Here is a 477,594-nt window from a genome sequence, read left to right on the forward strand (position 1 = left end):
TCCTTCGGCTACCCGTAAGAGAAAACTCTGTTTTTACAGTGTAGAGGAGAACGTAGGAGGTTCTGAGACCCTGGCAGGTCTCAGAAAGCTGGGTGGGGTCCTGCCCCTCTGCTTCTCAGGCAGAGTCCTTGGGAAGAGAGCTGCTGGTGGTGTAGCAGGTCAGGGCTGGGGCTCTGTCATGCTCTTAGAGTTGTCTCAGTCCCACATTGAAGCAGAAGTAGCAACACTGTACCTGTGTCCTTGGGTGTTGTGGAAGAAACGCAACCACTAGGACTCAGGGGGCATGTTGCGGGGGGGGGAGGGGGACAAAGGATCTCACTGTGGCTACCTGCATGGTTCAAGGACAAAGGCCCAGATGAGATGCTGCACGTTTTAGGAGGTACCTATATGAGCAGATTACAGTTTAGGCCACCCACTGGCTCCCCTGGTGTAATGTTAAGCCCCTTGGAACCTGATATGGTACAAGCCACAACCTCAGGGAAAAGCAAGGGTGAGCTGAGTTTCTATCATCCAGGCTATAATCTGGAACTAGAAACCTAGTTGAGATGTAGGCAAACGGTATGTGCCGTGCTTCCTGGACACTTCAATTTTTGCAAGGAGGTCTAAAGAGGTGCCGTTATTGGGAGTGCTAGCTTGTCCTCCTTGGAGGCAGCGAGCTCCCAAAGGCATCCCAAATGCTCGGTACACTACTTCCAACAATGTAGGCCTTCTTCTTTGAGCCCAGACAGAAAAGGGGCTTTGGCTGAAAGGGACACATTTATTCAACAACCACTTATGCATCTACTTGGTACTATTCCAGGCACGGCAGATGCTGCAAGGCACCAGTCAGGTGTGGAGTTTGTATCATAACAGGGGGAGAGATGCCCAATAAGTAAAATATGTAGATGTCAGACTGTGTGAAGCACTACAGAGGAAAATCAAGCAGGGCGAGGAGATTGGGAATAGAGAAGTGGGTGTGCAATTTCAGACAGGTGGCTGGGGAGTCCTCACCTGGGAGGGGACATGTCAGTGTGACCTGAGGAAGTGTGGGAAGGAGCCTTGCAGATATCTGGGAGAGGGGCCTTCCTAGGAGAGGGTACAAGAGCAAAGGCCCTGAGCCGGGGACAGCAAGGAGGCCCTGACATTCGGGGACAGCAAGGAGACTGAGGTTCTAGAGCAGAAGGGCCACAGGGATGACTATACAGATGTGGTCAGAGAGGCGCCAGGGACCCAGATCTGTGCACCCATTATGAAGATTTTGGCATTTACTCTAAGTGATAGGGGGAGATCCATTAGGATTGGATCTTTGGAAATTAAAGAGGTAGAAACTGGGAGAAAACAAGGACGAGGGAACACAACCATCTGGAGCATCCTGAGACCCTTAGAAAACGAAGGTGGTCTTTACCACTTTGTTTCTAAGACAGTCATCTCAATGGTTTGCAATTTTTTCCTCTCGAAAAGGTCACGCGATGGCCAGAAAACTCACTGCCCGTCAGCGCTTACACAAACTGAAGCAGCCCCCTGCTGGCCTTCAGCAGTTGCAGAGGGCGGCCATCTTTCTTAGGCCCAATGGGAGCCTTGTGGGATGCCTCACTCCACAGGTGGGAGGTAGGGCAGGGTTCTATTTCTTTCCATTTGATTCCTTCCCCAAAGGACAGCAACCCTGCAGGGTGAGTCCTGTTGGATGTTTGTGACAACCCATTCTGGAAATTGCCTCATGGTCCCTCTCACTGGCTTTTCCTGGGGTTTCCCAGGAGCGACCCTGATACACAGCTGCCCCAATTGCACAGGAAGGATAGATACTAGGAAGAGTGTAGTGACTTCCCCTCCTCAAAGCCTTCCCAGAGCACTTTCTAGTCACCCCCATGAAGCTGTGTGCCTTCAGGGAGGGGGGGAGGGCACTCACTTTGACTTGTTGATGGCACCCAGTCCTGAGGCTGGTCAGGTGGCATCTCTCCCCTCAGGGTTTTTGGTCATCTGTTTAAGACAAATCACATCCTCAGGAGGAGGAGGGGAGAGGTCAAAGGTTGGAATGGCTTGGCTCTCATCCTTCTGCTCTGCTTAGCCCAGGAATATCTCTTCATTAGTGTTCCTCCTCTATCCCACTGCCACCCAGGGTTCTGGGCAAAGAGGGCAAAGATGCTGTTTCTGGCTCCTACCCAGTGCTGGAGCCACTGGAACTCCTACCTCTCGTCCCCGCTCATCCAGCAAGTCAGCTCTGTGTCACTGTGTGGGCCGTGCCCATAGTCTTGCAAAGCTGTGTCTGGGCTTGCTGTGGCCGCCTTGCGAACACACCCACATTAGCGGTGGGTGTCATCTGTGGCTTGTACAGTGTCCCTGTCAGGAATACCTGCGTACCTATTCAAGTGTACCTTCTGGAGGTTGCTGTTCGATACCTGTTATGGGATGGGTTGTATTCCCCCCAGTTCATATGTTGAAGCCCTAACCCCACCCCCCATGTGACTATATAGGGACTTAGGGGACCTTTAAGGGCGTAATTAAGGCTAAATGAGGTCATAAAAATGGGACCTTGATCCAATATGACTGGTGCCATCATAAGAAGAGGAAAAGATACCAGGGAGGCAACAGCACAGAGAAGAAGCCATGTGAGGACACAGGGAGAAGGTGGCTATCTGTGAGCCAAGGACAGAGGCCTCAGGAGAAGCCAAACCCGTCAACACTTTGATCTTGAACGTTTAGCCTGAAAAAGCTGAGAAAATTAATTTCGGTTGTTCTGCATCTCATCTGTGGTATTTCATTATGCACGCCCTAGAAAATGGATACAATACAGCTATGTTGTTATAATTGGGGATACTGAGAAATCGAGATGGGAGGGTGGCTTGGGGGGAGGGAAGAGGGTGGGAGAGGGAAGCAAGGGGAGGCATTCTATTCTAAGACATCCATGCTTTTTAGAAAGACAGAGCTGGTATGGAATCGAAAAGCGGAAACGGGACAAGGTAAAGGCTGTTCGGTTTTGTCCGGATCCCACAGGATCTCCAACCTATGGGCTGCACCCTGCCGCTTTCCCCTAATTATCATTAGGAGCCTAATCCGGGGCCAAATGTTCTCCCATGGACTCCCGTTTGCCAAAAGCAGACATCTCCAGCTGGGAGCCTAATGATGCAAGCCCCGCCGCAGCTAGGGACCCCCCCCCCCCACGCCCACCCCTGTCCCGGCTGCAGACAAGTCCTTATGGTTGAACCCCTAGTTTTCGCACTGAAGTTGGAAACGCTGGCATCCCAGGCAGGCGTGTGTTAAGCCGGGACTAGGCACAAATAGCTCTCGCATTGTTCGACTACAGCAGGGCGACACGTGCCTTTTCAAAATAGCAGCGCTGTGTTTGAAATTTCCAAGCGAAGTCCTGGAGGGCGGGTATCTGTCCGTCTGCCGCGCCCTCCACTGTGTTCATTCTAAGGAGGTACAAAATTAGAACATTTCCGAAGGGGAAGGGAAGGCAAGACCATTAACACACAGCCACGCCCCCACACCCCTCTGCCACCCCCCTTCCTGGCGAGGTCCTCATCAGGCACACGGCCTACAGACAGGGCTCTGCTAAGAACTTGCCTTCTCCAAGCCACTGGGGTGGGCCCGTAGTGGCAACTGTGCGAACATAAAGGGGGAGACTTGAAACTCCGTCTTACTGGTTGAAATCAGATGAAAAGAGCTAGGCTGTGCGAAAGAGGAAGAGAGTGGAGCGATTTTACACGTGGGCCAGACTTCACAAAGGCAAGATCTCTCCGGTCTCGAAGCCACCTTGGGGTGCGGGAGCAGGCTCCAGTCCTGACCCACGGTCCTGGACTCAGCTGGGCACCGCTCTGTAACCCGCACGGGGTGGGACTCCGAGAGACAGGACCCCAGGCGTTCGGACCCCGGTGAGCGAGAACAGCGGTGCTTGGAAGTGACAGCTGGGATGATCGGAATTGTTAGGAGAGATTCCAAGAGGGCCAGACACTTCTAGGGGAGTCTGTGGGTGGAGGTGGGAACGAACCTTCCAGCTGGGGAAAGAAAGACGTTTAAGCAACCCTGTCATGCCCCCCCATCAGCTCTGAGCGCCAAACAGAGCAAAATGCTGCTTGCCTTGGAGAAGGAAAAGAACTCAGCCCCGAAGCTGGTTGGCATCACTCCTACCAGGGCTTCCAGACCTTCTTACAAATCAGGCCACCTGATTCCTACAGCTACCAGCGTCCCCGAGGCAGCTTTCGGAAGCAGCCCTGCCCCCCGCCTCGGCTGCTCCGAACGACAGGTGTCTTCTGCTGCGGATCCCTCATGCCACAGACATTCCACCAGAGGCCAGTGGTCAACTCCCGTATCCATTCTGCTGATGTTCCGGCCAGTTTTCTTCCCCTTCCTACTTCCTGCTGCTTTCCCCCTTCGTTTTCTACACAAAGTGTCGATTATTGAGCGCTTACGGCAACTGCACACTAGCCACTGGGTTGGGAGCTGTGTGGACTCTCGGTCATCACAACCACCCTCAGGAAAGAGGAGATTGTCCTCAATTTACAGAGGAAGCAACGTGGGCAAGGAGAGGTGCCTATTTGGACCAAGGCTGTGCAGGTAATTAGCATCGAGAGAGGAGCCCCGCACTTCTCCAAGCCTGCACCTCTCCCCACAACCTTTTAGGCCTGCCTGTGGCATCAGGACCATGCAAGATTTCAAGATTGCTGCCAGACTGTAACCCCTCACCTTGTGGATTTCCAAGCCAGGGCCAGCTGCCCCCTGCCCCAGGGCTGGGGCTCCCCCGGAGGCCCAGGGCCCCGCTTTCCTGGGGCACTTCCCAGTCCATGCCTCCACAAACTGCAAGGTGTTTGTGGAAGTGTAAGTAACCCCTCTTATGGGGATATTAGGGACCCAAGCCCACTTAGTCACAAAGGTGTAAGTGGCCACAGAGGGAAGGGGATGGCGTCTTCTAACAAGATCAGACAGAGAGCAGGCTCTTTAAGTGCACTGTTTAAAAATCTCAGCAGACGGGGCGCCTGGGTGGTGCAGTCGGTTAAGCGTCGGACTTCAGCCAGGTCACGATCTCGCGGTCCGTGAGTTCGAGCCCCGCGTCAGGCTCTGGGCTGATGGCTCAGAGCCTGGAAGCCTGTTTCCGATTCTGTGTCTCCCTCTCTCTCTGCCCCTCCCCCATTCATGCTCTGTCTCTCTCTGTCCCAAAAATAAATAAACGTTGAAAAAAAAAATCTCAGCAGAGACTTTGAGCTTCCACGTGGGAAGAAAACCACCTGGGGCCAGGCTAAGTCTTGGACATGCTGCTCTCGGCCACACTGAGCCCCTTCATTGGCACCTGTCCCTCCAGCCACAGAGGACACGGCTGGCCCTGGCTAGGGAGGTCTCTGCACCAGCCAGCGGCCCCAGCAGGGCTCCGGTGAGAACGGACCAGAGCCCAGGGTCCAATATGAGGAGGAATCCAGGTCAAGGCTGAGCCCTGAACAGGGCTGATGTGTTAACTAACCTCTGTAGTGCTGAGTTTCACACGCACCTGAACTCCTTACCGTCAGGGTCCCCCAAAGCACAGTGCCTCCCTGCAAACAAATGTCGATTTGTACACTTCCTTTACCCTCAGCTCATTCCCTAATCTTGCCCACCATCTTCTTAAAATAAGCAAAAAATGGTTTGGGTGCCTTCCCCAAGTAGAGAGGAGTTAATAAGCCCAGTGAGGGAACTGCAATTAACTATGGGATCGGTGTTACAATCAGATCCTGTCGGAAACAACACAGGGATTTTCCACGCTTGCTCGGGTTGCAAACTCCCTCTCAGGTTGCAGGTTAGCGCTCGGTGCAGCCTCGGTTCAGAGCAGAGGAAACGCACCGAAGGCGACAGGCTACTTGGTTCCTGGGGGGCAAGTCCGCAGAAGATAATGACAGCGCGAAGCCCTGGAGGAGAAAACCGGAAAGACAGACGTGTGTATGGAGTGAGAGGAAGAGAAAAGGGGCAGGAAGCGGGAAGGGTTAAAGCTTGACAAGGCAGGACCAGCACCTGGCTGTATTTGCTCAGCTGGCCGGCCACCTCCCCCAAGCTAGGCCCAGGTCACACTCGATCAGCAGCAGGCTGGAGGATTTGCTCCCTGAAAGTGGCAGCTGCTCCCGGTTGGACTTTGCTCGAGCTCCCTGGGCAGAGAAGCGAGATGGCGAGATGTCCAATTTCATGAGCATCTCACTGGCTCCCCAGGTGTGTCAGAAAATGGAACACTTCCTACCTAGGCACTGCCAGCATGCTTGCGGGTAAGGAGGAAGCGGATCAAAGCAAATCAACACTTGCTTTAGGAAAAGCATCGGCTCGCTGTAAGGATGGTCCGCTGTCTGGGTGAAGGGCAAGCCCGCTTCCGGAATCTGTGTGCTAAGCTGTGACCCAGGGGACCGGACAGCATGTCCACGGCTGTGGGTGATTCAGAAGTTCTGCCATGACACGGTCCGCCCGATTTGCTGAAGTGTAGTGATGTGGTTCAAGTACGAAGACTTGTGTTTCGAGGGCCTCCCACCGTGCTTCTGACATTTCACGTTCCCTACTGGGAATACACGCATAGAAATTTAAAATTTTCTGAGTAATAAAAGGGAGTCCTTGCTTAAGAAATGTCACTGTAACGCTGTGACGTGAAGATTGATATCACAGTAGTATTAAGAAAAAACAGGATCGCCTTATCTAAAGCTGTGCCGCTTCCTTTCCAAGCCATTACTAAGACCAGAAATGAAACGGACTCCATGTGACTTTAACCTTCATAAAGTGTAAACTTGGCCAATCTGTCAAGCAAATAGCACGTAGTTATTGTCTGCCTCCGGCTGGGTGTCACTGGGCAAGTGTCACGGAAGTGTGACACTTGCTCCCGGGACTCAAGACCTACCGTGCTACAACCAGGACAGTCCCAGGCAAACCGGGATGGCTCATCACCCTTGGTGTAACACACAAGTGGGCCCAACACGGGGATTCCTCTACTTTCTGCCGAATTAACTCCTGCCCTCTTTTCAGGGCTCAGTTAGGTCTTTGCACGCTCAGTGCCTGAATCTCAGGGTTTCCCCTCCGAAAATCTCCACGGTGCTACGACCCACCTAAATGCTCTCCTCCTTGGCACAAATGACATGCTGTGCTCCTGATACCCCAGCAGCAGCAGCACCTGGGAGCTTGTTCGAAATGCAGCATCCCAGCCCCCAACCCCAATCTGCACTTCTAACAAGATCCCCCCGAGGATGGCATCCAAATTTGAGGCACAGTCCTCTGCCTTTCTCCAACTGATTTGAGCGACGGACTCGTGTCTTCCAACCAGGGTGTAAATGTCCGCACAAAATGAAGCTCTATCTCCTGCCGTGCTAGGCACGCAGCGGACACTCGAGTACCTTAAATACTTGGATTGCGCAAGAGTGCTGGAAAGTAAACTGGCCGTGTGCTGCGTGGAAATCACATCGTGCTCTCTTTGCTTCCTCAGCCTCCGACACCATGCTGTCTTCCTGTTTCCAGCTGCCTCTAGCCTCCTCTCCCTGGGCACACCTTATTGCTTCCTGCGGGAGTTAACAGACCAAAAAAGAACATAGGCACAAAAAGACGGTGCGGTGGCATCTTGGTTAGGGAGTGTGGACGTTTGTGATTCGTCTTGGCAGTTTGCGTCTGAGCCCCTCCTGTGTGAGGAGAATCCCCCAGCCTTGAGTCTTAGGGGAAGGCAGACAAAGCCTGGTTTATGTCTTCCTTTGTGGACCATACTTTGAGTATGGACAACTGGACAACAGAATGTCCTCAAGTGTTCACTAGGAGTGTTGGCATGTGACCTTGGCTTCTCCCTTCAGACACTCTCCACGCTGGTCCTTGCAGACAGAACTGGTTCTGCAAAGACTCGGAGCCCAGGCAACTACTCTCAGTGGGGGTGGGGGTAGTTGTGCAAGATTCCCGGGGCAGACAAGGAGTGAGGCCGGGAGGGCAGAGCAAGGCAGAGGCTCCAGACCAGCAGGAGAGATTGTGGTTCTCTCCCCAGGCTAGTCTACAACAAAGTGATTTTGTGGCAATCAAGTTTCTGAGCCTGGTTCTCAGACTTTCCAGTTCTTCAGCTACTCGGTATACTTTCAATAAATTTCACTTCCGCTTAGATGGTTTCTTTTAAGAGCACTGACTTATAGGAGATAGATGTTCACTTGTGAGGGTAAGGACCTCCCTTCTGGATAAGGAGGGTTCCAGGTTCTCAGGAGGCAGGAGAAGCCAGGGGATTCAGGAAGAGTAATTAGTGCTTGAGAATCCAATCCAAGAAGTTACATTGTTTTGCTTTCCTACCACCTTCTCTGAGCACGAACCAATCAACGGTTTGATTACATTGGAAGATATTCAGCCAAGTCCCGGGGACCTGTGGAATATCGCACACATTGTACTCTTTAACACAGGAAAAGAAAGTCACAACTATTTTCTTCACTTTGGAAACTGCTTGATCTGGCGCAAGAGAACTCAGTCAATCCATCAAAAAACTATGTATTGAACACCAGCCATGTGGAGACTTGGCTAAAAGTCTGCCCAGTCTGCCTGGTGGAGAACATCCAAGCCTCAACTCACAACACCCCACAACTGGGATCAGTTAGGCCCGTGCAGAGTCTGCTTTAGATACTTTTGAAAAAGTAAATGTCTTCCTAAACCTTCCGTTCACCCTGCAGTTCTTTTTCCTTCTTGTTGGGTGATGGGAGAAAGAGGACAGATACAGCATCCCCTGAAAAGTTTATTCACTGTGGCCAGAGCTTCGTTATTGAGGAAACAAAAAATCAAAAATCACAGAGGAAAAAAAAGTATCCTCTATTGTCCAGGAATTAAATACACGTGGTTGTTTTTTTGTTTGTTTTTGTTTTGTTTTGTTTGTTTTCCCAGCGGAAGCCTGCCTTTCACTGGCTGAAGTCTTTACATCTGTATAGCCTAGAACAGGAGGAATTGCCTCTGGGAGCAGTGAATGATGTGGTTCCTGAGTGTGGCCCACTCCGGCCTGGCCTGGAGCCCCCGTGGAACACCTCAGAAGACTGGAAACCACTAGTCCCCTGAATAGATGGAAACTTGCAGGGGGTCAGTAGGACAGTACCCATTCCCCAGTGGGGACCAAAGGGCATCCGACACACTGACAGCAACATGGACCTGCTTCATCCTTCAGGACATAAGCCAGGTGGTCCTTCCCATACAGCGATGTCAGCTCAACTCAACGGACACCCTGAGAACACACTCCCTCGTGCTGCTGTGAGCAAGGGATTGGCTATCCGTGGAGTTTACAACTTGGTGACCCTCAGAGGCAAACTAGTTACGACGGAGCGGTCAACTTTCGTCTTTCCCAAGGATTCTTTTTTTGGGAACTCATCGGAAAGACAGAACTAACGAGTCATTTGAAAAACCTGGCTCACCCTTGCGTTTGGCTATTGGTGCATAACACCCGATCTTTTTTACTAACCTTGGAAACGCAGTCGACTTGGGACTCCTGCTTCCTGCTTGGAAATTCTGCTGTAATGTCTCGCGCTCCAGCAGCTCTTATAGCCTTGGGGATGAAAGCTTTACCTGGACGGTGGTAGAGCAGAAAGGTGGAAGAAGACTGTCCCTAATGACTTCTCAGCGCTGGGTTCCTCTACAAACAAGAATAAAGCCTGGATGGTGAAGCTACTGTGACCGGGTTTTTAGCTGAGTACAGTCCTTAACTGATAAAGGCTTGTCATGGCGGCGCTATTCAAAGGAGAAAAAAGAATACTTACATCCAACAATAAAGGACTAAGTTGCAGTAATATATAGTTGGCCAAATGGCTCTTTGTTAAACACTCCTTCATCCATTTACAAAGTATTTATTAATTGCCTACTATATGCTGGGAATAGTGCCAGACGTTGTCGAGCCAGTGATAAATAAGCAGATACGGACCCTGTCCTCCAGTACTTGTGGGAGACTGCGAAACGGAACAGAAACACGTTCCTGTACGGTCTATGGTCCCATTACACTGTGCTTCCAATGTCTGCCCTTTGGGTGGGACAACCTGAGTGGCCCTCCTGGACCCCTCCATTGTGAGGACACCTGGGGATATCTCTCAGTCCTCTTTTCAGAACCTCAGTAAAATTCAAGTTTGAATATCGCACAGAACCCAAGAAAGATGCTTCCAATGCAGCGTCTTCTTCCGTGCAGGTATGACCGTCTCGGGCAGGCTTCTTAACACAGGGTGTAGGATGGGCCGGGTTTGGAGGAGATGGGGGCACAGCGGCTGTCTCGAAGGCTACTGCAGTCACTGGGGTGAAAAAGAATTCCCTGATGCAGCGAAAGCAGGCAAGAAGAGAAGGGGAAAAATGTCCAAAATGTTACAGGGAAGGAGTTTACAGGCCACGGAGGCCCTGGATGCGGGAGGGTGAGGTGAAGGGGAGATTGGAAGGCGGCTCCAGATGTCCAGCTTGAAGACTCAGGATGGCAGCGTCCAGAGTTGGGGCAGGGAATGGGGGAGGAGGAGCGGTTCTCTGAGATGAAGCTAAGTTACCAACAGAGGAAGAGCAGTGGTTTTACACATTTCGTTGCGCAAAAGCAAAGCCCAGCAAACCCAATTCAACTGGCGGGCGACTTGTGGGCACCTGCAGTGTGTTTAGCACAGCATATTCTATAACCTCATTATCACCCACTGCTGGCAAATAAGCTGTCCACACTTCTCCTCCACAAACGACGCTTTTTTCAGACGTCTAAAATGTTTTGCTCCCCTTAACTATTTTGGAGGGAAAATTTCCAAGCTGTTGCTACAGACTTCCTAACTTGTGAGCTCCGTTAACACAAGCATCGTATTCTCTCATTCATCTGTACCATCCCTGCATCACTCATAATCCTTTGAATACGGGAGGTGCTCAGATCGAACGAGGGCGTTTAGCTTTTCACACCAACTCAGAGACAGTGTGACGTACGTCAACTATGTCCTTGTGATGCTTTAACACATAGCCAAGTGTGTGTGTACACAATACATCCCAGAGACTCGTGTCTGCGTTGCTGGTTCTATCCTCCTCCCTTGATGGGTCTCTCGGCAAATCATTTATGATTTCTGCAGACTCTTCCTGTGACGATCTCCGCACCCCTGCCTTAGTATGCCAAAACCAAACAAGCAAGGGGAGTAGAAATCTCATCTTAGTAGAGCCAGGAGGCTCTGAGTGACAAAATGAGAACACGTCTTTTGAGAAAAGCCGTGAACTTCCATGCCAGGTGACAGCACCAGCACCCAGCAGCTTTGCTAAGCAGGTAGCACACACTGGCCGGTCACCGTGCGAGGCCACCACAAAGAGTGCTTGGAGAGTATCTTCATCCAGTGTCCCTCTAGGGCAGGCACTGCTGTGATGCCCAGTTTGAATAGGAGGGAATCAGGCTGATGAGGTCCCATCATTAATAAGTCACAGAATCAGGATTCAAACTTACATCGTCGGACTCCTAAGCCCATGCTTTATAACAGGGTTTTACGCATTCCTGGAGGCCTTTGGGCTCTTCCTTTTTTCTCTCTTCCTCGTCCTCCTCCTCTTCTTACTTCTCCTCCTCCTCCCTCTTCTCTTCCTTCCCTTCTTTTTCATTTTCATTTGTTTTGACATTCAAAGTTTTATTCCCAAGACACAAGTCTGCTAGGGTCCAACCTTCAGATAAGCCTTTTCTGTGTGATTTTGTATTTGCCCTCGAGTAGTTTAAAACGTGGCTGGAGACTCTGGGCATGGAATACGGCAGAAGTGCAGACAGCGTGTCTGGCTCAGCGACCCACTGCACGTAATGAAATTTGTAAGTCTTTAATCCCCACCACGACCTGTTTTCATTCTTCTCGCCCACCACCGTAGACTTTGGCGCCCTATACCCAGTCTTGATGGGTTTCCAGGTTTGTACTGTTTCTTTCCTGCCCTCCTTCCCTCATGTCCCCTCCATCAGAAATTACATGTAGTCTTGAAGACACAGTTCAGGGCACACCTTCGGGGTGCCTTCCAAGCTTCAGCTGCAATTAGCAGCATGTTCCGTGTTGCTTTTCTGCTTGACCAAATCTCTCCTGTTCGTCTTCTCTGGAGTTTAGGATGGTGTGTTTCTCTCCCACTAGATTATGCCCAAGAGGCAAAAACGATGTCTCAACCCCTCTCCCGAGTCCAGAAGGGTGCTGTGCTCCTGTTTCTGTGTGTTGGCTGCAATCTTCATATGGGAAGACACTATGTCTTTCAGCATGATCACAGGTACGTAATCTCCAACACAAACAATGCGGCACTGGAGAACTTCAATGAGTCTTGCTCTCCAACACCAATCTCGGTAGGAAATTGCTTCCAGCAACATCGGCCTTGGCATGTGCTAAATTAAGTCGCATGTCTTTGTCCCGTTCATGCTACAATGGGCACAAATGTATGACGCTTTGAGTCTTCTCAACAAGGGTCAAGATGTCTTATAATCTAAATTGATAAACCTTCAAAAATCATCTTACTGGGACTTTATGAAGCTTGCTTCAATCTAATACAATATTCAATGTAAGTGACTTTTTAGCGTATTTGCTTGAGACTATGACCTATGCCAAAAATTACCAGAAAGGTCAGCAAAAATAAACTGGCGGCTGTACTTAAAGGTTTGTGGTACGCTGCCCAAGATATCTGCAGCCAATATTTTTTATGGCTGCCCAATCAGTGTAGGAAAGGTCAGCTAGTAAATCTTTCATAGTCGGCACTGAAAGTAGTCTTCACTTATTCCTTCTTACAAATGACTAGGACCTATCCAAAAATATGGACTGGAAGTATACCTCAATAAAAGTTTCAGGGAATTTTTGTGTGTTATTTACTTAGTTAACTCAAACACTTATCGGGGTGCCTGGGTGGCTCAGTCCGTTGAACATCGGACTCTTGATTTCAGCTCAGGTCATGATCTCATGGTTCATGGGATCGAGCCCCACACTGGGCTCTGTGTTGGCAGTGTGGAGCCTGCTTGAGCTTCTCTCTCTCTCTCTCTCTCTCTCTCTCTCTCTCAAAATTAAAAAAAAAAGAAAAAAGCTCAACACTGGAAAGGGGAGGGGCAGAGGTAGGATCACACAGGGAGAAGGTGAGCTGCAATGAAGTCTTAGGGCAGCCTCAACCGACAATGTAAGGATTCTGAAGATGAGACAGCTCTGCAAAGCTGTCCTGAGTTGGGGGCAAGACAAACCAGGCCTTTATATCTCCATGCCAATCAATTTGTGGACATGGTCCGTTCCCAGAAGGGAGCATGACCTTGAACAAGGTAGCTTTATTCACCTGAGCAAATCTCCAAAGGGGACCAACAGCTGAGGTGGAAGGGGGCACGGCCAGCAGGTGGGGTAAGGAATCTCTCATTCCTGTAAAGGTCCATCACAGTGTCCCCCAGCTTGTGGTAACTGCAAACATGAGATTAAACGAAGCAGGAGTCTTTACGGTTGTCTGCTTAGAATCTTTCGTGGGCAAATATGTGCTATGAACTTCAAGAGGGGAATTTACTGTACAGACCTTCCCAAATTTACGTGAGCTCATAGTACTCCTGGGGGTCCGTATTAAGTAACATTCTTTGATGTTAGGATACTTAGGGTACACGTGCACCAACAATCACAGTGCCACTGGACAAGTGGGAAATAAAGGAGATACAAAACGCACTAGGGTACAAAAATGGACTCCAAATGGATCACAAACCCTAAAACCATGAGACTCTTAGAAAAAAAGCATAACTGTAAATCTCTCTGATCTTGCATTAAGCAATGGTTTCTCAGCTAGAACATCAAAAGCACAAGTGACACAAGAAAAAGAAAGACACCGGCCTTCACCAAAATGTAAAGCTTCTGGCCTTCATGGACTGCTTCAAGTAAAGAAGCAACCTAAAGAATAGGAGAACATACCTGCAAATCCTATCTCTGATAAGAGATTTGCACCCAGCATGTAAGAAGAGGTATTACAGCCCACCAAGAAAAAGACAAATAACCTAGTTTAAAAAGTGGCAAAGAATTAAAATAGACATTTGCCCCCAAACAGAGGTATGAATGGCCAATCAGCACATGAAAAGATGCTCCACGTCATGAGATATCAAGGAAATGCAAACCCAAACTACCATTGAGACGCCAGTTCCCACCCATTCGGATGACACGGTCAAAAAACAATAACAAGTGTTGCTGAGGATGCGGACCGATCGGAGCCCTCCTGCATTGCTGGTGGGAATGCAAAATGATGCAGCTGCTCTGGAAAACACTTTGGCAGCCCCTGAAAATGCCAAAAATAGAGTTAGCGCGTGACTCGGTGGTTCCACTCCTGGATATATACCTAAGAGTGGAGACCTATGCCCACGCAAAAATTTGTATACAAATATTCATGGCAGCATTGTTAATAATAGCCAAAAAGTGGAAGCAACCCAAATGTTCGTGAACCGATAGATGACCCACATGTGGAATATCACTTGGCTCTTAAAAGGAATGATGTAGTGATGCATGCTACCAGACGGATGAACTTGGGAAACATCTCGTTAAATGAAAGAAGCCAGACCCAGAGGTCAAATACTGTGCGATTCCATCGGTAGGAAGTGTCCAGAATGGGCACATCCAGAGAGACACATACAACAGATTAATTATCAGGGGAGGTAATGGGGAGTGACCGCTGATACATATGGTATTGCCTTTTGGGGTTAACGGAAATATTCTAAAATTAGACCGTGATGAAAACTGCACAACTCTGTACACATACTGAAAACCACTGAACGGTACTTAAAATGGTAAAGCATATGGTATGTGATGCTATCTCAATAAAACAGTAGGGGCAGAGATGAGAGGTCCACAAGTTTTGTCAAAGGGCACCAGGGAAGTCTGTCAGAGTTCTCTTGCTTGCAAGTGATAAAACTCAAACTATATTAAGAAACTTTTAAAAGGAAGTGAGAAAGGAATTTGTCGCCTAGCATAGCTGGGAAATCGAGAGGCGCAGCTTGCTTCAAGGCCTCACCAGAGGCACCCAGCAACCACAGACTGTTCCCCTCAGTGCCTAGCAAGTCCAGCAGAAAGAAAGCTGTTCTCCTCCAAAATCCCTAGAGCAATCAAAGGGAAGAATCTGACTGGTGCTGCTTGGAATGCAGAGCTATTTCTGAACCAATTACTGGCAATAAGAGGCTAGGATATTCTAATTGGCTGTCCTAGGTCATGTGACTACCCCTGTGGGTGGGCACGCATGGCGGGGGGCGGGGGGACGGTGGTGATTTATAGTCTTCCAAGGGAATGGAGAATGCAAGCTGGATGTAAAAGGAGAAATGAGTTTGCAGGTGAAATAGAATATAGGAAAAAAAAAATGCAAAGGAAGAGAATTCCAGAAGGATTCGTATGATGCCCTTTTGGTTACCTGTGATTTTCATGTCACTTCCCCCCAACCATCAGAGTCCTTCCTGGAGGATTAATAGTAATGATATTAATCTAATAGTTTTACAGTAGTTTTATGCTCTACAATGAAGACTAGTCAACTGTATTCTAAAAGGCAATGATTGGTATGAGGGATTAATATAGACTCCAGGTTAGGACTTAAGCCTTACGCAGAACTTCTTGCCTTCGGGATAATTTGGCTCAGCTGGCCTAGTGTAACCCACCCCAAGATCTTTCTTCTGCCTTTCTTCTCATAGCTCCCCTCCTTGGCCATCAAAGAAATCGGCACCGCTTCCCCACAGATCTAGTCTGTGCAGCTCAGTGAGTAGAATTAAAACTTTCTCAGTTGCCCAAGGCAGAAACTTGAAATCACCTTTAACTCTTCCCTCGACATGCAACCTATTATCAATTAGTAGAAATGATGCCTTTTAACCGTCTTGAGCATTGCCTTGGCCAATGCTATTCCCAAGGCCAATGCAGTGATTTACCTCTTCATGAATTCTTGCTTGGGTGGCCATAATGGCTTCTCCTGGTGTTCCTTCTCCATCTCCTTAATCCATCCTTCATACTCCGGCCACAGGGAACTTTCAAAAATGCAAATGGCTACACTTGGGCTTAAAATTCTGCTCTCAAGATGTAGTCCACCGTCAGTTCCCTTGGATATATATTCCCAAATCCCAGACGAAGTCACCCAAACTTTGGTGTGTAAATAAAAACACCTCCGGGCCCCCAGCTCACAGTGATGGAAACATGGAGCTCTCATTTATCTTCTTCATCTCAGAAACCTGAACCAGCCCTGGATCCAACCTTCATTTATTTGTTTCTGACTTGGTCCCAGATGCCTTCAGTATAAATGTGAGGTATATCAAATTGGAAGCATTGACTGAGTCACCGAGAGACAATAAATGTGTTTTCAAGTGAAATAGGCCACTCTGTAGGGCTTGCAAGAATAAGCCAAACCCTGTTAAACTCTCAAGTCCCTCTTTCTCTTTGAGGCTATGAAATAAGTCAACACTGGACCTGAAGAGGAAGGATTTATGAGAACAAGTTCCTTGGAGAGCTGCGCTAGCAGGCCCTTCCCTCAAAGCAGGAAAGGGCGGGATGCGCCCCTGTCACTTCTAGTTGCACGCAGGTGGCTCCAGGCAACTATTCAGAGACTTTAATATGTATCCCTGGTTTGGGGGAATAAGTGACAGAGTAGACTCGATTGGTGTCTTTCTACTGGAAAGTTTAAAATGGGAGAGACAGGCTGGCTAGCTGCTGATGAGCAGATCAAAACAGAGGTGGGCACCCGGCCTCAGCCTGCATAGCTAGACTTCGTTGGGACAGACCAAGTAGGATGCTTCCATGGCCCTGATGCGGGCCATGAGCAAGAGGAAGCCAATGATGACAGCTTAGGATCAGTTATTAAAGCCTCCCGGGGTGGGAGGGGAGGCTTCATTTTAGGTGCTACAGAGAGTAAATGACCAGCTAAACTAGAGAAACATCTACCCAGGTAAGAGGTCTCTGGAGTCAGGAGGGGGAGTAGGGTTGAGAGAAATGGGATCTCCAAAGAACGTGAAAAAGTGTCCCTTCCGATAGGGAGCTTTCAACAACTGTCAACATTCGGAAAGCACAGAGCCATCTTAGGACGGCGTCCGTGAAGAAAAAACTTTCTTATTCCTGTGACCTGTCCTCCACCCCTGAACCAGCACCAGCCTGAGCAATAAAAGGTGGGGGAGAAGATGGAAAAAAACAGTCAGGAGATTTTCTGTGGAAGGCCAGACAATTACCATGTTAGGCTTTGGGGGGCGGGGGGGGCATCCAGTCTCTGATGTAGCTACTGAATTCCGCTGTTGTAGTGTGAAAATAGCCAGAGATGATCTTTCAATGAATGGGTGTGGCTGACTTCTAGTGAAACTTCATTTACAAAAGCAGGAAGATCGAGCTCATGGCCCATACTTTCCGGATCCCTGCCCTCCCTACACTGTAGGTTTCAGGAGGGGAGGGGCTTTGTTTGGTTATTATTGTATCTGAAATGCACATTGTAGATAGCAGCAGCTTCTCCATTACCTATAATGCAGATCTGGTTAAATACAATGAATCCTTTTGTTATCTTTCCATTAGGACCCAAGAGAAAACAGCCAGTATCCTTGGAGAGAGGAAACTAAACTAAAAGATACTTGACTGTAGTCAAAGGGCTTCTTTCTGTGAGGGTAAGCCACATAGTATGGGAGCACAGCAGAGCAGGTAAGCTTGTATAGGTTACAAAGAAGGCATATTCTAGCACATTAAATGCTATGCATAGGCTTATAACTACATCACAAAAATGTAAGCTTCCCATTGGACGTGGTTTATCTTCTTTATCTTTTCAAGACTGACTTAGCACCATATCCTGTACATAGGGGACAAAGCTAAAGGGAAGATTAAATAAAAGAAGGTCAATGCCATTTATAAACAGCCAAAGGGATGTTCAAAAATGCATGTATGATTGAAGACAGATCTTTCCTGAGAAAATTCTGTTAATTAAAGGTGCAGTAGAAGAAGGAAAGAAGCACCATCTGATGCCAAAGAAGCAGTTTTATCATTTGGAAGCTTATTATAATTTTAATTTAGTCCAGGTATGACAGCAAGACATTGTGTTAATGACACACACTTTTATCGGGATCCTTTTCGTTGACCGTGTTGGTAGCACAGGTTCTATCAGCATTGAGCTGCTGAGATCTCTGGGCTACATAGAAATGCTAGGTGTGTACTTGAATTGTTCAGATCCAATTAAAATTGACTGCATACCTACTTTTCTCTGGGCAGGGGGATATAGCATACTGCCTGGGGGCACCAGCTCTGAAGCCAGACTGCCCAGATGTGACCACGGGCTCCACCACTCACTAGCTATGAGGCCTGGAGAAACTTAACCTCTCTATATCTTAACCTCAGTTTCCCCATCTGTATGATGGAGAAGAAAAATAATTGCTTCACCAGAGGTTGTTATGAGGATTAAATAGAGAGTATGTGTTCAGTCTTTAACACAGTGCCCAGCCCATAGTAAGCGCTCAAAAAATATTAGGTATGATTATCATCCTATTTAATTTATCCTCACAATATTGCACTGACTTTGGTGTGATTACCACATCGTACCAAAGAGGAAGCTGAGGCTCAAATGGTAACATCCCAGAAGTCATCAGTGGCCCATAGTTAAGGATAACTAGGTCAAGTTCATCACACCAGGAAGCCTCCCGGAGGAGGGCTGGGTCAAGTGCCATTATATGTGTGTGTCTAGCTTTGGTTCCAAATTTGCTTTAAAAAAGAATCTAATCCCTGTACTACACCATTTCCATCTCCTCTAAAAGTTAAAATTATTTATGAGAACTTCCAGGTAGACTTTCCATTAAAAGTACTAGATTTTCCTCTATAACAAAAGAAAAACTTATTATTCGAAAATAGCATGGCTTTGTTAGGAAGTGTAATAATAGTCATCGTTTTGTGTAGTGTCCCTGGCTGCTGTTCAAAGCCAAGCCCACTATCCTTTCATTGTTTTTTCTTTAAATCAGGAAAGACCTGAAATTTGGCTCTGAAGATTTCCTTAATTTGTAAGAAGAAATATTCCCCTGGAAGTCCAGTTGTTATGACCAAAGAGGAAAAACAAAGCTCTAACAAGAAATGACCAGCACTGAAACCACGGGGTTTTCAGAATTAAATTGTTGAATTCGTGTCACATCCTTTCTTGGCCATTCTCTAGACATCTCTGCCAAAACTAACAAAAATCACTGCTTCAAGCAAAAATCTTCATAGGTAGTGACACTGATAATACCTCCCCATGCAGAGCCTCAGGGAAGCATCTGGATGGAGCTCAAAGACAGGGATGTGCTGAATCATTCCCCCAGGGAGGGGATTTCTTTAAAGCAGTTTCAGACAGAAGAATAGTCACCCTCTGACCTCTGAACAGCTTTCTCTGGCAATTTCCAGAATGTCTGCTTCCAGAAACATTTCTTCCTTTGTTTCGCCCCCATCAAAAAGCACTTACACAACACTCATTCACCTCTGGGGAAGCATCAAAGATGCAGGGGGAGAAATCATACATATGGTCCCTGTAGCCTTGGAATTTATAATCTGAGATGCAGACACGTGTAAAAAGGGTACACAGACAAGAAGAAGTATTATGCCAATACGTGGCCAGACAGTAAATTACAGAACTTACCTTCTACCTACCTAATCCACTTATTCTCCTTCTGCCTCAGTTTCCTCTTTTTCTTTTAATTGAGAGAGAGAGAGAGAGAGAGAGAGAGAGAGAATGAGAATGAGTGAAGGAGGATGCAGAGGGAGAGAGAGAGAGAATCTCAAGCAGGGTCTTTGCTCAGCATGGAGCCCTACTCGGGGCTCAATCCCACACAACCCTAGGATCATGACCTGAGCCGAAATCGGGTCAGATGCTTGACCTACTGAGCCTCCCAGGCGCCCCTAAGTTTCTTCCTTATAACTGAGGGAGGTAGGGATTCCATCGGGCACTAACACTGTATGAGCTTAGGATGCGTAAACCTTGAAACTGAAGCAAGTCACCCACACTCAAGTAATTCTCTGTCCAGGCAGATAAAGGGAATCCACAAGCTGCATAGACTGTAGACGAGACGAGCCTGCCTAAACTGTCAGAATGACAGAAGAGATCGCTCTGGGCCCCGAAGTAAGAGACAGGGAAATATAATTTTCAAAAGTTTAGAATGAACTTGTATCAAAGTGTTAACTCGTTAGTGAGAACCAGGAGGCCAGTCAAAGCTGGTTCGAAGAATATTTGAGAAACCGAGTTTTTACAGCACTGAAGAAAGATTTGGACTAAGATTTCTAGGGTAGGTTCAAAAGTGGTTCATGTCCAGAGGTCAAAAAAATCACCATGTGGAGTTATATTTTCTACTACATTGAAATAATTTATATTTTTATCAGGCAAAATTTTAAGAGTTAACACATTGCTTTAGAGAGTCTGGGCCCCAGTCAAGGGGCCAAACAACAGGGAAACCCATCAATAATTAAATATTCCCTGGGTGGGCCTGTTGGGTGCGCTCCAGTGGAAAGACTTCATTTTCCTTGCTCCCAAATTTTGGATAGAACTGGGGGGTCACAAATGATCTCCAAGAATAACTTTTGGTTACATACACACACACACACACACACACACACACAAAAGAGGCTGCTCCCCCTGCATTTCTGTCTTAATTAATTTATCTAAATATAGAAAGAAGTGTTAATAAAAGATATAAGTAAGCTTCAGTGAGGATGGTCAGCAAACACAGAACCGTAGAATGACACTCACAAGATGTTCGCGACTTCATAAGTGCTCTGGGTTGCATTTTCAATGGTCTCTATCACCTCTCTTATTCCGTAGTGTTTTCTCTCTTTCGTTTTAGGATTTTCTTTTTTCATTGACTCTTCTTCTGCAAGCTAGGAAACCATACCTAAGAAATTCGTCTCCACTGGTTTCACCTGGAGGAGCTACACATTTGAGTGAATTCTTCTCTCTTTTTCTCTAGGTCCCCCAAATCTGCAAAGGTCCCTGGCTGCCAGGAAGTGACCTTCTTTACTGGTAGGAGGACTCTGCAAGTTATAGAACAGATATCAGATGAGTTTCCTAGAAAGGTGTTATGAGTGTTAGTCCCACATAGAAAGCACAGCTATTATCCCTTGGTGGTGAGTTTAGCATACCTGATAATTTTTTTTTTTTAAGAGAGCGTGTGCACGTGCAGGGGAGAGTGGCAGTAAAAGAGAGAGAGAGAGAGAGGGAGTGAGAGAGGGAGAATCTTGAGGCTCCATGTTCAGTGCAGAGCCTGACACAGGGCTTGATCCCATGACCTTGTGATCATGACCTGGGCTGAAATCAAGGGTCAGATGCTCAATCGTCTGAGCCACCCAGACACCCCTGATTAAATAAAATTTATTTGTAAAGATGACCTTCCAGGTATAACCTTTGCTATATAATTATTTTTTCTAATTAGATCCAGGTTAAAAAAAAAAAAGATTCTTAATGAGACTCTACAAATAACTGTATTATCATGAAAAGGAAAGAAACTCAATAAAAGAATTTTTCCTGAATTCTGAGGGGTCAAGGAAAACAACCGACATGTTTCGTTTTAATTGTAAAAGCACCGCCTACCCTACGAAGTGTTAAAGAAAGCTATAAGGGAAGAGAAAGAAACAACAACAAAACAGCCTGATTACAAAGGGGGCAAAGGATTTCAGTAGACTTTCCTCCAAAGAAGAGAAACAAGTGGCCAGTACGCACCTGAGAAGATGCTCAAGTTCACCAGTCATTTGGGAAACACAGAGCAAAACCGCAATCAGATACCGCTTCGCCCCCCCATGATGGATTTAAAAAACAGAAACTAAGGTGTGCTGGTAAGCGAACTGGAGCGCTCGCATTACTGGTGGAAACGTAACAGGGCGCCTCTGCTGTGGACACAGCCGGGCATTCCTCAAAAAAATTAAACACAGAATTACCATATCATCCAGCAATTCTACTTCTGGGTTTATACACAAAAGAAGGGAAAGCAGGGACTCAAACACATACGTGCACGCCCAGGTTCACAGCAGCATTATTCACAGTAAGAGCCAAAAGGTGGAAACCCGAGTGTCCCGTCGACAGTTGAACGGGCACACGGAATGTGATACAGACATACAACGAATGATTATCTGGCCCTACAAAGGGAGTACACCGTGACGCAGGCTACAACGTGGCTAACCCTTGAGACGTCGTGCTAAGTAAAATAAGCCAGTCACAAAGGACAAATACTGCGCGATCCCACTTACATGAGGCCCCTAGAGTAGTGAAGCTCCCGGAGACAGAAAGTAGAATGGCGGATGCCAGGGGCGGGGGGGGGGGGGGGGGGGAATGAGGAAGGAGAGGGTAGTGTATAAAATGGGGAGGGAGTTTTCGTTTGGGGTGATGAGAACGTTCCAAAGAGGCACAGTGGTAATGGTTGCAAACAAATGTGAATGGACTTAACGCCACTGGATCGTACACTTAAACGTGGGTAAAATGCTAGCATATTTGACCACAATAAAATGACATTGTATTTTCCCTAAAGGGAAAGCACAAATTGACACAAAATGCAGGCAGGTGTGGGCATCCAGGACCCGTGGCGTATTTAATGTGAATGCGCATACGGCCGCTGAATTATCTGATAATAAAACCCAAAGGAACAGCTTCTCTGTAGTGCATAAAAATAATAGGCACAAATATCTACACACATACATACAGAACTGATTACACAGCTTGCAGGGCTTAGGGCAAAATGAAAATGAGGGCCTCTTATTAAAAATATGTATATGCGTATACACACATACATATATATCTGATTCAGTAAAAGGCATTTTTATTTATTTATTTATTTATTTATTTATTTATTTATTTTTATTTTTTTTTAATGTTTATTTATTTTTGAGACAGAGAGAGACAGAGCATGAACGGAGGAGGGTCAGAGAGAGAGGGAGACACAGAATCTGAAACAGGCTCCAGGCTCTGAGCTGTCAGCACAGAGCCCGACGCGGGGCTCGAACTCACGGACCACGAGATCACGACCTGAGCCGAAGTCTGCTGCTCAACCGACTGAGCCACCCAGGCGCCCCAATAAAAGGCATTTTTAAAGATGACATGCCAGGCATGACCTTGGTTGCCGAATTATTTGGTCTAATTATATCCCGGTAAAAAGAAGGTCACATTTCCAAAATGAAGTTGGCTCCATGTTTCAATGGGCTAGCTTATTTAAAAACTCTTCAGGTATCCAAACACCGTCCGTTCATGACTTTGATTTAATATTAAGCTAAGGTTTTACTTTTAACTGAGGACGTTGAGAATTATATTTAAGCTGATGCACTATAGAAAGGATACGGTAATAGTTGACGTAAAACTTGTCAGAACTCTCATTCAGATTAGTGAACGCTAAATTTTACGCTTGTCTTAATTTTAACCGTGACACAGAACTGATGTTGGTTCATGGGATCAGTAATCCACTGGAGCCTCAGGAGAGGCGGTTCCTGAGACTACGCAGCACGCGAGGCCCTTCTTGGGCAAGTGAGCCCTTTTGGGTCTTTACGTGGAACAATCTCTAAAGCTGCCAAATGTTCAAAATGTTCAAAACACGAATGCATAATAACAGCGTAAACGCGTCAAAGATTCCTTTTATTCATTCACGAAGGAACAGGCAGGGAGACAAGCTGACTGAGGGAGCATCTGAAGTATGGAGTTAAAGCCACTGAAGAAGAATGTGGGATAAGACAGCTACTGGGTTAGATTTTCAAAATTGGTGTATGTCCCTCCATAACCATACCCTTTGGGGTCATCTTTTCTACCAGGCAGAAATCATTCGTGTCTCCATCTGGCGGCATGAATCTCCAAGCAACCAGAGGATCCAGGTCCCGATCAATAGCAAACGGTGAGCCAAGCGAGGGTACGCATCGTTGAAGAATCCTTGGAAGAGCCTTCGTATCAAACTCCAGCACGGCAGTGAAAGGACACGCATTCCTCCTTTGCCTTATTTTCACATCGTGGGTAACTGTTCTTAGCAAGGCAGGCGGCTGGTGCAGTTCGAAGAAGGAAGGGTGAGCAGGTGAGCCCAGCACGAGAAGGCAGATGGCTGAGGAGGCACGGGCGTAACAGGAGTGTCCTCGTAAGATGGCCCTTGGATCTGCAAGGCCCAGGGCGGCACGGTTTCCTGGAAGAGAGCTGCGCTGTCTGCACCGACAAGGGGAAAGTTGTGGCACGACCTGGGAGCTGACTGGCCCAGAGCTCCTCAGGCAGGACCCTCGGAACCGCTTCGAGAGCTTTCTTACTCCGATCCCTCTCTGACCTGAACAGTCAGTGCAGGTCTGTGTCAAATGGACTTCTAACGTGTGGTCTAGAAAAGGCATTCCCACCACTTTGCTCCGGTGCGCAGGGTGAAGGGATGCCAAACCACTGCCCCCTTGGAAGGGACCCCCGTGAGCCTTCCTTTGCTTGAGGAGGGCTGTCCCCGAGGCTCTCCCACTGCACCCGGAGCTTGCTTCCCGATTCTGTCCACACCTCTACCCTCACCGCAATACCTCGTGCCAAACAATACTCCGCAGCTCAAATTCATCAGCCTCGTGCCAAAGACAACCCCCGGTGGCCCCCACCGCATCGCAGCCCACACCCCTCAGGCTCTCTGCCTGCCCGTCTAATGCTTTCTGTCTCATCTGCAGCCCACAGGTCCTTGTCCTTGTCAGTCTCTCCCTGACACTGCTCGGTGTGTCTTCTTCTGAGCATGCTCAGCTGCTTTTCTCCACCACCAGGCATCTCTTGGCTCTAGGTACCTCCCCCGTCTGACTAGCTCCCCGCTCGGCGTAATCCCACACCTCCAGCGGCTACATCCCACCGTCCCAAAGTACTCGGCTTTCAGCTTCTCTGTGTTCTACATCTTTCTTGGCTAAGGCCTGAGGCTTCCCCCTCCACTCTGCTTCAGGAACACATCCCATTCTCCCCAGGATTTCAAACGCACACCAGGTGGCCTGTGGATTAGACCTATGGCTCCCTGGGGTTGTTCAGGACTTTGGGCCATTTCCAGATTGTCTTTGCAGCTGTTGCTTTCCCAGGCTGGCTGCAAGTTCCACACATGACCCAAGGCTGGGGTGGGATTAAGTGTGGAACCCCTCCCTCTGCCCAGGTGTCTACCTGCACCTCAGGGCCCTGGGGCTGGATCCTTGGAATCACCTCATCACCTTAGGTTCCCAGAATCCCAGAACAACCCTCTGTGACTCTCAGGACAGCTCTAAGAGGGATCCAGGCTTCTTTCTTTTCAATCGACCTTTCCAATTTTTGGAAAAGGCAGAGATATAATTAGGGGAAGTATCTGTGCCTGTCATCCAAAGCTTTTAGAAAAACCCACACAGGCAAGAGCTCTGTTCACCACTTCTCCTGGCCTGTCAGGGACCAAAGAGGTAAACGGAGGGAAAAGGAGATGCCTTTCTGGCTTCCCTCCCTCGCCCCCAGCCAGCCCCAACTCTTCAGGCTACCAGGGGAACCCTCACGGGGCACAAGCTCCCACGATCCCTTTAGCATCAGCTCTCGGCTACACACAGGCCGCGACGAGTATTTGGGGAGCCTTTCCTCTGACGCTTCCAAAGGAATCCAGAGGCCCTGTCCGTCCTGCTGGTCTTCCCCCAGGAAGGGTAGTTGTAGGGCTCGGAGCTGCTGGCCAAAAACTTACAGCTCAGGTTTGAGTCCCAGCTGTAGCATCTAACGGTCATGTGAATTTGAACGACTGACTCGTAACTTACCTCATCCACAGAGGGAATATTATCAAGGCCCGTCATACAGCAGAGGTGTTCTGAGAACCAAAGGAGGTTTCAATCACTTGGCAGACAATAAGCATTAGAGACATCTTAGTATTACCATTCATGGTAACAACGCAATCAAGAATCATAGTAACATTTTAGGTATATCCTTGATACGCTAATTGTAATAACCTCTATTCTCTGAACGCCTATCGTGATAACAGATCTTAACAGGTTCTCAGTCCCCCATAGACTCCCTTTTCTTAACCTCACACAGTGAGCCTCTATTTCCCCATTTCTCTTGCCCAGGCAAGACATGCATTATTTCCTGAGGATTTTTGTTTTTCACACCTTCTTTCCCACTTCCTCCCTAAATTCTCTCCAAAGACCCACACCTTGGACAGGGGGGCAGAGTTCCATACCATCGAGGCACGCTTCAACCCACTCTGTCCCTCCGTCCAGTGCGGTAGTTCCTTCCTCAGCTCCAGTGTCACCATGGCACCTCCCAAGGCGCCCAGGCGTCACACGGAGCAAAGGTTCTGTGACCAGGCACATTCTCGGAAATTAAAGTTCTTTTGCTTCGCTTGGAGAGACTTTTCAGACTTGAATGCCCTGACATACATCACAAATTTCCAAGCGAAGGATGTAGAATGCTACTTCCCAAACCTATCTGGCCCTGGAACCCTTTTTTTTCCGGCACAGTATCTCACGGGGTCTGTGTCCCAGTGTGGACACTCGTCTTCCCACATCCATGGGGATCACTCTTCTGATCCTCTGCCAGACAAAATCTCACCCTGCAGAGAGGTTTCCTTCCACACTGAGCACCCAACGCTGCCCGGCTCGCAGTCCTGTCATCCCCCGCCAACCTTAGCAAAAAAAGCCAAGGATATACTGTGGTGGGGGGTGGAGGAATGCAAGCAGGATTAAGTGCGCAGGTCCCTCTGGCACCAGCCTCTCTAGAGAGAAAAATCCCAATCTGCCAGCGGGTCTAGACCTATGGGCTCCTGGGCCCTGGAGACCACCCAGAGAAACTCCCATCCTTGACAGATGAGGAGAGATTTGTCATCCCATCCCAAGCAAGCAAGAAGACACTGATCTCCTGGGTAGAGAGGGGAAATTCCACCTTTCCTCTGAAACCAGTTTGGGAATTTCAATCCTACTTGGGGATCTGGGTTTCTCCTTCAATTTAAGGTTTCACTTCAGCTTGCATGCAACCATGTGTTGGCTGTGTGCCCGGTGCTCTGCTAGCCCCTGAGGGAGCCAAGGCTGCAAGAAAATTGTCACCAGGGGAGCACGATTTGCCCTTGAAGGGCCTGGGACACATGTCTTCTTTGTCTTGCCTTCTAACAGAGATTCTCAGAGCAGCCTTAGTTGTTGGGGGAACCAGAGCCTTGTCAGGCCACCGGGGGCCATCGTCCCTTTCTGCTGTGATGCTATGCCCGAGGGATAAGTCTGCAACAAATAGCCTAATTGCTCTCTGCTGACAACCCATGGCCGGGGGCAGAGATAACTTACCGTGAAGTTGCAAGAGCCTCTGCCCTGCCCAAGCCCCTTCCAAGACCATGCCCCTGACATTGCATTTATAATTTAGTTTCTTTCCCTTATTCCTCAACAGAATAAGTACTGACTTCACAAATCCCATCTCCACCTTTGGTGGGTGAGAGGCCCACACCTTTCTAAATTTGGTCCCATTTCATGGAAAGTTACTGGACCAGAAGATGGTTCTGGAGTTGATGGAACATGACAGAGGTTCCGGTGATCAGCTCTCGGTTGGGTACATTTGCGGAGAAGACTGTTTCCTGGCCAGGCACTGGAGTTGCTGGGACTGAGTCACTGGGACGGCCCCAGCACAGCCATGTGCGCCGTGGGACAACCGAAAGCCAGCCGCTGACCTTGAGCAAGCCAGTGTGCTCAGAATCCAGCTGGCCAGTGGGCCGAGCCATAGAATGAATGACTCTTTTCCTACCCAACCTCACTTTCAGGAAAGCTCTAGTGAATATTAGGAGTCGTCCAGCCCTTCTCACCCTGTTACTGTATGTGTATATTTCCCCCCAGACCTTATTTTTTTTTCTTGACGTCGTGCAACTCATCATGGAGCTTCCACAGAGAGCAAGTAGCCAGCAGAGACATAAATAATGACCAGTGTTCCCCATGACAGGACTTCCTAGTCGAGTAACGGTTGTGTGTGACCAGCTTGGGACTCATGCCCTTTGCCTCAAGCATTCTGACCAGGGTCAGCTTCCTGGGGCTCAGCCCCCCTTTGTGTCCTGAAACTTCAAAGCAAAATGCTTCGTTGTCTCAGGCATGTCAGAACTCACTGGATTCTCTTTAAAGTTCTCTATAATCCATTTTCCCCACTTGTCGCTTCTAAGATAAAACAAGGTTCTCCAACCTTTTGCTGTAAAGCACATTGGACAAGAAAATCCAACCAACGGTTTCAGGGCAGTCATTTATTTGCGCTCTTCCCCATCCCTTTGGGGATTAAAATAGAAAACAAAATCCATTCTACTGCCCAACAGAGCAGCCTCTCTGGAAGCATGAGATGGTTCTGTGGGTGGAGAGCCAGTGCCGGGGAGACAGGCGGCTCGCAGCTAAGCAGAGCCGCCGCCCTATAAAATAGGAGAGAGCCCCAATAAAAAGGCGGGCTTTGAAAAAGAACCCCCAGGGCCGGGCCCACTTGGTGGGAAACAGATGTGCTTGTGACGGAAGGGGGTCTGTGGGCCCCGTCTCTCACTCCCCTAACAGTACAGCTGCGCCTCATGCCTCGCTGGCAGGCCCCGCGTGGAGCCAGGGCCTGAGAGAATTGTCCCTTGCAGCCGTCAGTTACTGGCTGGGTGACTGGACATTCCCTGAGCTATGACCCTAATAAAAGTGTTCCCAATTAACAGGGAGCAGGGAAGGGACTTCAGATCCAGTACTTGGAAGGGACAGTTAGGAAAACATGTCTTAAAAGTGCATCCTCCTCTGCTTTGAGGGAAAAAGAATTGATAGCTTTCTGTCTTCACTGTTGAAGTCCTCTCTCTACAGAAAAGTAAGAAGCCTTCACGGACAAATTCTTCCCACATCAGTCTGCCTCCTGTCTGCTCCTTAACTAAACAAGGGTCACATTCTGCACTCGGCCACCCTCCGGCTGCTGAGACATGTGGGCTTCTTCCCAAGTTGGTCATCGGGTCCGGGGCCCGGGCACTGTCCTTGTCCTCTACATAGTGGGCGGGAGGTCACTGCTCATGCCAGCAGCTGTATCCACATTCAGAAGACCTACTTCCGGTTCATGCTGTCTTTATGATACATTATATTTTTACACGAATGTTGACAGTCTCCCGGTTTTCTCCTCGGTTTACACTGCTGAGACGGAACCCGGGTCCCCATCCCGTCCCAAGTCCGTGACACAATGTTTACTCTGATTCTATTCAAGCCTGTCTCCGTATGGAGGTTCGGTTGATAGAGGTACCGTCTTCTTCGTCCCCCTTTTGACTTTGACCTTGTTTTTCTCCATGCTACCTACCATACAGTGAGCACCTGCTCTGAGGCAGGCACCACGCTAACCGAGCATTACACACTCACTTGGTCTAATGCTCGGTCTCAACCAACCTCCATCAGAGAGGGAGGCGGTCTGAGCCCAGACAGGGCCTACAGCTAAGCCTGGTCTGTCCAGCTCCGGAGGCAGAGCTCCAGCCAATGACAGCTTTACTCTCCTGCTGCCCCACTTACGAGCACAGCAGAAGGAACAGAGTTATCGGGAGAGGATCATGAAAGGTCCACACTCTAAGGGACCCCTGTGCCCCCAGACTAGTGCCATCTTCATTATACAACCGGAAGGAGTGACTGCCAAACCGGCTTGCTCAGGGCCAGCCAACTTATTAACTGAAGATGGAGAGATAAGGTGGAGATCTAACAATGTTGCCAGCTCGTGATGCCTCTGGGAGAAACTTTATGGGGAAGATGCTGGAAACCATGACTGAAATTTGGGACTGAGGTTTGTATACGGATTGGTTTTTCCATGCTTCTCCTCTTCCCACATGGTGGAAACACTGACAGCTGTACAAGCACCCCATAAAAATACAGGATTTCTGCATGGAAGGTAAGTAACATTGGAAGCTACTCTCTAACAGCCTTGTGGCTTTTCACATAATGTCTCCTGTAACTGTCCTTTACCTGCCCTACCTGTGACAACTGAGGTGACAGTAGCCTCATCTTTTTTTTTTAAATCTTTTTTATGTTAATTTTAATTTTTTAAAATTTACATCCAAATTAGTTAGCATATGGTGCAACAATGATTTCAGGAGTAGATTGCTTAATGCCCCTTACCCGTTTAGCCCATCCCCCCTCCCACAACCCTTCCAGCAACCCTGTTTGTTCTCCATATTTATGAGTCTCTTATGGTTTGTCCCCCTCCCTGTTTTTATATTATTTTTGTTTCCCTTCCCTTATGTTCATCTGTTTTGTCTCTTACAGTCCTCATATGAGTGAAGTCATAGGATTTTTGTCTTTCTCTGATTAATTTCACTTAGCATAATACCCTCCAGTTCCATCCACGTAGCTGCAAATGGCAAGATTTCATTCTTTTTGATTGCCGAATAATACTCCATTGTATGTATGTGTGTGTGTGTGTGTGTGTGTGTGTGTGTGTGTGTGTGTATATATATATATATATATATACCACATCTTCTTTATCCATTGATCCATCAATGGACATTTGGGCTCTTTCCATACTTTGGCTATTGTTGATAGTGCTACTATAAACATGGGGGTACATGTGTCCCTTCGAAACAGCACACATGTATCCCTTGGATAAATGCCTAGTAGTGCAGTTGCTGGGTCGTAGGGTAGTTCTATTTTTAGTTTTTTGAGGAACCTCTATACTGTTTTCCAGAGTGGCTGCACCAGCTTGCATTGCCACCAACAATGCAAAAGAGATCCTCTTTTGGCATCCTCGCCAACATCTTGTTGCCCGTTGGCCATTACGACAGGTGTCAGGTTGTATCTCATTGTGGTTTTGATTTGTGTCTCCCTGATGATGAGTGATGTGGAGCATTTTTTCATGTGTCGGTTGGCCATCTGGATGTCTTCCTTGGAGAAGTGTCTATTCATGTCTTTTGCCCATTTCTTCACTGGATTATTTGTTTTTTGGGTGTTGAGTTTGAGAAGTTCTTTCTAGATTTTGGATACTAACCCTTTATCTGATATGTCATTTGCAAATATCTTCTCCCATTTTATCGGTTGCCTTTTAGTTTTGCTGATTGTTTCCTTTACTGTGCAGAAGCTTTTCATTTTTATGAGGTCCCAGTAGTTCATTTTTGCTTTTGTTTCCTGTTTGCTTCCAGAGACGTGTTGAGTAAGAAGTTGCTGCGACCAAGATCAAAGAGGTTTTTGCCTGCTTCCTCAGTAGCCTCATCTTTTTATTTAAATTTTTTTTTATTTTTAGAGAGAGCGAGTGTGAGTGAGGGAGGGAGGGAGAGGGAGAGAGAGAGAGAGAGAGAGAGAGAGAGAGAGAGAGAGAGAGAGAATCTTAAGCAGGCTCCATGATCAGCATGGAGCCCAACGTGGGGCTTGATGCCACAACCTGGGCATCAAGACCTGAGTTGAAATCAAGAGTCGGATGCTCAACCGACTGAGGCTCCCTGGTGCCCCAACAATAATCTCATCTTAACTCGAGATACAGACACTTCACAACACCTGGCCTCAATGCTGACGTCTGGGTTACCCCACAGCACAGGAAAAGCATGGCTGGAAATCAAAGGTATGTGGTGTGACCAGAATAAGCCAGAACTTTTCTGTGTCTCCTCTCTGTCATCCCCTGATGGGGGCACCTGGGTCCCCTCTTCCGTAATGTTGGCACCCTACAACAGAAGCTGCTTGCAGTGAATGAAGTTCTCTCTATGTTTAGAGGGGAAACATATCACGTTCAAAAGTAAGTTGAGTCCCCTTCCCAATCTTGGACCCAAGATTGAATCCAACCTCTTCACCCCCTTCAGCTGATCTCAGGCTAATTCCTCAAGCTCAAGTCCTAACTATCTTTGCTCCTGGACCCTTTGCTGATAACCCAGTCCACAGCGATGTGCCCCCCACCTCCAAATCTCTCTGAACTGCTCTGGTATTGAGCCTGAGCTAACTGGAAAGTTTTTTGTTTGTATTTTTGTTTTGTCTTTTTTTCTTTTCTTTTTCCTTCCCTTCCCTTTTCTTTTCTCTTCTTTCTTTTCTTGCCTTCCCTTCCCTTTTCTTTTTCTTTTTTCTTTTCTTGCCTTCCCTTTTCTTTTTTCTTTTCTTTTCTTTTCCTTTCTTTTCAGTAGCTCCCATCACCACACCTGAATTTGGAGGCCCTTGAGGACCAAAGCCTGGTTCATCTAATACCCAGTATGCCTTATATCTAGCGCAGCTGAGAAAGGTCCTTGGGGATGATCCATCCATGACAACATTGCCATCTGTGCCGTGGTTCCTGTTTCCTGAAAGAGGGAGCCAGTGGCACAGGTTTATAAAGAGTCTGTCTCTCACTAGAACATTGGCACTTGTGGGGCAAAGAAAGCTTTTTATAGATTAAGTGGTGCTGCTTGGGACTTGCGAATGGGGGGCTGGGCCCAGTGAGGGGAAGGAGATGCTTTTTCTCTGCTTCACCTCTGTGTCATGAAGTTGTTCTGGCCACTCTTGCCCATGGGGAGGGGGAGGGCATCGACTGCCCGGACAGAAGCTTCTCCAATGGCCTCTGATAGGAAATGCAGGCTAAGGGGGTCCCGCAGCAAAGGACGCAGCCTTCCTTGGCCGACTGCCCCCAGGGCAAGTCCAGCCTGTTGCTCAGGCTTGTCCGGTGGGGCTTTGGCTTCTTTAATAAACTGTGTGGTAAATCTCACCCCCGCTGACATTTGTTGAGAAGATATTTCACGAAAAGTCCCAGTTGAGAAGGAACGCTGGCTGGGCTCAAGCCACTTCTGAAAACAGGCAGCTGCACAAAACCCCTGGGCGCTTCTGTCCTGTGAACTAAAAGGATGTCACAGGCTGGGCTGGGGACATGAGGTGCTGGGAGAACCACGGGGGACAGTTCACAAGGTGGCCTCTGACACCGAAGCGTGTTTAAGATGGGGATCCTGTTTGGGAGTAAAGGAATCTGGAATGTTCCCCTTAACAGCTAGATTAAACTATGTTGGCTTGTTGGTGTGCAACGAGCCCAGCATGATGTTAGGTGACACTTGAAACCAAAAAAAATACCGATCACTGCCAGAATAAGTATTTAAGAGGCAGGGTTCCTCCGGGCATGCTTAGGGGAGAGACAGATATGACCGAACATGGTCAAAAAGGCCGGTGGAATTTGTGTGACGTCTACAAGGATTGCGTCCTAAGTACAGGTGTGTGTGTGTGTGGGTCTGTGGTGTGTGTCTGGGGGTGCATCCTAGGACCAGGGCATGGCCTGAGATACACAAGAGGAAATATGCACCATGTTTGGGGGTCTTACACTGTAAGAAGGTATAGCCAGCCAGAGACAAAGGGTGACTAGTAGCAGATAGGCAGAGTTTGTTACGTTGTGGGGCCTTGAATGACAAGCGAGGTAGTTTGGTTTTTCTCCCATGACCAAGGAAGAACTGTGGGGGGCTGGGGCACATGGAACGGAACAGCAGGATAAGGGTTTTGGAGAGAGTCTGAAGGCAGAGTGCAGAGGGCCGCCGTCATGATTCGGGCAGGATGCTAGCCAGCAATGCGGTCCGTGAGACTGCTCAGCAGAGGACAGAGACAGCAGGCATCTGGGAGGAAGATTCAGTCTCCTACTGGCCCTTCCTGGAGAATGTGCTTGTTTCCCTTTCCAGCCGACTCCACACACACTGAAGAATTTGAGAAGAGTTTGGAAAAAGCATTGCTTTAGTCTTATTGTTCTTCTGTCCACATCCTCATAGCTTCCCTACTGTTCACCACATGGAGCTCAAACTCCTCAGCTTGCCTTCAAGGCATTTACCAGTGATTTTCATACTTTTTAAAAGCAGCATGACTTTTCTTCAAAGGTGACCTTAAAAACCAAGAGGTAAATGTCAAAAGCAGAGCATCTCTGCCCAAACCTGCCCACAGGCCTAGCACATTCTCCCTCTCCAGGCAGTCGACCCCCATATGTTCTAGTCTCCAGTCCTTCAGCCACCACCCTGTCCCTATTCCCCCAACCATGGAGTCTCTGAGACCCCTCCCGAAAAAAACCCCAGGGCTTTGAACCCAGGTGGAACCCGTTTTCCTACCAGGTCAGTTTCAATCTGCCTTTTCTCCCACTGCTCTTCGTGCCCATCAGAGAGCTCCATCTTCTGCCCTAAACACACATTGGACCTTGGTATTCCACTGCTGCTGCTTGCCCTTACCCTGAAATGATGACCCCCACAGCATCTCGCATGCTTCCAAACCTCAACGTGTCCCACTCGTGCCTATCTTCTGCCATCGTTGTCATCATCACCATCGTCATTACCACCATGAGCATCACCACCATCATCACCACCATCATCATTGAGCAAAAGCTTTATTGAACACTTACAACACCCATTTAATGCAGATTTTTCTCATTTCACGTTCAGGTACATCCAGCTAGGAATTATTATTTCCCTCCCTTTACAGACAGACAGGAACTAAAGTATAGAGTGGTTAAGTCACATTCTCAAGATTATCCAGCTAGGGAGCAGCTGAGCCAAGAATCAGACCCAGGCAATCCAACACAAGAGCTCTCAATCCCAATAAACGCTCTACAGAGCCTCCACAAACACATATATGTAGGCTGGCTGATGGATGAATCAGGTTGATGAGTGAGAGAATACAAGTAACAAAAGAAAAAATTCATTAAAACATTCAGCAAATATGCATTATTCCTACCGTGTGCCAAGCACCGTGCCAGACTCCAGGCAGATGGTGGAGAAGGTGGACGCTATCTCTGCTCCCCTTGGAACTCAAAGTCTGGGGACAGAAGTCACAGGTGACCATGGGTTTTCCAGTGTGAGTGATTCAGAGATGAAATGACAGTGCCACGGGGAGAGAATTCAGGAGGAGGAGTGAACTTAGAGGCAAGAAGATGATTTTGGCAAGCGGTCTGCTGAGCTTTAGGTACCAAGGTAAAACAAATTAACAAATGAAATTGTTCAGCAGGTGATGGAGATACTGGCTGGGAGCTCAGAGAGAGACAGTGGTGGGAGATGTGGACCTGGGAATGACATAAATAATGTTGACGCCTAAAGATAGGAGCCTATACCAAGATTAATTTGGAAAAAAATTAAGTCGAGAGCCAGAAGCCAAGCCTTGGAGAAAGTTCCAGAGAGGATGGACATCTCCTGAGAGAAGAAATGATCACAAGGTATCAAAGAGGCTAAGAACTGAGGTGTGAAGGAGAGGACAAGGTGGTCAGCAGTGTCAAAGATCTCAGGTCAAGCAACCAAAAAGAACACGAGTTCTTTCCGTTTCACCTTGAAGAAATTTTTGCTAAACTCTAAGAGCACGGTTTTAACAGAGGTGTGAGGGTTAATGATAGGTTATAGGGGACTCGTGTGTGTGTGGGGGGGGCGATGCATGATGAGAGAAAGGCAATAGCCGTTTTCTAAAATCACATCACATTGAGGCACTGGCATGAAAAGAGTAGTAATGGCCAGCTACAGGAAGAAAATAGCGGACAAAATCAGTTTTACTAATGATGTGACCTGACCCATATATAAATACGTTTAAATAGGACAGTCACTAGATTTAAAATAGAACTCTTTAAAGCCATGCCAACTAAAATGGAACCCCCAGAGTTGACCTACACAAATCCCAGGAGTTCCTACTTCAATGAATGGTGGTCTCCGCTCTCTGTTTTCTGTTTGGGATCATAACTTAGCTTGGTCGCTTTCTTCCTTTTATAACTAAAATTTTTAAAATAAAAGAAACAATCTGGTTAATCCCCCAAATGTATTTTTCCTTAGGGAAACATTTACATTCTTATGACCCCAAATGCTAAGCCAATAAAAGCAGGAGCAGAAACCATTATTCATTGTTATCGGCAAAAAAAGCAGAAGGGAATGAAAGGCTCAAAGAATTTTGGTGTTTTGGGGGGAGAAAAATGACTTTTTTGTCTTTGTATTTTTATCTCGTCTGCCACCATAATTTAGATAGACAGAAAACAGGCCTGGCAATTGGCCGCACACATAAGGCCAAATAGCGCATTTCCCAGAAGATTTAGAAAAAGACCACTGGGGCTTCTTTATAAAAATGTGACAGACTTAGACGTGGGACCATGGGAGATCATGAGAGAGAACTCTCTCTTGTTGAAAGAAATTGCTAAATTCAACACCAGAGTGCACTGACTTGGGAACCATGAAGATACAATCTTTCTAGACTACTCATTACACGCTGACCTCTGTTCCAACTCAGGCCCAGACAGTAAAGCAGTGGACAAATCAGAAATAATGAAATAGCAACAGCCTTGAGGAGAGGCTGGGGCAACCGAGGTCATCTGGGCTGGAAAAAGAGGAAATGGAGAAAAAGATATGGATCACATGAGTAGCTGTTAGCTCCTTCTGTTAAGAACCAAACAAGAAGAAATGGTTTTAAACTCCCACAAGAAGTCTTTAGCTTGAGATTAGGAAAGACTTTCTGACCATCTGGTTTGTAAACACTGTATTGCTAAGGGTCATTGACATTACTCAGGTTCAAATCCCATATCTTCCTACGTGATCTTGAGCAAGTTATTTAACCTCTCTGTGCCTGGATTTCCTCCAAAGTGGGAATTCAGTAGTAACTGCGTTGGAAGGATTTCACGAGTTGATCCACATACAGCGCTTAGCAGAGGAGCACACATGACATCACCAATACTTGATGAGTCACCGTTGTCATCATCTGCTTTACCCAAGCAAGCATCGCCTCGGCCCACAATATCAGATACGAAGGAAATGTATTACAATTTTTCTAAAACTAACTCAGTGTCTATTTTAAGCCCCCATTTGGAGGAACCATCTCTGGCAATTCGGGGCCACCTCCTTTCCTTGTGCACGGGGAGGGATGACTTCTGTGTGGTCAAGGTGTTGGGGGTGGGGGGACTGGTGCAAGTCTTGTCCTGGGGTTGTCGTTAGTCCACACCAGCATCCTCACAGATCCACACAGGCACCTAGCATCCTTGAGGCCTCCTTAGGCCCAACTCTCTTTCAGCTATTTCCGTGGTCTGCTTGGGAACAGATGGCCATGGGATCCGGAAAGCTCCTCATAGAACTCCAGACCTGAGCCTGGATCTCCTATTTGGAGATCTAGTCACTTCCCCAGAGCTGGGTGTAGGAGCGGTGAAACCCATGATCCCTCTGCCAACTTATTTCTCCAGGACCTTTTATTCCCTTCTTTAGGTCTTGACCAGAGAGGGCAGGGCATGGGACCTACTTGGTTTGAGACCCCAAACTCTACATACACAGCTTACTTGTGCTCTGAATCACTCTTCCCTGTGAATTAAAAGGATAAGTGATGGACTGAAGCTTTGGTTAGCTCGCGGCATTATCCCACTGTAGTCTGAAGATATTAATCTTTCTTTTTTTTTTAATTTTTTTTAATGTTATTATTTATTTTTGAGAGACAGAGAGTGAGCCATGGAGGCACACACATTTCTAGACTGCATTTTAACCTACCATTTTCTACAGACTATTTTATTATTGTTTTCTTTTATTTATTTATTATGGTTTCTAACCAAACAGTAATAATACTCAAACCAGAAAATTTGGAAAATCCAAGAGAACATTTAAAGAGCCAGTCATGTTGGGGTGCCTGGGTGGCTCAGTCGGTTGAGCATCTGACTTCAGCTCAGGTCATGATCTCACAGTCTGTGAGTTCAAACCCCGCATCAGGCTCTGTGCTGACAGCTCAGAGCCTGGAGCCTGCTTCTGATTCTGTGTCTCCCTCTCTCTCTGCCCCTCCCCCTCGTGTGTGTGTGTGTGTGTGTGTGTGTGTGTGTGCACGTGTGTGTTCTCTCCCTTTCTCTCTCTCTCTCTCTCTCTCTGTATAAATAAATAAACATGGGGTGCCTGGGTGGCTCAGTCTGTTGAGCGTCCAACTTTGGCTCAGGTCACAATCTCATGGTTCATGAGTTTGAGCCCTGCATTGGGCTCTGTGCTGACAGCTCAGAGCCTGGAGCCTGCTTCAGATTCTGTGTCTCCCTCTCTCTCTCTGCCCCTCCCCCACTGTGTGCGCTCTCTCTCTCTCTCTCTCTCTCTCTCTCTCTCTGTCTCTCTCTCTCAAAAATAAATAAACATGGGTGCCTGGGTGGCTCCATCAGTTGAGTGTCAGATTCTGGCTCTGGTCATATCATGATTTGTGAGTTCAAGCCCTGCATTGGGCTCTGTGCTGACAGATCAGAGCCTGGAGCCGGCTTCGAATTCTGTGTCTCTCTCTCTCTACCCCCGCCCCCCTGCTCGTGTTCTGTCCCTCTCTCTCAAAAATAAATAAATAAATATTAAAAATTTTTTAAAAAGTAAACACTAAAAATTATATATCAAAAAGTAATATGAATAATAACACAATAACAACTATTTGAACAGTGCTAGTGATGTGCCAGGCACTGCTCTAAACATTTTGTCCATATTCACTCACTTAACTTCATAGTAATATCATGAGATACACGCTCTCATGATTTTCATTCTGCAGATGAGAAAACCAGGGCATAGAGAATCAATAACTTGCCTAAGACCACCCAGCTGGTAAGTGAGAGGGTTGGGATTCGAACCAGACTGACTTCAGAATGCATGCACTAACCATTATACAACACTGATGAATGGATAGGAGATGGATGGATGGAGGACAGTGGATGGATAGACAGTGGACAGTAGATGAATGATGGTGGATGGATGGACAGATGATAAAGTATGGAGAGATAGTGGGTAGTAGGTGGAGGGAGGGAGGGAGGTAAGGATAGATGACGGATGGACGAATGGGTGGTAGCCGGAAGAAGGCACTAGGCCAACAACGGCTCAGATACCTCTCTTAGGTACATGTGACATCAATATTTAAAATTCATGCTCTGAACACAAATTGTGGTTTTTAACATTCTTCTGTTTCAAAATGAAGTGGAGGAGGGTCCATTAGGAGGATTACAGGCTCTGAGCTGTGTAAGAACTCAGCCTCTAGTGTATTACACCTTCCTTGGAAAAGAAACACCCCGCCACTTCTCGTGTAAGCCTCCGTGGAATGGAAGCAAGAAGTTACACTTTTCCAAGAGGAATTAATCCCAGAAGAGTTCCTTCAGAATCTTGGATACGAAATGTTCCTTTAGAGCCAAGACTAACACATATCTTACATAAAAGTGAAAAGAATATTGCCAGTTATCCCCCAAACCATAGATTTCTGTCTCTAGTCAACAAGTGCTTATCTTAAACCTCCAAAGAATTAGATGAGCTCTCCTTAAATTTTATTCTCTAATGAAGAGACCAGTTTGAGGTTCGCCAGCTCTGTGGCTTTGGCATAGCAGTCACCAAACCTCAGTGACAGGCCTGCTTTCCATCCTCATGATAATAATCTTCTCACTACCAAAATTTTTCTCTAATAAAAGCGGTTTGTGTGCCTTACTCTTAGCAGACTCCTAGAGCCTGATTAGATAAGAAAAGAAGGAAAACACTGTGGCTCTAGGGAACTGAGTGGGACTGAGTGCTTACTCTGCCCCAGAATAGCTCACACGCCCAAGAAACCATGAGCTTTGAAAAACTTAACCTTGGTAGATTTTCAAAGGTGTATACATTTGTCCTTTTCTGATTTGTGTTTCAGAGATAATAATTGAGTTTTATTTCCTTTTTTAACTGTTCGATGGATAGGTCTAATTAATGTCATTAGCGTTTTCCATTGGTCTGGAATTTGACTGTGCCTCAGTGAATTTAATTCTCCATTTCGGTTAGGTCATGTTCTACAGAATTCTGCAAGGTGAACAGCAGTGGGCGGTAGGCTGGTACATGATGTGGGCTCAGTTACTTAGAGCCACAAAATGCTAAACAAGTCACTGGACATTTCTCAGCTCCAGCTGTCTGACTGGCAACATGGAGATAATGTTGTTCACTTCACCATGTAGGTATTATAAAGGAAGTATCATCATCAAAGCTGGTGGCAAAGTGTAGCAATTAATACAGTTAAGTAACAAATAAGAGGAGGCATTCTGTTAAGCAGAAGAAATCATGATAAAGTAACATTTCATCATTATATTAACATGGCTTTGAATCTACCAAGCTTCATATACCAAAGACAAATCCCTCTGAAAATATCAGTGAGGCAAACAACAAAATAATTTACCATCATATGCAAGTAATACTAAAAATGAGTTTCTATTACTGGTAATGGCCTACATGACCTACATTTAGGTACAACATCATGCCAAAAAACCTTTCCTTTACTCTTAGAGTGGGTAGGAGGGAGTAGGTTGGGCATCCTGGTCTTATCACGTAGAGGGGGCATAGATAGTCAGGGGGCCATCAGTGGCCTTTTCTCAATTTTAGTTCTTTAAAAAAGATGGGGGGGTATTTATGAGGGTGAACTAGTTGGAATTTATGGTAGTTGTGGTTTCCAAGAGAGTTTAGAGTATCAAAGAATCCATAAGCTTTAATTCCACCCATCCCCTTCCTCCCTGCAAATAACATTCTCCCCAGAGATGGCCGCATAAACTGCCAGGAACAAGTATGTTCTAGAACCATCAGATTTTCTTCCCTGGTACTGTGTCAGAGTCTGCAGCCTGGTCCTCTAAAGGCTATTCCCAGTGTCCTAAGCACTATTTAGGGCCTCAAATACCAGCCAGATGAGCCCTGACCTCAGAAACCTCTGGGACTCTAAAGATGCTTTGTCCACGTCCAAATGACCAAAGGAGACACCCCACCCCTCCTTCACAGCCTCTTGTCACTTAAGTAGTATCTATTAATAGCTCTTCCCAGTGAGCTTTGAATGGGCCCAGTGCATGAATTTCCAGCGTCCCTTGCTCCAGCTAAGACAGCAAAGGATTTAGGAATCATAACACGTGAGGGAAGGCTGAAGGAGCAAGAAATAAAGTCTTAATGTGCTGATTTTAGACACTTAAGGGCCTTTTTATAAAAAAGGAATTATCTTTATTTGGCATGACATCAGCGAACAGAATGGGGACCAATGAGTAGAAGTCCTGTGGAGGCACATTGTTGGCTCAGTATTAAGAAAAACAACCTTTAGCATCAGAATGGACTGCCTGATGAGGTAGAGTTCCTTAGCACTAAACGTGTGCACGCAGAGGTACTCTGACCACCTATTAAGAGGAGTATCTCGTACTGAAGAGAAATTTGGTCTAAAAGCTGGACTCCAAGAGTATGAGGCCCTTTCCAATGCAGATACCAGGATTCCAAGTTCATTAGTGAGTTTTCTCGGACCTGGAAGTTCCCCCATCGTTTCTTAGGCCAGACCTCCCCTTTCGATCTTTGCAGAAAGCCTGAAATAAGAACAGTTCACATTCTCTGGATGTCATTCTCCCCACCCAGCTGAAAAGGTGACTATGACAGATACCCACCTGCGAGATGGGGTTCTTATTACTGTCCCTCAGGGCAGATGCAGGAGGCCGGTCAATGAGGTTAGCATTTCCTCATTTTCTCAGAAGCCCACTGCTCTTGTATAACCTTCTTTCTTCCTGTAGAACGAAGGAATTTGTCGAGTTCATCACATCTTTCTCAGGAGTATACAGAGACTAAAACAGGGCCTGGGCCGCAGTAGGTACTCCATAAACCTTTGTTCAAAGAATGGATAAACACATTTTAAAAGCAGGAGAAAGCAGTGTACCATGCTTGACCTAACAATTAAATATCTTAGCCATTCCCGACCCACCTGTAAGATAGGGACAGATATACTAATGGTGCCTTGCTTTTGGGTTGCCTTTAGGATTAGAGGGTATGCCATGAAGGTAATGTGCTTAGCAGGGTGTCTGACACATAATCAAGGTTTAAGCAATGCTGGCTCCCCTCAGCACTGTTATTCTGTTATTATTACTTTTATTTTCAATAATAACCATCTGGGACGGGGTAGAGAAGACAGATATTTAACATTAGAACAGAATTTCTTTCCCGTTACCTCTTACGTCACATCATATCACTCCATCTGGAGCTAGCAAACTATTTCATGACTTTGAGGAGGAAAATCCAGGACTTCAGCTAGCAAAAGGAAGCCTTTCCTTGCTTCAGAGTCAGATTCCTCAGAGCACCTGGGACCAATGCTCACTGGTAATTCTAGAGCCGGCTGTGACATTGTCCATGTGGATTTACACATGGAAATGAGCCTTGGGCTTCAAAGGGGGCCAGGGGACGTCTAAGAAGACTGTATATGGCGAGTACTTGCTGGAAAGCATCATAAAAGAAGGGGTCTGTGACTTAAATTTCCAAAAGTACTTATCGACAGTTGAGACAATCTGGGAAAACCAAAACATGTATTTTTAAAATCTTGCCAATTCTAGCTATGGGCTTTGCCAGTCCCTCTGGATGGGGCGGGACCACTGTGTCTCCCTTTTATGGGTGATATGCCTGTTGGACCCGAATGAGGAGGAAAATGGAAAAACGAGGAAGGCACGACATCTTCCCCAGTGAGAAGTCTGCACACACATTTAGAATCGGCAGTAACATCTTTCCTTTGTGCTAACATTCCAGCAAATGACCTTTTCTTTATAAGCCGTGAAACTCCTGAAGTGTTCTGCTGATTAAAGACTTAGTATAGAGGCAAATGATTTATTATCATTTTTTTTAAAAATTACAAAGGCCCAAAGAGATTCTATTATTTGTCAGTAGCCACAAATTATTCATTTGCTAAGTGGCGTGAGAGGCCTATAATCCAGGCCCCTAATTAACCATGAAACCATATGCCCTGGCAATAAAACTTCAAAAATTATCTAGTTACACCAATGACTATAAGCACTATACAAGTTCTTGATAAAAGCTCCAGGACAGCCTGGATGTGACTTATTAGCAAATTATAAACCAAGCCCTTTCTAAACAGGCGGGTAACAACAGGCCTTTCAAACACCTTTTCAACATAACTTATTCTACCGGGTCCTGCTATCGCATAACCACAAGCACAAATGCAGTCCGCACTCCCTTCTTTACGGATGCAAGATGGCGTGTAGATAGCAATTCTCAAAAAAGGGTTCTAGGAAGGTCAGCTGTGCTCTTCTCATTCATCAAAAGAAACTGACCCGTGAATACAAGTAATGCACTTAGTTTTAGACTACTTACGTGATTAAAACCATATCCCAGAAGAGAACTTGTAGATTTATCTTTTATTAAGTATAGGTGGTCATGACATTATTGTCCTAAAAACAGAAGTTGTCTTTTTTTTTTTAGCTGATCTTCCCAAGTGCTTCTCAAAAATAACTGCTTCAATGTTCCCCAACTGATGTGAATTCAATCTAAATTCTATGATGAAGAGGTTCATTGTCATTTGCAATAAACCTTTGCCTCTTTATTTGCCCAACATGATGGCCATCTGACATCCTGGTTTCCTTCTTCTAGACCTTGGCCAGGACCCCAGCCATTGTTAAAACAGCACAGCGTGCGTATTCATACCTAATTTCAGTGGCTGGTTGTCATCAGATAGTCATGTAGTCCATTATCCCACAAAAAAAAATTCTGGTGGCTATACTATTAAGCAATTATTAATTAAATGGAGTGTGATGGGATGCTTAAAGTGACCCCAAGATTAAACTCTCATTTGGACCTTGTTTGATGACTAACAACCACTATCACCAATTTGGAGATACTACAACAAAACTCTGCTGCTGACAAAAATATTAACCATGAATGATGAAAATTTTCAGCTGGGACCAGAACATCTGGAGTCCATTAAAACTGGAAGATTTTCCCTCTAAGTCCTGATTGCCAAAGTTAGAACCAACCACCCAGAAACCGTGGCCCTCATGCAAACTCAATGTTTATGTTTCATTAAAAATGATTTCAAGGATTTACATCTTGCTCTACATGGCCCAGTTCCCACAATTACAGCCTCTAATCTCACTGGACATATCCTTGTGCATAGCAACGTTCCTCCTCTCTCGGGCTTGGAAAGAGGAGCTTCCTGGGGAATAATTCCAGATTCCTTTTTTTTATATCTAGAGGCCAGTCAAGAGTCTGAGGAGCACAGCATCCTGAGATAAAGGAGGAGAAGAAAACTAGGATTCAAGACCCCACAAATCAATACTAAAATGTAAAAGACACTATGCTAGGATTTGCTCCCAAATATATAATAAATCTATAAGAAGCAAGAAAAATGGCTAATGGAAGTTATATAATTTCAGCTATGTATTAGTGTTCTATTGTTCTCGTAACAAATCTCCACAGATTTGGTGGCTTTAAAACAACACAAGTTCATTATCTTGCAGTCTGAAAGTTAGATGCCCGACACAGGTCTCACCAGGCTAAAATCAAGGTGTGTGCAGGGCTTCCTTCCTTTGTGAAGATTCTGGGAGAAAAATCTACGTCTTTGTCTTTCCCAGTTTCTAGAGGCTGCTTACACTGCTTGGCTTGTGGCCCCTTCTTTTATCTTAGAAGTCAGCAAGGTCACACCTTTCTGACTGCTCCACAGATACATCTCCTTGATTAATTTGGGCCTAGCCAAATAATCTAGAAAAATCTCCCCAAATCAAGATCCTCAACTCAATCACTTATGCAAAATCCCTTTTGCCATAGAAGGTAACATATTCTGGGCTCCGGGGATCAGGATGTGGACATCTTTGGGGTGGGGCATTATTCTACCTATCATAAGCTACTTCTAGACTCCAGATAGTAAAGAAGTTTGAAATCCAAATTTCACCCATCTTCTCCCTCCTCATCATTCCTTTTAGAATTGAATTTTAGCCTGTTGCTTTTACCCTAGGAAACAGGAAAGAAGTTTTCACTGCAAAATGCCTTAAACATAGAGCAAACCCAAGTTTGAATAGTCCACAATTAACTTCTTAGCTGAAAGTTGTCCAAAATTTTCAGAGAGACAATTTATTTATTTTCATTTTTTTAAAGTTTATTTATTTGGAGGTGGGGGGGGAGGGGAGGGGCAGAGAGGGGGAGAGAGAACCCCAAGCAGGCTCCACAGCTGTCAGCACAGAGCCTGACATGGGGCTCCCCATCTCATGAACTGTGAGATCATGACCTGAGCTGGCACCAAGTGTGGGAAGCTTACCGACTGAGCCGCCCAGGCGCCCCTGGACACCTTAGTTGTTAAAGGGACAGTGCAGCTATTAAAAAAGCAACAAAGCAAAGCAAAGCAAAACAAAACAAAGCCACAAATATGATTTTCCCTATGTTTTCTGCTGCGAAGAGTGTTACCAAATATAATCTTCACTTACTCGTTCAACAAATACTTGCTGTTTACCAAGGCCTAGGTTCAATGCTATTTTGTGGATTTTCCTTACAGCAGCTTCCTATCTCTGAGAGTCTAGCTGATATTCTCCCACTCTTATGACCTTAAATATTGACTTTAGTCAAGGGATATCTGGGTAGTTAAAAAAAAAAGAAAGACAGAAAAAGAATGTTCTAGTCTGTCCTAAAGACAGCCAAGTTGAACAACAAAATAGGACGATGTTCTCTTCTGAAGACAGCCGAACAGCTGTTCCAGCAAATATTAGGTATTCTTGCCATGAAAAATAATGCATGAAGGGTAAGTGAGCTATGGAGGCACACACATTTCTAGACTGCATCTTAACCTACCATTTCCTACAGACTATTTTATTATTGTTTTATTTATTTATTTATTTATTTATTTATTTATTTATTTATTGTGGTTTCTAACCAAACAGTAATAATACTCAAACCAGGAAATTTGGAAAACCCAAAAGAACATTTAAAAAAGCCAGTCATGTTGGGGCACCTGGGTGGCTCAGTTTGTTGAGCGTCCGACTTCAGCTCAGGTCATGATCTCACGGTCCATGAGTTCAAGCCCTGCATCGGGCTCTGTGCTGACAGCTCGGAGCCTGGAACCTGCTTCGGATTCTCTGTCTCCCTCTCTCTCTGCCCCTCCCCTGCTCGTGCTCTGTCTCTCTCTGTCTCAAAAATAAATAAAAACATTCAAAAAATTAAAAAAAAAAAAAGCCAGCCATGTTATACATCAGTTATATCTCAATAAAGCTGGGGGGCGGGGGGCAGTCGTAAGGCAACCATAAGGTAACAACTGACAACATAATATGTTTGAAACTAAACTCTCAATATTTTTCCCTATGCATACAAAAAGTACATGTATTATAACCCAAAACTGATGTATATTCGCCCTTCTACGGTATTTCCTGTGCTGGTTAACAGGCACCGAAACAGAAATGGAATGGTTGCGTCCTTTCATATAGCTTTCTCCAAAGGTCACCTTCGGTATTGGATACCTAGTCTGTCTCCAAAAGTCATTGTCACACATAACGCTTTAATGAACTTCCACATGAAATTCTTTGCAGACATCTCTTAATTCCTCTGGGTAAAGTCCTAGAAATTGAAATGCTGTATGAAGGAATATACAGTTTTTAAAGTTTTTGATAATATAGCAACAAATGGCCTTAAAAAAAACAAAGCTATGCTGATCAACACCTCTGCACTGTGTAAAATTGCCAGGGAAACTTACCTGTCACCCTGGTTGAGAATGAGGCTTTTTTTTTTTTTTTTTTTTTTCTGAGAGTGTCAGAAATTTAGCATTGGAAAGGATTATTGAGGAAGGTCATCCAGTCTTTAACCTTAGTGGTATATAATACACTAGCCTCATCTGGTGAGATTCTAAAAACTGCCAGTCTCAGGCCCGACTCTTGGAGACTCTCATTTTATTAGTCTTGGGTGGAGCCTGGGCATGGAATCATCTTAAAGCTCGTCAAGTGGCTCTAATGTCAGGCAAGGCTGAGAGCCACTGAACTCAAGGGTCTTTTAAATGAAAGAACTTTGCAGACGTTTGGGTTCAGATGTAGGTCAAACAAATTCTTGGCTTTTTCCTTTAATTCTTTGACTTTACAGGACTATTTTTGAGAACACTGGGATACTTTATAAACCTCTGTAAGGGAATCACATATTCTTTTAATGATGTCCAGGTGAACTAGAAATGGCGGCCCTGGTGCCATCACCAAGACTTCAGTCCGAGGGGAGAAAGTAGTTCCAGTGAGTGGTTTGGCATTGCAATCTGGTCAGAGATGGAGAGAGCCCACTGTGGACACCCACCGAGTCTTAGAGGACAGTGTGAACTAGGGGGATAGGCGTGCCTTTGGAATTCAACATACTATTGAATTCTAGCCTTATCATTTGTTACTGGGTGACCCTGAGCAAACGCTTCACTGTTCTGGGTCACCGTTTTTCCATCTGAAAAATGAGGCTCTATTCCAACCACCTCATAGGGCAGGGGCGAGGTTTACGCTGGGACAATAACATATGGTTCCCAGGCACTGATCAAAGACAACCACCTTTACCAGCCAGGAGTGCTTCATGCATAGCTTTCTGTGCAGTGCACTTATTTCTTGATTTATTTTCAATATAAGGGGACCCACTTGTTCTGACTATACTCCCAGTTAGGTCACATGGGTTCTAAGACCAGCTTTGCCACTCCCTAGAGTGCAAGTCACAATTTCCTTGTTTAAACATCTCAAGGCCCCTCCCAACCTCAACAGTCTCTAGAAGAGATCTTTTCCCCTGCTTGGAATTTTTGATATTCACATTAACCGTACTGTAAGAGAACATTCCATGGTACTAGTTAAAAAAAAACCTGTAACTTATGGAGCGCCTGTTATGCACATATACATGTTATGGCATTTAAAGGTCACAACAAACATGGGAGGTAGATATTTGCATCCCCATCAATGGGGGAGGGAACAGATCCAATGAAAAATATTTTTTTCCATAATTACGAAGTCAGCATTTGGCACAAATGAGATTTGAACACAACTTTATCACAGTACCCTTGTCCCCAGCACGCTGAATTCCTAAATACTGCTGGTTATTACAACAGGACTGATTATTCAGAGATAAACTCTTCCTTCAGGGTTTTTCATTTTCCTCTCCCCTATTCTCTGACTTCTTACCAATTGTTATATTAACCCCTCCACAAGAGGTTTTGCAGAAATGGGAAAAACTCTAAATTCTTAGAGGAATCTTCTAGATTCCTTGGAGTGACCCATATCAATATTTCCTGCCAAATTCTGGGGCACCTGGTTGGCTCAGTCGGTTAAGCGTCTGATTCTTGATTTCAGCTCAGGTCATGATCTCACGGTTCATGGGTTCTAGCCCCACGTCAGGCTTTGTGCTGACAGCATGCAAAGCCTGCTTGGAATTCTCTATCTCCTCTCTCTCCTACCCCTGCTCGCATGTGCACTTTTTCTCTCTCTCTCTCTCTCAAAATAAATAAGCTTTAAAAAATTTAAAAATACATATCCTACTAAATTCAAAGCAAGTATACCCCCAGCTCATCTTTTCTTAGCTGGATCCCCCAAATGTCCCAGACTACCCCAACCCTGACCCAAGAGCTGAGGAAGCAGGAATGGAAACCAATGGCAGTCTGAACAGATTCCAGCTAAAATAACTATGCTTTTCTAGGTTTATAAAATATACGAACATGTAATCATATTGCTCAGGCCCCTTCCAGGACCTCAGAGACGGTTCACTGAAATGAGGGGCCCCTAAGTATTTGCTCCCTCAGCGGCAGGAGACCCACCTCCAGCATTTCCTTGCTCAATGGCATTTTGCAATGAGACTTGCTCTCGTTCACACATGGCTACAGACACATTCATAGTCAAGTGGAAATAATGACTGCTATCAAATATGGTCTAATTCCTCTGTTACTACTCTCATAACTGATGGATTTCCTTTCTTAAAATTCAGAATTATTTGATTTTAATTATTTGCAGCCATCACATGATCAAAGAACTTCAGGGCTAGAAATAAACAGCGGCACTACTAATCCACAAACCGTTGGGATTTCCAGGGATGAGAAAATTGAAGCCTAGAGAGCCTGTGTGACCCAGGCAAGCTCCAGAGACAGGCTCTTGTCCATAGCAGGGCACTGCTGAGCGCTTATTCTGCCCAGGAGAGGGAGAAGCACAGACGTGCTCACCGCCCTAGGGATTTTCCTCTGCTTGGGGAATCTGGATATATTTCAAGCAAGACAGTAGTTGATAAAAGTGAAATTATTGCCAGAGGCAAGAAGTGTGACCTCTACCCCATTCAATACTTTTAACATTCAAAATATAGAAAGCTTATTAGCTTTACCTATCAAATGTGAGCCTCCTACCACTGATTCATCCAGCTTCTCCTGAACCAACTGGGCTATCAGTGCTGCAGAGAAGTCCCTTAGGGGTTGAAGATTATACGATTTGAAGAAACTTCCAAAGGCTCTCCCTTTTTATCCAAACTTTATTGTTTTTTTGCCAGAAGCACTATAAAACGTTACTGCAACGGACAGGTCCAGTGTGTTTTATAAAGTACAGGTGTGTGTGTGTGTGTGTGTGTGTGTGTGTGTGTGTGTGTTTAAATAAGACAGAATATAATGTTTCTGAGAATAGAAATACAAAATAGTTGAGCTAATCCCAGGAGGAAAATGACCAACCCAATAAACTATTTTCCAAATTAACTGCATCCTCTAAAATAATTTTGTGGATCCATTTTTAAAGAAATCTTCACAAATATAGAAACTCCACATAATCAATCCATGTCAATATTCAAGAGCAAATGACTTGTTGCGTCTGGTCATGGTCTTAAGTGAGAAGGAAAATCTTGGCCAAACGACTTGCAGGAGATTATGGGAGGGGACAAAGAAGAAGTGGGGTGGGGACCCTCCCTCCAGCCTTAAGGTTTTAAAATCTTTCTTCTTTTTAAAACCGTGGACTCTTTCTTCACATGGACTGGCATGAGCTCAGCAGTGAAACACAATGGAGGAAGTTGTTCCAGTGAAGGCAGGGGTGAAGGTCTTGCTCCCCCATCTTCCCTTACATACATGGACACACAGACACACTTCCCCCAGTTCTATTTCCTAAGGCGCCTGTGAATCCCTAGAAGCCCCTTGAGGCGCAAGTTCTTTAAAGTCTAGTTAATGAGCACTACCAACAAATACAAGTTTAAGGAGCTAAAGGAGTCTGATAGTACCCATTTGCAATCATGCTGATGGATATGATGTGGAATTAAGATTTAAAAAAAAAACAACTTACTTGAAATTGAAAAAGTTCAAAACTCTAGAATAGTGTGGTCTAACAGAACTATCTGCAATGATGGAAATGTTCTGTGTCTGTGCTACCCAATACATTAGTCACGAGCCATGTTTGGACATGGAGCCCTTGAAATGGGGCTAATGGGATTGGGAACTGAACTTTTAATTTTATGTAATTTCAATTAATGTAAATGTTAATGTAGATGGCCTCACATGGTTACTGGCTACTGAATGGCGCAGTTCTAGACCATTTCTCTTATGTAGGTAGAAATACAAGGAGAGACTTTGCAATGAAATACATGTCTACTCTCCTTGTGGAAGCATCTGACGAAGCCGATCATTCCCTGCCCCCACCACCTCATCCTTCTTAATCTCCTCTCTGTTCCACCAAAAGGAAAGCTCAGACAAGAGCCCTTCTGTATGAGCTTCTTGTTGCTGCTATAACAACTTGCTACGAGCTAATTCTTTTTCAGTTCCCGAGGTCAGAAGTCCACCCTGAGCCTCTGTGGGCTAACATCAAAGTGGTGGCGAAACGGCATTCCTCCTGGAGGCTCTGGGAGAGAATTTGTCTTCTTCACTTCCCTAACTCTCGAGGTTGCAAGCACTCCTTGGTGGAAACCCCTTTCTCTATCTTCGCAGCCAGCAGTATGGCATCTTCCAGTCTCCCTCTGCTTCCATCATCACCTTTTCTCCTCGGATTCTGACTCGGAACCTCCTGCCTCACCCTTATAAGGACCCTGTAACTACCTTGGGCCCATCTGGATAAGCAGAGATAACCTCCTGAAGCTCAAGATAAACTCAAGAACCTTACTTTAATCATAGCCACAGAGCCCCAGTTGCCATGTTATTGGGCAACATATGCACAGCTTTCGAGGCTGTAGGCATCTTTGGTGGGGGGCGGGCATTATTCTGCCTACCACACCTTTTGTTGTGGATTAACTTGAAGTAAGGCTAGTGCCTTTCATTAAATTCATTAATGGCCAGCTTCGAAAAGGTAGCCTTGGTTGGTAACGCTTCACCGCAGTTACCCACAAGTGAGGTGCGGTTTTCTCACTCTTTACTTTAACCTGGAGGTTCCCCAAGTTTAGCCAGCATCAGATCACCCATGGGCTTGTGAAACAGATTGCTGGACTCAAACCCCGGAGTTTCTGATCCAGCAGGTCTGGAGTGGGCCCAAGAAATTTACATTTCTCAGCCAGGTGCAATCATTTTAACATATGTCCATAAATTCTTTGACATCCCTCCTTTCAAAAGATGGAGTCTTACTTTCATCCTTTGGAGTATGGGCTAGATTTCGTGACCCAATTCTAACTATATTTGATGGATGTGAGGGCATGTGATTTAAAGACAAGGCTCTCTCATTCTCTAAGCATCAACTTCCAGCCACAGTTGAGCCTTCAGATTACTGCAGCTTGCAGTAACAACTTGACTGCAACCTCCTAAGAAGCCCTGGGTCAAATTCACCCAGATAAGTCACTTCTAAATTCCTGACCCACAGAAACTGTGTGAAATAAGACAAGTTTGTTGATACTTAAAGCCACTAAACTTTGGGGTAACTTATCACACAGCAACAGATAACTAATACGTCAGGTGGTGCTGATACCACTGGTTTGGGGACCGCATTTTGAGAACCACTGGTCCAACCCACACACTGTGGAAGGCACCGACATTTCCCCTGCCTGCCTGGATATGCTTCAGAGAACCAGAGGAGGGTAATGTTCTTTGGTTTATATGTACTGCATATTCATTTTCTGTTTTCTGCAGATGTATTCTGTTACCAGCAGCCACCCTCTTGCTGAAGAGTTTTCACTGGGAAGAATAACAACAGTATGGCAACTGATAGCTCCACTCCAGAAGCCCATTTCTGTCTACTCAGGCATCAAAAATGTCCTACACATGGGTGAAGAGCCAGGCAGGTTTAAGGAGAAGAGGAAATGATTGAAAGACTAGACCATCACTCTCTCTCACCCTCTGTTCAGCCCGGAGGTGACGATGAAGAAAGAAAACAAAACTCTTGACAAGAGAGGGACGGATAGTACTAGGAGCCAGGAGAGCAAGGGGGTGTCCAACTGTTAAATAATGGGAAACCGAAGCTTCTCCCATTGTGTCGGAGAGGCCAGTTCCTGAGCCAGCTGTAGAGGAAATGGGGAGTTTACATTATCTGGGATGTCAGTAAGAACTGAGTGGACACACTTCCTGTCTGGTTCTCCCCAGGGATCAGCAGCCTCTTCGGCAAAGATGCTCTTCCAGAGGTTTCATTTGTTGTTTACTTTCTCAATCGGCAAACGTGGTCCAAGAGGGGAAATATGGCTCCAAGAGGGAGGGAAGGGAATGGTCGTGGATACAGAGCGCCACACAGAAGGGAGCGGAGGGGGGCTGGGAGGCGGGGAAGGGTGGCAGTTCAGCAGGATGGCTGTCTCTGATTCAGGCAGCATCAGGCAAGCTGGCCAAGCTGGTGCATTTCAGCGATACCCGTTCTCTTTAATGGGGTGTCTCTGGCTTTTCCATTTATTTTATAGAAACTTAAAATATGACATATGATTCCATTTATGTGAAATTCTTGGAAAGGCAAACCTAATCTAGAGTGACAGAAAGCAGAAAAGCGGTTGCCCCAGGCCAGTATTGAGGGAGGAGTGGGAATTTGGGGTGTGATGGAAACGTTCCATATTTTTGCTGTGCTCGTGGTTACCCGGGTGCACACATCTGCCACACTTGATTGAACTGTACGCTCAGAATGGGTACATTTTATTGTACGTAAATTATATCTTAATAGTATGGATCTTAAAAAAGTATGACTCATGAGGAGCCCTCTGGTGGGGCATCAAAGACTGGTTTGGCAAAAACAAGAGTTATCTGGTAGAAAAGGGATTCAACTAGTTGTGTGTGGTCTGAGAAATGGAACCAGAATAAATGTGTGCATGCTATAGGAAGCAGATTTCTATTCAATGTATTTATGTCAGTCATTTAACAAAGGTTCATTGAAAGCCCTATCTGTAAAGGTCTTTAACTCTCAGATGTAAAAAAAAAATAATAATAATAATAATAAATAATTTGGCTTCTCTATTACCCATTTTCCATTTAAAAAAACAATCTTTCAAAGAATGGAATATCCTTTGATTTGAGGTTTTCCCATCTTCCCGGAGGTCGTGTCTGACTTCTAGCAGGTTCTCTTAGTGCCGAGGCATTGAGGGGATGTCTAGCCCTCAGGGCCTACTCCATACATCCATGCAGGGATCTTCCCATTCTCAGCCTTGGCCATGAGCCACGTGGTTGAAGAGCTGGCGCTGGCTGCAGTCCACGTAACCTTGACCTTCTGTGCCATCGCTGAGCCATGTTAAGGGAGGGCGTCGTGGTCACTCTGCTGCTTTTGTGCCATAGTGGATATGGGGTATCCCACACCCAGCTCTCTGCGAGTCTGTCTCTCACCCCATGTGCCTAGAACTGTGACAAAGACACAATATGTGTGTGGTGTTGCTGCTTCCCAGGACGCCACCTTGCAAAGTGGACCCCAGGTTCTCCAGTCTTGGGTCCCCCGAAACATCCTGGAATCGTGGAGACGCGGCCTTAGCCTAGTGGTTAAGAGCAACAACTCTAGACCCAGACCCCTCGTATCCTTGCTCTGCCAGCTTCTGGCCATATCACTGGGGGAAGCATTCATTTCTTCTGTCTGAGTCTCTGCCATCTGGGGGAAGTCCTAGTTCTTGGTCCACAAGACGCGGTGGGGGGTCTGATGAGGTAACACCCGAAGCTCTTAGAAGAATGTGTGGCACGAGGCTCTTGCTTACGGACTTTCCACACCTCTGCACACCCTGCCATCACAGTTTTTACCTTTATGGCTGCTTCTCTCTCTCCTTGAGCCACTCCCTCGCAGAGAGAGGGTTTTGCCTCTTGGGCACCTGGTATAATCTCTTTAATGGTCCCGGTTTGAGAAAACACTTAGTCCAAAGGCTTTTCTTTATTTTTTCCTGCTTTCCCCTCTTTGCAGGCCTCTCCCTTGAAGCAATAAGGAAAGAATAACTGCTTGAAAGAGCATAGGGAAAAGCGGGAAATATGGACAGAAAAAAGTTCATTTGTATCGATGTCATCAAATCCAACACGACATCAAATGCATTCCATTTTCATTAAAATGCAGGAAAGGGTGCATCTTACAATAAGTGAAATTCTGCATTTCCTTCTACACAATACAATATCTGTTCTACGCAATACCCTGATGAAGGAAACCAGTAGGAACCCTGATCAGGGTTCAGAGGAAGAGATGTGGCTTGAGTTATTCCGGTCAGAGGAAAGCTCAGAACCCTGAGCTCAGAACTCTTTATGAGGGCTGGGAGGAAGAAAAGGTTTCTCTTCTGTGCACTGTGGTAGGAATATTGGTACAAAGCCTAGCATAACCGTAGCCATTCGCTCTATGAGTTTCCCAGGATTGTCATAACAAATTGCCACCAACTGGATGGCTTAAAACAACAGAAATTTATTCCCGTACGGTTCTGGAGGCCAGGTGTCAGCGGGTTCGATTCCTCCTGGAGGCTCTGAGGGAGCATCCATCCTGGGCCTCTCTCCTACATCCTGGCAGCCACTCCAATCTCTGCCTACATCACCATGTGGCCTCCCCTGTTTTTTTTCCCTTCTCCGTGTCTTCTCCTCTTCCTCTAAGGACACCTGTCATTGGATTTAGGGCCCATGAAGATACTCCAGGATGATCTAATTTTAAGATCTTTAATTACATCTGCAAAGATCCTTTTTCCAAATAAGGTCCCATTCAAAATTCCAGGTGGACATATATTTTGTGGAGCCATCATTCAAGCTGCCGCAGAGTAGTTAAAATGTAAGGGTTTTCTGACTGAGCTTCTGGGAACCTACATGATACTCAAGAGTATGTGGCTGATGTTCAGTACTTTCCAAACGGCAGATTTTGAAAGGCAGCGGACATCTACTACCTGGTTGAAAGCCGGGGAACAAAATTAAAGGAGAAAAGAAGGGCCAGGTACTCGGAAGAAAAACACAACTTTAGAGCTTTCCTAAATCTCTCCTGGTGCCCAACTTATATCATTTCTAAATATTTAACCACATGTCATAATTACTGTGGTCTGAGTCTTTCCACCCACACAGAAAGGGCTAGAAACTTGACCATGGCCAGACAGCCATTCCTTCCATGAAGCTCAGGAAGCAGACAGGACATTATAGCCCTATAGGTTCCCGGATACTTGTTTAAATAGGCTTCCCCTGCCCTGCCCCAAATCTGTTTTGTAACTGTGATCTCTCATTCCTGCTTCCTAGGAAACTTCTCAAAGGGGTAGCCCTCAGCTCTGGCTCCATTTGAGCCCCCTGGTGACGTCTCAGACCTCAAAATATTTAGAGAGGACAGCGGCCTTATTCTAAGAGTGCCTTTGCCAGTCAATTTAATTGTCAAGTGACAATTTAACTCTTCTTGAAAGGCATATGGGGCATATTATGTACAGATCAGGATGCTTTAGTTTGGAAGGAATAGAAATTCGAACTTAAAATGGCCAAGACATTAAAAAGAATTTAGTAGGGCTCACAAATAGAAGTCCAGATGTATGATGGGTTTTAGACTTGCATTGATCGGGACTCTGGCCCCATTTTTCTGCAGTTCTCTTCTTTTCTACACGTTTCGGCGGGCTTTCTTCTTGGTAGCAAATGGCTACAGTTATTCTAGGCTTTGTACCAATATTCCTACCACAGCGCACAGAAGAGAAACCTTTTCTTCCTCCCAGCCCTCGTAAAGTGTTCTGAGCTCAGGGTTCTGAGCTTTCCTCTGAATGGAATAATTCAAGCCACATGTCTTCCCCTGAACCAAACAGGTAGGATTATTCTGATAGGTAGGATTGATTAGATTAATGAAGGCCCACCCCGAGCAGGAATGGGGACAAGCCCCCAAACCAAATGTGGCTCCACCAGCAGGGAGAGACGAACTGGTTGTCAAAGAGGCAGCACCCAGTGTTCCTCTACCCCCCCTCGCAGCCAAGCAGCTGACATTCTTTCTAGAAGCATTCCTTCCTCCAGGGGTTCACAAATGTGCTTTACACTTTGCAAAGGATGTTCATTTGAAAATCACTGTGATGTAGCAAATCACACAAATATTTGGCGTGGAGATAAGAAAACTCATCTAATGACCTGTGGTCCTTTCAGAATTAATTTTCTCTGATCCGAGGCATGGTGCGATGAAGCTCCAGGTCTCCGGTGTGTTTAAGAAGGTGTTTGTTTGTTTAATTAATTTATTTATTTAGAGAGAGCGTGCACACACGCAAGTGCAAGCCGGGGAGGGGCAGAGAACGAGGGAAAGAGAGAATCCCAAAGAGGCTCTGTGCTGTCACCAGAGAGCCGATGCTGAGCTCGAGCCCATGACTCTGGGATCATGACCTGAGCTGAAATCGAGTCAGACACTCAACTGGCTGAGCCTCCCACATGCCCCAAGAATATGTTTTTGATTACTGTGAGGTTTGCCCATAACAACAAACATCTTTTAAACTTGCCTCTAAGAGTGACCTCTTAGAGGGTTAGGGTTAGGGTTAGGGTTAGGGTTAGGGTAAGATGAAGGAAGAAAAATAGATAACAAAATTAACCCAGGAAAGAAAGAAAGAAAACTAGTTTTTTGCCAATGGATGATGTAATGGCTATTTTGATGTGTCAATATAGCTGGGCCACAGTGCTCATGTACTACATATAGATATAGATATACATATATAGATATAAATATAGATATACCAAACATTATTCTGGATGTTTCTGTGAGGGTGTTTTTGGATGAGATTTACACTTAAATTGGTGGACTCTGCCCAGACTGCCCTCTAAGCGTGGGTGAGCCACATCCAATCAGTTGAAGGCCCAAATAGAGCAAAAGGCTAACTTAACATCCCCCAAGCGAGAGGGAACTTTCCAGAACAGCTTTCACTCTTGCTGGCTTTCAGCAGATGCCTTCGGACTCAACTACCACTTGCTGAGTCTCCAGCTTGCTGGCCTCATCCATCAGATTGAGACTCACCAAGTCTCCACAATCGTGTGAGCCAATCCCTTAAACTAAACCTCTTCCTGTAGGCAGCCCCATCCTATCGGTTCTGCTTCTCTGGAGAGCCCTGACCGGTACAGATGGTGATAGACACGAGCGTCCCCATGGGAGGGGAGGTTACAATATTTGTCCTGAGAAGTGGGCGGTTCCGGTAATTATTGCTGCGTGACAAACTATACCAAAACTTGGTGACTTAAAACAACTACCTTACTTTTTCTCAGAATTCTTGACAGCTGAGTGGTTCTTCTGTCGGTGTCACCAGGGGTCACTCGTATGGGCACACTCAGCTGGTTTGCTAGTGGCTGGGCTCAGGCGGCACGTGGAGACGGTCGGACTTCTCTCTACATACCTAGTGTCAGGGCCCCTCTCTCCCTGTGACTTTTCCACGTGTCCCTGCAGTGGTCTATGTCAAGGCAGCCTGACCTCTTACACAGAAGCCGGGGACATCGAAAAGGGTAAAGCAGGAGCTGCGAGGTCTTCTTGAGGCTAAAGCCCGGAACTAGTGCAAGGTTAAATTCCATCGCAGTTTATCGGCTAAAGCCAATTACAAGGACGAGCCCCGATTCAAGGGGAGGGCACCTCCCAAGGGCCTCCATACTGCAAGTATGGTTTATGGAGCCCCATGATCTTATCTGATTGACACCACAGGCTAAGTGTCCCATTCTGCAAATGCATCCTTCAGCTCTATCACCACAGAAGAGAGGTTGAGATCTCCTGACCTCAAACAACATACGGCAGCCAGTGAGAAACCCCTGTGATGGCCTATAGGTTTCCTCTCCGGCCCAAATACTCAGTCTCCCTAAAGCCTAGTGGCACCTATGAGCGCTCTCTTGTCCCATTAGCCTTCTTCAGTACCTACTGTCCCTACATGTATCGTTTCACTTTCCCCGCCCACACTAATCTGGTGACTCGAATTACATGACTGATTATGACCAGATTCTCTCTAAAAATGGGGAATGGAAGATTAAAGTAATTAACCGGCTCCTTCAGGCAGGCTATTTCCTATATTAGGTCTTAATGCCTTCATTTTATCATTCAAATAATCAGGTGAAAGCTGGAGCTTTGGAAACATTGTCCTTAGAGGACCTGATTTTGCCCTTGGCTTCTGGACCCCGGCTCGCCCGGCAGGCGTTGTCAGCGGAACCCCATGTAGCATCCAATTCGCAGATACACAAAGCCCATCTGAGCCACCGTGAATGTCACGAGTCGTCCGTGAGAAGAGCATCTAGGAATCCCTGACGGCCAGGACGGGAGGGTCTGGGGAGCACACACTGGTGGGAGTGGGTGGATTCCAGGCCAGCATGTGGGATCACTGGGGGTTCTGGACCTTCTGGGCACAAGAAATCCGTGCTCAACCAGGACCTTCTCCAAGACTCTGACTGACGATGCCCAGGACGTGGCTACTTGGCTGAGCCTCTGGGAGCCCAAGAAAGAAAGTGAAGCCTTGAAGAACACATTTCAAACCCACTCCATGGCTCCTGGCAGAAAGAAAGTCTAAATTTAGATTTCTGACCAGACGGTTTCAGACACAATGTCTTACACGACAGGAAATGAACAGGTTTTCAGGAGAGAGGGGCCAGCTCCTCACCCACGGATGTATCTACCACACGGGAGGGGACACGTGTCAAGCACTTCTTACAGATGAGGCTCCGTGGAAGAGGAAGGGGACGTCACAAAGAGCAATAAAGCCGATCCTGCTTTAAGAAGCCTTTGGTCCAACAGACGTGGGTCCTACCTCTGCAGCCCGGGTCCTGCCCGGCTTTGGGATCACAGAGGGGGCCAAATGTGCCGGGAGATCATTCTGACAAGAAGGTTAGTCCTGAAAGAAGTGAGAGTCAGCAAGATCTTAGTGGGCAAAGCCGTGGGCAGAACAGAGCCACGCAGGGTGGCTGGGTGACGGGGACTGGCACCTTGCCTACGTTCTATAGTCTTTCACCTTCTTGTCTCACCTGAGCATCACTGCCTCTTCTGCCGAGGAGGACGCTGAGACCAGAGAGGTGAAGCGGCTGCCTTCAGGTCACACAGCCAGTTCAAGGCAGGACTGTGCCTCAGTCACGGCACTCAGGCCGCAGAGATCCTGACACAGGGGAGACAGGGAGGAGGAATGTCAGTCTTCTCCCCCAGAACAGGCATCCTGCCAAGTCCAAAAAGCAAAGTGCCTTGAGTGAAAGACAGCCCGCAGGTGAAGGCAGCCCCCTGGCCATCTGCCCAAGGGAGGCTGGCACAGTCGCCTGTGACCTGGGGACAGCGGCCTCTCCTGTCCCAGACAACAGCACCTGCTCGCCTGATCACCAGGCAGAGGAAAAACAAACCTCTGACAGCCCCACATCCTTCTGAAGCTCTCCCCAGACGTAGCGCCCACGGCAACCAAACAGAGGGCCAACAGCACCATCCCGACCGTCCTGAAGAACCCCACAGAATGCAGGTGGAGACATGACCGCAGTGGGACCGCCCACCTAACTGAGCACTTACTATGTGCCAGGCGTCACACCAAGTGCTTGCAGTGGGTTACCCATTTAGCCTTTCCACAGCCCTGGGCGGGAGTACCGTTACTACCCCACGCACCAGCTATAACCTCCACCCTGGAACTTCCCCTTCAGACGCTCCAGTCACACCTCCCCTCGGGAGAGCCTAGCAAGTGACAGGTGAATGACACAATAGAATGTAAGCGCCGGGAAACCAACGTTTGTGTCTGTTTTGCTCACCGATGTCACCCAAGCTTCTAGGACATTGCCAGGCACGTGGCAGATTTTCAATACATATTTGTCGAGTGAAGCAAAGAACCATAAAACCACCCTAAGATGCACATGCTGAGTTGGCCAAGCAATTTGCTCCCACACGTTGGTCCTGAGGGTTGAAATTCAGATTTTTCCTTACTAAAGCCTAAGAGTAAAGTCCCTCGATGCTGTAATTCTATATACAATGTGATTGGTGAATGAGCCACATGCTCAGCCCCAGCCCTCGTTCACAGGGAGAAGGTTACAGAGGGAAGGGGCCATACTTATTTGCCCCCAGGCTTATTTGCCTAAGGTGCACTTGGTCTGGCTGGACCCCCACCGCTCTGTCCACCGCCCCCAGGGTCTGGATTCACCTGCTCAGATACACCCCAGCCACAGGGAGTGTAGAATTGGCTTGAAATAATATGTGCCCCTGAGCAGTAAGAGGGTTCCTCCCACACTGGCGTTTCGCTAGGTCTACACAATCTGCCAAGTGAGTGTGTTTGGCTCTCCAGATAAATGAGGAGCCAAAGGGTGTCTTTCTGACTGTGAATTCTTGGCATTTTTTTCGCGCTTCTAAATAAGCAAAGTTAACACTGCCAGTGTTCTCTGGCACCGCTGAGGGCTGTTTAATGAATAAGAGAATCACAGATCGTGGTGGTAAAAGGGCCTCAGAAGTCAACCTGATGCGGGGGTTTTCAAACCTTTTAGTCAATGGAATCCTTCTTTCAAACATAACCTTACCCTGAAATTTATCATTGTATACTATCGATCATATCATATACCCTACAGAACACACATGAGATTATATTACAGGAGAGAAGCTGGCAGTGCTGTGGATAAAGTCAGGGGGCAGCCGAGTCCCCTCCCCCCGGCCCTCTCTTACCTTTCTTCCTTCTGGCAGCCAGTATGGGTTCCAGAAACACCAGTCTAACTTCACCCCCTCCCTAATGCAATGGGAAACAAAGGATCGGGGAGGTGAAGGGACTCGTCCAAGGTCACACCGCTAGGTAACGACCATGCTAGGGCTTGGGGTTAGTACTCACTGTAGGCCGGCGCCCGCGCACACCCACTTTCTGCAGCCCGGCGCTTGCGCAAACCCAATTTCTACGGCCCGGCGCCTGCGCAGCACACCCACTTTCTACAGCCGGGCGCCCACGCACACCCACTTTCTACAGCCCGGCGCCTGCGCAAACCCACTTTCTAACCCTTGCACCGGAAGAAACACCTGCCGGCGCCAGGCAAGTGTGCCAAGAAGATGCTCCGCCTGCGTTGGTTGAGGGTGTTGCTTATGAAAGACAGTAAGGGCTACTTTAATATAAAATCTCAACTCTAAGGCAGAGTGCCCCAGCTCCTACTTTGGACATCCGAAAGGTGACAGGGCACTCACTGGCCTTAACTTCTTGTGTCCCGAGGAAACCTTAGTCCTCAAAATGGGCTCTTCAATGGCAGAGGATGCACAAACAAAACAGTCTTTTATTTATCAAAAATGAGGCGCTGGGAGTCATGTTAGGGAACCCAGCCCGCGCTCACCCTTGTGCAACCATCAAGACACAGTGTCCTCCCTGTGAAAGGCAGCACGTGACTCCGTAGACTCTCGAAACTTCCTCTAGCTCAGAGATGCTAAGAGCCTAACAGATACAGAAAACAAATAGCTTCTCCCCCAGGTGGAGGAGTCTCTTCTCATACTGTCTCCTACCCAGGCAGGGGAAGAAGTGTAACCAGATGAGCCCGGGGCCACAGTCAGGACCACGTGCCCTCCAGTGAGCAGAAATGCTGTGACTCACACAAATATACTACATAAATGCCTCCAACCCCCCAATACCCCTGCTTCAATAGGTCTTTCTTTTGCTCGGTTTCTCAGTTACCTTTCTCCTTAGCTTAACCTACTTTAAAAAAATTTTTTTTGAATGTTTATTTATGTTTTAAGAGGCAGAGAGACAGAGTGTGAGCGGGGAAGGGGCAGCGAGAAAGAGAGGGAGACACAGAATCCAAAGCAGGCTCCAGGCTCTGAGCTGTCTGCACAGAGCCCGACGCAGCGCTCGAACCCATCAGCCATGAGATCATGACCTGAGCCAAAGTCGGACACTTAACCGACTGAGCCACCCAGGTGCCCCGTTAGCTTAAACTTCTTTAGAAAAGCTGTCCACAGACAACTGGAGCCCCTAATTTTTCCTTAGGCCTCTCTCCTGTTGGCCTTGTCTCAGCTGATAGCCTAGTGCCAGAGACTGAAAGGGGAAGCTCCTCTCCTGCACCCTTCCCCTCCCTCCTGCACCCTGCTCCTCCCCCCTTATGCCCTTCTTCATCCTCCCTGTACCCTCCTCCTTCCTCCCTGCACCTCCCCTCTCTCGCTGCACCCTCTCCTCCATTTCTGCCCCCTCCTCCTTCCTCCCTGCACCTCCCCGGACTCCTGCACCCTTCCCCTCCCTTCCTGCACCCACCCTCTTCCTTCTTCTACCCCTTGCACCCTTCTCCTTCCTCCCTGCACCTCCCCTGCCTCCTGCACCCTCCCTTCACCTCCCTGTACCCCCCCCCCATTTCCTGTAGCCTCCTCCTCCTTCCTCTACTGTCCTCCTCCCTCCTGGCACCCTCCCCTCTTCCTGTACCCTCCCTCTCCCTCTCTGCACCCTTCCACTCCCTCTCACACCCTCCTCCACCCCTGCACCCTCCCCTTCCCCCTGGCACCCCTGTGGAAAGTCACATGGGGAGTCTTTGGCTGGAACACTCAGTGGTGCTCAGAAATCCTAAACACTGTGGCCTTTGCAGTGCCTGCCAGGGAGAACAGGGAGTCCTCTCTCAGGCCAGACTCAAGCAGGCAAGATGGAAGCAGCCTTATTAGGTCATCCAGCTCAGGAACGGGGTGAGCCTCTTTCTTCTACTGGCCAGCCCACAAGAATGAAACTCCTGACCCGGACATCTGTATCCTTCTGCCACTAACTCCCCTGTCCCCGCCTATGAGGAAGTTGCTCTCCTCCAAAGACCAACCAGTCCTTCTGTGGCTGTGCCCCATTCCCCTCCAAACCTGGAAGGAAGGTGCCGGGAGCCATCTTCTCCCCCAGAGACTCCGGGAGTCATCTTGTCCCCCAGAGACTCCATGGTATTTGTTTCAGTTCTGCCATGTCCTCGCCCCATGCGTGTCCCACACATATAGCACCTTGTAACATCCCGTATCAGGCCCCTATCTGTTATGTTTGTTGTCTGTCGCCTGTCTCCCTGCACTAAAATGTAATTCCCTGGGGAAGGGATTGGCTGCTTTCAATAAATATTTACTGAATGGATTTCTTGTGCACGGATAACGCCCAGCACACAGTCACTTGCCGTGTGTCCCGTGCTTCCTTTCCTCAGCTATTTCTGCAGGTAGAGCCACTTTGTGTTCACATGCAGAGAGAGCACAAGAAGTTCCTCCTGGTCATTTCCCTGACCTGTACCATCTGGAAGTCAGCAGTCTCCCTCTATCTTCTTGGGGAAAGTGGGTTGATCTGAGTCAACCCTCACATACTTGCCATGAGCAGGTGCATTTCCAAAGCCGGGAAAGCATTCTCACGACTCACAGAGGATGAGAAAACATCGGCAACCCAGCAGCCCCGAGAGGCCCTATTCAGGCCCGGCCCTAACCTCTGACCTCTTGCCCCGGCACCCACATTCTTCATACTATCACCTCCCAGCGACCAAAACTGCTCCCGAGGCAGAATCTTACGAAGTGCCACATTGAATGCTGAATGAGGCTTGACATCTTTCCTCTCTGAGAGCAGCTGTACTTCCAACAGGCCAGTTCAAGTCAAAGGAATGGGGACATGCTTGTAACATGTCAGCGTCTGCTCGAGGTCTGGGGTCTGGCCAACCAGACTGGCTGGATCTCTGCTCTTTAAACCCATAAACCTCTAGTGCCGGGCCTACTCTTTAAAAACATTAATTTGTGTTTCTAATTATGAAAATAATGCATGCCTGTAGGAAATTTCAAATTATAACATTATATTAAAAAACATTTCTTTTTAATGCGCTTCTAAGTGTGAAGCAATCCTACCTCCCCATGGGGGAGGAGAACCGTTATCTTGCCAAGCCTGCTTGCAATTTGTAACCATTTTCTGTTTGCGCAAAGTCTGTAAATTCGTTTTTTAAATGTAATATTTTGTATAAGATACAGTGAAGAACAAAGGGAACTCAGTATTTTTCCACATCTGTGAGCAGAAGCTACTTCTGTAGATACAGTGGCCTGTGCCAGCCCCTCCTGTGGCTTCCTGCATAGGGGACAGGGTGACAGGACAGGGCAACTGTATGGTATAGGTTGTTATCCAGGGAATTTTTTTCTTTTCCTTTTATTTTTCTTTTTTTAATTTTTTAATGCTTATTTATTTTTTGGGGAGAGACAGAGACAGAGCATGAGCACGGGAGGGGCAGAGAGCGAGGGAGACACAGAATCCAAAGCAGGCTCCAGGCTCTGAGCTATCAGCACAGAGCCCGATGTGGGGCTCGAACTCATAAGTGCCCAAAACAAACAGTATTTGATTTTTAAGTTACTTCAGTATATTTAGTGTAATTACTTCCACTCCTGGGGCGCCTGGGTGGCTCAGTCAGTTACATGTCTGACTTTGGCTCAGGTCACGATCTCATGGCTTGTGAGTTCGAGCCCCACGTCGGGCTCTGTGCTCACAGCTGGAGCCTGGAACCTGCTTCAGATTTTGTGTCTCCCTCCCTCTCTGCCCCTCCCCTGTGCTCGCTCTCTCCCTCGCCCTCTCTCAAAAAATAAAACATTTTTTACAAATTAAAAAAATAATTTTTAATTAAAAAAAATAAAACAACATTGGAGCACCTGGACGGCTCAGTCGGTTAAACATTCAACTCTTGGTTTTGGCTCAGGTCGTGACCTCATAGTTCATGAGTTCAAGCCCCACATTGAGCTCTGCACCGACAGCGTGGAACCTGGTCCAGATTCTCTCTCACCCTCGCTCTCTGCTGCTCCCCCACTCGCTTGCTCTCTCCTTTTCTCAAAATAAACAAACCTCATTAAAAAAAAAAAAACCACTTAAAGCGTCTGCCAGCTCACCATTCATCGTTAGCCCTATGCAGTTTAGAAATTTTCTTTCTCTTCCTTTAATCCAACCATTACCATTTTTCTTACTTTTCTTCCTTAGGAAAAAAGAAACAGAGCCAACCTTTTCCTAACTCCCAGATTTCCTGAAGAAGCATGGAAGAGCTTGTGTTGGTGAAATAGTGTGAGGGCTTGTACGTAGCTTCCTCAATGGTATGGAAGACGTGCCAAACCAATGCTGTGGACTGACACCTGTCAGGGCTGGTCCACGTTAAAGTGTGGAGGGTGGGTCACATGTGAGTGCAAGGATTACAAAAGGTCTCCTCCTCAAATTAGATTTCTCTTCTGTCCGTTGGCAAATAACCTGCAATCCCATGGTGAGAACCGCATTCTTGAACCCCAACCTCTGTTAACAGGTGACCAAAGTGAAATCCCCGAAGGGTAAATTGACTTTAAAAGGCTTTGCATGTGTTCAAATGCACACAGCCGGGCAAGAGAAATACCCGGGAGATACTGGTGGTAACCGTATCCCAATCACAACGACTCGGAATGGATCTTTCCCAAGCACTGAAAGGTGCCAGGAAGGGGAGGAACTTGAGGGCACTGAAACCCAGGAGAATTGGGTGGGAGTGAGAACATGACCAAAGAAGTAAATCCGGAAGAACAGAAAGGCTGAAGACACCAAAATCTGACCGAATGTTTTCCCTTTTCTGGCTTATTTATATTTAAAAAGAATATACCCGACGAGTCTTCCTCTAGTTCTGGCCCTAGTTAACTATGTGACCATGATATGTGAAAGGATTGGACTAGGATCGGTGGTTCTTCCGGTAACTGAGAAAATACAGATGCCTGGGCCCTACCCCCAGAAATTCTTATCCAGATGGCTTGATTCACAGGCCCGGCATTTGGCTTTGTTTGTGTTGGCCTTTCCCCCCCCCCCCACCCCCCAAGAGCTTCCCGGACAGATTCCAAGATTCAGGAAGGTCATTTCTAAAGTCCCTTTTTAATTCTGAATTCAGATTCTGTAAAATATAGGAGGCAAGAAGCCTTGCATTTGCTCACTTTTCACTGCCGGCAGAGCGGCCCGGCCCACCTACACACACCCCTGGCCTTCGCAGGTGCACGCACAGAGGGTCTGCACTCAGAGGCTTGATGTTTTCACAACGCCACATCACAAGACGACCTCTAATGGCAATGCACGCTGTAAATTGTCCTCTCCTCCTTCCTCAGAGGGTTTAAGAAAGAAAGTGGGGCAAGGGTGTCCCTCACGCCAGGGGGTAAATTCTTGATTGACCTTTTGAAAAGATTATATTTCCCAATTAGCACTTACCCAAAGTTCATTGATAAGGTAAAACTCTGTGTGTGGCATCTCTGAGGTTGTTTCTTTTCTGACTCTTAGAAGTTCTTAAAACATGGAGAATCTTTTAAAAAAAAATTGTTAACGTTTATTTATTTTTGAGAGACAGAGCGCGAGCAGGGGAGAGGCAGAGAGAGAGAAGACACAGAATCTGAAGCGGGCTCCAGGCTCTGAGCTGTCAGCACAGAGCCTGACGCGGGGCTCGAACCCACAAACCATCAGATCATGACCTGAGCCAAAGTCGGACACTTAACCGACTGAGCCACCCAGGCACCCCAACGGAGAATCCATTTTAAATGAAAAAAAAAAAAAAAGAAAAGTTTGGAGGTGGAAGTGAATGCAATCGTAATTTGTCATGTTTCCAAGCATTATAAACCTCCCTTTGATGTGCTGCTATCAGTTAATGAAGACTGTGGGCTTCTGTCTTCACCTCAGAAGCAACAGCATGAGCATAATCGACTGATTTTCCTGATAACCTCCGCGAATTTGCTGTAGCACATGTTACCGGAGCCATAGTGACACATACACACACACACACACACACACACACACACACACACAACGGGGGGACATGAGCTGTGCTCTCAGGCAAGTCAGCCTCATAAGTATTAGAGAATTTTTTGATCCAACTCTGCAGGCCCAGAAACACCCAAGAGCTTTCTCAAGTTCATGCAAATGTATGTAGTCTCCTATTGCCTCAGAAAGTGTCCATTTCACAATAATTAGTGTCTTAGCCGGAGGACATGTGCGTCTATTGTTGTTATTTTCCCATCCCTGAAGTACAACTCCTTTGGCCAACGACCACTTATGACCTCAAACTCCATCTGATTTTCATCAGATGTGCTCTTTGCAGGGAAAAGGAAAGCCAAGTCACCCGTTTACAAGGTCAGCACAGATATATCTTTGCAGGTGCCACATTGTGTATATGAAAAATAATCGAGGTACAATTTCTAGAAAATAGCCAGTTTTTATAGCTGCTGTGAGTTTTATAGAGGAATGACTATAAGACGTCAGCCCCTGGGCCATCTCAACATCTCATCAGCTATAAATAGGAGACCTTGAGCAGTGCAGATGTTTGAAACATACAAAGCATCACAATCCAGGAAAAATGAATAAGAACGTGGATTTTCTGCACACCTGACCATATGGAAAGTGAGTTAATTTTATTCCAATGCATTACACTCAAATGAGAGATTGTTGTTGCCAATGTGAAAAGCCAGGACCTCAGTCTGGGTGCAACAAAGCCATTGATTTATTACAGACCTTCAAAACTAAGGGGGAAAAGTAATCTAATTCTGGGACCAGTGCCATTCTTTCATTACTGTAGGGGCAGGAGACGACGGCCTTCATGGTCTAATTTGATGAGCATTGCAGCCTGCCACGATGCTTGGAATTTCTACCATTAGACAGTCCTCCATTTTGTTCAGATGTTGTACCTCCTGGATTCCAGGAGCCTTTTGGTGCAGTATCCCTCAGTGGATACTTCCAGGGATAGAAAGCTAACTACAATACGACATTAATTTTGGAAAGTTCTTTCTTGTGTTGAGCGCAAGCCTTTCCTGTAACTTCCATTCATTCATCCTAATCTTGTCCCCTCCCCCCCCCCCGCCTCCTTGAGCACCATGGAATAAATCTATTGCCATTTCCCCATGGTGACACTTCGAATGTTAGGGGACAGCAAGCAAGCCTCTGCTAAGCCTTCTTGCTTCAGGCTCAAAACGCTGCACTTACTCAACCAACTCGGAATGATGTCACTTCTGGTAATCCTCACTTGAGTCACCTCTCTATGCACCTGATCATTGACATATGAGGGCACCATACTAGGTGCGGTCCTCCAGAATTGGTCTGACCAGAGCAGCCTATGGCAAAATGCCACTACGTTTGCTGAAGTGCATTGTAAGGTCATGTTAATACTTGGGGGGTAATTATATCGTGGTTCATACAGAGCTCACAAGAACTAAAACCCCCTCTGGATTCTTCTTGTGAATTCCTGTTAAGTCAGGTCTGCCCCAACCTGAACATGCAGATGTGTAACCTATATAAATAATATGTAAAATCAATCCTAATTAAGCTTCCTTTGTTGTTATGGTCAAGATCCTTTTGAATCCTGATCATTCTCTCCAGGCTATCAGTCAGTGAGCTGCCCCTCACCCCTACACCCCCTCCCCCCCCAGGTGTCATTTATAAAGTGATTTAAAAAAAGCTTTGGTTTTCTGGTCCAGGTTGTCAAGAAAGACGAGGAACCCAAACACAGCCATCAGAGGTGACGTCCCAGTGGACAGCCATCCACTTTTGAGCACACGATGTACAGCCAGATATAAGCCTACCTGCTGACTCCATCACCTAGTCTACGTTTCTCTATCTCACTCACAAGAGACGCCATGGGGGAAGTTTTTCAGATTCCTCACCAAATCCGAGTATGGGATACGAAGGTTTGGTGTTGCCTTATCGGTCTTCTGCTCTCTGGGAAGCACACGCACTGTTCCTGCTGACAGAGGTATATCAGTCTGCCTGGTTAAAGTTAATGTTAGTACAAAATAATAAACTGGGTGGTTTATCATGAGAAAAAAATAAATAAATGGCTCTTAGCTCTCTTACTTTTCTCATTGGACAAGTGAACAGATTTCCCTACTCCACGGAGCTTTCCGGAACTGGGGAGCAGATGGACAGTACCACACACCATCACCCAGAGCAGGTCATTCTGGGCATTTCTCACTGGAATGTGGCTGAAAAGACTATTTTGGCTGGTGATTTTCCTGAGCCTCAGATCGTCCCAGGCTCTCCTGATATTATTGTTACCATGCTCTGCCATTTTGAGTCTCTCTTCTTGCACTGGGAACCTCCCTCCATCCTGTCACCTTTTAAAATGTGGGCTTCTGGGGCGCCTCGCTGGTTCAGTCAGTTGAGCGTCCAGCTTCAGCTCAGGTCATAATCTCCCGAGTCGTGGGTTCAAGCCCCGTGTTGGGCTCTGTGCTAACAGCTCGGAGCCTGCTGTGGATTCTGTGTCTCCCTCTCTCTCTCTGCCTCTCCCCCGTTCACACTCTTGTCTCTGTCTCTGTCTCTGTCTCTCTCTCAAAGATAAACATTAAAAAAATAAAATTAAATTAAAATAAGATAATAAAATGTGGGCTTCTCGGATAATTCACTACGCAACCACAACACTTCTGTTGCTGCATCACTCCCACTGAGATTATGTCACTCATGGGGAGTATCTCTGATCACTACTGCCGCAGATCTAGGGAGGGGGGGAAACATCTCTGGACCCCCATGTAGCAAAGAATTAGCCTTACCTGAAGAGAGGTCTGGCCTTTGCCGTTAGCTATTGGGAGGTGATCTCTAGCCCTCTGGAATGTTCTGCCTAATGAGAGGGCTTTTGTTTGTGTGGAGGATTTGGCCACTGTACGTCACATGATTTATGATGGGACATACCATATCGGTTCCAACCTGCAAAGGTATTAGCCCAAGCCTCCAAGAGGGGCTGCAGACAAAAGGTCAGCCACACGGGCAGCATGTGACCGAGTGCCATCAAAACAGTGTTCATCAAAGACTCCTGTGGGCTTCTGTGGTTGGCAATGCTCCGTGTGTATTGTCATATCCAGGAGGAGGTAATGCCACCCATGACTCCACAGGAAGACACAGGCTATAGAACAAAGGCCAGGCCCCAGCGCCAGCTCTCTTAACACCACCCGAGTCTGATGGGAGCCAAGAACTGTAAACTTGAACTTGGCCTTTGAGATTATCATCAAGGTATTTTTTTTTTCAAAGCGGCAAGATAGAACATATTTTATTTAACTGAATAGGTTGTTAGCCTGATTTATTGTCTTTAGGTATCTAGACGTATGGTATGTGGGTCTCCATTTGTACTCTTCCCCCAGGCTCTGAAATGTTAAGAGCCAGCCAATGCTGATTGTCAGAATTTTTGTTTTTAGAGGCTCCTTCCTGATGATAGTATCTTTTAAGAAAGGCTGCTAAAGGTTGACAAAGCATCGCATCTAAATCTTCTCAGGATATCTTGAAATGTATGGGACAGGCTGTGAAAACAGGATTCCACTTGCCTCATTGTCTGCAGTTCCAAAAGAATGCGAATAAAACAGTAAACGCTCAGTGTCCCCACATTCCCAGGTGGAGGGCTAGGCCCCCCACCCCCGCTTCCGGTGCCTAATGCTGCATACCTGAAACAGTGAACAGTGCACTAAAACAACAATTTTATTGTCCCCAAGTTCTTTGGGTCGGATATTTGTACAAGGCATGGGAAGAACGGCTTGCCCTCCCGCTGACAGACGGGCTTCAGCCGGCATGCCCAAAATGGCGGCATGAGGCTGGCTGAGACGGCTCAGCGGGCGTCGTGTGACTGGGGCCTTGCTTCCTCTGTTAGCGTGGACCCTCAGTGCTTTTGTGTGCCCTCTCCACATGGCTAGCTCGGGTTTCCTCATGGCGGACCTGGTAGTTAGCCTTCTGACAGGGTTCCTGAATTCCAACGATAGAGCAGAAGATGCCAGGTCTTTTAAAGGCTCCGCCCAAAACCGGCACAGAATCCTTTCAGCCACGCTCAAGGCCCATCAGGACCAGGCCAGGTTGGAAGGCACGGGGGGCGGATAAATTCCCCTTTCTTGGTGAGTGGAGCAGGATGCATGTCTGGAGAGAGAAGGAAATGATGGTGGCCACCTTTGGAGATGATACACGACAGTTACCTGTGTGCAGGTGACTATGGATTCTGTGCAGTCCTTAGCTCTGTAGCCCCCAAGGGTTTAACATGTTTGAGGTCAGAAATCAGAGAGTTTCTTCTGAAAAACTTGCTGGATTGTTGAGGCGCTTTTCTTTCCCTGGAGCCCAGTGAGAGAGGCTTCGAGGGAACGTCGTAGTTGGATTCATTTCCCAGCCTTGACTTCGGCACTTCCCCCAGATACAACTTCTAGTGTTTGCCCGCCATCTGCCTCACCAGGGGGAAGGAGCACCAGCCTTTGGTACATCACGTTCATGTTCATAGCAGCATGAATACACAACAGCCGAAAGGTAGAGGCAACCCAAATATGCGTTGACAGATTGAATGGAAAAACAAGATGTCGTGTATACACACAACGGATTATCACTCAGCCTCAAAAAGGAAGGAAATTCTGACACGTGCTACAATATGGATGAACCTAGAAGACATTACACTAAATGAAATGAGCCAGACACAGAAGGACACATATGATCTTACTGATACGAGGTAGCTAAAATAGTCAAATTCATAGGGATGGAAAAAGAATGGCAGTTGGCTGTGCCCAGGGGTGCAGGGAATGGGGAGTTACTGTGTAATGGGTACAGAGCTTCAACTGGGGAAGATGAAAAGTTCTGGAAATGGGTCACAGCGATGACCACTCAGCAATGTGAATGTTCTTAATGCCGCCCACAGAACTGTGCACCCCAAAATGGCTACAACGATGAACTTTATGTTATATATTTTCTACGGTGAATTTTTTTAAGTTTATTTTTGAGAGAGAGAGAGAGAGAGAGAGCATTTAGCTCTGGATCTGTTGTGTGACCTGCATTGCAAACCCCCCAGCCTCATCTATCAAAAGCTGTGTGAGCAGGTTACAGGGTAGGCTGGGCTCCACAGCCAACCCACGGGATGGGAGAGCTTTGGAGAAGGAAGGCTAAGGTGGGTGCTGAGCTGGCTGGTGTAAGTGACCTCTCATGGGAGACCGTCAGTTACAATCATAAACTCAGAAAGATAACGAAATTGGCTACGGTGCAGTCTATTTCTCCCCATGAGGTCTGCATTAATCAGTTTTTCCTTCAAGCATGCTCTGTAACAAATAATCCCTAAACTTTACAGCTTACAAACGTCGACTTCTCTTGTTTATGGGTCTGCAGGCTGGCTGGGACATTTCTGTTCCAGCCTGAAGGTTGGGCTGTTCCTCCTGTATTTCAATCTGGAACCAGAGCACAAAAGAGCAAAACAGATCACACCTGCACATTTAAAGAACCTGCTCGTATTATGTTCTCTCACATCCCATCAGCCAAAGCGAGTCAGTTGCCCCAACCCAGCACTGACAGGGGAGGGACATATACTGTGCTGACTCTGGTTGTGCACACATTACATTCCCATGGTAGGGAATAGAGATAAAATTCGATTCAAGGAAATGAAGCATTGGGATGGCACCCCCATTCGCCCCAGGGTGCAAACTGTAGGGTGAGCAAGACTTAAAGGACAGCAACATTCAGGTCAATCCCATCAAAGACATTGGAGAGAGAGTCCACTTGACTGGGGCGGGGGTGGGCAGTGAAGGCTGACAGGGGCTCAGAGCTTGAGTGGACCGGGCTAGGATTTCAAGTTGAGCCCTGCCAGACCGCAAAGCTAAGCCAGGTTCAAAGGTTGCAGTGGATGAAAACTCAGACAATATACCTTGTTTTGCTACGTGGAAGACCCCGGCCATGTGCTGGGGCCCTCAGCAGCCGGTGTGCACAGAGCGACCCAGTGGAGGAGGAAGAGCCTAGAGCCTTCGAAGGTTGAGCCTTCGATGTTATTGAGGCTGGGACCTGGGGAACACCCCTAGCCCTCCAGGTCTTATTTATGTAACATAAATTTCCTGTTGGGCCTAGTTCTATACTCGCGTGTTTATTTCTTGGTGCACAATTGGGCCTCTGGGAAATGTCAGTGGAAAGGGCCAGGCCGTGGCCTTTCACTAAGGCTCATTTTATGAGGGGAGTTGCAAAGAGCCAGATGCTGGTTGTGGGGACAGACACACCCGTAGTCCGTAGGACTGACTGCACACTGCACTCTCTGGAGGGAGAGAGCCCTGAGAGATGGCCAGGCCCCCCTGGCATCAAGGGGCTCAGGGTCCGCTGACACATGCCCCTCAGTGTCCTATGCGGGTTCTGGGTAACACATATAACCCCCCACCTTTTATCTCCACCAACCCTCTAGAATGTCATCCCTTGCTCAGTGCTAGGATTTTATTATTTTTGAAAGCTCTGATTGTAACTCTTTTTCCCCCTGCTTTCCGTTCCCAATATCCCTTCTTTCCTTTTTCTATTTAAAGTGTCACGTGGGGACGCCTGGGTGATTCAGTCAGTTAAGCATCTGACTTCGGCTCAGGTCATGATCTTGCCGCCCGTGAGTTCGAGCGCCGCGTCGGGCTCTGTGCTGACAGCTCGGAGCCTGGAGCCTGCTTCGGATTCTGTGCCTCCCTCTCTGACCCTCCCCCCCTTCATGCTCTGTCTCTCTCTGTCTCAAAAATAAATAAACAGGGGCGCCTGGGTGGCGCAGTCGGTTAAGCGCCCGACTTCAGCCAGGTCACGATCTCGCGCTCTGTGAGTTCGAGCCCCGCGTCGGGCTCTAGGCTGATGGCTCAGAGCCTGGAGCCTGTTTCCGATTCTGTGTCTCCCTCTCTCTCTGCCCCTTCCCCGTTCATGCTCTGTCTCTCTCTGTCCCAAAAATAAATTTGAAAAAAAAAATTAAAAAATAAATAAATAAATAAATAAATAAATAAACATTGAAAAAAAAATTTTTTTAAGCGTCATGTGAACTTGCCGGTCCCATCAGAGGGGCCAGGCGAATGGAAGCGCGGTCCTCGTGCCTACCGGGTGCTCAGCGCTAAGGCCCCTGCACGCAGACAGGCAGCAGCTGTCCAGGTCTGCATGAGGCTCGCCCTTCCAGGGAGCATCACCTGTGCACCCCCAGCCCATCACACAAGCTCGTTAATTCTGGGGCTGACCAGAGAGAACACGTTTGGGTAGTACAGACTCGGTTAAGGGCTTGCAGGCTACAGGGGCTGACGACGCGGCAGGCGGAGCCCACGGGAGTCCCAGATTTGGAGCTGCTTCTGTGAGCCCGTGCATGTTAAGGCCAGACATGGGTGGAGTTTGGGGGCGGAGAAAGCCAAGGGCAGCAGGGGGCCGGTCAGGGACGAAGGAGAGACAGGACTGGTCTTTCCCACGTCACTCTCTGCCTGGGCTCAGCCCTGACTGCATTCCCCCACACCCGGCTTCCCCGACTTTGGAAAGTAAGGCTTCTTATCGGGGCGCTGCGAGGCTTAGTATGCAGGCCAGCTGAAGCTAACCTTGAACCGTGGTCCTCAGACCACTGCACTTGGCCCCGGCAGGCTGCAGGAGAGCAGAGGGGTCTCTTGAGAGTCGTACTGGGAGGGATGAGGCAGCTGTGTGTGAACACCAACTGCCTGAACCCAGGCTTCTCCCGACTCCCTCCTGCCTTCACCAGCAACTCTCCTGGAGTCCTCCTCCGGCCCCTGGTGGCTTTGAACATGCCTCCCAATTTCTTGACCCCTGTCCTTGAACCTAGGCCAGGCAGTGTCATGGCGAGAGGGAGGCCAGATAGCGGCTGGGGTATAAAAGGCAGGCAGTGTGGCACACATCCCCGGATCTCCTGCTGGGCCCCCGCAGCTGAAATCCCTCTGAGTCTGGCTCTCCAGCTGTCCCCATCCCGGTGCCAGACTTACACGACCGTGACCAAGCCATCTTGGAGCGCATCCATCGGCCGCCCCTGGCTCAGCCCCCCGCCCGCTGAGTTACTGTGTCTTCAGTCAGCCCAGCCGAGGCCCCGGGGAACCAAGGCCAGCAAAGAGCCAGCCGTGCCGGGGCCTGTCTGGGTTCCCCTCCCCCAATCGGCAAAAGGCAGAAAATGGCTGTTTCACGCCGATTAGTAACTGGAACGCTGCCTTGGCATCTGTGCCCAACGATGAACACGGCGTGCTTCGCTGATGAAATGAGTGTTCGGAAAGGACTTGCCCTCGTGACCCTGGGGGGCGGGACTCCGGGGCGGGCAAAGCCCAGTTCACGGCCCAGTTCGCTTGTTTGGCTTCAGGTTTCGTCTTCATGAGACCGTTCATTCCCCTGGTCCTCGGGCGGCTCCCACGAAGACAGCGGGGCCCGGGAGCGTTTCCCCAGCCAGGTTTGGAAGGGGCCACTGGTGACCCATCCCCCTTGGGCGGTGGTTGTTTCCTAGATCTGTCAGGGGACGAAGCAGTGGGCCAAGCCTCCTGCTACTAGTGAATGAGTCACTACCCATCATTTTTTCAAAGGTGGGGAGAAGGAGGAAGAAAAGAAACAATATGAGGGAACTTACAGGGCAAGCCCCGATTCACCTCGGAATTCCTTTACAGGAAGGAGGGAACACTATTGCTACTGATTGCTTTTGCCAGTGGGAGGGAGACTATACATACACAACACAGGGGCCGATGGTGCCGTAAGGCGTCATTTTGCACCTTGAAGGGACTCCACATACAGCTTTGCGGTGGCTCAGAAGTGCATGCGAAGGAATGTGAACCCAATCACATCTCTCTCCAGACTGGGGATTTCACATTGCCGGTTTATGTGATGGACTCCTTAGGACAGGTTGTGTAACACTTGCTTTAGAGTTGAGTTGTGCAAGACCCCGCAGCTACGTAGGGGGTAGCAGCCCCAGCGTGTGGACTCCGGGGTCTTTGCAAGCTCGAGGCTGAAACTCCAGCTTGGTTCACAACAGAGAGAAATCACCGGAAGGATTCAGACCGAGAACTTGGTGACAGTGCGACCTGTTAAAAAAAATGATTAAAGAAGACAATTCAGGTGATATGAGGAAAGCTGATTTAACACTTCCTGACGTGAGCAGCCTCCATTCCCGAGAGTCCAGAGAACCGCAAAACGAGGCAGAAGGCAGGAAACTTTTAGAGGATAAAGAATAAGGAAGAAGGAAGAGAGAGAAAGTGAATAAGAAACAGGAAATGAGCATTGAGCCCAGAGTTGGCGTTTGTGCATTAGCTGGCTGGATCGACTGAGTTTCTGGTCAGGTAGAACTTTTCCAGGGACATGAAAGCTCTGTGGGTTTTCTGTTTGGCTGCGAGGGCACCAGCCATGGTGGGGTGTTTTCCGGGGGAGCCCGGCCGCCAGCAACAGAGACACCCCACGCAGGGGCAGTTCCATCCGGGTCTAGAAATTTGTTTCGGCAAACCCAAGTATGCCACTTAAATACACGACCTTCAGTGGCTTCCCGCCATCTCCTCTCTGTCCCTTGGTCCCCCCACCTGCATCCAAGGAGCGATTGCGATTCAAATTTCAGAGATGCTCCCGGATTGTGAAGAACTCACCAGGTCTAGCTTCTGTGTGATGACTGTCCCTTCACCAGAGAAAGGCATGGCCCTTCGAATAACAAGGTCCCTCGAGGCCGTCTCCTGAGAGAGGGTAATTCCATCTCCTACAAGGCGGTGTCCTGGTAGATACTGAAAGATACTACGCAGCCCCTCCGTGTGAAATGCTCCCACCAAGACGGAAGAAGGCCGAAGGGAGCAGATAGAAGGCCTTCTCCTCAGGCCAAGAGTGGCCCCGCCGGAATAAACTGTCCAGCTCAGAAAAGATTAGAAACGCGTGTTACTTATTACTCCGTGAGCTTCTCTTTGTAAGAGGACTGAGTAGTGGGCCTGAGTTACGGGCCTGATGACGAACGCACGAATAGCTGGGCAAATGTTGATGTAATGTAACAGTGTGGAATGATGACGTAATCTCTGTAGTAGACAAGAGCGGCTCTTGAGTTAGAAATAGTCTCTTTATGGCAATCTTGACGAGGTCTGATACCAGATGGTGGTAAAGACACTCACTTTATGGAAATACCTTGTTCCTTTGAAAAGAAGACGGAAATGATCTATCATGTCAGGCGACATGTGGGCAGCTCACACAGGCTTTATGTTGCGCTGTTTGGCTGATTTCACTCTTCTTCAGTCGCCTCAAATAGAGCAGGCACAGGTCGGCATTCCCTTGTGTTTTTGCACCAAAACTACGTGACGGAAAACGTGGGTCACCTGACAACATCCAGTCCTGCCTTTGCCTTGTGGGTCTGAATTCATCGTCGCTCAATGAATGGTGTCGTCTCAACAAGCATACTGTCCTTTCTTAGACCTGTGATCTTGAAGAAATCAAGAATGTCCTCTCACTGAGCATCTTCAGCTTGAAGTCTTGGGGGGAAAACTGCACCGAATTTTGAAGAATTTTTCATAGGCTCTGGCTCGTGACACCCTCTGAGAAGGCTGAGACCTGGACAATATCCTCTTCCCTCACCTTCCCCACACAAAGTAACCAGCATCCTGAAGTCCATGTTCCTTATACCCTTGCTTTTTAAAAAAAAAAAAAAATTAATGTTTATTTATTTTTGAGAGACAGAGAAAGATAGAGCATGAGTGGGGAAGGGGCAGGGAGAGAGGGAGACACAGAATCCGAAGCAGGCTCGAGGCTCTGAGCTGTCAGCACAGAGCCCGACGCTGGGCTCGAACTCACAGACCGGGAGATCATAACCTGAGCCGAAGTCAGATGCTTAACTGACTGAGCCACCCAGGCACCCCTACCCTTGCTTTTTTATATTCTGTTAATCTCATCATTACTTATTCTAAAAAACTATTTTATATTTGTTTCTAGCTCTACAATTAAACTGGTTGATGCATATACGGCTATATTCATAATAGAATTCTCTATTCCCTTGAGAAGATCTTAAGTTTTTAACAGATGTTTAAGACAGAAAGCAAAGATTTGCAGATTTTTTTTTAAAAAAAAACTGCTTCTAAATTTTGTTCCTAAATATTTATATGATATGAAAGAAAGGGTGGCTTTGAAAGCTGCTATCCAGGAATACCTATGGACAGATGTTTTTGAAGATAGCATCCCGTGGTGAAAACCTGGCTCACTCTAACATTGGGATTTCTGCTGAGATCATTTAGAAAAGCAAAGGGCCATTGTAGGAAGAGTTTCCACTGTAAAAGCATCAGGTGAATCAAGCACAAAATAAACGATTCGGTCCCAGAGAGAAGGAACCCACACCAATGCTCTGATGCTATGCCTCCCTTTTGTGGTCTCTTCCCCTTGCACTGACCCGCCTTCACCCCTCACTACTCAGTCCTCTCCCGAAGCCAAAGCACTTCTTTCTGGGCATCGGGGCGGGGGGGAGGGGGCACATCCAGGACATGCACTCCTACCGTGCAGGGTGCCGCCAATCAGTACGGTTCACCTTCAGGGAGAACTTGTGCGTCAAAGACCTACTCCCACAAGGGGGCTGGTGCACCCGGCCATGACTTTCCAGGACCTGGATGTGGAGGTGGGAGGGAAGCCCATCCTAATACCTGACTTGAGGCAGTTAGGGAGTTGGGGGGATAGGGGTATCCTATCCTTTAAAAAAAAAAAGCCATTGTGCTATGGGATTCCTTTCTCTCACCTCTCCACGGAGAATCTCAGATGCTAATAGAACGGAGTTTGCGGGCAGCAAAGGCACCGGGTACAGATGAGGTGTTTTGTGGATGTTCCCTCATCCATCAACCAACTTGTAAAGGATATTGCTATTCTCATTTCACCACTGAAGAAGAGGCTAGGACTCAAAAAGGAGAACTTTGTCGGCAGGTCTCACAGGTTATCAGTAAGGGGTGGAGTTTAGATGCTCTCGGAGCCGTATCTGCCCCGAGCCCTTGCGCCTCCCAGGGCACCTGCCCCCACACCTGCAGGCACTCTCCCCCCTGCCAGAGGGCCCCCCCTTGCTTCCTCCTTTCAAGAGCTAACAGAGTACATTGCTTCCCATCAGAATTGCCTTCTCGACAGCTGAGGATTGTGAGTGGCAGACTCATCTTTGCTTTCAGAGAATTATTGAATTCTTGCCAATTACGGGAGATTCTCCCAGCAGATGAGTGAGCGAGTGACAAGCAACAAGCTGAGTTTTGTCAATAGTTGCCAGGCCCCTGAATCTATCTTGGTCGGGACCGAAACAATGTAACAGCACTTCCGAGAACACTCCGTTCGCCAGTGGGGAGCTCTTGGAAATCGTACATCTACGATGTGCTCCTGAGCCTCTCCAAACTTTTCCCATGCTGCAAGGGTATTTTACCTCCTTATCAAATTCCAACCTTATCCAACGACCCTGGATACAATTAAAACGGGATTATGCTTATCTCTGCTATTCCAGACAGACTGGCAGAAATTCATTCAATAAATTCAAGATGGCCGAGAGGCCGTCTCTTCAGACTCTTTATCCTGACAGCACTATCGCTGTAACAAAGTCAAGTTTCTGCAGCTGGAGACAGAATAATCCCAGCCCAGCTCAGCTTGCTTCTGTCTGCCCTTGACGAAAGGGAATGAGAAAGGCAGGAGGTGGTGGGGGTTGGCGGGGGGGGGGGGGGGGGGGGGGGGGGGGGGGGAGGCTAGACAAAGGAGAGCACAGCTACCTCCTGGGCTCTTCAATAGACAAAGCCACGTGTCCCCGAGATTCACTGCGGGCCTGCCCTACAGCCAGAGCAACCTTCCTCCCCTGGAAGGTGCCACCCCGGCAGAGACCGGCTGGGGCCTTGCTCGGGAGGGTGGTGAGGCCCGGCGCAGAACCCTGGCTGAGAGCAGCGTGCGTTAGCCCTGGGCTGGAAAGCAGCAAGGGACTTGCAACCACAACTCGGGCTTCGAATCAGGACCTGGTTTTCCACTCCTCGCTGCCAGGGCCCCTCAATCATCATCCTGGACACCCCTGCGGAGCCCGCCCCGCTGTCTGGCTGTGGCCGATTTCACGGGGCTTTAGGAGTGTGGCCAGCACATGGAGGCCGAGAGCTGCAGCCCTCTCTGTCGCTGGCAGCCGCGCTCCCACGGAAAACACTCCATGGCCGGCGGCCTCGCGGGGCCACCAGGCTTTGCTTCAGGTGCGGGCTGTGGAGGCAAACAGCTAGCTTGCTCAACTCGCCTAGAGACGGGCCGTCTTGCCTTCATCTTGACCACCCTGGGGGGTGGCTGGAACTCGGCAAAGCTAAAGCAGCAGCAGAGGACCGGCCACATCGTGGGAACCCGGATATTCTATCCTTGATGAGAAAGAAAATCTCTCTGAAAAATCTCTCTTTGCCGGCAGAGGTTTGCAGTTATCCGGGGCCTTTTCTTCTAGGCCTTTCTCCAGTAGAACTTCTAGCATCCTACAATTTAGTACCAAAGAGGTAGGGAGAACATGAAGCCCAGAAATTTAAAAAACAACGACAACAAAAACAGCAGCCAGATACTTTTGCTCTAAAGCAGAGTTTCGCACACTTTACCATGCACGTGAATTAGTGAGGCCCGCGTGCCATGCGGACCTGATTCAGCAGGTTGGGGAAGTGGTTCCCCGGGATCCTGCATTGCTAACCAGCCCCCATGCGACTACGACACAAGCACCCTTTGAGTAGCAAGGGTCTCCTGTATGACGGTTTTGAACGTAGAACATTTCAGCAGCCGCAAACGTTCTATGAAATACGCTGCTGTCCATTCATGTGTTCATCCATTCATTCTTCCGTTTATGGACCACGCACGACGTGACTTCTGTGCCAAGCACTGGGCCGATAGCTGACGCAAACGTGGATCTCAATCGACCCCGAGCTCTCTGCGAACCCTTCAACAAATTCACCGTGAGCATTCGGTGTGACAAGTTCTCCGCAAGTGGGTCGGGCAAGTGTTAGCTGCTCCCACAGAGGGATCGAAAGCAGATGTGTTCGCAAACGTTATTGAGTCTGCTGATCAACAGGAAGCAGTAACTGAGGCTGCCTCTGTACTTGGGCTGTGCCGGGAAGGGTGCCGGGTACAGAACACCTGTCAGATAGGGCCCCTGTGCAGATGACACCACTGGGGTCTTTACAGGGTGACACAGCCGCTCAGCTGTGCGGTAGAGGAATCATTAGAAAGAGAGCAGAAAAGGAAGGACGGAAGGGAGGAAGGACGGAAGGAGCGGCAGGGGTGAGAGAGGAGGGAAGGAGAGAAGAAAGAAAGGAAAGAGAGAAGGAAGGAAGGAGAGAGAGAGGAAGGAGATTGGGAAAGACTGACCGAGACACAAAGGTCCTCCTATCCAGGGGGAGTTGTCTTAATTGTACCGATATGACATTTTCTTCCATTTTTGTGTCTAGCAAAATACCATCTGTTCGTTGTAAAATAACTCCAGGAGTGAAATGCAGAAAGCAAAACTGAAAGCCTCCCCAGATTCCACACCCCAAAGAACAGGAAGGGTGTTGTATATACTATACTTTTTTCCGTATGCAAACAAGTACCTCGGAGGCTAAAGAGGATCAGTCTGCAGGCTGACCTCCCTTTCTTCACTCAACAGTATATCGCACACTTTCTCGCGGGTCACTTCTTTTGCGTCTATCTGAATACTGTCAAGCTTCCCATTGTATTTCATAGTTTCCCTCAATTTGTGGCATCAGTTCCTCATTAAGGGGCCACTAGGCCCCTCTTCTTTTTTTTTTTTTTTTTCTCTAGCAGACGATGAAATCACAGAATCTTTGAACATGTATCTTGGCATGTTTGATTTCCAGTAAATAAATTCTCAGGATGTATTATAGAGAGGGGCACCGGGCGGGGGGGGGCTGGGTCGGTTCAGCATCTCTGCCTGATTTTGGCTCATGTCATGATCTCACGGTTCGTGAGTTCGAGCCCCACATCGGGCTCTGTGCCGACGGTGTGGAGCCTGCTTGGGGATTCTCTGTCTCCCTCTCTCTGCCCCTCCCCTGTTCCCATCTCCCTGTGTCAAAATAGATAAGTAAACGTGAAAAAAAAAAAAAGAAGAAGAGGTATTCTAGAGACAGAAGAGACGGTCTCCGGTATTACCAAGTCTCAGGTTACGAAGGCGCACCCATTTAAACTCTGACCAAACAGGTGACAGCACCCACTGCCCGGAATTTCATCTTTGGTAAACCGCTAGGGTCTCACGATTATTGCACTTTGCATTCTCGTAGCTTGGCGATGCCGAGAGCGTGTTATCAGTGGTTCGTATTTCCTTCTTAATTGTCTGTTGGCAGCTCCCCACTTCTTTCCGTGAGATTACTCTTTTGCTCATGGATTCAGAGAAGCTGTTCGTATTCAGGGGGATCCTCAGTCTTTTAAAATTGCCATGTGCGTAAATATGTAAAAATGCCACCTATGTGCGTCTCCTTTCCAAGTTTGAGGAAGCGTTAGAAAAGTTAAACACGTTGGCTTTCAAGTTCAAGCCCTGTGCCTCCACAGAGTGGCGTACTCAGGACTAAGGAACGATAACGCGTGGAACGTTCTTCCTATTGCGTTTGGACTCAGTGAGGGCTTCAAAAAGTCACTTTTTTTTTTTTTTAAAGGACTTGCTTGTTATTTCCTTTACAGGGTCTTCCGTACGTTTATTGTTTGGGTAGAAAGTCCTCTTTTAATACTTTCTGCTTTTGTGACTGAGCTAAGAAAGGTCTTGTTTGCCCAAAGATTGTAGTTCTATTCTCCTCTGTTGACTTCAGGCCTTTGCTTTTTTCTCCCTTAAGAGGCTGTGTCCTTTGCTCTAACCCCGCTCCTGCACTCAGCCTCCGGGCCCGCCCGCCCTCCTCGGCCCCACGCTCCCAGCTGCGGGGGCCGCTGAGCCCGCACCCAACCCCACAGTCCTGTCACTTCCCGTGCCTGAGACCCCCTACTTCGTACTCCCTTTTCTAGCTCTGCCATCACTGAGAAAATAGAAGCAGAGGGGAGCCACGCCACGCCCCGCGACCTGTGCCCCAGCTGCTGTCCATGACTACGTCCGGTCCTCTCGGCATGAGGCACCTTCCCTTATCTGCATCCCGCGGCGCGACCCTGAGCCTCTCCGGAATCTTCAGTTTCACCCTCACTACTGGACCGTCCCCATGCATAAAAAGCTTCCTTGTAAAAGATCACTCATCTTTATTTCATTTGTTGTGAGTTTTTACAAAATTAATTTATTTATGTGGAGAGAGAGCAGGAGCAGGGGAGGGCCAGAGAGAAAGGGGCAGAGAGAATCCCAAGCAGATACGGGGCTCGATCTCATGACCTGTGAGATCATGACCTGAGCTGAAATCAAGAGTAGGACTCTTAACCGACCGAGCCACCCAGGCGCCCCATAGATCACCCATCTTTATTTTATTTTTTTAATTTTTTTTTAACGTTTATTTATTTTTGAGACAGAGAGAGAGACAGACCGTGAATGGGGGGAGGGTCAGAGAGAGAGGGAGACACAGAATCTGAAACAGGCTCCAGGCTCTGAGCAGTCAGCACAGAACCCGACGTGGGGCTCGAACTCACGGACCACGAGATGGTGACCTGAGCCGAAGTTGGACGCTTAACCGACTGAGCCACCCAGGTGCCCCAAGATCACCCATCTTTAAAAAGCTCGCCCAGACCCCAACTCCTCCTTCTCTCTCCCTTTCCAATGAGAGCTTCTCCAACGTTCTCTCTCCCAGCCCACTCGGGTGGGGCTTCTCTCTCCACACCCACCCTGCATCCCAGAGCCTCTACCCAACTACATACTCCTCTCATCCCTCATCGGCTCAGACCTCAGCAATATCCTGAGTAGCCTATCTCTACTTCCTAAAACACCCTCTTCATTGGCCATTGGGTCATGACTTCCCAGATGGTTCTCCTTCTCACCCACAGCTCCTTCTGGGTCTCTGCAGGTTCCTCCTCTTTCTAACCGCCACATAGCGGAGTGGCCCAGGTTTAACTTCATAGCCCACTTTGCTTCTTCATGCATGTGCAGAACCCAGGGCACGGCTTCTAGTCCCTTAACTTTATACACTATGCGATTGCACCCCCTACATTCACATCTGTAGCCCCAATTGCTCCTTGAAATCCAGACCCACACATTCAGCACTCCACCGTCTCCATCCCAATGCCTAACAGCTATCTGGGAGGTAATATGGCCCAGACCGGGGTCACCAGGTACTGTTGTCCAGGTTATGCACTGCCTAAAGCAGCCAGCCAGCCGAGGAGGAGCTGAAATCCTGTCCGTGTCAAGTCTGCTAAGCCCCGGGCTCTGGTGTGGGCTCTGTCCATCTGCGTTGTGCAAGAGTGTCTTGCACTTCTTCTACAAGGAGTGCCCTTTCCAACACTCACCTCACCAGGTTGCCTTACAGGTTGGCTGCGGCTGTGGCCAAGATCCCTCTTTGGATTTCTCCCCACCTCAGGCCTGCTACGCTCAGTATATGGCACCAGCCAATTGCAAAGGGGGAAGGGGGGGGCGGGGAGGAACAGAAAGGAAGCCTTGCCCTGTTCATCTCTTGGCCTTATCCAATCCAGTTCCCAAGTGCAGCCTGAATCTGACCTCTCGCAAGCCCCTCTTCTGCCACACTGATGGTGTAAGCCCCCTTTAGCTCTGGGCTACCCCTGGCCACCAGTCCTGCCTCCTGGCACAGACAGAAGCTTTCCAAGACACAAATATTATCTCGCCACTCACCTGTTCGGAAATTGCCAGTATCTGACTCGACCAGAATCAGCCCCAAACCCTTGCCTACAGATTACAACTTTTAAAAGGTAGTTTTCCACTTCTGTACCCTAGGCTCACTAAGCTCCAACCACATTAGCCTCCTTCCTGTCTCAGATACACCGTGTGCCCTACTGCCTCAGGACCTTTGCAATTGCCTACCTTCTCCCAGATTTTCACACAATATTCTCCTTTTCAGTATTTGAGTCTGAAGTGTAAGTTATACCTTCTCAAAAACAAAACAAAACAAAACAAAACAAAAACAATCCTTCCATGACCAAACTGGCTGCAGTGATGTTCCTTTCCCCACTGTCCCTTTTTTTTTAAGTGTATTTAATTATTTTGAGAGAGACAGAGAGTACACGCAGGGGAGAGGCAGAGAGAGAGGGAGAGAGAGAATCCCCAGCAGGCTCTGCACTGTCAGCACAGAGCCTGGTGCGGGGCTTGACCTCACAAACCATGAGATCATGACCTGAGCCAAAATCAAACGGACACTTAACCGACTAAGCCACCCGGGCACCCCTCCCCCCTGTCACTTTCTGTCGCATCTCTCTAATTTATCTCTTTTACTGAAACGTTCACTTCCCCCACATCACCAGGAGCACCTCTCTGCGTCCTTGTGGAGAGCCTGTGCCATCATCTTCCCCACCCTGTCCGTTTTGGGGGTCCCAGATCACTCTGTCTTGTGCCCAAGGCAGCGTCGGGACCAGTCCTGGCATACAGTAGGTGCTCAGCGAGTTGACTGAGTGAGTGGCCTAGGAGGGAAAGATGATGCAGGTTGACAAGCTCCGGGGTAGAGAGAGGGAAGGAGAAGAGAGCAGGAACCAAGAGAGGGAGAAGGGAGGGAGGCAGCAACGTGGAGGAAGGGGAACAGGTGGGGAGGACAAACAGCCCGTGTGGCTCAGGCCAGGGGAGAGAAGGGTGGAGGAAATGAGGTCGAACCTGGACACCAGAGGCTGCGGTCCTGCTGAACATGTACCCGGGCCCCCTGCATCCCGCCCCCGTGTGTACCGGCCTGGGGCTCCCAAGCACACTGCTGGGGGCCGTGCGGTCTCGGACCCTGGGAAGCAAGTGGTTGGACAGGCCTGTGGCCACTAGCACTTAATTCTGCCTCCAGCCCAGGTAGGGAGCCGAACACAAGCTCAGTGACAAAAAGGCAAGGCTGTTCGGAGCTGGCTTTGTTCTGGGCCTCACATTCTTCCCTCCTTGACCTTCCATAGAGGAGTTTGAGGCAAGCCTTGACATTCCTTCCACATTCCTCGGGGCCCCTGAATCCTGCTGGAAGCTTCTGGAATAGAATGCAGGGCAATTGGGGCATGTACATGGCAGGCGAGCGCACCAGCTGCCGCAGCTGTGATTTGCCTCTTGCGTGAGGACAGAGCAAGGTCAAGGAGTCTGGCTGGGAAGTCATCCTTACAGCTGTTTTCTCAACATGCTTATAATTTCTCAGGGATGGAGGAGTGGGGGCCCCACCAGCTCAACGTGCATCTTATGCTTGTAAAATGAAAACCTTTTCCTGGTTGTCGTCAAACGTATATTCCTAAAAGGACCACATGGAGATGGGGCCCCGTCCCTAGAGAGACCCCTGGGTGAGATCTCTTCGCCACCAGCTCCGGCTCTATAGTCCCCTTCACTTTGACATTTGACCAGTAGGTTGACACTGTTCACACTTGGGGGTTATCGTCATGGGAAAGGGGAAGGAGGAGAGAGGTGGACACAGGTGGGAGAAACTCAAATGCTCAGTCAAGTGTTCAGCCCCCAGCCCCTCACCCCCCGCGCCCCCCCTCCGACCCCCGAGAGGCTCCTGCCTGCTGCCTTCTCCCTGGATTTCCATACCCGCCAGCATCCTGATCACTGCCTGTGAATCAGCACACCTTGAACACACTTATCTCAAAGGCATCTCAGACTTGTTTCTGTGCCCTCGGAAAACAGATTGTCATAGCAGGCATAAAATGACATCAATGGGCCTGTCATTCAGAGGGGGAAGGGAGGCTCTCTGCCAACTTTCTGTCTGTTTAAAGTATCTGGGCTTTGCCTGAACAGGGAATTTTGGAGCAAAGTATGTTGCAAAACCCACCCGGACACAGTCGCCGGGAGAGTTCAGAGATTCTCCCTGTCAGTTTCTCCCGGTATGTCAACCACGGATTTTATTTCCTCGCATATCTTCTCCCTGGAACGCCAGAACTCTGGGTTCCTTTGAATTGTATGTGAAATCCTGCAGGACCTAGCTAGCTGATCGTTGAAACAAAGTAGACACAAACCCTAACCTTGTATGGTCCTAAGCGAAAGAAAAGGCTTACAGAACACTGAGCAGGGACTGCCCGTATAAAAATTATTTTGATGGCAGAGACTCAAACAAACTGTGCCGTAGGCCACATGGTTTACAAAGGAGAGATCTTCTAATTGAGCAACACTGCTCGGCAGATGGACCACAGCCCAGAGCATAAATGTGGCTCGATTCTCAATCTTCAGTCTATACTAGTATGCAGCCATTTAGTAAAGGATTCTTTCCCTCCCAGTGCAGAGTCCAAGAGAAGAAGAGATCAGTGTTGCAATTCTCTGAAAGATAATCCGCTGTGCCAAGTGAGGGCCCGAATGGTTAAATCAAATCTGTGTCTTGCCTGACCCATCTAGAAAGTCAATGACGCATTTCAGAAGGGCTCTCCTCTGGATTCCAAACTGCCAGTGATTCGAGAACTTAATCGGCAATTGGTTGATTGATATTTACGTCTTGTACAAATTTTCTCTTACGCAGGTTGAAGGGGGCTCGGCATGAACTTTCCCGTGTTCTTTCATTGGACCAGCTCCCCTGTCTTTCTGAAGTACAGTGGATCTCTTAAGTCACCTGTTCCTGTCACCTGTTCCGACAGGATCTGTCTCTGGTGTCTGTCCCCCCATTGATGGTTTGGCTGTATTCAGCTGATGTCAGTCGGGGTTCCCTTTCTCCTTCTCTGCTCTTTGGGAATCCTTCTAGAATCTGTGCTCTCTCTTTCCAAGAGGGTGACATTCTTAGAGAAAGGGGGCAATCCCTCACGGCTGGCACATGTGTTCAGAACCAGAACTGCTACCCCTTACATTTGGTCCCCTCACCTGAGGCTCATGCTCCCTTGATTTCTGTGTCCCATGAGCATGTACCCCACATCTCTCTCTCTCTCTCTCTCTGACTAGTTTATGCCTTAGTTTATACACCGCAGTATCTGTTAACTCTCACTCCCAGCTGCATCAAGGAAATACCAAGAATAAAATTATTTACACATTTGGAATGCAATGGGACTTTTTGAGGGGACCACAAAACATCATCTATTCCAGTCCTTTGGGACCAAGTACAGCCACTGTGTGGGAGGCTTTGGGGAGGGGGGTAGTGTAGGAACAGATGCTGTCTTTCACGTCCAGGCTGATGAACAGAAAGAGACATGCATTTTGTGATTTCTTTCTTTCTTTCTTTCCTTATTTTCTTTTTCTCTCTCTTTTTAAATTTAAATTTTAGTTAACATGCAGTGCAATAGTGGGTTTCAGGAGTAAGATTCATGGATTTTGTGTTTTAAAATGTAATCAACAGACACACTAGAAGGAAGCAGGGCTCTTTGGAGGAATGACTGCTTCCAAGTCCAGGCAGGAAATCTACAGGAGGTGGTGAAACGTCTTCTGTTGTGACATTAGAAAGCAGAGACTAATGGGTTGTACGAAAAGGACACAGGAGCCAACACAAAAGGACTCACATTGACCAAAGCAGGAGTGACAGAAGAATAAAAATGATTAGTGAATGCAATTTATTGAAACGCATCAAATACATTAAACACCATGAGTGTATCATAATCAAGAGACAGTCCCTCATTCCCCACCAAAAAAAAAAAAAGCAAAAAATAAATAAAACAAACAACCCCCCAAACTCTTTGGACACCACAGGAGTTAGGTATGGCACCAAATCCTCTTTGAAAATAAGCATTTAAAGGCAAAGAATTAGGGACCTATCCAGCCTTTTCTTGTATGAACTATATTTGAGGATAATGAAATAGCCCTCAATGATGAGGGAAAATCACATTATGGAAGGAATCTAGCTAATAAATGTGAAAAAGTCATGAATTTTTAAAAACAGCCTTTTGCAACCTCTCATGGGGTTGATCCAGCTAGCATCGCCAGAGATAAAGGATTGGTGAAGAACTTGACAATGGAAGGCTCAGGCCATTACTACCTGTCCCCGCTGCTTGAAGGAACACCACGCTGATGGACAGCATGACGTCAGACACCTGCTGGTGGGATGCCATGTGAACCCCTAGCGCCACCTGTGAGAGCTCCCTGCGGGGACAGGTGCATCTAGACCAAATCAAGCTTTCAGGGTCAACTTCCCCAGGCAGGAAAGACAAGCCTGGGAGAAGGAAGCAAATGACACCAAAGGAAGAAAACAGACAAATCCCAAAAGTGGGACCTTCCACAGGACAAATGACCCAGTTTCTGCAATCAGTCCATGCACAAGGGAGCAATAGGGACTTCTCTACTTTAAAAGCACCACCCAGGGGCGCCTGGGTGGCTCAGTCGGTTAAGCATCCGACTTCGGCTCAGGTCATGATCTCACAGTCTGTGAGTTCGAGCCCTGCGTCAGGCTCGGGGCTGACAGCTCAGAGCCTGGAACCTGCTTCGGATTCTGTGTCTCCCTCTCTCTCTGCCCCTCCCCTGTTCATGCTCCGTCTCTCTCTGTCTCAAAAATAAATAAAAACATTTAAAAAATAAAAAAATAAAGGCACCACCCAGGTGCCTCAGTCGGTTAAGCATTCGACTCTTGGTTCCGGCTCAACTCATGATCTCACAGTTTCGGGAGCGTGAGCCCTGCATTCGTCTCCGTGCTGACAGAGCTGAGCCTGCTTGAAGTTCTCTCTCTCCTTCTTTCTCTGCCCCTCCCCTACTTGTGCTCGCTCTTTCTCTCTCAAAATAAATAAATAAACTTAAAAAAAATAAGTCAATAAAGGAGAATTAAGAGACAAAACCAAAAGCAATTTGGATCCCAGTTAGAATAAACCAACTTCAGAAAGAAATTTTAGACAGTTGAGCAAATTTAATCAGAGACTGGGTATAAGATGACCCTAAGAATTGGCAGTGGGGAGATATATATATATATATATATATATATATATATTCCAAAACACAAGTTTAAAAATTCCATTTTTTATAAGAGATACGTACAGAAGTACACACTGGTGAAATGATACCGAGTCTTCATATAAAGGTGTTCATTGTACTATTATCTCTACTTTTCAGTGGGTTTGATATTTTCATAATGCAAAAGCTAAAAATTCAGAGGCTCTAAGATGAGTCTTTCAAAAAGCACATGTGATACAGCCGATTATTAGAGTATCGGATTTTACAGTTTGCTTTCGATATTAAATTAGAAGCTGTTGGCACCAAGTTCCCAGCATTTCTTTTATAGTTTCTAATAACGAAGATCATCTAGCATTCCAAATTATGGTAAACGGAATTCTAGAACATGACTAGGCACAGTGCCTGATGAACAGGTTTATAAAGCCATTTGTATTATTCTATAGGCATAAATAACTGTTAAAAAGTTCTTACAAGACCCTGCAGATGCTTGCTGGGGCAGAACAGTGATTGGGAGAGCCTATGAGGATCACTTTCTAGAGCCTGGTGTCCTCTGCCTCAGGGGGACTCACGTCTCACTTCTGCTGGGCTACAGAAATTACCTGAGTGTTCTAAGGGGAGCTGGGTGCATGGGTGCCTGGGACTTAGTGCATGCTATAACTCCCCTCAGGTTTCATTGGGGTACAGGGCTTATTCTTGCTGGTAAAATATGAGAAGTGGAATGTGTTGCTTCTGGGTGGAAGCATCTAGAACATGGTTCTCTACCTCCCCTTCCCTCTGCTGCACCTGCAGACACTGGAGGTAAGTCTGTCTGCAACCAACGTGTGCTCGACATGATGTATGCCAAAGAAACTTGTCTCTCTCTCTCTCCCTCTTTATCTCTCTGTTCCTCTCTCTGCCCCCCCCCCAGCCCCTAAATTTCTTTCAGTTTCTGTCTCATAAGCCACTGAGATTGGGAGGGTTTTGTTACCGCAGCATCCCCTATGATACTTCCTTATATAGAATGCAAATGGAGCGAGCACTGTGTTTTTTTTTAAGTTCTTACGTTTGTTTGCTTTTCATTGTATGTATTACAGCTACAATAACACTCCTAATTAACGAAGGTTTACTATGATAAGTACTTTACACACACAACCCTCTTCAAGTCTTACCGCAAGCTATGTGTGAGATTCTCTTCTTCCCGTCTCATTTCATATCTGAGACAAACAGAGGCTCAGAGCGGTTAGGTAGCTTGCCCAAGATCACACAGCTGGTATAAGGCAGGGCTGGGACCAGAGCACAGGCAGCTGAATTCAAGAGAACAGCTCTTAACTGTTAAATCATGCTCTCTTTTTACTGTACAAAAATCCCATCTCTTAGGTTTGCAAGGGTTCTGTTCCTGCTCAAGGTGGTTTATTAACTATTATTTAAAAAATAATCTTTGTTTAAGAAAGTAATTCAATAAAAAAGGAATTTTGAGGGGCGCCTGGGTGGCTCAGTCGGTTAAGCATCCGACTTCGGCTTGGGTCATGATCCCGCGTCGGGCTCTGTGCTGACAGCTCAGAGCCTGGAGCCTGTTTCGGATTCTGTGTCTCCCTCTCACTGACCCTCCCCTGTTCATGCTCTGTCTCTCTCTGTCTCAAAAATAAATAAACGTTAGGAAAAAATAAAAAAATAAAAAAGGAATTTTGAGGCTGGTCTTTCAAGTGTACCAAGTAGCATCCTTGATTCAGGGTGGGTACCATCGGCTGCTTCCCTGTCGCATATATCACACTTTTTTCCAAGAATAAAAACCAAAAGTCCTCACAAATTGCTCTGTTTATTAGAGCAAAACGTGCCTTACGGATCATTTCTAACTGGATAAACAATCACACTGAAGCATCTGAAAGTTTCCCAGAAGTTTCTGTTTGAGGCTCAATCCACGGGCAGCCCTCTTCCAATAAAGACTGCTCTGTGTAGGAGGAACTGGCCTTGACTTGACCCCTAAGTCGGCGGGATCCTTCCTGCTTTCTATCTCCTTGGAGCCACGTCCCCTGAGCGCACTCTGTGTTGGGCGCTTTCCTAAGTGATTCACATGTGTTAACCCCAGCAGGCACCTTACGAGGTAGGGGCTGTTACCCCTCCTTATGTCACAGCTGGGGAGACTGAGGCGTGGAGCAGTTAAGCAACGTTTCTAAGACCGGAGGGCTCACGCACAGCAGGGCCACAGGCTGACCAGGTAGTCTGGCCCGAGTTCCAGAGCTCCTCACTTGAAAACACCCTGCCTGGCCCCTCACCTGTATTTCCAGCCATCCCAGTCCAGCCACCTAGAATAAAGCACTGTGTACCACCCCCCTTCCAGAGCCCCCCCCCCCCCCCCCGCCCCACCAATTTCCTTCTTGTGTCTCTCACTGGGCTTTCTGGGCTTTCTCCCCGAGGCCAAATATGGGAGTTTTGCCACATGACTATCTCAGAGCAGATGTGGGCAAAAAAAGACAGTGGTTGATAGACTGGATGTGCCCACAGAGACCCCACAGGGAGGGCATTCTCTCATGAGAGCCAGCACGAGTGCACCCACTGAATCCCTACCCTTTCTGAGAACGCCAAAACTTTTCTTTTAGCATTATCCTTAATTTGGGGTCACAATTGAGAGGTCCAAAAGGACTGGAATAAAAAACGGCCTTCTCTGAATATCATGGTAAGGCAAAGCTTTTCCATGGGGGCCCAAGACCTAAGACAATTTGCAGGAAAGTGATTTTTTTATCCTGCCCCTCGTGTGTTGGTATACTGCTGACCCCTGGGTAAACTTAATATCAAAGAGAGTCTTGAAGAAAGAAATGGGATATTAAAGAACAGCCTTGAGCGGAGAGGGGTGATGGGTACTGTGATGGGTCTTCTAGATCCTTCTTCTATGAATGACCTGTTACCCCACTGCTGGGGGTGCTAGGGGCTGAGCACTTCAGGGATCACCTCAGCTGCAGAGAGTAGCCTCACCCAAGGTCACCCCCTCTCCAGGGCCACCCACATACAGTGGCTGACCCATGTGGGCAGACGCAGGCCTGGCAACGTTGGTCCAGTTCAAAAGAAACCATTGTAGCTCCCTGTGGGTTTGGCCAAAGCTGACATTGGACTTCACTGCAGCTTGACTTCTTCTGTCCGCACCTGACCTCCTCCCCTCCCGTCCACAGCAGTTGATCTCAGGCACAGTTTCCATGAACATTCTACAGGCCAATCTATCTCCGAGTCTGCCACTCCGCAGGCCTGATGCATTGGGATAGCCCCACCCTGTGACAGGTAAGATATGTGAAGTGGGTAGAGGCCAAGGTTGCCGTTGCTACAAGGACGCCGGGGGCCACTCCTGCCAGGGGAACGTATGCCTTTTGACAATTGCACAGCAGTGCTGTTTGGACCCACTCGCACCTGGTGGTGGCCCTTCCATCTTTGCCTTGGAGAAAGCGAGAGACTTAAAAAGGGCTGATTTCCCCAATTCTCAGTATCCTTTCTGGTTCCAGCTCCAGCAGCCCACTACTGCAGTTACAGCCTGGTCATTCCTGTTTTGGTGGTTTCCCTGGGCCCTGGTGTAATTGGGGCAACGCATTCTGCCCTCAAAGTCCCGGAATCCGAGCAGGACCCTTCTTTTGCAGAATTTAGTAACGGTGGTGCTGAGGATATTTGAGGAGGGCACCGTGGGTATCAAACGAAGCTCTGTGCTTCCTACATCTTTCTTTGAATTCTGAGGATGTGTTAACTTCTCATACACATACGGAGTTATTCCAGGCACCAGCCAGAGACCTTGGACCCTCGGTTGCAGCCGCCATCAGTGAGAATAGAGAAGTTCTGGAACACAGACCACTGTCCGAGCCAGAATCACAAGGTTCTTTATATAATGACCTATGTGGTACTCGCATCTGTTTTCATTATTAAGAGGTTCTTCTGTGAGGGGCACCTGGGTGGCTCATTTGGTTGAACATCCGACTCGATTTCAGCTCAGGTCAAGATCTCACAGCTTCGTGGGCTCGAGCCCCACATCAGGCTCTGCCCTGGCAGTGTGGAGCCTGCTTGGGATTCTCTCTTTCCCTCTCTCTCTGCCCCTCTCCCACTTGCACTATCTCTGTCTCTCTCAAAATAAATAAATAAATAAGAGGAAGACAGGCTGAAGATTTATTCATTTGCCCACAGTCTTGTTCTACAAAGGCTTCTTAAAAGAGTGTATAAAGGACAACAAAGTTGCGCAAGTATAAAGTGGGTCAACAGGAGAAGGGAAAATGAGGGGTATTAATGACACAAGGCCCAGGAATAAGACACAGAAAGATCTATTCAAGCCAAGCCAAGCCCCTGTGACTCATGTTTCCATATTCAGGAGGCATTTTACAGTTGTTTATGGTACCTCCCGTAACTGGCCCTCCCCTCTCTGACCATGTCATTATCCAACACCACGGCCATAAATACCATTTATACACTGATGATTCTATAGCGGAGACTGTACCCATTATCTGGAAGCCTGGTGACAGATGTTATTAAGGGAGGCAATGCACCTATGAAAAGGTTATGTCTCCCACATTCCCCTGCAGCCATGCAATTAAGCTCTGGATAATAAGATGCGAGGGAGGATGTAAGGAAGGCTCCTTAAAGGACACTGACTCAACTGAAGGCGTAGCCTGGTGCCTTCCCCCACTCTTCCTGCTACCTGAAGGGTGGAATTAATGGGGAGAGGTCCACGGTTCATCCTAGACCACGGGATGGCCTTGAAGGGAGCAGCCACGTGCTGAGGATGACAAAGCAGGAAGACAGGGTCCTTGATGACACTGTGGGGTCCCACAGCAGCCCTGATACGCTCCCTCCAGAAGACTACTAAGTGGATGAGAAATAAGCCTTGTTGTTTGGGCTTCTGACATTTGGGATGGTCCGTTGTACATAGCTGAGCCTAATTCTAATCTTTCTCTCTCAAATCTTGTCTCTGGCTCTAGCCTTCTCAGCTACACGTTTGACATTTCTTCTTGAATGTCAAATAGGCATCTTAAACTGAATAAGACCCAAACAGAAAAGAGTTTTTCCTCCTAAACTTGGCCCTTCCCAAGTCTTCCTGGTCTTAAGTAAGTGGTACCTCCATATGCCCAGCCGCATTCCTTATTTCCTTTTCGCTTCCTTCTCCCCCATCAGCAAATCCTATCAGCTCCACTCCAGAACTGACCCCTCTCCCATACCCTTCTCACCACCCCAGCCCCCAAGCCAGCTCTTGTAGCCACCGGTGTCTTTCACGTGGAATATCACACAGCCTCCCAACCGCTCTGATGCCACTCTTTCCCCAACTGTCTCTCTTCCACGGCCACCAGAGTGACCTTTTAGGAAACGTAAACCAGGTCCTATCACTGACCTGCTAACATCCTCCTGCAGCTTCCACTGTGATGAGAAGGAAATCCTAACTCCGTGCTCTAATCCCACAGAGTTTCAAGTGAGCGGATCTCACCCACTTTCCGTGAGCTCAAGACTTTGCCCTCCCTACCGTTCCCACCCTGACATCCTTAACCCCACCAACAAACACACTGGGAACATTTCTCAGAAATTTCCACCAGTGTGCCCTTACCTGAAAGTCAATGAAGTTATCTCCGATGCTCAGGGTCATACAAGGAAGTCACGTCCAGCTTTATAATATATTGAACCAGCGAGAAAAACAGATGAATAGAAGAAGCCATGTGCCTTGTCTGGCTCAGTGCACCTGGACCATGGCAGTGTGCGTGGTCATGTCACACAGCACCAGGACGCCTTTTCCTGCTTTTACTCTGACCTCGGGGTCAGTTTACCAAGTTCACTACCTTCCCTGCCCCTGAAATAAACGGCAGTCTCTCGCGGAGTCAACGCCTTCAGAATCGTTGCTTGGGATGGGGAGGTCAAATTCTCCCACCGCTCTGTAGGAAAGAAAATGCTTGACCGTTGAAAACATGATAGAAGAGGCAAAAGTCAAAGAAATTGGCTAAGTAAAGCAAAGTTTTACATGTTCTGCAGCAGGATAAAGGCAGCAAACCTTTCCTCGAGGTAGAGAGTTGTAATCAAAGAAATGGACTGCAGCCTGCGGGAGGTGAGGTGCTCCCCACCAAAGTGCACGCCCTCCCTGCCTCCCCAGTGCCAGGCAGACGACCTGCCCCTCGGCCCCCTCCTGCAGCGGGGACCCTTCCCGGCACTGCTGCCCCCCCACCCAAAGACCATTCTGAGTATTTCTACCCAAAGACCATTCTGAGTTTCTTTTAAAGTTCATTTATTTCTTTTTAGAGAGATAGACAGAGGGGTTAGAGAGACAATCCCAAGCAGGCTCCGTGCTGTCAGCGCAGAGCCCGACATGGGGCTTGAGCCCACGAACCATGAGGCCGTGAACCTGAGCTGATCAAGAGTTGGCCGCTTAACTGACCGAGCCATCCAGGCCCCTCCCGTTCTGGGTTCATATAACGACAGGAAGGGATGAGGAGCCAACCAGTCTCTTTTTTAATTCTTTTTTTTTTTTAAACAGAGAAGGAATCATAAATATGGTAACCAAAACAATTCACATAATTAAATATGATATACAAGGAAAAGTCAATTGTATAGTGTAATGATTCAGAGTACAGACTTCAGGCAAACTGTCTGGGTTTGAGGCCAGCCCCTCCCCTGCAGCCTGGGTGACTGGAGGTGAGTTACTGAAACTCTCTGTACCTCAGTTTCCTTGTCTGAAAAATGGAGACCATGATACCTCCCTTGGAGAATTGCTTGCGAGGATTCAATTTGTTAATTCAGGTAGAGGGCACACGTGAGCTCTACAGAAAGAGAGATGATATTAGTACTGTCACTGTTGTTGCTTCCTTAGACTTGGAGGTAACCAGAGATGACAGATGTTTCCGAATCCTTCTGGAAATTATTGACTTGTACATAAGTGCATGCCATGTTTTTTACATGGGGGTAACAGGTTATACACACTCTGCTACATCCAGCTCATATGGATCTCTGCCTCCTTCCTTTCATACAAGCAGTCCCTGTGGATGGACATTTAGGTCATTTTCCCTGTTTGTAATTACAAATGGTGCCAGAATACATCCTTATACAGGTCCTCGGTGTGTATTTGTGAGTGTATCTGTGGATTGAGTCCCTTGGTATTGAATTGCTGGACTGAGGCTGTACGCATTTTACGTTGTGCTAGGTATTATCGAATTGTCCTCTAGTCTATTTTCCATGGGGACACCGCCAAGACAGATGAGACGGGTCATCTACTGACACAGGAAAGTACTTTCCACGCAGAAAGTTTTTTGCCCCCATCTGGCTGGCGCCTTCTGAATGGTCCCTAACACCACACTTCCCACATCTGGTGTCTGGGGCATCTCGTCTCTGTCTTATCTTACCTGAAGCAGGTACCCTAACTTTTCTGCCCATTTGTACATTGTCCATTTCTAACTCTCGCAACCCTTTCATTGTAATGAGATATCTCAACTCACACTATTCAGGTTTAAAATGAAAATTCTTTATCTGCCTTGCATCTGTTTCCAAATATTCCCTTCTGACTTTATGACTTATTTACTTGGTCCATTTTCTAGATTTCTAAGACTTGGGGAGTCCAATATGTTTTTTGCTGATGGGAGATTGGTCCTTTAGGGGAGGGAGGGGCATCACTTGAGTTAGGGTTCCAAAAATCCCCTATAAAGTCATTTTTTTAACCCAGGTGCTCTCCCATGACTGGCCTCAATGCTGTGCTACTCACTCTCCACTTCCTGCCGTTGAACAGCACATATGCTTGTAAAGTAGATTTATTATCCAGCATCTTCTTCCACAGAAAATGCTCCCTGGGGTTGGAATTTTCCTAAACCAACAATCTTCAGAGTCGCAGTCAACAAGCAGACTTTTTGCATACCATGGGGCTGGGAACAGTTGCACCGGGTGGGCATTGGAGACCTGAACTGTGGGCCCCACTCAGCCAGTACCTGAGAACTCCCCAAGAGGCTTAAATGGCTTCAGTTTCCTCATCTGTAAAAGTTTGGCCAGATCATCAACCCCTTCTAGGACTAAAACTATGTGATTTTTATACACTTTTCCAGATGGACTCTATCTACCAGTAATGTTCATGACGATTCTTTCTCAGAAAAATGTTCTTCTTTCCAGAAATACATACAGAAACAATTAAGAACATGTTTTAAACACACTTTAGGTTTGCTCATTTATTCCCCTCAAGGGCTGTGTCTTTTGAAGTAAGGAAAAAGTAAATAAAGGGGGCATAGAGGTAGTAGCTACCTAAAAACAAAGGCAACAACTAACTCCTACCCAAATTTTGAGGCTGCCTTTGAGGGTGAGGTGTTTCTAGGGAGTGATGAAATTAAGTTGCGGTCTACAAGAAAATTTCTACCATGGAGCCTCCTTTTAAATTACATTAAATGTGAAATAAGGATTACTGAAAAGAAATTTAATTCCTTAAAAAAAAGGGGGGGTGGGGAATCTGTCATTGTTTAAACATTTCCTCCGTGGTTAAGCATAACTTTCCAAGATTTATATCTGTAGATTGTGAAACTCCTTTCTCATGACCAGAAATCTCATCACCTGGCATTCTGCAGACCCGTGAACCTATTTTCAAGTAACTGGACAAGGAGAAAACAAAGAAGGTGGGTTTGTCTTTGTGGACTTCCAGGGGTATTTCCTTTCTTGGCATTTAGTGGGAAGATTAGTCAATGGAACTGATTCATCAAAGTAGTTTTGGTTTAATGTAACCAGTATAACCTCATGAGGAAATAAAAATTAGAGACAGATATCTCATTGAACAAAATAACCAATGAGATTATAATAACCATGTTATGTTATCAAGTCTCTTCTTAATCTAAAAAGCAATATTCCCGGCTCACCCTTTTAGCTGCTCTGTTTCTGAAATAATTTGTTTCTCATCATCCACCATTTTTGGCCTCACTGGCTACCTCTGTGGATAATATTCTGTGAATAATATCCAGAAACTCCAGTGTTTCTCCTGATAGCTGGATCAAGATCTCCCTTTGACTCATTTCATGTCAGAGCTTTTCCACAAAGCATCTGTTCTGTATTCAACTGCCCAACAAATACTGAACATTAGCAGAGCTCCCAGCTCTATTTCAAGTGCCCTGGGGTGCAGAACAGGGGACAGGGTGGAGGAAAGCGCTTTTTGCTTTTCAAGGATTTATGACCGAAATTTTGCCTTGGGAAGATGTGCATACCCAAAGCTACCTAGTAAGATGATTCAATCCAGCAAATATTTATTGAAAGCCCACTACGTGCTAGGCCCTGGGAACACAAAAGTAAATAAGATGCAGTGGGAATCCCAGTGCGTTGGGGGAAACGGACGGGGATAAGCAGGCAGTTCTGGTACCATGGGCTCAGACCTGTGATAGAGGAATGTACAAGTGTCAGAGAGAATACGGAGGAACATAGGAGGGAGTGATTCATTCTGCCCGGAAGAGGCAGAAATGTCTAACTAGAAATCAGGATGTCTAACAAGGCTTGAAGTCTGGTCAGGAATTCGCTAGATGGATATGGCAGTGAGCTGGTTATGAGGCGAAAGAAACAGAGCAGGGAGGAAATATAGTCCACTCAGAGAAGCCCAATAACTCCTTGTATCTGCAGCATCCATTGTAGGTGGATGATGGAGTAAGGGGACATTGGGATAGTGCCCAGGGACAGATCATGGAGGGCTGATGCTCTTTACCAAGGGGTTTTATTTTATTGTAGTCCAGGTAACGTGGAGCCGTTGAGGAATTGAGTGAAAGAGTGATAATAAGACAATAAAAAGAAGATGTCATGAAGTAGTGGGAGGTGGGACGGGCGCAGCTTGGACAGCAGCTGCCTGTTAGATTTCGGATCATAGCCCCCGGCTTGCCATCTGCATGACCTAGCACGAGGTGCCCAAGCCTTTTATGCCTTGGTCTCCTCATCTGTAAAACTGAAGATCAAAGTTACAGAGAGGAGACGTAGGTTAATACCGAAAGTTCTTAGTAAGGGTTTAGCAGGTCGTACTCATTAGTAGTAGAAGCATCTTTATCGTGGTTTTAGTAGTTAGGTCACTTCAGGGTTTTGTCGCAAAGCAAGCGGGATCTGAGCTGCAGTTCCCACCAGCAAAGAAGAGCCTGTCTTTTCCATCTGGGCTTCGGAGGCAAGAGTTAAAGCCAGGGCTGGTGTTGAGTTTGGCCTCCTTCAGCATCAACCAGGTTCTGTGAACCTCATGTCTCCCCATCTCAGGGCCACGGAAGGTGGTTCTCCAGCACGCTCCTCGAGGAATGGCATTTTCCTTTTGCTGTGCTGAGTCTTCACGATGACCAGACTCATGAAACACGGATCCAGGAAACATCCTAGCTAGACACGTCACTCATTTTACAGGTGGGGAAACTGAGTCACAGTCTCCAAAGACTTCTTCTGTGGTTACAGATCCAGCTGATCTCAAGGGGATCTGGTCAGGGGCCGGATGCCCAGGTCAGTTTTCTTTGCAGAATTCCATGCCGGCTGGACCACCGAGGCTTCCCAGTCTTGGTTAGTGTTTTGTTTTGTTTTCTTCTGAGACATCTTCCACCTGACCTTGTGAATGAATGCTCTCTGCATGACTCAGACTTAGAAAAAGAATTTTTTTCTCAAGCCAAAGTCCTCCTAAGACACCTGTCTCTTTTAAGGAAAGGAAAAACAAACTCATTCTTTACTCAGAATCTTTGGATCCAAAGAATCTCTCTCAAATCCTTCCAGTGACCCTGTAGAAGACTTTCCCTACTGCCTTCCCTAGCATCGATTGCTTTGATTTTTATCTCTTTCCATCCCTACCACTTCTTACCTCCCATTGCTCCCTGTATTCCCCCCAGGGCTGTCCCTTGAGAGTATATTAAACACCATCCTAAACCACGGCCCTCCGCTAGGAGGGTATAGGTACAGGACATCTTCTTCCACAATGTTCCCCGTGTGTGGCAGGACGAAAGGACGCCGGGAGCAGGAGGGATGCATTGGTGACCTCGTACAACCCCTAGTTGTCACACATATCAACAATGGCATTGACTTTTTCCTTCTCTTCCAGAAAGATTGTTGACGATAACACTCCAATAGATGACCAGCAGGCCTAGCCCTGGTTTTATTGTCAAGAGGGGTTCTGTTTGCACTGGAGCGCATTCCATTCTTAATTTAGTTTGGGACAAACCAGAAAGGGAATGCACCTCAAACATAATAAAATGTGACTCTCGGGAGAAAAGAGACTTCGTTCCAGGCCTCTGGCCAAATTAAACTCCTTCTTTGCTACAACCACCTTTAGATTATGCCTGATTCATTAACTATGTGTTCTATTCGGCTTGAAAATGGTAAAAACAGGCAAAGCTGGAAACCAAGCTGTAACTTTGGGCAGCGTGTTGGTAACTCACCAGTTCCCCATGTTTGGCTGGGAATGATGCAAGCCAAGATCATTACCAAGAACGTAGCCTTTTTTGTAAAACGTAAGAGAAATTATTAAATAACAGATAAGCATCATTATCACTAAACATATAAATAGATGTTTGTCTTGCTGTCTGACATTCCGTGCACAGAGAACTTGAACTGCATATGTGGCTAATTCTGTCTGAGAGTGTGGACAGCCTTATTAGGAAGCAGTCGTGCTTTGTTGTGAAGGGTGATGTCAAGGGAACACGGTTTCTCTCTCTCTCTCTCTCTCTCTCTCTCTCTCTCTCTGTCTCTCACTCCCTTCCTCTCTCCCTCGAACTATGGTAAAGTAAAAAGGACATTATTTAGTGAGCAGCTTCTAACAGTCCAGCATGGGGGGGGGGTGGCCACATATTTTGTGGTTCCTGAACCGAGCCCTGGTTTGAAATGACTAATAAAATCTCCATGGTTTTTTTTTTTTTTTTTTAGCCAAGGTCAATTCCAACAGTTGTGAATTCTTTTCACAGTTGTCTGCTCAATTTCAATGCTGAGCCCATCTTTGAAGACAGTGCATTAAGCTTAGAAAGGCATCATACTACCTCTGAGAAAGATGTGTTAGCAGAGAAGACTCTTTTCCAGGCTGGTTGGGCAACACACACCCACACACACACAATTTAAAAAACAGCCCACAAAAATTCTTTGCTAGCCTTCTAATATGTAAGACATACTTTTTAAAATACTTCTTTTAGATTTCGAAACAATCACAGACTTACAGAAAAGCTACTAGTACAACACAAATAACTTTTCCCCCCAGATCACTTGAGAGTAACTTCTTAATCGGATGCCTTATGCCCCTGAATAAGGATAAGAACATTCTCCATAAACACTAAACAACCATCCCAAATCAGGAAATTAAGGGACGTGTTATCACCACCTAATCCTCAGACCCCATTAAAATTTCACCAATTGTTCTAATGGCCATTGATAGCAAAGGGAGTTGGTTCAGAATCATGCATCACTTTTTGTCATCATGTCTCCTTAGTCTCTTTAGTCTGCAACGTTTCTCCGTCTGGTTTTGACTTTCACGGCCTGGACACCTTTGAAGATGACAGGCCACGTACTTCATAAAATATCACCCAGTCTGGGTTTATCTGATGTTCTCTCATAATTAAATTCAGGTTATGTCTATTTGGCAAGAATATCACTGCATCCCATCAGTGATCCGTGATTTCAGTTTGTCCCATCACTGGGGATGTACACTTTGATCACTCGACGAAGGCAATGTCTGCCAGGCTTTTCCCCCTTTGTAATCAGTAAGTATTTTAAGGGGAGTGACTTTCAAACTAAAGACGTATTGTTTTTATGTTTAACAAAGAATCGGCATTTTAACTCAGCCAAGTCTTTGGAGACCTAAGTTCCAGATCCTATAGAAAAAGAGGCGATGTAGCTCTCCTCAAAAGCAGAGTCCCGTTGGAAAGGACACTAGAATAGTTTTACCAAGAAACTCCTAAATGTGGTGACAGGTAAAATCCTTTGAAGTTAATAAGGCAAAGATTTTTGTAGGGGATGGGATCACTGGAACACCTCTTTGTCACTGTCATTTTTAGTTTCTACCTGGACTTGTGGCATGAGGCGAGAAACGTTTTTTGATAGTCCAGATGTGTCCTGTTCTTAACTCACAACGGCTTTCCAGGAGTCAGAAACTGGACCTGAAGAATTTCAGGAGTATGTCTAAAATCACAGGGCCAAGAAAATGGTGAATCTCCTGGCCAAGAATGATGTAAGGAGCTCTGTGTGAGCTTTCTACTAGGAAGCCACTAGATGCTGGATATAGTGGAGGGTCCTAGACACGGGAGCTAGTGGTAGATAGGCTCTAACGTCCTACCTACATAGTATCCTAGATAAAGGTAATGTTACCATTGGGGCTCCTGGGTGGCTCAGTCAGTTAAGCATCCGACTCAGGTCAGATCATGATCTCACTGTTCGTGGGTTCGAGCCCCATGTTGGGCTCTGTGCTGACAGCTCAGAGCCTGGAGCCTGCTTCGGATTCTGTGTCTCCCCCTCTCTCTCTGCCCCTCCCCGACTTGCACTCTGCCTCTCTCTATCAAAAATGAATAAACACTAAAAAAATTTTTAAAAAGGTAATGTTAATATTATTTTCATTTCAGAAATAAGGTCAATAGATGTCGAGTGACTAGAGCCTAGACTAGCCCTAGAGCCAAAGCCTGAAGCCAGCGCTTGGGACAGATCATGGCAGTGGCTGTCAGAGGGCTAGGGGACCTACACTCACAACATCACTCCTTCCTCTTGAGGGAAGATTCCCTTGGCTCCCTCTGAAATTGTTCCCATGTCCAAAATTGCTATAATTCCCTGGGATCGTAACTTCCCACCTTGCTACTTAGCATGCCATGTAGAACAGAACCAAGACCCAAGCTTAGTCATGACTGTAAGACTGACCCTCATCGAAATCTATCAAATATGACGGATAACATTTATTAAATATATTTCATCTTATTAAATAAAACACCTTTAGAACCTAGAACCATATTCTCCGGAGTTTATCTTGCTTGGTTAGATATGTTTACATACAAAGACATTATACAGACCCATAATTTCTAAAATTTTCAGGGATTCCTTTCCCTGTCATCTGACAATAAAAGGTACAACATTGAACTCTTTCTTGTTTTACCCGCCTCATTACTCTTTAGGAACACTCAGTATCTAACTTTAGGGGTTCTGTCTTGGTTTGGATCATTTCCTAAAGATGTTAAATAAAACAAGAGACCTTTGCATGTGTTCGGACTTAATTACTTCTCCAATCTGTAGACCACTTTCAGGATTCAACTCTATAATGTATCTAAATATATGTGTCCATATATACACATTGGTATGCATGTAGGGATTTATTTACAATATTCCAGGAGATCTAGAAGAGTACCAATAACATTTCCTAGAAGGGATGATGGCCGTACAACCAAAATTGGGGCAGTGGGGGGCACCAAATTTCAAACATCCTGTTCCCTCATCAAATCGGACTGAAGTTTTCCCCCCAGAAAACGCAATTTGAAACATGACATCAGAAGGATGAAAATCCTATGACGCCACACTTTGTCTTTGAAACTGTAGAGATAGGAAGAGAACCAGGACGAGTAAGGGCCAATGGGGGTTGGGGTGAGTAGTCAGGAAGAAAGGAAGACACGTGGGCTGACAAGTTGAAACGAATGAGACTAGACATGGCGAGGAAGGGGTAGCCAGGGAGGGGTTTTACAGGAACAGAAATGAGTGCCAGGAAATCCAACTCCTGGCTGATCTTCTGGCTGACTTTTATTTATTCTCCCATAATTTTTGTCCTCTTACACACGCAAACACACACTCACATTCACACACTCACTTGCCCATTCATCTTAAAGGTACACCTTCAAAAATAAAATATTCTGAGCTTAGGGGAAGAAGAGAAAAAGTAAGTTCTTTTGGACTAAGCCATAAGACCAACTACACAACAACCTCCAGGGAAACACAAGCCAAGAGCCCCTTCGGAGTTGTGCATAATTACCTTGCATAACTGCCTTCCCTCGGAAAGGCACTGCACCGCTGGAGTCACACAACTAATGCAAATGGAAGAAACAGGTCACGTGCAGCGATTTGCAGCCAAAGGGCGAACATGAGTTTCATCAGCTTGGGTGCAGTTACTATCAAAGGTGATCAATGTCAGACAGTCGAGGAGCTTTTAAAATGTCGCTGCTGAGGAACAAGTTAAACGTCCACATGGAAGCAATAAGCAATAATAAACAATAAGGCATAAGATGGAAAATTCTACAGATGACCTGATTTCTTCTACAAATGAATGGGGGAAATAATAGGAGGAATTGTTACAAATTAAGAGTCCTAAGAAAGCTCTCACCCAAATATGATATGCAACTTTTGTTTGGATCCTGAGCCTAATCAATCAATCAATCAACCAACCAATCAATCCAATTATAGAAAGACAACCTTGAACCAATCAGGGACATTTGAACATGAGGTTGGTTATTAGATAAAATTAATAAGGAATTATTGTTAATTTTGTTAGGTGTAATAACACCATTATTCATGTGTATTTGCACACACACACACACACACACACACACACATCATCATCATCATCCTTATCTGTTAGAGACACATACTGAAGCTTCATGGTCAAAATGATACTATACCTGCGATTTGCTTTAAAATATTCTAACAGCTGGGGTGCCTGGGTAGCTCAGTCAGCTCAGGTCACGATCTCACGGCTTGTGAGTTCGAGCCCCGCATCAGGCTCTGTGCTGACAGCTCAGAGCCTGGAGCCTGCTTCAGATTCTGTATCTCCTCCTCTCTCTGCCCCTCCCCTGCTTGCACTCTGTCTCTCTGTCTCTCTGTCTCTCTCTTTCTCTCAAAAATCGATAAACATTAAAAAATAGTTTTTAAAAATACTCTAACAGCAGGGGTGCCTGGTTGTCTCAGTCAGTTGAGTGTCCAACTTCAGCTCAAGTCATGATCTCACGGTTCGTGAATTCAAGCCCCACATCAGGCTCTGTGCTGACAGCTCAGAGCCTGGAGCCTGCTTCAGATCCTGTGTCTTGCTCTCTCTCTCCCTCTCCTACTTGTGCTCTGCCTCTCTCTCTCTCTCTCTCTCTCTCTCTCTCTTTCTCAAAAATAAACATTAAAAAAATGTTTAAATACTTTAACAGCAACCAAAGAAGATGGAGAGGACAATAGATATAATAGGATTAGGGGAAATAATGATTATTGAACCTGAATGATAGGTACAAAAAGATTCATTACATGTTTCTCTTTACCTCTACGTATTTTTGAAATTAGACTTTAAAACTATTTAACAAAGGCACCTGGGTGGCTCAGTTGGTTAAGCATCCAACTTCATCTTACCTCATGATCTCACAGTTTGTGAGTTCGAGCCCCACATCCGACTTTCTGCTGTCAGCACAGAGCCAACTTCAGATCCCCTGTCTCCCTCTCTTTCTGCCCTTCCCCTGCTCGTGCTCTCCCTCTCTCTCAAAAGTAAATAAACATTTACAAAATTATTTAACAGATACTGATACCTGGGATCCACAGCAGACTAAGTAACTTAGTACTCTGGTTGAAGAAGGAGGAACAAGCCCTTGGAGTCAGTATTTTTTTTATCTACTCTCCCCGCACCAGGTGATTCTAATATTGCAGTCAAGATTGAAAGCCACTCGATTATTAGGTAATATTTTTAATTCTACTAGAAGGTTTAATCAATGATACATATGGTGTCCATATATCTTATTTTGGGCTTTTATAAAATCTGCCTGAATAAAGGGACAGACCTATTGAACCCTTGACATCCTATAGGATTACCTTTCTTGATCATGTATATATTTTTAAATAATCTTGTTATTTTGAGATGATTTTAGACTCACACACAATCATAAGAAATGATACAGAGAACTCCCCTATACTCTTTACCCAGTTTTCTCCAGTGGTAACAGCCTGCAAAACAATATCATACATTATCATGATTTGGATATCGACACAGATACCATCCAGACGTAAAACATTTCCATCACCACATGGAAACTTCATGTTGTTCCTTTTATAGCCCCACCCACATCCCTCACATTCCCACCTCCTCATTAACCTCAGGCAACCACTAGTCAGTTCCTCATCTCTACAATTTGTTCATTTCAGGAACACTACATACCTGGAATCATTAGCCATGTAACCTTTTTTGATTGGCTTTTTTTCACACAGTGTAATTCTCTGGAAATTCATCCAGTTGTTGCATGTATCAAGAATTCCTTTCTTTTTAGTGCTGAATAGTATTCCATGGTGTGGGTGTACCAGTTTATGTAACTTTCACCTGTTGAAGGACATCTGGGTTGTTTCTGGCTTTTGGCTATGAGATATAAAGCTGTAATAATCAGGCTTTTGTGGGTGAACATTAGCTTGATTTCTCCAGAATAAATTTGCAGGAGTATAATTTCTAAATAAGTGGTGGTTGCATGTTTCATGTTTGCTTTTTTTTTTTTTTAAATCGTGAAACTGTTTTCCAGAGTAGCTATACCATTTTACATTCCCATCAGGAATATATTTGTGTTCCAGTTCTTCACATCCTCACCAACCTTTGATGTTGTCACTATTTTTTTTTTTATTTTTACCGTTTTGATAAATGTATGGTGAAATCTCATTGCGGTTTCCATTTGCATGTCCCTGATGGCTCATGATGTAGAACATCTTTTTACATGCTCATTTTCCATCGGTACATACACTTTGGTGACTTGTCTTTTCATATATTTTGCTTATTTTCTAATTGGGTTGCTTGTTTTATGCCGTTAAGTATACTAGACCTTTCTTGCATGTTTGGTTTGCAAATATTTTCTCTAAGCCTGTAGCTGTCTCAAAGAGCAAAAGGTTTTGGTTTCGAGGAAACCCAAAATATTGATTTTTCCTTTTGTGGATCGTGCTTTGGTTGTTAAGTCCAAGAACTGTTTGCCCACTCTAACTCCCAAAGATTTCTCCCATGTTTCTTTTTTTTTTTAATTTTTTTTTTAATGTTTATTTATTTTTGACAGACAGAGAGACAGAGCATGAGCAGGGGAGGGGCAGAGAGAGGGAGACACAGAATCTGAAGCAGGCTCCAGGCTCTGAGCTGTCAGCACAGAGCCCGATGCGGGGCTCGAACTCACAGACCGCGAGATCATGACCTGAGCCGAAGTCGGTCGCTTAACCGACTGAGCCACCCAGGCGCCCCTCTTCCATGTTTTTAAGAAGGTTTAGAAGCTTATTTTAAGCCCTATGGTTTGAAAAAATTATAAATTGTATGTTTTACATTTAAGCCCATCATCCTTTTGGAGTTGGTTTTTTGGTAAGGTGTAGGACTTAAGTTGAGGTTTATCCTTTTGCTTTTGGATGCCCAACTGCTCCAGCACCCTTTGTTGAAAAGGCTAGGTTTCCCCCCACCCCACCCCTACTGAATTGCTTCTGCACCTGTGTAAAAACATCATACGTGTGTGAGCCTATTTTGGGTGCTCCAACATTGATCCATGTGTATTTCTCTCTGCCAAAACCACATAATCTTCCCTTCTGTTCCTTATGGTAAGTCTTGAAACCAGGTAGATTAATCCACCTGCTGTATTTGTTTTCAAAATTATTTTAGCTAGTCTACTTTCTTTGTTTTTCCCTAAGAATTTTATAATCATATTTTCTATATCTACAAAAAAAAATCTTGCTGGGAATCTGATAGGAATTTCATGAAACCTGTATATCAGTTTGGGGAGAATGAACATTTTTGCTGTGTTGAGTCCCCTGACTCATCAATACAGGATGCACCTCCATTTACTTAAATCTTTCATTTATTTCATCAGCATGTGGTTCTCAGCATGCATATCCCATACCTATTTTATTTTATTTTTTTTAAATGTTTACCTTTATTTTTGAGACAGAGCATGAGCACGAGCAAGGGGAGAGGCAGAGAGAGAGGGAGACACAGAGTCGGAAACAGGCTCCAGGCTCTGAGCTGTCAGCACTGAGCCCGACACGGGGCTCAAACTCATCAACTGCGAGATCATGCACCTGAGCCGAAGTTGGACACTCAACCGACTGAGCCACCCAGGCGCCCCCCACCATACATATTTTAAATGTGTGTCAAATATATACCCTCATATTTCACTTTTTTCAGCATTTATAAGTGATACTGTATTTTTAATGCCAGTATTCATGTCTTCATTGCTAGTATATTGAAACATAATTGATTTTTTAAATGTTTATCTTGTATCCTTCAGTTTTGCTGAACTCACTTAATAGTTCTAAGTATTTTCATACAGATTCTTCAGCCTCTTCTGAGTAGACAGTCATGTCATCTGAAACAGGGACAGGGTTTTATTTTTGTTTTTGATCTGTATAATTCATACTTTCTTTTCTTGTCTTATTGCACTGGCTAGAACATCCAGCAATAAACTGAATAAAATTGACGAGAGTGGACATCCTTGCCTTGTTTCAAAGTTAGAGGGAAAATATTCAGTCTTTCCTCATTAATCTAATTTTGTCTGCAAAGGTTTTTTTTTTTTTTTTAACAGATGTTCTATCAAGTTTAGGAAGTTCCCTATTTGTATTTTTCTGAGCATTTTATCAGGAATGGGTGTTGAATTTGGCCATGTTTTCTGCATCAGTTAATGTGATCATGTGATTTTTATTCTTTACCCTGTTAATATGGTACATTACCTTGATTTATTTTTGAACATTGAAACAGCTTTACATCACTGGAATAAACCCCACTTGGTCATGTTGAATAATTCTTTGTATATATTGCAGAATTCTATTGCTAATATTTGTTAAGGATTTTCCATCTACATTCAGGAGGAATATTTGTCTTTGGTTTTTTGTGATGTCTTTTGATTAGTATCAGGGTAATAGCAGCTTCATAAAATAAATTAGGAAGGGTTATTTTCTATTTTTGAAAGAGATTTCATAGAATTGGTGTTAATTCCTCTTTAAACATTTGGTATAATTCTTCAGCAAACCCTGGGGGTATTTTTTAAAGGAGTTTTTAATTAAAAATTAAATTTCCTTAATAGTATAGGGCTTTTCAAAACATCAGTTTAATATTGGGTAAATTGTTACAGTTTGTATTTTTAAAGAAATTGATCCATATAACCTAAGTTGTCAATTTTATGTATGTAGACTTGTTCATAGTTTTTACTTTTTTGATTTCTGCAGGGTCTGTATTGATAATCTCTTTAATTCTTGAAGGATATTTCTGCTAGATATGGGATTCTAAGTTGACAATTTCTTTCCCTTCAGCGTTTGAAAACCTGTGCCATTTACTTCTGGCCCCAATAGTTTCTTGTGAGAAATATGCAGTATTAAAATCGTTTTCCCTTAGAGATAAAGGATATGAGATAAAACTCTCATGCTTTCAAGAGTTTCCCATTGTCTTTAATTTTCAAAGTTTCAATGTGTCTTGTGGATTTCCTTGGGTTTATCCTGTTTGGATTTCCTCATCTTCTTAAATCTGTAGGTCTGTATCTCCTGCCTAATTCAGGACATTTCGACTATTACTTCTTCAAATACATTTTCAGCCTTTTCCTCTTTCTCCTCTCCTTCCAGGCTTCCAATGACATGAATGCTCTATCTTTTATTATCCTCTCGTAAGTCCTTCAAGACCGATACATTTTTCCTATCTATTTTCTCTCTGTTGTTCAGATTGCATAGTTTCTACTCTCTCTTCAAGTTCATTGAAACTCTTCTTGTTCCCTTCCATTCTGCTCTTGAGCCCATCCATCGACTTTTTGAATTCTAGCTATTGTATTTTCTCCTTCTAAATTTTCGGGTTGTTTTTTCTTTATCTCTTCTATTTCTTGGCTGAGATTTTCTATTTCTTTGCTAGACTTTCTATTTTTTTTCATTGGCCCCAAGTGCATTTGCAATCACTTACTGAAGCATTTTTATGATGGCTTCTTTAAAATCTTTGTGAGATAATTCAGACATCTGTTTTCTTGGTGCTGCTGACTGCTGATTGCCTTTCCTCATTCAGACTGCGATCTTCCTAGTTCTGGATATGAGAAGTATCCAGGTTCTATTGAAACCTGGATTTTGGTTGCATTTTGTTATGAGTCTCTGAACCTTATTTAATCTTTCTATGCTAGCTGACCTTCTCTGATATGCCCCTGGCAGGCGAAGGGGCAGATGCTGCCTTGTTGTAGCCAGTTGGGAGCAGAAGTCCGGGTTCCCCGCTTGGCCTCTGTTGATACTGGAAGGCAGGTACTTCTCACGACTGCTGAGTGGGTGTAGGGGTTCTGCTCCCCCCGAGGGCTCCACTGATACCTTCCTGACTGGCAGGTGTTAGGAATCTCTCATTACTTCTCCCCATGGGGCTTCCACTGACGTCGTGGCTTCGTTACCTCTGAGGGGTAGTAACAGTGCCCACTCTCTCAAGCCTCCTCTGACACCTCCTCAGTGGGGGAGGGGAGAGGTACCACATTACTGCCGGGTGGGGGACGAGGAGGAAAAATCCAGGCTCCTCACTCAGACTTTGCCGACGCGGGTAGAAGTGTGGTCACAATCTTTTCTGTGGGTTTGGCCGTATTCAAGTGATTATTGGCTAAAAGCTTTCTGCCTTACAAGGCGGTCCATTTCTTGGTCCTTGGGCTGGAGACAGCAAGCGAGGTTGTGGCTTTAGTTTCGTTTGCACCTATTGCTATTTTCAGATTGCCAGGTTCTTCAGCCCCGGGTCTTGGAAATGTGAAGCGGCAGACGATCCAGAGAACTTACTGCTGTATTATCTCAGGTCCCCAGCCTGGATGCCTTCTTTCCACCTTCCAGGTGCTTCTTTTATTGGTTTTATATGTTATGCCCATATAACATTAACATTAAGTACAATTTTTAATTGTACTTAATGGAAAGAAGAAGGAAACATAAGGAATAAGGAAACTTCCCAGCAGCTTATCATGGTTTTTTGTAAAGCACATCTATTTCTCTCTCTTTTTTTTTTAAGTTTATTTATTTTGAGAGAGAGAGCGTGAGCAGGAAGGGGCAGAGAGAGGGGGAGAGAGAGAGAGAGACAGAGAGAGAGAGAGAGAGAGAATCCCAAGCAGGTTCCATGCTGTCAGCGCAGACCCCACCCCAGGGCTCAATTTTACGAGCCGTGAGATCGTAACCTGAACCAAGATCAAGAGTTGGTCGCTTAACTGACTGAGCCACCCAGGTGCCCCAGCTTACAATATATCTAACATAATATTTGATACATACAAACAAATATGTGCAAGTATATGTATATATGTTATCGAGCATAATAGCATGAACACTACATCTTTTATATGTTAAATATATAAACATGAGTTGGACTTTTTCCTAGAGAAAAATGAAAACCACACTGCCTCTTCCCAAACGAACTCCCTGGCTGACAATCTGCTAGACTTTCGTGTACTCTGAAATGTCCTTTGGTTCTTAGCACCTGCCGAGGATAGAATCTTGGCCCCGGGACCTAGTCAGCATATCTCTGCTGTTGTTGTGATGTAAAGCCCACCTTTCCTCTGTGCTGAAGTTTCCTGTCTCTCAGCCACATGTCAACACGCGGAGTGACACAGCCTTGCAGCTGGGAAGCTTGTGAAGCTGATGAGTCAGGATGACTAAAATAAACACCCTTCCTAGCTGAGGACTCCCCCAGTCACAGGCTACTTGGACCCACTCTCCACCCCACCCTGTGCCTTCTTCCTTAGTGTCCTTCTCCCGGATCCTTTCTCGTTCTCTGGGATAGCATGATGTAGCTGTCCGTTCATTTGTTGTCTGTATTAAGGCACATCAGCTATCTAGGAGAAACATCCCAACAGCTGTCTCATGCAAAAGGAATCAGAGCAGGCACACAAGGAAGGGAATAAACAAACAAGGCCGGGGACCCTGACCAGGAGACAGGATCTGAGAAGCAGCTGAAGATTACCTGGGAGGGCCCCAGGTCGGCCACCACACTCTCCGTCTTCGCCAGGGAGAGGTTTGATGGCACGTGGATTTTCCCTTCGCTCTCCTAGATTCTTTTCTCCTGGCAGCACTTGCCAAGCTTCAGGAAGTGACGGGGGACAGGAAGTGGACCTCACACTAGTATGGAGCGGATGAGAGGCCCCGAGATCCAGAGAACACCACATGGAGCCATTCCTTCCCTGGCAAGCAGTGTGAGCTTCCAGGCGCCCCAGCATGCCGGAAGGCTGCAGAGGCTGAGCAGCAGGGGCTGTGTGTTCTGTCTACAGGACACTGTTTGGGCTGATTCTGGGAGAAGATCTAAACAAGGCTCACAAAGAACAAAGGGCTGCAGCTGTAATATCTTACCTCCTGAGAAACACACCAGCTGGGTCGTGCCTCTGAGGCTCTGTGCTGCTCCCTGCTTCTTCCGTTTCTCTGGCGTGGGAACTAGGGGGAAAACACATGGGGCTTGCGGTCGGAGGAGCCCAGTTCTGGTGCAATGCCTTAGCCATGTGATGTTGACCTGATCACTTTTGTCTCTGAGCCTCAGTTTTCTCATGGATGAAAAAGAACAATGGGTAAGGACACTTACTCTACAGACGACTGTTCAGTGCCTGATATAAAGGAATTAACTATAATGTTGCTGGGTGTGACCATGGCATCGTGAAAATCATATTGTCATCTTGGATTTGCTCTAGAATGCTCCCACGACAAATGAAAGGAAGGGAGGTGGAAGACAGACCGATGGGACAGGAATCGCAGAATGTTGCGATTGCTGAAGGAGCGTGCGGGGTTTGGGGTCGATTACAGTCTGCTCTCCACCTATGTGCTTGAACTTCTGCACAGTTAAAAATTGAAAGAGTCATATGCAGCTGACATTCTAATCGGGCCAACGAGGTAGCGGATAGATGCATCCTTGGGAAACAGTGTCTCACTATGGAAGAAGGTGTTTCCACCTGGAACTCTAACTGTGTGAATAACCGCGTGAGGGTGCACCTCTCTTACCGATTGGGTTTGGCTGTAAGAGCTGCAACACGTCAGGGCAGCAAACCCATGGAGGGGCCATACTCACCTCCCCTGTCGCTAGCTGTCCAAGTGAAGGAAAGATCAAGAGCCTCTTGTGGGGCAGAAGGTGGAGTGGCGTGCCCATTCCAAACTGCTGTTAACTGCCTCTCACTCTTTTCCTGCTACAAGTTCATTGTCACCTGTCATTTCCTCTTGGATCTTTGCCTCCTCCGCTTGGGGGAGGTTTTTCCCGTTTCCTCCTCTTCTGGATTCTCCTTGCTCTTGTCCTCAGATTTAAAAAGAGGCAGTGCAAGGGGACAAATAAGATATTCAGACACAGAACGCTGAATCAGCCCAACGGTGGGGGTCCAGGCCAGACAGCCCATATGAGGCAGAGACTCCTGGGCTGCTGTCAGGCCGTCGACAGGTTGGATGCCGTCCCTGTTTCTAAGCTCTGGGACAGCACCATGTTGGGCGCAAAGATGATAAAGCCTGATTCCAATGTCCCAAGGAACTCACGTCTAGTGGTGGGAAAAGGCAGATATGCAGATGGTTATGAAATGAATTAACTTTCAGATGTATGTATAGAGAATTGATGGGATCTCAGAGAAGAAGTGTTAACTTGACCTCTGGTCATTTAGATGGTGGGCAGGGTGGGGAGCTGTGTAGTGATGAGGGCAGCTTCCCAGAAGGGTGACCCCTGAGCTCAATGTTGAAGGACGAGGAGGTGTCAGGAAGAAGGAATCACAAGCCCTCCTCTTGGGAGAATTCTAGATCAAATCATAAATCCCGGCATCAGATGCAAGAGAACTAATGCGTTTGCTTCATCTAGCTAACACTTTTAGCGAGAGCTTGTTAACAAGTGACAAATGATTATGTATTTTTAGAATTTTTTTTAAAGTTAATTAATTTATATCGAGAAAGAAAGCGTAAGCGGGGGAGAGGGGAGAGAGAGGGAGAGACAGAGACAGAGAGAGAGAGAGAGAGAGAGAGAGAATCCCAAGCAGGCTCTACACTGTCAGCATGGAGCCCAATGCAGGGCTCGAACTCATGAACCACGAGATCATGACCTGAGCCAACACCAAAAGTCAGAAGCTCAACCAACTGAGCCACCCAGGTGCCCCAGAACAAGTGACAAATGATTGTAAACCACAAAGGGGCCCAGGTAAGTTTGCACAAAAAGGAAAGAATGAATATTTTGCATACCGATCAGGAAGGAATTGGCTAGCCCTCAGACCATACCCTGGCTGGGTTGCTGACCCATACCAGTCCTCCAGGACAAAGGCTATTTTCAAACATATTTGGTTCTTTTTGTTACTCTCTTCCACTAACAGGAAACCATTTGTTTTCTACATCCAATTTAGTGCCCAGCACTCCTATTTCCTGTGTTTATTTTGGGCGGTTGAGTCTGATGTTTCTCTTCGTTATAATTATCTTCGACAGTGGAGTCTATTATCTTCTCCACATTATCAATGCTACTATATTCTTCATAAGTTTTCTAAACGACAAGCAGAACAGAGTCATTAAAACTATTAACACTTAAAAGCAAAATACAGTCTTACAGAGTCATTAAAACTATTAACACTTAAAAGCAAAATACGGTCTTATTTTGGTATTACATCCCTTGGGGCATGGTGTGCTCACGCAGTAGATGCCTTTGCTTCCTGTTCCCGAGAAGCCTGTCCTTAGACTTCCTCTCTGTCTATGCCGGCCCAGGGTGGTCTCCTCTACTCTCCTGACTTCCATCTTTGTCAATGTCTCCCAGTGATGGGCCCTCAGCTTCCACCTCTCTCCTGAGCTCCAGGCGTACCCGTCCAGCTGATATTGGATATCTCCATTCAGATATTCCAGGGGCTGCCCAAACTTATATTTGCCACCTCAAACTTTCTCCATTTCCTGTATTTTCCAGGACCAGCTGGTCAGCCCCCCTGCAAGACACATGGAAGCCATGCCGTGACACTCCCCCTGCAGCTGCCCCCCTTGCCCCCTTCCAGTCCCTCACCCAGCGTTGCCCATATGCTTCAGAATGGAGTGACTGTCCCCCAGGGAAAGACGTCTCTTACTTCTACTTCCTGCCACTCATCCCTCGCGTCTTGAATTAATCGCTGCCGCTGCTTCCAAAACAATTCCTTAAAACTTTTATATTACTCTCATGCTTTAAATAAACCCGTTGGATGGGCGCCTGGGTGGCGCAGTCGGTTAAGCGTCCGACTTCAGCCAGGTCACGATCTCGCGGTCCGGGAGTTCGAGCCCCGCGTCGGGCTCTGGGCTGATGGCTCGGAGCCTGGAGCCTGTTTCCGATTCTGTGTCTCCCTCTCTCTCTGCCCCTCCCCCGTTCATGCTCTGTCTCTCTCTGTCCCAAAAATAAATAAATAAATAAATAAATAAATAAACGTTGAAAAAAATAAATAAACCCGTTGGCTTTCCACCGCTTCAAGGTGAATCCAAATTCTTTACCACTAGGTAAGGCTTTTCACACACAGGCACCAATCCATCTCTCTGGGTTCGTGTCCCACCTTCCCCCCTGAAAAGTAAATACCACCCTCCTTTTCAACTCTCAAACGTTCTCTGAGCAGCTCTGTTCTTTCTGACCCTCAGCCATGACACATGTGTCTCACGCTTCCTTCCTGGAATGCGCTATTCTTCTCAGTTGTGTCCCTTGTAAGAGGAAACAAAATACATCAGGTAACCCCCAGGACTCCTGCCTGTTTAACTCTTTCATTATTCGTAAATACAAGTATTTCCTGAACATCTACGGTGTCAGCCATAGTTCCAGGCAGCAGCTGTTACCAGGACAGAAAATCCCTGCCCTCGTGGAGCTTAGGTTCTAGCTGGGGGCGAGGCAAAAAATGAGCAAAAAGAAAAGTAACGGGTTGGACTGTGATGCGGGCTGTGCCGCAGGAGAGGCAGAGGTGAGCAGTTCTATCATTTCTCCCCTTGTCGCAGAGTGGGGACAGGTTGTATTTTCCTATTTGTACTAGTTTCCTAGGGCCACCATAGCAAAGTGCCCCAAATTTGGGCGGCTTTAAAAAACAAAATTCGATTCTCTCACAGTTCTGGAGGCTGGAAGTCCAAAATCAAGGTGCCAATCAATCCTATGGAGGATTCTTCCTTACCTCTTTCAGTTTTTGGTGGCCCCAGGCACCCGTTGGCTTGTGGAGGGTGACATCACTTCAATCTCGACCTTTGCCTTCATATGGCTTTTTCCCTCTTCGTCCCTCTGTGCCCTCCCCTCTTCTTATAAGGACATCAATCATCGGATTTAGGAATCCATTTCATCTTGGCATCTTTAGCCAAGTACATCTGCAAAGACACGACTCCAAATAACGTCCCAGTCTGAGGCTCCAGGTGGCCACAAATTTGGGGGACACCGTTCAACCCACTGTTCTGTCTAAACAGTGAGTGAGGAGTGGCTTATTCTTACCTCTACAAAGGCAGTATGGAACATAAAAGGAACTTAAGCATAACCATGACTTTGAAATGAAATTCTTCGCTGCCTGTTTAGACTTTTTTCTCTGGGTTCCAAAGTAAAGCAGTCAGCTGTCATTGCAAAGGCTAGGGGCTGTCCAAGACCCGCGGTGATGCTGGTGTCAGTCCAAAGACTCCCTCATCAGGCAGGAGCTGTTTTGTCTTCTCCCAACAACATTTTTGACCAGGGAGGTAAAAGGGAAGGTAGAAACAGCTCAATAGTTCTGAGTGGCCGGTCGAACACCGGCGCATGATTTTGGAAAGGCTGAGTTGTTCCTCTTCCTTCAGCATTGCTGGGACATCTGTCACAACATCAGCCCTTTTCAGAAGCCATTACACAAGAGGGTTTGTGGTGATCACAAGCGGATTTTTTACATTTTATCTCTCCCATTTTCACTCCAAACATGAGTTAGAACATACCTTAGCTAGAAACTGCTAACTGAGCACAGTAATTGAGCACAGCGTTGTATTTATATGCCTTATCTTCTTTAATCCTCACAACAAACGTATCAAGTAGGTATTATTAATATTCCCATTTAATAGGTGGGAAAAAATACTGCGGCTCAGAGAGGAGTTCATGTGATCATTCCCACCAATGGCTGTGCAAGCATTGAAGGGTCACCGCGGTTGTTGATTTACAAATTGATGACATATGGGTAGTGGTTCTTTAGAGGAAGTACTTCTATTTCAAAGCATTTGTTTACTTCATATTCTTCAAATTTAGAGTTTCTGCCACACCTCTTTTCAACTTAGCAGAGCTCATGACAGTGTTTATCACTGTTGCGCTGGTTTCTGAGCACGTATTTACTTAATTGGTGACTTTTACACATTTTTTGAGTATTTGTTTGCTTAAAGGTTTAAAAGTTTTGTTTTGTTTTGTTTTGTTTTAAATGTAAACAGGCTTGAACAATGTGCAAGACTATGAAGAACTGTAGAGGAAATGCCCATGAAATAGCAGAGGAGAGATAAGATAGAGACCCAAACCAGCAGAGAACAAGGAAGCATGAAAAGAAAAATCAAAAAAGAGGCAAGGGGAACAGAAGGATACGAAATGACCACACCCAAGTTCCCGGTGAGAACAGCCAATCAGCAATCGCCAGCCGGGAAGAGCCCCTGCTTAGGGAACGTGGACTCTAAATGTGAGATCACAGTGTGAGACACTAAGAACAGAGATGAGCAAGTTGCAGACACTCATTAGGGGCCATCGTGACGGAAAGGTCTTACCCACCCCGGGTTTGAGAACATCTGAGAGCTGTTTAATGCATCGAGCAACCAAAACTACTATGGCAATCACGCTCTGAAGTCTCCTTAGTACTGACTTTCCCGTTGGAGACACAACTCTGGTCCTTGAATTCTTTCAATGTTTTATCTGAGAAAAACGTGAGTGTTTATTGTACTTGCGACAAAACACACGAACATAAATTAGGTGCATTGGTGCTTTGTTAATACCTGCTGGACCATCCTATGCTCATGTATCGTACTCAGGGGTTTTATACCTGCCCTTGACCAGGATGCCTTGAACTTTGGGGTGATGCCTACTGGCACTCAGGTTGAGAGTCCTCTGCCAACGTGTCTGCTGTAAGTCTGCTTCCCTCCTTAGTTAAATTTAGTTACCCTGATTGAATAATCTCCCACCTTGACAATTCAAATAACGGGCAAGATTAACTTGGTAAGGTATTTTTTTGTGTGTGAGAATCTTCCTGATACAGAAAAAATAGCATAAATTTTCTGAAACCAAAGCTTTCTGATTTTAGCTACCTACCTAGTAATCTATTTTTTTTTTTCAAGTTTCATCCTGCAAAGAAGAAAGCATTCTACTCGATAGGCTGCACGACAATGCATCTAAGGTGGTTTAAAAATAAAGCGTCCCCTTCACAAAGAAAGGGACGTTTTGTTAGCAGTATTATGCATTTTAAAACATGTGAAACCACCGTAATATCTGAAGGCGTGTGCTGAGTCATCTCATCCTGAGAGGTGACAAGGTAGCTTGTCACCTGTAGCAGATCACCCGTAGTGCCTTTGCAGGTGCCCTGCCCATACCTCCCTGGAGTGCAAAGGCCTGACCTGTAGCTGCCAGCATCTGCTGTTTGCTTGAGCGATTTTTCCTCTTCTCCCACAAAGCCAGGCTGCAAGTTCTGGAGACTTAACACCCCTGGGAACCCTCAACCAACCACCGATAGGAGTTGGTACCTAAACACCCCAGCTCCCTCACCCCTGGGTCCAATTACTCTGAGGACTGTGTCTTGCACGGACTCCGAGAGTCCCCAGCGGCATTATGTCCAGCTACTAACGGTGATGACCCTCCTGATAACACATGCTTCCCCTCTTCTCTCACTTCCCTCTATTTCATTGGTCTCTCCTTCACCTCCTAAACACACTACTGGTCCTCACATCCTTATATTTCGGGTCAGCTTCTGGAGGAACCCAAACTGAGATGGTGCAATATTTCAGGTAGTTCATATTTAAGCTGAAATCTAAAAACTTCCAGTTCTTATAAACCTGTAGACCTAAGTGATTTTCAATAGCCTCAATTTTGGGCAGAATTCTCAACTCAAACGGTCACGCACGGCTCTTAACTCAAATTTAACTGTGTCTGTTGAAACATTTCGATGTTTTCTTACTGATCGATTCCTTCATTAAGTATCTCAGGGCACGGAAAACTATCATCATACTTGACATCTTAACTGGTACTGTACCAACCAATAGGTCAGAAAAAATTCTGCATATAATTAAGTGGCTTGGAGTTAGTAGGAAATTATAATGACTGCATGGGACACAGCTCTTTGGAGTTTGGTTCACCTCTTTCTCTTTCTCTCCCCCTTCTCCCTGCTCGTCCCTTTCCCCTCCCTCCCCTCCCCCTCTCTCTGTTAGAACCAAGTCCTTCTTCCTTCAGACTTGTACAAAATACCACATCACAGGGCCTGGGATCTGCCTTCTAGAATGGCCACTGACACATGGGAAAGTGTAGGGCATCAGCTTCTAGTGGATGAGAAGAGGAGATAGGAGGGAGCTGGGCAGACAATCCCCTTCCCTGCCTCTCTTCTGTGGCCCACTCTAGGGTGTGGTTCCTTTGCAGACCCTTCTAGAGAAGTCCAGAGTGCTGGTGAGCAGGCCCTGGGGTGCCCACTCTCTCTGGCTTGCCGTGCAATGCCCCACATGACTGCTCTGCGTGCTTAACTGCGTTACGTCCCTTCTGTCTCACCTCCCAAAGCTTTGAGTTTGCACCTCACACATGCGTGTCAACAACTTAATAATTCTGCCGTAGACTCTGCCTTCTAGAAGACCCAAAGGCTGTGGTGATGATCCAACCCCTTTGCGTGTTTTTTTTCCCACGTCTGCTTTAGGCATGTTTTGTGTCCAGAATTAACTCCTATCATGCCCACTACTAGCTTCTGCACTTTTTCATTTGAATTCTATGTTTATTGGGTTTGAAGTGTGGTTGGAAGGTACTTTAAACACTTCAAGAAGGTTTACAGTGATTCTGATTTTTAAAAGCCTGGATTCCTTCGGCCAAGGGTTGTCTAGGAAGTTCAAATCCAGACCACTTTACCAGCTGACTATTGACAAACGCTTGGATGTTTGTGGATTCAACCGGAATCTGTTTGGGGGCTTCAGTTTCTAATGTAAAGTGAGAAGAGAAATGATCGAATTGACTGTGAGAACCTCATATTACTGTTGTGAGGCTTACGTGACTTCAATAGCACTTAAAATATATAAAAACTGATTTACACACACACACACACACACACACACACACACACACACACACGGGGGGTTGTTACCGGCATCGTGAAAAATGTGGCATAACTGTTTGCAAATGCAGAGTAAATCTTTAACATCTCATTATCAAGTCTCAGCAGCATAACAAGATGTCAGAAAGGTAGGTCAAGGAACATATTTGAAAACAATCTTCTTTGATCCTGTAGATGATTTTTGCCCTGCTTTTTTGACAGCATTCTAATTGAGGGTGGTAACACCGTAATCGCCCCTACCCATCTGGTCATCCGGCTGATCTAGCCCCTCTCTCCTCTTGCCCAGGCACCTTTATTCTCCACTCATGCCCTTACTACTTGTTTGGAATTAAATTATACCTCGTTTCGTGAAATGATGGTCGATAGCAGGCGATAGGTTTTACTCGTTTCTTTAATAAAAAATTCAGCTGTTGCCAATCCTGTGCTGTCTTTCCTTGTTTTAATGAATATTTGATTAGGCGTTAATGTCTGGGCATCACAGTTCTGGCTTTCTTCTTCAAACGGTGCCTCGGGTACTGGTTTCTCCTGCTGTCAACCTGTTTGGCTGCCCACACAGTTCAGGTTTGTTAGCTTTGTGATAAGCAAGCTTCCCGCAGCTGGTTAAAGATTCATCTCGTGGTGAGAGGCACCGTGTGAATTCCTGCCTCTCAGAATGAGTCTCTCGCCAAGGAACGTGTCTGCCTTCAAACTCCAATGATTTGAACCATTCTAATACAAGGCCTTCTTACCCCAAAGCTCGCTCTAGAGCTTGTCTGTGCCTGAAAGACCTGCGATTGGAGTTCTTCCCTTGGATTAAATTGTTCTGGCTCATGGAGTCCAAGTATAAGACACAGGAACAACGCAATGTTTAACCTACTTCTTAAAGCTTTGAGATGACCTTGCGTTCTGAGCAATGAGAAGTTAGGGTGATTGAGCACTGATGAAGAGGTTCCACCCTGAAAGTGAATAAAATTTGACATTTGACCCTCACACAATCCTGTTTTCTGCACGGTGATGTGGAAGGGAGGAGAGAAGCTAGTCTTGTATTCTGCACCAAAGGCGGATGGAAGGAAGAGAAAGTTCTATAAAGGGAAACAGGCCTGGATGGTGATCTCTAGAATTTCAGGGGCCTGGAGATGCTCTTGACTCAGGAAGGTGTCCTCTCGGTTCAGCCTCAGGGGCTGGGCTGCCCTCAACAAGATTGTTCTCAACTCCCAAAGGGGCACAAGAGGCCTCCTCCCTTCCCAAGGAAAGAGTCTTGCCCTGCCTACTGTGTGCTATCACACAAAAGCCACCAAAGGTGTGCCAGTCTCTGCATCCATAAGCCCTTCTTCCCTCCCCAACTTGTTACTTAGTAAATAGTCAAGCTTACGGAAAAGTTGTAAAAAAAAAAAAAAAAAAAAAGTAGTATAAAAACACACAGACACCCAGATCGCCTCCCGGCACATTCAACCCGGCACAACCCTCCCCCTAGATTCAATAGTTAACACGTCTGCCACATTACTCTCTCTCACTCGTGTTCTCTCTCATGACCGGAAAATTGCCTGCACATGTCATAGTGCCTTCCTCCTAATTACTCGGGCAGATACTCCCTGGGAACAAGAACGTGATCCTGGTAACCACAGTGGCTTCATGGTGCCCAGAAAAATCAACAGGAGTTCCATAGTGTCACCTAAGAATCTGTCACTGCTTCCGTGTCTCCAGTTGTCCCCAAAAGTCCTTTATGGTTGTTCTCCTTTCCTTTTTTGAATGAGGATCTAATGGAGGTTGGCACCTTGCTTTGGCGTTTTATGTCTCGAGCCCCTTTCCACCTAGGACGGTCTCCCATTTCTCCCTAGAATGTTGACGTTTTAAAAAATCCAGGCCATTTCTCCTGCAAAGTGTTTCACCTTCGAGAAATACCCACTGTGTGATGTTCTTGACCTTCCCTGTCCTCTATATTTTCTACAGACTGTAAGTTGGGTCTGAGGCATAAGGTAACCTTCAACGGTATTAAACCTTCAATGGTACTGAACCTTTTCCCTCTGTGAAACAGTTTGCCTCAGTCACATTCCCAGATTACATAACTCCTTTGAATTTATGATTTGTTATTTAACCAGGACGTGCATGGAAGTTATCTCTGTCTTTTACTGCCTCTGGGAGCAGATCAGCTCTGCACCAGATGGAAGGCACCCCATTAGAAATAAATGATCTTGTGACTGGAGTACCCGGTACAAATCACTGAAAAGCATCGTTGATTTCTGCCTCTTGTCCCTCATCACATGAACGCAATTAACTGGGGCTTGGAAGCGAAGGGGAATATTAGATCCTGGAGGAAAGTCTCAGTCTTCACCTCAACCTGATCCCACCCAATGAGCAGGGCATTCCCTGCACCCGCTCCCACTCAGTTTCCACATCTGGACACCATTTATTCCGAGCTGCTTGGCGAGTGTAGCTGTCCTGAGTCCCCAACCACATTCGGTGGGCAATGTAGGAGAAATAGCAGTCGTGCGCGGTGCTGGAACTCTGCGATACTACTCGACTGAGTCTCGGCACTTTTCCTTGTCAGTCCTGCTGCTAAAAAATTGAATATTCGCATGAAAAGTGAGTGGGGCAGTAAACCAGACAAAGTAGGTCAAGAAAGGCAAAGGGGAGGGGAGAAAAATGATTTCTGATGAATTCTGGAGTTACCAATTCAGTATCACTCAGATCTGAAAATGGAATGTGGGTTTTCTGTGTCAGGACAGTCAGAGTCTCACCAGCCAGGTGTAATAACAGCAGCCAAAGTTTATTGAACGGGTACTTTAGGCCAAGCACTTAAGAATATGAGTGTGTGATTATCCCACTTGAATAGCCTATGAGTTAGGTATGATACGGTATCATCTATTAGGTATTGTCATTGGTTAGGTATCATCTGTACATTTGAGGCACAGAGAGGTTAAAAAGTTTCTCTAAACCACACAGCAATGAATTAGCTGAGCTGAGATCCAGACCCCAGCACATGAGTTTCATGAGCCTGACCATTAACCACTACGCTATGATTTTTTCTTTTCTTTTTTTATGCTTATTTCTTTTTGAGGGAGTGTGCATGGGAGTGGAGAAGGGGCAGAGGGGGTGGGTGGAGAGAGGATCTGAAGCAGGCTCTGAGCTGACAGCACAGAGCCCGATGTGGGGCTCAAAGTCACGAACTGTGAGATCATGACCTGAGCTGGAGTCAGATGCTTAACTGACTGAGCCACACAGACGCCCTTGCTGTGATTTTTCTATGTGGCCTGAGAAAAGCATCTGGGAAGGAAGAGGCTTGCTGAGCCACTATGTACACAAGACACACAAAGGACCTCAAACGTGCCTGTTGTTTGGTGCCCTGACATGAGGGACCCCCTGTAAACGGCCCAGGTACAGCTGGAGGCATGTGGGCGAGCCAGTCCACTGTGGACCAATCGTGTCACATCAAAGGCAGCAAGTGTGGCCTCCAGCGATGACCCAGGGACGTGTCAAGCCGTTGGAAATCGGTGCTCAGACTGACAGGTTCATCCTCCTCCCCACTTACTCCTTCCCCTAGATCTGCTCCCTCTACAACCTGCTCCGGTACCCAGTAGGATCACTCCAGGGGCAGGTACAGTGAGATACGGCAAATGAGCTGAATGTTAATCCACGCCTTATTTATGAAACTCCAAACTGCTCGGACCCCTGCCAGCCCCCAAAAAGGGAAAACAAAGGGCTGTTTTAGGCGCACACGCAGCAGACGACACTGGCTTTGTCCAGGCGCCGAGGCCAGGTCAGTCCTGGAAGCAGAGTGGCCCAGCTGTCCATGACATCCATGCGATCAGCCCCAGGGCGGACTGATTGAGAGGGCAGCAGGTCGGAGCTGCGTCTGGACACTGGCGTCAGCGCTTCCTCAGCAACACATTCGTTTATAAATAACCCATCTCTTACCCCCTGCCTTTGTGGGATCCTCCCAAAAGCTACCTCTTCCGCGAAAATCTCTGGACAGTGGAAATAATCAGGTGAAAGGACACAAAATATTGCTGAAAACCAACAAATCACTCCTTGTGCCCTTGTCATTATCTCTGCATGACATCCTTTGCATTCTTTTTGATCGAGGACTGAAATGGGGACACTTATGGAGGAAATGCAAATTGAAACAAAAAGACACTTTGTGTTTGCGTGTGTGTGTTTGTTTTTTGTCTTGTTGTTTTTTTTTTTACATATCAGATTGGCAATGACTTAAGAGTTTTAGAAAACCCCGAATAGGTGAGGATGTAGGGAAATAATCCCTTTCACACATTGTTAGTCAAAAATAAAGACCTCTATGGAGGACACGGTAATATCACAAGTTATAAAACTTGTAAAACAAGTTTTATGCACATATCCCTTGACCTGGCAACTCCACTTCTAGGAATTTATCCTACAGATATCTTGCCCAAGTGTGCAAAAGTGTACAAATAAAAAATGTTCACCGCAACATTGTAATTAAAAACAAATCTGGATATAACTTAAATGTCCATCGACTGACATATAATCTATATCTGTAAAATAATACTATGTAACTATTAAAAGAATAAAGCAAGGCTGTATGTGTTAAAATATGTCAAGTCATATTATTAAATATGTAAAAAAATAATCATTTAAAAAGCAAATTTCATAAGAGTATATACAAATGGTAAAATATGTATTTTCAATGTTTGTGCATGCATGGAAAACTCTGGAAGGATATGTAAGAAATTGTTAACAGTGGTTATCTTTAGGTAGTGGGGCTGGGTGAAGGAAAAATTCTAATTTTTCGTCTTTTATATCCTTCTGCACTGTTGAAGTTTTTTATTTTTTCATTTTTATTTATTTATTTTAGAATTTTTTTAATGTTTATTTTTATTTTGAGAGAGAGAGAACATGAGCAGGGGAGGGGCAGAGAGAGAGGGAGGGAGAGTGAGAAAGAATCCAAAGCAGGCTCCATGCTGCCAACGCAGAGCCTGACGTAGGACTTGAACCCACAAACCATGAGATCATGACCTGAGCTGAAATCAAGTCAGACGCTTAACCAACTGAGCCACCCAGGTGCCCTTACTGTTGAAGTTTTTAAATTTTTTTTTTCAACGTTTATTTATTTTGGGGACAGAGAGACAGAGCATGAACGGGGGAGGGGCAGAGAGAGAGGGAGACACAGAATCGGAAACAGGCTCCAGGCTCTGAGCCATCAGCCCAGAGCCCGACGCGGGGCTCGAACTCACGGAGCGCGAGATCGTGACCTGGCTGAAGTCGGACGCTTAACCAACTGCGCCACCCAGGTGCCCCACTGTTGAAGTTTTTAAATGGGCATGTACAGGGACACCTAGGTGGCTCAGTTGGTTAAGCGTCTGACTTTGGCTCAGGTCACGATATCACGGTTCGTGAGTTCAAGTCTCACACCGGGCTCTGTGCTGACAGACAGCTCGGAGCCTGGAGCCTGCTTTGGATTCTGTGTTTCCCTCTCTCTCTGCCCCTCCCTCACTCATGCTCTATCTGTCTCTCTCTCTCTCTCTCTCTCTCTCTCTCTCTCAAAAATAAATCATAAACATTAAACAATTTTTCAAAAAACAAATGGACATGTACTACATGTATAATTTTTTTAATTGGCTTCCATTTTTTAGAAATAGTGACACTGAAAATTCCTGGATCATACTCAGAATTTCCACACTCCTCTTTCCGATAGAACATACAAACCACAAACTCCCTCCACCCAAGGCTGAAAGAAAGCAGTCACAAAAAAGGGAAAGGAACATAAGCCACGTTATCCACGAGGGTCTGTTTTCCTACTGTCCACAAAAATCCTTCCGGTTTTTCTATTCATTGCAGAGAGTTCTGCCATCCATTTAGGGTCACCACCCCACCGCCCCACTACCACTGCCCCATCCCCATCCCACCATCCCATTTCACCACCCCCCCACCACCAACATACAACCCCCACCACCACCATCACCACCACCCTACCACACAACCACCACCACCACCATCACCACCATCACCACCCCCACCACCCCACCCCCACCACCCCCCGGACCACCCCCCACCACACCCACCCACCACCACTACCACCACCATCACCACCATCACCACCATCACCACCACCATCACCATCATCACCCCCATCACCCCCATCACCCCCACCACCACCCCCCACCACTACTACCACCACCATCACCACCATCACCATCACCACCCCCCACCACCCCCTACCACCACTACCACCACCATCACCACCATCACCACCATCACCACACCCCCCACCTCCCCCACCCCCCCACCTCCCCCACCCCCACCACCCCCCCACCACACCCACCCACCACCACTACCACCACCATCACCACAATCACCACCGTCACCATCATCACCCCCCCACCACCCCCCAACACCACTACCACCACCATCACCACCATCACCACCATCACCACCCCCCACCCCCCCATCCCCCCACCCCCACCCCCCACCCCCACCACCCCCCCACCACCACCATCACCCCACCCCCCCACCACCATCACCCCACCCCCCCATCACTACCACCATCACCATCACCATCACCACCCCTCCACCTCCCCCATCCCCACCCCCCACCACCACCACCCCACCACACCCACCCACCACCACTACCACCACCATCACCACCATCACCACCATCACCACCACCATCACCACCACCACCCCATCAGCACAAAAACCTGTCTTCCTTACCATAATAAATAGCATTGCCATCGATTTAATTATTCAAGCCAAAAATCCAGATTCATTTCCATAGCCGAGATAATATTGAAAGTTTCAGCATATCCCATTTCATTTTTGAACTCAAAATAACACAGAAAGATTATTTTTCTCGCTTCCCTTGCAGCCAAGTAGGGACCATGGAATATGGGTGGAAACTACTTACTGTTCTTGCTTCTCCTGTGCTGCCCCAGAGGCCACACAAACGTTGTGTTCTAAGTGGTAAAGCCACAGGATGAAGGAGGCTCTGTCTACCTGGGTCCCTGAAAGAGTGTGTGAAACAGAGTGCCCCTCCCTGTACTACCTACCAACCAATGTTTGGAGACATAATGTGAGCTAGAAATGAACTTTTGTTGTATTAAGCCAATGAGATCTGGGGCATGATTACTACATGCTAGCCCAGCATTAAGTATCTTAATATATTGTCTTTTCCTCACCCCAGGCATTTGACTAATTCACAGTCCTACAGACTAAAACATATCGTGAATGTGCCCAGCCTCCAACAGCCCCATTACACCACCATGGCATGCCACAGGCTCTTTATGACCCGCCTATGAACAGCAATGGAATCTTCATTGTCATATAGTCCCAGCTTGGGGGATATCAATGTCTAAAATTCCATTTTACAGCATGCCTTCTTGGACTATTTTAGGTGCCAACCCTCAGAGGCTGGGCTCCCTGGGAAGCTGATTCAGGGTTGGAAGTTGGCATGCAGAAAGTGTATCAGGGAGTGATCACAGACTCATATCTGTGGGTCAAGGGAATACAGCAGGATTGTGTGTCTAAGGGACCAGTAGTGTTTTACTTCTTAAACTGAGTGATAGATAGGTGAGTATTCATTTTGTTACTATTTTTTAATCTGCACATTTTTTACATACACTATTATAAATAAATTATGTATTTCACAATTTTAAAAGTTTGTGTTTTGTTTGTTTTTAATTTTTTTAAAGTTTACTTATTTTTGAGAGAGAGAGACAGAGAGACAGAGAGCAAGCAGGGGAGGGACAGAGAGAGAGAGAGTCATAGAATCCAAAGTAGTCTCCAGGCTCTGAGTTGTCAGCACAGAGCCTGATGAAGGGCTCGAACTCACGAACCGTGAGATCATGACCTGATCTGAAGTCGGACGCTTAATGGACTGAACCACCCAGGTGCCCCTACTTTTGTTTTCAAGTTTTAAGAGAGGTGTATCACAGTGGGTAGATAAAATGCTCTAACATCAGAATTCCTGGCATTCCTGGTATGTTACCTTGGGCAACCATTTAAGTTCTCTATACTTCAATTTCTTCATGTATAAAATGTGTATTGTAATAACGTTGACTTGATAGAGTTGTGGTGAAAAGTAAATGAGATTTTTAATGTACAGTGGGTTCAATAATGTCCCTCCAAAATTCACATCCACCTGGAACCTCAGAGTGTTGCCTTATTTGGAACTATAGCCTTGGCAGATGTAATCAATTAAGAAGAGGTCATACTAGATGGGGGGGGGGGGGAGGGCTAAAGCCAATGACTGCTGTCCTTATAAGAAAATGAGAGGACACACAGAGATATATGCATGCACACAGGGAAGAGAGTCATGTGATAGAGGCAGAGATGGGAGTAAAGCAGCCACAAGCCAAGAAACGTGAAAAATTGCCAGCAACCACTGGAGGCTGGAAGGGGCACGGAAGGATTCTTCCCTAAAGCCTTCACAGGATGGGAGCTATCTATCAGCTGAAAAGACGAGAGGTTCTAGCAGAGTCCAATAGAAGTAGGATGTGATTTGGGGGCCTTGACACACAAAGTAGAGAGAGGAAGAGGAAGAAAAAGAAAGGGCCAATGACGGCAAAAGCAGTTACGTCGCCTCTCTCTGTAAATTGAAAAGACTTCAGCCTCAGGTGGGAGTTGGCTGGGCAGCACGAGCTTCTCCACACCCTGGGAGTTCTGGGAAGAGAGAGAACGAGAGGTGGAAGCTTACAAAATCAGGCAGCAGACCAGAGCGGGGAAGAGAGGGCAAAGTCCTTCAACCGAGGGCTAAAACAGAATTCCCAGGTCATCCCATAACTCAGCACAAACAATGGTGCCTCGAGATGGCTAAGACGCCGAACCCTAGGGCAGGCCCCACAGCAAGCCCATAAGGCGGCTTCCAGAAGAACCTGGGGTCGTCATGAAGGTGAGTACCTTTTACAGACTGAGGTGCCCCAGGGATGATTTCTCTCTCTGTGTCTGTATGCAGGCTTCTTCACAGTTGGATATTTGAGTAGCACAGTATGTTCTACTCATTAAATGTTTTATCCTGTTGAATCAACTTTATTGAGGTATGACTGTCATCCAGCAAAGCGCACCTATTTCAAATGTACATTTTGATGAGCCCCGACAAGTTTATATAACCAAGTAACCACTGCCACAATCAAGATGCAGAACATTTGCTTCACCTCAGAACATTCCCTTGTGTTGCTTCCCAGTCAATCCTTCCAGCCCCAGCTCCAGGCAACCACTGGTCTGCTTTCTGTCACTGTAGATTAGATTTGTCCTTTCTGGAATTTCACATAAATGGGATCATACAGTATGTACTTTTTGGTGTGTCAGGCTTCTTTTACTCAGCATAACGTTTTTGGGATCCATCCACGTCATGGTATATAGCAGCATTTCATTCTGTCTTTATGGCTGACTAGCCTTTCACCGCTTGACCACACCTCGGTATGTTTATCTATCCACCTGTGGATGAAATTAGGGTTGTTTCCACTTTTTAGCTGTTATGAATTAAGCTCCTATGAACATTTGTCTACATGTCTTTCTGTGGACATATGTTTTCATTTCTCTTGGGTAAATATTAGGAATAGGATTTCTGGGTGTTATCCTTTAAAGTGTGTTTTTGTAAGAAACTGCCAAACTCTTTTCCATAGTGGTTGCACAATTTTGCTTTCCCACCAGCAATGTATGAGAGTTCCCTGGCTCTACATCCTTGCCAGCGCTGGCTTCTGACTTGGTATGTCTTTTTAATCTTAGCTATTCTAACGGGTGGGGAGTTGCTTCTCTTGCATTTTTAATTTTCATTTCCCTGACAATTCAGGATACTGAGCATCATTTCATGTGCTAGTTAGACATTCTTGTATGAAATGCCTCTTCCAATTTTTTTAAATCATTTTTTTTAGTGGACTGTTTGCTGTTAAGTCTGAAGTATTCTGGTGTAAGCACATTGTCATACGGATTGCAAATACATATATATGACTAGCACTCCGAAAAGACTATCGCTTCCCCCATTAAATTACTTCGGCATCTTTGTCAAAAATCACTTGCCTGTACATGTGTGGATCTATTTCTGGACTCGATACTAATTCTTCAAATAGGTGTCTATTCAGACACCGTGCCAAACTGTCGTGTGTTTTTTTAGTTTTTAATGTGTATTTATTTTTGAGGGGGAGGGGCAGAGAGAGAGGGAAACACAGAATTGGAAGCAGGCTCCAAGCTTTGTGCTGTCAGCACAGAGCCTGATGAGGAGCTCAAACTCACGAAGAGTGAGATCATGACCTGACCTGAAGTCGGATGCTCAACTGCCTGAGCCACCCAGGCGCCCAATAATACCAAACTGTCTCGATTCTTATTGCTTTAAGGTAAGTCTTGAAATTAGTTGGTATAAGTCCTCCAACTTTGCTCCTTCTATGTCAGAATTGTTTTCGGTATCTTTTACATTTCTCTCTAAATGTTAGAATCAGCTTGTCCGTGTATACATTTTTAAAATCTGCTAGAATTTTTATTGGGATTGCATTGATTCTATCGATCAAATTGGGAAGAACTAAAATGAAAACAACATCTTCCAACCCAGGGACCTAATATTTCTCTTCATTTATTTAGGTCTCCTTTATTCAGCAACATTTTGTAGTTATAATTGTTCTGACGTTGCATATATTTTACTAAATTTGTCCCTAAGTATTTCATGGTCTTTGACGCCACTGTAAATGGCATTGTTGATTTTAATTTCAATTACCAACTGCTCATTGCTAGTTTAATGAATGTTTTAATGGGACTTTCGGCTAAAATTATCCCATTTTGCAGTCATTAACAAACGCACTGAGCAAAGGGTATATGCTATCTGGAAGTATTCTTGACACTATCGGAAGAAATTCACGAAGGGTGTGTGGATGGAAATTCTGACTTGACAATGGCTTGCCCTAAGAGCTGGTCCTCAAACAGGAGTTAGCCAAGATCACAGGGGATCCTGCATGGTAATTGAGTCATTCTGGAGAGCCAAATTTGGTTATTCTGACTCTGTGGGAAGAAGAATTAAGGGTTCTTGAGCAGTGGCTCACAAACTTTGGAGGAGAAGGAAGAAAGAAGTTCTTCCCCTAATCTTTTCAGAATCCCCTTGGCAATTTCTCAGAATCACTGGATGATTCTGATCCCCCATCCTCAGGCATGTGTTTTCTTTCCTATTCCCACTGTGATCTCTGGCCACGTTATTGATGGGAAGACAGTGTATCTCTCGGTGGGTGGGAGTGGAAAACAGCTCTAAAGGACATGGGGTCATTTGCAATACGGGTTCTTAGTGTGGGGCCCTGAAGAAAAGTCATTCTGAACCTGTAATTCCTGCTACAATGCTGACTTCCCCAATTTGCAACTGGTTCTGGTGGGACTGATTCAGTCCCTTGTTACAATGGAAATGTCCCCGAGGTGGTAACGTAAGTAAGTCATTATCAGTTAACACCTGAACCTACAAATAATCATCTTGGAAACCATCTATTGTGCCCTGTAGATAGTGCTGGGGGACTTTTGATGGGAGGAGCATTGCAGAAGAGAAAGAAGAAGAAAAACTCTGGAACATTCATGCATTACAGATCAAGTTCAAAATATACCCAACAAGGGAAAAGGGCAAGGACAATGCACTGCTTTCTTCCTACTTGTAGGGACCACACAGTTGACTAATAGTCACTTCCTGTTAGCAGGACCTGTGGGGTTGACCTGCTTATCAGTTAAAGAAATAGAGGAATCTTCGTGCAGACTGTCCAAAAATTCCCCTGCATTAGCTTAACCAACTCCCATCCATCTTTCTAAGCTCGTCTCCACAGTACTTCCACTATGAGACCCATTCGCACATTACCCACATTAGTAGCTGCCCCCTCCTTCCTGCTCACACACAACTTTATTCATAACTCAACTTTTGTACTTTCTAGGATAAATCACAACTATTTTGTCTGCATGTCTCTCCCCTGCACTGCTCTGGGGGCAAGTCGCTTCAATGATCATTTTTTATTTCCATCTCAGACTTATCCTCTGATCTTCATTCCCCTAAAATCCAACTACCTCTTCTAACATCGGCCCTTGGGTCCATCCAAGGGACCTCAAACTCAAAGTATCCAAGGCCGAACTTACAACATCTCTTCCTTCTTCAGTGTTCGCTCTGTCTGGTGACTCGCCTCTCTATTTCTCTGGTTGGACAAGCCAGAAATGTACAGTCATCCTTGACACCTACGTCCCGATCGTTCTCCACACCCACATCATTCCATGATTTTACTTCCTAAATACCTCTAGACTCTCCTCATATTCGTCCATTCTTGCTGTCATCACCCTAGATCAAGCTGACATCAACGTCTCTCCTGCACGCTTGCAATATCCTGATCTCCCCACATATTCTAGCCTGCCTCTCACCCATTTACCCCACTGCAGCCAATGTGATCTCTGCCCTGCCTATAACCCTTCGAAATCTTCCTTTACTCTGAGGAGTAAAGACTCAATCTCTAATGTCACCTACAAATAAATCCCTGTGTAGTCTCCAGCTGCTCACCTCACCAGCCACTTCTCACTTTCTATGCTCCAGCTGGCCTACCCCTTTTCCTTTAGCTCCTACTTTTTTTAACTTGTTATTTTTAAATAATTTCAGACATACAAAAAATGGCGCAAAAATAGTACAAGGGTTTCCTATATACCTTTCACCCAGCTTCCCTAAATGTGATCTTTCATAACCAGAGTGTAATGATCAAAAACAGGAAATTAACATTCATATGCAATACTGGCAACCAATCTACACATCTTACTTGGATTTCCAGTGGCTTCAGGGTCCAATCCATGACTCTGCCTGGCGTGTGAGTGTCATGTCTCCTTAGTCTGAATCTGGAGCAGTTCCCCACTCTTCCTTTGTTGTTTCTGACCTTGACAACCTTGAAGAACACAAGACAGTTATCTAGTACAGTACCATAATTCTCAGTTTGGTTTTGTCTGATGTTTTCTCATGTTAAATTCAGGTTGTGCATAATTTGGCAAGAATATCGCAGGTTATAATTCTTTCAGTGTATTATATCAGGAGAGATGTGATATTAATGTCTCATTACTGGTGATGTTAACTTTGAGCTCTTGTTTAAATGGTATCAGCCAAGTATCTTCATTGTTAGTTACTCTTTGTGGGGGGCGGGTGGGAGAAGAGAAATTTTGAATCTATGTGAATATTCTGTTTCTCTTTATGCTTTTACTCACCAATTTTATCATCAGTTGATGATTCTTGCATGCAATAATTATTATTGTGGTGTTTTTCTTATAATTTTACTTTAAAAAATTTTTTTTTCAACGTTTATTTATTTTTGGGACAGAGAGAGACAGAGCATGAACGGGGGAGGGGCAGAGAGAGAGGGAGACACAGAATCGGAAACAGGCTCCAGGCTCTGAGCCATCAGCCCAGAGCCCGACGCGGGGCTCGAACTCACAGACCGTGAGATCGTGACCTGGCTGAAGTCGGACGCTTAACCGACTGCGCCACCCAGGCGCCCCTATTGTGGTGTTTTTCGAATGGTGATTTTTCTATTTTCCTCATCCCTTTCACATTTATTAATTGGGATTCTACAATAAGGAGGAGCTTTCCTCCCCCTATTTATTTATTTATTTATTTATTCATTTATTCGGTTGTTGATTATCACTGTGGACTGGTGGATATTTATTTTATTCTATAAGCTTTAATCTATTGCTTTCATTATTTATTTTGTAGCTTGAATTATCCCAAATTTTGGACTTGACCCTCTTTATTGCCCTAAAAGTAGCAAGTATGCATTTGCCACATGCTGTTCTGTTAGTATGGAATAATCTTTTAACCTCCCACTGTCATCACTGTTCCACCCCCAACTTCTTTGAGCAATAAATCCCTATAAAGCCTTCAGATTTCACCTCTGACACCCATCTTTGGCAAAGCCTTCCTTGAGCCTCCAAGTTTCCAAAGCACTATTTACTTTTACTTCATAGCACTTAGAATATTTCAAAATTAAATGCTTCTCGTGTGAACATTTCTAAGAGCAGGGATTGTATCTGTTTTAGCCTGGCACATTAATAAGCATTCAGTAAATTATTAATATTGAGTTCATGAATAAATGAACTTAATACCTGAAAGTGAATGGATTGAGATCTTTCTAGAAATGCCATATTGATGATTCATTTATACTCCAAGAGAAGATTTTCCCCTGAATCTCATAGATTCAGATAAGATATGGCTGACAGACAGTTTGATACAATGGAGATTCATTAAAAAAAAAAAAAAACAATCATTCAAGTCTGACTCAGTGACTTGGATGGGTGTAAACATTATTGCTGGGATGGCCTCAATTCCATGCACATTGTCTTATAATTGTCTTTGTTTCTTACAAAGGTAAGAATATACTTACGTCCCTATCCCATGTATGACTCGTGTTATGAATTGTGGGGGGAAATGTGTGACTGGGTGCAAAGAGCTCTGTACAACCCATTGTTCTCTGACTCCTGATTAACTGTCATAAATTTATTTCATTCGGGACACAGCAGGTAACATATGATAAGTTAGATGTTGAAGCTTATACACTTAGAGTCAATTCTACTCTCTGTTCAAATAGGATTCTCACCGAACATATTTCATTTCTAATTTGGAAACTTGGCATACCAAGATTTCCTGATATTAGGAGACAGAAAGCAGAGGCTACCAGAGCAGGCCTTTATTCAGGCCATCTGAGAATGATGCTCTGGGATAGTGTTCTGGTTTATTTTCAAAGCTGGTTGCTTAGATTCTCAGGTGGATGTAAAGATTCCAGAGAAAATTTTTCTAACAGGTTGATGGCAGGTGAGAGTAGCTAAGCGCATCTGTAACCTAACCCAAAGGACATCCCTGACCTCGGGGTTTTCAATCACCTGAGTCTGCCAGGTTTAAGGAAGGAATATAAAAAATATGACTTGGAAAATGATGAATTTCTCTGGGCAAAGTCTTGATAAAACAAGGTTTCTCTCTAACTTTCCCCTATATACTTAATTTGGGATGTTACCTGTCCATAAACAACCACATATAAGATTTACCCTATTTGCAAGCTAACGAGTTAGGCTACTACAGTTTCGTGAGTGCTGCCAGGGGACACGAGACTCCTGGGTCAGAGATAAAGGACCCTCTGTTATCCATAGCAAGAGCAGTAACTAGTATATCAGAATTTTTGCATCAAAAGGGTCAATTCCCATAAGGCGATGGCAGCTACACACATAGTGGGTTGCATTACAGGAGAGGAACCATGTGCTTAAGGAACCCGACTCTTTTATAATGGGCACTAAGCATACCTACTTTGCTGTGGAGGGAGACTTTATTATACTGGATTGTAAGTATACCTGTCTTTGTTTCAGGGAAAGATATGATCTCTATTTCCCAGGGTGGTTGGAAATCTGCTGTTTGCTCCAGGGAAGACATTATCTCTATCCTCCAAACTGTTTGCTATAAAAACATCGTTGAAAAGATGGTGGAAACAAAAGGCAATCAGTGCATTGCTCATAAGATGTGCAGAAACAACAGGTAATTTTATTCCAACAGCATATTTTCTCCTCTCTCCTCTTACTGAAGCTCCACCCTGTGTATATACCTGAATGTTCCTGATCTCTTTCTGACGACCTCTATACACATATACACACACTCACTAGAACTCATTTGTTCTCTGTCCCCGAATCCTTAGGACATTTTTCTGTGGTGTTCTGGAGCAATCTGTACGTGGGTACATTTCAAGCAAGGGCCAGTTGGTACAAACGCCTAGGAATAAAGTCATTTTGGTAGTGTTGGTGAATGGAAGGAGTCTCTACCACCCTTGATTTCTCGTATCCAGAGGAACTGGTGATAATACATTATCACAGGCCTGGAACACTCAACAGATGTTACCTATTATATTGGTAACATACACAAAGGTTTTGCTGCAGCCACAAATTATCTCAAATGTCAAAGTGTGTTTCTTTCTTTATCGTGCCACTTGTCCATTGCAAGTGGCCTGGAGGCTCTCTGCTCTGCCCTGTCCTTACTTCAGGACACGGGCTGGAGGGTCATCCTTTAGCTGAACTGTTGCTGGCACCTGGGGCAGAGGAAAAGAACTATCTGGAGAAACTAGCACAGATCATTAAATGCTCTGGCTCAGAAGTCGAACATACTGCTCTAGTTCACAGGTCACGGGTCAGATCCGGTGACATGGCCCCACAAGGGACCCAACAAGTACCATACTACCGCGTGCTCAGAAGGCAGAGAGGCAGAATATTTGGGGACAGCATGATGATTAGCATAGCTTTTATTACTGTCATTAAAAATTACAACAACATATCCTGCGGCGGGGACATTGTAACTGCCTATTCATCATTCTTTTGATATTTTCGGGGGGTCACAGAAAGCCTAATTGTATGTGTCTCCCCTTCCCCCCGTAGTTATGGGGCTCCCAGCGGAACATGATAGACACCCTCAAGGCCAGAGGCAGGCCTGACTGGTCAAGGGGCACTGCCATCCTGCTTGCCGGTGACTGCCTTAGGAATGAACACATGTAATTCAGGCCATTGGCACGCCAACAGAGGTTTTAAGTTCCTGGGGGCTCAGGGGAAACTCATTTCTCAGTCTTCTTAAAAAGCTTCTAGAGGGGCGCCTGGGTGGCGCAGTCGGTTAAGCGTCCGACTTCAGCCAGGTCACGATCTCGCGGTCCGTGAGTTCGAGCCCCGCGTCAGGCTCTGGGCTGATGGCTCAGAGCCTGGAGCCTGTTTCTGATTCTGTGTCTCCCTCTCTCTCTGCCGCTCCCCTGTTCATGCTCTGTCTCTCTCTGTCCCCAAAATAAATAAACGTTGAAAAAAAAAATTAAAAAAAAAAAAAGCTGCTAGAAATGACTTTTCTTTCTCCTTGTGGGCATCGTCAAGCACAGATACGAGGCCTGGAACCAGCCGCAGCGTCTTCTTGCCGCCAACCTGAAGATGAAGCTGTGTTGCAAAAAGAACCCACAGGGAAGCAGCCTAGAGCCATCGGACAGAGTGAATCCTAAACCCCTCTGGACTTCCCACAAAGAAGCCTCCCTCTTGAAGCAAACAGGAAAAGAATTTTGTTACTTTTAGCTGAAAGCAACCTAGCAATACTGCTGTCTATCTTCCTGTTAACTCTGGGAAAGAAGGGCAGTGTGGAGTGGGGTAGGAGCAGAGTTGGATGCGGCACGGATGGCAGGAAACCTGCAGTGGTGACAATCAGATGCACCCGATGTCTAAGCCCTGCCACCAAGCCCATCCGCCACCACCCAAAAACCTAGCTGTGAGCCCTGGCGACATGGGCATTGCGCTGGCCTGTTCTGTCTGCAACTGTAGCCTTAATCTCTTCGGAAAGATCCATTACACTGTCTGGAGGAAGGCACTCTTCTCGAGACCTGTGATTAACCCCAGATTTTGATCTTCAGTGCAGATTTCCTGTGAGTTCTCTCTGAGCCCTCTCGAAGGCTGCGCCTCTGGGTTTAGCTACAACTTCCAAGACCAGGTCTTAAGACAGCCCTGTTAACTTGGCTGCAAACCTCCCGATGCGTCAGCAGCGCTGCTGCATACAGATGGCATCCGAGCATCCCAGGAGAAGCCTTTCGATTTCCATAGGATCAGGTCGGGTGTTTGCAATGCGCTTTGCATCATGGCTACGCAAGCCTGTTAGCTTTAATTTACTGGAGTTAAGTTTCTTTAAGACTTTTCTCCAGTCATCTTCTCTAAGGCATATCAGGTTAGGGGCAGAAGGCACGTCTTAGATCAATATTCCCAGCAGGAAAAGTCTCTGCAGGCTTCTGACTGCATGGCTAGTCTTTTATTTCCTGTGTTGTTCCAGTTCGTACCGAAGGGGAGAGTTACTTGTTTCTTTATCCTGCCATATTAAATAAAATCCTGGTTTAGAGTTAGGCGAGGCTTTATAAGGAAGATAAAAGAGCTGTTTTTAATAAACAGGGTGGAATGATAAGGCACGTCTTCTCTCGGCAGCATTCAGTAATACAATCCGAGCACCAGGATCTCCAGCTACGTGGAGAATCGTTGTCCACGGGACTGATCAACCAGCTGTTTGCTGTCCCACCCAGAAAGAGAACGGGAGGGAGCGCTCGAATTGTGGCATTTAGGCGTGGGGTTCGACCGGGCTTTGAAGAAGTTCAAACCAGCACAGGCGGTTGTTGGGCTGGGGCATGTCCAGTAGGGGTGCAGCAAGCACCTGCTGTGGGGGGCGGACCATCCCGGGGCTCTCATCTGTCGTGTGAAAGCAGAAACGATCGCCGGACCAACGCTGCAGTGGGGAGAGATCGTATTTTTCGAGGTCACTCAGGTGGTTTTGTGCTGGCAGAACAATGAGTGTTTACTTTCTGAAGCCAACAGTTCGTGTAACAAGCCCCTTAGCATGCCAGCAGAACATCTCTCCGAGGTTTTCCTTGTGTCTGTCTTCACTGGCTAATTTCGATGCAACTGTCACGACTTAGCCTCTTATAGGTATCCCCTGGCACCTCTGTTTTCACTCCTCTGCTGACACAAGACACCATGAGAGACGCCTGAACCCAGGCCCTGACGTGTGGTGGAATATTAGCTAAGCAACTCTGGGGATCCTGGTCATTACTTAGAAGGGAAACCCAGGGCCAAGTGAAGTTCCTTTTAGTCAAGGCAGAGGAGGGCAGCCTGCAAGGGGCTTACGGTCTGTTGGGAAAGGCAACATGTAAGGTAGAACTCCGACGTCCTCAGGTTTCACCTGTTGGTGACTACAAAATATGACTATTTCCTTCGTTATCTCAAACACAAAGATGCCAGGCTACGACTCTTTACCTACTGTCTGGCACAGGGACGGAGAAGCCCAGCAAAAAACTGTTGCGAAATACACGTGCAACGATGGTGAGGACGCCCAGCATCGACAGACTGCCGACGACACTGGCAGAGTCTCATGGGAGTCTCATTCCGTAAGTGATCAGCCCAGAGAATGCTGGCTGAGGTCTTCACTTCTAATAACTAAGAACAGTACTCAGATTTATTAACCACTTACCATGTTTGAGGTATTGTCCAAAGTTCTTTACAACAGTCCTTACAAAGGGTTCCCTTATTACCTCAGTTTATAGGTGAGGAAACTGAGGAACAGAGAGGTTCCATAACTGGCTCAGTGTAACACAGCTTTGAACCCGATTGGGTTGGCGTTGCAACCCCCGGAGAGTGGAGAGGCTGGTAAACAAGAGTGCTCAACTGAGAAATCGGCTGCGGCCGACAGGAGGCCGGAAGGAGGGAGTGACAGGCGAGGCAGAGACTAGGCAACAATCGAGTAGGCAAAGGATGAAGAGTCACTACCAATTTTAGTCTTTGGAAAAGAGCTGGCAGTGCCCAGAGACACCCCAACATGAAGGGAATGACTGCGTGGCCTCCAAGGGAAGCGACTTTGAAGGAGATGGGCAACTTCTGCTAAGCGAGCTCTGCCCCACCTAGGTTTCACTTTTTTTGGAATCTCCCATCACACATTCCTCTACTAGTAACTACCCAAACCACAGCTAATTTTCAAGGTATTAAAAATGGGTTTGTTGACCCATTTTTGGGTTCTGTGTAAAATTACACAGAATAAGGAGTGGAGGGGGGTGAAATATAGCTAAAGAATCATCTCTATATTTCGGGGAGAAAACTCAACTGACACCCATCTAGTTGTTTGGGTAGTTGAGACATGGCCAGTGTTAAAATGATATCAAAGACTATTTCAGCCTCCAGGAATTTTTCAAAACCACATTTTTTTTTTTTTTTTTTGCCGACCCATCCTGTGGTGTGTGTGTGTTTTGCTTGTTTGTTTGCTTGTTTTATCCTTTGTTTTCCCAAAAGCTGAAGAAGAAGAATTTCGAAGCCATCTTAAAGTTTTGTTTAAGTTCATGCTTGTCATAGTCTGATTTATTTCAGATTTTGTCCACAATTCAAACTCAAAATATAATTCCATAATAATATTCATGGCCAAGTGTCTTTCTACTTAGAAGCCAAAGAGTAGAGAAGTTGTCTTCTAGAATTTCTTTTTTATTGTAATTTTGGCTACCTCCAGTCTACCCTGTCTGTCTCTCTTTTGAAAAATCTTGTCTACCTTTCCCTGGCCCAAATTTTTATTCTTCTATTCTGTTCAGGCCAGAATGACTTAAGCAATAGTAAAAAAAAATAGTAGGAATATGTATTCTTTATTTACATGGCAACCCTCTTTTACAGATTCTAAACTTTAGACCAGGGAGTGAGAACATTTGCCTTCTAAATATTTGTGGGCTGGATCTAGGTTCCTTGGTTTAAGGCATTCAATACGGATGGGAATACTTGGCATAACACTCAAGGTTATAGTTTTCTAAGTGTCACTTGTTATTTTCCTTTGTTACATAATCCTATCTCATTTCTGCCCCTCTCAAAATAGGCTTTCCAGACTAGTGGACTATCAAGATTAGAAAATTTGACTCTTCAACTGAACACACTGCTTTGGGCACTGCAGATCGCTCTGGGCTTCTTATATTTCCAACTCAGAAAAGTGGTACTTTCATTTCGGTGAAGGCTAAGTTAATAACATACTTGTGATTCTGGAATATTCACGATGGAAACCGGGTTAGGAAATCCCATGTCACAGTTCCTCTTGCTCATGTTTGGAAACCTCAGGGAACACCAGCAATGTCTGGCGACAAACCAGGCCTCCCCCTCTTCTCTGTGTCACTGATCCCATTTCTTACTCGCTGTCAGATTCCAGCCAAGAGAACCTCCCACACACATCTTGCACATGTGGGCCCAATCCCCACACATGCAGCAGTCAATAAAAGCATTTACGAGGCACCTACTGTGTGCTGAAGGGGGACTGTGTGTCACTGTCCACTCAGCCAGTTCCTTGAGTAAAAAAGTGGCTCAGAATATCTTTCCAGAAAATGTTCTCTGCTTAACACCACCCTCTCTAACATCTCCATGAGAACACTCTGGAGAGCACAGCTCCAGCACTGCCTAAGATAGTGTTGTGCTAGCTTTCTGATCATGACCCACAGGAAGGAATAAATTTGATGACACAACAACCCTGCACGCGCACGCGCGCGCGCGCGCGCACACACACACACACACACACACACACACACCTACACACCCCTTATAAATACAGTTAACCAAAACAAAAGTTTTGGGGTGCCTGGGTAGCTCAGTTGGTTAAGGATCAAACTCTTGGTTTTGGCTCAGGTCACGATCTCACGGTTTGTGGGTTTGAGCCCCTCATCGGGCTCTGCACTGGCAGTGTGGAACCTGCTTGGGATTCTCTCTCTCAAAAATAAACATTTAAACAAAACAAAAGACCCAGAAAAGTTTCATGAAAACAATACTTACTATGTAGTATGCACTTGACTATTTTAATTCTAATTCTATTGCATAAAACAAAAATACTCATCTTTACCCACAAAATTTATCTCATGACCGACAATTTGAAAAACTGTAGGGAACCCTGGGTATTTAGGAAGCATAGAAGCTAATTAGAGATTCTAAAGGCTGAATATCTAATTCAAACAGGAGGTGATTTAAGAGTGTTCACCCAGTATTGTCAGAAAAGTGAACATTGCTCCAAGTAAGGTATTTGCAAGCAAATGTTAAGTTTGACCAGATCCTCTGAATGCCTAATAATTAATTCATTCCTTAAAGCAAACTTTTTCCCCCCAAGCATCCAGTCTGATCTAGACTTCAAGCATAGAAAAAAAAAATGGCTGAGGTTTTGTCTTCTAGGATCTCCTGGTTTTAAGGAGGACACGGAAAAGTGACTCAGTAATTATGCCCCAGTGTTCTAAGGGCTATGTCTGAGACCCACATGGGGTGCTCTGAGAGGATCGAGGGGGCCCCTGATTCAGAAAGAGGTGGCCAGGCTTCCTGGGGCTGATGACTTCCTGGAGGAGGTCGGAGGAGGTGTGACACCTCTCTAGACCAAGAAAATCCTAAGTATTTGTGTTCTTAGAGAGCATGGAACCTCTTGAATCTGCAGGGCATTGTAAGGGGTCCCAGACCACAGTGAAGGGCACAGATGCGAAAATGATCAAACACGAGCCTCTGGAGAGAGGCGAACAAAGAAACTTGAAGTTTTCTCCTGAAGCACCAAGGGGATCGATTGAGTGGTTTTAAGAAGGGCAGAGAATAACCAGCGTTCTGTTTTTGAAAGATGCCTGAAGACGCAGTTGAAGAGGACACTGGCCTAGAAGCCATGCTGGAGCAGAGGGTCTAGTTTGGGGTCCAGGGTCAAACGTCAGAGGAGAACAGTACCAAGGGGCTTGGCTGAGGTAACGGTGGTGGGAATGAAGAGGGCAGGCCTCTGAGAAACATCAAGGACGCAGTGGCAAGTGGACTAAAGCAGGTCACATCTTGGATGGCTCCCAGGTTTCCGGCTAGCACGACGGGAGTGGATTTGAGTCATCCACTCAGATGGGGAAGGCACGCACGTAGAGGACAAAGCTGGGGGGCAGAGTTCAATGAGGGACATACTGAGTTTGGAGCGCTATGGTGATCCAATAGCCATTTGGATCTGGGGCTTGGGGGGAAGTCTGGCCTGGTGTTAGATGAAGCCAGAGGGCAAAGATAGGCAGGAGGACCAGCAGAGGACCGGGGACCCAAATTCAGGGCAATTACTGATTTGCCGGAGGTCAGTCATTCCCATGACTCTGGTTAGTGTGGGGTCGGTGCAACCAGCCCTTGTCCTCGCTTCCTTCCTGTCTTCTCTAGCTGTGAGTACTTCAGAGCCTTCACAGACAGCAGGGGGGGGATGACGAGAATTTAACATATTTATCTAACACAGTCCTTCCTCTAGAGCCTTCTGGAGATGACATGGGGGCCAGGAGGAGGGCCCAGCTCTGACAAGGCAGAACAAAGGTAAGGGTGACTAGTATCTAGCCATTAACAAAAGGTAGAGGGCTAGTTCTGTGCCATGTTTGCTGGGTAGGGCTCCCAGACTCCCAATGGATTCCCAATGGTCATTTCACACCCTAAGGTGCGGTCTTCCACGGGACCATATGCTCAGTTGAGAGGGTTGTTTCCTAGATTTTCAGCCCTTCCAGCTGTGATGCACAGCACCCAGCTATTGGTATGTGAGTCCCAAGGCCCAGCCTACATGGAGGGCATAGGGATGGGAAGGCAGAAACCCAATTTCTGTTCTAGGCTCTTAAGGGTAGTGAAGCTCACTGTTAGGGGCTGAGTTGTATCCCCTCAAAACTCATCTGTTGAAGTCTTAACTCCCAGCATCTCAGAATGCTCAGAATGTGGCCGTATTTAGAGACAGGGTCTTTAAGGAAGAAATTAAATTAGAATGAGGTTATATGGGGGAGCTCTAATCCAGCATGACTGGTGTCTTTATAAGAGAAGATGGCCATCTGCAAGCCAAGGAGAGAGGGCTCAGAAGAAATCAACCATGCCAACACCTTGATCTGGGACATCTAGCCTCCAGAACTGTGAGAATATAAATTTCTGTTGCGTCGGCCACCCAGTCTGTGGTGCTTTGTTATGGCAGCCTTAGGAAACTAATATACTCACCTTTTGCTGCTACACACATAGGCTTGGCGCATACTCAAGAGGAAAAGTAAGAGTCTAACATTCCGAGGAAAAGAGGCCGGGGTTGGAACGAAATGAAACGTGAACGCTAGCTCCTGAAACAGATAAATAGCACAAGTAACAAGTATAAATTTATCTACTGCCTTGCAGATTACCAAGTACTTGACAAACCTTAACTCACTTGATCTTCACGACTGCCTCGGCATCACCTGGGAACTTGTTAGAAACGCAAAATCTCCGGCCCTTGGAAGACTTAAAGAGTCAGAAAGGGGAGGTTGGACGGATGAGGTGGGGAAGGCAGGAGCCAACTGTGCTTTAACGAATCTCTGGGGATTGTGATTGGCTGAAGTGTAAAGTGTGCGAACCGCTGAGATAGGTTACGATCCCCCCTCCCCCACCCCCAGTCCAGAGGCGCCGTTCGGTGGGGTGACGTGATTTTGCCACCCTTGTGAGTGGCTCGGCAGGTACAGTCTCCTTGACAACTGGCCCAGAGTTCCATGGACAGCAACGTTCGCACGCGTTGGTGGCTTTTATCTCGCGAATGACTGGAAAGTCAGAGCGGCCGCTCGGGTCTCTAAGGGTAAGCTGCGTCCCTCTGGCCCGCGGGCCGAGCGGCTGGGGCCGGGCGAGAGTCCCGGGAGCCCCGGGAGCCCCGGGAACCCCGGAGCCGCCAGGCGCGTGCGCGTGAGCGCGTCCCCGGGCCCGGCCCGCACGGGTGCGCGCCGAGGGGGTGGGTCGCGCCGCCCCGCCGGCCTGGCGCGTCGTCCGAGCCACTCAGCGCCCGGCAGCCGACACCCGGGGGCCCTACAAGTAATACCCGGCGCCCGCCCGCCTCGCCGGGACTCGCGCGCCCGCACTCGGGGACGGAGGCGCCCGGTCCGCCCTGACCAGCCTGGCAACTTGCTGTGCTGCAGCTGCTGCGGCGACTCCGCCGGGCTCTCGCCCAGAGCCAGCCAGCGCGGGGACTGTGCCGCCGTCGCCCAAGTGCCGAGCCAGTGCGCGCCCCCCGGCCCGGCGCCCCTGCGGAGCGGCCGCCACCTTCGTCGCCGCGGGGAATTCTGTGCTGGGGGCCGGCGCGGCAGGTGGGCGACCGCGGACGGCGAGCCGAGCGGGTGAGTGGGGTCGGGAAGTTGGGGGGCGAGTGTGCACGCGCCCCGCGGTAGGACGCGGGCCCTCGCGTGTAGGTTTCCTCTGCCCCTCCTCTCACGCCCCTGCAAAGTTTCACTCAGGACCGGGGAGGAGGGGGATAGGCTAACCTGCTGCTCCAGTGTTTACTCTGGCGAAAGCGCCAGTCATTCGGACAGCCACTCCTCCCGGCCGGGTGAGTGACACCGCGGCCCCCGGCCTCCGACCCCAAGCCGGACCCTGGGCTCGACCTGCACCCAAGGGCCTTCGTAGCCCCGGGGCTGCGGATGCGCCTGGAGCTCGCCCTGAGCCACTTGCTAGTCCTAGGACCCGGGGGGTGTGACGGGCCACCGCCTCTTTAATTCGGGCAGGAGACACAAACTTTGTTTTCATTCAGTGTAAGTACCTTTGCAGTGTTTTAAAACTAGACGTGCAGACGCGATTCACGGTGGTTTCTTCGGGACATCCCCGGGGGCCGGGCTGGCCCGGCTAGCCCGCAAGTGGGGGACTCCGGGCGTGCCCAGTGGCCCGGGAGCGTGAGGACAGCTCTGGTCCTCTTCGCCTGGGTTCTGGCCGCCGCCCGGGCACGGCGGCCAGGATGGAGTGACCTCGCGGGAGTGAGCTCGCGAAGGAGTGACCAGCGGGGTGTCCTGCGCTCGGGTGGGCTCCTTCCTGGGTTCCGACCCGCTGCCCTGCTCCTCGCTCTGTCGCCAGGGCGCTCCCGCTGGTGGCCCGGCAGAGGGCGCCAGCTCCCGATCGCTGCGCGGGCCGGCGGAGGGGAGGGGACTTGTTCGAGCCTCCAGGTAAGGAGCGTAGTGAATCATCCCGAGAGGGGGGACCCGATCCTCGCTCGCTGAAAAGAGGCAGGGAGTGGCCGTGCCGCTGTTAGGAAGCCGGGGCTGCCGCGCTGCTGTTCGGCGGGAAGCGGCGATTCTGCCACCCGGAGGTCTGGGGAAAGCTCCGGAAGGTGAGGAACGTCCCTCCGCGCGGTGGCCCCAGGGCAGGGAACGGCAGCGTAGGTTAAGGCCGGCAGACACTAGGACACGCCGCCGCGCGCCCTTCTCGGGGCCGGGAGGTGGGGCCAGTTTCACTGTGGCTCTGGGCGGTCCTGCTGGGGGCGGCGACGGGAACCTGGGAGCCGGCGGCCGATTCCCGGGCGGCTGCGATGGGGTGCTCCCGGCGGCCCGCGGGGTCCCGGAGCAGTAACAAAGGCGCGGCGCGGCCACCGCTCCCACCCACTTCCGTCCCCGGCGCGCCCTGGCTTGCGCCGCCCCGAGGTGCTGGCCGGGTCAGGATTTCCCTCTGCGGAGTTTCGGGAAGTTAGCTCCGCGGCCCGTTACGACGGGAGCAGGGGCGGGGAAGGGGGCGACCCGAGGAGGTGCACGCGTGTGTTCCGAGCTGCGACACAGCCTGTTTCCTCTCCCCACTGCACGAGTGGCGAGAGCTGCTGTGGCTCCCGCGCCCCTCCTCCGGTCCCATGGTCGCGCCTCCGCTGGGCCCGCGCGGGTTTGAAGTCCCCGCGCGACGCGCGGGGCCAGCCGCCAGTCCACGCCCCTCCCTGCGGATTCGGGTGGCTTGCGGGCTCCCGGAAGGGAGTGGTTTAGGCCCCCGGGGCCCGCCAGCCGCCGCCGCCGGCACCCTGAGTGGAGCTCCAGAAGGCGGTAATTGCATTACTGTGAGTTAGCGGCCGGGAGGCTCCAGTCCAGGCCGCAATCTGGGTCAGGTGCGGGGTTAAGCGCTTCTGGCGACGGCATTACGGCTCTGGTGAAGTCTGACAGTTTAGTGCACTAGGAAGTTCCTCGTGCACCATGGGAGCAGGACGGCAGGGCAAGTTAAGAGAGCCCCTTGTTTTCCCGGAGGTTGCGGGAACTTCTGCAAACCGAGCCGGTGCACAAGTACTGTCACGGAAAGGGCCTGGGCGGCATCTCCACCACGCCCCCGAAGTTCGGGGCGCCTGAGGGACAGGAGGAGGTGCTGCTGAAGAGAAGCCCAGAGCACTCTGGCCGAGGTGAAACCCTACCCCCCCAAGTAATCAATGGATAGAATTCACATGCTTTCTTATCTTATCGGCCTCCACCCCCTTGTGTTGTAAGGAAAGGGCAGGAACTGGTTTTTACACAGTGCCTAACTGATGAGAGAATCTTTACACACACTTTGGAAGGATCTTCACCATTCTCTTTGCAGCCTCACAGCCTCCTCCTCCGAGGCGTTAGAATTGGATAGACTTTCTACCTATTGCTGGCTTTGTTAGGGCCAGCACCTCAACTAAACCAGCTCTTGGGAGTTTAAGGTATATGACCACAAACAACTAAGGCTTCTTCCAAAACCTTTAGGATTGTCTGACAACTGCAGAGTCAGAAATAGCTGTCCTGTGCATTAGATGGTGTCTCAGGAGGCAGGTGGTCCTGAGGCGGGAGCTCCGCTTGGCATGAATCTCTGTTTCCAGGAGCTCTATCTACCTACCCTGTTTAAGAGGTGTGACTTCACCACTGGGCTGGATATTGTGTGTAAAATTAAGTCTGCCTTGGAAATATGGCCAACCTTAATTAACTGCCTAATGAGTTAAAACTCAGATGGCTTTTAGGCGTCTAACAGCATGGTTTGATATGCACACGTTTATGCATCACTGAGCTCAAGTTTGTAATATGGGATGTTGGTATTGCCTTGAATGCACTTAAAACGTATTGCCTTAAAGAAAGATGTTGTTTTAAGCGCCTGTGACTCAGAACATCCTAGGGCAATGGCAGTTGTGGAGTCGGCAAGGCATGATGATTAAGGGCAAGCGTCTGAAGTCACAATGGCAGGCTTCAAATGCCACCTCCACCATTTATAGCTTTGTAATATTTGGCAAGTTGCTCAGCCTTTCTGAACTTCATTTTCCTCTTCTAAGACGGGGATAATAAAAACACCTCCTGGTTCGAAGCTATGAGGGTTAATTTGATAATCCATATACCGTACTTAGCACAGAGTCTAGCACATGGTAGCTGCTCAACAGATACTAAGTAATAACCACGATGTTTAAGAGCAGAATCTTTCTTTCTTCCCCTGTCTCCTCCAAAGAGGTAAAATGGTCATTTGCCTTGAACTCACTATTCGTCTTAGTCAATACTGCAGTTCAGTGCAGTTAGTGATTCCTCTTTTGGAATCAGCAGCTGGGGGTGGGGTTGGTAGCAATGGAAAATTTTGTCTAGTTGCCCAAGGAATTTACAAGGGGCTCCGGAACTACAGGGCTTTCTTCCTAATTTTACCACTGTATAATTTTGTGGTCAGCCCTCTGGCCATTTATCTTTCCTTTCAATTTGAAGCCAGTATCCTAATGGCCAGGATAACAGGACTTAAGGAAAAGAAACACACTCAAAACCAAACACACTGGAGCAAAGGAGGCAACCATTCTCATTGCTCATCCATGAGCCTTTTATAACACTAAAGAAAAATATCCGCTTCTGTGAAACTTGTGCTGGGCCAGTCTTGGCAAGAGGGAACATTTCCTTGGAAAACAGAGTATTTTTTTGGAGTCTGTTTAGAGGTGAGGCACCAGATTGGTAGAGAAGGGAGGAGAGTTTGAGATAACTTCTCAAACATATTTGCTCAAATATGGCAAATGAAGCATGATCTGAAAATGGTCAAACTAACTTGGAAACTGACACAGAGGTGAGGAAGGCCATGCTCAGGCCCAACAACCAGTGAACGATCAGTATTACTATTTCCTATGTTAACCACCCCCCCCCCGCCCCGCAAGCTTTACACTTAGCAGATACAAGTGGAAAAATAGTTTTTGATGTCAAGTTGGTTTTGAAAGACCTCTTTACTGTTGCTATTTCATGGTTGTTGATTTTGCTTGTGCATGTGTCTGGTAAACAGTTAATCATGGGCAAAAGCACCAGAAACCTTATAATGTCATCAAACACCACCCTCCTGTGAAAGTGGTTGCCAAGAAGCGCATAGGTCTGGGGTCCAGGGAGGGTTTGCCATTTAAAGCATTAGAGAGGCTTTACCTTTGGGTTTGAAGCGCAGCTTTCTCCCACACTGGAAACCGAGGAGCTGCGTGTGTGTAACCAAGAGACAGCACGCAAAGGGTTAGGAGCAAGGTTTCCGCTTTTGTGCATCTTACTCCATTTGTAGCCACTTGTTGTGGCCCCGGCTGCAAAGAAAGACGCAGCTGCGGGGCATGCGCCAGACCTGCCCTGGGCTGTCGCTTCCATTGTACGGAGATGAACAGGCAGCGTGTTATTTTGGATCACATAGCAGCTTGCTCAAAAGCATCTTGCATTCCCCAGCTGTTTCACAACTTCTACGCATATGGGAGAGAACTTACCAGCTGCTGGGGCAACTGTACTTACATTTGCTGCTTTTGTGCAGTAACCAAGGAAGGTAAAAATCCAGACGCCTTTGTTAAACTGTAGCCATTGTCAATAGTCTTACTTGTTTCTGTTAGGTCAATGTTATTCTAGATACAGTCTTTCAGGGGAGAAGGTTTACAAGGAAATGTCAGAATTAACATTCTTTTTCTTTTCTGAATACATTTTTTCCAGGGATCCCCAGCCTGTACAGTTTTTTTTCATACTTAAAACCACACTGCTTTTGTATTTCACGGACTGACAAAGGAATGGGTCTGATATTAAAATTGTTTTTTTTTTTAACTGACATCTGAATCGGGCTTTAATTGTATACGTTTTCCTTTGCAGGAAGTACATGAGAAAGGCAAGGTGTATTCAGACAGGGCTTTTGTGTTTTCAGAAGATTAGGTTATTTTGCATTTGCTAGAGCTGGAAGGTGCTTTGCCCACATCCCTCATCTTATCCATGAGAAAACTCGAGTTTCCGAGAAGTTATTACTTATCCAAGATGATTTGGCTCTTTGGTTCAATTCAGCAAATCTTGTGTTGCGTGTTTACAACGTGGCAGGCCTAGAGAACCTATCAAGATGACTAAGGGCTTGAGCCCAGCCCGGGATGGATTCACAGGTCAGAAACAACAGGTGGAAACCCATGCTTGTAGTGGAGGCAGCATCATTTTTTGTGAAGGTACCTCTTCGGGCACCGTTTTGTGTAATCACGTCGGTGTTGTAATCCTGGCAGCTCAGATAAAGCCAGAGTAGCCAGCTGACCATCTAAAATCGAGAAGGAGAGTCTGTGTGCAGGTAGATGGAGTTGGCATTCTATGGTTTATGCATTTGGAGTACGTGTACTAGAGGGGGAAAGCCTTGGGCCCGTGGAGAGAGTCCCCTGACTGCTGCTCACTACTCCGAAGGCTTCTGCCCTCCTAATTACTGTGCATGGAAGTGAATAAATGCTCTGTAGGAGCAGCGGCATAAATCACAACGCTTTATTAGGATCAGTCAGCTGCAATCCCTTTGTTCTATAAAAAGGTTATAAAATAAACCATAATCACTTGGACATGTATAAAACCCAGACTGAAGCTCATCTAACTCTTAGGGGCTCTTGCACTGGAAACCGCTGCTGCTTCAGATCCCTGAGCGACTCATAGTTGCTGAGTTAGACCCATAGTTCTAAGCCCTTAATCCCCCTGGTGCTCCATTTACACGGCCACGCATCTTTCACTTGGTCCCTTTTCACAGCAGTATTCCATTTGTGCAGTGTTTCTATTTTCAGTTGGTGTTACTGCCATTTGCATTTGTGATTTTCAAGAGCTTTGTTTGGTTCCCAGGGCTGATGGCCAGGGGGCTTTGTATTGCAGAAGAGGAAACTGAGGCTCAGCCACTGAGGGCCTTACCTGGGCTGGAATTAGAACGAACATCTCCTGACTCACAACTCGGTGCTCTCACTGGCTGAGTCCTGGAAGGATCAATTGGTGCCAAGCTAGAGGTTGACTCACCCCCTTCCTGAGGCTTCCTTGTACGACTCCCAACTACCATGGTCCTCGCTGGGGTGTTCACTGGATTCTTTCCCTGGGGTGACTCTCTTCCTCATTACATTTCGTTGCGCGTTGCAATTGTTCTTATCATACTGTGTTTTTAAGTCTTGGGTCTCAAGTGCAGTTGGGAGCTTTCTAACACACACATTCCTCTTTCCTGTCACTCATATTCACACACACACACACACACACACACACACACACACACACAGGCACAGGCACAGCATGGCTTTTGGACCCATTACCCCTTCTTCAACCAGCTCAGCGCCTTTCAGAAGATGACTTCGTATTTGCTGTATCCAGATGTTTATTCCTGTTCGATGGTGTGGAGCGCTACACCGTTCTCGCCGGCTGTCCAATACTAATGGATGCTCATAGTTAACCTGTCTGGTCTTTTCTACAAGGGGCCTGTTGGAAAATGAGCCATCGCCCCTTGGGAATGGTGACCATGCTGTCCCTTCAGCGTTGGGCTCCTTAGAGGTTACAAACAACAGCTCTCTCCCTGTAGGAGGAAGAAGGTGATGAAGCCTTAGAAGGGCTTCTCCTATGAAGGAACTTCTCTAGTTTTTCTTGTGTGGCCACAGGCCTGCTCCCCACGCCCATCCCAACAGCTCAGCCCCCAAACTTGGGCAGCTTTGTCCTCCTCTTGGACCCTTTGTTTTCTCTCGGATACACTGCCCCCCTGCTCCCGCTCGGTGGCTGCCGCCCAGCCACCTCCTGGCAGTCCTCGGTTTCAAGTGTCTCAGGGACACTTCGCCTTGGATGCCCTTATCTCCATCTGTCATTGGTGTTTAATTGCTTCCCCCCACCATCCAGCCTGCTCCTTGACACGGGGGAAGCTATCCTTTCTGATGGCTCCTGTCAGCTTTTCCTCTGGCTGATCAGGCTGCCCCATTTCGGCTCCTCTGTGCGCTGCCCCTTTGTGTCTGCATTTCCCCGGGGTTTCCAGGACGTGTCTTTGTCTCTCTCTTGGGGCTGGCCTGCTCTTTCTTTCTCTCTTCTCCCTGTTTTTTCTTTTACCCTCTCAATTTTTTATAGAGGTAGGATTGACACACAACCTTACCTTAGTGTCAGGTGTATGACGCAATGATTCGGTATCTGTATATATTACGTGATGACCACGGTGCGTCTAGTTAATATCCACCCCCCGCACATAATTACAGAATTTTTTTTCTTAAACATTTTTAATGTTTTATTTATTATTTTTGAGAGAGAGAAGAGAGAGCGTGACCTGGGGAGGGATAGAGAGTGGGGGTAAGAGGACAGAGGATCCAAAGCAGGCTCTGCGTTGAGAGCACAGAGCCCGATGTGGGGCTCAAACTAAAGAACCGCGAGGTCATGACCTTAGCCCAAGTCAGACTACTGAGCTACCCAGGCGCCCCCAGAATTATTTTTTACTTGTGATGAGAACTTTCAGGATTTACTCTCTAGGCAACTTTCTTCCCCTTTTTTGGCAGTGCTTCCTGAGAAGTATATTCCTTCTTCGTGTTTGTTTCTCTTGGTCTGCCGGTTCTTTCTCTTGCCCCTGTCACGAGCCAGTCCTGCTTGGCTGTCAACTGCATCAGGTAGAATAATCGCATCAAATATACTTTTTTTTTTTTTAAATTTTCTTAATGTTTATTTATTTTTGAGAGAAACCGACAGAGCGTGAGCAGGGGAGGGGTAGAGAGAGAGGGAGACACAGAATCCAAAGCGGGCTCCAGGCTCTGAGCTGTCAGCACAGAGCCCGACGCCGGGCTCGAACCCACGGACCGCGAGATCATGACCGGAGCCGAAGTCGGAAGCCTAACCAACTGAGCCCCACAGGTGCCCCGATCATCAAATACACTCTTATCACAGTTTTTACTTAGAGGCAACTTTGCCTTTAAAAAAATGAGTCTTTGGAATTGAAACTTGGAAACACCAGTTTTGAAACTGGTCAGGTCAGGGCATTTCAAAGGCCGGAACTTTGGAGAAAACAGCTTGAAATTTATTTTGGCTTTTATTTCCCATGGCAGGACCTTGAAAGTAACTGAAACATGGGCTTGTTTTTGGATATACTTTCCCTTGCAAATGGAAATTGCTCCTACACAGAGCAGAATTAGTGTTTGCTTTTTTTTTTTTTTTCCAAATTACATTTCTGAAAGATCTTGGAAGGTATTTTGTGCTTTGTGGCCAGTGTGGCTTGTGTGTCAGTCATGGGCGTATCAAGACTGTGCTGGGCCTTTTATTCCAGAGGCTCCTCAGGGGTATTTTCTAGTAGTGATTCCATGTCCATGAAAATATGCTAGAGAGTACGTCTGAGGAGATCCTTGATTGAGGAACCTAGCTTTCTCCCTAAAGCTATGAACAAGGAGGGCTGTCCTCAGAGTGAGGAATGGAGCAGATTGGCTGCTGGGAAGCAGTGGGAGAGGATGTTCTTGCCCTGCCTTGAGCCAGAGCTGAGGGGATGACATGGCTGGTGTTTGGCCTCAGCAGGCTGGCTTCTGCTTGGCCGAGCTGGCCGTGAGCTCTGGAGTTCTCCAGCCTGATACTTGCTCCCTGCAGGGAAATTGCTCTTTCTCTGAATGTGTGTGTGTGCGCGTGTGTATGTGCTAACGACTTACTTTTTATTTCCTCTTGTCCTCCTTCTTGAACATTCTGAAAACAGTGAAAGGATGCTTACCCGGGCCAAAGTGGAGTTTGGTTCTAGAACTTCCCAATTAAAAAGGAGCACCGTTGTCTTGCCCCAGTAGATATGGGAGCCTGTTTAAAGACCTGGGATGGGAGCTTGTGTTAGTACAGACCATAACTCACCCAGACTGGGGGATCTTTGTCTCAGCAGCGTTGTGTAGTTGGTGTTACAGCAGAATCCCGACGTGCTCAGCAGGTTCGGTTCACCTGGACAAGTTAGCCATCTAGGACAACGTCAGGACAAAGGCATTTAATACTGGAATCCCATGGAAATAAACACTGAGAGTAACCTAACAGTCTGTCCATTCCTTCGCTTGTTTGTTCAGCAGACATTGGTTAACCTCATAGTGGTGTGCGTGTGTGTGCACACGCACACACACACACACACACACACACACACACGTGCATATGTACGTGCTCAGTATTGAGAATATAGGGTGAGTCAATCCTGCCCTCCCAGGACTTACAATCTGGGGATGCATTTGTAAGCACAAAAGCACAGGGAAGTGTCATAGGCGTTGCGATGGGCCAGCAGTCCGGGTGCAAGGGACACACAAAAGACGCGGGGGGCAGGGTGGGGACGCTACTGCAGCTGAGTCATGGACTGGCTGCACCACATACCAGGCCCTGCACTGAGGACTTGACCTGCTTTACCTCTCTTCATCAGCGCAGTCTTAGAAGTGGAAGCCCTGGGGACTAGGTCTCTCGAAGGGGGTAAGACAGCACGTAGGCAGGAAGTAGTAGAGTCTGGGTTTGAACTCAGATCCAAGGTTCTAAGCCTCATGCAGTAGATGAGAGGACGTATCAGTATCTTCCCGGGTTTACTTTTTTCCCTCTCCGTCCATCTCCAACGCTTTTTGTCATGAAGGGAGAAGGAAGCCTGCAGAACCGTTTTGTAAAAGGATGTGCAGTGGGGGTCTAGACTCCCCACAAGCATACAAAGGATATACTATGGGGATCCAGTTTAGAGAGTTACTCTGAGTCTGTAATTATGCAGTCGCTCAGAGTATCCTTTTTATATTCAGTGTTTTGCCAACTGTATTTCTAAAGAGGCTTTCTTTTCCCTTGGCCAAGCTTTGCAGAAACTGGCTGCCAGGCTTATTGTCACCCAGGAGGGACCGTACCCCACAGCTCCCCACCTCTTCTTGGTGCTGGGCGTCATGGCCAACAGCCTCTGCTTTCTGCCTTGCTGTTCTCGGCTGTGTTTGGGTGAGGAAAGTGGTTCTATTTCAGGCCTGCTGAAGGAAAGAGTACTTTCCTCACGACGAAGCAGAAACCTATCCGTGCACGGCGTGCAGGCTCTCAGAAGTCCTGTCTACAAGTCAGCGTGGGGTAGGCTGCCTGGCTCTTATCTCCGCTCTTCTGCCTTTGAAGGACTACAAGTCTGTGTTTCTGATAAAGCCTCGTTGTGATCGTGAGGATACTCGTTGGGCAGGTGGAGGAAACCTACCACTCTTGAAAGAAAGGAGAAGCTCAAAAGGGAAGGTGGTTCCTGCCCTCTCGAGAGCCTGTGAGGACAACGGGCAGTCTCCTTTAGAGTGAATCACTCTGGGGCTCAAGAAGAAATTTTGGCAAGCACAGACTACTTTAGGGCTACGTCTATACGTCCGATTTGAGATGTAGCTCTTGATGGCAGTGCAAGTGGAAAGACAGAACTCTGTCCTTGAGCCGTGTGTCAGAATGAGGAAATTGCGTGCTTGAATATTTGGAAGTAAACATGCTTTAAAAAAAACAAAAGCTGCAATTTTTTAGTCTACTAGATTTCAAAAGCTCTAAGAATAAGGCAAAGAACCCATATTCCTAGAAAAATTGATAGACCCTGAGCTCAAGCATAGAGACAACTCACTTCAAGCATTGTTAGACTCGTTCTTCCTACAAATGAATTTGATATAAGACTTTTAAATTCTGACCTCCAAATTATCCAGTTGTCTGTTGAAAAAGTCTCAATCATCATATACTTCTGACATTGAGTTTCTGGGAAAAAGAAAAATACCATATGCTTGACAAGAAAATGATATGGTAGAAACATATTTTGGTTGATTATTTATGTAAACCCAGCATATGTGTGTGTGTGTTTAAAAACACAAACTTCCTCATCACTTTTTTTTTTATGTTTATTTATTTTTTGACAGAGAGAGAGAGAAAGAGAGAGACAGAGAGAGCATGAGTGGGGAGGGACAGAGAGAGAGGGAGACCCAGAATCCGAAGCAGGCTCCAGACTCCGAGCTGTCAGCACAGAGCCCAGCGTGGGGCTCGAACTCACAGACCGCGAGGTCATGACCTGAGCCGAAGTCAGACACTCAACCTACTGAGCCACCCAGGTGCCCCCCTAGTCACTTTTTAAAAAAACTAAAAGCTTTCTTTCACTGTGTGGCATTCTTTTGCTATACTTGGTTCTCCTAGTGCTGGAAGAAAACACAAATTGGTTATAGCAGGCAGTGAAAGCACTTTACTATTCTTTTTCCCATGGACAAATTAGTTCCATCTCTAGTGTCTAGGCTTCTTAAAAACAAACAAACAACAAAAACAACAGCAACAACAACCAAAAAAACTACCTTCGAGGAAACTGCAAACTTACTGTGGAGCGAACACTCACTTCCATTCTGAGCACAGATCCTGGTTCGAGGTTCAAATAGTATCTCATTGTGAAACTACCAGCATTGATAAGCCCACTCCTACTTCACACGCTCCGTGGCCATGGTCCCCGACACACATGGTCTTCTCCGTCACTTCCCATTTCAGCTAGATGTTGGCTTTCAAAAGTTAAGTGCTATTTTTAAATAACCACCACCCACCCCGTTTTCTCCTCCCAAGTTTTTTATCCTCTTTGGTTGGCAAATGCACATGGGTTGCTGATGGCTACCTAAGAATGGCTTTTCTGTTTCATCTCGTATTTTCCAGTTGGTTTTCCCATGGTTATCAATTCTTGGGACAGTGGGGAAGAGTTAATGAGCTGGGGGAGAGCTGCCTCCATTGTAGTTGGTCATTATCCGTACCAAGTATAGTAAGTTTCCATTCAGAGTCTGGTAGGACATACAGCTCTTGCTAAGAGTCAAGCCTTCTTAACAGCGAATCTGGAAGTTTCAGTTAAAGTACTATGAAAATGAGTGATCGTGAATAATCGTCACTTAAGTGTAAGAGATGCTTATTCAAGTTTATAAATATTTCTGACCACTATTATGAGCAGGAGACTGCGCTCGGCACTTTCACATGACTCGTGTCATAATCACAACCACCATGCGAAGTAGGTAGTGTTACTTGCATTTTATAGATGAGCAGTTTTGAGGCTCATGGAGGTACAATGACTGGGCGAAATCATTTGTCTAGTGGGTAACCGGATTGAGATTTAAATATGGATCTCCCAACTCTAAGGTCGCATTTACTTTCCAGTACACAGAACCAGTACATACACGGTAGTTAAATCACAGTAAAGGTCACACATATAACTGGGGATTCCAGAAGTGCAAACTTGATGCTATCGTAGTAAAATATTAAGAATAAAGCTATCACATTAGGGCTGGAGTTTTTAGTCCCTTAGTCCACGTTGGGTTTGGACTGCTTTTTGGTAAAGATACCGATTATTCCGGTTTTGTGTCCAACTCATTGTGAAAACACTGATTGCTGTTGTGGTTTTAATGTATGCCTCTTCCAAAGGCCACCGCCACTCTGTGTTTGTTTCTGTCTAGCTCTATTGAATAGAATGTTGCCACTCTTTTCTTAACTTTCTGGTAAGGTTTTTTGGGGGAGAGTTTGGGCCAGTATTAAGCCAGAATTTCTTAACTCCTGGGGCTTCGTGATATAGTTTTGGATAAGTTCCTCAAGCTTTTTCTTTTGCCACATTTCTTTATTACTCACAGAGAAAACTTTTAAGTAGTAGTTTGGGAAATTTTTGAGTTAAAAAAAACCAAAACAACAACTCATAGTTGCTGTCATCATATTGGAGTGCATAAACCTAAAAAGGAGAAAAAACTAGTAGCTTGATGTTTAACAGTTTTCCCCCCTCCATTTACCTCTTAATTTTCTATATTAATAGGAGGAATCATGACCACGATCATTGGAAATACTACTTTGCACTTATGTATGCTTTATGATTTCACACACATCTCCTTTTAATTCTTTTTGCACTCTATAAGATGAACAGAGCTTGCTTCTTATCTTTCTTTTATAGATGAGAAAATAAAGGCTCACAAAGAAATCTGTTCTATTCAAGATGATAAAGGGAGCAGATAACAGGGCCTGGCCTAGAAACCAGGTCTTCTGATTCCTATCCCTGTTTTTATCACTCTTAATTTCAGCCAATAACAAGTGATAGAGTTTTCTAATGGGATTGAAAAAAAATTAAATGGGTCATGTTTACTTCTGATACATTTGTCACTGTTTGAAACTTTGTTATAAAGGTGTCCAACTCAGCCTTTCTCTGTTAATCCGTTATGAGATGTAAGGCCAAGGGATGTTGCAAGAAGGAAAATTATCACCATAAATAAAGTAAAACTCTTCACTGAGGGTTAGAAGGGAAAGTATTGGCTTGTCGAATGGTGTCTCAGAATTTTCAGCGATCACAACAGAGATGCTGGCATACTTTGCTGTTGAGTATCTTCACCTTCCCTATCCTTACTTGGATTATTCAAGCAGAAGTGCTGGAAAGCCCAGCTCGCCCCAGGACTGGTGACTAGTCAGTACTGACCGACTAGTCAGTATGGTAGAAAAGGTAGGAAAGGCATGTGTCATTGAGTGTGTATTCTGTGTTAGGCTAACTTTTGGCTAAGCGTTGTCTACACAGTGTCTCACAAGCTCTTAGTGTAATCCTGTAGATGCGTGCCTTAAATGTCAAGGAGTTTAAATCTAAGTGGAGGAGCTCATGTTATTTCTGGGTCTATAAGATGAAAAAGTTCAGAGTCTTTCAACTCTACCATTTCAAATTCTATGGTTTATTTTTCAAGATTAGCTTTCCTGGAAATACCTTCTCTAACTCCTGCTTAGCCTAGAAGTCAGACGAAAGAGCACTGGTTATGATGATACTAGTAGGAAGCCAAAAGAAAAATTTACCAGAAATTGACTTGAACATGAACTGCCTACCTGTGAAGAGTAGTGTAGAACAGTATTTCTCAGGCTTTAGTGTGCCTTCCGATCACTGGGGGGATCTCGTTCAAATATTTATGTATTAACTGATTTTTCTGTCTACTTCTCTTATTAAATATTAACACACCAGTATTGGAATATATGACTGTTCTTATGAATTTGTCTTTCTCCTTGCTGTTCTATCCTTTTTTGCTTCCTGTATTTGGAAGCATAGCTGTTAAGGTAAATAGATGTTTAGGATTGTTATATCATCTTGATGAGCTGGTCACTTTATCATTATGAAATGACCTTTTTAAAAAACAGGTGATAATCTTTGCTCCAGAATCTCCCATTTGATATTAATGAAGCCATTTCAGTTCTCTTTAGATGGATGTTATCATTGTATGTCATTTTCCATCCTTTTACTTTTAACCTGTTTTTCTTCATATTTCACTTCTTGTAATTCTGTGTAATTGACTCTTACTTTTGTTTCCAATATGACAATGTCTGTTCTCTATTTGTCCCATCCTTGATTCTCTTTTTCTGTTTCCTGCCTTCTTTTGGATTATTTGAGCATTTCTTATGATTCCATTTCCTCTTCTTGGGTGGGTTGCTAGCTATATATCTGTTTAGTTATTTTAGTGGTTGCTTTAGGGTTTATAGTCTACATCTTTAACTTACCACAGTCTATGCTTAAGGGATGTTAAACTCCTTCACATATAAGAACTTGACAATAGTATACTTCCATCTTGGCCTTATATTACCATTGTCATGTATTTTACTTCTGCATATTATTATTGACTACACATAAATTTTTATTTTTGTTTTAGAAGTCACTTCTGTTTGAATGATATATAGATAATAAAAAAAAATTATATATTTACTTAATTGCTACGTCCTGTGTTCTTCATTACTTTGTTATCCATATTTTTACAAGATGTCTTATTTTTTTCCCTGCTCAAAAGGGCTTCCTTTAACATTTCATGTTATTCAGGATTGCTGTTGATAAGCTCTTTTCACTTTTATATGTCCAGTAAAGTTCATACTTATCCATATTTTTGAAAGATATTTTTGCTGGGTATGGAATTCTAGATTGTCAGGGTTCTTTTTTCCTTTTCTTGTCTTTAAAAAATATTGTTTAATGTTTTATTTATGTTTTAGAGAGAGAGTGCAAGTGGAGGAGGGACAGAGAGGCAGGAGGGCAGAAGGTCTGAAGTGGGCTACGCTCTGAGAGCGGCAAGCCTAATGTGGGGCATGAACTCACAAACTGCAAGATCATGACCTGAGCCGAAGTCAGATCCTCACCCGACTGAGCCACCCAGGTGCCCTGGGGTTCTTTTTTTCAGTTCTTTAAAGATGTTGCTTCACTGTCTTGTCATTTGCATCTTTTTTGGCATAAAATCAGCTGTCGTCCTCATCTTTGTTCCTCATTGAAGCATTCTTTTTCTGCAGTTGCTTTGAAGGTTTCTTTTGAATGGCTGGTTTTGAGCAATTTGATTTATGTTGTGCCTTAGTGTTTTTTTCTTCACGTTTCCTGTGTTTGGGGTTAGTCAGGCTCCTTGTTTCTTTGGTTTATATTTTTATTAAGTTTGGAATATTTTCAGTCATTTTTCTTCAAATATTATTTTCTACCCCTCCCCTCGCCTATGAAGATTCCAATTACATACATATTAAGTTGCTGGAGCTATCTCTACAACTTATTCATGCTCTATTTTTTAAATTATTTTTTGTTTGTTTTTTATTTTGGATGTTTCTATGGCTATGTCTTCAGGTTCAGTTCTTTTGTATGTGATGTGTATCTGCCATTAATTTCGTCTAGTGATTTTCATGTCACACATTATAGGTTTCATCTCTAGTAATTGGATTTGTGTTTTTGTATATTCATGTCTCTACTTAAAATCAGGAATACCTGTCCTTGTCTGCTAATTCTAATACCTATCTTAATTCTGAGTCAGTTTCAATTGATTGATATTTCTCCTCACTATGGGTTGGATTTTCTTCCTTCTTTGCATGCTTAGAAATTTTTGATTGAAAGCTAGACATTGTGAGTTTATCTTCTTGGGTGCTAGATATTTTTGTATTAATCAAAATATTCTTGTGTTTTGTCTCGGGACATAGCTAAGTTAGATGAAGACGATTCTTTTGTGTGTTGCTTTCTAAGGCTTGTTAGGTGGGACTGGAGCAATGTTCAGTCTAGGGCTAATTATTTGCCACTACAGAGGCAAGGTCTTCCCAAGTACTGAATGTCCCCGAACAAAATGACTGTTTGGTGGAAACAGGTGCTGTTCTTGGCCCTGTGTGAGCACCAGACAGTGTTACCTCTAATCCTTTCTGGTATTTTTTTCCCCTAGCCACAGATAATTTGCTCACACACACATGCATTGATCAGCTGAATACTCAAAGGTGACTCTTTGAGGATTCTGAAATTCTCTCTGTGTTAAACTCCCTCTGTCCTTGAAATTCTTTGTCCCCCAGGCTCTCAGCTCCGTATCCTCAACTTAAAGAGTCACTGGGCTCTTCCTATGTTTTCCCCTCCCATGTCTTGCCCAGAAAATCCCTTAAGACAATAAGCTGAGACAATCATAGGCTCACTTTATTTACTTTCTGATGTCTTGTCTCCAGAAAAGCATTGTTTCACATCTTTTCTTTTCTTTCTTTCCCTTTTTTAAATGTTTATTTATTTTTGAGAAGGGGGGCAGGAACAGAGATAGAGGGAGAGGGAAAATCTTAGGCAAACTCCATGCTAACCACAGAGCTCCATGCAGGGCTCAGTCTCATGACCATGAGATCATGACCTGAGCCAAAAATCAAGAGTCAGACACTTAACTGACTGAGCCATCCAGGTGCCCCATTCTATCTTTCTTTTGTTGCTTGGGCAAAAGCATAAATCTGTTTCCTATTACTTCATCTTAGCCAAACCTGGGATTTTAAATAAAATTCCAATTCTATTCAGTAGGTTTTGGCTAGGGCCTGAGAGTGTGTATTTCTAAGAAACTTTCCAATGATATTGATGCTTCTGGGAAAAGACTACTTGAGTAGCCAGAGTCTGTAACTATTCATCAGAAATATATGTGAGCTGGGGTGCCTGGGTGGTTCAATAGGTGACTTTGGCTCAGGTCATGATCTCACAGCTCATGGGTTTAAGGCCTGCGTCGGGCTCTGAGCAGCTCAGAACCTGGAGCCTGTTTTGGATTCTGTGATTCCGTCTCTCTCTGTCCCTCCCCCACTTTTACTCTGTCTCTCTGTCTCTCAAAAATAAATAAATGTTAAAAAAATTTTTTTAAAAAGAAATATAACATGAGCCACATTATAATTTTAAATTTTCTAGTAGTCACGTTAAAAGAATTAAAAGAAACCAGGGGAAATTAATTTTAATAATATATTTTCCTTAACCTATTCACCCCAGATGTTATCATTTCAACATGTAATCAATATAAAAATATTTATGAGAATTTTTATTGCACTAAGTCTTAAAATTTGGTGTGTATGTTAGTGTTATGGCAGATATAAATTCAGACACTACATTTTCATCTGAAATTCTTGGTTCCTATTTAGATTTCATAAAGTTCATAGTTGAAAAAGTGGATTTGTGTAACTAAGTCCCAAACATACTTAAGTTTTCCAAATAACTGAATCAAATGGCAAAAATCATTTTCCTTAAATAGTTGCGATTTTAATTGACAAAATTAGCCCATGTTTTTTAGGAGAATTGATTTTATTTTTTGAAACAAAAGCTGATCAGTTTTAAAGCTATGTTTATTCAAATTATATAAATCATTAACTCATGCCAGCTCAGAATTGTTAACATTAAATTCAAAGGGATATTATAAAAATTAAAAATGAACTCTAAATTTATTAATCTCTTTAAAGTGTTCTTCAAATTTTTCTTATAGATTTTCAAGACTATGTAATTCTTTTGCTTAAATCTCTTCTGTATATTGGTACAAGTTAGAAAAATGTATAAAACCATTATTTTTTACTTGATTTATAAAAAGTATAAATTTTGATTTACATTTTCCTACTTGTTTGTCAAGATCGTAAGTAAGCTTTTCCTTTTATTGGAACTTCTAATTTGGCTTTTTTTAAAATTATTATTAACGTTTTGTTTATTTTTGAGACAGAGCATGAACGGGGGAGGGGCAGAGAGAGAGGGAGACACAAAATCAGAAGCAGGCTCCAGGTTCTGAGCCATCAGCCCAGAGCCCGATGCGGGGCTCGAACTCACGGACCGCGAGATCGTGACCTGAGCTGAAAGTCGGACGCTTAACCGACTGAGCCACCCAGGTGGCCCTAATTTGGCTTGTTTATATGCAGTGTGATATTTGTGAGAAAACGTAAATCACACTGCAATTTTTTTTTGTATTAATTATCTGGCAAGATTTCTTTTGCTTAAAGAAAATCTTGAATTGGAGTTAACTGTAGGGTGAATCTTAGTAAGACTTTTCCATGATCCAACCAAAGATTTGCTTGAAAAGAACACATGATTGTTGACTTAATTATTTTCTATTTCTATCAGCCATTCTGTAAACTGGTGATAATTCATAGCATTTATGTGTAAATACTAAACAATTTTACCAACAATATCCAGGACAGTTTGCATAGGCTGTGTTTCAGAAAGCCAGCTACAAATTAATATCAAACAGTAGAATGAAGCATTAAGAGAAAAATACCAGTCTCTTATTTTAAAAGTTTAGTAAAACTAGATTTTTGACCCAACATAGAGCACTGTTACAATAGAAGCTTTACATTTTCATATCTAGCTAAAATTCTTCTTTGACAGGTGTAAAAATTCAGAAGTATCTATGCCATGAGTTCAGCTTTTTTTTAGCTAGGAGTCAATAACATTGCTTTATAAATTGGAAGTCATTTTAGACAGAAATGTACCCAAAGTATTAATTTGTCAATGTCTCTTACATGGTATGACTCATCTAAAGCTACAGAAAACTTGTTGTGATTTTTCAATTTTGAATTTATCTTTGATATTATCAGAAAGATCTTGGATTCTATGGGCATTATTTTGTTACTTAATTTAAAATCTTTCACTTTTTGTACAATATCTTTTTTTATATTTTCCTCATAATTTTCTAACAGAATTTCCGTAACGAAAACATTTTTTTAACCATCTCTCCATCTAAAAATATTTTTGTTTTTCTTTTATTTTGTTCCAGAATATGAGATGTTTGATAGCTGGCCAAAGTTACAAGCTCAAATTCTGTTAAAAATCATTACAATGTTTTTTTTGTTAGTCATTTAATTCTGACTTTAGGTGACTAATCTCACCTAATTTGACTCCTTTTTGTCTGTTGAAAAGAAATTCAGCATCGTATTTGCTACGCCTTTGCTGAAATTGTCCTCTAATTGTCTGCTCAATTTCTGCTAAATTGTCTGTTTTATCATCTTCGATTTTTTGATGCAATAAACAGATATTTCATTTTTCTCTACCACAGCAAATTGCAGTTGGTACTGATCATAACAGTTTTTATTTCTTCCAGTCTCTTTTTCCCCTTACTGTTTTTGTGGTAGTACTAACTTTTGTATCTCCACTTGACTTTATATCAATAATAAGACATTGTCTTTAATTTGAAAATTTGACCTTATTTATTTTATAAACCTGAAAAATAAATTAATTATATATTTAATTAAAACCCCTGTTTTGATTTACTTACCAATTCCGAATTACATAATTATCACTGTAACGTGTGCCGTCTGCATAAAATATTCATATAAACGCATCACAGTGTATAGCCGCGTGTAGGAAAAAAAATCATTTAAACCAAATCATCTTGTTAACACAATATGTCAAAACGTATCAGTGACCCGTTTCTGTGTAGATTCATACACTTATACAGCAATATTGTTTTGAGCAATACAGCATTTATTTATTTATTTTTAATTTTTTTTTCCAACGTTTTATATTTATTTTTGGGACAGAGAGAGACAGAGCATGAACGGGGGAGGGGCAGAGAGAGAGGGAGACACAGAATCGGAAACAGGCTCCAGGCTCCGAGCCATCAGCCCAGAGCCTGACGCGGGGCTCGAACTCACGGACCGCGAGATCGTGACCTGGCTGAAGTCGGACGCTTAACCGACTGCGCCACCCAGGCGCCCCGAGCAATACAGCATTTAATGTGAAATGTGATCCTATTAAAGCAATACATTTGTGCTTAATGGACAGACATTTTACACTACTTCAGTTTTGTTTTGTTTTGTTTTCTGTAGACATATTAATTAAAAGTTAAATGTAGTGGTGCCTGGGTGGCTCAGTCGGTTGGGCGACTGACTTTGGCTCAGGTCATGATCTCACAGCTCGTGAGTTCGAGCCCTGCATCGGGCTCTGTGCTGACAGCTCGGAGCCCGGAGCCTGCTTCTCAACACCTGGGTGGATTCTCTCCTTTCTGCCTCTCCTCATCAGCCCACAGCACCAGGAATTTTAGGAGGGTAGCAAAGGAAGTCTTGTATAATTAGTGGTCTCCAAAGGATTTGATGGCTGTGCCTCAAGGGTTGGACAACCTCCCACTGTGTGAGGCCATGAGGACAAGACCCCAGGGACAGTTTGTGGGTTGTAATACTGGGACAGGGCAAGGGTGGTTGTAGGTCAGCTGCCGTTGGCCTTCCTCTTCCCAAGGGCCGCTAACCGACGATCTCTGGAGCGATCTGACCTGGTCTTAGTTGGATGGGAACTCTGTCAGCAAAAGTGGCATTCCCGTGCTTCTGGAAGAAGCAGGTTTCGTTTTCCCACCATCGGTGAGAGTGTGAGGGGAAGCTTCCCCTTAGCTAAGTGGGCCAGGGATTGTTCTCACAACTCCAGCTCTGTTAGTAATCCCCGGCTATGGAAGCACACCTGAAAAACATGAACAAGAGGGAACGATTGGTTCGTGAATTAAAAGAAAATGATGTAAGACCTTCTAAAATTCAGAAACCATAGAGCCCCATGTGGGGCTGGAACCCACGAACCGTGAGATCATGACCTGAGCCCAAGTCGGATGCTTAACCAACTGAGCCACCAAGGCGCCCCTTTGAGGTGGTTTCCTTCTTTCTTTTTCTCTTTCTTTCTTTCTTTCTTTCTTTCTTTCTTTCTTTCTTTCTCTCTTTCTTTCTTTCTCTCTCTCTCTCTCTCTCTCCCTCTCTCTCTCTCTCTCTCTCTCTCTCTCTCTCTCTCTCTTTCTTTTTCCAGTTTATATCCTGAACATCTCTGGTTCAGAATATGTTGCTTTGTTTCCTTTTTCAGTACTCTCTTCACAGAAATTAGGTTTCCCAAGGCATTTTCTTTCATCCCTACCCCTCCTCAGCTTGCTTTTATCTCCCACACACATGCCGTGTGCTTTGTATGGTGCTGAATGTTCAGATAGGGCTTAATCAGGGGCGCCTGGGTGGCTCAGTTGGTTGAGCATCCGACTTCAGCTCAGGTCATGATCTCACACTCCGTGAGTTCGAGCCCCGCATCGGGCTCTGTGCTGACAGCTCAGAGCCTGGAGCCTGCTTTGGATTCTGTGTCTCCCTCTCTCTCTCTGCCCTTCCCCTGCTCATGCTCTGTCTCAAAAATAAATTAAAACCTTAAAAAGGAAACTTAAAAAAAAAAAGATAGGGCTTAATCAACAAGGCCTAGTTACTTACATGCCATAAAACATAAAGTATGCCTTGCACCACTGAATAATATGCTATGCGCTGGAATCATAAAAAAGTCGAGAAAAAAGGTTATTTTGTTCCTCTTGATTTTCGATCATTTCTATTCCCCTCCCCCAGTGTTAGAGATGAAACAGAATCACAGGTAATGAGACTCATGTGCTTCAGCTCACATCACGATGTTTCTAAGGGAAATAAAATCTAGCCCCAGGGTGTTCAGCTTTTTGCGGTTTAAGGTATTGTTCATCCATGTAGTTACATTGTCTGGAAGTGTGTCCCCTGAAGTCGCTCAGGATAGAGAGATAATTCGCTTGGCACTGGTTTGTTCCGCAGGTGCAGGAATGGACAGCCCTGTGGAGAGGCAGCAAGCACCCTGGGCTGGCTGGCCCCTAGTCCCATTCTGACACCATCTGGTCAAGTAGCCCTGGGCAAGTCATGTGCCACTCGCCCAGTCATATTTATTCGTCTTTACCGGCTAGGAATTTGATTATGACACCGCTTTCTGAACCATTCTACTAAACACCAGTGGCCATTGATGCTTCTCCGACGTATTCAGAGACAGGTTGGAGAAACGTTGTGCACTCTAGATAACTTCCATATTGGGTGTTCAAAGCTCATCAGCACGTTGGAGGTTGTGATCCTGGAGTAAAGGAGACTGCTTAGGCTTATTTAACCTAGCATTTTCTAAACTCTTTGAACATGAGACCTCTCTCTCTCTCTCTTTTTTTTTTTTTTGGAGGAATTACTCTTAATTTTTTTTAATGTTTTATTTATTTTTGAGACAGAGACAGACAGAGCACGAGCAGGGGAGGGGCAGAGAGAGAGGGAATCCGAATCCGAATCCGAAGCAGGCTCCAGGCTCTGAGCTGTCTGCCCAGAGCCCGACTCGGGGCTCAAACTCACGAACTGCGAGATCATGACCTGAGCCAAAGTCGGACGCTCAACTGACTGAGCCACCCAGGTGCCCCGGAGGAATTACTCTTAAATATTACTTGAGTATCCCTACGGTACATAGTTTGGGAAACACTGGGCTAGCTCAGGGTTTAGCAGACTATAGCCTGAAGGCCAAATCTGATTGTCACCTGTTTGTATAAATAAAGTTTTATCGGAATGGTGACACCCATCTGCTTCGGATTGTCTGTTCACACTGCCGTAGCAGAGTTATGCAGCTGCCGGAGACCTGGATGGCTCACACAATGCCTAAAACACGTTTGCCATAGGTTGTTTATGGAAAAAAGTCGGCCAACTCTGGCACTAGATTAAACATCGGAGTGATTGATGAACGTGGCTGAAAAAATCAGGTGGTAGAGAAACCCTGATAATGAAAAACAAGAGCCTTGTTCTCCAGAGGCAACACGTCTTTAATGGTTCCTGTTAATTCTTTTAGCGGTTATTACCTCTGGGGCTCTAATAACATATTTGCTCAGCTGTTTTGATGTATCTGCTTTGTATCTGTTGAATCTCTGTCTGCTCTGATAAATGAAGCCCCCCTCCCCCGACACACGCGGGCACGCTCCACTTAGTCGTATCAGTGTATAAACTCTCTTCATGACTATTGCGGTTGTCACAGTCATAAATCTCTACATCTGGTTCCACCTACTTTTATCTCAAGTGCCGAATTTTGCGAGATTTGGATACTAAGTACCACTACCCTTCGGTCTGCCTCTTTGTTTCCCACTTGTCCGTCTTTCAACTTGTCTCAGCTGTGTCTTTCCTTCTACATGTTGAGGTTGGTGACATTTGCCTTCTCCAACTGGCACTGTTTGCTTTGCTTTGTCCATAGGTCGAGTCTCAAAATTACAAGCCGATGAGCATGTTAACGTGAACACTGTCTGTGGTAGGGCCAAGTAGTGTGCTATAATTATGCTTCCCTACCTGTGATCCCACAATCACGATTGTATCACCGCTCAACGGAGGAAATTTCTAATGTTATTTTCAAATGGGTTCCTTCTGTGAAATGTCACCTGGTGCTCAAAATCATGGCACATTTGGATCATGTCTTATATTTCTATCTCATGTTGGCAGTTGTTTTTCTCGAGTCTCATTGACCTGTTTTTTCTTCCCTGTCGAGGGCAGACCCATGTTTCTTTACCGTATCCCTAATAATCTCTAGGTTTTAACTCATTTGTCTGTTGCTTGAAACGAATGCGTTCCTCTTGAAGATGTCCTTTGTGGAGGCCACTCGTTGATTTTCTCATTGCTTCCTAGATCTGCTCCTGCTAATTTTCCTGGAATTCTAGGCTTTGTTCTGTCATTCCCGTATGCTACCTTTCCCATTTCTTGTTTTCCACTCTCATTTTGTTGGAGTATTACCTCACATGACTTCCTCTGATTGAAGTGAATTTTCTGAGCCTTACATGTTGGAAAATGTTCTTTACTATGATTGGTATGGATTTATAGGTTTGAGATAATTTTTTTTCCCCCTAAATGCCAAAAAATTTGCCCTACGGTTGTTGATGTGAAAAGCTACATGCTGGTCTTTTTTTAATCTTTATTTTGAGAGAGAGAGACAGAGTGTGAGCAGGAGAGGAACAGAGAGAGAGGGAGACACAGAACCCAAAGCGGGCTCCAGGCTGCGAGCTGTCAGTACAGAGCCCGACATGGGGCTCCAACTCACGAACCGTGAGATCATAACCTGAGCTGAAGTGAGACGCTTAACAGGCTGAGCCACCCAGGCAACCCATGCCGGTCTGATTCTTAAAAAAATCTTTTTGACTGACTCTGGTTTCCTTTTTGGAAGCTCCTAGAGTTTTCCCCTATTTCTTTCTTCCTTAATATTTGGCAATTTCATAGTCAAGTGTCCGGGTGTGACTCTTTTCTCATTTATTGTATTTGGTAGTCAGTGGGTGTATCAGGTTCTAGTCGGGAGACAGAAATCTAACAGAAATTTGGACAGGGAACTGTAAAGAATTACTAATGAGTAGCGGGGGATTAACTACTAGGGGGTTAGCCTGGGATTAGCTCCTGCAGGGAAAGGAGAGCCAGCGTAGAATACAGGATACAGGGGATACAGGGAGCAGATCTCCCTCCCGGACTGCTGCAGGATCCCATGCGGAAGTGACTGCCCCTCGCCCATCCCCAAAGCTGAGTCATCCCCCGGGGCGAGGGCATGGCCTTGTGGCGCACTGTGCCAGAGCACTGGGTGAAGTGTGCATGCAGGCCCAGGTGGGATACTACCTGCTGAGGTGAAGGATACTCCCTCCCCGGGAAGCCCCCCTGGCTGCCCGCCAGACTTTCTGGGTGCCTGCTGCAAGTTGTCACCGGGGAACCCTCACGGGCACACTGCCGCTAAGCCTGGTGGGAAGTCACCTGCTGGGTGCCTGCCAGACTCCCTGGAACCCACCTGCAAGTTGCGGTTGAGACTCGCTGGCGTGCCTGTTCCTTGGCCTCTGCCCGCTGCTGGCCGGTGGGTGCAGCCGAGCAAGCTGGCAAAAGCCTAGCCGACAGAGAAGCCCCTTCCTCCTGCCCAGTGTCAGCTGGCAAGGGAGAAACCTTTCCCACATCCAGCTCCAGTACCATAAAGTGAGGAAACGGGTGGACAGGAGGCCAAGAGGCAGTGCGGTGATAACTGGCCCAGTCTTGAAGTCTAAGCGCACGTCTCTCTTTTGCCCTGGGAAATTTTATTATATTATTTCTTTGATCATTGTTTCTCTCCCTTTTGTCCCCTTCCCTTTTCTGTGGTCTTTAGAGCTTCTGTTAGTCAAATGTGAGGCTGCTTGGATTAATCCTCTGCCTTTGGATCTTTAATTTTTCATCTCTTTGTCCTTTTGCTCTGTGTTCCGAGAAATTTCCATAACTTTGTCTTCTAACTCCCCTATTGAAGCTTTTTACTTGGCGTTCGTAGTTTTAAATCCCGGTAGCTCTTTTTTGTTTTCAGTCCGAGTATTTTCCGAGGCGTTCTGCATTCTTACTTTCCTGGTTGCCTGTACCTATGTTATATTCATCTTCTCAGCATGTGTGCACATCTTCTGTTTCCTGATGACTGATTTCCTCTTTTCACTAACACCAGTTTACACAATTAAAAAAGTTATTTGCCCCATCACTTCAGTGGGTCAGACTACCTGAATTGAAACCACAGCCCTGATAATCTATTAGCTATGTGACCTTTTTAAGCCTGAATTTCCTCATCTATAAGGTGGGAATGATGATAGCACCTATCTGAGAAGCATTAGGAGAGTGAGATAATACATGAAAAAAGCTTGGTGGCTTTGGCGTCTGTTTTTATAAATATGCCACGTTATTTTAAACTGGCCATAACCCATTTAGTGATTATTTTAAAATCACTTACAATCTCTAAAGTACTATTTCTTTGGTTCTTTCTACTACCGTGGCTATCTTCGAGCAGACATAGTCATTAGCAGAAATTAACTTGGGGCAAAATAATGACATGAGATTTGAAGACCTTTAAAGATTTTTTAAATGTTTATTAATTTTACGAGAGAGAGAGAGAGAGAGAGAGGATGCATGAGCAGGGGAGGGGCAGACAGAGAGGGAGAGAGAATCCCGATGTGGGGCTTGAACCCAGGAGATCCTGACCTGAGCCAAAATCGAGAGTCAGAAGCTTAACTGACTGAGCCATTCCGGGGCCCCTAAAGACATTTAAATTCCCTTTCCTTGGAATTTTTCCAACTTTTTAAATCTTGAAAATGTTTAAGCCTGCAGAAAAACTGGGAAGAAGTTTAATGGATCTCTCGTCCTTTTCACTCACCTAGACCGATCATCCATTATTCACATACCGTTTTACCCCATGTGGAACGATTTGAACATAAGTTTCAGACATCATGAAATTTATCCCCAAGTAAGTACTTCAGGCATTTTCTAAGAATAAAGATGGTCTCCTCTTAAACAAAATGCCATTATCACATGCAGGAAATTGACATTTATTCAACACTATTATCTAATAAACAGTTCCTTTTCACATTTTTCCAGTTGTCCAAAAATGTCTTTTTATGCCCTCCCCACCCTATTTGTGTTCATACATTCCTTTTGGTTATGCTTCTTCAGTCTCTGCTATTCTGGAACAGAGCTCTAGCCACTTTCTGTTTTTCTTTTTTTTCTGCTTTTTATTTATTTTGATAGAGATAGAGAGCAAGCAGAGGAGGGGCAGAGAGAGAAGGAGAGAGAATACCAAGCAGGCTCTGTGCTGTCAGCTCAGACCCCGATGGTGGGGCTCGAACTCACAAACCATAAGAGGATGACCTGAGCCGAAATAAAGAGTCAGATGCTTAACTGACTGTGAGCCACCCAGGAGCCCCACCATTTTCTGTTTTTCGAGAAACTGTCTCTTTTTTCCAAACTCTGGACTGGGAGTCATGACATGTGTCCCACAGTTTAGATTTGCCTCGTTGTTTCCTAATCATTAGATTCAGGTTGAACACCGTTGTCTGGAAGTGCTGTTGTGCCTGGCATTTAATTGCATCAGGAGGCAGGTATGATTCAGTTATCTCTCTTGGATGACTCCAAGTTTGGTCACTTAGGTAAAAATCAAAAGACCTGTCCATTTTTTTTTAAATTTTTTTTAACGTTTATTTATTTTTGAGACAGAGAGAGACAGAGCATGAACGGGGGAGGGGCAGAGAGAGAGGGAGACACAGAATCGGAAGCAGGCTCCAGGCTCCGAGCCATCAGCCCAGAGCCCGACGCGGGGCTCGAACTCACGGACCGCGAGATCGTGACCTGGCTGAAGTCGGATGCTCAACCGACTAAGCCACCCAGGCGCCCCAAGACCTGACCATTTTTAAAGGGACAATACAATTTCTAGATTCATGTTGTGCGTTTATTGCCACAAATTGGGAATCCGACATTTCTTCCGGAGCCTGGTTCCTTTTTGTGGGAATGGTACTTAGAAATCAAGATCTGGGTACCATGTGTGCTCTTTGCTGATGTCCTGTCCTCGTTTCTAGGCCTTTTCTGTAGACAGATCGAGGATGTAAATTTAAGAAAAAAGTTGTTAAATCATACTGATCCTGTCCCATTCAAATCCACCTTTACCCGGCCTTCCTCACATTTCCCTAATTCTGCCTTTATCTCCCTTTTCCCATTTTGAAAACCGGGCTTGCTAAGAGGAGGTGTGTATACTTAGCCATTTGCTTTGTGCTGCCCAAAAACACACAAAAGAGCCTCTGAATTCCAACATCAGAGGTACCACCACTAGGTAAGGGTTGCTGTTTCCTGCAGTTCTTTTTAATCGCTGGAAGGTACACAACTCAGGGTATCTAATCAAAACACTCTGGTACAGAGTTACTTGAATTTATTTTCTCTGTTCTTAGAATTTCAAGCTGTTACATATTATTCTTATTAAGCAAATATGGGGCCATTCTCTTCGGTTTCTTTATTATTCTGTTTATAAATGCTTCAGATGTTTCCAGGATAAATCATAGTTTAAGGTCTTGGTAAGTTTTGGCAGCTAACGCGTTTACCCATTCTCTCAAGCCGAGGCATCTCTATATCGATCAAATATTGGTTCGTTATTACTGAAAAGTTTCTAGCAGTGGAGAGAAAGCAACGGGTATACAATTAATAAAGTTAGTTAATTTTGAGTTCTCATTCAAACTTTGATGTATATTATTCAGCCACCAAATACAGCCCAAGACACAATCAGAGAGGATCATAGATAAATTGTATTCTTCCAAGTTTGGTGTGATGAATTGTTGTCTCTTTTATTCCTATTTGAAAATTAGATTGGAGTCAATTCCAAAAGGTACTTGAATCCTAATATGTAATAAGAATTAGATCTAAGAACTAAACACACTACAAGATTCAAGACAACATACTTTTATAATAGAATAAAAGTAGAATACAGATTTCTACTTCTATCCTGAATATGATAATGATGGGAGGGTCTTGGTCTGCAAGGGAACCAGACCTCTAGCTTTTGCAAAGCGAAAAGGCACACTGCACTTACCAGGTCAAACTTACAAGTTTATATGTTCGAGCATGAGAATTTATAATTACTCTTTTTCTTTCTTTTTAAAAAACTATTTATTTATATTTAAGAGATAGAGTGCGAACAGGGGAGGGGCAGAGAGTGGGGAGACACAGAATACGAAGCAGGTTCCAGGCTCTGAGCTGTCAGCACAGAGCCAGACGCGGGGCTCAAACCCACGAGCATGAGACCATGCTCTGAGCCGAAGTCGGACGCTTTACCAACTACACCACCTGGGCGCCCCCATATAATTATTCTTTTTCAATCAGCTTTTTGATCAAACAGTTTAGAATCAAATAATCATACTACAGTTTCCCGTTCGCCACTGTCACAAATTGCTAGACTTAAACACCACAGATACCTTTTTTTACCGTCCTGGAAGTCGAAAGTCCAAAAGGAATCCTATGGGGCTGAAATCCAGGTGCCAACAGGGGCCCATTCCTCCTGGAGACTTCTGGGAAGAATCTATTTCCTTGTCTTTTCAGCTTCTAGGGTCTGCCTGCTTCCATTGGCTTTTGATCCATTTTTAATTTTTTTTTTTAATATTTGTTTATTTTTGAGAGAGAGAGAGAGAAAGAGAGAGAGAGCACGAGCGGGGAAGGGGCAGAGAGAGAGGGAGACACAGAATCCGAAGCAGGCTTCAGGCCCCGAGCTGTTGGCACAGAGCCCAATGCAGGGCTCGAACCCATCAACCGCCAAGATCCTAACGTGAGCTGAAGTCGGATGCTTAACCGACTGAGCCACCCAGGTGCCCTTGTGCTCCACGTATAAAACCTATCACTCCAGTCTCTATTTCCTCCTCCCCCTCACCTTTTCCTCAGGAGTCTGTCTCCCTCTGTGTCCCTTTAAGGACACCAGGGATTATGTTGGGTCCGTCCAGAAAATGGAGGATAATTTCCTATCTCAAGATCCTAAAGGTTATCACATCAGCAAAGTCCTTGCCATATTAGATAACATTCACAGGGTCTAGGGATTAGGACATGTATATCTTTGGGGGGGGGGTTGTTATGCAGCCCACCATACAGCCCTTTCCCCTTTTGACCTTGACTATTTATGCAGCCTACATTATCTTTGGCTGTACTGCCAGATCTTTTGGGGAGAGTTGCAAATTGAAGGAGAAAATACTCCCCTTCCCCCCAAGTTCCCTTTAACTACCAATAACCAGGGATAAAGAATTTCCAGGATTTAGTGGTTTATGTTACGTGTATTCAAAAAGATAATTGTGGCATTCTCATTTCTACACTCCTTGCATTTCAAAAGATAATAATACATTAAAAATTGCCACCACACTGGGGCGCCTGGGTGGCTCAGTTGGTTAAGCGACTGACTTTGGCTCAGGTTCGTGAGTTTGAGTCCCGCATCGGGCTCTCTGCTGTCAGTGCAGAGCCTGCTTCGGATCCTCTGTGCCCTCTCTCTGCCCCTCCCCTGCTCTCTCTCTCTCTCTCTCTCAAAACTAAAATAAACATTAAAAAAATTGGCACCACATTTACACAATTTAAACAGATCTACAAGCTATGCACAGTTTAAATGTAAACCGTGTGCATAAGTGAGTGGTAATACTTTTAAAAAACGTATTAAAAGTTAGAGCAGCGCACCCCGCTCCTGCCCCGGAGCTCCCGAGAGGTACCTGTGCATGTGTTTTGTCTTTGGACGTTAGGTCTTGAACCTCTGTGGGTCATCCTCCCTGATGGGGGAAATGATGATGGACGGAGCAGTTTAATGGAACAATGACTTGAATACTTGAATGGCTGGCACAGCGTTAAGCGTGGAACGCACCAAGGCTCCCAGTTCAACCCCAGTTCAGCGGGAGCTGGAGCTTATATTCCATTCCTGGGATTGGCCCTCCTGGCATTTGTGTCCTCACAGCATTTATTTGTTTACACACATACTTCCTCTGTGCAGGGCACTATTCAAAGAATAGGCCTGCTTCATGGAGCTTTCCTTCTAGAAAGACAGACATGAGCAGTGAACCAAGAAACCCAGGATTACAAATGTGTTGGGTGCTCATAATGTGCTGTGAGGAAAATGAGGGTGGGAGAGAGGCCTACTTTAAAGTAGCTGGTCAGGGAGGGCTTCTTAGAGGAGGTGCCACTGAAGCTGAAATCTGATGTTCAAAGAGCAGCCGGGCCCATGAAGAGCATTGCCAGCCGCACCTGCTGTGCGTGCAAGAGCCCACGTGTATTTTTGTTCACAGCACACATGGAACTTGACTGGTACCTTTTTGTCCATGCATCCTCTCTCCTCTGTTTACTGCAAGTCCTTGGGACAGAGGTGACGCATTTGTCGCTGTCCCCCCAAAGCTCAGTCTGTTTTTTGAAAGAATGATTAAATCCCCAGAATAATGTTAATTTCCTGCATCTTTTACCCTTTCTTCTTCTTATTTTTTAATGTATATTTTTAGTTTTGAGAGAGACCGTGCACAAGCAGGGGAGGGGCAGAGAGAGGGCGACAGAGGATCCGAAGTGGATTCCGCGCTGCAGTAGGCAGCCCGACGCGGGGCTCGAACTCACGAACCGCGAGATCATGACCTGAGCCGAAGTCGGACGCTCAACCGACTGAGCCACCCAGGCGCCCCTATCCTGGCTTTCTTATTTGGAGAGTTTGTGTTCCGGGATCATCCTTCCCACAGCCCCTCAAATAAAAGTACACACTAGTTAATTCTTCACCTTGGCCGGTAAATGATTGTCTTACTTGCAGATGAAGGGAACAATTGGGGGAAATGAGCAACAACCTGAGAAATTAAACTTTAAAAGGACTTTGGTGGACAACTAATTGAGAGCCTACTCCACACGAGGACCTATGCTAGATGCTTGTGGAGATTAAAAACACAAAAAAGAATGTGAGATAATATAATCCCTGCTAGTGAGAGAGACACGGTAAGGGCGTTTCAGAAGTATTGCGGAACACCGTATTTTCTGTCACAATTCAGTGCGTGCTCGGTTACGAAGCGAACACACACACATGTAAAATGCTATGGGTATCGGGGCTGGTGTGAGCTCCGTGGACTTAGAAACCTTAATGGGAAGTCACAGATTTGGCTGCGGAAGAGTGGTTGCAATTTTGGGGGCGGCAGGCTTGGGGAGCCTAGCCCACAGCAGCAGGGAATTATTAAGTGCCTTATTATTACGAAGAGTCTTAGTCTGTCTGGGCGACCATAACACGATCCCAGAGACTATTTAAGCCTTCACGTAGGTTTACATAACAAACACTGATTTCTCACAGTTCTAGAAGCTGGGAAGTCTGAGATCAAGGGGCTGGCACATTTGGTGTCTGGTAAGGCCCCCTTCCTATTCCTAGATGGCCGTCTTTTTCTGTGCCCTCACCTGGCAACAGTGGGGAGGGCCTTCTCTGGGTACTAATCCCATTCATGAAAGTTCTATCCTTAGGCACTGATTCCCTCTGAAGGCCCCACCTCCAAATACCATGGCACTGGGGATTAGGCTTCAACATAGGACTGTGGGGGGACGCAAGCTTTCAGCCTACACCTGACAGGTTGCGGCGGGGGCTTTCCTGTTCCCACTGACTGGATCCTTTCTTAGGGCTTCTGAGGAATTCCAGATGGGATGGAAAACACCCCGTGTTTCAGGGCACCTTTCCCTGTGGGCAGATCTAGGGATTCCCCGCGGATGCTTTTCCACCCTTTAGAGGCCACTGACGGCGGAAGTTGGCCATCTGGGTCCACGTGTCTGCCCCCGCTGGCCCCGCGCTGGGGTCTTTGTTCTGAGCCCGGAGCCCCCGGGGCTGCTGGAGTGCATTTGGAGGACTGGCTGACAGAGGGGCCTGTGTTCTGTCCGCCTGCCCTTTCCCGCTTCACTTGTCATGAATGAACAGCACATGAGTGGAGGAAAGGAATGCATTTGGGGTAGAAGATGTGATTTTCAAGAGGCGGGTTTCTGATGGCAGGTGGCAGAGATGGCTGGGGGCCGACAGGTCTCCCTCAGCGCAGCCAGCCTGTGGGGAGGAAGGACAGACATGTTCAGTTTCTGCTGTTTGACCCCGAACCGACCGGAGTGACCTTCGACCCCAGTGTTAGGAGGGAACCTCAAATAACTGAACCCGGAGAAATTTAAGAATACTGATGGCAAACTGAAAATGGGGGAAGAATCAGGATCTGTTGAAGTGAGAATTTTTTTTTTCTTTTATCAAAAACTAAGCTTTCTCTTTTTCTTGGTATTAAGAATAAATGTCTAGGGGCGCCTGCATGGTTCAGTCTGTTAAACATATGACTCTGAATTTCGGCTCAGGTGATGATCTCACAGTTTGTGAGTTTGAGTCCTGCGTGGGGCTCTGTGCTGATGGTGTGGAGCCTGCTTGGGATTCTCTTTCTCTCTCTCTGTCTCTCTCTCTCTCCCTCTCTCTCAAAACAATTAAAAAAAAAAAAAAGAATAAATGCCTAGATTATTTCACATTACCCCTAAGCCAACATTGGGCTCCCTCATTTTATTCAGTTCCTAATATCCAAGTTTTGTGGGTTTTTTTTGTCATTTTCTTTGTTTTGTTTTTTTGTTTTTTTGTTTTTTTGTTTTTTTCTCTTACAGTAAAGTGAAAGGAAATATGATTTATCCTTTTAATGAATATTTATTTGTTAGGCACCCTGTCAAGTCTCATTAGCATCCGGGCCTGGAATCAAGGTCGGTAAGACTCCATGCCTGTTCTCCTAGAGTTTGAGGCCCATCACAGGAGGCAAATGTGCAAAAAAGAAGGGGTCAGTAGTGAGATATAAGTTGGGGTTTGTACCAGGAATAGGAGGAGCCCAGAGGCGGCTCTGGGAGGAAGTGACATGTCTGGTGAGCAGATTGGCCTCAGTATGTTCCAAAGTCATGAAAGATCAAAGGTCCATAAGCTTTGTTGGTATAGGGATTTATTTTCTGTGCTGCCGTAATGAATTTGGAACTGATCCCCATCAGGGTTGCCATATTTATGAAATGGAATAACCTCACTGATCATTCTCACCATATCTGATAAACCTCATCAGCGTGTGGCCTGAGCTAACTTGCCGACTCTAGCTACAGTGGCACTGATTGCCTAGGGAGGGAGTGCAGGAGGTCCGAGCCTTCTGGGGACAGCCGCGGGGTGCACTCGTGCAGAGCTCGTCCTATGCAGAGTCCATTGGGGAAGTCGGCATCTCGGCCGCTGCTTTCCAAGGACTGTTTTGGCTTAGATCCCGCGGGACATGTAAATGCTGCTGTTATACCTGTGGTCATATTGTTGAGTGTGGACTTTTTTCTTTAAGTAGCTTTTCTTATTCTAATGGAACATTTATTCAGAGTAACACCTACGCTATCCTTTATACAAGTCTTTGTGAGGCTTTAGCCTGGAACAGTTCACTGTGAAACATCTTTGGTGGTTATGTTTTTAAAGGCTGCCATGGCCTGTCTGACATAATTCCTTAGCAAGTATTTGATGTGATCCTTCAAATGTATCAGAATGTCACAATATATTACAAGATAACTTGGAACCTTATAATTAAACCATTTACTTATAAGATTTCAAGTATCAAGTCAGAACAGTTTTCTGCAGAACATAAGTGGCTGTTTTTATGAATGAATGTATTTGTGACAAATTATTTCCTGTCCGAATCAGGACTCTTTTTTTTTTTTTTTTTTTTTACCGGAAATGGTAACTGAGTATATTATTAGATACAAAATTTTTTTTCCTATTCAAAAAAAAAAAAAAAAAAGCAACTATCTTAAGTTTCTTGAGAAAAGTTGGGGCTGAGGCTTGCACATCTCCCCTCCTCAACTCAAAGTAGCTGAAGCCATACGTGGAATTTGTTGACTTGTATACTAGGGAAATCTTAGGGTGAAGCTGGCTTTTGTGGGAACTCAATATAAGTATAAATCTGTACATTGGCCTCATTTTCCCCTGGGTCTGAAAGGTGGCCACAGCAGCCCTTACAGCTTCGACTCAGAAAGAAAGGAGACCCTCTTTTTTCTACTGTTGCTAACACAGATCTTATGAAAGGCATCTCTTTGACCAGGGTCACGTACCCACTGCTGTGGACGGGGGGGCTGGGGCACCGCGCTGGGCCTATCCTTGCAGTGAGGGGGAACATGATGACGGGGAGAGAGGAAGGAGTCCCAGGTGAAAAGAAGGCTGTAGGGTAGACAAAACCCTCATATGTGTGAGCAGTGCCTCCTATCCTTAGGGGTGTTTGGGCTGGTGCAGGCCTGGAGTACATACAACAGGAAGTGGCAGGGCCGGCAGTATCTTGTCTCCTTCCTCCTGGCGGTGGTCAGGTGAGCCTTGCGGTTATGGGCTGAGCTCAGTGCTTCTCAGACTTGGTTTCGTTCAAGTACCCGAGGGGCTGAGGAGAATGAACTCGTGCTGGGGTTCTGGGGGTGGGGGGAGCGGCCAGATAATCGTTCCTCATCAATAATGTATTATTGACTGTCTTCACTGCTTTATAAGCCACAGGAGGGGACTCACCAAGGGGGGGATGCCCAGAATTCTTCCTGTGACATTTTCAGGCTTCCGGTTGGTAGAAAGTGTGTAAGTGTGTGTTCCTGGTGAGAGGGTGTCCCTGGGGTGGCGTGGTAGGTCAGGGTGTTTCTGGGGAAATCCTCACCAAAGGGCTTTCTCAGTGAACAACTGACTGATGACGTTCTCTGTTTTACCACACATTTCCATCGCCCGTGACCAAAGTTCGAGTCTCAGCGTCTCATGAGTGCCTTCTTTGACTCTCAAGTTTCCTTTTTAGACTTCAACAGTTTTGTCTTACACAGTGAACAAATCTGCCTTGGCAAAATATCTGCTGAAGAAGCCTGCATTTCAAAACGGATTTTAATGACCCTTTTTATTTCAGGTGAATTAATTTACTTCATCTGTAGATTTTTTTTAAGTTTATTTATTTATTTTGAGGGGGGAGCAGGCATGGGGGAGGGACAGAGAGAGAGAGAGAGAGAGAGAGAGAGAGAGAATCCCAAGCAGGCTCCATGCTGTCAGCCCAGAGCTTGACGCTGAGATCATGACCTGGGCTGAAACCCAGAGTCGGTCGCTTAACCGACTGAGCCACCCGGGTGCCCCTGTATTTTTCCTTTTCGTTGTGTCAGTTTTTCCCTTTTTGAAGAAGAATAGCTAATTCCACCCTGAGTTTGGAAACCTACTTTCCTTCATCTTTCCTTGGAAGCCAGACCCCAGTAGTGTTGAGTAGGTCTTGAAAATCACTTTCCAATTCCTCGCAACTTTGTCTAAAGGGAGGGTTTAGAATCCAACCCATTGTTCAATTTGTCGAGGTTGTCTTCTCAGACCCTACCATTTTCACCCACCCATAATGCCCTGATGATGTGGCCTGTGGGGGCCCTCGGGTGAGCTGGGGCCTGGACCTGAGCCATCCCCCACCCTCTTGCCTGGAGATGTGGCCCCCCATCTGGCTTCATATCCAGTGTCCCCCCTGCAACAGCAGTACCACTTGCTAAAAAATTTAGCAAATCTTGCTGAAAAAAATCTCTGTCCGTTTGGCCTCAACATGTCCTGAGCTATTGTTGAAAAGATAGTGACTGAACGGCAGTTGTTCAATTATTAAAATCCATTCTTTCATTCAGCTTTCAGACAATGAAAAGGGCCGGGTTAAATCCAGCCTGTCCACCAGTTGTTCAGATTTGTCTGTTGAGCACATTAAAATATATAGTTTTATGGTGTCATTTGATGAGGGTGCTTTTTCAGCCGGGCTGTCTCTCATTTGCTTAAACAGGTGCGGCCACATCAGGCATAGAGCTTTACCACCTTGTCACCCGTTAGGGCACTTTTCTCGTCCACGTTGATGCTGAAACAGAGCTTGAAGAAAACTTGAAGCAATTTTTATTTTGTTGGTATGAATGAGTTTCCCATTGTCTACACCTAGTCGCCCAGGCTTGTTTTTCTAATACAAAATCTGAAATTTATTTTCATTCACAATTTGCCCCCTTTTTTGGAGTAAGGTGATTGAGGCAGCAGGGTTTCCTTATGGGGGAGACATCAAGGTTATTCACCCTCCCAATTTACCAATTGGTTACCGTGTCAAAGTCTCACATCCAGGTTTCTCACAAATCCCAAATTCTTCTCTAGTTTTCCTTTTCCCCTGGGGTTATAGAAAGTGAGCATTAAATTGTATTTTTTTTAATTTTTTTTGATGTTTTATTTATTTTTGAGACAGGGAGAGACAGAGCATGAACAGGGGAGGGTCAGAGAGAGAGGGAGACACAGAATCTGAAGCAGGCTCCAGGCTCTGAGCTGTCAGCACAGAGCCCGACGCGGGGCTCGAACTCACGGACCGCGAGATCGTGACCTGAGCCGAAGTCGGACGCTTAACGACTGAGCCACCCAGGTGCCCCAGCATTAAATTGTATTTTGGGAACCACTTGCAATGCAGCTGTAGCTCTATTAGCTGTAACTGCAACAGTCAATACATTTTTGTTCTTCCTATCCTCGTGTGCACAGGTATGCATCTTCTGGCCGGGTGATGTGGTCACCTATTGCAATTCTCAGGCGTCTCGCTATGGGACAGGGGAGATGGTCGTCTTTCAGGGACCTCACTGGACTCTTTAGCTCACCATAGTATCTAGATGCAGGAATTTCAATTGCGTGATAAATTCAATTCTAGAATTCAGTGGCTTGGGGAAAAACACTCCATCTCTTAGGCTTGCCTCTAAAATGGGAATAATCTTTAGTGATGAATGAAGATTTGATTGATGTTGGTAATGAACTTGTACAGGCCAAGTGCATCTATTTCCATATGTGTTTCAGTAGCAGCTACTGCCGGTCCGGCTTTCCTCACGTGTGAAGAATACTTTGGGGACTGTTCCTACAGAGGGAGATAAGTCTGGAATTCACAGGTGTCTTGTGTTTGTGCAGTTGGTTCTAGGTTGCAGTAAGGTCTAGACCAGCCTTCTGTCCCACGACAGCTCTGCCCGGTCCCCTCTTTCTTTTTTTTTTTTTTTATTTTTTTTATTTTTTTAAACGGTTTATTTATTTTTGAGACAGAAAGAGTCAGAGTATGAATGGGGGAGGGGCAGAGAGAGAGGGAGACACAGAATCGGAAGCAGGCTCCAGGCTCTGAGCCATCAGCCCAGAGCCTGACGCCGGGCTCGAACTCACGGACCGCGAGATCGTGACCTGAGCTGAAGTCGGACGCTTAACTGACTGAGCCACCCAGGTGCCCCCCACCCCGGTCCCCTCTTTCTACGTCTCTGCATGACACCAGTCTTGTTGGGTGCCTGGGCTTCTCTTTTCCCTTCCTTCTCCAAATAGCTCTAGAAAAATACTGCCCTTTTACTAAGAAATTGAACATTTTTATTTGAAGACCCAGCCAGGGAGAATGGGCTTGGTGACGTGTTCACAATTGAAATTTTCTTTGCAGTGTGTGTGTATGTGTGTGCGTGTGTGCGCGCACACGCTAGGAAGGAAGAAGAGTCTCCAAGGCACTTTTATTTTTTCCCTCTTCTTCCCTCTCTGCATTTCCTCCCCTGGTCCCTCAAATAAATACACAAAACAGAGGTCCCATGTGGACACCCTGCCTGGTGTGAATCCTGGCTTGGCTCTGACGCCTGGACAAATTGCTTAACAGCTCTGCGTCTCAGTTTCCTGATCTGTAAAGTGAGGATGAGGACAAATATACCTCAGAAGAATATTGCAAATTTTAAATGAGTTAACATATGGAAAACACTTCGAGTGCCTGGCACTGTGTCAGTGTTAGTAATCATTAAACCCAAACCATATGGGTCCTATCTATTCTGGAGTAACTGTTAGGAAAAAGGATTTTGGCATGCTGCATTCTGAAGTGTTACATTTTCTATATTTTCACAGTAAAAAAAAGAGAGAGAGAGAGAAAGAGAGAGAGAGAGAGAGAGAGAGAGAGAGAGAGAGAGAGAGAGAGAAAAGAAGAATTCCTTGTCACGGTTCTGGGTGGAAAGGATCAGCTCTCATTAGAGAAAACATCTAAGGTAGCTTCTTCCCCCAAGTTTCAGCGAAAGTAGAAAGGTATTCTGCTTTGTCTGTAGCGGAAAAAAATCATGATAACTGACCACCTGGACATTTTGGTTATGACAAGGACTGTGCTGCGTGCTTGACACTTAATGCTGTAAGAATCTTACGAGTTTGTCCCTATACCCATTTCATAGAAGAGTAAAGAGGTTTGGAGAGGTGAGGAGACTCGGGCTAGCTGAGAAGTGGCTGAGCACCATCTGGAAGATTCCTGAACCCACCTGCCTACAAGGCAGGGAGGTTCTGCCACCCCTGTGGCTGGAAGGATGCCAAGCAGAGCGGGGAGAGGAGCTGGTTTCTTATCTTTCTTGTTTTAATTCTTTTTAATGTTTATTTATTTTTGAGAGACAGAGAGAGAGCGTGAGCAGGGAAGGGGCAGAGAGAGAGAGGGAGACACAGAATCGGAAGCAGGCTTCAGGTTCTGAGCTGTCAGCACAGAGCCCGACGCGGGGCTCGAACCCATGAACCAAGAGATCATGACCTGAGCTGAAGTCGGAAGTTTAACCGACTGAGCCACCCAGGTGCCCCGCGGTTTCTTACCATCTTGATCATGTCATTTCTTAGTTAGGGCTGATAGTTAGGTCCAGTAACGTTCTTCCTTTTAAAGGCAGCCTTCATGTTGATAAACGTCTGCCTCAAAGTCACTTGGCCAAAATGAAGGAGGCAAATTCATGATTTCTTGTTTCCTACGATTTGATCAAGCTTCCCTGCACAATAACCTCCCTGTAGAGCAAGTGAAGTTCTTCACAAAGGCAAAGGTAACTTACCCGAGTGAACTAGAGCAAGGGCTCCCTCTGGCCCTCGAATGTCCAGTTATTTATTGGCCAACACACCTCCGCTGCTCCCTCGCTCCATTCCTGGAAGGGGGCCGAAACAGAGGGCTCATCTGATTTACGAAGGGTGAGTCTCAAATATTTGAGATGTGATTTCAAGCTCATTCTTCTTTATGTGCTTACACCACAGTGGTGAAATAATTCAAGTGTCTACAGTAGAACATGGCAGGTGTTCCTCATCTTCGTTCTTCAGCCTCTGGTGGCCGAGGGAGCTGGGGCTTTGTTGTCCTTCCTGGAGAGAACTATTAGTCACATCTTAATCCCAAGCCATGCATTTACACTCATGTGAGAGAGAAGCAAATTTGACAGCAAGATTCAGTAATCTTGGTCTTGACCTTTGAGACGGGATTAGTAAACAAACCGAATCATAAGTTGTTTATGATTTTGGTCACAGCTGGAACGTCCCTAACAAGTGATTTTTTTAGAACTTGTTTATTTACTGACAAGTAAAAGAAAAAATATCAAAGAAGGTTGCAATTTCATTCAATGGAACAAGTATTCTCTTAGTCTTCTTATTCTTCTGGAAGAAAATGTTCCACTGAATAATTGATGCTTTTAAAATAAAGCCTTGTATTTTTATGATACTAGAATAGCTTTCATTATCTAAGTGAATGTCAGATAGCCCTGAATATTAACTATTTTTAGGTAATAAATATTTTGAACATAGGAACACTCGACCAACTTGATTGTTCTCAGGTGAAGTTCGGACCATGAATTATACAGAGGCACAGATAATTGCAGATGATAGAACTAATCACAATATGCAAATCAGCCACTATTAAAAAAACGTATGAAGATCTTTTTCATGGTTTTGTTCAAGTAAAATAAGATATAGAACTAGAAATTTAATTATTAATCCAGGAGGGATTACACATACATTGTTATATTTGCACACTTTTTAGAAGAACTGAGAAAAATATAGTCATTGGTCATTGGTGATTTTGTAACCTTTGTTTTTATTTTGTAAAAAGGTAGAATACGAAATGCATTGTTTTTGATGACAGAGGGGCAAGGTAGAAACACAGTGTCCCCTATTACTTCATATTCTGGATCTGAACTTCCTGCTTCTAAAATGTATGCTTGGCTTGAAATGATATAAATATCCTTCACATTACAGATTTATACTTAAGAAATTCTTTCTGAACGTTCTACAGCAGGTCCTTGTTATCCAAGGATAATTAGAACCAGAAAAAGTCCATTTAAAGTGAATCCACTTAAGTGGGGATCAAAATTTCATAATAAAACTAAAAAAAATGCTTTGGGACTGTAGTTTACCAAAAACAAAGAAACCAAACAAAACAACCCTGAAAAATATGAAAATAGATTTATTTTAGTTTATAGTTAACCAAATTTAGATTATCATTTTGACCATGGCTATCTTTTAGAGTAAGCAATGCAAAAATCAAACGCTGATTGTTTTCAGAGGAGTAATTTTTTTGGACAAAATTGTATGTACGTTGCAGCACTTTTAAATCACATTTGACATTTACGTCAGATCTTCAAGATGGCTAGTTTCACAAAAAATATTCAAAGTCTTAGTCATTTTCCTTTGGGCCTTTTAGATTCTTTAATATTAAACTCCTTCTGTATTAAAATCCCTGTCTTGCCATCAGCTTAAAATTTTTCTCTGAAATGATTGCTTCCTCATCAAACTGCTCAGTCAGTCCCCTATTTGCCGTTGTTTTCTTGCTCCCCGGGGAAGTTTTCCGACGTCATTTTGATCACCTTCATGCAATTCTGTATTTGGGAGGCAAGATTTGCAACTTCATTTTGCAAGTTTGCATTTTGGAAGCGTGTTGTTTTGTGGGAGGTACGAGACACTCACAGGCAGGATCCGGTGGAGATGCCGACTGTGGACGAGGATGGGATTTTCAGTGGGGAGTCAAGTCAGAAAATGGTTGGTTATTAGGAAATACTTCAGCGTTTGGAAAGCATGCTTCCCTAGAAGAGCTCATAACTATGTAAGTAATTGGTTCGTGACTACTCGGATAAAGAGGATCCTTGATTTGTTTGTATGAATCCCCTGCAATGTGCTGGACAGAAAAGAGGACCGTTTCATGAGTGGGGAGATCTGGGGCTCGTCTCCCTCTTGCCAGTAAGGAGCTGTATGCTCATGAATCAGTCACTTAATTTCTTTTGTTATAAAGGGACTAATCTGTAAAATCAGAAGGTTGAGCCAAAGTTCCTTCTAGTGACAACATTCTGTGATTCTAAAGTGTGGGGTGTTTTAAGCCCGGCAAATTCTCTATCATTCTGTTTCCATAGACTCTTAGATAGAATGTGGCAGTCGGTGACCGTCTCCCTCTTTTAGTTTATTTGCGCTATATATAGAAGTACATATGTTAAACTTTCATAACTTCCATGGCCACATCCATATGCACAACCATACTTTTGGTGAAGTTGTGATCAGCAACTTTGGAACAATTTGAAATTGTACTTTCAGTAGTTTCAGTGCTCACCTATATATTGTAATCGAAACATCTCTCTTTTTCACACTCACCTGTTCTAATGGCCGCCTGACAGTCCACGGAGTAAATGTGTTAGTATAACTTAAATGTATCCTAACCGTTGGGCAACTGAGCGACTCTTGAGGCTAGAATTTGTGGGGTTTTGGGGGGCCGTGTCACCACAGACATCTCTAGAGGTAGACAGTTTTGTAAAAAGGGCTTCTCACATGTGTAGCACAGTTCTGCATACGGTTTCAGTACCTAAGTGCCTTTTGCTGTCGCTGTAAACAGGAAGAAACAAACTAAGGCAAAGCATGGGGCGTCTGGCTAAGTGAAGCGCAGGGCGAAACAAGGAACACTGGGAGAACATTGTCTTTTGCTTCTGCCAAGCGAGGCAAACAGAGATCCCAGGGAGTCTGGCGTTAAATAACAAAGGAAGCAGGGGAAGAGGCACAGAAAACCTGGATCTGAATGGCACCTTCAGATTCCAGGCTTTGGCAGGGGCAGTTACCCTGCACTGAGTATTTGATCATCTGCGAAGGTTGGTGACTTTTCGCTTCTTGAAGTTGCACTCAGTCTGGTCCAGAGAACAAAGCTGTCAGTCATCACCAGAAGGGGACAGTCTCCAGAAGCAGATGTGCTCACAGCGGTAAAGCGTCCACAAGCGGAATTAGCTAATCCTACAGTATTAAAAGTTGCAGCGCTTTTCATTTTAATTCAAGATCTTGGAAATTTTCAATGCTTCCTTGGGAGGTAATAGTTTGTTCATCCGTTATAATTAGATTTGCTTCCTCTTATCAAGATAAAGGAAGCATAATTGGCACTGGTTGTATCTGCTTTGGTCTGTGGATATTGTGGCTTCCTCTGCAAATGGGAGTGAGCTGTTTGCAACGCTTGTTTGACAACTTGCAACAGTTCGGAGGTGGTTATTGAGCAAGAAAGGGAACTGTGTGCTGTCATTGGGGATACCTTGGTTGTTTGCAGCAGCTAATGACAAACGATTCAAGTTAAGTCAGGCTAAAGTAGATTCAATCAAGACAATTTTAGTCATGATTTCAATTACCAAGTAGAAACAAACTAGAGAATTACACATATTCTATGTCAATTTCAAATTCTTCTGTGGTGGATTACATGGGAGTGAGGGAAATTGACAAAGCAGGGTGTAGTCCCACATTTTCAGAGCTTAGAGTATGTGCAAACCAATTTATTCCACCCCACATATGTATATGTTTCTCACTTTTTGGAAATTACATCCAATAACTTGTAAAACTAGCCCCCACCACCCCAACCTTAGGGTACATCGGAGACCAGAAGGAATAACACATTCTTTGTGAATTTCAGGTATTATAATAAAGGTAATTATCGATAATTTCAGAATGTGCAATACCGGTGTGGAGGTCAGCTACAATAGCAGCAACCAAAAAACTCGCAGTTTCGGGTATTTTCTCTCACATTAAATAACTGGTACTGTTCTGATTTAGATAAGTGATTTATAAAAACAAACAAACTTAGCATAGTCATTTTTAAAAATTTTTTTTTAACGTTTATTTATTTTTGAGACAGAGAGAGAGAGACAGAGCATGAACGGGGGGAGGGGCAGAGAGAGAGGGAGACACAGAATCGGAAGCAGGCTCCAGGCTCTGAGCCGTCAGCCCAGAGCCCGACGCGGGGCTCGAACTCACAGACCGCGAGATCGTGACCTGAGCTGAAAGTCGGACGCTTAACCGACTGAGCCACCCAGGCGCCCCAGCATAGTCATTTTTCAAAACAGCTTTATTTATTTATTCATTTATTTATTTTAATTTTTTTAATGTTTCTTTATTTTTGAGAGAGGGATAACACCTAAAGGACAGAGAGAAGGAGACAAGAGGTTTCAAAATGGGGACTCCACGCTGACAGCAGAGAGCCCAGTATGGGGCTCGAGTTCATGAGCCCTGAGATCATTACCTGAGTCAAAGTTGGGCACTTAACCGACCAAGCCAGCCAGGCACCCCAGCACAGTCTTCTTAAACAAACTTTTCTAGGTAGGCATACCTGAGGATGAAGGTGTGACCCAGCTAAGCATTTACTCCTTTTCTTAGACCACGTGTGTCCCATGCCCATGCTGTGCGACATCCCCACACTTAGAGAATGTTGGAATTTCCAAGATGTCTGTTATAGAGGATTGCTAAAGTGCAGGTGTTCATTTTAATCACACATACATTTTGATGAAACATCATAAGCAGCAGCCTTAGCCTCTTCCCCAGCTCCAACTCATTGAAGCCCCACGACAAGTGATGGCCTCACCCTGATGAGGCTCGTTCTTTCTCGGGCTGGGCTCCAGCAGCAGCTGTCCCCTCCCAGCCGCCTCGTCCTCACGTTGGTTGTTCTGTCCACCTCCCCCCTCCCCGTCCCCCATCAGAATTCCTCACCTGGACGCCTTTAGTTCCTGTTTCCCAGAACTCTAGCCAAAAGCTCAGGTCCACCATTAGCTCACTTACTGCTTCCCTAAAGATTATCTTTCCAAAGTCCAATCACAATATTTTGTTCTTAAGGGCAATCACAATTCCTGCTCGCCAGTTGTCATTTTATTTTTCCTGTCTTCTCGACGTGATTCTACTTAATGATTGGATTTATAGTTAAAAAGAAACCATCTTGAAATTCATGCTGATCTACTTTTGAGCCATATTGATCCTATGGCCAGTGGGCTGAGGATATGAAGAAACGTCTAGAGAATGTTTGAAACACCTGACTGGCCAACGAACAGGTTTCCTCCAGGAAGCTGTCAAGGATGGAGATGTTTCTGTAGAGAGTTCACACCTGTCTGATGAGGATGTTTTGGAAAGGGAGCCTGGCTGAATTGGGAAGAAGACTTTTTAAGACTTTTAGATCCCCCAACCAAAAGGGATCTATCTACCATCTCTCAGTCGATGGCCCAAAGGAATTGAAGTTTTGTTTATTTTCTTTTCACACATTTAAAAAATTAAACAAAGACATTCAACTAGATTAGTGCACCTATCATTTCTGGTACATTTATCTTGCTTTGGGGGGGGGGGGCGTGATTTTCTTTAAACTCTCAATTTTTAAGCATATTTCCTAAACGTCTCACACTCTTAGTCCTCATGCCCTTGGAGGGCTGTCTGGAGAGAGAATGGTTTTGCGGGTGAACTTCCATGGTGACGGGGTGCCCAGGATGCCGTGGAGGGAGTGGGCCTGGTGAGTCAGAGGGCACCCTGCTTTTGGCTCCCAGGGGAGGTCTTAGTATAGGCGAATCAGGGATTTCACCTGATACTTGGTAGCTACCCAGGGGAAAAGGTGATAAAAAGCAGTCTAAAGTGGGGTGTGTGTGTTTTCCTAGGTTGAGAGGGAGAAGATTACCATGAGTTGATTATAAACCTGAGTGTTAGGAGGACCTTAACCTGACTTTTGAACCCCACCTCCTCTGGCACTCTTGAACCCCTAGTATCTGCCATCTGCAGCCAAGGCTCCTTGCCATTCCATGGGGACAGTGGGAGAATGAATCGTCATTAAGCATGAGGTAAAGCACTGTGGGCTAACCTTTTTGGAGAATGTCTGAGCGTTCCATGACCATCCTTGGAGATAACACATACTTGAGCCTATAAAGGCATTTTTGAGTTTTAACAAAGTTTTTATGCACCTGTTTCCTCATGGAGCCTCCCTTATTCCAGCAAGAAGCATTTCCTCCTTCCTTTTATTTATTTATTTATTAAAAAAATTTTTTATGCTTATTTATATTTTGAGAGGGAGACAGACAGACAGACAGAGTGTGGGGGCATAGAGAGAAAGAGACACAGAATCTGAAGCAGGCTCCAGGCCCTGAGCTATCAGCACAGAGCCCGATGTGGGGCTTTAACCCATGAGCTATGAAATCATGACCTGAGCTGAAACTGAAGTTGGATGCTCAACCGACCGAGCCACCCAGGCACCCCTCCTCCTTCCTTTTAAATGGAGCATTACTTTGTCTTTGCCTTATGTTGCTGGTTTGGTACCTTTTATTAATTATGTGTTGGGAAGTCCTGTCCTCACTGGAGTGCTAGCTCCAGGAGGCAAAGAATTTCTTTATGTTTCGTTTGCTACTTAATGCCAAGAGCCTAGAACAGTGCCTGGGACATAGTAGGTGCTCAATAAACATTGACTTAATGATGCCATAAATGCCTCTCCCCGACCAAACCAAATGTTACTTGGGGACAGGACTGGTCCCCTCATCCATAAATTTCTTGGTGGAATGACACAGGCCAGCGGGCTGTGTGGTCTGTGGTCCTCTCTCTCTTGGAAGGCTGAGGAGGCGGTGTGTTGAATTCTCACCCTGTTGGTGACTACAGGTTAAGTTATCCACTTCAAGCAGAAGAGATCCTTTCCAAGATGCTTACAGATAGACATGGAAGAAACACGAAAAGCCAAGACCAGCTCTGGTGTCCGTGGCAGGAGTTTTTCACTTCTGGTGCTCACCCGCCCCTCCCAGGAAACATCTCTGATGGGTTGCGGGGTGGGGGTGGGGGGACGCAGGAAGGGCGTGTGCTGGTTGTCACAACCGAGTCTTCCCCTCTGGTCACCTCTGACGGGAAGTGTGTGGTAAGTCACGTGGAGGCAGAATGTCTGGCCCTGTCTGAGAAGCCCCGCCTCTGTTTAAAAAAAAAAAAAATGGGTGCGCACAAAGGAACACGAAGAGAAGAAGCTTTATTGCAGTGTGCACAATTTGATTTATAGCAGATATGAAGTCTGGCTGATGGAAGAATCAAATCCAATTCTGATGGTCTAATAATATCTTTGAGTAGGTGCCCTGAGGGTAAGTTCTGGTTTTGGGCTTCCCCTCCAGGTGATCATAGGGAAGAGGGAGGTAGGCAGACTTTCCCAGAACCCTGATGCTGAGCGACATCATCTGGAAAGGACATTTTCGATACAAGGATTTTAACCTTAAGGCACAATAATAGTTACCTTTTGGGCAGCTGATGAGTGATTTTGAGACAATCATGAGATTTATTGACACCACGTTTAATGAAACCACAGACTTCTGCTGCATGTCTTCCCCCCCGCCCCTCTCTGTTTCTCTGTCTCTCTCTCTTATACATGCATGCACACACGCACGCACAGCATTCTGGCTTTAGAAATTGTCCAGGTTTTGCAGGTCAGGCTCTGTACTGAGCTAGCTAGAGTCTCTCTCCCCGTCACCAAGTGTTTCCGCGGCTCTTACTCTGTGTCGCCCAGTTGTCCCACACAAGCCGTCTTCCCTGCCCTCCTGCACGTGCCCGAGGTCTCGTGTGGCGGTCCATTCTCTTCCACCCCATGCTGTTGGGCTCCACCAGCTCTGATCCCCCCATGCCGCCCCCTCTCTGGTTCACTAGTCAACATCCTATTCCCTGCCTGCTCCACTCCGCAGAGCTCATCTCCTTTGAACCCTGCGGAGCTCTGTGCATCTCTCAGCCCTCGCCTCCCGCCCTGTGACAGCTCCAGTGGGGTGAGCTCAGCATGTAATGTCCTGGCATGCTGGCCCTGTCGGGAGCCTCATCTGCAACCACCTTCTCCCTCCCTCCGCCTTGCGTTGCCATTCTCGATCTTGCCTCGAGCTCTGTCACCCTTTGGAAATGCACGGCACGCTTGTTCCATCTTAAATTTTTGGCCGTAGCCTCGGGGCCGTCACCTGGAGTCTCAGCCTGGCGTAGAGGGCCTTCTGATGCAAACCTCCATCCTCCACCCCGTGATGCCATGTTCTAGTCGTGCGTAATTACGATCAGCCTTTTGGAAATGCCAGGCTCGGTTTCAACCTCGTGGCCTTTTATGTGCTGTTCCTGCTACCTGGAATACATCACCCCTTCCTTCTCAATGGAATAAACCTGACTGATCACTCAAGATGTCAAGAAGCTAGCTGGGTCAGGTGCACTTGCTAGAGGTGGAAAAGGGCTTCTGGGCCCCACTGGACAAAATCCGTATTAGAGCATGTGCCACACTGTGTGTTTTAGAAGTTGATCTCCTCAGGTAGCAGATTTCTATAAAGGTGGGGCCGGACCCCTGGCCTGTAGCATTGTACCTGACACACAGTTGTCTAAAAAATGTCTGGCTTTCTGATCCTTTGTCCTTAGCCCTTCCAAACTGCACTCGATGCTTTTTGTTTAGGTTATTGCTTTTCTAATAAAATAGCTAATAAAGAAGTCCCATCTGATGCAGAGAGGAATAGAGCTTGTAGACTGAGGTCGCCTTCTTACAGCGTGGCTTCAGTGGCCTTATTAGCTGCTTCTGTCCTCACAAGGATATGATGTAATTCACCACTACATTTGAGAATTCAGTAAAAAGACAGCAGAGCGAGATAAGCCCTCCATTGCCTACAAACAGCTGTAAACCCAGTGTCTCTGCACCGAGAGCAGCCCCGACTTGGGGCTCGAACTCATAAACCCTGAGATCATGATCTGAGCTGAAATCAAGGGTCAGACATTTAACTGACCGAGCCACCCAGGCGCCCTTAAGACTAATGGCTTTCTAATGGCGTTAACGTGTTTCTCACGAGCATGTCCTCACCCATAGACTGAGGGGTCTGGGCGGGATGATCTCTGGATCATCGTCTTCTTGCTTGCGCATCTTGGGGTTCTCTGGATTGAAGGTAGAGTGGTCAAAAATGAAGGTGGGTGGGGACATCAAGCATGGACGAGCTTCTGGCGGAGTTGACCCGAGAGCCCAGGTAGCAGCTCTCGAATGGGAAGGACTGCTCTTTTCCCTCCATCTTCGTGGAATCTGGGCAGCAGGGCCTAAATAGCCCATGAAACTGTGTCCCAGCTGGTGCTTCTAGCAACACTAAGAGCATTGGGGCTGGACCAGGCCTGGTCCTCCTGATAGAATTTTTTTTCTTTGGTTTGGGGATTTTACAGTGCATGGCAGAGGAAAGGAGCAAGAAAAATGGAACCCTTCGAGCAGTTTTCACTTCTCCTGGCTAGAAGCGTAGCTCGGGGGTGGAAAGTGAACACACTTTTTGACATCTGTGCCCCCAGGGTGGCAGCTGAGCTGAGGGGGAGAAAGGATGAGGGAGAATTTGTGAGATAGGACACTGGGTGTCTGGGTCACTCACATAGAAAGAGAGTCAATACAATTCAGTCCCTCAAGTTAACACTTTTTTAACTTTGAAATTTTAAAACATGATCACCGTTAAATAGCGGTCATTAAACACCCAGTTGATCAAGGTATTTTATAAACCTTCGTTTTTTTTTTTTAAATTTTTTTTTTCAACGTTTATTTATTTTTGGGACAGAGAGAGACAGAGCATGAACGGGGGAGGGGCAGAGAGAGAGGGAGACACAGAATCGGAAACAGGCTCCAGGCTCCGAGCCATCAGCCCAGAGCCTGACGCGGGGCTCGAACTCCCGGACCGCGAGATCGTGACGTGGCTGAAGTCGGACGCTTAACCGACTGCGCCACCCAGGCGCCCCTAAACCTTCGTTTTGAAGTATTCTTAAGGTGAGCGATCTCTAGCCTAGCGGACAAATAGGTTCTGATGACCTGGGATGAACTCGCGTACAAGTGACTAGATCTGATTCTCAGTAGATGCTTCCAATACCCAGGGGTCACCGCCATGTGCCAATAGGAAAGAGAGTTGGAAAATCTGCTCCATACAGCCAAATGGGCATTACGTCCGGGGTGAACGCCAGCTGAACTGGAGCCCTACGTGTGGCCAGATGCCGTTGTCAAAAACAGAAGAGCTGGCTGTCACTCCCCCGAGCCAGAATGCAGCTCAGTGTCCGAAGAGCCAGCTGCTGTGGCCCCCCCTCCCCCAGGTGATATCTCAGGGCCCAGAGTGACCTCCCTTGCCCTGCTGGAGCCAGCCACACCACCCGGTTCTCTCCACTTACCTTTGCTGACAGGAAATCTCTCCAGCACTCTATGTATAGTCCCAGAAACATGTCTTCTTGTACTGTCACGGTCAAAGCCTGCTCAGTCTTTGCTTAGCTGACTAGTGTCTACTCAGTATTTGCGTTTAGCAAGTTAAGCAGTCTTTCCTCTCAAGGGGTTTATGTCGTACACGTCCACGCATACATCTACACGCTCACACAGCCCTCTGTTCTCTGAACTTGAAAGGCACGATGAGTGAACACATGTATGTTGAGGTAACACAGAAGTAACACAGCAACAGGATGTAGACGAATATGTCTTTACTATGATTAACAAATCGTTGTGTAACGCTCGGGCAAAGGGGTTTTATCCCTTACTAGAATAGAGGGATCGAAGACAGGGCATGGTTATCCCTTCATCTGGGGAGCAGGGCAGGCCAGAGAAAAGTCATTAGTTTTATTATTAAAACAATTGAGGGTGTGGATGGAGCATAGTTTGAGGACTAGGAATGGCAGTGTCGTCCTATGATGGCACCCGTGGAAGAACAGAGATGGCATGCTTCTGGGAGGCTCTGGGGAGGAGGAACATTCCAGTCGGTGGGGGAACTGGTGTCTAGGAGGGATAGTGTTCCAGGTCTCACACTGGGGCATACATGGGACCTGGCCTCATTGAGCCGATTGCTACAAAGATGTGTGTAGCAGGAAGAATCTCACGGCTCCCCAAAGAATCATGGTTCACGTCCTAATCCCCGGAAGCCATGGTTGTGTTAGGTTATATGACAAAGAGGGATTAAGTTTGCTACTCAACTCATGTCAAGATGGGGAGATTTTCCTAGGTGATGCGAGTGGGCCTGAGGTGATCACAAGCGTCCTCTGAAGCGAAGGAGGGAGGCAGGAGAGTCAGTGTCAAAGTGACGTCATGGGAGAGAGTCTGCACTGTATTTGCTGCTTTGAAGATGGTAGGAGGGGCCATGAGCTAAGGAATGCAGGCGAACGAAGAAATGGATTCTCCCCTAGAGCCTCCAGAAGGATGCAACCCTGGCAACACCTTGATGCTTAGCTGAATGAGACCCATTTTAGACTTCTAACCCTTAGAACTATAAGATAATAAATTTGTGTTGTTTTCTTAATAAATTGTTTTTGGTGTTTATTTTTGAGGGAAAGAGAGAGAGAGGGAGAACGTGAGCAAGGGAGGGGCAGACAGAGAGGAAGACATAGAATTTGAAGCAGGTTCCAGGCTCCGAGCTGTCAGCACAGAGCCCGACACGGGGCTCGAACTCACAGACTGCGAGATCATGACCTGAGCTGAAGTCGGACACTTAACGGACTAAGCCACCCAGGCACCCCAAATTTGTGTTGTTTTAAGTCACCAAATACATAATAATTTGCTATGTTAGCAAGAGGAAACAATCCAATATAGAGCCCTGTCTCTATTTGGAAACATGAGATCCTTTTAGTTATTTATGGAATATAATGTAATGGAAAACTTATGGAATATAAATAAAGAAGAATCTTGTCAAAATGAATTCTAAGATCTCTCTAAGCTCATTTACTTTACTGGAATGACAGCAAAAACTTTATTTAATTTCCTATTATATCCTCACTGCCTGAATCAGTGCCTGACTCATTCATCTTTAAATGAATAGATGTTTTTTAAGTACATCCATGAAAAACCAAAATGACTATCTTTTCAAAAAAATTATTTTATGCTGAAGTGTATCACTAATATTAGAAATCTAAATTCAGGCTCTTGTAACTACAAAGAATACCATACTTTACATTGCCATTTAGAGATGAGAGTCTTGGCGAGCAATATACATATTTTAGGTTGTTGGATTTAAGCAAGAGTCATTATTTCTTTCTTGGGTTCTAGGAACTTTTTGTACCTACACGTGGTTGGAATGTTAACTTGCCATTCGCCTGGTCAGTAAAACTGCTATAATATGTATCTCGTTGTGCCCTTAAGTTGGTGATAAAAAAAAAAGAAAGAAAGAAAGAAAGAAAGAAAGAAAGAAAGAAAGAAAGAAAGAAAAAGAAAGAGAAATGTGTTCATTATTTATGAAACTCAGTTGGGAAGTTTGCTGTTGTTTACTAATGATATTATTAAAGATCTTCGCATGGCATCTTTTAGAATTAAGAGTATTTCTAGTGTCGATTTGCTATTTCTTATTCTTTGAAAAAAGTCTTTGCTGGGATACTGCTGTGGGCCAGGCCCTGGGAAAACATAGGCAAATAAGACATGGCACTTATTCCAAAGGAATTCACATTCTGTATGGGAAGAAAGACAAGTGGGTGATGAGAATATGGGATACCCAGTGTTAAAATAATCTGTGGTGCCAAGAGTAGGGAGCTTTCCACTCTGCAGGGAGAATACGGCAGAGAGGAGGAGACATTTGAACCAGGAACCAAAGGCTCAGGAGGAGGTTGGCCAGTAGAAGGGGACATATACTGATTGCCCACTGAATCTCAGGCACTGTGCTAGGCACTTGTGCATGTAACTCGGTCATTTGATTTTAATCCCAAGGAAAATGGGAATCTAGGTGAGTAACTTTTCAACACCACACAGGGTAGGATTTATATGCATTGTCTTAAAAGTCATTGGTTTTAAAGCTGAGGTGGACAAACTTTCCATAAAGGATCAGCTGTAAACATTTCAGGCTCTATGGGCCATACAGTTTCTGTCACAACTATTCAACTTTGCATTGTAGCAGGTAAATAGCTATCGATAATATGGAAATGAATGAGCATGGCTGTGTTCCAATAAAATTTTATTGACAAAATAGGCAGTGGCCCTGATCTAGTCCATGGGCTTCAGTTTGCTGACTCCTGTTCTAGAATGGCAATTATAGCTACCATTTTGTTTTGGAATATTTCTAGAGAGGGAGCTTATAGATTTCATTAGTTTCTCAAGTGGGCCAGTGACAGTTTCAGAATGTGTTAATAGAATCTCACTAAGAAGTGATAGCAGGCTGGATTAATAATGGAGGTTCAGACTGACCCAATTTTCTAACATTTCACATCATTGTGGTTAATACTTAGCAGGCCTCTGAGAATCCAGATATAATTCATCTTTAAGTCATTATAGATGAGTCCAAAGAGAAAACCACACTGAATTCATTCTTGGCACAGGATTTGACATTGTGTGGGTATGTATGTGTTTTAACTCTGAAATTTTAAAAAATAAAGATAGAGAAGATTTGTCTGGAACGCTTGGGAAGAAATAAGGTAAATATCTGGACAGATGACCTGGGAGAAGCCGAGGGCGTAAAGGCTCGCCGTTGCTGTCTTCTGAAAAGAGGCAGAAACATCTGGTTATTGTACAGTGAGGGGCTATGTGAAAGGAAGTCCTAAATCGAGATTAGAAAAACAGAATACATTTTGACATCTTAACGCAACAAGCCAGAAAAAAAAATCTGTCTTTCATAGTTGATACTGTGGGAAAAATCACTAAATTCCGAGATTTGAGTAAGGAATCTTTTCGAGCAAAACAGTGAATTGTTTTAGAACAGATCTTGCCAAGAATATATCCTAAGAGATATAAGGAGGTAGGAAAACACCTGGAAAACCATTAAAGGACTTTAAAAATGTTACCAAAAGGAAACACTGGGAGGCCATTTATGTCACCTGAGTAAAATCACGGAGAGGAGATTTTTCTCTTAACTAGTGTTGGAGCTGAACAGGTATGGTTACTTTCAGGAGCTCGTTTCTTTTGAGTAAAACTTAAAAAAAATTTTTTTTAATGTTGATTTTTAATTTTTTAGAGAGAGAGAGAGAAAGCGCACGTGATCAGGGGAGGGGCAGAGAGGGAGACCCAGAATCCGAAGCAGGCTCCAGGCTCCGAGCTGTCAGCACAGAGCCCGATGTGGGGCTCAATCCCACGAATCTTGAGATCGTGACCTGAGCCGAAGTCAGTTGCTTAACCGACTGAGCCACGAGGCACCCCCCTTCTGAGGAAAACTTTTAAAAAAACCAAAAGCAGACTACGTTTATAAGATGGTTTCAAATGTGGATGGTCCCAACTGGATGGAAACATTTTCTCCCCAAAAGGAATAGATGGAAAGTCTTTGCCTGTTGTCTCCAGAGGTCCCCGTGCTCGGCGTCCCCGAGTGTGTTTCGATCTGGCTTCCTGTCAGGCTCTGTGCTGTGGAATCGGGGGAAAGAAGGAGGAAAAGATGGAAAATACGGGAGTGGCCTCTTCCCGAAAGACATGGTGCATGTTAGCAGGCCACAGTTACGCCAATCAAAACAAGTTAAACTTTTCCTTGTGTGTTGGATCCTGGGCACGAATGTTGCCTTGGACGAAGCAGATGGGATCTGGGACATGCACAGAGAGTCCAATAATGCGGAAGCGGAGCCTCTCTGGCCTTCTTCCTACTGCACTTCGGACTTGCAGGTGCCAAACTTGATCGCACGGTGCACTCGTGTGCTGTTCCTGGCCGCTTCCTAGGTTAGACGCAGCTTTGGTAAAACTCAGAAAGAGCTTTGTCAGCACTGAAATCTTAGGACAGCTGAAGAACATAATCCGTAAAGCAGGTAAATGCTTTGATGTGGATTATGTCAAGCAAACAGTGTTTATATCAAAGGCCTTCACGTGTAAACTAATTAGAGTCTCATAATTTGACTTCTGTTTCCCATCGGACAGAGCTGTTTTATAACGTAAATGGAGTAAAGAATATCCATATTCTTCAATCTGGCTGACATTCTTTTCTTTTAGTAAGGATTAGATAAAGGGGCTCCTCAAAGCATTGTAGATACTTGAGAAGCTTTGAAGTTTTTATTAGCTTCGCCGGAAATCTTTGTTTCCTGCAACGTTCACTAATGGAATATATAGTTTCTTACAGAAATCTGTTTCTTGGCTGTATATAGTAAATACGCTAGCCGGTGGGGATGCTTTTGCAGGATAAAATTAATATCTAAACGGGTCCTGAGTCAACTCTTACCACTGTAAAGCTTTTCAAGTCTGAAGGAATAATGTTATTTGGGTCAAATTAACCTTTCCTTTATCTGAATTCGCCGATCTCACTTCTTGATAGGAATATAATATGAATTTCCCGTGGAGTGGCTTGGCGGCTGCTGGATACAGAATGAATCTGCAGCAGGTCTCAACACCTTGTCTCTTGGTCAGTGGCACCATCGTGCACCCGGTTGCCCAGCCAGTCCCTTCTGATCTCCTCTCCTGTCACCACCCCATCTAGGGCTCACCCTCTCTGCCTGGCTGCCTGGCTGGAGTGGCCTCTCCCGTCAGGTTCTCTGTTTCTTCTGGTCCACCTTGCCTGTCTGCCTTCCCCTACAGCCTATTTTCCGTGGCATAACTATAGGTAATCTCTAAAACTAAATCAAGATCATGTCACTCCCTTGCCCACGCCCAACACTGGCTTCTGGATAAACCCAACTCTGGATAAACTCTGAATAAGACCCCAAGTCCTTCTTTGGCACAGAGCCTGTAATGATCTGTGCCAGCTGTCTCTGACCAGCATTTCCTGCCAGCTCCCCAGCCGCACCTCCTTGCCCTCACCCCACTCCAGCCACCTCGCTTGTCCCTTGGACACCCAGTCACACGCCCATCTCGAGACCTGAGGATCTGTACTGGTCTCCTTTCTTCTGCCAGACCAACTCTCGCTCCACATACTCCTCAGCTTGCTTCCCCAGTTTTCCAGGTCTCCGCAGAGATACCTGCCCACTTTATCTAAAATATAAGTCCCACCTTCTCTTACCCCGCGCCCCTCCCCAAAGCTTTTACAAACCTACAGTCTATAATCGATTGAGCAATTTATTTGTCCATTCGTGTATTTATAATTGATCTGTCACTCCCGAGAGAATGTGAGCTCCATAATGACGGGGACGTTGATTTGTCATCGTATCTCTCATGCCTAGCACGCGTGTAGGCAATCAGGATGTATCTGCTGGGTAGGGGTGCCTGGGGGGCTCAGTCGGTTAAGCATCCGACTTCAGCTCAGGTCATGATCTTACAGCTCGTGAGTCAAGTCCCACATCGGGCTCTGTGCTGACAGCTCAGAGCCCGGAACCCGCTTCAGATTCTGTGTCTCCTCTCTCTACCCCTTCCTGGCTTATGCTCTCTCTCTCTCTCTCTCAAAAATAAATAAACATTAAAAAAAAAAAAAGATGTATCTGCTGGGTATTGAATGAAGGAAAGAACCAGAGTCATTCATACTGTTTTTAGTCTGCATATGTAGATCAAATCATAGGGCAGTTATGCTGTTTAATAGTACAGTGATGTTTTTGATTTTCCTACCTTACTAAAGGTTTGCAAGGTTTGTCTTAGATTTACTTCTTGCCTAAAGATTTTAGCAGTAACCTTGGTTTACCTTCAATGTAGTTCAACACGTAAGGTCCATGGTACCTGAACTTCTTGGTGATTTAATGGTTTTGTGGTGACAGTCGGTATAGATGGGCAGAACCATTGGAGTCTTACCTGCCTGCTTTCCTCAGTGACCAGCCAGCCCATATTTAGCACCAGAACAAAGAGGCACACACCCAAGTCTATTTTTAATACAGGAGAGTTCCCATAATTATCTAAAGACGCAGAGGTTACTTTAAGATATTTCGTATGCCTGAAGGAGCTTTTTCTCCTACAAACGAGCAACCAATCATCTCATAAATATTGTATGAGAAGAAATTGGGGGTGGGAGTTAATAGAGGAATTTGGATAAATGGCTTGTAGAACTTTGTAGAAGGTAAGAACAGGCCCATTCCATGAGATAATTTTGTTGGCATAATTGCTAAGTGCTGCTTTTAAAAAGAGTCTGATTTATTAATGTATAATTTACACATACTAAAATTCACACTTTTAAAAAGTAAACAGCTATGTGTCTTGATAAGTGCATAGTCATGTAACCACCGCAATGAAGATGTAAATCTCCATCACCCTAAAATATTTCTCGTGCTCCACTGTAATCAATCTCTCCCCTCGGTTCTGGCCTCTGGCAACCACGGATCTGTTTTCTGTCCTTAGAGTTCTGCCTTTTCCAAACATCACATAAATGGAATCACACAATATATAGCTTTTTGAGTCTGGCAGCTGTCACTAAGCTTAATGCACTTGAGATATAACCATGTCGTTGTGTGTTTTGGTAATTTGTTCCTTCATTGCTAAGTAATATTCCATCGTGCAGATAGAGTTTGCTTACCCATTCACCAATTGAAGGGCATTTGGGTTGTGTCCAGTTTTGGGTGATTAGGAATAAAACTCCCGTATCATTCATGTACAGGCGTTTATGGGAACGTTAGTTTTCATTTCCTCATGGATCGCTGCCTAAGACCAGGATGGCAGGGTCAGATGGTAAATACGTATTTAAACTTTATAAAAAGACAACCAAACTGATCTCCCAAGTGGCTATGCCATTTTCTGCTCCTACCACTAAGGTGTGAGGGTTTCATGACCTGCCTTTTCATCCTCAAGCATTAGATGCCCAAATGGCTTTCTTCTTTGAAGAGAAATCTTAGGGTTTACCCTTTCCCTTTTTAGCCTCTCCATTTTGTGTTCGTTTCTTCTACTTGGACCTTTAAATTACTTTTCTTTAAAAGTCTTTCATACCTGCAGTGTTGCCTGAGTTTCTTTTTTTCTTCTCTGCACACAACTCGGGGCCTTATATTGAGTAGATGCTAAGGTCACATCTGTTTGACTTGGTTGCCAGAAGCCAAGTAAACCAATCTCAAGGGTAAAGACCGCCTTTAGTGGGACTTCGGTGCAAGCGTAGCAGAGTCAGAGGACATCTGCATGACAGAAGTCTGCAGGTTGAGCCCTGCCCCAAGATCTGGGGAGAGAGTTCTTTTGTCTCTCTTCTGGCAATAAGGTGTCTCCCAGGAGGTATGGGCTACAAACCGCGTTTGGACTTTCACAGTGATGAAGATCCGTTTTGCCCTAGGCAGAGAAGTCAGAAACTAATCTGCGTTATTAAAGATGTGTAGATTTATCTTGGAGATACTGACTGTGAAGTGGGTAGAATCTTGTGAAAGGTTGTTAATCTCGCTTAAAGCTTTTATGTTATTTTTTTTTAAAATTTTTTTAACATTTATTTATTTATTTTTGAGAGAGAGAGGGAGAGAGAGAGAGAGAGAGAGCAGGGGAGGGGCAGAGAGAGAGGGAGACACAGAATCCGAAGCAGGCTCCAGGCTCTGAGCTGTCAGCACAGAGCCCAAGGCGGGGTTCCAACGCACGAACGAGACCATGACCTGAGCTGGAGTCGGCCACTTAACCGACTGAGCCACCCAGGTGCCCTGTATCAATTTATTTATATTTTAATCCTGTATAGTTAACATACATTGTTATATTGTTTTTTGGTAGACGAGAGCGAGTCAACAATTCTGTACATTATTCGGTGCTGATCCGTGAAGATAAGTGTGTTCATAACCCCCATCACCTGTTTAACCGATCCCCCCACCCACCTCCCCTCTGGTAATGATCTCTGTAGTTAAGAGTTCTCTGTAGTTTTCTGTTGTTCTCTGTAGTTAAGAGTCTGTTTTTTGGTTACTCCCTCCCTCTTTTTTTTCCCTTTCTTTGTTTTGTTTCTTAAAATCCACATATGAGTGAGATCATATGGTATTTGTCTTTCTCTGACTGACTTATTTCACTTAGTGTTAAACTGTTTAGATCTATCCATGTCTCTGCATGCAAATGGCAAGTCTTCATTCTTTTTTATGACCAAGTAATATTCCAGTGTGTGTGTGTCTGTGTGTGCACCATATTGTCTTTATCCATCCATCTATCAGTGGACACTTGGGCTGCTGACATTATTTTGGCTACTTTAAATAATGTTGCCATAAAAGTATGGGAACATATATCTTTTCAAGGAGATGGAAGAGAAGACTAAAGTATTTTTGTATTCTTTGGGTGAATACCCGCTAGTGTGATCACTGGATCATATGGTAGTTCTAATTTTGATTTTTTTAAGGAACCCCTATACTGTTTTCCACAGGGTCTGTGCCCATTTGCATTCCCCCCTACAGAAGCACTATTACTTGAAATGCTCCTAAGTGCTGTGACTTATAAAATGTAAATCTGTGAGACGCATTACTGAGTTCATAGTAGCCTTTTGACATTGTCTTACTAACTATGCAACGGATGGCAGAGGGTGGGTACAAGAAATAATTTGAGATTAGACAGGAGCTCCTTATACTTGAACCTGTTGAGACCCACCTCTGGGACATGCACCCAGAAGACATAACTTAAGATGAGAGTAAGGAAGTGAGAGTGACCAAAAGTCACCTCCTTACCTCCTTACCCATCAAGAGACCCATTACCTCCTTACCTATCGAAAGGGATGATAGGCAGAGTATACAGAGTGAACTCCAGCCCATAGAGCATATTTTTCTTATCAGATGCAGCTTGCTTATCAATAGGCCTTTTATTTGGTGTTTGTTGTTCACTTAAGAAAGAAAGAGCAAAGCCCAGCGTAATAACCTTAGTTTTGTGAAAATATGCACCCATGAAGTCAGTAGAGAGTAATAGAAAATGTTTGTCTTCACCAAGTGCTGCATCGCACAGATAGACTGTGAGTGTCTAGGAGCCCAAAAGGAGGGCCATGATATTGTGGCTGCTTTGAGCCTGGTGTGATCCACTGGGAAGTCCAATTGCCTCTGACAGAAGAAACCGTGAGCACTTGATTCTGTGAAGGGCCTTTTTTGTTGTGGCAGCTATACAGCTAGAGTGCCTTCTGGAACTGCCAGTAAAAATATACTCAGGTGGTGGCTTTCAGACTGTTCAAGTTTAAGGACACTTGGAGAAAGTCATGGTGCTTTTTGAGGTACACTTGGAAATGCTGAAATGTTGCATTCTGTTTTTCTGTTTCACAACTTAGCATATGATGTGTTTTGTCATTATATACATAATTATGTACACATATGTGTATGTGTCTGTACATAATATATATGTATACACACATATATTTAATCACTAAATATAAAGTTGGCTCTTCATATAGATCTTAGTTCTGGTTGTTGTAACAAGAATAACATAAACTGGATGGCTTAAATGACAGATGCTTATTTCTCACAGTTCTAGAGGCTAGCGAGTCCAAGATCAAGGTGTTAGCAGGTTCTGTTCCTAGTGAGGGGTCTCTTCCTGGTTTGCAGATGGCCACCTTGCTGTGTCTTCACATGGTGGAGAGCAGAGAGAAGCAGCAAGCGCTCTCTCTCTCTCTCTCTCTCTCTCCCCCCCCCCAAAAGAGCACTAATCCCATGAGGACTCCACCTTTAGGACCTAATCACCTCCCAATGGCCCCAACTGCAAATATTATCATCTTGGGGATTAGAACTTCTCAAAATGTCAACTTTGGGAGACATGAACATTTGGTCCACAGTACTATATTTGGGTGCTATAAACAACATAAAGTCATAATCCCAAGTACATGTGTCTATCAAACAGCAAGCTGAATTTTTCTTCAATGTTTGCTTGCTACTTGTTTATGCATTTTGTGGTTACTACTAGGCAAGTACTAGTACAAGTGCTAGAAGGCACAAAAGATTTTGAAAAAAAAAAATATATATATATACATATATATGACAGAAGGTAAAATTGAGAATTCTGCCCATTAACTTAATTTTTCTACTTGTGATTTTAGATAGTACCTACATTCTTTGGATTTTGAAGCAGAACACCTCCCATGGTTTTGTAGGAGCATAGTTGAAAACATAAGAGGACCTGATGCTACCTTTTGAGAACTGTAACTGTAATGGGGTATATGGGAGACCTAGCCAGTAACAGTCAAAAGCCCATCAAATGGGAAATGTGTCCCCCTAGGAAGATGGCCCCAAGGACAGCAGGGTGGTGGAGCTTCTGGATCTCACCAGGGAGGATTGAGGTGCTTATTTTAGCTCCCTCTCCTTCATGTGTCCCCGCGTCAGTTGCTATTTTGATTGTGCGCATCTTCCTGCAGCTGGTGGAGTGCTGACTGCCAGAGCCTTCATGGGGGGAATGAGCTGCCCCATGCCCACTGGTACCTCTGTCGGTCTTTCGGCATCTATTGATTGAGCACTGGCTTCCTGCCCATGAAATACTAAGAACATACAATACAAGCTAAAAACCCACAGTCTCATTTTAGAGAGGAAAAAAAATATGAACATATGAAAGGCAGGTAACTCTTGATTAAGAGAAGTAGAATACAAATGGATAGTCACAGTCAAATTATACTTCAGAATGCATTTAATATACCATTACTTAGTGAAGACTACCAACATTTAGTTTGGGAAGAATCCAGTATTTCGGAAAACATTCACTGTTCCATAAATATGATCGTAATGTGCAAAAATATTGCAAGCATAAGAGTTCAGGATGACAAACTCTCCTATAAATCATTTCACAGATAAAATGGGCCCATGGTCAGTACTCTTAAAATGGTCTATTATTTGTTCTTTAACCAAGATTTCTATATGCCTTCCCCCATATTAAAATGAAACCTGGGTTGTCTTAGTGTGTCCTTGAGAACTGTCCTTTCTTCTTTCTAAAGTCATCTCAGTGGCCTCAGTGATCTTTGAAGGGAGTCCCCACCCCCCACAGTGTCCCTGGTGTCCTCTCTCCTATATCACCTTCCTACTGTTGTCATTGCTTAATTGCCTCTAACCTTGGCTCCTGCACATGACCCGTCCAGTCACTTACTAATGGTTTTTCCATCAACTTGTGTGGTCCTGGAATGAATGCTAGCAGATGACACCTGGGACACCAATATAGTAAGTACATGTCCAAGGGGTAATGGAATGGGACTCTCCCCACACAATTACAGACCTGTGGCAATGTCTACAGGTTATTGTATACTTCCAGCTAGTGGCTACCTTCTAACAGGTGCATGGTTTTGTTGATTTGGAGGCATCTTGTTTATTTTTGTTTTACAAATGCTCAAATAATAATGATTATTTATTATTATTATTGATTCCCTGGCTAACCAAACCGTAGATAGTCAAGAATTAATTCTAGTGGTCATTTATCATTAGATAATTGGCACGAATTCAGGAGAGAGAAAACTCACTGAGGAAGAAGTGAGACGGTCAGAGAAGGGTCTCATGGAAACTGGAGGCATCTAAGCTGAATCCTGAAAGGTATCTTGAGATTTATATGAGGAGAGGGAGGAAGTGCCCATGGCTCCTGAAAATATCTTTAAGAACCTCCTTCCCTTGCTGTAGGCATCCAGGAAAAGAAAGATGGGTAGCCAGAGCAAAAGTGGGTCTCGTGGAAGCTTCATCCCTAGGGTCTGTAATTGGATGCCTCATAGAGGAAGGGGAAGACCTTGCTAGATGCTTCAAACCTCGAGGCACCTGACACTGTAGTTAGTTAAGCAGTATGTGAATAAAACTCACCATAAAGGTCCTTTCACTGTGGGCACCTCCATCGGCACCTCCTGTCAAACCTAAGTCTTTTGAAACATGAAAGTATGTTTTTCTCTGGTGTATCTTCCCTCCAGATACAGCTGGTCTAGAATTAGTCACAAAGTCATATGAGAGGTTTTGTCCAGGGGTGTGTAATCATCTGAAAGTCAGGTGAAAGTTTGTTTTTGACCCGGAAGCAATATTTCAGAAGGTGGGAACGAGCCCCGGCAAGACGAGCTAAGACCCTGACTTGGGTGCCTCTGCCTGCTGCACATTGATGCTCTTTCCCCCAGAGCCCTGTTTCCCTCTGGAATTTTGCCGCCGTTATGCAGGTTTGACTAGTTTACTAAACTTCAGCCCGTCACTTAATTTGGACAGTTTCCTCTTTGCGGTTTTGCTCTTTTCTTTCCCCAAGTTATCTTGTGTGCATTAAAGCCGATTTATGGTTTTGTTTAGCTGTCAGCAACCATATTCTGAAGTTTCTTAGCTAGTGACAGGTTGTCTCTGAGAAAGCCAGATTCCTGGAACTAGTGATGTAGGTACAGGCCTTTCAGACTCCTTCTTGGTCCTTGGGCTCATGATCTCCACTGTGTAGATTCTCTTCTTTCTTGACCCACAGTTGTCGAGTTCCAAGGGGACCCTCCTGCACACTCAACTTTGAGAAGCCCTGCTCGGGAGGACGCTTGAGGGACTTGGGCCAAGGTCAGACATGGGAGTCTGGCGGAGAATAGATCTAAGAGGGAGAGATGAGGATTCCTTCTTCTCCCTTACCTCTTGGCTTCTTTTGGTTCTCTTGGCCTTTCTCCTTTTGAATAATTTCATTCTTCATTCCTCTGTGGCCAGTACAGAAAGTGGGTCTCCTTCTCTAACGCAGGCAAATCCCTCCCCAGTTTAGTATACTGAGGAGGGCCCCGGGGGAAAGACAGGCTTACACTGGTCTAGCCCAGTTCACAAGGCTCCAGAGCTTTTTAGTAATAAACAGATTTGTGGGGGAGGAGGGAAAAGAAATATATATGTATTTTTGGCACAAGAGATAGTCTGCTTAAACCCAATAGTTTGTCTGTGTTTACCACAACCATATTTGTGGTTTGAAGCAAGAGTTCACACCTGTCTGAATTTCACTGGGCCTGGGTGACAATAATGTTTTTTTTCTTTTTTTTGCTTTGGGGGAACTTCATGTGGGTTGACTCCCCTGCATCCCCTCATCACCACAAACTGATTGCCTCATAAGTTGCCTCAGCAAGGGCTTGTGGAGAGGAACCCCATTCTCTCTACACTAGGTAAGATAGGATCTGATGCCATGCCTCCCATATGTTTCTACAAACTAAGAACTGACGCCAGCCCTGGTCCTTTACAGCGCTGGTGTGTGGTTGGCCGCTGTCCAGCTCAGGGCCTTCCGTGCTTGAGTGAACTCTTTGCTAAGATGACTTTTTCAAACGGTAATGCAAGGAAGCACGGAACAGACATCGGGAGGAGATAAGAGGAAGTGCCTCAGTTTCCCGAAACAAAGGTTTTCCGAAGCCACTAACATTCAACCACTGGCCAACTAACCACTAACTATCTAACAGATCCAGGGGCTTTCCTCTTTCGTCCGGGATCTCAGGCGTTGGAATGCCACGCAGGCAGTCAGCCATTTGGGGTGTAAGAAATGAACCCGTTAGCAAGTGAGTTATCTTGTATACAGATTACACGCAGCTAGGAAAATCACACTGGGAAATGGACATATGCCTTCATCCTCCTCGGTTATACTTCTAATACGAGTGGGGTTTTCCCTCGTTCCCCAGCATGTGAGGAAAAGAGCTGTTGAAAATTTTATCTGTGTGGACTTAATGGCAGAGACTGAGTTCTAGCCCAGTTACTCACTCTGGACACCCTAGACTTTATGCTAGTCTTCAACTTCTTTCTTCAGTGTCTCTCTTTTTCTAAGGAGTTGGGCCTTTGTCACTTCCTTCTGGCAATACACATCCGATTCCTTGATGAATTCCAACCCATCCTTCTCTGTGTTTTCAAGTCTCCCTTTGTTACAAGGCTTCTGTTCCAAGTCCCCTTACTTGGATCTGATGTAAATTTGTATTTGAGAAAGTGCTCATATTTATTCAAGATAATTCTTGCCTTTAGACCAAATATATAAATGTATAGAAACTGTGGAGAACCATTGCATAGAAATGACTTTATTACTGGGTTTAAGATGAAAGAAAGACTTTTTTTTTATTGAGTATTTTTTCTAAGAGGTTTTAAAAGGTACTCTAACCACTGCCTGTAATTTGCTGTAGCTGATGTAGATGAATAATTGAAAGAGTAAAATCTCTTTAGGAGCAGAAAATTAATCACAGCAGTGTATCCTGTTTTGCTCATACATGTGGTTGTCTTATATTATTGGCTAATTTTTTTTTCTTAGATTTCTAAGTTGAAATTTTTTTCTCCTTTTTCAGAGAAAGTCTGAGTAGATAACCTTGAAGACTCAGAGAGCTACAAAGATTTTGAAGTCATTCGACGTCTGAAGCTATGATTTAAATATCAGCAGTACAGTAAGTATATAGGAAAGAAATATAATAGTTTTGTGGTTAACACATCACTGGCTTTGACTGCATTCTGAAAATAGGTTAAAGTATACATCATGAAGGGTGAATTCGTTTGAATCACATTCAACAAACCAGAGCTCTGAGAAGATTACAGCTCCCACTGTGATAAATTACAGGACCACAAATGCAGGGGAGATGCGTCTCCACAAACAGGGGAGATGAGCCCTTCTGATAGTTGGAAAAATCTTTATATCTCCTTAGTGTCCCAGTGGGCCCTTTAGGAGCTCCAGGAAAGAAAAAGGAAAACTTAGTATTGGAGTTTTCTTTTTGGACCGAGCTGTGGCTAGGGGAGAGCTCTCCGGGACCCTAGGTTAGACTTTTTAGATGAGAGTGGAGCCGGCACAGAAAGGGGGAACACACGCATCCTTCCAGGAGCTGTGCTGTCTGGACTGCCTCTCTGGGGCCGTATTTCTCAATGTGCGTTCCGAGGAACACAGTTCCCTCGACTATTAATGCAGTGGGGACAAAGGTGGGAAGATGGGTCGGTGCTTCAATGAGTTTAGAAAACATTGAATCAAAATTAAGCAAACTTTCTTATGGAAGGGTCTCAAAAACGAATGAGCCTTGTGAATTAGTCAGTAGTACTTACCAGAGTCACATGGAACTCGTTTCTTGTGGGGCATCCTGAGACCCGTGTCCCATTTGTTCATTAACTAGTTAATGAACACCAGCTGTACATGGTGTTAGATGCTAAAAATACAGCAGTAAATGAGATTGGTGATGCTTGCATACAGATAGCAAATAAGGTAAGAGGTAAAAGCAATTATTGATAGACATGATAGCAAATGTTTAAGAGAATGGTCTTGGGAGCGAGGCGACCTGGGTTTTTAACCTGACTCTGCCACTTATAAACTCTGTAACCCAGAACAAGACCCTTAAACTCTCTTTCTATTTCCACATTTATAAAATGGTGATAAGAGCGTCTGCCTAGTAAGGTTGTTGTGAAGATAAAAACAATGAATACATGCTGGCAAATACTAAACCAAGGATTATCAAAATTTGTACTTACAATACTAATGGCTGAATGCTTTGAAGTTTAGGTGATAGACTGGGGAAGAGAGAGTGATAGATAGAGATTTTTGAATAATTCAGGATGGTTCAAGAATTCCTACATTAGAGACCTCTAAAGATGAGAAATACTGAGCTATGGAGATGGTATAGGAAAGAAACATAAGTGTGAAAGGGTATGTGTTATGTAGAGAAGGTATTAGACAAATACCAACACCCCTTTAAGATGAAAAACAACAACAACAAACCAAACAACAACAACAACAACAACAACAACAACAACAAAGCAGGAATTGAAGGGAAGTTGTTTAACCTGAAAAGGGCATCTATGAGAAGCCCACAGCTAACTGATCACACTTAATATGAAGGACTGAAAGCTTTCCCCCTAAGATCAGGAACAAGACAGGGATGTTCACTCTCATCACTTCTATTCAGTATTGTACTGGGAGTTCTAGCCAGGGAAAGCTAGGAAAGGGTATGAAATAAAAAGCTTCTAATTTGGAAAGGAAGAAGTAAAACTATCTCTGTTTGCAAATGACATGATCATGGGTATGGAATGATCTAAGGAATCCACTAAACTATCAGGAAGGTTGCAGGATACAAGATCAATATACAAAAATCAATTGTACTGCTATACATCTATAGTGAACAATCTGAAATAAAATTAAGAAAATATTTCCTGATCTCTCTCTCTCTCTCTCAATCAAAAATTAACATTTAAAAAATTTAATTAAAAAAAAACTTCCTCTAGGGGTGCCTAGGTGGCTCAGTCCGTTAAGCCTGAATTTTTTTTTAATGTTTATTATTTTTTGAGAGAGAGAGAGAGAGAGAGAGGGCACAAGTGGTGGTGGTAGTAGGAGGGAGCAGAGAGAGAGAGAGAGACAGAATCTAAGCAGGCTCCAGGCTCTGAGCTGTCAGCACAGAGCCCAATGCGGGGCTTGAGCCCATTAGCCATGAGACTGTGGCCTGAGCCAAAGCCAGACGCTTAACCAACAGAGCCACATAGGCACCCCAAGCCCAACTCTTGATATCAGCTCAGGTCATGATCTCGCAGTTGTGGGATCAAGCCCCACATCGGGCTCCGTGTTGAGTGTGGAGCCTGCTTGGGATTCTCTCCCCGCCCCCCTCTGCTCCTCCTCTGTTTATGCTCTCTCTCTCTCTCTCTCAAACATAAATAAATAAGCTTTTAAAAAAAGAAAATATTTCCTCTTATAACAACATGAAAAAGAAAGAATAGGAATAAGTATAATCAGAAATGTAAAATTTACACTCTTAAAACTACAAAACATTGAAAAAATTTTTTAAAAATCTAAATAAATGGCAAAACATCTGATGTTCATGGATCAGAAGACTTACTATTGTTAAAATGGCAGCACTCCCTAAATTGATCTATAGATTCAGTGTAATCTGTATCAAAATCTCAGGGGATTTTTTTGCAGAAATTGACAGAGACTAAAATTCATATAGAAATTTAAGGGATCCAGAATAGCCAAAACAATCTTGAGGAAGAGGCGAATTGGAAGATTTGTCCTTTCTGATTTCAAAACTTAATATAAAGCTACAGTAATCAAGCAAGTGTGGTACTGGCTTAAGGATAGACCTATAGATTTTTGGAATAGAATTGATCAGAAATAAATGCATACATGTATGGTAAATGATTTTTGACAAATGTGTTAAGACAATTCTTTGGGAAATAGTCTCTTCAACAAATGGTGTGGGACAACCGAATATCACCATGAAAAGGAAAAAAGTTGGACCCTTACCTTACACTATATATAAAAAGTAATTCAAAGTGAATCAAAGGACTAAATGTAAAACCTAGAACTGTAACACTCTTAGAAGACCACATGGGTATTAATCTTTATGACCTTGGGCTAGGCAGTGATTTTTTTGAAATGTAACACCAAAAGCACAACTGAAAAAGAAGAATAGATAACTTGGACATCAAAATTAAAAGCTTACCATCAAGAGAATGAAAAGAAAACCCACAGGATGAGAAAAAATGTTTGAAAATCCTATAATCTGATAAGGGACCTATATGGACCATATATAAAGAACGCTTACCCCTCAGTAATAAAAAGATAAGCCAATTCAAAAATAGGCCAAGATCTGAACAGACATTTCTCCAAAGAAGATAGGTGAATGGCTAAAAAGCACACGAGAAGATTCTCAACATCACTCGCTGTTAATGAGAGACAAATCAAAACCACGATGTGATGCTACTTCATAGCGACGGTGAGAAACAGGGACAAAGGCTGATGAGGATGTGTAGAAGTTGAAACTCTCATACACTGTTGGTGGCCATGCAAAATTTTCCCAAAGCAGTTGCTTTGGAAAATAGTCTGGCGTTCTTCATTGGGTTAAACGGTGTTGCCTTATGATCCAGCATATTCACTCCTAGGTATATACCAAGATAAATGAAAACGTGTGTCTATATAAAAACACAAATATTCATAGCAGTATTGTTCATAATTGCCAAATAATGGAAACAACCCAAATGTCTGTCAACCAATAAGCAGACAAACACAATATTGCATATCCGTGCGATAAGATGTTATTCGGCTATAAGAGGGAATGAAGTACTGATACATGCTAAAATATGCTAAGTGAAAAAAGCCAGACACAAAGACCACACTGCATAATTCCATTTATATGACAGACAAGTCTATAGCGACAGAAAGATTAACGGATGCACAGGACTGCAATGTCCAGGGGGAAACTGACAGTGACTGCTAATGGGTACATAGTTTCTTTTTAGGGTGCTGTCGATATCTAAAACTGATTTGATAGTGGTCATACAGATCTATAAATAAACTAAGACCATTGAATTGTACACTTTAAGCTTGGTGGATCGTATGGTATATGAATTACATATCAGTAAAGCTGATGTATATATTAAAAAAGGATATGTCTTAGAGGTATAACCATCAACACTTGGTGGTAAGTGAGATATAGGGAGTGAGGACCGGGGAGGAATTAAGAATGCCTCTCAGATTTGGGCCCTGGAAACTTCTCAGGGGAATAAAGACTGGGAGAGGAGGTTTTGTTTTGTTTTGTTTTGTTTTTTGTTTTGTTTTGTTTTAATGGGGAGCGCCAACTTTGAGGATCAAGGGTTTTGTTATGGACATTCTCAGTTTGAGGTACCTGGTAAATATCCAAGTAGAGATGTTAGGTCGACAGTTGAATGTGAGTCTGAAACTCAGAGAAAAAATCCTGAATGCAGGTAACATTTACATGATAGGTAAACCCATAGGAGAGGATGAGAACTCTGTGTGTGTGAGCAAAGGAGGCTCAGAATGAGATGGACTAGAGGAGGAGAGCCAACAAAGAAACCTGAGGAGGGGTCAGCCAGGGAGGAAGGAAAGTAGAGGGGTATGAGGTCACGAAGCTCGGGTGACTTCGGAAGGAGGGAGGTGTCCACAGAGCTGATGCTACTGAGAAGTCAGGAAGAGGAGGACGGAATTGGAATTGCCAAGATGGATGCTGTTGATGACCTTGGCAAGAGTAGCTGTATAGTGGAGACTCCAGAACAGTGGGTTGAAGAGGGGATGTGAAATCCTAGAGTAGAGAGAGGTAGGGCGACTGATTTTAGAAGTTTTGCTGGAACCACATTCTAGTGAAGATTGCTCTGGGATCGTTTCCTGCCCTGTTGAATCACCCAAATGCTGGTAGGGTTTGAAGGCTATCTCTTCCCTCGGAGCCAGCAACTTTGGGTGTGAATACTGCGTCTAGGAAGCTGCCAACTTGTAGGCGGGGGTGGGGCAGGAGAGTAGCTCTAGGCTGGGGTCCAGAGAAGAGTGTCCTTCTTTGCTTTGTTTTCTGATGGTTTTGATTTTCTTTTACTTTGTGAGAAAGCTGAGAGAAGGATTTTATTAATCATGTGCTTTTTCTTTCTTTTTTTTTCCCTTAAGTTTATTTATTTATTGTGAGAGAGAGACAGCACAAGCAGAGGAGGGGCAGAGAGAGAGGGGGGGAGAGAGAGAGAATCCCAAGCAGGCTCCGTGCTGCCTGCTCAGAGCCTGACGTGGGGCTTGAACCCAGGAAACCACGAGACTGTGACCTGAGGCGAAACCAAGAGTCGAACGCTTCACTGAACTGAGCCACCCAGGAGCCCCAATAATGTGCTTTTTAGATTGAACTGTGTAAAACTCATCCTTTGAAGTCAGCATAGAGAGAAAGGGCATCCCATGCTTTTAGATGCGGTGAGGGTCTTTATAAAGCAGAGTCCTGGCGGTGGATACATGGCAGCTTTGAATCTCTTCAGACCCGAGTGAACTCAGTGCTGGGACCACCGGGACTGTGCGAGGTGGAAAGAAAAGTGATAGTTCTCTCCAAAGGCCTCCATACAAACGCTTGAGGGAGCTGTGTTTCATAAACCTCAAAAGTGCGTTGACGATGCATCTTACCGTCTACATTAGTGTGTTCTTCCTCCGTGCTTCTTTACTAATTTAGATGCTATAAAAGCACTTTTTAAGATACATGTTCCTTCAGACAACAACCCCGGCTTTCCCGTCTCTTGAGAAAACAGGCTGCTACTTAGGCTGTGAAGCCCGTTTAACGCTCGGAGCAAACATGTTTTGAGCACATGACTAGAGGTCGTTCATTGTAGATGATTCCAAGGGGTGCTGTTTGTTTTTTCTTTGACAAGATGTGTGTGCGCGTGCGTGCGCTCATGCAAGCATACTTTATTAAGTCAGGTTCTTAAAGTTGTATCTCAAACTTTAACATTTGAGTTTTAGCTCAAATTTCTGCCTCTTAGGTGGAATATAAATGACCTATCCGAAAACAATGTATTTAAAGTCCAGTGTGTTCTAACTGGCTTGGCATGAAATTAGAAAACATCTTTGTTTTCCAAGCCCTGGTGAGAGGCTCCTTGTAAGGATTTCTTGTGTGTGGGGTTTTTTAAAAACAAATTTATGTGATTATTATCATTGGGTGGTGTTTCACTGTATGTGTAAGGGGACACACATTGGGACATTTTGAAGGAGGAAGATTTCATTATTACCTTCATTAAAACATTCTTACTCTGAGGGACGCCTGGGTGGCTCAGTCATTTAAGCATCTGACTTCAGCTCAGGTCATGATTTCATGGTTCGTGGGTTCAAGTCCCACGCCAGGCTCAGTGCTGACAGCTCAGAGCCTGGAGCCTGCTTCGGGTTCTGTGTCTCCCTCTCTCTCTGCCCCTCCCTCATTCGTGCTCTGTCTCTCTCTCTCTCACTAAAAAAAAAATTTTTTAATTAAACAATATAAAAAATTTAAAAAATTCTTCTTCTGAAAGAAGCATCTTAATTTGTTCTAGTGCACAAGGTTTTCCATTTATTATTATAAGAAAACGAGACGGTAGTGTGTTCTACTTGGCTAGAAGTAGATTGCCGAGGAAATCACCAGCTTAGGAGAAACCCTGACTCGACAAGCCTGTCTTTTTCAGCTGCTCCCCACCCAGGTGTAGAGATTTCAGTAACTTGCGGCAACTTCCAATCATGGGAGAATTGGAGTGGTTATCCAGGAGGAATCCTTTGAACTTCAGCCTGTAAGCTTGGCCATCGGGCCGTGCTAACAGGCGCTTTTGGGATCTTGATTTTAAAAGAGCACGAGAAAGTGGCTGCGGGAGAGGATTTGGTCTCTTCTACTCACCGTTGCTTCTTGAGAGATGCCTGCTCACCATGACTGGGGGCAGACGAGGTCAGCTGACAGCGTGTTCTCATTGTTTTCGGAGAATTGGACTGTATTAAGCAGGTGCTACTGACCGCATTTCAGCTCATTTGTACGGAGGAGCACTGATTCCATTTTTGTGCTCAGCGTGGATCTGTGCAAGTTACTGTTTCTCCAAAACGTCATGTGTGTCTTGGGAGGCAGCCAGGCCTCTAATGTGGGTGCTGTGTGCTGTGTCACAAACCCCAGGCCCTGAGGCCTGAATTTTGCCTTGTCAGACCAGATGAGTGTATGAAACAAGCCACCAGCCTTTGGGAGACAAACATAAAAGCGAGGTTCGTAAATTGACGTAGACAGAGACTTTGGGCAGATTTCTTGGGAGATGTGGGAATCTAGGTGACATGAAGAGAGAAGACAGAAGAAAACAGGTAAGGGACTTCTGGAATTTCTGAAATAAGCTTATTTGGCTGCATTCAGAAAGCTGGTTAGCATTTCATGGGCTGGTGAGGGCCTTCTACTCTCTTCGTGGGGTGTGTTGGGGGGCAATGATTTTTCGATGTTGGCAATGTACTCAGAGTATTTCAACTAAAAATGCCACTAAATTGGCTTTTTAAGTAAAAATACAAGTTCTTAAAGTGCTTTCCTCCTATCAGAAACTAGGAGGTATCGAGCTCTCTAAATAGGAAAAATAAGCAAAATAAAAATCCTAAAGGAATCTCTTCTTTGGCAGTTTTTTTTAACCCAATGTAAGATGCAGGCCTTATTTAAAATAAAATTTGTCATAGAATGGGAAACACAAGCCATGGAGGAATATAAATATACCTTTGGTCTTCCTCTGTTTTTACACACACACACACACACACACACACACACACACACACACACCCCTATATGGGCATGAGAAATAGGTAGTAAATATCTTAAAGAACAAACAGAAGGTACAATACAATCGAGAGGTTGAGTCTAAATTGGAACGGGTCCTAAGTTTTTATTTCACTTTCATTTGGATACTTTTACTAATTCTCTTTGCCGAGTTTAGGCTTTTCAAACATTCTTTGGCCCTGGGAGGGAGTTGTATAACCATAAAACTTGGGAATCCTGGCCCTAGAATAAATGTTCCTTTAAAACCCCAAGGACAGAAAATTGAACACAGCTGTGCAAGAGAAAAAAAGAAAAAAAAAAGCCCATGATGGTTCAGGGCTGCGGGTGACCTGACCAGCATCTCCAGTGCACTGGGGCTGTGGTTTCTCGATGGTAGATGGGGAGCTTCAGTGTTCTTTTTGCAAGTTTCAGGAAAAGGCCAAGACTTTCCTTCAAAACTGTAGTTTCTCTGTTGCAGTTAGGAGAATATTCTGCTAGGTATCCATCGCCCTGCTTGTCCTATGTACAACTGGGGTTTCTAATTAGTTTTGAGATGCCCTGATTCTGCAAGGCCCACAGTTCCTACTTCTAAGTAAGCTTCAGAGCTTAAGGAATTTACATCAGAGTCAGCGGATAGAACACCCAAGGTTTTGGGGCTCCAGAGTCCCTCTCTCCTCTTCCCCCTCAGAATAAAAAGTTTAAAGTGTGGTCCTGAGAACATAGTATTGTTGTTTTTTGCTTCTCCTCCTCTGGGATGAAAACCACCATGTTGCCTCTCTGATGTTTGCCTGGTGGGTCCCACTGTTTGTTTTGTAGCCCACGAGGAGCCATGGCCATGGACCCTAACCTCTGCACAGCCTGGGATTAATCATTTTGCTCTTTGTCAGACCGTGTAATGATGATTCATACTTCTTCCTCTACAAGATTAGATTACTGTAATTTTCATATCCTGGACTGCTCCCTAGGGATTTGAATTAATTCTTGTTGGTATAGAAAGCAGTATCGTGTTTCTGGGGAGAAAGGACTGAACTTGCCTACTTGGCCATCATCAGAAAACATTTAGGGAGGGCCTATGGGGAGCTTGACTCTGGAAGGTAATCCTAGCTTCAGGACTTAACCGAGTCAATTAGTGCACCATAAAGCCCTGCAAGCAGGGCCTGGGCGTGCCCTTGGCCCAGGTGCCATGGATTTGCATATGTGACACCCTGCCTCAAAGAACGCAGAGAGAGTTTTGCAAAGAGTCCTTCCTATGCTGCAGTCAGGCCCTGCTTAATGGAAAATCTTGCCCAGAGAAATATTTGGGAAAGAGGTAAATGAATTCAGATTTGTGGAACAGTGTACTCAAAGCCAGCAGGAATCAGGATCACAGACTGGGGGATGGTGGTGGTAGGACCCATGAGGGGTAAAGTAACCTCGGGGAAAAAAAAAATCCTGTTTTGGCACTCTCTCTGTAAGATATGTATTATTCTAGCCCATCAACAAATATTTATTGAGCACTTACTATGGCCTAGGCACAATTGTGGGCACCGGGGGTTAACAACAGTCTACAAAACAGACAAAAATCTCTGACTTGAATCTCGGAGCTCTTGTTCCTGGGACCACGGACCTGGGGGGTAGGAATGTGGGCTGGAGCAACAAGGAGTTAAGAGCACTTGGCACAACTCCTAAATAAGTGCAGTCGTTTGGAGATGTGTTTGCCTGGATGTTTTCTCTCTTCCCTGTGTGTAGTTGTGCCCTCTGTCCTGCCAGTAAGGTTGCCCGCCATTTTTAGCGGGTCCTCTGAAGGGAGTTCTTCATGCATGCTAACAAAATGGGCCGCTCTGGTATAATGAGACCAGCAGATGATTTCAGGGGCCGTGCGGGGACTGTCTGCTTCAGTCTGAGCCTCTGTTGGAGGGAAGCTGAGCTGTAATCAAGTGTTCTTATCTTTGCTTCCTGTCCTACTGTGGAATAACTCAGACTCCGGGAATGCCTTGTGTTGCATACTTTCTCCTTGGATCCCCTTCCTTTTTGTTATCCGTCCCCCCCCCCACCCCTTTCTTTTTTCTCTTAATCCTCTCCATTCTTCTTTGGCGACTCTGAGATGGCACTTTGCCTCAGAATTATAGAATCTCAGTTTTTCTGGAACTGGATGGGACCCTAGGAGTCTTAATCTAAACCAGCAACGTTTGGTCCCTGGACTGACACCAAGTGTTCAATCTGATGCAGTGAAACGAGAAATATAAGAAAATGAAGTAAATAGTTCATGAAGCTAAACTTCATTATTTGATTCCTGTACTTTCTATCATATTGCCTTGAACTTTTGAGTTTTTAATGTCTTCCACTTACCCTAGAAATTACTCATTCTCCTGAACTCAGCCCCCCACCCCTCACCATGCTGCCCCCACAGTTGACTCCTGCCCCCTAGTCCTTTCTCCCACATTCTGGTTTTCAGATGATGCCCCCCCTCGATTTTGTAGCTCCTGCTCCCAAAATAAGAGTTGCGGCCTGAACCTTAGGCTGGGAAGTCACCACTCGTAACACCAGGGAGTCGTGTTTTAGGATCCCCAGTCGGAGCCACGGATATGCTCTCAGCTACAACACACGGCGGTTCAGTTTTATAGGATTATTGGTGCCGTATTTCCACTTTATTACAGGTTTATCAGGCGTTTGTGGGTTGGCCGAGCGTGCAGCCATCACTTACGATGCTGGTTCTGGAGGAGAACGAGAATGAACATCTACAGTGGGAACCGCATTGAGCTGGGATGCACACACTTGTGCTTCCAGCCAAGGGTGTGTGGGGTTTTGTGGTTTGTGGAGGCTGGAGAACGGGACTGCAGAGGAAGCCTCCCAGGTGCTCCCTGTCCAGTGTGTCTCCGGGACCTGGATGGTCTCCTTCATACCACGGGGCGGATGTTCACCTTTCCACTGCGCTCCTTAAGAAGGACCATGGGTTCTTTTTGCTTTTCATTCAGGAGTAAGAATTGTCCGTTCCTTCTTGGTGTTTGGGATCAGCAGGAGAAACCACTTACGGTGCTAAGCTTTGTGATGTCCGCAACGATATGAAAGGGAAAAAGCCTCCTGGGTCTTCTCTGGTAGGGGAGGTGCTCCCTGCATCGCTTTAGTCTCAGGTTCCCACTTGAGAAGCAACCCTGTGATTCTGCCCTGTGATAAATTGATACAGATGCCATATCTTTAGCTATATCGTGCCCTGAACGGAGCATGTCACAATTTGTAGATCTCTGATTACTCTCAGGACTCTGAGCCTCGTGTCCAGGAAGGCGATGTTGGTCCCGCCATGTGAGAGGCTGTGTCCCTGGAGCCAGGACTCCTAAGACGCGGTCCAGGCTCCCTCCTGGCAAACTCCCATTTCACTTTGACCGTGAGGCCAGCAGTTCTGTGCATGCTGAGCATTGCTCCCCTCCCTTTGCTCTTGAAGCAGCAGCCTGGGAGAGAAGAGTTGGCTTGCTCATCTGTGGTTCAAGCCAGTGACCTACACATGACCTTGGAGCTTGGAAGATGGTTATCCAAGCCAGTGAAGCTCTCTATAAACTTTGAGAGTGAGACAGAGAGACAGATCCTCACTCACTGATTGGTTTAGATCATCTGGGGGAGGGAGACATGTTGGTGGAAAGACAACCGTGAACCAAAAATAATATCCCCCTTTTTGAAAATCTACCCCAAAACAAAATTATCTGTCCACAGTGCAGAAGGCCACAATCTGAGACTCATGCTGGTGTATCCGTCTAGATGTTAGGAGACAGGCACATCCCGTCTTCACTCATCGATGTCAAAATTCTAAGCTTCACGGAGCGTATGGACGCAAAAAATGAAATAGTTTCAGGTCTGATTCTGTTAGAGCAGAAATTAGGACCGAGTACAAATCTGGTTCCCTGGAAATGAGCAGCTTCAAAGAATGCTTCTAATGATTGTTCAAGTTCATTGCCATTTAGAAAGGGGAACCTTTCAGAAGACAGGAAGGGACGGACAGCTTTGTTGTCTTGCTTTCCCTGCACTAACAGCTCTGCCAAAGCTCTGATGTCATCCTTACTTCAGAAATAGGTGCCTCACGGAAGGGAAACTGGCAAATAAGGCACTTGTGTGAGCTGCGTCTACTTTATTTGCTGCCTGCACACTGAGAGCCCAGCTTGCTTCTCTTGGTACTCTCCAGCTTTAGAGGGGCATGCGCACCGATTAGTCAAACCTGAATCAAAAAGGAGAATGTTGTCACCGAGTTGAAACGAGAAACAAAAATATGTAACTACAAGTTATTTTGCTTGTGGGTTTCAGCCTTCCTATCCCCAACATTTATTCCATGTATCGAGTGGTGGACACACTAGGTTCCAGCGATCTGGAGATGACATGGTGTCCCTGCCTTCTGGATGCTGAGTCTAGAGGTTGGAAATCGTAGACCATGTCAGGGATGGGTTCACAGGAGAAAGAAAGTCAACTGAGTCTGGCAGGATGATCAGGAGTTTTCCAGGTGAGAAGCAAGGAACAGAAGGAACACTCTGAGCACAGCAATGGTGGTCAGTGTGGCTTCTCATGGTCATCTACTGGGGGGCAGGGTGGTGGGACATATGGCTAATGAGATAGGAAAGGGGAGGGGTCACGGAAGCTAGAGACTTTGGAATTTATCCAACAGGCCGGCCAATCTCGACCTTCTGTTTTTCCTCCAGCACATGTATGCTGGAGTATATCCACATGTATCACACACCTCTTGGGTGTGGCCAGATGTGATGTTTGTAATGAAGCAAGACGTGAAAGTTCCCTATAATCATCACACAACTATTAGTAGTACGTTCATAAATGTACATCGCCACAGATCTTGGTCTATGTGAGATAATCTCTGGGTTATCTCATGGGAATCTCACTCAATTCCCAAAGTATTTATGTGTAACTCGATTCCTTTTACCTCCTAGTGATAAATGTCTAAATGCAAGAAGAGGGTGAAAGTGATGCCTTTGCAAGGACATTTTTACATTGATTCTTCAAGAATATTTAACTTATTTTTGTAATGTTTATTTTTAAGAGAGAGAGAGAGTGAGCATGAGTCGGAAGGTGCATAGGGAGAGGGAGAGAGAGAATCTCAAGCAGGGTCCAAGCTGTCAGCGTGGAGCCCGAGGTGAGGCTCAATCCTCACAAACTGTGAGATTATGACCTGAGCCCAAATCAAGAGTCAGATGCTTAACAACTGATCCACCCAGACGCCCCAAGAACATTTAATTTAACAAGTTGTTGCTCCTCAACGGGAAGTCACTGGCTGCCCAGGAGAAGGGCTCCTGGGGCCAGTGAGGAGGTTTCCACTGGGCAAGAAGTGGCCATGTTGGGGCTGGTTAGAAGGTTCTGAGCAGTGGAGAGGATGGGTTTGGGGAGGGAAGAAGAGTTTGGAGGCTCTCACGGCAGTCCTGCCCAGAAGCAGGGAAGTAGACACAGAGAGGAAGGCTAGGGGGTTGAACCATAGGCTCCAGTGAGGAGGGGCTGATAGGGGCTGTCCGCCAGGGAAGCAGGAGCAAGCGTTGTGTTAGGAGAGGACAAGGGCAGCGTTATTTGTCTTGGGTTTCTAGTTCCTGTGAGCTACCCTGGTCTTCTGATCTCAGGGACCCCCTAAGTCCTGAATTCTGCTGCAAGTGCAGTGGGAGTAGGGGAGGGAGAAGACTCCAAGGTCAGGGAGGAAGAGGGGCAGTGAAGCCCGGAGTAAGAGTCTTCAGGCATGGGAAGGACCAGACTGTAGTGTCTAGGACATTCTTAACAAGAGGATGTTCCATGAAGGTGGAAGTGAGTAGAGAGTCCAACGACAGAGCGGCCAAGTCTATATGGCACTGGGAAGGTCCCTGGTTGGAGAAGCAGTTTCTGGAATGTGGAGGGAGCTAGAATCCAACTGCAAAATGATGGGATGGGGGGGGACAATGAGACTGGGGGGACAAGGGGAGCTTGGTTGTGGAAGGAAAAGAGGAGTAAGATGGGCAAGCGCTCGGAGGGGAAGAGGGGCTGAGGGAACTTTGGGGGTGAGACACACAGAAGCCAGCGTATGTTCTGGGGCTTGTGCCACTCTTCCTCCATGAAATGAAAAGAAGCTTCACATCCTGTGTGCGTTACAGGGCTCAAAGCTCATCCTTCCTAGAAGAAAAGTCTAATGGAAGTTAGTTGGGCCCCCAGGAGGGACTGTTCCAGATGTTTGCAGCTAGGTGTGACGTCACAAAGTCTGAGCGGATGTCGGGCACAAAGCATTCTCCATCTGCCCTCTCTGCCACTTGTGTCTTGTCTTTCTATTTTCTTTTTTTTCAACATTTATTTATTTTTTGGGGGACAGAGAGAGACAGAGCATGAACAGGGGAGAGGCAGAGAGAGAGGGAGACACAGAATCGGAAACAGGCTCCAGGCTCCGAGCCATCAGCCCAGAGCCCGACGCGGGGCTCGAACCCACGGACCGTGAGATTGTGACTTGGCTGAAGTCGAACGCTTAACCGACTGCGCCACCCAGGAGCCCCTCTATTTTCAAGAATGAAACCTTCCAAACGGTAGAACTCTGGAGTTTGAACTTGTTTCCCATGATATTTATAGTAGCATTAAATTTTGAGATGACTCCGTCTCCTCCCTTTCTAAAGAGTTGTTTTCTTGCTGTTTCTCGAATCTATACAGATTTTGAAAATAAATCATCTTGAGCAGTGGCTTAAAAATTCTGAAAATGACGTGGTGGTATCCTGTTTTATTGTTGGAGAGGCCCTCGGTGTTAGCGGTTCCCTTTAAGTGTTCGTGCAACCTGCCAAATAAACATTTAATTGGAGAGCAATGCTTTTCCTTCGCTTCTGTATCAAATATTTCACTTTGGATCAATGGACTTCCATTCTTGTAGGGAAAAAGAAACATTTCTAATCTGAATTTTTTTTTTAATTTTTTTTTAACGTTTATTTATTTTTGAGACAGAGACAGAGCATGAATGGGGGAGGGTCAGAGAGAGAGAGAGAGACACAGAATCTGAAACAGGCTCCAGGCTCTGAGCGGTCAGCACAGAGCCCGACGTAGGACTTGAACTCACGGACCGTGAGATCATTACCTGAGCTGAAGTCGGACGCTTAACCGACTGAGCCACCCAGGTGCCCCTCTAATCTGAATTTCTTAAGATGGCATTGATGACAGGCCGATCTATATAGATTTATTTAAATTGCAATTACAGTAAGTAGCCCACTTATATAAAGGGGATGCATTGGAAGTTTTATTTGAAGTAGGTTTTTTGAAAAAAAAATTCAAAAAAATTAAAAAATAAAAAAATGTGAGGGGCGCCTGGGCGGTTCAATCAGTTAAGCATCCGACTTCGGCTCAGGTCATGATCTCGCAGTTCGTGGGTTCGAGCCCCGTGTTTGGCTCCACGCTGTCAGTACGGGATCGGGATTCTGTGTCTCCCTCTCTTGCTGCCCCTCCCCCACTCGTGCTTTCTCTCCCTCCAAAGCAAATAAACTTAAAAAATGTTTAGTTCAACGTTTAATTTTGAGATAATGACAGATTCAAATGCAGTTTTAAAAAATAATCTAGAAAGATCCTGTATGCCTTTTATGCAGTTTTCCCTAATGGTTTCAGCAATGGAACAACCCGGATCCATAACAAGGATCTCTTTCGGGGCCCTTCCCTCGCTGCCCCATTCTTAATCTCTGATAACCACTAATCTGTTCTCCAATTCTACCATGTTGTCATTTGGGGGATTCATCTAAATGGAATCCTACCGCGTATAACCTTTTGGGACTGGCTCTCTTTTTCACTCAGCATAATTCCCCAGCAATTGATCCCGGTTGTTACAAGCGTCAATAGTTTGTTCCTGTTTTGTTTTGTTTTTTTTTTTTTTTTAATGGTTTCATATTTTCCGTTCAACTTTGCGATCCATTTTGGTTAATTTTTGTATGAAGTGTGAAAATTACATTGAGGTTCACTTTTTTTTTTCTTTTTTCTTTCTTTGTTTTGCCAGCGGATGTCTGGTTGTTCTAGTGCTGTCTGGTGGAGAGGCGCCTTTTGTCAAAAATCTGTTGGCTATATTTGTGTGGGTCTGTTTCTGGGTTCTCTATTCCATTACTATACTGTACAACTTAATATGGAATAGATTGGTTACTCTTTATTCTTTTTTTAAAATGTTTTATTTATTTATTTTGAGAGAGAGAGAGAGAGAGAGAGAGAGAGATTGAGCAGGGAAGGGGCAGAGAGAGAAGAAGGGAGAGAGAATCCCAAGCAGGCAGAGCCTGCTGTGGGGCTTGAACCCACAAACTGTGAGATCATGACCTGAGCTGAGATCAAGAGTCAGACACTTAACCAACTAAGCCACCCAGTCTTCCCCAATAACTCTTTATTCTTTTTCAAGATTGTTTTAACTATTCTAACTCCTATGCTTCTGTATATGAATTTTAGAATAAGCGTACCTATATCTATCAAACATCTTGCTGGTAGGAATTGCATTAAATGTGTATATTGTTTGGGGGAGATTTGACATACTTACTATGTTGACCTTCTAACCCACGAACACAGTATATACCTATTTATGTATTTTGGTCTTTTGGATGTTTTTTAATCAGAATGTTGTGATTTTTAGCATACAGATCCTGTATATGTTAAATTTATATGTAAACAGTTTGTTTTCTTTGTAGTGATTGTAAATGTTGTGGGTTTTTTTGTTTGTTTGTTTTAATTTACTTTAAGAGAGAGAGTGTATACATGAGTGTGAGAGGGGCAGAGAGAGAGGCAGAGAGAGAGAATCCTAAGCAGGCTCTACATTGTCAGCATAGAGCTCGATATGGGGATTGAACCCATGAACCGTGAGATCATGACTTGAACTGAAATCAAGAGTCGGACACTCAACTGACTGAGCCACCCAGGCATCCCAATGTTGTATTTTTAATTTTGGTTTCCACATGTTCATTTTTGTTATAAAATAGGCATTACAGATACACGATGCGGTTTCTCTTAGAAGCAATATCATAAATAGATACAGTTCCTTGAGTAGCAGACAAAAGCCAGATTAAAACTCGTAAGAAAACTGGACTTAAGGGGCGCCTGGGTGGCGCAGTCGGTTGGGCGTCCGACTTCAGCCAGGTCACGATCTCGCGGTCCGTGAGTTCGAGCCCCGCGTCAGGCTCTGGGCTGATGGCTCAGAGCCTGGAGCCTGTTTCCAATTCTGTGTCTCCCTCTCTCTCTGCCCTCCCCGGTTCATGCTCTGTCTCTCTATGTCCCAAAAATAAATAAACGTTGAAAAAAAAAATTAATAAAAAAAGAAAACTGGACTTAATGAGCAGTTACTAGAAAGAATAGTAGACTACCGTATTGTTTATAATACTAGTACTAAATAATAGCTAATGTAAAATAGTTATCAAATATTTTGGAAATGTCTAGCATAAGTATAGTTCTTATTTCAACTCATAACATGATTTTCCATTTTCTTCATGGATAGATTAGGAAATCTCTCACGCATGTCCGATCCATTACTGTCACTTTTTGGACAAAAGCGTGCAATGAGAGTTTCCTGGGTTTAGCGGCGAGCAAAAATATTTAGGAAAATGTTTAAACAGATTGCACAGGTGGAAAGAACTGGGATTTGAGCAAAGGCAAAAAGCGTGTGTAGAAGAGGAAGCTGGGGAGTGTTATTCTGTTAGACTCTGATGCATTAATCTAGGCCAGTTTGGTTGCTACAGGGAAGCAGGGGGCCAGGATTTAAGAAGCCTCCAAAAGTTAGCTGTTTGTTTTGTGGGAGTGAATCTTTTTAAGGAAAACAAAACAAAACAAACAAACAAACAAAACCCTGCACTGTTGTGGCAACAGTGATTCATTGTCTCCTCCTATCTTGTTAAAAGACCCAGAGCGTCAACTATTTTACCCCGGCTTTGCTCCGGGAGGAGTTTTAGAAAACTTCTATGAAGGCATACAAGAAGATAAGATAAAATTTCAAATGGATGCAAAGCAAAATTAGTCAAAGGGAAAATAAGATGAGGGCCGTGACCGTGACTGAGATTTGAAAGCAGAAGTCAAGCTGGGAGGTTTTATTTGCCATCTTGAAGTGGGTAAACAATTTGGCGTGGACATATCATTTTTAACCCTTGCACGCATAGTCACGAAGCCGGTGTTTAATTATTACGGCCGTCCGGGGTTATCTGCCTTGTTTTCATCGGCCACAGGACTGCTTGGGGGGAGAACATTGTCCTGCAGGGTCAATTGATAACAGGAATTCAGATCCTGCTTGGGGAGGCCTCTGCTGGCTGAGGCAGCTGGTGGTCTGAGAACCCACGCCAGACCCACAGCAGACCCACAGCACCCTGGCGGCAGCCCTGGAGCTTTTCCTCCAGCCCAGAGCTTTTGTGATGTATAGCGAAGTGAGGATGAACAATTAAGCCCTTGCTCTTTTTGGTGACAGCAAGGACACCTCCAGCTGTAAGTAATTTTGTTAAGTTTTAGTATCTAAACAAGGTAAATAGCCTTTTAAGAAGCGATTGTGCTAGTTCTGATTTATTTACTTGTATGTATGTATGTATTTATTTACGTATTTATTTATTTATTCATTTTTCATTAGTTAAGGTTCCTCTGGTTTTTAAGTGAAGTGGGCAACCTGAGAGCCTTCTGAAGGTCGATCTTGCTAGCTCGGAGCATCGTCTGTGCTTTTAAGACACAATCTCTGTGTGTTTTAGAGAAAGTACTTCCGGCACCACTCTTTCTCCTGACGGCCCGTTTTCTGCCGTCAGTGGAAGAGGGAAGACAGCCACAGATGTCCCCACAATTTGTAAACCTGTAAACAGGCCCGTGCCACCCTAGTGTGCGGTTTAATGTATACACACGTGCGTGTCTGTCCCTTCCTTTGCAGCATTCGGTATCTGGGCTTTGTTCCCGGTTACGTGTTCCTTCTTCGCACAAAAACTAGAGTCAGAGAAATGTTGGCCCGCTCCATTCTGTATTGTTGCAGCCCGTTTGGTAGACCGCTGTTGCATTTTTACTTTCTCTATAAAACGAGCCCGAAGACAATGGGAATGATCTAATTGCGTTTGAAGTAGCTGCTGGGCAGGCTTGTTGCAACAGCTGATGGGCTCCTCCGAGTTTCAAGAGCTATTTATGGTAGATTAGCTGGGATCAGGGCTCTCCAATTCAGGCCATAAAAGGCCCGTCCCATGTGGAGTTGCCCCACTGCTCCTGACGGCGCCCTCCGAGGCTGAAGCGTCCTCAGGTTTCACGTGGATTTACCCAGTAATGGATGGCCATACCGAGGCCAGATTGGGGAAGTTCAGCGTCAAGGACACCAGGGCACTGAAAACTTCAAAAAGAAGACTCTTTTCAATATTTTGGCGATCTTTCTTCCGAGAAACTTATGGGATGTAGCCTTCACCTTTTTACTGCATTTGGCATCCAGACGCCTTTTGGAAAGCACCGATCTAAATTTATCCTGTTCTGAATCATCACTTCTGATAGATGCCGTTGCCTAGTTTGCGTGGTGATATTTGATTTTGTACAGTGTTCCTGGGGCTAATTTTTGATATTTTGCTTTTTGTTTAGAATTTGAAAGTAGCGGCCGTTGAAAGGAGACACAAAGAATATACTTGAGGACATCCAAAGCCGGGTTTTTGTTTATTTTTTAATTAGAAAAATAAGAAATTTCAGTGTGATTTTTTTTTCTCCCCCTCCCCCTTTAACTTAGAGGAACAAGGATTAAACAGAAATTTGAAGTAAGTGAAAAATCTTCCTATAAATGTAAATACAGCTGTTGATTAAGTGCTATCTGTCCGAGCATGCTTCCTAGGGTTTGCTGACTTCAGGCGCTAGAATGTTCCTGCCAGTATGTGCTACTTATTGCTTCTCTGTGTGCCCTTGGGCATGTTTTTTGGGGTTTGGAATGACTGGATTTTTTTCGCCTTAAAAATGAAAGAACCTTATGATACAGAGAAGTTTGTACTAACAATTTAATGAATATAGTTTAGTAAATACATTCTGTCTAAATGGGAACACTTGAAGCCTTGGAATTAAAAGCATATTCACAATACAGGGTACTTCAATAATCGTATCACAAGTATGGGGGTGCAGTTCAGAAGGGCACGTTTTATTTCACACGTGGAAATGTAAATCGCCAGTGATCCTTTTGTATAATCTTTGTTTTGAGGGATCTTTACCTTGGTACTCTGATTCTTATTAGAGAACCTCTGATGTTCCAGAATTTAAAAACAAGAAACAACAAAAAACCCTCAAGCTTTAGTTTCTAGGTTTTTGAACTGTATTTCATTTTTAAATTCGCCAAGAGAAAAATTCGTTAGTAGACTTTTTAAGCCCTAGAGAAAGCTGTGGTTCTGTAATTTGGCTTAGTGATTTGCTTCTGTTAAAAAATAGCAAAGAGCTATAGAACATTTATGGTTGATTCGACATATTGCTCCTTTAAAAAAAAAGATTACAAAATTTTTTTTATTGTTTATTTTTAAGAGAGAGAGAGAGAGAATGCAGCTGGGGGAGGAGCAGAGAGAGAGGGAGGCACAGAATCTGAAGCAGGCTCCAGGCTCTGAGCTGTCAGCACAGAGCCCGACACGGGGCTCGAACTCACCAACCACGAGATCGTGACCGGAGCCGAGGTTGGACGCTTAACCGACTGAGCCACCCAGGCGCCCCCAAAAAGATTGTTTTTTTTTAGTACCATATCAGATAGACCAGTAGGAGCAGTAATTATTTTTATCAGGTAGCAAACAGAGTATTTATAGAGATGAGTTTCATCGGTGAACCCTGCTGTGGTTCTCAAACCAGAGGTGGTGGCATAGCTTCAGCGGGCATTTGGAAATGCTTGGGGGCCTTTCTGGTTTTCACGACGACCGTGGCCAGCATGTGGGGCAATGTGGTTAAGAGTCCTAAATCCTCTGTAATGTGGGACACTGTCCCCTGGTGAAGCATGCCTCTGACCAAGATCTGGGGTTTTCCTTGCTGAGAAAAGCGGCAAGGTATAAATGCTCCCTCCCATTCCAGAGAGAAGCTGGATATAGAGGCTGCCTCTTCTCACCAGACCAGGGGAACTCTTGAGCCAAGCAGTTGGGTGTCTTGCCAGGAGTGGGCCATCCTTGCCACTGCTCTGGGGGGGTCGGGGGGGAGAGGAGGAGCCACAGATGAGCAGAGACACTGCTCATCACGCTTCCTTCTGTTGAGAGTGGGACAATGCTTGTTAGCAACCCCATCTAACTCTGGTGCTAGAAGCATAACTTCCAGAGTAGAATTTGGTTGAAGTGCCCAGCTTATATCCTTTTCATTTGACAGACCCAGGAGACCCCACGTTTGCTTGTACTTCTGAGACCCCACTGTTTCTTGGTAACCACTCCTCTGGAAGGCTGTGAATATCAGTTCAGAATGCACATCTTTGTTAACATATGGGGCCATTAAAAATTCTCCTGTTGAGGATTTGAATCTGAAGAAAAGGGCCGCTGGTCTTCAGCGGGGCAGGGATGTCCCGAGAGCGGCTGTTCAGGGGTCACAGGCTGTGCAGAGAGCCGAGGTGGGGGAACCACCAGAGGTGTGTTTTTATTGTCGGACACGAAGGGAGTCCTCTCCTCACTGTAGGACTTCCTGGGCTCTTAGGACGCTGGTTACAGTGACACTCACAGTGGCTTCCCCACGACCAGGAGAATTTCCAGTCTGGAGCTTTCCTGCAGTCCTGGGCTTCATTATTTTGTAACTCTGAACCAGAAGCCGTGCCATCACCTTGACTCCTCTCCCTATAGGTCACCAAGGCCACTACATCTGACTCTGAAATGATGCACCTGCCCACCACCTCCTCCCGAGCCTCCTTGTCCCTTCCCTGGATGAGTGCATTGCCCTTACTTAGTCCTTTTGCCCCCAAGTTCCCCGCTGTCCAATCCATCCTCAGAATGACCTAAACAAGGTCTGATCCTGTCGCTTCTCAAAAGTCAAACCTTCCGTGGTTTCCCACTGATGACAGGTGAGAGCCCGACTTCGTAAGCCTCCCCCTCAGGGTTTTTCATGCCACCGGCTTGCTGGCCTCCCTCCCTGAAATGTTCTGCCTTCCCTCGCGTGCCAGGGAAGTGTTATCAGAGGAGATCTTTCCAGAAGCTTCCATCTATTTGCCTCTGGGCTCCAGGGTCAGATTCCTGGCACCGTGTCCTGGCACCTCCTCCCTCTGTAGGGGGGCACCCAACGAGACAGCTGGGTCCCAGCTGTCTTACCACCCAGGATCTAGCCCATTGCCCAATGGGTGAATGGACTGGATGCAATGGAATAACTTTGGATTCTTCATATCCAAATTTAACCGTCTATGAAATAATTTGCCATTGTTACACGTGTTACTCACTACGGAAGTGAGCGTTCTGTGTTATAAGCTCTGTTTTTTTTCTTCAGTATCTAATAATACAAGCATATTTGTCTTACAAGCGTGATGGGGTTTATATGTAATGCTTTTGCCAACACAGGAAATGAAGGTGCCTTCGATAAAGCCAGCCGCTTCATTATTGGAGCCTTGCCTAAAATGAAGAAACTCCCCCAGCGGTGTGCTTTGACTTACGTGCTTTCCCCAAGCATTAAACTTTATCCCTCAGATGCAACGTCTCAGGATGGCTTTCCTTGCTGACCTTGGGTGGGAATGTAGCCCCTAGACGTCCGGTTCAGAGAGATCTCTGTCTCACTTTCTTACGGCACTCCTAGTTGCAGGAGGCTTTGGAAGAGGCATTTGTTTCGCCTCATACCTTGCTTATTCTCTTCTAAAAGTTGATCCTTTAGTCCCGGACAAGTTCATAACCTATTTCGAACTGGCTTTTGTATGAATACGGCCAAAGAAAGAGCTTTAGTATTTGCCTTGGGACAGTTTCTCCGTGTCACCATGCTGGTTTCCTCCCAGCACGTATGTATTACACGTCCGTGTGTGGGTCTCTGAGTCGGATGCCGTGGGATGAAGACAGCGAAGCTTGTTCCCATCCTTGGTGAGGTCCTTTCCTAGAGGGGTTCAGATAGGGTCTCCATGAAGCTGTTTTACAAAAAGGCTAGGAGGGATGAACACTAATAACATGCCAGCCACGCTCAGTGCCAACCTCTTTGCCTTCGTTATCTCATTTAATCTCTACGGTGGCCCTGAGACATCATACTATTCATTCTACAGGGGAAAAAATCCTGAGGTTTAAAGAGGCCTGCCCAAGGGCCCGTCCCACGGGGTCAGGGTAGAGCTGATTGAAACAGTCCAGTAGGATTTCAGTGCCCATCTTTCTGACCCCTACTTTAAACCAGTGAGTCTTAGACTTTATTTTTTATTTTTTAATTTTTATAATGTATGTTTATTTTTGAGAGAGAGAGACTGAGCACGAGTGGGACAGGGGTAGAGAAGGTGGGGGGGAGACACAGAATCCGAAGCAGGCTACATCCAGGCTCTGAGCTGTCAGCACAACGTGGGGCTCAAACCCATGAACTATGAGATCATGACCTGAGCCGAAGTCCGACGCGACGCTTAACCGACTGAGTCACCCAGGCGCCCCAACGTCTCAGACTTGAATAAGCATCACCTGCAATCTTGTTAATGAGCCGATTCTGACTCAGCAGGTCTGGGGTAGGGCCAGAGATTCAGCAAAGACCCCAGGTGGTCCTGATGCCTCCGGTCAGCGCTGGCTATGAGTAGCAGTGTTTTAAACTACACCGCTTCCGGGCGCCTGGGTGGCTCAGTCGATGAAGCATCCGATGTCGGCCCAGGTCACGATCTCCTGATTAGCGGGTTCGAGCCCGTGTCCATGCTGTGTGCTGACAGCTCAGAGCCAGGAAGGAGCCTGCTTTGGATTCTATGTCTTCTGTCTCTCTCTGTCCCTCCCCTGCTCGCGCTCTCTCTCTCAAAAATAAATCGACATTAAAGCAAAACAAAACACTACACTGCTTCCTTATGGAACCACTGAGATGAAACAATCAGGTTGGAGAGACAGCCGAGGGCTTCCCGTGGTAGAGGTGATCTTCCAGGCTAACCTTCTCTGGGCTTTTCTTGCCATCCCTTCCCACCCTTTGCTTACACAGTTGCCCCACCCCCCCCCCATTTCTCTTCCAAGGTCTGCTTTCCTCCTGGCTCCTCCTCCTCCTCACACTGAAAACAGACTCAAGTTGCCTCCGTCCTAAATAAAGATCCCCTTGACCTCGAGCGATCAGCTATTTCTTTCACCGCACACTCTCTCCTCAACACCCACAGCTCCGTAGAGCTGCTTTTGCCCTCCCAGACCCACGTGATCTCCTGATTGCTTTAACGCCGAGCACCTCTTTATGAGGATCCTGCCTTGGGTCTACACTGACCACTATGTTCTGGAGCTCTCCTAACACCTTTATTTTCTTTTTTTAAATTTTTTTTTTCAACGTTTATTTATTTTGGGGACAGAGAGAGACAGAGCACGAACGGGGGAGGGGCAGAGAGAGAGGGAGACACAGAATCGGAAACAGGCTCCAGGCTCTGAGCCATCAGCCCAGAGCCCGACGCGGGGCTCGAACTCACGGACCGCGAGATCGTGACCTGGCTGAAGTCGGACGCTTAACCGACTGCGCCACCCAGGCGCCCCATCACACCTTTATTTTCTAAATCATGCCCTGTCTCCTCCCTGCTGCAGCTTACCTTCGTAGGGTTAAGGTCAACATTCTTCTGCTTCCCTCTATATGGTGAATTATATGATCTGCCTGTACATACGTCAGCATCTGTATCCTATATAGTATTGATAGAATCGTGTATAAAGAAAGTTTCTGAGTGACGATGCAAAGGGCTTGTATAAGTCACAGTAATCTGTGAACTGCTTTCGTTAATCAGAGGCTTCATGTTTCTTTCTGGATTTTCAGTTACGTTCTGAGTATGGAAAGTTGGCAAATAACTTAGGCTCAGACATAGAGTGTCACTGAACAGAAAAATCAATTGGTATTTTTAGATTTTTTTGAGATATCCAGTATTTTAAATATTTTGAGCCCTGAGCTTTTCACACATTCTGAAAACACTGCAGCTGGGGGCACCTAGGTGGCTCAGTCCTGGCATCCGACTCTTGATTTCGGCTCAGGTCATGATCTCACGTTTCGTGAGATCTAGCCCCACATCTGGCTCTGGGCCGACAGTGTGGAGCCTGCTTGGGATTCTCTCTCTCTCCCTTCCTCTCTGTTCCTCCCCCCCCCCCCCAATAGCTCTCTCTCTCCCTCTCTGTCTCAAAATAAACATTAAAAAAGTGAAATATAAACACTGTACCTAACTTTACGTCATGTAACTAAAGATTTAAAATATACATATGCACTTGCTCACACATTCAACGAAACAAGCCAGGCCAGCCGAGATTGAAACAGGAAAGCAGTTGATTTTCAGTTCCTTAAAATATGTTGAATTACGAAGTGGGTGATGAAAGGTAAAATAACCTTTGAAAATTTTAGTACTGTTTTGTGTAGATTTCCTTAGGAAAAAAAATTTAATTAAAGCAGGGATTTCAGATTTCCAGGCTCAGGGACATTGTTTATTGTGCAATTACTTCATACCTTTAACAGCTGCTGTTATGAAATGGAAGGACAAATGACATTGTAACATTATTGTTTGTTTGCAAGTATCACTTCCGGTACCTTCCCCAGCTAATGGCTCTGTAGGCTTGAGCCAGGTTAGAAAAATAAACTCAGGCATGCTGTTCAGAGGTAGATGGCTCTCCAAATTATGTTCATGGTCTTAATTTCCACCAGATGTTCATTTTAGCCAGACACACATAATCATTTGGCTTTATTATTTCATGCATTTTTGATTGAAAGTGTTGAATATTTAAAAATTCTGTGATCCGGTAAATATCATTGTGATGCGGTCGTGGAGGATGAGTAAGCTTCATGCGATGCCTTCTACCCCAACGCGGGATCCTCCCATTTGAGATGGAATTTATTTAGTTGGATTTGTATCAGTTCTTCTCTCTGGAGGCTTCAGGGAGCTTGCAGACATCTAACAGTCCTTAAATATTTCAAAAGAGAACTTCAGCAAGAAGGTGGAGCCGGGAGCCAAGCAGAGGACAATAATGTGAAAGCAATGATAGCAAAGAATCTTTGTGTCCCACCCACCTCAGCCCACCTCCCAGAGCTCCCGAGAACGGTTTTCCCTGCTCTCAGTGGGGGAAGAGAATTTCATTTGGAAATTAAGGGTGTTTGATCCTGAGGAATGCTTGGGGCAGTGGCAGAGTAAGCGGGAGCAGCCCTGGTCTTAACGACCAGCTGTGTGACCTTGGGTAAGTTCTTACCCTCTCTGAGCCTCATTCATTAAAGTGAGCATAGGAATGGAGGATTTCTAAGGTCCCTTCTACCTATTGGGATCCTATAATTCAAAGACTTCACAGTTTGAAAGTACTCTGGTCTCCCCTGGAAAGGAAACCCTGCATCTGGAAGGTGTGGCTCAAGGCAGCAGAGCAGGACCAAGCCAGAAATGTCTGAAGAAAGAATACGTACGTGTTTTAAAGTGTGTTCTCACCATACTGGCTTGATGTAGCCTGTTCTTCCTCCTTGGTTGGCTTGGTCACTGTTCTTTGTCTGTGATCCTTTATTTTTGGTTTTCTCAGTGTTTTCTTTTGTGTTCATTTAAATACTTAAATTTTAGTTCCTACAGCCTAATTAATTCTTCTTTTGCACTTTGTGAAACCCCAGAGTGGTCATGGCAAACCCCAGGAGGGATGCCTGAGACAGAATTTTCCTGTTCACAACAGGAGTCGGGTATGCTTGGCTTCTTTTTTTCTTTTTTTGTTTGTTTGTTTGTTTTTTGTTTTTTGTCGCTTTACACTTATTAGCTCACTGCCAGACATTCATTCTTTTTTTTTTTTTTAATATTTATTCATTTTTGAAAGGCAGCGGGAGACAGAGCATGAATGGAGGAGGGGCAGAGAGAGAGGGAGACACAGAATCGGAAGCAGGCTCCAGGCTCCGAGCTGTCAGCACAGAGCCCGATGGGGGGCTTGAACTGACAACCCGTGAGATCATGACCTGAGCCGAAGTTGGACGCTGAACCGACTGAGCCACCCAGGCACCCAGAATTTTGTTAAATTTTTACGTTGAATTTTGCACCAGTTGTAAAGGGCGTTCTTGGTTCGTAGGGCTATAAACATTTCAACCTTTGTCCTTCACAAGGTAATTATTTCATTAAAAGTAAATTACAATTTATTCAGTAGCTCCAGATAAAAATGCTAATCACATGGTAAATGGATATGCTAAGATTTGAGAACAAATTACCTTGGTATTTTAATGGAGAGAGTTTTCTGAGCTAATTTTTATTCATAGCCTCTCTCTGGCTAATGTGAGGCTGGTGATGATTTCTATAATTAATGAGCTCAAGTTATAAAAAAAAAAAAAAGACTAACAGGTAGACAATAGGGCAGTGTGGAGCCAACATTTTTATTTCAGAGAAGTTGGATTTCAGGCCATCACTGCGAAAGGTGCTCTTACTGAGCGAATGTTTTTAAATAGGTACACAAACAGGCTTTAGGAGGTTACGGTATCTCCCAAAACGTCTATGAAAAATGTTCCTTGTTTTAAAAGCTCATTTAATGGAGGTGAGGATCCATTGTTTTCCTTTTTTTTCTTAACTTTTTTTTTTTTTTTTTTTTTTTTTAGAGAGCATGAGCAGGAAGGAGGGGCAGAGAGAGAGAGAGAGAGAGAGAGAGAGAGAGAGAGAGTGAGTCTTAAGCAGGCTCCAGGCTCAGCACTGAGCCTGACGTGGGGTTTGATCCCACGGCCCTGGGATTATGACATGAGCCAAAATCAAGAGCTGGACTCCCAACTGACTAAGCCACCCAGGTGCCCCATGTTTTCCATTTTTTGCTGAAGGAGTTGGGCTGTGACTCCCATGAGAAACTAAAGTCACGTTCCAATTTTTGAATAGAAGTGAGGTGCCTGGAGGTCTCTAGGTGACCCCATGTGGGGGCGTACCCCTGGAGCGTGTGAAGGTTTAGCATCCACTGGCTGGAACAGGGTCGGGCAGCCCACAAGTCTGGGTCATCGCTGCTCAGTACAACGCCCCGTGTTGATGGCTGTGTTCTCTGGATGGGAGTGTTCTGCACGGTACCCTCAGGTCACAGGCGGCTGTCGAGCACTTGAAAATGTGCCAAGGGCAATTGAGGAATCGAACTTTTAACTTACTTTTAATTCGTTTAAGCTCCAGTAGCACTGTGTTGGACGTCACAGGTCCAGAGGAAGTGGATTTACGCCCCGTGCGTCTGCTGATACGAGCAGGGGGCTACAGTGCGTCACCTGTTGACATAGCCACGGGGTGGGTGACACTTGGATGACAGAGGGAACATAGAAAACTCTGTGCTTTTCAAGGGCTCGTGGAAACGTATCGCCTCCGAGGAGGCTTTCCTGTGGATTCCCCTTTCCTCCCACCCGTCCACAAATACACACCCCCAGGGTAAGCGGGTGCACACACGGTATGGTTCTGTAGGTTCTTTGTGGCCCTGGACACATTTGGTGTTCATGTCCACGTTTTGAATTGTGTGGCTTTACAGTCCAACAACAGCCCTAGAGTTGGGTCCTTCGGTCTGCTGGGCAGCACCTGCCTGATGGTTGGTGTGGGTGGGAGGGCCGCCGATGCAGTGGCAAAGTCGTTTGGAGGGGTATCCTCGGATAGGTTGCCGGCATGTCAACCTAGGCTTTATTGTGGCTTTGTTGTTTTTTCCTACATTTGTGTTTTGGCTGAAAGTGATGGGGTTTTGTGAGAAGTGACTTTACGTGAATTTTTTTGCTTGTTTTCGCTTTTACCTTTTTTTTATACCTGTGGGTGCGAACTCAAGCTGTCCTCTGGGAACCAGGGCCATGGTGTGGGTGGTGAGGAGACTTTTCTGTGATGGCAGCTCATGGGACGGCTCTACTTACCAAGCCTGCAGGATACCCCTCATTCATCCATCCTAGTTATTTTTGAGTGCCGGCCGTGGCGACTAAGGATTCTGCGTGTTCCCCAGACGCCTGTGGCTGGTGAGCCTCCGAGAGTGGAGAAGGCAGAGTCGGGCAGCCTGGTGGGAAGAACAGAGGGGACCCCGCCAGCCGGCACAAGTCGCCGAGCGACGAGGCATTCACCCACACCATCTGCTCTCGCACGCCCATTCCCCCAGTGTGGGAATGCCTCTCCTCGCCAACCCTCCCAGCCTCCCCGCCTCAGAGAGCTTACTGCCTTCCCTGGGAAAGTCTCCTCGGGCCACCTTTCGGCTCCCACAGCCATTGGCTGTGGTCTGAGCAAGCTCGGAGAAAGTCCTGGTGTCCTCACTCGTGGAGTAAAATGCAAGCAGGTCCGATTATGCTCCACTCCACCGCTTCCCACCTGAAATCAAAATAGACCAGAGTGATGTTTCACCCTACAGGTGCAACAGGACTGACTTGTATCTGAAAAGAATGTAGCGATCCATTACTAAATACACCAAGGAAGAGGCAGGGACAGTGCCTCGTTGCCCCGGTGGAACCCTTGCATCGAGTGCGGATGAATCAATGTGGTTAATTAGATTAGATGACCATGTATCAAAAACGATTCAGCTCAGCTGTTGAGCTGAATAGATGTTTTTAAAATAACCAATCGAGTTGGGGCTCCTCGTTACCACCTGACCTTCTTTGGTTTGTCAGAGGGGTGGGTGGGTATTTAGGGACAATATAAGGTGAGTCGGCCACATCCGTTTCCTCCTCTTGTCTGTTCCCCCTTCTTTCTTTTTCCTTTCCTTCACTTTCCTTTCCCTTCTTCCCTTTCTTCTACTTTCTTTCCTTCCTCTTCTGTTCCTGTCCTCTTTTCATCTCTTCACTTCCTATTTTTCTTCTCTATTCTCGTACTTTCTTTTCTCTTGCTGCTTCTCTTTATCTTCAGCTAAGTCAAGACATAAGCAACATGGCCATGGACATCTGTAAGTTTTAATGATTTTAATGCGTGCAGTTTTTAAAATACGTGTGTGTGTGTGTGTGTGTATGTTTATACAGACATAAAATTCCCTTTACACAGTTCTGACCCTTTTGTAGCACGATTAATACTATAGATGATCTCTTAAAAATTATTGTGTTCTGCAACACGGAGTCTGACTTGTAGGCCTCGTTATATTTTGTGGAAAGAGACTCGTTTCTTGGTAGAGCAAATTGGTCATCTTTCCTTCACGTTATCTCTGTCCGCATGCATATTATATGCCTCTGTGCGGATATGTACGAATAACAGCCAAAAAATATGTGCTTATATTTTTCTTTCTTCTTTGTTCCTACTTGGCATCTTTCAATATGTCGTGTGGCACTAGCGATAAGGAGAAAGTGAGTACTGGGTGCTGCAGTTTAATTTTAGTGGCACACAAATGACAACCAAGTCTCTGCTGCCGCTCTGGTGTTGTTAACTCAAATGTAAAATTAGAAACGTGGTAATTATTCGGCCGTTCTGGCTTTCTAGGGGAAACCATATCATAGTGTGTGTGTGTATGTGCTGGCCTTTAAAAATAGATCTCGCCCCACAAGGAGATGACCCCCAGCTCAGCCATACTTCACAGGTCCTGTGCGTCTGTGGGCTTTGCCAGCGGTGGCTGTGAGTTCTCGACTCTTCCCAGGAGCATTAAGCACTGGCTGCATTCAGTTCATCTTTGGTCAAAGCTCTTGTGCTTTAAAAGCTGACTCCTGGCGCGTAAACACTCTTGACCCTGGTTGTAAACATTTGTCATACGTCTGGTTAGTTTTAGTTTTCACTGACCAAAATCATTTTGGCAGAAGGGTCCTTAAAGTTTGACAGCCCGACAAATTACACAGAATCCCTTGTTTTTCTCACACAGGCTTTGACTATGACTCACTATCCATCTGAACACGTTTCTTCTCTGGTACTGAAAATCTCCTTAAATATATATTCTTGAGCAACCGAAGTTTAGACAAGAACTTAAACACTGGATGACTGGGGAAAACATGTTTTGGGGCTTCGCGTCTTCTGTCAGTCCTCTGAGGGGATCGGGATCAAAGAAGATCGTTAATCTTAACGTTTCTGTTTAGATTCTGGAGGCCATGACCTCCTCACTTTATCTTTCCACTGGGGTGCTTGGTTGTTGTCATTCTGGGCTACTTAGGTGATGGCAAAGCCACCTGGATCCCAAGTTGACACTTGTGTTGTCCAAGCTGACACTCCGCCATGTGCTTCTGGAGTCTTCAGACGCTTGGAGGCCACACCAGTGCTCTGCATTGAGTTGTCTGCCGAAAGGCCCCAACTGTGCCCTGTGAGAGAAAGGGCAGCAGAGGGTGAGAGGCAGACCCGGTCGTTCTCCCTGATCTGCCATGACCATTGTATCTGGACAGTTACACGTGAGTAGAAGGAAGGCATCTGGGTCTTGTCAGCGGTCGAGAGGCTCTAGACTGTGCCAGGCGTTGTGGGTCCGCGTGAGGAGCAGAGCTGAGGAAGTCTGATCGCGCTTTGACGTGTGCTTTGTGCAGCCACAAATCCAGAAAAATTCTGCCTGAGGCCCCAGAGGCCACGCCTCATCTCTACAGCGGGGTCTTGTTTTGTGAAGGAGCTGCAAACAGCCTGTTGCAGTCAGAAAAAAAACAAAACAAAACAGTGTTTTCTGTTCCACAGCATTATGGACACAAAGTAAAACTTGACTTTGACAAACTCTACCATAAATCTTCCCCTCCCTAAGAATCGTGTGTGGAGGCCTTGATTCTTTTTTTTTTTTAATCTTTTTTGTAATGTTTTATTTATTTTTAAGACAGAGAGACAGAGCATGAGTGGGGAGGGGCAGACAGAGAGGGAGACACAGAATCCGAAGCAGTTTCCAGGCTCCTAGCTGTCAGCACAGAGCCCGACGCGGGGCTCGAACTCACGAACTGTGAGATCATGACCTGAGCCAAAGTTGGACACTCAACCCCCTGAGCCACCCAGGCGCCCCTAAGAGGTCTTGGTTCTTAATCTGAACTGTGTGCGGCTGTTGGGGTGTGGGATGATTCTAGAGCTTTGTGTAAAATCAGATTTATGTAACGTTCTCCTACCCCAAAGAGGATGGGATTCACCAGCCTCCGTGAGAACACCCTTTGCCGTCTGTGTGCATGAGACACTCAGAAGCGGTCTTATCCCCTCGTAGTGCATTCACAATTTTTGTGTCACATGATTAGCAGTTACTAGAATGGCCCATGACATTGTGTTTTAGGATTTAAAAACCTCAGCATCTCGGCCACACTGTGAAATACTCAAGGAGGCATCAGTTGTCTAAATCTAACCCCTTTGTCCAAGGAGAGCCACACAGAAACAAACTTGAGAAAAGTCTAATCTTCTTTGAAATATGGAGCCACCAGCAATAAGTAGACTGTATACCTTGGGGCGCACACGGGAACCTCATGTCATAATCACCTAGGAGGATCCCTCCAAGGACTCTCTCCAAAAGTGGTTACCTTGCACATACTTTAGGGAGCTTTTTGGTTAAGTGGACAGGATTTTTCAATATGAATTTGCTGGTTTTCTAGTTGACTTAGATTTAAGTAACCAGATAGCAGCATGAAGAACAACATGCACACTCATACACACACAAACACACACACACACACACACACACACACACACACACACACACACAGCCCTACCTGTGGAACACTCAGGCACACGAGAATATTCTAGAGCCACCCAATACTGGCTCTGTGTGGACCTGGGCCTGGGCAGAACAGCTTTGAGTGCACTCTGGCTGCACTCTGTAGTCTCATATTAGGATTGGGCAAAAGAGTTAATGTATTATTTGAAATTTCAAATGAAACCTGTTGTTGTTAAGACAAATGCATGATGCTCCGTGCACTTTACTTAGAAAATATGGGTGTAGTACAGTAAATCCTAGTGTCAAATTAACAGATTTTCAGTGTGAGGTTTTATTTATCAGAGTCTGTCTTGTATATATCATTTTATTATAGATTGCATTTGATTTTGGAACAACTTGCATATATGTATATATCCTAATTGCCTGAACTCTAGTGTTACAGAACAGGTTTACATGTTTTTATCCTAAAGCTAGAAATACAATTTCCCCAAACAGTGATGGTTTCATAAGTCACCTAGTTATATGTTGAAAAAACCTTGAGTTGGTAAGTATTTAAAAACTTAACTTGGTCTTCTTTAGAAGTATATTGTTTAGACAGGGTATTATGTGAGTACTGATTCTGAAGGAAAAGAATCAACTTCGGTTTAAAGTTGCTGAAATTAACGGGAGGAAGTTGGGGTGGTGAACTCATAATTACTCTGAAATTAGATACCTCAAAGTGGCAAACATTTTTAGGCATTTCTAAACGGGATTTAGAAAATGTTTTTGTATTGATATTTATACTGGTACGTCTGATATTTAGGACTTCTAACCATTATTGTCCCAATAATTGGTACAAAACAAGTGTTCCATAAATAGTTGTACAAGGAAGAAATTAATGAATGGAACAAACACACCTACGCACATGCACGGGCCCACACAGACACGCACGGGAATCAGCCAAAAGCATAAAGAGCTGAAAGCCTGTTCGATGTCCTCATCTGCCACGCTCCTTAGTGAAAATGTGCCTTGTAACATTTCTGATTCATTCAAGCCTTCTCCCGAAGGAAAGTAATTAAATGTTTTGTTTTAAACAGTTTCGTTTTCATATTGTAGGTAATAAGTGAGGAGCAACTAGTTTTTAGCTCTTAACAAAATGAGCAATTAGACACAGAAGTTCCTGCCAATAAAATTGAAATAAAATCTGTCATTATTCCAGTTCTTTGTTGAATTTGCTTTGCGCTGATGGGGACAATATGCTAAATAATACACTGGCGAGTTTTTTTTAAGTAACTGAGAGAATTGGGATGTTTTAAAAGGTTGAAAAACAAGGTGGCAAATGTCTAGAAAATTGTTTAATTTTAAATGTAAAGCAAATGAGATAGGATCGTTGTGGTATGATCATTTCAATAATGGCAATTTAAAAATTGCTCTGTTTCTTAAATAGACACTGTCTTTTGCCCTAAAAGGTTTGCTAATGTGATTTACTTACTTGAAAGTTCAAACCTGATACCTGACTTTAGGCTCTCTCGGTGGCCCCTGGAGCTGGACTCAATGGGTACACATTCCAACACATTTAGTTACTACTTCCATTAGCATGGGCAGGGAACTCAGGTTCTGTCTCAATTTCCTCATCTGTAAAATGGGACTGATAATAGTACATGGCCACAAAGATTTGTTTTGAGGATCAAATGAGCTGATACACGTAAAACATTGAAAGCAGCTTTTGCTGGATGGCAGTATTTATTTGGAGATTGTTATTATTAACCTTTGGGGCTAAGATGATGTCTAGGTTTCGATTTTAGCCTTAAGCTGGAAAGATTTTTTTTAACTAAAATTTTATTGCAGTGCTTTTGGGTAACTTTGGTGTTAAAAGTGGATGATTTGAGCTAGTGATTTCTTTGGAATCTGTCGAAATGGTTTCGTATCATTTAATTAAAAAGTTTTCAAATGAATTGTTAGTAATGATAGGGATGCCTGGGCGGCCCAGTTGGTTAAGTGTCCAGCTCTCAGTTTCAGCTTAGGTCCTGATCTCATGGTCCATGAGTTTGAGCCCTGCATTGGGCTCGATACTGACAGTGTGGGGCCTGCTTGGGATTCTCTCTCCCTCTCTCTCTGCCCCTCAGCCACTCATTCTTGCTTGCTCTCTTTCTCTCAAAATAAATAAATAAATAAATAAATAAATAAATAAATAAATAAATAAACTTAAAATTAAAAAAAAAAATTTTTTAACGTTTATTTATTTTTGAGACAGAGAGAGACAGAGCATGAACGGGGGAGGGGCAGAGAGAGAGGGAGACACAGAATCGGAAGCAGGCTCCAGGCTCTGAGCCATCAGCCCAGAGCCCGACGCGGGGCTCGAACCCACGGACCGTGAGATCGTGACCTGAGCTGAAGTCGGATGCTCAACCGACTGAGCCACCCAGGTGCCCCAAACTTAAAATTTTTAAAAATATTATCTTGGTAATAATGATAAAGGCTATTCCCGATGCCTGAGTGATCATTCCAAGGCCAGTTTCCTGAGAATGTGGAGCTCAATACATCAGATTTCACCTACATTCTATAGCCAGTTCACACCAAGAAAGCCTTCATCATAAATCTTACACATCCCACAAGGGGAAGGGAAAACTTTGCTGCTTTGGTGGAGTTGGGTAGGTTTTGGAAACTTACCTGGATTTTAGTACCTTAGATTTGGTATCTTAAATTTAGTACCTTAAATTTTAGAAACTTACCTGGAAAATTATCTGGATTTTAGTGCCCTTAGGTGGTTTTCTTTAAAAAAAAAAAAAAGAAGAAAATATTATTTTGGTTCAAATATAAAATTATAGATGAATATCTGCATGTTTATTCATCTAGAGGAAATTCTGGGTTAATTGAAATATATTTCAGCTAGAATCATATCATCAGTTTGAAATAGATCACAATTCATCAAGGTGATTGTTTTCTAAGATTGAATGATCAGTAGAATTGCTTGATAACGCTCTCGTTGGACCCCATCCCAGACCTGGGGGGTAGAGACTATAATCCCCACCCCCACACCCAGTGATTCTGATAGCATGGTGGGTGTCACTGGCATTGGCCCCCTGTCCCTCCCTCTGTAGCATCTTGGTCCATGTGGCATGTGAATGGACCCATCTGCAGTGGGGCTTCATGGACGTTGTTCTAATTAGCTGTACGGTCAGGATATAAGTGACTAGGAAAAGCATACTTTCAAGGATCTAAGGATTTTTCGAAAATCGAATTTTCCTTTGCTAAGGTTTTTGTGTCTTTTAAATTCTTTTTAACGTTTATTTTATTTTTGAGAGACAGGGTGTGAGGGGGGAGGCAGAGAGAGAGAGAGGGAGACACAGAATCCGAAGTAGGTTCCAGGCTCTGAGCTGACAGCACAGAGCCCGACACGGGGCTCAAACTCTTGAGCTGTGAGATCATGACCTGAGCCGAAGTCGGATGCTCAACCGACTGAGCCACCCAGGCGCCCCTGACATCCTCTTATTTTTACCAGATCCAAAGCTCCACAGCTGTTTCTTTGAAATATAAATTGTTTGCTCAACTGCAGTGTATATGGGCAGAGCACGTGGGGAAGACAGCGCTGCTCCCAAACCCTGCGTTCTCACGGTAGGGAGATCACGTGTCCGTTTGTAAGCAATTCACCTATAATTCAGCCGGGCTCAGAGTGGAGATCACTTCCAATGCCATTGCTGCGTCACGCATGATGTAAAAAGAATGCTCAGTCATCCTGTCGCCTGATGTCATGTCTAACACATGAGAAGCAAGAAGGGGGATAGAAGGACAACGGGACACTCTGAACAGTTTTCCCTGAGAATAACTAGAACGAGGGGATTAAATTTCTGTTGGCCGTTAAGAGCCTGTGGTCACTTGTACCTGCCTATGTTTCTCCGGATTCCCAGGACCTTTGCTCAAATGACCTCAGCACCCTGCTGGCACACACGTGGCACCCGAGTCCAAACAGATTCTCTTCTGACGCATAATGGGAAGAAGGGCTGAGGGTTGGTAGTTTCTGAGGTAGCTGAGTAGGTGAGTCCCGCCAACCTCTGGGCCGTCCCCTCGGGCAGATAGAATATTTCTATAAAAAAACCGAGGCAACATTTTGCTGACAGATTTCACACTGTTCCACAGCCTCACCCCTCCCACTATGCCGTTTGCCGTCTCCTGGAGCTGAATGTCTGGAATGCGAGATTCTTCCCCCTTGTTGCTGGCATGGCCCCTTTTCTTACAATATCCAGATCTAATCTTGAACTTCGAGGCTGCCCCAAGTGGTGGGCTCCCAGGGAAACAGCTGGCTCCAGTCACCTTGAAGGATTCACTCTGAGTTCTGACTGGTTGAGATCAGCAGCTCTACAAGCCGTCGCTTTACTTCCAAGGTACTTCTGCCCCTCGCCTGCAGCATACTACAGGGCTGGGGACCGGTCTGCTTTGTAGCCACATCTAACGGTAGTCAACCCGGCCTTTTTTGGTACCTCTTGAATTCAAGAACTGCTCTGCCTTTGACATTAGTTTGTTCCCCATTCCCCTCCAGAATATCCCAGGATGTTATAAAGTGTCGAGTAATTTTTATCTGAAACAAGGGGTGGCATTTGAACCATCATATGTCATAGGGACATGCCTGCCAGAGCTAAAAAGAGACTCTTATCACATCCTGTCCTGGCTTGGGAGCATTTGGGGATGAGTAACCACTTGACACTTACTGGCGGTTCTCCCCTGCCGCCGGCCCTGAGGTGAGTCAGAGCTGTGTCCCCACAGCCCGTACATTTGAAACAGTTGCATCTTTTATTTTTTTTTATGTTTTTATTTTTTTAAGTTTATTTATTTATTTATTTGAGAGAGAGAGAGACAGCATGAGTGGGGGGAGGTGCAGAGAGGGAGAGAAAGAGTCTGAAGCAGGTTCCACGACATCAGCACAGAGCCCGACGAGGGGCTCGAACCCACGAACCGAGAGATGGTGACCTGAGCCAAAACCAGGAGCCGGACGCTTAACCGGCTGAGCCACCCAGGCGCCCCTGAGACAGTTAAATCTTTTAAAGAGAGGGGCTTTTGAGTGCTTTCAGACCTTAAAAAAAAAATGCGAAGGAACAGTGTTCTCAAGGTAGTGAACGAGCTTTCTTCCTACCAAACGAAAGTAAAGCACGAATTACGTTGAGAGGGATTTGGGTAAGGCTGTTGAATTGTAGAGATTGTCATCGGTGTAGACACTGAACTGAGGAAGGAGAAGGCAACCTTCCTCTCAGGCACCTTGTGGGTATTATCGTTACGTATTACTCGCTGGCAAACACACCAGTGTAACTCAGAAATGTGTAAGCAAGCCGTGCTTTGGATACTGGAGAGCCTCGGGCAGCCCTGAAGCTCAGAGGTGCCGTGCACACACGCAGTCACAGTTTGATGGGACACAGTTTGTGTCACAAGGCACGGGAGCGGAGGCCCGGGAGGGAGTCCACGGAGACTTCACAGATGTAGACGATGGGTAGGAATTTGACAAGTGGAATGATGGAGGTTGGCGGGCAAGAGGGAAGGGCGGATGAAGGTACCATGAATGGACATTGTTCGGTCAACGGAGAGCCTTGAATGACGAGAAAAGGCCACAGGAAACCTTGGGACTTTGGGCCGCTGAAGGATGGGCTACTGAGGTAGTGAGGAGGCTGGGATTGTACAAGTCTTGAAGCACACTGACGGCAGCAGGAAGTGAAGGGAAGGGGTCAGGGTGGCGTGGGCAGGATCGCCCAGCCCGAGGGGTTGCTTGGATGTGCAGGAAGGAAAGCAGGTGCAGCACGGTGCCTTCAGTGAGAGAGGATTCTGCTGCAGAGAGAACGCCAGTCCTCTCCTCGGCTATCTCGAGGCGTCTCTCCCGGTAGAGAACCAGTCCTGCCCAGCTGCACGTCTGTAGGTAGCCTGAGTGATCACCGAGGGCCTTTTGTGACCTTCTGTAGAGAGGCAAACAAGTTGTCAGTAGATGCCTGTCTTGCAGTACGGTTAATCACGGAGCAAATTATTTGTTGCATAAAAGCTCGACGGAAAACCTGGGGGCAGGTCCCGTGGTTTTGTCCTTCCTCTGCTTATTCCAGGTTCCCATCTCCTTGAGCCTTGCCCATGAATGGGACTGGAGTAGTTCAGGAAGGCTGTGGCCTGATTTGGCTTGCTCCCAGCTCTGCTTCAGGGATGTGGCCTGGGTCACAGCCCAGGTGAACCTGGGCCTCTGAGCATCTTTTGAGGCAGAGAACAAGAACTTGACACTGTTAAAAGCTGTACCTCCAGACATCCCGCTGGAAGACCTCAGAGGAAGGAAAGACCATGTCTATGAAGGCAATAAAATGGATAAAATATCAAGGAATAATTTAACCTGAAGTATCTGAAACCTAGGTGTAGAAATCTGTAAAACACTCCTAAATAATTCAAGAAGAATTTGAAACAAAAGTAGAAAGGCGTACCTCGTGCTCATCGTAGCACTGTCTCTATGTAGGTTTACATTTTTTCAAAATAAAACAATTAAGTACTAGAATGAAACAGGAAACATTTCTTCATGGCTGTAGGTTTGGCAGACCTTCTCTACTGCTTTACAGTGCAGAAGCCATGAAATAAAAGATTGATAAAAATTAACCGTATTTTAAAAACTCCACCACTTTCCCACAGTGGGGGGGGGGCGGTTAGGGGGGTGCGAACCACCAAAGAGAAAAGAAAAACTAGGAAAACTACCTGCAGCTCCTATCACAGATACGTGATTAACATATTAATATGTAAACTTCCAGAAATCCTAAACACACACACACACACACACACACACACACACACACACACACACCAAACCAAACCAAATCAAAACAAACAAAAAAAAAAACACTGGAGGAAAATTGGCAAAGCATCTAAACTGACAACACACAAAATGGGAGAAAGGACATTTAAATGGGTGTAAATCAGGTGAAAAGGTGCTCAATTGCATTCAGAGTAAAAGAAATAAAAATGTACTGTGACCAGCAAGCCTCAGTAGAGCGAACATCTAGAAGTCAGTTACGAGCTGGGGAACCAAGAACCATTGCTGATGGGAATGAAAATAGCACCATGTCTGTGCGGGGCAGTGTGCTTACATCAGAGGTTATGCAGTGTAGCTTTGTGTCAAATAGCAGACTTCGATGCCCATCAATAGGGGGCTGGGTGGGTAAATGATAGAATACTGCACAGCTGTGACAAGATGAGGGCAACGTGGGAAGATGTCGCCTGTGCACCTGTAGGGACAGATCCCCAAGGAACATCACTTAGGGTGCTCTGTGTTTGTGCACAAAAGGCACAGGGAAGCATTTGCTCGTATTTTCTTGCCTAAAGAAAGTCTGTAAGGACCGACCAGAAACTAATCGTGCACTAGGAAACCAAGGAGAGGGCTGGCATGTTTCCCTGCAAACCTTCTCCTACTTTGTAGCTTCATTGGAATCACATGAATCAAGAAATTACAAACGTAAGCTGGGTTTTAAGAGACCGTGCTGTGGGCTCGGGACATAGAGTCACCTTTGCAGATCAAGTTCTGGTTTTATGTATTACATCTATTAGCAGTATAATTTTATACGAATCGAGTAAAAATCCAAAAATAACAGTTAGGTCATTTGAAAACATATGCCTCAGGTGCCCATTAAATGTGCTTTTCAATATACGTTTTGTTCAGAATGTGGTCTGACCAGCTCTAGATGGGTACTTGGATTAAGTAAGATCTTGCAAGTGTTGTGAGGGGGAAGGCTCCCTTCAGCCATTCCTGTGCCATTTCATCACCTTCCTGATCCAACCAGCTGCTCTAATAAATGTGAATACCAGGTATGTTTCAAAACTACAGGTGAAGAAATCAGATGAACTGTCTGGCCATAAATTATGTCCTGATTCTCTGGAGAGTTTTTAGCCCGGAGCCAGAGCCGTTTTACTTGTGTTTGAGACTTCAAGCATTTGCTTGCTGGATGCCTTTTTCATTTTTGTTTTAAAAACTGCACATCCGCACCTGTCAGCTTCACACCATGCGCAACAGAACTCCTTCTGTGCGAGACAAAGATGGCTATGTTTAGTCTTTCGGGAAACCAAAGTACTAACTTCTCTCCTCCCCATTTCTTCTTCTTCTTTTCTTAAGTTGACAGAGAGAGAGAGAGAGAGAGAGAGAGAGAGAGAGAGAGAGAGAACCGGCGGGGGAAGGGCAGAGAGCAGAGAGAGGGGGGAGGGGACAGAGGAGCAGAAGCAGGCTCTGTGCTGATGGCAGAGAACCCCGGGTGGGGCATGAACTCACAAACCATGAGATCATGACCTGAGCCGAAGTTGGATGCTGACTGAGCCACCCAGGTGCCCCTTATTTTCTTCTTTATAAGGAAGAGAGAAGGGGTTCTTTGCAATTCCACTGTTGTGTATTAGGTCAGAGGATGAGAGAGAAGGGCCGGGGCTGTGGGGCTGTCACAGGGTTACTCCTTCACAGGGACTAACTGCTTTTCACGGCACAACTGTGCCCTGGTGACCACTTGTTTTCATTCAACTCAGGAAAAGGCACCTCCAAGGGGGGGAAAGAAGGGACTCTGAGCATCCAGTAATCAGGCCCTTGAGGAAGTCCTTCCACATCATCTTAGTGGAAATGTAAAGATTCTAAAGAATTTTTTGGTATTTCTTTCCTCTTTCCATTTAACATTAGATGTAGTCATCTTTCAGACCTGACAGTTTTCATCTTTACACATTATATTACAAAGCCATGAAAACTGCAGCTTTGCAAGTTCACACATTTACAGGTGTTTGCTTAGAAGGTAGGACCCTACACACATTTATATTGTATTCGAAATGGAGACATTTGTGTGTCCTCTCTTCCAAAAATCATTGTGGTGGTGAACACTGAAGCTGCCCCAGCCCCTTCATGGAAGAGCATGGGCTTTCTTGCGGGTGGAGCCTGCACCCAGGGTCCTGCCTGCCCCAGAGCAGAGGGTGAAAGCGTGGCAGGCAAGGCAGTGGTGTTGGAAGTTATACCACGCGGGGGGGTGGCGCTTGGTGAAACATCCCAACGTGTTCTCCTCGTCTGTGAACTGTTGCAGCGTAGGCAAAGCTGTGCTGGCAGGGACGGGTGTTTTGGATTGTTCATAGCCCCATACGTGGTTAAACGCGAAAAGATCGAAACGTAACCTGATAATCCGGGGTCCCGTGTTTTGAAAGATCGCTAGCAGATCTCATGTAGTACCCAAACACTCACTGATTTGGATGAAGTGGAATTTACAGCGATCCTAGCAGACCATGAGCTGGTAAAAAGAGAAACAATTAGGAGAGTAAAACTGGATAAGGGTCCAAGAGCACGGACTGGACAGGTGACGACGTGTGTATATGTGTGCTGGGAAGGAGTGCCAGAGTGGGATGGGGAGCAGCTGAGGCACCAGGTAGCCTCGTGGAGCCGGAAGCTGTATCATAGACGGGAGTGTCCTCGATCCTTAGAACAACCTTCTAACCTCCGTCTTAGGTGGGGTATAATTGGCCTCGGAGCCACTGAGCTGGAAAACACCAGTGCTGGGGTTTGAACTCTTGTCTATCTGAAAGAGCCCAAGCCCTTGACCTCTGGGCAGCTCTTTGCATTCAGTCCGATCCAAGTCCTGTCATTAGTTGCCTATGGTGGTATCAGAGCTGAAAGCCATGGGTTCGGTCCTGAAATGGGCCCAGGGCAAGACCTTTGGTAAATCTGATGTGTAAATCTGATGCGTGAGTTGGTTTTCGATTAAAACGTGGCATGTGGTATTTTGGAAAACAAACTGAACAAATAAAGCTGTAGGGGGGATTTGTTTTGTTTTTCGTGTCTTTGGGAACTTATTTATGTTGGTGGTGTTAGCTATTTTCCTTGGATGACAATCTTGTGTAATTGTAGTAACATGTTTCTGTGATACAGAGGATGAAAACCACAACAAAATATAAAGCTTTCAAGTTAGCACATGAGTAATGTAGATTAATGACAGAGGAAAATGGAGCCAGGAAAGAGGGTTTTAGAGAAAAGAGCACAGCAGACACCAGGGGAGTGCCTGCATCCTGTGGTTATATCTTGATTTCTGCAAGTGCCTTGCTCACCATCTGCGTGTTAGAAATGAACTGGCACTTAATCGTAACATGTATCAATGTAATTTGGGTCTGTTGGTCCTTCGAGCTATGATCTGCTACAAAAGGGGTCCCCTAGCATGGAGGCGTGGGAGGGGGCTATGCGGTGCAACAGAGGGACGTTAGTTAGGATGACCTTTCGTGGTCTCGTCTCCTCCTTTCCCTGGTTCACTGGCAACTTGTTTGGCTAACTTTTTAGCACAATTCCACTCCAGGAGTTCGAGTGGGGTCCTTTTCTCCCCAAGTTCTGGGACATAGTATTTGAATCACATACTCACTGATAATGCTTGTTTAAATACACCACCTGGCGACAAACTTTACCACGTAAATGTTGCTGGTGTTTAAAAAAGGAAACTCCTGAGTTCTTGCTGTCTTGCCTTTGCTGCTGATGCCACCTTGGCCAACCTGTGTGGGCTCCTTCGTCAGATGGGGAGGTTCAAGGAGCCGCGGGTCTTACCCCAGGCTGCCCCCGACACATCTCTCTGGGGGCAGTTCTCACAAGATCCCCTAGCCTGGATCCCACCTGCGGATTCTGGGGTGTGGCTGGGGCAAGGGGGAGGGGGGCGCTAAGGCTCTTGAGGAGGGTCTGACACTCTGTTAAAGAACCATCTGCTAATCCAGAGGCTTTCCAAAGCCCGTTCCATCCCTAAAGGTAATGCTACCATGAGGTTCCAAATGAAAGTTAAATTTTTCAGTGATTCTTGTAAGAATTTCATCTCGCCCGAAGTACTAAAGAGTAGAGCACCTTTTTTTGCTACTTGTAGCGTATTTTCTCAGCTCATTCGCGGGCGACATGTAAATGATACCTTGCCCCTACCTCCACTTGGTCCATTCAGAATGACAGGCATTCAGAATAGCAAACGACACAGAAGAGGGCTCCAGTTAACAATATCCTAGTTAACGTAAGCTTCGTGAACATCTTTCACATTTGCTATAAATTACATTTGCCCTGTGGGCTGTGGTTCTCGCAACTCACGAGGAACCCAAATCTGGCCAGGCGACCGTCTGGGAATTGATTTTCGGTTTTGTGCTTCCCGCTGGAGGGCTTCAAAACAATTTAAAACATACAAGAACGACTGAGCAAACACTGGGGAAAAAACGAAAAGAGAAACAAGAAGTGTCTTGTGATTGAGAACTTGTTCTACATTTTCTAGGCAACAGGAAAAAGCAGCTGTTAGCCTGTGAGTTTGCCCGAAGGCCAAAGTCAAGCTCAGGAGTCCAGGGTTGAACTCAGCGTGGGGAGAGTCAGACCCTCAGTCAGCCTGAGACTCCCCTTCTGTCTGTGTCTCCAAATAGTTACTGACTTGCTCCAACTAGTTACTGCGGAGACCAACTTTTCCTGCTAGAGAACGCTTTTTTTTTTTTTTCTCTTTGCCAAATCAGCATGATCAAATATTTCTAAAGCTAAACCAAATGATATATTGGCTTGCAAAGTTTATCCACACCCTTGCATCAACTTAAAAAAAAAAACCTGAGCTGCCTCTGGGAGGGAGTGGGGAGAGGCTATTTTGTGCTCAGAAAGATGCCCCGAGGCAGCTGTAGATAGCATTGCTTTTGTTCAGCTTTGGCAGGGCTGGCCTGTGCATTAGCTCATGTTCCAAATCTGTCACCAGAAGAATGTAGCGAGAGTCTTGTTTCCATCTCTTTCTCACTTCACCCTTTGCTTAGCCAGAGTCCAGTGTCTACAGAGCCAGGATCGCAAAGACTTAAAAACAGCAGTTTTGAATAAAGCCTAATAGGCTTTTCACATGATTCATAAGAAGAAAGCAAGGCACTTCTCCCAATAGCCCAAGACGCACATTTCCAGGCCCGGTGCCCTGCTCACCGCAGAGGTGGTTGCTGCTGGGGTTTAGAACATATGGGATAATCCTTTTCAAAGTATCTGCAAGTCCTCACTGAAGTGGGGGAGCGGAGAGGCAAGGAGGGAGGGTGGAGGGAAGGAGGGAGAGGGAACCAGAGCCGGGAGCAGCCAGGCTCCAGACTTGAACCTGCCATTCAGGTTGGTCACCTCTGCCTTCAAAACCTCAAGCAGGGAGCCGGGGCTTTTGTGCAGTTTTCGGGTCGGACAGCCCTTCTTCAGCCTCACACCCTTGTTGGGGACCCCCCGGGTGAGCCTCATCTCTCGCCAACTCTGGCGTAGCCTCTCTGGGGGTCCGTTTCCTCATCTGTGAACGGGGAACGGGGGAGTTCCCCGTCATGCCAGCAGGACCATGTGAAGCCACGTTGACCAAAGGGCTTTGACGATGACAAAACCCTTTGACAATGTCCATTTTTGTGAAGTGAAGATCAAGTGAGGTGTTGAAAGCACATTGTGTGCCGCTGAAGGCCGTATACGTGGAAAGAGCAAGTGTCGATTCATGCTTGCCGTGGGAAACTTCTGTCTGTACCCGCCACGGGGCAAGAACTGGGTTTCCACAGGTAAGGAGGTGGGAAAGGGGAGAGCGCAGGGGCCGATGGGGTGACCCCTCTGGCTGAAGGTCCAGCGGGCTCTACCCATACCTCACAAATCGTGGCATCGTTTCCCAAACCCTTTCACCACTCTTGCTGACGGCTTGTGAAGTGCTTTCACCATGAACTCTGTGCCCAGAGGAAAAGGAATTTTTACTTTATTTTATTTTTTTACATGTTTATTGATTTATTTTTTTTTAATTTTTTAGTGTTTATTTATTTTTGAGAGAGACAGAACATGAGCGGTGGAGGGGCAGAGAGAGAGAGAGAGAGAGAGAGGGAGGGAGAGGGAGACATAGAATCAGAAGCTAGCTCCAGGCTCTGAGCTGTCAGCATAGAGCCCATCGCAGGGCTCGAACTTACAAACTGTGAGATGACCTGAGAGGAAGTCGGATGCTCAACCGACTGAGCCACCCAGGCGTCCCCGCGTGTTTATTTATTTTGAGAGAAAGAGAGCAGGGAGGGGCAGGGAGAGAGAGAGAGAGAGAGAGAAGAGAGACGGCGAATCCCAAACAGGCTCCATGCTATCGACGCAGAGCCCGATGCAGGATTCGAACTCACAAACCGTGATATCATGACCTGCGCCAAAATCAAGAGTCACTCAGGTGCCACGGGAAAGGGATTTTTAAAAGACAAATGGCAGGTGGGTCCACCTGGCGCAGCTGAGCTGTCACCAGAGGGAGGTTCTCACGAGGGGAAGGGGCATGAGACGTGCAAACCACCACCTCGTGATGCGCCACTGTGGAAAAGCAGGTTCTGGAATGGTCTGTGAAGGAGGCCTGAGGAGTGATGACCCACAGGAGGCCGCAAGGGCAGAAGGACAGCTGCTGTTCCCCCAGTGACCACTGGGGGCAAGGGAAGGAGGAGAAAGCAGGCCCAGCGGGTTGAGCACCTGCCGCGGGGCGGTTTGGCGAGGTGGGTCGCTTCGTCTGTGCTCCGTGACCGGTGGCCTGGCGCCTGTAGTCCTGTGGCGAGCGCCATGGACACAATCACGATCACGTGGAACTGTGAGGCACTTGAAGAAGGCGTGTGGGACAGTGGGGGTGGAGCCAGCCCGCGGGGTAGGAACAGGTAGAAACCAAGAGCAGGAATGGGCTGTGGGCTTTTCCCCTGTGCGATCTGTAGGTATGTCTTTAAAACAGAGTTTAAAAGATTTACCCACCCAAAGGGTAGTTTGTTCTGGGCGTACTTAATTCTTTCCCCGTCGAGAAACTGAGTAGTAGGATGAATGGAATTCCTTTCCTTTTCTATTCAATGGAGGGGCTATGGCCCTTCTGTTCCTGTGTCCCCATCCTGCGTAAGTAAGTGTCATTACTGTCAGGGCACTTGGGCCTCAGTGTGCCGTCCCCACGCTGTGCCCCGCGAGGCCTTGCATGTCGGCTCTAGCAGGCTCGCTGGGAACAGGACCGCTCTACCTGCTCTCCGGGCGAACCTCCTTTCAGTGCTCCCTGAAGCTGTGCACACCTGTCTTCACTCCTGGAAACATGGAGGGGGCCACTTCCGGGGCCCCGTGTACAAGAACCCCAAATTCCACGAAGGAGGAGACCAATCTAGTTTGGACTTTCACTGCCTGGCTTCGCAGATGTTGGGTAGCAAAGGCATACCTAAGGAGATGTGAAGGAGTCCTCCAGCACTGGGCCAGCTCCTCCTCCCCTCTTTCCTTAGCGTTCCTAACCTTCTAGAAGCTTCTCAGCATCCCTTCAGGGGCTGGGGAATCAGACAACCAAGCTGTTTAGAACTGGGTGTACATTAAGAATGAAAGGGCTTATTGAATCTCCAAGGATAGGGTTTGGAATCTGTACAGTTAATAACATACTGTCTTCTTTTTAAAAAAAATTATAGGACTTGTGTGTTGACCGTAGCTTAATATGTATACAGTGTTAAACACTCTTGATTAAGTTGGACACACTATTCAAAGTATGTATTATATGACTTTATAATTGTAGATACTCTATTTCAATAATTATAAACTCTGTGGCTAACTTGGGAACTTCTGTAACGTTTCATTCTTTTCCTTAGAGGGTTTGGGCTGGAGGTGAATTGCCCAAGCGCTGTGGGTTCCTGGGTGTGATAAAGGAAGCACGGGGGTCAGGAGGAGCAAGTATTTGACATATTCGGGTTTTGGTAACCAGCCTGGTCAGAGTTTAGTGAAAGCCACCTGAATTCTGAGGACCTGAGTCTGAGGGAGAACTAACTGGGTCCCTGGGCCTGGAATCTTCCTGGAGGCTGGGGTTGGGGGGGGGGTGGGGTGGGGAGAATAAGATGTGTCCCCCCTCCCCCTGCACCAAGGTCCCAACTGAAGCTTTTTGGGAACTTGAGGGACAGCAGCTGATATTCTTCATGTGCAGGTTTCAGGGCAAAGTTCAGGCCCTTACCAGTTTACTTCCAACCTCCCCTCAGAGTCCGCAGGAGACCCGGGGACCAATTGTGCTTTGTTTGCACTTTTAAAATCGCGTGAAATGTGTACAAAACATTTGTATACATCTGTATAAAACATTATGATACAGTTTCAGTGTAAAAGTACAGACCCCCCCTCCTTTTCTCACAAGTGCCCCCAAACTATGCAAATCTTAACAGGGCTGCTATCGAAAGTTTTAAGTATAACACAGAGATGAGGGCCACAACCTCTGAGGTATGTTTAAGCCTGGGTCACTATTTCTGATAACTTGTGATGTGCACCCGAATATCCAAAGCCCTGCCTTTGTTTAAAGCTTCAAAAAATCAATAATTTAGAACTGTGGAGATTTGTTTCCTTTAAATTTGGACACTGGGTTGAAGTTCACGGATGGCCCCCACCCTTTCTCTAGCTCTGCAAAATGAGGTAGAACGTAAGTGAATAGAAACATTTGGGTAAATTGTTTGAATTTTGTTTATAGGGACAGTATAGCGCTCACACAGATTTTGCTTGCAAATCCACTAGGCTTTCTTTTCCAAGTCAGCATTTTACCTGCCAGAGCTCACTTTTGAATATTATAACAGTAGCTGTTTCCGTGTCTTGTTAATTTAGATCACGCAGTGGGTCTTGTGAGACGCCACCTGCTTTTTCCTACAGAAGTAACAGAGACCCGTAGCTGTGGACCCCTTGACATTTAAATCTCCATGGCGGAGACCTCGGCATTAAGGGGAAAAAATCCCAGCAGCAAGAAACTGAACAGCATCCGGGCAGGTGAGGTAGAATTTCAAACAGAAATGGGAACGCACAGGTATTCAGCTTTTGTGAGAGTTTGTGCTCCTGAGAGACTCTGTCATCCTTGGTCTTGTGAACTTGTACTTCCCCACGTGTGGTGGGCGAGAGCCCTTCTCAGCACGGAGCGTCCCGCAGCCAAGGCCAGTGCACCAAGTTGGCACGACAGTGATCTCTGCTACCCTGGCACATCCCAGAGCACCTCACGTCCTGTAAGAACTCACTTCGGAATGGCATTAGTTGTGGTTCTGCCACTTTCCAGAAAGGTGGGGGACAGGAGAGTGAAACAATAGCGTGCTACAGCCTCGGAATGCACGTTTATGGTTTCGTCAGATGTGAGCTTCTGAATCAGATGTTCACAGCACCGTGATGTTTATACACAAAACAATATATTATTGCCTCAGTTTATATGTCTAAAGAGAGACCTGTTACTTTTTCATGAGCCTGCCTCACTTTTATAACTATCGGTATTTTAGTTTACGATACGGACAACTGAAAACAGCAAAAGCCCTTTCATTTAGCTGATAATAAAGCCTCATTAGTTTGGATTTCATGGGTCACTTTATTTAGCAGATGCTTGCTGAGGGCACCTGGAACCAGCTCTGAGGCTGCCTGGGTGAAGGGAAAGGTAAAGGGGAGGGGACAATGACAGACAAGACGTTGAAGAGACGGACTAGCCGAGTATCTGATAGTGAGCTCCTGTAACATATATTTCACACACATTAAAATAAAAGGCCACCGGGCATGTGGGACATTGTATTATACTTGTGTATTTATTACTAGAATGGAATTTTCTCCTGTATCCTTACTCATTCTGTTTCCCCAGCCCCAGAACAGGGCTCGGCCTCTAGGACACTTCGTGTGTTATTTGTTGAGTAAATGAGTGAAATCATTTCCTAACCTTTCAGCTCGTATGTATCTCAGAGATGTTAAAGCTGCTGTCAGCAAAAGCGTCCAGACTTCATGCTTTCCGTTTAAGAACGGGTGTTTTGTAAAGTGGACTTTGGAAAATCCGTCAACTCCTTTCAGCCACTAGGGGACGACATAGTGCAGTTAAGGAATCAAGTCTTTTTAATTCTTTTTAAAAAGAAAGGTTAGTTCTTGAACTAATACTCTCAGATGTGGATAGCGGTGGCTAAGTTAAATCAGCATTGCAGGAGGGAGTTTAAAGCTGTATCAGCATATTTTAAGCTGAACACAGGGTAAGCATGTGTCCGGGTTAAAAATATATCCATAAAAATAGCCTGACAATGTGCTTAAAAACAAAGTATTATATAAATAGGCAGCAAATGAAGATCTACTCCTTAATAATTTTAAAGTCTCTTTCTGCCACCCAATCAAATAGCTTACACGGTCTAATAGCCAAAAAAAAAAAAAAACAAAAGATACAATGTGCATGGTAAAGAGAAAGCTCTCTGCTCGTCTGAACAGGAAGTGATCTGATAAAAAATCCACCGTGCAGCCTATTGTACCTGGCACAGTTTTAATTTCAGGGGGACAGTGCTGTGGTTGTAGTTCTGTTAACTGGATGTTGACTGAATACATATACCTTCAAACTGATGAGCAGCTGCTGCTTTAATGGAATCAGGTCCATGAATACACCTCTTGTGCGCGAACCTGTTGGACAACCTTGCTTAGGACGGCAACGCCAGCGAGCACAGTAATATCTTTACTGTTCAGGAGAGAGTCACAGGGACTGGAAGACAGGACTTTTTCTTTCTTGACGACATTTAATTAGAATACATTTAAGATGAGCTCAGTTGTCACTGTTGATGATTTTTTTTTTTTTTTGATTGTCTTCAGTTCGCAGTCTCTAGCGTCCTGAGGTCTGACCACGTAGGAATTCCACGGTAGATCCAGGTCACCCTGCGGGCGCCGCCACGCCTTCCCTTTCCTCTCTCACTGTCTCCTCCTCCTCCTCCTCGAGGGGTCCCGGTTGCCCAGCCTGCTGCTGGCAGGGGTCGGAGGCCAGTAGCTAGGAGTCACCTCTTCTTTCCCTTTCCTGGCCTACTCTCCCTAGAAGTGCTAATTAGGAATCAAACAGCCACAGCAGCTGGCAGTTGAAGAAGAAAAGGGAGTAACAATGCTTCAGTGCTCTCTAACTTGGCCTTGAACAATGGGAAATTAGCTGTTCGGGAGTAAAATAAACACAGAAGCCAACCAGGCGGCTGGTGGCCTACACCTGCCGCCCTGTGATTTCCCTCTGCCTTCTTAGGGGGGACAGGGACCCAGGGCAGCTCCACACCCCCGGGTCTGCCCGCACCCTGGGGCCCCTGTGGTTCCCCGCCTACTTTGCCTAATTTAGAGGCGGTAAAGGAGAGAGTGCAAGCCGATTCCTTTGAGGTTGTGAGGACAGAGGCTTGTTAGGACAATATGGAGGTTGGCGTGTGTTTTTGAAACTCTCCTTCCCAAGGCTGCTTTTTCCAGGAGCTTAAGGACAAGCTTTGGGTTTTCAGCATCCCACACCCCTTGCTTTTTCTCTTTGTTACGAATATCTAGACAGGGATTCCTGAATGCCTCTGTTGGAGAATCCCGTAGGGACTGAGTAGGTAAACCCTGGATTCGTGAAAACCAGAAATTGATCTAACATTTTTATCCCCAACATATCAGCAGTGTGTAGGCCTCCTGTTTTCCTAACCGTCATTTTAGATACTCTCAACTCTTTTCCTCTGAGAAGCAGAGCGTGGCTGCTACTTGTCGGCTGTCTCTGGTTCGAAAGGAACTGTGTGTTTACGCAGAAAGGGTGTTAACGCTGGATGCTGGCCCCGGGTGGGAGGCTGAGGCCGTCAGATTGGCTTCCGCTCACCATGGTTACAGATTTGGGCTGTATCTCGGCCTTCGTATGTGCACTGATAGTCTGGTGAACACCGTCCTCGAGGTTTGCGACCTCATGCTCCCTGATGCTTCCTCATCTGGCTCCATCCCATCATCGCCAGGCTGCTGTTGACACTTGAAATGCTCGTACTGTTCAAAACTCTCCTGGGACATATCAGATTTTGGTGGGCCGGAGGGTGGAATGCCTTCTAAGTGACAAAGAGACTGAAAGCCGAAGGAAATTTGTGCAGTGATGAATGTGCCGCAGTTAATCACCGCAGAGGTATCCTTTCCCCAAATGTGTAGAAGTCTCAGGAGCCGGGGGTGGGAAGAGTCTCTGAGCCCGGACCTTCACGGCATCGAAAATAACTGAAGGGTGTTTGTATTCAGGCAGGGTTTGGCCAACAGCTCCGCCTCCTTATTTGAAAAGACAGAAGTTTGGGGTTTTGTTGTTTTGCTTTGGCTTTCGTTCCCCCCCCCCCCCCCCCCCCCGCCGCCAGCACATAGTTTCTGGGATGCTAAGGATTTTTCCTGCACCTGACCCAGTGACTCCCTTTTAAGTACCCAGGACATGCGATCTATTTGGAGACAGTCCGGTTGCTATTTTTGAAGTCTGGGCGCCTCAGGAGTCAGGATGCATGCTAAATAAGTTGCTCCAGAGATGGAGTGTGAGTTCTCTGAGGGACCTGGGAAGGGGGCTGGGGGAGGCAGAGGCAAAGAAACTTCCCCTGAAGCCTAGCTACTCCAGACCTGCTGAAGGCAAGTTCCCTTAACCCTGCAAGCCACCCTGTGTCCAATCTAGCAGGCTCTACAGACCAGTATCTATTATTATGTAAATGGACCGAATAAGAGATTTTGGCAAAGGGTAACCCTTTGTCTGCCAAAAGGTAGGCTCTTGCTTGTGAGTCCAGAATTTGCACAGTAAACAGTGGGTGACCTATAAGCCGGCCAGTCACCTTGCACATTGCCTTATTAGGCAGGCCAGCAGGCCAAGAAGGCTGGTGCCTGGGGACAGGCCGGTAGGGCTGGTGGCAGTGAGTGGGCTTTTGTCCCGCAAGGAGCCAGAGAGCCCAAACCCTGGAGACGTGGCCTAGTACTGCTCAATTAATTCTAGTGCACTGTGATGACAGGAATATGCACTGCCCTTGGCAGACACACTTACGGTGTGGATGGAAAACAGGAAGTAGCTTCCCGAAGGTCAGAGCAGTATGTCACCTTTTCCTAGGGCTTTCCTTACTCTGTGGCTTGTGCTGTGTTAGGACTTACTGAGTGGAGCATGGACTGTATCAGGCAATATTGAATGGTTTCCTGTTGACCCAAGATGTTTTGGAGACTCTTAGCATCTTGATCATGTTTCTAGTAAAGTCTTGCTAGTGGTGAGGTCATGTGTGTGGTAGGAAGGAAACATTACCAGGCAGCAAGGTGCTACAGCAGAAAAGAACAGAGTCCTAGGAGCCAGGGGACCCAGGCTCCAAGGCTGTCACAAATGGGCTAAGTGACCTTGGACAAGTCACTTCCATTGTGCTCTGTAAAGTATAGGGTTAGACTGGATGAGCTCCCAAACGACTTCTCCATTTTAAATTCCTCTTCTGAAATGACATTCATCACGTCATCTGCCTTATTGTGCTCTTCAATAATAAAGTTTCCTCGGTGTTGGGGGTTAATAGCCACAGCTTAGCATCTCAGGGAAATAGCTTTATGATTGAACGCTTTAGACTCAATCCATCTTTTCTCTTTGGTGTTTTTTCCAAAACCGATGCAGTGGCTAGAAACTAGGGAGGGCGGCACTTTTCTCTCCCCAAAATTTTTGTACAGACTTCTTAAGTTCCTGAAATTAGCGGTCATGGCTGAAGAACCAAAGCTGCCTGTGGGACAGGGGAGCACACGGAGGAGGAGCCTGAATTAATTATGTGGCAAGTGACCACAAACAGGAGCCTCAAGTTCATGTCTCTTTGGCTAAGTGATTTCTTTTTCATTTCTGAACCTGGTGCAGGCTCTGGACAGCCTCCCAGGACGGAAGGGACAATGGCAGCTTGTCCTAACTGCCCCATCACCACGAGTTTCTCTCCCCACAGAAATCTCGCAGTTGCAAAGCTGGCCAGCTCATTACGGGAAGCGACAGCAACCAGGGCTGGGGTTAGCATAGGCAAATGGGAGTGGAGTGGGAGAGGACACTTGCTGGGGTCTGTTTTGACCTTGTTGTCTCCTTTTGATTGACTCCTGTCTGCTTCTTGTCTCTTAGGGAAAGGGTAAATTCATTATGTCCATCCTGTTAAAGAAAATCCCCCCCCCCCCCGTTTTAAATATCTGTTTCTATCTCTGTTGACCTCTTAGCTGACTGGCTCTCCAAGACGTGGGCTATGGCTTTGAATTACTTGTACTTAACTCAAACCTTTGATCTGTACAAAAAGGGATTCATTAGTTTGGTGCTGAGCTCCCCTAGGACTTTAGAAGACCCCTGAAACTCCATGCAAAGCATGTTTCAGGGTCACGGGGGTACATTACTGCACCTCAAATTGAAAAGAGAAAAAGATTAGTCGTGCGTAGGACAAGAAGGAGCAGGGAAGTCCCTGGAGTGGGTACATTTTCTTTATGTACCACAAAGATGTCAGGGGAAGAAAGAGGCTTCTTGTTAGAACATAAACTTTGAGTCCCTGAATGAGAAGCCACAAAGTCCGCAAGTCCAAAGTTGTTATAAATTACAACACTGCTGCTTGAATGTTTTATATCTAGTTATCTTGAATGAGGAAGTTGGGATTGGAGCCGGTGGGCAATTGGGTTTTCCAATGTGATCTTAAGGTGTATGTATATAACTTTAATCACAAAGCAAGGATTTGATTTTAAGGAATAGTTATTGTCCTGGGGGAGATAAACGTGTTGCCTTTTTAAGGGGAAGAATTATTGACTCACCTGAATCATACTGTTTTAATCAGTTGTTTGATTATTCCTTAATTACATCAATAAGCGTTTAGCTACAATGGAGCATTAATAAATAGTTCACTCCCAAATCAGCATGAATGTCAAAAAGCGTGTAATTCACATTGACCAGGACAGTACAGTTTACCTACTTATTTCCATGTCGTCGCAGTTAAAATACTTCATCTTGGCAGGTGTTTTGAAGAGGAGAGGGGGAAGGAGGTACGCGGGTTCTCTGTTCTAGGAAGTGAGGTAATCCCGCCATGTTTGTCTCAATTCTGCCATGCACGTGGCTGTTCTGGAGCCAGAGGGAACGGTCTCTCATTATACCCAGAAAGAATCTATCGTCCCGGGAAGACAAATATACGTACTTGATAGGAACAACGGAAGAAGTAGGGAAACTTCAAAAGGGTCGGCGAGAACAAGGTGGAAGAAGACCCTGGCAACTCTATACAAAAATCAGCCCTTCACGTGTTAGGTGATCCTTCATCGCGACCGTGAACTCATGGGGGGCAGGCGCTTTGTTCAACATCCCGAGCGCCCTGGCACCTGACCTCTGGTAGTTGCTCAGTGAATCCTGTCGGGAGAGAAGGGACGGCTTCTGGAAGTGGAGTGGGAATGCACTGCAGGAGATGGGAGAGGGCTGAGGCAAAAGGGGGTAGGGGTGAAATCCTTGACGTTCATCTTTTGCATATTGGGTGCAAGTAGGTGATGGGGCATCTAACTGGAAATACTACGCAGAAAACCCGAAATATCAGCCTTCAGTTTCCCCCCTGTAACTTACATCCTGAGCGGTCACTCTGTTTCAGTGGCTTCGAGTGTCTGTGACTTGCTGGCCAGCCTGTCATGTCTGGTAACAGAGATGACACAGCGGCAGAGTTGCCAGCCATGGGCCAGGTTGTGACCCGGGGAGGGGTCACAGTAACGAATGTATGAAAAAGGAGGTGACCTTTAGAAGATTTTTTATTTTACCGTCTGCCGTCCTGGGTATGGTAAGAGGCATGCAAGCCTCGTAGAGGAAGTGAGTGGGCCAGGAGGTCTGTGCTTCTGGAAACTGTTTTCTTTCTTAAAGACCATGCTGCATGATGTCCAGACCTGAAAAGAACCTGGAATTTCTTTTCTACTGGGACTTCAGTGACAGCTTTTCTGTTTCTTCATAGTAGATGAGTCTCCTTGTTCTGGGAGGTTCCTTCCTTCCCACCTGCCTTTCCACCTCTGTGTCTGGCCTGTCACATTCCTTCTGTATGTGGCCCCCATCTCAGCCCCACACCTCCTTGGCTTTTATTTTTTTATTGTTTATTTTTTAAAAATGTTTTATTTATTTTTGAGAGAAGGAGAGAGAGAGTGCAAGTGGGGAAGGGGCAGAGAGAGAGAGAGGGAGACAGAGGATCTGAAGCTTCCCTATGCCCCTGCGCTGCTGATGGGAGCAAGCCCGATGCGGGGCTCGAACTCACGAACTGTGAGATCATGACTTGAGCTGAAGTTGGACGCTCAGCTGACTGAGCCACTCAGGCGCCTCTTACACCTCCTGTAATAAAGCACTATTCTCAGGGCACCTGGGTGGCTCAGTCGATTAAGCATCTGACTTCAGCTCAGATTATGATCTCACAGTTCGTGGGTTCGAGCCCCATGTTGGGCTCTGCACGGACAGCTCAGAGCCTGGAGCCTGCTTCGGATTCTGTCTCCCTCTCTCTCTGCCCCTCCCTTGCTGATGCGCTCCCTCTCTCTCAAAAATACACAAAAATTTAAAAAATAAACAAAGCACTGTTCTCACCCCATGTGTCATGCTTACATCACCCCTTCCTGCTGGCACATCCACTTGTCTCCTCCATTCCCAATTAGTCTCACCAGTCACCCTCTCCAGGAAGCCTTCCTTCCTCAGACTCCTCCAGTGGTCCCATTTCCTTGCTTCTTCCTGGACGTAATATCACGAACGGCTTGTACTAGTGGTTTCCGACCTCTGGGGCATATCTGGGGTAGGGGGACCTTCATTTTTAACAGGTACCTCATCTGACCCTGAGGGGCACCCAAACTTTGATATCATTTGCCTTATATCAGACGTTAAACTTACTCGTGAGTGTCAGTATATCTTTAGTCATTTCAACAAGCAAAGAGAATATACCTTCAACTTCTGTGTCGTAACCTTCCTGTGCCACTCAGTCTTTGAGCACAGGATCTGCTTTGCGGTGGTCATTGCCTGTGGAGAAAGCTATTGTGACCAGGTCCGATCTCAGCCACATCCCTCCACTTCCCCATCGTTCAGCAAATGCTGACTCTGGGTAAGCGAAGTAAGGTCCTGGGTACCAGTTAAAGTACATTTGTAGGACACTGGACATGCTGGGGATGACAGGTTGCTGGATTTTTCTTGGGTTTTCATACTAATTAGTTTTGTGAGGTTGCTGGGGTTTTTTATTTTTATTTTTTAATGTTTATGTTTGAGAGAGAGTGTGAGCGGGGGAAGGGCAGAGAGAGAGAGCGAGATATGGAATCTGAAGCAGGCTCCAGGCTCTGGGCTGTCGGCACAGAGCCTGATGTGGGGCTCCAACTCACAAACTCAGATCATGACCTGAGCCGAAGTCGGGGCTCGAACCCACGAACCCAGATGGTGACCTGAGCCGAAGTCGGATGCTTACTCAACAGAACCACCCAGGTGCCCCTGCTGTTGTTTTTATGAAGATGCCCTTCTGAGGACGAGGAAGCCCCCAAATTATTTTATTCAAAGCTCTTGCCTTCAGATCACTCAATTATAGCCGTAGAACGGCTCTAATCTATCAGGTATCAACAGTAATATTACACATTTACTTGTCTGCCATCTGGATTTTTAGACTCATAAAAAGCTCTCATATCTGATGATTCAGTATTTCCTTACTTTCTGTTCATGTTAAAACCATCAAACAGCGAGTATTGAATGACTGGAGTTGGCAGAAGCCTGCTCCGAGCTCCCTGGATAACTGTCACCATGCCAGCCCCCTTCCCCTCTGCTGGGGCTCAGCCCTCAGCGAGCGAGGTGGGGCCTGGGCCCCCGCAGCTGTCAAGAAACAGAGTTCTGCACCTCATGTTCTAGGATACAGTTTCAGATTTTACACTAAATACCTAAATGTATGCTTATTTGCCAGATCATTGTTGAAGGGCCCTTTGTGTATTGGTGCTTTGAGGAGGTCAAAATGTCCTTGGCGTCTCCCTGACCTGGAAGGGAGTAGTGGGCCATGTGCAAGGGGCCTCACGAGGGCAGTGCCCTGGATGCCCAGCGCATACCTCTAACCTGTGTCGCTTTGTGCTTAACTTCTAGTTAGTTCTGTCCCCATTCCCCCTGCACGCCAGCTCCTGGTAACCACCATACTGCTTTCTGCTGCTGCGAATTTGACTACTCTGCATACCTCGTGGGTGGGAAATCGTACGATATTTGTCCTTTGTGTCTGGCTTAGTCATTGAATATAATGTCTTCACGGTCCATCCATATCGTAGCACATGTCAGAAGGTCATTCCTTAAGGCTGAGTCATATCCCATTGTACGTATATTCCAGTTGTACATTTCCAACACGGAGCCTGACCTTCCCCCACCCCCCCCCACCCCCCCACCTTGCTCTGAGAAACAGTTGACCATTCTCTCTTCCCGTAAGCTACCTGGGTTATTTTTCCCAAGAATTACTAGCTACAGATTCAAAATCGGCCAGAAGTTAAAATGATTAAGGATCATTTTCACTTCAAAGGTTAACATTCCTCTTTTGGACATTTAAAGCCACGAATAAGTCCTTACGGGTTCGCAGTAAGCCTTTTCTTTAAAAACGAGTTCTGGAATATAGCAAGACTGACGTGGTCCTTTCAACACATCTGACACAGAAATCTCTGTGAGTTGTAATATTTCTTACCGTTGAAAGTAATTTTGCCTTTTCATGTCTGCATACTTGGCCTGTTTAAAATTGCTTTATGCAGTCGTAGAACACAAAATTTTATTTGAGACTTAGCCTAAATATTCCCTCTAACCAAAATTCGGAAAGCATTTTGCAGCACGCACAGGAGGAGACTTTCACTAAAATGAGGAATCTGGAATGTATGAATAAACCAGTATGTGATAAAAGGGAAATGAAAAGGACTTAAATGGGCTTCCCACTGGTGGGATTACCTCATGTCAGCCAATTCTGCCCCAGATTAAGAGTCTGCACACATAAATAAAATCCCCACAGAAAATGTGAATACCATCTACAGCTGCTGCTAGCACACAAAATACTGCTTTACTAGGCTATAAAAATACATCCTTCACTTTGGAATTTTAGTCCAGCCATCGCCTTTCGTAGCTTAGAGTAGATTTCATTAAAGTCGTTCTGCCACACTTCTTAAAGTTTTAGAAATGTATCAGTAACTCACAACGGCATGTGGTCAGGTCTCGTCCATTTAAAAGTCAGCTCATTTTCCTGTGGCCTGTGAGTTCTTCAGTTGCTTTCAAGGAGCACAATGAGGAAGCATAAGGTGACATCATACAGGCCTCAGATGGACCGTCACAGACGCTCACGTCTCTTTTCAATATGGAGATCCGCGTGCGGATTAAATAACGCGCGCCAGTTTTCCGAGCGCATCCCCATACGGTTGACCCTTGAAGAACACGGGCTTAAACTGTGCAGACCAAATTCTATGTGGATTTTTTCCCCCAATAAATACAGCCCAGTACCATACATGTATTTTCCTTCTGATTTTCTTCATAACGTTTTCTTTTCTCTAGCTTACTTTATTGTAAGAATACAGGATATAACAGGCGTGCCTGGGTGGCTCAGTTGTTAAGCGTTGGACTTTTGGTTTCGGCTCAGGTCATGATCTCACGGTTTGGGAGTTTGAGCTCCACGCCCAGCTCTGCACTGACAGCATGGAGTCTGCTAGGGATTCTTTCTCTCCCTCTCTCCCTTCCCTCCCCTACTCCTGTACTCACTCTCTCTCTCTTTCTCTCTCTCTAAATAAACGTGAAAAAATTAAAAATAATACAGTATATAACATACAACATACAAAATATGTGTTAATCGACTGTGTATGTTATTGGTAAGGCTCTCGGTCAGCAGTGGGCTTTCAGTTCAGTTTGGGGGGAGTCAAAAGTTCTTTTTTAAAAATTTTTATTTTTGAGAGAGAGAGAGAGAGAGAGAGAGAGAGACAAGGGGAGGGGCAGAGAGAGAGGGAGACACAGAATCCCAAGCAAGATCCAGGCTCCGAGCTGTCAGCACAGAACCCGACACGGGGCTCGAACTCACAGACCGTGAGATCATGACCTGAGCCGAAGTCGGATGCTTAACTGCTTAACCGACTGAGCCACTTTGATGCCCCGGGAGTCAAAAGTTCTACTCAGATGTTCGATTATGTAGGGGGCCAGTGCCCCAAGCCCTACCTGTTCAAGGGTCGACGGACATTCTCTCATGTAATCATGACCTCCCCTTCATATTCTCTTTGATTTCATTTTGACTGACCAGGAAATGGTTGTTTTGCCTTCAGAGCCACATTTCAAGAGTCTGGAGCCCACGGTGCCTCCATTTTCTCATGCTGATGGGGATAGTAACAGTATCTCCCTGCAGGCTTTGAGAGCGCTGAATGAGTTTAATGCCGCAGAGCACTTAGCATCGTGCCCACCCTGGCGTGCCAGGTCAGTAAGGGTCCCGAGTTTTAGGCTATTCTGTATATCATCCCAGTAGGTCTGGTAGAAAATGGGTAGTTGCCAGTGGAGGTGTCGGGCTGTTTTCCCGTTCATTGGCTTTGTTCCCATTTTGTCCTCCATGATGATGACCCCTGAAGGACAGCTTCACTCACGTTGCAGGGGTGCATGAATGTGTCAGCCAGACAACAGACAGGGGGACTGGTTCCTCATAAAGTCTCCATGTAATCCTGAGCCACAGCTGTGAATTGGGCAGCACGTTCCCTGCGGGCTTAATACCCTGATCCTTTGTCATCTAATGCCTTATCTTTTGACCTTGGCCATTTAGGAGGTGACCCTTCTTACCTGGACTCCCGCTGACATTGGCCACAGTTAGACTACAGAAATCAGCTCCTGTTTTTCCCATTCCATCGTATCTCTGACAAATCTTTGACATTTTCTTCCTGTTTCTTCCTGCATGCAAATGTTTATGTTCTATATCCTTGCTTCACGCTGTAGGAAAGACAAGAAGACATTAGTAGAAGTCTCATGGTAAGGAAGGAGTGGTAACCATTCCCCTATATGCCCCCTAGAAAGGAAAGAGAGTTCCTGAGAATGGACCAGAATCTTAAGAACGAGGGAGGACAGAAGTGATCTCGTTGCTTGTCTGCTTGCCTGCCCGCTTCATTCCCTCGTTCACCCAGTATTTATAGTTTGTTGTTCCGAGCCAGGCCCTGTGCTAGGAATGTATCTCAGGTGTTGCCCCTCAAGTCGATAATCCTTTAGAAGACAAGGCTCTTAAGCAGGAAAAGGGTAATTGGCAATAGAGAAATACTGAGAGAGATGACACTCGTTGAAAGGGCTTAGCAGGTGAATTCAGTGCTGGTTGGCAGAGAAAGTTGGTCTCGGCACTTCCACGTGATTATGGTCCATGCGGGGTTGAGTGTGAGAAACATGGGGTTGCATGTTATCAAGGGCGTTGGCGATTCTCTGGCCAACTCCTCTATAGCCAAGAAATGCATATGTTCAGGGGAAAAGGGCAGATTGATATTGTGCCATGAGCCCACAGACACAATTCCATTCATGATTTTCTCCTGGATGTTTAGGCCAAATCTCAGCCTTGAGATTTCAAAAGGGCCTATTACTTTCATCTTTATTTATCATTAATTGTTTGGGTGACTGTAGAAGTAATTCATGTTTATTGTGTATCTATTGGACGATAGAGGAGGAAAAACTTGAGCAGTTATGTCTGAGTAGCGAGATAATTAATGTTTTGGAGTATTTACCGTCTTTCCAATGAAGTGGGGCGTGTACCTCTAATACATCGTGAAAATTCTTCCAAATTACCAGCTGCGTTTCAAACCTGGTTTTCTTGGGTAATTTACTTACTCACTGTTTCTATATGTTGTAGGCTGGTTCCAGTTTTATGCGTTTATAAACAAACTGTGGTAAACATAGTTGGACTCGTTCAAAGTAATCTCCTCTAGTAACACCCTCATCCTGTCCATCTCCAATAAAGTGGGAACTTTGGGAAGGGAAGGAAGAATTATAGAGTAATACATTGCTTGCTTTTTTCCATAATACCCTGGTGCCACCAGCCACACTGACTTATATATTTGCCCGAGGGTCTCAGATATGCCCTGTTTACTCGTGTCTGGGGTCAGTGCTGGATTTGAGGGACATCTGTGGAACCAAAACCAGACCAAGGAATCATACGAAATTTGTAAGAAGCAACCAGAAACTGGCTTGACTCCTCCCCCAGGGGTCAGACTGGCCCCTTTACCAATAAAATCAAGATAGAGAGCTGGGAAACCCTACGACAACAATTCGGGACATGTTTACCGCAATGGCCCCTGTTATTTTGTATCCAGGCCTATCAGGAATGTGGGAGTTGTCCAGGGGAGAGGGAGTGAATGTGGATTTCTAGTCTGGCACTGTCACACCATAAGCCATGTGACCTTGAGAGAGTAGTCAAACGTTTTGCAAAATGAAGATTTGTGATCAGGAAGGCCCCTTCACCTCCAGTTTTCCTAGAGTCCAAGGCTTTGGATTTACCAAGGCCTGATTCACTTGACCGAGTGATTTCGCTTTGGGATGTCAGCATCTCAGTGGCCCATTCATAGATCTTTCTTGGTCATCCACAACTCACAGATCATGACGTGGTATGCCCATGACCATGACAGTGACCTCCCTCCTGCCCTCCCATTTCACACATTTATGCCCCTTCCACTGAAGCATTTTCTTTCATCCCCATCTAGAAGAAATTTAAGCATTTGCTGTGTTTCTTTTTAATTTCAAGATTAAAACTTCAAAAATGTCCAAGAAAATCTTTCCTTTAAACATTACTTCTGAGTATTGAAGGCAGTGGTGCTTCAAAAATGGAAAAGATCAGTTTTTCTGAGTGGACACAGCGGCAGAGAATTTTGTGCATCTTGTGAGTCTCCTTTCTTTGTGCTGAGCTGGTGGTTAAGTGCTGTTGTTGGAAAGGGAAGACAGCACCATCTCTGTTTTAAATCAAGACGTCTTCCCCCTGAAATTTAAGAAAATCACAACCACAACTTATCGTTTTCTCTGCAGAGAAGTAAAACAGCTACCCTATGGAATGATGTGGGGAGATGTTTGTCTATCTTGTAGCTCTTCTGTGTGAATGAGCCAGCCAAAAATAATAACATTAGTGTTAGTGGTTATTATTTCTAATTAGTGGAGAGTAAATAAAAAAAAAAAAACTGTGTGCTTTTTGCTGATGTAAAAATGTAGATTTCTTCAGTCTTTTTGGTCTCATGAGGATGAGATAATTAAATAGGAAATTAAATTGCATATTCATAATTTCATAAAGAATTCTCTGCTTTTTCTTTTCAACAATGAAGGCATATATAAATCTGTTTTTTTCCATAAGTGATGGGTGAGGCATGTATTTCTGGTAAGATTCCGTTACCAACGTAAAGAGAACATCCAAATCCTTTTTATTCTCAATTGGAATTTCATTTTAAAAATTTAAACTAGAGTTATTCCTTAGTAATAATTCAAAAGAAACATTTAGATACAGTTAGGGTAGTTCTAATTGAGTATTTTCTAACAAGAGTAGTTTTCAGGAATATAAACGGTCATGAGCAGGTGATACTGTATCTTATAAGCTAAGTTCTTTATAAAGATTATTTGTAAAACATAAATATTATGTCATCTTATCTAATTATTCACTTCCAGAATCAGTTGGCTTGCCCAATTTCCTCCCTTTCCCTACCCCTTCCCACACTTCTGTTTTCGTATTTTTTTTTTTTTCCCCAGTTAGCCATGACCTCCACAGCTACGTATGTTGTTCCTTGCCGGGTTTTTTTCAACTGCCCTGTTTGCCATATTTCTCCCCAGCTTTGTAAGAGATGTAGTAACCTGAAGCATAGAGAGAATGCCATATGCCACCACCGACCCACAGAGTCACGACTGCCAGGGTGCCTTCTGTTGACGTGCCTCAATTAATTTGGCGTATAATTCTTCCTTTTCAAGTTAGGTTTGTCTGTGGTTTAGAGATCAGGTTAAGTCAATCTGATTTGAAATCAGGATATAAAATCAATGAAAATCATTTTAGAGTGTGAGCTCTAGCCTTTAGCAAAGATTATCCCATAATTTCATATGGTCATTCAGCACACATTCTCTGGGGGCCTGCTCTGCACCAGGTATAGCGTTTAGTACTAAGTATACAAAGATGGACATACTCAGGGTCCCTGCCTCCCACTGGGTGTGGGGGACAAATCATGGTCTTCGGCCCACCTTCCCAAGATTCTGTGGCTCCATCCCTAACCAAGTACCCATGAGCAAGTTACTTCTCTGGCCCTCTGCTTCCTCATCTTGTAAATGACGTCGCTTTCGTAGGTTCTCTTTAACGTGCCTTTTAGTTGTAAAATTGTCAGTCTCTAATTATTACTGCGTGGCTCACCATCTACATGTTGCAAAAATAAACCGGGGACTTCAGGGTTTCTGGTCCTGCATATACGAAGTTTGGAAGTCACTCCTTTCTCCCAACAGCAAGAAAGAAGCCAAACAGACTGAAAAATCAGCAACTCTTCTTGGATCCGTCAGAGAGGGGAGGACCCAGGGCAAGCCACTGCTCCTAGGGTTGGAGACATGGACAGGCCGGTACAGGGAATTGGGACTCATGGGAGTAGAGACTCACAGGCAACTCAAGGGAGCAAAGATAGTCTCTGCCACCAAGGCTGCCAGAACAACTAGACGGCCCCATGGGAAAAATATAATAATAATAATCTAGATACAGACCTTACACCCTTCACAAAAACTAGTTCAAAATGGATCATAGACCTAAATCTAAAGCACAAAACTATAAAACAGCTAGATGATAACATAGGAGAACACCCAGATGACCTTGGGAATGGCGACGCCTTTTTAGATCCAACACCAAAGGCATGACCCATGAAGGAAAGAATGGATAAGCTGGATTTTGCTAAAATTATAAAACCCCTACAAAAGACAATTTCAAGAGACTTAGAAAGGCTGCAGGCTAGGAAAAATATTTGCAAAAGACACATCTGATAGAGGGCTGTTATCCAAAATATACAAAGGATTCTTAAAACGCAACAATGAGAAAACAACCGAGTAAAATATCTCAGCAGACACCTCACCAAAGAAGATACGCAGATGGCAAATAAGTAAATGAAAAGATGCTCCGCATCATGTGGCCTCAGGGAAATGCAAGTTAAACAATACGATACCACTATGTGCCTATTAGAATGGCAAAAATCCCAAACACAGACACCACCAAGTGCTGGCAAGATTTGAAGCAACATCAACTTTCATCTGTTGGTGGTGGGAACGCAAAATGGTACAGTTACTTTCCAAGACCGTTTGGCACTTTCTTATAAAACTAAACTTACTCATGGGGCGCCTGGGTGGCGCAGTCGGTTAAGCGTCCGATTTCAGCCAGGTCACGATCTCGCGGTCCGGGAGTTCGAGCCCCGCGTCGGGCTCTGGGCTGATGGCTCGGAGCCTGGAGCCTGTTTCCGATTCTGTGTCTCCCTCTCTCTCTGCCCCTCCCCCATTCATGCTCTGTCTCTCTCTGTCCCAAAAATAAATAAACGTTGAAAAAAAAAAATTTAAAACTAAACTTACTCTTACTATATGATGCAGCCATCACGCTCCTTGGTATTTATTTACCCAGTGGAATTGAAAATGTCTGTCTACACAAAAACCTGCACCTGGATGTTTATAGCACCTTTGTTCATAGTTGCCCAAACTGGGAAGCATCCATTCCGTGGGTGAATGGGTAACCAAACTGTGGTGCATCCAGACAATGGAATATTATTCCTCACCGAAGAGGCATCAGCTCTCGAGCCTTGAAGAGACATGAAGGATCCTTCGATGCATATTACCAAGTGAAAGAAGCCAACCTGAAAAGGCTCCATACTGTTTGACTCCAACTATCTGACATTCTAGGAAAGGCAACACTAGGGAGAAGGAAAAAGATCCGTAGTTGCCGGGAGAGGAGGAGGAAAGTGAATAAGGCAGAGCACTGAAGATTTTCAGGGTAGTGAAAATCCTCTGTGTGATATTCCGATGCGAGATGTCATTACACATTTGTCCAAACCCATAGACTGTTGCGAACCTTAAGGTAAACCACGGACTGTGGGTAATGACGATCAATCAAAGCAGGTTCATCCTTGGTAAAAATGTACCCCTCTGGTGAGTGCTGTCGCTCATGGCGGACGCCATGCATGATGTAGAGGCGGGGGACGATGTGGGAAATCTCTGTCCCTTCCCCTCAGTTTTGTAGTAAAGCTGCTTTTTAAAAATTAATTCCCTTTCAAAAGTAACGATGAAATAACAAGGGGGCAGTCCACGAGGTAATGCTTAAGAGCTTCTGTCTCAAATTAAAATTTCTGAACCTCCAGTAATATCTGCCTCTTCTCTTCCTGCAATTTCGCTCATGTGTTGTTCATAAATCTGGACTCTTAACGATGGGGTTTTGGCTCCCTGTTAGGTGAAATATTTCATTTAACTTAGCCAAAGCCGGACTCCAAGCAGCCTGGGAATTGTTAGGCGGCTTCCCCTTTTCCCAGTACCTCAAGAGCCTCTGTACAGTTCCTTTTTGTTTATTTTTAGGGAGAGGAGGAGTTGTTTTTGACTCCCCCGGTGATGGTTAGGTGGCAGTATTGTCTATTTAGCTGAAGCATAAGTTGTGATTCGGCCCCCGCTTTGAAGTGGAAACATCAAGAATGGCCCATCAGCGGAGTCCAGCCTGTTTGAGCATCCACAGGCCTGATTTCTGCTTGTAATCTGATTACGGGGTTTGAGCTGTTCCAGCCTGCAGCCTCCTACTTTGCGTTGACTATACTTTTCAAGGACACGAGTGCCTGATTGCTGTAGCCCTGTGCTGTGAAGAATCTCAACCCAGTTTTGCTTAGACGGGCTGAAGGCCGTGGCTGGTTGAGAATTAAGCTGGAGGGCAGGCTCTGTTACTAAACTTTCTATGTGCAACCATGTTCAGAAGCCCAGAGATTGCCAGCTATCTGGGAGTTTTCCAGTTCTCTGAGAGACAAGGTAAGGCAAGAGAAATAGGAATTGCACGTATGGGTTTGTTGTATACTCTGATGAAAGCCTTTGCAGCTTCCATTTTGCCATATATTCTCCCGTGTCCAGTTAGTTATACAGTTTCCTCAAAGGACACTTTAAATATCTAACGGAGTGTATGCATTAGCTTATCTTATGGCTGAAAAACGTGGGTTGGTTTGTTTTTTTCCCCTAGTGTAAGTTACAGAGACGGCTAAACCACTGTAGCCTCTATGCAGGAAAAATTGCAAATTCAGTTAAAATGTCCAAACTTGGGATCACGTCCTGGACGTGCTGTGCTTTAGCTAAAATCTTTTTTCTAAACTGAATGCTACATATACTAAATCATTTCCAGTAGACAGTGCTGTTTGTCTTTTTATGGACTCTTCATGTGAACACTGTTGGGAACAAAATGCTGTGTTTTGTAGTGGCTTCCTTTAGAGTGCGGAGGAAAATACATGCTTTCCGTTTAACTACTGGGGTGGCATCACAGATTCTGATCGCTGATTGAAGAAAAGTGAAATGCTGAAGTTATTTTGAGTGGCACATGTGAACTTCAGGCATTCTGTAGCTAAGTCTTTCCCAGCACAGACATCCCAGTAGGAAGTGAGTCGAACAGGCCTCAGAGTCAGAAATTTTCTTCTGTATCACTTGATAGTTTTTTGAACCGAGTTCTCACACATAGCCAGGTGTGTGTATAATCAGGAAAAAGGCCTAGGTGTTTAATTGGCATTATACCTTGCATTTTATTGTATATCTCTAGTGGGTCACGGTTTCCAAATTCCGGGATCCCGGATGTGTTTTGATGGATAAGGGCATGTCAGCCTCTGATATATTTTTGTACCTCCTTTTCTCCTGGCCCCCAAATATTAAACAGTAAAAGGTACTTGCCCCCAAATATTAAACAGTAAAAGGCACTTCCTTAGAAGTCTCTGTAAGTGGTCTGCTTGTGGTTTCCTTGGTGGACAAAGGGTTACTATGCCAAAAGCTGTAAAACAGATTACTTGCCATTAGACTGGTATAAATTTATCTGTGCCTGGTTTTGATTAACTGGTTCACCCGGATGTGTGTTTCTTTCTGCATGGCTTTGTTACCACCTGTCTTTACACGATACATATCTTGCCTTCAAAAATAAAGAAAGTAGTTAATTTGATGTGTTGTTATTGTTTAGACTTTAAGGAAGGCAATAAAGCCAGCTGAAGCATTTCCTCTGCTCTTCAACAACCCCTTAAATGCACACAGTCTTTAAAGGTGTCTCAAATACATCAGGCAGTGATGAGTTTCAATGTTACCTTGACCAAAATTGTTTAATTTTTTTCCTCCTTTTTTTCCTGGAGGACGTAACTATGCCATTCAGTATTTATTTGCTTTGAATTATTCTCGTAGCTATAACAAATTTACATGATAGGATTGAACTATGTCAGATTTTTTTTTTTTATTTTTGTTTTTGTTTTTTTCACCCACAGAGTTATGTTGACCACATTTCAGGAGAAGGAAAAAAACCTGGCCTATGTTGTGGAATTTGATTCTTAGAAGGTGTCATTTTTGTATTCATATTTCTTGTCTGGTTAATGGTTTCCTTTTTTCTTGTTGTATGTTCAGTGGGACTTTGGAGAATTTTTTTCCCCACTGGAGATTGTTTTTTTAACTTATTATGTAGTTATTTCATTGTTACCTTATTTCTTTCTCCTTAGATTTCAACCAGAAAAACTTAAGCTTCCTTGGATTACCAAGTCAAAGAAAAGTTCCAAGGTAAAGTGGTCTTTGCTCAAGACTCTTAGGATTTAGAGATTTGTGGTAGCTTTTAGAATTATTCTCCTAAATTCCTAATTCATGAGTTTGAATGTTTGGCAATATGTTTTCTCCCCAGAGTTTGATTTATTAAAGTATATGAAACAAGCTGACCTAATTGTAGATTCAGCCAGAAAAGATTCTTTTTGTATTTATTAATGCTGTTTATGGGAACTATTTGCAGAGCAGATATAATTTTGAACCTGTAGAGGGCTACTATCTTTTCTTTTTTTTTTTTTTTTACCTGCCTCTAAGCGTGGGATGTCCTTTTGCAATCTGCCCCTTAAGTAAGAGAGCTTTTGATTTTTAAAGAAAAGATTTAGCCTTGTGCCTCTCTTCCCTCCCTCCCTCCCCTCTCCCCTTCCTTCCCCCCCCCCCCCCCCCCCCCCCCGCCCATCCCTCCATCTGTCCAGTGAGGTCCTGATGTCTCTTAACCTTTCTGCTCTTCGGTTCCCTACAAGATATTATGGGTACTAATTTGATTTACCTAATGTGCTAAAACTCTATGACATAGAATCATTCATATAAGCTTTGTAAAAATCAAAGTTTGTGCCAAACAAGATAGCTGTATCTCAGATGCTTCTTAGCAGATCACTGTCCCTAATAGATGTTGAGATTTTTCAAGTGGAGACACAAAGTTATTATCCCTAAGACATACAGGCATAGACCCCAATGTACATTTCATTATGGTAGAAGGACCCAACCCTGATCTCCCCAGCCTTCCACTCAGATGCACTTCTTCCTAATGTATCCTGCATGGCATTGCCTCTTTACTCTAAAGGGTTTGCATTTCAATGGTTTTGAATAAATGGCTCTCTAATCACTGTCCTCATCAGGCTGAGCGGGGCTCTGCATTTGAAAATGGCAGCAGGCATCTTTTGGACACACTAGATGAGATAAAGAAAGCCTTGATGGATTTGATCCACATCTTAGTATCAAGTCAACTAGAGTTGGCTGTCATCAGTAAGGCTGTCTGTCTTATTTGACTCAGGAAATCTTAACTTTTCTAGAGCTTGACAGAATCTCCCCTATTTCTTATCTTTGTCCGATAGAATCTAAGCCTTATATCTTAGTTCCAGCTACTACAACAAAATACCATAGACCGGCTGGCTTAGAAACAGCAGAAATTTATTGCTCACAATTCTGGAGGCTGGAAGTCTGAGATCAGGGCGCCAGCATGATTGGGGGAGGGCCCTCTTTCCATCTGCAGACAGCCAACTTCTTGTATCCTCACTGGGTGGAATGAGCTAGGGAGATGGTTAGGGTCTCTCGGCGGTGGGTGGGGGGGAGGTTGTTTAGTTCTATTTTCATTGAAGTGTAGTTGTCTCTGTGTCTCTTTATAAGGACACTGTTCTCATTCATGAAGGCTCCATCTGATGGCCTAACCCCCTTCCAAAGTCCCCACCTTCTGGTATTATCGCTTTTGGGGGTTTGCATTTCAACATACGAATTTGGGGGAATACAGACGTTCAGACCATAGTAGCTTAGTCCCCAGTGTGTCCCCGGGCAGGTTGGTTTAGCTGTAACAGAGCTAACAAGTGACTAAGAAAAAGGAAGAGGAGGAAAGCATTGCTTTGTAAGGATAGCAGAATGAAATAGTCTGACATTTCAAATATGGTGGGTATGATCTCATATGTACCTGTTGAAATTATGGCCTCCTTGCTATGGATCCTAAATGTAAAATAGGATTAGAGATACAAGAATTCACCTCCTCCAAAGCAGTCTAGCTGACCAGACACCACAGGTACAAATATGAGGTAGTGGACTTCGATGATCTTGTAAACTTTAGGAGAAAGGTGAACAGATTGTAGAGAGCCTTTCCCAGCGCCGGTGCTGAATAATCACTGTCGTGGTATAGCCCCATTTTGTGCAGTAGTAATTGCAGACTATCCTGTTCTCACTTTAATACAATTTCCTCTGGTTTCTACTGCTGGCATTTAAGTAGGTTAATGGGACATTATAAAAAATTGTGGACGTGGGTAGCAATCTCTTCTTAGGTTATCGAAGCAGAGGGAAGGAGGCAGAGTATGGAAAATTTAGTGCTGAAAAGAGCACTGTTTCAGAGGAGATGCAGACCAATAACAAATCTAAAAGGTGCTTCTTTCTTGATAGTAGAAACTTTAAAAATGGAATTCAAACATTAAGACGGTAGCATTTGCTTTGGTTATAATATGGAGAGCTGGTATCATACTGAAATACAGAATCATATTTGTGATTGAGCTGTGGCAACCACCCGTGCCTACAGAGGCTGTCGGGTAGAGTCCCCTCGTCCTGGGGATGGTGAGAGCACGGTGCAGCATCCAGAGCTCAGTGCGTTCGAGGTACCCATCATGTGAATTGGGCTTGGGCTCTGCCAGTCCCACCGCTCTGGTGCCTCTGACCCAAAAAGGTGAAGAGGAGATTTATGTTAGGGCTCCCTGGGGTATTTGTGTTTTTATCAGCCATTAGATGATCAGAAGACGTTGCTCATTCACGAATGTTCCAGAGTTCTTTACTAATGTGTCTTGCCTGCATTCTCACTGCTGGCTAGTGCCTTGGGTCTCGAAAGTCCAGGGAAAAGATGTGACTTTTTCAAAGCCGGGTTTCATATTGGTTTAAGGGGTCCTGACTCAGTCATAGCTTTTCTAGCATTCTTGAGTCAGAGCTCCACTTTTCAACCCCATTTGCCTTATTCTTTCTATCATATGTTATTCTTTTTTTTTTTTTTTAATTTTTTTTCAACGTTTTTTTTTTTGTTTTGTTTTGTTTTTTTATTTTTGGGACAGAGAGAGACAGAGCATGAACGGGGGAGGGGCAGAGAGAGAGGGAGACACAGAATCGGAAACAGGCTCCAGGCTCTGAGCCATCAGCCCAGAGCCTGACACGGGGCTCGAACTCACGGACCGCGAGATCGTGACCTGGCTGAAGTCGGACGCTTAACCGACTGCGCCACCCAGGCGCCCCTCTATCATATGTTATTCTAAAGGTGAAGAAAGGAGAAGTGACTGGCTGGGTCCATCTGTAGAGAGCATGCGGCCCTTCATCTCAGAGTTGTGAGTTCAAGCCCCACGCTGGGCGTGGAGCCTCCTTAAAATAAATAAATAGATAGATAAATAGATAAGTAAGTAAGTAAGTAAAAAAATAAATAAGTGTGAAAGAAGGAAAGTGGGGGAGGGAGGAAGTTTATAACTGATATTATTAAATATGTGCCCTTCCAATTATTCTCAGTGTTTGCAATGCTCTTTGCCCATATCACATTAAAAGTGTATAGGGTGTGTATGTAAAATATTTCAGAGTGAGTGTAGAATACATTCGAAGTATTTTATTGTCGCCATTCATTCAACAGATATTTATTGATTAAAAAAACCCCACTTTTATAAATCAATAATTTGAGATAAGACACTTATAATATGTTCTCCAAATAAGAAACCAGGCTACCTTGAGAGAAAACAACTGAAGTGCGTAATATAGATTCGGTACCTGGTGGGACGGGCACTGGATCAGGGGGTTCTTCCTTGAGGAAATGACCTTAACCTGAGTCCCAGAGCAGGAGGGAGAGGAGAGAACTCAGGTAGACAGACCAGGTGAGGAGCCACGAGAGCAGTTCCCAGCAGCGCTTGCGTTTTCCACTGGTTTCTGAGCAGCCACGGAAAGGCTGTACTTATCATTGGTACAGACACCAGTTCAGCTTTGTTTCAAGAAAGTAAGTGCTGGGGGAGGGGCAGGGGAAGACTTGGAAACCCCACCGTGAAAGTTCAGAAAAATGTTTAACTAGAGAGCAGTTTATTAGTCTTTATTAGCGGTTTTTTGATAAGCACAAAATGGGGGAGGGGGACTGTGCACATGTCTACTTTTGAAAATATGAGATAATATTTGTGCCCCAAGGTCAGTGGCCTAAGAAGCTGAATATTTCAGGATTGCACCGTTTTTTTATATGGAATTTTTTCCCTAAGATGTTAGTTTTGCAAAGAAAGTACAGAACTTTATCAAGATATTTAAATAAATAGTTAAATAATCAATTACAATAGCATGCCATTCCTTAAGTGGGGTACATTTCTACAGTCACTTAATTTTGTAGGTTTATACTAAGTCATACATCTGAATGAAATGCCAGAAAGAATGATCACTGCCTTAGGATTTACTGTTGAGAAGTCAGTGCCAATTCCACTTTTCTGACCTACGTGGGTATTCTAGAATCTTCAAGCCATCTGGAGTGTGGTTTATAAAGACTACTTATTCTCAAGACTTTTGTATTAAATAATATGGATACATGGCAGTCATATTTATGAATATAAGCCCTACCACATTTGTCAGCAATAACTAAGATTTTAGATGAGCTTGGTTCTAGAAGATGGATGGTGTTACGTATTTTGGAATGCGCAGCAGCTCCTTGAAATGTAATTTATGTGCAGGATATAGAGCATTCATGTGCCCCACTTACAGAGATGCACAGCACTTTCCTCAGTCACCTCTTGGACCTCTATGGACGTGCACCCCTACGTGCAGAAACACAAATGGAGGACAGCCCATAGGGAAGGTCAGCTTTGCACTGACCTTCAGCCTTTCCAAGGCTGTTGTTCACCTCTCTGGAGGTGATCGTATCACAGGAGAATATTGGTTTTCCTGCTTCTACGCTGGGTTTTCTTGCTGCACAGTGGCAGCTCGGTCTGTCTGGCCCAACCCCAGGCCCACTGCCATGGAAGCCCATGGGGTTGGCATGCAGCAGCCTGGGGGCCTAGTGTTAGAGTGGGAGCTGGCTTTGTATCTCGTCCTTGGGCAGATCATTTAACAGTTTCCTAGTCTGCAAACCGAGGATGATAATTGTTCCAGTTGGTGTGCTGGAGCCGACTTGCACCTCCTCCTGAGAGCGAGTTTATGCCTCTCTTTTAGCTGTGAGTCCAGTGAGTCCTGTGGGGAGCTTGAAAATCAGCCTTAGTGGGGGTATTTATACTATCAGCAAAGACTGCAAAGCATATGCTTAGGGGAAGGGGGTGGGAGAGCAAGACTAAGGAGCAAGTTTTTAAACATTTATTAGCACAGCACTGAGTAGTTCAGGCCTCACAGGGTCTTGCGAAAATAATTAAGATTATGCTTGGAGTATGCCTAGTTATAGAAGAAGAGTACATAGTAAGTGCTCAGTTCTTCTTCGCTTTCATTTCCTCCTTTATTCCAAGGCTCTTTTCATGAGCCTCGCAGACCTGTCCACCATGCTTTGATTTCTTGGTACTTTGAAGGCATTTGTTATATAATTTCAACACTGGAGGAAAGCATGCACATAACCTAGACGAGTTGCTGATTTTCTGAGGAGGAGATTAGAACACAGAGAGGGTGAGTGACTAATCCAAACTTACACAGCTGTTGGTGAGTGGCTCTAGAAGAGGTTATCAGTCCCAACCAAGGCGTCTGGCTGGCAGCTCAGCCATGTTTTTGCCCTCCTGACACTACGTCACCTGCCCCTGCTGACGTAATTCTTCAGTTGCACGAAAAAGGTCCTATACATAGCTATAACTATAAATGACTATAAATAAATGAAAACAGCTCCCATTTAACTCCCCAAAATAAAACTTTTTATGTGTCGTCTACATCCACCTATTTCACTATGTATAACAGCTCATTTTCGTTTAGCATTTTTTTTTACTTAATATCGTGTATCTTGATTCAAATTGACTTTAAACATGACTAATGGAATAATTTAATTTCTAGCTTTCAGAAAGAATTCTTGCTTGAAGATAAAGAACAGCGCACTAACTACAAAGGAGGAATCAATGCTAAGCTTTTAACTGCACTTCCCAAAGGTGAGACTTTCTGTAAATGGTTGACCGGTGTCCTGAGCCTGTAGGTCTTGTGTTGCCTGATTTCCTTGGAGGGGGACTGCTTCACTGATCTCCGGTGTATACTCTTGTACGTGTCCCTTTCTGTCTATTTCAACAATTAGCCTCAACTAAGGTAGCTCTCTTCCTGCGTGTGGAATCTACACCTCTCTACATGTCCCTTCTCTTACTTTTAGGCATTCTTGGGTTTTCCCTGGAGGCTGGGGGGTGGGGAGGGTGAGAGAGGGAGCCGGCACAGACTCAACCTTCTTCATCTCTCCTACCTGTCACCTTCTCCAGGGACGGTGGGTTTTGCTCGTAAGCCCTTTTCTTTTCCATCCACTCGCTCCATTTCCTCCACCTCTGGGCGTCTGCCAGTGTTGCTGCATTTCCACTGAGTATGTTAGAGCTCCCTGCTGGGCAGCACACTGGCCTACCAGTGCAGACTGTTCCACACACGCTTCCTTCTCCAAGTAGGTACTCGCCAGTTCGGTGAATTCGTATTTTCATTGGTAGAGATGCATGTGCACTAAAATATGTGCAGCTGTCACCAGCCAACCACCCCTTGTTTCGCCCGAGAAATGACATAAATGTTACCAGATCTTTGTTTCCCCCGACTGTAACACTGGCACAGCGTGGTACCGGCTCACAAACTGTCTCCATCCCAAATGAGCTGGGTAAACCTTACTATGGAAGAAACAGATTTAGTGGAAGATCCGATATCCGATTTTTTTTTTTTTGGTCCTCTGAAAGAAAACAAAAACAAAAACAAACATAAGATCAAACCTAAAAGAAATTAGACCAGAAACAATATTCTTTTAATAGAAACTAAATCTAGTTTAAAAGGCCCACTGCTAAATGGGCGTATATCCTGAGGAATTGAATGGATGATACGGCTAGACAAAGTCTGATGAGGTCGGATATTTGCAGGTCCCCAGGGATTTGGCCTTGTGGAGAAACTTCAAACAGGGACGTTTTGTAATTTCCAAGTACTTACAAAACTGTCGAGAGGAAGACAGGCTTACTCCACGTTGCCCCAGAGGCCAAAAACAAGAATAATGTACTGAATTACAGGGAAGTAGGTGAGATTTCATACGAGAGAGACAATTCTGATAGTTCATGGGACCTAGAAATGAAATGGCCTGTATTGGGGCGCCTGGGTGGCTCAGTCGGTTGAGCGTCCGACTTCGGCTCAGGTCATGATCTCATAGTCTGTGAGTTCGAGCCCCGCGTCGGGCTCTGTGCTGACAGTTCAGAGGCTGGAGCCTGCTTCAGATTCTGTGTCTCCCTCTCTCTCTGCCCCTAACCCACTCGCATTCTGTCTCTGTCTCCCTCAAAAATAAATAAACATTAAAAAACTTAAAAAAAAAAAAGAAAGAAAAAGAAATGGCCTGTATTATCATCTCTTCTGCTCCCAGTAGCTGTTCAAGGAAGGTCATGTGCTTCCATGGGAAGGACACATGCTGTGGGTTCCTGCCTGGATGGCGTGAAATGGAAAGTTCCTTCTGATTTTTTGGACTCTGTAAAAGAGAAAGAAACTCAAGCTAATCTGAGTCAGACTTAAAAATCTATGAAGATGAGCCAAACAAAGTACTGCTAAATTTGATTTTAGCAGTAGCTTCGAAGATTGGACTGATTAGACAAAATTCTGTAGTAAAAACTGCTTTACTTGTCCTCCTGGCCTAGCCCAGGTCCTTTCCTTGATGAACGGTAGTACATGCAATATTGGGATCAGAAAAATTAGAAGCAATAGATGAGATGCGAGGTCCCTTCAGGCTCAACAGCTTATAACTCCATATGTGCCAAAATTTAAAAACACATGAGTTGATTAACCAGTTTCACCAGAAAACGTATCATAATTGGTTATAAAAATGTAACTCTTCACAAAACGAAGATAATGCCATGCATTAATCAGATTTATGTTTCCAAATTCACAAGATCTTCAAAATGTGCTGTAAAAGTGTCAGAGGCCCTCCTCCCCTGAATTCCATGTAAATTCCCCAATCGTCTTGTCTCACGTTGTGCACTTTATGAATTCGGGCAGGCACGTTTGGAAAGACCCATGTATTACCAGTAATCTCACTCATCCATGTTAACACATCTCTTAATGGCAGCTCCTGGCAATAAAATGGTAAAAATAGGAATTGGTTCCAACTGTTTTCATGGCATAGAGCTTTATGTCTGTTTACACATTTCCAGCAGTTTCTTTCCATTCATTTAGTGAGGAATTCTTGCTTTTGTGCAAATGAGCATTAAAATGATCATTGGCTTTTCTCTAAGGGGCTTCCTTTAACTGTGTATCACACACAGGTTATCCGATGACTAAAAACCTTTACCTATGCAAAGTTTATAATATGGAAATAGATTTTCCACTTAGGAATTGTGAAATGAACCAAATACATTACTTCTTTAATAGCTTTAGTGAGCTATAATTCGTATAGCATGCAGTTCATCCATTTACAGCACTCAGCTCAGTGGCTTTCAGCATATCCACAGAGTTGTGCATCCAGGGCCGCCGTCAGTTTTGGAAAGTTGTCATTAGCCAAAAAGAAGTCCCACACTTCGGAGCCATCGCCCCTCTCCCTTATTCCTCTAGTTTTGTAATGACTTATTTTCTAAGCTGCTTGTCTTTATATTAGTGGCTGCCTTCCAAGTGTAAAAGTTGAAGTGCTTTACTCCTCTGGGAAGTCAGATCAGTATTCAGGACATTCTGGGTCTGGCCTGTGCTCTTAGCCTGTCAAATGCGGGCTGGGAGAGCTCTTGGCAGTCCCCTGCCACTTATATTTCTTCGGAAGATTCTACTGTACTTGGGTTTAGACGACTGGACTCAACGATAACTTTACCAGAAAGCCTGCTTCTCAGGGCTAATTAAAGAAACTGTATTCCTCAAGAAAACTACCCAGCAGACCAAATCATCCTGAGTATTGGCATTACATATTATTATAAAGCATATTAGGCAGTTAAATAAAATATAAATTATTATAGCTCTTGGGGCGCCTGGGTGGCTCAGTCGGTTAAGCATTAACTCTTGATTTTGGCTCAGGTCATGATCTCACAGTTTGCGGGATCAAGCCCTGCATCAGGATCCATGCTGCTTGGGAGTCTCTCTCTCCCTCTCTCTCTGCCCCTCCCCAACTTACGCTAGCTCACTCTCTCTCTCAAAAACAAACAAACAAACAAACAAACAAACCTTTAAAAAAAAAGTATTATAGCTCTGATGTCAATTCCCCTTAAATTACCTTACTTGGAAAATGACCCTCCCATTCCCATCAAAAAGAACCAAAGAAATAGACTCACAGAATCCATATTGCCACAGAAGTACCATTCAGAATTACTCAGACAAGGGCAGAAGACTAAAATAGCAGGTATAATGAGGGATAATTTAGTGTATGTTAAAGTTTTAATTAATGTATTTGAAGGCAAAGTAGAACATTTATCACAACAGAAGTTAGATCAACAGTGCCTGTTGTGTATTGTGTATTAGATGATGACTAGTATTACTGTTACCTGAACCATTTCTGAATTGTGCATATTCTGCCACAGCATATAATCAACTGAATTATGGCTGCTTAATCCAATTTTTAAAAACATTCTTATTTCCTATTTTTTAGGAAATATACGTTGAAGAGTTTAGAGGGAAAGGGATATCATGCTGCCAACTTATTCTCTTTTGTTTTCCTTTTTTATTTTTTTGCTATTTATTTGTTTGTTTATTTATATCCAAGTTGGTTAACATACAGTATAATAATGGTTTCAGGAGAGAATTTAGTGATTCATCACTTACATATAACATCCAGTGCTTCCCCCAACAACTGCCCTCCTTAATGCTCATCACCCATTTAGCCCATCCCCCCCCACCTCCCCTCCAGCAGCCCTCAGTTTGTTCTCTGTCGTAAGAGTCTCTTATGGTTTGCCTCCCTGTCTCTTTTTATCTTATTTCTCCTTCCCTTCCCCTATGTTTATGTGTTGTGCTTCTTAAATTCCACATGAGTGAAATCATATGATACTTGTCTTTCTCTGACTGATTTCTCTTAGCATAGTACACTCTAGTTCCATCCATGTTGTTGCAAATGGAAAGATTTCATTCTTTTTGATTGCCGAATTATATTCCATCATGTCTCTCTCTCTCTCTCTCTCTCTCTCTCTCTCTCTCTCACACACACACACACACACACACACACACACACACACACACACACCACGTTTTCTTTATCCATTTGTCAGTTGATGGACATTTGGGCCCTTTCCACAATTTAGCAATTATTGATAGTGCTGCTATAAACATTGGGCCGCATGTGTCCTTTCAAATCAGATAAAGGGACATCATGCTGCAACTTATTCTTAAATGGTTCAGAAAAGTTGACATGTAAATATGTGTACTTGCATGCATGCATATATACACATCACACACGTAAATACCTGTATGGAAAAGGATAAACGTAAACCAAATGTATTGAGGTGTTAACATGTTGTGAAGCATGTCTTGATTTTTCTGTAAGTCTAAAATTATATAAAAATTGTAAAGGAAAGAAAGCTTTTGGTAGATCATAAGCAATAATAAACTGTATTCAAGATTATCAATCAGAAGATGCCTGTGATAGTGATTTATGTGGCGGTCTTTATGCATGAAACAACACAGAGGCAACATAGATTTCCATAGCTGGGGTGCCTTCCATGATTTCTTAGTATTAGCTTTTGTCCGATGTTTTATAATAAACCTGACCAAAAGTTCAAGTGGAGGGCCTAAAGAACACTGCAAGAGCCCAAAAGAGGTTTGTTTTTTGGTTTTGGTTTTGGTTTTCCTGGAAAGGGTCAGAAAAAGTACGCACACATCAGCAATTCAAATAAAACCTCATTCTCTTTTATACAACTGAAGTGTTTTCCCATGGGCTAGATATACTAGGGTAATTATACTGCATGTTTGTTTTACTAATTTTACTTGTAAATTATAGTCTTGGGAAAGGAAGCTTCTCTGTTCTTTTGTCTTCCACATCATTTCTTTCCCCTGTAATTTCACATCTATAGAAAGGAAGCAAATCTTGGTAACTGAAAAATACATTTGTTAGAAAGAATAGACTGAGTAGTAATTTGTTTGTGTAAGGGATTTTTTTTCTAAAAGATTCACTATGGATTTCCACTAAGAATGAATAAGCTTGCTGATACATTTGCTTAATTATTTTTAAAGTAATCTCTACACCCGACATGGGGCCTGAACTCACCACCCTGACATCAGGAGTCAGATGCTTTACTGACCGAACCAGCCAATGCCCCTAACTTGCTGGTACATATAAAGTATGGTTTGATTTATGACTTCATTTCAGTCCTCGGTAAATAATCAAAGAGGACTGTAGGTTATAAGCTTGAAACAGTTGTTTTTTTTAATGTTTATTTATTTTTGAGACAGAGAGAGACAGAGAGCATGAACAGGGGAGGGGCAGAGAGAGAGGGAGACACAGAATCCGAAACGGGCTCCAGGCTCTGAGCTGTCAGCACAGAGCCCGACGCGGGGCTCGAACTCATGGACCGTGAGATCATGACCTGAGCTGTAGTCGGATGCTTAACTGACTGAGCCACCCAGGCGCCCCAGAAACAGTTTTGACTTTGAATCTAGATGTGGTTTGAGTTTGAATCTATATGTGATTGGAGAGAGGAGCTAGCTAGTGGTGTCTGTTAGTGGGATAACCTAGAACCTGGGCATCCAGGGGACGGGCTACCGTCCAAGGACAGTAACTTCCCCGGGGCGCAAGGGGGGACTTTAGAAACAAATAGGAGCATTTTTGTGTCACAGCAACTGGTGATGATTAGGCGTTTGTTAGGGAAGCCACGGACACTTAACACCCTGCAGTACAAGGCTCACAATGAGGAAAATTTTCACTCAAAAGGCCGTTCGCACCCCCATGGTGATCTGTGCTCTGTTTTAGAGCCAATCGGTGAATCGGTCAACCTGATGAGGTGCACCTGAATGTCTGCTGTATGCTATCCTAAGACATACAAATGACAGTGTTCATTAGTGGGTTGCCTGGCCTGTTTTGTCCAGAAAAGGACAGAGATCACCATGAACTTGGTTTACCATCCTCCTTTCTCCCACTGCCCCAGACTTCTTAGGGTTCAGTTTCCGTGATGAATGACTATTGTGACCATCAGCCTGATCCCTTCTCATAGTCTTTATAGAATATTGAGACGGGTAGGGAATGGCAGTAGGAAGAGTATAGTTCTGTTGGGGGTGGGGCATTGGCATAGTCCAGTTCCTTCTAGAATATGTGAAATAAAAAAATGACAGGAAGCAATTTGTTAGTTATCTTTCTCTCTGTACTGCTGGGATCTTTTTTGGGGGGAAGAGGATCTTTCTTTAAAAATGTCTTTAGTTACATTAATTTCTATAGAAAAATTTAAAAACTAAAAATTTAATGCAATAAAAGTGATTTTCACAGTCTCAAATTGGGATTACAAAGTAGATCATAACTTTTTCCAATAGAAGTTATAGGACACTCTGTATGTTAAATTGATATTTGTATCCTTGTCTTGGTCCATTTGGGCTGGTATAACAAAATACCATAGACGGGGTGGCCTCTAAGAGAGCAGAAATGTATTGCTCATAGTTCTGAAGGCTGGAATCCCTAGATCAGGGATCCGGTGTGGCTGGGTTCTGGTGAGACCCCCCTCGTGACTTGCAGACCGCCAGCTGCTCTTTGGGTCTCACATGGGAAGCGGTGAGGAAGTTCTGTGGGACCTCTTTTAGAAGGGCACTAATCCTACTCGTGAAGGCAAACAATCATCTCCCAAAGGTCCCACCTCCTAATACTATCAGTGTGAGGATTAAGATTTCAACATATGAATTTGGTGGCGGGGGCGGGGGGGCACATAAACATTTAGACTATAGCATACCTAGCTGAAATGCTTCGCGTGGAGGAAAGTTAAATGGCGTTAGGCTGTGCAAGACCCTATTATACCCTGTTTCTCAATTACGAGTGTGATGCATTGAGTTTGAAACCTACTTTTCAGAGCACTTGGAATTTGGTTTCAATAGCTTCTTGAGCAATCATATGAAAAAACATGACCCCTTTCTCTTCTTGGGGCTTAAATAATTAATTGATACTGTTTGGCTTATATCATCCTTGAAAACAGTTTCAAAATCTGCACTACCGGTCGTTAAAGTTTCCTCACCATAATCTCACTGGAGCTAATTGGTTAAGTGGGAAGCTGTTATTAGTCAAGCTTTCTCAAAAGGCTGCATGGCGGGATGCACCATTATCATTATACCCTTGTCTTCCAAATAAGAACATAATTAACTATGCAGAGAAAGTATACCCCTGACTCCAGCCACTCTGTTTCCTGGGAAAACCACCTGAGGGAGAGACTTTTATGAAGCCAACTATCTCAACAAAAGTCAATCTAAAATTTTAAGGTGGTTATCATGTAAAAATAAATAAATAAAACTAGGCTTGTGTCTCTGGAGACAAACGGCAATATAAAAGGGGTGTGGGGGTGTGTGTGTGTGTGTGTGTGTGTGTGTGTGTGGTTTTTGACTCATTACTAAAAATGACCACTTTAAAAAAATAAAATGGAAATTGAAGTAGCTGAAAGTTAAATTCCAATATTCAGGGGCACCTGGCTGGCTCAGGCGACTCTTGATCTCAGGGTGGTGAGTTCAAACCCCACGCTGGGCATAGCATTTACTTTAAAAAAAAAAAAAAAAGGAAAAGAAAAAATTAGAAAATACTTAAGCAGTCCAGTGTGCCTCCTTTGAGTTTCTTCTTTGACCCAGTCTTTCAAAATTCTATGGGCCGCCAGGGCTATCAGCGACTCTGTGGTGTTCCTGGGTCCTCAGTAGGAACCACTCAGATGAGCCTTTGTGAATTCATGGGATTGAGGAGGAAGCAAGAAGAGAGACCTTTATTCTCCACCAAATGTGTCCATTTCTCCAAAGAAACAATGATTTGGCATCTCGGTGATATCCTTATAGTCAGTATCACACGGGACCCTCCTCACCTCAGCAAAACATTTGTCTGCTCATCCAGTGTCTCCAAGAGAATTGGGGTAATTACCTTATCCATCATCTACCCAAATTATAGCAGGAAAACCATTGTTAGCGTTTCCTTCCAGCGAAAGCCGGTGAGGGGAAGCTTAGGAACCGGCTTAACCTAAACTACAGTAAATGGCTGTCGGCTGCATTAGGTACCACTGGGAACACAATCCAGTAGTCACAGAGCTCTCCAGGTTGTGTGATGGGACCAAATAGTGTGAGACACGTGGTTGGAGCTTGCTGATGGGCATGTCGAGGTTCTTGTCCTTGTCTCTACTTTTGCAGACTTTCGAAGTTTTCCATAATGAAATGCCATTAGTATTGAACCCACTAACAGTTAACAACAGATAGATTCTGCTTGCTGAAGAGATCTTAATGTTCAGGCTTCCTCAGACTCTCCTGGATGGAACAGAACTTGTTCCTATTAATCCATTCCTTACTCATGGTTTTACGCCTTAGCGCAGCCTGTGAAGTGCATGTAGGTGCATCCCATTTGGTGTCTGCTCTTCGGCACTAGAAGACAACCACCAGAAGGACAGGAACTGTGTCAATTTTGCATATCACCGCTACATAGAAGCCAAGAACAGAAACATTAGTTCAATAAACGTAGGTTTCGCGAAGGAGTGAAATGAATGCATGACCACTGAGTACTGGACTATCTTCATTCTTCTTTGTTTTATTTTAGTTGCAGAATTAAGAAAAATCTTTGAACCAAAGAGGAAAGAACTTTTAGAAATGAAAAGGTAAGATATTTCTTGTACCTAATTAGAAAGTCGAAAAGCTTGGTGAAACAGTATTCCCTTTTCCCTTAGAATTGATTTCCATGGCTCACTAGGCCCTTTTTGTTGTCTTGCACAGAAAAGAAAGAATCGCCAGGCGCCTAGAAGGAATTGAAACGGACACCCAGCCCATCCTCTTGCAGAGCTGCACGGGGTTAGTGACCCATCGCCTGCTGGAGGAAGACACGCCCAGATACATGCGAGCCACAGACCCGGCCAGCCCCCACACCGGTGAGCGTGCCCGCCTGGTGGCCTGTGATCAAGCAGGCTGCCCGAGATGTTCCACAGAGCCTTTTTTATCCAGTGCTATTCGAAAGTGAGATACTCTGCAAAGACGAATTGCGTAGATGTGCTGATTAAATACACGCGCTTGTAAAAAGCTTCAGCCACATATGTCAGCTCTGTCCTGCCTCATAGATGTGGTCCTCTGGTGTCGCAGCAGTAAGAAATGATTCCCCTTGGCACACTGTTGGGTAATTGATGATGTCATTTCCCCCCTTGCCTGGGACCCGTAAAGGGCAGGAACTGTGTTTCCCTCTTGGTGTCCTCAGTGCCCTGGCACCAGACCTGTTGCCAGAGATCCTCAGTAAGAGTTTGTTGGAGGACTGAATGAGACACATTTTTACAGAATCCCCAGGTCCCCAGCACAGGGCCCGGCTGCTCGTGGCAGGTAGCATTAGAAGTAAACCTGGACCGGGGCGCCTGGGTGGCTCAGTCGGTTAAGCGGCCGACTTCGGCTCAGGTCATGATCTCGCGGTCCGTGAGTTCCAGCCCCGCGTCGGGCTCTGTGCTGACAGCTCAGAGCCTGGAGCCTGTTTCAGATTCTGTGTCTCCCTCTCTCTGACCCTCCTCCATTCATGCTCTGTCTCTCTCTGTCTCAAAAATAAACAAACGTTAAAAAAAAATCTTTAAAAAAAAAGAAGTAAACCTGGACCTTGAGTGGGTAGGGCTCTTAGTGTGTGTTTATGCAACAAAAATTCTATTTAAATTATTGTAATACATGTAATTTTAATACATGTATTGTAATACATGTAAATTTTAAATTCTATTTAAATGTAATACATGTAATACATGTAATTCTATTTAAATTATTATAATACATGTAATTGCATACTTATTTCCTGTTAAGCAGTATTTCAAGCATAACCTACCTTTTTTTTTTTTTTTTTTTTTTTTGATCACTGTCAATGTTTGAACATCGGATATTCAACGTGGCCTTGGAAGAGGATGACCCACCTGGGGCTGTTCGTCCCACCCCATCCCTGGCTCTGTAGCTCTGTGCCCCTGCTGCTGCTTATAGCCCTTGTTTCTTAGTTTCTTCCTCAGAGGGGCTGTTGCTCTCACTTCATGATGTGATCATTTCACTTGTCTAGAGTTCCTGAGCTTCTATGGCCAGAAAACTAGACAACTACGATTTTTTAAAATTCCATGAAGAATCAAGACTAGACAGAGTACCAAAATTTATGGCCAGAAATGAACGCTAGTGTATATAAAATGTGAATCTATGTATTACCATGATAATTTAAGCTTCACATATTTGTGAGAAATGGAAGACTTCCTTAATAAAATGGTACTGGGAAAATAGGTTATTGTGCAGTGGGAGAGGGGACATAGCCCTCTTCTCACTTCTATAAAACACAAAAATAAGTGCCAATTAGTCATATGATTAATTTTAAGAAAGTAATTGGAAAACATAGGTGAATATTTAATTCAAACTGGATGAAAAAGGACTTTCAAAACACAGAAATAGCTGCGGAAATCACACATGACCAGGCCAATTGACTTGACTACATAACAATTCACATCTGTACTCCAAAGAAAATCTAAAAACTTAAACAAGTTTGAAATATTCATGAATAAGATTAAGGTTCATGGTCCAAAAAAGTGCACACAAACCAATAAAAAAGGACAGTAGGAATCAGTAAAATATAGAGCAGTAAGCTTGATCAGATATTCCAGAGGAGAAAAAACAAATGGCTAATAAATAATTGGAAAATGCACATATTCTCTTTTTCTAGTAATCAAATGATATTTTGTAATTAACACTCAATGTTTATAAGAGAACATATATGGCAGATTCAAGTGCAAATTGATGCATACTTTATAAAATTAATTTGACAGTCTAGCAAGTATCTTAAAATGATATACTTTTTTGATAATGCAGGTATACGTTTATGAATCTTGTCTGTTGTGATAGTAGTCAGAAAATCATACTGATTAAAACTTAGAAACAACGTAAATGCCCAGGAATATGAGAAGGGTTATCTTAGTTATGGAATGCCTATTAGACGGAATATTACGAAGCCTTAAAGAATGATGTCTCCAAAATAAGATTTCCAAATACAGGAAAATGTTTCAGACCAAACATTAATGGTATATAAAACATAAATTATTTTATATAGAAGGAAAGAAGAAGTCAATTTTCTAAAAGACAAGAAGGAATACATAGAAATATTTGGCAAATTATCAATTTATCATAATTACATGTTAGTGATTATTGGTGATTTAGGGTTTTACCTTCGTATGTTTTCATGTTAACATGCTAGACATCTTCTGTATGTGTGCAACAGTTGGAAAAATACACTAGTGTTACACACACACACACACACACGTACTCCCCCCCCCCCCCCAAGAACCTGGTACATATTAATATTGCCCACTATTGTTCTGGTTACTATCAGATCCTATGAAACCACAATGTCATATGTTAAGTTACAGCAGATCAAGTATCTTTTCTAGAGGGTTCTGGCCTCACCCATAAAATGCTAAACTCAAAAACAGAAAGGTAAATAAGTAAGAGGCAGCAGGCTGGAGCGAGGGGCTGAGCCTTGGTGCGGCCGGGCGGAAGGCGGCTTACCCCGCCAGGAGGCTCTGGCCTTCAGGTGTTTCCCTGCAGACCCCGCACCTGTTCGGCAGCCCGGGTCGTCACCGTGGCTAGATACACCTGTGTGAGACGCGGGCCCTGCGCCGCGCGGGCGCTCAGGCGTGTGCTGTGTACTGAACAGCGTGCAGCCGGTGCGCGCCTGTACTTGAACTCTGTCCGTGTTCCCCGTGTGGTCCCCTTGCAGGCCGGTCCAATGAAGAGGAAGACACTTCGGACTCCTCGGTGGAAAAGCAGACCCGCTCCAAACTCTACCCAGAAACGCCGGGCGTCCATGCTGACGCCTCCTGTGGTTCGGCTCTCATGGACGCCCCGGCTCTTGAGTCCAAAGCGGAGAGAATCGCCCGGTACAAAGCGGAGAGGAGGCGGCAGCTGGCCGAGAAGTACGGGCTAGCGCTGGATTCCGAAGCCGACTCGGAACCGCTGTCTCGATACACCAAGTCCCGCAAGGACGCTGATGCTGCCGACAGAAGGGGAGGGAAAGGCGACAGGCAGGCCGAGCCGGGCAAAGATTCGAGCTCCCTGTACTCCAGGCCCTGCGTGGCCGAGTCCAAGGACTATGCCCTCCACGGGAGTGACGGTCTTTCCGACACCGAGGTGCTGCTCAACGTGGAAAACCAAAGACGGGGGCAGGAGCCCAGCGCCCCCGCGCAGGCCCGAGACCTGGCCCCCACGGTTGACGGTTCCTCATCCTTCCAGTTCTCCGGGCGAGACTGCACCGCCTTCAGTGACGTGCCAAGGTCCCCAAAGCAAATGCACGCCGTGCCACCCGCCTCCCCGAGCCACTCTGCCGGTGACCCTCCACTCCCTACGGAGGCGCGAGCCAGGTAAGCGATCAGCGCACGCTCAGCAGCCTTAACATCTTTGCTTTGCACCCCCCTTTGTCAGGGTCTGGGTATTCTTGGCATTCTGTGGAGGGTTCAACTGGTGGCAGGAATAAGGTGACCTAAGAGTTTTTGTTTCCACAGTATCAGAACAGGTTCTGTCAAAGCAGGAAGCTTCAACTTCTTTTTAAAAATGATCAGCTCAACAGGTGTCTTGGGGACCCTTTCATGGGAGCCTCGCTTCAGGACCCTTCTTTTTACTGTTTCCTACATGCCTTTAATAATCGTCTGTTTCTTCGTTTTTCTATAATTATACCCAAGACTCCTTGGTGATTGTGTTGCTGTCATTTAAGATCACAAAGTATAAGGACCACCACTAACGCAGTGGACGGGCCTCAGTTTAGGGTATGAAGTGTGACTGCAATATATACTGAATATAACTGGGACGTATAGCTATGCAATTACATCTGCGAGCTAAGAAGGAAGCTCTGTGGAAAAGCACCTCATTTCAAAGACCAGGCGTTAGGTGTAATTTGTAACGTGTACAAAGAGAGTAGCTCCCATTTGGGAAAATCAGAAAAGGTATAAGACCAGAAACTCAAATGCCAGAAGAAAATGTGTTTCTAAATGTAAATGTAATTTAAATTTCTATTTATAAATGTAAATGTAATTTAAATTTCTATTTATAAATGTAATTTAAATTTCTAAATTTAGATGTAATTTAAATTTCTAAATTTAGATAAAATTTCTAAATTTAGATTAAATTTAAATTTTGGAGTCTAAATTAAATTTAAAATTTGAGATTTAAATATTTAAATAGAATGTAAAATGAGAGGTTTAAATGTTTAAATAAAATTTAAATCTCTAAATTTAAATATTTAAATTTTCAAATTTTAAAATAAATTTAGATGTTTAAATTTAAATGCAATTTAGATATTTAAATTCAATACATGTGATGACCATATTTAAAATGCAATTTACTTAAACATCCTACTTTAAAGTTTGGGGTAATTGTCTGGGTCGACTCCTGAATGTGTTTTTCAGTCCAAATAAGCATTAGCTTCCCAGGTGAATTGAGGACTTGTGAGGATCAAGCAACTTTATTCTGGAAAAGAAGAAAGAAAATGTATCGGGAAATACTCCTATTTATTTCACACTGGGACAGAGGAGTGAATGTGGTCCTCTTTAGTGGCAATCGTACATCTAAAACAGTTTGTTTTACTCATGGGAGTTTATGGAGCCAGACTTGTTCCTCCTCACTTGATCATCCACACCCAAATATTTAGAGATGTTAGCTTCTTAGAGAGTTAAATACCTAAATCCAGATACGAGGTTCTGAGGGCCTTTGTTCGGCCTTTGGACTTTTTGAAGTTTGGGGACTGTGACCTGTCGTCTCTTACTTTGAAATGAAAGTCTGTTGTTTGGGAAGCCTGCATTTCATAGTAGAAAAAGTGTTCTTGCCTTAGTCTCTATCAAAGCAAACTCTTCATGTGCTTCATGAGCAGGACAAAGAAACCTAACAGTCTAACTTAAAAAGGAAATTAGAGATTTACAATTACATGAGTTTTAAAAAGGTAGGAGCCTAATTGTTGATTGCCGTATTATGAAAACTTGAAGTTGTTAACACGGCATCCGGGTTAGTCATCTACATCACATATAATAAATCCTCCGTGAGTTCTTGAATCAGCTGCAATAATAACAAAAACTTGGTTAAGTGCTCCAGGTAAAAAGATAGGATACTTAATAGTTTTGAGTGAGTTAAAATCTTAATATTAAAAAATGTTCATAACGTGAAATATTTTTTAAAAATTTTTAAGTGTTTATTTATTTTTGAGAGAGAGAGAGAGAGAGTGCGAGCGAGGAAGGGGGACAGAGAGAGAGTGAGACACAGAATCGGAAGCAGTCACCAGGCTCAGAGCTATCAGCACAGCCAGATGCGGGGCTGGAACTCGTGAACTGTGAGATCATGACCTGAGCTAAAGTCGGATGCTTAATGGACTGAGCCACCCAGGCACCCCTATGATGTAAAATCTTAAGAGGTGTTTCTTTCTCAGTTATTTGGAGAGCCATTACTTGTAAGTTTCCATAAGCCTAGCTCAGTCTCTCAACACTGGACTTTCACAAAGAGAGGATTAAAAGAATTAAATTGTAAAGGAATTCTTGAGGAGGCACGCGCTTTATTTATGTGTTTTTTAATTAAAAAAAAAGGTACTGCTTTATTTATGTATTTTTTTTAATTAAAAAAAGGCACATGCTTTATTTTTTGCAGCCATTCAAGGTGTACGATTCTATGATTTATAGGCAGAGAAACACAAATCATTTCATATATATTAGGAAAATACTGAGATATATTTGCATTAAAAAGGGTGGAACATACTGTGTGACAAGTATGAAATTAAAAAGTAAATTAAGACATATGATAAAATAAACAGTTTGGAGGTTCCTCAAAAAGTTATGGTCCAGTAATTGCACTATTGGGTATTTAACCCAAAAAGGTGAAAACACTAACTCAAAGGGATACATGCACCCTTATGTTTATAGCAGCATTATTTACAATAGCCAGATTATGAAAGCAGCCCAAGTGTCCACAGACAGATGAATGGGTAAAGAAAATGTGATACATATATAGTGGAATACCATTCAACCGTAAGAAAGAATGAAATCTTACATTTGCAACAGCATGAATAGAGCTGGAGAGTATAATGCCAAGTGAAATAAGTCAGAGAAAAACAAACACCATATGATTTGACTCATGTGGAATTTAAGAAACAAAACAAATGAGCAAAGGAAAAAAGAGAGAGAAACCAAGAAACAGACTCTTCACTGTAGAGAACAAACAGATGGTTGGGGAGGGGAGTGAGGGGTTGGGTGAAACAGGTGATGAGGATTAAAGAGTGCACATATCATGATGAGCGCTGAGCAATGTTTGTAATTGATGAGTCACTATATTATATACTTGAAACTGATATAACACTGTATGTTAAAAAAGGATTTATTTTGTAATGAGTGCAGTAATTCATCTTGTAAAGATGGATTTAAATGGATTAATATTCTGCTTAGATGCTCTTTTTCTAGAGCCAGGAAATTCGGGTGTCAGAGAGCCATTGTCGTCTGATTTCCATTTGGGAGGAAGAAAGATAAAAAACACTTTGTGAATTAGGACAATAACCAAAGAAATCTTGGTGACTTAACCATAAATGAAATGTCATCTGATATGGAAATATGCAACAGAAAAGTTTAAGGAGATTAAGGAGTGATCAAAAAAACTGTCTGTAGATAATGAAGTTATTTTATACCACATGTATTTGTGGATGTGTTCTAGCACTGAGATGGAATATTTTTCTCACTGCTGTACTATATGCTGTCATCACCCAGCTCTGCCAAGTATTTGGGCTGTTAATTTCTGAATTAACTCCTTCCCATTGCATCGTTTTATTTTGTGGTCACTAGAAGAGGCTGGTTTTTCTTCATTACTTAAATATGGAATACATCACTCATGAATATACCATCAGGGACTTGCTAAAAATTCAACTGTGAGCCAGACATCACATGCATGGCTTTCATAGGTACCCATATACGCTAACACATATACACATAGAACAATCATTAGTTCTTGTACCATTAAGAGCATTCTAAGCTCAATAACAGTCTTAAGGGCAATATTTAGCTGAGCAGTAAATTTTAACTGATTAGAATTATTTAATGTTCATTTGAGCATTTATATGATGAAGAAAATATGTACATTTGTCACAAAGTCTTTAGCTCAGAAATCCCGTTAACTGCCCGGGAGTTCAGGTACATACTTCATTCTGAAACAGATGGACAATATGTATATTAACAGAATAGAGCATAAGACACCTCTTTTTAAATTTTTTTAACATTTATTTATTTTTGAGAGAAAGAGCATGAGTGGGAGAGGGGCAGACACACACACACACACACACACACACACACACACACACACAGAATCCAAAGCAGGCTCCAGGCTCTGAGCTGTCAGCACAGAACCCAACACGGGGCTCAAACTCACCAACAGTGGGATCGTAACCTGAGCCAAAGGCAGACGCTTACCTGACTGAGCTACCCACGCGCCCGGAGCATAAGACAGCTCTTAATCCCCATCCCCCAATCCCGACAAGACCCTTATATTTAGAATTTCAGCATTGTGTTTTCTAGAGAGGTAGTTTTGCTGATATGAACCATTCTTTGTTAATTCAGCTATTATGAATGTTAATAAAATTCAAAGGGACCTGGGGCGTGTGGATTATTCAGTTTTAAAACTCTGAGCTCCTGCTACTAATAGAGATCCTGAATGCAGAATTCTTGCTGAATTTGCTACTTTTTGTACCTCTTACGTAATTAAAAAAGAAAGAAAACGTACCGTATTCGTTACGTCTGTGAGGGGAGAAAGTTAATTCCCAGGGCCCACACCTGCTCTTTGCCTGAGCGTCCACTGTGACTCCCTGTTGTCAGTGACCTGGGTGTTGGGCAAAGAAGAAAATTATACTGAATTTCCCAGTGGTGATCCGCTCTAGAAAACCCTTTTTTATTTGTTTTCATGACTCCACTTCTATGCTGGCCAGTCCTTCTCCCACTAAGCAAATTGTATCATTAGCAAATGAACATGGTATGCAGAGGCATCACTGAAATTTGACCTGGGGAGGGCTGCCATTGGCTGATGGTCCTTTGGACAGGGCTCTGATGACACCAGACCTGTGGCTTGGCTCAGGAAGCTAGACCAGGGCACCCTCCGCAGTGTGCCTTTTCAGAGACATGGTGACAGGCAGACTCAGCCAACTGAGAAGGAAAGAGATTTAGGCTATGCTGTTGTAATTTATTTCTGATTGTATGTGCTCATCTCCCAGGGAGAGGTTCAGTCTAAAAATGGTCTTCAGAGCCTCAAGCTCATTGTTTTCCTTCTTATTTGTCCGTTAACCTGACCTGACAGATCTACAAGAGGGGGAGCCTGGGTGGCCCAGTCCGTTAAACTTCTGACTCTTGGATTCAGCTCAGGTCATGATCTCACCGTTCGTGAGATCAAGCCCCACATCAGGCTCTGTGCTGGCAACATGGAGCTTGCTTGGGATTCTCTCCCTCTCTCTCTGCCCCTCCCCTGCGTGAGCTTTTTCTTACTCTTTCAAAATAAATAAACATTAAAGAAAAAAAGACAAGAAATGTCTACAAGAGAGTGGTATAGAGGGGAAAAGCTGCCGCTGGCCATCAGCATTGGTTCCTCAGCCCCTGTCCCTCCAGGGCACGAGTGTCCCTAACACAGGCTCCAGGTCAGGGCAGATGTCCCGGGAAAACATAGATCTCTAAGACCTAGGTCTCTAAAGAAGAGACCTCTGGGTACTCTAACAGGTCACATAGCGGGATAGAACTATTTTCACCTTTCAGCCCTTGTACCCCCAAACATCTCTTCACCCTGCTCTATTAGCGTTTGGCTCTTAAAATATGGTCAACTCACTCCTATTCTGTTTTTTCTTTTTCTTCTGTTCTCACTGGCAAGTATCACCTTATGTTCACTGAATTAAATATGAATATGTCACACAAGATGCTAGCTGGTGTGTCCTAAATTCAAATGTCTGCCAGATTTTAAATGCAAAACTGCGCCTGTACACACGCGCCCTCACGCACTTATATGGCAGCACACAGACACAAAGCAATCATTAGCATTTTTCCCAAACAAGCAACTCGAAGCAAGTAAACTGTTCATTTTAATGAGATGCCTAAGTTAATAACCATTCTTCTTAAGCTGAATACTGTTGTATAATTAGAAGCTGTTATGTAATTAGAGCTGGACACCCACAGGGTGAAACTAATTCTACTGTGCTGGATTTTGACTTCACTTTGGCAGCAGGAAGCACTTTTTAGCCTGTTGACTCTTAGCAGTTACAGGGAGTTAAAGCCTCTCTCTCATTATATACTTAGGGATACAAACCACGAGCAACTCACGACCTCTATGACCGTTTAGGGTGAGTTGCCGCATCATAAGAAAGTTCTGTTACACCCAAGGTCACCATCTCCCTGCTCTCTTGTCCCCAGTGACCCTACGGCCCTCTCCCATGGGAGTGACCTCTGCGCTATGGGGATGTTGGCTCACCCCAAGACCCCACAAGAATAGATACCCGACGTTAAAGACTTGTAAATTCTTAGAAGCAAAAGTAATCCTGGAGATTATTTAAAAATCTCTTTTCTACACGAAAAAAAAATGAAAGATTAAAGAATTTAAGTGATGGGGTTAGGACCACGTGGCTACTTTGACAAAGCTGAGGCCAGTATCCATCACCCGTTTATTCGGCCACTCAAGTTCCCTGCATCTGTCAAGCTCTTTCCGTTGTGTCTGCTCTCGTCGTTTATGTCAGTTCTATCAGGTAACACCGTGGAAAAGCAAGTGTGCTGGTTTCGCCCTTCGAAGGTTAGAGGTTTTTAGGAAAGAAGACCGGGGGTATTAGAGAAACAGTTTATGTGCATTTACATAAGGTACTTAAGAACTTTGCCCTTATAAACAAAATGAAAACTTGTAGTTTAGTAGAGTTCAAACTCAGTAGGCATCCACGTATCTGTGCATACCTCGTCAGCATTGGTTTATGGATTAATTTCAGCTCTGAGGTAGTTTAGCTAATCATCGAAGAAAATTATATTGGATCTCCTGTGTGCCGGGCACTGTGCTCCTAATTGGCTATATTATTTTTTTAAAAAAGTTTCAGAAATAATTACATGATGGGGTAAATAAGGTTCTAGAGATCAAGGTTGGGTGCCATGGGAAAATATTGATTGTATACCAATTTTCCTTCTGTGGAGATGTGGTCAAGTTGAACTAAGTCCTTAAAGATGTGGTGAGTCTGCTAGCCATGGAGGGGAGGCTACTCCCAGCACAAAGGCACGAATGAAGACTTAGAAGGAGGGGGTAGGATGAGGCCAAGTGCCACATGGGGAGCAGTCATGGGGCACCTCAGATGACACGACAAGGCATTTGGCCTTCACTTTGTGGACAACGGAAAGTGAAGCGTTTGAAAGCAAGGATGATCGATTGTGTGTTTTAGAAAGATCGTTCGGGAGGAATGTGGAGGGTTGGTCTGAAGGAGAATTGATTCCAGTTAGGGAGACCACTGACGTGGTGATTGCAGTTACCCAGGCATGAGATAATGAAGTCTGGGCTTCTAAGTTGAGCTTTGTCATTAACGTGGCCCTTGGCATTAACTTGGCATTTCATGAGATAATCTGGAAGATATCAATGATAGGCTGATCCTATTTCTGGAGGAGGGATTGTAAACAAGTCCGGTGACGGTAAGGGTAAGGAAAAGAGTGGAAGGAAGGATGGAGCAGGAAGGGAGACGGGAGAGAAGAGAGCACGTGTACCTGCAGTAGGGTTGGAAACTAACAAGATGAAATTTAATCAAGCCCTCTACTTAGAGGGGGAAGAAATCAGTGTACAAGTTCAGGATTGGGAAACCTGATTTAATAGTAGTTCATGGGAAAAAGACCTAGGAGTTTTAGTTGACAGAAAATTCTTTATGTGACTGCCAAATTGGCTGGTCCAATCTTGGGGTGCAGTGATGAAAGTAGCCCAAATAATCCTGGTCCCTCTGTGTTGTGCAGTGGTCAGATTACATCTGGGTATCTCATTCTAATTGAGCTGTTGACAAGTGAGAACATATCTAGAAAAGTCTACTCTCCTGTTTGCCCTGCTTTCTTGACCTTTCCAGGTTTTTATAAACTTCTCCCTGTCGTAATAGAAACTAGAATCATTTTTGGAGTCTCTTACACATTCTCTGGTGCTTAGACTCTCAAACCAGTCTGTTCTCATTATCAGATTGTCATTTTCCCAGTGTACTTATAAGACCGAAGCTTGGCTTGGCACACGGAGCCCTCATGTTATCAGCCTGGCTTCTCAATGGTGATGATTCTGCCAAAAGGGAGAAGAGGAGGGAGAGGTCACAAACCAAATGAGGAGTCTCACAAATATAGTTTCACCTGCACCTCTTGTCTTAGAGCCCCATGCAGACAAGGCTGACATGCCCAGATTTACCAATTCTGCCAGAATCCCCCGAACATGGCAGCATGAATTTGGTATTATGCCACTCCATCAGATTGGTAAGGATGATCCACTAATAACATTACTTTAGCACAGGCCTTATGCAAAGGTTACTTCCCTTCTGTGACTCATTTTCATGTCTCTCCATCTCCGCTACTGCCTGGCATCTGGCACATAGCAAGTGGATCCATAAATCATTTTTGCATGAACGTTCTGTTGTTTTCTGTACTTTCTTGAAGCGTCACCCAACAGTAGTAGCGATACTTGAAATAGCTCAAAATCGCAAACTGTTTATCAGCCCACAGCCCGTGAGGGACTTGTGCCTACATGTAAACCGTGGGCCCTGTCCTTCGTCAAGAAAGTACATGCTATGAACAAAACGTCAGCTGACGTAAACAGCAGGCTTCGTGATGTTGTCCTTGTCCACTCCGGTGCAGGCCTCTTATCTAATCACAGGCCAGCGACACCAACCAGAAGAACATGCTTTGAGGAGCACCTGTTTATACCTCTTTCCACTTGATCTGAGGTCAGAGTTCTTGCAGATGATCTTGAGTCAGTGTGCTCGTAAATACTATTAAACTACGAGTGGGAATCGTGATGTGGGGGAACAACGTGGAGGGATACTTCTGGGGCCTTCTGAACTCCATCTCCAGTCCTAAATGGCTGATTCCAGGTTAGCCTCACAGCTAAGGCAGCGAAGTCACTGGATCACTTTGTACTAGCAGTGGTGGGTAGGAATCTAAGTGGGAGCCAAGGAAATACAAATCCAGCTGGGAACTGGAAGCTGGAGCCACTTTGGAAGGCCGCTTCCAGCACCTTCCTCAGACTCCAGTGCCTTTATGGATAGTTCTTTCCGTCTGCACACACCTTCTGTCATTGCCCTCGCTTGCCTGAGGCCTCAGCATTTAGGCATTCGGTACTGAGGTTAGTTCAGAGAGAACCTGAAAGAACTCTCACATATTTATCCTGTTTCTGCCCCAAGAAGACTGTATTTCTACCTTTTTGTTACCCATGAAATCCTCACTTTATAATCCAATAGTGACATATTTGTTAATTGAGGAATAATTCACATCAAAATGCATACATTTTCCATTTAAAATGCACCAACTCAGGTGGGTGAGTTTGTGGAAACGTGTAATGATTACCCCAGTTGAAATAGAAAAGATTTACATTGATTGTTGACTCTGTTTGCAAGGACCTAATTTAGCTGCCATAGCCTGATGGTGTCATACACTCAACTCATGTTGTACAAAACCAACCCTTCTCGTTGTGCCTAAGTGACTCAGTGGGTTAAGCATCTGACTCTTGATTTTGGCTCAGATCACGATCCCACGGTTGTGAGTTCAAGCCCTGAATCAGGCTCTTTGCTAACATTTAGAGCCTGCTAGGGATTCTCCATCTCCTTCTCTCTGTTCCTCCCTGACTTGTGTTCCTGCGCGTGCGCTCTCTCTCTCTCTCTCTCTCTCTCTCTCTCTCTCTCTCTCTCCCCCCCCCCCCCAAAATAAACTTAAAAAATTAAAAAAAAAACCTTACTTGGTTGATTTTTTTTTTTAACCAAGTTTTACTTACTAAAAATAGTGAAGCATAGCATTAAGGAACACTCATTAAATAACAGCATCGATTTAATGTTTAAAGAAAGAAAATGAACTTAAGGCATCATTGCCACTATTCAGATGTGATCTCTTTTTTTGTTTTTAAACTGACCTGGTATTCTACTACTTCTCCAAAACAGTGGCCCTTTGGCTGTAGAAATAAATTTTGTACTTTTACAAAATGATAGACTTTTTCTCCTGATTTTGGACATCCCTTAGCCACCTGTCAGTATTACAATCAGGCTGTACCCTGTGGTGGTGGAAAACTGAATCCAAAAAGTCCCATTATGTTCCATCGTTTTGGAGTGCCTGTGAATCAACCAAATCAGTTTTATAACTTTGACCCACCATTTCGGGGAGCCATGCATTTAATTCGAAAGGAAGAATTTGCCTTCTCTACCAATGTCAGCACTTAAGAGTGACCACTCTGGGTTGTTTTCTGCTCTTTACTAGGTTTTTCAGCCTCGCTGGGCTTTGGGGAGAAAATTTGAAGGAAAGAAAGAAAAAAGACCTAAGATAGGTTTTGTGGAAATGACTGGCCCACATTTTCATTTGGTATTTATTCATTTACACATATTTTTGCTTTTAAAGAATGAAAAAAAAGATACTTGCATTTAAAAATTCCATGAACTGCACCAAACATCTGTGTCAAAGTAAATAAATCCCTTAATTGTGACTGCTGTCTAGATCGATTATAATGCTAAACTGAATTATGTTTTTTAGAAGTCTTAAGTCTTTAAAATATATTTTTTGAGGTATAATCTATGTACAGTAAAATTCACTGTTGTTAGTCAACTTCTATGAATTTCGACAGATATATAAATTTGCATAACTATCACTACAATCAAGATACAGAATCGTTCAATCAGCCCAAAAATTCCCTCTTGGTCAACCCTTCCCACCATCACCAGGTCCTGCCAACCAACCAATAGTCTGTGTTCTTCACTATAGTTTTAGATTTTTTAATATGTAAAATCATATTCCTTGACTATTTCATTTTTGTTAACTCAAAAAAGTCATATAAGAATTTGATGAAATTATTTTTTTTTAAAACCAGAGAAGAAATGTTAACGTCGATCGTTTATAATATCATCAGAAAGGGATCCATCTTGGATGATTGTGGTGTCGACTTGCAAGGTAGTTTATACAGGTTGATTTTACATTTCAGATTCCCTAGTGACTACTCAGCATGCAATGAAGTCAGGTGCGCACGCTTAAATTCTCTTCCTTGGTGCCGGCATTGTACCCGTGTCAGGGCTGACACGTGAATGTTGACTATCGAGTTGATATTTAGCTGTTGTGATGTTGAGCTTCAGAAGTGCCTGTGCAAGTGGGAATTAGGTTGTGTGAATTAGGTGTCATGTCACATTTTCATATTTTGTGCGTGCTAGAGGAGGAGGGGCAGCCGGGGACCCAGTCAAGCTGAAGCATTCCCTTGGGCCTCAGGGTATGTCTGATTCTTCCCACTTCACGTCCAGTATCACCTGCTCTCAGGGTATCCCTCCCATGAGTTTTCCTGTTTCCAAATGGTTGATGCTTCCACACATTTTCTGCTCTAGGAGGTTCTGGTGGGGGACGGCGACCAGGCTTCACGCACCTCGGCCAAGTCTGGGCCCCTGCATTTCCGCACCCCCCCCCACCCCGTCCTCAGCAGTGAGTGCTCTCTGAGCCAAATTACTCTTCACTGCCAGGCTCCTTTGATTCCGTGCTGTGCATGGGGAGAAAACAAAAAACAAAACAGAGGAAGAGGATAATTGGGTTTTGCAGGATTTACAGGTAGTTGCCAGGCCTTCTGCTGAAGGTGGGACAGGCACGGCTGAGAGACCAACATCCAGTCAGGGTGGTGGGTATGGCCAGGACGCCCTGGTGCCTTCCTTGCTCAGCCCCAGAACGCGTGAACACCTGCGCCCCAACTGAATCGTTTCTCATTCGAGCCAGGGAGGGGTTCCTCTTTCATTTTTCATTCATTTTCCAGAATACTGAAGCCTATAGCTCTGGAGGAGCTATGTAGGCTCAGGGATCTCACAGCACTTGAGTTCAAGCCCCAGCCTTTTATATACCAGCTTGTGATCTGGGGCAGTTAATAATACTTTTTTTTTTTGTACTTTCCTTTATTCATCTATAAAATAAGTATAAGAATACTTTCAAGGGCTGGGGCACCTGGGTGGCTTAGTCAGTTAAGCATCCCACTCTTGATTTTGACTCAGGTCATGATCTCGTGATTTGTGAGTTCAAGCCCCACATCGGGCTCTGAGATGCTGATGGTGGGGCGCCTCCTTGGGATTTTCTCTCTCTCCCTCTCTCTGCCCCTCCCTTCCTTTTGCACGCTCTCTCTCTCTCTCTCTCTCTCTCTCTCTCTCCAAATAAAGAAGTAAACTTTAAAAAATAAAAATAAAAGAACACCTCCAGGGGTTGTTATGGGGATGATCATTCAACAGTTCATCCATCCCACAAATATTTATCGAGACCTGCTCTTTCCCACACACTATTCTGGGTGCTGATGATATAACAGTCTTCTCTCAAGAAGCTCATCTGCCCCTAGTGAATCTTTCTCCCCTAGGAGAAACACAGCAAACAGATAAATATGCAATGTGACAGATGTAATACTTACCACAGCTGTGAAGAAACTTCAAGCAATTCAATGAAAGCAGAGAGAGAAACGATTGGCACTTGTTATTCGATATGGAATGGTTAGGAATGGCCCTCTGATAGGATAGTTGTTGAGCAGAGAGTGACATTGAGTGAGGCAGCCATGCAGCCATTGGGATGGGTCAGCCTAGGCAGAAGTAGCACCTGCAAAGGCCTGAGTGGACTCTGTACGGAGCCTCTGAGGTGGCAGGACCTGGGGTGGGGAGGGGAAGAAGAGGTGGGAGAGGAAGGGTGGGCAGATCAGGGCCAGTCTGCAGCCCATCACTGGGCTTTGGGTTTCACTCAGAATGATATGCAGAGTCATAAAAGGGATGGAAAGAGGAATAATGCTAATAATGCTAATAATGCTAATTTGAAAACAGACCATAGGTGGGCAAAGATGAAAACAAGTAAAATAACTAGGAAGTCATCTTAGTAATCTGGGTGAGAGACGGTGGCAGCTTGAACTAGAAGGGCAGCAGCAGAGCGGGTGAAAGGAGTTAGGTTTTGGAGCTAGCCAGTGGAATTGCCGATAACTTGGATGTGGGGTGTAAGAGACACCGAGGAATCAAACGGGAGGGTTGATTTTTTGGCAGGGCAGCTTGGAGCGGAGAGTTGCCATTTGCTGAAATACAGAAGGCTCCAGGGCAGGTTGACTTTGGAGGGCGATCAAGAGTTCCGTTTTGGGGCATGTTAGACTTATGATGTCTATTGGGTAGACAAATGGAAGCATCAGATGGCCAGTTGAGTCCAAGAGTCTGAGTTGAAAGGGAGGTCGGGGTGGAGGTAAACAATGAGAAGGTGGTCAGCGTGGAAGTGAAAGCCCACTGGGAATATTAAGGCACTGAATGTCAGTGGAGGGGGAGAGGAGCCCATCGTGGGCACCCTGAACTCCAAAGGTACAGATGGTGGGGAGAGGCGGAGACTGAGAAGACTGCGCCAGGTGAAGGGAGCAACTGCCTGTATCTGATGCCGCTAGTGGGTGAGGAAGAGAAGAACCAAGGAGTGAGCACGTTCTGTGCGACAGCGGCAACGCAGGTCCAGAACAGCCTGCAGGCAGAAAGTGCCCACGTCAGACTGTCTCCCCAACTCCTCTCCTTATTTTCTGGTTTGGATAGCAGAAAAGATCACCCAAGTAAGTGCCTCAGCCAACCGCAAACATCCTAGTGTCCTACTGTGAGAAATACTGTTCTAAATCACTCCTGCTGTAAATTTACTTAAGACACACTGATCCTCCTGGTTGAAGCTGGACCCATGTTCCTTAAAATCACATGACTTGTGAAGTGGGCTCTGTATGTCTTATCTCTAAAATATAAAAGCATGGGGCGCCTGGGTGGCTCCGTTGATTAAGTATCCAACTCTTGAATTTGGCTCAGGTCATGATCCCAGGAGCCCCTTACTGGGCTCCACGGTGCGTGTAGAGCCTGCTTGGGATTCCCTCCCTCCCTTTCTCTTCTCTCTCTGCCCCTCCCCCACTGGCACATGCACTCTCTCTCAAAATAAATAAACTTAAAAAAAAAAAATAGGGGCACCTGGGTGGCTCAGTTGGTTGAGCATCCAACTTCAGCTCAGGTCATGATCTCATAGTTCATGAGTTCGAGCCCCGCATCAGGCTGTGTGCTGACAGCCTGGAGCCTGCTTCCGATTCTGTGTCTCCCTCTGTCTCTGCTCCTCCCCCACTCTCACTCCGTCTCTCTCTATCAAAACTGAATAAATGTTTAAAAAAAATTATAAAAAAATAAAATATAAAAGCAGTAACTCAGAGATGTCAGTACAACATTGTCTAGGAAGAAGGAAGGAGAGGAGGAGCCATGTTCTTAGCATGATGCCTTCGCATAGTTTTGATTCTTTCTCATTACATTCATACGTATCATACATGAAATGTCAAAATTTGAGTATTTGCTACCACGCTAGTATTTACTTGGTTTTTTGGCTCGTTCTATACCAATGGGGTAATGAATAAAGGGAGCCCAGCAAGTCTCCTGTGTCTGTGTGTGATTTTCATTTTGCAGATACTGACCCAACATATTCTTAAGCCCCTGATCAATTTTTTTTTTTTTTTTTTTTTGGTGGGGCTGACCAAGTTCTAGGCTTATCAATGAAAGTCATGTTCAGAAAGTTGTATAGCACTTCTTAGTTTCAAAAGCACTCTCTTATACAAAACACATTTGAGCGTTAAAATAATTTTGTGCGGGAGGCATATTGTATTAAGTTGGTGGTTTTCAAAAGCAGATTGATGCTGCTTCCTCTTTTCTCGCTGTATCCTGTGCTAGAGTGATGGCCTCCTGTCTTAGCTGCAGATGATAGGCTAACTATTCCTGTGTTGAAAATTAGACCAAATTTGACAGTTGGAAACAAAATGGCTTTGCCATACACCCAAATTTTTTGTTTGCTACAGACTAAATTGCTGTAATGCTGGGGAAAGGGAGACTGGGCTGATCGGTTTGGGTGTGGAAAGACAAGGGAATGTCCAAGCCTAGTACAGGACAGATTTCAGTGGTCACAGAAAAATGTATACTAGTGGTTACAGACTGGTTCTGGCCTGTCAGCTTAAACTAAAATGGTTTTAGAAAATTCAGATCACTTTATTATCATTGTCACTCTATTTTTTTTTTTTTGGAAATTGCTTTGAGCTCAAATGTGTTCCCAACCTAGTATTCAAGAACTCTTACAAATAAGTTGCAGTTTGGGGCTGGTAAACATTTTAACTAGCGTGTAGAATTTTCTTTTTCTTTTTCTAAACAATTTTTTTTAGAGAGAGCAGGGGAGAGGGGCAGAGAGATCATGGGAATTTTAAGCAGACTCCACACGCACCATGGAGCCCAGCATGGGGCTCGATCCCACGACCCTGGGATCATGACCCGAGCCAAAATCAAGAGTTGGATGCTTAACCCACTGAGCCACCCAAGCGCCCCTCCTTTTTCTCTTTCTACATTGTTAGGTGATACAGATCAGTAGTGTGACTGTTCCTCTTGTGATTTGCTTTGCATGGTTACCACAGGGTTTTCCTGGCCTGTCCTAAAATATCTTCAGTGTGGCATAATTTCTTCATCCCATTCAACTTGGTGTTATATCCAATCGTGTGTTGAGGAATGAATGCGTAAATCATATGTTACCTTGCCTACCACAGTGTAAGTTTTTTAACGGCTGGGATGATGCCTGAGTCAACTTTGTTACTTCTCAGAACCTAGTCCAGTGCTTCCTACATAGAAGGAACTCAATTAACATCTATTGAATTGACCTGCATCAGTATTGGTAATTGTTAATGTTGGTTGCATTATTCCGTGACAAATATAAAAGGAAAATGTCTAAGAGCAATTAAAGCTATGATCTTCTTGAATTTCCTTTTACTTATTTCCTTTATTTGATATGTGTTGTTTTGTATGGGTACTATTTTTATATTTGGCTATTTACCAATATACCTTAACAGAACTTCTAGATTATAAATTGACATTTAATCCTACTCTCACAAGAAAATTGTCTGGTATTTGTGGGGACAGGGTGACTGGAACAGACTCCTAATACTTGCAGATTACTTGAAAAATGCTTTATGTGGTGGCTTTGGATAGATTTATTTCTATCTCTTGAGATTAGTGGGGAGCCACACGTCCCTTGTGAAATAAATACAAACCTCCGACAAAACGTGCCTATACATTTTCAAAAGCCAGGATTATTCTTTACTTAAAAAACAGCCTTTAGGTTTTACATTATAATTGTCTGCACATATGTTGACATTTGAATAGACATTATCTGAAGTTTTGTCTTTTGTACATGATAGTACCGGGAAACCCAAATATGAGTGGTTTCTCCAGAAAGATTCCGAAGGGGACACACCTTCTCTTATCAACTGGCCTTCCAGGTATATCCCAGGTTGAAACTCTCGGCTTATGTGTAGTGAGTGCTGCTACCGCCCCTGCTGACTTGCCCGGCTTTTCCACCCACGACCAAACTCTAACTCTCTTCTTGCCCTCGGTTAATCGCGGTGCGTTTGAAAGTCATGTGTTCACAAGGGGCTGCGGGAAGTTACGTTTGGATCGTTTGCTTTTCTCCTCCGGTCACCCTCGATCCCTGCTAATCGTATTTCTCCCTCTTTTGTCCTGTTTCTGAAAATCGTTTTGATTACACTTCTGGCCTCTCTCCTCTCTCACCCGCCCGCATACCGTCAAGTGGGGGCAGTAGTGAGGACTGGGCTGCTCTCCTCCTGAGTCACACTAACTAACCAGCTCGCGTCCCATCCTGGCAACACCCCCTCCGCGCAGCATTTCCAGCCTCCTGCTTTTCATGTCTCCTCGTCTCCAAACCATTAGTTAATTCTCCACAGTTGCACTCGGGGCATTGTGGTTTTAAAGGCAGACAAAAAAACAAAAAACAAAAAAACAAAACAAAAAAGTTTCATTTCATTTTTAAGGTTGGGGGCAGGGAGAAGCAGAAGGAATAAGAATGAATAAGTCACTGGCAGGACAAAGCACCCATATACTGAGTTTCTAACAGTCACTTTGTCCTCAGCTGAGGACAACATTCAGATTGTCTCTGATTAGAGGGACACATTCCACAGGAGAACTTGAACCACATTTCAGTCTTGTTTTGATTAACAAAGCTTATAAATATGAAAACCTCCAACACTGCCTAGTCTCTGGGAAAAATAACTCCGAGTGCTTTTTTTCCCCCTCCTGAATAGTTCATGATAACTGACTTTTATATGTGTCCTTGACTTTTTTGAATGAAATATACACAGATACCTTGCATCCTGTGCTGAAAACATGTAGGAGTTTATATCAAATTTAGCAGGGTGCGTTTGTCATTTAAGGAAACACTCTCTTCCAAAACTGTCCGTCATAAATAATTATTTTTGCTGACTGATCTTTAGCAAATGAAGGTTGAGGTTCCCTAAGAAATCACTTTTCCCACTCCAAAAACGTGTTTTACTTTTTAAAGATGATTACCAATTAGTAATCCCCTTCTTCACCTGCTTCAGTGGTTTCTCATTTCTCACTACGTGGCTTTACAAAAAGTACAAATGAGTAGGAGCTAACACTAGTAAGTGTTTACTCTTTTGAAGAAGCTTTGAGGCTTTTAAACTGGATTTCGGTTTTGCTCTTAGATACTTAAATAGCTGGAAAAGCAAGCCGAGCGATCCCTTTTAAACTAAGGGCCTAATAGCAATTCCAAAGGGGAGAAAACATTCGGTTCCTTAGTTCTTTCAACAAACACCTTTTCTCTAACATTCTTCTCGGTAGTAATTGTTGTTAGTAATGCTGGTAGTAATAACGTGAATGCATATAGTCTGCCTTGCATGAAAAAGCTTGCGAATGTTTAGTTGAGCTCTTGAAAGGGTGACTGTTTGTTGTAGCTTGAGCTCAATTAAAAAAAAATAATCATCACGAATGCTCTTACGTTTCCAGGAGACAGTGAAATTGCATTTGGTCAATAGGTATATGTCTACCTGGAACCACCCCCCCCCGCCCGCCCCCCCCCCCCCCCCGCAGTCCATACACAAGGCCCATACATGTGGAGAGTTTACTGATTCCCAGCACCAGCCTCAGTATGCCCTCATGCATACTGGTGGTGTATACTAACGGATTTTCCTGTGGCTTCTGGTCATTCATGTAGTCAGAAGGCATCCATTCTCACCCAGGATGGCATCTGACCCCCTGTCAGCTTTCTAGAGGGCAGAGTTAGTTTTTGCACCATGCTGGCATTTGGAAACCCGACTCAAACTCGTTCGTCTGGCAGGTGGTAGGTTTCTGACATTAACCACCAGAAATGCATTGTCACGGTGGCTCTGTCTCTGGGCGGCTTTCCGTTCACGGGCCAGCTATGATCCGCGCATGCTTTCTTCCCGTTGAGCCGTTACTGTACTTTGCAACTTAAATCCTTTTTCTTTCTTAAAGAGTTAAGGTTAGAGAAAAATTGGTGAAAGAGGAGAGTGCTCGCAACAGCCCTGAACTCGCCTCAGAGCCCTTGACTCAGAGGAGACAGCAGCCAGTGCCTGTCCAGTGCTTGTCTTTTCAGTCAGAAAATTCGGCCTTTGATAGGGTCTCGAGCAGGGCAGCCAGCTCCGCACGACAGCCCATCCGCGGCTACGTCCAGCCGGCAGACCCGGTTCACACGGCCACGCTGGTGACCTCAGAGATCCCAGAAAATGTATCTGAATGCAGCTGGGGAGCGTCAGCCACCCAGAGTGTCAGGAAGCCTCCCAGCTTGAAGGTTCTAGAAAGTGAGAGGAGGGAGACTCCAGTTCTTCATATTTGTGAATCAAAAGCAGAGGAGGATGTGCTCTTCACCGAAGCCCTCGAGGAAAGCAGGGACACGCTTTTGGCTCTGGAGGATCACGGGCTTGCCAGAAGCCGCGAAGAACCCTCTGGAAGCGACGACTTCGGCAAGCCCGCGGTTAGCACTGCCACCTTCGAACTTCGGAAGGAACCGGAAAGTCCGTCACACCCACCTCACACTCAGCAACAACCCGCCGAGAGGATGGTCAGACAGGAAGTGGTCCTGTATGTTCAGAGCGAGCCTGTGTCCCAAGATGCCAGGGCGACGGGCCACAAAAAGGAAGCATTTACCAAGAAGCGCAAGGTCCTCACCCGCTCCCTGTCTGACTACACGGGCCCCCCTCAGCTGCAGGCCCTGAAATGTAAGGACCCCGCTTCAAAGCAAGAGCACGAGTCACAGACTTCCAAAGCCGAAGGACCCCCCACGGAAGTTGGCGTGCTGGACACAAAGGTCTCTGTCGCCCAGCTCCGAAATGCGTTTCTGGAATCTGTCAATGCCAGCAAGAAACGCGAACTGTAGGTGATGTTTCAAACGTCCTCCTGATGTGTCACTTGCACGTCCTTGGCAGATTTATTCACTTCTCAACTTGTGTGGTGTCCTGCGTTGGGTCACGTTAGCTTAGCTCACCAGTGTGCAGGGCAGACTATACAGGAAATGGCTCAAAAACTACCATTCTGCTTCTGCCTACTAATGGGGAGCTGCATTATTGGGTTGCTGGAATGTTCCACCTCCTTTCCATGCATGGTCGGGGCATGCAGTGGGATTTGGTGGTGTCTGGGCCTTGCCTCACTGAGATGCATAAACCTTTGCTTTATTCTCTCTCTCTCTCTCTCTCTCTCTCTCTCTCTCTCTCTCTCTCTCTCTCTCTCTCTCTGTCTCTCGTTTCCCTTCTGTATCCTCCCTCCCAATGATTCTAAAAGCCAATCCCGGGTTGAGAGGTCAGCCGAAGGAGTTGGCTTGCCTACCGGTGTGGAACGGGAGAGAGGGTCCCGGAAACCAAGACGCTATTTTTCTCCTGGTGAAAGTAGAAAGACTTCCGAGAGATTTAGAACTCAACCTATAACCTCAGCAGAACGAAAGGAATCAGATAGGTAGGCATGCGTACGTGTAGTTCTACAGTCTAGGAACGTAAAAGCCCTCTTACGGGATTTTTACCACAGTGATGGTCCTGGTGCTGTGTCAATGGATCTGATGATTCCGTAATTCTTCCACCTAATCCATAAGAGATATTTATACATGTATTTTTAAAGAATGCTTCCTGGGAGAACAGTATCACAATTAACCGTTTTACACCACATTTAGATGGTAAGAAGTGAGACACGTTATTTTTCTTCATTTAATGTTTTTCGTTTCTTAATGCCCTTGTTAGAGTAGAATCCGCAGTGAGTGTCCACTGACTTTTCCAGGGCAAGTAAATAGGGGTTTTATATTCATCTTATAAATGTCTGTCTACTTGTCGTGTTGAGTTTTATACGACCGTATGCTTGCGCGTAGAAATGGTAAGGTTTGTTTAAACAGTGATCAGTCGTGTTTAAGTTACACTCCGTTTTGGTTTGCCTCCACACGGTGTACACCTGGCTGGGTTGTGTGCACACGAACTCCACCGTGTCCATTAACAACTGTCCCTGTGTGTTCACAACGAGACTTGCTGGCAGGATGATACTCTTTAAGAGAGTGTGATTGAATTTTTACTTTTGTTTTTACTTTTAATCTGATGCTTTTTTTATTTGGATCTTCTATTCCCACCAGCTAACTTCTTGTCATTCTTATTTGCTAATGTCTTTCCCAGGTCTGCGTCCCATTCAGAATTGCCAACTGCTGAGGGCAAGTATCTGTTTTCCTTTTACCGCTTCTCTATCGTCTCACCCCGACCAGGTTTACGTAAGATTTCACTTTTTTTGAGAGGATGAGATTATGGAGCCTGCCGATTTCTTTTCTGTAGGTTTTCTTTCTGTGAAAATATTAAAACCTAGCTGAGATTCTCGGATGAGCTTTCCCTCATTTTTGAGAGAGAACTGTGGAATGTATAATACTGACACGGCTGTTTGGCTAAAGAAGCAGCTTTTTGTTTATTTCTTGTTACTATTTAACAATGAAGATGAGAATTCCCTTTCGCAAAAAATCTATTCTCAAACCTCAATTGTTCCAATATTAGACTAGAAAATTCCTGTCCGGACGGAGTTTTGTCTGGTTAAGCGCAGTGGAAATTAGCACCTTTTCACTGAGCAGAGGGATGAGATCCCTCCGAGGGGAAAATACTACCAAGTGTAATTTGGGGTACGTCCATTCTTCTCTTCCAAGGGTTTCCAAGTCAGCCTTGGGAAACTTTTCAGAGATTTCACCTCCATTTTTCTCACGATGTTCGGTGTTTATTTTGTGGCCTTTTGCAGATGAAGAAAAGGTAGACGAACGAGCCAAGCTGAGTGTTGCTGCCAAGAGGCTGCTTTTCAGGGTAAGGTGCGCCGAGTGCTTGAAGAGAAGCTGTCACCCCGCTCCCCCTGTTCCCTGCGTGGCCCCTGGCTCCCATCTCGCCCTGGCCCGTGCGCCCCCCCACCGCCTGAGCCCCCGGCTGATGTGACCACCAGCCGACACCGCAGGGGTGTGGACTTCTGAGAATGCTGCCTGCCTCCCAGGTGGTCCCTCCCAGAGGGCCCTCCCAGGGGTCCTGTAGGGGGACAGAACAGAGACGCTCTGTGGCCCCCGCGCCCTTCGCCCACATTTATAAGGATTCCACATTGTTTCTGATCTTAGGAAATGGAGAAATCATTTGATGAGAAAAACGTTCCAAAGAGACGCTCCAGAAACCCAGCCGTGGAGCAAAGGCTGCGGCGGCTGCAGGACAGATCCCACACCCAGCCCGTCACCACCGAGGAAGTGGCCATCGCAGCCACGTAAGTCCCCCTTGTGACCTCTTGGCCTTGGGAGAAATGTCTTCTTGAAGGAAAAAAAAAAAAGATTTAGAGGCTTGTAATAAAGTGATCAGGAGATGGTTTAGTGAGAAGCCAACAGAGAAGTTGGTACTTGGGTATCTCCCTTACTGTGGTCTCTATGAACTTTGTAATGGGGTGTGTTGCCTGCTGTATCTCCTAGAAAAACCTAGAGAGGAACTTAAAATTGTTGTTCATCTGTGCATTTTGGAATCATTTTACAATGGAAAATTTAAAACAGATTTATTTTTTTTAAGTTGTTATTTATTGATTTAGAGAGAGAGTGCAAGCTGGGAAGAGGCAGAGAGAGAGAGAGAGAGAGAGAGAGAGAGAGAGAGAGAGAGAATACCAAGCAGGCTCTGTGCTGTCAGCACAGAGCCTGACATGGGGCTTGAGCCCACGAACCATGAGATCATGACCTGAGCCAAGATCAAGAGTGAGACGCATAACCGACTGAGCCCCCAGAGTGCCCCTAAAACATGAGATTTATACAGTGAACCCCCCACGTACTCACCACCCTGTTTCAACAGTCGGCAGCCGGCCAGTCATGCTCTACCGACATCCTACTCCCTTATCCTCTCCTCCTGCATCGTTTTCAGGCAAACCCCAGATACCGTTTCGTCCATCAGCATTTCAGCCGATATCCCAAAAAGATAAGGGTTCTTTTTGTTTGTTTTTAAATAATCACCAAAACCCCCAAAATATGACTCGGAAGTTTGATGACTTTCTGTACATGAGCAACATGTTCCTATATGTTCAGAATGGATTTCCCAAAGTAATTCAGAGATCATTGCTTCCATCAAGTGAGAACTTTTATCAGTGTTTTAAAAATTGCTTTTGTGCTTCCCCTGGACACACACACACACACACACACACACACACACACACACACTGTTCCTGAAGAAAGGAAGTTCATCTCCTTCAGGGCATGGCCATCCCACGAGGCATCTGTAGCAGCCCACATCTGTGTACCTGCTGTTTGATCACTTCTTACCCAGCTGTTCCTCAGCCTCCTGGTGTATTTGTGGATGAGCACTTCATGCATTCATTAGGAACTCACGGCAGCTCGGCTTTTCCTTTTTTTTTTTTTTTAATGTTTATTTTTGAGGCAGAGAGAGAGACAGCGCATGAGTAGGGGAGGGGCAGAGAGAGCGAGACACAGAATCTGAAGCAGGCTCCAGGCTCTGAGCTGTCAGCGCAGAGCCCGACACGGGGCTCGAACTCACAGAAGTGAACTCATGACCTGAGTGGAAGTCAGACGCTTAACCGACTGAGCCACCCTGGTTCCCCATCTTTTTTTTCATGTTTGAGTGGCTGTTGTAGACTAAGAAGCAACTACCTGTGGGAGTAAAACAGTAAACATAAACCAAAATTACCACCTGGTAAGGGCCCCGAATCTACTTCGATGTGCTTTATAGATCATATGAGTACACTGATTTTTTACAAAATGGATTGAGAACAGCATTCCGAAACGCGGGCATTATCTACTGATTTGCTGGTGTCGATATCAGCTTTCCCTTAAGTTATTTTAAAAATCAGGGCATTTATTCTGAAGATAGGGTGGATCCTTTCCAAACTTTCAAAACCTAATCGTACGCCGTTTACTTTGCGTAGCCTGTTTCTTATTTCCTAAGTCTGTAATTGCTCTTCCTGTTCTTTTGTAATTTGCCCCCGAACACTTAGCAAATAATTGCGTGAAAATATTGATTTGCTGTTTCTGAATTTAAAACTGTGTTTTCCTTTAATGCTTCTTTTCTTCTCTCTCCTGACGAACGTTCCTTCTTTGGCAATTGCTTTTAAAGTGAACCTATCCCTGCTTCGTGCTCTGTGACCACCCACCCCGTAATGGCAAGACTTCCTAGTCCCACTGTAGCTAAGAGCCCTGTGTCGCCTGCCAGGTACTGGACAGAAGTAGCTGCATGCAGCCTGAGGGCAAAGGTCCTAGACAGCAGATGCATCTCATGCTCTGAATGCCTGTCATGTGTTTGAGAAACGAGTCAGAGCGACGAGTTGCTCTGGGAATGGGTGGCAGTTTGTTTTGTCATAGTGCAAGACTCCGCTAACTCCGTGTAGGCCTGCATGAGAAACCATTTCGCCTACCTGCTTACATTGTGTGTCGGAACTAGGATCGCACTAACTCACTTACCCGCTTGTTTTGTTTCTGTTTTTCATGATCGTGGTAATCCCTGTGAGATTTCATTCTTCTAAAATACTAGCACTTAATGAAGATTAATAGGCAAATGGGGAGTTAACATGAATGTTGAAATTCCAGTAATACCCCGGTTTTTTAAAAACGCCTGTCATCGTAAAGACATGCTAAAAACAATCCTATAAATTTCTAACGTATAGAGAGACAAGGCCATGACATTTTGGGATTGGGACAATAATAATTCATAGTGTCTGCGCTTAGATGTTTTACTACTAAGTTTTCAGTTGTGGTGTTTTGAAAGTATGTCCTTACGGCATGTAAATATCCGCTCTGTTTTACTGTGAGGGACCAAATCACAACGGCTGAAAGTAAGGTTAGAAGAAGTCACGTGGCAGTACAGATACACGTGTGGCACCACCCAGAAGCAGGGGTCTCTTTGGCGAAGTAGGTGACCATTGCTCTCCTTGATCTGCATTACCATCCGTTATACCCTGGAACACTGACCCTGCTCTCGGGTCTGGGACAGCTTGTGAATTGGTGATTTAATTGGAGTGCAGACAGGATATACTGTTCACTGGGCTTGGGAATTGGATTTGCCAGTGACATAAACATACATTGTCATAAACCTTCTAGGATCCACAGCGACCAGGTAACGGGAAGCCTTCTCCTCCACCTGAAAGTTGGAGGAACTTATCAGCACCTAATTTCCTTCACTTTTCCAAGTTACTGGTAGAAAGTTATGAGAGAAAATGCTATATGGAAGGAGTGAAAGGACTCTTTAAAATCGAACCATTTGTGTTTAGCTAGTGAAAATCAAAACTCTTGTTTTAAGTTTATTTTTCATTTTTGAGAGAGAGAGAGAGCGGGAGCAGGGGAGGGGCAGAGAGAAAGGGAGGGAGCATCTCAAGCAGGCTCTGTCAGCACAGAGCCCGACGAGGTGCTCTCTCTCACAAACTGTGAGGTCGTGACCTGAGCCGAAATCAAGAATCAGATGCCCAACCAACTGAGCCACCAAAACCAAAACCCTTTGTTACAGATATGTTGTTGGCCGAATGACTGTATTATTTCCTAATTCTATAACATGAAAAGAATACCTCTGAACCACATACTTAGATAATGTCTAAATATGCCATCGGTAATGCCTTGGGACTCCCTTTAGCCTTACTTATTGATACTAACGATACACGTCCCTCTAAGATAAGGCATATCCAAACTGACTTCAGTTCCTTAAAGAGAAAATTCACTTTGTAGAAATAATTCAGAGCTAACGACCTGCTCTTTGTGAGATTGGTAATGCTAGCCGTGGTCTTCTTAACAGCTAAACGGTGCCCACCCCTGTCTTAAATTTCTGTAGGGAGAAGTCAGCCCTGTTCAAAATTAAGTGACGCTGGGAAGAAAGTTAATATTCACAATTTAGCAGTGGGCTTTTGTTGGTTTTTCTCTGTGTCACCGACTTTTTTATCCCTTTCAGACTACAGGCATCTGCTCACCACAAGGCTTTAGCCAGAGACCAGGCAAACGAGGGCAGAGATTCTACCGAGCAAGGTGAACCTGACTCCTCCACTCTAAGCTTAGCAGAGAAGTTGGCCTTGTTTAACAAGTTGTCCCAGCCGGTCTCAAAAGCTATTTCTACCCGAAACAGAATAGACATGAGACAGAGGAGAATGAACGCTCGCTATCAAACTCAGCCAGTCACGCTTGGAGAGGTAGAGCAGGTGGGTACGCTGTGATCTGGTTCCTCTGCGGGAGGGGGGAGGGGGGCTGCGGTTCTTAAAACATAGGAACACAGTGTTGCTCCTAGGTTAGGGGTATAATGAAGGCGATCTACCTGTAAACTATGTTACCTGTAAGCAACTAGGTAAGAACTTCTTTCCTAAGAGAGCTAGCCATGCCAAGTACATTTCTCTTTTTCTGTTTTCCTAATTTGCTTGCCGAAAGCAGCTGGAGTGAGTCCTTCCTGGAGAGAAAAAATAGGATTCACAGTCTGCTTTTCACCCAGATGATTTTGATTAATGAGATGCATTACATAAAATATGGCTAGGGTTGGCTTCCCGCTAAGATAAGCAGTGAAACGGCACCACATGTGGTATTTCAGTCTATGCCAATCCATAAACTGGGATTTGTATACACAGCTTTTTGAATCAGCTTTTTGCATCTTAACTGTGTCCTCGCAGGTGCAAAGTGGAAAGCTCATTCCTTTCTCACCGACTGTTAACACCTCTGTGTCCACCGTGGCGTCTACAGTCCCTCCGATGTACGCTGGGGATCTTCGGCCAAAGCCATCTGTGGACGACATCCCAGGTGCCACTGACTATAGACTTCCGTCCTCAATAGAAAATTCAGAATCTCCGGTTAGAAGCATTCTGAAGTCCCAAGCCTGGCAGCCTTCCGCAGAGGGTAGTGGGAGCAGAGGAATGTTGAGAGAGTTTGGAGAGACAGAAAGCAAGAGAGTCTTGACAGGTGGAGATGGTGGCAAAGCGTACAGGTCCTGTGAGGAAGCAGAGCCATCGTGCCCCACCCTTAACAGAGTCTGGGAAGGAGACAGCCATAAGGAACCCAAGGATGCTGTTCCGAGAAGGGGAAGCCTGGAACTAGCTCATCCCCCCGTGGGCCACCTTGGTGACGAACTGAAGGAATTTTCCATGGCTAAAAGCATCGTACAGGGGAGCCCAGACTTGAGGGACAGGCAGCCCTTTGAAGAGAAGGTCGGCGTGGAGAATGTCCCAAGAAGGAAGTTTTCACTAAGAGGTACGTTACTGCTCCTAAAGTTTTGAAAACCAACTGGGTTTTTGGTGCCTGTTTTGGCGTCTGCTTGGTTGCCTGTGTCTGTGATTATTTTTAACTCAAGTAGGAAGACAGTTTGTAACTAGTGTTGGTTACAAATCAGGGGTGAATCCTCCTCTCCCCACATCTCCCTTTCGCATGAATCTGACCTGGATGAATCAATTTTTCAGCAATAAAAATACCTGGAGCTCTTTCATACATCCTGACAAGGATTCTTGATGACTTTGGGCACATTAACTCACAGAACAGCCTTGTGACCTGCTGGCCCTGACAGTCCCTTTTATGAGTTGATGACCCCAAAAGGGCTAGGTAAGCACAGGGAATAAGGGCTTGAACCCAGGACTGTGGATTTCCAGACTCTTTCTACAGTCCCGTTATGCCGACTAGGAAGCTCTGTTGCTGGTGGCTTTAGTCCTTCTTTTGCGCTTCCATAAAATGATAGCGTGTAAGTTACAGTGCTGGTTTTGGTTTGTGATTATAGCCATTTGAAACAGAGAAAGTATTGCTTTGGAGGAGGAGAAACGTTTTGTAGCGTGTACTTAAAGCTAACATCCTGTGTCTTGCACATAGGAAAAGACACACAGTCACAAAACCATTTGCTGTGTGCAGTAACCCACTGGGCAGTTTGGTTTCCTCCCAGAGTGTAGCCTGCTATACAGATTTGCATAAATCCGAGTGGATTGGGTCACCCCCCTGCGCCCACGGATTGGATTGAACTCCCGGTGCGGGACCGCAGAGGGTGAACAGCTGGAAGAATGTCTGCCTGGAGGAGTGAGTGCTGACTTTGCTCCTCTCCTCCCCAGCGGCTGACTTCGGGGAGCCCGCTTCCGAGCAGACGGGCACAGCTGCCGGGAAAACTGGTGCTCAGGCTGCAACCCCCGTGTCCCGGAAGCAGCAAGAGCCTTCCGAGCAAGCACTGGAGAGGTACTCCAAGAGTCCGGGTGCGATGTTTGCTGCCGGAGAGATCAAAGCGCCAGCCGTGGAGGGCATCCTCGACTCAGCCAGCAAAACCATGTCAATTAAAGAAAGGTAATACGATTTGATGATTGGGAAGTGATTCTGTGGGGGAGGAGCTGGCCGTTTGCTCGTAGAAAAAGATCTGAGTGATGGGCAGGGGTGACGTCGCAAGCCTGGATGCTCAGGGGTGGTAGTGCCCGAGGAGCGCCAGTTCCAGACTCAGATGAGGAAACACAGACATCTGCTTGCATCATTTGTTTGCAGTTCCGTTTGTTTCTTGTTTTTTTGGTTTGCTTTTTTTTTTTTTTTTCTCCATATGAAATTCTTGGACTAGCCAGCGACGGCAGCAGAGATCTTGGCTCTTTTCCCGTCAGACACGTGGCTTCAAATTGAATGCACCCATGCTTTGTGACTATTTGTCTGTGTAAAGCATATGTAGACAGAACGAAGGTAAATCCATATTCGATCTTTGGGATTCGAATCCGAGTTTTGTTTATTCTACAGAAAGTGAAACGGGTGACTTTGCTGAAGTGCGTTTAGAAATTTTGTATCAGGTAATAGCGGTGAAAGATTACATGTGAGTGTCGGGTAACACCGTAGCCTCATTTTATTCAAAAGAAGAGTGGAGGATAGAAAGGCTGGCTTTAAATAGGACAGATACAGGGAACCCGAGCTGAATATTTCAGGTCGCATTTTCCTCGTTAACCATTAGCCACCGTGGAATTAAGCAGCAAAAGACGTAATTGTGACAGGAAGACCAACCAGCAGAACCTTCTCTGCGCTTCTCCAATGTGACCGGCACAACCCGCCATGCCCACCCAGACCCCTCCTCAGCACCTCCCACCACTCAGAAGTTCTCTTGCGCTGTCCGACGGTGGCCGCTCTTATTTTTCTGGATGCGTTTGGCACTGCCTAAGACTATCTATCAAACCAGGATGAATACTCTGGCTTCTCTTCAGATCGTACAAATCTTTCGCCTTCTGTATCAAGCCAGGCTGAGAATTGTTCGTTCTGTTTTTCAAGCCGAGTTTTTTGAGCATCACTCACAAAAAGCTAGGCAGATGGAGCCTTTCTCAACGGACAAATTAGTAAGGTTGTTAAATCTTACTTTGGCCTTTACCTGTTTAAAATTCACAGTAGATGCGGGCGCCTGGGTGGCTCAGCCAGGTAAGCATCCAACCTTCGGTTTCGGCTAGGGTCATCATCTCAGTTTGTGAGTTCGAGCCCCACGTCAGGCTGTGCTTGGGATCCTCTCTCTCCCTCTCTCTCTGCCTCTACCCCCTTCGCGCATGCATGCGCTCTCTCTCTCTCTCTCTGTCATAATAATAAATAAAACTTAGAAAAAAGATTCACAGTTACATGAGACTGCTAGACCAAGACTTAGATGAAGAACTGATGGGGTCAGCTAAGTGAGAGGGACGTCTTGAATCAGGGAAGCTGTCTGGCCTGTGCTTGTGTGAAGTCCTCCTCCTCTGAAACCTGGCCTAGAGAGACTTTGATCCCAGAGATCCTCCTCTTGATAATCAGCTGGGTGAGAAGGAGGGGACATCATTTACGGGAATTAATGAGAAATATCACTCACCCACAAGTTCTGGCGTTTTATACCTCAGAAAATATCTCTGGAATAAAATCCCAGCGAAACATACCATTATGCTCCCATTTTTCACAGAGGCTCGTAAAGTAGATTCCGCATTTCTGGTGGGGACTTAGGACTTTCGATGTCGTTTCGTGTCTATCCACTATGCAGTAATTCTTGATTGACCTGCCCATTTTTAGTCAATCTGAGTTTATCTGCTTTCTGAAAGCAGTTTTAATCTTTTTTTTTATTTTGTTTAATGTTTATTCATTTTTTGATAGACAGAATGTGAGTGGGGGAGGGGCAGAGAGGGAGACCCAGAATCCAAAGCAGGCCCCAGGCTCCAAACTGACAGCCCAGAGCCCGACGCGGGGCTCGAACCCACGGACCGTGAGCTCACGACCTGAGCTGAAGTCAGACGCTTAACTGACTGAGCCACCCAGGCGCCCCTGAAAGCAGTTTTAATCTTAATGTAGAGTTCTCGTTTGTAGAAAACATGAGAGACTGTAAAGGCACAGTTGCTTAACCACCCGGACCTCACGGATGTCCAAGTTCAAGAATGGCTGTGAGGTTTCTGTGACCTCCCTGGAAGTGGGTTCAAAACCAGCTGTTGATCACAGGCACCATCTGGCTAGTGGGACACAGAACTTCTCAGTCTCCAGGGACTCCTGACCCCGATCTGTTGAGAACCATGATAGTAAAGAATACTTTTGCTCTTCGGTTTTTTTTAAATAACTGTTTAAAAAAAGGATGAGGGGACACTTTATTAGCAGCAATGCTTGTCACAAATTATGCTAACACAAAATATATTGCCAGTGATCCTTTCCCCCTTATCTTGATAGTACTTTCATTTGTACTTTGCTGAAAAAGCAAACCTGTGTATCTTTATAATTCATCTGTGATCGTTTTTCCCTAAGTGGGGCTCTGATCGCTCCCTTCTGTTAAGAAAGAAGAAAGAATGAGGCTTGACCCATTTAAAATAAGAATGCTTTTTATATATTATGTGAGTGTCCCTTTTTCTTTTGTGAGGTGACACATAAAATAGAATTTTTTTTAAGTTTATTTATGTGTTTTGAGAGAGGGGGAGGGAGAGGGAAAGAGAGGGAGAGACGGAATCCCAAGCAGGATCCACACCATCAGCGCAGAGCCCAACGCGGGCCTCAAACCCACAAACCGTGAGGTCATGACCTGAGCTGAGATCAAGAGTCAGATGCTTGGGGAGCCTGGGTGGGTCAGTCGGTTAGGCGTCCGACTTTGGCTCAGGTCATGATCTCACGGTCTGTGAGCTCGAGCCCCGCATCGGGCTCTGTGCTGGTAGCTCAGAGCCTGGAGCCTGCTTCGGATTCTGTGTCTCCCTCTCTCTCTGCCCCTCCCCCATTCATGCTCTGTCTCTCTCTGTCTCAAAAATAAATAAAACATTAAAAAAAAATTTAAAAAGTCAGATGCTTAACCGACTGAGCCACGCAGGCGCCCCTAAATGGAACTTTTAACCCTTACTGTAATTTCTTCTGACTGCCTCATTTTGCCAAAGGAGGGGTTTGGCTCCCAGGGCCACCAGGGCCCACGTGGGGAACTGACTGGCGCAGGCAGTGGTCCCCACCTTCCCCGTGGTAGGCGGGGTGACACTGCCGTGCGCTCACGCTGGCCTGCAGGCAGCTAACGTGTGTGGTCTCGCTAGGAAATTGACTGGAGGACACCAGTGCTAGCCGGACATCAGGGTCAGCAAGATTTGCCCCCCTCCTGTGTTAATTTTCTCAATGCACGTGTTCTCGTGGCTCATTTCCAGTTTCACACTCCCATTTCCGACTCTTAAGAAGTAGAGACTGGACTTTGCAGAGTTCCTTTACCGCTTCTGCGAAAAAGCTGCAGCCCCGAGGACGCAGTTCTGGCCTCCTCCGCCTTGTGAATCGTCTCCTTTCTGCTCGGGACGGGGGCGTGCTGAGCCTCCGGTCTGAGGAGCACCCGGGGCCATGTGCTGTCCTCTGCATTTTTCATGCACTAACTACCTCATTAGTGCTGAAGGCAGCCCTAGCAGGGAGCCAGCGTTATCCCCACTTTGTACATAGTAACTAGGACCTAGGAAAATGTAGCAACTAAGAAATTACCGGAAATCCTCAATATCCTCCCCTTTTCTAGGGCAGGCTGGAGGTTCAAGCAGACATGCCTAAAGGTTCCTTCTCTTTCTTCGTCTTTGCTGATATCCAGAATATGAAGTTTGAACTGTCACTAACACAAAACTTAGGACACAATCGGCTTTTGCCCCTGGATTAATAAAGTCACGGTTTCGCAATTGCCTAAATGATTTGGGTGTAAATCATCCCTGGTTGGGTACTTCTTTGAAAAACATTATAAATCGAGTAAATTGTGTGTTCCTTAGGCCTAAAACCTTTGAAACCTCTTCAGAAGTGCGCTAGGCTATTAGAAATCTTTTCCACAGTTACTGAAGCAATGGTATCTGTGTGTTCGTATTCAGGAGATTACTAAAAAAGGCAAAAAAAGCCATCCTGTCTTGTGAGGGCTTAGCTGAACTCCCGGGAATGGTGAAGAATGCGCCCCACGCCTCTCGCCAGCCTGCAGAGTCCCCTGCACGCCTCTCCACCCACCCTTGGCCTGCTCCCCACCAGCCAGAGACTGTGTCCATGCTTCCCCGGCAGGGACTGGAGGCTCTTGCTGGAGATTTCAGCCACCAGAGGGCCCCCAGCTTTACATAAGAATTATGACAGGAGGTGTGTTTCTCCTTTGCAGCCTCCTTTTCTGATCTTTGATTTGTCCCCTTTTGAAAGACACACTAGCTCACTCCTGCGGCCTGCAGACTAGCCAAGACCAAGATCGGATACGAGTACTAATCGGTGCCGGTCAGTCCTATCTGAAATCTGCCTGGTGCCTGTGATTGTCTGAAATGAGGGGGCATTTTCAAAGGGGGAGGAGAAAAACCACATGAGATTAGGGGCCATGTGGTTTGCCTGTCCCGTATTTGACCCAGCCCTGACTGCTGTGAGGCTGCAGAACCCGTTCTAATCAGGCAGGGCTCTCAGACCAGGGCCGCTGAGCACAGCCACGTCAGGCCAGTGTCCCCCGCCGAGAAAGTGTGGGCTGTGGCAAGACAGGCAGACATTTCCCCCCGGGTGGCCTGGCAAGCACACAGCGAGGTGGCCCCTGGCCAGGCCTTGGGGTTAATAGGCTAACACGGTGCCACTCACTGGGCTCTCCACCTCAGATGAAGCAGATGCCCAGGCTCTCAACATCACAGCCCTGCAAACAGTGCTTGGACTTGGCGGATGTTACAAGCGCTGACAGTCGTTTGAATTGCATAGGCAGTAATTTATGGCATGTGTAGGACCTGACGTTTCACGCCTCGGCCCCTGTCAGCGCATAGCGGTCTCACCGACTCCGGAGGGTCGTGGGATCGCAGGAGGAGAGAACGTGTTTGGAAAGGTCTCCCGCCCTCCTCAGCTTGTTGAACACCAAGTAGGAAATCCGAAGGGACAGGAATGATACATTTAAGTTTCAGTGCGTGTTATTTGTAAGTTACCCGTCATGTCATTTGCACTCTGCAAGCTAGGGCAGGGTCCAAGTACCATGTGCGCTGAATCAAACCACCGTCTCTTCCATGGTATTCTGGTTACTCTGTAGTCTTTGGAAACTCCTGATGATGACCTTGCCAGCACTTCCAGAAGTAAGATTTTAGGGTTTTGGAATGGAGGAATTCTTTGAAGGCCATCCCAGGGGCAGAAAAGAACATTATAAGCAAGCCAGAATACTCTGCAGTTTCTAAAACATGAGGACAAAAACATGTCTGGACAGCTAACACACTAATGTAGTGAGACAAGCCACCTATTGGGAGGCAGGGCACCCCTGCACGGGAACCATATCACCCTGCCCCGGTGACGTACAGCCTGACCTCCGTCAACGAAATCCTTGGCCTGTATGTGTACTCGTGCCTTGTCCGTCGCATCGGGGACAATAACCAGTTTCTCTGAGGTTGCTGTGTAGAGCAGTAGAGCGTCAGGTGGACTATAATATAAGCTGGTTGTAGATTCCACAGTTTGATTTTTTCTAAGTCAGGTTTATATCGCTCAGAGCAGCCGCTGAGGAAACCATATGGTTACTTGGATTATGTTGTCATTGCTCTGGATTCCCAGGAGCTTTGTTGTGAGCATGTTCTCAAGGACTGTAGTGCATTATTTCGCATAAACCCAACTCACGAGGATGAATTTGACCTTTTAGAATCTCTCAACTCATTTGGAATCAACTCTGATTAAAAAGGTAGATGGGAGGCTGGGTGGCTCAGTCGGTTAAGCATTGACTCCTGATTTCAGCTCAGGTCATGATCTCACGGGTTTGTGAGATTGAGCCCCGCATCGTCAGGCTCTGTACTGACAGTGCAGAGCCTGCTTGGGATTCTCTCTCTCTCTCTCTCTCTCTCTCTCAAAATAAATAAACAAACTTAAAAAAAAAAAAAAGGTAGATGGACAAGATGAATAACTACTGGTCTGTGTCAAAGGTGAAGTAAGACACAGAAGCTGGCTCTGAGACCAATTTGCAAGAATGTCAGGGAGATGAATGTCTCTCGTCACAAGATGGTGAATTGGAAGTACTTCTTCACTTGAGTGTAAGAGGACTGGCATGCCCCCTTTTTGAAAATCTCATTTATAGACCCTTTGAAACCTTCGAAAGCTCTATGCAAATACTAATTATTTTTTCATGATTTTATTATTTTTGCTCATTAGAATAAAACCGACTCATTCAGAATAATTAGAGAAAAGATGAGTCATTATATAGTCTGATGAAAACACCTGAAGGCATTGAGAATTTGTATTTAAGTGCACGAACTAGTCCTTGTAGCATGCAGAGTACTGTCAAACCTCACAGATCACAGCAGGTAGGGCTAACTGAAACCATTAGCCAAATGGGGACTGTCTTAGAGAGTACGATTCCGACTCTAATCGCCAATGTGGTTTTTTCCTCCACCACCAAGTGTCTCTGACACCAGCTGGGAGTCCTACAATTCAACTCAATTCTGATGCTGTGTACCTCGAGTTGGCATCAGATCCTACAGGTTAAGTGCTCCGTCCTATAAGTCTGCCCCCCAACACACACACACACACACACACACACACACACACACACACTTCAGATGCCAGTGACAGGGCCACGTTGTCACCTGGGCTTTTCACCCTACAGGCTATAGATTGGAGATTCCGGTGACCCGCTCCTTGGGTTTGATTTACTAGACAATCTCACAGAACTTAGATAAATGTTTTGCTCACTAGATCTCAAGTTTATTATGGATGGATATAACACAAGAAGAGCTAGATGGAAGATCATAGCGCCAGGTATAGGGAAAGGGCGTGGAGCCCCCATGCTCTCTCCAAGCACACTCCTCCCCCCCAGTCTCCACATGTCCACCAACCTACAAGCTGTCTGAGCCCCATTCTTCTGGGTGTTTATAGAGGCATCATTACATAGGTGTAGTCGATTAGATCATTGGCCATTGGTGAGAGATTCCACCTCCAGCCACTCTCCCCTCTCCAGAAGTCAGGGGGCATGAAACTGAAAGTCCCACCCCTCTAAACAATATTTGTGATTAGACGCAATCAGTTCCCATCCTCAGGTGCTTCCCCAAATGCACCTGATTAATAGACACCTCTGTCATTCTCATCACTTAGGAAATTCCAAGGGTTTCGGCAGCTCTAGGCCCAGAAAGTTGATGAAAACCAAGTATATATTTCCCATTATAAATCACAGTATCACAGACTGATAAGTGGCATTGTATCAGTTTTATAGAATGGTCATTTGAGGTCTTATCTGTCGCATCGTGGAAGGGAAGGGAAGGAAAAGGAAGAGTAAGGGATAGGTCCAGAGTTCGAAGCTTCTGCCCCTTTGGGGGAGTTCTTTTCTTTGTTGCTTACTCTGCGTTATTTGAATGAATGGACAAGTTAAGGTTAAGGTATGATTGTGTATAAGTTTGTAGATGGAAGTGGATTCTTATTCACTGGAAAGTTTGCTTTTTTATTTGCTTAGAAAAACTTTTATCGAGGAGCAGAATATATTTCATCCCATCTCCAATTCAAATATTTAGTGGAGTCAGGAAAATTAGTAGAAGGGACCTAAGAGACCATTGAGTCCAGTTCCCAGTATGACCAATACGGAAAGGAGGCCAGGCTACTTGACCAGAGTTCATGGCCAAGCTAGGGTTGATGTGCTGCTTTAAAATATGCAAGTTATGCACGTGCACTAGGATGTTTAAAAGACTTGGCCGGGCAGGCTCTGCAGAGGGCAAAAGGGGTCTAAATCCCTTTTTTTTCCCCAGTCTTTAAATTGTTTGAGCATCAGCTCAAATGAGTTTAACAATAACCACATTTTTCCCTTTTATCTTTCCCATGTTTGTCCAACTTAAATGCCCAAGACTGCTTCGTTCATCGTAGGGGAGTGAGCCAAAACAGCCTCATGCTCGTGAAAATAGCCTTTCACAGATTGTAGCATCCAGGCAGCTCCGTATCAAGTTACACCAGAGTTGAGCTAAAGTAGGTTAGGTAAAAATCTCAATTAATTAGATTCTTTTTTTGTATGTGGCTTTCCCCAGGAGGAAAGTTGGAGTAATCATTTTTCAAAAATGGGTTTGTAGAGAACAGTTTCTGTATTTAGAAGATAGATTCGAAAGACCAAGTGATTTGGAGGAAAAGGACAGGGCTTAGAGTACAGGAAGAGAAGAAACTCTTAAACATTCGTTTGCCTTTTATTGAAAGGTACAAGACGATGGTTAATTTTTTTATAGCTTTTAGTTTTGAAACCCATTTCTGCTGTGTTTTCTGCAAAGGAGTACTATCCAATGCAGTTGTAGTCATTAAATGCTATTTTACCAAGTGACCAGAAGGGGTCATTAGAACACATTTTTCTCTGGGGATGGTTACCTTAATCTCTTTGCTCTCAGGGTAAGGGCAAGGGAAAAACACAGAGATTCTTTGGTAGAATGATGAAGCATCTTTATCTGGCAAGTGAGATTTCAGGTTTGCATTGTAATCAACTTAAAATTTGGGGGGGGGGCGGGGTGCATCTTAGAAAAGGGAATGGTTATGCTAATTTTCCAGGCATAACTTACTTCAGGATAAATGAAACGCAAAAAGATTAAAATTCAGTAGCTGTGGTCACGTATTGACCAAAGACTTCTAACTGACCCAGATTATGGTTCTGTTACAATTAAGAATGTGGTGCTGAGCCTCTTTTGGTTGGCGTGTTTTCCCCTCAGATTAGCACTGTTGAGGAAAAGCGGTGAAGAGGATTGGAAAAACAGACTTAGCAGAAAGCAGGAGTATGGCAAAGCGTCTATCGCCGGTGGCCTGCACGTACAAGAAACGGAACAGTCCCTCAAGAAGAAGGTAATGCTTTATGTGTTCGGGAAAAGCACTCAACTAACATCATGCCTGGACGTGCATCAGATAGGCAAGCATGCATGCCTTGACTAATTACCACCCTGTGAAACACTGTCTTGCCTTTTGGGTTCGCACTGTGCACCTGTCACACAGCAGCTGAAATTGATCAAAAGGTAAAAGGCTTGAGATGTTATCAAACTGGTGAGAGCACTGCATACATAAGGCGTCCGCAAGCAAGTCCCTACATTTTGAAGTGTGTACTCTTACTTCGGTTTAAAACCTTCCTGAAACGCAGTCTGACTTTACAATGTTATTAAAACCTTTGTAATGAAAATCTTTAATCGACCACTAGCAGTTTATAAGTTGGCATATCAGATGTGGACTCGAATGCGCTGCACTGAGATTTAAAACCCACGTACCCAGAACAAGGACATGACGGTGGTCAGTGCGTACTTATTTTCGTGATCCTGAGCATGTTTTACAGTGAGCCAGTGTGCCTTTTGTTGAGGATGTACAGCAACCTATGTTAACAAGTTTAAATAAAATCAAGTAATACGTTGTTATCGATACTGGCAAGCATGTCCTATGGAAAAGCAGTGATGAACTGTTAAATTACGAGTGTAATGATGACCAGCTTTTGATGAGTTAGTGCACACTTTCAAAGCGGACGGTAACTTTCCTGTTGCTTGGCCCTATGATTGTAAATGCATGTGCTGGCTGGAGGCAAGGTGGCCACGTGTGACACCTCCTCTGGCCAACTTCTAGGGTTAAAAGTCTTCAAACAGAAATGAAAAACAAAAAAACCACTTCCAACAGGACAATCACCTGTACCTCCTTTAGTTCTAAAACAACTTAGCATCTGTGGCAGAGGGGAATAGTGAATGTGGCCTTTATGCATGCAGAAACTTACATGAAAGGGAAGCATCCATGCAGGACGGTGAGGCAGGAACTCTGATACTCCTTTATATGGTACCTGTGTGTCTTCATACGTTAGATTGGAACAACAATTTATATTTCCTTTTTTGAGACATATATGATATTAAAGATAATGGCTAAAGACATGTGATTTCAGCCATTCATAAAGTTCTCCAATTCAGTCGGATATTTAAAAGCGTAGGTGTGAAATTTGGATTTCAAGAATGAGATCCTGAAGTGGAAAAGACAGCCAGGGTCCTTCGATCGTATCCCTGTTGCCCACAAACTTTATCTAAAAGGGTTTTGAAATCACCGCTTCAAAAGACTAACACTCACCTCCTGTTGGTCCTTTTGGAAGATGCAAAGGAGCCATAGGAGCTGACAGTCCCCCATGGCCAGGCGGAAGTTCAAATAGAGCTATCGTGCACATGGCCAGCTAGAGTCCTTGTGAGGAGTGAATGTGATAAGAGCCCTATCGCACTGGGGGATTGCGGGAGATTGGGGGATCATTTGAGCTGTGACCACCAGAAGGCTGTGAGCCTAGGAGGTGAGATCCGAACTGCCTCACACCTGGCTAAGGTTTTCAGAAGGCAAGAGTTCTAAGCAGGGTAGGGTAGCCCCTGGGGGTGGAAATGCAGTCAAGAGAAGCCTGGGGCCCATGTGTGCAAGGATGTCTCTGGGCTCCTGGATGCTGCAGATTCTGCAGCAGTAGTGAACTCACTATTCCTCCTCCTCCTCCTCCTCCTCCTCCTCCTCCTCCTCCTCCTCCTCCTCCTCCTCAGTGACCTAGTTCACTCTGGCCTGAGACGGTAAGCTCTTTGAAGTTAAAATAAGCCGATCTATTTTAGGCTTTTGTGGCAGACATTGGGAAATCTCAAGTTCTGTTGAGGTCAAGTGGTTTGCACATGGCCCCTGATAAGCCCTTGGCTTCTTTTCTTCCCAAGGGCTGGCAGTATATTTCAGTCACACCTTCGCTGGGCTTAGATGTGAGGTGCCTCAAGCCTACTCTGTCTTCAGGCGGTCCCCCCACAGCTGAGGAGTCCTTGAGAGACACCACCACTTGCCAGGTGTCTGAATCCTGCCCCAGAGAGAGAAGGACGTTCATGCTGCCTGGTGCATGCCGATGGGATCTTGCTGCATGGGCTGGATCTAGGCTTGCTGCCGGAGAGCTCTGCAAAGGGGAGCAAGCTCCGGAAGCTTCCATCTTTAACACCAAGACAGGAAGGCAGCTGGTTATAGAGTCAAGGCATCACTTGCGGCACAGTTTGTGCATTCATGAAGGGCACGTAATTTCTGGGTGCCGATCCTTTTACAGTTTGCCCTCCTCCAGCTTTTGGGTGTCGTAAGCGCAGTCCCACGAGCTGCAGCCTGTGGAAATGCAGAGGAGACAGGAACTAGAGACAGGACTGTCTAGAAATCACAGCCATTGCCCCTCTGAAAATCCTTGCTGTCCAATAAAAATAGAATGTGAGCAACAGAAGTGATCTTAGATTGTCTAGGAACCACGGTAAAAAAATGTGAAAGGATGCCTTAAAAATCTGTAAGTGTTTTGTCTCTGTCAAAGAGTTTGTCCTCAAATGAAACCAATCTGTGGTTGCTCTAACCAGCATCTCCTTTGGGATCCTATCTGGTAAAAAAAAATAGTCTTTTAGGCCATGAATAGATTTGGAGAACTAAGGTAGAGTTTTCCTTCCCCCACTAAAAGACTAGTCATGTCTCAGAGAATCTGTAACTTAATAGGAGTTCTCAGCTTTCCAAATTTATTCCCCCAGAATCGGGATTGATGGTTTGGAGCTTCCGAGCACCAATCGTTTACATGGCTGACTCTCTCATTTCCTGTAACAACCAATCTGGGTTCTTTCTCCTCTTTCTTTCCCTTCCTCTCTCTAGGCCACTCTTCTCTCTTCTTTCTCCCGTTCTTGGTTTAGTCTAGGGCAGCTTTGCAACATCTATAATGAGTTCTGAAGAGGAGAAGGCCATTTGGTTTCTAGATTTGGCCTGGTCCACACTGTATGGAATGTGTGCACTTGAACCTGATCTGGAGACCATTTCTTCCAGGGTAACTCATTCCATCCGAAGAGCGAGAAAAGTAATGCAAAGTTTTAAAAGCAGGAGTCTGTCTGTTACAGCTCAGTTGCATGTATTTATTTTTATCGAGTAATTACTCTAAATCTCAACCTCATTTTGGCATACTTGACCTTAAGGCAGATAGTGAGTCCCATGCGGTTTGTTAAGATAATCATCCAGTATATCAGACTTTTTCCAGGAAATAAAATGCCTTTATAGACTTTGCCATCACCACCCAGCTCTATGTCTGAGTCACAGATACGGACTGGATATCCAGCTGCCCTCTATAGCATCAGGTCAGGGGAATCAAGCTGAGACCTATGATGTCCCCAGGGCACGTTCTTGAAGATTCAAGGAAGGTAAATCTGCCAATTCAGGGTCTAATTGTCTGCTGCCTTTGAAATTCCAAATCGCAATTCAGGAAACAGTCCATTGAAAGGCCTAAGGGAGGAGGGAGAGAAAAGGCTGATGGTATGACCTCCAAATTAAAGATTCTCATCCCACTGATGGAATGTGAGTTTACTTGGTGTTTGGGCCACCCGACTGTGTGTGTGAGCATGCGCATGCATCTAATGGAACCCAGGCACAAAATCCTTGAAAATGATTGTGTCACCCTTAACCCAACCCTACTCTTCCAGCAGTCCGCAATGTTTCCTATTTGTTTTAACCTGTAGGAAGAAGGAGGATTTGCAGATGATAGTGCCATTTCTAATCTGCTTTGGGTAAGCCTGACTCTAACATAGGTGTCCTCTAGATGACAGCCAGAGTTCTATGTCTGCCTCACCACATGTAATCTCATCAGTGATGGTTCCCTCTGAGGCCCTCATGTTTGGTTTCTTACCCCGAGGCAAGATGCCGCCTCTATCCAGAGGAGAGAGCTATCCTGTTACTTTAATTTTTTTTTTTTAAATCATAGAATGAAAAATTGGAAACGACTTCAAATGAGATATTTTACATTAAATGCTAAAGCTGTCCATTAAAGTCCTGGTTCCCCTCTCCGTAACCGAGTTATCATATAAATTGCAGGAATCTTGTCGTTAACTCATTTAATTACAGCACAGACCTGACTCGGGTGTATTTACTGTGCTCGTATGGATTTATGTTAGCATTCTAAGAAAACAAATGGGCAGGACTCTCTTGAAAAGAGAGCTGAAATTGCAATGAGTAAAATTAACATTCTGTCCAAGAAATCCTTGTTTTTGTCTCTCCTCTTCCCCACCCTGCTCTGATAAACCTTCTCTTTTCACCTCTAATCCTCTTGCTTTGCTCTATAGGAACCTGTATATGCTTCTACTTATTCTCCTGCTATACCTGCTGCCCATAAATACCTGTCTTTTGTATCTATTAATCAGGTGAGGAAAAGCCTACACATTTTAAGCCTCATTGCAATTTCCGAGCAGTAGGGAAGAACTTGTTTCATTTGGAGAAGTAGCTCCCTTGCAGCATTTCGGTGTGCGTGTTTGTGCGTGTGCGTGTGAGAGAGAGAGAGCGAGCGAGAGAGCGCGGGATCAGTTCTTCATATGTTTACAGTCTGTCACACATTTCACATCCTTGGGTCAGACTCTTAGACTGGATGGCATTAATTCACCTCGTAATCACGGAACTGGTGTAAGAGGAAAATTTCCCCTTTTAATCTCCAAGCATTATATTCTAAGTCAAGTCAGGAGCCCAAGGAACGTACCAGAGTGTTCCGGCTCGCACTCAGGAACCCTGCCATCTTGCTTAGCTTGGTAAGGGAAAGTGTGGTGGAGGCACACTTGAGTGTGGACGGGCCTGAGAGGAAGACAGAGCAAGGAAGAGGCTATTCTGACAGGAACTGCTTGCAGTCATCTCCTGAAAGGAGGAAGCACAGACCTCCTGCCCCCTTACCTTCTGTCTTCACAGTACCTCATCTGAGCCCCACCCCAGAAGGGAGACCTGGCTTGGGCTGAATAATCCTGCTGGTACATAATATATGATGATGTTTAAAGCCAGAAATACCAGTGGTCGGTTTTTATTCCCCTTGGAATGTCCCTGGTGTCAAAATAGCTGTGAAAAGTGCCTGCATCCGCTTTGTCACGAATCCAAGATTCTCGCCTCCAACTGTCTGAGGGAACTTACCTAGCCATTTCCCCCTGCGGGCCTCCGTCTCCTCATCAGAGTGGGGACTTTCAGACCTCTCAGGCGTCCTCCATCTAAAAATCTCATGACTATACTATACTGTTCCGTTAGGACTAGTGACGACAAAACAGGTCTTTGAGTGAGAGGCACAAAGACCTCATTGCAAATGCGAGAGGGACAGAGTGCTGTCAGAGAGAGGTGCCTGGCGAGCCCTCCTGCTACGTCTTGACATCTTCACAATGGAATCTGCCCATTTTTCTCCCCAAGGCAGCCTCTTCCTTAACTCTCCTAGGCTCTTCTGGAGTTGAGAATGCTGATCTGTGAGAGGCCAGCCCCACACAGACAGCAGTGTCCACCCCAAAAGACAGGCCGAAACCTGGAGCAAACCTGCCGTTCTGTCACTAAGGGGGAGCAGGGATGGATGGTTTCTTCTAAATAAGTCATATTAAACTTTAAAAGAAAAGATGTATCATTGAACTCTTTAAATATAAATTTTGTATATTACACACACACATCTATACACTTTTTAAATAAACTTTATTTTTTAAGGAGTGTTAGGTTCACAGCAAAATTGAGCCAAAAGTATGGAGATTTCCCATATACCTTCTGTGCCCCCCCCCCCCACACACATAGCCTTCCCCACTACCAACATCCCACACTAGAGTGGTACATTTGTTAAAATGGTTGAACCTACATTGACACGTCATTATTGCCCAGTGTCCATAGTTTACATCTGGGTTCGGCCTTGGTGTGCGTTCTCTAGATTTTGACAAATGCATAGTGACATATATCCATCATCGATTACAGTGTCATATAGACTAGTTTCACTGCCCTAAAAAACCTCTGCACTCCATCTGTTTATACCTCCCTCCCTCTAATCCTTGGCAATTTCTTTACTGTCTCTGTGCTTTTGTCTTTCTTAGAATGTCATATCGTTGGAATCATTGAGTTGGTAGCCTTTTCAGACCGGCTTCTTTCACTTTGTAATATGCATTTGAGTTTCTCCATGTCTTTTTCTGACTTGATAGCCTGTTTCTTTTTAATCCTGAATAATATTCTCGCTGGATGTACCACAGTTTGTTTGGTTACAAATATGGAACACTTCACGAATCTGTGTGTCATCCTTGCACAAGGAGCCATGCTAACTTCTGTGTATCGTTCCAATTTTAGTACATGTGCTGCCGAAGCGAGCACGTACCACGGTTTATTTATCCATTTGCTTGCTGAAGGGCATCTTGGTGGCTTCCAAGTTTTGGCAATTATGAGTAAAGCTGCTATAAATATCCATATGCAGGTTTTTGTGTAGCTATAGATTTTCAACTCATCTGGGTATCAAGGAGCACAGTTGCTGGATCATATGGTAAGAGTATGTTTAGTTTTGTGAGAAACTGCCAGATTGTCTTACAAAGTGGCTGTACCCAAGTTTGCATTCCCACCAGCGAAAAAAACCCCAGAGTTCCTGTTGCTGCACATCCTTCCCAGCACTTGCTCTTGTCGGTGTTCTGGATTTTGGCCATTCTGATGGGGGTGTGGTGGTATCTCACAGGTGTCTGAATTTGCAATGACATGTCACAATGACATATGATTTGGAACACCTTTTCATATGCTTGTGTGCCACCCATAGATCTTCTTTGGTGAGATGTCTGTTCCAATCTTTGCCTGTCTTTTTATCGGTTGTTTTCTTATTGTTGAGTGTTAAGAGTTCTTTGTATATTTTTGGATGACATTTCTTTATCAGATGTGTCTTTTGAAGATATTTTCTCTCAGTCTGTGGCTTGTCTTCTCATTCTCTTGACAGTGGCTTTCACAGAGCAAAGGCTTTTTCATTTCAGTGAATTTCAGTTTATCAATTCTTTCATTAGTGTTACATCTAGAAAGTCATCATTGAATTCAAGGTCATCTAGAGTTTTCTTCTATGTTATCTTCTACAAATTTTATAGTTTGGCATTTTACATTTAGATTTATGATTCATCTTGAGTTAATTTTTGTGAAGGATGTAAAGTCTGTGTCTAGATTCTTTTTCTTTCTTTCTTTCTTTTTTTTTTTTTTTTTTTTTTTTTTTTAGTTTCACGTGGATGTCCAGTTGTTCTAGCACCACTTGTTGAAAAGACTGTCTTATGTTCACTGTATTGCCTTGGACTTTTCACAGATTAGTTGAGTATATTTGTATGAATGTATTTCTGGGCTCTTTCCCTCCCCCCCCCCCACTTTTTTTTGAGAGAGAGAGAGAGAGAGCAAGTGAGGAAAGGGCAGAGAAAGAGGGAGACAATCCCAAGCAGGCTCCATGCTGTCAGCAAAGAGCCCGATGTGGGGCTTGAACCCACAAACTGTGAGATCATGAGCTGAGCCAAAGTCAAGAATCAGATGCTTATCAACTGAGCCACCCAGGTGGGATTGATCTATTTATCTGTTTGGTTTTTTCTTAATTACTGTAACTTTACAGTAAATCTTAAAATCAGGTAGGGTCAGTCCTCCAACTTCATTCTTCTCCTTCAATATTGTATTGGCTATTTTGGATCTTTTCCCTCTCCATATAAACTTTAGAATCAGTTCGTCAGTATCCACAAGGTGACTTGCTGGGATTTTTATTGAAATTGTACCAAATTGTAGGAAGAACTGGCATCTGTAAGAAGTTGGAAAGAACTCGCATCTTGACAATATTGCAGCTTCCAATCCATGAACATGGGATATCTCTCCATATATTTTTAAGTTTTAAGAAAAATGCCATTTACCACGGGTAGTTTATGTTTAATCACTTCAACATTAAAATAGGCTTAAAAATCTATATTTTTGTATCTTGACAACTTTCCCAGATAAATATTTTATGTACCAACCTTTTAGCATTAGCTCATCAGTGTTCTCTGAGACTCCTTTCCTCCTGCAGTCCTGGTATCTGTGTTCACTAATGCAGAGGCTCAGAAAAGAAAACAGAGCATTACAACAGCACACACGTTCTGTCTAAATGGACCATTTGTCTCTGTTGGGCTTTAACACACATTTCCTTCTTCCTCACATGCCTCCCAACTGTACCAGAATAAGATTTCCCTGTATTCCCCTCCCTTCATCTTAGTCCCTGGTAGATGTGGCAAGACCACGTTATGGTTACTTTGAGGTCTAAGCCTAGTTGTGGTCTTTTTCATATTTTGTTCAGGCCACTTGAGGCTGCATGCACTAATGAGGTACTGAAATCACCAAAGGAGGGGGCAAAGTCATATTTCTTTTAACAGTACACAGAATTCGAAATGGTGATAGCATTTTTTAAAAGCAAGAAGTACTGATTTGTTACTTTGCCTTATTTTTACTACTTCATCTGTGCTCTTATAATTTCTTCCAACACTGTAGTTTACCTAGATGTGAATAAGATAAAAATTTAAAAGCCAGATCACAGTATTTCCTAACCATGAAGCTCTCTAGTTGTGTTAATGGGAGAGTAGTAATCCTATTAAAGCGTGGTAGATCTGTTTCTTACCGTTATCACCGGTCAGCAACATGTGGGAAGATCTGTACTAGGCATTTTCAGTAGGTATACAGAATAGTGCCATAACCTGAAAACATTCTTGCAGATTGACTCTTTACATAATTTCAAGTTGTGTACTACCAAATCTCTGTCCATCCCTGAGACCTGCCTTGCTTCCCAACTGTTTCGCTTGTTACACTGCCTTCTATACACACACACACACACACACACACACACACACACACACACACACACACTGTTCCTTACCCTCCCTGTCTCCATGTCTGGGCACCACCTTCATGGGATCTGCATTTGAAAGAGTGAAGGACAAGGCAGGTGGGCTTCTATTCCTTTTCTTCCCCAATTTTCTCATGATTCCAGCCAATCTACACAAGCCTGGAAAATTGTACAATACTTATTAGGATACAATACTACTCCCTTCTCTAAACAAGGAAAAAAACCTTAGAAGGGAAAACCAAGACAAGACAATAATGAAATTTAAAGCTAAAAAAGTAAATGGACAAAGATGTGTATCTTGTTTTCACATTTTGAGTTCAAAGTTTAATAGCAACTTTTGAGAAACTGTATTTTTTCAGTGAATCAATAAGCTGTATACCCCATTAGAGCCATCTGAAGTCAGATAAAGCAAGTAGGGACCCTAAACCAATTTCAATAACTGGCAAAGTTAAAATAAAACTTTTAGAGAGGCAAAAGCTTTTACATTTAATCTTAATATTGAGAAGGGAGTGAAAAAAATACTCTATAATAAAGATACGGCAAACTGCTGGAAGCTTTAAGTCCTACAACAGCTGTATCATTCCAGGGCTCATATCCACCACGTTCTTCCAGAAGCTCCAGGGGAATCTGAGTGCTTTGGGAGATGGAGTTGTTGATTCGGGGATGCCATTTTTTTGAGTCATGAACCACACCCAGGACTTTGGAGATGTGTCACCAAGTTCACCAGAACTGGTGATATCTGGGTCTTTGGAGAAGCAAACTTTCTTGGTGCTTCATATGCTTTTTCGAAACGCTTTAAGCCAAGTGCTATATTGATTTGATTAAAATTCATTCCTGAAACTTCATTTTCAAAGAAAACGTATTATCTTTTTTGAATTTTGACGAGGTCTTCCTGGCATAGTTTATTTAATAAGGGTATGTGATTGAGAGACTTCCTTGGAATGAGGGTCATCCCCCCAGTCATGAGTGGGAAAGTGAAGGAAAAGGCTTTTTAACTTTTGGATAATATTTTATTTGGATAAAATTTAAAACTGATAAAAAAAAAGTTACTGTCATAGGGCACTGTCATCTACTCCTTACCAAAGCCACCAACTGTTGGCACTTTCTGGCTGCCCCCACTCATGTCTCCTTTCCTCCCTCAACCCCAGCCCCCACTGCTGACTTCCTCCTGTCCCCTTCTGTCTCCTATGCATATACATGATTTTATATATATATATATATATAAATGATATATACATGATTTTATATATATATATAGTTTGGGCTACCCTAATACTATATACTGAGTGGCTTATAAATAGAAATTGATTTCTCACAGTTCTGGAAGCTGAAAGTTCAAGATCAAGGTGTCCGTAGATTCAGTGTCTACTGAGAGCCCTCTTGCTGGTTCTTGGACGACCATCTGCTCCTCACATGGTGGAAGGGGCAGGGGGGCTCTGTGGGGTGTCCTTTATAAGGGCATTACTCCTCTTCAGGAGGGCTCCACCTTCATGACCTAACTCCTCCCAAAGGCCTCACCTCCTAATATGTCACACGGGGGCTTAGGTTTCAATGTATGAGATTTGGGGGCATATACTCAGTCTGGCTTACTTCCATAACCACAGTAATGTGATCCAGATGAGGACATTCAACACTGATGCAATGTTTAATCCACAGCCCATTTCCAACTGTGTCCATTCCCCCCCACCTTCCACCCCAACCGTGTCCCTTTTAGCCCCCACCCCACCCCGTCTAGGATCCAAGCCAGGATCAGGCATTGTTTTTAGTTGTCCTATCTCTTCAGGAAAAGGGTGTGTTTTTTTTTTTTTTAACCTAAATTACCAAGGATCTCAAAATCCCTTCTGGCAGTGATTGCTCTGTAGAAGACGTCTATAAAAGATTCACAAACTAGATGTTGGACAAGTCCATGTTCATGGCTGAAACCATATGTTGTCAGGGCAGATGTGGTTTTATGTACATCTTTTCTGGACAGGAGGGAAGGAACCCTCTCCTGCATCAGCCTCCATCATTCCAGTGTTTTAGGAGGATGAACTGTGCCCATCTCTGCTTTCTTGCTGAATGAATCTGGAAGTTATTTTCTGCTGGTCAGTTAACGGAATCTAATTGGCCACAGTGGGATGGGCTGTGTGGAGGGACAGAATCTGACATACTGCCCCTCGGGGGTCTCCCGGTTTTCCCACAAGGGAAGAGTTGCTGGGGAGACTGCCAGCAGAGGCTAAGGCAAGCTTATCTGTAGCTTACAAGCAAAGGCCCCGGCAGGAAGGGCACACCTCGGGTCTGAGAAAAGGCTGAGGTGAAAGCAAATGCACAAAGCCAGGAGGCCACGCCAGTGTTAGAACCCCTGCCGTGGGAGCCATCCTGGGGCGGACAGCCAGCAGGGAAGCTCCTTCTGCTTGGGAGGAGGCTTTTCCTCTCTGCCCTCCTCAACACTCGCTCCCACAGCACCTGCCCCTGCTTCTCTCCCCGGCCCGTGCCCCCTGCCACTGGATACATTTCCAATTTTATCAAAACAAATTGTCAAAAAAATTTAAAGACACTTCTCTTGAACTTTCCCGCTCATGATTCGCGCAAGGACCCTAAATCCAAGTCGCTCTCGGAGAGGGGTTTGGTAGTGAGAGGAAAGCATCACGGAGGAGGAGAAGGGAAAGCTAACTCTGTCCTACCACCCCTGAAGGCCTCCCGCCCCAGTGTCCCCCACCACCATCATCCACACCCTCTGTCCCTGGCCGACCCCTTCCCCTGCACTGGCCCCGAGTGTCCTGAGCCCGGCCTTCTGCTGCTTCCCTTCATCTCAGCCCACCCCTCTCTGGAGGCCCCTCTCCTGGCCTCCCTCAGTCCCCCTAAGCCTCTTTCCCCCAGACCAAATGAGTCCAGTGGCTTAGAAACTAAAGAGGCAGGTATCTTTCAGTTAGAAGCTTTTGAAAATATTTTTTAGGTGGAAATGTTTTTCTATATGTAGATTATGTCTATAGTACAATTTATCCTCAGTGTCAGATATACGAGGGCCTAAAAGTCACTTTCATGGGCTGAACTGCCTAGCTGCCCATGTAACATAGTTGTCTCAGAAGAAGCATGCTGAGTTCCAGAAAACCCTCTTGTAGCATACTTTATTCCTAATCAGCTTTCTCTCCTTCATAATTGACCGTGTTCCTCATGAACTCAAGTGGATGAGATTTTCTGGATTGACCATGTGTTTTGTAACTATATAGGGATAAAATTTCCTAATCAGCCAAGTTTAGCTAGGTAAAACATACCAACTTTATAATTGTTTTAATGTTTATTTTTGAGAGAGAGAGAGAGAGAGAGAGAGAGAGAGAGAGAGAGAGACAGAGTGTGAGTGGGGGAGGGGCAGAGAGAGAGGGAGACACAGAATCCGAAGCAGGCTCCAGGCTCTGACTGGTCACAGAGCCCGGTGCGGGGCTCGAACTCGCATGAGATAATGAGATAATGACCTGAGCCCAAGTCGGACGCTTAACCAAACTGACTGAGCCACCTATGCAGCCCAGAACAGAGCAACTTTAAAACCCTGAGAAATTCATGGCACGAAGACAGTCTATTTTTGTTGATTTTTCCCAAGTATCATTTTGGTGTTCCAGTATTCCAAACAAACGAGTGGGGAAAAAAAAAGAAAAATCACAGTTTTAACCTAAATTTTCATTATTCTTGATGGCGATCTCTGACCCAAGCTGGAAGTAGGGAAGCCAAACCTGCTTCCGATAGAACAGTGACAGACGTTTGTGGAGAGTGTAGCCCTCCTGTTTGTTTGCCTGACTTTCGGCTCACGCAATGCCACCTGCTAAAATTCACGTCTCTGTCATTTCCCTCTCCCCTTTCCTCCCCGGTACACTTTACAAACAGCGGGTCACAGAAAGTCGGGAGAGCCAGATGACTATCGAAGAGAGGAAGCACCTCATCACTGTGAGAGAAGAAGCCTGGAAGACCAAAGGCAAGGGAGCAGCCAACGACTCCACCCAGTTCACGGTGGCCGGCAGGATGGTGAAGAAAGGTCAGAGCGGGGGGAGGGGTGGACATGCTCCGCGTGTGCGCGTGGGTTCGGGTGTGCATCAACCCTCAACTTGTTCTCTGTGTTGAAGAGTCTCTTATGGTTTGCCTCCCTCTCTGTTTTAAACTATTTTTCCCCTTCCCTTTCCTCTGTGGTCTCCTGTTAAGTTTGTCACATTCCACATCCTAGTGAAAACATGATATCTGTCTTTTCTCTGGCTGACTTATTGGTGTCATTTAAATTTACATGTCCTCCCTCCTAAGGAAAAACCCTGGTCTTTAGTTGGGATAGAGATGTCTCACTGCTAGGAGCTCTCGTGCGGCTGCCTGAACGGATGGCAGGGGGCGCCCCGACGGTGCAGAGGGCCAGGTTTCCAGGAGTTGGGGCCCCTCTGCTCCCTTCGGCATTCGTGATCTCTGTGCTAAGGGACTCTTCCCTCTCCTGTGCATCCTGTTAGTAGGTGATGGCGAGCTGCACCTGTACTGCCTGTGATAATAACTTTTACTTTATTATCTCTCAAAAATAAATTGATAATAAATAATAAATAATAAATTGCTTCCTCACTGATAGAAACCTTCGGCAGGTCGGGTTATTGAAGTAAATTTTTAAATTTTTATTGACATCATCAAGCAAATACAGGTACCTGCCGAGAAATATTTTTAGAATATCACCTAAGACTGAAACTTTAAACTACATTGCAGTATTTTTCATTGAAAATTTTATGCTGTTCCACATCCCTCTCCAGCTAACAGGAGGAAGGAGCAGAGCAATTCATTCATTCATTTTTCCTTGTAAGCGACAGGCACCTAGTTACCTATTCTCCAGATGCGGTTCTCTGAGGGGTGCTGAAAGGGCAATGTCATCTGACGATTTCATATTTATTACAAGTGAATACTGTGAACATTAACATTTCATTCTGTTCTCCATAAATGCACCGGTTCCTTTCCTTATCAATCCCTTCTACCTAGGCGAGGAACAAAGTGCTCATCTTTGCCTTTATTAAGGTTTCTTGTCCCAACCAGATACCTTCTCTGTGCTGGAATCTCTTTCTTTCATTCTTTACACCATACACACACACACACACACACACACACACACACACACACACACATATGTACATATGTGTGTATATATGTATAGTTTATCTTAGAGCTAGTTATATATTTTATATATTATATATATATATATTTTTTTTTTTTTTTGAGTTAGAGTTAGAGTGGGGAAGGGGCAGAGAGAGAGAGAATCCTAAGCAGGCTCCATACTGCCAGTGCAGAGCCCAATGTGGGGCTTGAACTCACAAACCATGAGATCATGACCTGAGCCGAAGTTGGATGCTTAACCGGCTGAGCCACCCAGGCGCCCCACCTTTACACTCTTAAAAGATTCCCCACTCTGCTTCTTGGTAAATAGATGTGCAAGCATATAGCTAGTTCCCAGCCACACCCCAGATGGATGTGACCCTTCAACAACATAAATCAATTTAAGTGTAACCTCTTCTGTGTCTTTCTTCTAAAAGGTTAGCACTCCTTGGGCTATTGCTCAATAAAATCACACTCCGAAGGATGCCGCAAAGGCCACACTGCCCCCACCGCTTCCCCGCCTGCGGGAAAACTCCAGTGTGAGGGGCCACGAGCCCGCTACTGTGACACGGCCCTTTCTCCACTTCTTCTATGGGACACGGTGCAGATATACTTCCTCTTGAACCACCTCCACCGCCTCAAAGGGGCTTCAGAACCCACCACTCCGTTTGTTCAAGTATATTCTGATGCCTCTTGTACACTCTTATTCCATTTACAGATTATGGGCATATGTTCTCACATTGTCCTCATTGTAGTAGCTTCTCACCTATTCTAGTCCCTAGAAACTATAAAATTCTATCCACATTTGCAGTGGTCCTACATAGTCATGGCACCTGCCGAACGCACGCGCGCGTGCACATTCGCGCATGTGTGTAAGTTCTAGAAGTTGTAAAATCTACATTGGGACTAATAGCCAGCAGGGTCCTGGGAATCTCCAGAAATGATCCAGAGATACTGAATCGCCCCTTTGATGTTCTACAGGTTTGGCATCACCCACTGCCATAACTCCAGTGGCATCTCCTATTTGCAATAAAACGAGGGGCACCACGCCAGTGTCTAAACCCTTGGAAGGTAAGTCACTGAGGTACCCAATTGTACCAGTGGGTCTCATATCAGAAGAGTGCGAGTCGCAGCTCTCATGGATGGTTTCCGCTTGCCTAGATATCGAAGCCAGACCAGACATGCAGTTGGAATCGGACCTGAAGTTGGACAGACTGGAAACCTTTCTAAGAAGGCTGAATAACAAAGGTACATACCAGAAGCTGGAGGGAAGCTTCGGTTTTCATGCTTAGAGCACTCTGTGGTGCAGATTTCAATGAGCAGCTAAGGGAACCTAAAAAAAAAAAAACAAACCTGCTCCTCTCTCAAAATCTCCAAATCACAAATCTGATTGCTTCTTCTTCTCAGCTAAATTGCCTTCTTTCGACTTGACTTCATCAATTAAAAGCGAAAGCATGATCTTTCTTATCATGTTAAAAAGGAAGTCAAGAATGATTGGGTTACCAAGGTCTGATTCACTTCATAATGTACTAGATTGGGGACCCCCAATAAGGTTGGCTTCTGAGTCTCAATCTTTGGGATGTCATCCAGTCAGGACTGTGAACTTGGTAATGTTGGCTCTTATACTTGAAAGCAGGTATTACACACAATCGACATGATCTTAGGCCTGATGGAATTTAAATAGTATATATCAGTTTCTAATAAGGTAGCAGCTGACATATCTTATTGCAAGTGATTTCTGCATAAATATGGAATAAATATTTCAATACAAAAGTTCATGAAGTATACAAAGCAAAAGAATAATATGCAGAAATAGCCTCATCTCTTAATAAAAATGTCCAGTACTTGAAACTGATCAAATACTAAGCACTAGGAGTCACTACTATTGACAGTGACCCCCTAATAGGTTGGAAATAATACAGAAAAGCACTTTATACCCGAAACATAAAAGTGTAATGTAATAACTAAACTGGCAAGGCAAGACATTCAAGCAACTCAAAGCTTACTATGTATCTGTGACTGTGATCTAGCCCAGGGGTCAGTAAACTAATCCAGCTTTCCACCTGTTTTTGTTCCTGAAGTTTTATTGGAATGAAACCATGCTCATTTGTTCATGTATTGTCAGCAGTCACTTTTTTTTTTTCAACATTTATTTATTTTTGGGACAGAGAGAGACAGAGCATGAACGGGGGAGGGGCAGAGAGAGAGGGAGACACAGAATCGGAAACAGGCTCCAGGCTCCGAGCCGTCAGCACAGAGCCCGATGCGGGGCTCGAACTCACGGACCGCGAGATCGTGACCTGGCTGAAGTCGGACGCTTAACCGACTGCGCCACCCAGGCGCCCCTAACTTTTGCACAGCAGAGCTGATGCATGCAACACATCATATAGCCTCCCATGCAGAGCCAGAAATATTTACTACGTGACCCTTTACAGAAAAAGTTTTTACCGATTCCTGATCTAGAATTAGGCCGAGGCTGGCTCTGCCTCCAGTAGCAAAAGGAACAAGTACCTGCCTCCTACCGCTGTCATGGTGCCAGCTGTTTTCAGATGAGAAGTCCTCTTACAACAAGTCCAATAAGGCCCAGGAAGCATCCACATAGCCCTGGGCATCACCACCATGTTTCTCCACTCCTGGAATGTGGGTGGGGGAATCATTTTTAAGCTATCGGGAGGCGTAGTTGGAGTAGTGTTTTTACACGAATCTGACGTCATTTATTTGCTGCACTTGTTCATAGTTGGTGGGATGCAGGAAACTGTACTCACGGTCACCGGCAAATCTGTTAAAGAGGTGATGAAGTTGGACGATGACGAAACCTTTGCCAGGTTTTACCGCAGCATGGACTACACTCTACCGAGAAGCCCCGTGGAGCTGGACGAGGACTTCGATGTCATTTTCGACCCTTACGCCCCTAAGTGAGTTATTTTAGTTTCTATCTTTCACCCACAGAGATCGGATTCCTACCTCGGCCTTCACACAGCACTTCCACGAGGGTCTTCTCTCACTGTATCTCCTTCTACGACTAGAACTCATTACAGCCAAATTGTTATTCTCCAGAGCCAGCCACGTGGCACCATGGGGTAGGGAAAACACGGGCACTCCAGAGCGAATGTGCGCCCAGGCAGGAGATCTGGCATACACAGCGTGTGCCACACGTTTGCTCTGGCCCGTTAAAAATAATGTCACTGGATTTGTTACATAATTGATTCTTGTTTTGTAGATTTTTAGGTACTGCCCCCACCCCTCAATTTAGCAAAGATTTCTATACCTTTCACTTACTCCTCGCTCTGAAAAAATTTTGGATCACATGGGCTCAAACTAATACAACTAACTAGAACATCAGTAAAGCATGTTATTTAACTTCCAATAATTTATGAAATTAATAGGCCCGACAGTCTTCTCTCTGATGTCCAAGGGTCTCTTTTCACACAGGATCATGGCTAACCCACCTCAGGAAAGCAGGTATGGTGTTAGGATTCCTTCACTGCAGGTGCCAGAAAGAAGCCCAAGTCAAACTGACTGTGGCAAAAGAAAGGTGGGGAGGGATTTACGGGTTCACTCGCTGAAAAGTGCAGGTGTGAATTCGGGTTCCAGAGGCTCCTCAGAATGAAGTCTCTCTCTTTTCCATTTTCCGTGGGGCTGCTTTGCTCCAGCCAAGCTATCACCGCGTTGCGGGAGTTGCCCACCCCAGCTGTGGAATTTTCGGCTCCGTGGCCACCCCAGCATAGGTTGCTTCTCTTCCCAGTTGTTCCTTCCAGCACAGGTTCCAGGCTTGATTTTCTAGGGTCTGAGCCCAGCCCTACAGCGGTCATTGTGGCCAAGGGACTGGAAGATGCCAGGTGCCCCAGAGCTGGTCTCTGGATGCCCTTCAGAGCCAGAGCCAGAGTCCAGGTACTCTTATCGGAAACCGGGGAGCATATATGCTGGCCAGGCTAAGCCCACAGCTACCGACCACATCTGTCTATTCCCCACAGATTGTCAGAGTGACAGTCTCTTCTAGAAGTCTGTGTGGTTATCCTACATTTTTCCTTAAGCTGCTCCTGATGCATTTGTTGCATATTTCCATTTTGTCAGTTTTTTTCTATCTTAAGAAAATAATGAACAGGGGCACATGGGTGGTTCAGTAGTTGGGTCGACTCTTAATTTCAGCTCAGGTCACGATCTCACGGTTCATGGGTTCGAGCCCCATGTCGGGCTCTGCGCTGGCAGCTCAGAGCCTGCGTGGGATTCTCTCTCCCTCTCTCTTTGTCCCTCCCCCACTCACATACACACCTGCGTGTTCTCTCTCTCTCTCTCTCTCTCTCTCTCTCTCTCTCTCTCTCTCTCTCTCTCTCTCAAAATAAATAAATAAGCTTAAACATTTTTTTAAATGAAGAATTTTCCATTTCCCACCTTTAAATGATATTTTATGTATTTGCACACATGGCTATTTAATCATTTCTCATCTTCTCCCATCCCAGATGTCACTGCTTAAGTCATTATATATAAACATATATACATCGACGTTTATGCACACACACACAGAGGACAATGTTATATATTATACGATAGCACAGAGACCGTGCAGTTGGAAGTCAAGAGCAGCAGCAGAATCTGTTAGGAAACCGTGTGACTGGCCCACCCACCTCCCCGTGTCTGCTCTGCCCCAGAGAGCTCAGTGTGTGTATGGCGGTTACAGTTGGTTTCGTGGACTTACTTTATTTCAACATATTCTTCAAAGTTGTGGTTATTTTTCAGAAAGGCGCAAAGGGCTGAGAGGAGGCTAGTTAAGAGGGGAGTTCATAAGGAAACTGGAAACCTGTTGTGTCAAGAGAAAGTTTAGTATGGAGGAAAGAGAATTAAGTCGAGAAGCAAGGGCTGGCTGTAAATCCCTGAAGGGCTCACCAGGGACAGAAATACATGTGTGTAATATTCCAACAGGAATATTAGGAAGAGTCCGTGGGTTTGATGAGGGTGGGGAAGAACTTCCCACCCTTCAGAGCCATCGAGTAATGGAATGAGTTGCCGCATGAGGCACCAGACGTGCCCCCAGGCAGAGACCACAGGGCGTGGTGTGGGGAGAGCCTCTGGGATTTTGGATCAATCTCCATCTCCAAGATTCTGTCTCCAGGTCAGGGAGTGGCGGGCAGGAGGGGGAGTTGTAAGACTTACAACAAAATCAGGAAGTGACATTGCAGAGACCGTCGCTTCGGGTCAGAGACCCCCAAATAAACCAGGTGTGGGTGATACGCAGGCCGAGGTCACAGCTCCACTTTGCTCCCCAGGTTGACCTCCTCTGTGGCCGAGCACAAGCGCGCAGTAAGGCCCAAGCGCCGGGTTCAGGCTTCCAAAAATCCCTTGAAAATGCTGGCAGCCAGAGAAGATCTCCTTCAGGAATACACGGAGCAGAGATTAAACGTTGCCTTCATGGAGTCAAAGCGGATGAAAGTAGAAAAGAGTGAGTATGTGGAACCACCACCCTACCCCTGCTTCGGAACTGGTGATTAGGTGATTTGAACCCTCTTTTTCTGCCTTGCTAAGGCCAATAATGTGCTCAAAAGACACTCGTCACATAAAAATGAGTAAGTTTGCACACACATGTGCTGTGCACACCTGCCTGGAATTTAAAGGCTTTTCCCAGAAATTCATCTGTTCCCTTGGTTAACTTAAATTATCCTGCTTGGTTGACTTTTCTTTCAAGAGATTGGAAAAGGACGTTTCTGGGCTTTGTAATTGAACCCATTTTCAGCTCTGCAGAGCCCAAACGTAGTCACTCCCCACTTAATCTTGCTCAAGAGCAAATCATTTGATCTCTCGTGAGAAAACATCCCAAACTGCTACTTTTCCTAATCCTAGATTTTCATATTATTAAACGCATAAAACAATGCTTTCCAGATTGCTTCTGTCAGGGGCCTCGGAGCTGGGGATGTGAGTTGGGTAGCGCCGGGGCTTGGGGGTGGAGGCAGTGAACGGGAGGGAGGAGAGAGCTCCACGCTCCGCTTTGCTCAGCCTGGTAACATGGGCTTCCATAGTTCTGAAACAGTGGTTTTCTTGGTGGAGCTAATGGCATACACAGTCTTGCCAGTTTGAATATTCTCGCTATAATTGTTATTTTCCTTCAGCACTCATGAACCTACTTCCTCAAGTTTTTCTTAGAGACACAGTATTTACACAAAAGGGTTGAGTCTTTTCGTTGTAACTGATTGACTAAGAGAACGTATGTCAAAACCGCGATGCCATACGAATTGTCAAGTAGCGTGAGAAAGAGCCTAATCCCAGCAGAACAATTTGCTGAATTTCTCTCTAGCACATACGCTTTTTTTTTTTAAACAATCGGTTAAAGAAATAAAGGCTTGCTGGCACAAACTTTAGGTACGTTTCCTCTACCTCCACTCTCGGGGGCTTGGGGATAGCTTTGTGACGATAGACACATGTCACATACACATCTGTTGGTGCCATGGAAAACCCAGCATCTTGTTATTACGGTCTTAATCCTGGGGTGGAAGACCTCAGGAGATCAGCTAATTGATCATTTTGCCTCCAGGAGAAAGATTAGGACTAAGCCATCCCTACAGAGTGCCTACGTATAGAGACTTTTGTTAAAATACGTCTCCTGGTTTTCCTTGGGGTGCATTTGCATTAACATCTAAAGATTGTTAGGAGTTATAACAGCTTTCAGTGGAAGTGCAACACACGAGTCCAGCTCCTGATTTTATAGTACAGCAGTTGGTCCACGTTGTCTCTCAATTCTTGTCTCTGCAAGGCGAGGTGCGACGTGTGTCTACTCCAATACAGGGTTAAACCCTGGTACGGTGGCTCAACACCGAACTGCATAGGCAACCAAACCCGGGCACGTTCTCCCCCGCAGGATTAAGTTTCAAAGAGAAAGGTAGTCGGTTCTGAATCTCTGATTGTAAACATTGACGTTTCACCTGCCCATCTTGCTCCCCCGCGCCCCACCCCCACACTGTTTCCTTATTCAACCCTCCCAGTGTCCTCCAACTCCAACTTCTCAGAAGTCACCCTGGCAGGTTTAGCCAGTAAAGAAAACTTCAGCAACGTCAGCCTGCGGAGCGTCAACCTGACCGAACAGAATTCCAACAACAGCGCGGTGCCCTACAAGAAGCTGATGCTGTTACAGATTAAAGGTATTTAAGAGCAGCACAGAGGAGGGGTGCCTGGGTGGCTCAGTCGGTTGAGCGTCCGGCTTCAGCTCAGGTCATGATCTCACAGTTCCTGAGTTAGAGCCCCGCGTCGGGCTCTGTGCTGACAGCTCGGAGCCTGGAGCCTGCTTCAGATTCCGTGTCTACCTCTCTCTCTGCTCCTCCCCTGCTCACACTTTGTCTCTCTCTCTCAAAAATAAATAAAGGTAAAAAAAAATTTAAAAATCACTTAAAAAATAAATAAATGAATAAAAGCAGCACAGAGGAATCGCACGTTGACTAAGGGTTTTAGTCTGGTGACGTCAGGAGTCCTGACCGTAAGCAGAAGGGAACGCATGCTCTTTGAGGTCCTGAAGATCCCTTGAGGTGGGAGATACGCTGTCCACTGAGACTTCGAGAGGTTAGTGACCTGATCGGGGTCACAGCCGCCGTCGAGTAGCAGGGCTGGATTTGCCCCCAGGTCTCTCCCATTCTAGAAGCTCAGCTTCTGCTGCTGCCTCCCCTAGCCCCGTGAGCCCCGCCTCCGCACTGTCACGCAGCTCCAGATGCCCCTTCAGCCTTCGTGGTGGCTCTCTGCACTCAGTTCTCCGGGCTGAGGTAAGCGAGGTCAGCGTGGGCCAGAAGGAGAGACACAGGTTCTTGGAGAAGGAATCCAGGGACAGCAGAGGCAAGTGAAGGCGACCAGGATTCCACTCCAACACCCCCTCTGTCACTGGCAAGGGAGACAACCAGAGAAGCTGCAGGCTAGGAGGAGAGACAATCACTGCTAGAGTAATCAGCGAGGGGAGGATGGACGAAATATCCTTCACTGGGGGTGTCCCGTGTGTTTCTGCACCGGCCTTTTCAGTGCATTCGGAGGACATGCCACAAGCACAAATAACCCTCTTTTCCCAAGTTCTGACCCAGAGACAGCACTGTCCGTGTGACTGTGGAAAGGTCTAAATGAACGGCCACTCAGGAGAAGGTGTGGAAAGCAGCACAAAGCAGTGCTTCCCTCCTAGCTGATCCCCGCTAAGACTGCCCTCGGTGTGGCCTGAAAGCCCCCAGGAGGAAGATGCTGTGTGAAGGCATGTCCTCACCGGCAGCACGGCTGGCAGAGGGTATGAAATGTAGGAGGTGGGCCACGCCGAGAGAAAGAGACGGGGAGAGGAGTTACAGAGGGAAAAGGAACATGTTTGCTAACTTTCCTGGAGGAGGGAACTTGATTAATCCACACACGTGCTGTAAAAGGACGCCAGTGGGTGTCCTAACACTGGCAAGGGAGAGTAACCTCTAAGGCCAACATTCGAAGCCCCCTTCCACCAGCCCGCATCACGGAACTGGTATTGGTAGACAAGAGTCTTTAGAATTGCAAAAGTCTGTAGCAGAGGTGCTTCCTGGTCCTTCCTGTAGCTTGGAGAGGTCTCCTGTCTGGGAAGATGGTGACTCTTTGCCTCCCGCCTTACAGGAAGAAGACACGTGCAGACACGACTGGTTGAACCTCGAGCTTCGTCGCTCAACAGCGGGGACTGCTTCCTCCTGCTCTCTCCCCATCACTGCTTCCTGTGGGTAGGAGAGTTTGCAAATGTCATAGAAAAGGCAAAGGTTGGTATCTGAAAAATAAAAACTGTTCCATTAAGCATCTCCTTTGCACGCCCGATAGACTGTTCCACAGTTGCTAGATCATTACAAGGGCTTCTCAGATGCGAAATCGAGTGAGAAGGGATGGGTAGTATTTCTTTTGCTGAATGTCTCTCAAACAAGTAATCATTAGGTACTTGCTTGAGTGGGATGTTTTGGAAGGATTCTGGCCCTCCTGTCCAGATTTTAAGTCCTATTCCGTGTGAAAGGAACTGGCGTATCACTTCAAAGCTGTTTGTCCCAGGTATCTGTGAAGTGCTACCTCAGACTTACTGAATGAGCATCTTCTGGGGAGAAGCCCAGAGAATGGGCATTTATTGAAAACTCCACAAGCCATCTCTTAGACTTGAAACAAAGAGCTGTTGCTCTAGAGAATTGTACCCCCCGTGCGTTTTCTCCACCTTGCCGAAAATAGCCAACAACCAGAGCCTGCAGCCCCTGTGGTCACCTGGTTTTCCTTGCAGACACACCATTTCTCCCCTCCACCCTAGCCATAGGCTTGTCTACCCAGGTAACTGTGTTCCTCCTTTTTTCCAGGCCTCAGAACTTGCGGGTTTAATTCAGACAAAGAGGGAACTTGGTTGTAGAGCTACTTATATCCAAACTATCGAAGAAGGAATTAATACACACACTCATGCAGCCAAAGACTTCTGGAAGCTTCTGGGTGGCCAAACCAGTTACCAGTGTAAGAGTTTACTGTATTTCAGAGAATCACGAGACTTTTCTTCCCCCCTACTTCGTTCTTCTAAACCAGCCACTTTTCAGTGTAAAATGTCAGACTGTCTTATCGTTCTCCTCCCAAAGCCGCCGGAGACCCAAAAGAAGACGAACTTTATGAGACAGCCATAATTGAAACAAACTGCATTTACCGTCTGATGGATGACAAACTTGTTCCTGATGACGACTACTGGGGGAAAATTCCAAAGTGCTCCCTTCTACAGTCAAAAGAGGTACAGTGCCCGGGCACCACCCTCACTGAGAAACCCTTTGCACGGGGCTGCCCAATAAAATAGATAGTAAGCGCCCGATATGCGCTGGCCAGTGTTAGTGCCTGTTGTTGAACAGTGACATTTATTTATTTATTTTTAAGTTTTTATTTATTTATCTTGAGAGACAGAACACAAGTCAGGGAGGGGCAGAGAGAGGTAGGAAGAATCCCAAGCAGGATCCACGCTGTCAGCGCAGAGTCCAATGCGACGCTTGAACTCACGAACCCTGGGATCATGACCTGAGCCGAAGTAAGAGGCGCTTAACTGACTGAGCTACCCAGGCGCCCTGAACAGTGGCATATTTTTAAGGGATATTTACTTGTGAATTCAAACCACTGCTGCCATGTTAAATACAAATATAGAATTCAGAATATTGTTCAGAGGGGTCATGGATCATTGAAGCCTTTTCTGTTTTAGGCAAAATGTAATTTTTTTCCTTTTTTTTCATATTTTCTTTTTGTATTTTTTTCCTTTTGTATCTGTATGAGGTGCTGGATGTTAACTTATTGTGGTGATCATTTCACAGTTTATATAAGTCAAGTCATTATGCCTTATACCTTAAACTTATGCTGTGCCGTATGTCAGTTATATCTCAATATAAACAGGGAATAAAATGTAAATACTCCTTAGCCCTATCTCTTGCTTTTCTATGAACATTATATTTTTGCAGTCTTGAAGTCTCAGGAATAACAGATGCATGTATATATAATTTGGGTTTGCCAAGTGATGTACTAGATTTTTTCTCTCACGTTGGGAAATATTTACTAAGTACATACATTGTCATTACCCTTCTGTATTGCACATGTTGAGAAAAAAGTGGAAGACACAAAAGAACCTTAAGTTTCATTGAATAGAGGAGTACTAGAAAGGATGTAATCCACACCTAGATGGAGTGTGTGATATATATGGGCATTTAAATGAGAACAAAAATCACAGGGAAGAAATAATCAGGAGTAATTTTAAAGAGAAGGTGAAATTGAGCCTGGTTGGGAGTTGAGTAGGATTTGGATGGCTGGACATGAAGGAAGAAATTATTCTAGGAAGAAAGAATAGAATAAGCCAAAGGCATGGAAATAAGAAATAGCATTACATTCACGTATTCATTCAGCAAACACTTCGTAAATCCCTACTGTAAACATAAGTATGATATGGTCACTCCCTTTGAGGGTGTTGGAACTGAACAGAGGAGAGAAGACCTCACTGGTCCTCAGTGCCTGGCATGTGAGAAGGCCTGTATATATGCTAAGTGAATGAATGAACAAAGGAGGGAGACAAGGAAGAAGAAAAGAAGATAGGAAGTCATAGCCAAATAACTGTTTTTATGAATGAGGGGTGTTACAGAGTTGGAGAGTTCAGGACAAGATGGAAATCCCACCTGCAGGGTAGAGACTAGGGGAGCAGGGCAGAGCCAGCTGGTCCACCCCTGGATCTTTTTATGTTTGCACTGATGGCTCCAGTAGGGTTTGTATCCTCACCCGCTCAACTCAGTGTCCGCAGAGACCGTGGCTCATCTGGAGCATGGCTTTGACATTAACCACATCTTCTGTGCCGTTTCCCCAGGTACTGGTGTTTGATTTCGGTAGTGAAGTGTATGTGTGGCATGGAAAAGAAGTCACGTTAGCACAACGGAAAATAGCTTTCCAGCTGGCAAAGCATTTATGGAATGGCACCTTTGATTACGAGAACTGTGACATCAACCCCCTGGACCCTGGAGAGTGCAATCCGCTTATTCCCAGGTATTCCGGGCATCTGCTGATGGTGGGGAAGGGCCAGGGGATTCCCACTGTGCTCACCTACTGTGGCTCTCCAAAGGCTTTCCTTTTCATAACTGACTGCAGGCGGTACCCCGTATATTCACAAAAAGAGCATTTCTTTTAGCTCTCGCCTAACTGCAACAGAAATATGGACGCTGCATTCTAGTCTGTGTCTGGAGGCACGCAAATTGTTCCCACCTGCAGTCTTCCAGGTGCTGCCCTGGCAGATGAGTAGCAATTGTTTAAGCAAATTACATGCTGATCTGAAAAGCTTCCCAGGATCTGGAATTCAGCCATGGATCTGAAGGGGCAAAAGCAACATTTTTCCTTCTCATTTCACACCTTTCCAGCGTAGCTTCCACGATTTACCATTTGTTTGGCAGTAGATGATGTTTATGCCTTTTGGGGGACAGAGAGTGAGGGGGAAGGTGTTGTACTGAAATAATGACTGTAATTTTAATATTTCCTACAGTGTACTGGACTATTTTAAAAAAGTAATTTTGGGGATGCCTGGGTGGCTTAGTTGGTTAAATGTCCAACTTCAGCTCAGGTCATGATCTCATGGCTCCTGAGTTCGAGCCCCTCGTCGGTGCAGAGCCTGCTTCAGATCCTCTGTCCCCGCCTCTCTCTGCCCCTCCCCCGCTCACACTCTCAAAAATAAACAAACATTAAAAAAAAATAATTTTGGCGAATCAGCAGAATATGCACAACTCTAAGAAACACAATCATAAGAAAACTAATTCTTATATGCCAAGGGCTGTTGTTGTTTTTCTTTACTACAGGGGCGGGGGCGGGGGGGGGGGGAAGTGCTTTTAAATTATGTGTGCCATATAATTGGTGGCACATCTATTTCTAACCTAACAGCAGAGAGCAAACATTGGGTATCATGCAACTGGGTCTTAATACTTTGCATTGATCTATTCTACAAGTTGCAACTTCCTCACCTAATTTTCTTTTAAAATCAAATATTGATTTTATTATTATTATAAAAAAAATAAAAAATTATGTCAACGTAGATGAAGTTTTCAAATCCGTTTTAACGAAATGCACATTTAACGTCAAAGTAGTCCTGTAACAACTGGTGTTTAAAGGAATGAAGCCAAGGTGGAAAAGAGTATTTTATTTGATGTACTAAAAGAAACAATAACGCCAAAGCACAAAATCCATATGATAGATAACATACATAGCAGTGAGATAATCACAGATGTGGGAGTAGGTGAGTCAGCGCCTAACCCACTGGTTTTCAACATGTCCCAGATCAGAATCGCCCAAGGACCTTTACAAAAATGTACGTGCCAGGCCCAGCCCCAAAGATGTGTTCTCAGTTCACGTGGGGTGGGGCTTGTATGTCAGTAGGTCTTAAGAGCTCCTCAAGGGTTGTAAGGTACAGCCAAGATTAAGCACCCAGCCCTTCCTTAGCAGAGGAAGAGGCAGGAAGAAGCTCACCCCCTGGAGCTCTCAGCTGCCCCTTTACCCTGCAACCCACCGCCTCCCCTGCTTGAAAGAATCCATGTCTAAAGCTGAAAGCAAGTGCTGTCTGTAGACATCCTAGCAAGTCTGCAGAGTGGACTCCATACCAGAGATGGTCATTCAGACATTTGCTGTTAAAGGCCACAGCCTTGCAGGGGAGTCCTGAATCCTCCTTAGTTGCCGATACTTGCTTCCTAGAGTCCCGCGAGAGTACGAGGTGGGGGTGTTAGAATGCCGTGGCCTCCCCTGGGTGGTCTCCCTCCGAACAGGCACTCTCCTTGATGTGCCGTGGGGGTGACTTCAGAAGCCGTACGTAGTCGTGACGAGACAGGAAGTGATGGGCAGGGGCGGCAGCAGGCCCCAGAAGCACTGCTCATCAGGCTCACGGGGTGTATGCAGCCCGGTCTCCGTTCGCAGCCAAAGAGCGTTTTGGAAGGATGGGCGATACCTGTGCGAACCTGCTTCAGCATGTATTTATTTCCTCAATCCTGCCTTCCTCTGCCTGATCAGCGTTCCAAGCAGTTTCAAATTCTGAAATCCTGAGGCCATAGCAGGAGGCCTCCAGGTTGGGCCGTGCCACTTCCTGTTCTGTGTCCTCGTGCTCTCCCTTCCTGCTGTCGTGTCTGGTGGCCTAGAAATAAATATGTGGAAATTCACTTTATGCTCTATGAAAGTGTGCTCATTGTAGTAACGGAGGAGAATTTCCTCTGCTCCCGGAGACTGGAGAGCTTCGTTGTAAGAGGACTTAACAGAGAATTCAGGGTGAGCTGTGCCTTCCTCCCATCCATTCGCTAATGAGACAGAAAATTGGGGAGCCCTTGCAGGCGACCGTGAGCACATGACATAGGCAAGGAAGGCATGTGTGTGGCTCCTGCCTTTTCCCAGCTCCCAGTCTGGTGTGCTGCCCCCAGGGGATCCCAAACGCAAGAATCTGCTAGTATGAAAGGAAAGTCCAGACCTGACATGATTCGCCCCACGTTCAGGAGCATCGATTCCCTGTGAGGCTTCAGACCGAAAGACTGAAATGTCACTTATCTGACAAAACAGACCATGCGTTCTGTATACCACTAATGTATCATGAGTTGTGTTCACTAGCCACGTGTGTGTGTTTTCCATTCCTTTCCTTTGTTTTCCCATGGCTTAACTTTGGTTCTTCTCCTGTCTATTCCCCCACCCACCCACCTTCGCAGAAAAGGACAGGGGCGGCCCGACTGGGCAATATTCGGGAGACTTACAGAACACAATGAGACCATTTTGTTCAAAGAGAAATTTCTCGATTGGACTGAACTGAAGAGACCTAATGAGAAGAACGCCAGCGAACTTGCCCAGCAAAAGGTATTTCTGGTAATCTAGTCTCAAACCTCAGGCCTTTGGTTTAGGTCCCAACAAAAGAGGCCTCGAAGGTAAAGCCTTCCCAGGGTTTACTGGGAGATCAGCAAACGGGTTTCCAATTATATTCTACCTCCAGGAGGTGAAGTAGTCCAGTTTGTGTCCCCAGCTTTTAGGTGTCCCGTTCACTGCTGTGGGATGGGTATTCAGGCCTCCACAGTCTTTCCCCAAAACGCAGTTAAATGCTGAGACAGAGCTGGAAAGTCTACCAGTGAAACAGCAGTGAGTGTGGCAGGAAACGGCTGTAGAAACAGGCCACCGAGCCAGCCTTGTTACCTTCCCCCATAGGAAGATCCTCGGGCCGAAGCCAAGCCGTACGACGTCGCGCGCATGGTGCAGGTGCCCCAGACCACCACCAGCACGGTGCTGGACGGGGTGAACATTGGCCGTGGCTATGGCCTGGTAGAAGGGGACGACAGGAGGCAGTTTGAGATCGCCAGTGTCTCTGTGGATGTGTGGCACATCCTAGAGTTTGACTACAGCCGGCTCCCCAAACAGAGCATCGGGCAGTTCCACGAGGGAGATGCCTATGTGGTCAAGTGGAAGTACATGGTGAGCACCGCAGGTCAGTGAGCACTTCTGTCTTCTTCACACTGACACGGGGCGGCCCCAGCTCTGCGGCTGCGAGTCTAGCACCGCTAGAAGCCGTTCCCTGTGTGCGCCCCTGCCTTCGGCCGCAGAGAATGTGCCGATCTGACCGTTTGCTTGGAGAACCCCTTAGTAAACTTTATAGATGGATCCCGACGCCCTAGCAGTGCTAAGGAAGGTTGTGTTTCCTTATAGAAATTAAACATGCACGTTACGGTTTCTCTGCTACCCTCGTTCCCGCCCCCTCCCTGTCCCCAGAGGTTTTCTAGGAAAGTGATGATTTGCCTCCAAATGATACTTACCATGTGGCTGTCTGCTGCTTAAATTAAAGTCTGAAGTAAAGTATATCTGGATGATTTCGAACTGGAACCAAATGGTGTAGTTACGCACAAAAGATTTATTAAAAATAAAAGAAGCTGTTTCCTCTGAGGCTGAGAGCACGAACAGGCTTTGTGGATCTGGTAGAATAAATACACAGTCGAAACTGCGCGTGGTTCCTGTCGGTGAAACGCTCAGCGAAACGGTCCGTTGTATGCTCGGTGCTAGAGGGGGTGAGGGAGGAAAGCCAGTGTGCTTTGGAGAGAGAACCCCTTCTCCTTGCCAACAAGGAGCCAGTCCTCTGCAGCGTCCCTCCGCCCCACCATTTGGGAGGATTTGTCACAACGCTGTGATTTTGACGTTCAACTCCTGAGCGTTTCTTCACCCCTTGAAAGCCACTTTGCTGCCAGGGTGTGGCTGCCCTGGAGCTCCAGGGGATGAAGGCTGCTGTCTGCTCATCAGATACCCGCAGACTGAGAACCATATGATTTCCTTCCTAATGTATCAGAAATAAGTCTGCTAATCACCCGGCAGCATTTACTGGAGCACCTACTCTACATACAGACACTTATGTTAGGAGCTAAGTAAATATGTCAGACCCTACCTTCCGAAAGCACATAATAAATGACAGTAAGGCAAGTGCGGGAAGAGGCAAGCCCGTCATTCCGGAGGAGAGCCGGGGTCTCTGAGATTGACTCTGCTGCTTTGGGAGAAGCCCAGCACACCGCCCTGTGGGCAGCCAGTGTGGGGCATCGCCGGGCAGGGCAGGAGGCAGTCTTGCCCAGAGCTGTCCGGGGTGCTGCGGGCCCGAGGGTCCACATAGCCCAGGAGGCACAGCACTGGGGGTTCTGCTGCACACTCGAGTTGAGTGCCTCCCAGTGGCTCTGGGACGTATTACGTCATGATGCCAATTTCTCAGTGAGGAACAGGACACCACAGTTGTTACCTGTCTGAAGTCACCCAGCTAGGAGAGACCAGATTAGGACACTGAAAGCCCCTTTCCCTTTCATAAGGAGGCCATGTGGCTGGGGGAAAAGGGCACAGGCCCGGGGACCGTGCAGCCTGGGTCTGAATCTTCTCTCAGGCCCTACGTACCAGCCATGCAAGGTGGGTGAAGGGACGTAACCTGTCTGAGCCTCGGTCTGATGATGATGCCCCGCTCAGAGATTATTATAATCTGGTAGGTGTCCAATTTAGCACAGGGCCTGGCACATGCTCACAAGGTACGGGAAAGAATCGTCACTGATGCCCTCAGCCCCGAAAGCAAAATTGCTGTATTTACCTTGAAGATGAGATAACATGAGTCTCCCCCAAAATAAGCGTCCTTCCCAAAGAGTCGCTATGGCGAGTCTCCGCTCCTCGGGGTGGTGCAGTTGTCCAGCTGCAGTAACCATCCGTGCCACATGTTGGCAATGAAGGCAGTAAGAGGGCACTTGGCGGGTGGGAATCCACTAACCTTCGGTGTTGTGCAGCAGGGAACGTTAAGGACCAGCTTTGAAAGCATACATAGCTCCCCTTCCTTAAATACAGAGAGGAAACTGCATGTTTTACAAAACAAGACAAAGGGGCAATAGAATTTGAAATTCACTCATCTCCCTACCTGAGCTGTTAGTTATAAAAAGAAGTAATAGGAAATAAATGAATAAAACGATATCGACATGAATTAATTAAAAAAAAAGTAATCAGATTTCTGAGGCCTTCATAGACTACTCTGCTGGAGGCCGCCTAAGAAGTAATGATTTGGCCCAGGAAAGTACTTTCTGTGTTTCTTCCAGTAAACACAGGGCACATCTCGCAGCCAGCTCCAGCAGCATCGTTATGAGCAAAGTTACAGCTTTGAAGGAGTCCAGCTGCAGAGCATTAAGTCAGAGCAGGGAGCATTCCGATTCCAGACGGTCCCTCTGGGAGCAGAGAAGCATAGCACAATGGCATTAACAGTGGCCCCTCGGTGACCACAGTCTAGCTCCTCATCACTCCCACTCCACAGCTGCACGTGCAAACAGGACATAGAACTTGGAGCTCGGGAAGCTCTTCTGGGACAAGGTCAGCAGACACCAGCAGCTGTAGAAACAGTACAGCCGTCCTCTTGGTGGACACTAGCCAGGTGCACAGGTGCACAGAGAAGCTCCTGGAGAAGCGAACCGGGGCTCCAGGGAAGGGAGACCGGAGGCCGCAGTGGGCAGTAAATGGGGTTCTGTAGCAGGACCGCTTGACCCTGAGCAGTTCTTCAAACCGTGGTTCCCTGTTACTCCTAAACACGACGACTGGTCACAAACGTCCTCTTGACAGTATTTTTAGACATAATGCATGAACACCTAATTTTTTTTAAGTTTACTTATTTATTTTAATGGGAGGGTGCATGGGGGCAGAGAAAGAGAGAGGGAGAGAGAGAATCCAAAGCAGGTTCTGCCCTGTCAGCACAGAGCCCGACATGGGGCTCAATCTCACGACTGTGAGATCATGACCTGAGCCAAACTGAAGAGTCAGACAGTCAACCGACTGAGCCACCCAGGCACCCCCATCAACACTTTAAATTAGCCATCTGATCAAGGCTATTTAAGGTTACAGTCGGGGGGCGCCTGGATGGCTCAGTGGGTAAAGCGTCAGACTTCGGCTCAGGTCATGATCTCATTGGTTCATGTTGAGCCCCACTTTGGGCTCTGTGCTGACAGCTCAGAGCCTGGAGCCTGCTTCAGATTCTGTGTCTTCTCTCTCTCTCTGCCCCCCCCCCCCCCACACTTGTGCTCAGTCTCCCTGTCTCTCAAAAATAAATAAACATTAAAAAAAATTTAAAAGTGAAATAAAGGTCACAGTCTGTAAATTCCTACTGATGAAGGTTTAATCTTTACTTTGCTAAAATTAAAAATAGATGAACTAACAATTAAGTTGTATATAGTAATAAATTTGTGCATATTGAAGAAAATTGCTGAAAACTATTATGAGATATTTTAAGGAAATAATTCTATTTTAGATATATATACTGAAGTCCACATTAGAATGTTAGATGGTAAAACACTGGTTATTTAAGCCTGAATATATATTTATAAAATGTACTTAAGTGCTAACAGATTTCAAGATATATATCAACTTCTGTGACCTGTTTTAAGCACATCTTTCCCCAGCTGACATGACTAATTTTCACTACTTTGAAGAGTGGGATTGCTAATCAAAGACAAACTTTTGTTCTATCTAAATTAGCAGAAATTTCAATGGAGTGGCTTCCAAACTAATTGTGAATATGCATAGCCTATCCATTAAAAATACACAAACTTCAAGTGCCTGGGTGGCTCAGTCCGTTAAGCATCCAACTCTCAACCTCTTTCTCTGCCCCTCCCCCTCCTCGATGCGTGTGCACGCGTGTGCTCTCGCGCTCACTCGCGCTCTCTCTCTTTCTCAAAATGAACATTTAATAAAAGATACACCAACTTGACCAGTTCAGGTCCACAAAAGATGGCACTAAATGTTGTGCTTAACCAAAGCACTATCAAGAATAATTATGATCATTTATGGAAACTATATATACAGTACTTTGCTAAAAGGCCAAAAAATCAAATAAATATGACCCTGGCCTCTTGAGAACTTAAAATAAATGAGCTTTCTTCTTACCTTCAAACCTCAAGATAACTGTGATTTTGTAAATGGGACTGGCGCTGGGAAAAACTGGGTTAACAGAGAACCAGAGAACCTAGTTATTATCTTTAATTTTCAACAAGCGTGGGTGTTAAAACCTGCGTTCTCCCACTGTTGCCCATCACTTTCTGGGACCACCCAAGCAGGCATCTGAGGGTAACAGCTCAGTCTCCTGACCTCATTCGTTCCAGAAGGGTCTGCCTGCAAGTCCCTGTCACCTTGTCATTGTCACCTCCTCGGAGAGGCCTTCCTTCAACAGGGAATCCTATTAGCACTCACCCTGCCCCGTGTCACAGCCCCGTCTGTCATCCTCAGAGCACTTATCAACCGTCTGAAACTGTCTTGCTCATGTCTGTTAGGATGAAAGCAGGGGGGCCGTCTTCTCATTATAGCTCTGGTGTCCCGAGGAGGCCCCGGACACACTGTGGGTGCTCGGTGAGCGGTTGTTGAATGAACGAGAGGAGACCGGAGTGCGGTATATACCGAAAAGTAGCGAGCTGAGGTCTGAAATACGGCCTTTTCAAAATGGCCACTTGGCCAATTAGCTTCCCGTGCCTGCTCTTGGGTGAGACCTGTGAGCCGGGTGCTGCTAATGCAAGTGCCTGTGAGGTGCCAGGCGGTAAGGACAACCAGCACTGAATCCTGGCTATGGACCCAGCGACAGATAGTATTGAAATCCCAGATTATTTTATAAAAGCGGTATGTCAGCAATAGATCTCTTCCATTTCTGACGGAATGTGGAAACTCCAGAGTGTGTTTTCACTAGAATCGTTTTAGCAGACTAAATTTTCCCTTTGTACTTAAAGCTAGCCCAGCTGTTGCTTTCAATATCTTTTCTCTACCAGCTAATCTTCAGCCAAAAAAAATGGCGTAAGACGGAAAATGTATTTCTGTCTTTGGGAACCGTTGGTCCTGCTCTGGCAGTCGCCCGCGCTCTCTGTCACACACTTGGAGTGATCCGCCGCCTTCCTGGAGGATGACAGGTGTTTTTCCTAGGGCGTCGAGAAGGCTAGATCATTTTTCGCCAATTTGGAGGCTCGGGATCAGTTACCGGAAGAAAGGTGGTTTTTCTCCTCAGCCCCGTGCCCCAAAGCTTTTTGTCTTCCCTCTTTGTCCTCACAGAGCCCGGAGAAGAAAGCCATACATTTGCCCCTCTTTTGGCCTATCAGCTGTTTACCCTGCCCTCGCGGGTTCTTTGTGTTTGCAGTGGGAAGTCGACAGAAGGGAGAGCATCCGGCAAGGGTGGCTGGCAAAGAGAAGTGTGTCTACTTCTTCTGGCAAGGTCGGCAGTCGACCGTGAGCGAGAAGGGCACGTCGGCTCTGATGACGGTGGAGCTGGACGAGGAGAGGGGTGCCCAGGTGAGTGCTGGCAAGCAGCCGAACGAGAGAACCGTCCTTCCTGGGGAGCCACAGGGTGCGCGGCCTGGTCCCCTGAAGACCCCCGACGACCCCCGACTTCTCGTGGACAAAGACGGCATCGCACAAGTGACTTTTGGTTCTGGTCTGGCTTCTCCAGACTACAGGCTGGGCCTCCCCTCTCCCCTCCCCACTCGCAGGTCAGGAGTAACATGCGCTTCCACGAGATGTTGTATCTGTAAATAGCGAATCCATAAGACAGGTACCAGGCGCCAAGGGAGGGTTTGGTGTTTTTAAGTTTCCACTTAACTGATATTCAAGGAGTTATAAATAAAACCAAGAGATGCTGTTTTCCACTTCTAAAATTGGTAGGGATTTTGTAAAGAACGGCTCCAGGGTGGGTAAGGATTCAGTAGGATGCCTCCACTGGGAAGTGTAGCTTGAAACAGCCATCCTGAAAAGCAGTTTGGCTCAAGAACCTTAAAATTCTCCTAAACTTTGATCAGTTATTCCACCTACACAAATCTCTCCGAAGGAAATACCAGAGATTAATGTAAAAATGAGTATTCTTATCTGTTTTCTCATCTGCATTCCTCCCAGCAGCCCGAGTGATTTTTCGGGAACACGTCGGACCGTGTCATTCCCTTGCTCTCCAAACCGGTGTCCCGGTGATCTGCCAGCACCTTCGTGGTTGGCCCTGAACACCTCTCCCACCTCCCCCTGGCTTTCTAGCCTTTTGCCACTCCTGAGACACACAGACTTCTTTCCTCCCACCCCAGGGCCTTTGTGCAATTTCCTGTCTGGAACATTTCCCCCGTATCCATAAGTAACTTTCAACTTCATATAATCCAGGTTTCTGTTCCAGTGTCACCTGTTTTATCCAAATTCCTCCCCATTCTCCGTCCCTCTGCTGAGCTTTATTTTTTTTTTATAGCACTTACTATTATCACTACTTAAAACCACTTCATAGTCATTTGTCATTTCATTTATATTTTGTAGACATTGCGTTTACTTACTTGTTATCCCTCTTTCCCTAGAAAGTATGAAAGAGACCTTGTGTGCTGGTCTTTATCCGCCATTATAACCCCAGGGCCTGTATCATGCCCTGGGGCCAAGGTTTTGTGAACATTTCTTTTTGCTGTTTGGATTACCTTTGCCTGGGGTCCCATCCTTTAGTAATGAAGAGTTGACTGTAAGGTTTTGGGAAAGCATGATACCACGGGCAGGTATCTTCACTACCTTGGAGGAGTAGTTAACAATAGCATGAGGGAGGAGAACAGAGGAATTTTCTCCGAAACAGATTAATGTTCACCTAGCCTTCTAGATTCCTAAGAACCAATCCTGTTCCCTAAAAAAATACTTAATACACATTTTCTACTATAGACTATACAATAATTGAAAATAACTGTTAGTGGCCATTGCATTTTAATTTATCCCTAATAGTGGGCAATTTCAACTGCCTTTATTTTTGTAAAGGCCATGTTTCAATCGTGGCTGCAAAATCACCCTTAGAATTTTGAGTCTTAATCTCTCTAGTCTGAGCATTCCACTTTTTATCAAGCCAGTGGATGTAAAAACACTTCAGACATATAAAACGCTGCCACAAAATGGCGCTTAATTACGTAAAGTTGGCCCTGAGGTTGATCTGTTAACTCCTGGTGGGAAATGCTTCCTACCTTTTGGGTTTGCCCCGACTTCCAGGCTGAATAAACAATTTCCTCGTGAAGGGAAAATGTCTAGCCAAAGTGAGAGTGAGTGGAGTCAACCCTAACAGTTTTATGAGCAGCTAACACAGTGCTTCCCAGGCGAAGGGGAGGCTGGTCCGCAGGAGCAGTGTTCCATGAGTGGACTATTGGAATGGTTGCAAAAGAGACAGTTCTCCCCTCCCGCCCCCGCCCCTGAGTCACTAAGTGATCAGTCGGTCTCACCGCTGAGAGGTAGACTTTGTTTCAAACTTGTTTAGATCAATCATGCTACATCTATACCACAGAATACCACTAAAATATCAAAACTTGTGTTTCCAAAGTCTTTGACGGCAAAACATCAAGTGAATAAAATCGGGTATTAAGTAACAAAGGACAACAATCCTACTTTTGTCTGGGAAAGACACATACCTGAAAGATACTTTGAAAGGAAAGCTGTACCCTAGACCTTTCACAGTGGTTATCTTTAGACACAACAGTAGTGTCACTGGTGTTTGTGGGCACTTCTCGCTGTTTTTCAGAGTTTCTACTGGGCAGGTATTCTTTTTAAGACTTTGAAAACCTGTACGTGTTACTTACTGGAATGTGTTTCCATTGAAAGGTCCAGGTCCTGCAGGGAAAGGAGCCCCCCTGCTTTCTGCAGTGTTTCCAGGGGGGAATGGTAGTACACTCCGGGAGGCGGGAAGAGGAGGAAGAGAACGCGCAAAGTAAGTCACTGTCACCATTGGAATAAGATTCGTTTCCCTCTCCTAGAAGGTGTTTTCACACTGGAGGTGGGGGGGGTGGGTATTAAAGTAAGTCTCCCTTTATATAGCTGTGTCTTCACCCCTGAAAGCCTTGTCACGTTTGCCTTACAAATCAGCCTTATGGGGAGCTCATACCCCCCCCCCCCCCCGTGGCGTTTACCTTAGGATACATAGGACTCTGTATGCAGGAGTCTGGGAGATTACTTCCCCTTAAACTGAATCCCCACAGTGACTCTGTCTCTCTTTTCAAGAGGGGAGGAAAATTCAGTGGGTCATCTATTATAAATTGGATGCTGGCCAACAAAAATCTCTTAATTTATAGAATAGATTTATAAAAAAAAATAAAATAAAAAGAATTCTTAGCTTCAGAGCCTCTCAAAATATGCCTGTTATGTGATTTACCTGAGTATTTATAAGATACTCAGTATTTGTAAGTATTTGTAAATACCTGAGTATTTACAAAAATGGGTTTTCTACTTCACGAACCTGCTTCTAACTCCAAAAGGATGTGCTTTCTGGGCCAGCAGCGAGCTGGCCGCCACTCCGCCTGAGCCCCCCACCCCCACCCCCAAGTCACAGGATGGGCCTGGGTGGGCCCAGGGTGGGTGGTGTTGGCGGGCCCCGGGCGGCACACATCCTAACTCTGTGCCGCTGCTGCCCCCTGCAGGCGAGTGGAGGCTGTACTGTGTGCGCGGAGAAGTGCCTGTGGAAGGGAATTTGCTGGAAGTGGCCTGTCACTGTAGTAGCCTGAGGTCCAGGACTTCCATGGTTGTCCTCAACGTAAATAAAGCCCTCATTTACTTGTGGCACGGATGCAAAGCCCAAGCCCACACGAAGGAGGTCGGAAGGACCGCAGCAAATAAAATCAAAGAACAGTGAGTGTTGTGTGTGAGGGCATCTCCCAGAAGGGGCTTCCCCGTGGGACGCCGGCTGAGGCGGGAAGGATCCCCAGGGTCGCCAGTAGAAGCCCGGGTGTACTTCAAGTGACTTCAGCAGGGGGTGGGTATGAACGTGGTTGGGGGCCTCTGACATGCCAAGTGGCCGTGACACACATCTCGCTTCAAGCTGCCCGCGGGAGGGCTTCCCCCACCTTCTGAGGATGTACCTGCCTCGATGAAAGGCAGAGTGAGGAGGGAGGGAAGTGCCCCCAACGAGTGCCGTCATTTCTTTCACGGGTATGATTTTGAATTAAAAGCCTGGAGGCCTTTGGTATTTGAAGAGAGCAAATTTCAAATATCGTTTAGGGGTTCAACATTTCAGTTTTGCCAGAGCAGTGGAAAGTTAGGAAGCGTTTAGCTAAAGAAAAGTCTGGGAGACCACCAACTGTGTCAGACTATAAGATGTCCCCTTTCCAGAGGACAACCGTATGCCTGCATTTGCCCCTGAGTCGCTGGACCGCCAGCTAGGCAGGGGATGCCTGGCGTTTCCTCAGGCTGTCACCTGGGAGGACACTGGTAACATGTGAACAGTAGAAGCGAAGCGTTTCCAGGGCCACGGCATGCCACCGAAGGGTAATCTGGTCAAATCCGTTCTCTGGGCACCACAGCGGTGCGGGGCGGGCATCCTTCCCCTGGGATGGCTCTCGAACCTACCGCACCGAGGAGAGGGCGGAGAGAACGCAGGCCAGTGCCCTGTCAACAGGCAGACGGCCGGGAAGCAAAACGTCTCATCTCGAAACGCTGTTCTGTGTGCCAGCGAGTGGGGAGGGGTGATGGCTGACCTTCGGCGAGGTATCCAAAGGCATCACTGGCCCGCTGGATTTTCCCCTTGGACCACTGGGAAAAAACAGAACGATGAACTCATTCGCTCTGCAGGTATTCACTGATCACGTACTTGGTGCCAAGCACAGATTTAGGGGCCAGGGTCTTGCAAGTGAACTAACCTAAGTCTCCGTCCCCATGACGCTTATGTTCTAGCAAGAGAGGACAAGGAATAGTTAATATGTATGTTGTATATAAAAACGTGATCACTTTCATTGCAACTTGTATGTAATTATACATTCTTCTCTAAGGGCCAAGCCAGTCCCTCTCATTGGCCCCCCCCCCCCACCACACACACACACACATTCATAAACCACGGAGCATGTTTTAATTCATTAGTAAGAATTATTTTAGGAAGAAGAGAGATGGTGAACTGATCTGCAGATTTAGTCTTGAATAATTCCATACTGCCAACACTTCCAGGCTTGAAACAAACAAACAAACAAACTACTGGATTTTCTCCGTGCAGATGTCCCCTGGAAGCCGGACTGCATAGTAGCAGTAAAGTGACAATACATGAGTGCGATGAAGGATCGGAGCCCCTGGGATTCTGGGACGCTTTAGGAAGGAGAGACAGGAAAGCCTACGACTGCATGCTTCAAGGTAATCCAACATTCCGTAGCTTTCCATCACTAATTTCGTCAGTACATATTTACTGAGCACATACTATGCACAACACCCAGTGAATCACACCTAGGCTAGGTCCTCCCAGGCCTACAATGCAGTAAGGGAGCTAAATAATACACAGCTAAGCATAATGCCAAATAAAACTTTGGTGTGTCACGAAAGAGGTACGAATGAAGGAAGCTGAGAGTTAAAAGAAAGAGTAGTTGCACCAGGAAAATCACACGACATTTACACAGAGCCTCAGAGGGAAGCATGACCTGAAGAGACGGAGGGAGAGAAGCGAATTCCAGGAAACCAGAGGGACAGTGACACAACGTGACCCTATGGCACGAGACGCTTTCGGTCTGGCCAGCATCCTGTGTGCAGGGACCTAACAGAGTTCAGATTAGAGAATAGGTCGGTTTTGTATTAAATACACAAAACACAGATCAACTTAACGTACAGATTAACACAGAGGGAAAGCTAACAAGTATTAGGCAGGTTAGGATGAGACAGACACCGCCTAAGCACCTGATCTGCCTTAACTCAACGCTCACCACCTAACGCCACCGTGTTTGTTCTGATGAGGAAACTGAGGCACAGCGAACTTCATCAGCTTGCCCAAGGTTGGACCACAGTGGGGTATACTCATCTCAGTTTTCCTGAACTTTTACAGAGTTTTTCTTAATAATGCATATTGGTGATGGAAAATGTTTGAAAGTACAGAGAGGTTGAAAAAGAAACTAAGTCCCTTATGATCTTCTCTCTCAAAGATAACTAGAATCAACATTTCTCTCTGGGATCCATACACATCTATATTAAAGGAAATTTTGGACAGCAGTACACAGTTTTGTAACCCGATTTTTCCCTTTATTATGAACAGTTGCTCAAGTTGTTAATATCTAGACTTCTCTGGCCGCAGGGCATTCCATGAATATGCTATATGCCATTTTCTATTTAACCTGTCTCTTTTGGTTGGAGAGAGGTTTCCGATTTTTCCCTATTACACAATAGAGATGTGAATAAATTTAAACCAAGTACGTGTATTTGCTTCTAGTTAAATTCCTAGATACAGAAGTGCTGTGGTAAAGGTAGAAAAGATTCAGGGTACAGCTCAACAAGGGTGCCCCCGAACACGGACACCAATCTCCATATTCACCCGGCAATATACATCAGAGAGTGTGCATTCCCCCGTGGACTTTGCCTTTTCCTCTTTGCCAAAATGGGGGGTGGGGGGGGAGACTGCTACCTAAGCACTATTTTAACTAATGGTTTAAATTGGAAGTACTGTTAAATGCTTAGGTATTTTTTTAAATTATTTGTATTTCTACTTTGGTGAATGTTTTCATTTCTGCCTTTTTGTACATTTTTACTGAGACGTTTATCTTTATTCTTTTATATACCAAGGGCACGAACCAGTTTCCACATTTCTCACTTTGTCACTTGCCTTTTTGTTTGGTTTGGGGCTTTTTTGCAATGAAAGTGTTCATTTTTGTACTGTCAGTGCAGAAATCCCCTGTCCCTCCATTCCTCCTTTTATAGTTATGATTAAGGAGACCTTCCCCACCTCCAAGGTCAGATAAATTTTACCTATTTTCGCACGAAGTTTTGGGGTTATTTCATGTCTTACGGTCGCTCTCCCATCCATCTGGGATTTCCTTTGATGCATATCGTGTCCTCAGCTCTGTTCTCTTTTCTTTCAAAGATCCTGGAAATTTTAACTTCACACCCCGCCTGTTCATCCTCAGCAGTTCCTCTGGTGACTTCTCAGCCACAGAATTCATGTATCCCGCCCGAGACCCCTCTGTGGTCAATTCTATGCCCTTCCTGCAGGAAGATCTGTACAGCGCGCCACAGCCAGGTACGGCCCGCGGAAGGGGTCATCGTGCCGAGCCACAGAACATACACCTTCCAGACGGCCTTTTTACTCTACTTGCATATTGACTAAACGGTTTTTATTTGCCAAGTGCCCTGGCGGGTAACTTTCTTATGTTATCTCACACTCACACCTACCCCAAAAGGAAGGGAACATCAGCCGTACGTTACAGTCTAAGAAACCGAGGCCCAGGTACTTAACTCGCCCAGGTAGGCTGAGCACAACCGTGTCAGGCCTAGAATCTCAGCTCTTCTCCCAGACTCCCCTCAGTCTTGTGGCTTCGTGGCCCACAGTTGGCCTCCCCTGCTCCGGGCATCATGTTTTCCGTTCGAGACACAAAGAAAGGGTTGGGAAAAGGGCAGTGATGGCCGTGTCTCTCCCTTGTATTGGATAAAGCAAAAGCTTTCCCAGAAGCCCCCAGCTGACTTCTGCTCACATCCCGTTGGCCAGAGCTCTGTCACGTGAACACCCTCCACTACCGGGGAGCCTGGGAGAGCAAGTGGCAGGGGCGGCAAGGGGTTGGGAGTATGTGTTGAATCAGCCAAAGAACGGTGTCTGCCTTAGCCAAGGCTGCACGGCAGGGCTGTGGTTCCCACCCATGTTTTCTGACTCCGCGGTCAAGGCTGTATCCACTTGGCCCCCACCTCGCGACAGAACCGGTTGTGTGCCCTTGTGCTGGTTGGGACAGTCACCGTCACCAGAGACTGGGCTGTACGGACCCGGCCAGACTCCTGCAGTCGAGTCTGAGCCCTTGTGCCCTCTCCCCTCAGCCACAACCTCTCATTAACCCGGCCCAGCTCCCCACCTTAAAAGCTCAACAGCTGGCCCACGGGTCATACTGCGGGAAATACTAGCAAGTTCCTTCAAAGGGAGGCCGCTACCCACCCTCTTCACTCTATGCCTCAGGGTGGGTTACCAACCTCTTCTGGGCTTTTCAAATGTGTGGTGTGCGTGGAATTCTGAAACACGGGCTAGGAAAGGACGCGGGGCAGGCGGACCGAGCAGGTGTGAGAGCCCCTCTGCCACATGGAATACGAGTCGGGCTGACGGTGTGTTAGAACACGTCTGCTCCTTCAAGCCCTATTCTCTCACCGAGAACCAGGAACTTAGTCACCTAGGAAGCAATCGCATGTGGGATACGCACATCAGTGACCTGTAGGGCAAGGGGGGTGTACTGTCCAGTTTTTAATATGCTCTTTGGAGAGAAATGCTGCTTACAGCCCCTCGCGGGTGCGTTATCCCTCCCCTCAGCATGCTGCCAGTTCTCAGAAGGGCTGCCGGCGGGCCGGCTACTGAGGAGGGGCAAAGGGAGAGAGAGTGTGGGGACAGGAAGGGAAAAGAGGCCGGCATCACAGATGCCACCTCTCTCTGCCCAGAGGCCTTAACTGACTGTATGCTCAAAGGGCTGAGGCGTCGTGGACACCCCGCCTTTGGCCCCGCCAAGGGGATTCTGCACCCCCTCCCTCTGACAAAAGCAGCCTGGAGGGAAGCATCCATTAGGTTTGGGGAAGAGTGCCCTGGAAGCATCCACGGAGAAGCCCCTGATTGTCTTGTCTGCCCTTGCCCTTACAGCACTCTTCCTTGTTGACAATCACCATGAGGTGTACCTCTGGCAGGGCTGGTGGCCCATCGAGAACAAGATCACGGGTTCCGCCCGCATTCGCTGGGCCTCCGACCGCAAGAGTGCCATGGAGACCGTGCTCCAGTACTGCAAAGGTGAGGCGACGGTGCCAGTGGGCAGGCCTGGGGCCCTCGGCTCTGCGACAGGCTTCATCCACCCCGGCAGGATCGCAGACCAGTGTTTTCCTTCCTGCGTGTGCCGGCCAACCTTGATAAAGCCGGCAAGCAGTGATGAAACCAAGTTTTTTTTTTTTGAGGCTTCTTAATCTTGAGATTAATGCATTCTTGACTGTCACCATGAATGGGAATTCATTTTTCTCTTTTACATTACTGGGCCGTCTGAGTCGCTACCCTCAAGATTTAAGGCTGTATCATGGAATGCCCTGGAGGGGTCGGAACCCTTTTGCATTCTGGTGTAATCATGCTGGGGGCCTCCTCCTGCGCATAGCCGCCCACTGTCCAGAGTGGAAAACTCGCCTAAATGGGCTGGAAAGCCAATGACAACCTTTTGGTCATTCGTTATTATCTTTAGTGTGATATCTAAAAAAGAAAGATCTACTGTGAACTCATGGCTTTTAACTATACCATCCGCCAAAAATTTATAGAATTTTATGTAAAACAAGTAATTAATTTCTTATCTTAATTTCTAAGGTTTCATGGATTAGTTTCATTGAGTTCATACAGTTGATTCTCTCTTGAAAAGCTCGTCAGTAACAAGTAACAAATTCCCACCAAATGTTTAAAGTAGAGAGGTTTAGAAAATGCTGTTTAACTCACATTGAACTTCACGCTGCCTTAGGAAGTCAGAGGAATACTTCTACAGGTGAATGCAAGAGGAAAAAATCTCTTGCCCAGGAGCCATGGAGAGAGGCTTTCTCAGATCCAGAGACGTGGAAGCATTTTGCTAGAGTCAGGTCACTTACATGCAGTGTTACGCATCCTTGTATGCATAAACTTAACATTTTGTATAAATACCATCCATGCGTTATTATGAACTACTGACAACTTGCACTCTAACCATAAGTCAAGAGATCCAAATGAAGAAAAGATTTCAAGGGAAATCAGAGAAAGACCGGGTCTTTGGACCCATACCCCGGGTGTCCTGATGTTGCCCTCTGTGTACCTACAGGAAAAAATATCAAGAGGCCGCCCCCCAAGTCTTACCTTATCCACGCTGGTCTGGAGCCCCTGACGTTCACCAATATGTTCCCCAGCTGGGAGCACAGAGAGGACATTGCTGAAATCACAGAAATGGTGAGTGTGGTTTGCTTCCCCCTGAAGGTGGCTCCACACCTTTCAGATAGTGAGTCGACTGTACCTTGGGAAGAAGCATCCCAATGGCATTTTCTAAGTGATAAAATGTTGTTGTTGTTGTTGTTTTCTTTTACAACATGTTAGCAAGTCTATATAGAATTAGCTTAGGAAATGGAAAAATCATTTGAACTATTTTGGTATTCTTCTACACCTGGTGTTCAAGTTAAACAGCTTAAAAGCAAAGGTGAACTTAATTACTCTGAAGAATATACAGAAATAAAAGCTGCCCTGTCTTCATTCTGTTTGCTAAAATTCTGTTGCTTTTCAAGGTCCGCGTAAGGCACAACAAAATCCTCTGGCTTCAGACATTGACCTTGTGTTTGAGGAGACACAAAATAAATCTGTGATGGATTATTCACAGATCAAAGTACGAAGCGAATGAATGTATCGTGAGTCACTCCTGATTAGGAGTGTGAATAGCTCATTAATAGTATTTCATGAGACCAGTTGGTATTAGCCCATGAAGCATTTATCATAACCTTTATTTACTAAAGCATATGATTAACCAGAAGAACATTATAATTTCCAACCACATAGGAAAAAAAAAAGCTTATTACAGCTGTGTAGAATTTCTTTAAGTCATGAGTTTTTAACATTGTGAAGGAAATAGGTTTGTTCCATTTCAATTTTCTTACTATGTCAGAGAGCTGCTTTTCCAGAAGAGATGACATGGGTATTTTACGGGAGGTCCGAACACGTTTAAACAAAAAGAGTTCGCTGCTGCTTAACAGTGGATGCGCAGCGCAAATGCCTGTTTAATGCCAGCATCGCTGCCGAGACTCACATCTCTCTGTAAGCCAGTGGGCTTGGTCCACGCAGGGAGGAGCCCGATAGGGCTCTGTTTACAATAAACACGCAGTCGTGCCTGGGGGTGCAGCGCCCCGCACAAGTACCTCCTCCTGCAGTGTGAGTTCAAGGCTGTAATTACCGCTGTGTCCTGCTTCCACCGTGCATGCCCAGGCAGCAGTGGCCTGGGAGCATCTCGCGCAGGCTGGCGGGCTTCCGGCCAGTGAGGTCGGGCTTTCCACGCCAAGTTGTGGCAATAACACAATCACTGAGCGCTCACCGTGGGCCAGGCATGGCTCCGAGCCCTTTATGTGTATTTTCTCCCTTATTTTTACAACAGTCTATTAAGATTCATCTTCGTGTATCTCCGTTTTCCCAGGGAAGGAGCTGAGACACAGACACCTGAAGTAGCTTGTCCCGGGTCTTAGGTGCAGGATTGCTCCAAACCCACTCTGTGACCACTAGTCTTGACCATCATTGATGAATTTGGCAACCCTGTTAGTCATTCATTCCTGCCACTCAAAAGGAGGGCAGTGATCTGGCTTCCAGGTTTAACAGAGGAAGAGAATTTACCTGTAGTAACCAGTTCAGTGTAAATGCACACAGAGTGGTTTTTGTTTGTCTGAAGTCTGGATTCAGCAGCATATCCTGGACGCATTTTCTTACCTTTTTCTATTATGGATTAAGAAACAGGGCTCAAGGGGGCAGCATGAATCCTCATAAGGTTATTTTAAAATACTTTTAAACAAATTCCATTATCTGAATGCTTCTAGTGTTTAGAGTTCAGATTTTTTTTTTTCAACGTTTATTTATTTTTGGGATAGAGAGAGATAGAGCATGAACAGGGGAGGGGCAGAGAGAGAGGGAGACACAGAACCGGAAACAGGCTCCAGGCTCTGAGCCATCAGCCCAGAGCCTGACGCAGGGCTCGAACTCACGGACCGCGAGATCGTGACCTGGCTGAAGTCGGACGCTTAACCGACTGCGCCACCCAGGCGTCCCTAGAGTTCAGATTTAATAATCTTTTTTTTATTAAAAAAATTTTTTTTAACGTTTATTTATTTTTGAGACAGAGAGAGACAGAGCATGAATGGGGGACAGTCAGAGAGAGAGGGAGACACAGAATCCGAAACAGGCTCCAGGCTCTGAGCAGTCAGCACAGAGCCTGACGCAGGGCTTGAACTCACAGACTGCGAGATCATGACCTGAGCCAAAGTCGGACGCTTAACCAACTGAGCCACCCAGGCGCCCCGAGAGTTCAGATTTAATAATCTTAAGCCATAATTCACTCACGTGATACTCCCTTTTGTCCAAGGCAGGATTTATTTGGTGAGGTGGGAAGACATGGAAAGGAGAATTGTGGGGCTTTGGGCAATCCCTTTCCATTTCAGAGCCTGCTTCCCCTTGAGCGACCCCACCCCCACCCCCCCGGCTAGGCACAGACTAGACAGGGTCCGGCGAGGGCACAGACGGGACAGGGTCGTGTATTTGCAGGCGCGTGACAAAACACTGGTGCAGGTGCAGGACACGAAGCTCTCTCTGCTCCCTCCTCTTCTCTAGGATACGGAAGTTTCGAATCAGATCACCCTTGTGGAAGATGTCTTAGCCAAGCTTTGTAAAACCATTTATCCGCTGGCCGATCTGCTAGCCAGGCCACTGCCCGAGGGAGTTGATCCGCTGAAGCTTGAGATTTATCTCACTGACGAAGACTTTGAGGTAAGCATTTCTTCGTGTGGGATGGCGTTTAAGCGACACATTGGCTTGGATGGGAGTCCTCTCACTCACCCACTGGGCGTCTCCCCCAATTTTGCAGTTTGCACTAGACATGACCAGAGAAGAATACAACGCACTGCCCGCCTGGAAGCAGGTGAACCTGAAGAAAGCAAAAGGTCTGTTCTGAGCGGGAGAGATGGCTAGAAGAATCTGCCGTCACTTTCGATACCCTTGGACCAGGAAAATGGCAAATTTTTTTTTTTTTCGGACTGGTATTTAAAAAAAAAACACAAAAAAGATTTTTTTCATCAGAGTTTTTAAAACCTGAAGTTACTAGCTCTACTGCGTGTCCTGGATTTGTGTATTTTGTAAATGTTTCAGCGAACCCTTTGGAAACTCTCTTTCCACGACTCAGCAGGTCATGTTAATAAAGGTGTCCCCGTGTGCACTTAAGTAGCTGTTTCTCAGCAGCTGCTCTCGCACTGCCCTCCTGTTCCAGCTGAGCGTTGCCTACTCTTTTTTCTGAAGCAGTTCTCTTCATAAAGTGTTATTTTGATAGGTTGTGGATTCTAAAATATATATATTTATATAAACACCATATAAATCAAATACGTATTTAACAAAGCAATATTACTCGATTCACTTTTAAGATTTGTTTTCCTTTTGGTGTCAAAATAATATGAAAAGGTAGATGGAATTGCTTCTGTGGAATCAGCTCTGGCACCCTTCTGTATCTTCACACACAGTTCGGAAATGTCTCCTCGGCCTTAGGTCTGACTTGTTCTGAGTGCTGCTTCCGGTGCTAAAATGAACAGAGACATTTGTACTTCCTGGCACGGGCTCTAAAGAATCTGTGCGAATCCACCTTTCAACCTTAATATCTTCCCTGAAATGTATAGTGCCTTGTTTTTATGTACAGTTTATATACAGAAAAGTTTGCTCTGCGTTTTTTGATGATGGTTTGGAACGTTATCTCCAATTTTACTCTAAAAAAACGGTAGAAATGAAAAAAAAACATCTCAAATTTCTAAAACCTGTTGTAAACATTAAACATGCCATTTTGTGATACAGGGCTCCAAAATAAAAGCTTCAGGAATAAACACAATAATTGATTCACATCGAATCCCAAGCATGTTCCTTTCTGCAAAACGTTCTGTTTGTTCATGTCAACCCAGTATCAATACTTGGCCGTTAAATATTAACTGCTAAAACTTTAGGGCAAGATTTTATGTAGGGTTGTATAACTAAATAGACATTTGACCCATAATATTAGTTCTGAGCACTATATTATAGACATATATTTGCAAATCATCATTCAACAGAAGCTTTTTACCCTAAAATGATCTCTGCATCTCATACTGAGGATCTCAGTGCCTTTTTAAGAATATTGAATACAAGGCGCCTGGGTGGCTCAGTCGGTTAAGTGTCTGACTTCGGCTCATGTCATGAGCCGGTCTGTGAGTTCAAGCCCTGCATCGGGCTCTGTGCTGACAGCTCGGAGCCTGGAGCCTGCTTCAGATTCTGTGTCTCCCTCTCTGCCCCTCCCCCCCATCCTCTCTCTCTCTCTTTCTCTCTCTCAAAAATAAATATACATTAAAAAAATTTAAAAGCTTTAAAAAAAGGAATATTGAATATATAGACATTTAGAAAACCTAAAAATGAGAAAACTCTCCTCACAGGCTCACGGACTCATAAAGTGAATTCTGTAGACCTGCCATGAGTTGTTACCGCATCCTTCCTGCCCACCGACCCCTGTTTCGGTCTCTGTCAAACAGATCAGTCAACAGCACATTTGCTTTAAACTTTATCACTTGTGTGCCCAGCCTTGGGACTGCACCAGGGTCGGGGGCCTATAACCCGCTCCTGGTCCCACCGTGTTGAGACTCTGTGATATTGGGCAGTCTCTGAACTTCCCCACCTCGATTTCCTCTGTTTCAAAAAAGGAATCAATGCCAGCTATCCCGCCCACGTCATAGGATTGATTCTTGGTGAGGATCAAGCAGAAACTCTTTGAATATTGTCAAGTGCTGATACCTGCTGGTATTAATATTACTGTTACAGTAGCTGAAGTAGAAGTGTCAGTGTTGAAGTAAAGGAGTGTAGTCACCTCGAAATGATAGATTAAAGCAGAATGAGTAAAACCTTCCAAAGAAATAAATGTAGAAGGGAAAGGAGAAAAGGGGGGTACTGGGTGGCTCAGTAGGTTGAGCGTCCAACTTTGGCTCAGGTCATGATCTCAAGGTTCGTGGGTTTGAGCCCCACGTCAGGCTCTGTGCTGACAGTTGGAGCCTGGAGCCTGCTGCGTATTCTGTGTCTCTCTCTTTCTCTCTCTCTGCCCCTCCCTGGCTGGCTCGCTCTTTCAAAGATAAATAAACATTAAAAAAAGAAAGGAGAAAGTGGCATTGCGGTAGGCAGAATGCAAAGAGAAACCGGGATTCAGGGCCAGTAGGGCGACCAGGGGAGTTTCCAAAGGAGAGAGGCAGGCAGAGCTGCCCCCGTGGGTGACCGTTCAAAGCCACCCAGACCCTTACGTACACAGACAGGAACTCGGGTTGCTGGAAGAACTTCCATAGAGAACCTGCTGAGACCACAGATAAGGTAGGTGTCAGCAGTGGTGCCCGTCACCACCGAGTCAACCCATAGCGCTTTGAGGTCATATCTACTGGTTCTAAATATCCCCCAACGGTGTGCTGTCAGTCTGCTCCCCGCCTCGCCTCTGTAAACGAGGTGCCCATCTTGTGTACCTACCAACTTCCTGTTCGCCTCTGTTCCTTCTGCCTCTGTTTCCTGCTGACAGAACTGGATCCTCTCTTCCTTGGCTTTTCTGACGCCTTTCCCGCAGAGCCGCAACTTTTGACCTTTGCATACCAGGGAAAGGACCCGGCCTGAACACCTGAATTGCTGAATCTGAGCAACCCAGCTAGTTAGGCTGCACCCGCATTTCGGGCCTTTCTCTGCAGCCACTCCAAAAGCAAACCACCCTGGGGAACGTTTATTAAACACGACAAATTCACGTGGTCTGGTGTTGCCTTGATTGCCTGCTTTTGAACCAAAGGACTTTGAGACGGGGGAGTGTGTTTGTGTTGGGATTGACACAGAGCTGCAGTGGGGACACATGACATGTCACGTGTGTTTAGAGGCTTGGGAGGAACGGTGTGAATACCATCAGTTTCCAGAGGAATGGGACCACTGTCCCTGTTTGTCCCCCTGGGGCCATGCACTGGCCAGGGTCAGGCAAATCCTTTCTCAGGGACCCACTTCTTTTCCTCCTCATTTTAAACCTTTGGCCCCACCTGTAGAGCTCCCCATTTTGGGTAAAAGAGGATGCATTCCAGCAACAGCTTGAGAATCCATGTTGGTCTTTCATCGTTTTTCTTCGTTTCTGATTATAAAAGTGACCCTTCTATGCACACGGAGACTTGTGCGTGAATGTTCATGGCATCATGCTTGACAACAGCCCAGACCTGTCAACGGCCCACGTGTCCACTGACTAGAAGTGGAGGACACAATGCGGCGCATCCACGCAATGGAGTACCATCCAACAACGCGGAGAACAGACTGCTGACGCCCACTGCCACGTGTATCAACCTCAGAAACATTAACAAGCAAAAGAAGCCAGGTACAGAAGGCCACATGGTGCTTAATTCCATTTCAATGAGATTTCAGAAAAGCCACTCAGAAAGCAGACGCGTGGTGGCCGGAGACGGAGATGGGAGTAAAGGGCACCCGCAGAGCAGAACGAGGGAACTTTGGGGGGTGATGGGCATTGTCTTCACCGGGGCTGGGGTGAGGGTCGCACAACTCTATAAAAGTACTAAGATTTATTGTACACCTTACAGAGGTGCACCTTAAATTTTATGGCATACGTATCTCGAGAAAGCGGTTGATCTGTGTGAAACCTGCAAACATAATACGCCAGTAATATGCAAATATAATTAATTTAGGGATTGAAAATCACAGATGTCCCCACTGCTAACTAATTACTCCTGACACTTGTTAAGGTCATGCCTTACTAGGTCTGCCTTACTAGGCAGATGGTACGGGACCATTGCGATCGGCATAGGGACCATGGCAATGAGGTGTAGGGGAGAGAGCTTGGGCCCAACTCTGAATACAGGGAAGAGTGGGAGTTTACAGCCATGGCCGTGGACAATTACTAAAAAGAAACACCAGAGTAAGCGGGAACTCTAGCTTCACTTGACCTAACAGGATTCATGCTGAAGCCAGGCCAGGGTGACCAGGCACCACGAGGGGACAGTGGAGAAGGACGAACCTGGTTAGATAACGAGGGTGATCAGATATCAAGGATAAGGGATCTCACTAAACCTACTCGTCAGGATTTGTGCAGGAAGTGCGCTCTAGGAAGACATGCGCAAGGACAGGGCCTAGGTGGGCTTGGAGGAGCCTGACTAAAGTTTGGTCAAGGGGAGTGTCTTTGTCACCACTTCTCAAATAGAAGTACGTCAGTAATTTGATTTATATTCTTCTAGATTGGTCTTTGCATCTATTAGCAGAGATGCATGCTCATGCTTTTTTGAAGAGAAAAGTTGCATTTACTCTTGGCCATCTTAATTTTCTGTTAACAGTGGGGCTCTGACACTGGTTCTTGGATGTTTATCTGAGTGTGTGGGAGGTTCTGAGGCCACACGGGGCACAGAGCAAAGGCCTAAGCAGCTGTGGGGCCCAACCCCCCAACCCCACAACCGTTCCCCATTCCTAGGCGAGAGTGAGTAGCAGAAAGCTAGGGCCCAAAGAGAGGGTCTGGGGATTTGTTTTCACAGGCCTTCCTTGGCCTCTGATCCAGAGTAAGGGCCAGAGGCGTCAAAACAGGCCTTGCTTAACAGCAGTGACTAGGAAGGTCAACGGGAGAAGAGCGAGTCACAGATCAAGGTAATGATTCAAATGCAAACTATGGAAAAGCGAATACAGTAATATGGCATCTGACCCGAAGAAAAATCCCTACCTTACTTCTGCCGAGCAAATGCATCGCACTGCAAGCAAGTACTTGCTCTTTCTGCACCAGAGAAGGAACATCAAGGTTGTTTCAGACTACCTGCAATAGACGTACCCCAGGAGTTAGATCGCAAAGATGGATTTGCAAGGGGAGCACATCGGAGGCTTTCTGTCCATAGGAGCACTGTGCTGCCAGTGTGGAGCTTGGGTGGAAATAGCCCCACCGCCCCACCCCCCACCCCGGGTCTCACCCTTCAAATGCACAGTGCATGACAGCGTATGACCTTGATCCCTGAGGATTAGCAGGGAAGAAAGATGAACGGACCAGCATCCCTCATTTCTAATAATGAATTAGTCCTCTACTGAGCTTTTCCATCATGCTCGGCCAGAAAAGAGGGCTATAGGAGCAGAAATGAATGCAAGCTGAAGTGCTAGGAGGCAGTGGCCATGACGCCTCAGCCCCAACATTCCTTCACAGCCTCACCACGGCTGTGGGAAATGCTTTTGACACCAAATGCCGTGGCGCTCTGCAAGCCTCTTAAGGGATATATTGGAACTGACTTGTGTTATCTGGAAATTGACACAAATTGCCTGTTATTAAATCTCACTGAATTGTTAAGCCCAACTTTGCCATCTGAACACCATTTTAGCATCCACCCCGAAATGGTTCTAACACAATGTGTTATCTCCGGAAAGGTAAAGAAATATGGAACTGAACAAGCAGCCTCATGCCTAATATGGAAGCAAAGAAAAAGAAAATTGGATGGGAATGACAGACAAGCCCAACTGGTACTTTTCGATTCACGGTTTCTCCATAGAAAAAAAAATCAAGCTACTGAACAATGCTTCTGGAAATTGTCAGTCATGGTTAGTATCAGAGCCCATCCGAGGAGGCAATTATAAAACAGGCACCCTGCCTCACCTCCTCCTGTCTTCCTGTGCCTCCTCTATCCCCGCCTGCTGTGGTTCCTTCCCCTCTAGACACTTGTGACTCCTGCAGGAGGGCCATTCTGGGTTTTGAATCAGGAATCCCAAAGGGCGAGCATGGAGTATCATTCGCCAACGATGACATTTCAGGTACCCGGGGGGAAAGAAATTTTTTCTCGTTGTTGGCTAGAGCCTTTCCACAGGTCAGTGCTGACTGCAGTGGTGGTCACGTCATCTGCTGAAGTGTGTTTTTGGAATCACACGTTGTGTATTCCAGACCTGTCATTATTGGCAATGGCCTGTATTCACTCATGAGCGAGCACATGTATTTACTGCTCACCCGTTCAAGGGTTTACTGAGTGCGTGCACAGTGTAAGGCTCACCAGAGAATACAAATATGAGTTATGGCAAGGCTCAGATCCCACAAGGATCTGGGAGGAGGAGAGAATGATGATGATTTACCAAAAAGTATCAATAACAATGCAATGGGAGTCTGTTAGGGGCTGAATTGTATGCCCCTCCCTCCTCAAAAGAAAGGTGGAGTCCTAACTCCCCCTACCTCCAAATGTGACCTTATTGGGAGATAATCTATAGATAATTAAGTTAAATGAGATCATTAGGGTGGGCCCCAAGCCAGTAGGACTGGTGTCGCTATATGAAGGGGAAATTTGGACACAGAGGTAGAGAGAAGAGAGTCACCCACAAGCCAAAGAGAGCAAGCAGCCTCAGAAGAAACCAAGCCTGCCAACACCTTGATTTCAGACTCCTAACACCCTGAACTGTGAGACAGTAAGTTTCTGTTGGTTAAGCCACCCAGCCTGCGGGGCTTTGTTAAAGCCACTCTAGGGAACTACACAGTGCAAACCAAGCCTTCCTTTGGAGGGAAAGGGGAGGGGAAGGAATCAGGGCAGCTTCGTGGACTGAGTCCCATGGGGTAGGCCTGGAAGGACTGGTAGGATTTCTCATGATAGCTAGGCATCAACCCATCAGGCAGCAGCTCCAAAGGGGAAGATTTAGAAAGGGGGACTGGTCTCCCTAAGTTGAGTCTGGTCTCAACTTACCTTCTTATCTTATACCATGTGCTAGCATTTCTATCTTGTGCCTTTATAGTCACATAATTAAAGGCGTTGCTCTGTTAGATCCCTTTCTAGCCCAGTCTTCTTATGCAGATATTTCTGAAATCTCTGTCAGACAACATAGTTCATGGGAAATACTGGCCTGGGGTTTTCTACACAGTAATGTCATCTTTTACAGATATCCTGGACCTGAAGTAGCCCTGTTGCTTTAATCTTAGAAGCTACTCTAGAAGATAAGAAATTGGGGGCACCTGGGTGGCTCAGTCAGTTAAGCATCCACCTTCAGCTCAGGGCCTGATCTCACGGTTCATGAGTTTGAGCCCCGCATCAGGCTCTCTGCTGTCGGCAAGGAGCCTGCTTCAGATCCTCTGTCTCCCTCTCCCCCTGCCCCTCCCCCACTCACTTTCTCTCTCCATTCTCTCTCTCTCTCAAAAATAAACACTGAAAAGCAAGAAATTATTCTGTTGCATTGAAAATATTTACAGTTTCTGAATCCCGCACTATGAAATTGCTATTTTAAATGTTAAATGTGTCGAACATCATATATAGATGTATGTATTTGAATAGCCCCGTAAGGTTGATTGGGCATCTTGCAGGTGAAAGACTGAGGCATGTGAAACTTCAGATGAGGATTTGGCTGCTGGAAGACCTAGTTATGGTACAGGCCGCGCAAGACTGTACCCAGATTCGGTTGTCTGTGCTACATTTTTGTCTATTACTGAACAGCCAAGACCAGCGAAAGCCCACGATCATCTCTTCCATCAGGAGCCATGTGCAAAAGCGGTCACACGCTGAGCCTCCCCACCAGGTGATTTCATCACATCCTGGGAAGCGGCCCTGCAAGGCACTCGTTATCCCCGTGGTACAGGTGGGGCCCTCGGAAGTCCCGTCCCGCCCCGTCCTCCGGTTGCTAATGGAGGGTACAGGTTGAATTTGGCTCTGCTTCTGATTCCACTGTATCCTGCCACCTCCACTCGGCCCAAAGCAAGCAGATCCCTGTTCTCACCATCTCTGACCCACAGTGTGACTTAAGTATTAGAAAGCACCTCAATTTGCCCAAAGTACCCATTGCCATCTCTGTCGGAAGCTAAGATTAACTGGAGGGGCTGCTGGCGCCACAAACCCAACAACACAGGCGGGGGAGGCTCAATCGCACAGAAGAGGAGCACAGGTTCTGGGGCCTCTCAGACTTCCGCCCCGAGCCCTGCCTCTTACAGCTGTTAAGCTTGAGCAAGCTCCTTAACCTCTCTGTGCCTCAGCTCCATTCAGCTCTGTGAAATGGACTTAGCCAGTACCTGCCCTGGATGAGGCTGCACGGAAGAACACATGTGCAAAGCCCGGTGCCTCCACAGGCGATGGGGCAGAGCCTGTGCCCGCGCCAGCCAGACCACTCGAGGATCCGTTCGCTAGAGAAGTCAGAGGGGGAACCCAGCAACGCTTCAGCACCCTGGATGTTCAGGCTCCCGGGGGCTCAGGCTGGGGCCAGGGCTCCGCCGGGAACTGTGGCACCACTGCCAGCATGGGAACTCGGCAGGTGACACGGCATTACGCTTCTCAGCCAAGATCCACCCTCGTTTGCGGGGAACCGCCCTCGTTTGCGGGGCTCCAAACACGTCTTAGAAATTTAGTCTCACCTTCAGTACGACACCAGCTTGTGTCAAGGGAGAGAAATGGGCCAGCTGTCCTCAAGGGCCAGTTCAGGCGAGTCCTCCCGTTGCGGGGAGGTACAATGAGCTGTCAGGAAACCCCCTTCTAGAAGCTGGATGGAGCAGGGGGAGGCTCCAACTTCCTTGTTCCCGTGGGCCAAACTCTGATGGTCCCTGAGTGGTGGGAGAGAGACCGGCCGTCTCTTTCTCCTGACTCCCGACCGCTGAGGGTTTTGTGGCACTTCGCTTCAGAATCCTGGTCCCCTGGCTGGGACAGGGTTTTTCGCGTGGAGAGGGTTTTTCGCAATCAGTGATTCTTGTCTGATGTGCCGCTGGGCAGCAGTGTGGGGACAAGAAGCTGAATCACCTTGCGCTCTCTGAGAAGGGATGTGTAGGCTTAGAAATTAATTCAGAACCGGTTTCCATCATTGGGAGAACATTTTCCATCTCTGTTCACTTGGAGGGAGTAAAATATTCAGATGGAACCCCCACCACGACCTTTGAGACCCGGGTGGGGGCCGTGGCAGGATGAGCAAATGCCTCATGTGGGGTCCTCACAAATCCATACTCAATGACTGCCAAACTCTGGTCCCCCGTCAGCTCCTTTTCTCCTGCCACCCCCAAACAAGCGCCCGGCCTAAGGAAGAAAACAGAGTCTCTAGACAAGTCCCCCGAAACCCACACCAGGCAGAGAGTTTCCCCCAGCCCCTCCAAGGCACAGTCTTCAGTTTCCCCGGAGGTAGATTAAGACCTCATTCCCAATGGCTAGTCAAGCAAGACTTCAATTTCTTCATTAACACTCATTTTAATCCAGGGTGAGATGTTTGCTGTTTATGTCCACGTGGTCCTCTGACCGATTTCTATGGATTCTGAACTAGCCTGTCCGCTGCATTCGTCCAGCTGAAGAAGCCAGAACTCAGAGCTGGGACTGGCGGGAGAAGGAAATACGGAAATTACAGAGGAAAACTTGATGGTCGCCTGCAGTCAGCGGGGCGAAGAGAAGAGCTGTGACACCAGCAGGTGGCGCTGTCGCTCACCAGCAACCATGGAGGAGCCCCAGGAGCGGCCCTTCCTTTGCCTGGGTCCTGACCTCCGAAGCAAGCGCCAGGTCTTAGGCGCTGGGGTGGGATAAGACCTCCCCCAAGACCCTAGCTGACCCTGAGGGACCCCACCTTCACTCGTAATTTGTTTCCAGCACAAAGAACTTGAATCCAGTGATCCTGGGAGAGGAGTCCCCATGTGGGGCTCCAGGAACGTTTCCAGAAGCAAATCCAGGGAGGCCAGCATTGCAGCGAGACCAGCAGTGAGAATGACAAACCAAACTTCCCAAAGATTAGGGGTTCTGCGGGCCAGAACAGTCTTGCTCGAAGGATCCCTCCCCCTGTACACACATTTTTTTTTCTTCTTCCCTTTGCCAGTTTTGCCATCTACAGAATGAAGGTGGTACCTTTCTTTCTTAGACTCAATTGGTTAATGTCAGGAAAGCGCTCTACAGATGAAAAGTGCCAAATTCTATTTCTCAAATATTTAATTAGTCACAGTTGGGGGATGATTCGTAATCGGCCATTGAGCTTGCTGAACAACCAGAGGAAATGGCGTGATCATAAAAATGAGTTTAAATACAGGTTTTCATCGATTGCATGCGTGTCAGGACGATGAGAGAGAGTTTTCAAATTAGCACTCCATTCCCAGGCCCGCCTCTCGGGGCCCTGAGGAGCCAGGCTCCCACTCGGCCTGCTGGCTGTGACCACCCCACCCACGCGCTTGGCCCGGGCGCCCATTGGGCCCGCCACCCTTCTGTGTCCCGAGCTTCTCTCTGTCCTGGCACGTCACCTTATCCCTCCTCCTCAGGTCAGTTCCCTCACGTCCTGTCAGCCGCCTTCCCCTTTTCTGCCCTGGCATGGACACTGTGAGGAGGAATTAGGTCATGTGGGAGACGCGGGCACTTCAAAGGAAAGACACCACACCAGCTCAGACGGAAGGTGACCCAGAGGCATCTCCAGTGGCTTTCGAGCAACGTGGCCCACTTTACTTTCAGATCAGGGCCCCCCGGGCAACCAAGACCGTGGTGGTGTTACACTTGGGCACACGTGTCTCTAAAAGCAGAATCCTTTTCTCCCGCGTTCATTCGTTCTACACCTAGTTATTGAGCACCTGCCACGGGTATAAACGCCATCCTAGATGGGCACGTTAAAATGGGACAAATGACTGCCTAGGACTTACTGGCAAAGCGTAATTTTCAACACACGAAACCTACATACAGGCACGTGGTGAACACAGGTGACGTTCTGGGGCCTCCAGGAAGCAGGGTTAGACATGCAAGATATTTATTGGGAGAAACACTGATTGGGGCTAAGAAAACAGAGGGAACAGGGGGGAAGCGGAGGGAGCCTTCGCTGGTGATGGGGGCTGACACCCGGGGAGGGAGGGAGGATGCGGGAGAGGGAGCTTCAGCCTGAGGAGGGCACTGAGAGAGTTTGGACCTGCCTGTGAGGAGCCCTGGAGCACAGGCGGCTCTTTCGAACTGAGGCCGAAACCGGGCCCCGGGCACCCCCGGGGCTGGGTCACTGGCCGGACCTGATCATGGCCTGAAAGCTGAGGAGGGCTCAGAAGGCACCGCGCCTAGAGGCTGTCGGCCACCCCCACTCCACGCAGCAGCCTCTCTCTGAAGGTGACAGAGCTGCGAGCGGTCGGGACACATGACTAAGACTTCAATCATTAAACGGTCAATGACAGAAGCCCGCGACAGGATGGTAACGTGAGTTTGGGCGGTCTAGGAGGAAAAAAACCAAAACACGTATACACAGACACATGTATGTTCCTGTACATACAGAGAAGGGAAGATAGTGGGGGAGGACTGAGGGAATCCGATTTCAAAACCGGTTTACGTCCCATAGGGTAATCAAACTGCTACCATTTGCGATTCCCCCTCTGTACCAGTCAGCCACCATTTGCACCTCTACTAGACAAAAATCATTTGCAATTTCTCCATTTCCTCCAGGTCAACATGTATTAGAGTCTGGGCCCTAATCAATAGGGAGCTGTGATCAGACAAGACAGCGTTCCCTCAAGAGGCAGATGTGGCCGGCAGGCTTAGTGGGTGGGGCCCTGACCGCTATTAGGCAAGAAGGCATCTATCTTTGTGCTTCATGTCCAAGTTCTGCATAATTAGTACTCCCTTGGGGAGCTTACATTCTAGTGGGACAAAGACGTAAGCAGTTAACATATTACGTGACAAAGGATACGAGGAGGGCCAGCTTACAAAAGAGGCACCAGATTCAGACTGGGGTGTGGGGGACATAAGGGCTTCCAAGGGAAATGGCCGTCAACCTAAGCCAGAAGGGTGAGTGCCTTCCCCGGGTGCAGGGGGTGGGGTGGGAAGGGGGAAGCAGAAGAAATCAGCACCGAAGCTCTGAGGGGCCACCGTGGAGAAGTGCAAGTGGTTTCAAAGGGCTGAGGGTGAGAAGGGGGAGGTCCTGGGACTGGAGCCAGCTGGGAGTCGGGCGAGGACACAGCTCCAGTAATGGACCATCTCATGTGCCATGCTCTGGAATTGGGATTTCTATCCTGAATGCCGTGAGAAGCCACTGAAGTATTTGGAGAAGAGAAAACGGATCAATGTGACTGATAACGAGCACTCTGGCCGCAGTGTGGCGAGTGGGTTGGAGGGCACGAGAGCTAGAATAACAGATGGGTCACGAGGCTGTTGTAACCTGGGTAGGAGGTGACGGTGGCCCAAGCCGGTGTGATGGCAGGGGAACCTAGCAGATCATGGGTCACATGTTCAGGCCGCGGGGACGCTTGGTGAGCGGGGCTGACCTGGTCCTCCACCATGCGGGTTACCGTTGCTCATCAGAAGGCTTCTTGGTGGACTAAATGAAGGATGCCAGGGCCAACAGAGAGACACGTGGACATCACAGTCCTGTGAGCTGTGGTGCCTCTATGCAGGTACGTGGGCTCAAAACCAATCTGACTCGCTCATCCATTCAGTAAATATTTACTGTGCACCTACTGTGTGCTGGGCCCCATCTGGCCTCCAGAGTCTACAGAGATGAACAAGGCGGATGCTCTCAAGGAGCTTGCGTCCTGGTGGGGGGGGGGGGTGCTCATAACAAACCATAAGCACGAAGGGACTTAGTGTAATTTCACCGAGCTTCCTGCATCTGTGGTTTGCTGTGCGACATTAATTTTGGGCAGCTGCCTGCCGTTATTACTGTAAATATTTGTTCTGCTGACTGTTCTCCCTTTTCTTCTTCTGGTGCTGCGATCGTATGTCTTTCTGTCACTTTGTTTGTAATTGTCTCACGGTTTTTGGATGTTCTGGATTTTTTTTTTCCCATTGTACTTGTATTAATGGATCTTCGAGCTCATTCTTTATTCGGCTTTGTCGAGTCTCCTGAGGAGCTCGTGAAAGGCATTCTCCAATGCCCAGCATCTCCTTTGAGCCTTCCTTCTCTCTCTGCTTTCATTCCCCATCTGTTGTTGCACGTGGTCTACTTTTTCCAGTAGAATCCTTGACAAATTAATCAGTTACTTTAAATTCCCTGAGTGATAATTTTTAACATCTGTGTTCTGAGTCTGGTTTTGATATTTGCTTTGTCCCTTCAGACCATGTGTTTCCTTGGTTTTTGGTGGGGCTTGTGATTTTTTTTTTTTTTTTTCTTGAAAGCAGGAGTTGCTGTCGTGGGTAATAGGAACCGAGATAAAGAGGCCTCTTGTGCAAGGATTTCTGATAATCTGCCTAGGAGGTGGCAGATTTGTCTAATGTCTTCTGTAGCTATAAGTTCCAGACACTCTAGTATCCTTGGGTTTGCTTTTTGTCTTTCTTCTTGACTTTGGGCTTCCCTAAGTACTCCTCCTCAGAGAGGAGGATGTTAGGATATAGTTATTATATTACCATTCGTATATAGAGCCCTGGTGGCCCTGCTGGTCTAGAGAAGGGGGAGAGTGCTAGAATCTTCTGATCAAATCTCTGCCCGTTAGTGGGCATGTGCTTCTGGTCTGTAGTCTTCCTGAGTGGTGAGGCAGGGAGGCCAGAGGAGGTGGGGTGGGAGAGCTGCCTTTCCCCTGAGGGCAGACTTTGGTATGGAGAATGTTCTAGTAAGGTCACCAAGAATGGCTCTTCCTTTACCCCAGCCAGAGCCAGGGACCTTTCCCAGGTTTTCCCCAGGAGAACCTGGTAAATTCCTAGAGCTAAAACGCAGAAAGTATGGGGTCTTACACAGACTGCAGTCCCCAGGAATTTGTTGCTCTCATACTAGACCACACTTGGCCTCCGGCAGTTCTTCAAAATGACCAGTCAAGTGTTCCTGCCAGCTCATGGGTCCGGGGGCTCCTGCCCCAGGGAATCAGCTCTTGGCTGCGACCCCGGATTCACCCTTCTCTGTAGATTCCCTGGCAGGGGCTCACCCAGCAACCTCAGTTCTCTAATGCATACAAAAGAAAAGTCATACATTTTCAGTTTCTCGCCGTGAGGATGGGAGTGACAACTTCCAAGCTCTTTACAAGTTGGAGCCAACACGGGAAATCTGTAAATAACTTACTTTCAGATAGTGATTAGTGCTGGAGAACCACCTGGAGATGGGAGTTACTGCAAGATCACGAGAAGCGTCTGTGAGGGCATGTGGAAGAGGCGTGAAAGGAGGGAGGCGGTGCCTCATGAAGTTCTAGGGGAGGCTGTTCGGGCACCAGGACCGGCAGGTGTACGTTCTTGGTACTGAAAGAAGTTAATGTGTGGCCAGAGCACGGGCAGAAGGAGAGAGGAGGGTGAGGTTGGGCATGGGGGGAGACAAGGAAGCTTTATTCTCATTGCGGAGGGAAGCCATTAAGCAAGAGAGGGCTGTGGTGTAACTTACATTTGCTAATGATCCCTCTGGCTACACTAGTCCATATGTCCGGGTTTGCCCAGAACAGTCTTGGTTTATGCCTTTTGCTGGGTGTAATTATTCATAATGCCTCCTTTCACTCTCCAAAGTGTGGGGTCAGACAACAAGTCCCAAGATCCCCCGACTGTGGCCACGGGAAGGAAAAGGCATGGGAACAGCCACTGAGGCAGCTGAGAAGTCGGTTGGGAGTGAATGCAGCAGTGAAGGGGACAAGCCATGGTGGGGATCTGGTCACGGTGGTGGTCTGGGAGCTGTAGGAGACTGATGCCCTCGGATGTGTTACAGAGATGGAACCAGCGATGGAGGTGGGCAGGGAAAGAGAGGGCTCAGGGATTCAGTCAATCACAAATGACTCTCTCAGCCCATCACCCAGTCTTGCAAACTACACTCCATAAACTCTCTTCGATCTGTTGTTTTACTTTCCATTCCCACACCCATCTCCCCGGTTCGAGGCTTCCTCTCTCTCCTGAATTCAAGATCTGCCCTCCAAGCCCATCGGCATTTGACATCGTCCCCCTGGTGTGGATACAACCTGTGGTCCTGCAGCCCATCTCAAGAGCACACACCGGGCCTTTCGCAGCCACAACCCTTCAGATCACCTTTCCTCGATCCCACATGGAACGCCCACCGCTCAACACCCTTTCGTCCTGTGGACCACTCAGAGCCTCTGTCTGGGGTCCTGCCGTCTCTGCCAAAGGAAATTCTCCTCACCCTGTAGGGACCTTCCATTGTGCCTCCTCAGTGGAACCCCCCAGTCAGCCATCATTCTTTTCTCTGAATGCCCAAGATCCCCAAATCTCACCTCTTTTTTAAAAAAAATTTTTTTTAATGTTTATTTTTGACAGAGAGAGACAGAGCATGAGTGGGGGAGGGGCAGAGAGAGAGGGAGACACAGAATTTGAAGCAGGCTCCAGGCTCTGAGCTGTCAGCACAGAGCCCTACGCGGGGCTTGAACTCACAGACCGCGAGATCATGAACTGAGCCGAAGTCAGACGCTCAACTGACTGAGTCACCCAGGCGCCCCATATCTCACCTCTTTTTAGGCCCATACGTATTCTACCTCATAGATCAGTCATCTCTGTGTTGACCTTCACCCCTCGACCAGTAAGCTTTTAAGGGAAAGACCTTCACCCCTCAACCAGTAAGCTTTTAAGGGAGAAAACAATGTTTTGCTGCTCTCAAATCCTGCAGGCACATCTTGAAACTCAACTCTTGGTGGAGTTGAATATATTATCGTTTTGTCAGTTTGATCCTGTCAGGTTTACCCCTTGGCCTCACCATGATGCAATCAAGTAGGAAGTTGGTCATGGGTTTCTCACTCAGAACCAGGAATGAGATCCACGCAGGGCAGGCAGCCCAGGCTTGGCCCCAAGTTCACCTGGCATTCAGGATTGGTGGTCAGAGCCAGGTACAGGAGACAATCTCACCACTCACTGTGTGCTTTGGGGAACTCATTTAAGTTCTCTGTGTCTCAAGTTTCTTATTTTCAAAGCAAAGGCAATAATAATAACTGACCAGGGGTTCCAGGACAATTACATAAGATAAATCATATATGGTGTTTAGCACAGGGTCTGATATATAGGACTCTCCCCCAAAATGTAATCATTATCAGTCAACCTACTGATGGACGGGGAGCCATAGAGAAAATCAGGACTGAAGATGTTGATGGACTTTGATCATTTTATTAACGTAAATTTTTGTTTTGATTTGTTAATGTTTATTTATTTTGGGGGGGAGGGGCAGAGAGAGAGGGAGACAGAGGATCCAAAGCAGGCTCCGCGCTGTGAGCACAGAACCTGATGCGGGGCTCAAACTACAATCATGAGATCAGGAATGGAGTCAAAGTCAAGATTCAGCCACTTAACCGACCGATCCACCTGGCGCCCCAGGTATTTTTAAAATTTTTAATGATCGCACTTAACCTGGAGAGGGTGAGTGGGACAGGCACCAGCTGTGTATACAAGAACACAACTCCTCTGAAGAGCAATTTACCAAGAACCTTCAAAGTGCTCACATCATTTGACCAGCAATTCCATAGAGGAGATTAGAGGAAATCTATATTATGAAATTTCACAAATATGAGCAGAAAAATCTTAGACCAAAATGTTAAGCCCAGAATTATCTGTAGTAGCAGAAAATTGGAATCAAGCAACTATTATACAAGGAAATATTTAAGAAAAGTTTCACATGACGTCAAAGTGTACGTAGTTAGAAAAGCCATCTTTACAAAGAGTTTTTGATGACCAGGGAAATGTTTATAATGTTAAGTGAGAAACGCACACTGCAAAAAATTTTATGTGCATGAACAGAGTGATGTAAAAAGTATGTCCATAAAAAAGGGTATATAATATACCAAATTGTAAATATTGGGTTGCCTCCAAGGGACGAGATAATGGACAGTTTTGATTTTCTTTTTTCTGACAGTGTCTAAAATGACAAGGTACTATTTTTCTTTTTTTTAAGTGTATTAATTTATTTTGAGAGAGACAGAGACAGTACAAGTGGGGGAGGGGCAGAGACAGGGAGAGAGAGAATCCTAAAGCAGGCTCTGTGCTACAGAGCTCCACAATGTACTGTTTCTCTACTCAGAAAGAAATATCACGCTATTTTAAAAGATGCTTGATAACTGGTAGGTTTGATCATTGCGGTTCCAGAGTGAATCCGGTGTTACCCGTTGGTAGCTTCTGAGATGCGTCATCTTGACCACATCATTGAACTCGTTGGTTCCCCTCTCTGGCCCTCGGTGGTCTCACCTGTAAAATGGGGAGACTAATCTTCACCTGCCCGAAGGCTGGTGGTCAGAGCGCTGTTTGAAAGGCTTGCCTTCTGGTCTCCGATGGCCTCGCAGGAGCCTCCTTGGTGGGGCCACCTTTCTCAGAGTACAGATGGACGTGACTAGGGAAACAAGCATGGCGGAGGCCACGTGCTTCTCCACTTCGTGGCGCGAGCAGGGGACAGTAGAGAACAAAGTCAAGGGCCACGGCTGCCCTCAGGCGACCAGGCCTGCCAGAGCCAACTCTCTGGACAAGAGTTTCAGAAAGAGCAAGGACTGGGCTCTATCTTTCTTCTCAGGCTGCGGCCCTGCCAGTGCCCCTTCACCACGGGGCCGTTTGGCACTGGCCCCAGCTTCTTGGGCAGCTCTGCTTCTCTAAACTAGTTGAGGTGCAAAGCGCCCCAGAGCAGGACTCTGTACCCTTCCTGCTTCCCTTCTCCCCGTGCTCACAGGAATCGGAGGAAGAATCTTCTGTTCTGAAAACTCAGGCTGGGGACCTGGGAGCTAGAATTGCAATACGGAGTCCACTACGATCCTGGTGGGACACATGGGCTGTCACAGGGCAGACACCCACAGGTGGCTGGAATGAGCCTCACGGGCACCGGAGTGACTTTCCATCAGGGGATCCTGGATGGGTCCACCCCTGCGGAAGGGTCTCACCAAGACGCACGTCGGCCTGGGCTGAGCCAGGAGCGCACGGCGGTGCCCAGATAAATTCCGTGAGATGGGCCAAGCAGGGGTGTGCGGAGTCTGAGGGCCCGGGTCAGATCCGTGCCCCACCTCTTACTGGCTACGTGCTGGGAAACTCGCCCAGTCGCTTGCCATGCCGGGTTCCCCGTTTACAAAGTGAGAGTCACGGCGGCACCTACCACACAGGGTCGCTGCGAGAATAAAATCATGCATGGCAAGCGCTTGCCCTGGTGTCTGACACCTAGCAAGGGCTCAAGAAATGGGAAGCTCGCTAGCTTTCTTATGAAGCTCTTCTTGGGGCCCAGCACCCCTGCGGGCAGTGAGGGGGGATTCAAAAGATGAAACCACATCCCCACCTCTGAGGAGGGAGGACCAGGCCCCAGGAAACAGTTAAACATCTAAGCAGCGGGTGATTAAATGCAAAAGTGACTGGGAGGCAGCAGGGCTATTTATAATAACAACATGCTGGAGGTAACCCAAATGCCCAGCGATCCTGTAATGACTCAGCAAACCCCCACACACTGTGACAAGACCGCCCTCCCCAGAGCCATTCGAAATGGCAGGAATGCCGCTGGTGTCCATACATGGAAATGTGCGTCGAGATAAACATTTCCAGAAGGAAATCGCAAGATGCCCCGTGCACGCCGTTTGCCACGATGGGTGGATATCTGTAAAGTCGGCCACAGAGGTCCAAAAGGAATTTGGAGGGAAGGCTGTAGTTTCAGGTGTAAGGCTCACCCATTGTCGCCTGCCCCCAAGTTGCTTAAATATATGGTGTTTTAAAAAAAAAAAATTAAGGGTGCAAGCAGGAAGTGTTGGATTCAGAGCAGGGGAGGGAGGCGAGGGGCAGAGGGCTGAGGAAGGCTTCGCAGAGAGGATGGGGTCTGAGCTCACGTGGAAGCATTTGTGGATTTGACTAAAGGAGCAGAGTTGCCCCAGGGGGACAACTGGGGCTCCCCTCCCCCACCAGTCTCTTTGGCCGAAGAAAGCGAGTTAAGTGCTATGAAGGGCAGTATGAGAAGTGGGAGCCCGAGAACACTGGATGGCCCCTTTCTCTGAGGGAAAGCTATTTGTATATTGACCAGCAGGGCTGGCTCGTCCACACCAGGCCATGGACTTACCACCCAGTTCTCACCTGAGTCCTGCCCAGATACCTACGCATGATGGGGAGTTGGGGACTGGGTGAGGGCCAAAATCCTGACTGGCTGTGTCTTGGGGGAAAGAGGGTCCCATGCCAGGGCTGTCTCTGGGCTGGAAAGTTTTCATCCATGAAGACACACAGGAACTTTCAAATAGGGTCTCCGAGGCACCAGGATAAGGGCGTGGAAAGAGCTGAAGAAATCCCCTTCCATCTTGCCTGTGAGCAAAGTTAGCTCACTGTACCTCCTACGGCCAACCACGAACCAAATCTCTCAGGCATTTGGGGGCTCCCATCTCCCTGATTTAGTTTACGGGGTAAGTCACCAGCTGTTGTTTGGGTCTGGCCAGCCTCCAGGGATTGGCTCTTGGGTCTGGCTTTTGTCCTCCTGACGTGAACCTGGCAGCATCATGAAATGTCATAGAATAGACAGTGGCACCTGACAGATGTGGGTTTGAATCCAGCCTCTGCCATTTAACTGTGACCCAGGGCAAGTGTTCAAACCTCTATAAACCTCCAGTTACTCATGTATAAAATGGGGGATAGTCTCCAAGGTTTGAGAATTAGCAATAATATGTGTAAATGTGTGCACAGATTAGAGACGCAGTGGGTGGTGGGCATTACCCTAGTTCTCTTGTTGGTAACATGCCTATCATGGAAGAGTTACCATTTTTGTGAGACAACCACATACCAGAGACACGGACCTGCGACACGAACACTGCCTCTCCCCCACCCCCCACTTTTCTCCCCTGCTGGCAAGTCCTCAACTGCCTGGATCTGGGCTTTCCTGACCCAGCCCGGGTCAACGATGGCTGGTGCATCAGAGATGGGCTCCCTCTGCCAGTCAGTAAGGGCGGTCTTCAGGGCAGGTAAGGGAGACAGGAGGCAGTTGCTGTTGAAGCTTACCTGCAAATGGCTTCTAAAAACCCCACAGGACTACCCCTGGCCGAGGAGCACCTCCAGAGTGCACTAGCCGCCTACAGTATGATAAGAAATAAATATGGTTCCTGACACAGAGCTCCTAAAACCCTTGGAATTTCCTGAATGATAAGGGTGATAGGATTGTCTTTTGTTCTACTATTCGGTCTTTGTCCCTGGTTCATGACAACAGAGATCTTAGAGCCCCTGGAATTTCCTGGATAATAGGAGCATCTTTTGTTCTAATGAGACAATTCTGGATGTTACGCTAGATAGCTTCAGGATGGGGCAGGTTGCCAGGTTAGGCCTTGAGTCGAAGCCTGGAACTGTCGGCCCTTCTCCCCCAACCTCTGGGGTGGGAGAGAGGATTGGAGACTGAGTTAATAATCAATCATGTCTTTGTAATGAAGCCTCCATACAGTTCCCAGTAGCATGGAGTTCAGGGAGCTTCTAGATTGGGGAACACGTGTGTGGCGGGAGGGTGGCACACCCAGACTCCACAGGGACCGAGGCCCCTGTGCTCAGGGCCCTTCTGGACCTTGCCTCATATATCTATTCATCTGGCTATTCATTTGTAGCCTTTATAATATCCTCTATAATAAAGTGAAAAGTGTAAACAAAGTGTGCTCCTGAGTTATGTGGTGAGTTTAGCAAATTATCGCAGGGATCCTTGATTTATAGCTGGTCTGTCAGAAGCATGGGAAGCCTAGGCTTTGTGGTTGGTGTCTAAAGTGGGGGCAGTCTTGAGGCAATAAGTCTTTACCTTATAGGATCTGCCCTAACTGGGTAGTAGTCAGTGTTAGACTGACCCAACTGAATTGTTGAACAGCCAGTTGGGTTGGGAGAATCAGGGAACTGATCGTTGGCATTGGCAAAAACACCACCATCGACACCAGGAGCCTGTGAGAAGTTAGGAAGACATCACAGCACACAGTCTCATTAAGGAAGGGCCTCAAGCAGGGGCGTCTGAGAATCTTCCTGAAGACGTACATAGGCCTCTGTCTTGTAGTAGCAGAGTCCAGCCCCATCTTTCCTTCGAGCCAGGGTCACTAGGGCACTTTGGGGAATCCTAACAAGTCAGAATGCTTCTAAACACTTTTTTTTCTAAAGCGTGAATTCCTAATTCATTAATATCACTGGCTTATTAAAAGAGCCTAGATGTTGCATGTGTTCTGCTTTATTTCAGGTTTTCAAAGGACAAAATATACTTTTAATCCTACTTTGACTCCAATCTTTAAAGAGAAGTGTAAGTTCTTTTTTGTTTTCTCAAGAGATGACACAGAGACCCTCGAGCACCTCTCACTACTTGTCACACCGGATGGCCGCCCCGGCATCTGACGGAACCATCAAGAAAAGGAAAACAAGACAGAAACAAATGTTCCCAAAGATCTGTAAGCAGAATGCTACGATATCTTCTCTGGTCTCCACCCTGTTACCACCTCTTCCCCTCCCCAGGCATTTCTCTATTTGACTTTTCCTCAGATTGCCTCAGATGCTTCAAACCCAAATTGTCCAAAAGCAAATTCATGGTTTACTTGAGTAAACCCTGGCTGCCAGCCCCACCGGACCGCTTCTGAGGTTCCACATCAGGAAATGACATCAACATCCATCTTTGAAGTAACACAAGCAAGAAACTAAGTCATCCCATTTCCTTTAATATCACCACCCAGACCAACCCATCACGGCGAACGAACCATTTTGTCCATCTAGCACTGCTCACCACTTCCATGGCTGCTGCCTTAGTCCCGGTTCTTTTTCTCTCACTGGATGACTCTGGTGGCCACCTCTTTGGATCCAGCCGGATTCTCTTCCAACCTGCCTCCCACACTGCATCCGTAAGGATCTTTCCAAAAAGCATGGCTGATCTTAGTACTCCCTGTTCTAAAGCCCACCAAGGGGTTCCCATCGCTCTTAAAATGAAAACCAATTCTCTAACAAGCCCACAAGGCCTCTATTCAAATGCCCCTGTTCTCTGTGCTCCGGCCACACTGGCCTCTCTAATTTCTCCCGTGCCCCGGTGATCCTCTCGAATAGGCCTTTTGCACACGCTGGTTCTTCCATCTAGAATGATCAAATGCCATGACAACCACCCCTTCGTCTAGCTAGCCCCTGCATGACCCTCAGGTCTCTATTGCAGCATCATTTTACCAAAAACCTTCTTTGACTGTTTAGTCCATGTGGTTCCTTTATAACAAATTCCCCTTTAACCTTATTCTTTCCCTTCCTCAGAGCACGAACCTGGGTTTGCAATTGCATGTTATTAGTGTGATCGCTTCATTGATTTCTCTCTATCCCAGAACCTTAACGCAGTAGTAGGTCCTTAACAAGTATGACTGAATGAATGAATGAATGAATGAATGAGTTAAGATATTTGAGTCTTGACACATCCTTTAATAATCCAAGATTCACGACATCACAAAATAGGTCAAGGCCACAAGTTCCCGTAGACACAGAGATAGGTTCTCATCTGAGGTATGGGGTATTATAAAGCTGGGAATAACAAACAGGAAAGCCATCATGCAAATGTGTGGTTATTCGAAGTCACTCTCCTAGAGAAAAGGTCACAGACTAAGAGAAAAGTCAGGTCCAAAGTCTTTAAGAATCAATCTAATTCTATTTGGAGAGGAAACCTCTGATTTCAGAAAGGCGGCTGCAGTAGCTTTGGAAGAACGGCAGGGGCACTGTTGATTATCACAGGATCAGAAAGCATCCTACTCATATTCATCTGGAGGGCCGGGAAAACTCTAACAATGCTTGAGTGTTGGGTCAGTCCCGTGCCAAAAATATTTTTCTTGCTCTCACGCCAATACCACCTCTGTTGAGAAGCACTGAAGGGAATTTGCATGGGGGAGGGCATAATGCAATTGCATAGCCCCCTGAACAAACCCCACAGCTCTCAGGAACTGAGCACTCAATACCAAGAAAAGAGGAAATCGTTGTTTATGAAGATACAGAGAACAAAGCAGTGGTACCCAGAGCTGACTCATCCTGGGTTTACCAGCCCTGGTGCCAAAACAGAGCAGCATCCTCCCAGTCTGGACTCTGGCTGGCACACAGGCTTGCATGCACGTGCACGTTCACACTGGGACAGACGCTAGCCAGCAGGCACATACACACATGTGGATAGCTATGGGTGATCCTCACCCTGCCACGGCTTCTGTCTGGGTCTCATGGAATCACCAACTAGATGGATGAAGATCACCAGCCCCAGCTCCCCAGCTTACTAGTTCTGCTCAAGATCACCTGATCATAAAAAGAACTGCTAAGAAGCTCCCCAAGCAGAAGTCTGTCGGGAGGGAGCACTGGCAGATGCCATTTTCATGGGCTCCCTCTATCTTACTGGTGCTGGTGCTGGTGCTGGTGCTGCCCTGGCGGGTGCCATTTTTATACCCTCATTCTACCTACCTAACAGTCCTGGGCAAACAGCCCACCCCCAGCCTGCACTGCTCCCATGACCCCACCGGAGGCAACAGGCACCCAGACCCACACAGGGGATACCCCTTGAGCACGAGGCTCAAGTCGCGGGGTGGGGTTGCCTTTCTGAACCCCAAGAGTCTGAAATACTTGGAGACACAACTGAAGAGACACCTAAGAACCAGGGCAAGGTTAAAGAATGAAGTTCATCTCCTATACAGAGGGAGAGAGAACTGTTTCACATAACACACAGAAACAAACACAGTCAGGCAAATGAGGAAACAAAGGGATTGTTCCAGATGAAGGAACAAGATAAAATCTCAGAAAAAAAAGAAACAAACTTAACAAAATGGAATAAGTAATTTACCTGGTAAATATAAACTTGATTAAGAGTTCAAATTAATGGGGACACCTGGGTGGCTCAGTCGGTTAAGCGTCCAACTTCAGCTCAGGTCAGGATCTCACGCCTCGTGAGTTTAAGCCCTGAGTCGGGCTCTGTGCTGACAGTTCAGAGCCTGGAGCCTGCTTCAGATTCTGTGTTTCCCTCTCTCTCTACCCCTCCCCACTCATGCTCTGTCTCTCTCCTTCAAAAATAAACGTTAAAAAAAAGTTCAAATTAACGGCCATAAAGATGCTCACCAAACTCAAGAGAATAAATGATCACAGCGAGAACTTCAATAAAGAGAGAAAATATAAGAAAGTACCAAACAGGAAACTCACAGAGCTGAAGAATACAATAACTGTACTAAAAAATACACTAGAAGTAATCAACAGCAGACTAGATGAAACCAAACAGATCAGTGACCTGGAAGATAAGGTAGTGGATATTATCCAAACAAAATAACAACAAGGAAAAAAAAGAATTTTTAAAATAAGGACAGCTTAAGTCATCTGTGGGAAAACAACAAGCATGTTAACATTCTCCTGAAGGAGAAGGGAGAAAGGGGCAGAATACTTACTTGAAGAAATAATGGCTGAAAACGTCTCTAACCTGGGGAAGAAAGCAGACAAGCAGGTCCAGGAGGCACAGGATCCCAAACAAGAGGAACCCCAAAAGTTCCACCCCAAGACACATTATAATTAAAAACGTTAAAGTTAAATATAAAGAGAGAATCTTAAAAGCAGCAAGAGAAAAACAACTAGTTACATACAAGGAAATCCCATAAGACTATCAGATTTTTCAGCAGAAATAGTGCGGGCTTGAAGAGAGAAACATGATATATTCAAAATGCTAACAGCCTTCCAGCCAAGAATACTCCCCCTGTCGAGGTAATCATTCAGAACTGAAAGAGAGATAAACAGTGTCCCAGACAAGAAAAAGCTAAGGGAGTTTATCGCCACAAAACTGGCGGTACAAGAATTGTTAAAGGGACTTCTCTAAGCTAAAAGGAAAGGGTCATAACTAGAAATAAATATATGAAAAAGAAAATCTCACTGGTGAAGGCAAATACAGTAAAGGCAGTGGATTAACCACTTATAAAGTTAGTACGAAGCTTAAAAGAAAAGGGTAGTAAAAAGTATGACTACAATAATTAGCTGAGAGATACACAAAATAAAAATATGTCAAGTATGTCAAAAACATAAAACATGGGGCAGGGGAGTAACAGATGTAGTGCTTTTAGAATGCAGTCAAACTGAAGTGACTATCAATTTAAAATAGGCTGCTATATAAATAGGTAGTTATACATGAGCTTCATCGTAACCAGAAACCAAAAACCTATAATAGATACACAAAAAATAATTAGAAAGGAATCTAAACATAACACTAAAAAAAAAAAAAGAAAAAAGAAAAAAAAATCAAGCCACAAGAGAGCAAGAGGAGGAAGAGAAAAAGTACAAAACAAACAGAAAACAATTAACAAAATGGCAAGAAGTATATGCCTATCAATAGTTGATTTAAATGTAAATAGACTAAGTTCTCCAGTCAAAAGACAAAGGGTGGCTGAATGGATAGAAACATTTGACCCATCCATATGCTGCCTAGCAGAGACTCACTTCAGAGCTAAAGACACACAGACTGAAGGTGAAGGGATGGAAAAAGATACTCCATGCAAATGGGAATGAAAGGAAAACTGCGATAGTGATACTTAATATCAGGAAAAAGAGACTTGAAGACAAAGACTGTAACCAAAGACAAAGAAAGAATTACATAATGATAAAGGGGTGAATCTGACAGGGAGATATAACATCTGTAAACATTTACACACCCCAAATAGGAACAGCTAAATATATAAACAAATATCGACAGACATAAAGGGAGAAATTGACAGCAATGCAGTCATACTAGGGGACTTAAATACCCAACTTACAACAATGGATATTTCATCCATACAAAAAATCAGCAAGAAAATATCAGCCTTAAATGACACATTAGACCAGATGGACTTAATAGATATTTACATAAGATTCTGTCCAAAAACAGCAGAACATACATTCTTCAAGTGCACACAAATATCCTTCAGGATAGATCACATGTTAGGCCACAAGACAAGTCTCAATCAATTCAAGAAGACTGAAATCATATCAAGCATCTTTTCCAATCACAATAGCAGGAAACTAGAAATCAATTATAAGAAGAGAAATGGAAAAAACACAAGCACATGAAGACTAAATAACCAATGGGTCAATGAAGAAATGAAATGCAAATGGGACATCAAAAAATATCTTGAGTCAAATAAAAGTGGAAACACAAAATTCCAAAATTTATGGGACACAGCAAAGACAGTTCCAAGAGGAAAGTTCGTAACAATATGAACCCACCTTAAGAAACAAATACAAAAACTTTTTCAAATAAACAATCTAACTTTACACTTAAAGGAACTAGGAAAAAAAAAAAAGAGCCCAAGGTTAGTAGAAGGAAGGAAATTAAAACAAAAATCAGAGTGGAAATAAATGAAATAGAGACAACAAACCAACAAACTTAGAAAAGATTAATGAAATTAAGACCTGATTCTCTGAAAAGATAAACACAGTTGACAAACCTTTTGACAGAGTCATCAAGAAAAAAAGGAGAGAGGGCCCAAATGAAATAAAGAAAGAAAGGGAAGTTACAACGGATACCACAGAAATACAAAGGATCATAAGAGGCTACTGTGAACAAATTATACGCTAAAAATTTGGACAACCTAGAAGAAATGGATAAATTCCTAGAAACACATCGTCTTCCAAGACTTAATTATGAAGGAATAGAAAATCCGAACAGACCAATTACTAATAATGATACTGAATCGGTAATCAGAAAACTCCCCACAAACAAAAGTCGAAGACCAGACAGCTTCCCTGGTGAATCCTACCAAACATTCAAAGAAGAGTGAATACTATCCTTCTCAAATGATTCTAAAGTAATCGAAGAAAAAGGAACACTTCCAAATTCACTTTAATGGGTCAGCAATGCCCTCATATCAGAACCAAAGATGCCATACACACACACACACACAAAATTTAGAGGCCAGGGGCGCCTGGGTGGCGCAGTCGGTTAAGCGTCCGACTTCAGCCAGGTCACGATCTCGCGGTCCGTGAGTTCGAGCCCCGCGTCAGGCTCTGGGCTGATGGCTCAGAGCCTGGAGCCTGCTTCCGATTCTGTGTCTCCCTCTCTCTCTGCCCCTCCCCCGTTCATGCTCTGTCTCTCTCTGTCCCAAAAATAAATAAACGTTGAAAAAAAAAATTTTTTTTTTAAATTTAGAGGCCAATATCCTTGATAAACATAGAGGCAAAAATTGTCAACAAGATAGTAGCAAACCAATTCAATAATACATTAAAAGAATGATCAAATGGGATTTATTCCGGGAACGCAAGGATGTTCCAACTGCTGCAAATCAATCTACATGATATATCACATTAACAGAATGAAGGATGAAGATCGCATAATCATCGAAATAGATGCAGAAAAGCATTTGACAAAATCCAATACCCATTTATGATAATAAAAAAAAAACCTCCCAACAAAACAGGTATGGAGGAAATGTATATCTTGAGATAAAGATATAGGTGATATAGATACAGCCTATATATGACAAACCCAAAGCTGTCGTACTCAGCAGTGAAAAGCTGAAAGCTTTTCCCAAGATCAGGAACAATACAAGGATGCCCACCCTTGCCTCTTTTATTCAACAGTCTTGGAAGTCCTAGCCAGAGCAACTAGGCAAGAAAAATAAAGGCATCCAAATTGGTAAAAGGAGGAGGTAAAATTGTCACTATTTGCAGATGACCATGATACTATACATAAAAGTCTAAAGACTAAAACAAAAACAAAAACCCCATTAGAACTGATAAATTAATTCACCAAAGTTGCAGGATAAAAAAATAATACACAGAAACCAGTTGCTTTTTTATACACTAATAATGAGCTATCAGAAAAAGAAATTAAGAAAACAATCCCATTCACCACTGTGTCAGAAAGAATAAAATCTCTAGGAATATATTTAACCAATGAGGTGAGAGACCTATACTCTGAAAACTGTAAGACACTGTTGAAAGAAATCAAAGAAGACACAAACAAACGAAAAGACATTCCATGCTCATGATTGGAAGCATTAACATTGTGAAAATGTCCATACTACCCAAAACAATGTACAGATTCAAGGTAATCCCTATCAAAATACCAATGGCAATTTTCACACAAACACAACAAATATTAAAATTTTCATGGAACCACAAAAAACTTGAAGAGCCAAAGCAACCTTGAGAAAGAAGAACAAAGCTGGAGGTGTCAGGCTCCCTGATTTTAACATTTATTTATTTTTGAGACAGAGAGAGACAGAGCATGAACGGGGAAGGGGCAGAGAGAGAGGGAGACACAGAATCGGAAGCAGGCTCCAGGCTCCGAGCCATCAGCCCAGAGCCCGATGCGGGGCACGAACCCACGGACCGCGAGATCGTGACCTGGCTGAAGTCGGACGCTTAACCGACTGCGCCACCCAGGCGCCCCTGCCTGATTTTAAACTATACTACAAAGCTATAGTAATCAAAACAGTATGGTACTTGCACAAAAACAGATAAGATACATGGATCAATAGAACAGAATAGAGAGGTCAGAAGCAAACCCAAACATAAATGATCAATTAATCTACGATAAGGGAGGAAAGACTATACAATGGGGAACAGACCGTGTCTTCAATAAATGGTGCTGGGAAAACTGGACAGCTACATGCAAAAGGATGAAACTGGACCACTCTCTTACACCATACACAAAAATAAACTCAACATGGATTAGACTTGAATGTAGGACTTGAAACCATAAAACTCCTAGAAGAAAACATAGGCAGTAAGCTCCTTGATATCAGTCTCCGTGATATTAATTTGGATCTGATTCCACAGGCAAGAGCACCAAAAGCCAAAATAAACAAATGGGACCATCAAACTAAAAAGCTTTTGCATAGCAAGAGAACTAGCAATAAAACAAAAAAGCAACACCCAGAATGGAAGACAATATCTGCCAACTGTATGTTTGGTAAGGGGCTAATATCCAAAATATATAAAGAGCTCATACAACTCAATGGCAAAAAAAAAAAAAAAAAAAAAAAAAAAAGGCTATTAACTAACTCTTTCCCTTGGGGTAAATTCCTGGAAGTGAAATGGCCAGGTCAAAAGATATAGGTTTTGAAACTTATTGCCAGATTGTCTTCCCCAAGTTTCATAACATAACAGTGTGCACCTTCATGAGAGTATATACGAGTGTTCATTTCCCCAGACACTTACCATCAGCGAGTGGTGGTTTCTTCCCAGCTCTTTAATTTTAAATGCAATGGGCCATGTTCAATATAGTGAAATTCATCTTTGGAATTCATCACCGTCCTGGGTAGCCTGCAGATACACAAAAGACAGCTCTTTTGAAATGACTCAGGAAACAAATGACATAGTTCAATGTGACCTGAATGCTGAAATAGGTTTTGCAAACTAAATGATAAAACAAAACTGTTTTGCTGACATATTATGGATTACAATTTCAAGCATGGCCTTGCCCGTGTATTTAAAGTACCTGATTAGTCAGTGACACTGTCCCAAGCCCTTGTCACTCTTTCCACTCATGGTCTGGTATATGGACTCTATACTCTAGAGAGTCGTGTTTTCGGGTATCATTCCAACGTTTATTCTCCCAGATTTTGTGTCTCTTACTTCACACCTAGGGTCCTGGCAGCTTTATATGCCTTCCCTGAGCTGGGGAAAAAGAAGGGGGTGCCATCTAAGCCCTCCTGGAGGCAGCAGTGTGGAGATTCCGCCATCCATCAAGGTGTGGCATCCATCTGGGCGTGCATTTGCCACCTCCATAACACTGACTCAGGCCTAGGGAACAGCCATGGTATTTGATGCAGGAAAATACCAGTGACTCATCTTCCTCTGGAAGGCCGAGTGAGATTGTGGCACTTTCCTAAGGTGAAGGTGCCTCATTTGAAATTCACCAAAAATCCCCAATGTCTCAAACAGTTCCTTCCGTCTGAAAAGTTGTAGAAGATTTGTCACATTTGGCTATTCACATTTGGCCACGGCAAGTTCCAGCTCCGAAATTTAATCATCATATTGAGCAACTAATTTCTAAATTGGGCTTGTGATCAAGACTTTTATAGGAATATTAATTGCCTAAAGTTTGCAGCCAGAAAATATATGACAGCCTAGATTTTATGGCTGGTTCTAGATAATGGTGACACATTACTGAGAAATGCATCTGCTTCCTAACTCCATAAATTGAATGCTGTTTATAATAATGCAGCTGGAGCAGTAACACTTTATCATAAGAGCGGTTGTCCCCATGGAAATCATTATTCAGTGTATACTTGATAAATTGGTCATCATTCACAGGCAGAAGAGAAACTGATGTGGCCCGTTTTATTTACAGGGGAACAGGCAATATGTCATCTTCTTGTTGGACTGATGTTTTTCCTACCAGAAGGACTAGGTTGCCTCCTGCACGTTGCTCGGAGAATTTTGTGAACGTCATTAGTCTTACAGGCTTTAATGCCCAGGGCACGAGAAGAACCATTCTTAATCTCAGAATTATTTTCAGAGGAGAACCTTGGAAAGAGATTTTCAGATACAAATTTAATCTCGCACTTTCCAAAATGGAAAAACAAAGAGGAAGTGATGGAATGGTGATGAGGAACTTTGTTCCTCAAAGCCGGCCAGGTCACAATAGGCAAGTCACAATGACTTCATGTGCCATTAAATACAGGAAGACAAGAGTTAACTCTGATTTGGTAGACGGTGTACAGCTGAGGCTAGGCCTTCCATCCTCATGGTCATATGTGTCCCCACAAGGCAGCTGGTAGCTTCTCCCCCGGAGATTAAAAGCCTTCTCAATGGAGAGCAAGGCATCACTGCAGGGGACAGTCGTGCTGTGGACGTCACACTGTCGTGCCCAGTCCTGTAAGCTTGTGGTCTTCAACCTTGGTTGAGGGCACTGCCGCCCCCAGGGAGAAGGCCGCCCTGGGCCCCGGTCGCTGATTCCATTCACTAGCGGCCTGAACAGGTGCACTGGTAAAGTGCACAGGGCCTGCATGTCCCTGTGGTGGTCAGGCCGGGCATGGGCTGTGAGCTGTCCTACTCACAAGGTCTCAGGCTCCTCTAGGGCCACGGAAACTCTTCCCAGCTCCCCGCACTCTCCAAGTTCCTAGTAATTTAGCTTGCAGGCCCCACAGGATCCCTCAGTTTTTCAGCCTCTCCTGACTCACCAGAGGAATCCATATTGAATTAATCTGCAAGGATTTATTGTGTCTCCGCTGCATGCCCGACACCATGCTGTGGGAGGAGGCAGCACGAGAGAGAGAGAGAGAGAGAGAGAGAGAGAGAGAGAACCACAATCACACTTGTACAGTCCTACGTTTCAAATGCTTTTACGATCGTCTCGAGGTGACCCAACGAATGGTTAGAGTGTAACCTCAGAAGTCCCAGCTGCACCGCTGGGTGTGAGCCCTTCCTTGGCGGCCTCCTCCGGGCTGCAGGCATCCGTTTTCCCTTCTGGAAAGCAGGGCCCATACTTGTGGCTGTACAGTTGGTTTCCCGGAAGATCAGGTGAGATAATCCATAATAAGTGTTCCTTCAATGTTGGCTCTTATCCTCACACTGTCCCGACTTTGCAGAAAGAGACACTGCGTGGTAAGGGGTGGAGAGCCAGATAGAAAGAGCTAGAAAACAGATGATGTTTTCACACACATCGTTTCAGTTGGTTAGTTCACAACCTTCCTCCTTTACAGGTGGGGAGACTGGAGGTCGGGCAGGGTGTCTCACTTGTTGGCACTATTGACATTTGGGGTCAGATAACCCTTTGCTGGAGGGCCTGCCCCGTGCACCGTAGAAAGTTAAGCCTGTGCACAACAGAGGCTGTGGGCGCCATCCCACCGCTGACAACGAAAAAAGTCTACGGACACTGCAAAATCGCCCTCCAGTTGGGAACCACTGAGGTGGGGTAATTTGTCAGAGGGTTAAAGAGGAGCACACAGGCCCAGAGCTCAAGAGCTAAAGTCTATGGGGGACACATCCTCTCTCACCTCAGTACATCTCCTCAAAGGATTTAGTAGAGAGTCACAGAGACAAAAATACCAGCAAGTTCTTCCCGATACTTAAGTACCGCGGGAATTGAGAAAAGGGGGCATTTGAGGTGAGGTTCCAATTAGACGAAGACAGATGAACGAAGAAGATGGAACGTGGCCTGGGCGCCGCAGGCGGGAGAGAAGACCAGACAGAGGGATGACCACGGGAGGTGTGGCCACTGAGGGAACGAAAGGCAAAGGCTGGGGGTGTGGGGAGTTCCTGGGGCGCCGGGAGGAGAAGGGGCCACTGTGGGGGAGGCCCTGTGCACGGCCCTCCCATGGGGGAGAGGACCCAGGCCTCAGGGAACCGTCAAGGAGTTTGGACCTAATGCCGAAAGAAGGCTTAGTAGGGCGGTCCTTGGGGGGTGGGGTGTTAGAAGAGTGTGCCCACAGGTTAGCATGAAGACACCTGTCTGGGACGGGACAACAAAGCCACGCATGACCTGAAAGAGGGGCCTTCCCTGGCTTCCACCAGTGGTTCTGACAACCACCTGTTACAGCTGACCACAAACGAGCTGCATCATGGGAGAAAGGTGTATACAAACCTCAGTTGAGGACGGGGCGGGGGGGGTGGGGGTGTGGGACACCTGCATGGCCAGCACAGACCCCGGGCCACGCTGCAGCACGAGCCTCACTCTGCTCAAGACCAGCTGATGACCACAGAAGCCAATGTCCCTCCCGCGTCCCCAAGCCTTCCAAAGACAGAGAAAGGTCTTTGATTAGGCCTCTTCCTGGTTCTGAGGGGGAAGGTTACAGAGGTGTTTGCTCTAACGGCCATCTGGGGAGTCAGGATTTCCTGAGGCTGGGGCAAATGCTTCACACTCCTACTCCTCAGGAAATCCGCCCTGAGAGGCAACGAGAAAAAAAACAAAACAAAACAAAAAACGCACCCTTTGGGTCATTGGTCTATTTTTACTGTGTGTGGCCTGACTTGGTGCTTATGTGCCTGTAGCTCCGTCTACCTGTGAGACCGTCAGCATGATGTGTGTTCACGAAGACGCTCTTAGCATTTCCGGCTTACCAATGCCGGGGAACTGTCCCCTCGGAGTTCAGACAGTGGTACCAGGTAGTCGGCACGAGAGGTACCAGGTGGGGCAACTTCTGAGAGACACCGGTGACTGGCCCAGTGAGCTGTAAGAGAGCATGCCTTTTTTATTCTTCAGTAGCTCAGTGACCAGACCTTTCTCCCACATAGCAACAAACCACCCACTGAGTCATTCAAAGAGTCCTTGACACATTTATTCAGAAGTAGTTGCAGTTGCTATGTGCAGGGCTCTGTGTTCAACATGGCCTCTCACGGAGATGTCTGAGTGAAGGAGCAAACAGAACACGGACCTAACACAACAGGGCTCACGGGCGCCTGCGGGAGGAGCTGCCACACTTCATGCAGAGTATGTGACGCCCCCCAAGAACGCATCTCAACTGTGTACGTGGAAGTGGCACACAAACACAGAAGGTTGGTTAAGTCAGTCAGCTTAGCGGAGTGGGGGTCACCAAGTGAACCGTGACCAGCCGGACAAATTCTGGCGTGGGTTCCCATTCCCAGCTATTGTAGGGTGCTAAGAAAAAATGCCTGATAACTTTCTGAGTTTACTTCCATAGGTACAGATGGGCTGACGGGCACCACCTCGCGGGGCCCGTCGCTGGGTGCCATGGAGGCCGGCGGCCGGCAGAGGGGGCCTCAGGCTCGTCCGGGGAGCTGGCCGCGTGCATGGAAAAGCAGTGCCTGTTTGTGCTGAGTGAGCCCAGAACACACTGGAGGGTGAAGTTGATCAGAACACTGTTTGGCTCAGTCCCCACTCGCTGAACTGACGGAGCCTTGAGTCCACGATGAAGTCACATACAATGGAAAGTGCCTGGCAATTAACAGAGATTACAAAACCAGAGGAAGGAAACTGCATGCACAAGAGGCTGACGGGGACCAGAAAGCCCTGCTTTTTCTTAGAGCCAGCATCTGAGACAGTGCCAGGGCCCAGGGGTTTTTGCTGGCCTTTGGAAGCTCTGGCCTGGGTCTTCTCTTCGTGTCGGGTGGACGCTGGTGATCCTGAAACTGAAATTTCATATAGAGGAAGGGAGGGTGGAGAATCCCAAGAGCCGTTGCCAGGCAGGCTGGCAGTCCCCCGCCCCCCACCCCCCACCCTGCTGACTTCACCGGGCTAATTGATGACCCATCGCAGACGTTAGGAGCTGGAGCCATTTGGCGCACAGAAGGGGGACCATGAAGACAAGGCTGAGATCCCTTCTCCAGGGAGTGGTGTCTTCCAAAGGCTGAGATGTGACAGCTTAAGAAAATTAAATGTGACTGCAGCACTGTGCCTGCATTATCTGGCCCCGGCAGGCAGCCTGCGGCTTCCGCTGCCCTTGGGTCTAGAGATGGTGCCCAGAGGGACAGTAGGACAAGAAAATGCTGTGACAGGCTCACATTTAGGAAGGTGCTTGCCCATCCGCTTACCAAACAGACAGTAAAGCGGCCCCTTATCACTCCAACTCAGCTCAGACGAGGCCCTGCCTCTGAGCCTCACAGGCTGGACACCCGCGGGCAGCAGGGCCTGGTGTCTGCTGGAGAAATGGGCGATTCAGACAGGGGTTCTGTTCCGTCCTCTCAGAGGGGGCGGGGAGCCTGCACCCTCCTCAGTGGGTATGCGGGTCGTGGGCAGAGCCGTGATGGCGTGGAGAGGGACTGTGCCAGTTACAGGCCGCGGGGACACCGCCACACCCCTCTCCCTGCCCCTTCCCAGCTAGGCCAGGAGGGGCACGAGGCCCTGGCTGTCTGCACTCATGACCTTCTCAGGTGTGGCTTTACTGGAAAGTCCCAGAGCCACTGTGGAGCAGAAAACGGCTGCTGTGCCCAGCTCTTCCCCACCCCCTGAGGGATGGCGCTGGAGCCGCCGCCGGCTGGGCCCTTTTGCTGGGGATATTATGGAGATAATAATCATTTATTCACCACTCATAAAAACGATCCGTGGTCCATGAGGACTCAGAGCTGAGCCTATGAGCATCAGGCAGCAGGCCTAATCAGAAATTCAATATTCTCTACCTTTCCTTTCTATTAACGATCAGAGCGCTCCCGGAGCTGCGCCCCAGGCTTTCCCTGCAACCCGCTGAGCCCAGGAATGGGGCTGGGCGCGTGCTGTAGGTTGGGCCAGCCCTCCGCCTTCCTGGCCGCCCCCTCCACAGCCTCCAGGCCTCCCTTCCAGGTGGCTCCCCGCCCTGCTGCGGCCACGTGGCCATGTCTCCTCTATCTCATTTCCACACCTGCCCTAGCCGCTCTTCTCCCACCTGCGTGGCCACCTCCTTATAGACCATCCAGTTCTTTTAAACAAATCTGGGCTGTTTTTTTTTTTTTTTTTTTTTGAGGGTGCTTGTAGGTAAATGAAAGTCAGGTCTAAGGGAAAAACTATTAGCTATTTTTGCATGCCTTTCTTAATTACTTTTCAAGAGACTGTTTCACCACTTGTCCAGGCCGCCAGGGCATAATTGCAAAGGAGATAAACTAGGCACCACTCTCTGTCTTTCTCCTTTCTTTCCTCCTGCTTGTCAGCAACCCCAAGAGCCCTAGTCCTACAGGAAGCTGGTCCGTAAACTCTTGATAGCACACCCTTCCTGGGGGAATTGGCACTTCACAGGACAGGAGACACCCCCTCCCCCAGCTCCGACGAACAAAACCAGTACTTCTAGAATGGAGAGCAGCCGGGCACTGGTTCCTGGGTCCCTCACATCACAGCGTTCAGAACATCCTGGAGGCCTCTGTTGTGGGCCCACTGGCAATGCCCGCCCACCTGCTTCTGTCTGCACTCTTCCATTGGCCTCTCCCTGCTGGCTGGGAGGTTGCCCTCCTTCCCTCCTCCTCCCTGCCTGCAGCCCGAAGATGGGGTACCCTGCTTTTACCTCAGTCTTGGTCTCCAGAGAGCCCTCCCGCGCATGTGGGTAATGAAACCCTAAGACCGCAGGTCGCAGTTTAGGAAAGGCCCCATGCATTGTGAGAGAATGCCCCCTTCCCTCCTGCTCTGCAAGGCCAGAATGTGTTCTCTGAAATCCTGGGCACCTCACCCCGTTCCCCTGGGCCTTAGAGGGACGTTTGGAGGGTCTATGGGCAGTCCCACCCAGTCGACGTGCTTACTGAAAACAGAGGCCTCTGATCTGCCCGCCGGAGGCAGGGATCTAGCGGGGGAGTCGGGGTGTTTGGGAAAGGGGCCGCAGAGGAGGGGCAAACGCATGCCAGGCATGTGCAGATTCCACCGCCGAGCTCTGAACGTTTGCAGCTCATGGGAAAATGCCAGCGCTGTTTACCCAGCGGTCACCTGACCGTGGACCCACATGTACGAACCACATGGTGATCTTTGCAGGGAAATTCATGCAGCAGCACGAGATGCAGAAGAGCTTAAGCAGGCAGCAGGACCTACCATGGCCTGGCTCCTATCCGGTGGCTGGCACGGGATGAAGGGTCCTTACTCACGGGCTCATGTGGCCACGCCTACTACAGGTGCTGCACCTGCGCAGCCCGGGGGGACGCCGACAGAGTGGTCGCCATGGGGATTGCCTTCCACCTCGCTGAAGCTTAAGGTCTGCTGACGATCTCACTCCCAGCAGGCTCCTCTGGGTAAGCTCCGAGCTGCTCTGAAGAGGGGACAAGAGGAAAGTTGAGCCAATCGCGAAAGCCTGTGAGAAGCTGCCTACTGTTTTCGGGGTTGTTTTCTGGCGCCCTGCCACCCGCGCATGCACCGCCGCCTCTCGTGACTCTTCCTCGGGGGTCTCGCTGAAGGGGAGACTTGGCTCGGAGACTGCCAGCACCCCTCCTCCGGTCCAGCATTCTCACGCCTATTTAACCGGCTCAGGGAGGGGCGATGGGGGAGGGGGCGTCAGTGTTATTTCGGGTCTTATTTTCCAGAGGCTACAGGCAAGTTGGGCGGGAACATGGAGACCTCAGCATACCTGCGAGGAACAATAAACAAAGGCCGTCCAGAATGTGTTTTCCTTTCTCTCTGGGCTTCTCAGTTTGCTGCGTGAAGCTAATGGAGGAACAGTGTGCTGCCGCTCCGTTTGGCCTGTTTGCCCACACACGCTCCCTGCTTCCCTAAAAGTCAGAAAGGAAAGACCAAAAAACGTGCAAAAATTAGTGCTTTGGGTTCAGGAAATCCCACCTCCTGGAACCAATGGGTTAATATGGGGCCCACTGATCAATTCCAGCTGTTCTACTGTGTGCTCTGAGGCACGGCCGGAGGCCATGCAATCAGTGTTGGAATGGGTAAAAAGGAGAGTATCTTGGGCCGTTTCATTTTTGTTCCTGTTTCCCCGTGGGCCTGTGCTAAACTTTCAACTCCTTGCCTCAGCTTGGATGGGCTGGTGTAAAATTACTTTCCAAAGAAACCAGGAGAACAGTTCGTGTGAAGAAGGTGTGGGGCAGATGGGTTTGGCCGGCACTTGACAGAGAACGTGGTTCCACTCTGGGCTGGGCCTGCCCGCCCCAGGCTTGCCCTGAATGAGTCCCAGCTGTGCAGCTTCTGGCCCGCTGGCTGCCTCCCGCCCCCTTTGTCGGGGGGGGGGGGGGCAGAGAAGAACCCCTCCCCTCGTGAGTGGGGCATCCGGGAAACAGGCGGGAGAACAGGTGGGCCACAGCCAGATGCAGGCTCTGCACCAGGAGGCCCCGCCAAGTCCTGAGAGCCTGTGTGGCTCCTCAAAACCAAGGCAGCATTAGCGCATTATGGAAGCAAGTAATCTGGAAAGCAAACACCATGTCAGAAGAGAAGAAACCACGGAGCATTAGGAAGCGCTGAGAACCGTCTAGGGCTTCAGGTTCGTGTCATTAACTTCTCGGCCTCCTTAGCCAGAACCAGCACCAAGAGTCTTGGAGTTTCTAAAAGGAGGAGGCAGATGAGAGTTCCAGGCAGTGTGGGCCTTAAGTACACCCTGTTTCTCTCCTTAGATTAAGAAGTTGAAGTGAGGATCTGAAGGCCCCTTTCAGGTCGGATCTTTCTAAGAGTGCCTAAACTTGGCAGTGATGCATTTTACTAATAAGCAGCTTTCTCCAAGATGCGGGAACACATAATAGCTTCCCCTCGGCTAGTATTCGGAGCACTGGTGTCCCCAGAAATAAGAGGGTTGGACGCCAATGAATCCAGCAAACACTATTTGTAATGTTAGTCCATAGACAAATGGGTGCTCAGAGCTGAGGGAATTTTGTTTGAACAATTTCTAAGCAATGCCTCGTAAATAACCACTCAACAAAAAACTTAAGTCCGTCACGCATCTATAAAAAATCTCTATGGAGTGCCCTTCAGATCATCGCTCTTTCAAATGTTCACAGAACTGAGTCTCTCGAAGGTCTCAACTGGTCGCTTGGAGGCCATAGCTTAGCATGAAGGTCTAAGGGTTTCCACCTGAATCCACCTCTCTGAGGAGGGAAGCAAGAAGAATCCCCTGATCTGGGGCCCCCACTTTAAGTTAACTTGGGTGGATCCAGGTAATCAAACCCACCCATCACTCCAAAACTGACTTGAAACAGTAATGCACCAGAGGATTACAACCAGAGGTTGGTTACTCTCTGGCCTTCAAAGGAGGACCATGGATCCCCTATGATGCTGAAAAAACATAAACAGTTCTTTAATGGCTGATCTTGGCTCTACATGGAAGACTTTAGAATCCCAGCGAAGAATTTCCTAAGCATAGCTCTGTGGTGCAGAGCGCGATTGAAATCCTTATTCGTGTCCTCCCCTCATGGAGTTGACCGTCTAGCAGGGGATGCATTGCTAACTGTAAACAGGTTGCCAATAACCGACTCCCGGGAAAATGGGGAAGAGACCAGATCGTTGCTTGGCTGAGGGCTCAGAGGTAGGATTGTGAGCCACAGTGGGAAAATTGCTAGCGAAATTATTACTTGAAGCCACCTGAAATGAAGTGCCCACTGAGGGCAGGGCTTGGGGGACTGGGCTGGATCTGTCGCAGAATGGTGTTCAGGGCATGAAGGACGCAAGGGTTATAGGGCAGGGTGGCTGCCGATAATGGAACTGGACAGTCAGAGAGGAAAACAAAGTCAAATCATTAGTTTTGTCTCTCAAGGCATGGGCTGAAATCCAGGGCTTAACTCTTGAGAGACTGAGGCACAGAGGCTGAGGCCACTGAGAAATTGCCATGGCAGTGGCAGTTTCATGACTCCAGGGTGGCCAGGACAAGGACCCGCTGGGTGGTAAGTCAGCAGCTGCAGTGGGACCAGGTCCCCGTATGGTCACCTTGCTACCCACCCTCCTTCCTTGTTGCTGCCCTTTCCAGAGTCCACAGATGTCCACACATTCTGCAAGCTACCTCCTGTCTTTTATTTTATTTATTTATTTTTTATTTTTTTTTATGAAATTTATTGACAAATTGGTTTCCATACAACACCCAGTGCTCATCCCAAAAGGTGCCCTCCTCAATACCCATCACCCACCCTCTCCTCCCTCCCACCCCCCATCAACCCTCAGTTTGTTCTCAGTTTTTAAGAGTCTCTTATGCTTTGGCTCTCTCCCACTCTAACCTGTTTTTTTTTTCTTCCCCTCCCCCATGGGTTCCTGTTAAGTTTCTCAGGGTCCACATAAGAGTGAAACCATATGGTATCTGTCTTTCTCTGTATGGCTTATTTCACTTAGCATCACACTCTCCAGTTCCATCCACGTTGCTACAAAAGGCCATATTTCATTTTTTCTCATTGCCACGTAATATTCCATTGTGTATATAAACCACAATTTCTTTATCCATTCATCAGTTGATGGACATTTATACCTCCTGTCTTTTAAAAAGGGATTGAAATGAAATTCCTTTTCTGTAGAAACTCACCAGAGCCCATTTCTGTGCTTGAAATCCCCAAACTGGATATTCCATTAAATGCTACAAACATTTAAAAAGACTTAAGGGCGTGTAGCAACCAGCCCCCGTCATAGGGGTAAGTCATGGGAATGTCATATAATTTGCCGTAGACTTTATGAACAACTATCTCCAGGGCTGGGCTACAATCAGGCCAGAAGTTCTCTTACATACCTCCTGTGGGTCCGAGCTTCAGTATGCCCTTTGGTGGACACAGAGGTAGCTGACCATACCTCTCTCCAAGTGCCGTTTACTCCGGTGAGTAAAATAGACTTATACGTATGAAACTGGAAAACACTCAGTCACCACATAACCAAATGAGAGGCACCAGGTGGTGGGTCTTCTTTTTAGACTCAGGACTTCTTTTTATTTTACTTATTTTTTTTAAATGTCTCTTATTTTTGAGAGAGAGAACACACACACACACACTCATGAGCAGGGAAGGGGCAGCGGGGGACGGGGGCGGACAGAGGATCTGAGGCAGGATCTGCACTGACAGCAGAGAGCCCGACGTGGGGCTTGAACTCATGAACCATGAGATGGTGACCTGAGCCAAAGCCGGACGCTCAGCTGACTGAACCACCCGGACGCCCCTCAGGATTTGTTTTTGTGTGTATTTCAGGACCATTTTATGTGTATACTTGTACGTGGAAGGGATCTCCTATGTGTCAACTCTTAGATTCTCAGAGCTGGAAAGAACTGAAATTCATCTAGCCAGCAAATCATGTATCCCATCTAGCTGTAATTGTACATATCTTCTGAGTCGCCTGAAGTGCTTTCTAGAAGAAGGTGGGTGTAAATAAACACCATCAATAAAAAAGAGTAAACGATTCTGCACACGTTTGCTATTCCTTTGCGGAAGAGCCAGGCTGAGCCTCACGAGGCTGGGGAATTGGGGTCAGAAGGCAAAGATGGGCAGGACAGGGTCGCGTAGCAAGATGTGACATAGACCCCAGACGACGCAGGTTCCTATGTGAACCCTGACCCAGCACAGGGAGCAAGGACAGCAGGTGAGGCAGGCTTCGGAAGGCACCCTGTCACCTAGTCAGTGTCCGATGGAGATGGTCACTGAGGAAGGGGACCGCCCAGGTGCCAAGGACACGCTGGCAGTGAACTGGAGAGGGAATTAGCAGTGGCAGTTTCTACCCCGAACAAGTGGACTCCACAGACTTCCTCTCTCGTTTTTAGGAACACCAGCTGCCCACCTAAGGAAGCGTGACCCTCCTGAGGCCTGCAGGACACTGAACCTGGAACAGAATGTCTACCCTCCCTTCTGTAGATCCCCCCCCCAAAGTGGGGTTACAATTGGAAACGGCCTCAAAGTGGCCCTCAGAGCATAAGATAGTAGCTCTGGGTTAAAAGGATTCTTGTATGAAGACATTGTAAACTTTTTTTTTTTTGATGACCTTTTTTCTCTTCTTTCTTTTCTTTTTTTTTTTTTTTTTTTTGACGAACTTTGTTTTCCTTTTTCACAATTAGAGGGAGGAGGAGAATCCTGTTCCCGTTATGGTACAGCTGTCCTTCCTGGTGCCATCAGCAAGGGTTTCTGGTGCCTCCAGCCAACATGAACCCAGTCTGATTTGGTGTGGTTTGCCGACTGCCTAGGCATAGCCCCTACTCCCTCGGGCCGTCCCGGGGAGCCCCCTGCGCACCCAGACACACCCAGAAAAGAAAAGGGCTGCGGAGCAGAAGTGCTATCCAGCCCCGCCCTCCACAATTCTCGGATTCAGCCATCCTCAGCAGACGGACTTTTCCAGAAGTTCCAAAAGGCCCACCGGAGGTTTTATTTTGTTTTTCAACAATTACCAAGGCAAAGAAAAATAAATCAACCGGAGTAAAAGCAGAAATCCCTACTCCCTGAAACACATGCAAAGCAAACAGTGGAACGATACGCACTTTCTTACAGGCAGGACATACCCGGCCCGAGAGCTGTTAAAGGTCCAGAGCTGGTGTAGTTGGCCTGGTGGACATTTTCTTGAGCTCTGCGCAATTCCCCACGCCTGTTCTTCGTTGAATAGCCTTGCTCATGAATGCAGGTCTGGAAATTAAAATATATGCATCCCAAAGGGCAACTTTCAAATTACCTAGTCAGGGTGTTACACAACTACTGGTTTTCAACAAGCCGAGCTGAGGCTGCTCAACACCAACCCGGTGCTGTTAGAATGGCTCAGGCCTGTAAACGGTCAGCTACACCCAGAATGCCTGTAAGTGGTAACTCAAGTCCCCAGATTGTTGTTAACGACCACTGCGTATAGTCCAGGGACAGCACCAGGAGGGGGCTCGTTTAAAACTCTCCAAAGACGTCCTTTGTTAAAAATGTATTCTTTAAAAAAATTTTTTTCTTTAAACATTTATTTTTGAGAGAGCACCAGCAGGGGAGGGGCAGAGAGAGAGAGAGAGAGAGAGAGAAAGGGAGACACAGAATCCAAAGCAGGCTCCAGGCTCTGAGCTGGCATGGAGACTAACACGGGGCTCGAACCCACAAACCGTGAGATGGTGACCTGAGCAGAAGTCGGACAGTTAACCGACCGGGCCACTCTAAAAATCTATTATTGTAAAAGTCTGTGGGGTGTGTGTGTGTGTCGTTTGAAGTTTCCCTGATTTTCCAGTAACGAATTTCTCTTCCAAGGCCTACCTAAAAGATCACCTCTCACGGTAGGATCCACTAATACAAAAACCGGTCTTACAAAATACGTAATATGTCACTGGAGAAATCCTAAAAGATTAGCTACGTGCCGACAATATTTGTTCACTGGATAACAGGTGTGAGTTGGGGTCTGGGGGTGAGGTTCGGCAGTAAGTGACTACAGTGGGATGAGGTGGTGCCCCAGGTGAGTGAGTGGCCTCACGTCACTCCCAGGCTTGGGATGAGACCAGAGCAGCTGAAGACGGAGGCTGGCCCGGGGAGGCACAGAGGCAGGGGCGCCCGGCTCCAGACGGGCCCCCGGCTCCTGTCGGGAAGGTGGGAACTGCTAGCTGCCCACCCAGACGCGTGCGTGCTCTGACCCGGCCCTCCAGGTAGAAGCAGGAGGGGTGCAGAGAGAGGGGCTCTTCCTGAAATGTTCTGGTCTGCGTGGTTAAGAGGCAGCTTGCTCCAGACGCTACCTTCATACGCTGCGTAGTCAAAGCACATGTGGCAAAATGGAGTCCGCTGGGCACGAAGTCTCCAATGTTTACATTTGAGGAAACTTCACATTTGAACACTATTTCCCAAGTCATATTTTCCCCTAAGACGGTGGGGCCTTGGGAAGGAAAGGGGGAGAGAGGAAAACTGGCTGGACCGAACTGCAGGGAAATCTAAGACTGTTATGGAAGAACCACAGAGCCTTCCAAGCTTTGAAGTGTACCAGCTGGGGAAGATGACGCCTCAAAATGGGATCAAACATTGCAAGTTCAAAATGAATGCTAGATTTACTGGAAGCTGAACTTACAAGCTTAAGAAAGACTGGGTCTTGTAATTTCCTAATTTTAATAGATCAAATACTCCTTTAAAAATATGGTCCAGCTGACGGGTGCCTGGGTGGCTCAGTCGGTTGAGCATCCAACTCTTGATTTTGGCTCAGGTCACGATCCCAGGGGTTGTGGGATCGAGCCCCATGTCGGGCTCTGCCCTGAGCATGTAGCCTGCTTGAGATTCTCTCCCTCTGCCCCTCTGCCCCTCTCCCCTGCTCACATGCTCTCTCTCTCTCTCTCTCTCTCTCAAATTAAAAAATAAAAAATACAGAGTCCAGCTGAGTCACGTAAGGCCCTGTGGCCCTGCCGTGCCCACAGGGAACTGATGAGGTGTGGGGGAGGGGCAGGAACAGCTTCCTCCCACCCCAGGTCAGACCCTGACGGCCAGTTCAAAGGCCTGAGTAGGAAGCTATTTTGGAATTCTCATCCAAATGAGCCCCAACCGAACCCACATCAGAGCTCTCAGCTGGAGCCCGGGGCCTAACTGGCATCTAGCAGACAGCCCGCTGGGTTCACAGCCCCTAGGAGGAGCCCTTGTGGTAACTGGCCTCCTTCACTTTCCTGTCACAGGCCCTGGAACTGATTAGCAGGACATGAGTAATTTACCCATTAGACCACCTCAGAAGCAGGTGGGGTGCAGAAGGCAGTGGGCAGAGACAAATAAAAGTCTCCATTTTCACTCTGTGAAGGCAGCACTTAGGCGAAATGAGGGGGTTTTTAGCTGTCTTTGAAATGAAACCTGGGAGAACGAACTTCAGCCTTTTTGTTGGCAAAGGAAAGGCCTGTGGCTGCCTCTGTGCTCCCACCCCTACAATTAGGCCAGAGGCCACGCTGCTTCCTGAAACGAGAGCTGCAGTTTAGGCCCTAGCTCCGGGCCGGACACGTCTGCCACCGTGGCGTGGGAGGGACAGGACAGCTCACTGAGGCAGCACGGGGAGAGTGTGCAGCGATGCCGGTGGGCACGGCGCTGGCCCCGCTCCAAACCCGGGGGACCCACGCGGCGCTGCTCCCGGAGAGTGGTCCGGGCGGGGTCCCCGGGCGCCATCTGGAAGGTCGGCGAGGCCGACCCCAGGGCGAGCAGGCTCTCCGGTGCAGTCCCAACACCAGGAGCCCCGAGCAGCCTGCCGGGTCATTCGTTTCCTCTTATGATGGGAATACACCCCCAAGCTGGAATAAAAATACGTGTGTTCAAAGGTAGGGCCCATTTTCCAGCCTTCTTTCATCGCCCTGATGGTTGTTCCAGGGGATGGTGAGCGTGTTGCCTCCTGGCCGTCCCCTCGCCCGTGCCAGCCGCCACCTGCACCTTTAATGGCGTCGGGAGGGTCCAAAATGCTGACATCTGCTCCTGAAGTTGGTTTTAAGTGCTTTCTCAGAAAGGCTAGTGGACTGGCTCTACCTGGAACGTCATTTGGAAAATGCTTGACATTTCTATAGCAGGGCATTCGCTCATTTAGGAAAAACTTAGGAAGAGAAAGTAAGGACGGGACTCCTGCGCCCCCAGCCCTCCCAGTAACAGGGACAGCTCTCTGCCTCGACATTCGCTGCCGTCACGTTTCTACAAGAGGAAGGCAGCTTTGGCCAGCGACTGGGTGCTTGACGGCCCCAGCTTTTGTCCCCAAACTTAGTTCCGGGCTCTTAAATTGGCACACTTCACTTTCCTTTCTCTGTAATGACTAACCTGCAGAAGAGCAGGAAAACTTTTTTATTAACTCGAGGCAATTATGACGGTGCGCCCTATAATCCATTTAACGCAGTCACTTAAAGTTTCTGACCAATGTAGAGCAGGGAAAGGGAACTGGGGGGATGGAATCAAAGAAGCACGGTGGGCGGGGGGGGCGGGGGGGGCGGACTCTCTCCTGCACACATGTGTCCTGCTCCACGGTGAAATTCACAGGGGCCCTGACCTGGAGTCTTGGTTTAATCTTCATTTCTAAACTGCTTCTTGGGAGACAGAGGCAAAGGCGCCTTCAAAAGAACAGCTGAGCAGACAGAATTGGATGCAGTCACGGAGCTACAAGAAAAACGTCAGGGGAGCAGGCAGCTGGAGGGAAGCTGTTTCCCTGGGGGTGGGTGAGAGGGCCTCCCTGTCCCTGGGGTCACCCGCACGTCCTGCTTTCCCTGTCCCTTGGACTGTGACTCCCCTTGGGAAAGAGCTCAGGGGCACCCCCACAGAGGGCTGGAAAATGCACTTTTTCTAGATCATTCCTCACAGCCTGTGTCAGCCTGCATCCCACCGTGCAACCCTCGGCTCCCTGCTGACCGAGTGCAGTTCCTAAACCGTTGACCCTGCCCTTCCGTGTGTGACCTTCCACAAGTGCCACAGTCCATTAGTCCATTAGACTGTATCACTTTTCCCAACCAGGGGCGCCCTCGGAAGCCTCATGGAACACTGGGAAGGTGCAGGCGGGCCCAGATCCGGGCGCGCTTCTGTTTGTCCTCCCCCTCAACCGCTTCCCTCCACACGGTGTTGTCAATTTATCATCCCTTGGAGCCCAGCTTGGGTTTTCCAGAACCGAAGTGCTGACAGGCTATTTGTAGACCCCGAGGATTATTAACCTATGATGTGTTCATTTGAATTTAAACTAGACTGCAGAGTTGCCTCAAACGAAAAGCCCTCAACTCCAGCTGGTTTGTGCTCCAAGCCCAGAGTGTGGTGGGCAAGCATCAGAGAACGTGCGCTCCAGTTCATCCGGCACGAATTACTCACATTTGCTCCGCACGCAAAATTCCAGGACCCCCGAAAGTCTCCTCCCGCTTCAGGCTCAGGCTCAAGGGCCCATATACCACATTATCTGAGGCAGGTCCACCCGCGTGCTTCTTCAGGAAAAGCTCCTCGAGGCTGGCACCCCTCGTTCTGAAGACCGAACTTAAGAAAGAATGCCATGACTCCCACACACGCAACAAAAGATGCTGATGTCGGGACAGGAAAGCACCATTTAACACTCCCCCTCCAAAAGCGGAGAGGAGGGAAGCCTGTGTTGGCGGTTGGCCCACAGCGATTTGAAAATCCAGCCAGGCTCACGCCTCCAGTGCCCTGGTGACAGCCAAGGCCTGCTCCCAGGGAGTGACTCCCAGTGGCTCTTCGTCTGGAGCTGTTCTGGACAATGCCCTTAACACTCCTCAAATCCCCCTTGTCTGACTGAGAAAGACTACAAGGCAAGACTTTAAGACTCCTAGAACCCCACTAGGAATATCCTGAAGTCTTTCTAAGTCTTCTTCTTCTTCTTCTTCTTCTTTTTAGTTTATTTCTTTATTTTGAGAGAGAGGGCAAGAGAAAGAGCGTGCGTGAGCAGGGGAGGGGCAGAGCGAGAATCCGAAGCAGGCCCTGTGCTGTCAGCACAGAGCCCTATGCAGGGCTGTATCCCACCAACCATGAGATCACGACCTGCGTTGAAATCAAGAGTCTGACGCCTAACTCACTGAGCCACCCAGGCGCCCCGTCTTTCTAAAGTCTTTAAAAAGTCTTACAGCTATCTTGGGATTGTCACCCTGAGGCCACACTCTACAGAGGGTGCCCCGGATTTGGTCCGTCCTGAAGCTATTTCTTCATGAGAAATGTCTTCATGAGACACTTTAGGTGAGAGACAATGGAAACACCTCAGGATGTTCTGGTCCCTTTCTATGTCCTCTGAGCTCTGCTCTGCACCTTGATAGAACCGCCCCTAGCCCATCCCTCTCTCCCTGTAGTTTCTCCTAGGCAGCTAGAAGAAGCTGGTGGTCGTATGTTCCATCTTCTGCCTGGTGACTCCTCAGCCAGACCCTTGCGTCCATTGGGTATCCTTTCCATTTTCCATGTGACCACAGGCGACAATGTTGCCAAGCTTCCTGTGCAGCCTCCAATATCATGTTCCTCACTGCCCTCCAAGCTCTCACAATGGTCTCTCTGAAGTCCTTCCAGCTTTTCTTAACAATCCTCTCAAGGTCCTCCCAGATTTTGCCCAGTGTCTCATCCCAAAGCCGAGGCCATGTGTTAGCTTTTTGTTATGGCAGCAACCCAATTTTAGATACCTTTTTTTTTTTTTTTTTTTTAGTAATCTCTACACTCAACCTGGGGCTCAAACTAAGGACTCTGATATCAAAACTTGCATTCCCTTCTTTTTCTTTCTTTAAAAGTCTATTTATTTATCTTGAGAGAGAAAGAAAGAGAATGAGAAAAGGAGGGGCAGAGAAAGGGGGGTAGCGGGACAGAGGACCCAGAGCAGGCTCCAGGCTGACGGACGGCAGAAAGCCTGACGCGAGGCTTGAACCCACGAAGTTGGACGCTTAACTGACTGAGCCACCCAGGTGCCCTGGTACCAAATTTTATTCTAGTTATCTATTGCTGCATAAGAAATCACCCCACAATTTAGTGACTTAAGACAACAATCATTTTTATGGTCTTTCCCAATTTTATGGATCTAAAACCTGGATAGAGCCCACTCGGTGATATGTTTTTCCCTCCATAGGGTCAGTTGGTGATATTCAGCTGGTGAGTGGGCTGGCCAATGGGACCAAGATGGCTTTGTTTACATAGCTGGCACCTTGGTGGAGGTGGCTGGATGGCCGGGCTCAACAGAGACTGTCAAACACAGTCCTTACATGTGGCCTCTCCAGCATGGCTGTCAGGATACTCAGGTGTGTCACATGGCAGCTCAAGGCTTCCATATTGTTCCTAGAGACTGGAAGCTGCCATTTTCATAAGGCTTGGACTTGGAAACTGGTATAGCATCACCTCTGCCATCTTCTAGTGGACAAAGTCGTCCACTCACGGGGAGAGGACATAATCCCCACTTTTCATTGGGAGAACGGTCAAGGAATTCATGGCCATGTCAAGTTTTCCATACTTCTTCCTGCTGCCTGGAATGACCTGTGAAGGCTGGAGTGGCAGCAGCCATCTTGACCCATAAGAAGCTGGTGGGAAGAAAAGTCATTCACTGCAGATCAATAAGCTAGAAGCAGTTTGGATCCTTGACACCGTAGAAAACCGTCCAATCCCTGGACGGTTTAGTCCTGAATTTTTAGAATGTGAGAGAAACTAACCATTCTTAAGTCAGTGTTATTTTGGGGCTTTTTTTTTGTCACTTGCAGCCCAAAACCCAACAGTAGTTTGAGGTACAATGTATCCTCAGAGTTGCAGATTGAGGAGACTATTCTGTACCCCAACCATTCATCCCATACCCCACTGCCAGAGTTTCCCGAGGCATCGCATTTGGGGGCTGACAGAAGCTCCCCTACAATACCTTCCAGCGTAAAATCTCTCACTCACACCCTAATCTCATCACTTCTTTCAAAACAAACTTTCTGTCAGATTAAAATTTATCATTCAAGGCCCTGAACCATTTGGTCCTGACCCACGTCTCCAGCCTGACTTGCCCCATCCCTTCCCCTGTGTACAAAGCTAGTGAACCCACTGGGCAAAGTGCCCTGTGTTGTCCTGCCCACAGGCATTTACGCTTGCTGTCCTCTGCCCACCCCCCACCACACACACCTTCTTCCAAATTCTACTGTGTTTTTAGGACAGGACTTAAATCTCTTTTCCTCTGTGAAGGATTTCCAGGATCACCAAGAAAGGGCTGGCTCCTTCTCTTAGACTTCTAAAGGAATCATTGTCCAAATCCTTCATCTGACATTACTGGAGGTGTTTTGTTGTTTTTATATCCCTCATACACGCACTGCAATTCTCTAACCAGACTATGAGTTGCCGAAGGGCAAAGCCCTGGGTCTTCAGTATCCAGCTAGTCATGGCCAGCTCTGTTGCCAAGAACCCACCCATATGGCAAAAGCAGAGCCAACTGCTGGCCAAACTGGAAAGAGTAGGGAGAGGGGGCGCCTGGGTGGCTCGGTCGGTTCAGCGTCCGACTTCGACTCGGGTCACGATCTCAGGGTTCGTAGGTTTGAACCCCACGTCAGGCTCTGTGCTGACAGCTCAGAGCCTGGAGCCTGCTTTGGATTGTGTCTCCTCTCTCTGTCCCTCCCTTGCTCATGCTTTGTCTCTCAAAAATAAATAAACGTGAAACATAGGAAGGAAGGAAGGAAGGAAGGAAGGAAGGAAGGAAGGAAGGAAGGGAGGAAGGAAGGGAGGGAGGGAGGGAGGGAGGGAAGAAAATGTAGTTCACCAAGCTAAGACCGATAGGCCCCTAGCATGCTCCCTGGTATGCACAGCCCACGATTCTACATTCCCTTTACCTCCTTCATTGGACACTCTTTGGTATGAGTCCACCTCAGAGAATTCACTGTCTCACTGTAAACCCAGAGGATGGGGCCCAAGTCCCAGCCAGCTGAACTGACCGCAGCCCTGGGCAACCTCAGTGCCACTTTTTCCATTGTCTGATCCTGAGCCATAAGGAAGATGTCCTGGTTGCTTGGATTTTTGTTGCACATCAGCACTTGGCCTGACATCAGGGACAAAGATCGGGGAGGACGTAAGTATAGAAGTGAGAATTTCTCACCTTTGCCTGTGGTTGTCTGAGAGAAAAGCCCGAGGTACCCCCCCCCCCCCCCCGGCAACCTAACGCCCTGCCAGACCCCTGCGCCCCGCCCCACACACACAGTCCTGGCCTGCAGAGAACCAGGATGGACGCTGCTGGGACAGTAGATGGCTCCCAAATCAGGAAAGCAGCTGAAGATTGCAAAGATTCTGAATGGAAACTTTGGCTAAACTCAGCATTACTTTCATGAGCACCAAAGACCTGACAGTGAGCAGAACTGACACCCAGGGAGATTACATTTAATGAGTTATTTGGCAAAGGCTATTTCTGAAATTAATTATCAATCACTTCTAATTATTTTTAAATGGCATTTATTAATCCGCAAGGCTTGGGGCAATGTGTGTGTTGGCGGGGCTTGGGGGGTGGGGGGGGTTGTTCACTCAGCTGCTTTCAGGATCCGGGCTGAGAGGCTTCCGGAGACCTGGCCAAGCCTGGGCACTATATCCAGCACCCACTTGTATTTCAAGAGCAGTGAGCGGGAGCTGGGAGAGGAAGATTCCAGCCTGAGCCAACACCAAAGCCCGATCTCCCCTCAGGCCCAGCCCCGGCCCCGGGTCTTAATAATAATTCAGCCCCATTTACTCCAATGCACCTGAAAACCTGGCATCCCCAACACATCCCTCACCACGGCAGAGCTGATGCCTTCACCATCAGGAGAGGCTCAGGAAGGAAGGACCACCAGCGCGGAAGAACCGACTCCCTCCCTGCCTTAGCACACCGAGCCAGAGAGAGGGAGCAGGGTTCTGGCTGCTTCCACTGCCTTCTCGGGACCCTCTCGTGCCTGCAAATATGGAAGCTAGTGCTACAAAAACAGCCGGGTACAAACACCCACGGACATCCTGTCAAACATCAGAGTGACAAGGCGCCGAGGCCAGCACCTCTGTCCCTGCACTCACCTGAGCAATCTAGAGGAGAAACAGTTGGCAGTGGCTCGCCCAGCAGCCTCCACCACCCTCGCCAGGGCTCACTGGAGCTGTTCTCTTGGCCCAAGGTGCCCTTCACAAAGCACACACGCGTCCCCTGCACGGGGGCATTTTCTGACGGACCGGAAAGAGCTTCTCTCCTGCTCCTGCCAAGGGTGAGATGGCAGCTTGCTTCCCAGTCCTTGTGGTCCCGGCACCTAGCACAGTGCCTGGCAAGCGGTGGGTGCTCAACAAATATTGGTCTAATGATGACACATCCTCCCACAGCTGCCTTCCAGGAGTTCTAGCAGCAACAGCCATGGTTGGGGACCCCGGCCCACAACACTCCGGGGCCGTCGGGAGAAGATAGAAGGCTACCATTGTTTTCTCACCCCACGTCAGCTGCTCTGCAGGCCCCAATTAGTTGGGGCATTTCTTCGCTCTTCTCCATTAATGCTGGCTCGTGACGGCACAGGGACAGTGGCCAGGATTTGAAGATCTTATTCCTGACCAGGCCCTGACTTCCGCAGTCACTACGGGCCACTCTGGGAAACACTTTTCCTTTAAAACAGGGTGAATGAGACTTAATGGAGAACTTTGTGGACCCTCTCTCACCAAAAAAGTCCTGAAATTCTTTCCTTTCCTGGGAGAGTCGAGTCAGGCAAGTCAGGAGCATGCATGTACCCTGGCCTAGACCACAAAGGCTAAAGGGTGCCTTTTCAGGTGGCCCAGGAAGGCAGTCCCTGTCTCAGATCATTCCTGGTGCAGGCAGTCCTTGGGAGGTGTCCACCCTGGGCCTGCCCCCAATATTCAGAGCAGCACATGACACTGTGACTCACACAGTAATCTGACTTACCCGGGAGTAGACTGGAATAGATCCAAGCAAGACTTTCTAGAATCTTGGCCCTTTTAGAGCCATATGGAAGCCCCTCGACTCCCACTTTCTAGGAATGAATGTCCTTGGAGTTGGATCAGTCTATAACCTCATGTCCTTTCCCCAGTCCCTTCCCACGTAACAGGCTCAGGAACCTTTAGCTTGGGTCCTCAGGTTGATATGCTGCTTTGGTTGAATTTAAAAAAAAAAAAAAAAAAGTCAGATATTTGTTAAAGTATTTCCTTTAACTGAGGATGCACTAATCACCCCACGATGATTTACACTTAAAAGATGAGTCACAACCACAGAAAGACTAAATGGAAGTAGATATTGACATCAAAGAAACTGGCCTGAGGTGCAGTTCTAGCTGTTTCTACCTGGCCATGTGACCTTGGACAGTCATGCCTCTGCTTTGGCCCCGGGTCCACATTTGCAAAATGAGGGCCAGGCTAGCGCATCCCCGAAGGTCCCCTCCAGCTCAGTCCAGTGGTGCCCTGACATGCGGCGTTGGCTTCACCACCTCCTGCTGGGGGGCAAGTGAACTGCCTCAGCTTCTTACCTCAAGGAACCCCCGATGAGCTCTGAGGTTGAGTGTGGTGATTCGTCACCTCCAAAGGGTGCCTGTTCTGGCAGAAACGAAATCAGGGACACACTAGCTGGCTATCCTGGAGGGATGGCATCTGCTTGAGAGTTACTCCTTTGCAACTGGCTGTGTGGCTGAGCTGACCACAACCTGAGCTGCTTCCGAAATCGGCACATGCAGAGTTAAATCTTTTGAGACATCTGCTAGACAAACACAAAAGGGTGGACCCAGGGCTTGAGAACCACAAATTGGGGTGTCCAGGTTTAGCACAAACTCCAGGCATCCATCTCTAGAAGCAAACTGGCCATTTGGCACAGGGATGGGAGCCTGGGCCCTGCCAACACTCAACACCTAAATCACAGTGTGCTCTGAAATGGGGCATTCCATGCGGGGAGGGAGGGGGCGGCTCTCAGCCCCGAGTCTTTTCCCATTTCCCTGCAAATGGCCTGCATGGCTCTTGTTATCACCATTTCTAGCTCCACGCGCACGTTTTATGTCTTGGAGATAGTGTTTATTGACACTAAACAATGCCCTAGCCGCTATGCAAGAACATCTGCTCCACAGCTGCCACGGCCCCGGTTGAGATTTTTGTAATAGTTTGGGGATGATTTGCTAGCACAGTACATACGGTACTGAGAGGGCTCTGTTCTTCTAGTCCAGGGGATTTGGGATAATTGGAAATTTCAGGGTTTTTGAGGTTGTTATTGGGTGTGGTTCTAGGGGGGACGTTTTGCTTGGTTTTGGTATAGAAGTATCAATTGCAAGCATTTGTTTATAAATGTCAGCCAGGAGAACTTTGCATAGATATGGCCTCCCACTGCCCCTGCAAAATAACCTAAGAATTATGCTTGAAAAGTGCCCAAGGTCATATAGCAAATTACTGGAATGTTCTAGAACATTCTGTGGGTAATAACTACATTGCCAGCAGTTGAGCCAGTCTCCTGGGATAGACAACAAAAGCAGGTCTTTTATGTTAAAGGAGTTTTGAAAACTACTCAGACAGAGAAGAGGGATGTTGGGGAAAGAGGTTCTGATCCATCCTTCACTGGATGTTAGCACATCATCGTGGTTGTTGTGCTAAAAGCCCTAAAAGGTTTAAATGAGGCAATGTGTGTGGTGCCCTTGGTTTTTCAGAGTACTTTCCCTGTTAGATTTTCCTATTAGACTTGTCTAAGGGTCTCAGGAGAGCAGAGTTGAGGCCTACAAACACTCAGTGTCTTAATTCTTTTTGTTGTTGTTGTTCTGAAAAATGGGCAGAGCCTTGCTCAGAGCATTCAGCTACTGAATTCTAGTGCTCCCAGCTTTTCTGGGTCTTGCATTCAAGCCTGCATCCTGTACGGGGTTATGTGGCTACTGTGTGTCAAGCAGTATTCTAGAAACACGGTGGTAAACAATCAGAGAAGGGCCCTGATCACCACAAGTGACACAATACTACACACCTACACAACAACAAGAAGAAACCTACAGAATGCAGACAGTGATGAGGGGGCTATGTAAGGGTGACATAAGATGCCGTGGAAGAGAGTGATGGTGGGCGGGGATGGGGGCTATTCTAGAATGGAAGGTCCAGAGAAGGCCTTGCCAACACTGAACAAAGATCTGAATGGCAAGAAGAATCCACCAGGGGAAGAGGAGTAGGTCAGCATTCTGGGAAGTCCTAAAAGCCACAACACTGGGACAACCTGGCCTTGTCGGAGGATCCAGGGCTTGGAACACAGTGGCTGGGGGTGGGGCTGTGGTGGGGAGGACGATGGGTGTGATGAGCAGGCCGGAGCCTAGAGAGCCACGGGCATATTGCTCCAAATGCGATAGGGACCCGTAGGTGAGTGTGGGGCCATCGGGGTGTGCAGCTGCATTCTCCCTTCAGGATAGAGCCTTCTGGGAGGAAAGTGGTCAGCTGACAGCTTCCAGCTGCAATGCCATCAAGATCCACTCAGCATTCGACCTGAGGTCACACTCTGCTCCATGAGTGACCATACAGGAGTACTGGCGCTGGGACTCCAACATGGCACTCCCTGCGGGGTTGGTACAGACTCTCTAGAGCAGCGCTGAGGTCTAAGGCTGTTGCTACCCTCATCTTTCTTCCTCTGTCTCTCCTTTCCCAAGTGTCAGACCTGTATCCTGGTCTAAAGACTCTCTGACTCCCACTGCTGTCTCCCCCTTGCTCCCTCACATGTTCCCCTTGCCCCCACCCAGTGAGCCTTCTGACTCCATCTTGCCTTTGCTTCCCAGAGACCCTGGCCTGACATAGCGGGGTTCGCGCAGAGGAACAACGTGTTCTGCATCGGGGGCTGTGGGATAGAGGATGGCCTCCGGCAGCGGAAACAGAGCTGGAGATCAGTCAGGAGCTGCTGGGGACAGTTAAGTCTTGGCCATGCTGTTTGAGCAGCCCATTGGACCTCTGCATGTGTTCCAAACTATCTTCTGGACCCAGGGGCAATGCTGCCGTTCCATGAAACCAACTTAGCCGTTGCCATCAGGACTGAAGAGATGGCCGCCATTTAGCGAGCAGGCAGCACGTGTGGGCATGGGGCCAAGCACCCGGTAACAGTCATTATTATATCCAGCCTTCCTAACAACTCCACTTAGGGAACAAGGAGCTGGACTCAGGTTCAGTGCCGTTTCACAGACAAGCTACGTACGATACAGCAGGCACACAAGTGGTCCTACAACAGGCATCCGTCTTTCTGGCTGTCTCCTATACTGTGGACTCTCCTACTTGGAGTCCTTTCCTGTCAGAAACCATGTCTGAGCCATCTCTGAAGTCTCCAGTATCAACCCCGGGTCCTACATATACGGGGCCCAGGCGGTACAGGAACTTCCGGAGTTTCTTGGGGCATTCTGACCACACCGGCAAGGGTTCCCTTTTCTGTCACAGGCCTGGCACCCCGAGCCACAGAAAAGAGCTGGGGGAGGAACTTGGCATCCCCTGGCCACCAGGACCTGGATGGCAGTGCCCTGCAGGGCCTCCTCCCCTCCAACGTGGGGAGGAAAGAGATCCGCCCCATCCTTTGCTTCCCAGGCACTGGGAAGCCAGGCCCTCCTCCTAAAAAAAAACTTTTTCTACTCTTCTAGGCACCACTCTGAGCACCCAGCCACAGCCCGCTAGCCCCGGAAGCCCCTACGAGGCTTGTAGGCAGCAGCCAGAGGGCTTCAGCACCATCCTGCACCCCCTCCCTCCCCAGAAGAAAGCTTGCTTGTTCCAGGCGCACAAAGGATGGGCGCTGGGCAGGGATGGGTCATGAATGCTAATGGCCTGGCGCTGGGAGACTTTGCTCAGCACCGCCCCGGCCTGGACGCTCCCGCCCTGGGCCGTCCCTGGCTAGGACCCCGACGCGTGCGGGCCCCAGTGCTCCCCCTTCTCCAGCCCCCCGCCCCCATGCCTGTGCTGGTCACGTGGGGGCCCAGGCGAGCATCTGTTGCAGGCAGCACTCCGTCTAAACATCCGTGCAAACTTGGACCAACAGGTCCTGCCGAAATGTGCTAACCATCTGCTTTTCCTTCACCGTTTTTGAGCAAATTATGTTTATTATGTTAATTTATTTTACTGTCAACAACACCGAATAACACAGTTGCCGCTAAACAACATCATTATATATCTCACGCTGGCATATTACCAGAAGGTTGAGTTTTTGTTTTTGTTTGTGTAAATCCAACAGGAATAAATACAAATTGAATTGTCAGTCTATTTAAAATCGAGCCCAGGATGGCAAAGCCATAGGTGCAGGCGGGTGGGGCCGCTCACCCTTTCAGGGAACGCTCTCTCTGGGAGAGACAACAGCGGCCTAGGTAAGGCTGGGCCAGGCTGGGCCCTTGTGGGGCTGGGGGAGGGAGAAGCTCTGGGCATCCGATTTTTCCTCTCAAAACGTGCTCCTCCCTCAGAAAATCCTCCCATTTTCCAGATGGCCAAGCCAAGGGGACCAGGAAGAGCCCTAGGCGCAGAGAGGGTGTGCCCTAGTGATTCACTGAGAACCACCCTAAAATCAAAACAGCCAGACAGGGGGTGGAGCTTATAGTAATTAAGTTTGGGATTTTTCCCCCCCACAGAGGCGAGTAAACCCCCTACTTCCAGAGAGAGAGGAGAAACAAAGAGGAGAGCTGTGAGAGAGAGAGAAAGAGCAAGAGAAAGCGAGAAGACGCATCTCAAAATGTGCCAAAGCCGTGCACTCGGCACACAAGGGACTGCTCTCCCGGAGCCCCTCAAGGCAGAGCTAATGCAGAGCTGGAGACGCTCAGGGTTGCACCATGCTGACTCAAATAGTTCATCAGTTAGGTAATGAGCTAAATGAGGTGAATGCAGTTCCTGGGAGGAGAAGAGTTTAGGGCCTCAGAGACCAGAGCTGCCTGCCGTGGAAAGGAACAGGGCTCCTTCCAGTCAGCTCACAGGGCCAACCGAGATGGAGTCTGGACACCCCGGTCTGGAGCCCGCCTGCGACGGCCCGGAGGCCAGGCTTCCCTGCGCAATGGGAGGGAGCTCTGCCTGCTGACCTCTCAGAAGCTGAGAAAAATCCCCAGGTGGGATTTTCACGGCACAAACGACCCCCCTGATCAAGAGACGTGGGGGCCAGGTGGCTTCTGGGTGTCCTTGCAAATATTTGGTTTCAGAGCACGGGTCACGTTACACAGTTTAATATTGGAGACGGAAAGGGCTGTAGCAAGAAGCTTTTGTCCCCCACTTGTCCTGCAGCCGCCAGCAGACAGCCCATAAAAACGTGGGGCTCATGTTCACACAGATGGCTGTTGGTTTTACGGGTGGGGGGGAGAGGAGCGGAAGAGGATGGTCACAGTGAGGCTGTCTGAGAGTCTCCATTAAATGGGGCTCAGCTGCCAGGGACACAGCGACCATCGAGGGACACCTGGGTCCTGGGGGCCCAATAGGGACTCATCGTTCTCTGACGGTTCCCCGCCCACCCCTGAAATGTGCACGGGACTCTTGTCAGACCCTGCCTCCCACAGCCACTACCTCACCACCTCCTAGTCTCACCATCTGGTTGACCTCTGCCCTTGAAGGGTGGCCACAGGGCTGGCTGCTGCCCTTCCTGGAACTCGCCTGTGTGTGGAGGGTGGGGGGCTCCTGCTCTTTGCTTTTGCCTCTCTCTAGGAGCCCTCTTACCCTTAGGAAAAAGGTAATAAATTAGTCCACTCTAAAATATGCCTAAATCATATCTCTCCTAGAGCCTTTTCCATTCAATTGGGGATTCAGCCTTAAATCATAGGAATGGGTTTGTTACTGTGGAATGTCTCAGTAGCCGACATGAAAGGAGAACCCCTTGTGCTCTGTTTTCAGCTCATTCTAGGGATAGAGACCATTTCAACTCCTTCTAGGGGCTCCTCTGTAGCCCTGGATCCATTTTGGGCACCCTGGATCTTTTAAGGTTGTCTTCCATCAGACCTCAGGGATTGTTCAGCATCCTGGCGCAGGATAGGAGACGGTTGGAAAGGATGCTGCCCACAAGGTGGCGCTATTGCCCAGGGCCGTCTAGTTGCCCTCGGAACGGGGCTGGAGAGTGAGAAGTAGCTGGAGCCACACTGGGGAAGGAAGGGGGTCACGAGAGAGTGCTGTCTTTGTGGGGTGCTGCTAGTCAGGAGTCCACGCTCAGTGGTAACCGGAGGGCGTGGCTTAAAGAGCTAATCGCAAACTCTCCCACGTTATTCCCCATCTCTGTTTGCAAAACCCTGCGATTCTCTGGTTCCAGGGGTGATGGGTCGCGGCGGGGTCAAGAACAGACTGCCACGTCGAGATCCTTCGGGGGGAGCGGGTGGGCGCAGGACACCTCTCTTTGCAGGCTGAAGGGGAGCGGTGCCCGCGGGCGGACCGGGCGGCCAGCGCCGTCCTGCAGGGAGGGTGTGCCCGGCGCTCCGGGGGCGTCCCCGCCCGCGGGCCCCTCCCGGCGGGCGGCGCGGGTCCCGCGCGGCGGCCGGAGGCGGGGCCAGCGGCGCAGCTGCGCGCCCCCGCGCCCGCCCGGCCCGGGCTCCCGCCTCTGCGCCGGGAAAAGCAAAGAGCGTCTCTTCCTCTTGCTGGCCTTTCTTCGTATAAAGTGATTACCACGTGTCAGAAATAAACTGCTGCTTTCTGAATAATCACAGACCACTCCGGAGAACAGGGACTCCGGATCAAAAAGGAAAACTATTTGAAATCAAAATGCTGCAAGCTACCTCTCTCTCTCTCTCTCTCTCTCTGTCTCTCTCTCTCTCTTCTCCATTCGGGGGTGGGGGGGGGTGGATTTAAAAAAACAAACACCAAAAGTAAGTCGGTATCTTCTCACAACTGCAGCTGATTTCCTGTGTAAACGAAAACCATGTGATATTCCATAAATGCTTCCAGCTCTAAATGACAGGAAATGAAAACCATCATGGAAAAGGAACGCTTCGGAATGAATTCCCAGCGCAGATATCATTAGGGCGACATTTCAGGGGGACGGTGGCGGGGCGGCCTGCACATACCTGCAGGTCATTAGAGTGACTACTAATGGGGGCCGGGCGCCGGGGAGAGCGGCCCCGAGAAATGTTTCTTCTGCGGGAGAAGCGGGGCGGCGGCGATCACACCCACGGCGCAGCGCCTGACAACTCGGCTTTCAATTAGGGACCGAGCCGAGAAAAGTAGTCTTTTCTTTATGCACGCCTCGCCGGGGTCAGGTTATGACCTCTCAACCGTATTCAATCGGCGGTGGCATCCATATTCATGAAGGCTAATTAACTCTGAAAGGCCCGGCTGGCTGGGCCCTCCCCGCAGCGCAGGGGTGAGAAGGGGTGGGGTGGGGCGCTGAGCACCCCCGCCACCCTCCCGGGCGGCCCGGCCTCTGCAGCTGCTCCCGCGCCGGCCCGAGTGCGCACATGTGCGCCGGGAGCGCGGCGTCAGGGCGGCGCGGGGACCAGAGGGGCGCGGGGAATTAGCCGCGTCATTTGTCGCCAGCCTAGCCACACGTGCTTACTTATCCTGCTAGCTCCCGCCCGGGGCCCAGTGTGGGAAAGAGATGCTCTTTCTACAGGGGGTTTCAGGTTTGGGGGTTCACCCTCTTGGCCTTGCAGCTTGGAGGCCTGGGGCCCAGCTCCGGCTGCCTGTGGGAGCATGGGTAAGTCACCCCACTTCTCTGGGCTCTCTGCATTTGTTCTGCTCCGATGTGAGGCTGTTGGACTGGAGAACCAGTCAGTCATATCCTTTTCACTTAGGAATAAATCCCAAGAGATCTGTCTAGCCACCACAGTTTCCCTGGCTCTGAGTATTTTTAGGTTTCCCGGTTCATGACAAGCCAGGAGGTGCCTTGGTGTCCCTGAGATGCTATCTGTGGGGTGACGTTTTCTGCTTCTTCCTGTATCAGCTGGGACCTTCAATTAAAGAGATTACAAACTAACCAACTCGCTTAAGCAAACTGGAGAAATTTTGTTTCATGGATGGAGGAGTTTGCTCATGGACCCACAACATGGAATCCGCCATGTTCAGAAAGTTCCTTTCTCCTTCTCTCACTTTTTCTTCTCTGTCTGCTGGTTCGTTTTTGTTAGCCAACTGGCATCTTCTAGGCCTGTTTCTCTGTCCACCTAGCATAGAAGACAGTCCCACGCACCCTTCATCAATTAAATCAACTCCATTCAACGGATAGATGAGCCAAGGGCTCATTGATGTCGTTAATGTCCTTAGAGAGAGCTTGTTTTTGGGCTCCCAAAAGCTCCATCCAGAGCTGGCTTCACCTTATAATAAAGAGGAAGGGTGGGATTCCCTAAACTGAGTTTGGGGGCACCAGGAAGAATACGCCTGACTTCTCCCAGCATCTACTAGGGTGTCAGGAGTGAAGACCCTGCCATGACCAGATAAGAGGAGAAGCCGACTCTCCTTAGAGAGACTTCTGTGGCCTGGGTCTGAGGAATGATGGGATTTCTGGGCTGCCTAGAGCCCTTTGTCCTACTCTAGAGAGAGAGAGAGAGGTCTAAGGGAGCCCAGTGCCTCCAATTCTGAGGGAACCAGAGCCTATCTGTAGATATGACCATCAAATCAACAAATCAGACCCCTTGAGGACAGATCATGTAGGAAAATGAAGCAATCAGAACTCTTAGTCATAAAAAACGAAATCTACTTTGGCTCGTTCAGCAAAAAATGGATTTATTAAGCGTATTAGTCAGGATGCACTAACCCTACAACAACCCCCATATCAAAGTGGCTTAAGCAATAACAGGCTTGTTTTTCTTAAAAAATTTTTTTTTCAACGTTTATTTATTTTTAGGACAGAGAGAGACAGAGCATGAACGGGGGAGGGGCAGAGAAAGAGGGAGACACAGAATCAGAAACAGGCTCCAGGCTCTGAGCCATCAGCCCAGAGCCTGATGCGGGGCTCGAACTCACAGACCGCGAGATCGTGACCTGGCTGAAGTTGGGCGCTTAATCGACTGCGCCACCCAGGCGCCCCAACAGGCTTGTTTTTCATTCACAGCACAGTCTAGTTGGGGAATTCAAGGGCCCAGACTTTTTTTTTTTTTTTTAATGTTTAGTTTTGAGAGAGAGAGACAGAGTGCGAGTGGGGCAGGGCCAGTGAGAGAGGGGGACACAGCATCCAAAGCAGGCTCTGGGCTGTGAGCTGTCAGCACAGAGCCGGATGCAGGGTTCGAACCCATGAACCACGAGAGAGACCTAAGCTGAAGTCCCATGCTCAACTGACTGGGTCACCCAAGGCGCCCCCAAGGGTCCAGACTTCTTTCTTCTAGTGGCTCCATGATCTTCTAGGGATCTCGTCTTCCAGTGCAGCCTCTGCTCCCGCTGGGAGATATGAGCATGGAAGATTGTACCAGAAGTTTTAAGGACCAGACACTTCTGCCCATTTTTCTTTTAGTCAGAATTCAGCCCTATGGCCACATGCAAGAGCAAGAAAGACCGGGAAAGGTGGTCCAGCCCTGTGTGTGCTCAAGGACCAAGAAAAACATGGGTGTCATGTTTTGGGTATCATCAGCCATTCTCTTAAGGCGACCTTAGGAAGCCTGCAGAGTCCTGGGCAGGTGGGAGTCAGAGCTGAGGCCGACCTTCCAGGAGCACTCCCGAAACCCAGCCACAGACCCTAGTAAGCGTCAGCAGCCTCCGCATTCACAAGCATAGATGCCAAAAACTGCTTGGTTGCAAAAGCCACCTCTGTCACAACTAAAGAAACTTCTAGCCTCAGGGCCGGGCCTTGCAATGTCTGGGAAACAGCTGCACCACTGAAAGCCGGACTTCTCTGCCATCACCCAAAACACTTGGAAGAAAGTGTGGCGGCACCAGGTGGAAATTCCCTTCTCCCTGTTCCCCCCCCCCCCCCGCCCCCCTTTTAGGTCATTTACTTTCAAATTCAAGTCTTGAATAGGAACATTTGAAGGGCCAAGACTTCATCCTTCCTCCAAGGGATGCTGGGAATTTGAGTTCTGGCTTTTATTCGGAAGGCAGGACTCACATTGTGAGTTTTTCCTGTAATAAGGAGACAGCCAGCCACGAACAAGACAAATTTCCACCGTCAGAGGGGTGAGGGGAGGGAGGCCTCCTGGCAGTTGCAGCTCTGGCTGGACTTCGATGAAGTGGTGTTAAGGATGAATTGTAAATCATGTTCAAACAGCTCCAAAAGCAGAAAGGCCAAGTGGCAGAAACATAGGTTCTTGGAATCAGGAGTGATCTGAGAGCTTATCTGTCTGGCCTTCAACTTAACTCAGAAATCCCCTCTACCCAAACTGCCCTATGAGCTGTCACTCAGCAGCCCTGAAATATTCACAGTGACGGGTGACTTAGTATTGCCTTACAAGGCAGTCTTTTGGGGCGCCTTTTTTTTTCTTAGAAGGTTCTTTTTTAAGTGAAGCAGAAACCTGGCTTTCTAGAACTTTAGCCGCTGGCTCTGGTTCTCCCCCTGGAAGCCACATGGGACAAATTTGTCCTTCATGCATGTAACGGTTTTTTTTAAGTTCCACCATTCTGGACTTTTTCTACTCCTCCCCAGGCTGAACATCCTACTTCTTTCCACTCTGTTCCTCATATGCTGATCTGCTCCACAGAGCCCTGTGGGCAGAAGGTCAGGAGGATGCATCCCAATGGCAGTGCTGTAAATTCCACAACTCCTTATAACTGTCTCAGAGAAGTGCATCAACATTCCAACGTAACCTATGGGAAAACTAAGGTGCTGAGAAATCAGGCAATAGAAGAAATCCAGGGTCCAGACCAAGACTTGAAACCACTGTCCCCAATTCTACAGACACCACTGCCACGGAGTCACATCCTCCCTGGGTCCATCCAAGGGCTATCTATCTGTGTGCTGGTGCCCTGGGCTTGCTTGGATTCCCAGACCTAAGGAGGTCTGGCCTCGGGGCACTCTGATGTCCCCATGTGGTGGCTATCACGTTGGCACCTTTCCATAGTTACTACAATCAGTAAAAGCCACACCCATGGGGACACAGAAGCAAGTTCTCTATGACATGACTGAATGTGTGAGTATGGTGACTCAGGAAAAAAAAAAAAAGACTCCTTTACCCAGACTTTTTCTGTTAGGAAGAAGAAGAAAAAAATTATATCATTTTACTGAAACCACTACCTGTCATCTCTGCTGTACGTGGCCTCATGTGTCCCCGAGAGAAAGGAAGGAGCCCGTTATTAGAGGAATCACTTGTGACTGTGCGGAACTGATCTGGAAATGACATATGATAGACATTCACTGTGGGCAAGTTCAAATATGGGTATTTCCCAGGATGTCTCCGCCATTCCGATCCTGGACGCAAATAATGTTTTATTCCAAAAGTTCTGGATCCCTTGCTGTATCCATCTATCTTACCCGATGTTTTCACCACTACAAAGGAAAAAGATGTTTATTGTAAAGTATATGGAAAATAAATGCAAATATAAAGAAAACAATTAAAGTGACTGAGAATAACCACAGCTAAGAATTTAGTGCTTGGATTTTTATACATCTGTTTATGTGTAATAATGTTAATGTCATGTGATATATAGAGTTCTATAGACTTTTTTCTCATTTACGGATTCATTGAGAATATGGCTTTAAAAAGTTCTTTAATGTTTATTCATATCTGAAAGACAGAGAGACACAGAGCCTGAGCAGGGGAGGGGCAGAGAGAGTGGGAGACACAGAATCCAAAGCGGGCTCCAGGCTCTGAGCTGTTAGCACAGAGCCTGACGTGGGGCTCGAACCCACACACAGTGAGATCATGACCTGCTGAAGCTTAACCAACTGAGCCAGCCAGGCGCCCTAAGAATATGGCTTTAAGATTGAATCACATTCCTTCTTCCCTCATTCCTCAGCCAGGAAACATCGTGTGTACCAGGCCCTGTTGTAGGCTCTGGGGGCACAGTAGCAAAGGAGACAGTCACATCTGGCCCTCGGGGGATTCACAATCTGGTGGGAGAGGCAGAGGTAGGGAGCTGGTGATTACAGAGCTGATGAGCGCAGCGGAAAAGGGTAGAGCTTCACGTTAGCATGTGAGAGAGGGCACCTGAGAGGTATGGGGGGTGATGGGCAGGGGTGGGCAGGGCGGAGGTGGTGGTGGTGAGGCTTCTTTGAGGAAGTCATGCTGAAGCAGAGCCCTGAGGGGTGAAAGCTGGAAGTGGTCAGATTCCTCAGGGAGGAGGTGGAAGACAACCCTGGATGTGAGGGAGGAGCACAGGATGGCTTCAAGATGGCCCCATGACCAACCTCCTGGTGCAGAAACTTCAGGTTGTTTCCATTTTTCCTTGTTTGGCTGTTAATAATGCTGCAGTGAACACCCTTACCCCTAAGTCTGTGAGAGCCTCTCTCCTTATGTCCTCGGGATAAAGGAAGTACTGGCTCATGGTACTGGTGGGACGGTTTTTGAGGATTTTGGCCGGATCACCTTCCACAAAGGCGTTCTCACCAATAGCAACGAAAGGGCTCCTTCCGTAGCACCCTTGGCCGCAGCAGCAGTAACAATCATAACAACAGCTGAACGTGTGTGCTTCCCCTGATGTGGCAGGCAGGGTTCTAAGCCCCACACATATTTTTACTTAATACATTCTCACAACACCACTCTGAGGGAGGTGTCACTATCCCCATATCATGGAGGAGCTGGAGGCAACACAGAGGTTAACTAACTACCCGCGTGCCATTCCGCCCCCTCCCCCCACCCCCCTCCGCCCCACCACTGTCACCTAGCAGGCCAGCACCCGGGCAGTCCGACTCCGCCGTCAGAGTAGTGTTTTGTTGGATGGGGCCCGTTTCATATCTTTTTTTCTTTATTTTTTTTTATTGTTTATTTATTTTTGAAAGACAGAGAAATGGAGCGTGAGTGGGGGAGAGGCAGAGAGAGAGGGAGACACAGAATCCGAAGCATAAGCTCCAGGCTCCGGGCTGTCAGCACAGAGCCCGACGCGGGGCTCGAACTCACAATCTGTGAGATCATGACCTGAGCTGGAGTGGGATGCTCAACCGACTGAGCCACCCAGGCGCCCCTCATGTCTTTTTTAAATTCGTACTTCTTTGAGCACTTGTAAGTCTGAATACTTTCATCTTTTTTTCTTTTCTGTCGTGTTTTTGGACCTGCATATCGGTGTGTGTGTGTGTGTGTGTGTGTGTGTGTGTGTGCATGTGGGGAGTATATATATATGTGTGTGTGTGTTAATGTGTGGAGGGGAGTGTGTGTGTATAGTTGGGGTATGTATGTGTGCGTGGGTGTTTGTGTCTCTGTGTCTGTTGTCCGTTTACATCCCCGAAGTCCTATGGATCTGGATTCATGAGCATCCTTGGAAACTTGAGCAAAGTATGTTTCTGAGGTCGTTTCTCCTTCCATAAAGTGGGGATAATAGAATATGGCTTTTCATTTTGGGAGAGTACCAGGGCAAATGAGAACACCTTCACCCAGAGCACCGCTCACGGTGAGGCTTACTGCGTCTGGGCGAGTATTTGGTCGTGGGATTGTGCTCTATAGTTGTGCCTCCGGGCTCTTCTTGGACACACGGCTGGTGTCCGTTGGCCGTGAGATTCCCGGTTGCACAGTGAGACTTGAAGAACAGCCCCTGAGGCCTGGCCCGGGGGATGGCTTAGCTTTGCCCTGCCTCCCTCATGGGGTCAGGAGGAAAAAGGTATGCTCACTCACAGCTCGAGGGCCTGATCTCAGGCCCCTCATTAGGCGACAAGGACCTTCGTTCTACTGGTCTCTTCCTCTCCCTGCCCCATGGAGCAGCTTTCACTGTGGGCCTCAAAGTGGCCCTTGTTCTTCTGTCATCTGTCATCTTCCTTTCCTACACACAGACTTTGTGGCGCATTTGCAGAGAAGAGGCTACCCGCATCCCGAAGACTTGGCATCTTGCTTGAGCACAAGCAAACACGGCAGAGGACAGGAAATGGTAAGTGAAACCCACCCAGGACCAAGGACCCACACTCTTAGGAGATATCATTGTCCTATGGAACAGCTCTGGGCACTGAGTCCCATCTGGGGGCCTGGTAAAGCTGGGGAGTACACTGGGCTGGCCTCAGGAAAGTCCCTTCCCAGATGGTGACTTCCAGAGGGCACTCTGGTGGGCCCTGGGCAGGGTGGGGGGGTTCCTCTGATAGCCCTGGGGATGCCTGTGACACTGTCCTGCCCGGAGGGGCTTGTCTCCAGGAGGAGCACCCCATCACGTCCACCTGAAACCCAGGCCTGAACAGGAAGTACAGTTGTAAACCGAGTGAATCTTTTTATTTTACCAGAACCAGATGTATAAAAGTACCAGGAAAGGGGAAGCCAAAGGTTAGAAAAATAGACTTACTGCCATCAGGGACAGTGAAGTTTTATTGCCATGCTTGTCAATGGCGTGGTTTACGAGTTCAAACTCCGTGCTACACACACCATGCAGAGCAGTGGAAGACAGAGGCGCCTACTGCCCAGGAGGACAAGGGTCCCCGTGTGCGAGCCCTGCACCACGTGCTGCCGGAGAGCCCCCGGCGTGCACTTCGGGGTGCCTGGATCCCTCGACGAGGACCATCTCTGCAGTTTGGAAGTTCCTCTCTGCCCTCTGCCCTGTCTCGTCTATGACCGAAGTCCTGCCGTCGTCTAAGTGCTCAGACAGTGACCTTCAACGTTGCGTTCTCTGCAGCTCTGCTTAGACTGTCACGTCTGCCGGATGGCATTCCTGAGACTTATCCCAGTGAGCCACGTTGAGGCCAGGATGCGTTCCCATGGATGTGTGAGCTGGTACGCAATTCCGATACAGTCAGAGCATCGCCTTCTCTGCTCCAATCACCTCCCCCCAGTGCCTTCCCTCCTTGCTCTGCAGGTAGAAGCAGGAGTATCCCTCCGGCCCTCCGGCCCTCCGGCCCCCTCCCCTGCTCCCCACCAGCCTGCCGGCCACCCTGCTCAGCAGGCAGACACATCCCCACCGCTCCAACCATGCCTCTGCCTCAGCTGTTTCTCCTCCTTGTTATGCTGTGTCCGGATGTCCACTCGTCCCCCTCCTCTGGGTCTCAACTCACACTTTGCCTGGTTGGGAGGTCCTCTCTGAGCACCCTGCTTAAAACAGCAGCCCCTCCCACCTGCACTCCCTACCCTCTTCCTGCCTTATTCACTGACCCCCCCCCCCATATCGTGTGCTCCCTGAGAGACTTTTGTTTTGTTCACTGCTGTAATCCTAGTGCCTAGAACAGTGCCTTTTTTTTTTTTTTTTTTTTTTTTTTTAACAAACGAGTCACCTGTGGATTTTCTGTGCAGGGTGGGTTTCCCTCCCCGCTGCCACCCCTGGCTATCTAAGTGTGCTTGAGGAATGCAATGTCAACATTAACCTGAGCTAAATGGAATTTAAGAGGTAGATATTGGGGCACCTGGGTGGCTCAGTCAGTTGAGCGACCGACTTCGGCTCAGGTCACGATCTCGCAGCTCATGAGTCAGAGCCCCTCATCGGGCTCTGTGCTGACAGCTCAGAGCCTGGAGCCTGCTTCGCATTCTGTGTCTCCGTCTCTTGCTGCCCCTCCCCTGCTGACATTCCTTCTCTCTCTCTCTCTCTCTCTCTCTCTCTCTTTCAAAAATAAATAAACATTAAAAAAATTTTTTAAAGGTAGATGTTATAGAAATGAAATGCTAAAGATATTCTTAAATCAAACGCATTATGTTGTCTGTGATCACCTATTTCCCCATTAGCACGGGAAGCCATCTGAGACACCTTCAAGCATCACTTCAAATCATCTTCCCCCACCACCTTGTGATCCAGCCCCTGCTGCAAAGACCGGTTCCATGGAGGCTGGTTGGCTTTGATGGGTGCAACGTGACCATACCTTGCCTCAGGCTCCTACAGTGTCACCTACCTCTCAAGTAGGCCCCTCTCTGGGCGTCTCCTACGCCTGCAGGAGAGGCGTACCAGCCACCAGTAGTGGCGGCCATGCGGCAAGTGGGTGGTGATAACATCTGATGTGCGGCAGCGTCTTAACTTAGATTGTCGCCTGTGATTGGATGAAGCGCAGGAGAAGGGAAGGACTGGGGTGCACGGGCGGCTGTGGCATCTGATCACTGTGGAGGCAGCGGTGATGGTGAGGGCCGCAGAGCTGGCCGGTGTCGTTACCTGATAGGCTCAGGACAGCCGGTTAGCGACTCAAGGTACACTGCGAGCGGCCCAGGGCCTCTGGGGCAGCATTTAAGAAGATTCTCAGCGGTAGTGGGTGGAATTAGTAGCTTGAAAAGGTGAGAATTTATTGAATTGGGGGTTTCACTCACGACTAAGGATTCGCTTCCCAGCAAGGACACTTGGCACCAGTCCTCATGGTGTGAAGAAGGCTTCCTAAAGTTTGGATATAAATGGTAGACTTTTAGGGGCACCTGGGTGGCTCAGCCGGCTGAGCGTCCAACTCTTGGTTTCCGCTCAGGTCATGATCTCATGGTTCATGGGTTCGAGCCTCGACTTGGACTCTGTGCTGACAGTGCAGAGCTTGCCTGGGATTCTCTCTCCCTGCCCCTCTCCCACTCTCACACAAGCATGTTCTCCACCCCCCTTAAAATAAGTAAGTGAGTAAATAAGGAAATATTTAAATAAGTAAATTTTTAAAAATTTTTTACTTATTTTTACTTATTTTTACTTATAAGTAAATTTTTTACTTATTTAAATAATTAAATAAGTAAATATTTAAATAAGCAAATAAGTAAAATAAGTAAATGAGCTTAGATGAAAAAAATAAATAAATGGTAAACTTCTGTAAATGAGGTAAAGATTCTGGGTTACGCCCTTGTATATTATTGACGAAGAGGTTGGAAGGCTCTGGGGTGTTGACCCAATAGCTGTGATAACGGAGGACACGGTACAAGGGGAAAATATCGCATGGCACGGCATCCAAAGACACAAAAATACCCTTGCTTACAGGGTGGCCTCGTGTCCTTGGATCCTGAGGACAGGAATATAGCAAAACCCACGTGGGCCCAGGAGGTACAAGGTGAGCTCCCTGACTCGTTTATTAAATGAGATGCTTCAGATCTGGAGGCGTTGCTTTTCCCAGTAGGACGTGTGACACTGTGTGTGTACTGTTGTGTCATTTCAGCAAAAGCAAAGGAAAGCGCATGACTGACCCGCGGAACCAGCAATTTGTCGCAGAATACAGTCATGCTAGAAGGCGGAAGGAGCTGAGTGAATCAACACGGTGTGATCAGAGCCCAAAGGCACCCCACTCAGAGACACAGGAGAGCAGACACCCATGTCCTTGCTGCCCCTCCCCCTGCCTTGGCATGTGAGCTCTTTATCTTAGACATCCCACAATTAGCTGTAGAGGGACTTACTTTAGAGTTAAGCAGAACTATTACATCAGGTTTTCTTGTTTAAACATTTGCAAACTGTACTTGGCTCCCTCCCCCAATGCTTTAGGTGCCCAGCCCGACTCTAGCGTGTGGACGTTTCTGGAAGCTTGGCCGGGTCCTGTAAGGGTTCTCACACTGTCACTTGGTTCCTCTGGGGTGAGATCTGCTGGGAAGAGGGGGTCGGACAAGCGCACCTACTGTGTGCAAGGCACTGTGGGGACCCCGTGGGAATAGCATCCACATGAGATGCAGGCTGGAGGGAGGCACCGTAGCCTCCGGATGCCCACCTTCCAGTGGCTTCCAGAGCTCCCGCTGGCTATGTCCTCAAGGGAGCAGTAAGCCAGTGAGCATCTCTGCGACCACACACATCCAGAACCTGCTCTCCTTGTCCCCTGCTGCCCGCAGCCCGACCTGCCAAGACAAACGCAAGGCGCCACCCACACCCTGAGATTGGGGTGGAGGTGAGTGCCGTTAATTTAATGTATCGCTGGAGACAGAGGCCGAATGTGCTGACTGAACATATTCTAATAACTCGGAGGGAAAAATCCATATTGCAAATCACCTTACTTAGTTTGGCTTTACAAGAACTATTTATTCCGCAGGAACCGCAGCGCGTTTATCATTTTCATTCTCTTCGAAGCGGCACGAAACGGCACACAGATGAATTAGGGAATTTCCCCCCTCCTGGCTATAAAAGGAGGGTGGGAAAGAATGTGTACACACTAGGTCCTGTGAAAATAATTGATTCAGGCGGTGGCTTTGGTCATTCCGTACCAATACTCTTCACGTTTGGTGACATTAAGCAGTGGTTCCCCTCCCCGGGACAGAGGAAAAGAGAGTCATCTGTCATCCAGTCTGCAAAAGGTCCCTCTCTATATCTTCAGGGTGCTCAGGCTGGGGGCTGGGGGAGACAGGTAGTCAGAACAGGAGGGGTTTCTGCCCGCAGGGACAATCGTCGAGAACGCAAGAGGGTATAAACTAAATGTTCCCTAGAAACTCAGATGACAGGGTAATTACCTGTCTCTTAGAAATACAGAAAGAGGGAATGCACAGCGTGCCTGCCTCTCTTGTGCTCGGCCCCTGCACCCACCGCCAGGTTTAACCCATGATGGGACAAGGTGCATTGGTATCCCAGTTTGCAGCTAAAGCCCAGAGAGGTTCAGCTGGCTCAGAATCACATGGCTGGAAGATGGCAGATCCACATGTAAACCCTGAGACCCCAGATCTACTTCCCTGTCCCCTGTCCGTGACACTCAGGGAGGGGCGGGGGCAGAAGGAGATTCAGATGAAGACACAACATAAAGGAAGGAGGGGGATAAGGTGGTTCCTGGCAAAGAAAGGACACCTGAGACTACATGGGACGGGGGTTTTCTAGTGACAAGGGATCCTAAACCTATAAAAAAGGCCAGCTCCCTAGGGTGGTTACACATGGGACTTGAGTGTCAGTTATATCTTATTGTGACTGTATTTCTCAACCCCCTTGAAGGGGGGCAGAAGAGAGAGAGACATGAAGAGCCACTTTGGGCAAGTGTCACTGGGGGGTTGGAGTAAGGGTAATTACAGAAAAATCTGAAATCCATCAAAACACATTTTTTCTGGGCCTATGCATATTCTGGAGCCAGGACAGAAGTGCCCTTGTTTAAAATTCATAATTCACACCTTAGTCATTTCAATTACATCATATCCCCCCAAAAAACGGCTTTCTTTGGAGTCTAAACATTGAAAGTTCTCATTAAAAGTTTGATTAAGCCTAAAAACAGTGTTTTTCTGAGTATTATGAACTGTGTCACTAATAATAGAACAACTACTTTTAACTCCATGGCGTTTTGACCCAATTCATCAGGCAGGCAGGTAAAACCATGTTTGCCTATTCTTCTAATATTGTTATTTTACAGCAGATGGCATTGGTTTTCGTTTGGATGATTCTCTTTTTCGGGAATGTGGAAAGAACTTGAAAAAAAATCAATAGGGTTACTTGCAACAGGGCCCACTTGGGTTTTTTCCATATAGACATTTCAACTTGCCTGTCTCAAAGACAAAGGTGGAGAGACAAGGCCGCCCTCCTACAGCCCCCGACAAAGGATCGTCCGCTATTCCCCAGCCACCAAGCTAAGTGGACAAGAGGCGGAAAATAAGCTAAGAGACAAGAGGAGTGAACTCTCTCCTGGGACTGAGGCTCCAGCAGGGGTTTACGAGGAGCCCGTGAATAACTGTGGTGTGCGTTTGGAGGTGCTAAGCATCATGGGAGAGGGGCCGAGCTGTGGGGTCACATAAAATGGAGAACCGCGTTTGGTTGAAGGGTGAAACAAAACCTCACAGGAGATGAGGTTTTGCGTGTTCACAGCAGCATTATTCATAACGGCCCCAAAGTGCAAACAACCTCCTAGGTCCGTCCAGTGATGGATGGGTCAGCGAAATGTGGTGGAGTTGCACGACAGAATATTACGCAGCCAGCAATAGGAATGAGGTGCTGACGCACGTTACCCCAGCGATGAGCCTTGGAAACATTATGCTAAGTGAAAGAAACCAGTCACGAAAGACCACACCCTGTGCGATCCATTTGTGTGAAAGGTCTAAAACAGGCAAATCCTTAGAGACAGAGAGTAGAGCGGTGGTTGCCTAGGACCAGGAGAGATGGGGAGGTTGGAGAGGGCCGATGGCTAGGGGCCAGATTCCTTCCAGGCTGTAATGCAAGTGTTCATGAACTGATCGTGAACGGGGGGGCCTGGGTCGCTCAGTCGGTTGAGCGTTCGACTTCGACTAGGGCCACGATCTCATGGATCACATGATCTTGTGGTTCATGAGTTTGAGCCCCACGTCAGGCTCACTGCTATCGGCACGGGGAAGACTGTTTAGGATCCAGAGTTGGTTGCCCAACTCTGAACATGCTAGAAGAGACTCAATTATATATTTCAGCCAGAAGAATTGTATTGTGATTTCAGTGTCAGTGAAACTGCTTTTTAAAAAGGCAAAAAAGGAGATGATGTTTGAGATGGGCTTTGGAGATTGGATTGCAAATCCACAGAGGTCTTATTAGCTCCTTCCACAGGAAATTCATCTTTAGGTTTGAGCTGGGGAACAATAGTGCTAGAACCGCCATAAGCTCCCCCCGAGAAGTGCAGGGCTTGTGAACTATGGCAGCAGGGATGTGGTACCGGAGGCAAGCTTCGGATGTCACAAAGGCTTCTTGATATTTTTTTTTTCAGCTTTATTGAGGTGTAATTGACAGATAAACGTATTTATCTAAAGCACACGACATGATGATTTGATATTCATACATATACATTGCGAGGGGATTCCCCCTACCCGGTTAATTAACACATCTATCACCTCACGTATTTTTTTGGTTTTGGTAAGAACACTTAACGTTCTACTTTCTTAGCAAATTTCAACTACACAGTACAGCATTATCAACCGTAGTCACCACGTTCTACGTTAGATTCTCTGACTGTATTGATCTTGTCGCTGAAAACATATACCCTTTAACCAGTCTTCCCCTATTCCCCGCCTTAGCAACCACCATTCTAGTCTTTGTTTCTATGAGTTTAATGGTTTTTGTTTTTGTTTTTGTTTTTTCCTGATTATCCATCTGGGTGATACTATGTAGTGTTTGTCTTTCCCTGTCTGCTTTATTTCATTTAGCACAATGCCCTCCGTGTTCATCTGTGATGTCACAAATAGCAGGACTTCTTTCTTTCTCATGGCTCAATGTCATTAACTATCATATGTACATATTATTTTCTTTCATGCGCCTGTTGGCCATCTGTATGTCTTCTCTGGAAAAGTGTCTCTTAAGATCCTCTGCCCGTTTTTCAGTTGGGGGTTTTGATTTTTGCTATTGAGTTACTTGAGCTCATTGTATATTTTTGGATATTTAACCTTTATTAAATATATGGTTTGTAAATATTTTCCCCCGTTCTGTAGATTACTGTTTCCAGTTATTGATGATTTCCTTAGCTACGCAGAAGCATTTTAGCTTGAGGTAGTCACGCTTGTTTATTTTTGCTCTTGTTACCTTTGCTTTTGGTGTCAAATTCAAAATATCATTGCCAAGACCAATGTCAAGGAACTCAAACCCTATGTTTTCTTCTGGGAGTTTTATAGTTTCAAGTCTTATGTTCAAATCATTAATCTGGGGTGCTTGGGTGTCTCAGTCAGTTGAACGTCCAACTCCCGATTGTGGCTCAGGTTGTGATCCCAGGGTGGTGGGATCGAGCCCTACGTTGGGCTCTGCGCTGAACGCGGAGCCTGCTTAAGATTCTCTCTTTCCTTCTGCCCCTCTCCCCAACTTGCACTCTCTCTCTCTTTAAAATAAAAAACCGACAAATCATTAATCCATTTTGAATTGATTTTTGTATATGGTGTAAGACATATACAGTTTCATTCTTATCCTTGTGGATACCCAGTTTCCTAAGACCAGACAATCCTTTCCCCATTGTGTATTTTTGGCTCCATTGTTGAAAATTGACCACTCATATATACATGAGTTTATTATGGGGCTTTCTATTCTGTTCTACTGATTTACATGTCTGTTTTTATGCTGATATCATACTGTTTTGATTGCTGTAGATTTATAATATAGTTTGAAATCAGGAAGCATGATGCCTCCCACTCCATTCTTCCTTTCAAGATTTCTTTGGCTATTTGGGGTCTTTGGTGGTTTCAAAGGAATTTTAGGGTTGTTTCATATATTTCTACGAAAAATGCTATGAAACTTTTGATAGGGATAGTACAGAATCTGTAGATCATATTGTGTACTGTCAATATTTTAACAATATTAATTCTTCCAATCAATGAACACAGATTATCTTTTTACCTATTTGTGTCTTCTTCAATTTCTTTGATCAACATTTTTTGGTTTTCATTGTACAGATCTTTCAGCTCTTTGGTTAAATTTATTCCTAGGTATTTTATTCTTTTGATGCAATTGTAAATGGAATTCTTTTATTAATTTCTGTCTGATGGTATGTTATTAATATATAGAAATGCAACTTATTTTTCTATATTGTTATTTTTATACTGTAATTGTACTGATTTAATTCTAACAGGTTTTTTGGTAGAGTTTTTAGGGTTTTCTATATATAATATCATGTCCTCTGCAAACCATTTTATTTCTTCCTTTCCAATTTGGATTACTTTTATTTCTTTTTCTTGCCTAATTGCTCTGGCCAGGACTTTCATACTATGTTGAAGAAGCGTGGCAAGAATTCAGCATCCTTGTCTTGTTCCTGATCTTAGAGGAAAAGTGTTCAGCTTTTCACCCTTGAGTATGATGTTAGTGTGGGCCTGTTATGTTGAGGTATGTTCCTTCTATTCTTAATTTGTTGGGAACTTTTATCATGAAAGAATATTGAGTTCTGTCAAAAGCTTTTTCTGCACCTACTGATTTGATCACATGATTTTAATCCTTCTTTTTGTTAATGTGGTTTGTCAAATCCATTGATTTGTGAATGTTGAATCATCTTTGCATCCCAAGAATAAATCCCATTTGACCATGATGCTTAATCCTTTTAAAGCACTGTTGAATTTGGTTTGCTAATATTTTGTTGAAGATTTTTGCGTCTATGTTCATCAATGGTATTGGCCTATAATTTTCTTTTCTTGTAGTGTCCTTGTCTGGTTTGGGTATCAGGGTAATGCTGGCCTTGTTAAGTGAGTTTGGACGTGTTTCCTCCTCTTCAGTTTTTTGGAAGCATTAGAAAAGGATTGGTAATAATTCTTCTTTACAAGTTTGGTAGAATTTACTAGCAAATATCTGGTCCGGGACATTGTTGGCAGGTTTTGATTACTGATTCAGTCTCTTTAGCAATAATTGGTCTATTCACATATTCAGTCTTCATGATTCAGTCTTGGTAGGTTGTTTCTAGGAATTTAACCATTTCTTCTAAGTTCTCTAATTTGTTGGCAAACAATTGTTCATAGTAGTTTCTTTTGTACTTAGCATTTCTGTTTATCGTTTGCAATGTATTCTCTTTCATTTCTGATTTGATTTGTCTTCTCTCTATTTTTCTGAGTCTAGTTAAAGTCTTGTGAATGTTGTTTATCTTTTCAAAACATCAGCTCTTAATTTCATTGACCTCTTCTATTGTCTTTCTAATCTCTATTTCATTTATTTCCACTCTGTTATTTCCTTCATCCTACTAAATTGGGCTTGGTTTATTCTTGTTTTTCTGGTTCCTTGAGGTATAAAGTTAGTTTCATTAAGATTTCTTTTTTTTCTTAATGTGTTTACTATTATAAACTTCCCTCTTTGACCTGCTTTTGCTACCTACCCTAAGTTTTGTTTGTTTGTTTAAGTTGATTTATTTATTTTTGACAGAGAGACAGAGCATGATTAGGGGAGGGGCAGAGAGAGAGGGAGACATAGAATTCGAAGCAGGCTCCAGGCTCCGAGCTGTGAGCTGTGAGCACAGAGCCCGATGCGGGGCTCAAACTCACATACCGTGAGATCATGACCTGAGCCGACGTCAGATGCTCAACTGACTGAGCCACCCAGGCGTCCCAGTTTTCTCTTTTAATTGATCTCTGGTATCAGTATCAGACCATCGTGGTCAGAAGGATATAAATGAGATTTAAAACTCCTTAAATTTATCAAAACATGTTTTGTGGCCTAACATCTTATCTATCTCAGAGAATGTTCCATGTGCTCTTGAAAAGAATGTGTATTCTGCTGCCATTGTATGGAAAAGTCTGATACATCTAGTGTGTCTGATATGAAGTCCATCTGCCCTAACATGTAGTTTAAGTCCAATGTTTATTGATTTTTTTGTCTGTATCATCTATCCATTGTTGAAAGCGGGGTGTTAGAAGTCTACTTTACTAATGCTGTTTCTCCCTTCAGCTCTGTTAATATTTGCTTTCTATATGCAGGTGCTCTGATGTTGGGTGCATAGATTGTACAGTAGTTACATACACCTAATGAATTGACCCCTTTATCGTCATTTAATGATTTTCGTTGTCTCTTTTCACAGTTACTGGTTGATAGTCTATTTTGTCTGATATAAATACAGCTACCCCTGCTTTCTTTTGTTTTTATTTGCATGGGATAGCTTTCTCCATCTATCATTTTGAGCCTATAATGTCCTTAAAGCTGAAGTGAATCTCTTGTAGGCAGTATGTAATTAGGTCTTGTTTTTCTTTTATCTATGCAGGTGCTATCTGGCTTTTGTTTGGAGAATTTAGTTCATTTATGTTTCAAGTAATTATTGATAGGTATGGACTTGCTATTGCCATTTTGTTCATTAGTTTTTTGGTTGTTTGTAATTCCCTTGTTCCTTTCTTCCTCTCTCTTTTCCTTTGTAATATCTTGATTTTCTGTAGTGTATGCTTTGATTCTTTCTTTATCTTCTGTGTATCTACTGTAGGTTTTTGCTTTGTTCTTACCAGGAGGCTTACACGTAACATATTGATAACAAAGTATTTTAAGTTGATAGCAAGTTGACTTTTTATGCATGTAAAGCTCTACACTTTTACATACCCCCATGCACACTTTGCGTTTTGAGATTACAATTTACATCTTTGTATTGTACATTTATTAACAAATTATTGTAGTTAGAGTTACTTTTAATTCTTTTGTCTTTTAACCTTTATACTAGAGGTATATATAATTATTTACCCATCCCCATTACAATATCAGAGTATTCTGAATTTAATTATATATTTACCTTTACCAGTTTTATACTTTCATGAATTTTTATGTTACCAGTTAGTGTCCTGTTATTTCAGATGGAAGAACACCCTTTAGCATTTCTTTTTAGGACAAGCTAGTGGTGGTGAACTCTTTCAGTTTTTGTTTGGGAAGTTCTTTATCTCGCCTTTAATTCTAAAGAACAACTTTGCTGTGTAAAGTAGTCTTGGTTGGCAGTTTTTTTTTTCTTTTTCTTTTTCTTTCAGAACTTTGACTACATCACCCCATTCCCTTCTGGACTGCAAGATTTCTGCTGAAAAATCTACTGATATTCTTTATGGAGTTTCCCTTGTATGTAACAAGTTGCTTTTCTTTTGCTGCTTTTAATACTTTTTGCTTTTAACTTTTGACAATTTAATCATAACGTGTCTTGGTATGGCTCTCTTCTTTTTAAAAAAATTTTTTTAATGCTTATTTATTTTTTAGAGGGGGGGGAGGGGCAGAAAGAGAGGGAGACATAGAATCCGAAGCAGACTTTAGGGTCTGAGCTGTCAGCACAGAGCCTGATGCAGGGCTTGAACGCACCAAGTGTGAGATCATGACCTGAGCCAAAGTTGGACGCTCAACTAACTGAGCCACCCAGGTACCCCAGTATGGCTCTCTGAATTCTTCTTATTCAGAACTCTCTAGACTTCCTGAATCTGGATGTCTGTTTCTTCCCCCAGAGTAGGGAAGTTTTCAGCCATTATTTCTTTAAATAAGCTGTCTGTCTCTTTCTATATCTTTTTCCTTTCCTCTATAATACATATATTTATCTTTTTCATGATGCCGCATGATACCTTAAGGAATCTTTATTCTTTCCATTTTTTTTTTCTCTTTTCCCTCTAGATGAGTTCCACTGCCTTATCTTGGAGGCTGATCACTTAACTTCATTTCATTAAGATCAGTTGCTGGACATTTATCATGTTCTTTTTTTGGAACACATTCCTCTGTTTTTTGTTTTTTGTTTTTTGTTTTTTTTTCATTTTCCTTGACTCTCTGTGTTTGTTTCTGTGCAGTAGATAAAACAACCACCTCTTCTGGTCTTGACAGATTGGTCTCACATGAGAGAACCTCATCAATCAGCTTGGCTTGAGTTCCTGGTTGCCTATCAAATTTTGTGATTGTTCAAGCTGCTGACATTGTTTCTAGTTACTTCTAGTAGTTGAGAGTGTGCCAAGACTTGTCAGTGTCCCCAAAGGGGAGGATCATAGTCATCACCTGGAGACAAGATGATTAGAAGCTGGACTCTCAATAGCAGCTTATAAAGTATACAGTCAAACCCCTTCCAAGGAAAGACTGGGAAATGGGCATATTTGTCTACTCCCTCTGCACTGAGCCCTGGGGTGATAGCTACAGTGAGTGTTCAGGTGCCCATTAACAACTATTTGTTTACTATATTCTTATGGGACTCATGAATGAAAGCCCCATTAGCTTTAAGAGCTAGGTGACTTAGGGGCCCATCCCTCAGGTGGAAGCCTTAAAAGTTGGATCACTAGATGTATCGGTCAAACCCTTTGATCCTCAGGGAGAATCTGGGAGTTAGGAACACCCTCTCAATTGAATGGTACTGTGCCAGAGGTGGGTCTCAGCCCTTTCTACTCCTTTTAATGTGGGTATTTTCTCAATTGTCCAATAGGTAGCAGTCACTCAACTAGTTTGTGGATCTCTCTCAGAGGGAATTGCTCTGTGTGTAGCTATAAATTTGGTGCGTCCATGCGTTCCCAGGAGGGAAATTCGAGAGTCTTCTGTGTCACCATCTTAGCTGGAGTACCACAAAGCTTCTTTTAAAGCAAGTTAACAGTCTCTCTCTTCTCCTGTCTTTCATTCACACGGCTACTGGCACCATTTTCCCTAAGCATAAGTCAAAGTCACAGGTTTTCCACTTGGCCCTATTGTCCATGTAAAGCTCTATAGCCTTCAGGGCCCTCTTAGCATTGGGAGTCAGTAAATACCTCTCTTTCTCAAACATATGAGCCATTTTCATGCCATGTGCTGTGTTTATGCTGATCCTTCAGCCTAGAGTGTCTTCTCTGGTTAAGAAATCACACTCAAGACCTCAATGAAATTGGACCTCCCAGTTCTTCTGATTGGAATTGATCACATGCTCCTGTTTGATCCTATAGTGGTTATATGCTGCCTCCTTTGTAGCATTTATTTCATTTTGGATTTTGTATTTATTTATATTCCTTTGCCTATAGTAGATGCTTCGTAATGGCAGATATCATTCCTGTATGTTCTTTGGACATTGATTGCATGTTACTGTGCACAAGTCACGAAACTCATTATTATGAGAGATTCACATGTAATAAGGCACAGACCTTGACTTTAAGAAGTTTTGAGTCCATATTCTCAATATGTTTGATAGAAGGAGATCTAATATCTTAAGTAGAACAAGAGCTCTTGGAGATCAGTAAGAAAAGAATGAACATCCCTATAGGAAACGAAGGTCATTTCAGATGCCGCTGGTGACAGGATCCAGTCACCACTGTTCTGGAGGGAAGTTTTACAAAGCACATTTAAAATATGTATCAGCTTTGCTTCAGTAATTCCACACTAAAGAGCTTCACCTAAGGAAGCAATTAGGACATGCACAACGATTAAATATTATCGTAACTTAACATTGTGTCAGAGACAGGGTGATTTATAACATTTAAAAATGGAAGTAGCACATCCATAGAATAGAATATTTTGCAAAAATAAAAGTCATGTTTTCAACAAATATTTAGTGCACAGGAAAATATCTAGGATGAAATATGAAAAACGGAGAATGCACACAAAAACCCGCTTCAATACTAAGGTGTATCACTAAGGAGAGGTATTTTAGGTTTGAAGCATTGTATTCCTTACAATTTTCAATAATGATTACATGTTTATCTTAATATCAGAAAAAAAATTGGAAGAAGAATATTACATGGAAAAGGAGAGTTAAGGCCCATGTTGAAAGGGCCAGGGCTAGGATTCGGCCAGTACACACCAGTACACTCTAGCAAGTCCCAACGTAGCTATAACGACTAGTGGCCATTTGCTAGGTTGGGACCCTAACATATGGATCATTAAAAATATTTAATACCACCATGCAAATAACTATGGTCAAAGGCAAAAAGTGACACGTTTCTTAAAGCCTAGATAAAGTGTTATAAAAAAATGGCATTCAATGAAAAGAATTGCTCAAAAACTGTTAAGAAAGGAAATGAACTAGACCATCATACTTGAGAGGTGTTTAGAATCGCTGAGCTTAAATCTGAAAAGACTCTTAAAGATTAGCAACGTCACAGATGGAGAAAATAAGGTTCAGAAGTATTCACCCACTCACCCAAGGTCCAAAATGTAGGGTGGTGTTACGGGTTGACTTGTGTCTCCTCACCCCCCAAATTCATATATTGAATTCCTAACCACCCCTCCTCCCATTTCCACAGAACATGACCTTATTTGGAAACAAGGTCATCGTAGATACAATTGGTTAAGTGAAGATGAGGTTATTAAGTTGGGCCCTAATCCAACATGGCTGGCGTTCTTATCAAAAGGGAAATTTGAACACAAACGTGCACACAGAGAGAACACCATGTAAGCGTGAAGGCAGAGATTGGGGTGATGCTTCACTAAGCCAAGGATTCTAGCCAAGGATTGGCCAAAGATTGCAGCAAACTACCCAAATCTTGGGGAAAATCTCTCACAGTCCGTGGAAGTAACCAATCCTGCCAACATCGTCATATTGGGCTGTAGCATCCAGAATTGCGAGACAACCCATTGAGGTTATGCTAGCCTCCCGATTTGTGCCAGTTGTTTGGAGCAGCCTTAGCGAACCTCTACAGGTGGGAGGCAGACCTAGAACTCAGGTGTGCTGACTCCCAGCCCAGTGCTGAGCCTTTGAACATTCCACAGTTGTTCTGGTAGAAGTTTCTGGACTCAGTGAACTCTTGGACTCTCTCTACACGGACAGTTTTCCAATCTTCATGCTAAGGCCGGAACTTGTTTTGAATTCCAAGCCAAGTTGAGGTCGGAGGCTGGACTGAAATTCAAGCGTCAGGAGGAAGCTGATCCCTCTGGGGTCCACGTGTGGCTGGAAATGGGTGCTAAAGATCCTCTGAGCCGAGTGTGAGGCCTGAACTTGGCAGAACTTGGGCTACGTGACGCAGACTTGAAGGGATTCGTGCTGCCCTTGCATGTATGAATTTTCTCATTAAGGCTAAAATGGCAAGTTTGCAATGAGCACCTTTATCCCAGGCACTTGGCTGCTTTTCTTACATTTCTCCCCCCAGGCACAGATGTCTGAGGCCGGAACACTGGGTCCAGGACTTTTGATTCAATCCAGATTATGTATTGCGTATGCTTACCATGAGGGCAAAGAGAGAAGCTATAGAGGATGGCGCCTGGCTTGGAAGGGCTTAGCCTCTGTGCTTAAACCAGACGTATTCCCAGGAGGATGGGTGACAGTTGTCTCACCACCCGCTAAACACAGAGGATGAGAAGTTCGAGAAGCACAAGGTGGTGTCACCAGCAACAGAAATCGGAGACCTCCTGCCGTCGTCAAGCCTCACAATACTGTTCCACGCTCAGCACCACCTGGAACTCAGAAGTCCCTGGAGACTCAAAAGGTCCAGGCCGTGGATGACGTCTGTGTCTAGAAGGTCACGCTGAAGTGCCAACTCTTTAGGATGAAACAGGACAAAGGTGGATAAACCCCTAGGACTCTGTTTCTTCACCTGGAAGTTAGGGAGGCAGGCGAGACGTATGTGAGGATCTGGGGCTCTCCGGCTTTTTGGCGTCTGGGCTGACGCTGGCGGCCCTGTCCCCACCCAGGCCGGAGTCCAGCAGCTCCAATCCTGCCTCCGGCCCTGCCTGCATCACCCAGAGCACCAGCCTCCTCCCGGGGCCCAAGCAGGACCCACGCTAATTGTTTTGTGACCCCCAGGACCTTTGAAAATGGACTATTTCTACAAAGCAGCCTTAAACACAAACAACAGACTCTTCTGGAAACCACTGCCTCAAGCTGTATGAGGCAAAAAAAAAAAAAAACCACAAATTTAAGTCCATAATACATTTTGAACATAGTTTGTGGTTTTAGAGTCACTTTAATCTTTTTCTTCCCAACTCCTCCAAAGATTTGAGCATTAGTTGAGCCAATGCACGGTTGCACCTCTAAGCAATGAACTTGTAAAACTGGGCTCTGGACCCTTGTCCACAACAGCTTTGTAACATATCCGAGAGGAAAGGGTGACACGATCTATTGAAACAGAGCCAAGTAACCACGACGGTGCTTTGTGGCAAAGAGCTGCTTCGTTAAAGTCAGGGTAAATCGGGCTGTTCAAGGTCACGGTTTCCTTCCCATCTCCATATGCCAGGTGGACACAACCAGGTCCAACAGTCCTGGGGGCTGCGCTGTGTCCTCTCAGAGGCCCCACCTGCCTCACCCGGGCTAAGCCGAGGTGACGCTGTCACGGGCTAAGGCGGGCACGCGGAGGGGAAATGTGGCAATGAAGGTACGTGCCACAGTGTCCTGTGGACAACAGCGTCCTCCGGACCCATCCGACCCCACACACAGGGCTCCTGCCCGTGGTTCACTCACCCCCGAGGGGAAAAGGCATCTTTTTTTCTTGGCTGTTTTTTTTTTTTCTAAAGTCTCAATTTCAAAGGGAAGAGTTGTGTCTCCAGACCTGGCCTTTATTCCTCTCTTTTCTGAGGGAAGCCTGAGACCCACGGGCCGAGGAGAGCCTCGCAAAAGAAACCCTTGGACAAGGAACAGTGAAGTTAATCTAATCCTGAGCAGCACAAGCTCATCTGAGAGGGGTCGCATTTCAATAGGTGTGAAAACGTGGACGTTGTGCCCAGTCCATCGGTGCACACCGCAGTGAGAGAGCCAGGCCTTTGGAGTCACGGGGGCCTGGGTTTGAGCCCTGACCTGTTGGCCCACTGTCCTCACACCAGGCAGGATGAGGGTCCCTCGTGGGCAGCCGAGAGGGCGCGTAGGGACGGTCGGGGCGCTGCCCTGTGGGAGCGTTTGTCTGTGGCTTTGCAACCGGGCCAATGTCCCCTCGTGGGAGACCTTCGGGAGCTTTATTTCTGCCCATCTGCCCCCCTGAAAAGCACAGGACGTGAGCTGGGGCTTTCCAAACTGTCTGAGCAGCGATGCCACACGGTCACACCGGGAAGCAGATCCCAGCAAAGCGACACCAATTCCACCGTCTCTGGCCCAGCTGGTCCGCCCGGAGCACAGTCCTACAGGTGACGTCCGAGGACAGAGGTCAGTGAGTCTCTTGGTCCTCGTGACCGTAGCGCTGTCTAATTGGCTCGGAATCCTTTGGTGCACCAGCACACATACAAAGGGGAGAGGGAAGAATGCCAAGAGTGTGTGTTTTGGGGGGTGGGGGGTGGTGAAAGGGAGGAGCAATCTGGAAGGCAGGGCTACAGTGCCAGAACCCCGGAAAGGGGTTTCCATGAGAAGAGAGAGGGGAGTCGAATGCCGTGAGAAGGTGCAGTATGATGACGACCATGGTGAGGCCACAAAAACCCGATGGTGGGAAGGACTGAGGCCGCGCTGTCGTGTCTGAGGGGGAAAGGAAGGGCCAGGATGATGACCTATGGACAGTATCCCAGCACTAGGAGTTGAGAGAGACCAGCCCCCTGCCAGTAACCCCGAGTCTCTGGTGAGAAACAGCGCCCTTCTCCATTCCCTTCCATTCCACCCGGCGATGTCAGGGGGTGCCTCTGTCCCGCGCCAGTGGGTCCTCAGCACCCCTCCACGCTGGCTAATCTCCCCCTTGGAGATTAGAGTGGACCCCAGGCCTAGGGACACTCACAGGCACCAGCTCAATTTTGATGACCCTGTTTGGTTTTTCTGGCACTCTTTAAGGTGATCTTCTCTAGCTCACGAACGGCACTATTTTTCCCATTTAGCATCATAAAAAGACATTTCCTTACAAACTAGTTAGTTGAGGTAAAACTGAGTCCACTTAAGGAAACAAGACCGAGCGAAGAGCAGACTACAGGCGGCATGGGGATGTGACACAAATTATTAAGATGGTACGGCACGGTGCGAGGACGTGGCACAAATCGTGTCCACGCAGGAGTGGAGCCGGTCAAGGCGGTGCAGGGGGGAGAGCCCCGGAGTCCAGGTCCAGGGGCTGGCGCGGCTCCTTCCAGAGGGGCCGGGCCAGAGGGCCCGGTCGGTCTGGCCGCACAGCTTGCCGTGAGGACTGACCAGGAGGCTTGCTCCTGCGAAACTGCCTGACAGGATGACCAAGCAGAACACGCTGTGGGGCCATGCCCTTTGGAATCCAAACTTATCCCACCCACTTGGGGTGGTCAGTGGCTGCTCACTGCTGACTCGAGAATGCTACTAATCTGAAGTGAAGCGGCGCAAGAGCCAAATTTGTGGCCACTGGTCCTGGTCCCCGGGTCCCAGGGATACCTGACAGGATGGCTTCAGCTCCTAAGGCTGTGCACGGACGTCCCGGTTCACTGAACTGCCTTTCAGGCCTCAAGCGGCTAGAGGACGAACAACAGGAGAGAGACGCAGTCATCGTCCCGTCGGGCGCAGACGAGCGGCAGGAACCAGATCCGCGTCCCTCCCTGGTGAGGAGCAAAGGGAGGGGAGACTGTGATTTAATCAAAGGACATCCCCTCGGCAGTCACACTGTGCAGAACCAAACAGAATGAGGGATAGGTCCGTCTTCCTTTTTCCCTCTTGACCCCATAAAGAAAATAAAACGCACATGTGGGGAATGTAAACTAGCGTGTGCCGTTACCGGGTGGGCTGCATTCAAATTAAGGATGAAAATCTAACGCTTTTGGGGTCTCGTATTGAAAAATTTATGATTGTCCGAAGACAAGATGTTTATCATTCATTTTCTCCCTCATTTCCCCCAGGAGAGTCCGATCGCGGGTGACTGCTCTGTGCTCCCTCGGCAGAGTCCCAGGGTCTCCACCAGAGAAGAAAAACGGTTAAAACAACAGGCGGCCTGTGGGATTTGCCTTTAATTAAATAGTCTAGGAGGCAGGAATTAACTTACAATTTGACCAAAACTAAAGCTCGAATTTAATTGAATCCACCTTATGTCCGCTTTCTTTCTTTCTTGTTAGCCTTCTCTTTGTTGCTGCTTTCTTCTCTTCCGACCCCTGACCTTTGGCTTCCAACTTGAGAGTGGTTTCTTTTAGAAACCACTTAGAAAAATGAATATATGACAAATACATGGTTGCTTCTGGAACATTCCCCAAGTCTGGTCTCAAAGAGTCCTGCCCGGGCCTGGCCCTTCATGATACCTTCCAGGACTGCAGGCTCCATGAGGGGCAGTTTCCATGGGGACAGGCTCCATGAGGGCAGGTTCCATGGGGACAGGCTCCATGAGGTCAGATTCTGTGAGGGCAGATCACACAGGCTAGAGGGGCTGGGAAGGAACAGGAGCTTGGGCTTTGGAGTTCCACTGGATCTGAGTCCCGCTCATGCACTTATTTGTGGGCACATCTTTCTGTCTCTCTCTCTCTCTGTCTCTCTCTCTCTCTCTGTCCGCCTCCCGCCCAGCATCTTCCCCTCACACAGAAGACACTCAGTCACCCTGGAATCACACCTCCCACCCGGCCATGGAGTGTGGCGACAGCTGGTGGCTTTGCTCTCCCATGCTCACTGGCTCTGGAAAAGGGGAGGGCTGATACATTTTCTGTTCAGGTTTCAGAATGTCCAGACTTTCCAGGAACTGGGGCCTATAAACGCAGATGAAGAATCAGCAACGGAGGCAGACAATTACAGCAAAACCCGTCTTCATTGCCGGTGACATAATAATGAACAATATAATAACGAACCTGACAATGACAGCCTCTCCTAGTTATTAAGCTTTCTTAGAGCCGGGCACCGAGCTGGGCACCTTGCCTGCGGTAACCCCAGTCCTCCCACCTTCCTGCCATGTGCGAATATCCTCATTTTCCAGATGAGGTGGTTGAGGCTTAGAGAGGTTGGTTAATGTCGCTCAGTCAGGCAGGTGGTGAGGATGGGGATTAGATTGGGGACAGACAGGGCAAGCTTGGCCCCATTAGCCCCAAAGACAAGGGGACAGGGATGTTTTGCCTAGAGAAAAAGACGGAGGTCACTTCCCAGTGTCCTTGCACAGAGGGTGGGGATGAGAGTCTCTTCATGCTAAGTTCCTTCGGAAGAAGTCGATTTCAGTGGGTGCTTCAGGAATGGCTGACAGCCAGCACTGGGACAAAGGGGTGTTCTGTGCTTACAAGGGATGTGAGGGAGGTTGGCATTCTTGTCTCTGGAAGCGGAGACCACAAAGGAACGAGCGGCGTGCCAGGGGCTGGATGAGACGTCCTGTCAGCTGTCAGAGTCACTCTGAGCTCTCTGGTCCCACCTGAAGTCTAACCAAGCCGGGAGCATGTTTCTGGAAGGAAGAAAGACGTTCACAAGTCAAGCTTACTGCAGCCCTAGCTCGGGCCAGCACAACGAGTGACAGCAGAGCCCCTCGCCACTGCCAGGTGACGGCACCGGAGGGAGGGCAGGGGCAGACGTAAGGGGGGCAGCCTTGCAGAGGAGAGGGCTGTGTTGTGGACATGGGCTACTGTTTGTATGGCACGTGGGCGTGTCCCGTTATGCAGTCACTAGGACAACACAGAAGCACACACCTTCCCCAAGGTGAAGAACACAGTCAGCCCTGCGTTCAAAGCTCAGTGCCCTCACCTCACAGCCATGCGACCCCAGGCAAGTTAACTGACGTCTGCTCTCCTCATCTGTATAATGGGGGTAACCGGGCTCCCCTTCAGGCTTGCTGCAAACACGGACAGAGACCACGTCTCGACGATCATTGGCACAGCGCCCGCCCCCAGCCAGCACACCATCAGTGGCAGCCTTTGAAGAGTAATATGCACGTAGTACTTTCCGGGTTTTTGAAACCTCCTCTTTTTTGATCTTGATTACAACATTGGGAGGCGGAGATCATTACACCCATTTTACAGATGAGGAAACAGGTTAAGTAACATGCTTTGAAGCCAATCTCAAGACCACGGTTCGTTCCACAACACCGAGACTCTGTTTTCCTCTGTTCCCTTTTTGGTTAAACCCAAGTGCCACCGATAAGCCCCCTTCCCTTCCAGCCTTCAGCAGCCGGATGACAGACAGCTTCCTTCTCACTCAGGATCGGTCCCTTTGCTTGTTGCCCCCAGCTCCCGGGAGACAGGCCGTCTGCTGCCCTCGGCTCATGCAGCCACCTTTCATGCACAGGAGTGGGCCTTTCGTCTTCACTCCTGTCCAGCTCTTACTAACTCAATTAAAATGCATTCCGCTGCTCCAAGGTGTAAGTGAGTTCCAGTGGCTGGTGATTGTCTACGGAAAGAGGCATTTAGAGTAAAAATAGTCTTTTAAGTGGCTTAAAGGCTTACTGCAGAGTGGAAGGCCAGCTTTCATCATTAGAGGTGTGTTTGCAGGGCAAAACCTGGTGCCTGCTCCACCCCCCGTAAATGCCACGCTGACATCAAAATCAAGGAAGTGGAAGTCTGACGATGAAGTTCACAAAGTGGGGAGTGGGCAGCTCGGGGCTCAGTTGTATGAAGAGGTTCGGCCTCCTTCAGTTACCATGTCAGGATCCCAAACTCCCAGATCAAAAAGAAGGTCAAACGCGCTCACCACACCAGAAGGCCCGCAGGTGCCCCGTGCAGCAGAAACCGTGGTTAGCTGACCGCCCGGAGCCAGGGATCACCTTGACCTCCTTCCCGCCTGCCATTCGTTCCATCTTGACTCTTCTTCTCCACCTACATATTTCAAGACCTTGCTGTGGTCCTGAGTTAAAATTATGCTAAACAAGAGCTTTGCTCATGTCGTAGAATTTCTAGGGTGACCGAATTCCCTGTGTCTGTTTTTCACGACGTTTCTATTTTGTTTTTTCCTCTTGTCTATAAGAGCGAATCTCTGGACTGAGATCAGGCAGTTCAGGGGGCCCAAAACCCAAAGAGGCTTCAGAGGCTCTGAGTGTGGTGCAGAAAGGCCTCCAGGCACCAGCATCACCCCCACTGGGGGTGGGGATCCCTGGGATCGGCCCTCACACAGGCTCAGCAAGGCTCACCGCTCAGGGTATACAACAACCACCGCCCTGGGGTTCCCTCAGCAAATGGTCCACAGCTCCAGTGGGGGGCGAGGGGCTCACCTTTATCTTCAGGTGAGGGGCAAGGGCTGGGATGCAGGTGACTCTCACTGGTGTCCTCTAGAATAAACAGAAAGTGTTTATGGGTGAGGCACCAGAATAACCCTTCCCGCCTGTTCTTACCTCTTTTGAATGCTTTTCTAGTTTGTGCTCTGTTTCTTGCCCCAGCCCTCCCCTGGAAGGATAGGGGACCCCCTGTGTGTTTTTATTCTGCAGTTCTCGGAGGTCAGAGGTAAAGAATGGATCATCCCTGCATTTGCTTCTGCTGTGAGCTCCGGAGGCTTACAGCCTCCAGGATCCCTGGGAGCTTGACCGGGTGGGATTACGTCTCCACCCTGGGCGCAGAAAATGAGATAAGTGCCATGGGAGCTTGCCCAAGATCACTGAACTAATAAATGGAGAAGCCTCGATAGAAACATAGATTTTTCTGAAACTAAGTCTAAACAGAAGTTACCAATACATCAAAAAGTTGAAATTGGAGTAGTTGGTCTTTCAATCGTGCTTAAGTGGTGAGATTATTTGAAAGAACCTGATGGTGACTCCTGTGGGGCCCATATTTAATCTGACAGACCCAGGTTTTCCTCGGCACATTCCCCTTGCAAGGGGCTAGCTCTTACCGACTCGGGAATGAAAGCCCTGAGCAAACGCCTAGAGATTCTAGGTGCTTCTAGCCCATCAGCTCATTTAATGCATAGCCTCATCCTCCTCACCATCATCATCATCCCCCCACCCCTGCTAGATGATGGGGACAAATAGACACAGAGCCTTAATTTACCGGCCAGAGTCCCCCCAGAGGGGAGGTGGAGTATTGGTTCAAACCCAGGAACTGAGTCCAGAGTCTTTGAGTTTCACTGCTTCTGCTGTCTCTTTCTAGGCAGCCCTCACTTTCCCCAGTGTTTCCATGGCGGGAAGGGGCACAGATTCAATGCAGAGGACCCGCCCACACTGGCTTACCCTATTGGGAGTTGCAGCCGGGTTGGGAGCCTAAATGCCAGACTCATTGTCAAGAAGCCTCATCTGGGAATTTAGGAAGATCGACTAGAGGAGGGATATTTGGGAGTAAATCCTTTAGGTCCGCCTCCTCCATTTTAACGTGCCCATAAATCCCCAAGAGACGGTGTGAAAAATGTAGGTTCAGAGTTGCAGGTCTAGATGGAGCCAGATGCCCCATTTCTCACAAGTGCCCAGGTGACGCAGAAGTTTCTAGTCTGAGCACAATGCTTTGAGCAGCATGGCCTGTTTCCAGACTAGAATCCAGGGGTTTCCTGAAGAAGCCTCAGGGGCTGGCCTGGGGTTGTGCGAAGGGTTTTGAGTAAGATTTCCTTTGAAAAAGGGGTTTTCATGCTTTGAAAAAAAAGTTGAAAACCACAGCCCTAAATTTAATATCCCATACATTTGGAGATACTTACTAGAATGTGTGGTTAGAAATTTCTGCCCCAAAGATCATTTTTTTATATACTCTGCTGACTCAGGGGAATCAGCAGCCATATTTGGACAGCTGGCCTCACAATGACCTCCCTGCTACCTAATGGAAAATGTTGAAGGTACTCTACTTAGAAATAATTATATTTACATAGCCTCTGTGGTCACTCTCTCTCTCTCTGTGTCTCTCTTTCATAGATGCTTGTAGGAGAAAAGAATACTCGCTTCTGGAATTCATCAGCTCCAGCTGTTTACTTCCATTTGAGGCCAGAAACTTATTTTTTTCCCCCTGTGGTTAAGTTTCTTATGGGAGAGGGGGAAGGAAGGTCTCTAACATGCAATTATCAGAAATTGTTACCCTTCACTGAAAAATCACTCAATCTGTCCCAAATTTTGACTGAGAGCTCACCACCAGACCAGAGGAGAAGAGGTATAGGGGGTGGGGGGTGGGGGTAGTGAGGGAGGTATTGAGCTGGAAGGACCTTAATATAATCCAGTGTCTTCCACCATCTCCAACTGTATTCTTTAAGAAAAGGATTGTGTGATCAAATAAATCAGGGAAATGCTGGGCTAAACGAATGTGTCTACTGTAGGATTTCTTAGAGTCTTATGTAAACTAATAAGGCTGTAGTACTCCAAGAGGCAATAGTAGTCTTCAGTGTTGCCCAAATCTCCTTGATCACAGAGCCTGCTTTTCACTGAACATCACAAGGAACACTTGGAACTCCATGGAACCCAATTTCTGGGACCAGCTGACAGAACCCCAGCTTTAGGGAATCTAATGAAATCCCTAAAGCTGGAGGACATCTGCCCTTGTTGTCTGGTTCTCGGAATGAGCAGACAAGACCTTTCACATCTGGAATCACAGTTCCAGGGAGTTCTTGCGTCGGACTCTGGGAGTGTGACGGCAGAGGCTGAGGCCAGAGGGCCACCCCGATGGCCAAGTGCTGCTTGTACAAGGCTGGGGCTGGGTTCCATTCCCCTTTGTGTCTCTAAGGTGGCCCACAGAGAGCCATCTCTGTGGGTTGGGATCACAGAAAGATGGTATGGAGGGCATGAAGGTGGAGGTCCGTGAGCCAGCAGATGTGGGCAGCTGCCAGGAGACCAGGGAAGGCAGGAGAGAGGCCTGTGAGCTATGGGAGCTGGGACCCTGGAGAAAGCAAGGAAGGTTTCAGGTGGACCTGGCCCAGGGCTGTGGAAATCAGCAAGTCATGAAGATTCCATTTAGGCCAAGATTGGGCAGGGCCTTGTTTTGCCTCTAGTCCCCTCCATTTGATGGTCCTAAAGACGTCCTCAAGTATGGTGGTATATTTGAGGCAGGCCGGGTGAGCCTAGGTGGTACACAAACACTGCTTTAATAGTTATGTTTTTGTTTTAACATTTATCAGGGAAAAAATGTGAGCCAGAACCTCAAGCCTATGCTCTGCCCCGCATTCCTACATCGAAGGAGGCTGAAGCACGTGGGCCCAGCGGCTCCAGCCTTTGCTCTCAGCTCCCGAATTTTATACATATGGGAACGGAAGTGACTAAAATGCAAACAGGCATTTTAGTCGTTACGGACGCCCAGAAAAATTCAGAATTCCTTCCAGGGAAGAAGGCCTCCTGACGGTGTGACGGAGCTGGTCCCTGGGGCCAGGGAGGTGTGACTATGAGGTCACAGGCTCAGTTTGCGCCCTGAGCCCCCCAAGTCTCCTCCGGTCAGCAACCAGGGGAGGGTTAAGCAGGACAGCAGCTCAGGGGTCTTCAGAACAGTGGCCATTAACCTGTGTTCCCTTAACAGAGGACTTCGCTTATCTGTTCTCCTGAGTCTTTGGAACCCAGATTCCAGTCATGGGCTGCATCTCTCCCAGCTATGCCTGATGGCCTCGGGAGTGACAGGTGCCTGAGGATGTATGACAGAATCTGGAGATGAAAAGAAAATGCCAGAATGTGTGCAGTTTCCGTCTGTCCAGCTGCCTTACAAGCTTTGGATTCCAAGGCCTAGATTTAATTCGCAGGATGGGATTATCTTCATTCGTGCAGCTCCCAAGTACATCTTGTGAAGCTGGACTTAAAGGAAAATGTAAGAGAGTGCGCTCCTTCGGTGGACTCAAAATAGGTCTCCAGTTGACCCCTTAACGCTGCAGTTTAATGTGACACAGGGCTCTCTGGAAAGCAAATGGCCAGGCTTAAATAATGTAAAACTTTCTATTTTCTGACTATGGCTCCAACCTGGCTTAGGCAGGAGGGCTCTGCCCATTCATCACTCTCATGCAAGGAATAATAATAGCCATCGGGATTCAGCGAGGGCTTGTTATGTGTGGAGGCCTTATTCTAAGAACCTGACACTTACTAACTCACTTAACCCCATGAGCCAGGGACAGTTATTATTCCCATTTCAAAGATGAGGAAAGTAGGGGTCCCTGGGTGGCTCAGTCAGTTGAGCATCCGACTTCAGCTCAGGTCATGATCTTGTGTTTGTGCGAGCTCCGTGTTGGGGTCTGTGCTGACAGCTCAGAGCCTGGAGCCTGGTTCTGATTCTGTGTTTCCCACTCTGGCCCTCTTCCATTTGTGTTCGCTCTCTCAAAAATAAATAAACATTAAAATTTTTTTTAATAAATAAATAAATAAATATGAGGAAAGTAAAGCTAGTGCCCAGGGTCACATGGCCAGTATATCACAGAGTTGGGCTTTCAAGCCCTTAACCGGGACACTGCCTCCCTAGAGAAAAGGTTCAGTACCTACATCCTTTCTAATCACATGCTCAAACAAAACAAAACAAAACGAAACAAAACAAAACCCAGACACCAGATATGTTGATTTCTTGTCAATTTTCACTGTGGAGTGAGGAGACCAAAAGCTTCCTCTAGAACAACATGACAATCTAAGAATCTAGAGGGATCTCTAGGTAACTGGATTAGAAATGTGACTGTGGACCAGAGGAAACTTGACCAGCTCTACTGTTCAAGCTGCCCAGTGGGGAGAGGCCAGGAGAGAAGGAAGGGGGAGATGGGGAGTTGAGAGATCCTTCTGGAAGCTCTGTCCCAGGGTTTGATGCAGAGGGGAGAGCCAATTCAGCTCTTCCACAGGGAGCATCCTGGGAAACCCAGGAATGGGTACCGGGGGGTTGGTGGGAAGCCAGTTTGACCTGTTCCTTATCAGCCCTGCCTATCAGGGAGTCACAGGGACCAGTTTTGTTCAGAGTGGCAAATTCTGTACTGTTAGTGACCTGGCCTTCGGACCTGGAATCTAGGTCGGCTCTGGGGGCCACACTGCACATGCTGGTGTCTTCCTGGCTGGCAGCATGTGTGTCCATGTGGGTCAATGTGTAGTTTCCTGCCCACTCTGGCCCCATGTAGTGCCTGGTTGCTAGGCCATTAATGATGCTCCTAACTGGGAAAAAGCCCTATAGATGAGACAAAATAGGGTGAGAGCCTGTCTCTTAAGGCTATGGGAGCAGGCAAAAGGCCAAGCAGACCAACCAATGCAGCTACGAACAAGACTTCTCCAGACCTTGGAGGGTAAAGTGGGCCTTCGACCCCCTTTAGGAAGGCCCACTTTAGGAAGGCCTGGAGACCAGGAGCCACCCTGAGGAGCAGTCAGGTAATAGAAGTGGTTAGAGGTTTGCTAACCCCAAGCTGGCAGGTGACAGGCTGGGACACTAAGGTCAGGCAGGCAGTTGAGAAGCACTTGGCCTTACCCAGACGCAGAGCAGGCAGGACCCTCTGGTGTTGTGTGTGTCTCTGCCCGCCTGCAAACTTCTGGAGGGCAAGGCCTGGCCTTGGCCCACCGTGTCTGTCCAGTGGCTAGCTCAGAACTTGGTACACAGTAGATAATCCTTACATGCTTGTTAGGGGAGCTAAGCATTCACCGAATGGTGTCTGGGTACATTCCGTTTGTTTGCACATTCCTAGCATGGGCACAACCTCTGTAGGGGTGTGTGTGTGGAAGCTGTGGATGCCCCGAATTTTACCTCGTGGCTGGTTTCTTGGGATCCACCAGTTCCCTTTGAGGTAAGGCAGCTGTGTCTGCTACAGGATCTTTCAGAGTGGCCTCACTTCTCCGCCCACCCTGGGTAACCCACGGGGCACACCCTGGAAAGCGGGAAAACAGCGGAGCCCCGCCTGTCCCCAGGAGAAAGAACTACATTGCTGCAAGCAGTTTGGAAAGGAGAAAGGAGCTCGGAAGCTCAGACCAAGCAGAGGACACGAGGAAAAGGGGTGCATTCGCCAGATCTCCCTACACTCATCCCCCAGCGGGGGGATCCCCAGTGCGTCTTCTCTCCCTTCTGGGGAAACACTCTCCCCTTTCACGACTCACTTGCAGCTTTCCCTCTTCCTGATAGTTTACAGCTTTGATGGGGTAGGCATCAAATCCGAGGCGGGAAGCCTGGGACCTTTCCCACCAGTGGGCGGTCGCCTTTGCAGGGGACCAAAACTGTGACCTACCTGTATTGTGTAAACCAGAACAACCCCCAAGTCCCTCCCAGTCATTCGGATTTCCTTTCCTTGAGTTCTCCAAGCAGTTTTACCAGCAAGAGACCTGTCCCCAGCTTGGAATCCCAGAGCCTTCCGAAGCGGTGACGAACGGCTCCATTTTGCATGACAGCTGGTGGACCCCTGGAAAACTCAGCTACATTGTGAGTAAGGAAGTCGGAAAGAATGTTGGGCTTCACTGGGATTTAATATGACAGATTTCTGGCTCCGAACTTGGACAAGATTAACTCTTCGTTCTGAAGGAAAGACAAAAACACAAACAAAAACACCCAAAAAAACCCAAACTACACCTCTCTGAAATAGCGGTTCAGTGGGAAAATGTGCAGCTTTGAAAGTGTCTCAGGCGGTCAGATTTGCGCATTCCCTTTTTTCCGGGGCTGCATATTTTCTGTGTCTGATAATATGTTTGTTACACCTCCTCGGTGCCAGGGACACATACAGTAAACTGTCAGCTCAAACCATGTAATCTCTTAACCAGAAGGCTCCAACATCTGTTGGCCAGTTGTTGCATGGCTGGATCATTAACATGGCTTCTAATTTTACTCTTTGAATTTAACATAAAAAGTTTTAATGAGCGTATGTAATTCATACTTTCCGACTTCAGAGAGTCCTGAAAGAAAAACCTATGCTTTTATAATCCAAGTCTCTGACGTAGACGGTTTTATTTTTAAATCCCACTTCCTCCCCCCGCCCTGCCCATACACACGCGTATTATAAAAGAGACCAATTGGACATTATCTCCCTTTCCAAGACATGCATTCAATATTTGTCTAGGTTTTGGTGAAGAGCCCCTTTCGACTTTGGGCTCAGATGATATGGGAGATGTGTTCATCCTTCATTTCAGCATGAGGTTGTGTTGTTGAGCCCCCATTCATCCAACTATAAAAACAGACTGAAAATTGGCATAGGAAAGACGACCCTTGAGTCATGTTGAGAGAATTCAGTTTTCAAAGTTGCTCTCACTCTCCTGCCTGTTTTTCCTGAAGTGAGCTGGGGTTGGTAATGGTTTGTTCCTGCCAACTTAGTTCACTTTTCCCATTTCCCCCTCTCTGGGTATGCCCTCTATCTCCAGCCTAGAAAGTGACTGCACTGGATTAAGTGCAATTTGGATTGACCTTTTTATTCAGAGTCTTGCTTCCATTAACATATCTTGGGATTCTTTTTAGGAACAAACTCCAAGAGACGAGCAGAAATGTTCAATCTAAAGCGTCCCTTGAACACTCACTAGAGCTGCGTTTATCATTAACCAAGTCCTGGTCAATTTCAAAAGCAATCCCCCTATGAGTATTTGCCTCCTGTTGGGGGTCTTCTATACTGAAAGCCTGATGAAGCTTTAAAGCAAAAGTCCCAGAAGTAAGTTTGTTAGTGTGACTTATTAACTCCTGCTGGAAGTTGTGCAAATATTCTGCAGACGCATATCCTTTTCTGCCAAGTGCATTTTATTCGCTCCCACCCAGGAGAATGGGACAGCAATGCCCATCATGGATGGCCAGAGTTAACAAAGCAAACTCCTTTTGTTTGTTACAGGAGATTAAGGGCCTGGCTTCTCTTTGACTCTTTCAAGTTTACCCAAGTTCAGAAGTAGGATCACAACACAGCATTTTGTGTGGAGAACCATGTCTCAAATATACAACATTGTCTCAAATGCATGAAGCTGATGAACTTGACCCAAGTGAAGATAAGGTTCCTCCATTCCCCAATAGGTATATATATATATATATATATATATATATATATATGTATATATATATGCAAATAATATATATATATAACCAAATATTATATATATATAACCAAAATAAGCAAATAAACATTACTTATAAATATATATATTATATATATAAACATTTAATGTTTATTTGCTTATTTTGAGAGAGAGAGAGAGAGAGATTGGCAGAGAGAGAGGGAGACAGAATCTCAAGCAGTTTCCCCACTCTCAGCGCAGAGCCCAATGCAGGGCTCGATCCCATGAACCATGAGATCTTGACCTGAGCTGAAATCAAAAGTCAGATACTTAACCAACTGATCCACCCGGGCGCCCCTCGGTAAATATGTATTAACCTCTGTTTTATGCTGAGCACTTTGTCGGCTCCAGGAACATAGTCGTGAAGCAGAAAAAAAGTGCTTATAGTCTAGCATGGGGAGGAAAACGATAAGCCAATAAATGATTTGACTATGGCAGTGACATTTTTCTTATTGAAGAGCTGAAGAAAATTTTCTAGATTCTTTGGGGACTAGTGATTTATAGTTTTTCAGGAATTCTTAGAAAATTTTCCCTGTGAAACATATTCTAATAGGTAGCAGCCAGCGTTGGGGCCGGTGAATGGAGTGGTGGCTCTAGCAGAGGGGTTGGATGGCAATGGGGAACAGTCTAGAGAGAATCTAGTCCAAGGACTTCACTGTGAAGAAGCAGAGGCTTGCAGTAATGGTGTGTGGGAGGTTCCACCACCAACGTTTGTTGTCTAACATTCTCTAAAGAAGATAGGGAAGGAAGATGGGGACAGTAACATAGTAAAGGAGGGAGGGGATGGGAGGGGAGGAGAAGAAAGAGGGAGGAGCAGGGAGGAGCAGCTTGGGAGGGACCTCAGGCATGGAACCAAATCCTGCTGGTTAACTGGGAGGGGCAGAGCTGGCTTCCACCCTCTTCAATCAATGGGACACATCTGGCTTCTTTGTGGCGAGTTTCAGGGTTGATGTGGGTTATTTCAGTCGGCTCTTCAGTGATGTGGGTTATTTCTCTCTCTCTTCCTAAGCTCTCTCCTCTGTCCCTGGCCTGTTAAGGGGCAGGCTGTGGCAGGAAGAGCCCTGTGTCCGAAGGAGCATAAATAATGCAGGGGTTGTCATGGTGCATTTTTCAGTGGAGGTAAATATGGAGGCCATGTGAAACCAGACAGCACACCGATTAGTCCAGGGTCCTAGCTGCTGAAATGTATTGAGCTGCTTCCTTGAACGTTTTATATTTTTAGCTGAGCACATATTTGATGGCTCTGGTGAACCCACTGCTGACTGGCTTGGCTTCCCAGAAGCAGAGAGGGGCAGGCCATGGGGAGGAGAAAAACAGCTATGTGGCCTCACATTGGGAAGGTCCTGGGACTCCGCCAAGCCAGAGAGAGGGGTCCTCCTCACTCTGAACATCTACCAGACTTTTTGAATTCTTCCATGAGGGCATTGACTGAGCTGTGAGGGATGCGTACAGGTAGGAAAGAGAATGCCAAGGAAAAGGATGACCTTGCCACGTGGGTGACCCACAGTCACCTCCCTCATCCTCATCCCGTCAGCCTCCTCCTCTGCCCTCAGCCTCTGAAATGGCTCAGCTTTGTTAATGGTGTCCTCATCTATACAGCTCCTCTGATCCCTGCCAAACCCACCTTCAACCCTTCCAACCTGTGCTATCCAATATGGTAGCCACAAGCCACGTGTGGCTATTTAAATTATTAAAAAATTAAATAAAATCTGAGGTTAAGTTCCTCAGTGACATTTACATCATCTCAAGCGCTCAAGAGCCCCGTGTGGCTGGTGGCTACCGGATGGGGCTGTGCAGACTGAGAGGCCTTGCACCTTGTGGCAGATTCTACTGGACAGTGATGTTCCAGGTGCACTCTGTTGGCAGGAAGCCCACCTGTCTTGTCTAAGGTTCTCCCCCTGCATCCAGGCGTTGTTGCTGGAGGAAGTGAGTGCTTCCCTCAGGCCAGGCCTCTGTCATTTCTGGCCTGGACTAATGTCATAGCCTCCTAGACACTTCATCTTGAACCCCGAGGTTAGCCTGTCCCCCACATGAGTATGCCCATAGCACACTTCGGGTCTGAGCGCTCTGCCTTCAAGCCCTGCAGGACTATTTCTTCCCGAGCTCATTCGTCCAGGCCCCACTCAGTGTCGCCCCCCCCCCCTTTGGCCACGCTGTCACCAGACTGTCACTCCTCTTTTCCTTTGCTCTCCCGAAGCCCATTATTTATTTGGTGCGGAGAAACCACATTTTGGTTTCCCTCCCTTCTGGCTGTGAGCCCTGCCTGGCGCGTGGCAACATTCAGGAGCTGCAGGTAGAGGGCCGATCACGAGGGAGGGACAGGATGCAGGCACAGATGGGGAACACCAAACCCCCCTTGACTGGGGTTCTCATTTCCATAAGCCTGTGGCCGAGGTCATCAGCCCTGGCTGCACTTCCGGATCACCAGCAGGCCAGGTGGGCGTGAGGGTCAGGGTGTGATCCACCCGGGTGACTTGAAAGTTCCTTCAGAGATTTCTGGCGCCACCAGAGTGGGGAGCCTCCTGCTGCGGGCAGGAAGCAAGGCCTGCTTGCTTTCCAAGCCCCCAACCGTCTGCTGAGTTCAGCTGCTGCACGGCTGCCTTGTGGCCAGAGGTCTATGAGGAATACACACGGTGCATTTAGGTCCTTATGCACGAGGGGGTGTGGGACAGAGGAAGGGAGAACTGCAAAATGGAAGCCGAGGACCTAGATGTGTAACTGAGGACAAATCACGTCCCCAGGTTGTGCACGTTATCTCTACATTCCCTTCTTACCCTAAAGAGTCAAGGGCTGGGAGCGTCACTGTACTGCTGGAAGTTGTTAGAGACAGGGACGGTGATGAGACAGGATGCGCACTGGGGCCATACGGACCTGGATGGCCCTGGTGCCTCCCAGGCGTGGGACAGAAATGACATGCGTGTGCATGCACGTGTGAGTCAGTGTTATGTGTATGTATGTGTGAACACGTGCGTGCGTGAATGCACATGCACGCATGAGTGTGCACATGTTTGTGCGTGTGAGTGGGCACGTGCATACGTGTGCACGTGTGGGTGCAGATGTGTGTACTGTGAGAATATGAGTATACACGCATGTATGAGTGTGTGCGTGTTTGTGTGTATGCCTGTGAGTATGTGTGTCTGTGTGAGTGCGTGTATGTGTAAGGTGTGCATTTGTGGGCGTGCACTTTGCCAGCACACGTGTGTGTGAGTGGCTGTGGATATGCACGTGGCACATGTGTGTGGATGTGGATGTGCATACAGACACATGTATGAGTGTGCATGCGCGTGTATGTGTGAGTGTGTGTACGCAAACGTCGGGAACTAGGGAGAAGGTAAGTGAGGCAGCAGACACTCACCCAGGGCCCTGGGGGCCCCGGCCCGTCATCCTCTGCCGCTGGTGAATCATGATCCTACCGCAACGTGAGGTCAAACCTTAAGACCTGGATTGGATTCCGAGGGGAGGGCGGGCCTTGGGGACTTTGCGGGAGAACCGAGGGCCTGAATTTGGAGGACTGTCTGCGCCCACAGCTGAAGAAGTGTCGAAAGAAGAAAGCCAGCAGGAAGCCATGCTCTGAGTAACGCAGACCCGGGCTCCCTCCTCACTTACCAGCTGTGTGCTCTTAGGGAAGTTCCAGAACTTTTGTGCATCCCTCACGTGTGGGCAGGGTGGCCGTGACACTCACCTGAGCAGGCAGCGTGAGACGCGGGGGAGAGGAAGTGCGCGGCGTGGCTGGTTCAGGGCATGGCCCGCGGTACACGCGGGCCCCGGGGGGCTTGCAAAGCCTCTGCTTCCTCAGAGGCAGCACCTCCGTGCCAGACGAGGTGCCTGGCATAAGCTCTGCCCGGGGAGGCGGCACCCAAGCCCACAGCAGCCCCGCGCCCGGGCAAGGCTCCCTGAACGAGCGACTTCGGGTCCCTATCACTGTGCTGGGGAAGATTTCCAAAGTCCTAGGGGCCTTTGAAAAAACCTAATCAATACTTCAGAGAGGAACTGGAATTTGCTGATAAACTTTGGCCAGGCCGGAGCTGGGCCTTGGAAGTGGTGTCACCTCAGACCCTTCCCCCAAGCCCAGCCTTTTCTCTCAGTGGAGTGTGTCATTCCAGCCACATGTCACTGGGAGAACCAGACACCAAAGCTGCACCACCCATAAGGGGAGATTCATGCATTCAGTGCCTCTGCTTACTGCCCACTAAACACGTGGAGAGGCCCTCTCAGGGCCTTCCAACAGGAGTCTTTGGGATTCTCTTCGGTTGGGCGAGATGAAATCCTCTTGCAGAAAATTTGTTCTAGATGTAAACTCAGGGGACCACGTTATGGGATCATCTGATTTTGTCTGTCCAGCATGCCTTCCTCGGGGGAGCCATTTCTCCAGGGTGCATGCACTCGTGTTGGCTTTGGGTGGGGCTCTTTCTATTCTCCCCGCCCCCTCCCGTCACCCCAGACCCAGAGTGGGCATGTGACCCAAGCTTCGGCAGCAACGGTTACATGACCCAAACCCATGGCCAGTTCCCCCAGGTTTTCCCCACGACTTCTGCTGGCCAACTGGGAAAGCTGTTTCCCCTTCTCATATCTCTTGTGAGATACAAGGCTTGGTAGGTTTGCGTCTGCCAGTGTCCGTCTTGTCTCTGCGTGCAGAGTCTATTCGGAGAATAAACCCCACAAAACCAAGAGTAGAACAAGCCATGGAGCCTTGATAACATCATCTGGGCACCTGGAAGTGGTTGTCTGTCTCAACTTTTCAGCACCTGGCCCACCCTCCCCTTGGTTTTTGGTTTGAGGCAGTTTGAGCTGAGTTTCTGTCATTGGCAACCTATCCTGACTACTACACGATCACTAGGAAGCTCATTGCAAAATGGCTTTACTTCTAGACCCTGGCAAATGACGCCAGACCTTTAAAAGGTGCAGACGGACAATTTGGAAGAGCTGAGATAAACATCTGTACATGACATTGGCCAGTGCAGTGTTCTAGGGTAGGATCAGTGCCCGGAGGGCAAGGCTGGAAGGGAGGAATGGCTGGAAATTGAAATGGGGATGAAGGGGATGAAGGAAAGGGGGCCCTGAAGGAAAGGGGGTAAAGAGACACCAGCTCGGCCTGACTGTGCGTCACCAGCGGTTCTGGGGTTGAACTCTTAGGTCTGGGATGATCACAGGAGGGGCCACAGGCTCTTCGACATGCCTGCCAGAGAGCCCTGCACTCTCCTCTCCCATTCTGCCCCTTCAATCTGAGACCTCCCATGAATCCAGTCACCTGACCAACGGACACTTTTTGGGCACCTCCTAAGTGCCAAGTTAAACTAGGCCACGGAGATGCAGAAGATACATCCTCAAGAAGCGCATGGTCTCGGAGAAAGAGAGAGACCTAGAAATAGCAACTCTAACAAACATAATAGCAAACATAACAAATGACCCAAGTGAGCAAGGTTTAATGTTTAAATAAATACACACAAGAAAACCCCACAGGATATTTACTTCAAAGTACCATCATCAAAAATGCAAATTACTGCAGAAAATTACTCAGGAAAGCCCAGGGAGTTTATTCTCCAGAATCAGCAGGAAGAGAAAAATTACAAAGCTCCATGATACAAG

General features: G+C 46.2%; 1 protein-coding gene, 11 long non-coding RNA genes and 1 other non-coding gene across 45 annotated transcripts; 3 read left to right on the plus strand and 10 right to left on the minus strand.

Annotated features, from left to right (window-relative positions):
* Positions 1-3,423: 3,423 nt before the first annotated feature.
* LOC123386485 lies at positions 3,424-22,108 on the minus strand. 4 transcript variants are annotated; one of them, XR_006600395.1, is made up of 3 exons: positions 22,044-22,108; positions 5,788-9,544; positions 3,424-3,974 (listed from the first exon to the last, which is right to left on the minus strand). It is a non-coding gene; the product is annotated as an uncharacterized LOC123386485 (long non-coding RNA). The 4 variants fall into 4 exon arrangements; XR_006600392.1 differs by lacking the exon at positions 22,044-22,108 and having other exon boundaries at positions 5,788-7,469; positions 9,374-12,836; XR_006600394.1 differs by lacking the exon at positions 22,044-22,108 and having other exon boundaries at positions 5,788-6,086; positions 6,176-12,836.
* A 1,288-nt stretch (positions 22,109-23,396) lies between these two features.
* LOC123386486 lies at positions 23,397-29,821 on the minus strand. Its single transcript, XR_006600398.1, has 2 exons — positions 25,527-29,821; positions 23,397-23,947 (listed from the first exon to the last, which is right to left on the minus strand). It is a non-coding gene; the product is annotated as an uncharacterized LOC123386486 (long non-coding RNA).
* Positions 29,822-32,726: 2,905 nt separating this feature from the next.
* On the minus strand, positions 32,727-60,434 carry LOC109501381. 2 transcript variants are annotated; one of them, XR_006600397.1, is made up of 4 exons: positions 60,229-60,434; positions 58,575-58,702; positions 40,987-41,199; positions 32,727-33,513 (listed from the first exon to the last, which is right to left on the minus strand). It is a non-coding gene; the product is annotated as an uncharacterized LOC109501381 (long non-coding RNA). The 2 variants fall into 2 exon arrangements; XR_006600396.1 differs by having other exon boundaries at positions 58,575-58,759.
* A 123-nt stretch (positions 60,435-60,557) lies between these two features.
* LOC123386487 lies at positions 60,558-68,698 on the plus strand. The gene is made up of 3 exons (XR_006600399.1): positions 60,558-60,643; positions 64,475-64,584; positions 67,951-68,698. It is a non-coding gene; the product is annotated as an uncharacterized LOC123386487 (long non-coding RNA).
* A 2,511-nt stretch (positions 68,699-71,209) lies between these two features.
* Positions 71,210-76,806, minus strand: LOC123386488. The gene is made up of 2 exons (XR_006600400.1): positions 74,170-76,806; positions 71,210-71,643 (listed from the first exon to the last, which is right to left on the minus strand). It is a non-coding gene; the product is annotated as an uncharacterized LOC123386488 (long non-coding RNA).
* A 43,550-nt stretch (positions 76,807-120,356) lies between these two features.
* On the minus strand, positions 120,357-127,293 carry LOC123386490. The gene is made up of 2 exons (XR_006600403.1): positions 126,840-127,293; positions 120,357-120,918 (listed from the first exon to the last, which is right to left on the minus strand). It is a non-coding gene; the product is annotated as an uncharacterized LOC123386490 (long non-coding RNA).
* Positions 127,294-127,365: 72 nt separating this feature from the next.
* Positions 127,366-141,052, plus strand: LOC123386489. The gene is made up of 3 exons (XR_006600402.1): positions 127,366-127,501; positions 135,263-135,428; positions 136,798-141,052. It is a non-coding gene; the product is annotated as an uncharacterized LOC123386489 (long non-coding RNA).
* LOC109501384 lies at positions 127,758-143,816 on the minus strand. Its single transcript, XR_002159401.3, has 4 exons — positions 143,604-143,816; positions 143,405-143,517; positions 132,682-132,804; positions 127,758-129,367 (listed from the first exon to the last, which is right to left on the minus strand). It is a non-coding gene; the product is annotated as an uncharacterized LOC109501384 (long non-coding RNA).
* A 54-nt stretch (positions 143,817-143,870) lies between these two features.
* SVIL (supervillin) lies at positions 143,871-377,915 on the plus strand. Of its 27 annotated transcripts, none has more exons than XM_045061074.1 (41): positions 143,871-144,002; positions 208,480-208,575; positions 275,872-275,929; positions 281,651-281,742; positions 290,466-290,523; positions 290,639-290,790; positions 293,628-294,267; positions 310,301-310,381; positions 312,414-313,310; positions 313,716-313,886; positions 314,585-314,619; positions 315,186-315,247; positions 315,547-315,686; positions 317,525-317,620; positions 319,343-319,586; positions 320,046-320,619; positions 321,459-321,684; positions 330,438-330,567; positions 334,218-334,265; positions 334,818-334,895; positions 343,196-343,343; positions 345,401-345,490; positions 345,581-345,667; positions 347,157-347,334; positions 349,684-349,856; positions 351,391-351,546; positions 353,009-353,145; positions 353,719-353,866; positions 353,986-354,131; positions 355,731-355,906; positions 358,585-358,729; positions 359,072-359,348; positions 364,527-364,678; positions 366,980-367,085; positions 367,792-367,999; positions 369,354-369,487; positions 371,196-371,351; positions 372,939-373,082; positions 374,116-374,240; positions 376,647-376,802; positions 376,900-377,915. In XM_045061074.1, exons 5-41 carry the CDS (start codon positions 290,516-290,518, stop codon positions 376,984-376,986), a joined length of 6,711 nt encoding a protein of 2,236 aa, XP_044917009.1. In that variant the 5' UTR covers positions 143,871-144,002; positions 208,480-208,575; positions 275,872-275,929; positions 281,651-281,742; positions 290,466-290,515; the 3' UTR covers positions 376,987-377,915. The 27 variants fall into 27 exon arrangements, with proteins under 27 accessions (XP_044917009.1, XP_044917013.1, XP_044917007.1 ...); XM_045061072.1 differs by lacking the exon at positions 143,871-144,002 and adding an exon at positions 144,303-144,534; XM_045061073.1 differs by lacking the exon at positions 143,871-144,002 and adding an exon at positions 145,383-145,514.
* LOC111561521 lies at positions 336,731-336,837 on the minus strand. Its single transcript, XR_002744172.1, has one exon. It is a non-coding gene; the product is annotated as a U6 spliceosomal RNA (small nuclear RNA).
* On the minus strand, positions 357,030-367,073 carry LOC109501383. 2 transcript variants are annotated; one of them, XR_006600401.1, is made up of 4 exons: positions 366,958-367,073; positions 360,972-361,208; positions 359,674-359,913; positions 357,030-358,025 (listed from the first exon to the last, which is right to left on the minus strand). It is a non-coding gene; the product is annotated as an uncharacterized LOC109501383 (long non-coding RNA). The 2 variants fall into 2 exon arrangements; XR_002159400.3 differs by lacking the exon at positions 366,958-367,073 and having other exon boundaries at positions 360,972-361,657.
* A 15,410-nt stretch (positions 377,916-393,325) lies between the features above and the next one.
* Positions 393,326-416,826, minus strand: LOC102900814. 2 transcript variants are annotated; one of them, XR_440686.5, is made up of 6 exons: positions 416,752-416,826; positions 413,674-413,815; positions 413,145-413,358; positions 409,763-409,872; positions 405,917-406,021; positions 393,326-394,039 (listed from the first exon to the last, which is right to left on the minus strand). It is a non-coding gene; the product is annotated as an uncharacterized LOC102900814 (long non-coding RNA). The 2 variants fall into 2 exon arrangements; XR_006600404.1 differs by lacking the exon at positions 416,752-416,826 and having other exon boundaries at positions 413,674-413,992.
* LOC123386491 lies at positions 409,959-413,122 on the minus strand. Its single transcript, XR_006600405.1, has 2 exons — positions 410,889-413,122; positions 409,959-410,791 (listed from the first exon to the last, which is right to left on the minus strand). It is a non-coding gene; the product is annotated as an uncharacterized LOC123386491 (long non-coding RNA).
* Positions 416,827-477,594: the final 60,768 nt, after the last annotated feature.

The sequence above is a fragment of the Felis catus genome, chromosome B4 (genome assembly GCF_018350175.1).
Source record: "Felis catus isolate Fca126 chromosome B4, F.catus_Fca126_mat1.0, whole genome shotgun sequence".
Taxonomy (NCBI): Eukaryota; Metazoa; Chordata; class Mammalia; order Carnivora; family Felidae; genus Felis; species Felis catus.

Excerpts from the sequence above, each read along its gene's own strand:
- SVIL (XM_019834141.3), top strand. The coding sequence starts at position 253,010 with ATGCTTGCCGTGGGAAACTTCTGTCTGTACCCGCCACGGGGCAAGAAC. Across the intron at positions 275,930-281,650 it reads AGTCAAAGAAAAGTTCCAAG|CTTTCAGAAAGAATTCTTGC; the intron begins GTAAAGTGGTCT and ends TTTAATTTCTAG. Across the intron at positions 334,896-343,195 it reads CTTTTGTATCTATTAATCAG|CGGGTCACAGAAAGTCGGGA; the intron begins GTGAGGAAAAGC and ends CTTTACAAACAG.